General features: G+C 45.7%; 1 protein-coding gene across 1 annotated transcript; it reads left to right on the top strand.

Moving 5' to 3' along the window:
- The first annotated feature begins 73,817 nt into the window (after positions 1-73,817).
- On the top strand, positions 73,818-458,826 carry KLB (klotho beta). The gene is made up of 5 exons (XM_069631786.1): positions 73,818-74,612; positions 232,620-233,133; positions 282,111-282,379; positions 333,995-335,138; positions 456,656-458,826. The coding sequence occupies exons 1-5, from the start codon at positions 73,905-73,907 to the stop codon at positions 457,036-457,038; spliced, it is 3,018 nt and encodes a 1,005-aa protein (XP_069487887.1). The 5' UTR covers positions 73,818-73,904; the 3' UTR covers positions 457,039-458,826.
- The last annotated feature ends 836 nt before the right edge of the window (positions 458,827-459,662 follow it).

Below are 459,662 nucleotides of genomic sequence, written 5' to 3'. Positions count from 1 at the left end.
CCGACTTGAATTCTTTGCCACCCGCTAAAGAGGTAATCAATGAAGCTAAGAGAGATGTTGAGAGGCCTTCATGCCAGAAATGGCATAATATAGTGAAATTTCTAACTTTAGAATAAAGAAGGACTGAAATTGAAAAATCTATAAAGTCAGCTATGCAGTCTCATAGCTCTGTATCTGAGTTGCCGAAGTTATCAATTTCTAGCTTTTGTGACACACAGGGCACGCCTAGTGTGCCCTCGAGTGTTACGGTAAAAATGTGTGAATCCCTGATAAACAACAATATTGTAGAAAACCCCAAATTATTAACAAAATTGCAAACAGATTGTCATTCGTTCATTTTACAATGTCGACCGGAATCGTATCCTCAATATGTCGTAAATAGAGTTAATATTTTAAACATTTTTAGTGACATACACGTTTTAGAAGATTTTCAAAGCAACAATATAACACAAGTTGAATTCCTACAAGATCGGAATCTGAGTATTGCCAGATTATGGATACAATCAGGGGTAATTGTGAATACTTTGTGGCTAGCGAAAGAGGAATTGTTTACATTAGTCTTTATACTGTCACAGGGCTATATTCTTAATCAAGGTCTAGCAACTGGACAGTTAGTATATAATCGCAAACAAGTACTTGAAGAGCCCCCAATGCAAAAGCTGAGTGTAGATTGTAATAGGAATGGCTCTCATGTAAATATAATGAGTGACCCCCTGATATGCAATAAATCCCATTCAGATGTAAATGAAAACCCCACATTGCAAATCACGTATTCAAATTGTAATTCAAATGATTCAAGATTAGTCAAACAAATTGGCCACCCAGGGGGATTAGAGTCTGACATGAGGAAACAACAGCAGATGCTAAATAACAATAGATATATGTAGCAATTCACTGAATTCATGCAGGTGTATTATAAATTGACAAGTCGGAATACTAGGGGTTTCAAGAATCTGCTATTTGCTAAAATAGATATGTTCAAAGATTTTGATATCATATTAGTACAGCAGACATGGCTTGTAGAACCACCCATATGGGAAGATCATGCGCTTACCCTAGTTCCGGCAACTAGGCAACTAGAGGAATCATGGGTTGGCCCGCTTCAGATCTTATAATAGCCATGAAATCCAGTAGAGGCCTAGATTTGGAACCTTGGGCTTCGCCAAACTCCTACATCCAATTTGCCAAGATTAAAGCCGAGAATGAGACCTTTGCTGTATTAAAGCTATATGGGAATCACACAGGGATATCAGACAATGCCTTTTTTAGAGGTGTTATTGAAATTCTTGATCTGATCAATAAGGATTCAAACATTTTGCAGGTGTTGATAGCTGGAGACTTAAATATCAAGTGTTTACTGACAAAAGATCTGAAGGAATCAGATGTTTCACATGCTGATCAGAAGATAAAGAATGGGTACTATTTACCGCAAGTAATTTTACCAGGAGGCAGGAATAGATTCAGGTGGACAAAAGAGTCATTAGAACGTTTACAAGTTTATATGGGTAATAAAGACATTTTGCTTAATACAAGCTTAGTCAAAGGCGAATGGAAATACATTGCAATTATGAGTTTATTTGAACTACAACTGCCTCGATCCTCTTTGCTTTGTTATAAGCATAAATATAATTTTGATCAAGCTGTTAGCGCTAAGAAAACACAACTCTGAAAGGAAATGAGGACCATTTCTCATCTAGAAGTTGCCCAGCGAGTAGCAATGACACAAAGGATCAAAATGAAATATAAGAATTGGTGTAAAGCGCATGGAGGACAAGCCTTGCAAAATGACAGAGAACATATGTTGAAATCTATCGAATCTAAAAATTCGGGTCAAATTTGGGCTACACTTGGTGCAGTTCAAGATAATAAGTCTCCTTTTCAAATTAATGCTGTACAAGAAGCCGTGTTGAAACCGTATTATGAGCAGATATATGGCCTTCAGTCGCAAGATCAAAAGCTTGAGGCTATGCGCAGGGTATCTATTGACTCTTATCATTTTTGATAAAGAAGATATACGTATACTGATTGGGAAATTGAGTGGCTCCCAAGCACCTGGTTGTGATATTTTGACACATGTAATGTTAAAGAGTCAGCTAGATGCCTAGGCACAAATATTAGTTGATCTATTTAATGATATATTAGCGGCCAAGCAAATACCTCCTACGTGGATGAAATCAATTATAATCCCTATTCGTGCTCAGCCACAAAATTATCATCCGATTGCACTATTAGATGTCCCCAGGAAAATCTTTGCCCGGCTTATATTGCAAGATTTTAAAACCTGGGTATGTAAGATGCATCTGAGAGATAATTTTCAAACAGGATTTACAGCAGGCCTAAACACCTCAGTAAACCTGTTGGCACTATCACTAATGAAGCGCCGAATTCTGCTCACAGGGCAGGTTATACACATTTATTTTTTAGATTTTAAAATTGCATTTGATTCTATTTCAAGGAAATTGTTATTTATGAAGTTAGGTGGGGCGTGGCCTCAGAGCCATGGGATAAAACATGTTCCGGAGAGTCTCTGCTGATCCTTAAATATCCTGAAGCACAAAACCATCAACATGGAGGCATCCGCGCCACAAAATTAAGCTACGGACATCGCAACATGTGAGGATCAACGTAAGCGCACTCCCGTAAAAATCGGAGCACCAGCAATGCTAAGGCGCCCATCCGCAACTACGGAGTGCCCCGAATTGGACTGATATAAAATGGCAGCCCCCCTGAGACAAAGGACCCTGCCGTGAGGTGGACGAAAGGGCGTAACAAAACTGAGCAGCGACCTGAGCCTGCTGTAAGCAGGCCCCACCGCACACAAGACAGAACTGACGGCAAGAGACACTGTTCAGTGGACAGAGGACCAACAGGCCGCTGACAAGGACAAGCCCCCGCTCGGAGGGCAGTAGAGTGAAAAAATATGCATGGTAGCCCCAAGCTTCCGCAAAGCGGAGCAGAGCAGATCCGCAGCCACACCTGAAGTACTGCAGCCAAAGGAATAGACTGCCAAGAAGCGCCCCAGCAACGGACCAAGCATGCGGAGGGGTTGAAGCCTGATGCCGGTACACACCAGTGTCCGTCGCAGAACAAGAAGAGGAAAGGACAAGGACGCGAAGCGGCGCATACGGAGCCCCGTGAATAAGAAGCAGTGAAGCCGACAAGGTAAACCGAGCCACTCTGAATAACAGGAGATACAGTATCCGACATAAAGGAGCTGGCTGGGAAGAGGGGTGAGCTCCAAGCGGATGCGACCGCTACACATAAGCGGATGGTCGAGATACAAAGTATCCGCAGGCTGGAGGCACTCGGATGTGGGAAGCGAAACATCCATAAGGGGAAGCCCGAACAAAGGGATGCGAAGAAGCGGTGCAAGGGGGCGGGCCGCTGCAGATGTCCCGCACTGCTAGGTGAGCCACAATAGAAGGAGCAAGCAAAACAAATATTGGGGAAGCTCCCCACCTAACATTGGCAAACCACGGCCAGATGGAACTAACGAGGGACATACCCACGAATGAACGTTAATGGGAAACCAGCATTAACGGCGGACAATATCAATGGTATCACTGTAAAATCCACAAACAAGCGTGCAATAAAACACTGGGAAGGACAGGTGCAGGTGACACATGGGGGAAGCCCGCGCTATAACGAAACTCGCGGATGAGCACAGGCGCCACCACTGTGTGGCCCAAGAACAGTGGAGGCAGACGGACAGACAACCCCAAGGACCAGATAAAGCCTTAGGAGAAACAGCGCAACAGCAAGGGGTGGTAATAACACCTCAGCAACCGATAGCAGTGGCAACACACAGGAGGGGCATCGGTGCAAAAAGTGGAGTAACAAATAAGCCACGACCATACCAGCTGTGGCCAGGAATGGGCACTACAGCAAGGAAGCGAAGGCACGCTGTGATAGAAATAACAATATTGGAAGTGTGATGGGGCCGGAGCCATGTGCAGCCATAAAGCAGGCGCTTGGACAACATCCAGGCGAAACAGACTGGCGACCGCAGCACCAGCGACTGGGTAGAACCACACGTGACCAGTAATGACATCCAAGGTGAGCAAACAGAAGGGGAAGCAACAGACGATGGAGGATTTCGCCAAGCCAACTGCAGCTGAGGAGGTGGTGAGACCTAAGAAGCAAAAAGGCCAAGGTGGAGAACCCCTCGGGCGGAACGATCAACCTATCCTGGATGCCATAGCAGAGCTAAAGACTTCATGGGAAAGCAAACTAGACAGAGTGATGGCGGACCTGAAAGCCTCACTTGAACTGAAAATGGGTGAGGTATGTGTGGACGTCAACATCCTGCGTCAGGATGTGCAGAAGCTGGCAGAGCAAACGGGGGAACTAGAGAAAGAAGCGAAATCGAGCGGAGAAACCTGCACTGCGAATGCTTAGGAACTTTCTGTAATGCAACAGAAGGTCCATAACCTGGAAAACAGGGCGGAGGAGGTGGAGGGGCGGGCATGCAGAAACAACATCCACATAATCGGACTCCCAGAGGGCACAGAAGGATCAGACCCCACTAACTACGTTGAGAATATGTTACTGCAAGAAATAGTTGGCGGAGCATTATCGCAGGGTTTTGCTGTGGAAAGAGCACACAGGCCCTTGACCAGAAGACCGCCACCGGCAGCCCCACCACACCCACTCATCGCCAAGATCTTAAACTACAAAGATAGGGAGAAAATACTCAAGCATTTCCACAAGGGCGGTACCATCAGTAGAGGATCCGCTACAGTCACAGCGTACCTGGATTACACCTTCCTGGTACAAAGGCAGCCGTTGAACTACAGGACCATCAAGAAGAGGATGCGAGAGGCGGGGTATAAATATATGCTCTTATACCCTGCAAAACTAAAAGTGATACATAATAACAAGGTGCATTTCTTTGAAACCCCGGAAGAAGCGACAGTATGGTTGGATGCGCGCAACTGCCCAGCAGGGACGGATGATCAGATGGAAGACAGGTGGGACAAGTGAACTTGGCTCCTCAGAGAAGTACCCCGGGCAGCACGGGGGGAGGCGAGCCAGCATGGTAAGGACATTAACTTGGACTGGAATATAGCCAAAGTGGGGCAGATATACACATAATTCATACTGAACATAAGTGCAGTAACTGGAATAGCAATGCAGAAACACAGATGGAACTTATTATCATCCCCCAGGTTAGTTCGTAGATGGGATACCAATAGGGTGGTCCCCCCTGCTGAGATCTGAGTACCGGTATAGCCAAGAAAGGGCTAGATGCGGGGTAGCCTGTGATCCAGGGATGGAGCTGGACAAAAGTTGGGGAAAGGGAGGGTGGGGGTGGGAATGGAGTTGGGGAGTTGAAAGGGTTGCAACGGTTGGGGATAGGGAAGGTAGGGGAGGGAGGGGGGATGGGAAGTATGGAGAGGTAACTGTTTGGGAACGAGCCTGCACCCAAGTGCTGCTGTACATTAAGCGGAGGACAGGAGAAGATGGTGGAGGGACTGGATATGGATGAGAATGGGAGACCTCAGGATAGCAACCTGGAACATCAGGGGACTCAATAGTTACTTGAAGAGGTTTAAGATCATGACATACCTAAGGAGGCAAAAAATAGATATAGCCTTGTTACAGGAAACCCACCTCACAAAAGAAAAACAAGAGACAATAGGCAGAAGGTGGAAAGGGACCACTATCGGAGCTACGTATTCGGCATATACCAGGGGGGTGCTCACCTAGGTGGCGCCACACGTACCCTTTCAATTACTGCAATCCAAAGTAGAGCCAGACGGGAGGATGTTAATGATACGGGGAATGCTGGAAAATAGAGAATTATGCATCCTCAACACATACGCCCCAAATCTGGATACTGTAGCCTACTTTAAGACCCTGTATGGAAAAGTCAGCTCACACCTAGATGGCGCGGTCATTTGGGGAGGGCATTTTAACTGCACGCTCGACTCCAGAGTAGATAGATCAGAAACAAAATTATATAAGCCCACCCCCTGCAGCCAGAACCCTGAGCACCCTGTTAGATGACTTCCAGCTGGAAGACACATGGAGGCAGCACCATCTACAGGATAGACACTACTCTCACTATTAGGCTCCACAAAACCTGCACACGCGGTTAGATTACATGTTCGCCAACCCGGAATTTACCAGGGAGATAGTGAGTTCGGAATATAAAGTAAGGGTACTATCAGACTACTCACTATTAGTCCTAACATGGCAACACCAACCCCCCAGAGCTAAGATCCCAACGTGGCGGCTTAGAGCCGAAGCACTGAAAGACACAGGGTTCAGAGAGGACTTGAGGGAGGAAATCATAGAATATTTTGAGAACAACACCGGCAGTGTAACATCAGAAGGTACTCTGTTGGAGGCATTTAAGGTTGTGGTAAGGGTCACGGCTATATCCAAATCCAAGGGACTCCAAGGGGGCATAATTTGAGAGCTGCAAGAAGCAGAAAAGAAATTAGAAGTTACCATGAGCAAAGGAGACACCTCACAGGAGGTTGCTGAGTCCATGCGCCAACTACAACAAGAATGTGGCGGGCTCTGGGAGAGATTATGCAACTTAAACTACAAGAAATATATAGAGAGACAGCACGTAGGAGGAGATAAACCGGGGAGGCTGCTGGCATGGCTATATAAAAATGAGACGCCCAGATCAGCGATAAGGGAGATAAGGGGAGAAGATAGTCAAATATGGGATACCCAAGAGAGTGTAAAGAAGGGATTTCTTAAATTCTATCAACACCTATGTAGAGACACAGGGGGGATAGAAGCGCAGGAGATAAGAGTGACGTTAGAAGACATAGGGTTACCCAAACTGAGCGCAGAAGAAAGAGTGAACGTAGACGCTCCAATTACACTAGAGGAGCTAGAAGCAGTGGTAAAACAACTACCCACTAACAAAACCCCAGGCACGGACGGGCTCCCTAGCGAGTTTTACAAAGCATATAGGTTGGAGGTACTCCCCCCGCTATTGGCTATCGTAGACGAAGCCTTCGAGAAAGGGAGATTGCCAGAATCCCTAAGGAATGCGTTAATCATCCCGCTCCTCAAATCGAATAAACCAAGCACGGAATGTGGGTCGTATAGACCGCTATCCATGCTAAAGCAGGATAGCAAAATACTCACGGCAGTGCTGGCAAACAGACTCAAACTGGTTATAGGCAAACTCATACACCCTGACCAGACCGGTTATGTACCAAACAGAAGTATATCCGACAACAATAGGAGGCTCCACTGGGTCATAGAACAAGCAGAGGGTGACGCAGGGGAAATAGCAATTGTTTCGTTAGAGGCAGTGAAAGCCTCTGATTCCGTAAAATGGCCCTGGTTAATGGCGGCTCTGAAGGAATATGGGGTGGGGCTAGGGTACTTGAGATGGGTTAAACTATTGTATAGCTCGCCACTGGCCAGAGTCAAAATGGGAGCGAGCATTTCGGACAAATGGCAACTTAGCAGGGGAACCAGACAAGGCTGCTCATGGTCTCCAATGTTGTACATCCTTGTGTTAGAACCCCTAGCGATTTATCTGAGACAACAATATGAGGAGGTGGGGGTCCATACCAAAGGGGGTATGCAGACGATATGCTGCTGTATCTTAGATGCCCCGAGGAAAACCTGCAGTACATCTTAGAGGTAATGGAGCGATTCGCATCACTCTCCGGCATAGCGATCAACCCCAATAAATTGTGCATGTTTCCCCTTGGGAGATACAAATGAATCCCACAGGAAGACCTACCGGTATTACAGATACCGTGGGAGACCAAAATGTTTAGATACCTGGGGATAGATATTTATCACGGTGTAAAGATTAACACAAACATAGCACAGAAATGGCAGTAGCAAAAACCGAAAACACCATGAAATTCTGGCCAAAATCCCCCTGGCTATGGTGGGTAGGGTAGCACTATTGAAGATGGTCGTATTGCCTATGTTGCTGGATTTCTTTGTGAATATCCCATATATACCGTCTAGACGCTTCTTTGGTAAATTGCAGAGTTTATGTAGAGGCTTCATCTAGCATAACACCAGAAATAGGATCGCCCTATGGAAATTACAAAATGCATATGACAGAGGTGGTATAATGTTGCCCAACTTCGAGATATACTATCTGGCCGGGCAGCTACAATACGTGGCTAAGTGGCTAATGGAAGACACTACAGCAGAATCAAGGTTGTGGAAGGATGAATGTGCCCCGTTTTACCTGAATGAACTAGTATGGCTGCCCAAATCAGAGTTGAAAGGGCGATCATGGTTGCTGGAACTGGGGTGGAAGACATGGCGTAAGGCATGTCAGGTTATGGAGAACCGAAGCCTGTGCTCCCCGCAAGTGCCGCTAGTGGCATTGCCGGGAACAGATGGGCAACTGAGAAAAACAATACGGAGACACTGGGAACCGGTGGTTATAGCAACTCTGGGAGACATGTGTCGGGACGGGAACACACTAGAATTCCAAACGCTGGTGGATGAAACGGGAGTGCACGTGGGGCAACATATTACCTACACTAGATTGGCTAAGCAAGTAAGGAAGACCTGGTCTGAAATAGAACTGGAAGACCAGCCAGATACGGCAATAAAAACGATGTATGACATCTCGGAAGGGGGGCATGAGATATCCCGGATCTATGAGCTGGTAATGTCCAGGGTGGGGAAGAAGGTGACCCAGCTAATACAGGAGTGGGAAGAGGATGCGGGGGAGCCCATGCAAGACGGGCAATGGGAAAGACCACAGAGATACCACAAAAAGGCCCCCAGAAATGCGAGATTACAACAAATCCAGCTATACGTAACCCATAGGGCGTACATGACCAATCAGAAGGTCGCCCGATTCAAGAACGCGAGGACACAAACATGCCCTAAATGTGGGGAGGTAAACACAGGGATGATACACATGTTCAGGGCATGCCCGGAGGTCGGGAAATTCTGGGGAGAGGTTTACCAACGTCAAACCGAGAAAGGGATCAAGCTAGATGTGGGATCCGTGTGGGCATGCATGATTGGAGGTTTCGCTATGCCACGCAACCTAAAACATGTTACCAAACTTAAAGATCTGGCATACATCCTGGCCAAACGCAGAATAGCGATAGGCTGGAAAGCAAGCCATAGACCCAGATTAGAGGCATGGTGGCACAACCTTCTAAAATGGGCCGAAGCGGAAACAGGGGTATGGTACGAAACGGCCAATAAGGGGGGGAGGAAGGGGAAGCACTCTTAGCCTGGAGACAATTAGCGGCCACACTATTTGGGTCTACCCCGACCAGTACAAGTGAGCATGATGCCTCTGAGAGCACGGAAGAAGAAGAGCCTCCAGAGAAATGATAAGTGAAGGGACAGAGGAGTAGGCTCGAGTTAAGGGGGGAGGGTTAGTAGAGGGCAGTGACAATTGCATATAAATGTATAGGATGTTAAGAAGCAGAGAATTTATACTGTCGGGTGTGTTTGTGTTGTTGATAAAATGTAAAAACCAATACAAATTAAAAAAAAAATATTATTATGAAATTAGAGAAAGCAAATTGTCAGAATTATATATTAGCTCTAATTTCACAATTCTAAATCAACATGTCTGTTCAAATTCGCTTAAACCAACTCTCCCAGCCTTTTTATAAACATAGAAGTTTAAAACAAGGCAGTATTTTAGCAGCAAATCTTTTAAACTATTTTATATTAGATATTGGCATCAGTTTTAATGAAGTGGGATCCGATGCACCAAAAACAGGTGATGTTATGATACCTTGGCTTTTATATGCTGACAATTTAGTTTTAGTTTCTAAAACTATAATAGGTTTACAAAACCTATTGAGTGCTCTTGAAGCTCATATATAAAAAAACTCCTTATTTATAAACTTGGAAAAGACTAAAATAATGACTTTGGGGGGTCATTCTGAGTTGGGCGGTAAGGGTTAACGGGCACTGGTGAGGATGGGGCTCTGGCGGAAGTAACACCACCCGCCTGCAGGCGGACATGGAAACACCGGCTCTGTCATAGACGGAACCAGTGTTTCCATGGTCCCCATCCCCCTGGAGTCCTATGGGACTCCATGGGAATGGGGATTTACAGAATTCCACCTCCAGAATGACCGGGTCACCGGGGTTGTAATGCCCCGGTGATTCCGGCAATCACGGGCGGAATGGTATTACCGGTCCGGCGTCTGCCTGCCGGTTTTTCCGACATGGCTACCGCTGGACTCGTAATGAGGCCTTCTGTGTTTTATTATGTATTTATAAAATGTGTTTTAATGTATTATAAAGTGTCTATTGAAAGGTTTCATTTTGTATGAAAATCAATAAAAAAAAGAAAATGTCTCTTGTTGCTTTGTGGCTAGACTAGACATTGCCTGGAATAATAAACAAACACTGGCAAAGCCAATAGTCTGGGCTTTTGTGCAAGCATGGGATAGGCACTGATATAATGGTAATACCATGCGATAATATGGCAACGGCTGAAAAATGTAGTGATTACCTAGGCATATGATGGTATTAACTGGCAAATTACTTTCTAATTCCTCAACCCAAAACTGTTGGCTTTGTGATTGCTTGTTTTTAAAAAGGAGTTCAGTGTATGGAAGGCACACTTGGTTGAGTCTTTTTTTTATTACACCAGAAGTAATTTACAACTGTAAGTAAGCCATTAACTCTCAGCAGACTGCTTAGCAATAACCCTGGTAGGCTAATGGTTGATGTTAATGCTTGATAAAGCTAGCTCCTAGAGATCCCATGATGGTGTGTTTTGGGAGGGGAAGGTAGTGGGTGGGATTGGCCATAGGAATTCTCATGGCCATCCCCTAAATGAGGATAAGATGTAGGTACTATTGGTAGGAAATCCTCCTAACCCCCTACTATGGACCCCTGCGTTTTGGCCTCTCTCCCTGGACCCCTTACCTGGCCCAGTTAGCAAGTAAAGAACTTAGGGGTCATCCTCTCTGCTTCTCTGTCTATGGCTAATCAGGTTACGCCCGTCTGTCAGTCCACCCATCACCAGATATGGGTCCTTAAGAGGGTCATGCCTATGATCCCTGAAGCTCTTCGTCCTCCCGTGGTGGCTGCGTTAGTGCTCTCACGGTTGGACTATTGTAATTCGCTGTACCTGGCACAACCAATGTGTCTTATCCTTCGTCTCCAACGTATGCAGAACCTTGCAGCCAGGTTAGCCACTGGCTCCCCCTATGGGGCTCACATTACGCCAGTGTTGCGAAAACTTCACTGGCTGCCGGTGAAGAAGCAAATTCACTTTAAATCTCTGTGCATTGTCCACCGGGCTATTCATGCCCACGGCGCCAAATTTCTACAGTCTAAATTTAGTAGATACATACCGGGTTGGGACCTTCGCTCCATGACCTCCAACTGTTTGACCGTTCCTAGAGCTAATCGGGAAAGGCTTGGCGGCAGAGCGTTTTCTATTGCCGCTCCCAAATTGTGGAACAGCCTCCCCCCGTTACTGAAAGCCACTGTTGACCATCTTGGTTTTAGAAGAGCTCTGAAAAGCTACCTGTTTTAATTTTTGGTCTCTCTTCGGTTTCTCGTTCGAGCAGCCTCCCTTTCGAGCGCCATGATGCCTTAGGGCGACCGTGCGCTTTATAAGTTACAATAACATAACATAACATAACATATGCAGTCAGTGGTTGGTAAATAACAAATCACCTTCAAGCTGTGTGTCATCTCCCTCCTAATTTTACTCCAGTTCAATAGTTTCGGCGGACAGCCAAAATTTTAAAATAGAATGAAGTAAAACTAAGGTAAAAGTGAACCTCTCTTGTCAGTTGCCCCCCTTGGCTGCTCTGGTGAAGCCTCCTCTGGTCCTTGGCTCCCTTGCGAGTTGTACCTTTGGTCCATCCCTCCTTTGGTCTTTGACTCTCTGGTGAGTCGGTGGCAAAACAAGAACAAAACGCTTCAATTTTCTGTCAATCCCACAATCCCACAAACAAGTACCTTAGCTACCTGAAACGCATATAACCACTGCTCCAGTCCATACAGCTGACAAAATATCTAAACGTTCAACGTACAGAGCCATATCTTTTCAGATCTGCACACATCAATGTTGTAACAAAGCAATCTTGGCCTTATCACTCTGATACTGCATTAGCCCCCTACCCTATTTCTTGCAGATCCTAAAGCTCCTAGAAAGTGTGAAAATGGCAGGTGGTGTGCAATGAAAGACTCAATATCATAGCATAACAGAACATAGCAGAGTGTGGGGTAGTACTCTGGATGGCCCAAGCAACTTCAGTGGGTGGGAGCAACAGGGGAGAAAATGTAATGTTGTTTCAACCACAGTTAGTCCGCTATACAAAAATCTCTGGTGCACTGACTGGCTGGTGAGAGTATGTCTGCCTGTCAAATCAAGCCATACGAGACTGGTGAGGGCCAGTGCAGCAATAAAGCAATTCTATGTGACAGTATTGGAGCCACTAGCAGAGGAGCACCAGGTACACCAATTTGTACCTACACTTATTAAAACTGTCCTATTGTAAGGGTGCAAACGTAATCAGTTATAGGCACGCCAGTTTTCGCAGTTGAAGGCAGGGTGAGATTACATTATTTGCCCAGGATCACACACTTGCACTAAACAGCGAAGCAGGGATTTTCACCCATTCTGCAATTTAGGCATGGCCACCTTCTTCAACGCTGTACTTGGAACAAATATTTAAGTTTTGGGTATCAAGGCCTACAATAATACTGTCCTATGGAGTTTACTTGCAAAATACATAAATTGTATAGTAAAGCATCATGACAACATGTAAATCCTTATAGCAGCATGTTGAGCCAAAATAATATCAGTGTACCTTTATTTTCCACATCATGAATGGAAAACTATAAGATGCAAAATGCAAGCTACCTATTTACCCACTTTATTTTGAGCGCTTTAAGACACACAAGAAAAGAAGTTGTGTAATAAACTCACTTAGGTTTGGAAATTCGTCACAAACCTCCAGCGTGTTTTTATGTATGGTTTTAAGAACATTCAACTAAGAACATCAAAGCAAACTTTACTTTTTAGCATATCAAGCTATTAGACATTATGGGTATGAACATTTCAAAGGGTGTTTTATTGTGTTGCTCGCTTTAACTGTTACAGATTTGCAAGGCGACTGGTGGTCTTTCAGTTGGAAATTCACCATCATGCATAAGAAAAGCTATGCTGCTGATGACAAAAGAAACGTGTTGTTGAGTTCACAATGGCACTGGCTGCAGAGCCAGGAACACAGCATGTGTGTCTCAGGGGGGCTGTTACTCTGGAAAACGGCAGGGCTTGATCATCCGAGCAGGGCAGATTGTAGATTTGCCTCAGAAGAAACAAAATGCGCCAGGACTATGTTCCTGATCCTTTGAACTGTTAAAGGCTCAGCACAGAAGCCCCGCCCCTCAGCTCACATTCCGATGGGGTCTGGAGCCTGATTAGCTCAATGACGTTGCACACCTGCATCATACAGTCATAGCTTTCAATGTTTTGTGGCCCCAAGGTGGGTGAAAACACCAGATTTTGTTTTTGGCAGGTGAAAGCCCATTGAAGTGTATGGGCATGTAGGGGGCTTGGCGGGTGAGACAGCTGATTACAAGGCAGGTTGCACCCGCCAAAGGCAGGTGAGTTGAGAGCTATGTATAGTAGGTATATTGCTATCAGATATAAGGTTACCATACCGTCCCGATTTTCGAGGACTCCCAGATTCAAGCCCCTTCGCCCCATCTGACCTGTGTCCCCAAAAGTGTCCCAGATTCTTGATATTTAATAATTGTCCCTGATTTTTTGGGACAGCTTCTCCCGTTGGTCAGGAGCAAGCGGCAAAGAGTGAGTTACATCTTTTGTTCCAGCCTCTACTAAACGTACCCAAGGCATAGGTAATTGTCTTTGGCGACCCTTTTAATCTGGTGCTTTCAATTCTGGTCGTCTTCTCCCAGCACATGTCATACATGTGTCCCTGTAGTGAAAATCACTTTTTTCAAATTGGATGTTGCTTACTTTTATCCCTCAGTTTGGTCATTTCTCATCTTCCTGTTAGTATTATCTTCAACTTTGCCAACAGATTGGTCCTTCTCTTTCCGACTCAGCACACATTTCTGCTTCTTCACTTCTATAAACACATCTACGCTAGTCTAATTCTCTCCATTCGGCTAGGTTCCTAGTTTCAACAACTTCAAATCCTTTTTCAGCACCTGGGAGAGAGATTATGAGAGAAATCGAGAGAATTAAATTACCCCAATCAATTGAGGCTAAAATAATTTTAGGAGGGCGGGAGTAAAAAAATAGCAACATTTTTGTCAACAAAATCGGGAGTCTACTGCCTAAATCGGGAGGGCTGGCTAGTATGCCTTTGGACGTGGACACTGTGCTCGGATTACCAACTCTCACACTCATCTGCATTGGCTGCAGATTAAGCAGAAAGTAGTTCAATACTCTGTATACTGTCCATCACTGCCTATCTAATGCTACGGCTCCCTTTATTTCGATCAGAGCACTGCCCATCTAGAAGCCTCTAGTAATCCATTCTTTTTTTTTTATTCTTTATTTATTCGTTTTAAGTAAACAGTGAACAGCAACAATTAACAAACAAAACCTAGCACAACCAACTTTGTAATACAGTAAAATTGATCAAGAACAATTAAAAAAACAGAGTAAGAATTATTCATATGAGAGAGAGAAAAAAAAAGAAAATCAAAGTTACATTGGAACTAGTGTATAGTCAAGAATGTTTCCCAGATTTTCACATAAGTGTTTAGCTTTAGCTTTCCCTGTCTCCAGTAGATTATCTTTTCCATGCTAGCGAGACAATACATTTCCTGAATCCAATCTGTAGATTGCGGCGCAATTTGAGACTTCCAGCCACATAAAATCATTTTCTTGCATATTGACGCTCCTCTGAATAGTATCTTTTTTTGTGATGAAGAAAGAGCCTCCTCTAGCAAATCATCACATCCTAAAATCATAGTTTTGAAATCCAGAGTGATATCCAAGTCTGACTGTTCCGAGATTTAATTAAATAGCAAAGGTGAACTCTTTTTTTGGTTCTTGACCCTGCACTCTGGAACTCATGGCTCCTTGTTTACTCTACCTTGTTTTTCTACACAAACTTAAAACCTAGCTTTTTACACAAGCAGTTGAATGTTTACTCCGTAGCAGTTTAAAGAGTGGGCCCAGTTCTAATTGGCTACACTCCCACTTCAGCCACCGGAAAGCTACATTTTAAGAGCCACAGGGTCAGGAAGTCCTGGCCCTCGTCACACTGGTAAAGGTGCCGAAGCCCTGGCATAGGCAGATAATTCCATCTCTGAAAGCAAAATCTGCTGATCTGATTCCCCTTTCATAAACTCCATGTCAAAACCATAGAGTGTACCTGTGCCTTGTTGCATCACTGTCCTGATCTGCAGCCCCTTCTCTACCATTGGCACAGAACAGTTTGAGAGGACAGAGGCGCCCACTTGATAGCTGCAGTGACAACCAAGTCTCTGCAGCACAGCGGCTGCATTTAAGACATGCACCCAAGTACAAAAACCCTATCATTATGAGTTTACTGCCATGGTGGCAGATCAATCGTTAAATATAAGCCATGCCTGAGTTATGGTATTTATCATAATTATTAGAGCCATAGCAATGTTATATCACGTGTCAACCCTGTGAGCCCAGCTCAGCTGTGAAAGGATTATGTGTATTCTCCTATTCTCCCCAGACAGACTGACCTTGCTGCTTTTAGCAGGACTGTGGTATGAAGATTGCAGCTCTTTATTCCTTTATGAGGGCATGTAAAACCCTTCCCAGAGACAGAACCACTGCACAGGAAGATGTGCTGGGAACAGGAATTAAAGAGCACACCCATTCACAACTGGAATAACCCCACACCAGGATGCTGCATATCTAAATGCCTTTGATTCTATTGATAAGGAAAGGGGTGGGGTTAAGGTAAACAGCAGGAGCTCGTTATGGGAGGTTCCACCATCTTGTTTCTATCTTGTTTCTATCTTCCTCTATCTTTCCTTCATGTCTACTCCACTTTTGGTGTGATGTCAGAAGGCAATATCCCTTGTTCTGACCCCTAACTCAGGCTAGATTTAGTCCAATCACCTGTGGCTTTTGCCGTTAAAGAAAGGGGTCTCTTGAAATAAGTCCTAGGTAGAATTTATTGGACCCTTGTTGGGAGAGTTGATCTTTCCAAAACTCCACCAGTGATGTAAAGACCGAGTGTCCAATGCAAAGGGAATCTCTCTCCCCTAACCATCCCCAGGGACCAGTGGGGATGAACTGCTGTTGGGACAAGACCTGCCTCTTTGCTAGCTATGACTGTACCCAGGACAACACCATCTTGATGGACCCCTCCAGTTGTGTGCCAGCCTCCGCTCTGTTTGGGAGCCTGAGAACAAGGACTAAACGTATCCTTGAGCCACTGAGAGCCAAGACAGCAAGGACCCCTGTTTTCATTGCATAGAACCGGTCTAACTACTTTCGAACTCGGTTCACCCCCTCTTTCACCTCACGACCCGCTGGTGCTGTCTTTGGCAGTCATCTAAGCTCTTGGAACCAGCGTGCTTGCATCTCGAACCAGCCCAACACTGCATCGTACCTCGCAGGACTGTCACCTGCTCAGCCCGAATGAACTGCTCCTCACCAGACCCTGACTCAAAACGCTGGAGTATCGCTGTACTCGAACCAGCAGTTACACAAACGATTTGACCCTGAACTGCCGCTTCATCAAACCGCCCACCGGAGGATCAGGACCACTGCCTCAGACAGCCGCAGATTCTGAACCTGAACCACAGGAGCGTCGCTCGCCGACCCTACCCTGAAGTTACAACCCTTGCTTGACCCCGAACCGATCCTGGAGTGCGCTCCAACCTGCATTGCTTGAACACTACCTTCAAACCACTCTGAGCCACTGTATTCAATCCATCTCGCACTTTGATCAACACGACTCGCTGCACCTGAACTTGCTTTGAACCCGTAGCACAACAGCTCCAAGTCGTTTAAACCGCCGAGAACTGCAAAAAGATACTGTCTGCCCCGTTGGTCAATTTTTGGGCAATAGAGACTAGTTAGGTCACTTATCCATTTTGCACCCAAGAACATATCCTTTTAAAGAACATTGGGGCTTTTACTTACCTTTCACCCCAGGTTCATTATCCAGAGTCTTGCTTCTTTCTATCTTTGTTTATTTTACATTCTGTCCTCCGGGGTGGGTTTTGTGTAGCATTTTCTATTTAGTTATTCTTCCTTATGGTGTGTTTTATTAAAGTATATATTTTTATAGAACCTTGATTGGACATTCCTTTATTTTGGACTGTTGTCTTTGCTGTTTAGGTCGCTCCTGAATCACATTCACACTCTTCTTGAGAGTACAGCCTTCCCTCTCCCCATGTTACCACAAAAGGCAAAGGAGGGATATCTCTTAACAGTGCCTGTTTTACCTTTATGAATGTGTTGGCTCTTGGTTTGTTGAAGTTTGAGGGCTGAGTAGGCACCTTAGCCTCTACTGATCCATGTACTCCTGCGGGGCAGAAGTCAATTTGTCACACACCCCAACGTCTGCATCCAAGGCTTCTACCTTCTAATCCTGTAAGTACAGCACATGACTTCACCACTTAGGATCCATGGATCCTGTTTGCAAGCTATAAATCACTAACCACATTGCTGAAATTTCCTTTTGTGCAGGAAGTGACATTTTTGGAAAGCCGAGCAAAATCATATGAAAGAAATAACTTAATTTGGAAAAATTAAAATGTTCTGTTTCAAATGCACTACAGAATTCACCCATTTCAGCGTGAAACATGTTCAGGCCATGTGCAGCTTCCTAAGCCAGCATCCCTATTTTTATGAAGCTCCCGGCCTGTGTGCAGGGCACAGCCACATTGTGGTCCTAGGGCTCCCACTCTGCTCCTGGGACCCCGAGAGCCATTGCAGTCAAGAGGAAGAAGGACAAGAAAGCACCATAGGGTAGAATGAGCTGGAAGCGCCCTCCAGCAAGACACCCAACCTGTACCAGGGCCTATGATTGTTTGTTTACTTCAGTGTTGCAGAGGAAAGATATCACAACTGAGAAAGCCAACTTTCAAACTACCAAGCCTCCTTATATTATTTCATTACATTTAACTACTTGGAAATACATTTGCCATACTTGTATTTAAGGCCTCTTTGAAATCATTTCCTTGGTTTTCTTCCAACATAAGCTTGATAAGTTTGAACTCACTATAATCTGATGTTGGAATTTACTCACGAAGGATAAAAATGTGCTCGAGTAGACTGTAGCATTTCTCTTGCTGAGATCGTCGTCATTTAAAAATGGCTTGCTTCTTGAAATAACGGCATTTGTACTTGTAAGTGTACAGAACAGTACACACAATCTGCAACATTTTTGTAGTATTGTAACTTGTTCCTCTTAGATTGGGCAATCAAAGTTTGGATAGTAACATGGTACACACCTGGTGGCCAAGAGATCCTGCACTGGGGTCAAATCCAGAACTGATGATGCTAGGAGGGATTTTACACGCAGTAACTGCTACATAAGGAAACCCACACTAATGTATCTGAGGAGAATGGCCATTCACTGAAAGTGGACAACTCGTGACCGTATGTGTCTGTTTTAAGGGATTTGTACTGCCGGTGAAGTGTGGACTGTGCTTGTGCATCAATTACTGGAAGATAGACAGTGCTACACTGACATTAGTGGTTGAAGAGGAAGTAGGAAAAGACACATACTACATTAAGGATGTTAAGTGAGTGAAATTAAATAAATATGGGTCTTCAGTAGACATTGAAGGCTGATAATAGTGCCTCATTTGCAAAATAACGTGTAAGAACAATAATATGCAAATGAGTTGATAGCCTGGACTATGTTAGGTCAAATTGGTGGTGATAACAAAAGCTGTTGCAGCATTTTCTTATTAAGATTTACAAGTGTGATTGGCCGAAGGGCATAGATTCTACGTCAAGACACGGAGGCTCGTATTACGCTCTGCTCTCTTTAATTCTCGAGCAGCCAAAAACCAACAGGTTTCAACATACAGTAAACACTTCCTGCAAAGGACAGTCTTTACACATTCAAAACTCGAATACTCCATTGTTCGCACGTGATCTCGCCCTCCAATCCGGGCATGCCTTCTCACATAACTGTCTGTCCTCGTCCATTTTCTGCCTCTTTATTTGCTGCTCGAGCAGCTGATAACACAAGTGCAGTCATTCTTTCTTAAAACTTTCTGCCTCAGTATCTAGAATCTAATTGCAGCCAATCCCAAAATTGCAATCAACAGATCCAAGAATCAACCAACAGTTGCTGTAAGGCTAAACAAATCTCCTATATACCTTTTTTCATAACACAACTGAGGCAGGCTCCACTGGGGACTCTAATAATTAACAAAAATAACTCTCGGGTAATACATAATTCCAGCATGTCAACAAACTACCAATTACGAGACCAAGAGATTCAACAGCTCTTCTCGGGCCAAAATTTGCCCAACCAAGATACTAATGAGACAAATAGCAAATCTTTGAAAAAATGATTTGAGACATTGGAACAATTACAGAAAAACAAACTCTCAAGATGGTGGGAAGTCAAAACCATGGAACAATATTTGCAAGTAGGAAGAATCCCCAGAGGACTACGAATATGCATCTTCCCTTAATTTGATGAGGATGACTTAGCTGGTTTCTAAGACTGGGAAGAATTATTGACAAATACATCAAAGAAAATGATGCACAGACTGATACAGTATGGAAAAAAAGCTCATGACAAAATTACAAAGGAGATACGATCAAACAAGATATAAAAGAACTAAATCCGCCAGAAGCAACATTTAAAAATTATCACATCTTGGATGATTTATTACTCTAGAACATTAAGGAACTCAAAATCAAAAAACAGAAAAAAATATTTATAGATGAAATGGATTACAATTTCAAAAGAGTATATACTTTTCTAAAACCTTAAATATCAAGACTTACCAAATTCCCATAAAAGGCTAGACCACAAGAGCCACTACCAATACAAATATTACCCCAATCATCAGTCATAGAGTCACAAAGCGATACAGAACTTGAAATAGCCTCATCTTCATCTACATTAGTTACTCCAGCAAGTTGTTCTTTTTTAGAAGAATATATCAAATACAAAAATGTAAGAATCAACCAACAAACAAATTGCAATCAGCAGAGACAACTAACATCAAACCCACTCACCCCAAGAGGGAGAGGCAAGGAGGTGCAGGAGGGGGCGGGGCAGCCGTGTAACGCTCACCTGACTCCCACGGAGGCGCTGGTCTAGTCTGGGTTGCTGTGGCCTCTTCGAGCGTGATGCGCAGAGCTCGGAACACCGACTGAACAGGACCCTCAAATCTTGCTTTTCTGGCCCGTAGGAATATCCTTCTGCAGATGAGAAAGGGGATTAACAGTCTGCAGAATAGTGTGCTTGCTCCCCCCTTGCCCCCTTCGTTCTTCTCTAACTTCCTCCGAAATCCCCGGTTGAAGCTCACCTTATGGTTTGAAAGGATGAACTCTCCATCCTGCTTCTGGTGCAGGGGCGCGTGTTTGTCCAGTTAATTCACTGGTTTTCAGAATGGCGCTGGCAAAATCCACTTGACTTTTCCGAGCGGAACGCCGTAAGTATGAAGATTACAAAAGTTCAAGTGTTGAGCCTCCTTTTCTGTTGCCTTCCTAACCTGTGATCTGTCCTTTATTTCAGGTGCAGAATGAAGGCGATGCGTTTAGGGATTGAATTGCCGATGGTAAACTCAGGTGAGTTAGCGATGGGGGCGATCCCTCTTAATGTCTTTATATTCCTCCAGTAATGTCTTTTGTCCTTTCCCCATAGGGGCCGGGGTGCAGTACCTGCCAACGAAGCGGCGCCGACCCGAAATGAGGAATGATCCACCAACAGAAGACCGGTAAGTGTTATGGTCGGAAAATTAGGCTTTCCTCATATGTTCCTTCTGCTCACCTTTTGTCTCTTCTTCTCTCCCCTAGGCGCAGAGATGTGGCGAACGGTGCAGACAGTCGCGGTGGAGCCAGAAGAACTCCCGAGGACAGGTGAGTGAAGCGCGGCGCTGCAGCGAGCAACGCGGTGCTTTTAAATGAAAGTCTTTTCTCAGGAACGCTGGCGTGAAGGTTCCGGATGCAGGTAAGAAGTTTGATAAAATTCTTGGTTTTCACCTTTCTCTTCTCTTCTTTCCTTACAGGTTTTCCAGGATCGAGGCGGGCGTGGCTGGAGACCAGATGCAGGAGCAGACACGGTGAGCGTTCAGCTGCTTGGATGCAGAACAACGCGAAGCGTGAGCTACTGTCTGGGCGTGGCTTAAATAGCCCCCAAAGTAGTTCCAGGTAAGTATCCTTCCCTGGCCACGCCCGAGTGGCAAAATAGTCCCAATGAAAAAATAGTCCCTTTCAGGTTTCAGGGAGGCCTAAATCTTGCAGCATGGTCTGCATCAGGTAAGTGCACAAAACACCTTCCTTTATGAGCCTGGCGCCTATGGCGCCAGGTCTGATGTCCAACATGAGCCTGGCACCAAAGGCGCCAGGACAGAGTCCAAAGAGCCCATATAAGGGGCCGCTGGGCTTTTACCCGGGGGCATGATGCCTGCTCCCGGGGGTGCTGGGCCTGGCCTGGTGCTCCGGGGGTAGGCATCATGACAGCACTCCCCCCCAAGGCCCCTCCCAAGGTCGTTCCCTCTGGAGGTTTTGGTTTGTTTGGGAAATTCCGATGGAACCTTTTTACCAGCCGAGGTGCATGTACGTGGTCGCTGGGTTCCCAAGACCTTTCCTGAGGCCCGTACCCTTTCCAATCAATTAGATAGAAAAGTTTTGATTTTGAGATCTTAGAATCCAAAATGTTCTTCACCTCGAATACAGGCTCCCCATCTATCTGGATTGGTTCTGGTGGCTTTATTAATCTGGTTCCTGGTTGCACTGGTTTCAAAAGTGACACATGAAAAACGGGGTGAATCCGCATGTTAGCTGGTAGATCGAGCTTGACTGCCACTGGGTTAATTATAGCTTTGATCGAGTAAGGGCCCAAATACCTTGGATTAAAAGTTCGAGGTCCCTTGAGCAATAAGTGTTTGGTAGCCAACCATACTTGATCCCCTATTTGGTATGGAGGCGCCTCACTCCGATGCAGATTCGCATTCTTTTTGTATTTCCCTTTCGCTTGTTGCAAATGTGCAGTTGCATCCTTGAAGGCTTGAGTTATCGTGGAATGCAAATGGTCCACTGCGGGCATTTCAAGGCTCAGAGGTGAGTCCAGGTCTGAAGTACGAGGGTGATGTCCATATAAGGTATAAAAGGGGCTTTGTCCAGTTCCAGAGTGTACCGAGTTATTGTATGCATATTTGGCCACCCATAAAATATCCTTCCAATTACCCTCCAATTGGTGCAACATACATCGTAGGTATTGTTCAAGGGTCTGGTTCGTTCTCTCCGTCTGACCATCGGTCTGTGGGTGGTGGCTGGTTGAGAGTCTTACGTCGATTTGTGCCAGTTGACAACACTTTCTCCAAAAATGAGAAATAAACTGGCTTCCCCGGTCGGAGACTAGTATGGACGGGAATCCATGCAAACGGATGATATTTTCGAGGAATTCCTTGGCTAGGACAGAAGCTGAAGGTAATCCTTTCAACGGAATAAAATGGGCCATCTTGGAAAATAAATCCACCACAACCAGAATAGTATTGTATCCATTACAAGAGGGCAGGTCCGTGATAAAATCTAGTGACAAGGTGTGCCTAGGTGCTGGTGGAATGTCTAAAGGCTGAAGAAGACCGGCGGGTTTTGTCTTTTGGCCTTTGTTTTGGGTGCAAACTCCACAGGACATCACGAAAGATTTAATATCCTTTCGCCAGGAAGGCCACCAGAATTGTCGTTTAATTTTTTCCTCAGTTTTGGCAATGCCAGGATGTCCTTCCATCAGGGTATCATGATGACGGGAAATAACCAGTTCTTGCAATTCCTTTTCTGGAAGAAATAAGCGTCCTTGGAAGTAAGGTAGGCCATCGTTGACGGAAAAGTAAGACCCCCTTTGGATCCAATCCTGCAAGGCTGTAGAGTCCAGGAGTTGTTTTACCCGTGCTTGAATGTGTTCAAGGGTTTGTAAAGAGGTTATCCCCAAAATTCTTTGTTCGGGAATTATCGGCACAGGTTCTGAGTTTGTGTCTATTTCTCCCATTCCTATTCGAGATAGCGCGTCCGCTTTGCCATTCTTACAGCCGGGGCGGTAAGTGATTACAAAATCGAACTCAGCAAAGAACAAAGCCCATCGGAGCTGACGTGACGATTGAGCCTTGGCAGTTTTTAAATATTGTAAGTTTCGGTGATCAGTGATCACGGTGATGGTATGCCTGGCGCCAAGAAGATAATGCCGCCAAGCCTTAAAGGCGGACTTAATGGCTAATAATTCCTTGTCGGTGATTGCATAATTTACCTCAGGCGGCGAGAACTTTCTGGACCAAAATGCTACGGGGTGCAGTTGGTTGCTTTCAGGGTCTCTCTGAGACAGGACAGCTCCCATGGCTAAGCTGGACGCGTCGGTTTCGACTATACATGGGAGATCGGGACGCGGGTGCTTCAAAATAGGTGCGGACGTGAATTTAGCTTTCAATTCCTGAAAGGCCTGTTCGGCTTCCTCGGTCCATTCGAAGCGTTTATTTTTACGCAACAGTGCAGTGATGGGTTGTACCACACGTGAAAATTCCGGGATAAATCTGCGATAAAAATTGGCAAAACCAAGCATGGTTTGGACACCTTTCACCGAACTAGGTGATGGCCATTTGAGAATGGCATCCACTTTTCGTGAGTCCATTCGGACCCCTTTAGGTGTCAGGATGAATCCAAGAAACGCAACCTCGGTGGTATGGAAAACGCACTTTTCCAGCTTTGCAAACAGTTTGTGCTGGCGCAATTTCTCAAGGACGACCCTGACATGCTTTCTGTGATCAGATTCCGAAGAGGAGTACACAAGAATGTCATCGATATATACGACAACACAAACATCGATGAGTTCCCGAAGGACATCGTTCATGAAGAATTGGAAGGCAGCAGGCGCGTTGCACAACCCGAAAGGCATCACCTGGTATTCGAATAATCCATATTTTGTACGGAAGGCCGTTTTCCATTCGTCGCCTTCTTTTACTCGCACCAGATGATAAGCCCCCCGGAGATCTAACTTGGTGTATACGCAAGCGTCCTTCACCTGGTCAAGGAGTTCAGGGATCAGAGGCAGAGGGTAACGGTTTTTAACAGTTATCTGGTTCAATGCGCGGTAGTCGATACAGGTTCTAAGGTCGCCTTCTTTTTTGGGCACGAAGAACAAAGCCGAGGATGCCGGAGACTTTGACGGGCGAATGAAACCATTGGCTAGGTATTGATCTAAATATTGTCTCAAATGCAGATTCTCAGGTTCAGTAAGGGCATAAATCCTGCTACAAGGGGCTTGTGCACCGGGCACCAGATCGATTTGGCAATCGTACGATCTGTGGGGAGGTAACTTGTTGGCCTGTTCCTTTTGGAAGACGTCCTGAAAGTCTTGGTATTCCGGAGGTAGTTGCATGGAGACAGAGGTTACAGACGCTAGACTAATCTTCAGATTTTCTGGGTAGCAGGTTTGTGCACAATCCGGGAAGGTTATTCTCTTCGCTCGCCAATCAATTCGAGGATTATGTGTCTCTAACCAAGGGATTTCGAGAATAACCTGAAACTGTGGAGCCTTGATTACATCAAACAGAACTGCCTCCCGATGGCCGTCCGGACCTATAAGTGTCACCTCAGCAGTGGAATGTGTTACCGGTCCAGAGGCAATTTCGGTTCCATCGACTGTGGTGATGACATCTTTGCTGGTTTTAGGACGCAGAGGGAGGTTAATCCTAGAGATCAATTCACGATCCACATAATTTCCTATAGCCCCACTATCGATGTATGCCTTTATTGCATGCAACCGCTTAGGCTGTTCCGGATCTACGAGGACCATTGGCACAATGAAATGCGAGGTCTGAGAGTTAGTTTTCAAGCTCGGCAAGCGGACCCCTACGCTTGCCGGGCGTGGTTGTTTCCCGAAACAGAGTCTTCATGGTTTTTATCAGCGGCTCCTACCACCTTCTTGGGCGGTTATGCCAGGCAATCTCGTAGAAAGTGTCCAGAGGACCCACAATAAAGACATAATTGCATCTGCCGTCTTCTTTCACTTTCTTTTTGAGTTAAAGGTCCTTTAACCCCTCCGATTTGCATAGGCTCAGAGACATCAGCACCCTTGGGGTTAGCGTGGGTCTTGACCAACACCCGGGTCTCAAACTTGGACCGATCTGCTTTTCTGTTTTGAAGTCTATGATCCAATTGGACCACTAAGTCTATATATTCTGTGCATTCTTGGGGCGGAATTACAACTTGGGCCAGGACATCTTTAAGTTCTCCGTGTAGACCTCGATAAAATAACGTGATTCTTTTATCCTCTGGCCACCCAGTTTCCACAATTAGTCTATTAAAGGTTGCAATGTAGGATAGGAGGTCCTGATTGCCCTGTCGTAGGGATAGGAGTTCGTCATCCAGAGCCTGCCCCTGAGAGTGTCGAGCAAATAACCTTTCCATGCTTGCTTGAAATCCTTGAAAATCACGGAGAATCGGGTCATCTTGAGTAACCAGTGGAACTGACCAATCGGCAGCACAGCAGCTGAGATATGACAATACAAAGGCTACCTTGGTCTGGTCATTAGGGAAGGCCCCAGGTCTGCATAGGAAGTGCAAACGACACTGATTCATGAATACGGCGAATCGTTTGGGGTCCCCAGCAAAGCGTTCGGGTGGGGCCAGCGGCATGTTTCCAGGTAGATTAATCTGCACAGGGTTACTGGGAACCACAGGAGCGGGGTTCCCCCCGGAACCGGGTAGAGGAGTGTGTCCAGCTTGACCTTGCAAAAACTGTCTAATCAGGTCATCAGTTCTTTCCTTTGATACAATCACTTCCCTCCTGAGAGCATTAGTCTCTTGACGAGCGGCGTGTACTTCGGCCCGTAATTCCCCCAGTAGTTGGGCCAACTGATCAGTCTCAGAGGTTTCCATAGCGCCTGGGTGGGAATTTGTAGGAAGGCTTCGCATTCTGTAACGCTCACCTGACTCCCACGGAGGCGCTGGTCTAGTCTGGGTTGCTGTGGCCTCTTCGAGCGTGATGCGCAGAACTCGGAACACCGACTGAACAGGACCCTCAAATCTTGCTTGTCTGGCCCGTAGGAATATCCTTCTGCAGATGAGAAATGCAGAATAGTGTGCTTGCTCCCCCCTTCGTTCTTCTCTAACTTCCTCCGAAATCCCCGGTTGAAGCTCACCTTATGGTTTGAAAGAATGAACTCTCCATCCTGCTTCTGGTGCAGGGGCATGTGTTTGTCCAGTTACTTCACTGGTTTTCAGAATGGCGCTGGCAAAATCCACTTGACTTTTCCGAGCGGAACGCCGTAAGTATGAAGATTACAAAAGTTCAAGTGTTGAGCCTCCTTTTCTATTGCCTTCCTAACCTGTGATCTGTCCTTTATTTCAGGTGCAGAATGAAGGCGATGCGTTGAGGGATTGAATTGGCGATGGTAAACTCAGGTGAGTTAGCGATGGGGGCGATCCCTCTTAATGTCTTTATATTCCTCCAGTAATGTCTTTTGTCCTTTCCCCATAGGGGCTGGGGTGCAGTACCTGCCAACAAAGCGGCGCCGACCCGAAATGAGGAATGATCCACCAACAGAAGACCGGTAAGTGTTATGGCGGAAAATTAGGCTTTCCTCATATGTTCCTTCTGCTCACCTTTTGTCTCTTCTTCTCTCCCCTAGGCGCAGAGATGTCGACCGGTGCAGACAGTCGCGGTGGAGCCAGAAGAACTCCCGAGGACAGGTGAGTGAAGCGCGGCGCTGCAGCGAGCAACGCAGTGCTTTTAAATGAAAGTCTTTTCTCAGGAACGTTGGCCTGAAGGTTCCAGATGCAGGTAAGAAGTTTGATAAAATTCTTGGTTTTCACCTTTCTCTTCTCTTCTTTCCTTACAGGTTTTCCAGGATCGAGGCGGGCGTGGCTGGAGACCAGATGCAGGAGCAGACACGGTGAGCGTTCAGCTGATTGGATGCAGAACAACGCGAACCGTGAGCTACTGTCTGGGCGTGGCTTAAATAGCCCCCAAAGTAGTTCCAGGTAAGTATCCTTCCCTGGCCACGCCCGAGTGGCAAAATAGTCCCAATGAAAAAATAGTCCCTTTCAGGTCTCAGGGAGGCCTGAATCTTGCAGCATGGTCTGCATCAGGTAAGTGCACAAAACACCTTCCTTTATGAGCCTGGCGGCTATGGCGCCAGGACTGATGTCCAACATGAGCCTGGCGCCAAAGGCGCCAGGACAGAGTCCAAAGAGCCCCTATAAGGGGCCGCTGGGCTTTTACCCGGGGGCATGATGCCTGCTCCCGGGGGTGCTGTGCCTGGCCTGGTGCTCCGGGGGTAGGCATCATGACAAGCTTCTCCAAATCTTGCATCAAGTTGCGAAGGCATGCAAACGAGACAAATAAACACACGGTACAGCAATAACACCTAATAATAAATCTAACAGATTTGGACCTCTATCCATACCTAAAATCAGCTCTGAATAAAGGACTTTCATTCAGCCCCATGGGCCCCTCAGACTATTTTACTACCAACATTGACCTGTACAAATTCTGCAGACGTCTCAAACTCAAAAAGTATTTCTCCAATATAACCTTATCCAGACCAACTAAAACTACATATATTCCATCAGAATTAACATTTGCACATGTTGAAGACATGGTTAACTTGTTCAATATTCAAGAAGAAATGAACTACACACAATTCAATCTTTCTCTGCTGATCTCAAGATTATTTCGGGACTTTCTGAAGAAACAACACTAAAACCCAAGTCCCAATTTACTCCCCATTTAGCATCGGACAATGCGATAGACATGTTCTATGAAGCAACTTTACAAGACCTAAGAAGACATTCCTCATTACAAGTACTCCGGTCCGGAATTAACACTGCCGGTAAAACCATACCGTTTCCATGTCCGCGCAATCATGACCCGCGGCCCCGGTAATAGCACCACCCTAAACCGCCACCGCGGAAATAGGGTTCCCGTTAAGTCCGTCTGCACGGAAACCCCTCCGTTACCGTCAACACGAAACACCGTGAGCATCACAACTAGCGCGGACACGGAAATACCGGAAAAAAAATGGCGGAAATACCGTGATCACGGTGGCGGAACCGCCGCCACCGCGAACATGGCGGTATACACTGCCTGCTGAACTGAATCAGGGCACAGGTGCACCAAATCAGCCCAGCAGGACCTAGCAGGCCACTGGGAGCCTACAAAAGGGCCACACCCAGCCCAACACAACACAGAACCATGCAGGCAGCAGGTCTAGTAGCACTGGGACTGGGCCTACTCAACCAACAGGCAGCACTGCACATGGTGGCAGTAATGGCGCAGAGGAGGAGGCGTAGGTGGAGGAGGCGCAGGCGGCAACCAGCCAACCCTGCAGCCATGGCAAACCCCATTGCCCAGCCAGCCCGACCCCGCCGCCAGCCACCAATACCACGCATCAGGGCCTCACCCTGGAACCTCACCCCAGGACAGATCCACACCCCATACCGGCTGGACCGTGCAACAATCCTGCACATCACCGCCATGATTGAGGACAACATCAGCAGCCTAATTGACACCCCCACCGCCATCCCCCCCTCTTGAAGGTTGTCTCAGTTCTGCATTTCCTTGGCAGTGGCACCTATCAACACACGGTTGGTGAGCTGCACGGCATATCACAACCGTGTTTCTCAAAAATCCTGGTACAGGTACTGGATGCCCTGTTGCGCCATGTGTCGGAACACATAGCCCTACCCCGCACCCTCCCCGAGGTCATTGCCACCAAGTTGGCCTTCCATGCCATAGCAGGCATGCCAAATTGCATAGGCGCAGTTGACTGCACCCACATCGAGCTGACAGTTCCACATGCAATTGAGGCGGTGTTCCGCAATAGGAAACAGTATCACTCTTTGAATGTCCAGATGGTTTGTGATGCCATGCAACTGATTACACACTGCTGCGCCCGTTTCCCAGGCTCATCACATGACTCAATGGTACTGCGGAATTCCACGTTGCCACGGTACATGGAACGCTATGCCGGACAAAGCACATGGCTATTGGGTGAGTACAGCTGACGATGCCACAACCCTGTCGGAGTGGTGTGTGTGTGTCCAGGCCAATGAGCATTGTGAGTGTGCCGCTGTGACCGCACATGCATCACCCCCCTTCCATCTACCAAATACACAGCGGATGCCAAACGTCATGAAGGAAGACATGACAGGGCACCACAATGTGCCCGTGCACACGCTGCCACAGCCAATCCCGTCACTGTCCCATGAACCCTGTGCCACTGCAGACACCCACCCTCAATTGAAACACTGCCCCAAAAAGCATGAGAGGCGTGTAAATGAGACGACGTGTATTTACTACTTCCGTACAGTGGAGTCACTCTGCCATGTGTGGACAGCACTGCACCATGACATGCACACAATCAAATGTCACCCGCAGGGCACAGTAAACATGCAAGGCCCATATGCAGTCAGCGACATACCTCGTGATGCCCAAGACATACCTCCATACACTGCATGGTACATATGCATGAATGAATGATGATACACGAATGCACAGCAGCAGATGAGGACATGATGCCGCAAACACTGACATGTTCCCCCATCTACATCCCATGTAGGTGATGCGGGATATGCACTCACGCCATGGATGATGACACCTGTACGGAGACCAAGGAACAGGCATGAAGAGGCATACAATAGGGCACATATCCGCACACGTGGAATGATTGAGAGGACATTTGGACTGCTGAAGGCCCGTTTCCGCTGTCTGAGCAGATCTGGCGGATCACTGCTGTACAGCCCAGTGAAGACGGGCAAAATCACGCTCGTATGTGCCATGCTGCACAATATATGCCTGCGCAGGAACATCCCAATGCCACCAGACGCAGATGCGGAAGATGGGGATGGGGATGGGGATGGAGATGGGGATGGGGATGGGGATGGGGATGGAGATGGGGATGGAGATGGGGATGGGATGGCACCGCCTCCCCCTGGGGGTCCACATGATGGCCAGAGAGCACGGGATGCCCTGATTCGCATTTACTTTTGAGTCACAGCACATTCACAGAAATGCACAAACATGGTGACGACAATGAATTAATAGTTGCACTGCAAAATAAATGATCAATGTCCACACATGTATGTCTTGATTTGAAATGGTGATGTATTGATGTAATAACAACAGGGAAGAAGGTGCATTGGTTAGGGAAGCTGTACACCCGGGGCCACCCACCACCCAAACGTGCCCACCCCCACCCAGAGCCCATTGTCCAAACCCCCAAAACTACCTACCCCACCACCCAAACGTGCCCACCCCTCTCACACCCTTGTAGTCCACATGTGTCCTGCACTGCCCCACACACATGCCATCACTTCCGTGTGCGCTTCTGTGCCTGTGCTACCTTGCCCGAAGGACCCGTTAGCCTACTCGAGCGCCTCCTTGGACTGGCAGTAGTGGAGCTGGATGGGGTGGTAGTGTTTGATGGGCCAGAATCTGGGATTGAGGGCATCCGTGCCAGATTTGCCTGTTGGCCAACCAACATGGCCTCTACAAGCCTGAAGGTGTGGTCGTTGCCCTCCCGCACATGGCGTGCAAGGGTCACTATGGTGCTCGCAAAGCGTCCAATGGACCTCGACAGGCGACGCACTGAGGCGCTGTAGCTCTCCCTCTGCAGCCTGGATTCCTCTAGCTGCCTCTCCACCAGCTGGGTGAGGGTAGCCTGCTGGTCCTCCATCCGCTGCATGCGGGCATTCAGTTCGGCCATGGATTGGGTGGGCGACCTCATGGGACTCCCCAGTGAAGTGGGGCTGAACCCCAGCTCATGGAAGGAGCCCAGGTCTTCCAATGTGGGCATCTCCCCCTGTGGCCCCGTTTCCGAGTGCTCTTGAGGGGCACTGTTATCACTGCAGGCCGCCCCCTCTGCAGTGCTGCTGCCTTCGGTGTTGTGTTGGGTGGCCATGATAGGTTCCCGTGGCACCTGTCTAGACTCAGTCAGTGTGGAGACGGTGGGGATGTCGGTGGTGGTGGTGTGCCGCACATCTGTAGTGGCTGGTAATGTGGCCAGAGGTGCAGAACTGCCGGCAGCATCCTCCTGTGTGGTGGCGGTGGCTAGTGTACTTGCCGATGCTGATTGGCTGGCCTGTTGTGCAGTATCACTGTCACTTGAAACGGCTGTGGGGACACAAAGGGCATGCAATTAGTGTTGTTGCGGTGGCAGATGGGTGCATCACATGCGTCATTAAGATTGTACATTGAATAGTGTTAGTCACATGCATCTGATTGCTGGTGTCTGCATTCAGTGATATTGGTTGCCATACGGATCATGATGGGTCCTTTGGCCCACACATGCACTGCCTGGGGGGGGTTGTTAATGGGTCCTTTGGCCCACACATGCACTGCCTGGGGGGGGGGGGGGGGTTGTTAATGGGTCCTTTGGCCCAGTACTCACAACTGCATATTTACATGTGGCATTCATGTTTGGGCACTTACCGGCATCTGCAGGTGGGCTCACTCCTGCCTCAGCCTGCCCGATCCCATGGATTCCCTCTAGGTGGAGGACGCTGCTGTAACGCTCCTCCCATGCTTGCAGCCTCAGTGGGGAAGGGGGTCCTCCGCCTGTCCCACTGCTGCGTTGGCGGTGCGTGGAAATGAGGTTGCGTACCCTCAGCCTCAGGTCATCCCAACGCTTGTGGCAGTCCTTCACGCTCCTCACTGCCACGCCCACGGCGGTGCACTTGCGTGCAGCTTCGGCCCACACCTCCTTCCTCCGCTGCTGTGTGGCACGCCTGAACAGCATCTCAGCATTGTCCACAATGTGCTCCACCAAGACGGTTAGCTCCGCCTCGCTGAAGCGCTGTTTGTGCTGCCTCTGAGCAGGAGTCCTGGCAGACATGCTGGTGGTCCCTTTTGGCTTTTCAGAGTTAGGATTGTGCTTGTGCTGGCTCTGGATGGCAATGGATTGTGCTTTTATATGATGGCCGCCTCTCTGTTTCCTGTTTTGGCGATCATGGTATTTCCGGTTCCGTGTCCGTGGTGGCGGAGGCGGAAACGGGTTTTGCGCCACTTGTGGCTTCGTTATTTCCATTTCCGTGGGGTTTTCCGTGACGGCGGTAACAACGTTTCCAAGTCCATGTGGTGCGCGCGACCGACAGCGTGTAATCAGACGGTTTTTCCGCAACCTTGTGGACACGGAAACGTTTTTACCGCCGTCACGGATTTTGCACGGTCCCGGACTGGCAGGTTGTAATGAGGCCCATTATCTCTCAGGCACCAATTCCAAAATACATCATAATATGTCATTAAAAGAGAAAATGGAATTAGAAATACTAAGAAAGAACTGTTAGGAATCGCCGCCTTACGCTGGCCCAGCAGCAAGCATCCACCCACAACGTGCAGCTATTAGAAACATCTCACACAGTTAAAACAAGGTTTCCCAGAAGAACAAGAATCAAACACTCCAATATGCTTCAATGGAGAGCGCCGTTTCTGGCCCGTTATCGGTTGTCATGACGAAAGGGTAAGCTTTCCTCAGGCTGCAATGCCGCCAGCAACCAATCACGTGATTCCAGATCACGTGGCGTAGGGAGAATAAAGCCAACCCCCTGTTTGCCGTTCGGTGCTTCTAATTGAAGTTACGGACTACATATAATTGCTATTGTTTCTTGATTCCTTGTTTATGCCCTGTTTTGTTCTGGAGCCGGTTGTACTTCGTGCCTTGTGAACGTAGTTGTCTTAGCGTTTGACTACTGTTGCCGAACCCATTCTTCTGACTACCAGATTGACTTGCACACCGCTTCTGTACTTTCTTCGCCCGCACGTTGCTGAAAACCCATTCTGTCTACCGGACTGTCTTGCAAACCATTTCTGTACTTTTCATCGCCCGCATGTTGCCAAACTCATTCTTCTGTCTACCGGACTGCCCTGCACAACGCTTTTGTACTTTCATCGCCCGCACACTGATAACCCATTTCTGCCTACAGGACTGCTTTGCAAATAGCCTTATCCTCAACTGTTCAAAAAATGGTTGTTCCTAACAAGAATATTAGGAACTCCCGTCCCCTGCACACTGTCTAGTATCTGAATATCAGAAAATATTTTTTGTAGTATTAAACCAAAGTTCATAACAATCCTTTAGTATAGTTTCATAAGTAAGAAACAGTTCAATGAGTGCGATCACAAACAAAGAAAGCAATCTTTTTTCTTTTTTAGGAAAACATAGTATTTTATTATACACAAAAAGCCCAACGCGTTTCGAGTAGAAATACTCTTCTTCAGGGGCATTCGTGAGTAATCGCGGAAGCGTCAATACAAAAGTAAACAACCAGATACGTTGCGGTCTAAAAGTGCAGCGACGTCTGCGCTTGTGTCCAAAAGAGGTCAGTATTGAAATGACCGAATCGTCATCATGATGACGCCATAATCGTAATAGCAAAGTGAACACACCCACCCTAAAACGGTGTGGAATGTATAAGTATACATATGAAATAAGATTGCCCAAACCAGTGAGCGCGTGCGCCCGAGAAAAGAGTACCATTATATATCTTACGCCATACGTGGAAAAGTCACGGCGGCGTCAGGAGAAAAGTAAAGAAATAGGTATGCCGCGGGTATGAAGTGCAATGGCGTCTGCGCTTGCGTCAGGAGAAGGCCAGTATGGAGATGACTGAATGCGTATGCTGCCAAGAGGAGGCAACAAAGAGAAGATCTTGAGATCAAGAGAGGCTTTTTGGATATGTTTATTGGACACATATCACACTTGTTTAAATGAAGATTCAGAGATGCATAACCTTCTTTAGAACTCTTGTGCTAATATGCATATTGGAATGTAATAGCTAGTTCAGCCCTACACAAATCTTCTAACGCTAATTTTATTCTCTGCCGCTCAAAACATTCTATTTTGCATTTGTTGGGTAGAGCATTATACATGGTTCTCCCAATGTCACAACATAAAAATCAATAGATAGTAGGTAGCAACATGTGTTTGCTCCAGACTCTAGATTGACTAATTAAATTTAATTCTATATCAACTACAGCACAAATATTGAAGTGACATAGACTGAATTAAACACCTGCATTCTATTAGAACCTAAGAAAGCGGATTAAAATAAGGTTGGCGCAAATTATAGGATTCTTTTCCTCATTTTACAGTGATTGGGATAGCAGTCAGCTTTTCCTGTGAATAAAAAAGCAGGCAACCACTGATCACGAGAGGCGGCTCAAACGTTTGAGCAGCCTGCAGGCCCACCGCATAACTGCCAGTGACACGCAGAATTACAATTCAGAGGATTTGAGTGACAGCTGGTGCAGCAGTGACACCAGCAGCAGACAAACAGTAACGGCAGCCAGCAGAGGGGGCAGGCCCAAGAAACCTGATTTGCTACATCTGGCAAGCATTGATAGCAGCCATATAAGTTCTAAGGGAATGCTCCCAGTGAGGCAAGATGATGGAGTACGACAGAGACTCATCCTCAGGCTCATAATCTCCATGAGCAGGGCCATCAGGCTCATTTGTTCACCCCCAGGGTTGGGATCTGAGAGCATCACCTGAATAAGGGTTTCCCGAGGTCTACTTGGGGGAATACCCTCAGGCTTCTCACATGCCCTTCCCCTATGCTGGTTGGACAGGGTTGTTTCACTGAGAAATGTCTTTGTGGAACAACCGGGTTGCTGTTCCAAGCCTTCCCGCATATAATCTGGCTCGATTTCATCCTCCAGTGGACAAAGATGGTTACTGGTTGGGTCCTCAACCCCTTCTTGATCAACTTGTATTCGTTTGGGAGATGACTTAAAGAGTTCCCTCACCTCTCTCTCTCTCTCGATCTCTCTCTCTCTGTATCCTTCTTTCCCTTTCTCGAGCTTCTATTAGCACCTCCACTAGATTGTCAGGGCAGATCTCCATAGTGTGGCCCCACTCTCCACAGAATAGGAACTGTTCGAAGCAAGAGGTTTCTGACTCATCTAGAGATACCATAGATGTTGACATTCGCTTGTCCTTAATCAGGGGGTTAAAAAAAAATTCCAAGCTGTCATGGTGCTCTAGGTTTTGCCCTTCTGGCATCCTCCCATCCTCCCATATGAATTTCTTACCTCTTCTCTTATTTGTTTCCCACTCTGAATGGTAAGAATGGGGGTTCTGTGATTTTATTCTCTATAGAAGGGGTTTTAAGATCCTCCACCGATGTTTCAGGAGATTGTATTTTCCCCAGGATTTTATATAGGTGGTTCTCTTTGGGTATGTTATTTTCCTCCTCTGCCTTCAACCTGTGAGAGTTAGATGTATCTAGTGTATACTAGCACACACGGTTTCCTGTTCATAAGTAACGAAATAAATTATCCAAATCGTAGTTATTGCACGAGAATATTAGAAATGCATGAATAAGCAGAGAATAAATCGTGAAACAAGCTGCATTTCACTGGCAGCAAACGATTTGAATGTGTCCTGATGAAGTGCATCCAAATACCTAGTAATTTCAAAACCAGTCTTATTGACAGAGCAAAGCTGTCCCATTCTGGCTAATAGTGAATGCTGGATCTTCTTGTAGCATAACCTGATTGTAGGGTGGAATCACATTTGGGTAAGGGCACACAAATGCTCTAGAAGCACCCGCGTGAAAGAATGCACTTATAAAACCCTCTTCCGATAGTGTATGTCCCTGAGTAGGATGAATGGGATTGATGGGACGGTGTCGGCAATGTGTTGGAGGCAGTGTGGGGAACGAGGTTCAATTGGTCATCTGTGGTGGTCCTGCAGAATATCCCAGGTCTACTGGAAAGAAATAGTGTCACACATAAAGGATCTAATGTATGTGGCCCTCCCATGGGATCCTACAATAATAATTCTGGGAAACACAGATGAGGAGGGAATATATCCTCTGAGAGAGGTGACAGCCAGAGTCATGACTCACCTCCTGATGGCCGCCAGACTAAACCTGTCTTACTCGTGGAACCACTGGCAGACCCGATAATGGCGCAATGGTGGGTTAGAATATGGCACTCAAAAACGAGGGGCTCCTGGTTACGGCCCTGTTCTACCCAGGTGGGTGAATACTTAAAACAAACAAGTGAACAGGGTCACTGAACCCAAAGATATACACTCCTATTAGTTTTCACACACTAGACTTGATTGTTTTACTTAAGAGATTTAATACACAACGTAAAGTATTTTCAGGACATTTATCGATTCATAAAACAGTATCTACACATGATACAATGGTGTTTACTCAAGAGAGACACCTTTGATCACAATATATACATATACAAAACCTTCAAACCATAAAGGAAAAAAATAGGAACAAATGTACAACTTAGACAGAGTGTGATAAGTTACACAATTTTTAACAGTGTATGGATTATACACTGGGACAAAGAGTCAGAAAGTAAACATGACTGTGTTTCAGCCATTTTTAGCTGTAATATGTTGCTGCTGTTATGTAGGCCTTCATCAGGACGGTAACAATTGTAGTGGGATGGTCCTGTTGGTTCTGTGTTAAAAAGACAGGAAGCCAAATCGGTCAACGCAAAAGGACTGTGAAGTAGTCCCAAAATGATTGCTTGCAAGCGTCTAGTGATGAAAATCACTCAGATCATTATCTGAGAGGTTGCCTCAGGGCCAAGTAATTCATTAATGCATCTATGCATGATGGGCTAATGGACTGTGGGTTCCAATTTTAAAATTTGCAAACTTCTAGTGCTGAATATCACATGTATCCTCCCCAGAGGATTTCATTGGGGGCAGGTTGTAAATAATTGCGCCTCCATTTTGTCTGGGCGTTGTAAACCCTATTGGCAAAAAATAGCCTACGGGAGCTGAGTCATTTCAGAGCACTGCAGGCTGCCAAATGACGAGTGCTGTATGTTCAGTATGGGTATGGGTTCAGTGATCCTGTTCACTTGTTTGTTTTAAGGGTTAGAATATGGGACATGATAGCCATGGGAAAAATTACAGCCATTTTAAATGGTACCAAGTGATAAGTGGTTTACGCTCTCTGGAGCGTTTGACCCACAAACCAATATTATTGAAACATTTTGATTTGCCAATGAATGCGCTTGCACCAGATGGAAGACTTGGGGAAGAAGACATGGACGGGGTAATATTTGCAGGGAGGGAGATTTGTGAGGATGTTCTAAGGTTATGATCAGTGATATCAACACACCACTTCATTGCTGATTAACTGTTGTTTATTAACTGTTGTTTGTATACTCTTCTGATAATCAATATGTCGGCCATGTTTATTTTCTGAAAAACCTAAGTAAAGCTTTTAAAAAGATACAACATACCTTAGATAACAGAGCACAACTGTGGGACTGGATGCGTAATAAGGTACAGGCTGCCTACATGAGGCTCACCAAGGACATGAAGGCCTGAAGTGTCTGTGCACAATCATCTCAGAACACAGATAGCAGTGCCAGACCATTAGAAGAGGTATAGTACCTAACCCATTAATTCACACCTGGGAGGAGAAGGCTGCAACTGTGGTCAACATAATTGGGATCACAATGAACAGGGAATGCCGAGGTTGGCGGAGGAACCAAAGTAGCTTCTGTTGAGTACACCTTTGATGTGATCTGCGTGTAATTTGTGTGTAACAGAACTGCAAAGCACAAATAAGAGGAGGCAAAACCACATAAAAGGGAAGTGCACCTGCCCCATGGCACAGGTCCCACTGTCAGCAGCATCGTACCCAGATGCCTGACACATCAAGCATGCATGTTCCACACCACCAACCCCTGCCCAGAAAGGCCCCATTCCCTGTTGAAGGTAGCCAACATGCAAAGGCTGTGTGTCCCTCAGCACACCACCAACATATTCCATGCAACATGTGTACAGATCTCCATGAACATCACATGCAGCCAAGTGAACCGGGAACACGTGTCACCTCTTTTGCCTCTGCTTTGAACAGCCCAAATCTGTCCAGGGCAGGCCGGTACAGCAATCACTTCACCACTGTACTCAAGTTGGCCTTTAAAGTGAATAATGCCATGTGGCTGTACACCAATGTCTAAAAGCATGTGTTACTGGATGCCACCGACTTAAACCCACCAATGCCACCTCAAGTGCTGAGGTTTGAACATCGGGGACACAAACCAAAGGCAGCCCAACTACTGGTCCTTCAGAAGCACCCACTGCAGGTAGCAAAGGGCCTGCCAGGAAGACGGCCATGACAAAGACATCTGCACCTCTGTTAAATCTAGTGCGGGCACGTTTACATAGCCAAGCATGCACATTAATGAAGACGCAGAGCCGGTGCATAGCGTGGCAACGCCTTTAATATTAAACAGCAACTGCCGAAACATTTGGCGGTAACCCCGGCAATCCATGTTTGGACACACTCCTGTGGAGCTGTGAGGGGTGTTCCGATAGCCCCTAAGTAGATTGCAAATCGCTTGCATGAGTGCTCCTCTTGTGATATGACATATTTGCAGAATGCATTTCAGATTGGCCATAAAACGTTCCACATTGCCATTCACCTGTGGCCATAATGGGGTAATCTTCCTGTGTTAATATCCTAAGTGTTCGGTAAACATTCTGAATTCTTGTCCGCTAAATGGTATACCATTGTCATATTTTACGACTGTTGGAATGCCGTAGTCAGTAAAGGTTTTGTCTAGAGCTGGAATGACAGCCTGTGCTGCCGTGGAACGTATCAAATGTATCTCTGGAAACCGTGACATCTCATCCAAGATTACCAGGATGTGCTTGCCGTTGGGAAGAGGCCCAAACATGTCAACTGCCACTTCACTCCAAACCTGCGTCCGCATAGCTGTCATCTTTAGGGGTTCTGGGAATGTGCGGAGAGCAACCGCCTTGCATATTGTACACTTCCTCAAGGTTTCTTCCACTTTCGAGTCCATTTGGGGAAACCACACTTTTGTTCGTAGTATTCGTTTGGTGGAAACTATTCTCCTGTGTCCGGTGTGAACAATGTCAATGACTCGGTCCTGCAGTGAATATGGAATCACTATCCGGTCTTCCTTTGGCAACTGACCTTCCGGGGACAGTGACAGGGAGTTCTTCAGCAGATGGAATGTTCGGAGGTGTTTTTGTTCTTGCTGCGACAGGATCATTTCCATTTGTTTTGCATCGTGCTGTCTGACGGAATGTACCCTTTCTTTCACTATGGAGAGGACCCGGTCCTTGTTTAGGTTGTGGAGTAATTCTGGAATGGTGAGTGACATGGGAAGTGCATTGGTGATGATATAGTTTACATATTGGTCAGCCGTACGAGATTGTGATTCGTCTTTTGTGTGCAGAGGTTATCTCGATAAGAAATCGTCCTGGTTGTTTTCTTTTCCGGGTCGGTGTAGTATTTTGAAGGAATATTCTTGGAGGCGGAGTCCCCACCTGGCAATTCGTGGGGACATTTTTGCTGTTCATTTTCCGTGAATGGTCATGAGGGCCTGATGGTCTGTGATGATGGTGACATTTTGTCCATACTGAAATAGGTGATAATGCTCACAGGCCCACACTACAGCTAAACTCTCTTTTTCTAGCTGTGAGTATGCGCACTCTGCGGGCGATAGGCTGCGACTGGCATATGCTATGATTCGGCGTGATTCTGAAGAAGGAAAGCCAGGCTTGAATTGTGCAAGGATTGCCCCTAGGCCAACTGGGCTCGCATCAACGGTCAGTTCCATTTCCATGTTTGGATCGTAGTACGCCATACACGAGGCCGATGGAATTCAGCGTTTTATTTCCTGAAAAACATCCTCACAGTCGTCTGACCACGCAAACTCTTGTCCCTTTCCTATGAGATGTTTTAGCGGGGTGCTGATGGATGTGAAGTCCTGTATATATCTGGTGCAGTAGCTAGCCATTCCCAGGAACGAACAAATGGCTGAGGTGGATTGCGGCATAGGTGCTTCTACAAGTGCTTGAAATATTTCTGGGTCAGGTTGGAGGCCATCTTGGAAGAAAATGTGCCCGAAGAATTTGAGCGTTGAGAGTTCACATTTGTCAACATTTAGGGTTAGATTTGCCTCTTCCAGTGCCATGAACACGCGCCGCAATGCAGCGACATGAGGTTCCTGGGTGGCGCCGAACACTAGGATGTCATCACTATAAATAAGACATTGTGGAACATGCTTTATTACCTGGTGTATTTCATTCTGGAAAATGTACACGGCCGAAGACATCCCAAAACCGAGTTGCTTGTAGCGAAATAAACCCACGTGGGTGGAGAATGTGGTTATGTATCGGGATTCGGGATGTTATTCAAGCTGATGATAGCCTTTGTTAAGATATAATTTTGAGAAGACTTTTGCTCCATGTAGCAGGTGCATCATGTCCGTCATTCTCAGTGATGTATGTCTCTTTCTTTCAATGGCCGTGTTTAGTGCCCTCATGCCCACGCAGATGCAGATGCTTTTCCCGTTTTCCTTCTTTGGGACTGGGACGATAGGGGATACCCAGGGTGTGGGTCTGGTTGCATACTCTATGACGTCTTCATCCAGGAGAGCTTGTATTTCATCCTCGACTTGCTTCTGGATGTTAAGTGGTATTCCTCTGTAATGTTGTGCCACTGGCTTGATGTTGCGATAAATGTGCAATTTAACTTGTTTTCCTTTGAGCCGGCCAAGTCCTTTGAATAGAGTTGGGAAGAGTTTTTGCATCATGTCTTTTGGGCTCGTGGTATTTGCTGTCATTATTTGGTACATGATGTGTACTAGGCCCATCTGTATAGCGGATTTGAAGCTGAGGATGCTGCCACCTAGTCCATCTACTTGTATTACGTATATATCAATATTTTTTCTATTTTGTCCTTGTAACTGCAGGTGGCCTTGAACATGCCTTTACATTTTAACAGCGTGTTTGCTCTATACGGATAAATGTCAATATCAGCTGGTTGAAGCGTCTTTTTGTATTGGAATCCTTGGTATGTTGCCTCGTTGACTACATTCACGGTTGCCCCGGTGTCGATCAAGAATTCTCGGGGGCTGTCATTGAGTTGCAATAATAATGTCGGGCTATATTTTGTCGCTGTCTTGTTTCCTAAAGCGTGTACATAGACTTGCTTGCGGTCACCGCTGGACGACGATGAGCCAGATGCATTTCGGCACCCAGATGTAGCGCACTGTGTGCCTTGTGGATCTCTTTTCTATGATTTCAAGGGAGTATCTTCTTCAAGATTCATCTGTCCTGTCTCTTGTTTGTCTGGATATGTGTGGGGATTCCATCCTCCTACTCAGAGATCGTTGACTTCTGCTTGTCGGTGTCAACTGTCTAGAGCGGGAGCTGCCCCGTCTTCTGCTTGGCCCACTATGGTTCGTAGACCTCTGGTGGTATCTGAAATTTTTACAGACGGACTGGAAATGGTTTTCACCACAACACTTGTCGCACGGGTGACCGACTGCTGGGCATGGCCCTACATGAGGGAAATTGTAGCCGCACCTGTAGCATTTCTTTTGGTCTTTATTACTGTCTCGTTCTGCTGCCCGTATCTGGCATAGTGGCGCAGAGGACGACGTCTGTGTGATTTTAATGTTATCTCATGATTCAGTTTGCAAGGCAAGAGCCATGTCCGCTCTGGCCAATTGTAGTATTTCCTCTAGTGTCCTGGTCCTCTGTCGTAGTTTTTCCAAAATTCTGCTGACTCGCACCAGCAATTATTTGTGATTTTAGGGCTTCTTCAGTCGAGTAACGTTCAAATTCACAATATTTCACCCTTTTTCTCAAGACAAAATTATCAAGGGGTTTTCCCTTTTTCTTGCATGGTCATATGAAAAATGTGGCATTCATAATCTACGTTACGCAGTGGGGTGAAGTAGTTGTTTAGAGCATCAATAATACCTTGAAACGTAGTGGTGGAGCTTTGCGGCATTTCAAGGATGATGTTGCAGACTACTGGTCCTAATGAATGTAGGAGTATTTCCCTGAGGCGGTGCTCTTCCCTCACCCCTGTTGCATCAATATATATTTGGAGTTCCTGTAGCCATCGGTTCCACTGTGATGCTAGACTGCTGGTATCTGTGATGTCGAAGGGGGGGACCGCCTGTAGCTGCAGTAATTCATTTCCCCCTATTGTGCTTTCATGAGGCGGGGACACATAGGGTGGGGAGTCTTGTGAGGAGGAACTGCCAAATGCTTCATCCCCAGACATGGTGTAATGCCTTTATTTCTATGTGCACTCAATTTGGAGGCACAGTGTACGCAGATCCCCTTGATGAGAGGAAAATGACAGGCTTGAAGAGATACGTGAAGCATTTGTCAGTGAGGCCTCAGCAGGTGGGTTCAGACAATTCCTGCCATGTGTGAGCGTGCGCATGGGCTATCCCTCAATCACTGGGAAAGCATGCCACGCTGTAGCAGCACAGGCGTAATGACAGGCAAATGAGGAGTTGCTGACTCACTGTAAGGCCTTCAGGCGTGTGGGCCGGGGCTGCCGGGACTTTACTATGTGGTGGCGAGACATCAAGCGGGAGCTCCGTCGAGAGTGGTGTACGCCACCGGAGGCTTGGAGTGCTGGAACACGTGTCTTCTTGCACTGCATGCATCCGTTCTTGAGAACCTCGTCACCAGTGTTCAATCTAGTGTGGGCACGTTTAGATAGCCAAGCATGCACATTAATGAAGACGCAGAGCTGGTGCGTAGTGTGTCAACACCTTTAATATTAAACGGTAACTGCCAGAACATTCGGTGTTAGCGCCACCTATCCATGTTGAGCCTAGGCGCTCACCATGGACAGAGGACTATGTCCTCCCTTTAACATCAAGGATATAGAAAGAGGACACTACAACCTCGATGCCAGACCACAACAACCCAAGCCAAAGGGACACATAACCAGTCCAAAAAAAACAGGCCACCGCAGATGCCTCTCTACTAGCCCTGCAGGTGACAACATCTGAGGCCATATTGAATGCACCAGAATCCATCAATGCCGCTATATTGACTCAGAAGGTCAGGGATACTGTACTGCAGCGAATTCCCACCACAAACATCATTATATAAGTATAATTGTTAATTTATAACAGTTTATTATCAACGTGTGGTTTGTTTCTATGCACTGATCGGATTCGAACCTGTCTTGTGCTGCATTGTCTTGCTTCCTAGACTAACACGTTGCTCCTGAGCTATCCTTCCTCTACCTTCTGCCTTTGATCCTGTGGCTGCAGATTGGGCGACTCCTTTACACCAGTGCACAGCCCAACTGCAGGTGCAGATGTTGACTATGATGATGGATACAGTCAATGCCTTAAGTGACACTGCAAAATGAGCAGGGTCTCATCAAGGGGTGTGGCCTAACGGCAGGGGGGGCCCTGCTGGTTTATTAGGCCAAGCCTCTTGACAGCCCAGGCTCAATGGGCTACAGGCACCCCCGCCAGGCAGCCTTTTGTAGAGATTAGCACCCTCTCTCCACTGGGGAGAGGGTGCTGATCTTTGCATTTATTTTATATAGGCTTGCCCGGCAGTGGGTAGCCCTCGCCTTTTCAGCCTTAATGGTGGTGCCACTCCTCGCCAGCTGGGGAGGGGCAGCGTCAATAATAAGGCTGAAAGGATGAGGCCGCTGGAAGCTGAGGCCTTTTTACTGAAGGATGAAACTCCCGCAAATGCACGGGAGCTTCAGGATTTAGAAAACAAGGCCTCTGCTTCCAGCGGCCTCACGTATCTCTCCATAATGGTGGCGCCAGCCCACGGGCCCCAGCTTCCTCCAGCCCACTTAAAGCCCTGCACACAGTGTAACAGGATACTGGCCTCCCGGTGTATCTGGACACCCCGAACCCTTTCATGGCCAGCCATGTAATGCCACATTGCCAACCTGCCAGACGGCCCTCTGCAGGACCACCTTCTGGCAGACCTGATCCAGTCATAGAGGCTCAATACCAGGCCCTTCTCCTCCTCCACCTATGTCAGATTGAGTCCCGACTCCAGCGACAGGAGGGCCTGTCTACAGAGCACCCAGCAGTGTTCAGGGAGGTGCGTTAGTAGAGTAATAGCAGCATAAGTAAAAATGTACAGGTCAGTAACTGATAGGTTTGGCACTTAGGGTGGAGGGTCTTGTGGATGCAACCACCATTCAGAGTCAAAGAATGCGAGAGAGCACTGAGGCATCTGCATAGGGATTCATCCTTTCGTCTGAGATCCTGGAAAGGATGGTGAGGACGCTGTCGTCTGCCTCCACCTACCCTGTCCCATCAACGGATGAGTCCCTCCCCCATGACAAGCCCACCACGACGCTCATGTAGAGTGTCGCAGCATGGCAAGAGGCCCAAGTGCTAATGAGATACTCTGTCATGTGATACTGTTGGGTTGTTGGACTTGGCAGGAAGAAGGAGGAGAGTGTTTGTTGGGGGAAGAAAAGACGGGTGTTTGCTGGGGGAGGAAGACAGGGTGTTTTTTTGGGGGGGAAAGTTAAGTTGGTTATTGTGAGAGAATGGGTAATTTGTTTGTGAAAGAGGGAGGGGTTATTTGTTGGGGGAAGACGGAGGTGGTGTTATGGGTGCAGGGATGAGTGATGTTATCTGGTGATTAAAGCAAGCAAACGTCAACATGTATGTCTTATTTTCCTCCAAAGCTTGTGAACGTTGTGGTCTCACATAATTCTGACAATATCAATATATATGTGCACACATCTTAGTGCCACCCCTACCACACTATGCTGTTATCACATTTGTGAAATATTGTGTATTGTGATACATTTCAATATTCATAGGTGGTGTGGATTGTCCCATACTTCCTGTCAGTAGAGCGCTGCCAATTCCTATTGCCTCATAATCTACCCTTCGCGCACATCCAGAGGAGGTGCTGGTGGTTGCGACAAACTCGCCTCTTCTTTTCTGGACCAATGACTGCTGGCCGGCTTCTCTTGGTCCTCTTCCGGTTCCTGTGGCATCCGTAAAGAATTTGGGGTGATTATTTCCTCCTCCCTAGCCATGGATACCCAGGTAGCTGCAGTATGTAAGAGCGGACACTTTAAATTGGGCATACTTAGGAAAGTCCTCCTGTTTGTGCCGGAAAAATGTCGGGCTCCGGTTGTAGCAGCGCTCGTCCTGAGTGGCATAGACTGCTGCAATTCACTGTATCTTGCCCAGCCTCGCTATGCGATTCATCGGCTTCAGCTATTCCAGAATGGTCCTGTCAGAGCTAACTTTCGGCCTCCAACTGGTGCCCACATTACCCCTCTGCTAAGGCATCTTCACTGGCTTCCGGTGGGAATGAGGATATTATTCAAATCCTTGTGTATGGTGCATCGGGCTTTTAATGGCCTGGGCCAGAATATATTCAAGACAAATTCCCCCACTATGTACCAATGCGGTGCCTCCGCTCACACTCTGCTTTTCTGATTCAGGTTCCCCATTTTAGAATGACCCGTATTGGCAGCCGTGCCTTCTCTGTGGCTGCCGCCAAGGCTTGGAATGCTATTCCTCAAGCACTGCGGATGACAGCTGATCACCTAACCTTTCGGCGTCTGCTTAAAACACATGTGTTCTAAATCTGGCTATTTGGCTGCTCCGTTCACATGTCAGCGCCAGGATGCCTTCGGGCGTTTGTTCGCTCTATAAATGCTTTATAACATAACATAACATAACATAACATAACATAACATAACATCCTGTTCTGGCTGTGGGGGTGATTGTCTATCCCCATTATCATTATCACTACTGTTAGGATGTGTGAGAGTGTTGTGGGGCAGGAGCACGTTGCGGCGTATGCGCAAGTTGTGCAGCATAAAATATATAGTAGCTTTTGTTATTGCATGATGTAGCAGACAACCCCAGACCAGGTTTACTGGTAATACCTCTGTTCAATACTACCCACTGGATCATCCATTTTCCCCAATGCTGCCTGGTGTTTGATTATCTAATGATCATGTCCCCTGTGCACGGCCAGGTAAGCTGGTAGGGTACTGTTGCGCATGACCATAAAGTTGTGTGTTGACCCTGGGAAGTGTGCATAACAATGTGCAATGGTCATGTCCATGTCCCAGGTCACTTGCATGTTCAAAGTGTGCTGCTGTTATGGTACAAATATTCTGTGGCGTTGGGTGCCATCAATGGCATTTGTGTGCAGTCCAGCCAAGGTATCAATGATATTGGATGATTGGACAACATCGTAGAAACGTCTTTGGATGCCATTAGTTACTTAGGGGATTGTTGGCTGGCCTATGTGGTATGGCATAGAAGTGCTATCAGGACCTGGTTGAGGACTTACAAAATGTGGGCTGTGCCATACCCACTGTGTTTCGGAAGAAATGGAGTACTGCATGCAACTTCAAGAGCGTAGAAATGTATGTGATGTGTGTATGTTGTTTCTCTGAATGTCACCCTTAATGAATTGTAGGATGTAATGAATTTTAGGATGTACATCATGGTGATATGATATGATAGGTTATTTATAAAGTGCGCAATACCCAGAGGTTTCTGATCACAGACCCGGGGATTGAACCTGTGGTGCTCTGTGTCGTCTTGCTTCCAAGGCAAGCACTTTGCCCCTGCAATTTGTTTGCATGACCTGTAGATCCGTTAGAACCCATGGGGAGATCCTGCGTTTGGACAGTGGGGGATTGCAGATTCTCCTCCCAGCTTGTAGTGCCCTCTTCCTCATGATGCCGCCCTCTTCCTCATGATGCCTACATCCCACTGGACCGTCCTCAAGCGGTGTCTACAGCTAACCCAGGTACAGTGGTAGTGCTCCTCCAGTCTGCATGCTGTTGTGTATGTGTTGTGAGTGGTTATGAAATGGGCCTTGTATCCTGCGTGCTGATTGCAGCACCTCAGTGCCAATTATGTTCACCTGGTGTTAATTTGTGCCTGCTTTTGGCAGCTGGTAATTACCAACCCTTTTTTACATGTGTTATTTTAGGCTGTATCAATAGTCCTAATCATATAGTGTGTTCCCTATTCGTTAATGTTATGTCTCAGCATCCGGTGTTTAATGCATGCAGACATGTGCTGATACCACATGCGTTATTTTCATACACTGTTCACCTGCTAGGTCTGCATGTGGCACTTGGCTTGTAATGTGGCACAGCAGCATCCAGTAGTTTTAAATACTGGTTGTTTTACTGTTACCACCACACTTGTGATCAGGCCCATCGTTTTTTGGTGGCGTTTTTATTAAGTGAGTTTGAGAGCATTCTTGGAAAAGATCACTGTGGTTATTTGCAGCATGAGAAGCAAAGTCCTTTCAGGGAACTATAAATCTGTGAGGACATCTGTACTGAGAGTGCATCCGAGAAACCAGACTCCACTATAACCCTAATCTTAATTCAGGGTTATATTGTACAGCGGGGAACGCAGCACTTACCACTTGCGAGTCAGCATCCCGCTCCTTTCGCTAAACGTGTTAAAAAGTTGCGGGAATCTGGGTGGCCCCCGATTCCCATGCCTTTTTACACCCCTAAAAAATAAATAAAGCATTGTTGACAGTATTACAATGAATCCCTTTAGATTCTGCCTGCTTTTTGCGTAGGTATTGAAGCCTCTGCATCAAAATGAGATGCGGCCAGAGATGCTGCAGTATTTTCTGCAAGGAGCATGGTTCTGAGGAGGAGCACAGTGGATGGCAAATGGCATATGGGAAGCTTGTGTGAAGGAATCTGTACTGAGAGAAGCAGAGATGCCAACATTCCCACAAATTGCATTTTCAAGAACATATTGCTGACAAATTTGGAGTAAAAAAAAGCAGGAGTTTGTGAGTTAAAGATGTGGAGGGGTGTGGAGAAGGTATAAGGGGTGAGCAAAAGTCCAAGGATATGGGGAGTCCTGCGGGGTGCATTTAAAGGCCCCAAATAGAAGTCCCTTTCACATGAATGGCAGGATTTTAAACACTGAAACTAAAACGGCCTGGCCTTTGTTTTTGTTTTTCAAGTACAATTAAAGAGCCATGTGGAAAGGGGCCCGCCTGTCATTACCAATGGATAAGCAGCATTTTAATTTACAAAAGAAGGAGGAAACAGAAGTCCCTGTCACATGGAAAACAGGATTTTTAAACATTGAAAACAAAAACAGCCTGCACATGTGTGTACAAATAAAAATGGTTTGAAAAAATAAAAGGGCAAAAGAAAATCACTGCTCACAGAATAATGTCAGGAAAACAAAACATGATGTGTGGGTTTACAAATAGCCATGTATACTATGTTTCATCCACAAAACTCCTGTGACATTTGAAGAGCCACTTTGTCTTCATGAGAAAAATGTCAGCCCAAGGTAGACCCTTTTGCTGGCTATGGGAAAGACTTCACAAGGAAAACTCCCACTCCCAGCCTGGATGTCACATCTCCCATCTAATGACCAATCACAATAAAATGGCTTGCTAAAGTCGCTGAAATTCAGTGTTCTCCAGACCTGCTGGCTCTGAAAGCAAAAGTTACCCTTGGCTGGAGCATGACTAATATGTGTGAAAATTGGGGCTCCCACTTCAAAGAGCAGGCTTCCAACACAAAGGAAATTGATCCAAAAAAATGGTGGGTACAGGCTGACCCAGTGAAAACAAAAGGCCGGGAGCAGGACCATTTGTAACACATGAAGATTCACAATTAATTTAAAAGGACTATTATCATTTAGGCCTTTTTCTCAGCCATCATAAGGCGGATGGATTTCATCTATGTACCATTTTTTATGTAATTTCCAGGCGATTCTGGGGATAGAAAATCTATTTACCTGTGACTTCGGGAACTTTAACTGCCAGTTAAACTAGGTTTCTGGCAGATCTGAACATGTTCCAAATGTGAGAGTTGGTGAGCATGTGGAAAGTGAAATTAGGGATATGCTTAATAACTTACATAATCATAACTGTTGTGCTTTTTATGGAAACAGTAGAAAGGTGCCACCTGGCTGTGCTACATGATACAGATTTGGTGGTCAGCTTAATTGATTCCCCATGATTAGCTGAAACAGAAAATATGTTTAGTCTGGCAGTTGCTAGTAAAGTTATGAAGTTGTGATACATAACTAGTTTTTGACAAATAGTTGAAAGGAGAACAAAGGATGTTGACAAATGGGAATTGCCATATGTTGCTCCAGACCCTAAACCAATACTGACTTGGAGGCTGGGTTTGGGAGGAGAGTGGAGGTTAACTGTCCAATCCTAGTGGCAGGGATTATTGAAGGGTACTTCCCCAAGATTGTAAAATTGGTGGTGTCATTGCTGCAATATAAGAGGGAATGCACTATCACAGAGAGACAGAAAAGGGAGAAAGACAGGAGGACAGGGAGAAGAGATAGACCATCAGGAAGGCTGCTGAAACATACCATCGGACAGCTGTAAGGGGACACCAGAGGACACCAGAGGAGATTGCTGAGAGTGCATCTGGGTGGAGCTGTCTATCTCTAGGAAGGCCTCAAAGCTGAATGGGTACTATGGTGGGGAGCAGGCGGCCATCTTTGAGAGTGGAGTGACTAGACCCCTGTCCTATCTTTCCAGAGTGTCCTGAGATGCAGCTGGCCTTCCTGAACCTTAAACATAGGCTTGCTATGTAAGTTTGACTGAGCCCTGTGAAACCAAAATGTGGGGGGGTCTGCTTGCCTTGAATCCTTTCCCTTTATAGTGGGTTGGGGGGGCAAAACTGTGTAGATCCTTAGCCTATATAACCCAAACTATTAATTTAATTAATTCCCTATTTGTCAGAACACTACGGGGTGAATTTTGTTAAAATGTGTAATTAACAAAGCTCACTGCCCAGTGCGCACTGAAAACTATAGCCTATAATTTAATTGGGTAATATTCCTTGTTGTCCAGCTGACCCTGACTTCTTTAAGGAAGAACGGTGTCTTTGTTCTTAAATCAGTCCAACCTTTTCATCCAGCTTCCCCAACACAGGACTTTCAGTAAGGGGGGGTCTGAAATTCAAAGTTCCCCAAGGAATTGCAATTTTTCTGTCTGCCTTCCAATCCTAGACCCAAGCACGGGGGGGAGGGCGGAGGGTCTGAAAAACAAAGCGATAAATCAGCCTGTGTTTATTTTAAACCAAAGGTGTGGGCAAAATTATAATTGCCATATGTATTTTTACCATTCTTGAAATCCTACTGCTACCCTTTTAATCCTGCAGGAAAATCAACATCGCACATTACATAAGTGCCTTTTTTAATGATCAGTGTAATTATTTTGTGAAGTGAAATTTGCAGAAAGTAAGAATTGTGAGTGTGTTCTTTTTAACTCACAATTGTGATTTATTTATGCTGAGAGAAGTTTATTGTGTTGTGCCACGGATAAAGTGGTGTTTTGAAATTTTCATGCTAATTTCTATTACTGTTAATTTAAATAAATACCAATATATTTCCTGTACACCGGCCTGGTTCTTGGCGAATTATTAGCTCAGGGGAGAGGCATCGAAGGGGCATGAAATGTGTCTGGGATAGGGCTAAAAAAAAAAAAGAATCTGTTAGTTTGTTGCATAACCACTTGAGTGGGGAGGGAAGGAACTCCCTGTGTTGAGGGTGGCTTATCAATACACTGTTACAGTCCCCCATGTAAGAAAAGAAGGGAGAGGGGTCCTTATTCTGACCTACATTTGTAAAAATGCACGTGGGAATAAGGATGGGTGATACTGATGTCTACATCTGTTTGGGGGTACAAAGAAATATGATTGGAATATTATGAGAATATTTGGGCTATTCTTCAGATGCGCTGGCTGAAGGTGCAAGAAGGGTCTTAGTGGCAGCCCATTCCTAAAGGAACTACCATGCAGCTACACTAGTCAAGCCAACTCCCTGCTGCAATTCAGGAAACACCTAAAGGCCTGGATATTCCATCAAGTTTGATTGATTTACCTGCTCGACTTGTATCTCTACATGTCTTTTCCCTCTCTCCTGCCAACTCCCTTTTGCTTTGAGGTGCCTCATGCCTTTTTAGCACTAGTAACAAGTTACCTTGTGGAATGTGCTTTATAAGTAAATAAACGTAGTAAACATGGGATTCTGTACATAATTTAAGAGGTTATATTTGGCACATGGGCTGCATCTGGGTATACCTGGCACAGAAGGCTAGACTTGGGCATAGTCTGGCTGCAGATAGCTTTATTTGGTTGCATTGGGCAACTGATGCTGCACCTGTCATATGGAAGCATGGTTGAAACCCCACCCTTGTTTAAAATGCCAATATTTCCTTCCAGCTTTCCTGCGTGTGGAATCTGTCCGTTCTTGTCTTTCCGTGGCCTAAGGGAGAACATAGAAGGGCTTCGCGCTTTGTGCCTTTTTTTTTAGCATGTTTCAACATGCCCAGGCACACCATGACACCCCGGTACTGTGTAAGGTTTAAAAGTCTAACCATTGCTAAGCAACAGACAGTGTTCATGTTTTTAAACACTACTAAAACCAGCTTAGGTTGTACTGAGATTACTGTGGTGGTGACTTGGCATAGTATAAAACTTGGTTGTTAGCATAACAGTAAGGGGACACACAAAAAGTGTATTTCTGCTCATTTCTCATGATTTGCGAAGAGGACACATTTCCATTTCTGACATACATCCCCTCCCGAATGCTGTTATTAAACGAAATGGCATGTGTACAAGCTGCCAAGATCACAATTTCTCTTGTGTGTGAGTCTGTTTTGTGGCACACTCACTTCTGTTTCACACACATCCTCTCCACCTTGGCTGGCTGGCTGAGGGTACCTCAGTCAGAGACGTTTTTATGGGAGGACAAAAGGGGCGCTTGCCCTGGGCCACCCACCTTGGATGGGAGCCCCACAAGGCTGCATGATCTAAAGAAGTAAGATTCCATTGTTCACTAGACTTAACTATCACACGGCATGCTGCTGAGGCATGCTGCTGAGGCTCTAAACCTATTGCCTGTCTGTTTTTGACAAGTACATTTTGCACTGATCAATTCATCATGTAATACTTTCTGTGTTCACTGTGGTATTCATAGTGTGTGTGTTCCTTACGGCACATCTCCTGTAGCATGCTTTCCTACCTGTGGGAATTATGTTGATCATGTGCAATATCAAAAGTTGAAATGCATATCAATAAATTGAGTGCCACAATGGCACAGAAGTTAGCTTAGTGTGTTAAGCACTAATTGCAGAAATATGTGTTCATATGCAAGATTAGAATAGCACATTCCAGCAAGGCTGGCTGAGCCTTTCCTATGTCTGAAGTTGATAAACCTGCCTGCATATGTACTTGGTTTTGCAGCATAACAGGTACTATTATCAGCAAAGTACCTGCACCAGATAGGGGTTGCTATAAAAATTAACATATCATCCATATGGTGAAAGTCTAGAAATTGGTTTGTTCAGATGGGGTGTTGTAAAACTGAGCAGTCACATCCAATGATGAGCATAAACTGTTAGTCCAAGAAGTGAATAAGTGTCCAAATTCAAGATTGTGGAACCAAAGCATTCATGCTTGTATCCTGGCTTTGCCAGCAGACTATACGGTGATCCTGGTCAAATCAGCTAATATCTCTGACATTAGTGTGCTGTCTTCTGTGAGATGGTGGCATCCTTTAGCCCATTAATTGATCATTCTTCTTATGTAGGCCATTTGAATGGAAGGGGTGGTAGACAGAAGAGAGCGGACCAATTGCAGGACTTGGGCAAGCTTATTTTAAAATCTTCTCATTTGACACAAAAAAACTGTTTGCTTTTTTGTACAAGCAAAAGGTAATATTTAAAGCTTTAAAGCTTTAAAAAACAAAAGCAAACCCAGATTAAATCTATTAAATCACATTGATTAGTATGCTGTTACTTATAGAGAACAAGAAAGAGACCAGACTGACTACCCCTCTCTCAAAGGCCTGTCGAAGACACAGGTGCAGGTGCAATGGAACTGCTTCGTAATTCTACAGTAACACAAACCTATAGGGAGCCAATTATTTGACTAAGTCCAGTGGGTACAAATGTATAAATCACTTTAATAGTTGCTTAAAACCACATCATAAAAACATTAATAGGCTTTTTCATACATCAATCATACCTTTCATTCCAATTCATATATTCTGTGAATTGAGGGTTCAACAAATTACAACTTTTTGAACATATTGGCTATTTACAGTATGCATGACATCGGAAAACACATTCGATTTTCCTCTAGGTCGACATATGTTTCGGCCCTTCTTACAAGTACCATCGTAGTCTGCGATGGTCAAAATGGTAGGTATTGGGCCATCTTCAGGACAGTCGTGCTTATATTGAAGTTTAGTTTCATTCCCCTTTTCACATACGAAAAGCCAGATCTAAAAACATAAATTACATATATGTTACATTGTATACCGGTCTCAACCCACTTTGTTTTTTTCTCTTTTGTTCAAGGTGATGGCCAAATTCATAAACCAAAACAGAGCACCCACCTATGGTCGACGTGAATTATTGCAGACCATGGAGCTGTGAATACTGGATATCTTCAATATTTCCAAGTATCTGGAACCCTGTTTACAGGGAACACAGAAAAAATAATCAATACACTAAGCCTTCTCATTTAATGAGGCAAGGAAAAAAGGAGTCCTATCCCCCAGATGTTAAAGGGACTTACGAAGGTAAATTCAGAGTGGTTGACTCTTCAGAAAACTCTTTTTTCTCTTCTTTCAATGTCGCGTGATCCGCTGTCATTAGTTAGAGCTGGTATCGTCGGCGACATACGGTAACATGCCTATAAATAAGGCACAATAAATTACTGCAGTGCTATGAGTGCTGGCACCATTGTGCTAATGTTCTGAACTACTGTTTTAGTAATTGTCAGGTCTCCCAATTCCTAATACTGGGTTCATTGTTCTTTACTCAAAAAGAAGGACGTTCTTAGGCTGAGTTTTCCTTTTTAAATAAACTACGGACGCTTATTCTGCATTACGACTGCAGTAATTAGGCGTCTTTCTCAGGAACTCCGCCAGGGGTAAACATTGTAAGTCCGTGGTTAAAGTTGCCTTTGTAGAGGGCGTCGCTCGCAACTATGCAGAGTCCGCGCTCATCTCGACCTTTAACCTAATTCTAATAACATGCTAGTGTGCCATTAGGATTGAGGATAGGATCTCCAAGTCACGTGAAAAGGGAGATACCCAAATAAAAAAGCAGGCCAATTCGTTTGTGGCTAATATGCACGTGGAATGATAAGTGAACTACCTACATCCTCTGTTTTTCACAGTGCGAGCTTCTTAAAACAACAGCATGCCCCACTTTCAAGTAAATGACAGGAAACGCAGCACTTGATCTGGAATAACTAAAATAACAACTCAGAACACAAGCACAAGGGACACCAGTACTTACAGCATTTGAGTATCTGTTTGTGCCCCATGTGTAGAACGTCCTTCTTTTTGAGTAAAGAACAATGAACCCAGTATTAGGAATTGGGGGACCTGACAATTACTAAAACAGTAGTTCAGAACATTAGCACAATGGTGACAGCACTCATAGCACTGCAGTAATTGATTGTGCCTTATTTATAGGCATGTTACCGGATGTCGCTGACGATACCAGCTCTAACTAATGACATCGGATCACGCAACATTGAAAGAAGAGAAAAAAGAGTTTTCTGAAGAGTCAACCACTCTGAATTTACCTTCGTAAGTCCCTTTAACATCTGGGGGATAGGACTCCTTTTTTCCTTGCCTCATTAAATGAGAAGGCTTAGTGGATTGATTATTTTTTCTGTGTTCCCTGTAAACAGGGTTCCAGATACTGGGAAATATTGAAGATATCCAGTATTCACAGCTCCATGGTCTGCAATAATTCACGTCGACCATAGGTGGGTGCTCTGTTTTGGTTTATGAATTTGGCCATCACCTTGAACAAAAGAGAAAAAAACAAAGTGGGTTGAGACCGGTATACAATGTAATATGTATGTAATTTATGTTTTTAGATCTGGCTTTTCGTATGTGAAAAGGGGAATGAAACTAAACTTCAATATAAGGACGACTGTCCTGAAGATGGCCCAATAACTACCATTTTGACCATCGCAGACTACGATGGTACTTGTAAGAAGGGCCGAAACATATGTCGACCTAGAAGAAAATCGAATGCATTTTCCTATGTCATGCATACTGTAAATAACCAATATGTTCAAAAAGTTGTAATTTGTTGAACCCTCAGTTCACAGAATATATGAATTGGAATGAAAGGTATGATTGATGTATGAAAAAGCCTATTAATGTTTTTATGATGTGGTTTTAAGCAACTATTAAAGTGATATATACATTTGTACCCACCGGACTTAGTCAAATAATTGGCTCCCCATAGGTTTGTGTTACTGTAGAATTACGAAGCAGTTCCATTGCACCTGCACCTGCGTCTTCGACAGGCCTTTGAGAGAGGGGTAGTCAGTCTGGTTTGTTTCTTGTTCTCTCTAAGAACCTCCCTGTTTACAGATCTGACCCCCCGAGAACAAAATATTTGGGAGGACCCATTTATATTATTATTTGCTGTTACTTATATACTTTCCTTGATGATGAAGAGACTGAAGCTAGAATCATTCCGATTTTGCGTAACACCCTTGTATAATATTTTGTTTTTAAAAATTGTCATGTTTGGTAATGTGATTTGTGTACTTTCCAAGTCAGTTTTATAAAATTAGATTATTTTTGTTCATGGTACGAACTTGAAAAGAAAGTGTTCGAATACAGAAATTACAGAGTTGGCACACATCCCAGCTTCCCCCCTTAACCAATGTGTGATCCTGGGAATCTCATTTAATCTTATATTTCCTAACCTCTCAAAATTGCCAGTACCTAAACCTTTCAAAATTGTCAGCCCTTCAGAGTCATTTCCTTCTGAAAAAGCCTCACTCATGGCTTCACTGGCTATAGTGTTTCTTCCACTGTAAAAGTGGGCACTTGTACCTTTGATCTCTAATGGCAACCCTATTTTGAAAACCATGTCCCACTTCTAATCTCTGTCTGGAAATAGACACCTTCCTGGTAGTTTCTAATCTGCACCCACTATCCATGCTATGGCATGTTTAGCTTTCACCTTCCTTCCATTTGTTCTCCTCTATCCATGCTTGAGCACTTTTGCATTCTGTGAGGCGGTTTACGTGAGTTCCCTGTCTATTCTGGGTTTCATGTACCTTTTACATATGGTCCTGCATTAATACTAAAGGCTCCATATCTTCCTGGATGCTATTGAAAAAGAAAAGTCTCCTGTATCTATACTAGAACAGAAGTAAGTTCTTCGTAGACTGCTACTGTTGGCCTTCAAATGCTACTTGTTTATCATTCTTATTAGAGCAAGAATGAGGGTAAGTGGACTTAAACGGAGTAAACATGCATATCGACCTATGGGTTGGGATCGCGACGAGGGAAGGGTGGGCATGGTGTGACTAGATATCCTTGATCACTTATGTCCTTTGGTTGAGGGGGGAGGGCAAAGATGTCCGTGCCCAGGGCCCCAAAAGTGCTTAAAATAGCCCTGACCTCAGTGTTGGTCTTTGGGTGCACTGGAGTTCAGGTTTGCTGGCTTGGTCCTGAAAGCTTCCCTCTCTGCTCCTGGGCTCTTAGAGGTGACCTTGCTGTAGCATAAAGCACTGTACAGAGCATGTCATACATACCCCTATGGTAACCGTCAAAGCATAGAAACTTAACATGAGAGAAGGATGCCAGTCTCTCACTGCATATTGAAGGTCAGCCATATGGTCCTCCTATCCCTACCTTCTCTGTTTGTTTACACAAATCTGTGCTAGAACAATGCAATTTCTATCACTGAAATAAAAAGGTAGAATGTATTTTTTACCAAGTTTTTATTGCTAAATTTGGGGGGAGACCCTGTGAACCTCCCCCCACCACTCTATCTACTTACTCCAAACCCACCATCTACATATTTGTGGGGGTGAAATTTGGCAAAAATAATTTGAACCATTTTACATTTCGGTCAAAAGGTTGAGTACCGTTTGCACATCCACCTCCGCCATTCTGAATCAGGAACTCAGGCTATATTTTCTCACTATAGATGGCTAAATGTTACTAAACATTGATGGCCTACTTCCAAGAAAGGCCCCACCATATCTCACTGTGAACTAAAATAAATCATAGCACAACATGACCTAGAACAAACTCTTTTTAGAATTTGTTTATTAACATTTTGCAATAAATGACAAACAGTATGCGCCCCCCCTCACCCATCACTCCCCAATAACCCCCCCCGCCCCGTAGCTGCTCCCCCCAGTACACACAGATATCAAACTTTGCCCCCAGCGCCATGACCTCGTTGGGAACATCAGACAATGTCCAAAATCCTTGGGTTTTGTGGGCACATTTGAAGCCGGTAGTCCTCCCGAAGGTATGTCAACACCAACCCCCAATCCTGGCAGAATTTCATGTAGTCCCCCTGAATGATGTACGTAACCCACTCCATTGCTAATATGTGCCATATCGTAAATAACCACTTGTGGAGTGTGGGGGCTTCCTTGTTTTTCCATTTTCGAGCCACCACCAGCAGCGCCGCCAACACTTTAACTACACATGCCTTAAACTGTGTTCTCCCCTGGAGCGCTGTTTTCCTTCCCCATAGACCCAGCGTGCAAGCCTCCATCCCCAGCGGTAGAACTGAATTCAATATTTCTTTGATGGACTTTTGCACCTGCTCCCAAAAGGATAGCATAGCTGGGCGCAACCACCAAATATGTGCCCAATCCCCCGGTTCCATGCAGCCTCTCCAGCAGATGGGAGGTGCCTTCGGGTACATTGATCCAAGTCTCTCTGGGTATAGTGCCATTGGGTGAGTACCTTATACCACACCTCTCTCAGCTGGATAGACTGGATGAGCCTAGGAATGTTGCCCCACAAAAGAAATTCCCAATCCTCCTGCGAGATTTGCCTCCCATCATTCCCTCCCACTTGCTCATGTAAGGCCATGTCCCCTTTTGCTGCCCCCTCAGTGATTAAACCATATAGGGCAGAAATCAGGTGTGAGTCTCCCGAGTGAGATGTAGTTTACTTCTCAAATGCAGTGAATTGTCTGCTTCCAACTGGTTTTTTGGGACGGTGCATTGCCCAGTGCCGGAGCTGATAGTATTGGAACCTGTCTCCCTCGGAGGGGCCAAATGACTGCTTACACTGCTCAAAAGATTTAATTTCCTGGCCTTGCATAATATCGCTGAGTCTCTTACACCCCACTGCTTTCCACCTCTCAAATACCCAAACATCCATCCATGGCGTGAACTGTGGATTCCCAAACAATGGTGTGAACGGGCCCAGCAATGTTAATATCCCCCCTCGTTTTATTAGGTCATACCGATCCCGACCAATGCCGTAATCTGGGATACACGCGTATTAGGTGATCGATCCCCCTCGGCCAGCCACAACACTTCCTCCAGGGGAGCCCCCACCACTGCTCTGTCCATACGCACCCATAGTTTACTGACTTCCCCTGACAGCCACTGCTTCAGCACCCATAGTTCGGTGGCCTGATAGTGTTGTCTGAAGTCTGGAACCGCCAGTCCCCCTTTGCTCCTACGGGCCATAAGTACCCGTAGGGCTACCCTCTGTTTTTTGTTACTCCATATGAAAGCAGAGAGGAGCCAATTGAGCGATATGAAGAATCTTCTGGAAAGAGGAACTGGCAGTGCCTGAAAGTAGTAGAGGAAGTGCTTAAGGGTCACTATTATAATTGAGGCCATCCACCCATCCAGGATATATGGAGAGGGTTCCAACGCATTACATCTGTTTTAAGAGTGCTAATCAGTTGGGGGAAGTTTGCATCATATAAAGCACCCAAGGATTTTGTTATGTGGACCCCCAGGTACTTAATTCTCTCCTTCAACCATTGGAACAGGGAACACCCTTGTGTTTCTCCCAGGGCATCCTTTGGCAGTGAGATAATGGCCCTTGGAAAAATGCATCTGTTACGGGATGGGAATACACCAGAATAATTGTGAGTCCAAATTACCGGACAAACTCAAGAAGATGTCAAGTTGCTGTTTTATCAGCTATTATCTAAAACAGAGAGTTACAACGAACATCAACAGACGTACACTCATTCTCAGCGATTTCCACATGAAATACAATGATATACTCTCTTGGTGTGTCAGAATGACATCATGCTATATGGCAATAGTGAAGAACCTATCAAGGGTTGGGATTGGTTAAGGGACACATCTAGATATACAATCATATACAGCTTTGTTATTGGCTGTCAGGTATCAGGTGGACAACTCATGACTACCTCTTCATACGTGGATAGCGCCAGGGGACCACTCCGTTGGTGATAGTGCGCGGTAGAAATATCCTTTAACATTAACATTTAAGAAAAATCAGTTACGCAGTGTTTCATTGGTTTATCAAGCTATAAGGTCATTCGTTATATGGACTAATACAATTGGTTTGGCATGCTTGTGCCATGTCTGGAACATTCGGTTCAATTAGCAGCACATAAGCAAGACCCACGTGCAGGAAAATAGGAAATGAAGTTGCCCCACCACCCAATTAGCCCAATATCTCTTATCAACCATGCCTTCTGCCATGAAATTCTATTTGTACCTGTCTTTGCAGAGTATTTGTGCCTTAGGAATGCAACTGGAGTGAGGGCACGCCCTATCGTATCTGGAACTCCAAGTTCAAGCCCTATTTTCAGCCTCCATTCATGTGACAAGAAACCACGATTCTGTTCATTCTGCAAGCTTTTAAATGTTTTAATGAATTAAGACTTGGCATCTTCTGTATTCTTTCTTGCACCTTAACGTGAGAGGATTCACCCTCTGCACACATGTTCCTCTTCAGCGTAGATAGCTGACCTCGACTTCTCCGATCTTGACTTCAGGCCAGACAGCCTCACAACACACCTCAACACACCTCCAACAACCTGCTATTCAACTGCGACAAAGCCTTTCATTTTCTCTTCATGGTTTTTGGCTTACTTATTTCATGATACCAATGTCCAGTTTCTGTACAATGCCTGCATTCTATTCACTAGTTGTAGGCAGCCTATACGATGACTTGATCTATCTTGCATTTCAGCATACATACATTCATTATACTTCTGATTTCTGCAGCACTTTCTAACATGTGATCTTCTTCTTTTACACTTTTAAGGTTCACGTGATACTTTAATTCGTCATTTCTCCTCTAGGATTCATACATTGTCTTCATTCAGTTTTTCAGAACTTTGGGCACACCTTCTTACGACATCATCAGTGCATTCTCTTAGCTCCTTCTCATATTCCTTCAGGGATCTCCTCCTGCAGTCTGTCATCAACTCAAGGGTACATTCAATCTGGTTGTCTTAATGGATACCGTCTTCCGAATACTCGCTGCAGTATTGGTACAAAGCTTGTGATAGACAGGGCCTGGTCTCATGTCTCCAATACAGGAGGGGTGGGGGAGGTAGGATCTCCTGCGGATGTGTACATCTGCTCCTCTACATTCCCCACACTGGTTGAGTCCTCAACCACCTCGTCAGGTTTTCCTGCTTCTTTGAATCTTCTCTTAAAGAAGGGTTTCTTTGATATCCATATCTTCGTTACCCCCCCTCGGGGTCCTGCATTTTTTATGTGTTCATCCACACTCCTGGTCATGTAATTGCATTCACCTCTTGGGGTACAGAAGACCCAACATCCCACATAAGTCTTATGATCTCTTGGGTACAGGAATTTTGTTCCTTCAGGTACCACAATATGTGCTTTTATGTGGTTTCTAATTATACTGTCAGTCTGCGCGTTATCTTCTGTTTCATCCTTCACATCAATCATGATCTTCATTCCCACTGCTTTCTTTGCTGTTCACTGGCATTGTCCAATTATTATTCTTATAACACATAATCCAAACATTATCATCACCAATATTGCTTCAAGGAACTTTAACACATTTGCCATCCAGTCGGGAATCCATGCAAACAGAAATGAGAACCAATTGTCATCTCCAATAGCCTCTGTCTCCGCCTCCATTTTCATGTGCAGTTCTTTGAACTTAGTTATAACATCCATCAGAGTCCCATTCTCACAGTCATGGGATGGTATGAAAGTAAAGCAAGAAGACCCGACCTTGGTGCAAACACCTCCTTCCATTGCTGTAATCATGTCAAGGAAATACCTGTTCTGGAGGATAATTGACCTTATGGCCCTCAACTCTTCCTTTATGGCTTTAAATCCTTTCATCGTGGCATTGATTGTCTGTAACAGCTCCCATCTGGTAATCTGCAACCATTTGGCATTCGCTACTACTTGGAGTCCAGGCATAAATATAGATGTCATTATCATAGCAGTCTTGCTGAACAACTTGCGCTCATTCAGAATCTCATTGTAAGCTTCTATTGACTTAGCTGAGAAATAATTCTCTCTCATCATCCACTGGAGTGGAAGTGACCTTCTTTTTCTCAGGTGCTGATCCCCTTTTGGGCAAGTTCATGTATGCTCTGGATCCAAAGGATCAATATCGATCATTAGGACAGCAGTCCCTCTGCTCATTCCTGGGATATCAATTATGTTCTTGCACCCTTTATTCTCTCCAACTCAGACTTTACCATTGCTTCGAAAGCACATTGTTGCATTAGTCAATGGGACTACAGCCACTGTTCCTGATTCATCATCCACCCATGTCAGCAATTTAGAGTTCTTGGCCCATGACTTTAGACACTCATCATTCACTTTCTGCACCTCGTGCACTGCTTCCTTCCTTAGTAGATGAGCTGCACAGGACAGCATCCTATCTTTCCATCCTTTGGTCGTAATCTCTAATCCATAGATTAACAGCTGTGAGCACTCCCAGCATCCAGGCATTACAGTCTTTTCAGTTTTGTCAGGGCAATTCATGCCCTTCATTTCTTCAATTATTACTTTGTCTTGTCCCATAGAAGGATACACAAGCATCTTGTCTGTCGATCCAGGCTCTTTTTCCATTTGCTTTGCCTTGATATAATCTTCCTGGTATGGAAATATTTGTCTTCATCACCATCGCAAGGTTGCCCACCTCCCTTGGAACTGTCCTATGGTAGTACATGCTGCTAGATGTCTGAAGCACTTTGCATTCTTTTTTTTTTAATTGTAAAAATGTATTATTATTTTATAACAAACTTCAATTTACATTTTGTCATGTCATTTTATCATGTCATTCATAAGATGTCCTTATTTTTTCCGTGTCATTCCCGTTTTTGTTCATAACCATTCCATTTGAAAAGAAAGGGCAAAAGGAAAAAGAAATTTACTAATTTACTACTTCGCATCATTTGCCGGCTTCTCTTTTGAAATGAATGTTCTTACTGTACTCATGGCATAGGGGATAAGAGAGCAGACATTAACAGCTCTCATCAGATGCCCTCTTCCCCACCTTTTTCATAACTTGGTACCACATATTATTCCCCAAGTGTGCCGAATTATCAAGGTAGGTATTTATCCCCTGGTTATCTTCTTCTGCATCCCTCTTATGTCGTTTTTGACATGCCCAAATAGGTAAAAGAAATTATCTTCATTTGTACTTATATTGGGAAAAATCCCATGTGTCGTGTTTTCAATTGAACCATGAGAATGATAAAAACCTCGCCATTTCTTGTTGATTTGCTAGCCTTCTTGCAACTGCATTTTTTACTCCATGAATCAGTTTTGATACATATACTCAAATCACATTTGTAGTTGCAGAGTCTGCTCAATTTTTGCAATCAAAAGCCTCCTTATATCTGGCCTGTTCTTTGGATTTTGGAGAAAGGTGAGAATATTAACATCTCTCCTAATGAGGATAGGGTATGAATGAAGTATAAACACAAAAACTGCAACTACAACCCTATGCGTGTCACTATCGGCTGGTGTCATGTGTTATTTTTGGAATATATTTTCTCAAAATGAATCTGGGTATTGATCTCTCTTCCAATTTTTAATAAGGAATTGGTGATTGGGCATAGTGCTGATATGATTTTACTTTCTCTAAGAATCTCTAAAAAGTAGGTTTAAGCTCTGGAATTCTCTGCAAGTCCATGCACTTCCTACTAATATTTTAAGGAGTGTCCAATGAATTCCAGTCCAAAAGAAATGTTTTTTAATCTCACACTGCTTTATCGTCATTCTTCTTCGTCATCGGTCGAGTCTGCACACGTAGCAATTCTTCTAATTATGTTGCTTCCCAGTCAACGGGTACTAGAGGGAGGGTCTCGCCTTTGTAGATTTTTACATCCCCCAAATGTAACCACACTCTTCTTCCAGACACCCTAACTGCAGTAGGGGAACTTGCTCTACTTGGTATAGCCCATTGAACCTTGAATCATGCCATCTATATGTACAGTTTTTGATAAACACTTGATCTCCAACATACAACTTTGGTGGTGGCAATAATTCACTTAGATCGGTTACTGGGCAATCCTCTTCCGTGTTCCTCAACCCCTCCCTCCAATGCTTGGCTTGATCTGAAATGAAAGAAACACTGGTAGTCATACATGTCAAATAATCATGTATCTGTGCTACACTCTGGGCATCACTTCTAACTCTAGGTGGCGGTATAAAGGGCATCCTCATGTGGCACCCTGTTACTAATTCATGGGGCGTAAGGTGATGGTCTGAACCTGGCTCATTTCGAAGGGCATACAAGGCTAGTGGTAGGCAATATAGCCATCCGTTTTTCAAAGTTAATCTGATCTTTGCTATTCTTTCCTTAAGAAGCCTGTTGAGCATCTCACATATTCTGTTTGCTTGTGGGTGATAAGCAGGAGAAATAGTATGCTTTAAGTTCAATAAAAGTCCTATTTGTTCAAATAGCTCATTGACAAAGTGCGGCCTATTATCAGGCCTTAATACTTTGCACACACCCTATCTCGGAAATACCTTGTGCACTAAGAAAGAACATCGCTGCACAGGTGGCATCAGGATGTTTACAAGGACCGGCACCGATCCATTGAGAAAAGGGACACACAAACACTAATAGATACCTATATCCAGTGCTCCAGATAAGATTTTGAGGTGGGAGTATTTTACCCCCTATTTTTAAACTTTGAGAGTAAATGTGATTTTAAGAGAGTAAAAATGACTTTTCTCCTTTGCAAGAGAGTAAAATGTATGTGACATCTAGCTGACGTGTGCAAAAACTGTATGGAAATCATCACTATGCAGCAGCTTTCTGCATCATGACAGATTACACCTTTTAACACCTTTTGTTATTTATCTAAGGTCTGGCCATTTGATCTCGACTGTATATATTTAAATGTTGAAAACACAAAAACCTAACCAATTACATAGTAAAGCAAACATGAATTGCATTGTGTGTTTTAAGCAGAATTGTCTTTTGATGTTTAATGAAAGTCCTCATTTCCTTGAGCTTTTACTACCTAATGTTATTCCAATGTTATGATACAACATGGCAGGGAGGCAAGGACTCCATGCTAAATTCTATATCTTATCTCATGGTCAAATGGTTATTTATATAGCGCTTTTGGCTAAGTGCTGGACATAGCACATATTTATCACAATTATCATCAAACCAAAGTCGGTACTCATTTATTGACCTCGAAAGGGTGAAAGGCTGAGTTGGCCTTGCCGAGATTTGTACCTGCAACCTACAGATCAGGTACAGATCGCAGCAACGAGTGCTCAACCAGCTGAGCTATCTTGGCTAACATCCTTCAGAGGTCAACTGAGTATCGACTAAGGCATAATAATGACAGTGCCTAGATATTGGACGAACCATGTATGAAGCGCTACATGAAGTTAAATACCTATCTGGATTATCACAGGGACAGGTTTTGCTGAGTTTCTATTTCAATTACAAATGTAACTTTCATTTGTTTGTTTTTGAACAGTGCTTGCACTTCCTGGAGAGTCAGGTTTTGGATGTTTTAATCGTAACCTTGAAGATTTGAGAGGCTAGAACACCTGTGATTGGTGTAATGACAATCACTCAAAGACTCTGCTGCCACTGACCATTTACAGTAATGTACCCCATTGACTGCAAGGTTCAATGGATGTAAACTAGACTGTGCATAGTCATCATTTTACACCCTTTTTATAATTAGAGTGTGCAAATGATCTGCTTCTCCATGATTATGCACACAGCACAGGAACTCTGAATAATACAATGGTGAAATACTGGTTTGCTTTCACTGGAAAAGAAGCATAATTTGTTACAAAATGTTAATTCTCAATTGCAACTTAGTTTTCCATCTTATTAATTCTACAATCCTAAAATGCTAGGAAAATAAATATGCACAGTGCGGTTTGCTCCATGAGCAGTAACACAGCAGAAGCTGAATGGAAATGAACGATTCCTTTAATCACAGGGTGCAGTTTCTTTTTTGAAAGGCTTCAGAGAAATACATTCTGTTTCAGAGACTTTTATCCATGGCATGGCTTGCAATTGCATTCATGTAGATAAAAATCAAAAGAAGCGTTCTGTTTGTATCAAGTAACCTGACCTTTGCACTGCCCTCTGCTCTAAACATGTGTGTAAATGTACACAAGAAAATAATAAAGCTGTCGTATTTCCAAGGCATTGTACGCACCTTATGTGGAGGCCTGCCTATATCCATTACATGTCTGCAGCATATCGACGTAGTCAATATGTAAATGCTGAAACTGCCATTTGGATGGGGTATTTCTCCACTGATTGTTCTTAGTGTATGCCCAGCTGTAAACTTCTGACACACGATGCAATTCACAATGAACTGTGCAACGTTAGATTGGGAACAAACCAGTTCTCTGCAAAAGTGACAGCAAGACTTACTCGGGTTATATGCGCAGGGTAAGGCAGCTGCTAAAAGTACCACTTTTAGTAATGCCGCTGGCATCACCGCCTTGCCAGTGCTTTCCTGTCTCCATAGTGCTTCCGTGGGGGATAAAGAATACCCCCTATGTCTCCATAGCTCCTGCTCTTCTTGTGGGGCTCTACCCTGTATCTCTATTAGTTGTGTAATTCACAGCATATTAAACTCCTCTCGTACCAGCATACTTCTATTTGACACTTCTTTAACATTTTCAGTTTTGAAACTTGAAATTTCACAACCCTCTTGGCTTCTAAATCTGCAGCTTCGTTTCCATGAGAAATAAAGTCTGTTTTTTTAGTATGCAAATTTTACGACTGCTATGGCCACTGGGAGTAGTAGTGCCTTAATGAGCCTGTCCAATAAAGATGCATGTTGCACAGGAGTGCTGTTTGCGCAGAGATAACCCCTCCTTTTCCAACTTGACAACCCTGCGTGTATGGTTGACATCATATAGGCGGAGTCACTGTACACCGTCACTTCCTAATCTTTGTGTTTCTCGGGTGCAAGAATAAGCACTACCAATTCTGCTGCCTGTGATGAAAAATGGGATGATAGTCTTGCACTCACCACTACCTCAAATTCACAATTTCATCTGTGTCTTACAACTACGCACCCTGTATGCCTTTCCCCAGTAGTCTGATCGATTTTTGATGACCCATCAATAAAATGAAGCTCCCCTTCCCCTAAAGCATTTTCTTTCACATGGGGTATAGCATCATAGAATTCAACACAATTAGTGCAATCATGTACATGATCACCTTCTTCTATAGGTTCAGATACCAACGTGGCTGGGTTCACTATTTTACATCTTACAATTGTAATCGCTGGATTAGAAATCATTACTTCATATGCAGATGCTCTCTGTGTTGTCAATGTACTTTTGGGTTTCTCTAAAATGGCAAATAAGGCGTGCTCCACATATAGAGTCATTGCAGAGCCCATAGTAATACTTGTTGACTTCTCAATTGCAAACACAGCAGCAGCCAATGATTGTTCACATGGAAAATGTCCTCTCATAGCTGGATCTAAAATCCCACTGTAATACACCAAAGGTTTATACCCTAGTGCTATTCTTTGTGTGAGTACTGCTGTCATTACTGATCCGTTGGTGTGTGAAAAAAAATAAAACTCTTCACTACAATTGGGAATTCCCAAAGCTGGAGCTGTACAAATTGCCCTTTTTAATTCCTCAAATCGTGGCTCCATTTCTTCAGTCCATTCTATTTTTTCCTTACCAACTTGTCCTTTCTTAAATTCTTGCAAAAGTGGTTTTGTGTTTGTGCTGTAGTCGTACACCCAGGCCCTACAATAATTTCATAGGCCCAGAAATTGCTGGATTTGCCGTGTGGTATTGGTGTTTTCATGATAACCTCAGCTCTCTCAGATGTCACTTTCTTTCCTTCATGTGAAATTAACTGGCCTATGTGCAACACCTCTTCCTGGCAGTACTGTAATTTCTCTTTATCTACTTTGCATCCCTTGTTTGCCAATACAGCCATTAACTGAACATTAATACTGCCTACATTCATCCTCTCTTTCACTCCAGCTTAATATGTCATCTACGTACTGAATTACCACACTTTTGAGGTAAATAATAACCTAAATCCATCTGTTGGACTATTTTCCACTTGTGAACAGTTTACCATGTGCAATTATTTTCTTCATATGATTTATTAGCCACATGTGTATACATTGCCTTGCCCTGGTCCTTGCCACATGCATATAAATTGCATGAACGTTATTGTGTTTCATACTCATATGTGAACATTCTTCAGGGCTGTGGACATGAACAATCCGAAATTGACATGTAAATCACTGGTCTGGAGGTCAGACAATGCTTGATATTCAAGTGTAAATATTCTATATTCAATATTCCATGATTTGTTTACTATTATTATTATTTATTTAATGTGATATAGTTTTGAAAAGCTTTACACATATAAAATACATTTCTGAAAACTGATACAGAAACAGTATATATGCACAAAATTATTTGTTTACTTCTGATTGTCCGTGTGGGGTCATACAGGAAAGAGCAGTCCACAGAGGGACCGACTTATCTGTTCCATTGAAATTGACACCAGTTTCAAAGGCATCATGAAAATGCACTGGAAAAATGCTACTGTGGACAATAGGTGACCCAGCATCTGCATTTTTTCATGTGTTACCCTAAAAAATGGATTGCAAATTGTGTGGCTATTAACCCACTTTTTCAAAAGAAGTGTGCTGTAAAAGTGACCATTTCAACCAAGTATTTAAATAAAATCCTTGGAGGGAGAACGCTGGCTTGTTTGTGCCCCCCCACTGCACACTCGTTAATTGGTTATATATTCCATTTACGTTGGCAAATGGAGGCCATTGACAGGGCAGTTTCTAGACAATATTGTGCCCACTGTGAAGCACCAGTGTACTCCTCCCCTCGCCATCCCACATTGCTCTTCTACTGGTAGTAAACACTGCACAGCCACCCTCTCCAAAATCATTAACGCATTGCAATTCCAATACCGTTTCATTGACTTGTACTTAAAATGTAAAAGTAGACAAAGTATACAACAATATAAGAAACAGGAATTAATTTTCATGATCCCATGTTTGTTTATTATCTGAATGAAGGGCACTCTCCTAGATGTTGCTAATTGCCTATTGTTGTGGTGTAATATATGTTTACAAAAAAGCTACTCACGATTGATAGTGTAGAGAAAACAAAGAGGTGATGGCTGGAAGGATTAGAATTAATCTTAACCTCTGGCTTCGCTCTGGGCAACCCTCCAGACCATCATTCTTTGTCTGCCAAGCCATTACAGAAAGGGGAAAGACCAAATGCAAATCAGGCTCGGTCCCACCTCAAAGGCGCAGTCCAGCCCAAACTGCAAAGTCACATCCCTTCTGCACGAGACCACAAGCATCCACAAACATGTTTCGCCTGTGTTGGGCATCATCAGTGAGGAGTAGCTTGGATCTCTAGGCCCAGCAGACACGGGACGCAAGTTTCATTGACTTGTACATAAAACTAAAAGGTAGACAACGTATATACAACAATATTAGAAACAGAAATTTATCATCACGTTTGTTTATCTAAATGAAGGGCACTGTCCTAGATATTGCTGACGCAAATGTGTCTATTGCTACTGTGTAACCTAATTTTCCCAAAATGTTGATCACAATGGAAAGTGTAGCAAGAGCCAATAGCTCTCTTCAGTTGGTGAATGCAGACCTCAGCGGTTCCAAATGCTTCTGGGGAAGAACGAAAGATGGGTGTGAAATAAAGGGAAAGAGTTAAGCATGGAGAGAAAGGAGGCAGTTAGCAGCTATATTAAGGTTGGGGTGCGAAAAGTGCCTTCAAGCTTCTTCAAAGCGCTATTAGGAAAGGCCAGGGAAGTGGGCAGTGTATGAAGGGAAGCAGTCATGCTGTCATACGATCTGAGTACTCACACAAATTATAACAATACTTGCCAAATGATGTGAGTGCACAAGCATTCAAAGGCAAAGCCTAGTATCTGGTGTGTGTACCAGAGTATAGGATGGCAATGTCGAGAGAATGGCATGGGTACTTAGGCATTTAATGGCAATGGCTGCCGAGTGGTGTGAGTACCTGGGCATACAATGTGAACGTATGGCAAATAGTGGCATGCCGGACGGATAGCTCATGTGCAATAAGTTTGTTTTGGGAATGGGGCAATGCCATCTAACAGGTTTGAAACACCAGTTGGGCCGACTCGGTCCTTCTGCATTCTGAGGACAATGAATCAAGTGAGGCAGAAGACAAAGTGAAATACAGGGTCACACAGCCGTTCTCCAAAGGACCCGATCCGGGTGTATGAGTAGTCCAAAACTTCTTTGAAAAAATGTATATACTTCGAAGTAAACAAAAAATTATTATCTTTTGATTGAAGAAATAACAGCAATATTAGAATTCGATTGTTTTCAAAATGGTTTTATCCACAAAAATTATACCAAAAAATGAGTCTCATATAATTATGAAGGTCACTAATGCTTTCTTAGTGAGGAAGAAATCGCCACATTCGCTTTTTCAAACAGACCAACACATTGCCAATGCATTTCGGAATTCAATTTCCTTCATCAGGGCAGGTCTACAGACCATGTGTATGGGTATATAAATTCAACAATAATAAAGAAGACAGTTCATCATGGTCCACAAACCATCACACAATAGTGTAAAAGAACACATGTTATAATATCAATTACATACCATTCAGTCGAAGTCGCAGAAGAGGGTGCAGAAGTAAGTGAATAGGGTAGAAAAAAATAGAGAAAAAGAGAACAATAAGGCTCTGTACGATATCCATGGAGAATAGTAACATGAATGCAGAAAGCATTTTACCTGGGTATGTGAACTTGAATACATGGAGTGTGGCGTGGTGCATGTAAAACATGTAAATATCAGCAGCTGCCTGACGTGAGTCAGCGCAGAAATTCAGCCGTCAGAAGATTGGCTGCAACCAAAAAGCATACGAGTATGAGAGCCGGTGAAGTCCGTAATTAAAAAAGGAGAGAGTTGCAACGTTAATTGCGCTTACCGTGTGCAACGCGGGGGACAGGGGTTCTCCTCTTGCTGTCTCACGTTCGACTGAGGCTTTCGCATTGAAGCGTTGCCGAGGCAACGCTTCCATTTATTACCACGTGACCGCCAAGCCGCCCAGATGGGCGTGCGGTCACAATTGCAAGGCTGCTCTGGCGCCATTAAGCTAATGTGATGAAGATTCAGACATTTACCTGATCTAATAGATGTATATGGGAAATAATGGAGTGTAAAAAGGAGAAAAATAGAGAAAGTGGAAGAATGGAAACAGAAGAAATACTCAGTTGTGGATAAGTATATACATTTTTTCAAAGAAGTTTTGGACTACTCATACACCCGGAACGGGTCCTTTGGAGAGCGGCTGTGTGACCCTGTATTTCACTTGGTCTTCTGCCTCACATGTATTTTGAGTTTGGGTGTCTCCAAATTCGTCTCAGCCAGCTCCCTTCTGAATATTTAGATACAAAATATTGGAACAAACGCATTGCTTCGTTTAAAAATATTTGAAACACATGGACGTATAATCAAGTGGTGCCCACTCATCTTCCTTCCGACAATGAATCAAGTACCATCAGTGGATAATATTAACGCTGATTAATACAGAGCTTAGAAGTGGTCCATCTCCACGAAGCACTATTAAAATCACCCAATTGTAATTGTATCAAGTACAATGGCAACATATTGAAAGGCCTAGTAAGTTGTGCCAGTTGTTGTCTCATGCAGAAGCTGGCAAGTTGTGTGAGTACCTGGCAACGCTGTGACAACCTTACTGTATGAGGAAGTACCTGTAATAGGTTATATGTTAACATATTCTGGCAAAAAAGCTCAACCGATGGCAACTTGGACATGTGATTGGAACACTAGGCACAATTTCACTGCACACAAGTCAAAACTGGTGGTTTTGTTAATGCTTGTTTTCTACCTATGCACAAACATTTTTTCTCAGCAAATAACACACACACACACACAGCTGTCATTTCTGGGTAAACGACTTGGAGGTAGAAGTGGTAGTGCTTTGAAGTCTGGTGTAAACTGGTAAAGGAGCTCGTGTACGTCAATGTCACAACAGATGTGTACGAGGAATTATGATGAGAAAGGGGGGTGGGGGGAAGAAGAAAGGGGAAAAAAAGCAAAAGAAGCGAATCAAATAAAAGATGTGAAAGAAAGGGGGGATCGAGAAATAGAAAGCAAGGGGCGGGTGAGAGAGGGAGGAAAGATAGAAAGAGACGTAAGCAAGAGGAAAAAGTAAGACAGGCAGCTGGAGAACAAAATATAGACAATAGCAAAAGAAGTTCGGGTGAGAAGAGAGGGAGAGGGGGAGTGGGAAAGCGGAGGCGTGGCGTGGCGGAGATGAAGAGGGGAAGAAGCAAAAGGCCCCGCGCCTGGCCGGGTGACGCTCCGTAGTGGGGGCGCTGAGTGAAGGCAGGCTCCTTAGCACGCCTTTGGTACTATTGGAAGCCACTGTGGGCTAATGACAGGCCACTGTTCACGTGTTCGGTGACCCGCAGATACGCTCCGCTTCGGCCTTTCCGCGGCGATCCCCAGCTGCCTTTGGACATGAAGAATAGATGGGAAGGGTCGCACGTCGCCTCCCACCCCCTCACATAAATCATGTCCATGCGCACAATAACGCCCCCTCCCCCAATCCCCCCTCTTGCCTTCCTCGTCTGCAACACTCATCGGTCTTGTGCTTGAATTCCGTGCCCCTTACTAGGCATCTCTCCCGTGCCCCTTACTAGGCATCTCTCCCGTGCCCCTTACTAGGCATCTCTCCCGTGCCCCTTACTAGGCATCTCCCTTACTAGGCATCTCTCCCGTGTCCCTTACTAGGCATCTCTCCCGTGCCCCTTACTAGGCATCTCTTCCGTGCCCCTTATTAGGCATCTCTTCCGTGCCCCTTACTAGGCATCTCTCCACATCCCGAACCTGCAGTAAAGGAACACAATTCTTCCTTCTGAAATGTTCCCCTTGTTCGATCTGCGGACCCCTGCGCCACCCCACCCCTGCTCCCCTCAATGGGTGTTCTCGTGTCCGCTACAGTGGCATCAGGCGCTATCGCTCGTGTGCCGTAGGATTGGCATTGTCTGGTCGTGCCTGCACGTGTGCATCGCCCCAAGTTTCTTAACTCATCCGGGGGTCCCCATGCAGCACTCCCCTGGGGACTGCGGGCGCCGAATTCTAGGCGAGTGCTTCTTGTGCGTGAGAATGAATGTTTCGGCAGCAATGCTGCTTCCCTTGGCGTTCCTGCTGCCGGCCCCACTTGCGTCCATGCTGGCAGCAGTGGCCCGTGTGTGGATGCTGGTAATGTCGAGAACTGCTTCTGTGTGCGTTTCAATGCCTCCATGAATTGGGGCGTGAGTCCTGCAGGGGAGGAGGGAGCGAGAGAGGAGGGGGTCTCTACCCAGCAGTTGGTGGCCGCTACGTCAACCTGAACGTACTCTGCCTGAGCTTGGCTCACTGGCATGGCTTAAGAGTACCGTATGTCTACTCTTCCCCATGGGCAGCAAAGGAGAGCATACATTGTTCCGTGTTTGGCAGCGAGAGCACGGAGATATCTTCTGTTGTGTTGTGGTAGAAGTGACCAGAAATTTACAAACAGCAGGACCTGTTACAGGCAGGGTGCTGCAGCTGGAACATTCTTCCCTTGGGCCAATTTATTGGAATGGCAAATTGTGATCCTCAGGTATAAACTCTGCAGCTGGCACGTTAACACGCAGAACTATCTTGCATCTTTTACACTAGTGATTAATTATATTGCATGCATCCCGACTTTTTTTTTATATAGCTATTTTGCCTTTCATGACCACGTGTGTAAGGCCGCTCCTATCCTTGCATAGACCACAGGCTCCTTGGTCACTTGCCCTTCTTCTGCCTGCAACGCTTGTCAGGCCTCACCACTAACAGTGTTTTGTGAGTGTTAGGCTCCCCTTGATTTCTCATCCCTTTTAAATCTCTAAAAAAAAACACTATAAACACAAAACAATGGTATGGAAAGCTGCCTAGGGTGAACACGTCATAATAATGTGTGTTCTTATAAGCGCTTCTTGCCGAATGCGGGATACTTCCCCTGTCTAAACGTTGTGAAGTAACAGGCATTATTAACCCATATTCGAATACTCTTTTATTTAGCGGTGAAGTCTGCCACAGGGCCTGATCATGACTTTGACGGTAACACCGGCAGTATTACCGCCGGCGGTATTAACTCTACCGCCAAACTCCCAGGCGCTAATAGCGCCGGATCACGAGTTTGGCAGTAATGTAATTCCCCATTCCCCATTGGGCTCAATGGGGAAAATTCGCGTTCTTACTGCCGAATCCGCAGAAGTGCTGAATTGGCGGACCCTTAAATCCGGCGGTAATAGCGCGACCGCCGGATTTAAGGGTTACCACCAAAGTCATGATCAGGCCCACAGAGTTCGAGCTCGCAAGGTGCAGGTTGCAGAAACGGCAGGCGTGAAGTAACCGAAGTGGGTAGTAATGCTGGGTGAATAATACCGCCCGCGGTAGTGATGGGAGCCTCGCGCGGCCCCGCTGGGAGGGCACAATGCATCGCGCTGCTCATTAATATCCGTCCTGTCAGGGATGCGGGCACCGTGGGGGCTGCGAGGCCGGCGTGCCCATCGCGGCGGGCGCACAGTTCAAGCTAATCATTGACAGGCGGCGCAGTCCCGGGCGCTGCCGGCGCGGCTCTGATAAGAGAGGGAGGACTGGGCACACGGGCGCCTCTCCGGGGTGACGGGAGAGAGCAGCCCTGGCACCGAACGAAGCAGGCAGCATGGGACCTCGCGCGTTCGCCTTCCTGGCCCTGCTGTTCCCCGCGACCTGCCTCGGGGCCCCCGGGGGCGGAAGGGCCGCCTGGGGCCGCGCGCCCTCTGTCAACCAAAGCCAGCTGTTCGCCCACGGCACCTTCCCCGCGGGCTTCCTGTGGGGGGCGGGCAGCGCGGCACCGCAAGTGGAAGGCGGGGGCCCCTGGAGGGGACCCTCCATCTGGGACGAAATCGCCCGGCCCCTTTCTGCGGGTCCCGTTGCTGGGAATGCCAGTGACAGCTACCACCTGTGGCACCAGGATCTGTGGGCGCTTGGGCAGCTGGGCGTCTCTTTTTACCACTTCTCCATCTCCTGGCCCAGGGTCTTCCCAGATGGCACTGCCCGGTCGGTGAGCGCCGCAGGGGTAGACTATTATAACCGTTTAATCGACGGTCTGCTGCAGAGGGGTTTGCAGCCCGTGGCGACCCTCTACCACTGGGACCTACCGCAGGCCCTGCAGATGCGGCACGGGGGGTGGAAGTCGGAGGCGCTGCTGGAGTTCTTTGAGGAGTATGCCAGCTTCTGCTTCCGAGAGTACGGAGACCGCGTCAAGTACTGGATCACCCTGCACAACCCTTACCTGGTGGCCTGGCACGGGTACGGCACCGGGATCCATGCGCCCGGAGAGAGGGGCGGCCTAGCCACCTCCCTCAGAGTGGCACACAACCTCATCAAGGTAAGGAGATACATAAATGGCATAGCGCCCTGTTAAGGTAAGGGGGTCTGGCCAGATTTACTGTGTGGGCACGCACACCGCCCCATAGACTTGAGGGGTGCCCTCCACCTCACCGGGATACCCTTATGGCACGACACGCTTATTAGAGCATTTCAAATGACCTCGTCAGCCTTCATCACACAATGCCACGCCACCCAAACTGCTCCGCTCTGGAAACGGAGGGGGCGTCTCACGCAGCAGGGCTAGACCCCGAGCCCCGCTCCACTGCGCAGGCCGCAGGGGCCAGAGGTTTCACGGATTACCGGCCCAGATGCCAGCACCCATGGTGTGGCACGTTCCCCGCAGCCTCATACAAGCCACTCACAAATCGCGGAAAGTATGTTAATCCCGACCCCAATCCCTTTACCTGCTAATGAAAGTTGCAGCAACGCGGGTGGATGTACAGCGGGGCAGGGGCGGAGGTGGGGCTGTGATGCCTTGATGGGCCCTAATGTCACAGCCTGCTGTGGGGACCTTACCTCACCAGCATACCTGCAGGCCCTGTCCCTGATTCCCAGAGCCTTGCACTGTGGACTCTCTGAGAACCTCGCGATTAGCAAAGGTTGGCTCGAGGGCCGCTCGGAGATACTGCGCGCATCACCAGGGCATCACCAGGGCATCACCAGGGCATCACCAGGGTGTCACCAGGGCATCGCCAGGGCATCACCAGGGCGTCACCAGGGCGTCACCAGGGCATCACCAGGACGTCGCCAGGGCATCACCAGGGCATCGGCAGGGCATCAGTAGGGCATCACCAGGGCGTCGCCAGGGCATCACCAGGGTGTCACCAGGGAATCACCAGGGCATCACCCGGACATCGCCAGGCCATCGCCAGTGCATCACCAAGGCATCACCAGGGCGTCCCCAGGGCGTCACCAGGGCATCACCAGGGCATCACCAGGACCAAAAATAAATGTGATGTAAATTGTGGATTTTAAAGAATATTTATTAAGTAACTGTTAAAAACTGCTAGCTGCATGGTGAAGTAACTTATCAAACTGTCCCACATTGGCCTAAAAAGTGGCCCACTTTGACCCAAAGAACGGGCCACGCTAGCATTTTGGCGTTTTTGGTTCGGGCATTGCCCTATAGGCCAGTTCGAGCCTAAATTCTCACCATGCATCTCTCCTGATTTGCTCCAGCGCACACTATGGTGAGTCGAGCCGTAAGATGCGTGGCCTGATTTATAAAAAGGAAACGAGCAACTTACTCCATCCTTTTAAGATGGGAAAACAAATGTGTTGCCAAAAGGACATCGAAGTGGAAAACTCCTGTAGTGAAATGTGCACCCATGTCTCTTCTTGTGCATCTGGTGCGTTCCACACATGTTTACAATCACACATCCCACATCTCCACAGGGTGAATGTTCTGCTTTCCTCCTGTGACTCGGCCTCTCTGTGTCAGGTGTCCAAAAATACGGAGGAATCCCCGTTGCTTTATTTATTTATTTATTTATTTATTTATCACATTTGTATAGCGCACAAAACAGCCCTTGCGCATCAAGGCGCTGTTACTTGCGGAGAACTTAGTTACAGGGTAGGTACAGATGGGAAATGCATTTACACGTTGTACATTAGGGTACAGCTCAATATGTTAGGGGCGTGCTTTGGTACACTGGCACTGCGATTCCCTGTTTTCACCGTGCCTCAATGTTCGAACACTGCACGCCCTTCCAAGTTAAACAAAGACCTCCAAAGCGCAAAGAGCACTTTCGCCCACTGACCTATCAGTCCACACATTCACAAGCTGACCCCTAAAATCGCGCAAGGGTGCCCCTGAGGGTGACTCAGGGTTTTAGTGTTTTTCTAATAGAGGGGTGTGTGTGCCCACAAAAGGATGGGGTAGATAAGCAGCACTCTTGAAAGGTTTGTGTATGCAGCACCTTGAGACACGGGCCGATTCATGGAATTATTTGGGCATTTGCGCACCATTCTGCGTGCGAAACCCTGTTCGTCGATTCATGGAATCGACTGTGTGCGTAACTTTTTTGAAACTTGCAGGGACTTTGCGCAGGCTCGGCACGTCTCTACGAGCGGTCGAGTGTCTTGGGTGAGATACCATGCAGAGCGCGGGATGGGCCTGCACAGATGGCGGAGTAGGGGTCAGTCCATAGCACGCCCACTATTGTATGGAAGGATACGTATTCATGGGCAACCTCTCAACGGGGAAATGTCCACGCAAATTCCTCCATCTCTCTGTCACGGGAAGGCAGGCATAAGTACATTTCAGCATTGCAATCTCAGCGCAGATGTGGGTTTGCATGTCGGATTTAGGGGTGCGTTTATGCAGCCGGGGACCCAATCGGACTTAATGAGTGCACGTAAGCAGTGTGGTGTAGGAACGGTTTACTGGGGTTCGCATGCACATTTTCTAAGTTTCACCTGAATTACGATACAACGTTACGCATGTTGTCAGGGTGCCGGTAACAGTTACGATGGACAACACACAGGGTCTCGAGATGCAGGTCTACTTGCGTGGGACCCCAACGCAATGTTTGAAGGGTGCATGTATTCACACCCGGGGGAGCACGCAAAAGTAGCTGTTCTGGCTGTTTTTGCTTTGCGCGGGGGCGTTCCGGCCACGACTGGCATATGCCGTTACTTTCCATGAATACGCGGGACGTGCATTTTTTATTCTGCACCCAGGCTCGTGCAGTGTCGTTCACGGTGCACTACCTTTGCGGGACAAATGCGCACTTTTCCATGAATCGTCCCCACAGTCTAGTTATTGATGGTATCGTTGTTTGCACAGGAATCATTACTAATGAATGATTTGATCATTAATCCCCACACTTAGAACGTTAAATGCATTTGCACGCTAATGGAGCCCATATTGAAAGGTGCCGCTGTGCAACTGCCTGTGAATGCAGCCACTGGGCGGCCAAAACATATAGCTTCTGCATTTGATCTGCCCATCCTTTTGGTATTAATGTTGGCTTCCTTTTGAATTTTTGTGTGACACAAAGTTGTGTGCATTTAATGTTCATATAAGCGCATCTCCTCCCGGGGCCGCTTTGCGGTCATTATCAACACTGTCTCCAGCAGGCTGTCTCTCCGAGAGACTGTTTAGAGGGTGAGGGGCACATTTGTCATAATCATTCTTTAAAACCCCTCCAGCTGAATTCATTGTTTTTGTAAATCGTATAGATCGCTGTGCCCCTAGCTTTATTAACACGTGTTTTATTATACATTGAAAGTGTGTGGAATTGTAGTACAACACTATAACATGCCACACCAGGGTTGATCACAAAGAAAAAATCCTAATGGTCTCCTCCAAAGCACTTTCTTGACACTTTGCAGAATTTGGAGCTAGAAAGCCTCCTGATGCTCTCATAGCAGAAATATCCAAATAGAAATCGGGTTTAATGGTAGAGAATACAATAAAAAGAAACAGCCCAGGAAGATCCACTTCTTTTGCAGCTACCACCCCCTTGGGTCTTTTACTTCCCGCCCCATCCCCATCTCCTTGACATATGTCTTGCTCCACGCATTGGTTCCAGGTGCACGCCTCGTCCACTTTCACACCACTGCTCTTTTTTCCTTCTCACTTCTACTTCTCACTTGAACATATTGAAAGATAAGATGCCCAGGGCACCCCTAGTTCGCATGAGCCATTTTACAGCTTAGACACAGAGGGCCTGATTCACAGAAGCGTTTGATAATGGCGCAATCCCATAGGAACACGCTCTGTGAATCAGGCCCAAAGATTTCAACTGGAGCAAATCTGGAGAACCCTCAAGTATCTTTGGGATGTTTACATGTACTTGGGATTCACAAATGTACGCCCAGTTCCATATGCATATTTGCTGCAGATAATTCCTTATGAATACAGTATAAAAATGGAAGATGCAAATGTGCGGTGCCCCGGCATCTACTGATTTTGCCCACTACTACAAATCTTTGTTACTCGGGCACATTGCATCTGTAAAACCTCCCCTGGGTCCGGCAGCTCTGGCTGTGAGCGCCTATATTTCTCTGCAGGGACATATGTGAGCGATGTTGCGTGAGATTGGCCCACCTTGAGGCACCAATCTGCAGCTGGACAAGTAACGCTTTCCATGTCTCCTTTTATTGATAATGTGTATCATACAAGCCAAGATTCACTCTCTGGTGTCAATGCCGGGTAACCATAGGGTTTCTGTTGGGTCCAGTTGGGTTTTTAGACATTGCAGTACATGTGGCGAGTCCAAAAATAATTCAAGAGGCTTTATACTCTTACATAACAACCCCAACTGCTCCCTACTGCCTCCTCCCCTCATTGCTTGTGGGTCCCCGGCTGCTAACTGCCTACCCTTGCCCACCCCTTTTAGCTCCCGGGTCCCCTTTTTCTCTGCTTCCCTCACTGTGTTCTTCCCCCTATGATTGTAAAGCACTCTGTTGCTTCCCGCAGCTGGGTCCGCGTTCAATAAATACCCCAATAATGATGATGAGAACTGAAACCGCTGGACAAGAGTAGACAACAGACATGCCCAGAGTCAGCTGGAATTCTCTCTGTAGCAGGTCGGTCGATGCCCACCATTGGGCCCAATGTGTACGTGGCAGCCTAGAGCACCCACCAGGCCAGTATTGTGTGGTGACCTTAAAGACACCATCCATGCTCCAACATAGAGGCCACACTTACATCTGGACATGTAAAGAGTACTGGAAAAAGCACTGTTTGGGCGCTGATTGAGTTTATTTTACAACTGTATTGATGGTCGCCAATGCCAGATGCACCCGAACACTGTTCAACTTATGTGAACACATCAGTAAAAGGCGAGACAAGGAGGGGTCCCACTGAACTACCTCAAGATGTAAGCACTGGAGGTGACAGAACTATGAAACAGCTTTAATGTGCTTATAGCCACATCTTTATCAACAAATGTAAGAAGATGGGGAGAAAGGTGGTTCCAAAAAATATATTCTTATTTTATTTAGTGATTACTCATAAGTTAATACAAGACCAACAGGTCACGTTTGCAAATTTAGACAACATAAAACAAGAGGACCACTGTTTATTCAGTCCGCTCATTTGAGTTTTTTACATCAGTAAAAGGCATTCATGTAGCATGATTTCTAATATGAAAATAACTATTTTATTAAAACCATCATTTTCACTGAAAAGCAACAAGCCTGAGAAAAAGAAACAAATCAAGCCTATGCACCCTAATCCAGGCTGCTCATATGACCAAACAGCACAGAGCAAAGACATGGACTTTAATCTTATTCTTGATAACCAAGCAGCCAAAACAACGCTAACGTATGACGAGTGTGTGTGTGTGTGTGTGTGTATATATATATATATATATATATATATATATACACAAATACGCAACACCGAAGTTGCAATCCACGAGAAGGACTGAAACAGTGAAAAACCAGTACATCTCCCTAAAACTCTTGCAATTCCTGGTGGAATTAATTTAAAGGGGAAGTTGGAGGGTTGCTCTGGATGGATTGCTTTATAAGTGAATTTCCTGTAACCGCGCCACGATGCCCGAGGGCAGTTGTGCGTGTTATAAATGCAAATAAATAAATAAATAACCCAGGCGCCATACTTTGACATGTGGTCTGGTTTCCAAGGGAAGCGAAGTGTGAGGGTTTAGACCAATTTTACCTAACCCCAAAAGTTTGACTCCCAATAGTTTGACCCCCAATTTCCTGCCTATATATATGTGGGGGGGTAAAGTATATAAAAAATGTGTAGTGGGAAGGTGGGGGGGCTTTGAGGGGTCTCCCCCCACATATATATTTGCAGGAAATAAAATTAAAAATCGAACTTTTGGGAAGTCGAACCTTTGGGTTCGATAAAAACACCAGATAATAATGCAGCACAACTTTGGGTGTGGCCATTGAAGACTTAGCAGCACTTTGGCCTGCTGCACTGCAACATGCGATTGGCTACAGTGGGAAAAGCATGAGCAGGATGTAGCTCCGAACATCCTCCACTCACTGGAGCCATGCAGGATTAACAGAGACATATCAGTAGCGCAGGCCATTTCAGCTAAAAATCCACACATGCAGAGCGCCCCTAGTAGCCATCACTTGAAGTTCACCTGTAGATCAGAGCCACCACAGGAATGCAGCATGTGTGCACACATAAGCAGAAAAAACCCCACAAATAAAACGCCACAAAGATATGTCAGTCATTGCTACAAAGGGATCACACATTAATTCCTGGGCTTGGACCAGGGTACTCTGTTAAACATGTTAAGCATAGCCCAACTCTCACTGGACTGCAGAGGGCTCAACATTCAGTAGGTCTCCTGTTTTTGCTTGATACAGGGAAGCTTTGGTGTAGAGGTGTATTCATATCAATTATTTGAGAATTCGATTAAGCACTATTAGCACATGGAAGTCACCACTGACCTTCGCCTCGACAATAAGAATGTTCGGAGTGCAGTCAATAACTACTGGTATTGAGTGCAGTCTGAATAATCTGACTTCAAAATGAGACAGGGAGACAGCAATGTGCCTTCCAGGTAGGACTTTGTTTAACAAAACACTGCTCCTCCTGGGATCTTTTTCCCACTGCAACATCCAATATACTGCACCAAAGAGAAAGTTAAAACAGGTGAAACACTTTCACTTTCTGATGGCGGAACAGTTTCTTTTCGTATCCCGTCGCTTCACCAACAGAAATTCCTCCGAAGTAATTTACTTAGAGGGAATTCTGACGAAAAACTCATTAAATTATATAGGGGATGGGGTAAGGGGTTCAAAGGGGTGTGGAGGGGCTCAGGGTGGAGGGACTAGTATAGGGAAATGTAGGGTCTGGGGGTAACCCCCACAAATAAAATGTAAAAATGGGATTCGTTTTTTCAGTTGAATTTCCTCTTAGTAAATTACTTAGAAGGAATTCCTGTCGACGTGGAACCGTTTCTTTTCACATTGCACCTAATGCATGCTCATGTTAAAACGTTTCTAGTTCAACCAACTTTGCATTTAAAATGCGTAACTTCTTAAGACACCTTTGTTTTTTAAATATTACACCAAAAAGCACATTGAATTTGCTAACATTGTTTGAGTATTTGTTTTACTCACTGTTAAACGTTTTCTACTTAACAACCAGGGTATCTAACTTTCTTTACTCCTGTTGTAACTTTCTATTAAAGGGCGGCCCAAGGGCAGATTGGTCTGTTGGGTTAGAAACAATTTGGATGTAGCTTTTAACCTACAGACAGGTTCTAGTAGTCCCATACAGATTCTGAACTTTAGGATGGGTTTGGATGCAGTTGGGTTTATTTTTAATATATATAATAATTGTAATGGTGTGGATCCTTATTCATTCGTTTTAGATGCTTTTGCTAGCCTCTATGAACAAATACGGTCCCCAGGATTTGATAACTTTACTGGACCTATGTATTATTATTATTGCAGGTGATTTTAATGCCCAGATTCGTCTGGGCGAATACAGAGCTGATGTTGATATAAATGATTTTGTTGCTTGGTGTATTCCTAATTAGGAGAGTAATTCAGATTTCATAAATATCCAAGGCGAAACGCTTGTTAAATTTATTTAGCGATTTTAATCTGTGTTGTATTGTTGGCAGAGCTGAATCGGATAACCCTGCAAAGAGCGCTTTTAAAAGAACAGATGATGCACCCATTGACTTTTTCATTACCCGTTTGTGTGACTGGCGGAAGGTGATGGATTAGTAGATTATTGATTGAATTGAACATGATCACCATCCACTGCTATCAAAAGTGAACATGGCTGTAATTATGATTGAGACATCTGATAATAAGACCCCCTTGGTTTCAACTACTACTATTAAGAGAAGGATTAAATGGTCTGCCCAAAATAAAGCGTTACTATCCAGGAAGGTATTTAAGGATGCCCATAATCATATAATGGCATGTCTTTCTGATTATGTTGATGAGGAATGTATTGTGAAAGCCTTCGATACATTAAACACTATTGTTAAACGAGTATTAGCGCTATGTAAATGCTAAATTAAATGATTATTATTAACAACTGGTACGAATAGGTGTGGAAAGCCAGTTTAACAACCATGGTATTCGAAGGAATGTAAATTAGTAAAAAGGGAATTCATTGCAGCCTATAAAAACAAACAGGCAAATAGCAATGCCTTGAAACAGGCCCTCTTAAATTATAAGAGTGTGCTGCTCAAGGCCAAATGTACTTATGAGAGCGCCAGTTGGAATGAGTTATTAACAAACTGTAAGACAAAAGACTCTAAGATGTTCTGGCGTTTGATTGTGAAGGGCTCTAAGGTTTATTCTAGTGGTGAGGGAACTAATGGACATATTTCACAAGATAAATGGTTACCACATTTTAGTAATGTATTTGTTCAATGGATAGCAGTGCTGCGGTTAACGACAAGACCTGAAATAGTCTTGGAAAATTGGCAGAGGATTGTACGCTGCGGCTTGTCATTGAAACTATTCACGATCATGCCTCTGCTAAGACCGCCAGGGTCGATGTCATTCCCAGGGACCTCTATGACTCAAACACTGATGTGTGGGGTCTGTCAGTCTGGAATGTGACTAGAGCTATTTTCATTTGAGATAAGCCACCGGATACTTGGCATCACAGCACCATCATACCGATATTCAAGAAAGGAGCACGCGATAACCCTACCTGTGATAGACCAATTTTTTAAAGTGGCATTTCTTTAAAACGCAAATTTGTTCTAAATTATATGATTGTGCATTGCAGTCTGGGATATTACCAGATTCGTCATTGGGCCACCGTCCAGGTATGGGAACAGTGGAACTATTTCTTAATCTCTTAACTCTCTCTTTGCTCATTGGGATAAAAAAAAGGCCAATGTATCCAGCGTTCATGTACTTATCCATGGCATTTGACCAAGTGGATAGAGCTTCATTGTGGAATAATGTACTTACATTTGGTATTCACCTAGAGCTTTTGAGTATTTTGAGTCAACTCTATTGATGTAAGAAGCTTCCGTTATGTATGGTATTGATGGTGAATGTACTCCCACATTTCTAATCAATCAAGCAGTTCATCAGGGATGTGCAATTTCCCCTTTAATTTTGAATAGTTACTTGTGTGTGTTAGTTTTATCTTTAAAGAAGGCAACTGTAGATGTTCGAAAGGCTCAAAAGCAGCTTATTTCGTGTCTAACATATGCAGATGAAGTGGTGCTTCTAGGTAAGACCCCTATCGCCCTTCAAAACCTATTGAATGCACATGTGAATTCCGTTACCTTTAAGGGCATAATTCTCAAAAAAACAAATCCCATGCGCAGATTTATTATGGTGTGATAAAAAAAAAATGATTGCCTACATTTTATGCGGACATGATAGCACTCACAAGAGTTAAACCTTTTTATTACATTGGTGTAAGGTTTTTGGAATCAAGGTCCTGGCAACCTCAGATAGACCATGTTGCCTGTAGAATTAAATAATGGAATATGGGCATTCTGTGTCATGATATAGTGGTCAGGCTGTAATTACATCTCTTAAGGTTTATGAGGCTAAAAGTGAGGGTCTTGCACTATATAGTGCTGGATTATGGCCTATCAGTACTTTTGATCAGATTCCACTTACTGAAAGAAAGTTACTTAAAGCCATCTTGTGGGGTTTCCGTGACCATTTCAGAGAAATTGTTATACTTTGAAATTAATCTCACCCTGATTTTCTTTAAACCTCAATTTTCCCCTGCTTGCTTATGGGCCTTGATATGGAGCAATGAACATACTGGTTTATATAAGACAGTTTTAAGGGATGATCTGAGTTTAGAAAATGCTCGGAACATCCCGTGGGTGCATTGTGTAAAAAGCTCTCTTTCAGATTATTGGTCTTGCCAATTTGTTTCCAAAGTTGGATATAATTGGGGTTGGCCCAAAAGACCAAAAAAAGATAGACTGCATAATTAGTGTGCATTCGGCTCAGTTAAAAAGACTGAATCCCAAAATACTGAGCATGGGGAGAGGAGTTTGCAGGGGTGACCCCCGCTCCCCTAGTCCAGTATTATGGGCTTCAGGGGTTACAGGGGTGTCCCTTGCATACATTACATGCGTGGCGGGGACAAGCAAAAAAAGATCGAGTTACAAAATGCGAACAAACAGGGTTCAACATTTTGTAATTAGATCTTTTGGGACTCGATCTTACAACGTACATCCAAATATTTAGCAAGAGCACTATGTTTAGGTTGAATAAACCCATACTTTCTTAAAAATACCAGATCTTTATCTGCTCAAATGATCAAAAGGCAATGGTCAAAGCTTCTCTTCCTCATCAATATAGTACTGAGTTTGTTATTAACAACAATTTAACATTTTGTATCCAATAGTTACACAAGAAAATTAATGACCCGACTCTGGTTTCACCAGCCTTCCCTTGCTGCTAATACACAGGCATGGAATACATTGAGGACTAGTGTTTGTACATGTAATAACATTTCAATAGAATCTAATATGCACATGGTATTAAATTGAGGACTATTGTTTGTACATGCGATAACATTTCAATAGAATCTAATATGCACATGGTATTAAATTGAGGACTATTGTTTGTACATGCGATAACATTTCAATAGAATCTAATATGCACATGGTATCTTTTTTGAAAATTATATGAATCACCACATAAATGCTTTTTGATTCTCCTTTTAAGGCTCTTGAATTTTAGACATGGTCCTGTTGCATATTTTTATATTATGCAAAGCCAAAATGCACGAGGCTGTATTGCACTGGAAGGTTGCTTAATAAATGTAATGTATATTAGGAAAAAAAAGTCTATTTTGGTATCGTTTTGAATGTATAAAGTTCACCATGATATAGTTTGTCATGTATATACTTGAAACATGTTAAGCACAGCCCAACTCTCACTGGACTGCAGAGGGGCCAACATGCAGTAGGTCTCCTGTTTTTGTTTGATACAGGGAAGCTTTGATGTAGAGGTGTATTCATATCAGTTATTTGAAAATTCGATTGAAACCTGTTAGCACATAGAAGTCATCAATGACCTTCTCCTCGACAATCCGAATGTTCGGCGTGCAGTGAATAACTACTAATATTGACCGCATTCTGAATAATTTGACTTCACAATGAGACAGGGAGACTGCAATGTAACTTCCATGTAGGATTTTGTTTGACAAAACACTCATTCTCTGGGACGATCTGTTTCCTGAAATGCTTTCACGTTCTTATTGAGAAACGGCTTCTTTTTACATTACTCCTAATGCATGCTCATGTTAAAAGTGTTCGAATCCAACCAAGTTTGCAATTAAAAAGCTTAACTGCTAAAGACACTCTTGCTTTTTAAAAATTGCTAAATAAAAGCACATTTAATTTACGAACACGGTTTGAGTAATTGGTTTTCTCACTAGTAAACCGTTTCTACTTAACAACCACAACTCTGAAAGCTTTATTGCTATTACCAGTATGCGCTAATAGCCTTTTAGACCCCGGCAGGGGTCATTAAATTGGCATAATGACTCTTCTCCAACTTATGGCCCGAGTGGAATTCATTATCCCGTGATAATGACCCCTCCTTTGGTCTATAAGGCTGTATTACTGTCTCACTTTCAGATTTTACTCCTGCTTTATTGGAATAAGCCCATGCCTGCCAGATTACACAGGTTCCATGAATGCACTAATGCGATTATTGGGGCTTTATCGTCCACGTTGCAGGAAGAACAGCGTTTTCAACCTTTTGAATTTTTGCAAAGGGAGTGAAGACCAGTCGTAAAAAAACTACAGTTTGAACTCACTGTTGGACTTTGAATTTAGTTGCAGAAAAAATCTGTTGTCCTTGCTTTCAGAATAGTAGTACAATCAAGCATATTGATTGTTATATGTCAAATCGGGTTTTTTCATAAACTTCAGGCATTAATACTAACAGGTTGGCGAGCTTTAGCACATCAGCATGGATTTCTCTATCCTCTACACTTTTTTTGACAAGTCAAATCAAAATTGAATGTATAAAAATTGGGCCAATGTAAGAAACAACCCCTTTGATGGTTAAACGCAGTGGTGAAGCCGAGCAGTCATATATTGAAAGGTATATACATTTATGGGCTGCCTGATTGCATAATGAAATCCATATTTAAGAGAAGAAATTGGGAGATGAAAATGATAAAACTGGAATAGACCCAGGCTCTAAACGTTTTTCATTGCTGGACCTATCTTTCTTCTGTAAGCTAGTTTGACGTTTTATAACAAAACCAACAAACATACTTTGACTTGACTTGAAATAGTTGAAATAAGTGCATTGGACTATGCCAACTAATTGCGAAAAGTCATCAGCAGCCCAAAACATAACACTGTAACAAAGAACTTGATGCCACAAGAAGCCAGGCGGGTGTAGTTAACCATCTACTTCACTTCATAGACACCCTTCAATGTCTTCTGTGTCATCCATGCCATGTTTGCTTTTATCCACCAGGCGATGTGCTACTCATTTGGTTAAAGCCCTCCTTAACTATTCCGTATGTGAAAAACCTTTATGTTATTGTTTGAGGTGAAAAAGTAACATTTGGGAGAAAGCAAATATAACCTAGATCACAATGGTCTATAGGTGCTATTGAAGGAATACTTCTGGAGATTGCAGCTGCACTGGACCCTTTGAAACCTCTGCAGCCGAATAATGATGGCCGGATGCAGAGTGCATGGATGCAAAACACTCTCATGGAAGAGTAATCACCCGATTGCTCACTTGCAGGTCACAAAACCAAAGTAGATGAAGTGATAGTAAATGAACTTTGACCCCAATGTCTTCTCAAGACATGATATCACACAGTCCTGGAGCTGCGAAAAATTAGTGAAAGTGGCAAAAAGCCTACAATAAGTGTAAAACTGATACATATTTTAAATACCTGAGCATTTAAAAGGAAGAGCTAGGAGTCATAAGGAGTAACATGGTGACCCAGGTGGTGTATGTGCCTTTAAGGTTAGTCCTGCCAACAAATAATGTTCAATTCAAGTTCCGACTGTCAATTCCTTAGTGGCTCCTAATGGAGGGAAGTGTTTTACACAAGTGCCTGTATCTCATGTCCTGTGCACACTAGAGTATCAGGGTTCCCAAAAGTGCTATAGCCCCTCTGATGAGAATGAGGAAAGCCAAATAACTCCTTCTATGCGATGGTACCCGCCCGGGAGGGTCTAGAAGAGGAGTCTGCAACCTGCCGCTCCCTAGATGTTTTGGACTACAACTCCTAGGATTCCTCATCATTGATTATGCTGGCTAGGTCTGATGGCAGATGCATTGCAAAACATCTGGAGGCCAAAAGCTGCAGGCCTTTGGTCTACATTCAGATCTTAACTGACTGTGCCACTCCAAAAGAGAAATATCCATTTGCATCTCATTCTGTGTCTGCCCACAAGGATGGCCCAGCACAGAAATCCCAGGCAATTCTCCTCTGAATAAGAGTACCAACAGCAACCACAAGCATGTGTTTCTGTCTTGTTGTGAGGGCGGCGCGACTGAGGTGCGCGTCTTTCTAGCCCACAGAGCAAGGTGTTCACATCTGGATTGCCCGTACTAAGTTAAGGTGGAACGCCAAACATGTTAACATGTGCAAAAAGTGGGAGAGCTGGGCTGAGAATGAACAAGGCCAAATAACCTGTTTTATGGGATGACGCCCACCCATTTTTCTCCTCTTGTATGGTCTGGAGAGATAAAACGTGACGGTCGAACCTGCAGAGTGGGCACCGTCCTATTAGACAGGTGTGTTGGCTCTCCGCAGAGGGCCTACCACACTTTTGGAAAACTAGAGAGTTGGCTCCTCTGAAAGCTGCCACATTTCAGGAGCATCCAGATTGCCAAATAATCTATCGTGGTTTCACATATAATCTGTGCAAAGCTGGTAAAATATGCTGATTTTCATAAACCACTATCAGACGAAGTTTTAAACAGGTAAAATAAAAGTGGGCGTGGTTCGCATAAGCCGTAACTGCAGGAGTAAAGGACTTTCCCATTTGCACGCGCTCCGGTAAGTAATGGTTATTGTGTGTTACCAGCATGCAAGAACCCCCAATAAAACGTAAGACCTCTGCGCGCCACTGGCAACGGTGACACGGGGCTGGGGGCAGGCAGATAGGCTATTTACCCCGTTAGACAGTCGGCTGATAAGGCAGCCGTGTCGTCAGCAGTACATTATCAGGTGTTTCTTTATTCCTACAGATAGCGCGCATAATAGGAGGATTGCCCTGGTAACACCAGATAGAAGCGTGCCACCGCCAGGTCACTGTTTGTCTTGGTTAATTAACACCGGCGCGCAGGCAGCCCTCTCCACGGTGTTTGCCAACAGGCCACTGGAGATTGCGCTAACATCAAATACGAAAATAATGCCTTTTATTTTCTGCGATTTCTGGCACGTTGATTCGTTGAGGGTGCGCATGCGCGCAGCACAGCCCACCGGCTGCTTAGGGGCTCCGTTTAAGTGAGGCAGTATGGGTAAAAACAGATTGAGAATAACACCTGTGTTTTAGTGACCGTACGAGTATTGCAGCATTTATTTACCTCATGCGGTATGTGGTAAATACTGCAGCCACTGATTACTGCACGATTATGGGTTGAAATGCAGCTAGCACATCAGAGGTATTTCCCCATCCTGCTACCCCATCCAAAGGCATAACTTATCCCCTACCTCCTCCCCCACCCCTTCGCATGAAAAACGTTTACGGCAGGGGAGCCACAAAGGGGTTGAGAAAGTGAGCACTTATCAATGTATTTCCCCTTTGGAGGGAGATGCACAATGCTCAGACGTGTCATTGCTGTCCCTTTTTTGTGTGAATTGTTGCTTTACGGGACACAGCAGCAGTGTGCACCAGTACTGCCAAATATGCATTCCCATCCTTAAAACGGGGATGGAAATACATTTTTTTAAACATTTTTCAGAAAACAGGTACTGGATATTTGTGAAATACTGCATGCAATATCCCAGAAATACTGCATGCTCTGCCTGGATTTACTCCCACAGAGGTAGCAACTTCCAGTGACGGCTGGGGAATTTTTAAATTGGGTTGGTGTAAACATGTGTCTTAAATACAGGGGAGGAACCGATCGTAATGTGGGAGCCAGACCCAACCATGGCGTGTTCGGCAGTGTTCTCCCCCCATAGACAATAGTGTAAATAATGGGTTTAAATGGTGCATTTTATAGCACACTTTCTGTTATAAATTGGGTAAGATGCCACACAGTTTACAAGCGCTTTTGTAAGACATGACAAAATCCATTAGATGCCAAGTTGCCATCAGCGGATAGGAGCATTTTTTAACACATTTTCATGATGCTTTTGCCCACTATAATGCAGTATTCTTCCAGTGTAAACAAATATTAGCATGCGGACTGTGTCCATACATGTCCATGCTGGCTGCACCAATATATGCCGGTATTCACACATAAGAACATACTCATGTTTGCTTTGCCCATAATGGCAGTAAAAAATGCCATGCCACATTGAAAATATATCCAGAATTTCTGCATCAATGTAGGCCAGTATGGCCATGTAAGAACACTCACGTTGGCTTTGCACTTAATGGAAGTAAAACATCATGCCACAGTAAGAAAGTGTTTGGGTGTGGCCATGTCTGCACTTTTGCAGCAAGTCCGGGCTTGTTTGAAACATACCTGGACTGGCACCAGTGTAGCCACATAAGAACACTCATGATGTTGGCTCTGCCCATAATGGCAGTTTTAGATGCCATGCCATGGTAAGAAAACATGCCCTTGCTGGCTGCACAGATGCCCCCCTTTATGTATGAATACTCTTCCTGTTGGCTTTGCCCTTAACTTCAGCATAGAATGTAATGCAACAGTAAAAAAGTAAGAAAGCATGTCTTTGCTGACAGCACAAATGCTCCTATGTAAGAACACTCATATTGGCTTTGCCTGTAACATCAGTATGAAACACCATGCCACAAACATATCTTTGCTGGATGCAGAAATGGCACCCCTCCCCATGTGTATGAACGCTTATGTTGGATTTTCCCGTAAAACAGTATACAATGTCATGCTACTGTGGTATCTAGTTTGTTTCTACACGTATTACATTTGAAGTGGGAACCAATGAAGTGTTCAAACACTGAGGTGGAGGGCGACGACATTGTATTAATCAACATCTACTCGAATCTGTTGGTGATGAACAACAGACATTTTTTGGATTTAGTTGAAACAACTTTAGATGACGTCCTGGTGAACTTCCAACCAAAGTACGTAATTATATGTGGTGATCTGAACCTAACGTATCCAAAAATCACGAACGTTGGCACAAAGCGAAACCCAAAATCAGCATCATGTCAAAGAGGAACCCTGTGGAAACAAGTGATGACTCCGATAGATTTGTTAAATCTCTACCTGCCAGAAAAAACTAAAGAAGACCCGATTCCAACCAGGGAAAGAGATGGGAATTTGCGCATCTTAGACCACATTTTTGCCTCAAGGGACTTTCTTACATACGTCACTACTTTTACCACGGTTGTAAAAGCAAAAGGAAATATCGAGGCTGAGTACCCCAAAAGGAAATACACCAAACACAGGCTTATAAAGATTCACAGATTTTTGTTCTATAACTGTACAGTTTACAAAGAAACAAAGTATCAGATAGCTATCTGGCCCTCAGTACATCACAGCGAATACCAGCCCTTTCGTTGTGAGAAGTGAGAGGTACTGGACGTCTAGACATTTACACTTTTTATACAGTTTTGATCATAATGTCCAGCCCCCTACAGGTTAATAATTCTCGGTCTAGGGTTTTCTGAGTTCACTTCTAGTTTGCCCAACTATATGTATGTGGATTATCTTCAGTTTGTACAACAACAAGTCACAATGGCAACAGTGTATCTTCGGATTTAACATTAAGCTTTAACACACGTCCTATACAATGTAGTTCAACAAGTGTCCACGTTCAGTATTTAGACAGCATTGTAGTTGATGTATGTCCACAGATCGGACTTGTTGGCACAGGTAATCCTCTGTCTACAAGTCAGACATAGGAGAAGGTATTTTTACTCGACCCTAACATTCGGCCAACGGACAGTTTATGCATTAACTTGTGTACAAAGGTCGGGATGGCTAAGTTACAAGTGGGAAACACTGTCCACCATTTTAGAACACAAAACTACTTTAGAGTGGATATCAAAATGGCGGATGGACCTAAAATGGCGGCTAAGTCGATCTAAAATCAAAACTTTGCTACGTGGTTTTCTACGCAGAGCGACTGGGCTTAGGCCAATATATACAATAAAGGAGGCACAATATCATATCCCATTTAACAAACCCTCCTTTTGGCCTAGGACAAGTGCTAAACTCCTTCTAGTCACTTTACGAGTAACTCCACGTCTCAATGTCCATACATCCTGAATCACTATCGGAGATATCAATTGCCATGAGGTCAGATACTGAGATTTCCTTCAGCACGAATTCATTAGATATTTTCTCTGGGGCGTATACCTTGTGCCTTAATATACCCATCGCTTGTGCAAAACATCCTTCTAACATCGAACACATACCAGGAAGACATTGTATACAACAACAAAGAAACAACAGAATACCTAGAATAATCAGCAAGACAGAAAGTAGCTTCCATCCCCAGGATCATAGGAGGTCCCAGAACCAAGCACTAAGATCCAAGTTTCCCTCGGGAACATGTACTTCTGAACTGAGAACGTGCAGATTTTTAATCGCCCTAAAGATATTTGGGGAGGAATCTGGCACGAAAACACAGCAAGCGGACCCCACTAATTTACATACCCCACCACGCTCAGCTAGGATGACATCTAATGCCATCCGGTTCTGAAGTGCCACTAACCTTATTGCTTTCTGTTCTAACGTCATATTATAGAGTATGTCAGTGGTCCGGTTGATGGTCCTCTCCAGTACTCTCGCTAGTCTCCTGATATCTGCAGAGATCAGCATTTGTCCCCAAAATGGCACAACGGATTTAGCTACATCGCCCAGAATTTGAGCTGAAGTATCCCCATTCTCGTCCCGCCGTGGACGAGCCTTTGAAATTTCTACAGTGCTAGCAATGAATACCCCGGGTAACAGAATCCCTAAATAACAGGTTCCCTGCCAATCCCTGGGTAACCATGGAAATGCTGTATTACCACAAACAAAGTAGACAGGTTCGCCTACATACAAAGGTCTGTCCTCACTAGTCAAATTCGCAACGTTGGCGCAACCCTTGAAATCACCCATTGACTGAGTACCATTCCTCTGTATGCAGAAAGAAACTGAATCAGGGCTGTGGTTGACAGTATAAGAAGGTGGCGTGGCATCCCTATTGCCTATAGGGCCATCTTGAAAGAGATCAAAGATTGAAAAGGACGGGACAGTCTGTCAGAAGGCCTAATAGAAGCAACATTAGGCTTGCTCCTATTCGCAAAGAGTGAGCATTCCTGGGGCATTAGAACATGCTTCTCAAAATCATTCAGGTTAGTTCCATCAAAGTTCCCTGAGACGCTATAATTCCATCGGCCAAAGAATAGTGCTCTAAGAGAAGCATAACAAGTAGTTGTCAAAGGTAAAGGATGAATATACCAACCCAGCCCCTTATCCCCGTGTTGCGGTAAATGCGAACAGACCCAACAATTGGACTTGTTAAAAATGGCGTGTGTAGCATTCATAATGAGTAATAGAGTGTTGTTGTGGTAACTCTGTCTGTGCTGAGAGTCTCTAGGAGATAGAGTGTGCAGATACACAAAAGGAGTAGAAACAGTAGGTACATTTTCAGTGCGTAACATATTTTCAAGCGGATGTACTTCTTCTAGATACCAGAATCCTAACACAATGACTATTGTAAAACCAGTTAACATTATCACAAGAAAACAATACGTTTTCGGGGCCCACGCATTCGATTGTTCATTTTCATGGCTGGTCACACAGTCTCTTATCTGTTCCGTATGAGCGGGAGCGGTTGCAGGCATTGTGTTCTTCAAACGACTACACCAATTGTTATTTGCTGGCGATCCCCAGACCGCGCGTCTTCTTAGTCCTTTCACAAACCCTAGCCAACAGAATCCCCTTATATATCGGGCCAAAAAGGCAAGCCCTTTGATGATTTTCCTTGATGGCACAGCCGAACTGTGCAGTAAGTCTACTTTCTCGGACGCAGATCGTACCTCGTGATCCCTGGTACTGAATGATCTGTGAACAATGTGTCGTCACTCCCTGATGGAGGCGATGAATGCAAAGCGAGATCAGATACAAGATTCAGAGCAATTTTTGAAAACGGAACTATTGGAGAGTGTGGAGATGAAGTGTCTGTTTTCCCCAGGCCCCACGGGCTCAGGGAGCGTCTCCGACGCACTCTCGATGCTGGTTGCTGCTTCGTGATAGTTGGTTACAGCATTGGTGAGGGGATCTGTATCTTCTGTAGCGTGTAGCAAAGGGTACGGAATTCTCTTGTGGATCCAATGCTTCTTACCTGCTACCCGCACTGCCGTCTGTGTGACCAGGAGGACCTGATGGGGGCCCCGCCAACGAGGTGCGAGGCAAGAAGATCGCTCATCGTAAAATACGTGCCAAGCAGTAACCATTTCCCTTCAACCTTGTCCACCCAACACCCGTCAGCATCCAATTTCGCCAAACCCTCAGCCCATTTATTAGATTCCTCTAACGTGGCATCGGATTGAATGTTCTTTATGGATTTAATACCCTCATCCAAAGTACAGGCATTTGTGGCTTCCCTTGATGTATACATTTCTGAAGAGAGATCAGTGGCAGTCTGTTTGGCTATCTGGTCAGCGAAAGCGTTCCCTTTTCCTACATTATCTATAATCTTCTGATGTGCTGCGCATTTCATAATTGCTAGCTGAGTAGGGAGTGCAAGCGCTGAGAGTAATCATACTATCAAGGAGCCATGCTGGATTTTAGTGCCATGTGAGGTCAAGAAACCTCTTTCTGCCCAAAGTCTACCGAAGTTGTGAACCACCCCAAAGGCATGCTGACTGTCAGTATATATGTTTACGGTAAGCCCTTCAGAAAGTTCACAAGCTCGGGTCAATGCTATAATCTCTGCGGCCGGCGCGGAGTTATGCGTGATTCTTTTGGTCTCCACAACCGTGCTCAATGTGGTGATTGCATAAGCAGCTGTGGATGTACCATCCGGGAGTTTGAAACAGGAGCCATGACAGAACAGCTCCCCTTGTGGATTGTTCAAAGGAATGTCTCTTAGATCGATTCTGCCTCTGGTCTCTTGTTCTTTAGTGTGAAGGCAGTCATGTGACACTTCGTTACTGCAAGCAGTACCTTGCAGAAAAGGTAAAAGTTCAGCCGGATTAAGGCCACAACACCTCTTTATTTGTATGTGCGGTGCAAACAAGATCAATTCATATCTTGTTAATCGTGCGGAGGTGAGATGTTTGTGTTCTGTTTAATAGAACATCTACAGAGTGAGGTACCATTAGGGTTAAAGCATGGCCTAGAACCATTCCCTCGCTGTGTTTTACGGACGCAGCAGCGACAGTTCTCAAACATCTTGGCAAAGCGCATGCTACAGGATCAAGGGCGGAAGAAAAGTAGCTGCACAGCCTATTTTTCCCTCCATGTTCCTGCGTTAATACAGCCAAAGCACATCCATCACATTCATGCACATACAACACAAAGCCCTTTTCATAGTTTGGTGTGGCCAAAACTGGTGCCGAGCACAATGCAGTCTTGAGCAGATCAAATGCTCGTTGGTGTTCCAAGTTCCACGGCAATGACGAAGAAATGCCCTTCTTCGTCAGAGCCAACATTGGTTTAATCACTAAGGAGAAGTTCGGGATCCATTGTCTACAGTAAGAAGACATTCCTATCAAGGCTCTGACTTCCTTCTGTGTATTTAGGACAGACATGCTAGAAATGATTTTTATCCGTTCAGGCGTCAACCTTCTTCCCTCCTTTGACAGGAGATAGCCTAAATAGGCGACCTCCTGTCGACAATATTGACATTTTTTAATCGAAGCTTTGTGTCCATGTTGTGCTAGGTGGATAAGCAACAACACGGTGCCCTCCTTACAAGCGCTCTCTGAGTCAGCAGCTAAGAGAAGATCATCTACATACTGGAGCAGTGTACAAGTAGTGGGCAACTCAAGTGTGTCGAGCTGATCATTCAAAGCCCTACTGTAGATGCCAGGACTCTCCGTGTAACCTTGCGGTGCACGGGTAAAGGTAAACGAGCATCCCCCTAAGGTGAACGCGAAGAAGTATCTACTGTCTTTATGTATAGGGATACTAAAGAAGGCGTTCTTTAGTTCCACCACACTAAAGTGAGTAGCTGAAGCCAGAATCATGGTTAATATTGTCATTACATCAGGCACAATGGGAAATTGTGGAGCAACAATCTTATTGATGGCGCGTAAATCAATAATGAAACGAAAGAGAATCGCATTATCGCCTTTTTTGTACACGGGCAAAATCGGACTATTGCACAAACTACCTGCAATTTCCTCAATCACCCCACGATGCACAAAATCGGAGACTATGCATTTCAAAGCTTGCTCACCATGGACCGAGATCTTATACTGGGGAATACGTGGCAACTTCACTCCATGTTTCAAAATAATCTTAATGGGCTCAATTTGTGAAACACCGACATCATTGTCGTCAATTGCCCACAAACACTCCGGAACATCACTAAATTCCGGCGGCAAAGGTCTGGTCAAGAATTGAGAGACAGAAAGCTGCTGTGGTGAAATCGTCAAACGCACTCCATCAGAAGAACAATGAATTACCGCATTTAATTCCTTCAACAGATTCAACCCCAACAAATTCTCTCCACAATTCGTGGTCAAAAGGAATGGACAGTGGTCCGTAAATGGACCCAAAGAAATAGGTACCGGTGAAGAAACCGGATAGACAACTGGTGTGCCAGAAAACCCTACAGAAACATTGGTTTGCCCTGACAGTGGAATGTTTGGAACCCGTGAATGGTCAATGGAACACTTCTGTGCTCCTGTATCTATCAAGAGTAGATGCTTCCTATTTCCCACTATCATCTGAATGTAGGGATCTTTCTGATTAACGGGAATAGGCGTTGGTTCCAAACCCTGCTTCGGGCAATCCTAGCAAAACAGAATGTCGTCCAAAGGAAGTTCTTCAGAGAGGTAAGCGGCAGAAGGATGATCAAAAATGTTTCTATTGGTCGGCCGCCAGGGGGCGCACGGATGCAGAACTCCTCCGTGTGAGCTCCGCTCCCCTAACCCCCAAAAGTGCTTTGAGCCCCCACTTTTGGCCCCCCCACCCGAACAACAACGACGGACGGAGCCCACTGAACCTGGCCCCCGACTTCCGGGCGAAACTCCGACGAGAATCGGAGCGATTTTCCCTTTGAAATCGCCCCGACTTGAGCCGCCCCCTCCGGGCCTCCTACGCAGCACCTCCCCGGAGCACTGGAGCCGCGGGAACCCGTGAACGGCCTCCCCGGCCTCCCGCACACCAACGCACCACCCCAGCCGGCCCCCCCGGATCACAGAACTTTCGCGGACCCCACGGACTGGCCACAACTGGGTCGGGTGAGTGTTTCCCGCCCGCATTAAGCGCGGGCGTCCCAAGGCCCCCGAGAGGCGCTCCCGCCCCCGAGTACAGGGACTGCCAGCAACGCCACCCTGCCTGAGGAGAGACGGCGCCCCCTCCCCCTGGAACCAGCCCCCTACCCGCGCCCCCGAAGTTGCGACAGGCGCCGACCAAGGAGACTAGGAGCCCCCCTCCTCCATCGAGGCGGACCCCCGAGGCGCCGACTGGGAGGTGAATTGGAAAAGTGTGGCTGTTGGGGAGAAAAGAGGGGAATGCAATATAAAGGAACCAACAAGGGGTTTGGATGGGGATTATAATTGGTTATTCCTGCATTTTGGCTGACCCTCACACCTGGAGGATACGAAATTCCTTGCTCCCCCCCACCCAATAGGGAATTGCTCCCCCCCGCTACAGAGCGCGGCCCACACATTGAGGGCCTGGCGCGGAGCTCCCTCAGCAGTCAGGCAGCATTTCGAACGGGGCCCTCCCCCCACAAGCCGGATCCGGGCCTTCTTTAGCCCCGAACTGTTCACACCGGACCCCCACGAGCTCAGTTCAGTCCAGACAGGCCCCAAAGGCTACACCAGGACAGTGCAGTGGAACCTGAGTGGCAGAGGATCCCAGGTTGGAGGCCACCACCGGGGACGTACAGTGCGGACAGAGGGTAGTGCCCCTGACCCCAGGGCGTGTGCCTCCTCTCGTCACCCGCTCCAGTTCGACGGGACACCTGGGTCACCATCCCGCATCCCACGCCGGCAAGCAACCAGAGCCTCGGTGCTGAGGGAAAGGCCCCCACCATAGGGGCGTGTGCCTCCTCGCACCTACACATCGCATGAGCATCCGCAGCAAACTCGCCAGATTCGCATACACCCCCCCATACCCGGACCCCGATACCAACGAAACAATGTCAACTGAGCCCCCCGAAGCGGGTGCGGCAGCCACCAAGGGGGACATAGCCGCCCTCCTAAGCGAGATCAGAAGCATGGGCGCGAACCTAGGAGGCAAGATAGACAGAATGACCCAGAGGGTCGATAACATAGAACAGAGGCTTGAAGGAGTTGAAAACAACCAGGCCTCGATCGATGTAACGGAAGCCCAACTGAACCTTAGAATGAACAACATAGAGAAAAGAGAAGAGGACATCCGGCTAAAAATTGACGATTTAGAAAATAGGGAGCGCCGCAACAACCTCCGCTTCTTTGGGATCCCGGAGCGCGAGGGTGAAACAGAGTCAGATCTTAAACACACCATACACGATATCATCAGGATATTAGTCGCAGATGAGAATGTGGACGAGCTCGCAATTGAGCAAATACACAGAGCCGGCGGCCCACCAGGAGGCCCAAGATCCGTCTTAGCCAAGTTCCACAGGTACCAGGATAGAACAAGGATTCTCACGAAGGCTCGATCGGCAGACTCCCTCACCCTCAGCGGGGCCCAGATAACCATTTTCCAAGACCTTTCATCGCTCACGTTGGCTCTACGGCGTCTCTGCAGCCCTCTCACGAAGTGGCTCACGGACCGAGGCACAAGGTATAGGTGGGGATACCCCTTCTCCCTCAACTTTGAACACGAGAGCAGGCGGATAACGCTCCGATCCGAGGACGACATCCGGAACTGCATGGCGGATCTCGTGGGCCCGGACCCACGGGAGGAATCACATGGCGACTCGGCACGGGATGGAGCGAGGAGGAGACCCCAGGGCCCGAAGCGGAATAAAGTCAAGGGAGCAAGAAAATACAGACGTCCTAACGACTCCCCGGACGTAAATGGATGAGGCGGCACCCACCCGTCACTCGCCCTGAGGAACCTAACTCGGGACCCATGGGCCAAGGAGTTGGTACCCAGCGGTGGGACGTCGTCACAAACCCGCCGAACACCCCACATTGTGTGCTTTCCACTGATTTCATAGCGGAGGGTCGACCGGCGAATGACGTCCCTCGAACTCACACGTATCGTTGCATTTCTTTTCTATCTTTTACCTGTAACAACAGTTCTTGTTGCTTGTTATTTTGTGATTGATGTTCAGCAATCAAATTGGGGGGGAGGGGGCTCAAAACCATAATACGCTACCATGTGGGGGGGGGTTGCGTGGCTATAACCCTCACGGGCGGTCCGCTGAAAGACCGGCTGAGTACATCTGGTCCAACGCGGACGCCATCACCTTTAAGACTCAGTTTCACATGGGTTTGAAAGATGCGGAACTTAGATTGAAACCGGGAACACTGGGTATGATGACCAATACCCAAAGGGAAGGGGAGGTGGGTGGGATGATCGCAAATTCAATGCCTCACGAGGCACGAAACACTTATCAGAGTACTTCCACTGTGGCAACTAATCTTCGAAGACGACGCGACACACACGACGAACACACTAAGTGCAGCAATGTCCACGAAACGTAACGTAGCGGGTGACAGGCACGGCACCCTTAAAATCGGCACTCTCAATGTTAAGGGCCTCAACTCCCCCACCAAGAGATCTCTAGTATCCCGAGAATTCAAGAGGGCAGGCTTTGATATTCTCTTTCTACAAGAGACTCGATACTCCAGAGGCGAAGAACGGAGAGTGTTACACCCCAAACTAGGCTCTGAGCACTGGGGTTCTGGCCCCTTGAAAAAGGCGGGAGTGGGCATCCTGATCAACAAGACCCTACAATTCGAGTTAATGAGATCCTGGTCCGACGTGAGCGGTAGAACTATTGTTCTTGTAGGCAATATACAAGGCACCACCGTCACGCTCGCATCCATTTATGCACCAAACACCGGCCAATCTCGGTTTCTTCACCAAGCAATCCCCAAGGTTATGACTGAGGCACAAGGCGAAGTAATCCTGGGTGGGGATCTCAATACGTGGATGGATCCTGAACTCAACAGGCAAGCCGGCGACCCCTCCGCAAGCACCCCAGTCACCAGTGCACGCTCGAGGGTGGCAGAACTGATGGATATATACAACAGATGCCTGGAGACATCAGAACCCGTCACGCACAGGCTACACCTTCTATTCGACTCCACACGCCACGTACTCCAGGATAGACTATATATACCTAACACCTGCACTCACAACGGCAATGACGGAAACCAGTATATCCCCGGTCACCTGGTCGGACCACGACACGGTGACGGTCACATTGGATCAAATGGCCCTTCCCCAGAGGTCGACCAAATGGCGCTGCAATGAATCGCTTTTTAGAGACTCGGTCTTCCGTGAGCAACTCGAACAGGACATCACCCATTACTTTGAAGAAAACAACACAGGTGACGTCTCCACGAACACAGTCTGGGAGGCGGGCAAAGCCACCTGGAGAGGGGTGCTCATCAGGGAGGGTGCAGCTAAAAAGAGGGAACGACAACTCATAGAGAATAGGCTACGGACCGAAATCACTCAACTGGACCAATTGGCGCAAACCGCGACTACGGAGAGGCTACACAAGATAGAACAAGCCAATGCCAAAAGGGAGGAACTGCGCCAGCTCGAAACAGGGGCTATTGAGCACCGACTCCAATGCCTAAAGCAGAGGCACTATGAACACGGTAATAAGGCGGGGGCACTACTCGCTGCTAGACTCCGAGGCCAGCGTCGCGAGAGGTGGGTGCCCACTATACAAGAAGAAGAACCACTCCGAGTCCGTTGCCCCCCCAATATCCCTGAAGCCTTTGCCACTTTCTATGAGAAGCTCTACACCTCGCAAGAAGCTCCCGGATTGGAAGCAATTACGGATTATTTGTCGGCAGTCTCCATGCCCTCTCTTCCAGCAGACATTGCACAGGCACTGGACTCCCCCATCACAGCAGAAGAAGTAGAAAACGCCATTAAAAGACTTTCGACAGGGAAGGCCCCCGGGAATGACGGCTACACGGCAGGATTTTATAAGACCTTTCAAAGTGCCCTCCTTCCCTTTATGGTTGAACTCTTCAATAACATTCTTCTCTCCGGAGTGGCCCCCGCGTCCTTCTCAGAGGCTCTGATAGCAGTAATCCCCAAAGAAGGAAAGGACCCGAAGTATTGTGCCTCATATCGTCCGATATCACTGCTGAATACAGATGCCAAAATTTACACAAGAATCCTCACAGCCCGCCTAGAGACGCATATGCCCTCGATAATTCATAACGACCAGGTTGGCTTTATTCTGGGTCGACAAGGCGCTGACTCCACACGCAAGACCCTCCACCTTATACAGGAATCTAGAACATCTCCAGATATGCCAGCATTGCTGTCAATTGACGCGGAAAAGGCGTTCGACAGGGTCGAATGGCATTTCCTAGAAGCCACGCTGAAGCACATAGGCCTCGGCCCTGTCCTCCGCCGAGCGATTAAAGCTGTCTACTCGACCCCGAAAGCCTCAGTAATGGTGAACTCCCAATTCTCGCGCTGGTTCCCACTAACCAGGGGAACGAGACAAGGATGCCCCCTTTCGGCGATACTCTTCGCACTGTCCCTGGAACCACTTGCCAGAGCTCTCCGGGCGGACTCCACCGTGGAAGGTATCCGAGTGAACGGTAGGGAATACAAGATGGCCCTGTATGCAGATGACATCCTGCTGCACGTACTCAACCCCCTGTCGTCAGTCCCGCGGGCGATTCATCTCATTGAAGAATATGGAACACTCTCCGGCTTCAAAATCAATAGAACTAAGTCCATCCACTTCCCGCTCCACGTACCCTCCCTCGAACAACAAAGAGAGCTGGCACACCTCAGCCTAACCATACAGGAATCCACACTACGCTACCTGGGGATTAATATAACAAGAGATCTTTCACAGCTCTACGAGGCGAACTTCCCCCAGCTCCTAGCTGCCCTAAAGGCTGACCTACTGAAATGGAAGCCACTCACAATCTCCTGGATGGGACGCTTGAACGCTATCAAGATGGTGACCCTCCCACGCTTCCTGTATCCATTCCAGGTCCTTCCCGTCATGATCCCAGAACACTTCTTTAGACAGGTCAAGAAAACTATACTCGATTTCCTCTGGGACGGAAGAAAACCACGAATAGCATATGATATTCTGATACTACCGAAGGAGCTGGGAGGAGTAGGTCTTCCGGATATAGAAATATACTATCAGGCAACACAATTGAGGATTCTGGTCCCACACCTACGAGACAGGAAGGACCTCCAGTGGGTCCAGCTCGACAATGACTTCCTTCGCAACGTGACCCTCGCAGAATGGCTATGGGTTCCCAGATCGAAGCTCGTAAAACCACTGCGCGAACACCCGATATTGGGCACCATGTGGAACATCTGGAAGAAAGGAAAGGGTATGGCAGGAGTTACAACATGGCCCTCACCCCTGAGCCACCTCTGGTCACCTGGCATCCGTGAGAGGATCCCCGAACACGCCAGGTATCAAACCTGGTTTGATGCAGGACTAGAAAGAGTCGGTCAGCTGTGGAGGAAGGAGAAATTCATATCAATCTCGGAACTGGAAGATGCCCTCCAAATCCACCGGATCCCGATCTTCCTGTACCTACGGCTGAAAGGGGTGCTCTCAAGAGAGGAATGGAAAGCCGCCACGTGCAGAGAATTAACGCCCTTCGAAACGATCCTTGACACGACCAACGCGACCAAAGGATTGATATCCCGGATGTATAAAGCTCTGATCACCAAGGACCACTCCCCGATCCTCCGCCTCAAAGGAAAATGGGAAAAAGATTTCGGCAGGGAATTTGACCAGCAGGCCTGGGACCAAATATGCGGTACGCCCGCCAGAGTGTCTATCGCCACCCAATACAAATTGCACGCTGTAAAGCTACTCCACCGTTGGCAGTATGACCCGCATAGACTTTCAAAGATGTTCCAAACCTCCAGCCCCAGATGCTGGCGCCACTGCGGAGCGGAAGCCAACTACTGGCACATGTGGTGGGACTGCCCCAAAGTGCGCATTTATTGGCAGGAGGTCCTAGGATGGATCAAGCGTCTAGATGGCATAGACAGAGAATCCTCCCCCCTTCTGATGTTGTTCGGTCTTGAAGATGATGATGACGAGCTGGTGCAGGTGAGGGGACTGGTATCCCCCCTCCTATTGGCAGCCAGGGCAGCCCTAGTTACGAAATGGAAATCCCCACGGCTGCCAAACGAAAAGGACTGGCTGAAAGTCGCCACCAATATCTACACTATGGAGAAAATAACGGCAGCCCTGCACAACAAGGCTGCGAAACATGAAGAAGCGTGGAGTGACTTCGCAAGCCATTACATGTCAAGATCGAACGCCTACCCAACATCTAGTCAGTAAAAGCACTCACCAACTGCCTTGCATGATGTATGAAAATTGAGACCCTTATCAATCAAACGCCTGTGCCTGTCACACACCCGATCACAATGCTAACGATTCACGATTCACAATGACAACTACCTTCGGACGTTGCCGCGTCGCAAGTTTCTTCGGACTACAGCAATCATCATGCCACGGAAGTGTTATGAGCAATAAAAGGGAGGGGAGGGAGGGAAGGAAGGGGAGTTATATAGTTCACTCGTCGGGAGTGGACCCATGCTTGACTGTACTGTCATTATAGTTATGCTATTTGAATCTAAGTTGGGAAAAGAGGCAGAAGCGATATATGGTTCCTATGTATGTTCGAATGTGCTTCTACCTCATGATTCACTTTTGCTGTTTAAAACCAATAAAATTGAATTTGAAAAAAAAAAAAAAAATGTTTCTATTATCCACACTTGGTGCCTGATTGTCCTGTGAAAAAGGTTGCTGTGAATCCTGTGAAAACTGACTTCTACAAGGACCCCCTGCACCTGGGCAGCCTCTGGATCATCTACCCATATTCCCAAATGCGTTATTCGACGTCTGCTGGAGGATCGGGCAATGTGCACGCCAATGAACCTCCTGTCTGCAATAAGCACACTGGTTTATGTTTACAGGACCCAATGGCACATTGCCCTGTGGAACATACTGACCCCTAAATTGCGAATTACCCCCTCTATGGCCTCTAACAATTTGCTGCAATAATACTTTTTTCTTTAAGTCACCTTTTCTCTTTTCAACTCTTTCCTTTTCATTATTGACACGATTCTCATAGTACTGAGCCATATGCAGTACTTCTGACTGAGACTTTGCTTGCCAAGCACTGTTAGAGGAGATAATTTGTGGCTGGATGTCAGGCAGCAATCCACACAAATGTGTCCACAAATAGTCGTTTCCCAGACTCTGTGCTTAAGTCTTGCCCACTGAAATCTGAAAATACTTGTTCGAACCGGTTAAAGAACTCGGTAGCACCCTCAGACTTTCCTTGGACACAGGCAGTAAGCTTGTCCCAAATAATCCTTTTTTCAGGAATTTTTTGTAACTATTCTATCAGGCAAAGTTAGTATTATCTGTAGTGGTCTCTCACCAACTGGCCTTTCTCTATCGAGTCTAACCATGTTATCCCATGTATCTCCTAACCCTGGTACATCATCTACAATCCTAATCTGTTTCCACAAGTCAATAGACAGGAGTACGGGAAATAACAAATCAATATTGCTTAAGGTAAATACTGATGATTGCAAAACAGACTCTATTTATTTTTTTGTAATTCTTTTTATTTGGTTATTTGAATTTAATCAACCTTTCAAATATAAAACTATTCACTTTACAAAGTTTCGAATATCGTACATTAATACCAAGATATAACAAAAAACTATATTTCAAGGAAAGGAAAAAAGACTAAGAAAACCAACAAAATAGAATAATATAAATTAGATACATCATTATGAAATCCATACAATAGTATAAGGGCAGCCTAGACTAGCAAACAGCCGGTTCAAGCATCAAAGAATTCAGGAAATTAACAGTGGCTATTTGTATGGCTGAACAAGATGAATTTAAGATAGCTGCCCAACAGTCTTGAGGGTCTAAAAGACCTAAATATTTACACAATTTTGAGAAATGATTTTCTCGTTTGCCCCGGAGAGGCACACATTGAGTAATCAGATGGACAAGAGTTTCATGAGTATCAGGTGACAGACAGAAGCAACACTTATTCTCAGCTGGAGATAGGAGCTTGCGCCTGACTTGAATGTCCTTAGTAATCCAAAGGTTAAGCTTCAAGCAAAGAATTCCCAGGCGATATTGTGGGGTGGGTGAAAGAATCAAATATGGGGCCACAGTGCAGATTTTTTTGTGCGGAAATCTCAACCCATCGCCATCTTTGTATTGTAAGCAGAGGTCTCTAGTCAGAATCCAATCAGTTTGATAAATTTTAAGTTTTGCTCTGTCCAGATTCGTGATTAGAATATCAATTGAGACCTCTGCAGTAACCAAAATATTGTATACCCTCGACAACCAATTGTTTATGAACACATGTTTAACCGAAAACATGTATTTGGAAAACAGTTGTAAGATGGAGATGTGCGTGGTTGAGATAAGACATTTACGGAAGAGGGCACACATTCTACAATTATACAAGGCTTGTAATGAGACTAAACCTAATTCAAATAGGATCCAAGCACAAGGTGTGCATTGTGGTAGATGTAACACCTGTTTCCAGAATTTAGCTTCCCATGAAATAAGAAGCGGTGACAAATCTTCATTAATAGTTTCAAGCCCATAAACAAGAATAGGAGTGACTTTTAAATTCCAAAATTGTAATGCTGGCATCACTGAAAATGTCCCATACTTAGACATAATAATTGAAGCCTGGGAAGCATTTTTCAGTTTGGCAGACAAATGTAAGGTATGACCAGAAGCATGAGCCTTGCCCTCGAAGATCATTCCAAGATAGGTGTAATGTGAGACTACAATCAAGGGGATCTGATTAATGTGCCACAAGTGGATTAGTGGTTAATGTAATCTTGGGCAAAATGTTACAATTTGGGTTTTTGTCGTGTTTACTCTCAATTCATTGGAAAACATGTAATTATGAAATACATCGAGGAGCGTCTGTAGACCAGAATGAGTTTTAGAAATGAGGACCAAATCATCGGCATATAGTAATGCTTTAATTGGATGATTATTAAATTTAGGAGAATCTGAAATTATGTTCTCAAAGGCAAGTCTCATGTCTTGAATGAAGTAATTGAAAACAGCCGAGGCCAACAGGCAACCTTGCTTGAGGCCACGGGCTGTAGGTATGTTTGGGGATAAGCGCCCATCTAAGGAAAGACGTATTTGTATGGAAGTGTCAGTGTGTAATGCAGAAATAATATCAAATAAAGTGGATGGGCACTGATCACGAGAGAGTTTAGTAAGAAGAAGTAGTCGGCTAACAGAGTCAAACGCTGCGTGCAGGTCTACAAAAGCGGAAAAAAATTGTTGTTTAGTGGCGTGACATTGTGCCTTGAGACAAATTAAATTAACGGTGGTGCCTAAACCTGAAACAAATCCTGATTGCTGAGGATCACAGAGATGAAAATTTGTAGTCCATGTGTTAAAGTCACAGAGAACAAATTTACAAAGGAGTTTGCCTGGCGCATCAAGAAGTGCAATGGGGCGGTAGTTGGATGGTAGACTACGATTGCCCTTTTTGAAGATTGGGATGATTAAAGAGGTCTTCCATGAAAGAAGAATTAGCTGATGCTTCAGAATATTGCAAAATATAATACATAAAATATGGGCCCATTCATAGGGGTGTGCCTTGAATATCATGCCATCAGGGCCAGCAGCTCGTGACGAACTGGCTTTCATGATTCGATCTTGAATTTCAGGTATTGAAAAATCAACTTTCCATGGGATGGAAGAATTAGGATAAAATTTATAATTAGAAAATTTTGCATCAGCGTATAGTGCTGAGAAATGAGTTAGCCAGGCCAAATCAGAGACTCCGTTGATCCGTAAAGCGCCCTGTGAATGGGATGTCTGAGCATGGAGTAATTGCCACATAGAGCTGGAATTTTTGTTTTTCATTGCTCTTATCATGACTTCACTGTCATGTTGAAAAAGAAAAGCCCTTTTGCTTCTAAGCCAATTCTTGTATCTGGTTTTGAGGGTGGAAAGGTCACAACCACAAGAAGAAGAATTCAGCCATATGATGTTTTTCCTCGCTCTGCGATAATCGGCCTTTGTTGATTGAATGGTCAAATCGAAAGAGTGACGTCTAGCATTCAACTTTTTCAGAGTGGTGAGAGTTTTGGCAAAAGGGCTCAACAATTCAGAATAGTGGATATGATATGAGGATCGTGCATGGTATTCAATACTATGCTTAAAAGAAGATAAAGTAGACAGATTCCAGCGCACTCAAGATCTGGCAGAGTTGGTGAGAAGTTCAGGCAAAAGTACTGGCTTTCCTCAAATGGATGGGACCACTGAATGCTCATGGAAAGTATATTGTGGTCACTATAAGTTAGATCCATGATGGTAAGGCTGTCTATGTGGTGGAACAGGGTAGCATCGACATAAATGTAGTCGATGATGCTCGAACTGGTTCCTCAATGCCACGTGCAACGAGGGGGGATGTCGCCTGGAACTGCCCCATTAACCCCCATTAACCATGTCGGATTCTTCCTAATATTGGGAATAGATTGTTTTATGGTGTTCACTTCCTGTCTCGAAAACGGGACGTGAACGAACTGCGACACATAGTGTGTAGGAATATCCTGAGCAGGTGCACCTTTTGCAGGATCAGCTGGAATCTCAACTTTTGGGACAAATGTCGGAGGAACCTCTCTCATAGGCAACTGAGAAGTAGACAACTCTGAACGCTTACTAAGCAACAGAGCTAAATCGAGTGCTAAAGCAGCCGAAGAAGTGTTAAACGAAAAAGCCCTCTTATAAATACTCAATACCTCTGCGGGACAACAACTCTTTCTTTTTACACATTTATCCTGCAGGTACTCTTCCATTACCTGTATCACTTTCCTCTGCATTTCTGGCGTATACTGACTATACGTGTCATATACTTCAACTGGAGTTATCGACGTGTCTGAGGTCCACCTAATCGCGTCTTTCGTACAAATTCGTATTTCCTCATTAATCGATTTACGACAAAGAAAACATTGTTTCTGTACAAACATAGCATCCAAACTATTACCAGCTACATCTTCATTCCTTAACCTTTCCAACTCCCTTCTATACACAAAACCCCTCTCGACATGCTCTTGTACTTTCTCTGCAGTATCTCTAGAGAATGCTAAAGAATTCAGATCCCTTAACCCTTGTGGGAGATCTATATCATTTAGCCTGTTCCACATTATACATAAATGAATTCCTAATCCTTCAATAAAAACGTTTTTCTCAGGAAAATTGTCCAAATTGCAAAGTGTGGCAGGAACATCAGCTTGTTCACCCCTTTCCATGCAATGTTTAGCCCATGCAGTCAATTCATGCTTTCTCTCTAAAGACACAGTATTACGAGTTACAACCCTCGATCCGGCTCCCTGATCTACTACAAGCGGTGTAGAACCACTTGGAAGAGGGAGAGTAGGCGCATTTTGTACATTCGGAAACAGAGGTACAAGCACTGGGGCGGCAGGCAAATCCACCGGACCCGTACAGCAGGCAAAGATGGAGGGACAGGTAAAGGAGCAACGACAAGAGGTGGAACAACAGCCGGGGGAGGAGGAACATTAAGAGGAGCAATAGGAGGAGCTACGGGAGGAGGAATAACAGCAGGAAGAGGAACATACGGAGGTGGTGCAGTGGCACCAGGCCTTCGTTCATTTAAAGGTTTGTCAATAAACTCATCGGATACATGAAAGTCTTTAGAAGGGTACATTTTCTGGATACCAAGTGAAAAAGCCCTATCCATATTCCTAACTGACTCAGACTGTTTATTCCGGTCATATGACAACGCTTTTTCGTCATTCGTCATATGACGGCGCGCATGCTTTTCTTTACTCTTAAGCTGCTGCATAGCTTCTTTCTTCCAATTCTGTAATACATCGAATGCTGCAGGTCTAGCCTTTTTCTTCAATAATATGGATTCTAAATATTCAATACGAGGAATTTCAAAACTACCATTGATTGGTCACTGAAGTTCGGAAGCATGTCTAGTTTGTCTGTGCCAAATATCATTAAATACTATACTACCAATGCCGTACTTGCAGTACATAGTACACACCGGCGACCCCTGCATTGGTGCCGGACGGCCAAATTCCAAAGATTGTCTATCACTGCGGAATAATGCCCTGAAGCAGGCAGACAATTTCCCAGGCATATCAGAATACTGGTGTGACTTGGTCAATAATTGCACTTGCAAGTGTAATGCGCCAAAACAAATGATCAGGATACTAAAGAATCGGGTCACGACTCACCTGATCAAATCCTAAGGAGGTCCGATCGGATTACAAAGCTCTAACTAAGGTCCCACGTGGTTGGTGATTTCGGCAAATCTGCCCGCCTCGATATACGGACCCTTGTCAAGATGCCGACTCAGACCGCGGGCTTACCGTCCTGGGATCGGGTCGTGCACCGCTGCAGAGGTGTCGCTTCTCATCCAAGAAGGGGGCCCCCTTTTACACCGTCCAATCCCGGTCCAATAGCCGCGTCAACTTCAACGAGCTGGCATCAATCTTGAGGGTCCCTATTCGGGCGCCATCCGTAAAAGCAAAAGGAAATATTGAGGCTGAGTACCCAAAAGGAAATACACCCAACACGCACTTATAAAGATTCACAGATCTTTATTCTATAACTGTACAGTTTACAAAGAAACAAAGTATCAGATAGCTATCTGGCCCTCAGTACATCAGAGCGAATACCAGCCCTTTCGGTGTGAGAAGTGAGAGGTACTGGACGTCTAGACATTTACACTTTTTATACAGTTTTGATCATAATGTCTAGCCCCCCTAGAGGTTAATAATTCTCGGTCTAGGGTTCGTGCCGAGTTCACTTCTAGTTTGTCCAACTATATGCATGTGGATTATCTTCAGTTTGTACAACAACAAGTCACAATGGCAACAGTGAATCTTCGGATTTAACATTAAGCCTTAACACACGTCCTATACAATGTAGTTCAACAAGTGTCCACGTTCAGTATTTAGACAGCATTGCAGTTGATGTATGTACACGGATCAGACTTGTTGGCGCAGGTAATCCTCTGTCTACAAGTCAGACATAGGACAAGGTCTCTTTACTCGACCCTAACATTCGGCCAATGGACAGTTTATGCATTAACTTGTGTACAAAGGTCGGGGTGGCTAAGTTACAAGCGGGAAACACTGTCCACCATTTTAGAACACAGAACTACTTTAGAGTGGAAATTAAAATGGCGGATGGACCCAAAATGACGGCTAAGTCGATTTAAAATCAAAAATTTTCTACGCGGTTTTCTTCGCAGAGCGACTGGGCCTAGGCCAATATATACAATAAAGGAGGCACAATATCATATCCCGTATAACACAGTCAGGACAACTCACAGTGACCACAACCTACTAGTGATGAAATGGAATAAGAGATGCACGATAAAAGACAGGATGGAATCAATACTAGAACAAAGCGGACAAAGAATGTGCCTGAGACTATCGGCAACAGCAGTTAAAGATTTAACATCAACATACACAAATGTGATACTGCCAGTTGACAACAAAGTGGTAAAGAATGTTGACTATGAGCCCGAATTGAACATCTGTCGAGTAAAAGGGAAGAACACTGCGGATGACCAACTCATCCGCCACCAACATCAATACGATAAAAAGATCATAGCAGAAAAAAGAAGACTAAGAGCTCTAAAACGATTAGCAAAAAACCAGAAGACAACAGAGTCCATATACAAAGCCAAAATAGCTGATCAAAAATACAAAAATTGGATAAGATCATATTGAGCAAACATATATCAAGCCGATGCAGAATCAATGTTGAAAGTAATCTGTGGGAAAAAACAGAGAGAATTTGTGACACTCATTAAAACAACATCGAAATGAACAAACACCGTTCTGCAAAATAGTGTGGGAGAAAAGGTACTGATAAGTCACTTTACAGCACCTTTTCAAAAAAACGCTAAATACGGAATTAGATCCCACACAAAACACACATATCAATGACTTGGTTCAGCCAATTCAAAAGTGGGATATCCCTAGTAACGTAGAATCAATTCTGGAGAAATTTCGCAAAATCAATACATCAAGGGCACCAGGCCCAGATGGGCTGCCAAATGCTCACCGGAAAGACAACCCAATGGAATGGGCTATATTTATTTCAGAGGTCATTAAAAAAAAATTTGAAACAAGGACAATACCAGCGTCATGGAGAACAGCAACAGTTGTACCGATATTTAAGAACGGACCAAGAGATAATCCAGCGAACTACCGGCCGATAGCGTTATTGGGCGTTATCGGCAAGGTTTTCGACCAAGAGATAATCCAGCGAACTACCGGCCAATTGCGTAGTTGGATGTTATCGGCAAGGTTTTCGGTTCCCTGTTGCTGGAACGTCTACAAGCAAGGATAAAAGTGGAAAACCTGGCACATCCATTTCAGTCAGGTTTTGTTAAAAATGCAGGTACGTCAGTAAACATCTTGTTCATGAGTGTACTAAAAGACCGTACAAAGACTCAGAACTCAAAAATCTATGTGGCATTCATTGACCTTGTCCAGGCGTCCGACCAGAACACCCTTTGGAACAAACTTGTAGCAAAAAAATGCCCAAGAGAAATCCTAGAGCTGATTCAATCTTTACATAATGATACATTCATGAAAGTAAGGCTGAGCCAACAAAGAATACTTTCGGACAAAATTCTGACTGTCAGAGGAGTGAAACAGGGGTGCCCCCTGGAACCCACTCTCTTCTGTTCTTACAGGTGGGATTTCGCTGAAACAGGAGGAGTGAGAGCTTTTCCACTGATGATGGGAGGAACAAAAACGTCCCGGCTGCTTTAGACGGATAACATGATCCTACCACATTAGGCGCTATAGGCTTACAACGCCAACTGGACAACTTAGCCAGTTATATCAAGCAGAATGACCTGAAGTTAAACAAAAAAAGATCAAGATCATGAAACTGGAGAAAAATGTAAGAAGCAGAGAAAATTTCAAATGGTTTTTAGAAGGTGAGAAAATCCAACGTGTGGGTGAATTTAAATACCTTGGGGTCACACTGGGCAACAGTGTGACAGAAGTCAATATGCAAGAGGTATTGGCGGAAACAACCCAAAATTGATACCCCAAGCTAGAGCCACAGACAAACAATTTTGTCGTTTTACTATGTCTCTGACGTACGCAGCTGATGCAATGCCCAGGAAAACGGACAAAATCTGGCCAAGATTAGAGGGGTTGTTTTGACATAGAGTGTTGAACCTGCTGGCATCCAAACCTCTTCCGCTGATACGCCAAGAACTGTGTACACTGTCACTACAAGCCACGGTATATAGAAGTAGTTTAATGCTCTACAGGAAGGTAATCATGAATGAACGAACAAAAATCTTCGAAATAATACATGATGAGATGATAAGAGGTAAGAGCAGACTACTGCGGGAATGGGCCCAGAAAAGCCAAACAAAGCTGGAAGAAATAAATTCTTCAGAAGCAGAACTGAAAGAAAATCCAACTAAAGTGAAAATAAAACTGGAAGAATTGGATTGGATTGATACATTGGATAAAAGTGTAAAATACAAACTGACGAAACATTTTCCCCCTGTAACGAAAGTGCTGCACGAAATTAGAGCATCCTGGGGCAAATTGCCAGACAGAATCTCGAGAATGATCTTTATGAGGGCAAGATTAAATCTACTTCCTACAAATGAAATTAGATTTATAAGAGGTCTGTCGGGATCCAATAAATGTCGATTTTGTACAGATGAGAACCAAGTGGAGAACCTGAGACACCTAATTCTGTCATGTGAGGGACTGAAAACAGAAAGAGATGCCAACATAGGCCCACTGTTCAAAAACACGAGAATACTTGATGAAGACACCTGGTGGACCAGACTAATTCAGGGTGAGCGAACTGGTGACATGTTGGCAGTGATGCAGTTTCTCAAGAGAATAGAACTAATCAATCAGTAAGAGATCAAGTTCTATGAGGACGGAGAAAGAGAAAAAGTGCGAAAAGCGAGATATCATCATCAGGGGGAAAAAATGGGAACTAGGATATGTGCGAATTGGAATCTTGTAAAAAATGTTTTAAACAGTTAAATCAAGTAAATAAAAAGAAATAAAAATGTCATGCTACAGTAAGAAAGTATGTCTGAACTGGATGCATTAATTCCCCACATATCCAAGAACACTTATTTTGGCATGCCTTTTATCTAGTAAAAAGTTACATTTAAGAGTAAGTAGACCTGCCTTTGCTGGCTGCGTGCAACAATGCTCCTTCAGGCCACAGCCTTCCAGGCACACACACACATTCAGAGGCATTGACACAAGCAGTCATGCATGCACTCATACAGCTTCTCTCAATAAATCCTTTACACGCACACCCATTTTTATTCAAGGCAATCAGTTCCATACATCCCCTTCACACTGCACTTCCATATGCACACCTACACAGGCAACCCGTCACGTACATGCGTACATGCATACATACACATCTTACATCCATGCGTGCACACACACACAAAAATGTTTTTCTCCCTTTTTTCGTGTTTTCCTGCAGATCTGGTGTTAACGAGGCTCTTCAATCCAGGCCTCCAGCTCCCGCCCTCCTGGAAGACAGGAACAGATGTGTGCGATAATCCTGGAGCACCTCTGTCTCACTGCCCACATATACCTAAATGTACTCGGAGACGCAGGAGCACCCCATAAGCACATTTAGACCTGCAGTTCCCCAGCCTGCATCCCCAATGGGCCATGCAAGGACGAGGAAAACTCCCCAGCCTTGCATGACCTATTGGCCATTCACCCTGTGGAACTGAAGTCTAAAAGGAAACCCCATTTTTCCTTGTACATTTTGGTGGCTCCTCTATAATGGATGGTGGCTGACGGATCATCGCCCCGCCGCTCATTATAGATGAGCCACCCCTGGTAATGAGTGCAGACTGTCTAGTAGACCTCATGTGGTAATAGTAACTATCACACGTAAAAAAAGATTGCATTTGTTTCTTATAACATGCTTCAGGTCGGGCTCCACACTACATGGTGTTCCTGACGAGGATTCCCCAAAACTCATAATGGCCTGGCAAATTGTTAAGCATTCTAGAAACTGTGTGGCAAATGTTGACCTTTCCTCAGAGGGGCCATATGTTATGTGTGACATATTGAACCAGTGCTGGGTGGTCATCTGGCATTCTGGGAGTTGTAGTTATGCTTTTCTCATTATAAATATAGGTCTAAAAGTCCCTGCATGCAGGACTGAATCAAGAGCAGTCACGCATGACACTGGGCCCCTTGGCAGTTTTGTGCTAAGTGTATCTGGCTAGCTGCATTTATAAGCATGATATGGTGAGATGCTAATATATTTGCAATAACGCAATGCAGTGATGACCTACAGAACAGGTTTAAATTAGGTTCCCTCTCTGGAGAGCGAGTGAGGGAAAAATATGAAGGCCAGGGTTAGAACCGATACAAGCATCAGAAAATACGAGCCAATAGGTTGTAGTGTACATCAGGTGTCTGCAACCTGCGGCATCGAAAAGGTTTTGGTTTATACTCCCATGACTCCTCACCATTTGATATGCAGGTCTAGGGCAGATAGAAATTTTGTAGTCCAAAGATTGCAGACCATGTTATTTAACCAATACTTAAAGACCATGTTATTTAACCCATACTTAAGGTGAGTGCTTTACCCAAGCCTGCATTAAGAACAGTACCATACTCTCAGAAGGGTAAAAATATTCCACAATGTGTACTCCAACTCTCTTTAATAATTTCTTTTGAGATATTAATATGAAATTCTAAATGATGTTATTAAAGATATACACTTCAAATCCAGTGAAGCAAAATATTAATCAGATTAAATCCACTGTACATCATTTCATAGATGGATATAATATAGACAAATAGCATAGAATACACCTCTCATTTACAGTATTTACTTTTGATAAACACTAATAGTTCAAAATCAATTCTTGCACAATTGCTGCAGTTTTTATAAATTACTCAAAATGTGTGGCCTCAGCGTAGGTACAGATTCACAATACTTCCTTATGCATTTTAGGTCTGTTCCGCGGAATCCTTCATCGGGAGATCACGTCCCTGAGTTCCTACGATATATAAAACATATTAATTTTAATGTAAATTAGGGCAAATTCAAAACACAAAACCTCTACTTATATATAGCCTAAGGTAGTCCACTACTAACCTCATAAACGAAAGTGTTGTTACTGGTTCAAGCTTCTTTTCATGAACCTATTCTGAGTAACAGCTGATTTCTTCTGTGTTAAATTATCTGCCAAATATCAGCTTTAACTAATGGATAGTAATTAGAGTCTTATGGTAATTTTGTACCGAAGTCAATTCATTTACTCTTAGGAGGTGAAACACTTGTGCATAGGCGCGTTATAAATGCCATATCATATCATATCAAACACTACCCCAAGAGCTAAGTTACATGTAAATTTACCTGCAAAAGTTGATTCACTGTCTTAAAAAGTGATTTATCAAATTCCATGCACAGGATTTTAATTCATACTTGCCAACTTTTCAGAACTTCACTCATGGAGCCTTAGATGCTTTGATGATTGGCTAACTTCTCAGTAACAAGAAGTAGAGTTCGTTATTGACCTCCTCTCTGCCAACCATCATGTTCTGAGTGCAGTCAATAACTACTGATATTGACTGCATTCTGAACATTCTGCTTTCAAAAGCAAACAGAGAACTAACAATGCCATTTCCAAGCATGATTTATTTCAACAAGACACTTCCTCTCTGGGAGCACATTTTTTTGCTGCAACATCCTAGTTAACAAATCAAAGCTAAAACATTGGAACATGCTTTCCCCCCCTTTTTTGTAAAGAAATTGTTTTCTTTTACATCATTCCTAATGCATGCCCATGTTAAACCAAACATGTTATGGTCCTTTTTTCTGTTTGGCAACTGGCATGATTTCCTCATGAAAAAGCCTGGCAACAGTAAGTATCCCGCTAGCAGTTTGCGCTGGATGCACACTATTATTATGCTGGAAAAGAATCACTCCCCAAACACATTAATCTGAACATGTGTCCCTTATACTTGCAGGACCTTTTTTGGGAGCTGTTGTGTGGACAAGAAGATTGCTTCTTTGCCAAATACATTCTTTTCAGTCCTTAGAAAACCTGCCCCCACTCTTTGTGCAGTTTTTTTTTTGGTTGAAACAAGCGCAGGGTCTTTCTTTGAGGACCATGCAAGAACACATTTTTAGAAGACCTACAGATTACAGGTCTCTTCTGGTAGACTATGGTTACTGGGAAAAACGAGATATGGGGACTAATATCTAAAGCTTGTTAAATCAATTCAGGCTAGATTCAGCAATTGACTATTTGAAAAAAATTGTTTCATTAAGCTTATTGTGATTGTTTATTTTGTCCACTGACTGGCGTTACCTTCTCTAACAGTGTACAAGGTGGATGCCAGCCAATATCGTTGTCTAATTGTCCATCAATGTGGAATACAATTGTTTATCAATTGTTTATCAGTGCCTAATTGTTTAGGAAGAATATATAGTAAAGAAAATATTTGTGTATGTATTCTTGTTGTGTATTTTTCGCATACCCTAGACACACTTTACATGTTAACCTGCACCATTATAGCCACGTTTTCAATGTAATGCTTAACTTAAGAAGACAACCTTATTCAAATACTACAAACCAAAAACATGTTCCTCTTGTCTATTTACTTTACTCACTATTAATGTAAAGTTTTTACTTCAGCACGAAAATTCCAACACATGTATTCCTATTACCATTATTTGCTAATAGCCTTGTAGACTTTGGAAGGATTTATTATCACTTAGGATAATGACCATTCCTCAACCTATGGCTCTCAGCATCGCCTCAGGCCATAGCTCGACTTATCCTCATTCGCAGCCAGCAGAAGGGGGACTCTCCGTAGGCAGAACCCATTCATTCCGCCACTTAAGATGACATTTTGTAGACTAGATTTCCACATCAGAAAGTACCAGAACACTGTGTACTCTAACTCTGTTGTTCTGAAGGATCCAGTGCATCAGATGTGACCTCTTTATCCAGGAAAGGTGGCACCTGCCCCAGCCATTGCTGGAGCAATTGATTGTCAATCAAAGTGGAGCTGTCACCAAGCCAACATAAACAGTGGCCATTTTAAACTGGAAAATGCCGTCACTGTTTTCATTGCACATAGACTGCCGTTCATTTTTCATGTTTATGCTGAATCACTAATCCTTGTTGACCAAGGCGTAGGGAAAAGTGTTCCTGACTGCATTGGAGCCCGACTGGGAGCTGGCTGCAAGGTATTCTTTTCGTTTTTTTCTCCGTAGCATGAAATTAAAAAAGGTACTGTGGCGTAGGAAAGAAGTAGAGCTCAATGACAAGAGAGCTGCTTGATGGTAAGAAAGTAAGGTTTGTTATGGATTGTTGGAATGGAAGCTAAAGCGCAAGCGAGGGAAGCTTAGAGGCAGGAAACTGTGCAGGAACGAATCCGGAAGATGGCATTCCTGCTCCGGGTTCCGAGCGCTAATGCCTTTGTGCGCAGAGCTGCTACTGCACCTTTGTGGTCTTCGCGAGCTTTGTTCCCTCACATTCCACAAATGTAATGTAGGGCCATGTTACATGATTTCCGTCAGCACATACGTCCTTTTCTTAACAGAAGTGTCCTGCTTATCATGCATGTGGTTAATCGCGTAGTCACGCAATCTGCTAGGTATCATTCTCGTTTGCACTGGTCTGAACCTTCTCATGTTATCAGGAATGGGTGACATTTGTAATGTCCTGATGGGGCTATTAGTTGGGAAGTCTGCTTTGTCCTGACTGATGAAAGAGGCTTCAAGAGTTAATGTCTTTGCAGGTTTGTTACTGTGCTTCTTCTGGTTTGCCACCTTAATCATTTTGCTCATCCACAGATTGTAGGTCCATGAGCCTGTCCATAGGTGTTCAGTGATTTTCTGCTTCAATAGGTTTTCTGCTCTACGAGGCAACCTTTTCCATGTTCCATACCTGACTATCAATTGTAAGTTTGTAGTTGGTTGAACTTTTTTGTTACACTTTTGTGGGAGCTGAAATTTGACATTGTGGTATTGTCCTCATTATTGAGCCAGACCTTCAGCTACTCACCTTCTGCCACATCGGAGGTGTGGGGTGCTTTTCTTCGATCAATGAGCTCTTTGCGATTTTCAAATCTTTTCTTTATTTTCCATCGTATTTCTTCTATGGGAGTCTTAGTATCAATGTTCAATATGCTCTCCTGACGCTCATGATCTGAAAGTGGGATGCCCCCGTCAATGTGTTCAGTGTTATCCTGTGAGCTGCCAGTGCTTCCATGGAGGTGGTGAAGGGTTCTCGGTGGGACACCGTTGCCAGATGCAGGCTTCTTAAGATAAAACAGTTGACCCTCTCAACCTATCCATTTGCCTGTGGGTGATAAAGTGCAGCCTTATGCTGAACTATGTGGGACTGTTTAAGAACATCTTGTATTTCTACTGCAATTAGTTTTTGATGGCTAGCTGCCTGGGTATCCCTTCTCTGTAGAAAATGTTGGTTATAACTGTGGATAGGTAGATCACTCGGACCACTCCATACTTTTCAACTGGCTCAATGTTCTCCAAAGGCCCTATGAAATCTAGACCAAACATCTCATTTGGTTTCCAGGAGTAGCTATGTTTTCCCAGGAGCCTGGTGTGTTTTAGGACTCTTGTAGCTGTCTCGACATTCAAGGCAATATTTAATGGCATATTGTCAACATACACCTGCGGTAACCAGTAGGCTTCGTGTATGTGTCCTTTGGTTAGGATGCCCCTCAGATGTCCTTGGTGGGCTTTCTCTATGACTGTGGGTCTGATCGATTTGGAGGTATGGCTTTATCTTCCCAAAAATGGACTGGTTCACATCCTGGGAGCTCAGGAGCCATGTCTCTGAATGGCTGTAGTATAGGTGAAAGGGACCTTTCATCCAGCCAGCTGTTGGTAACACAATGTTTGACTATTTCTAGGATGCAATCTGCTTCCATGTCCGTATTCCATTCTTTTTTGCTGATGGCTTGTTAGCCTTCTTCACACACATCTGTGAGTGTGACAACAAAGCACTCATCCTGAAGAAGAAATACACCTGTTGATGCTTCTTTCTGCAACTTATAATCAAGACATTCTTGCACATAGACCAACCATATCCAGAGGGCACAAGTGTGGCAAAGACCTTTAAGAAAGCTGGAAAATATCCTTTTACATTGAAAGTGAATCTTGGGGAAGGAAAACCTGAGGTTTAAACTGTTTTTTTCTATCACCTCCTTTTTATCGATTTTACTGTAACAAGAAAACCAACAAACATAGGTATGTCGAAGCATGATACAACCGTCTCCACAGTTGGTATTAATGCAGTGATATATTAGAACAAGAGATGCCCACGGGTGCATGTACACCATCACAGAGGTTCAGGATTAAAACAAAACAGATTACAATACTCCCTCAGCCCCCCCTCACCCATTTGCCCCATGTTTTCAAAAACCTTTGGGGTCAGCCCCTCGCCCTGTACAATCTCCTCTCAAGGGATGAACAGCGGTCCACATCCGCAATCAATAGGCTCATTTGCGGATGCTCTGCAAAGCCCCAGGATGCTGCTATCTACCTTTTAACCAGCCCCATTATCACCCAAAGAAATGCTTTTTCATGTTTCATGGAACCCGTTTCGGTTCCAGAGGCACCTGAGTACCCACTATAGCAGACAATTTACGCAAACACTCTACCCAGAAAACAAACTTGGATCTGTCCACAGTCCCACAGTGTATGATAAAAGGTGCTGTCCCCCTGTCCACATCTAAGACAAGCATCGCTCCCCACAATGCCCCACTTGGCCAAAGCGGTGTAGGAACAATGTACCCAGTGTAGTATCTTGAATTGTATTAGCCGTAGTCGGGTCACGATTGGCACCTCTCTTGGAAACATTAAGGCCTCCACCTACTCCTCTTGTTCCAACTGCCTCACATCCCCTTCCGACCTCTCCTTCAGGTGGGTCAGTTCCATGGCCCCAAAAGCTGTAATCACCTGTTATAACGTGGACGTAACCTTGGAGGCGATACCTACCGAGAACAAATTAGCCTCCATGGGTGAGCTCCTTGCGATGCCTTCCAGAGTGGGAAACTGAGCCCTCATAGTGTGAGCAATTTGCACATATCGAAACCATTCTCCATCTGGAAGACTGTATTTCCCTTGCAGCGTCTCAAATTAACAGAGTTGGCCCTCCTGCACCACGTCTGCCAGGGTGGCTTTCCCTTTTGCCTCCCAGCTCCTAAAATGGCCCACTTTTAGCAACTCAGTCAGGTGTGCGTTATGTCAAATGGGCTGGTCAAGGGTCATCCTACCCCCAATCCAAAGTCCTGATGCGATTCGACCCATATTTGGCAGATGTGCCATGCCAACCCGGGGGGAACCCTTCCGTACTTAGCCCCCGATGCAATACCTGGCTAGGTGTCATCCCGTTATTCTCCTATGTTCAGTTGCAATGTGAGGGAGTTCCGGGTCGCCATGCAATCAGTCATTAACCAGCCCCAGTTGCGCAGCCCAGTAGTACCTGCAGAGGTTGGGCATGCCTATTCCTCCCCTCCCATACCAACCGCTGAAGCATTTTCAGTGCCACCCACGGCTGTTTCCCTCCCCAGAGTGACCGCACAGGGATCCCTCGATTTCTGTATAAATTTGTTTGGGAATTGGAAGCAAAGCATTCTGCAAGACATAAAGGAATTTGGGGAGCATCAGCACTTTAAAAAGAGCTGCCTTGCCCAACCGCGTCAATCGGAGCGTATGCTTTATGTGCATTATGTCTAGTGCAAACCTATGCACCACGGAAGAGAGAATAAACCGGGAGAAGTCTGACAAATTCGGGCTAAGGTGGATGCCTAGGTATTTGAAACCCAAAGGTGCGACTATGTATGGGCAGTCTTGTGGCATCGTGTCTGTCCCCCCCTTGCACCAGAAACAGAACCGACTTTTGCCAATTAACTTGGAGCCTGCTGAAGCCTTGGTATGCCGTCAATATGTGGTTACGACAGGGCATGAGACTCATGAGTTACCCATATTGATTAGGAGATCATCCACGTATAGTGGAACTCCCCCCCCCTCGCATGGCCATCTGAGGTCCACCCATTCTGGGCTCCCTCTGAGTTGTAGTGCGAGCCGCTCGACTGCCAGTGTGAACAATAGAAGGGATAGAGGGCATCCATGCCTCATGCTCTGTTCGAGAAGGTCTGAGACAAAACTCCCTTCACTCTTATTGTTGCTACCGGAGCAGTGTAGAGCAGGTGAACCCAGGACAAGAAGTTCCCCCAACACAAGAGAAAAACAGAACTGATTGGCAAGCGGTCAAAATGGTTTTAAAGTTTTTTAATTTTTTAAAATGTATTTTATAAATTTTAGAACAACAAAAAATAACTCACACACCCGACATTATCAGTTACAAGTGGTACAGCATACATTACATGTTTCCTACCTAATGTCTTCCCCCTTCCCTTCCCCTTAAACTCAAGCACTCCCTTTTATACCTCTGGCTTCCATTGCTCCGGATTAATTCTCTTCTTGGTTCTCGGGCAGGTCGTAATCACTTGGGTCACTTGGGGTGCAACCATGCAATGAGGCAACCATTTGTCTCCATTCCATCAGTGGTCCTGCTTCCTCACCCTCTCCCCTGTGTGCCACCTCATACCATGTCACTGTTTTAGCGTCTGCCCATTTTAGGTGGTCCTTCCACCACAACTCTAGTCAAGGTCTATGAGCGTCCTTCCAGCTCATGGCTATTCTCCTCTTGCCCAGGATGTATGCTAAGTCTTTGAGGTTACACACATGTCTCAGGTTTCATGGCCTGGTGAATCCCCCCAGCATGCATGCCCATATGGATTCCATATCTAATTTAATTCCCTTTTCATATAACTTGTGTTTAATTTCCCCACAAAACTTCCCAACCTCTGGGCATGCCCAGAACATATGAATCATCCCTGCTTCTTCCTCTCCACACTTTTTGGGTCTCTGCGTTTCCAAATTTTCGTATCATTTTTGGGGTCATATATATTCTATGGGTAACATATAGTTGGATTTGTTGTAGCCTGGCATTTCTGGACACCTTCTTGTGATATTTCTGGGCCCTCTCCCATTGCCCATCTTGCATGGCCTCTCCCGCCTCCTCCTCCCAGTCCCGCCGCAGCTTGAGCGGCTCTTTCCCCACCCATGACATTGTTATATCCTGGATATTTCGTGACCTCCCTTCACAATGTCATACATCGTTTCAATGGCAGTATATGGCTGCTCTGCTAGCGCTATTTCGGACCACTTTCCCTTCACCCTTTTGACTATTCTTCTATATGTGATGTGCTGTCCCGCTTGTACCCCGGTTCCGTCCATTAACGTTTGGAAATCCATGGCTTCCCCTTCCTGCCAAATATCCCCTAGGGTGGCCAGGCCCACTGGCTCCCAATATTTGCGGACCGCTTTCCTTAATTGATCATCTGCTCCACATAGCACTTGCAGGGAGCACGGGGTCGGGCCTCCCATGGTCCGGCATGCTTTGTGCCAGACCTCCCAGCCCAATGTTAACAATCTCGGCCTGCTCTGCATCTCTGACTTGGGTAGCCATATTAGTTCTCGCAGGAAGTATGGGGTACTCTCGTCTGTCAGCAGCCTGGATTCTGCTGTCTCGTCCTCCGCTAGCCACCTGGCTACATACTGTAGTTGCGCCGCCAGGTGCTAAATCTCAAAATTCGGTAAGTTTATCCCCCCTCTGCCATGCACGTTCTGTAATTTCCACAGAGCTACTCTGTTTCTTGTGTTATGCCATAGGAAACCTCTGTACAGGCTGTGTAGTTTAGTGAAGAAGCACCTGGGCACCATGTATGGGATATTAGTGAAGAAATGCCTAGACAGCCTAGACAGCCTAGACAGGACAACCATTTTCAGCAGGGCCGCCCTCTCTACCATGGCCAGGGAGAGCTTTGCCCAGAACTCCATGCTGTTCTTGACCCCCTCCACTGCTCTCTCTGTTTTGTGCTTGTGCTCCGCCGCTACCGTATGGTAGATGTTGATCCCCAGGTATCTAAACGTTTTGGTCTGCCAAGCTATCTGTATGGTGGGTAGGGTTGCCTGTGGTATGCGTTTGTATTTACCCAGAGGGAACATGCTTGATTTTTTGGGGTTGACTGTTATCCCGGACAGAGCCGCGTAGAGCTCCATCACTTCTAGGATGTATTGCAGGTTTTCCTCCGGGTAGCGCAGGTACAGGAGCATATCATCTGCATACAGTGATATCAAGTGCTGGACCCCTTTGGTGTGCACCCCGACCTCACTCTATTGCTGTCTTTAAATGATTGCAAGTGGCTCTAATGAAAGGATGTACAGCATTGGAGACCATGGGCATCCCTGCCTCGTACCCCTACCTATTTGCCACCCCTCTGAGATGATCGCTCCCGTTTTTACTCTGGCTGTGGGGGAGCTATACAGAATTCTCCCCCACCATAGGTACCCAGGTCCCATCCCGTATTCCTTTAATGCCGCCATCAGCCATGGCCATCGTACCGAGCCAAAGGCCTTGACTGCATCTAGCGAAACCACTGCTATTTCGTATGGGTCACCCTCTGTTCGCTCTATGATATGGTGGAGTCTCCTATGGGTATCAGATATGCTCCTGCATGGGACGTATCCCGTTTGGTCGGGGTGTATTTGTTTTTTATTTTAAACAGTTTTTATTGAATATTCAAACAACCAACACAAACCAAACTTGCAGTATATACAATGGCATTTCAATTATACATTCTACAATCACTTTAACTACATCCCTTAACCCACCCCCCGTTACGAGCCCATTTCTACTGATGATCTATTCTTGCATCTTGCGATAGAGTATTTGTTGCCGAGGATTCTGATGGGTCTTTCACTGACCCGAATGGTTGCTATCAGTAGTCTCCAGGCCATCAAGGTCTCGGCCTCCTCCTCCCCCCCGACGCTGCTGGCCTCTTGCCATACCATGGTCTCCGCCTCCGCCCATTTCTGTAGATCCTTCCACCATACACCCAAACGTGGTTTGTGGCACGTCGTCCATCCCATAGCAATTCTCCTTTTCGCAAGCACATATGCCAGATCTTTCAGTTTACTCACATGCCCCAGTTTACACGGCCTAGGGAACCCCCCTAACAGGCAGGCCCAAACTGTGTCCACTACAATCTTAATACCCTTTCCCGCAAGTTTATGTGCTACCTCTCCCCAGAAGCTCTCAATAATCGGGCATGACCAGAACATATGCACCATGCCCGCATTCTCCTCATCACATTTAGGGCATGCCTGCCGCCCTGCATTTTTAAACTTAGCAATTCTCTGGAGTGTCAAGTACGCCCTGTGCGTAACATATAGTTGCACCTGTTTAAGTCTTTGCATTCCTTGAGACCTTCTTGTGATACCCTTGGGCTCGTTCCCACATCCCATCCTCCATCGGAACTCCCACCTCCCTTTCCCAGTCAAGCCTTAACTGCGTCACCTCCTTTCCCACTTTGGACATCATCATCTCGTATATTCTGGATGTTTCATGCCCCCCCTCCGCTATATCATATATTACGTCCATGATAGCATCTGGTCCTCCTTCCAGTACCGGTTCAGGCCATGTACTCTTGATCTTCTGCACCAGTCTATTGTACGTAATATATTGGCCAGTATGTAGTCCAGTTCCCGCCCCCAACTCCTCAAAGTCCGTTATGCTCCCATCCTGCCATATATCCCCCATCGTTGCTATCCCAACCGGCTCCCAGTGGTTCCGAATCAACTTTCTTAGCTGCTCTTCTCCACCTGCCAGTGCGACCAATGGCACCTGTGGGGAACATGGGTATGGGTTCTACATCAGCTGACAAGCCCTATGCCACGTGTGTATTAGTTTGTTTATCATCGGTTTGAGTCTATTGGCGAGTACGGACGTGAGGATTTTGCTGTCTTGGCTCAGCATGGATAGTGGTCTATACGACCCACACTCCGTGATGGGCTTGTCTGGTTTAAGGAGGGGAATGATTATCGCCTACCTCAGGGATTCCAGCAACCTCCCTTTCTCATATGCCTCGTTCAACATTGCCAGTAACGGGGGGAGGACCTCTTGCCTGTATGTTTTATGCAATTTGCTGGGGAGCCCATCCGTGCCTGGGGCTGTGCACGTGGGTAGATGCATCACCATTGCTTCTAGTTCCTCTAGTGCAATTGGGGCTTCTAGGCTCTCTCTGTCCTCTGTGCTTAATTTGAGCAATCCAATGTCTTCCAGGATCTCCTGTGTGTCCCTCTCCATGTCCTCCCCCATATCTGTGTAGAGGTGTTTGTAAAATCTGAGGAAGCTCTCGTTCACCGTTTCCTGAGTGATCCAGACCTGTCCCGCCTCCCCCACTATCTCTCTAATTACGGGCCTTAGTGCCTCATTTTTATACAGCCATGCTAGCAGCCTCCCTGGTTTGTCTCCCCCTGCGTGTGTCGTTCGACATATTTCTTGTAGTTCAGGTTGCTTAGTCTCTCCCGTAGCTCCCTGCCAGCCAATTGCAACTGGCTCGCCCCTTCCACCTGTTCCTGCGAGGTCCCCTCCTTTTCCATCATTGTTTCCAGCCTCTTTTCTATATCCCGCAGCTCCCGCTCTATGTCCGCCTGAAGCCCTTTGGATTTGGATATGGCTGTTCCCCTTACTACCACTTTGAAGGCCTCTCATAGGGTACCCTCCGATTCCACGCTTCCCGTGTTATGCTCGAAGTAACTTATTATCTCATCCCGTAGGTCCTCTCGGAATGTGGGGTCTCTCAGTGCCTCGGCTCTAAGTCTCCATGTTGGGATTCTAGCTCTAGGGGGCTGGTGACGCCACTTCAGGACCAAAGGGGAGTGGCCCGATAGTATCCTGGCTTTGTATTCTGAGCTCACCACCTCCCCTGCCATGCCATCCTCAAGCCCAAAATCTCTCAACAGGGCCCGTAATGCTCTTGCTGCAGGAGTGGGTTTGTCTACTTTCGTGTCCGATCTGTCTAGTTTAGGGTCTATCGTACAATTGAAACCCCCCCCCCCATATGATCTCCCCACCCATGAGGGGGCTGACCTTCTTATATAACGATTTATAGTAAGTCACCTTATCTTGGTTGGGGGCATGCGTGTTTATGATACTTAGTTCCCTATTTTCCAAGAGCCCTCAGAGCACCACCATCCTTCCGTCTGGTTCCAAAGTGGTCTGCAATATCTGAAAAGGCACCTGTGGTGCTAACCAAATGATCACCCCCTAGCATATGCCAAGTATGTTGCACCTATCGTAATTCCTTTCCACTTTTTTTGTATCACTTTCTGTTTCTCCTTAGTGAGATGAGTTTCTTGCAACAGGGCTATGTCTATTTTTTGCCTCCTCAGATACATCATCACTTTGTTTCTCTTCAGGTAGGTGTTAAGCCCCCTGATGTTCCAGGTAATTATTCTGAGGTCACCCATCTCCCCTCCGTTTCCTCCTCCCGCCCCACCTTCCACAGTCATTAGCCCGAGAATGCCTAACACGGGTTTCACACAGAGGCGTGCGGGTACTTGTCGTTCCCTAACCTCTATCCGTTCAAATTCCCCAACACCCGCCCCTCCCCCTTCCCCTTTCCGACCCCAACCCCAACCCCAACTGTTGCCCAGCTCCATCCCTGGATCTCAGGCGATCCCGCTTTTGGTCCCGTCCCACTATGCCGGTACCAGGTGCCCAGCAGGAGGTTACAGCACTACTGGTAACTCAACTATCCTAGCTATGGGGGTGTGAGGTCAGGTGCTCTGTATCATCCTATGTGTGTCACAATTCGCTGCCTTCCCATTATCTAGCACGACTATAATCAAGTCCCATTTTTAACATCTTTATACAGCACCTCGATCTGCAGGGACTCTGCATCATTTCTTCGCTTCACTTTCCTTCCGGTCCTCCCTCTCTTCTGGGCAATTTTGCGCGTCTAGCCAATCTGATGCCTCCTCTGGGGTGTCAAAAAACAGTGTCCTGTTCTTTAGGAATACCTTCAGTCTCGCCGGGTACATCAGCATGTATCTGTGGCCCGACTCCCGTAGCCTCCTCTTAACTGCTCCAAAATTGAGCTGTCGTCGTTGCACCTGGAGTGTATAATCAGGGTATGCTGTAATTGAGGCGGACGCCCTTTGGATCGTGTCTCCCTTGTGAAAGTATACCAGGGTCCTTTCTCTGTCGCGGTAGTTTAATATTTTAGCTATGATGGGTCTCAGGGGGGCCTCCTTGCTAGGGCTCTGTGCGCCCTTTCCACTGCAAATCCCTGGGTAAGTGTTCTTCCTTCTATCTCTGGCAGCAACATGGTTTCCACGTATTCTGTAAGGTTCGCTCCCTCTTCTCCTTCGGGCAGCCCAACTATGCGTACAGTGTTTCTTCGTGCCCGTCCTTCGGCTTCCTCGGCTCTACTATCCAGGTTGCCTACCTGTTGACGCAGCGTGTGGATCTCTGAGGCGTGCAAGGTCTATTTGCACTGCGTCTATTTTGGATTCCAGCGCCACCTTCAGTGTGGTCATGGCGGCTTCCAGTTTCGTTTCCCACGCCACTTTCAGGTCTGCAATGGCTTCCAGGATTTGCCGGTCCCCCTGCGCTGGGTATATGTACATTTGGGCACTTCTGTCCTTGCTTCTGGAACCTTCCATCGATTGCGGGGTCTTGGCGTAGTCCTCCATCGTAGGTTGCTTCCCTTTTGTCTTATTGAGCTTGCTTGCCATGTCTGGTGCTGTGCCGGGTGAGCAGGCACCCTTTGTCCGGTGTTGTGGTTCGTTGTCGCTGTCGGGGGCTCAGCCTTGAGTGTGTGGGTAGTTCACTCCCAGGATGGTGGTCTTTCTTGGGCTCGTTCCACCAGGTGCCATCTGGGTCAAACCCCTTTCCCCCCTCGGCTTCCGATGTGGGCGCCTTGACCTGTTCTGCGACCCCCTACGCCACTCCTCTGTGCCGTGGCCGGTGTCTGCTCCGGAGGTGCCCCGACGGGAGGTGTCCCAATATAGCATCACGTGTGGGCCGCGTTATGACTTGGCAGAGCCTTCTCCACCCTTGTTTTCGGGGGTGGACTTCAGCTAATGTGGGATCTTGGCTTATCTGTTCTAGTGGGCATTACACAAGCAACCCAGGCTGTACCCTCACTGGGCGTCTGTCAGTAGTCAGGTTGCGCCCACTTGTATGGTCCCGTTCAGCAAGTGTGTCTTTCAGGCTGCCTGGTGCAGATGGGCTGCAGTGTGTGCCAGCCCCTGAGTGCCCGTGGCCAATGCTGTTGTTTTTTGCTTATCTTGTGAGCATTAACATGTCCCAAGCTTCCTGGTGTGGTTCTTCTGTAAAGCTGAGTGTCCTTTCATTAATACGGGGTGTTTTGATGTGCTGTCTGTGTCTGCCTCTTGTTTGTTTATGGGGGCGCAGGTCCCACGGTTCTGGGGGGGCAGCCCCCTTCGCTTCGTTCATTGCTGCTGCTTGCTTATCGCGCCCCCATGCCCTCCCAGGAGTCGAATAATATGCGCACTCTCATTGCGCTCGCTCAGCCCCTTTTTCCCCCTCTTCCCTCGTTGGGGGCTCGCCGCTGGCGTGTCTCAGAGGGAGACCCCCGGGCCATGCACCCTGTGTAATCCAGGGGCTCCGGTCTCTGTAGTGGGCGGGCAGCCCGCGGTGTTCCCCCGCAGTTCCCCCTAGCCTGGGGGCTCTTCCTGACTCCGCCTTCTGCCCCTCTCCTGCCGCGCGGTCTGGAACTCTGCTGGGGCAATGCCAGAGCACGGCTTCAGGCGCCCCACGCTCCGGTGCTCCGAGTCACCACTCCGAGTCCCCGTACCTCTCCACGCGATGTCTCCCACACCGGCTCTGTGCTGGACAGCCCCTTCTCCAGGCAGGCGCCGGTGCACCGTTCGGCCACCCGTGCTCTCCCTTCTATGTTTCCGGCCCTGGTCCTGATTCCATATGCTGCCGAATCTATTGAGCTTCGCTGTGGGGCTTCCCCATGGCCTCGCCACGGCGCCCCACTCCGAAGCCTTTGTTCTGTGGTGCGACAGCCATTTTGGGGGGTGAAGTTCATTAGGTCCACAAATTATTTATATTGGAGACATCTTCTTCTTTGAGGACCCAATTTTATCCCAGTTTTGCACAGTGCATGCCGCTTGCTTCCTTCTGCTAATTCCTAGCTTTTGGGCGAAATTGCTGAAATGGGAGCGGCAGGTTTCTCCAGGATAAGTGACAGATCGATAGGAGCTCCAGAGTCGCCCAGCCTCCTACATGGCGAGCTAGCCACGCCCCAAAATGGTTTTAAAGTTGTCTTGAGAATGGATTGGTTAAAAACCCTAAATATGGTTTAAATTGCTGAAATTGTTAAAATTCTTATGGGAGCCGCATTGGATAGTTGCACACAAACACTAGCAATGATTTGATACCAAGAAACAATGTGAAATCTTCAAATTGAAGTCAGAAGCAATCAAAAGCTAATTTACATGTGTCAGAATTTCCCTGAAACGAAATTCGCGGCACACTTTTCAGTGCGCGATAATCGCGATTATGGGAGAACCGTATGTATTTGGGATGCGGGTTTAGATGCGAATTAAAGCTGTGGATGTAAGCTACAAGCAGAAGTTGAAATGTTGTTTCTAGAACAAAAACCGAGGAAGTTATGGACGTTTTAGTGGAGGTCATTTTTTCGAGATGGGTGCAAGAATGGAAAACAGGAATGCACTTTTAAAATGACAAATGGATTTCTTACACTAGGGGATGACTATGAAGAAACAAATACCACACAGAAGCATAGCCACTTGATCAGGGCGTCTACTTGCCGATGAGCTTCCCTTCTTCAGATGAAATATATCAGCACAAAGATAGTTTTAACAATACTAGTACAGGAGGAAGATGGGAGGGATAAGATAGAGAGTTTAGACAATTCAAAAATAGTCCTAACAATGCAGGTTCTGAAGACAAGATAGAATGGATTTAAGATAGGGATTGACTATGGACAGCACATATGCTAGTGACACAGTTCTATCTATAGATACTCACTAGATATGTTTTTAAACGGAACCGCCAGGATTCTGGTCCATCAAGATTTCTGGTCAGGGATTCTGGTTCTGGGACAGACTGCTGGGCACCTCGGATTGGACTGGTTCTGTTCACAGCATGGCACAGGGCTGGATCGAGTCTTTTGCTTCTGGTCACAGCACGGCACGGAACTGGATTGGATCTTTTGGTTCTGATGATAATTATTTTCAGCAGGTAAGCAGTACAGCACAGCCCGGCTGTCTTTTGGTTCCCCTTTAGGTTTCTGGGGTTGGTTCTGGTTCTGGAAATTTAAGGCCTAGCTGAAAATGGTTTAGTTATGCAATGGGCCTTTCTGCTTTGCCAAGTTTCTGGAGTCTGGAGCAAGTAAGATGAATGGTTCTGCAATAGGGTGCTCCTGCCAGCAATCGGATAGTGGGTGAATCTGTCTGTCATTTCTGAGTGCTTTATGCTTATGATAAAGGGGTGTGTGGTCTGGTTTAGCCTAAGCTTGCCCCTTTGACAGGGATTGGTCAAGGTCTCCCCTCTTCCTTGGTAGGAGAAGAAAAACAGGATGTCACCTTTATGGTGTGGGTTTATGAGGCTTGGAGTCCACCCCTAGACTCTTGAACATCAAATCTATTTTTGATACAATACATATTTACACATGTGCAACCTCTATAACAGGCATATATACAGATTACAGATTTTGTTTAGCAGATACTCCTCCAAGCCTCGTCGCTGTGGGATCTTGTGTCTGCTTTTGGGAGAATTTTGCCCTTTTCATCCGGAACACAATGTCCAATTTAGGAGCACATTTCTACAAATGTGCGCGTTGAAAATGGGCACACGTGTATAAAGTTTCATACTTCTATCAGAAATACATTTTGTGTAATATCACTTTTTCCACTGTTTCTTCCCAGAACATGTCACAGAGTTCTGGCACCTTTTCACCTGTGCACCCAAAAAGTACATTTACAATGCTGTTATTTATATATTTTAAGTAATTTTACATAGGGAGTTATCAGTCTTTTTAAAATGTGTCTTTTGTCCTTGTTAAGCAACAAATGGTTGTTTAGCTCCACCCCTTTGGTCTTTTCCTGGGACCCAGGAACATCTCCTCCCTGTTTCTCCTGGGCAGAGGCCATTTATGACTCGTCACACTTCGCATTTCCTCTTAGCTGGAGGATGTCCATTTGTAACGCTCACCTGATTCCCGCAGAGGCGCCGGTCTTGACTGGGTGAATGCCGTATCTTCAAAGGTGATGTGTAACACACGGTTGGCTCTTTGGGCTGGACCTCTGTGCACTGTATGTCTGACTCGAAGAGTAAGATGTCTGCAGATAGAAAATATGGGATTAATGAACTGGGGTTATTGGGTGCCTCTCTCCTCTTCCCTTTCTCTTCTCCTGTAGAACCCCAAAGGTTAACACCCTCACCTTAGGTAAGTGAACGCCGAGCTCTCCATCTGCCTCGGGGCAGGGTGCCGTAACCAGTTTCTTCACTGGATAAGGGTGCAGGCCGCTTGACCTCAGAGGACTGCTGTCCGTCGTTAACTGCACGAACGGTAAGTTCTGGGCACTTCAAATGTCTTAAAAGTCTTTTGTAATGATATCTCTTGTTTTGCAGGGTTCCGGCGATGGCGGATGGTGGGCTGATGAGAGTTGAGGATCGAACCCGCGTGAGGAATAGCAGCGCCTGGAAGCACGTAAGTAAGTGCTTGTAGCCTGCTTCACGATGCGCACTAACTGTCCCTTTTATCTTGCAGGTACAAGTTCAGAGCTTTAGAGAAGCTGAAGGGTGCTGGAATACCCACTGGATTCGGCGTGGGAAGGAGTAATGGCACGTGAGTAATAAAGTTGCCCAATGTCTTTAAACGCACCTTCTTTTGTCTTTCAGATGCGGGATGCAGCGCCGAAGGCCTCCGGAGCGTGCGAAGAGCTGGTAAGCTTTTGTCTTTCAGATGCCGGAATGCAGTGCGAAGACCTCCGGAGCATGCGAAAAGTAGGTAAGCCTTTGTCTTTCAGATGCCGGAATGCAGCGCGAGGCGTTGGTGACAGCCGATGGACCAGGTAAGAGATGCGCTGCCACTGAAGACCGTAGTGCTAACCTGTTCTTTCTTTGGCCCTCATTACGACCCTTGCGGAAATCAACCGACCGGACCGCCATAGCGTAAATAGCGTTTCCGCCATTGCACGATGGAGCAAAGTGCGGCTCATTCCGACCCATCGGGCACGAGCACCACGCCATGGCGGAAGTGCAAAGTCCGCGATGGCGGAAATGACCCCAAAACGGCCCACACCGCCGCCGTACGGCGCCCTAGGTGCAATACCGCCACCCATCACAGCGGACACCGCAGTGAGCGCCAACCGGAAAGTACGGTGACCGTAAATATACGGAAACGGAAGTAAAAGCATGGTCCCGGAACGGGAAACATCCCGCCGTACACCTATAAAACCACAAAATCCACACAACCATAAAAAATACTACCCTGAGACACATCCCAACCCGTCATCCACCCTAGTGAAACCAAGAAAAATGGGAAAAGTAGCGAAGAAAGCGTGCGACCGCAAGCGGCAGGTCCACTTCTCCCGTGAGGAACTCACGGTGCTCACGGAGACCCTCCAGGAGAATGCTGCCGTCGTCTTCTCCACGCAAATGACCAGGACGGCACTTGCGAACAAGAAGGCCATATGGGCCCTGGTGGCACAGCGTGTAAGTGCGGTGGGGACCGCACCCCGCAACCCACAGCAATGCAGAAAGCGATGGGACGACCTGCGGATACGCGTCCGTAGCATACTTTCTGCCAACCACAACATTGCCACAGCTACCGGGGGAGGATCGGAATCACCCATCAAGTTGACCCCCTGGGAAGAAATCTGTGCCTCCACCATTGGAATGGAGAGCATAGAGGGAGTCGGAGGGATGGAGAAAGGAGTGCAGACATCCGAAGATTCAGGTAGGTGCCCCAAATAAAACAATGCCAAAACCACAATGTCCAATCATGTGAAGTACCACGTGCCCACACAGTGCAACAGGAACACATGTCCAGGAGAACGTCCACATACATAGGCCTGATAGCACACTTTAAAACTCACATCAAATACATAAATAATTAAAAATCCTAAAAACACCCTCTACACGTGCAGCAGGCACACCCTAACTGCAGGCTGCCAAACAACTGCACCCTCACTCCACACACAAATGAAACCACCTCCAAGGCCCCGACCCAAATCACCCTCAGGTACCACCCCAATGCATGTGATACATTGCCATTCCAATTCCCACAGACCCATTAATAACGCTCGCCCTCCTTTACTCCACCACAGGGTCCGATCCAAACGACGAGCTCCAGGACACCCCTACCAGCACACCTGCAAAGAGGGCCAAGACCAACGGCCAAAGACCCTCCACCTCAGCTGCACGCATCAAGACACGGCAGCAGCACCAATCAAGTGACAGCACACAGGAGGGAACTCCAACAGGCACCCCAGCAGCCAGCATGCCCACAACACCACCACCACAGGTCCCCCCAATGGATGCCACAGTAGGCACTGCTTCTGGTGGCAGCAGCACCATAGGTGATACTGCATTAATGGCAGCATGCTCCGACACAGAAAACGGGGATGTCGAAGTTAGATCCATCCATGACCTGTCTCAATCCCCCTGTCTGTTCCATCCCGTACACCATGAGGATACCACGCAGGGGCACCCACAAGACGACGACTGGCCATCCCCCACAAGCCCTGTGGCAAGGCAACATGAGGTGATCAGCCCCTCTGTGACACCACCGCAAATGGCCATGGCCCAGCAGAGGCAACAGTCCCTCGACCAGTTAATCGTGCAACAGCAGCAACTGGCCACGCTCCTCAAGGACCATGCCGATGAATGTGGGGGCACTAAGGCAGACATAGAAACATCAACTGAGACACTGAGGGCAGAAATGGAGAGAAGTACAGAGACACTAAGGGCACAAATGGAGAGTAGCACCGAGAGCCTGAGAGTACAAATGGAGAGAAGCACCGAGAGCCTGAGGGGGGAACTGCATGCGACGTCCAAAGACGTATGTGCCGAACTTGCCGCAGTGCGCCGTGTGCTCACTGAGCTCTCACAAACCCTTAGGGACATGCATGGACGTGAGCAGGCAGAGACATCATCCGTTGCAAGTTCCGTCCAGGGCAGCCCCCAACGTAGATCTGGGAGGAACCTGCGCTCCACAGGCAGGGGTGCCCCTGATACCCGCAGAGGGGGCTTGCAATAGCGACAGCCCACTGACAATGAGCATCTTTGGACACTGGTGTTCGGGGGGGAGGTAGGAGGGTGGAGGGGGTGTGTTGGGCTCACTTGGGTGGCGGGTCGATAGGGTGTTCAACATGATATCACATATGCCATAAACAATGCACGATCATCCAATGAGATGTGTGGACATTGATCTTTGTGTACGAGGCCATTATAGGCGTACAGTCCATATTGTGCATGTCCCAGACACACACAGTGCCACGAGTCCCGTGTCCATGTATCAGCCACCAGGCGTGAGTGATAGAAGCATGCATCTATGAGATGCTGACGAATGTCACGGCCCTCCTGTGCCTCGCAGACTCCTTGAGGTGCTGCCACATCCCCACCCTCATCATGACCATCATCAGGTGCTTGCAGTTCTGCGTCAGGGGGCATGGGCACATTTCTACGTACGCACATGTTGTGGAGCATGACACATGCCATGACCATCTTTGCAACCTTCACATGGCGGTACAGGAGTGCCCCGCCAGACCTGCTGAGGCAGCGGAAACGAGTCTTCAGTAGGCCGAATGCCTGTTCTATGACTACACGGGTACGTGAGTGGGCATGGTTGTAGTCCTCCTCATGCTGGTCCCGTGGGTTCCGGACTGGTGTGAGGAGCCATCTCTTCAGTGGATACCCGGCATCACCTGTATGTGGACAAGAAAGGAATATTGAGGAATGCCATTGCTACGTACGCACCCCCCCCCTTCCTGCCAGGTCATTGCCGCATCACATACCCCACATCATCATGCATGAAATGAGACTCACCGGGTAGCCAGGATCTGTTCCCTGCGTGTCGCTCCATGTAGCGTGGTATAGTGGAGTTCCTCAAGACCATAGAATCATGGGTAGATCCAGGGAATCTGGCACAACAATGTGTAATGATCCTGTTGGAGTCACACACCATTTGTACATTCAGGGAATGAAATTGTTTTCAGTTGCGGTACTGGGCCTCCATGGCATGTGGGACGACCAATTCCACATGGGTGCAGTCGATGGCACCAATGCAACCCGGTATGCCGGCAAGTGCATGGAATCCCACTTTTGTGTTCGTAATTTCCTGCTCCGAGCGTGGTAGAGAGATGAAGTCGTCTGCGTGCTTCAGGAGGGCATCGAGCACTTGCAATAGTGTCCGTGAGAACAGTGGCTGTGAAATGCCATGCAACTGTCCGACTGTGTGCTGGTAGGTGCCTGTGGCCAGGAAGTGTAGTACAGACACCACCTTCAGTAGGGGTGGGATGGCGGTTGGGCTATCTATCATGCTGACAAGGTCAGCCTGTGTCATGTCCACAATGGCGGTAATGGTGTCCCGGTCCAAACGGTAGAGGGTGTGGATCTGCTCATCAGTGAGGTTGAACGGATGTGCTCGGAGGCGTGGGATTGCGGGCTGCCTGCGTGGTGGTAGTGGCTGTGCTGGCGGCCCTTGCTGGCCCTGCCTTGGCCTCCTCCTCCTCCTGCGTCTCCGCCGTGCGGCCGGTAGTAGTTGGTGTTCGTCTTCTTCTTGAAGTTGGAGTACTTGCAGTGCTATCAGGTCCCCCAGGGCCAACATGGCTAGTCCTGCCGGTAGCATTTCGGAGTGGGTGTGGTTGTGGGAGGAGACTGGGTGTGCAATTTATGTGTTTTCAGGCTGTATGGCCTCCACCTGTGGTGATTCATTCCACCTGTGCAAGCTGCACTCCCCTTTGGGCGAGCACGTCCCGCACACAACGCTGCAATTCGACGAATGGCATCTTGCTATTGCAATCATGTATTTGTACCCGATGGCAGTGTAACATTGGTTGATATGTTCATTCGGCTATGGTCCCATTGTTTCACATACAATCTTTGCAGTCGCGAACAGACTTGTGAAGGGTCAGTGGAACGTAGTACTCGAGTAACGGTGGACCCTCATGCAACACTGTACCGAGCTTCACCGACGGGCGGGGCGTTCCATTTGTGAGTGAAGGCAGTTGCCATTTTCACACACAGCCGCACTAGATGGATTAATTTGTGGTTTCAAGCGGCCACAGATGCCTTTTCGACGTGATGTTGCAAATGAGGAATTCGAAGGGCGGCGCTTTCGGTTTTCAGCTAGCGGCGAGGAGATGCCCACAGGTCTGACTGCAAATATAACGTTCTATTGTTCAATGTCCTTGGGACAGGGGCCATGGCGAGGATGCAATGATTGATATGAATAGTATGGGATGCGCAATAGCGACGTGGGCGATGAGGCCGGACGTTCCCAAATACATGTTACTTCACAACACTTGAATAACGGGCTGGGGCACGGTGGATTTTGCAGGCTGCATAACGCACAGACTCAATGGAAATTTCACATGTTATGTGAGTATGGAAACAGGCGTTTTCATTACGGGATGAGGGAATGATGTATGGATGCATGGACAGATGATTTGATACAGAGTTTGCCATGTACAGGGCTTCTTGGAATCTATCCGCCTCCCCTGCGCTATGTGATGCAGGGCTGCCATAGTGGGGCCATCGTCTATCTGGCCTTGTTGAGCCCTCCCTGTCTCGACGCGCCTTCAGACACTTGTGTCTATGCACGTTACCAATCCCATCAGATGGATTCTGTTGTAACAGACGCATGCACAGGTACACTCGTTTGTGATAGTGTTTTCACCTCGATATAGATAGTTATGATTCGCAAGTGGTTTGTGGGTGGTGATGATCCTTTGGAGTGGGCTAGCATGCATATGGCTGTGGATTTGGTGTGATCATTGAAGTGGTTAATTCAAATGTAGTTCTGATGGCCATACTATTCTTTTTCATTTCATTTGGTTGACAGGTATCTCCTCCCCTTTTGCCACTGCCATCTGTATGCCACTCCTGCAGATGGATTTTACTCCCGACACCTGCTGCTTCGTGTTAATCAGTGGAGCAGCATTACGATCTTATGGGACGATCGCCAATGGGCCACATGCCCTTACGCAGTACTAGTGGCTAGGAGCAACATTTCGGCCTTTCAGCTGGACTAGTGCCTCCCTATTGGGACGGCCCTGCGGTTCTAGGCGCTTCCATGTTGCCTTTTCGTACGGGAATGTAGCCCCTGTGTACCATGAAGGAACAGGGCGTCACACAAGAAGTAGCTGGTCATTTATTGCGGATGCAGCCCACGATAATGAAATATATTTTGGAGTTCATGGCCTAATGGCTGTATGGGCTTGGTGAATTTGTTGTGCATTAAATTTCTATTCTGATATGAACCGTGTAGCGTTCTTCTTTGCGAGTGATGTGGCATATTCCTATTTGGGGAGCGATGTATTGTGAGGAGATCTGCATTGGGTTCCAGCTTCGGAGTATAGTTGCGTGGTACTGTGCTGGGCGCGTTTGCCTACGGAGCCCAGTGAGGTCAGGGATAAGGGCTGCCATTATGACTGTTTTGATGATGTCATGCTCAGGGGCGGGGGATTAGCTTTTGTGTAACAGATGCCGGTCAGCCAGTTGGATTGGTGGAATGATGTGATTATCGGAATTTTGCTGGTCACAGGTGCCTGTGTTTGCGTGCGTTTCTTGGTGGGAGACTGAGGTCATGTCCATTTGTATAGCTTCTGTATTCGTGCCATCTGTGCCCTGCAGCTCCCATTGGGCACTCTTGAGATTCATTTGTTCGTTGGCAGGCATGGATGACTAGTACATTTCACTGGTTGCATTGTGTGACTTCATTGCACCTACGGGGGGTTGTACAATGTGGCCAGGGAGCGGTGTACAAGCACTCAGTAGGGCCGTTTACGGTTGGTTCGCGATGCCGTACTTCTCACCATGGCGGAATGGTACTTTCCGCCGTGCTTGATGGCGTTAGGTGCATGTCCGCTAGGGTCGGAATTCGCGTACCGTTGCGCCATGGTGGTAATTACGGTTTGGCATGGCGCGCGCGCGCGTGCTTGGTGCAGTTAGCGTTGGCGTTCACTACGGTGTCGCTAATGGCATCGTACTTTGCGGTGACGGGTCATGATCGCACCGAGCGCTATTCGATGGCGGTATTGCATTTCCGCCATCGTTTTTCGATTTCCGCCAGGGTCGTAATGAGGCCCTTTGTCTTTACAGGTGCTGCTGAAGACTGGATTCCAGGATGGTAAGCCTTTGTTCCCTTAGGCCCAGGATCAGAAGCAGAAGACACGATGAGCGTTCTGCTGCAGAGAATGCAGAATAACGCAAAGCAAGATTCATCCATCGGGTGTGGTTTAAATAGCCTCCTGTAGTGCTTAGGTGTCTCTTTCCACAGCCACGCCTAGGTAAGAAAAGAGTTCCTGCTTTCCAGAAGAGTTCCAGTGTTCTGAACCTAGGGAGTGGCTCCTGCCCCACCCAACAGGAAAAGTAGTCCCAAACAGAAGAGGATCAGGGGTTCAACTGGCAGGTAAGTAAGCAGCATGGTCTGCTGCAGGTAAGTCCACCCAAGCATTATGAGCCCGGCGCTTCCAGCGCTGGGACTGGGCATCTTTATGAGCCTGGTGCCACTGGTGCCAGGACAGGGTCCAAAAGGTCCCAATTGGGACTGGCTGGCACTCGGAACCGGGGTTATGGGTCTGCTTCCAAGGGAGTCGGGCAAGTCCTGATCTTTTGGAAGCAGAGATCATGACAGCACCCCCCCTCAAGGCCCCTCCCAAACCGGGCTTCTCCGGGGGTTTGGGCTTGTTAGGAAATGTTCGATGAAATCTTTTGATTAGACGAGGCGCGTGGACATATTCTGCAGGTTCCCAGGATCTTTCTTGGGGACCGTAGCCTTTCCAGTCAATCAGGTAAAATAGTTTAGATTTGGAGATCTTGGAATCCAGGATGCTTTTGACTTCAAACTCGAGTTCTCCATCAACTAGAATAGGTTTTGGAGATGTAGTTAGTCGGGTTTGAGGTTGCACAGGTTTTAATAGAGAGACGTGGAAGACCGGATGTATCTTCATGTGAGGGGGCAAGTCCAACTTGACCGCTACTGGATTTTCTATGGTAGTGATGGAATAGGGACCAAGGTATCTTGGGTTGAATGTGCGTGGTCCTTTTAGAGGTAGATATTTGGTGGATAACCAGACTTGATCTCCTACTTGATATTGGGGGGCTTCCTTCCGATGTTGGTCTGCTCCTTTCTTGTATTGTTCTTTAGCCCTTTGAAGGTGAGAAACGGCTTCCTTAAAGGCTTGGGTGATTGTAGAATGCAGGTGGTCTACTGCTGGTGTTCCAAGATCTTGGAGTGGATCCAACTCCGAGGTTCGAGGGTGACTACCGTATAAAAGAAAAAACGGGGTCTTCCCAGTTCCCGAGTGGACAGAGTTATTGTAGGCATATTCGGCTATCCAAAGGATATCTTTCCAAGTTTTTTCAGTTTGTTGTAGCATGCAGCGCAAATACTGTTCCAGAGTTTGATTGGTCCTCTCGGTTTGTCCGTCGGTTTGAGGGTGGTGGCTGGTCGAAAGTCTCACATCAATTTGAGCCGACCGACAGCAACTTTGCCAAAAATGAGAAATAAATTGACTACCTCGATCCGAAATTAGAACTGAAGGAAAACCGTGCAGTCGGACGATGTTTTCGAGAAATTCTCGGGCCAGAGTTGCTGCTGTTGGTAAGCCTTTGAGTGGAATGAAATGCGCCATCTTGGAGAATAGGTCCACGATTACTAGGATCGTATTGTATCCGGAGCATGGAGGTAGATCGGTGATGAAGTCCATAGAAAGCGTATGCCAAGGGCGAGGCGGGATGTCAATAGGGCGTAAGAGGCCGGCTGGTTTTTCCTTTTGACTCTTGTTTTGGGCGCATACTCCACAGGACATTATAAAGTCTCTGATATCTTTTTTCCAAGACGGCCACCAGAAGTAGCGCTTGATCTTTTCCGAGGTCTTGGTCATACCGGGATGTCCTTCCATTAAAGAATCGTGATAACAAGAGATTACCTTTTTCTGTAAATCTGTGCTGGGCAGGTATAACCGTTCTTGGAAATATAATAGGTTGTCCTTCACCGTAAAGTCCTTTCCCTGCAGATGCCAATTCTGTATGTCTGCTGGAGTTACCAGTAGCCTGGCTTTATCCTTAACTTCCTCTATGGATTGTGTGGCGATTACACCTAGAATTCTTTGTTCGGTAATGATAGGTATAGGTTTAGGATTTATCAAATGTTCTTCCACTCCCATCCGAGAAAGGGCATCAGCTTTACCGTTTTTTGTACCAGGTCGATAGGTAATTATGAAGTCAAACTCGGCAAAGAATAGTGCCCAACGGAGTTGCCTAGAGGATTGAGCTTTTGCGGTTTTCAAATATTGCAGGTTTCGGTGATCTGTAATCACAGTAACGGTGTGTCGGGCCCCCAGAAGATAATGCCGCCAAGCCTTAAAGGCGGACTTGATAGCTAGAAGTTCCTTATCAGTAATAGTGTAATTGATTTCAGGAGGCGAGAATTTGCGGGACCAAAATGCCACGGGATGCAACTGATTGGTTACTGGGTCCTTTTGTGATAGAACTGCCCCCATGGCAAGGCTCGAAGCATCAGTTTCAACGATGTAGGGGAGTTCTGGGCGAGGATGTTTTAAGATCGGTGCAGAGATAAATCTAGTCTTCAAATTCTGGAAAGCTTGTTCCGCCTTGGTAGACCATTCAAAACGTTTGTTTTTCTTTAACAAGGCGGTGATGGGCTGGACTATTCGAGAGAATTCGGGGATAAACCTGCGGTAAAAGTTAGCGAAGCCTAACATGCTTTGAACACCTTTAACGGAGGATGGCGATGGCCATTTGAGAATTGCATCGACCTTCTTTGAATCCATACGCACTCCGCAAGGTGATAATATGAATCCCAAGAATTCAACTTCAGTCACGTTGAAAACACATTTTTCCAACTTAGCGAAAAGTTTGTGTTGACGCAATCTCCCAAGGACCATTTTCACGTGTTTCCGATGTTCAGTTTCCGATGAAGAATAAACGAGGATGTCGTCAATGTAAACAACAACACACACATCTATGAGCTCTCTGAGGACATCGTTCATAAAATATTGAAAGGCGGCCGGGGCATTGCAAAGTCCGAAGGGCATGACCTGATATTCAAATAGCCCATACTTGGTGCGGAAGGCCGTCTTCCATTCATCGCCCTCTTTTACTCGTACCAAGTGGTAGGCTCCTCTAAGATCCAGCTTTGTATATATGCATGCTTTTCTGACTTGGTCCAGGAGTTCAGGGATCAAAGGTAAAGGATATCTATTCTTAACGGTGATCTGGTTCAGGGCGCGATAATCTATACAAGTTCTAAGGTCCCCTTCTTTTTTTGGAACGAAGAACAAAGCTGAGGAAGCAGGGGACTTGGAAGGACGAATAAACCCATTCGCTAGGTATTGATCCAGGTATTGTCGGAGGTGAAGATTCTCAGGCTCGGTGAGGGCATAAATTCTACTACAAGGAGGAGTAGATCCAGGTATCAGGTCTATCTGGCAGTCATAAGACCTATGAGGAGGTAGAGAGTTAGCCTGATCCTTCCGGAAAACATCTTGGAATTCTAGGTATTCAGGAGGTAACTGGGGAGCCTCCGAGGAAATTGCTGCCAGTGCAACACCAGGTCGAGGGTGACAAGTAGAGACACATTCTGGAAACTGAACCGTTCTTGCTCGCCAATCGATCTGAGGATTGTGCTTCTCTAACCAAGGAATTCCTAGAATAATCTGGAACTGAGGGGCCTTGATCACATCGAACACGATCTTCTCATGGTGTCCATCTTGACTTACTAGCGTCACTTCTTGGGTGGTATGCGTTACTGGTCCGGAGGCTATCTCTGTACCATCCACCGTAGTAATGACGTCCTTTACAGCCTTTGGACAAAGAGTCAGATTCATCCTCAAAACCATTTCATGATCCACATAATTGCCGATGGCACCGCTGTCGACGTAAGCTTCAATCGCATGTAATCGATCCGGATGTTCAGGGCTAATGAGGACCATAGGTATCACGAAATGCGAGGTCACGGAACTGGTTTTAACGCTCGGCAAGAGGACCTCTATTCTTGTCGGGCGAGGTTGTTTCCCTGCTCAGGGTTTGTGACCCTGGTAACTGCAGCTCCTGCTGCCTTCTTGGCTGGTTTCACCGGACAGTCTCGAAGAAAGTGCCCCGAGTTTCCGCAATAGAGGCATAATTGCAGCTGTTTTCTCCTTTCCCGCTCCTTTTGTGTTAGTGGTCCTTTCAGGCCCCCTTTTTGCATGGGTTCCCCGGAGTCTACTCCTTTGGTAGGAGTTGGTGGTTTGGAAAATACTCGAGCATCAAACTTGGAACGATCGGCCTTCCTGTTCTGCAGTCTGTGGTCAATTTGAACGACTAAGTCAATATAGTCCGAACAGTCTTGCGGGGGATTCACTACTTGGGCTAACACATCTTTGAGCTCTCCACGTAGACCTCTATAAAACAGCGTAATCCTTTTGTCCTCAGGCCATCGAGTTTCCACTATCAGTCTGTTGAAAGACGCAATATAAGCCAAAAGGTCTTGATTACCCTGTCGCAATGAAAGGAGCTCATTGTCCAAGGCCTGCCCCTGTAAATGTCTTGCAAACAGTTTTTCCATACTGAGCTGAAAAGCTTGAAAATCATGGAGAACCGGATCATCTTGATTAACTAGAGGGATCGACCAGTCTGCCGCATTGCCACTAAGGTACGAAAGCACGAAAGCTACCTTAGCTTGATCAGTTGGAAAGGCTGCTGGCCGGCATAAGAATTACAACCGGCACTGATTAATAAACACTGCAAACCTCTTTGGGTCACCAGAAAATCGTTCGGGCGGAGCCAGAGGTACATTCCCAGGTAGGTTGATCTGCACTGGGTTCGTAGAGGATGTTGAAGGAAGATTTGCCCCTGATGCGGGTAACGGAGTTTGTCCGGCTTGTGACTGTAGCAATTGTCTAGCGAGATCGTCTGTTCGCTCCTTGGAAATAATCAGTTCCCTTCTTAGAGCATTCGTTTCCTGACGGGCTGCATGCACTTCTGCTCTTAGTTCCCCAAGTAACTGGGCTAGCTGGTCGGTATCCGAGGTTTCCATAGCGCCTGGGTGGGAGTTTTGCGATAGGCTTTGCGTTCTGTAACGCTCACCTGATTCCCGCAGAGGCGCCGGTCTTGACTGAGTGAATGCCGTATCTTCAAAGGTGATGTGTAACACACGGTTGGCTCTTTGGGCTGGACCTCTGTGCACTGTATGTCTGACTCGAAGAGTAAGATGTCTGCAGATAGAAAATATGGGATTAATGAACTGGGGTTATTGGGTGCCTCTCTCCTCTTCCCTTTCTCTTCTCCTGTAGAACCCCAAAGGTTAACACCCTCACCTTAGGTAAGTGAATGCCGAGCTCTCCATCTGCCTCGGGGCAGGGTGCCGTAACCAGTTTCTTCACTGGATAAGGGTGCAGGCCTCTTGACCTCAGAGGACTGCTGTCCGTCGTTAACTGCACGAACGGTAAGTTCTGGGCACTTCAAATGTCTTAAAAGTCTTTTGTAATGATATCTCTTGTTTTGCAGGGTTCCGGCGATGGCGGATGGCGGGCTGATGAGAGTTGAGGATCGAACCCGCGTGAGGAATAGCAGCGCCTGGAAGCACGTAAGTAAGCGCTTGTAGCCTGCTTCACGATGCGCACTAACTGTCCCTTTTATCTTGCAGGTACAAGTTCGGAGCTTTAGAGAAGCTGAAGGGTGCTGGAATACCCACTGGATTCGGCGTGGGAAGGAGTAATGGCACGTGAGTAATAAAGTTGCCCAATGTCTTTAAACGCACCTTCTTTTGTCTTTCAGATGCGGGATGCAGCGCCGAAGGCCTCCGGAGCGTGCGAAGAGCTGGTAAGCTTTTGTCTTTCAGATGCCGGAATGCAGTGCGAAGACCTCCGGAGCATGCGAAGAGTAGGTAAGCCTTTGTCTTTCAGATGCCGGAATGCAGCGCGAGGCGTTGGTGACAGCCGATGGACCAGGTAAGAGATGCGCTGCCACTGAAGACCGTAGTGCTAACCTGTTCTTTCTTTGTCTTTACAGGTGCTGCTGAAGACTGGATTCCAGGATGGTAAGCCTTTGTTCCCTTAGGCCCAGGATCAGAAGCAGAAGACACGATGAGCGTTCTGCTGCAGAGAATGCAGAATAACGCAAAGCAAGATTCATCCATCGGGTGTGGTTTAAATAGCCTCCTGTAGTGCTTAGGTCTCTCCTTCCACAGCCACGCCTAGGTAAGAAAAGAGTTCCTGCTTTCCAGAAGAGTTCCAGTGTTCTGAACCTAGGGAGTGGCTCCTGCCCCACCCAACAGGAAAAGTAGTCCCAAACAGAAGAGGATCAGGGGTTCAACTGGCAGGTAAGTAAGCAGCATGGTCTGCTGCAGGTAAGTCCACCCAAGCATTGTGAGCCCGGCGCTTCCAGCGCTGGGACTGGGCATCTTTATGAGCCTGGTGCCACTGGCGCCAGGACAGGGTCCAAAAGGTCCCAATTGGGACTGGCTGGCACTCCGAACCGGGGTTATGGGTCTGCTTCCAAGGGAGTCGGGCAAGTCCTGATCTTTTGGAAGCAGAGATCATGACACCATTTTCTCCTTCTCCCTGCAAACCAAATTCTTCCCTCACCCTATAATCATCACATAGGTGTGATTTCCTGCTGGAGAGGACTGGAGAGAGAGAGAGCTGTTTTTCCAGTTTGGGTGGCTTTTAGCCAGGCTTAAATTTGAGGTTAATTCTGTAGCATTTCTTTCTTGGTTTAAAATAAACTTGTGATTTCAAACTTGCAGCTAGAACACTTATTCCAGATTCTAACCCATGGGCTCAAACAATTACAACATAGATTACTCTCAAGAACAGGCCACTCAGATTTCAAACATTAGATTTCAGTTTGTACAAGTTTACAGTTTTAATGCAGGATTCTGACAGCTGTCATTCATGGCGGCCGAGGGTACTGCGCCCAGATCTTTGACAGATTGTTTCTTTAATACTTTCCACTTTTCAAGACATTGTAAGTTCACAATGATTTCTTGCACTAAGTGAATTGTAGCAACCAGCAAGAATTTTGAATGTTTAAGGATGTTTTGTACTGGCATTCTGCAGTTTCAGCAACAAAGAAAAAGATTTAAAGCAAGATTTTTGATTTCTTTTAGCAGAGCACTATTTTTCCCTCTGTACCCCATTTTCACTTGTTGTGGAGCCCGCCCATCAAGGGTAAGTCGGGAGATTGGGATGTTCATTCTTTCTTTTTGGTCCAAGTGGAAAAATTCATCTGCTTCTCCCATCAGTGCTGGATCAACAGGATCTCCTCGCTGGTTCTGGATGGGAGTGTGGAGCGATACTCCAAGCCCCTTGGGCCTTTCCTCCCGGTCCCCGAGTGGTCCTCCTTAGTACTTAGAATCCCTGGTTTCAGTGCTACAAGACAGAACATGTTGCATGTTTATGGACTTTTCCCCACTACTATTCATGTAGTGGGGCAGATGCATACATTTGACATATCCATTACAATATTCCCCGCCTGTAATTCCTATGATTTTAACAGGTGGAATGGTTTTAACAGTTGGAATTTTCTAGGGATCCGGAATGTCCCCCTCTGGGTTTCCGATTGGCTCCTCTATTTGCCGCAGAGTATGCCTGGGATGGCAACTCTTCAGCTGGTTGATGTGGACCCACTTATCTTCCCCTTCTGCCAAACTGCCCTTGGGGATGCGGATTTTGCAGGCTACTGGTGAGATTCTGCCTACAATTTCAAAAGGACCCCGCAAAGTACGGAGAAATTTGTGCTGTTTGGCTTGGTTCCTTTGGAAATTGTACATGTAGACCCGGTCTCCTACTTGGTATTCTTTTTTATTTGTCTTAAGGTCATAGTGGGTCTTCATACTGTCTGCAGATCTTTCTAGATTCTGCTGAGCGTAGGAAAAAGCATGTTGAAGGTGTTTTCCCAGATTCTCAACATACTCATGAGTTGTGGAGGCATTTAACAAGGTCTGCTCTTGGGTCCTGTAGAGCAGATGCTGGGGAAGCACCATCCTTCGTCCAGTCATCAGCTCAAACTGAAATATTTTTGTTGCAGAAGAAGGGGTAGATCTGATGGCCATCAGGACAAGAGGTAATCAAATGTCCCAACTTGGCCCAGAATCTGCCACAAACTTTTTTAATATGCTCACAATAGTCTTGTTGTATCTCTTTACTCCACCACTAGAGGCTATCCGGTAGGCAATGTGTAGTTTCCTTTTGACCCCAAGTATCTCCCACATCTTTGTCATCACTTCGCTAGTGAAGTGACTACTTCGGTCTGACTCAATCCTTTGGGGTAGTCCAAAACGCAAGAAGATGTGGTTGATCATCAGGGCAGCTGCTGTTTCTGCCTTGCAATTTGGGGCCGGGAGACATTCCACCCATTTAGTGAACAAGCATGTTACGGTCAACATGTACTTGTTCCCCCTAGAGGAGCGAATCACGGGCCTGATGAAATTGACTTGTAAATCTGACCAAGGCAGTGTCATCCCCCTCTTTTGGAGGGGAGCACGGTGTGTGAGTGATGTTGGCTGAAATTGTGCACACACAAGACACCCCTTCAAGTATTGGTGGAGGTCCTGCACCATGTGTGGCCAGTATGCAACCTCTCGCTAGATTTCCAGTGTCGTATGAAACCCCCGATGACCGGCTGTGGCCGCATCATGGCCGTGACTTAGCATCAGGCTTCAAAATGAGGTGCGGACCACCCACTGGTCATGGCCAGCTATGGATCTCCTCACCAACAAACTGTCTTGGATTCGGAACATTTTTGGACATTTCATCAACACTCTGAGGTCTTCTTTCCCTATGTAATCAGTATCCGTCAGGGGAAAGTTCTCAGGGTCCTCAATGTGTTGATAAAACTTGCCAATTATCGGATTCCCTTTTTGAGCCGTAATCAAATCAGCATCTGGGGTCTCCTTACTCCATTGTGCAGTTGAGAGTTCATTGTGAGCATTTGTCTGGGACCTAGTGATAGCAGTGACCTGGATTTCCCCCAACAGGGACTCGATCTCAAGTGGATTCCTTTGGATGGCTCCGGTTTTGGCCAGCTGATCAGCTAGGTCATTTCCAGTTTTGTCTAGTCCCTCTACTTTAGAATGACCCTTGATCTTTTTCCAGTAGATGGTCATCCCATTTCGTGGTGACCAGATCATCAATATTTTGTATTAATTTTCCATGTTTCAATTGTTTATTATTAGCACATAGCATGCCTTTGGTTTTCCAGTTAACCAGGTGTTCCACGAACCCGTTCTGTACATAATCTGAATCAGTGATTATGACCAGTTGGTGGAGTTGGTGTTGGACAGAAGTGAGGATGGCTTGATGCACAGCCATCAGCTCTGCCACTTGACTACTTTGGGGACCGATTTTGTACCCAGCGGAGGGTTCTGCGGCATCATTCACCCATGCATTCCCTACGCCGGCCACAAGTTCCTTTTCCCCTGTTGTTGTCAACATGGTGGGAGCACCCATCCACACAGACAGTGGGCACTCCCTCACACTGGACTTCTTCATAGACTTTGTGTGGGGAATTAAGGTATGCCTCCATGTTGTCCTTGTTTTTCAGACTTTCGTCCTCGAGACAGTTTTCTCTGGCACACTCATGCAAGTCAGCCAGACCTTGCGCGAGGGGACTCTTCTTGTTTTGGCCATATCTGACCTCCACAGGAAAGCCTTGCATTGACAGAATACAGGAAGTAATTCGGGAATCACTCACATTTCCGGTCCGAATTCTGTCACTCTGAAGATATTGCAAAGGTTGGTGTGGAGTCTCCACTATGATGTGTTCCCCCTGGATAAACGGGCGGTAATTTTTCAATGTTCACACCATTGCCAGGAGTGCCTTCTCACAATCGTTGAATTTTTCCTCCACAGAGGATAAAGTCTTACTCGCATAGGAGATTACTTTATTGACCTTGTCATGCTTTTGATATAATACTGCAGTCAAGCATGTATTTGAGAACCCTGTCTCCAAGAAGAACTCCTTGTTTTTGACAGGGTAAGCTAGGCAAGGCGCTCGTGAGAGGCTTCTTTTGAGTTGTCTCACTGCCTCGGCTTGTTCTGGACCCTACTCCCACTTGACCCCCCCCTTCAAAAGGTGGATTAGGGGTCTTGTGATCTCTGCGTAGTCCTCAATGAACTTTCTACTGTAATTAGTTAGTCCAAGGAGGCTCCTTAGTTCCCACAGAGTTGTGGGGTCTTTTAATTTCTGGAGTGCTTCCACTTTCTTTTCCTGGGGACAGAGACCCTGAGGAGTTATCTCATGCTCCATGAAATTGACACGGGTTCTGCACCAATGTGCCTTTTGAAAGGAGAGTTTTGCTCCGGCAGCCCTCAACTGTGTCAGGACATAACAGATCTCTGCTATGTGTTCCTCCACAGTCGAGCTTTTGACTAGAACATTGTCTACATAGGCCAGGTTACACCTTTCACCCAGGTCGGGCATGCCCTTGTGTAGAAAGATGTTAAATTCATTGCCGGAGTTGATGTATCCGAAGGGAGTCCGGGTCCACATGTACTGCTGCCCCCAAAGGTAAAGGCCAGCTTGTAGTGGTCCTCCCTACTGACAGGTACAGTCCAGTACCCATTGGTCAGGTCAATTGCAGTGAATACCTGCGACCTCTGGATCTGGGCCAGCCCTTGGTCAATGTAGGGAAGAGGCCATCGGGAAGTATGGACACGTTTGTTGAGCTCTCTTAGGTCAGCACAGAGTCTCCACTGGCCCTTTGGTTTCAAAATCCTCAGCACCGGATTATTGAAGGTGCTGTGGACTGGACGAATTATCCCACTGGACTCAAGGTTCTGAATTATTTCAGTAAGGGACTCCATTGATGCGAGAGGCAAGCGATATTGCCTCACAAACACTAGAGTCATGCCATGGTCCGTGGGAATTGTTGTTGTGTGGATGTCAGTGCGACCACAGTCATATGAGTCCACTGCAAAGAGATCTTGAAAATCTAAGAAAACTTGTTTCAATTTTTGCTTTTGCTCCAGAGTCTCACAGGCATCAGCTAGGTTGACTCTCTCTTCAACCATCTGACTGAAGCCCGGCTGGACTTCCGGTTTGGCTATCTCAGCGGCCTCCTCCAGCTGGGTGGAGAAGTCCCTAGTCAAAGTGCTGATTTGGACTAATGGGGTCAGGTGGGGAAGGCAGTCCTCGTGGACTTGTAAGATCACCTCCTCCCTCCTGAAGTCACAGGTCACATCTTCCTTACCATAAGGGCAGGAAGAGTACACCAGGAAATTCCCCCCATGCCGGGTGAAGATCCTGTCTGGTGTTGTGTCCTCATCACTATCACTGTCAAAACAGTCCTTGGGGATTGGTCCTAACAGTTCATTACCTAAATATATGGAAAAATGTCGGTCATCAACCACCATTCCAATAGTGGTGCCAGCGGCCAGAGTGATACTCTTTAGGTCATTGTTATCCACCTCTTGGAATGGTATCATGTTCTATGTTGACTAGTGGTGTTGGGTTTACCCCCAACCCTTGCTGTTGGAAATGAGCACTGAGATGGACATAGGCGTCAGGGTTTTTCAGTTTCTGTCCTCTTTTAATTTTTACTTCCAGTGGGAATTGTCGGGTCCGTTCTGGGATGGTGACTTCCTCTCCAATCTGAATTTCAACTGCATATGGCAGCAGTTGTGCTGACCGAAATGCTTTCTCTGGGTCATCAAAGTCCATGGGATTACCCACTAATCGGGATCAAGATTTGAAGTTTATTAGGTCCAAACTAATGTCAAAGCGATTGAGAATGTCACTGCCTAAATAAAATGGAGCAGGGACATCTTGCACGACCCAACAATTATGGACTATGCTCTTGTTGCCTATAGGGATTTTGAGCATGCACCTGCTAGGCAGGAGATATTTGGAATTGGGTGTTTCCAGGTCCATTTCCCATTTGCCTAATAGTTTAAATGTGGGAATGGCTGGATCTTTTGGGAGTTTGCACAACATGGCCTCGCTGATGAAGCTCTTACCATTGTTCACACATACTCGGGCAAGAACAGAGTCCTTCCCCTCATTTAACTGAATGGGGATGAACAACTGCTCTCCAATTTTCTGAATATCAGCCAAGCTTTGAGCTGATTTCTCATCTTTTTTGGACTATAGGAATGGGATTTTCTGATTGTGAATTGGTATATAATTTCAGAGTGTTTCCTTCCAGTGTGGAATGTCACCTTAGACTGGAAGGAAGGTTGATTTTCAGAAATAGAGAGGACTCCCCATCACCAATTTGTTGTCCTACTGCAATTACTGTCACGTCTGGGATGTGATTATTCTGGAAGTGAAATTCAATTTGTTCAGGTTTTTGTTCAACCATGTGGCATGTGCCGTTTAAACTAACATGGTTGACACTATGTTTCAATTTTATTGGTCGGCTAGTCTGGGTTCAGAGGACCTTGTTTACACAATGTATGAGGGGAGACAACCTACGCAGGATGTCATTCCCTAGTAAACAAGGTGTGTCCTCTGGAGTCACAACTATGACCGGGTCCTTCACCTTGTGTCGCCCAATTTTAATGTCCAAATCCACAGTCCACTCGACGGGAATCTCCTTCCCGTCGAAGTTCTGAAGTTGTCCAGGAAGGGGGGTGAGAGGAATTTGGTATTTCTCCCCCCTTCCCGAATTCAGTTGATCAAAGGCCCTTTTTGACAGAAGGGTAGCTTGGGATCCAGTGTCCACCAGTGCCAATTTTGTACATTGCCCCGGTATTTGGACCGGGGCATAAAATCTTCCCTCCTTTATCTCAAGAGGGCAAAGATAATGCACATTTTTGGCCAACTGGTGGGTTAATTTCCTTCTTCTGGATACTGACAGAGAGGAGATTTGGGCAGGATTCTGTTTGGGCTCTTGGGAATCTGTAAGAAAAAGGTGACAGCTAGATATGGGGGAAGTTTTGGATTCCCCTGGTTCTGATTTTGGGCTGCCCCCACCTTTTTGGAGGCAGTCACCAGGATGGGTTTGAACCAGGGGATTTTCGTGCTGGTCATTCTGGGTACTGATGATGGGCGGTTTCAACTCGGTCCCCACATCTACCCAGTCTGGATTTGGATCGTTTGGGACCCATTTTTCTTTGGGAGGAGTTCCCCATCCCTGAAAGAGAAGATCCTTTTCCCAGAATCCTCTGAGGACCCTTCTCCTTCAAACTGGAAGATCTGCACCTCCTCCACAAAATGGGTCTTTTTATGCTCTTTATTTCTCCTACCCCCCCCCTCTGTTCCTTGGGTTGCAGACTTTTGGGGGCAGGAGATTTTGGTTCCGGTTCCTGGGTTTCCAGGGGCTTTCCACAAGTGCAGAAGGAAGCCTTCTTCAAGGCTTTACACCCCCCTTCCCCTTGTGCCTCCTCCCTGGGGACCAGTGGTTTCATCATTGTTCTGGGGCACCAGACCCTGCATTCAAGGAGTTCTGAGCCGCCATGCTCATCTGAGGGTTCTGTTGAGCCTTCAGCATGCAACCCAGATCCTGTGCCATGTTCTGGACCTGCCGCTCTAGTTGGGACACCCGCTCTGGCTGGTATGGGGTCCTCATGTCTCACCTGGGTTGATCCCGGGAAGGGTAACTATCCCTTCTCGCAAAATACCCCTTGTTTGGAAAGTTTGGGCACCCCTCCACCCTTGGCCTCCCCTCTCCCGGATTGGGCTGTCTGGGCTCAGGAAAGTGGGGAAAGAAAGAAGGGTTGTTTTGGGGGTTGAAGTTTGGCGGGTATCGGGGAAAGAAATTTTGTCTGGTATTTGGGTGATTACTGCCCTACTGGGAAAAATGAGGAGGGGAGTTCCCTGGGTTTCCTGCTTTCTGGTTGGAGCCCCCCCCCACCGTGGGCTGGAGGAGTCCACACATAGCCCAGGATGGGTCTATTTCCCTTGTAGCATGGGCTGATGTAGTCAGGGGAGTTAGGGGTCCCATTTGTGGGGTTCCCTCCCTGGTACCCTGTTTGGGATTGGCCCAAGGGCCTTCTAGGTTTGGGGTTGGTTGGATTCTGCGCGGGAAGGTTTTTAGGCCCCCCATCTCCAGATCTAAAATGGGGGCAACCTTCACCTCCACCACCTTAGCAGTTTTTGGGGTTTTTGGTACTATTTTTATTTTCCAATGGCTTCTGTACTTCATAGATGCACGTTGCTTGTTCAATGACCCAGTCTAGTGATCTTTTCTTGTGAAAGTCCCTCACTAGCTCGGTCATAACATACTTAGGGAGAGCATGAAAGAAGGTGTTCACAAATTCCTTACTGTCAGTGCGCACCCTTCTAATGGTCTGCGCAAAGGCACGTTTTAATTCCTGAACAAATTCTTGTGGGGCCTGGTCTTCCCCACATTGTAAGTTGTAGTCTGCCTTGCGAGCCTCTTGAGGGTTCCTATGGATGGAAAAATGTTCCACCCTATAGGTGGACCATCTGGAATGGTTCTGATCCTCCAGCCTCGCAAAGAAGCTGGAGTACTCAGGAGAAAATGTCCACTTTACATACTGAATACAGCTTGGGCTGTCCTTCAGATGGAAAGTGTCCATCATCTGTTCAAATAATTCAAGGTGCTCCCAAACCGAATATTTAGCATTTTTGTGGTAGGGCGTGATGACGCTCCTAATAGCTTTTATTTGTTTCAGGGGATCCTTGAGTAAAGCCCTCTTGACTTTGTTGGCCTTTTTAGTCCTTGTCACCCTGGGCCACGCATCCTCTGACTCAGAGGCCCTGCTACCAGAGGTGGCTGTCTGGTCTTCTACGCTCTCCTGGATTCTGCGAGCTTGGGAATGGCTGGCAGAATGTGGGGGCCTTGTTCCTTGGGTCCTGTGGCGCTCAGAAGAGTCTTCTGACTCTTCCTTGCTCCCAGGATTGGCTGAGTAACCCCCCCCCCCCCCACCACTGTCCTAGCTGGGAAGAGGTTTTTAGTATGCTCTTTGTGGGCCTACTCTCATGGAGTTCCCCGCCAAATGTTACCATCTAATCTCTGGGTAAATTATATTTCTGAGGATCCATTTCTCTGATTCTCCCCTCACTGGAGACTCCCTGATCAGAGAAGATGGCCCTGGGACTTGGGAACCTATACATAGATGCCCGCCCATCAATTTCTGGAAGGCGCTGACCTATAAGCCCCATGTTTCCCATTGGGTTGAAGTCTACCAGCCCGGGGCCCTTGGTTCATGTGAGCCAGTGGACATTGTGGTGGTAGAGTCCATGGAATGGAATAGGTTAAAGTCTCTGGTGCCAAGGTTCCTGAGGTTATGCTCAGGGGTTTCCCTCTCCCATCTGACCTCATCTCTCTCAGCCCCTGCTCCCTGTTGCCATGCAAGAATCCAACCCTTTTGTTCTTCTATTAAGGCCTTACTGGTCTCTATTATTTGTTCCTGCATGGCTACCTGTCTATGGAGCCTGTCATTTTTCTCACAGAGAGCCTCGTTGTCTCTCTGTGCTTCCTGTCTGATTTGGGAGTATGTGGCCAATTTCTGCTGCAGGAGGCTCACCTCCTGAGTCCTGTCCTTACTGGCCTGGTCATTCTTTGCCAGAGCATTTTCCACCCTCCTGGTGTGCTCTAACAGCTTTTCGTAGTCCATTTTGAGTTCACTCAGTCCCTGAAGGGCCAGGTGATTTTCTTCCACCTTGGTTGTTAAATGGCTGACTTCCTGGCCTAAGGCGTCTCTTTCCTGAATTAGAGTACCCCTCTGTGCAGCCAGGTCGTCCCTTTGTTTCCTAATGGCACATAATTTCTGGCACTCCTCATCAAAATCTGTTTGAATGTGGAGCTCCTTCACAATTAATTTATTATTTTCCTCCTTTATCTCATCAATCTGGTTTTCCAGGGCAGTTATCTGCCCTGTGTAGGCCCTATTATAACTTAATTGCTGTTCCAGCTTTTGTTGGCTCTGTAATAGAGAATCCAACCTTTCTTGGCACTCTTTTTGTAGTGTCAGTAATTTGGTGTCTTGCTCTACCCTCTCTTGCTGCAGGAGATCTAGATCTTCTTTTACTTTTGTCAGGTACTGTCTGGTTTCACTCCCTGATTCTTGGCTCTTTTGTAGCCTTTGGTCTGCAGAGTCCAGATCAGTTTGGGTCTTTTCTAGGGATTGTACTTGCCTTTTTAGTCCAGATCTAGGTTTTCGGCATATTTTTCCTGTATTACTCCAGTGTGGAGGTATAGGTACGCCACTATTTTGGCAATTTTACATTGCTCTTCTTTTACCCTTGGGGCCATATACAGCTCACTAAGTGCCTGGTGTAATGGACCCTGGTCCTGCCATATATCTAATCCTGTGGCTGTGGCTTGTTGTTTGATTTCCTGCAGCCAAACATTCTGATCCTGCTCAACCCATTCACCCCTGACAAACAATTTGTGCAGTAGGTGTTCTTTTTCCATATTTATTTCCACTGGGGTCGCCATTCCGGAAATATTAATTTCCTTCTGACTTATCTCAGGGTTAGTTTTACCTTTGCAAAACAGGCCCAACTCCTTTGAGTGTTTCTATTGAAGGATGTTTTTACAGTGTAGCACAGCGTGGTAGCCCAACAAGGTGTATGTACCCCGTCAGTTAGCACGCTGTATTAGACTGTCACAAGTGGTATGTCTAATTCAGGATCTCGTGACGAGCCCCCAATCTGTAAGTGATTTCAATCCGGCACTTCACCTAAGTCAACGCCTAGCGTGTAATGCACAACTGAAATCCATATTTATTTGTGTCTAAAAGTTCTTTTATTCTGAACGATCTACCACTCATATCACGCCCCTCTCCTGGAACCCCCCCGGTCACACTGAACCAGGAATCAGGCTGGTTTGCAAAGTTAAAATATTTATTTATGTATTACAATTAAATCACACTATGTTTTAATGGGCACACAATAATCACCAATAGGGTGAGGTACACTAAATAATCTCTTTAATACACAAGGAGTGATAGTGAGAAAACAATTCAGCATAGAAATAATACTTTTGTGTGTGTTCAGATCAACTAGCAGTGTGGTTACTATTCCCCCCTGCACACCCCACATCCCCCCAACCCCCTAGCAGGCAATGGAAAGAGATAGGACGAGAGAGAACAGGTACTCAGGATTGGCAGAATTCAAACAAAATATCAATCCCAATTTCCCCCCAGCAACACAAGAGAAAAACAGAATTGATTCGCAACCGGTCAAAATGGTTTTAAAGTTATCTTGAGAATGGATTGGTTAAAATCCCTAAATATGGTTTAAATTGCAGAAATTGTTTACATTTTTATGGGAGCCGCTTTGGATAGTTGCACACAAACACTAGTAATGATTTGATAGTAAGAAACAATGTGAAATCTTCAAATTGAGGTCGGAAGCAATCAAAAGCTATTTTACACGTGTCAGAATTTCCCTGAAACGAAATTTGCAGCAAACTTTTCAGTGCACGATAATTGCGATTACGGGAGAACTGTATGGTTTTAGATTCGAATTAAAGCTGTGGATGTTAGCTACAAGCAGAAGTTGAAACTTTGTTTCTAGCACAAAAACTGAGGAAGTTATGGACGTTTTAGTGGAGGTCGTCTTTTCGAGACGGGTGCAAGAATGGAAAACAGGAATGCGCTTTTAAAATGACAAATGGATTTCTTACACTAGGGGATGACTATGAAGAAACGAATACCACACAGAAGCACAGCCACTTGATCAGGGCGACTGCCTGCCGAGGAGCTCGCCTTCTTCAGATGAAATATATCAGCGCAAAGATAGTTTTAACAATACTAGTACAGGAGGAAGATAGGAGGGATAAGATAGAGAGTTTAGACAATTCAAAAATACTCCTAACAATGCAGGTTCTGAAGACAAGATAGGATGGATTTAAGATAGGGATTGACTATGGACAGCATATATGCTAGTGGCACAGCTCTATCTATAGATACTCACTAGATATGTTTTTAAACGGAACCGTCAGGATTCTGGTCCGTCAAGATTTCTGGTCAGGGATTCTGGTCAGGGATTCTGGTTCTGGGACAGACTCCTGGGCATCTCGGATTGGACTGGGTCTGTTCACAGCACAGCACAGGACTGGATCGGGTCTTTTGGTTCTTGTCACAGCACGGCACGGAACTGGATTGGTTCATTTGGTTCTGATGATAATTATTTTCAGCATGCAAGCAGTACAGCAAAGCCCAGCTGTCTTTTGGTTCCTCTTTAGGTTTCTGGGGTTGGTTCTGGTTCTGGAAAATTAAGGCCTAGCTGAAAATGGTTCAGCTATGCAATGGGCCTTTCTGCTTTGCCAAGTTTCTGGAGTCTGGAGCAAGTAAAATGGATGGTTCTGCAATAGGGTGCTCTGCCAGCAATCGGATAGTGGGTGAATTTATCTGTCCTTTCTGAGTGCTGAGCTGTCTCTATTTATGCTTCTGATAAAGGGGTGTGTGGTCGGGTTTAGACTAAGCTCGCCCCTTTGACAGGGATTGGTCAAGGTCTCCCCTCTTCCTTGATAGGAGGAGAAAAACAGGATGTCACCTTTATGGTGTGGGTTTATGAGGCTTAGAGTCCACCCCTAGCCTCTTGAACACAAAATCTATTTTTGATACAATACATATTTACAAATGTACAACCTCTATAACAGGCATATATACAGATTACATATTTTGTTTAGCAGATACTACTTAAGTACTTATTTCGGGTGCTACCAATTTTCTCTCTTTTCAAGAGGCAAAACAAACCCTTTTGGACTTCATGTGGGAGGAAAGAAAGCCACGCATAGCTTACAATACTTTGATTCTAGTGAAGCAAATGGGAGGCATGGAATTCCCCAACCTATGCGAGTACTATTGAGCAGCACAACTCTGGGTCCTTGTGGACCACCTCAGGGGTAGTAGGGACAAGCAATGAGTCACCCTAACAAATGATATGATGGCTCCCGTCACTATAGGGAATTGGTGTTGGGTACTGCACAAGCAACTTCCATACAGAGTCAGGAAACACCCGATATTGGCCTTGTTGTGGGCGTTATGGCAAAAGTCTGTATTTCCTAAATTAATAAAAATGTGGCCTTCCCCCCTGAGTTGTCTGTGGGCTCCCCCGATTAGCGACAGGATCCACGAGCTGCTTTGATTTAATGTTTTATGAGAGAGTTTTGATCAGAGTGGGGCAACTTTGGAAAGATGAATCCTTTCTTGCTAAGCCTGTCTTAGATGAGGAATTGGGGGGGAGTCCCAATGTCCAATTGTATGTATCTGAAACTGAGAGGGGTCTTGACAGAATCTCCTGGATCACTCATTGACACCTTTTGAACAGATCTTTAATGCACAGATATGCACCAGAGGCCTAATTTCGAAGCACTATTTAACCAGACCAAAATTGCAGAATGCTGGACAACCCTGGGCTCGTGAAAGTCCCTTCCCAGATGACAGAGACCCCTGGCCAACCATATGTAGTCACACATGGTCTGTTTCCAGGGCTATGCAAAATAAAATGCATGGCTACAGGCTATTGCAACGCTGTCAGATTTCCACGCACAGGCTTTCTAAAATGTTCCCTGGAACAAGTCTTCTGGGTTGGCAGGGATGTGGCAGTGTTGGCACCTATTGGCAGGTCTGTTGGGATTGTCCGGTTATTCAGATATTCTGGAAAGACGTACTGGCCTAAGTGAAGGATATAGATGGCATTGAGTGAGAGATCCTTGACTCCCTTACTGCTTTTTTTGGGTTGAATGATGATAGGGAGGCCTACACTAGACTCACGCACATGGCAGCTAACCTGCTACTGGCAGCTCGGGTGTGTGTAACAATTAATTGGAAGAGACTGAACCCCCAGAAACACAGATAATGGCTTCACAAGGCATGCTATATTTATGACATGGAGAGCCTGACAGCAGCCCTTTCAGAATTGGATAATAGCATAAATATGGAATGGCTCCCCTTCCTGATTTATAGGCAAAATAGGACGCCGGAACAACTAGGATCCCCTGGAGACCAATTATAGCCATCTAGTTTCCCCCGGGGTCCAGAAGAGTCAGTGCCTGAGCCCTGTTGCGTTCTTGTTTTGGGAATGAACAGCCACGAGATAATCCAAAAGGAAACAAGTAAAGGTGGTACCTGAAAATGATAAGCGATCATGATGGTTTCAAGTGTGCCATTGTTTGTAAAAGAGCATTCTGAAAGGTCCCCATTTACGGTCTGGGGGGATGAGGGAGGGGATCTGGGCGCGAGGGAAGCAAACTATGAAGCAGTTTGTCAGTTTATGTTGATGCAACACCTTCTGTTTTCTTCTTTCTTCCTTTTTACTTTTTTTAATCAATAATTTAGGCAGTGCCAGGGTGTTGGGGAACTTTCATACGTGAATATTGAACAATGTAATGTATCTTTTTATTCTCTGCAGCCGTGGCTAGCTCTATGAGCTTGTAGGATTTCTGTACAATAATGTTACACTTTGTGAAACTGAATAACAAATGTAAATAAAAAAATACTGTTAGGTGCAATACATCTCCTATCCCCAGCAATCCGTCTAAGTGCAATACATTTCTTACCCCCAAATTATAGCTAGGTGCAATACATTTTCTACCCCCAAAATCCATTTAAGTGCAACGCCTTTCCTACTCCCAAATTGCCGCTAAGTGCAATACATTTCCTATGCCCAGAATACAGCTAAGTGCAATATATTTCCTACCCCCAAATTAGAGCTAGTTGCAATACACTTTCTACCCCCAACAATCCATCTAAGTGCAATACATTTCTTACCCCCAAATTATAGCTAGGTACAATAAATCTTCTACCCCCAAAATCCATTTAAGTGCGATGCCTTTCCTACTCCCAAATTGCAGCTAAGTGCAATACACTCTTACCCCCAGAATACACCTAAGTGCAATATATTTCCTACCCCAAATTACAGCTAGGTGCAATACATTTTCTACCCCCAAAATCCATTTAAGTGCAACGCCTTTCCTACTCCCAAATTGCCGCTAAGTGCAATACATTTCCTATGCCCAGAATACAGCTAAGTGCAATATATTTCCTACCCCCAAATTAGAGCTAGTTGCAATACACTTTCTACCCCCAACAATCCATCTAAGTGCAATACATTTCTTACCCCCAAATTATAGCTAGGTGCAATACATCTTCTACCCCCAAAATCCATTTAAGTGCGATGCCTTTCCTACTCCCAAATTGCAGCTAAGTGCAATACACTCTTACCCCCAGAATACACCTAAGTGCAATATATTTCCTACCCCCAAATTACAGCTAGGTGCAATACATTTTCAACACCCAAAATCCATCTAAGTGTGACACCTTTCCTACTCCCCAAATCCATCTAAATGCAACACCTTTTTGCAATACATTCCCTAAACCCTCAAAATCCATTTTAGTGCGACACCCTTCCTACTCCCAAAAATCCATCCTAGAGCAATGCATTTCCTACCCCCAAATTACAGCTAGGTGCAATACATTTTCTACCCCCAAAATACATCTAAGTGCGACACATTGGCTACCCCAAAATACAGCTAAGTGCAGTACACAGATAACTTTACAGAACCCCTAAATTAGTTGGTAACTCATCCCAAACTTTTGAGAATAAGACACAATTTGAAAAAGAGGCTCTGAGTGATTTTATATAACATCTGCGACCTGCTCCTGTAATTGAGGAGACACATAAGTCTATGGGTCTGGCTAAATGTCACCAGAATATCCCAAGTTTCGCTATCTCTGATCGAGGAGGTAGTAGGTGTCTTTTCATTTCCCGCCCTTTCTCACCTATTGTCATCAATGGATAGGCGCCACAAACTGGTACAATTTGAGATTCGTGATATAAGACAAATCTGATCTAGTGGCTAAAATGTGTACTCTGGTGCAATGTTCCCTCTAATTATTTTATTAAGTGTGTAAAGGATTAACCTTCCTGCGCACATTACTTTCCATGTGCGCATCTGAAAAACGATGTAAGCCACTTTGTGAGCATGTGTAGTTAGTGAGATACCATCTCCAAAGAGGTTGAAAGGCAATTTCCCCTTCCCAACCACCGCAATTCTTTAGAAATCAGTGCAAAAGGAGCATCTTTTTTCCAAACATATAGGCTATAAAAAAAAACAAATATTTTGCATGTGATTATAAGGAGAGCTCATCAACCAATCCAAGACTTCAAGATATTCCATAGTACCTGCTAAAAGTACTCCAGCGAAGAGAGAAAAACGTGCATGCACAAACAAAGCTGTGTATGCTCAGCAGAAATAATAGAATTAGCTGTGGCTTTTCATTTCTTAACACTAGTCAGAGACCATACAGAACGAATGCCATTGGGAAAAAGGTATTGCTAATCACTGATGTGGCTGTCAAAAAGAATCAGATATTATGCAATTTCTGTAAATGCAATAACTGTAACTGAAATTAGCACCCGGCACGCGCGGCGCAACGGGAATACTGCGTGGTGATTGGCTCATTTGTGAGCCATACCACAGGGTATTCCCTTTTACGCTGTGCGTGCCGGCTACTCTGTTCCCGGCGAGGGGCGTGGCAGCCCCTCAGCCAATGAGGAGGCTCGAAACAGGGCAATCCCCGCTCCGAGCCTCCCCATGGCTGGAGGCTTCCTTCGTCCCCCGCCGGGGACTCAGGTAAGATTTTTTTTTTCATTCCCTCCAAAAACCTCCCACCCCACTCAACTTACCTTCTGTCCTGCGATTTCCGGCGGGGGAAGATGGAAACCTCCAGCCGTGTGGAGACTCGGAGCGGGGCCATACCCGCTCCAAGCCTCCACACGGCTGGAGGCTTCCATCATCTCCCGCCAGAGACCGCGGTACTTTTTTAAAAATCTTTTTTTTTCTTCCTTCCCCGTCCCCCTCCCTTCTGCCCTCCCAACCCCACCTACCTTCTTTTTTCTTCTGGTCTTGGGAGCGAACGCGCTGGGAACACTACGTTTTCCCTTTCCCAGCGGCCATTTTTTTCATTACTTTTTTATTTTTTTTTCTGTTTTGAAACAAGCGAAACAGAAAAAAAAATGCATTAGCACCCCGGTCTAACGGGCCGGGGTGCTAATGGCAATAAGACCCGAGGCAGCGGGCCAATACCGCCCTTCATTAAGGCCCTCGCTACGCTTGGGCCTGTAATTATGGCCCCAGGGGCATTACCTGGGGCGATATTGGCCCGCCGCCTCAGGTCTTATTGACACAGTATGATGATCAGAATTCCTGGACCTCTGCTTACTATCCACATTATGCCTTTGGGCCAGGCGCGTTATACAAATAAAACAAAATACAAATGATGTTCTGTGAGTTGTGACAACACTTACTCACAACCAGCCTTACAGCTAGGAGGCATATGCACCACCCATTTTACTCCCTAAAAATAGGGCAATGTGCCCAACAAAACCAGGAAAGCATGAACATATAGGAACCTATCCCCGGCTTCTACCCACAAAGTTCCACTGATCTTTTCGAATCCGCGACCAGCAGAGCAGTGGCATTGGGAGGAACACGAATATTAGAACCTGGCAGAGGCGGGGATTAGTCCTCCGAGCCAATGAGGAGTCTTAGAGTGGGGACTTTACCACACAATCCATTCGAAATATATTTTTTGTGTATAAAGATAATTTCTCAGTGACGAGAAGAACTCGAGGAATCCCACCAGAGGGTTGAAATCTGAGGGGAAGCTGCTGGGGCATAGCTGTGCACTCTACGTCCTATTGGTATGGACCAAAAGCACCCACAGTGAGGTCGATGAGACACTCAAGGTGTCAATGTTTTTCCATGGGAAAAATACTAAATTAAAGTAGCCCGGGGAATCCCAGCATGACGACAGGGAATATTCACAGCATGTGAATCTATGAAAGATCGAATGCTGGAGAACACTCTTTGGACACTTTTCAAGAAGCAGCAGGAGGGAGCCACTCTACTGAAGAAGAACTTTCTGTTAGTTTATCCTTTAGTTATAATGTGAGGGTTAGAGTAGGATTTGATGCAGGACGGTGGAACTTTGATTTGGCAAACATTTTAATAATTTCTTTAGTTTTAGTTTGAGGCAGGGATCCCCTTCTTAGAGTTGGGGACAGATATTTTTATGTATTCAATGAATACAATTTTATAACCAAAACCATGCCACCTTTGTGTAGGCTTCCTTCTTCGACACACTTACACTACTCAAAATTCTTATAGGGCAAATTAATATTTGAGTTTTATAAGGAGTTAATTTGCAAAGGGGTGCTTTAAAGTGCTTGTGTGACATATGGACAAAGAATAGGAAGCATGGGATGAGGTTAAACATCCTAGTAGCCTGCTTACTTACAGTTGGTATCCGATATTTGAACTGACACTTGGGTTACATAGTGTGGGTAATGCTTTAATTCAAGTGCTTGAACATCATTCATATTATTATAACAAACATAAAACAAGACTTTTTCATTTTGATCCTATTCTCAATATGTATAAAAGAAAACTAACTGAACAGCTCTAATCTCTCCATGGTGTGGCGCACTAAATGCAGATTATACGGCCCTTTTGCGAGGTTAACCATATCCAATATTTCACATTCTCTCATGACCTGCAGTGCAGGCACTAAATGCCTTCCCCAAGATGGCTTGTGCTGTGCTGTGTTTAAGCTTATGTATGTTTGTGCGCACTTCTTAATCAGAGCATTGATAGTGTGGTTGTTTGTACACTGAACTTGAAAAAATAGACTAGGCATTGGCGCTGGGTTGGAACCTCCACACCGGAGCTCAATTTATTTGTTTAGGGCATCAATAACAGTGCTTTAATGGTGCAGGTGTTAAGTAAAACATGTGCAGTGGCCTTGTTGATTCACTGTGCAGCCAGTTGGTAAAAGGTGTGTTGGGTGAATCCTCATTTACACAGAATCTTCAGTTTTTATTATTTATATAGCGCTTTATTATTACCCAGGGTGTACGACCTCGAAAGGATGAAAGGCTGAGTTTGGCCCTGCTGGGATTGGAACCTGCGTCAGCAGGCTCTGCATAGATGTCAAAGCAAGTGCTCTACTCGCTGTGCTGTCGGACCGGCAGTTGTGGATTTCATTCTACTGTTAGTCCTGTCATAGTTAATTTAATGTCAAGATATATACTGGCTTCTTAGGGGCAAAGCAATCATTATTTTTATCTTACCCACTGTTGGTCTGCTGTAAGAGGCACACTGTATTATAAATATATTCTGAAGTCTTAGATTTTGCAATAGTTCATTGATGTTCTGCACATTTGAAAAGGAATTCCTGCCCTGGCAATGCACCCATTGTGTAGCAAGGTATTGCGCATTACTTAAAAAAAAAAAGTAATATAGCACCCTCCTACTGTATATTCATTCAGCTGGTCAGATTTGACAGATATAAGCTGCCACACTGCCTAAGCTGCAGCATTTCCATGCCTGCCAGCGGTATGTCCCACTCAATATCAGTGGTACAACTGGCATTGGGGAATACATTGATTGATTGATTGATTGATTGATTGTTTTAGAAGTCATTACGTGCAGATCCTCATGGAACCAGGAAGAAACCTGCATATAGGCGCAGTTGTTAATTTACTTATCTAAAATAGATTTTCAGCTTTGACCGGAAGACAGCGATCGAGGAGATGTTCCGGAGTTCAGCTGGGAGTGAGTTCCAGTGGCGGGGCCCTCTAATAGAGAAGCAACAAAAAACAGATTTTGAACAGCAGAACGCAGAGCTCAAGAAGGCTGGTACAGCTGGATTTTCGACAACAGATACCGGGTTGCCGTTCCCCGGATACACTTGTAAATCAAGCACAATGTTCTGAATTCGATTCATTAGCCCTCTTTACATTGAATGGAGCCACACCAAATTGCCCATAAACAGATTATGATCAGCAACACCCTTATCTTGGCAGAGAGAACCCCCAGTGCTTAGGATGTCGATGTATAGTGTAAAGTGTATCTCTTGAAAGTGATCGACAGTGCAGGGGACCACAGTGGGTGGCTGCAAAATAACACTTTTTAAGTGCTACTTTGCAGCCACCCACTCTGGTCCCCTGCACCGTTGACCACTAGGGAGCGGGCAGAGGTTGCAACTGCCATGCACAGAAGTACTGTATGTACCACGAGTAGGGCCAGTCTTTGCATAAGGCCGTGCAGACGGCTTTCTGACGTGCCAGTCTCTAGGGGTCGCCAGCCAGCGCAGTCTGAGGGGGGAATCACATTGAAAAAGTGCTTTTAAATCCTGCCAGTTAATTTTGACATTTCAAAAATGCACGGCCTGATGCAAAGACTGGCAGTGCATGACTCAGCGGGGAGTAGACTGCGCTTCTTTGGCGTATGGTGTGGAGTTTTCCCACTACATTCCAGGATATTAAATGGTTAAGTGAGAGTCTAGGAGCCCTTGGTTCATCTTTGGCCTTTGCCACTTTTCCATATTGTGTGCTCTTTGACAACTACTTCACCCAGATTCTGAAAGCTGATAAAACATTTAAAAAAACATCTGCAGGCTGAAAAGAGTTGCTGGCTGGACAAGCACATTCATCAACAGCAAGGGTTCTCTTTATTTGTGCTATAAACATGATTTGCCAATGCCTGGTTGATGTCGTCCAAGAATGTGATACAAAACACAATTAGTTTGGACCAATAGCTCATTGCAAGGAAACATACCTCGAGGTGACAGATATATTGCTGAGCTCTAGAAGTACAGATGAGAAAAAATATAAACCATGATGAAGCAAGTGAACATAGAAAAGTGTAAGATTCGCCATAGAAGAATAACCTTGGGTACAATGCCAAGCCTGGGTGCTAATATGGACTATGTGTTCGATATTTAGGCATCAGATTTTTGATTGATGACGGTATTGTATAATCACTGACTATGCTGTCATGCACAGCTTCTTGGTGTTGTTACCTTGTGGCTTTCGACAGAACACTCTTTTAAAGTAATGTTAAGTGTGTGACATCCCTTCTGGTCCTCCCACATTGAGATCCATCCCTCCCTGCTGCATTTACCTGATAACTACATCCTTTTTGGAAAACAAGCAGATAGATCACTGGGTACAGCTCGGCGTGCGTGTGCGCAGCTGGTGAAGGTTTAGCGTTCATTGCTGAGTTAGTTATATTCTGTAGCAGCAGAAGTGGCGGGGTCAGTACATCAAACCCAACCTGTGCAGTCTCCATGGGGACACTGGAAGCTCTGTGTGCCTGGAGCGATGCCTGGTCACCTTAAACGAGCTGTTTCATTGAACCTCCCTGGAAAGTACGAAAGTGGCACACTGCCTAGTGCCTTCCGTTGAGCACCTGCCACAATGGTGCAAGAAGACGCACTACAAATCTTGAAGTGTTACATCAATGTGCCGTAATAAGTGGCTCATACCAGGAAACTCTTGTCGTTGTCAACATTGCAACCCAAACACCATTTCCAAACCCCACTTTCAGTACTGTGGTTCAGTTGGGATGCCTCCTTTTGGAGCTAACCAATCTGCTCAGGGTGCTAGTTTCTGCGACTTTACAATGCTGTTAGTCCTTTTTTGCTTTCTCAACATGTGGTGGTGGTGATGATGATGGCAATATCTTATTTGAAGCTGCTGTTGGTTGATGGAAAGACATTGATGTATTAGCTCTGAAATTACTTTTACATTCAGTTGGTCCAAAATTATTGAAATAACCTTTTTGAAGATGTTTAATGAAAAATGTGGGAATGTCCCCGAAAGGAGTTACTTGTATGTAAAAATGTGCTCTGTCCTTGGAATAGGTGTACATTTTGTGTGTGCACACACATTTAAGAGAAGACCCAGTATCTTTGTGATCACAAGTGTTTTACCGGGACGGTGTCAGGGCCTTTCAACCTTTTCAAATGAAAAGATCTCGGCCTCAGGGGGCCCAAAGCAAGTGCTATGAGGTTTCCAGTGAGCTGTCTTCCAAAATAATAATTTCTCTATTTTCGTTCTGGGGCTTAAAATGTGCGCTTTGCAGCGCTTGCATTACAAGCTGTGTTTTCTCTTCCCACGGGATATAGAGAAGTGTTATCACCTCATTGCCTTCTATCACTGGTTCCTCCACATCAACCAGTCGCTGACAAAGAAGGGTTTAGAGCTCGTCAGTGGGCATTTTGTGTTTAAAATCGTATCTAATGTATGCATTTTCTTTTGCATTAGTATTTCCATCTAGTTCTTTATCAAGCGCCCTATTTACAACATTTGTAACATACCTTTTTTGTTGCTGTCATTATTGGGGTGGGGAGCACCAATGATCCTTCCCGCCTGGTGTGCAATCGGGCGTAATACCGGCCCTGACCACAGGTGACATAGGGGTGCTGCTCTCTGGCCAGGTCCATGCTACACTACTGTATGCCTAATGATTTTGATGCTCACATATTCTGCCAAATGATGGGCCCTTTTTTGATTTTCGGTAGGTCTGACCCCCATAACTCATGATTCCAGGCAGTATATTACTGTGTATTCAACAATGTATTTACATTTATTGTCTTGACATGCATTTCACAATAAATAAATTACTTTGCATTGGCACTGCTGTAGATTACTGTAGACTCTAATAAGCCGTAGTCACCCAGATCCCTCTGTATCCCCAGCCTGACTGAACTGTACATATGCATTATGAGAAGTTGATCAATATTGGTACACGACTTAAACATAGACTGTAAACCTCTCTGTATTTCGTATATCAATTTTCCTTGACCTTTGGCCTCTGCCTGCGCCAGTGTAAATATGTAAACTGTATATATTTGAAGTTTAAGAATTCTTGGCTAGGTCGGTCAGGTCTAACATGGCGACATTTTAGTTTCACTTCAAATTATATAAAATAGACAAATGTTTGCTTTCCAAGGTTTTTCTGTAAGGTCGCGTCTCAGACGGTTAGTGGTAAAGCCAAGAAAAAAACCACTCAAAAAGTCTTCAAGAAAAGGAAAAAAGACTGAGAATGAGACTGCGCCCAGTTTTAAGAAAATAATATTGAATGCGTTGAGGTGCCCTTTGTGATGACACGTGTTTCGGTCCCTTAATAGACCTTTATCAAATCAGGGCTCTTATTCTTTGAACTGCCCCTATTATTTTAGCTTTTGCAGAGAATATCCGCTTCCATTAACGGGTTAGATCCCTGAAACTGCATGAATCGTGTATAATCGCACGCCGAGTGTGAAGGGAAGCCCCTTCGGACACTCGGCGCGCGATTATACGTGATTCATGCAGTTTCAGGGATCTAACCCGTTAATGGAAGCGAATATTCTCTGCAAAAGCTAAAATAATAGGGGCAGTTCAAAGAATAAGAGCCCTGATTTGAGAAAGGTCTATTAAGGGACCGAAACACGTCTCATCACAAAGGGCACCTCAACGCATTAAATACTATTTTCTTAAAACTGGGCGCAGTCTCATTCTCGGTCTTTTTTCCTTTTCTTGTATATATTTGAACCATTGTAAATTCTGTAATATTGTAATCTCTAATTCCTGTAACATTGTAAACTTTGCATATTCTTTTTTCTGCTGCGCCCGGTTACCCCTGGGTCTGGCGCGCATTATAAATCAATAAACAAACAAACAAATCAGTGGCATGTTCAGTGGGGGGAATGCAGTTTCTACTGTAGAAGTAATGTTGGCAGGAGGCATTGAAGGTTGAAGGGCAGTGTTTCGGATGGAGGTGGATTAGTCAGCTTTGCTGCACTAAGAAGGGCCATTGATGGCTGGTGCAGGAGGGCCATGGGTTCCTTCTTTCCATCCTCAAGAACCACTTTTATTGTGTTGTTGTTGTTGTACAGGGTAGGAACATCTAAAAACCTTAAGTGGACAAAAAACAGAACCATGGTCTATGATTAAGAGGCAAGGACGGTCGAAGTTAACACTTCATCACTGATATTGTTAGAAACTGACCTACTTTTTTTAACAGAGGGCAACCCTGCTAACTTAGAGGGAGTTTGTTATTGCTTACAATATCGTGCTTGATCTCCTCAGAAGTGATTCTTAATGGGTAATCCGATAAGGTAGCCACAGTGCTCTTCTTCCTTGGAACCATGGAGAGGTGGCAAGGGATGTGTGATACTATGGGCAGCGGCTACGACAGGGGTAGTTATTAGGGGTGCCAGGAGGCACCAGACTAACCAGTGCATCCATGTCCAGTACACAGGGCAGTGATCATGTGAGGGAGGGAAGCTATGTTGGAGGAAGCTGTCAAGGGTGACAGTGTCATGTAGGGGGGTTTGCATTGGTGCCAGCTGGTTCACTCCAGGCACAATACCAAAGGGTTAAGTTCAGACTACTTTTGGGATGGTTTAGCAAGGTGTTGAAGGGAGGTGGCAGTGTGGTGGTGGATGACTGCCAAGGGCATGGGGCAGTCTGTGGAGAGTTGCAATTGTTCTTCAAGGGTAATGAGAAGGAAGGCACGAGTAGTCCCTCCTCAGGTTATTGCTTGGTGATACAATGGCTGTGTGTACCACACCGGCTTGATCTGGGCAGCCTTCTCCCTGTGCCCATTGTATGCATTGACTTTGTCTAGACACACATGTTCCGTAGGATGTGTAATTATCACTACTGGCTGAATAGGTCATTGTACATCCATACACGCAGGGTACCTGGGAAAATCCTGTAGCTTCTGAGCTCATTTTCAGGCACCCAACAGTACCACCTCTGTACTGGAAGCTGCTTCTCCTTCCTGCCACTATGAATCTCTGTAGACATGGCTCTTGACATGTGCTCCATCATCAAGTGCTTCGCTGGGTTGTTCTGGCGCATGCTCTTTCTCTCACTCGACAGTGTTGTCCAGTGACTTTATCTGTAATGCCTTACGAGGTCCAGTACTGTTAGAAGCTGCTGAGGTATGAGAAGGCAGCAAACATGGATCATGCTAATGTCATGTACACTGTAGTACAGTTGGCACAGTAGACATACTAAGCACCACATACAGTAGGGAGTGCATGGCAGAGACAAATACAATAGACATATTGGGCCTCATTACGACCCCGGCGCTAAACCATGGTGCTATTAGCACCATGGTCCATGCCGGGGTCCGCCATGGTGAATGGCGGAATTACCGCCCCATTCCAAAGTTGGCGGGGCGGTAATTCCCCATTCACCATGGGCCCTTCCCCATTCCCATTTTTGCCCCATAGGGCTCAATGGGAATGGGGAAGGCGCTAAGTACGGTGCCGCAAATTGCGGCACCGTACTTAGCACCAAGGTCCCTTTGCGGGTTGGATTTTAACGCCTGCAAAAAGCAGGCGTTAAAATCGCCAACCCGCAAAGGGACCTCGTAATTAGGCATTAAGGGGTTAACGGCGCCGCCACCTTTTGCGGCGCCGTTAACCCCTTAACGCCAGGGTTGTATGAGGCCCATTGTAAAGTACAGTGACTTCCCTTGGGCAATCAAGGGGAACTTGTTCTTTCTAACGAGTACTGAAACTTTCTTGGCCTCCACCTCACGTGTTTTCTCTTTTCAAGAGAGGCACTTCATGTCCCAACACCTGTCAATCAACAAGCTTCACCCTTGCCCCCAAGAAGTTTTTTGCTAAACTGAACAGTATGTGTAGGGACTTCCTGTGGCATGGTACCCGGAATAGAGTGGCGCTATGGAAGTTGCAGGACTTCTATGAAAATGGGGGTATTAAACTGCCTAATTTTGAGGTCTACTATATAGCAGGTCAACTACAATATGTGGCCAAGTGGCTCTCTGATGAAGCGACCCCTGAACTTAGGTTGTTTGGGCAGGACTGTAACCCGTTTTACCTAAGGGAAATGATCTGGTTGCCCGAGTCAGAAATAAAGGAGCGCCCTGGGATGATGATGCTTGGTTGGAAAATGTGGCGTCGAGCATGCCGGATGATGGAGAACCCATTACCATGCTCCCCGCAGGTACCGCTGGTTGCTTTAGCAGGAGGAGTTAAGCATTTGAGGGTGATTATCAGGACCTACTGGGAATCAGTGGGGCTGGTAACGTTAGGGGACATTTGGCAAGAGGGGACCATTAGGGGTTTAGAAGGACTTGGGGAAGAAGAGGGATTGCATATGGGCCAATATGTTACGTATCATAGGATGGTGCAGAAAATTCGGAAAACGTGGCCTGAAACAGTATTGACAGAGGAACCAGACGCTATTATGGGAGTAATATATGACATATCGGAAGGAGGGCATGAGATTTCTAGATTGTATGAGATGGTGATGACTAAGGTTGGAAAGGAATTGACACATCTGAGACTGGATTGGGAAGCAGAGGTGGGGGTCCCGATGGAAGATGGGATGTGGGAACGTGCCCTGGATATCACAAGAAGGTGTCAAGAAATGCCAGACTAAACAAATACAGCTGTATATAACGCATAGAGCATACATGACCCCTCTGAGGATATCTAAATTCAGAAACGCTGGGTGACAGGCATGTCCTAAGTGCGACATGGAAAACGCTGACATGACACACATGTTTTGGTCATGCCCGGTAATAGAGTGTTTCTGGGGTGAAGTGGCACAAAAACTGGCAGAAAAAGAGGTCACGCTTGTCATAGACACAGCCTGGGCCTGCTTGCTGGGAGGGTTCCCCAGACCACGGAAATTTAAACATGTTGGGAAACTGAAAGATTTGGCATATGTGCTCGCAAAACGGAGGACTGCCATGGGATGGAAGAAGTGTCACAAGCCACGGGTGGAGGTATGGTGGAAGGAGTTGCAGAAATGGGCGGAGGCTGAAACGATGGTATGGCAAGAGGCGAGCAGCATGAGCGGGGAGGAAGAAGTGGGTACCCTGTTGGCATGGAAATTACTAATAGCAGAACTGTTCGGATCTATATCGGATCCAACAGAATCCGAGGAAAGTGAGACCATGCCACATGTGGCAGACACTGAATGCGGAGAACAAATAGGCTCATAAAGGAGGGTGGGACTGGGGGAGCAGTGGCCAAAATAAAAAAAAAAAACGAAAAGGTGTTTAATGGAACTGTTGTAAATTGCACTGCGTGTTGGGTTTGTATTGTTGTTTGGTTTGAAAAAGCTTCACCCTTGCCACTTAGAGAAGAACTTCTTTGCTTTCATTTAGAGTTCACTATTGTCACCACATTGGGTCTTGGCAAATATTGTGCTCAGACTTAAACCCGCAGTGATGGCGCACTTTGGATCTACATGGACCATTGCCACGTAGGCAGATGTTCCACCAGGTTCAATGTTCTTCTTTGCCAGTGACGGCAAGCTTTGGGTGTTGTCTTGTTGGTACAATAATGTAAGTTCACAGTGAAAGGGAAGATTAACAACATGCAGAGAAGCCATTCTTTTCGACATGGGATGCAAAGTTCCTTTCTTGGCTGTGCCTTTACGTTGGTGGAGAGGTTAGAGGACGATAACATTGAGTTTCGGGGAGCAGAGCTTGGACATTGCCATGGGTGGTGTGGAGTGACAGACCAGCAACATCTGGCCATGCTACTCCTGGGACCGGCACTGGAAAGCAAGTAGTGGTGTTAATAAATACATACAATGGAGTCTTGAGTATAACAAAGAAATGCAACATTAAAAACTATGCAGTTTTTGCCCTGGTGCCTACACCGTGCCAAACGGCACTTGTCATGGTGCAAACGTTTCCTAATATGTCCCATTGTTGTTAGAAATAGGGCAAACGTTGCCCTAGTGCTAATACTGTTGAACTTTGCACTTGCACCAGTGCAACGTTTCTGTAATCTGATCCCAGATGTGCTCTTATGCACCTCGTGGTCAGGGAGAGAAGCTGCCCCTTCTCGACAGCCTTTTCCCGCCAACTCCCAGGTCTGTGCAATGGGGCCTGTTATACTTCTGGCTGGAGCCATCTGATTTGGGTTGAGGGCAGCCTCCACCCTGACCCACGCCGCCTTTCTTTTTTGCTTCACTGACGTTCTCAATTATGTTTCCAATGTTTCCAAGGGCCACCGTGCAGTGTGTGCCCTCTCATACTTTTGATTTCTGTAGGGTGGGTCAGGCGGTAAAGAAAATTGGCGTTTTAGCCTGTGTAAAATCATGTTCCATGCAGAGCGCGATATTAGGCAACGTTTTCCTGCGTCCCCAGTCCCTGATGTTTATAGGGCAAAGGTTTCTCTGGAGCCGGGCGGCATGATGAAAAGGACAGTCTGGTCACCATGAGGTGGTTCTTTCCCCACCCTGTCTTCCTGCCCCATCTATCCTGCCTTCCTTTGTTTCCTATTCTTCCTCTCTCTTCCATTTTGGCTGAGAAAAAAACATCCTAATCTGATATTGGTCTCAAGTACAATAGACTCAGTGAAAAACATAGGATGGGAGCATGCCATTTTCTCTGCTCTTGTGACAGCCTTTATTTTGATTAATGCTTTCTCAAGTTTTGGAGACCACTCGATTTGCTGCCATTGTTTGGTGATATTTCTCAATGGTGTGTTCATGATGGCATAGTCTCTGATATATGTACCTGCTGAGGAAGGGAGCTGGTGACAGTTTTGGACAGGGTCTAGAGGGTCAGAGAGATGCTGAGAAGCAAGAAAATGCATAAACCTGAGGAGAACTGAGAATTGTGAAAGACTTTCATAAGTGGACAAATGCACACCTACTCTTGAAGGATACAGAACAACTGTGGCACGAGGAAGAAGATCCATAAGAAAAATAAATGGTGTCCTAATGATAAGGACTCCCGTCCCCTGCACACTATTATGCTCAAACAACAACCAATGATTTACAATTTAATGTAAATGACATTTTGTGAGATCAGTCATTCTAGACTGCCGACAATCAGGATGCAGACTCAATGTTGCTCATCGATGAATTCTTTATCAAAGTGTGAAGCTCAACGTGTTTCAGGGTTACTACCCCTTCATCAGGAGCACAATAGTGACTGTAAACATAAACAAAATTCCATTGTAGCCAAATATAAATTGTGGTCATCTAACATCATCTCTTATGTTGTAACTTAACATACACAATTGGAAGTTCCATTGACTTAACGGTTAACTTATGCGTTATAGAATAAACACCACCAACCAATGCAGAACAGAGATTTATTACTCATTAGTTATCATGCCACTGAATCTGTGTTGAAGAAAAAGAGTCTCAGTGTAACCCTATACCAAGGAAAGCTGTCATACGTCTACCACCGCCCAAATGCTGTGTAAATATGCTACCTATTAGGTTGTGATTAGTCCTTTAATCGTTATAATATTCTTGTGAACATCCTCCATCACAAGCGAAAAGTAGATAATCAGGCCATGGGATAGTGATCCTGAGATGGCTCCGCACATAGCTACAGTGTAAATACTAAAGGCAATGCCCAAAGTCAGCATGCAATCGTACAAGTTTGTTCTATAAGAAAATAACTAATGTACTCTTTCAGTTAAGCAGGATGGTATATCCACAGCTATAAATGAGCTTCCAACCCCGAAAACACTTACTGTATCAGTGTTTGCTGCCGTGATATACCCAGGAATGACCCGTCAGTGCACACAGTGTAGCAAAAGTAAGCCGCAAAGGATCGCCGGCATCCATGTGCAATAGAGTAATAAACCCGGGTGTAAGAGAGGCCGGCTCCCGGTTGGCGGAAATAGCAAATTGACTAAAGTTTGCACAAATCAAGCCATAGAGTTCCACATATTGATTTAAAGAGTAGCAAAAATAAAGAAAGGACCAGGATTCGAGACCGGCTATATCCAAAAGTGAGAGTGCTCCAATCAATGAGTGAAAAATTATCAAAACATATGTGAGGCAACAATGAAGAGGTATTAGTTAATAAAAGGATAGTACCCTAATCATACTGAGAAATAGTATGTGAGAGGAGAACAGATATTACAAAAGTACTTGGTTTTATACAATTCAGTATCAATGTTTGTACAGTCATATCAAAAATACATATACTTCAGTTACATATTGCAGATTGATCATAAATATATCAGTAAGTGTTGTATATCACCATTAGATAATGCAAACCCAAAATGGAGAAATATGTTAGCATCCATTTCTTTAATCCTTAATAGATTCAAACTATGTAACAAATATAAATTAAACGAGCAAATGAATCTAAACATCCATCTAGTATATTGAGTAAAACATCATATTCTATTAAAGAAGGAGCAGGCAATGTCAACATAGTCAGGTTTACAAACATAAATATATACCGCACACATTTTTGAAGCTCAATGTGTAGGTCAGGTGATCTATAAGAAGCATTGCAGGTTGAACTCTTCATTAAGTCCTTTTGGGAAGACCGTGTTCAGGCGCTTAATCCAGTACATCTCTTTTTGCTGTAATCGCTTAATGAAATCACCACCTCTCGGCGGTCTTTTAACAACTTCCAATATTTGGAATCTCAATTGAGAAATGTTATGATCTTGGCTATTAAAGTGCTTTCCCGCTGGGGAATTGGCTTATTTGTGCGGATATTGGATTTATGCTCTAGCCAGCCTACTATGGCTGTTCGTTTGGTCTGACCAATATATAGAAGGCTGCAAGGGCATTTAATGCAATAAATTACCCCTGATGAGGTACAGATAGTGTAATGTTTAAGTGCTATTTTCTCCCCAGTGTGAGGATGTGCAATGATGCTACTTTTAATAACATTATTACAATTACTGCACAACAGACATTGAAACGTGCCCTTTTTCCATGTTTGAATTGTGAAAGACTTGGAAAGACATTGTGGGTATCTTAGCTTGTAATTCTACCAAAACATTAACTTGTGCTTTTTGAATTAAGTGAGGACCATTAATGTTTGTTTTAGTCAGAATCTATTGCAGCAAATCTGTCTAAATTGGTCTCTTAAAATGTTCTCTTTCAAATCTCTGGTATGCCCTGAACCACCGGATCACAATTCCTGATCGCCCCATGGCTGCCAGTTATCAAGGTAAAAAATAATTACAAGGTGCTCTGTATTGTAAACAAGGCCTTTATGGGAGTCGCCCACTATTTCCCACAAAGAAACTTCACATTTCTGCCTAGTCGGGCCTTGCTTTCAGCTGCAAATAAACTTCCATTACATCAGCTTTCCACTGAGGGGAACTTGAAGCAATTTAGACTGCTTGGTTGTGGAAGTACAGTCCCGATCCCACCAGTTGAAGGACCACCAGAGATTTAGACAGGCAGTTAGGATCTGGCTCTTCAAAAATCATCGTATGTTGTGGCTGGGTGGTTGGAAAAAAACGCTTCCGGAATGCCACGATTCGACTTGAGATGTGGCTGTTGGGCTGTACAAGTCGCAGAGGAAGACGATGTGCCTATCTCCGGCTAAGCAGACCACATAAAATGCATGACAGTTTTTCAAATTCAATACGCTAACAAAACAAAATATTTGCAAAGTCCACCTTATTTTGAAGGTTTGAAAGCAGATTCCAAAATACTTTGCTTTTCTTCCAGCGCCAGCGATGGCTTTCATTTTGCTCCATTTGTGTTGAGAATTATATTTCTGTGGAAGGGCCAAGATCCCGGCAACCTCCTTTGTCTTATTTCAACAATTTTACTTCGCAGACATCAAGTGAAATTGACTAACATCATCTGTAGAAAAAACATTGAAATAACTCCAAATAATGTTCAAATCCAAACAGTATAATGTAGCCTAGTCTTAATACAGTGGTGCTTGATACTGTTAGTATTGGGGGTCTACCATCATGGTCTATGCTCTCAGTGTAGCCTGTGGCGCACGCTTGCGTCACTGGCATCATAGCGAGCCACCCTGCATAGCGCATGCATATGCTATCTACACTTGAGCGGTCATGCCAGTGAGCCAGTGAGTCTACTCATATAGCATTCTCCCAATCCAAACTGTTTCTAGTCACAAATGATAAAATGATGCCAACCACCTTGAAGTGAGGGCTAAGCTTTACCTAGACGTTGCCAGAAGTGTGGACATCAAGTAGACTGGTGCTATACAGCCTTGATTCTTTATTTTATTTTGGAAGTAAAAGGTAACTATTAGATTTGAAGACCTGATGTAGGTGTTGGGCCTCTCAGGACCTCGCAGTGATCAGAGGGTTATTCCTCTGAGAACCGCCAAGGGTGTTCCAAGGTCTGGAGCCTAGCAGCATGAGCTTCATTCAATGAGTTGTATTTTACTCAAGTATGGGCAGGGAATGCTTGGGGGAGATAATGATAGTATAAGAGGAGGGGGGTCAAAGTCCCTTCCGGGGACGTATCGGGTGAGCTTTTCCAGTAGGTCTCTGGGTCCAATCCTGCAACAAGCTCAGCAAACCATTGTGTAGAACCGGAGCGTCCCCGTCTTGCTGATAAATATACAGTTAAGTGAATGAAGAGTGTGTTGGGTGTGAAAAGATGGCATGAGTCTTTCTAAAACATATGCAACACATTTTGGCACTGTTCCGCAAGTATGCTGAGCAAGCTGCTTAAGAAGTTCTAGTATTAAGAGTTATGGTAACTAAGAGGCTGCTTGTGCCAGACTTTGTTCTGGCATGGGCAGAAGTCGAAATAGTTCAGTTTCCTAATCTGAAATGTCTATGGAAGGGAAAGCTGGCTCACCCGCATTACTCCATGGAAGCACCCTGCCAGACATCTAAGTGATACACCTTTTCGTTGTGACTCCTGGTCTCCTGCCACTGGAACTTGGAAGCATGGTGGGTGAGGCCGAGTGCTCTGCAGGGGATCCTGTTTTTGACTGAGAGCCAGTCTAGAGTCTGGGTGATAAAGTCCCAACATCATGGTGCCATTCTGTACTTCACAAGATAGAATCCTGCAGCCGGGGCAACCCAGCCCTTCACACTTCCGGGGTCGATACATTAACTACTATCAAATTGGTTATTAAAACCTGGTATTACAGTGCTTAGAAGTGTGAGGAATACACCAGGGTGTATTACATAACATTGCACATTATTATTATTTGTATTATTATAATTATTGTTACTATTGAAAGGAGGCTGGACCTATTCGGGGCAGTGTTGCCTGTGCAACCTCAACAACCCCTGGACAGCTAGACCTTTCTAGAACACAGGCCAGGATGAGCAAGGTAGACCTGACTGTGGCAAACATATCAGACTTCACTATCACCATGTACACCTGGTACACATCCTCATTCCAAGATTATGATAGTCCTTTCCCACCATTCTTCTGTACATGTTACATTACTAACATTTATTTCCCGCATACTAAATCAGGACGCCTGCTAGTACCCCTCACCTGCGAACTCCAGCTGAGCTATGCAGAGCTTAATACTGCATAAACTCTGCACCCCTCCTACTGGTCCACCAAACCACCTGAATCCCGCGCTGTCCGGGCAGACCTCCTTGTTAGTCAATTGAGCAGGATACTGTGTTGCCCTCTGGATGTAGATACCCACAATGTCCTCACCAAGGATCCATCAGGAAACATACCAGCACACAATAAAAGACATTGAAAAACACTGATTTGCGCCTTCCCTCTCCATCTCATCCAACTAACTTTCTCTTATTAATATCCATTACCTCCAAAACCATGCTCCAAGAGGCTACACAAATGGCAGAATTCATTCAATATTAGACCCCTTTACGTTACCTTACCGTACATTATGAAAGGAAGGGGAACACATCAAGACTGCCCTTTCTCCCCTCAATTATATGCCATCATTAATGATAACGACAAACAATTTTACCACTCGGACCCGGCTCCCACTTTCAATAGAAAGGGAGGTCAATCTACTAAAATGATGTATTGTCTAGAGTCCTGTTCCTGTTTCATGGTATTCTGTGTAATGTGGCAAATGCCATTTTTGAAGAGTTGGAGGGAACAATATATAAAAATATAATAAAAGGCCCGATGTATGTTTGTCCCTATAGGTTTTTTCCGATGCAGTTGCTTATATATATATATATATATTGGACAAAACAAGCATAATGAGCTGTAGAAAGCTTTGTAGGACTTCTTAAGTAAGGCACTGGTCTCTCAGGCTTGCAAGGGTTTTATTGAGTGGCAGCGATCCAACGGCTTTGAAGATTTGAGGCCTGAAGAGGAGATTGTATTGTATTGTATTGTTTAATTATATAGCGCCTATACACAGGAGGGTGTTTTAAAGCGCTCCAGGAGGGCTGGGAAGAAGGGGAAAAAAACAACAGTCGCTCAGAGCCCAGAAAATTCTGAGACGATAATAGTCAGCAAAAAGGTCGGTGATTCTGCAGTTTTACCAGTGCAATTAAGTGGGAGAAGACAGGGGAGAACTGTGCCCAGCACAGCTCATTAAAGATGCTGCCCGCGACCTCTCCCCTTTCATTAAAAAATTGATTAATGCCTCCTTCGCCACTGGCTCCATCCCTACTAACCTAAAACAATCCTGGGTACTTCCTCTACTGAAAAAACCTACACTTGACCCAGCCATACCCACAAACTACCGACCCATAACAACTGTTCCCTTTCTACTAAAAATTCTGGACAAGGTTGCCTATGTACAAATACAGAAGCACCTGGAAGAACACAACCTCTTAGGATCTAGACAATCCCCATTCCGTCCCCAACACGGGACTGAAACCGCTCTTTTTGACTTGAAAGCGCAGATCGATTCGCTCAGAGACAATGGGCAAGCCGCCCTACTCCTCCTCCTCGACCTATCTGCAGCTTTTGATCTGGTCGATCACTCTGTCCTATGTTCACACCTCCACACTTCAGCTCACTTCTCCAGCGAGGCCATCACCTGGATCACATCCTTCCTTAACGGCAGGACTATGAGGGTCTTTTCTCCCACGGCGGCAGCAGACCCTATACCCATCACCTGCGGTGTTCCTCAGGGCTCCTGTGTCTCCCCCACATTATACAACATATTTACCAAGCCCCTTTTCGATGATTTGGATCATCTCAGTATCACCTACACTAACTATGCAGATGATACTCAGATCCTCCTTCCGCTTTCAGGAGATTATGGAAAGGATTTGGCCTTGCTAAATAGGGTGTACATCATCATCCAGGCATGGATGGCCACTCATGGACTATGCCTGAATGATGATAAAACAGAACTCATCATCTTAGGCACTACAATCAGTATAAAGAAACTTGGCCCGTCCTATAACTCCTTCATGATTGACGGGAACAACATCAAAGTCGGACAGGAGGTCAAAACATTGGGATTCTATCTAGACTCCAATTTTTCCCTCAAAAGACAAGTGAGCTCCCTTGCATCCTCCACGGCTTATACGTGCAAATTAATCCGAGCAGCCAAACCTTTCCTGTCGGACACTAGCTGTCTGACACTCGCCAGAGCCCTCATACTGTCTCGCCTCGACTACTGCAATGCCCTTTACCTGGGATCCACCAAGGCCACCACCAGTAAACTGCAAACCCTTCAGAACAACGCTCTCAGAGCAGCTCTGGGCATTTCCAGAAGAGAACACATCACAGGATTCAGCCAACAGAACAACTGGCTCTCCACTAGAGATAAAATTCTCTTAAAAACGGCATCACTCACCCACAAGTCTCTTAACAACGCAGCCCCAACCTACCTGATCAACAGATTCTACAGACAGTCCTCCTTAAGACCCGTCAGAACTGCATACAAAGATTGTTTATCTGTTCCCCACTACAAACGGGCCACCATAGGAGGCAACAGCTTCCCGGTAAAAGCTGCCAAGCTTTGGAATTCCCTGCCTCCAAACCTTAGAGTAGACTTGCCCTATCAGAACTTCCGTTCCAAGGTAGTCTCCTGGCGAAACTGGAGACCCACTAAGACAAGGTAGTGCCCAGCACTACACGCACACATTGTAACCACGTGTGCCTTCTTGCTTAACTGTATATAACGGCCTGCTGGCTTTACTGCTGATTTGTATATAACATTTGTGTACCTTATTTTTGTATTATGTATATTCTTCGTGTACTGTAACGAAGCTTCGAAAATTCTTGTAAAGGCTGCGCCCTGATACCCCCGGGTACGCTCGCGCATTATAAATAATAAAAACAAACAAACAAACAAACAAGACAGACGATCTTCAGGCACGTTGCAGCCAGTAAGCAAGCTGTAAGTGAGAGGAGGGAGATATGGAGAGAGCAGAGACCTGGGTTAGCAGGGTAGAGGGTGAGTGAAGAAAGAGGAGAAGAGGAAGGTCTTGAGGAGTTTCTGGAACTTAAGAAGGTCAGGCTCAAGACGGAGGGCAGCAGGGAGGCTATTCCAGAGGGAGCACCTGCTGAGGATAAGGATCTCCCTCCAAATCTCTGCTTGGAGAACCGACTCACTCGCAGAAGGTTGGAGGTAGATGAGCGGAGGGCTCGTGAAGGACAATATTTAGGTAGGCAGCGTTGCAAGTAGGTAGGTCCCAGGCCCCAGAAAGCCTTGCGTACAATGCAGAGGGTCTTGAACTTGATCCTTGCAGCCACTGGGAGCCAGTGAAGTGATTTCAGCACCTGAGAGATGCGGTCCCTGAGTTTGAGGCCAGGGATATGTCTTGCTATTCTGTTCTGGATGAGTTGCAGAGAGCGCAGGGCCGAAGAAGGGAGGTTGAGGAAGAGGTTGTTCCAGTTGTCCAGCTCAGAGAGAACCAAGGTTCTGGAGACAGTAACTGCTGGGGGAAAGTGAGAAAAGATAGAGTACTTCTGAGGAGGTGTAGCTAATAGTTAAACTTTTTAGGGATGTCAGAGATGTGAGAGGAGAAGGAGAGAGTGGAGTCGAAGATGACCCCAACTTTTTTTGCCTCGCAAGGGGGTGCTGGCACAGGGCCAAGGGAGGCCGGCAAGAGTGAAAGTGGAAAAGCTGGGGCAAGGGTCCTAATGAGAACTATCTCAGTCTTACTGGCATTGAGGCAGAGGTCGTTTGCAGCACACCATGACTGAATTGCAAGCTTACAGTCAGATATGAGCAAGGAGGAGGAGGGGGTTGAGGGTAGCCTGAAAGATAGTTGCTTGTCATCTGCGTAACAGTGGACGTTAGAGGTGAATGGGACAATGACACTTGCCAATGCTGCCATATAGATGTTGAAGAACCAGGGGAGAAGTTATATCCCTGGGAAACGCCACAGGTTGAGAGAGCAATAGCCGAGAGAAAGGCTCTGAGTTCCACCTCCGATGGGCGGTCGGATAGAAAGGAGATTAACCATGCCAGACCCTGACCTGTGATTCCCAGGATGTCATGGAGATGTGCGATCAGGGTGTTGTGCTTAACCATGTCAAAGGCAGAGGAGAGGTCAAGGAGAACGAGGACAGAGGGGGTGTTAATGTCAAGATTTGAGAGCAGGTCTTCACAGGAGTTGAGAAGAGCAGTTTCTGTGCCTCTGGATGCTCTTAAGATAGATCTATGATACCTATGTAGCATTCACCCATCTTGAAAAGAGATGATACACCAGAACCATTGGAGGGTACTTCTCAGAGCCAGTGGATGATGGACCCATGGACTGAATGGGGAGGATCCCCATGTCTCTCTCCTGCGGTCCTGGTCACTTGGCAGGGGCCAGCCACTCTGTGAACCCTGCACCCCTACCCAAGACAGACATTTCCCTCCCAGTTCCTTCCCCAAATAAGACCCTAAGTCCCAAACGTTCTGAAGAGGTGCTTAATGGTGCCCCTCCTGACACAGGAAACCACAAACTCACTTAACACATGATTACAATTAATTTCATCTTGTAAATGAAAGATTTGTGCACCTTCAAAAACTTGCATCTCCCCTTTTTCCTTTATTCTATTATATACAGATTCTATTGGTATACAGGAACACCACACAATGGGCCTCATTATAAGTTTGCCGGTCTAGTAACAATGGTATTGGTAAGCTTGCCGGTACCGCTGTTACCGGACTAGTAAACTACGAGGTCTGTGAGCAGCACCTTTTCGCCCGCCAGGTCTGACCTGGCGGCGGGCCGGCACCCGCGAGCAGGCCATGTCGGATGCACCGGCACCATTCACGAATGTTGCCGGTGCATCCGACCTACCCATTCCCATTGACTCAAATGAGAATGGGGAGTAATATTCTCCGACCGCCGAGAATGGGCAATTACCGGGTCTGCCAGGGATGTAATGTCCAGGTAATTGCCCATTCCCAGCCACCGGAAAAAAATTACTCCGGCGGCAGCCGTGCCGGTTTCACCAGCACGGATGCCGCCGGAGTCATAATGAGGCCCAAAATATTTACCCAGTGTTGTGAGGTGTAATTCCTTCATATCTTTTATAACCTTTGCATATGAATGAGTTTATTTACTCTACTTGAGAAATAGTCGGCATACTGATAAACCAAGACACCATAGACCATGCACAAATACTGGCACTTTTAATGTTGTTATCAACTAAACAGGCTAATTTAACATGCAATCCGTTATCAAACTGCGACCTAAGTATTCACAGAGTAATACATGATCAAAATCATCAAGAAAATAGTTGAGCAATGCTTGTTTGACATTGTCATCATTTAATGAAGATAGTCAGCACTTTCGCAGAGAATCATTACAGATATGCCATGTGCGTCAAGTCAAAAGGCCAAAGAACATTTACCCGAAACGGAAGCTTCCTTCTTTCTGTCAGTCTGAAGTACAATCCGCCGTTCCTTTTAAATATTCAACACAACTGTCGTAGGGTTGGCGTCGCACACAAATTCAATGCAAAATCCAATGTTTGCTTTCAGTTGCAGGCAAATCTCATTTCTTCAATGGTGAACGGCACAGGCTGCTTGAAAACAATGGATCCTATTGATTACCATTGTTGTCTGCTAAGCTTGGGCTGTAGGCTCCATATCAAAGATCAGGTTCAATATCATCAGTGTAAATATGCGTGGCAGCGGTGAGTCAGCAAGTCTTATATAAAGCCGTGTTTGGTGGTCTGTTTGTGGGCTCTGTAACTCCCCAAAGAGACGGATCCCCAAACCATATATCTCACAATTAGGGAAAGGGTTGGCATAAGCACCTATGGGGACAATGGGGTTATCTTTAACCAAAATAGAATTCCTCCCTTTGGATTGGACTGTGAGAAACAGTGTCAGGATGGGATAAATCATACTGTGTTGGGGTGTTTCTATCTTGGGGATACTGGTCTCCTCAGATCTCTAGGTCTGAGAATTATAGCAGCAATCTGCTTCTTTAATCGGCGTACAGCTTCAGAGACATAGCACCTAGCCTCGTCCTGGCACAACCAGATAATGGCAGGTATATAGTGCCCAGCCACTTATTTGCCCCATAGTGCTCATCAACTTATTTGCCCCCAGTTGCCACACCAGAAAGATAGTGGCTGGCATGCTGCTTCCTGATCCAGGGTTATAGTGCCACAGTTTGCGGTGAGGGTCAGCTTGTACTTCACTTTCTCTGAAGAGGGATCTCACACTCTCCTGTCCTGTCACTTTAACTTCTGTCTTTCCCTATTAAGGGATATAGTGACTTCAGAGTTAATAGTTATAGGGCCTCATTACAAGTGTGCCGCTCCGGTAATGACGGTGCCGGTAAGCCTGCCAGCACTGGTGTTACCGGACCAGCACACTACGAGTCTGCGAGCGGCTGCCGTGCCGCTGCCAGGCCTGAACTGGGGGGTGGGACTGCACCCACTCGTAGACTTTCACGGAAGCACCGGCACCGTTGTTAACGGTGCTGGGGCTTCCGTCATCCCCAATCCCGTTGAGTTCTATGGGGATTTACATTTTTCCGGCGCCTGACTTCCCGGAACATCGGGGTCATAATCTCCCGGTTATTCCAGGAAACCAGGACTCGTAATAAGGCCCATAGTGTCCATCTCACTAGGAGGGAAATAGTTCCTTCATACTGTTCCCCATAGAACAGTTATTTGTACTAATGGATTGAAGAAACACCCTTTTAACACACTTTTGCACAATACATTAGAAAGAATTCCATAGGATTTACAAGCAGTTCCGATAACACAATATATTTCGGTATTTCAGATACTGGGCTTCATTAAGAGTTTGCCGGTCCGGAAACAGCGGTGGCGGTAAATCCGCTGCCACCATTGTTACCGGACCGACAAACTACGCGTTCTGCAGGCGGGTGCTATTACAGGCAGGTCTGACCTGGCGGGAGTAATGCCACCCGCCTGCAGACGGAAATGGAAATACCGGCACCGTTAATTACGACTGTAATGCCCTGATAAATCCGGCAAGTCCGGAGCCGGTAAATCCCTACGAGTCCGCCGGACTAGTAATGAGCCCCACTGTGTCAGTGAAGATAAAGAGAAGATTAAAAAAAGGAGTCCTGGCATGACTTTACATCATGGATGTCTCTGAAAAAGATGGTTAGTGGACACCAACGGCAAAGTGTGCTAAATAGACACACATTTAGAAAACATGTTCCTTCAATTATTGACATACACATCATTTATTTCACATTTCTGTGAGAGATCAATGACTTAAGATGAAAGAAGCCGTAAGTATGCAAGGAGACAAATGAGCTATGTACATTTTAAAATAATATATGGAGCAACACTTTAGACTTTTAAAACATGTGTGAGCGAGACATTTATGATAGCAGATACTGGACTGAATCATTGCTAGGTGGTGCTACTTTCGGTCGAAGAAAAATGGGTCATCGAGTAGTACATTTATTTGCTGAAGATCACAATGTGCAAAAAGGTAAACCCTGATTTTAGCACTGAATTCGTGTTCCCTGTTCTGACTTTTTAACTCACTTACTGCAAAGTGATGGGAGCATAAACATCAGGACTGAGCATCTCAGCTTGACTTGATTTCAGTCTTTAATATATCTTTTGGATTACACCTGCGCGATAAAGTCACCTGCTCTCAATCATTGTTTCACAGAGGCCTGCACATCTTGTTGTAATTTTAGTCTCGCAAAAAAAACCTTAAACACGAGTTACTGAATCAACTAGTGTTTAAATGTTCATGAAAAAAGGATTCACTCGTTTGTAATTAGTAACTTGTAAGCAGTCTGCTTGAGCAAGCCACAGTGAGATTTACGTAGTGTGGCTCTGGCTTCGATATAAAAGTGGAGGGCTCCCCCTCCCCCCACCAATGCAAAGACCCAAGCATGTGTCTGCACCAGTCCTCAATAAAACCCATGCTCAGAGCAAAACGAGATGTGGAAAAAAGATACTGCCTGACCGCTCGAGTCATCCTGCAGACAGCCAAGGGGACCCCCAAACAGGTTTATTCACAAAGACCTCAACACGCAGGGCAGGGAATGGGGCAGTGGTATTCAGGAAGACAAGGAAGGATGCGTTTTTAACCAACATTGTTCCCAATGGCACTGGGTCAAGGATGCGTTAATTTCAAGCAGAAGCTCCCTTGGCACAGGCCAAAAAGTGTTCCCTCTATTCAGGGTTATTCAACTCCAGGCCCGAGGGACGGAAACCTGACGGGGTTTCCAGATATCTCATTAATTTTCATGAGAAAAGATGTGCTCACACTTAGAATCAATCATTGTATGCAAATGTAAACCTCATGAATATTAATTAGGGTCATCTTGAAAATCCGACGTTTCCGGCCCTCTAAACCTGGATTTGGTCAACATTCCATGTATTTATTTAAAAATAAGAAAATGTTTCTATAAGAGGATGCTTTGTGCCACGGCATTTGTGATGGCACCGTTAACAAAAATATAGCACTGTTAACAAACCATGCTCATTTTATCTACCACAAAAGGAAGAAAGACTGCTGAAATGCAAGCTTGAGCCCATGCTACACAGGTCAATGAGCTTTGTTCAATTACGAATACAATATAATTCTATTAACATTTGCTTACGCTACCCTAGCTGGTCGACACAGAAACAGTTATTTTCTGAATATGATTGCACCCGAAGAGGACGGCAGAATAAAGCACTCTACATGCCATGGCAGTCCTGAAGAGGATGGCAGCGTGAAGCACTCTAGCACTCTACATGCCGTGGCAGTCCTAAAAAAGGATGGCAACGTAAAGCACTCTACATGCCGTGGCAGTCCTGAAGAGGATGGCAGCGTAAAGCACTCTACATGCTGTGGCAGTTTGAAGAGGATGGCAGGGTAAAGCACTCTACATGCCGTGGCAGACCTGAATAGGATGGCAGCGTAAAGCACTCTACATGCCGTGGCTGTCCTGAAGAGGATGGCAGCGTAAATCACTCTATATGCCGTGGCAGTCCTGAAGAGGATGGCAGCATAAAGCACTCTACATGCCGTGGCAGTCCTGAATAGGACAGCAGCTTAAAGCACTCTACATGCTGTATCAGTCCTGAAGAGGATAGCAGCATGAATCACTCTAAATGCCGTGGCAGTCCTGAAGAGGATGGCAGCGTAAAGCACTCTACATGCTGTGGCTGTCCTGAAGAGGATGGCAGCGTAAATCACTCTATATCCTGTGGCAGTCCTGAAGAGGACGGCAGAATAAAGCACTCTACATGCCATGGCAGTCCTGAAGAGGATGGCAGCGTGAAGCACTCTAGCACTCTACATGCCGTGGCAGTCCTAAAAAAAGGATGGCAACGTAAAGCACTCTACATGCCGTGGCAGTCCTGAAGAGGATGGCAGCGTAAAGCACTGTACATGCTGTGGCAGTTCTGAAGAGGATGGCAGGGTAAAGCACTCTACATGCCGTGGCAGACCTGAATAGGATGGCAGCGTAAAGCACTCTACATGTCGTGGCTGTCCTGAAGAGGATGGCAGCGTAAATCACTCTATATGCCGTGGCAGTCCTGAAGAGGATGGCAGCATAAAGCACTCTACATGCCGTGGCAGTCCTGAATAGGACAGCAGCTTAAAGCACTCTACATGCTGTGTCAGTCCTGAAGAGGATAGCAGCATGAATCACTCTAAATGCCGTGGCAGTCCTGAAGAGGATGGCAGCGTAAAGCACTCTACATGCTGTGGCTGTCCTGAAGAGGATGGCAGCGTAAATCACTCTATATCCTGTGGCAGTCCTGAAGAGGATGGCAGCATAAAGCACTCTACATGCCGTGGCAGTCCTGAAGAGGATGGCAGCGTAAAACACTCTACATGCTGTGGCAGTCCTGAATAGGATGGCAGCGTAAATCACTCTACATGCTGTGGCAGCCCTAAAGAGGATGGCAGCGTAAAGCACTTTACATGTCGTGGCAGTCCTGAAGAGGATGGCAGCATAAATCACTCTACATGCCATGGCAGTCCTGAAGAGGATGGCAGCGTAAAGCACTCTACATGATGTGGCAGTTCTGAAGAGGATGGCAGCGTAAAGCACTCTACATGCCGTGGCAGTCCTGAAGAGGATGGCAGCGTAAAGCACTCTACATGCTGTGTCAGTCCTGAAGAGGATGGCAGCGTAAATCACCCTACATGCTGTGGCAGCCCTAAAGAGGGTGGCAGCGCAAAGCACTCTACATGCCGTGGCAGTCCTGAAGAGGATGGCAGCATAAATCACTCTACATGTCATGGCAGTCCTGAAGAGGATGGCAGCGTAAAGCACTCTACATGCCGTTGCAGTCCTGGACACCCCAGACAGTGACATTCGCTACACTTCACGTGTCTGTCCGTTCCTCACTTTCAAAATGAGAGCCTCAAGGCTGCACATAGTTAATTGCCCTAGCAGAGTAGTGAGCATGATCTTCGTTCGCGTAAGGGGCACAACATTATCATGACGTAAGTTCTTCAAGTGCCGGGATTCCTGCCAAGATGTTCAAAACCGATTGCCTGTCGTACACCGAGAATGGGTGCGAACAGCACTGCAAAATTAAACGTGTGAGTTGGGGATTTGGAAACAAAGATTGTTTCGAATCCAGACCAGAATGATACATTGATTGGGTTAGGCAATTTCTTCTCATAGCAGAGACTGAAGGCTCATCAACAATTGACCCAATTTTCGGGTGCGGGTATGTCTCGTTTATTCACTAGTGGAAGGAGGCGATGTAGAGATGTGTCTATCTCCGCCCTCCAGCACTCCAGGGTGGATGGCTTATCCAGTTTGGGCACACCAGATTAAATGACCAGAGGGTCAGTGGACCGGGCCTCGATTTGCGGGACTACCTGGGGGGGTGGGGGGGGGCAGGGGAGTGAAAGAAACAGCAGGCTTCCCACTCACTACTTCATTTACGAGGAAACGTTGAGCCAGGACGGCTTGCTGTTCGTTCAGCCGGACTAGAGCGTCCAATGGTTCATAAGCCAAAGGCTGGGTCTGAGCCTGCGAAAACGGAGGCTGCCCTGTCCTATGAGAAAGGGCCTTCCGTTATTTATTCGCAATAGCCACTCGCGACAAGGCGGTTGCTGATTTAGCTAAGGACAGTTTTTGGATACATTTTTGGGCACCAGTGGGCTTGTTGACAGCACACGCCTTAATATTTTTAGAATTCTTAGTAGGATGGTTAGCTATGGAAATTTTAGATTTGGTGTCAAAGATGTTATAATTGTGGGTTGGAGGCAACCCTACCACTCCTTGACTATTAGAGGAGCGTGGCCACCAGAGTTAGGTCACAATGATTGGCCTGCGGTTGTACCACGTTCTTGACTTTACACTTTTTTTTTTTTTAGACAAGCTTGTCCAGATTTGCAGGTCACACTCGCTTCATTTGTTAAATTAGAAATGGAAGGCGCAACTAAAGCACCCTTCCGCGTCACTAAAGTGATGGGAATCGGACGTTTAGGACTGCCAGATTTTTTCCCGGATTTCTCTTTGCATAAGGGCAGTCTGTTGAACAGTCAATAAGTACAATTTCTTCACAGATAGAGGTGGAAGGAAGTTGCTTACTCACCGGATAGACGGGACCTATGCTAGAAATATATCGTGTTTTACAACAAGGACACTAATTTAATTCCTTTTCTTTAACCTGGACAATTTGTGTTAGCATCATATGTTGGATGTTTAATTTATTGTCCAAGGTCTCATAAAGTCTGGTTAAAGAAAAAAGGGCGGCATTCATCGACTGTAGAGATGTATCCAGATTGTAACTAAGCTCCCTGCAAGCGACATCGCCTTGATGCCCATGGGCTGTTTGTGCGCTATACAAATGTAATAAATAAATAAATAAATAAATACATTAGGATTCCCAAAAACAGCTCTGTGTGTGTCTATAGGCGATGTAGACTTACGTCTAGGGGTGGGTTGTGAAAAGGAGCTAGATAAGTCAGATGAATTTTGGGCCGTAGGTGAAAATAATACAGGTGATTGTGAGAGGTCTCGCACCTGTGTCAAATTATCTCAGACAAATCCTCATTAACTTCACTCGTCCTCGCAGGACTGAGATTGACAGAGTTAGCAAAGTTAGCTACAACGGAAGCGGCTTTAGACAGACCCGTAACTCGACCGTTTACAGCCTTTTTAGGAGGAGGTGAACCCCCTTAACCTCAAGTGGTTCATTAGTCAGTTTTGCCACTTCCCCATGAATGGTAGATTTAGGGGATAATGATGATAGCGTTAGGGCCCCAGCTTGGACCAGAGAATCCGGGGGGGGGCGGGGGGGGGGCACTAGTCTCCACACGCACCTATTTCATGGTATTTGTTTTCAGAGTCTATGACAAACCTAAAGCAAAAGGTAAAGTGTCTGGGTACCCCAGAGAATGGATTCGAACAACGGGACACAAAACTGCTGTATATCAGCTATAGGGGATCAATAGCACGTAATTGAAGCAGCTTTTTTGGTACGTGATAGGTGAGTGGTATGGGAAGAGGGATGCGGAGTTAACAGGGCGGCTGCAGTAGCGCTGCAATTACATCTGTATCCTGCATACGAGACGCCAAAAGAAAAGACATCAGACTAGAACAAGAACGCAAATTAACCAGCGAGTTTCACAAATACTTGGCGCCTCACGAGGGGGCCCTACAAAAAAAAACAAGGTTTAAAACCACACACACACAGGTTATAAAGGAAAATACTTAGTTCTTCGATGTTGCTTGAGCTTACAGAATAAGGAGAAAAAAATGAATACATAATAGTATGAAACAAAACATGCGGCACCACGAAGGACGAATAAATTATAATCAAGACCACACCCGCTAACCCAGCCACAGACAGCCCTTGCCAAACAGGGCTTCACAAACAGCACGCGCGCAAAAGCGCATGCACTAAAGGGGTTATGGGATTCTGGGTTGGATGGGTGGGGCTTGGAAACTTAGACATTTTCACAGGAAAAACACCTACAATCAAAAGAAATAACATACACAACGCAAGTGCACCGTTCCTTTTGCAAGTATTTCAGTCCAACAAGCTGTAACTCCAGACTTGTACCGTTCAGGAAATGAAAGCAGGATCTCAGCAGGACAGCCACAGACAGCCCTTGCCAAACAGGGCTTCACAAACAGCATGCGCAAAAGCGCATGCACTAAAGGGGTTATGGGATTCTGGGTTGGATGGGTGGGGCTTGGAAACTTAAACATGTTCTCAGGAAAAGCACTTGCGTCTTCTGCGGTGAATTCCTCTTCTTCTGAGTCCGCAGGAGTAGCCTTCTTATTAGATGACCCCGGGAGGTAGCCACAATGCCCGCCGCTGACACAGCTAAGGCAAGCCCCACCCCCCCACCCCCCATGGAAATTACCGGTAGGTTGAAGGGAAAAAGCCAAATGGCTGAAGAAACCCTTGTCAAATGGATGCAGTAGATGGAGTTTCTGTAGATCCAGTAGGTAGTGTAGACATAAAATGTGGCAGTAGTATCCTTTGCTTATTTCTGTATAATAAAAGATTCCTTAATGAGTCTTGTTCGATTCTTTATAGTTTTGTTTCCTTTACTGCTAGTTGTCACAGCTGTCGAAGAACCTTCTTTTTCTTGGGGATACGCTTGTCTCCTCAGTCGCCGATCCACGATTTCCTCTTTTCTTACTGCCCCACATGCTCAGAGAAGTATCTGCTTGCAGGTTAGAGGGGTGGCTTAACTTGTTCGACATTGATGTGTTGTTTCTGAGGTTTTCTAGGGCCATGTAGGGTGGCTTATTTACCGTTTGCTGGTGGCTGGGGCACGCTGCTCCACCCCGGCACAAGGAGGGTGGAGCTCTGGTTAGGTGCATTCGCCAGCAGTGCCGAGCACGTGAAAGGGGGGCCTACTCCTGCACCCCCATGCTCAGCCAGCGGCAGCAAGAGCTTGGCTTTCTCATTGTGCCATGCAGAGCGTTGTTTGGAGGAAACCACCATAGCAAGTGTTCATGAACATGCAGGGCCTCGGACCTTCAGTGTGTTCTTTGGTTCTTGGGAATTCAGTTGGGATTTTCTTCTGGCAGGAGGTCCTATTCTCCCTTTCTTCTGCAGTTATGGCTCAATGGGAGGGGGAACCAGATTTACCTATCTTGGGCATCTTATCTGAGGATAAGGAGAAGGCTCCTCTAGCAAGGCTATCTGGCAAGACCACTTTGTATCTTTTGTGAATTCCTCCCGGGGCCAGGCAGTGGATAAGGCCTTTGAACAAAAATTGGCTACTTTGTCCCTGACTATTCAATCATCTGTTTCGGAGGCTCTGTACTTTGGGGTGTCCGGTTCTTCTTCCCTTACTCAATCTAGGGCAGGACATGTCGATGTGGGGTTACTGCTATACAAAGCCCTTGTAAGGGGAAACACTAGGAGCAGGGATCCACCTGCAGTGATTTCCCCAGCCTGGTAAACCCAGGGGTGGGACAGTTCTTGTACCATCCATGGTGGAAGTGCTTCATGCACTCAATAGACCTTCAGACCTCGAGGAGGACCATGCTCAGGCTAGGAGAGCCAGAAATCCTTTGTTGAACTGCCCGGAAGCTCCTGCCCCCAGTATAAAAGAAGAAGGAGAACAGCAAGTAGTAAGGTTCCAAACATTAGCAGTAAAAAAGGCTTGCAACAGACACTATATTTACTTTTAATCAGAAACTCGCCAATAGAAGCAGGGACCCACAACTACTTCATACAAAAACTGTGGATCTCAATGATCTGGCATCCAAGGAGACACCCCTGTTCGTAACCATTGGCATTGAATTGATGACCGACCCGAGTCTGGTCTTCCCACGATTCCAGACAATTTTCAAACGTTGGCCCCAAAAAGGTCAGCGGCAGACAACATATACATCCAGGAATGGACAAAAGTTACTGGGCCTCAGAAAATTGACCAGGTGCTTCCTAAGACCCAGGAATATTTCTACAAAAGATAATTTAAGGCGGTTAACGCTAGAAAAGTTGGTGTATAGAGCGGACAACCTTACCTTAAATAGAAGAAATGTGCTGGACCTCTTCCATTGTATCCCAAATCTTAGACAATTCGTTCTGATGACTTGTCTCTGATTGAGTTTGTGGAAGAGGAGCGTCTGCGTTTGGTGTATCTTCACATGTACTCTCCATTTGTAAAATATATGTTACTCAAAGCAGCTGTGATCCTCCAGTTATTTGGATCTGACTTGACAACTGTTATGGATGATGGCCTAGAGGAACATGGCAGTAACAGCGGAAAAGGGGTATTTATATATTTAATAGGTAGATCAACTCTACTTAATGACAAATCAAAGATGGAGGAAGGTGATGGTGATGCCACCCGTGGTAAAGAATGGAAGAGGGGGCCAATTTCTCTTCTTCCGCTACATCCTGGATTAATTACTTCCTGGCCAACAGACAAACTAGAGTCTGCATTGGGCAGCATGAGGCGGATCCAACCCCGGTCCTCTTTGGGGTTCCTCAGGGCGCCAGCACCGCCCCATGCCTCTACAACATTTACACAGCTCCTTTCTTTAGTATTGTCGAGGAAGAAGGAATTTCATTCTCCAACTATGCTGATGACACCCACATTCTGGTAAAACTCTTGGGTGCTCATTCTCAGGACGAATTAGAACTCAACAAAATATTTTCCATTATCAAAAATTGGATGATGGCCAACAATCTTGCTTAAATAAAAGCAAAGCTGAGCTTATTATCGTAGCCAACACAAACTACCTTATCAAATTGGACCCCATATTCAAATCATTCAGGGTAGGTATGGTTGATATTTCTCCCCAACCTAAGCTAAAAATATTAGGTGTGGTTCTGGACCAGTCCCTCAACATGAGAGCCCATGTTAGCAGTGTCATATCCGCCTGGACATACTATGTAAACCTCTTGTCTCATTTGAGACCTTTTATCTCGCAAGCTAATGCCGAGACTATAGCAAGAGCTATAGTCGGTGCAAAGATTGACTACTGCGGCAGCCTTCTATCTGGGCTAGGAAAAAATGACTTCAACAGACTTCAAGTAGTCCAAAATGGAACGGTTCGTGTTGTCACTGACCTGGCTCGTCGTGACCACGTCTCTGATACCCGACGCTCTTTACACTGGCTACCGATTGAAGCCCGGGTTAGATTTAGAATTCTTACAATTGCTTTTAAATGTAGGCTGGGCATTATGCCCAAATACCTACTTGACCAAATCTCAGTCAAATCCAATCCCAGGCTTCTTAGATCCAGCAATCAGAATCTGCTTTCCCTACCACGATGTAAACTTAAGAAGGTGGAGAAGGGGGCATTTTACATGGCAGCCCGACTCTTTGGAATCTGCTTCCTCCTATGCTTCGTCAGCACCTCTCGGTCTCCTCGATCAAGAACCACTTCAAGACGCACCTCTTCTATTAAACAAATACTCTTGTACTTCTCTGCTGTGGTCGGTACCACACCTTATGCTCCTCTTGTTTTTCCACCGTCTTGATTCTTCGCCACCCATCTTCATGGTTTTTGTTCTGTATGTCTTGTCCTCATGCCCTCACGCCTTAGGTTCCAAGGCAGCGCGTTACAAATTGAATAAAGTAAAAGTAAAGTAAAAAGTGGTCAAGGCCAGATAAAGAAATCGACTACTAGGAGTGTGCTTACAGAATTGAAAACGTGTGACCAATACACCAACACATTATCCCGAAGAAAAAAGATCCAATCACATTGGAGAAGGAATCCAGGTGTTGGCTGCCTGGCACTTTGATGGGAGTTAAATCACAGTAGCTGAATTCAGTGAAGGGACCCAAATGCCTATGTTTGTCATCATGGAACACAAGATGTTGAAAAAGGAGATGTAAAATTGGGGGATTTCGATTTGCTATTGTCTGCAAGAGACTTGGCTATGCCACAAACCAAATTTAGACAGACACTCAGTTCTCTTAAACCCAGCATCCTGTGGCCTAAAAGTGAGACCTACATCTGGATTACTCATGGCTGTTAAAAACAGAAACGGTCTAGAAGGAAGCTGTAAGAAAAACATAAATATCCACATACTGCGAGTAGTGATGCACTGGGATTCCCTACCCGGACCAGCTACAAAAACTCAAAGGAGAGGTTTGACAAAAATGAACCTTTACTGGAATCCTGTAGCAGTGGGGTAAGCTGAGTTCATCGAGAAAGTGTCTGACATGATTGACGATGCATACATGATCAAGGGTAATGGTTCCATTATAATATGTGGACACTTAAATCTCACATGTCTAAACAGAAAGGAAGAAGTTAACTGTGACGCGACTGTCCACTTAAACCCACCGGAAAGAGGCCTGCCATGGATTGCCTTAATGGACTCAAGAGACTTACATATCCTAAACGGTCACAGAGATACACCGGGCAGGCCAACGTGGTCCTGTGGTAACCAATTGGAAATTATTGACTAGATATTTGTTTCACGAGATCTGGTGCAGGATATAAAAACCTTCAAGGTGATAAATACCATGGCCAGTGACCACAGCCTTTTGAGAATGTACTGGGTGGGAGAGGCAGAAACGGTGGGTGCCACAACGATTGCCAATGTCGAGGTAGTAAATAGGGGAAATCGTCTTAAAATGCCAAGAAAAAAGGTTGAGAACCTTTTTAGTTCAATACTCATGATTGGTGTCCTTGCAGAAAGAGCCTGAACCATCAAATGTGTTAGATTACACACTGATCCTGCAGAGGTTTGAGGTTAAGATACATGGTCAGCGGGGCAGTACGCTTAGACACTGCTATGCTTATGATAGCATAGTAGAAGAAAAGAGTAGAGAATTGAGGAGAGACCGCGGACGGTTAAAGCCCCCAACATCCACGGCTCTGAAGATAGCTGCCAAGAAGATAAAAAACATGTATAAAAATTGGCTCCGGTGGTATAAGTCCACGATGCATTAGCAAAATGCTGAAGAAATGTTAACAGCTATATGTAAAAAAAAAACCCAAGGTGAGGTTTGGGACTTAATTAACATTAATAACACCCCTCAAATGGCCCTGCAAACTAATGGTGTCTCTGACTTAGAGCCTGAAGGAGAATTTGGAAAAGGGGAGGCAGCATAATGGTACATCTCACATAGCGTAGAAGAGATAATAATATTAATCAAGAAGGCAAGGGCTTCCCGAGCACTGTGACCTGACAGCCTAACCAATGCTATGTTGAAGCAAGAACCCAGGTGTGGGCCGACTCTGTGCATATTCTGTTTGATGAAATTGAAAGATCTTATGACATACCTGACTCGTGGAGGAGAGGGATCATTGTTCCATTATATAAAAAGGCTGTAGCGATGATCCTAAAACATATCGCCCTATTGCCCTTTTGGTTGTTGTTGGAATAATCTTCAGGTTGCTACTACTGTGTCCAGACTTAATGAGTGGTCCCGGGGGGGAGGGGCAGACCATATTGACATCTTCCAAATGGGGGTTCGTACGGGGCCTAGGAACAAGCCCAACATCACCTTGTTAACCTTGTTAAAAGGCAGAGCTTTGGAAGACAAGTCGAAGACCTGTGTAGCCTTTGTTGATCTGGGACAGGCCTTTGACGGTGTCAATAGGCCCCGGATGTGGGTGAAATTTGCCAAATGGAACTGTCCAGTAGAGCAATGAAGGCACTGCATACATGCACACGCCTGAGGGTTAGGTTGAATGTTGCTGGGTTCATGAGGATTTGTCTGAATCTACTCCCAACCAAAGGAGTGGTGTCTGTTAAAATTCATATTAGGCTGAGAGACGCACAACGTAGTTATTGCAATGAAGAGGGAACAGTTGAAAACTTGCACCACAAATTGCTATTTTGCACAGCTCTAATGAACTTAAGATGTAAGCACTTTAAGACTTTTTTTAGACAGCTTAAGCACTTTAACGCCTGATGATTGGTGGCTTCTTTTAATAAGTGGGGAAATGACATCATTGGTTTTAGCAACTGTGACATGTTTGGAAATTGTGTTTCATAGGACATTTTAGAATGTTTTTTATGTGTTGGTATATCATTGGAATTTTGTGGTTTTTCAATTGTTTTTATGTGATTGTGATTAATTAAATGAAAAGGTTTGTAATAAACCAATAACATTTTTTTTAAAAAAAAGATGGCTCTAGACCCATTGCCCTTGAACTTTGTATTGGGTTTAACCCTTGGTTTAGGTGTGGATGCACTGGGGGAAGATCTCAGGGAAGATGGTAGCTTTATGCTGGCCCCAGGAAGGGAACGTCTGGCCTTCAGGATGCTATGTGAAATCCGATGTTTTCCCCAGACTTCCTGTTTCACCAAATTTCCAAGAGTGGAATCCCTCACACATGGCAGAGGAATATGCTTGTACATTTGTAAGGAATAACTTGGAGGCTACTGCAAGGAGCAGGATGAAGGTGTAGTGCCCCCCTTCCTCCCATTCCCATAGTATGTCTTCTACTCATTCCTTGGATCATAAGATTATTGCCTTTTTCTAGAGATATGGGCAGACATTTCTAAGGGGGTGGATGGAGCTTGGCAGTCCTGTCAACACAGGTTGTTAAATATTTTTGGCTCTTTGATAAAGATTGCAGGCCCTTTGATAAAGATTCTGCATCTGGCCTAGGGTGCCCTGGTTGCAGGGGGTTCTCTGGACCAGATAGAATTTAGTATTTGGCTCAAAGAGCAGTGTGTTTCTTGGGGTGTTACTTAAAAATCAGCTCCAAACTGGGTGGCACAGCAAACACGAAGGGGGATAAGGCTTTTGGCCAGATTGTGTTTGGCAATGACTTAGTAAAAATAACTCGGGCGCTGTGTGGGAACCTTTACATCCTTAGAGAAAGCCCAGGCTTCTCTGAAGAACATTTTGTCCCGACAGGTTTCTACCCGGGCCTGTTGCAAAGGCTGTTTGACCTTGCCCAAGAGCCCCTTCTAGAACTAGGTAATCAGAGTTGTTTTCTGTCCATCAGTTAATGAGGCAGGCCTTCTACCCCCAGTGAACCCAGGACATCTGCGATCGAAGATTCAGAGGTGGAAGTGCTAGAGCTACCTTTAACCAGGGTAGGAATGGCAGACCATAGGGAGACTGAGATTTTTTTTACAAGAAACTTGTTGCTTGTTTGTTACGACCCGCGGGTTTTGGAAACCATCAGGGGATTTCCTTTGAAATTTGTAATGCCTCCAGTACAGCATCGTCCCAGGGTGTCGATTTTGCTGGCACAGGAGGACTGCTCTCTGATGAACTAGAAGATCAGGGACCTGTTAATGTTAACCAAGGGAGCTGTAGAGAGGGCATCCATTCACCCAGGGGATTTTCACTGTACTATTTTTCTGGTAAGGATAAACAACAAGGGGTTCAGACTAGTGATCAATTTGAGGGAGTTGAACCAGTTTGTGGTGTACTGATGGAGGCCCTTGCAGTATTGAAAGCTATGTTATAGCCGGAGATTGGTTTGTGAGGTTACAGCTAAAGGATGCTTATCTCACAGTTCCCATTTTCAAACCACACATGTATTTTCTGCAGTTTCCGGGCTCAGGGAGGTGTTACCAGTTTTCAGTTCTTCCCTTTGGTCTGTCACCCCTGGTGTTTTACCAAGCTTTGCAGATCTGTGGCAGAATATCTCAGAAACCGAGAGGTCCGCCTTATCATCTTTTCTGACAACATTCTCATCAAAAGCTCTTCTTTGGAGAGGTCTTGCTTGTTTGCACAATTGGCTATCTCTCTTTTGCAAGCACTGGGGTTTATCAATTTTCAGAAATCCGACTTAGTTCGCTCACAACAGATGTAGGTGCTGGGATACATGATAGATTTGAGGGCAGCTACTCTCAAGCTTCTCTTGGGCGATGATGTCTTCTCAGGAGCAAACCCAAGAGAGCGATCTCCAGGGCGGTCATTTCAGTGAGGCATCTGGTAACCTTATAGGTCTTCTGTCTTCCTCCATTCAGGCTGTCTTCCTGGAGATTCCTCCATTACAGTGCTCTTTAGAGACTAAACATTCAGGCCTTATGAAGAGGTTTAGGCTATTCAAATTGCGTCCCATTTTTCACCAAAGAAAAGAAAAGCAGCTCTGGTGAATAAGACATCTAGATGCCTAGAACGGCATGGCTATCTCTCCTTCTTTGCCCATTCGGCAATTAGAATCAGACCAGAGCCAAAGTGGCTGGGGCATGGAATGTATCAATCTTGACTGGAGGTCTATGATCATTGCGGCAGTCGCTATGACACAAACGGCTTGGAGCTGAGTGCCATTTTATTTTAGTTCCAGTGTTTTGTAAGCAGGTTTTCTCATTTGTGGTCCACCTTATGATATGATATGATGAGTCATTTATAACGTGCCTGTACACAAGTGTTTCTAGGTGCGACAAGACAAAGTAGGGAAGACAGAGGGAGAACAAAACAATGATATTACTAGGCCTTGTGTCATTCAGATCATGCAAGTGTGAGGGGAGAGGAAGGGGAAAAGTGCCAAGGGGAGGGAAAGGGAAGTGCAATCAGGGCAGTGGTGCTCTAAGTAAGTGCAGCCAGGGCATGCAGCTCTGGGTAAGTGTAAGGAGGCTGGGGACTGGGTTACAGTTACAGACCCTAAGTGCACGGTTGACCCGGAGGCAGTGCATGGGCTGCTGGTTGTGGATGAGCCTGGTGCCCATAGAGGTTTAGAGGTTAGCCAGGCAACCAGTCAACACAGCCGACAGGTAGGTCAGCAGGGGAGAGAGAGAGAGAAAGCAGAAGCGAAAAGGAAGGTCTTGAGCTGCGTCCAGAACCTCCGGTGATCCTGCGCAAGTTTGAGAGGTGTAGGGTGGCCATTCCAGAGAGAGGCACCTGCAGAGGAGAGAGGTCTACCCCCCACTCTCTGCCTGGAGAAGCGTTTGACCCTCGGAGAGTTGGAGGTGGCTGAGTGAAGGGCTTGAGAAGGGATGTGTTTAGGAAGAGAGAGTTGGATGTGGTGCGGGCCCCACACCCAGAAAGCCTTGTGGACAATGCAGAGGGTTTTGAACTTGATCCTTGCAGCCATCGGGAGCCCGTGGAGAGATTTCAGGACTGGAGAGATACGATTTCTGCACTTGAGGCCAAGGACAGGTCTCACAGTCCTGTTCTGGATTAGTTGCAGAGGACGGAGAGTAGAGGAAGGCAGATTGAGAAAGAGGCCATTGCAGAAGTCCTGCCTAGAGAGAACCAGGGCTCTGGAGACAGTGAACTTCTGGGGGAAAGTGAGAAAAGGAAGAATACCTCTGAGGAGGTGCATCTGGCAGTGGGCCTTCTTGGAGAAGTCTGTGATGTGAAGAGAGAAGGAGAGAGTGGAGTTGAATATGACACAAAGGCTTTTTGCCTCCCAGGAATTCGCAGGGTCAGGGCCCAAGGAGGGCGGCCAGAGTGAGAGAGGGAAATCGAGGGTCCCAATGAGAAGGAACTTCGTTTTACTGGCATTAAGGCAGAGATCATTGGAGGCGTACCATGTGTGAATCGTGGATAGACAGTCAGGAATGAGCAAGGGAGCAGATGGGGCTGTGGAGAGCCTGAAGGAGAGCTGAGTGTCATCCGCATAAGACTGAAAGTTAGAGGAGAAGGCAGAGAGGAGGTGGGCCAAAGGGGCCAAGTAGACGTTGAAAAGCCAAGGTGAGAGGTTAGAGCCCTGTGGAACACCACACGTGGAGAGAGAGGTGGTGGATACAAAGGACCCAAGTTGGATCTGGGAGGGTCGATCCAGGAGTAAAGAGGTCAGCCAATCCAGGGCCTGATCCATGATGCCCAGAATCTCACAGAGACAATTGATCAGGTTGACATGATTGAACATGTTGAAATCAAAGGAAATATCAAGGAGGATGGGGATCCTAATGTAGCAGAAACAAACACAGTCCAAATACTCCCCACAATACCAAAACGAAAAGGAAAACCCAAACTGAAAACTAAAAAGAAAGTAAAAGCACAAGCAGTAATGTATACATCTAAAGGACAGATGAAAAGGGTGAAGGGATGCATCAATACCAGAAAAGCAAATGCATTCAAGACAGTGCAAGATATAGAAAGCACTTGACCTTGTGAAGCTATCGTACTCCAGGTACACAGTCCTCATGATAGGAGGCAATCCCAGATGCTGGATACTGTGAGGGAGGCTCACCTTGAAGGAGGCACCATTGGCTCTAACCTAAATAGAGAGCTAACCTGACAAAATTACATTCGTAAATACCTATGTGACCTCATGAGCGAGTCCCAAGAGCAACAAAACAAGAAAATAACTAACACCCCCAATAACTAACACCACCATTGACATAGTAAAAGCTATAAACAAGAAAATAGACAACCAGAACTTTGAAAAATGCGAAAGCGCCCCAGAGGAAAGAAAAATAATGTTTCTAGAAGTAGAATCCCAAGAGGAAAACATAATCATTATACTTGAGAGAGAGACCAATAAAACCACTAGATTAATAGAAACAACTATCCTCCCTGATGACACACAGAACATCAATGTGTCAATTGAGTCACTTCATGCAGCTAACAACCAGTTGTACACACAATAGCATAGAATTGTTTTTTTTTTGCTGTGACACAAAAAAACATTAGGAGACCCTCACATAGATGTCAACTCAGATATAATAAGGGCACTACAGATGAAATCAGTCTCTGGAGTCGATCGACATCCACCCTTAAACACAACAACAGTGCAACAGATCTTGCATGAGATAGTGCCACTTAGAGTGATAACGTCAGAAGATATACTCATTGTTGATCAATTAGAGGATAAATCAAATGTGACTTCCAATATATGGCCTAAATCTCATTTTATCATGGCCTACATGTTCCAATATGATGATGAATTATTTAAATTGGGATACTGTTGTAAAGAAATAGAAAGGAAAAAAGCCAAATATTCCAGAGAAAATCAAAAGGCAATAATAAAAGTACCTACCATAAATGTACCTGTAAGAACTGGTAGTGATCTCTTGCCAATGAGGGAGCAGACACTCACGACAGAATCTAATGCACCTCTTAACAAAGTGAGAACGGTATCCCAATATGATGAAGAGCAGGATAAAGTGGGATAATGGCAATAGTTACCCAAAGATTTTAAGGCCCACTTTGCTGAAATATCCCGATAACATTAGTGCATTGTGTTACAGGAGGCTTCACCACCTATCAGCCAATGGCGGGCTACTAGCCAACATCGACTTGTTTAAAATAGTGGCTTTACAAGAGACATGGATGAGTGAACCCTGTGAGATAGCTGGTCGAAGTACACTACACATGTTAGCAACTAAGGGCCCAGTGGGAAGACCACGTGGTGGTCTAATTAGTGACAGTGCGCCACCCTTGGTGCCTCTCACCGATGGCATCTACCTCTATGATACAAGTAGTAAAAATCAACTGTAACCTGCAAGGACATGATCGTATTCTTCTGGTCAATATATACGATCGACCCAATAGCACGGCAACTAAAAACAATATAGCCACAGTGAGAAGCGTTCTCCAATCGTCCAACTGTGACATGCCAGTGTTTGTCCTGGGTGATTTCTACGCTAGAATGAGTGCCCTAGTTGATTGTCTCCTCATTCAGAGTGAATCTGGTCCATTTAATACAATAGAAACCAACAAGCAAGGCAGAGGTTGGTTTCAACCTCATTATGCTCAACAGCAATTGTGAGGGCGATGCAGTAAAGGCTTATACCCGAACTTGCGGAAAAAGTGCCTCAACGATTGACTATGTTTTTGTCAATGAGGCAGCAATGAACATTGTGAAAGATATGACCATACTACACCGAGAAGATAGTGATCATCTCCCGCTGTGTGTATTGCTTAATACATGTGAGAGCCAGAATAATGTTGAACTGAATGGAGAAATCTTCCCAAACCCTGGTAGTAATCGAATATTTTGGAACGCAATAAATTTGGAGAAAGCAGGGGTTGTAGTAGAAAAAAACTGTCCTATGTTTTGTTAATCAATGGCTTAAAACAACTGAAACTAAGGGAGAAACCATGCTAATCAATTTCACCGAAGTGATTGAGTCAATCAGAGAAGTCACGCAGAAAAAAGCCTGTTTTAAGACCATGAGGGGACGATGGAATATATCCCTACCCAATAGTCTACAGTATGACCACAGTATTCAAACAGCAAAAAACACATTACGGCAAGACATCGCACAAGTATTAAATAGCGAGATGCAAAACATACCACATAGTGACATCCCGGAAATGATTAAAATCCTCAAAACTAAACATTGTAGTTGGCTGCGCAGACATAAAGCCAAAAATAAGTGTGAGCTTTGGATGCGGCTTGCACACCATGCTAAAACAAATAATAACACTGGGATCTGGGCCACCCTGAGAGGGTCAGTGAAGAAAAACCTACATATTAATAGTGTGCCAGAAGAGAGTTGGCGTAGCCACATCAAGAACACTCTGGGGGCTACGCTACCAAGAGATGAACGCCGCTCGAGACTAAAGAGAGCTGGGTATGTAAATCATCCATCGCTGACATCACGCTGATGATAGCAAAATTACCTACATCACGTGCAATTGGCCCAGATGGCACATGTAATGCCCTAAAGCGACCCCCGAGCATCTGGGCCAATGCTCTCCATCCCCTATTTGTCGAAATAGGGTCTCTTGGTAAACTACCGGCCTCCTGGAAGGAGAGCACTATCCTTCCTGTGTATGAAAATGGCTGATGGAAACTTCAATCAAACTATTGCATGCTGGTCATGCTACATATTCCGGCGAAACTGTTTGCATGAGTTCTACTAAATGAGTTGAATCAGTGGATAGCTGACAACAAGACTTTACCTCCAAATCAGACTGGCTTTCGGGCAAAATCAAGCACTAGCCACAATCTGCCATTGAATATGCCTGGCATAGGTGTCAACTCCCAGTTTATGGAGCATTTATTGATTTTAGCGCTGCTTTTGACACGGTCATGAGGAATAGATTATGGAACAAATTAGTGGCATGGAACATTTCTCATGGTCTTTTAAATATGATCAGGCTGCTCTATATAGAAAAGAAGGTCAGAGTGAGAGGAAATGATGCGGACCGGGTGTCTGACTTCTTTCCAACCAAGCGTGGAGTAAAAAAGGGTTGCATCCTTGCTGCCACCCTATTTAATCTCTATCTGGCCGATTTAGCAGAGGCATTAAAACCCGTGGAAGCCTGCACAGTGAAACTTGGTGCACTTAGATATGTCTGGTTAGGTTATGCGGATGACCTCTTGCTCCTGGACTATACACCCAAAGGGCTACAACTATTATTAGATGCCCTGGGAGATATGCCAGTAAAAACGGTCTCTGCATAAACATTGAAAAAACGAAGATTGTGGCATTCATAAGTAAAATGAAGAATAAAAAGACAACAATGCCAAAATGGAAACTAGATGAGAAAGAGGTTGAATGTGTAGAGTGCTACAAATTTTTGGGTGTAATCATTGACAACATGCTGAGTTGGTCACATCAGTGGAAAGCGAACAAGGCAAACTGCATGAGAATCACAGACGTCTTGAGTCACTTCATCGGAAAACAGGAGGGTTGCTCCATTAAAACCATCTTATTACTCTACTCCTCCAAAATAGTCCCCTGCATGATCTATGGAGTAGAAGTGTGGGGATTTAAATTTCGATCAGAGTTAATTACACTTGAGGCTAAAATCCTGCGTCTGTTATTCTGAATGCCTAAGTCATTGTCCATAGAATATATTCTATTAGAGTTTGATCTCATAAAAATAACTGGAGTTATTGATCATAAAATTGTCAAGGGGTATGAGAAACTGTGACAGCTTGAGAATGGAATGATAATGGGGGAACTCATGGCGGCATTTACGGCCATACATAATCACAAACGTTTTGGTACGCTTGGAAGTCTACCTGCAAATCACAGTATCCTGACAAAAATGTGTTCCCGCTGAAACTGTCAACACACAGATGATGCTAAAAAATAGGATAAAGGAAAAAATATATAATTTGAACCAAGAAAAGGACCTTGTTAGACTAGCATCTAATGTTAATAGTGTCCCATTTATTACATACTGTATGGATAGAGCTAATATGCCGAAATACATTGATGCAGAGCCTAACAGTACCATTGTACGTAACTATCTGTTACTTAAATTCAACCGTACGTAGGTTTTTGAAATGGGTGTAAAGATGGGTATACTGTGTGAGGAGCGATATTGCCGTCTGTGTGGTGAGACCACAATAGAAACTGCTAAACACATTATGTTCTATTGCAACAGTTTAAATCATATTCAAGCATACTCAAACTCGCTAGATGGTGTTAACAAGTCTTTACTATGGTCCCAGCTACTTGAAGGTAATGATGCAAATTTAATACATCATATGATGACATTTTATGCAAAATGTATAAAGATTTTAGAAGAATTAACTCAATGAATAGGGTGAACCAGATTTAGAGATCATGGTGTAAATCGATAAATGATGAATTTTATGATGACAGATTGTGTAATTGTTAACTACTTAGGTGAATGTTTTAAAATATGTTTGTGATAATGTGTGTTATATACAAAGTCAATGATGGCTATATGTATATTAAATAAAAAAAACATTAAAAGAATAATGAAGAGTACTGGCGTGTCATGGAGGGTACTATGGGAATGGCAATCCTCTGCTCTTTTGTTTCTTACTTCTGTGGAGCTGTGGAGCTAATACAAGAGGTTGCAATGCATAATTCTCGCTTCCACGTCATTAAAAGAATCCTGACTCTCCGTCACAGGCTAAATCACAGGATCAATCAACATTATCCTTGAGTGGCAAGAGGTCATCCTAATGACTATCAAACCCAAGCTGGCAGTCTGAGCGATATCCAGAAGTCCTGATTCTTCAGAAGTAGGCGTTGGATACTCTATGGTGAAGGATGTCAGTAAATATCCTTCCACCTTCTTCTCAATGGATAATGGACAGACATCAGTGTGCCATATATTTTCATATCAGTTTTCCTTGAAGGCTGGTTGTGACAGGGGCTGCTCAACTGCCCATGTCCAAATGTCCTGCAGGCAAGAGAATCATGGGCCCCACAGTTTACAAGAAACCAATTTGTAGCATAGAGGAACGTCTGTCTTCTTCCCTTTGAGGATGCAGTCCCATAGATTATGCACAAATAGGGATGTAGTCTGTCAAACATCTTTGAAGCTAGAACCCTTGCCACTTTGCGCAGTTGTGGCCGCATTCAGTACTTTCTGTCCAATTTATTGAATGTCAAGATCCTTGGAAATTACAAACTTTGAAGGGGTTCCAAATAGATTCTTTGTCCACACTTTGGTAAACATATCCTCCTCCACTGGTTTTTCTGGCCAAAGAACAATGTGCATTGATTTAGGTGGAGGGCTCAGAGCTCTTGAAGAAAAAGGTCATGGAACAGAAACACGATCCCCCCACAAACAATTGGTTGGAATGGATTATTCCTTCTAGAATACAATGGAAAGTTATGATTCTATTAATGACACAGAGGTAGTATCGCTCCTCTCTCTGCGTCATGTTCATCGCAGTTTCTCTGTGTTCCTTAGACCCTGCAGCTCAGACGGGACAGGGCTTCTACTGATAGAGTGATGTCCAGTTATGATGGTGACTGCTGGATACTGAAGTCAATGTTTGGGGTCATTGTGTTTCTTCTGTTTTTGCCCAGATTTAATAACATTATGGATTGGGCGTCACAGCTGAAAAGGCGCCTCCCGGGGCGATTTAGACAAGCAATGGACTGCCGTGCACAAGGCGAGGGAATTGGGCAGTTGGGATTCTAATTCTGGGACTGGTACTTCTTGCTCAAACACATTTTCATCTTGCTGTGAAAAATAACACAAAAAGACAATGCTGTGTGTCATTAACAGAATCACGACTTTATGTCATTCTTGTGCAATTGTGGCAACAGCACTGACATGCACACTGTATTATTCCTTACCAGCTCACTCCACTCATCGACTCGATTGGGCAGTTAACTTTTGGAAAACCTTAAACAACTCATATATGCGATTTTAATTTACTTTTCATTTTGGCATTCTTTCTGTATGTGCTTTCAGCTCGTACAGGCACATTTATGTAGTGTATTTTACTATTTTGCAAAAATCCTGTTCCTCTTTTTGCCTAACACTCTTTGCATGGAGCGAGAAGGCAAATAAGCCATGTCGGGAAACTCAATGCAAGACTTCCTGATAATGAGAGACACAAACTCACTCCCAAGCTCAATTTGGAAATTCGGTTATTGTGCAAAAATGGAGTGCTGGGTTGGCCCTACAAACTACTTTCGCCTAATTACAAGGGTGGCAAAATGGCATGTGTCTGGCATGGGATAATGGATGGGAAAAGACCCCATTGAACTTAGCCACCCATGGAATTTGTATAATAGGTTGACACCATACATTTAAATTTTTAAAATCAAAATAAATTATGTGACCGACCACGATGGCAGGTGCATGGCAGGTGCATGCTGGGTGCTGGGAAAGTCAGAACGTGTCTGTCACATTTCCTTCTGTTCTTAAGCCGCACCATCTGCTAGCGTGTGAGATGTATGGGCCGCTAACATAACCAGTCATGGAGTGACAACCGCTGTTTTCTCTGGTTGTGACCACTTTTTAAACGGCTTGGTACTTTGGAAGTGAGAAAGGGCTGTAAAGCCAAAGCCACTCTGTATGTGTTTTTTGCAAAGGTTCCAGGGCAGTGGTTGGTGCCTGGGTACATGAGGTACTCCGCAGTACCTAATATAGTTTGAGGATTAGCAAACAGGATAGCCAATGGTAGCACAGCTGCGCTAGTTATGGAAATTAGGATCGGGACACGATGGGTCGTCATGAGTACAGTATTCATTGAGGTAAGAAGAAGTGGGGATACCCTTGCTGACGTGTTTCAGGCGAGCAGAGTGTTCTGTCAAGGGTTAGGGTACAGTTGGATAGGCACTAATGCGGTCTTTGGTCGGATATAGGACTAGAGGGAGCTGCTGCACAGGGGTGAGTAGAGTGTTGCTGCTTCCCGGAACCGGAAAGCGAGGCTCAACTTTAAATACATATTTGGTAGGGGTTAAAAGTAAACAAAACACATAATAAAAAGGTAAGTGGGTAGGCTGGACAGTATGACACGACAAAACAAGGAAACTGTTTACCTATAGTCAGAGAGAAACACTACAACATCTGATGAACGTCCAAATCTAACATCTAAACGTTGCCTTTACTTTAAACGACAGTTTAATCAATTTCAAATTATGTCAACTGAGGCATTATGGAAATACATTTTTTCCTCAAAGATACCTACAGTACGCATAGCCACAGTTCAATTCTTGAATTCTCTTGAATTAAACTAAAAGGAAAAAAGATAACGCTGTTGGAGCACCTCCAAAAACTAGTTATAGGTCTGAGAGATGAATACACTCCTGGAATCATTCATTGTGGTAGAATTAAAGTAAAAACCTGTATGAACTCGGATATCTTGGCATTCGAATATCTAAATAATGTTTCAAGGCGACTGCAATATTGTACATCGCATGAAGCAGTTACAAATGACTTGTTTTGTAACTTTCTTGCTTTTATCTTTGTCTTTTGTTTTAACTATTGTTTTATTATATATGGCAAAGTTGAATGTTTTCATAGTACTTGTTTTTACAAGTTTTAGATGCTGTATAAGAATCATGCTGTGATACATATGTTGTATGTTTTATATTGTAGTACGAATAATATCAATCTGCATAGTTTTATTACATTGTATAGTATTATAAATCGTTAAATGTGAACGTTTTTTAGAATATCACAAATTCCATCAAAAACAAAAAAAGTTAAACAAAAATGATTTCAGGTTATTTTGATAATGAATTGAAAGGTTGTTTTAAAAAACAGCCAAATCAAGAAATAGTTTAAAAAGAATTGTGCTTTTCTAAACAGCGAGCTGGTGGCAGATCTATTTCCTTGGCTGGCACCCTCCTTTCGAATAGCCTCCCCCTTCCTCTCCATCTTGAGCCCGATCTCCTCAAATTCTGGAAGCTCCTCAAGACTTTCCTCTTCACCTCCTCCTTCCCACTCTCACTCCCATGCTAATACCCCACAGTCGCTGAGATCGGTGGCCTGGGACCTTGTGTGTCCTCAGGGTCCAGGCCTTCCACCCCACCCCAGCGCTTGCTGTCGGACACCCACTGGCTTGTGTTCTCACAGGCCTGCACTTATCATTAGCAGGTGCTCACTCTGTACCAAGCGATCGCTGCCAGGCACTTACTGTTGCACACAACTGACTCCTTGGCACTTCCCTCTGTGGAACACGTAGCACTTAACCCCTTCCCTGTCCCTTCTCTCTCTCTCCCTGCACTTGCACATTCTGAATGCACCCAAGGCCTAGGAGGACCGCCCCTTTCCTGTTTCTCAGTTTATTCTATTGGCCTTTGTTCCCATGTTCCCTCCCCTTTTCCCTGTGGGCGCTTTGAAACACAAGTTCTTTATGTTTAAGAGCCTTACAAATGCACAATAAATAAATTTAAAAAATAAAAACGAGCAGAACTAAAAACTGGCCAAATTGGTGCAGTCCGTTTTGCACAAGGCATCTTTGCAAACACTATTTTCACATGTACTCTCCTGAGTGGAGAACATTAGCCTCTACCGCAGTGCTCCAATGGGAAGGAGCTGAAGATTGCTTGGCAGAGGATTTGATGAGCGGAACAGGACCAAGCCTATATCACGCCACTGCGTATCTTCTGCAACTGCGCCAGCTGAATCAGCCTCTGTGGTGTATGGCCCTTCTGCTCAGGAAGAATTAGTGAAGCGATTCCCTGTCACAGTGATGGACACATGGCGCAGGAACGTGGAGGACTGTGTTGCTAGCATTTCTAGAAAGTGTAAGTCGCACACCGCTCTTAATATGTTTGAACAGATTAAGACTTTGCGGCAAGCCAGTATCCTGTTAATGCAACAAGGACAATTATGGTAGAGTGAATGATGGGGCTGAGTACACATAGAGCAAAGTTGGCACTTTCCAAGAGAGCCCTGAAGTTATCCCTGATACACTGAATTGTGTAGCTGCCATCACCGTTTATTGTGTCTTGAAGATGGCGGAATACACTTCTGGGTGTAAATTAAGGATCCCTGTGTGTTCCTTCTCCTGTCGATAGACTACCTCAGGCCTAAGGCTAGTTGTGTGGCATAGGGTTGGTTACCATCTTGCCCAGGTCCCATATATCAGAATATCCAGTAAGGAGCCTCAGTAGAAATACATGTTGAACTCTAGGAGAGTTCATCTACCCAAGTTGTAGCCCAGCCCAGAGCCCACATTACCCGCGAGAAGACTTACAAGTGGTGCTTGTTTGACCATTCCTATATAGAGGACTAAGAGCCCATTCAGATCCGAGCCTTGACACCTCGCATTTCACAAAGCGATCAAAACCTGACTATCCGCCTGAACCTCCGAAGTAATCCAGTAACAATCCCAGGACCACCCACCTGTGTACCTCATCTACAACAGATATATGTAATTTGCTATGTAATGATATGCTACACATTATGTAAACCCGTGCAGCCATATCGCTCTCCATGTAACGCATCATGCACAACTAAGCACATATACTTGCAATTGTAACTAAGTCAATTTCATACAACAGAACCACGATGCATCTGGGCTGTTTGTGCGCTTTATAAATGCAAATAAATAAATAAATACATTGAGGAAATAAGTGGGACTCTACCAAGAGTACGCGAGTGCGCACTGAGCTCTTGGCTAAGGGGTCTACTGCACTACTATATGAGGCTCATACCATAGTAAACCCTTACTGGTGTGCATTTTTGTACAGCGCCTTAGGCTCGGAGGTAAACGGACGCTGTAGTAGCGATGGTTCAAGAATATAGTTTTAAAACCCGAATTACTTATTCCCATTAAATTGCTTATTCTTCACTCGATTGGTATTTGAGTCTGATTATTAGATCATTGGAATGGCGTCTTTAACCTGTTTAGAGGGGATTGCTTAGTGAGGATTTATGTTTTACTGTTGTTATATTGCATACACGTGGATTCAGTGAAACACCTTTGTTAAAGGAATAGTATGGTTGCAGCACAAAACAACAAAAGAAAAAAAATCACCAGTTACGATTTAAACAGTGACAATAACTGCCCAAGGCCCTGCCATGGGCGCCCATTTAGCAATCTGTTGTGGTCACTGAGCATGGCCTGTGCCGTGCCCAGCAGACATTTTGCCCAAGGCACAGCATTCTGCCCTGCCATGGGCAGCACCATGGCACCGATGGGCCTACTGGACTTTCACGAGCCACACAGAGTGTGCTCTGGCCAAGGCCTGCCACCATGACCACTTGCCACTTTGACTGGGCCATACCCAGTGATCACTTTGACTAGGGCCAGGGCCTTCGGCCTTGTCTTTGAGCATCCCTGAATAACCACAAAGGTCTCATTAGGAATTGCCCACAGCCATTCCCACTGACCACTTTGACCATGACAGGGCATTTGGACCTGCCTGAGGTACACTTGAGCCACTTGCCAGGCCCAATTGGCATGAGCTGCTGGCATGCCCAGTGGCCAGTTTGCTTCTGCCATGCCCAGGCCTTGCTGAAGTACATTAATGGCCACTGGTCACTTTAACTGTTCCAGTGGTCTGGTGGTCACCATGCAGGTCAGCAGATCTCTGGTTGTCCACAAGCTACCACTATGGTTCAAGGGCCTGTTACCATTATAAATCCAGTGGACCTTTGTTAAGGCCTGGGGACCCATTCGGGAGCCTGCGGACAGGATGGTGAAAGAGACTTTTATATTCTGAGGCCCCTCTTCACACGTAGGGTGGGAGTAACTCCAAGATTACAATATGCAGCTTTTTTAGATTTCTGCAGCATGGGGACCAGCCGCAACCACTCAAGGTCTATGGGCCCCAAGGACGGGCCCTAGAATATTGCCTCCCCTGGCAACCAACCAGAATGTCTCTCTTTCAATAGTCAATTGTGCTGCCCCTTGCTTGTTCCATTAACCTGGATTCGGGTCCACCTGGAAATGGGTCCTCGTCTGTGACACATCTGGCCAATGAAATTCCTTGTAGATGATAGGTGTTGGGTCTGCCGATTGTTCTGAGCAAATCCAGATATCACTAATTAGTTTTCCCCACACTTTTGGGAGCAGATGCCCGCTCGCTCCTAGAGTTTGGGTGTAGGTGAGCGCAAACCTTTACCTCAGTTATGTTAATAAGATTTTATACTGCGACTATCACCATCATAGCTGTGTATTGTGACCCCGACTTGGCTAAACCAGATGAAATGTGTGGGGGCACAATACTGCACTATAAAATATGAGCGGGAAACATACATTTTGGGACCCCATAACTTAGCCTGCCCTTGATAAAAGACTCACTAAACTTTCCAAAATATTTCACATCTAGCTGTATAATTGTTTTTTTAAGTTTCATAAAGATTTGACCAATGGCAGCAAAGATATAAGCCTCTGAAAAAAAGTGCTCCTTTTACGGTGAGTCCAACTTAACCATAACTGCATAGTTGCTTTCGTGCTCGGGGACACACACGCAAACACACACACACAGACAGACACACACATTTGATATATTAGTTGATGGGAGCTAAAACCTTTGACTTGATGGTAGTGTGGTGTTTTGCACACAGGCCACTCAGGTTGGAGTTGCATGCAAATAAACTAATGAGGGTTTTAGTGCCACAGTATTATTGTATGGTGGCTGTCAGGAAATGTGGACAAGCTGCTCCAGAAGAGAAGAGGTGAGTGGGACTGAATGAAGGATAGAACAGAACAACGAATGTATAGAATGGTTGGTTTTCTAACCTCATTCTCAAAAGTCCACAACTCATTCCAAAGTTGTCACAGGTGGTTTCGCAATTAAGTTAGGGCTGGGGATTGGGAACTCTCAGTCGAAAACAATAGGCAGTGGTCATGAAATGTTATTAATGAATTAGAACGTGGAAACATGTTGATGTGTGAATTTAAATGCAATTGCACAACCCTGTTCCAACGTTCTCATTTACAAAGGAATGCTTATCGCTTGGTCAAAAGAGGATTTGTGAAATTGCACAAGTCTGCCAGCTCACAGCTGCAGCTCGTAATAGAACCTATGAACCCGTGGACTCCTGGCTGACCTTCGCACCTCTCATGTGCCACCCATGGTTCACAGCTCCGCCCACTCTGTGCAGCGTGTATAGGAGCTTCATTATGAAACTGGATATTGCATCTGCGAAAGTACATTTCAGGTTACTGTTTTATGAGCTGCAGGCAGGGTAATTTAGTTTACAGTGTGACAGAGAGGAGGCACCGTGTATTATCTTCTTCAATAAATAGTTGACCTTTGTTGTAGCTTAAAATAATGTGATTTGTTGCCCCGCTAACCTTGATCTCCTTGCTCTGGCGAACACGTAAATGGCTCTATCTCACTGCAAACAACAACCAAGCTTAATGTTCCATTTAGGTAAACATTGCACCTTCTCAGGCAGGTATCGGACGAGAGAAAGCCCCTCCTCTATCCAATATCGTACTCATACCCTCGAACCTGCTCTGCCATTCACAAACTGACGGCTGCAGCAGTAACATTAGATACAACACAGACACACTCTATCCACAGCTGCATTCAATGGGAGTCAGAAATGGAACCCAACCTTTGTCACGTTTATTTTTATTGTGCATTTTTCCCCAGGCAGGGTACGGATTAACTACGCCAAGAAAAAGTGGCTGGTGTGTATCAGCATTGACTCTTCAGATCACTAATTATTATCAGGGAAACTTCCTTTACAGGACAGAGTCAATGACCCTATAGGTGTTCTGCTGGCACCCTACACCAAACTCATCCCATATGCTGTCCCTCAGCACACTGTAAAATCCCCCAAAAAGAATGTTTAAATGGAACAAGGCGTGCATGCGATTGAAGTCTAGCTTCTTTTGACCAAACCCCTGCATCTTTTCTGAATGCCACAACCTTATTCCAATGTATGTAGAGCGAGTTTTCTTGCTTTGCATTTAAGCTACAAAGTCGAAGAAATTGTTTAACTCGTGACACATTGTGAGTACTTTTTCTCAGCCCCTGTGTTGTCCGGTTTCTGCATGCATTCCCTTGCATGGTCCCATTCTGTGAAACCACAGCAGAAGCCTCATTTCCTTTGAAACTCACATGCAAGAAGAAAACCGGTTTTGAAGTTAGAGAGTTCTCTTCTTGTCAAGTCATTTCTCTAAGAGGGTGAAGGCACGCCCCTAGATGCTCACACCAGTAAGAATACAGCCCACTAAGGAAAAAGGCCTAAGACACACTTGCAAGGATAACAAGTATTTATTTCTCCAAAATACAAATGCATCAGGAAAGAATCTGCTGCGCTCCGTAGGGACGTGCAGCACATTATAAGCCCAAATAACGTCACAAATGACGTAAACATATAAGGTACAATTCTACAATCCTAACTGGACGAGCTCTACACATATAGGGCCTGCTCCATATGGGATGCCAGGCCATTGGTCCATCTTCATCTGTTCATCTTTGTCCATGTGGGTGCTGCTGGGCTCATCATCCAAGGTAAAGATTGCCTGACAATTGGCTATTAACAAAAACAATGTTATTATATCACTGTAACGAACACCTGGCAGATACAGGTATGGGCTCGGGGGGAGCGCCGGCGTCACACTAACTCACACACTTTACTTGCTTCCCAGACAGATCAGCAATTCCCAAGGTCCTCTACCTTAGTTTTAGGATATCATTTTGATGCTACCGTGCACCTCGCTGTACAAATAACGTGACCCATTTCTGAAGGCATGATAGCCTTGCCTTCTGATCTTAGTGATCGATCGAGGGGTGTAAACGTCTTATGGTCGGTGGTCTGGGTTTGGACGATGCCATGGCATACGGGGGTCATGGGAAGAAAGCATGTCAAAGCTGTATTTCACGTGAGGGGATCATTGGGGGCAGGAGGGCTTTGCTATCTGTCCCGTAGGATGGTACGGCCAAGAGGCACTCTGCTCCCTTCTCATGACCTGGCAGGGAGCATTCCTGCCCCGGCGCCAGGGCCTGTAACTTTCTTAGAACAATGGAGGATTTTGTGGACCCTGCGAACTATTGGGCAGAAAAATGGGATTTAACCCTGTGAATTTTTTGGACATTTGGAGGAGCACAGCAATTCAAAAAGGGAATCAACCGTGTGAACTGGGCAGTAATTGGGATTTAACCCTGTGAATATTTTGGATACTTTGGGATTTAACCCTGTGATTGTTTTTGGACACTTGTTCAGGTAATATATTGGCCAGGTATTGGAGTGCGTTCCTTGCCCCTGCTTTTTTGAACATTTAACTTGTGGAGGTCCAGATTCCAGAGGATGCAGCACCGGGGTTATTTTGCCCTACACTGGAGAGCCATAATCATGGTTTCCCCCCTCCCCCTGCTAAGGGTATGATGTGTGTGTTGGAGGGGAATCTTTCACTGGTCACCTGAATTGTTTAAATGGGTTCACTACATTGACCATAATTCCTAGAGACTGCAACTGCATTTATATTGGTTTCAGCTGAATTGAATGGCAACTCAGCCTCCCTGATTAGTATTGCAGATACGAAAGCGCTTGGAGGTGTACAACAGTGCAAGAAGGGATTTAACCCTGTGAATTATTGGGCAGCAAATTGGGATTTAAGCCTGTGAATTCCTTGGACATTTGGAGGAGCACAACAGTGCAAAAAGGGAATCAACCCTGTGAACTATTGGGCAGTAATTGGGATTTAACCCTGTGAATATTTTGGATACTTTGGGATTTAACCCTGTGATTGTTTTTGGACACTTGTTTAGGTAATACATTGGCCAGGAATTGGAGTGCGTTCCTTGCCCCTGCTTTTTTGAACATTTAACTTGTGGAGGTCCAGATTCCAGAGGATGCAGCACCGGGGTTATTTTGCCCTACACTGGAGAGCCATAATCATGGTTTCCCCCCTCCCCCTGCTAAGGGTATGATGTGTGTGTTGGAGGGGAATCTTTCACTGGTCACCTGAATTGTTTAAATGGGTTCACTACATTGACCATAATTCCTAGAGACTGCAACTGCATTTATATTGGTTTCAGCTGAATTGAATGGCAACTCAGCCTCCCTGATGAGTATTGCAGATACGAAAGCGCTTGGAGGTGTACAACAGTGCAAGAAGGGATTTAACCCTGTGAATTATTGGGCAGCAAATTGGGATTTAAGCCTGTGAATTCCTTGGACATTTGGAGGAGCACAACAGTGCAAAAAGGGAATCAACCCTGTGAACTATTGGGCAGTAATTGGGATTTAACCCTGTGAATATTTTGGATACTTTGGGATTTAACCCTGTGATTGTTTTTGGACACTTGTTTAGGTAATACATTGGCCAGGAATTGGAGTGCGTGCCTCGCCCCTGCTTTTTTGAACATTTAACTTGTGGAGATCCGGACTCCAGAGATGCAGCACCAAGGTTATTTTTCCCAACACTGGAGAGCCATAATCATGGTTTTCCCCCTCGCCCTGCTAAGATATGCTATGGTCAGTAAGAGGGATTTAACCCTGTGAATATTTTGGATACTTTGGGATTCAACCCTGTGATTGTTTTTGGATACTTGTTCAGGTAATATATTGGCCAGGAATTGAAGTGTGCGCCTCGCCCCTGCTTTTTTGTATCTACCATATAGCTTGCAATGCATACACTAAGGTGATTGCGCACCCTCCATTATGTGCACCCACCCCCTGCTCCCTGGATGTGCTCTCTTAGTGTTTATTTCTCATCCCATATTACCTAGGTGGAAGGAAGACCCTCTCTCCTTCCCAACAAGGGATTTGAGGGTTTCAGATCTATAAAGATTTGTGGCCTGAAAGATTACCAATAAAATTGGCTTGACAGGTTCAAGCTTAGTCATACTTGTTCAAAGGGTGGGAAACAGGCAACAAGTCTCTAATTTCCATATCACTTTAGAAGTGCCACCCTACTTGGCTCATACAGCAGGATTAAGTGGGGTGGTTTCTAGTTAAATATTTAATCTGTGCTTGTGAGTGGTGCAGGTGGGGAGTGCAGAAATATTAAATTTGATAAATAACATACGATTTTGAGCCCAAATAACACCAGAAATATTGAAAACTGTTACTGGCTAATAGCTGCCAAGTGACTGAAAACTTTACACAGTACAGCTCATCAACCTCTAAAGGATAGAAAATGCCCACCCAACCTTCCAACACAACACAGAGACCATGAAACCAGGAGGAGCCATGTCCATGAAGCTAAGCTAAAGTTCTTCTTTGATGGGAACAGGCAACATAGGATTCTGTGTAAAAGGGCCCTACTTGCAGGAAGGAGGAAGAGCCTGCTGAACCCATCCATCCTCAGGGCCTGACCATCCACCCAGGCACTTGCAGGCCAACAATTGACCACCACAATGACAGAAATACTATCAAGTATATTGTGCAGTTGATAGTGGAGGTCCTACAATGTCCCACTGACATCCTTTTTATTTTGTATATTTATTGTTCAAAGTGCGGACCTGGCTCGAGAGCAGTGGAGCGCTGAAAGAGTGTGGGTAGCCAGGATTTGGGCTGCCATCTTTTAACAGTAGCACAGTACTGTGAGGTCTGTGCTTCGGTATATGCGTCAATTGGAATTAGTCCTTGATCAGGTGTTGTTGAAAGTGCCATGTTTTAAGAGATTTACGAAATTGGAGAGTTTTGGGATCATTCCGAGCCGACACAGTGATCGTGTTCCAGAGGGTGGGTGCAGACAAGAGATGTATTGTTTGTGGGTCCTCTCTTTGCGGGCGAGTTGTGATTCAAACCGGTTGGTCAATTTGCTGTGCAAGGAGCGTGTACTACCAACTATGTGGAGTATGGCCACCAAGTATGCTGGTGTGGTACTTGTGTTTGCTTTGTAGATGATACATGCAGTCTTGAACAGTATATTGGCTTGGAGCGGAAGCCAATGTAGTTCCCGTAGGATGGGGGGTAATTCGGTCAAATCCGGTGCTCCTGTAATAAGACATGCTGCAACGTGGTAGGCTGTTTTTAGGGGAGCCAAGTGAGCAGCAGGGTGCCCTCTCAGGAGAGCATTACCCCTTCGATGTGCGAGACCACAAGGGCCTGTACTACAATTTGGAAGTTCTGCAGAGGATGAAAGGTTTGATTTGTTTCGAAGGGTAGAGATTTTGAGCCAGACTATTTAGGCCTTCTTGGCTATGTATTTCTGAAAGAACAGGCTGCTGTCAATGGTGAAGCCTAAGGATTTTGCTGAGTTTAAGAGTTGTGGATCAAATTGTTCTAGGCGCATATCAATGAGCCATTGGTGGACACGTTGTTTTTAGCGGGTGGACTGATGAGGACAAATTCAGTCTTAGATGGGTTTAGTTTGAGGTTGGCAGTCGACATCAAGGACTGGATGATGGCTAGGTAATCGCTGAGACAAATGATGTCCTGAGTGCTATTTACTCTCATGTACAACTGATATCATCTGAGTATTGGTGGATGGCTATATTGGGTTTACAACTATATTCTCTATACTCAAATTAGAGTCAGTAGAGCATTTCAACCAATACCTGGCTCCTTGCCCACCGCATCGCTGCTCTCTGCCCCAACTTTCAGTGCTATGCGGATGACACCCAGCTCAATTTCAGGCTACCCTCGGCCTCCTCCTCTCCTTCCCTCATCTCTGACTGTCTGTCCGCTATCCAGGAGTGGTGTGCCGCCAATGACATCTGCCTTAATGGCAGTAAGACTGAGATTCTCCTCATTGGCACAACCGCTCCCTCCTTCCCTGTATCTCTCTGGCTAGCCTCTCTTGGCCCTCTTCCTGCTCCCACCTGCAAGGCTAGAAACCTTGTGGTCATCTTCGACTCCACACTCTCCTTCTCTCCTCACATCTCCGATGTCTCTAAGAAGTCACACTACCAATTGCACCTCCTCAGAGGTATTCTTCCTTTCCTCTTCTTCCCCCAGAAGCTCACTGTCACCAGAGCTCTGTTTCTCTCTCTAGGCTGAACTATTGCAACAGCCTCTTTCTAAATATGCCTGCTTCTACTCTCCGCCCTCTGCAACTTATCCAGAACAGGACTGCGAGACTTGTCCTTGACCTCAAGCCCAGGGATCGTATCTCTCCAGGACTGAAATCTCTGCACTGGCTCCCAGTGGCTGCGAGGATTAAGTTCAAAACCCTCTGCATTGTCCACAAGGCCTTCTGAGGCCTGGGGCCTCAATACCTTTAACTCTCTCTTCCTAAATATCTTCCTTCTCAAGCTCTTTGCTCATCCGACCTCCACCTCCCTCAGGGTCAGTCGCTTCTCCAAGCAACGAGTTGGTGGTCGATCTCTTTCTTCGGCTGGTGCCTCCCTCTGGAACAGCCTCCCTGTCTCCCTTAAACTTGAGGAGAACCATCTCCGGTTCCGGAAACACCTCAAAACCTTTCTCTTCGCTTCTGCCTTTTCTTCTCCACTCCTCTGCAGACCTCCTGGCTGTAACCGGAGTTGCACTGGCTACCTGGACACCCTCTGATCTCGGGCCCAGGGCCCTACCCCACCTGCGTCACACACCTGCACTGCCCACCTGGCATCCCCCGCACTTGTACTGTTTCTGTATCCCCAGTTCCCCTACCAGTCCTTGACACCTGATATATGCACTTACCCTCGCACTTGCCACTTGATGGCCGTTACTTACTATTGTTATCATCTTTCCCATGTACTGCACTGTTCCCTGCCCCCTTCCCATGCACTTGCGCGATTTGAATGACACCTGGCCTAGTAGGATTGTTGTCCGTCCTCCCTTTGTTCCCCTCCCTTGCCTCGTCGCGCCTTGAAACACTTGTGTATAGGTGCGTTATAAATGCCATATCATATAATATAATATCATTTCTGTGCCGCTGGACCATTACAGCAGCATTGCCCTGGTCTTAAATGCCATCCTTCAACATGTTTGTGGCCACATTGCACTCCCTACCACCACAGACTCCATCATTACCTTTAAAGGGAGGTGGTGCACCATTCCTCACTCCTCCAACATCATAGGTGCCTTTGCCTGCACACTAGTCTCATTGTTACAAACCCAGGTGACGGAGCGGGTGTAGCACTATTAACAAAGAATAATGACCCGCAGCATTTTGTGCTTGTTGGAGTTGATGAATGCTGTAGTCAGCTGGCAAGGTAGATGATCTCTTACCTTAGTGTCTTAGTGACAGGACTTTTTTTTACTTCACTATGACATGTGCTATGCATGGCATGTGTGGCGAGAGGAGGCCATGTGGCAGGATGAACAAGAAGTAGTCCTGTTGGCTCTGTTTTTTACTCATACTTGGTAAACATTACATGGTTGTGGCTTTGGTTACCAATGTGTGGGTGGTGATATAAGGACTGCACAGGTCTTACCAAATAACATGGTGTCATTTGATGTTCTCTCCCTACTTATTACATTACAATTTAGCTCAGCTCCGACCTCAGCATCTCCTATGCCTATCAATCCGATGAGGGTGAAGATACTGGCAGCCTTCTCCTTCCAGGGGTGCATCGTTATGTCAAGAACTGTGCCCTCTCGCCCCTGTGTAACATTGCATGTGTGCTTAAATTGCGAGATTAGGGTATGCATACGCTGCTTGAGGTCATCCCATCTCTTTTTTTTACCACCTTGGTGTTTTGGGGGTGAATGGAGACTGTGTTACTCTGCCCCACACACTGTCCCAGAGCTGTCCCTGCTTCTGGGTCGATCAGTTAACCTGGGGGCCTCCTTTACCACCTCCTCGGGACTGTGATCTCCTGGTCTATAAATGTAAATGTCAACTAGCTCCCACGTCCACTTCCTCCCAATACCACCTTTCCCAATACTTCTGTCCCTCTCGTGTTTTCCATTGTTCATTTTCTGTGGATGGAGCTAGAGCAATACGCTTCAAGATGGACGGCTCTCCTGTAAAGCCTGACGTTCAGTACTAATCTGCGCATGCGTTGTATTTTCCCATTCAATAATGGTATTAGTCCATGCAGTGACATGTTTCCGGTAACACCACATGCGTTTTCCTGATTTTATCGTAGCCAGTATTTGATGGTAAAATTGTAATGGGGTTGTGTGTCTCAGAATAACGCTTGTTGTTACGGTAATTATCGGATGCACTGAAATGAGGTATTGTATTGCCAAACTCATAATAAGGCCCAAACTCTTTTATTTACACAAACTGTTCTCAAGTTTGTGGCTGATCTTCAGCGTTTGACAGTGCACACCTGGGGGCTGTTGCTCTGTCATAGCAACATACAACTATTCATAGGTGTCAGTTACATTGAAGATGGCTGGGAGCTCATGGGCAGCATGCAACAAGTAGGGATAAGCGCACTGCACTCTACTTCAGATCAGTGCTGGAGCAGGGGGGTGGCCGCCCCCTTGAATCACACCCGGTGCACAGTGCGCCCTCAGCCTCCCGCTGGTGCCCTATTAGCCACCCCCCTGGCACCAATATCTGCCTTCGCTACTGCTTTGGATGATCTTAGAGCATCACATTTAAGCTCTCTTTGCGTGAACTAGGTCTGTGTGGAGGGCGGGGGGGGGTGTGGGGGGGTTCTGTAATCTCTGTCTTGCACTTGCTGGCCATCGGACAACAGATACAGAGTTCATTTTTTTATCTCTATGAAGTACAGGTACGTGTTGAATAGGGAATCTCGCAATGCGGGCAAAAAATGCGGCAATCTCACGTCCCTGAAAGAGCCGTAAGTGCTACTTAGGGGTGTCAGGTAATATTATCCACACCAATAATATGGCCATATATATATATGGTCGTGGGGTAAGGCCATAGGTGATATTATTAGTGGGTTTAATTTATGGGGTTCTTGGGACCCAGGGTTGCGGGGGTGTCCCCCGCTCCAGTAAAAGGTTCCATGGCTTAATATTGCTGCAAAAATATGGCAATGTTTTTGTGGGGATATTAACACATGGAACCTCCTTAGGGTGTAAAGACATTTTAATCAAAAGATGACTGATGGGGAGATGTGTCGGGGTGCTAAAATGGTGATCAACGACCATCAGACCTTATCCTCGCCCTCATTTTTCTAGATTGCATCCCAACTTGAGTTAAAGGGAAGGAATTGCTCACCAGGGAGGAGCTAGTCCATACATGGGAACATTTGAGAGCTTTGAAAGAGCCTCAGGGAAAAGGCTCCTGCTTGGAGTTGCAGAGGATCTTAGCAAGGAGGGTACAGTGCAGAGTCTGATTGAAGCTTTATAATCCTAGCCCAAGGGCTGCACCGGAAGTTATGGGCCCTGAAGACTGAGGTAAAGGCCTGAGCACAGCCTACCTGGAATGATAGTTGGGAACCGGCTATTTCCCAGCCATCCCCTACAAACATGAAGCGCAGGGCGGGGAAAGGCTTAGAAACCTGCCGGCTGCATTTGCCAGGTGGGGCTCGGCCCAGACCGTAGCCAGCATGGGGGTGGATGGCCTGCCTCCACCCTGATATCAGTGCCCGGGCAGCATCTGTGTGGTGGCAGGGCGAGGAGGAGAGCAGCGCTGGCAGGGGAGCCTCCACCCCATCCTTAGAAGGTAAGAAGGGGGAGTTGGGTGCATTATTTTGCTGCCCATGCCACAACGGCCAGGTGAGAGCAGAGTGCTGTGCTGAGAGTCATGTGGTGCTGGCAGCATGGCTGTCAGCACAGTGCTGCCGTGATGAGAGGGTGCGCTGCGCTGTGAGCTGTCCTGCCAGTGCAGCGACCACAGGGGAATGCCGAGACTTCTCTCGTTGGCCACTTTCCGTGCTATACTGATTTTCTAACCCATACTGGCCTGCATAGCCTGTAAATTGGGCAATGGCCGAGTGCCACGTCACTCACCCAGGATATAATAAGTATTATTGTGATTTGTGTATTTCTTTTAATTAAGGGCGATGACCTTAACGGCCCAAACATGTGTTTTGGGGAGGAATGTCTCTGAGAAGTCTACTCTCGAAACATTTCTGTGTAACGCAAATTACTATTGCTGCATGTCCTTGCCTGTCCCAGTAACCCCTACCCCTGCGTACCTGTCCCAGTACCCCCCACACCTGCTTATTGAATCTGTCCCTATATTTCATAAACCAAAGTCTGGTGCCCATCCAGGAGACTGCTGAGTCAGCAATACGTGTACAGCTTCCTCTCAAAGTTCTCCTCCACATACAATTCAAAATAAAAAATACAAATAAATGGAAATTCCTTTGCTGTCACAAAAAGTGTTCAAAGTGTTCTAGCTATACCTACACTTTTAACATGCGTTGGAAACATTTCCAAAACGTGAAACCATGCACTCATGTTTTTTACAAACAATGATTTTCATTGATTCGGGAAGCTTGGGTCATAATTTACAGATCTGCCAACTCCACGCGCTGTGCCTCAAAAAAATTGCGTCCAAGTGCTTTGGGATCCTGTGAAATCTGCATGCTCTCTTCCACACCAGCAATGAATTCCTGAAAATGCTGCCCGCCATGCTCGAACGGGACAGCCGGCATTTATGATTCGTTTCGGTATGGATGTAAATCGAACATGGCAATCTAGTTCCGCCCGGGATCCATTTTAGATTTGCAGCCAATCACAAAACGAATCAAAATAGCACAGAGGTGACGGCTTACACATGCTATTGCGGACACATCCAAAATGGATGCCAAAACGTCTCACAAATAAACATTGTGAGAGAGCTCCTTCACTTTTCTGAGGATTTCTCTTTTGGTATTTTAAGATATCCTACAGACTTCTTTATTGGAGGTCGTCTGAATTTCTTCCAACCCCGTTCTTTTTGGTAATGCGGCCTTACAATACACAAAAGGTCAGAGGGCACATGATGATCCGTTTACACCAACCCAGACCCGAGGGTGTTAGGGTGCGAAGGCATAAAGAGGGTTCTTAAGTTTATGTTACATTAGTACGCAGGATTAAATACAGCTATATTTACAATGCTGTGTGCATGTGCAGCAGGCAAAACGAAGGTTATACAGAGGTAAGTATGCACTGCTGTAGGGCAAATATATACAATAAATGCAAAGAAATACTGTGATACACATATATACAATAAATTGTATATATAATAAATAAATACATTGCATAAGTGTGGGGACCAGAAATCGTGCACATGAAATACCTTTTTGAAGTAACATTATTGCATGTGCTATTGGTACTCATAAATGTATAACATTTTAGCTACATAGGGGACATATTGACGTTTTAGTTATTGTGGAATGCTTAGAACCATCTAACTTTTAAAGTGATACATTTCCAAAAATAAGCACTGCATAAAACAGGACCTCAATATCTTCAAGACAAGCTGAAACCTTATCACCCCCCCACCTACTCTAAGATGAAGCTCAGCCGGCCTCCTAGTCATACCTAAAACAAACTCAGTCAGGTTAGGCGGATCATCATTCTCAGCCTTGGCCCCCACGCTGTGGAACCCACTTCCACCCCACATCCGCCTAACTGAATATCTAATGTCCTACCGCAAATTACTGAAAAGTTGGCTCTTGCCCTAAAGCTAACCCCATACTCATACTAACATCTCAATTACACCAACTCAACAAACCACTAGATCTTGAATAACAATAAGACAAATAACAATACAAAATACAGATCCAAGAGAGAAATTGACCACTAATAACCGCTAATGTAAACTAAAAGGACAAACAGAATAAAATGAGTAAAGTAGATCAAAGCAGTGAAGTGGATAAAAGAATAATTCGTACGAAAACAGAAATGTGGTCTGAATTAATGAAATGGATGTAATGATTGCAATGGTCAAAATTAACAAAATGGACGAAATGAATAGAGAGAAGATGATGGAAAGATGAAGACGGGAGACTGATGAGTACACAGACAGAAGGCATGGAATGTATGAGTGCATGGCATAAATGGAAAGTAGAGAATAGACAATTCAAGTACATGACACCGATGTAGTGCATGAAAGAGATAGAGAGCACAGAACAGAACCAGTACGAATGCCAAGTGACATGGCCTGAACCTATAATGCATGATGAATGAACAAAGTGAGTGGAGCGGATGAAATCGGTAGAATGGATGAAGCGCATGGAACGGATGAACGCGCTGAGCAGAGGAGTGTGTAGAGCGGATGAGTGTGTAGAGCAGATGAGTGTGTAGAGCGGATTAGTGTGTAGAGAAGATGAGTGTGTAGAGCGAATGAGTGTGTAGAGTGGATGAGTGTGTAGAGTGGATGAATGTGCAGAGCGGATGAATATGTAGAGCGAATGAGTGCGTAGAGCGGATGAGTGCGTAGAGCGGACGAGTGCGTAGAGCGGAAGTGTGCTTAGAGCGGATGAATGCGTAGAACGGACGAGTGTGTAGAAAGGACGAGTGTGTAGAAAGGACGAGTGTGTAGAGCGGATGACTGTATTGAGCGGATGAGTGCGCAAAAGCGCAGGAGTGCGTAGAGCGGATGAGTGTGTAGATACGATGAGTGTGTAGAGGGTAGAGCGGAAGGGTGCTTAGAGCAGATGAATGCATAGAGCGGACAAGTGTGTAGAACGGATGAGTGTGTAGAGCAGATGACTGTATTGAGCGGAGGAGTGAGTAGAGCGGAAGGGTGCTTAGAGCGGATGAATGCATAGAGCAGACGAATGGGTAAAACGGAGGAGTGTGTAGAGCAGATGACTGTATTGAGCGTAGGAGTGAGTAGAGCGGATGAGTGTGTAGATACGATGAGTGTGTAGAGCATAGAGCGGAAGGGTGCTTAGAGCAGATGAATGCATAGAGCGGACGAGCGTGTAAAACGGACGAGTTTGTAGAGCAGATGACTGTATTGAGCGGAGGAGTGAGTAGAGCGGAAGGGTGCTTAGAGCTGATGAATGCATAGAGCGGACGAATGGGTAAAACGGAGGAGTGTGTAGAGCAGATGACTGTATTGAGCAGAGGAGTGAGTAGAGCGGATGAGTGTGTAGATACGATGAGTCTGTAGAGCGTAGAGCGGAAGGGTGCTTAGAGCAGATGAATGCATAGAGCGGACGAGTGTGTAGAACGGACCAGTGTGTAGAGCAGATGACTGTATTGAGCGGAGGAGTGAGTAGAGCGGAAGGGTGCTTAGAGCGGATGAATGCATAGAGCGGACAAATGGGTAAAACGGAGGAGTGTGTAGAGCAGATGACTGTATTGAACGGATGAGTGCGCAAGAGTGGAGGAGTACGTAGAGCGCAGAAGTGCACAGAGCAGATGAATGTGTAGAACGGATGAGTGTATAGACCAGATGAGTGTATAGAGCGGATGAGGTTATAGAGTGGATGAGGTTATAGAGCGGATGAGTGTATAGAGTGGATGAGTGTATAGAGCGGATGTGTGTACAGAGCAGATGTGTGTACAGAGCAGATGAGTGTATAGAGCGAAGGACTGTGTAGAGCAGATGAGTGCACAAAAAAGATCAGTGCGTGGAAACGACGAGTGCATAGAGCGGATGAGTGTGTAGAGCGGATGAGTGCGTAGAGCGGATGAGTGCGTAGAGCGGATGGGTGTATAGAGCAGATGGGTGCATAGAGCAGATGGGTGCATAGAGCGGAGGTGTGAGTAGAGCAGATGAGCATGCTGAGCCGATGGATGCATTGAGCGAATGAGTGTGTAGAGCAGATGAGTGCGCAGAGCGGAAGGATGCATAGAGCGGACGAATGTGAAGATCGGATGACTGTGTAGAGCGGACGAGTGTGTAAGAGCGGACGAGTGTGTAAGAGCGTACGAGTGTGTAAGGGTGGACGAGTGTGTAAGATCGGATGAGTGTGTAAGAGCGGACAAGTGTGTTAGAGCAGACGGGTGCGCAGAGCAGACGAGTGCACAAGAGCAGACGAGTGTGTAGAGCGGATGGGTGCGCAGAACAGATGGGTGCGCAGAACAGATATGTGCGCAGAACAGATGGGTGCGTAGAGCGGACAAGTGTGTAAGAACGGACGAGTGTGTAAGAACGGAGGAGTGTGTAAGAGCGGAGGAGTGTGTAAGAACGGACCAGTGCGTAGAGCGAGCGAGGGCGTGGAAAGGATGAATGCGTGGAGCGGACGAGTGCCTAGAGCGGACGAGTGCATTAGAGCGGACGAGTGCGTAGAGCGGACAGAACGAGGGACGTATGTGGATGGAACGGGGACGTATGTGGATGGAATGGGGGACGTATGTGGTTTGGAAGAGCATGTAAACCATCATATGCTTATACTTACCGCCTGGGTCGTAATGAGGCCCATAGCCTTGATCTCTCAACCACCACACCTACCGATATGAAGCAGCTATTACACGAATGCCACACCAGCTGAACACATATCCGGTGCTCACATGCACCTTTGACTTCTCTCTACTCTCTCTACTGACTTGAACTTCGGTTCCTGAGGGCGTTCAACCTACCAGCGTCTTGAGACCATACCAATGGTTCATAAGGCGCTATATAAATGCAAAGTAACATAACATAACATAACATAACATAACAATCACACATTTTATTCTAGCAATTTTCACTCTAATTTCAGGTCAAATAATGTTCCAAAGGTTCCTTGTGGCATGCAAGCATTGCAGCAGATATACGATAGGCATCATGTGAAGGGGGATGAGGGAGTGCACCGCTCTTTCGCGTATTTCCACAGAGTGTGCCAAGGATTGGAATACCAGGCAGAAGCATAGACAGTGTGGGGCCTGAGCAGGCAAGGACCACCCAAAATCTGTAAATGCCCACTCTGCAGCTCTGTGTCGGCATTTGCAGATGTTAACGTCAATGCGGCGGGCCCAACTACATTAGCTTCAGGCCCCACTTGTTAGACAGTCCTGGCATCCCCTCTGATGTCAGGCTCGGGTGGTCCGGTATTTAGAGACAACTGCTATTGACCCTAAGACTGTTGAAAGGGTGTACAGGGAAGGGCAGGTATGTAATATCATGTTTATGAGCGCAAACCAAGGCCAAAAAGGCATCTGGGTGCTGGCCAACCACTAAGCAAAGGCAAAGAAAACCCTCCCCGGTCTCAGAACAAAAACGTCTTAAGTGCTCTGCGAAAGCGCAAGTGATCCGAGATCTCTCTCAGAACAGCTGTAAGCGAGTTCCATAAGATATTGCTGAAGAGCTGGATAAACTGCCCCATCTCTATTAAGGGTAGGGCACATCTTTTAAGGATGGTAATTCTACCAAAGTTCAAAGCACAGGAGTCATGTTTGTGGCATATGTTGAAGACCATCCAATGGTAAAATATTTGAAATGGCCTCATCGCTCTGCTCTGGAAAGCTGTGGCGTAGTCCCATAGTGCACGGGTGTTGAGTGGTAGGAGACTAGTTCCTCGAATACATAAAAGCTCCTTTTTGTGCAGCAACCCCTGACTGTATCTCTTCGTATGGTTGTCCTGTGGTCCAATATTCTTTTATATTTGACTGACTTGCATATCATAATCCAGAACACATGTTAATTTCGGATAAAATCAGTTTGCTTTTAAAAAAGGATTTAAACAAACCTCACAAGGATGTAACTCGACATTGTACGTGTAAAACGCCTAAAACAGGTGCAAAATCTCCGACTATATTTGTAACAATAACCCCCCTAGAGTGGCATATGAGGTCTTGATTGCACCCACCGAGAAGGGAGGGTTGGGTCTTCCCGATCTGTATACATTTTATCAGGCAGCACAACTAAGGGTACTTAAGGATTGGTGGGGATCAGATGAAGAGAAATGGTGGATACAGATGGAATGGGCATTGGGGGTCCAAATTTAGGGGACGTTTTATGACATGAGAAAAAAGACTGCTCTCCCAATATTCATATGTGTAAGATTACACATTTAGTAGAGGAGATTTGGGATGGGGCAGCAAGACGGAACAGGCTCACGACTTTCCCTTCACTGTTTACTCCAATCTTTTTTAATCCTAATTTCCCTCCAGGGCGAGATCTTCTGGCTTTTCTTCAATGGAAGCAAGCAGGATGCAGGAACATTTGAGATCTGTTTGTTGGCAGGGATTTTAGAACCTTTGCGCAGTGCAAAGAGGATTTTGGCTTAGATGACAGGGAACATTTCCAATACTACCAGGTACGCCATTGGATATTGGCTCCTCCTTTTAAACAGGTGGCTATTAGAGAGCTTACTTCTTTTGAAAAATATGTCATTACTAACCCAGGTAATAAGGCTTTAATATCAAATATTTATAAAATCCTAAAAAGTTTGCCTTCTATTTCCTCATGGCATTATAGCACTAGATAGCAATACACTTTGGGGTCACCTATTACAGCCAATGAATGGGAAGATCTATGGAGGGATATTCCTGAATACACTTGTTCGATACAATTGCAAGAGTTCTGGTATAAGTTGCTTACTCAATGGCATTACACAACTGCTCGACTGCATAAGATTAAATCTTCGTTGTCAAATCAATGTTGGCGACAATGTGGGGTGATTGCGGTCTGGGGGCATGTTTGATGGCACGGTCCGGTTTTGGCAGCTTACTGGGCAGAGATAGATAATTGTATGCAACAATTGTTTGGAGTTTCAAAGCCTTGTACAATGAAATTAAACATATTGCTGATTTTTTACCCCAAGATGCGTTGCAATTCAAGGCAAACATATACATTTGTGGTGCTGCAGTTGGATGCGTTATTGGGTATTGCACAGTCTAGGCACCCTCCGGAGGTTTTTGAATGGTTTTATCAGATCTGGAACAACGGTTGCGGTTCTCGATATTTGCTAATTATGAATGATGTATGTTTTGTACCATGTAGAGGGTTAAAGTGAGATTATCCAGCTCAGGGCGGGGAGGGGTTATGTTGTTATGTTGAAAAAAAATGCAAAAAAAACAGGTGGAAGATGTTTCAAACCAGCATCACAAAGGACACAAACTTGGTCTTGCAACGTGCCTTGAACAAGCGTAGTGCATCCTAAGACAGGGAGCACGCACAGGAAGTCACAGCACCGGCACTTGATAAAATAGAGCCTCCCATTGGCGCATGGAACCCCTTGGCATGTCGTGGCACACGACCTCTCAGGACTTCAGGTTGTGCCTAGGTGCCCTCAGGTACACCACCCAAAACTTCAGATAGATTGGCCAGTCACCTTACAACGCTAATAGCTAAACGTTCTTTTAATCATGGCTGTGCTTTTTGACCCAATGCACCCCTCCCACCCTCCACACAGACTGATTATTTTCTGGCTGGCAAATTTACCTTCACAGATAAGGAAGCGCACAATTGTGGGGAGGTAATTTTGTGCATCATGTTTAACTTTACAGATGTCTGCAGCAGTAATACTAATGGTGAGCAGGTGTGTGTCGGGGTAAATGGTTGAGGAAATCATAGTGGCAATTAAGATTTGGCTGTGAGTTGCACCTCTCAATTAGTTTGCTGTCGAGGAGATAGCCTAATACCCTCTACAGCAGTTGGTCTACTTCTCATAGGCTGAATACAGGGGGGATGCTTTTATGGGGTAGCTGGTGGTAACGGTTGCTAACCCTATACTGCTCTATGTAGCCCTTGTAGATTCATTTTCAGCCATGCCGGCATATTGACTAGTGTTGCCACATTAAGGAAAGCCCTGCATCATGACCATAGGTGGTAAGTGGTATTTACCACCACAGGTACAATACGCCCAATTACAAAATGAGACTGCCAGCATTACAATTTCTACTGGATGTAAAGTGTTCACTGGTGGCAAATGGATTACTGTTACAGGTAAAAACATAATCCTTAGTGGTCAAAATGTTACCAATGTTAATCCCCATAACCAAGGAAAATAATATCTATAAATAGTGGTAGTACAAAATAAATGTGTTTACAAACTAGCTTAAACGGTGTAAAAACACTACCAGCTGCCATTACCTGCATCATATGCTAGGTGGCGTTCTTAAACATTTGCATGTTTGGTGCGTACCTCACAGATGCTACCATTGACACCCATGGCACAACCTGTACCTGTACCTGTAACTAAGTTCCCCTTCAAGTAACAGCGCCACAATGCCCTAGGGCTGCCTGCGCGCTATATAAATGTAATAAATAAATAAATAAGTAAATTGACCCTGGAAAGGACGTATTTGTCACAGCATATTTTTATTACCACCCACAGTACATTTGAACCCCATGTGGTATTTTATTAACTAAGAATTACGAAAAAATAAATGTTTTTCCAGTGCTATATTCTTTAACACGAGTGGTAATTAGCACCAGCGGCATTTCCTTGTGATGGTAATGTCAAATACTCCAGCGGCAAGGTGTAATTGCAATATCACTGGCTGCAGTGCCCAGCAGGGTGCTAATCTCAGTTGAGTGGTAATTTACCACCAACTATATTTTTCTTTAGTAGTCAGTGATCTATTAAAATGGTGTATGCCTGCAGCTTTTGTTCACTTCAATAAATGGGAGTTGGTTCCCTTTACCAATCTCTTTTTATTAACATACCGCAGCCACAAGTTTCCAATATTAAAAAAAAATATTCAATGGCCTGTCACTTGGGTCAAAGGTAGTTTCATGTAACTTCCTGTACTCTTATCTGGCTGGGGGTAAAGAGTCCTTCTGCGTCTCCCACATTTTTGGTGACTTGCCATCCCTTGCTGATTGAGCCTCGACAAGATGAAATCTATATTGTTTGATATTCTGCTGTCCCTCCACACATTCAAATACAGGCACATACGTGGATACTTTAGTTCATAATAGCATAGCTGCTGTAAGACTTCATTTGATCACTTTATTACATCTTGTGCTAAGTAGCCATATACTTCTGTGTAACGATTGAAAACTCTTAACAAAAATTGCAGATGAAAATTTGACACTTCATCTGGATGGGCAAACATCCAAGAATATCCAGAGCGATATTGACAGGGTCCAAACATCAGGGGAATAAATAGCCACGCCATAGGTTTACACATATTTGGTAGTAGCGCAGATATCACCAACATTAGATTGGACTGACACTCAACTCAATAAACAAATTGAAAGAAATAGAACTCGATTTGGCCATTCCTCTTCACCACCTCCCATGGCTTCCCCCAAAGATCACCCATCGAGGCTATGTGCGCCTCAGCCCAGGCTAATCTTTTCTACTGTGACATAGCGATCAGAAAATTCGTGCTATCCTCCTACCTTTCCCCATTATCCCCGGTTTTTAGGATACACGATTTTATAAGAATGCCTTTCCTAGATGGCTAGAGGGAGGTCTCAGTACATTGCGTCAGATGTATCTAGAGGAAGCCCTGCTGACCTATGAGCAATGTTGGATTGACTTTGCTTTAGAGGAAGCTGAAAGGTTTCGATACATGCAATTACGGCGCTGGGTATCCCAGCCACAGATTAGACAAGGTGGATGAAGGGAAATAACGGCTTACAAAAAGCTGTTATCTTTCAACCTTTCAGTGCACAAAATCTCTAATAGAAGCAAATTCCTGAACGAGGGCAGTATTGAGGAATCGCTTCCCTACTTGAAGTGATGGGAGGAAGAGCTTGGATGTCCGATGTCTCAAACCTCTTGGGAACACATATACGAAAGGGCGTCCAAATCCTCGATTTGCACTACAATATCAAAAAACGCCTGTAAAATTATATATTGATGGTATCTGAACCGGATAGAAATAATAAGATACACTTAACGGCTTCTCCGAAATGTTGGAGGGGATGGGAAGAGATCGGAACCATGGCAAATATATGGGCGCAGTGCCGTAAAAGTAAACCAAGCTGCTAATGCCAGGGGATTTTAACTTAGACATTGGTGATGAACTTTATCCATCAAGTGAACACCCCCACCCGCTCAAAAGGGCGCACCCTAGACTGGCCCCTTATGTTAAATATCACATCTATCTCCGCAGTGCTGTGGTCTGGCCATTCTATCATCGAGTTCTGCCTGTTCCACACCCACCCTACCAGCAACCCAGCAATGGTCCTGTCACCCATCCTTTCCCGCAACACACACAAACTCACTGAAGATAGGCTTGCCTGATATTAGACCGTGTCCAGTAGTGTATGTTGATGTATTTAATGTCATGTATCGAGATGTTTGTGATGCTGTATTTTGCACATGAATAATGTTTACATAGGTAGGGTGACATTTTGTGCACTTTATTTCATCTATTAGTATGTAGTATGCAGTATGATGGTCAGGTACTATAATGTGTTTTGTATACGTGTTTTACATGACATTAAATTGATGCAATTTAATGACATTATTTTATGTCATTGCTATTTGCTCCACGCTCTTCCACGAGGATTGATGTTGAAAATTGTGATATATATACAAATGATATTGAATCATATTGTGTTCCCATGTGCTACCATTTTGGCGTACGTGAATTCATAAAATAGTGGGCATTGACCTTCCAATGGATCCCCTGGTATTTTTACTATGGGGGCTACATAATCAACATTAGCTGGCCAAATGCTCAAACCTCCACGTTTGGTAATTGCGCATTGCTGGAAAGTAGTGGAAACTCTCCCCCTCCGTATGTGGTGGAGAAGGATTTGGAATGTATGAACCATGGAGAAGATCCCATTCACATTGTCTGATGCGGTAACCACATACAAATTGGTTTGGGAACAATTTATCACATATATCAATTAAGTTGGAGCCGGTCTGCAATTCCATGTCCATGCAAATAGGAGCTGACTCGCTGAACCCATCTACACCTCGTTCTCCAATGCTTTAACTTTAGTGCAATATGAGAACAATGAATGATACGCCTGATTGTGTGGATACACCTTGGTTTACCCCCACATTTATTTTAAGTTGCATATTTATTGTTTGTCCATTGCTATACAATGTACCTCTTTTTTTCAAAAATGAAAACAATAAAAATATGTTTTTAAAAACAACAGTTGAATACTGCTTGATTAGATCACATACATTGGCACAACCATCATGGGACACTGTTGGGAATCTTTGATTGTTTTCTCAAATTATTTATTTTCACAGCATCTTAACTGAATTTCTTGCTTGTTTTCCATTAGGCTCATGCTCGAGTTTGGCATAACTACAACACACACTTTCGTCCGTTTCAAAATGGAGTCTTGTCCGTGGTCTTGGGATCACATTGGATTGAACCAGAGAAGGGAAAAGCTACCCATGCGAACATTGAAATGTGCCAGCAGTCCATTGACATGGTGCTGGGGTGGTTTGCCAGGCCCATATTCGGAGATGGGGACTACCCTGAGATTCTCAAGAAAACCTTCCACTATCTCGTGCCTAATTTTACGCAAGCCGAGAAGAACTACATCAAAGGAACAGCAGATTTCTTTGCATTTTCATTTGGGCCCAATAATTTCAATCCTTCAAACAGCACACCAAAAATGAGACAGAAAGTATCGCTTAACTTACGAGAAGTCCTGAATTGGATCAAACTGGAATATGACCACCCCAGAATCTTGATAGCAGAGAATGGCTGGTTCACCAACAGCACCGTGAAAACAGAGGACACCACAGCCATGTATCTGATGAAGAAGTTCCTTAATGAGGTTTTGCAAGGTATGCAATTCAATACACTCCATCTTTACAAAACTAGATAAGCCCATGGGGGTGATGGTTGTTTGTTAATATATGGATAGAGTTTACAAAAGGAAGACAGGTGTATTTGCAATTGTAAGCATATTTATTGTAGTCCATTGCTTCCTTGGCATGGCCTATGATGATGTCCTAGCCAGGCAAGCAGATTATATTCAATAAAGGGAGTTGCAAGTGAAGACATCTACACCCTGGTGACGGTGGTTGAGCTTGGGATAGTGGGTGGACACTTCGAATGGACATAGAGAACTAGGGTTACACTCTGGTAGGTAGTCTTACTGTTATGCCTGACTTCCTTAATTTTCAACTATTGGAGACTATATGCTGATCAATAGAGAATATTGTAGGTTCTGAAATCATATGCTGCAGCCATTTTAAGAAGGGAGGTTGTGATCTAACTAGCTACACAGCTTTTGAAAGCCACAACTTTGGCATTGCACTTATTAGGTTCAAAGGAGGAATAAGTGCCCCACACCCAAAACACCACCCCTCTAGGATTGAAACTCAAGGGCGGAAGAATCAGGCACTGCTGCTTCCCTCACAGGGTGCAAGAGAAATACAACTAATAGGTTGGCAGTGAACGTAACTTGCTAACCTCCTTCTAACTCCCTCCTACCTTTCTCCTGATACCATCACTGTACCCTATAGAGATAAATTCACCATGTGTGAACCTAAGCGAGAATCCGCCTGCAGAATGCCTGAGTCCATAGACTAGAGGTGGCCACTCCATCACGTAAAGGAGGCAAGAACCACTGAAGCCACAGGAACTGCGCGATGGAACAAGGACAAAAATAAGGAGATAGGAGGGAATAGGGAGGAACTAAGGGAATAAGGTGTCACCACTATGAGCCACAAGAGAGATGTAGCAGGAGAAAGGAAAAACACAGAGAGGGTGCAGAAGAAAGGTAAGTCTGGAACCCTGCAAAAATCACTGTATTTACAGAACTCTATAACAAGCTGTGATTTGGAGGTAAGCAGCATATGTCAAATGCGCTTGGCTTAATCGGAGGTCCGCTAACAAAAGCCAGATTCAGAGTTGAAAAAACAAAATGAATGCATGCCTGAGCCAAATGCCACTGAGCGGACTGAGTCGCTTTGAGGAGCATTGCTGGGAGGATGTGTGCTTCTTGGCTGCGTAAAGCATGGCCCTGACCAGGGTATGCATGCTCTATTCATAGCTTTCTTCGTAATATAATTTAAGGGCCTTGCTTGAGTGGGGAGACGCCAACGCAAATGGCAGTGGCCAAAAACTGGAACATTCTTCCTGGGGGGGTGTCAAACTGCAACAGTGTCTTCTACAAGGCCCTTGCGCCACACCTGCAATCAGGATGAAACTGTGACTAAACAAGAGGCATGAACATTATCTCGAGGTTCCAGGTTCCATTTACAGTGCTGCGTCTCTTGCAGTCAATAAGGTGTTGAAGGGTCCCCTGCTAAATTCAGGAATCCATTACCCACGCCACGTCCTACTCCTCCGATCCCTGTGCCATTATCACTGATAGACGTGGGTTCATCCTTGCGGCCAGGGGGCATGGTTTCAATAAGGATGCAAAACATTTTGGATCAAGTCTCCAAGACCCAGGAATCACTAGTCCGATAAACACAGGATTAATAACTTTGATATGATGCATAGCTCTGTATATCGAGGAAATAATTTCCATAGCTAGGAAGGTACCGATGTGCCGTGGACAGCCTGACTCCATCCACCACCTCATAAATAGGCGTAACTTCCCTTCGCCTGTCTGCATACTACTTAGTTCTTTCCTGTGCTGAGTTGAGGTGCTGATATATGGAAACTTGGGCAGACTGCATATGCAGTACACAGTTTTCAGTTGTTCACACTGGTGGTGGAGAAGGCGGCCGGACAGGTAAAATGCTGCAGTGCTGACCACAGATAGCATAGAAAAAGGAGACCCCAGTTGATGAATGTGGAAGGTTATAATTGGTACATTCAGCGCCGGTACACAACAAAGAAAGTGAAGTGTACTCGTTTTGTAAACAAAATACCTCAGATACTGTTGTAAGATATGATTGGCCCTCTCTGTCTGCCCATCAGTTTGTAGGTGATAGGCAAAAGAGAGGTGGGCCTCAATAGCAAGGAGACAGGTTAATTATTTCAAAAAGTGGGATTTGAATTGGCAACCCTGATCAGATACTACCACAAAGTGGAGGCCATGCAATTTAAATATGTTGCAAAAAACAAATCCGCAAACATAGGGATAGTAGGAAGACCCAAACCTGGTATATTGAAAAAAAAATACTCAATTACTGCCCAGATTGTACCATGACCATCTACTCTTGGCAGTTCAATTGTGAAATCCATAGTGATTATGTACCATGGTTTGTGCGGAATTGACAGATCGTGTATCATTCCCATGTTTCTCCCCTTAATGTTTTTACACTGGGAACATGTCAGTAAGTGAAGGGTGTGATCGGTGATGTCTATATTAATATATGGGACCCATGGCATACTGGGGTTTATGGGGCTCATTACATGTTTAGTGGTATCCTGGTGGTAAATCTGCCAGGATACCATCAAACGGTAATACCGTTACCAGCACCTCGTCTGCCGGAATAACCAGCAGATTACAGGTGCCCGCAAGGGTAGGTTAATCCCTATTCCATGGAGTCCATAGGTAAGCGAGTAGTCCCTACCACAAGGAATTTACCCCCCATGACGTCGATAGGGCAATAGTAGTTCTGATGCAGGGGCAGAATGGATGCTTGCTATTTACTAGATGCATCTAAGTAATCAGAATACTCACAAGATATTCTCTTGTTAATAGTTTTGATTTCATGAAGACCAGGAATGGGTGCTTGGGGCCAACACCCAAATGAGACTGCCTACGTAATATCACATTGTAATCAATGCTCAGCACAAATGGAGATCAGAAGCATACAGAGCAATCCACCCACTCTATAGCCGGGTTATGCTTGTGTAACCATGGGATTACCATAATCACACCAAAGAATGGTGTGACAATGATGTTGAACATGACCTTTTCCTGGTCTTCTTTCTGACTGATCATGTGTATCTCCGTGGCCTTCTCTGATATCCATCCTGATTGGAGAGTGCCACTGTTGATAGCTCTTACTGGTTCTGGTGCTTTTGATTGCGTTGGAAGGTCTGCTTTTCAAGCAAAAGCAGAATCCCTGTACCCCCTGGTAGCCTCAGAGTCCACAAGGACCGATGTGTTTACTGGAAAACCTCTCTCAAATTCCAAAAGCACTTTCAGATGCAAATGTCTTGTGCACTTGGCCTTTTTATCCAGAAGGCCACATTCGACCAAGCCCATCGAAATAGTCTTATGTAAGGACATGCTCTGGTGTTTCCCGTTACCTTTAGCTGTCATGGGCACTCTTTTTCCAAGTGGCTGTATTTTTCACGGCATAAGCATAAATTAGAGGTACATCTCTGATTTTTGTCTTCTTTTGTTTGAGGTTCCCATACACCTCCAATCTGCATACGATCAGTAATAATTATTTACTTTGTAGAGAGCCCCTGAAGTTTCTGTTCCTATGGAGGATGGGGGTCTGTATGACATTGTTCTCCCTTCCTCTCAGAGATGCATGGGTGTAAGTACAGCACCAGTAATTCAGGGTACGGATTCAATATAGTCGTACAACAGGATCTTTGGTTTCTAGTACATTATAGGCCAATGTAGTGGCCAGTCCACCCAAATGTGAGAGGATAAAGGCAGCCTTAATAGGTACACTGGGAACTTGCGTGGGTCTACAAAGGAGGTGTCCTTTACACTGATTTATGAATGTGCAGTAAGTTTTGGGATCCCCAGGGATCTGCACCAAAGATCCAAAGGGAAAGGAGACAGTAGTACTACATTGGAAAGGATGGACCCAGATACCTGAGGTGCACAACTGCTGCTACAGCCCTGGTGCTACAGCCCTGGTGCCTGCCGCCCATCTCTCTATATCTGGCAATTCGTCATCGGGCAGGAGCAGATGGTTATTACCCTGAATTAAATTCAATCTCTGGCATCAGCCACTGTTAATTCAGTACAAAGAGTCAAAATGGTGTGTGCCAGAAATGGGAAGAGCAATAACTAACCAAAGTGCCATTGACGCAGATCGCTGCTCCTTGTTGGCAATTACATGAGAGGTGCTACGTTTAAGGGGTGTATTGGGCAGAGAGTATGCATCCTAGAGAGAACCCATTCCTTTCTCCCACTTCACCAATGAGCATCAGAACGACCTGCAGACTTTGAATCACGTGATCACACAATATCAGGGAAGAATATTTGACTAATACTAATGGCAAGTTTCAGGGAGAAATAGAGGGCCTAGGAATTAAATCAGGATTGAATGATGCCAGTAAACACAGGATGCAGAGTTGGCCAAACTCTCTGCAGTAGGAAAGGTCTGAACACAAAACGTCCATAGAAGGAATGGGAGTGATATGAGTCTTCTAAGAGGAACTAGTAGCGCTAGGAATGTCATGAGATTTCAAGAGGAGCCTCTGGGTCCACTTCAGAGTCTTCAGAGTTGAGAAGCAATAAGTCACATTGCTAGGGAAGCTAATTAATTTCAGCAGTCAACACAGTGTCTTACTATGCACTCAAGAAGAGCACTGCTGCCATGTTGAAAATTCCATCACACTAAGTTACTATTGTCCATTATACTAAAGGGTCACCTGTGATAGTCATTTACCGTGTCCTCAAACTCACGCCAGATATTTGCATCACGCCCCAAAACGCCACATCAGTTCCCCACAGCCCCAAGTTTATTGTCTGAGGTCTTATCCTCAAATGTACCCCTATACCACAGGGAAGGAGATCCTTATCACCACATGCAATAGCACCACACTGACAGTGCACATGAACTGGGCGATCCAAACACACCATGCTGGCACCGCAAGCTTACACAAACAAGGTGAGCCACAGGGTTTACTGTTACTCTACCCACAGAAAGCAAACAGCCACGACCGACACATAGCTGCCTACCCACTTAGACGTGACAGACCAAATGGCTTCAAAACAGTTTACGGACGAACAAACATAAATGGCATAACTAGGTACTATTAAGTAAAAACATAGTTTCATCAACAGGGCAATGCAGAAGGGTGCCTTCCCTTTATGAAAATAGGCAGCATATCTATAACCACTTAATAACAGTGGTTGGTGTAGACCTTCCTTGCAGCTTTAATGGCCTCCAGATTGCAAAAGGTTTGAACTCCATAAGCTGGTTTTCAGCAACTGAACATCTCAGTTCTGAAATGAAGGGGATGGGTGGAGGGTTGTCCTATTACTGTACTTTTGAAGAATTTTAAGGAAGGGGACCACTTATCTTACTTTCCAGCTACTTGAAATCTAACAGATATGACTGTAACAAGCGTCACAATGCCCCCGGGCTGACGAGCGCTCTACAAATCTGAATAAATAAATAACAACACCATGGCTCTGGGTCTCTGTTTGGCTGCAACTTCTGTTACACACACCTGAATCTACAATCTGAGCCATGCATGGTGGTTTGATCTGTAGATATCCTTATAATCTTTTATCCAATTCATACCAACAGTGTACAGATCTGCAGTAGTTAAAATCATGCCACAACTGTCTTTAGATTATGAACAATACATATACTTCAGCCACTCATAATACCAGATTATTGCAGTTAGAATGTTACCTTACTGTTTGGCTTAATACGAATTTGTAGTTGGGTTTTATATAGTGCAACCCTAACTAGGAAGCTACAGAGCACTGTACACATTTGTTATGGTCATATATGAGGTAAGGAGTGGAGATCACAATATATTGCATGGGATGTTCTGCCCATAGGGGTCAGATGTGATGCGAGAACGCAAGCAGCCTCGGTGGCACCTATGTATTGACTGAAGAGTAAGGTCTTGAGTTCCTTCCTGAACTTCAAGAGCTTTTATACAGTCTGTATTGCTACTGGGATTGTATTCCAGTAGGCAGGGGAGTAGCAGAAGAAGGCCAATTTCCTGTTGTTTTCCTTGTGTGTCTTGATCAGAGTTATGTCCCAGCTCCTGGAGGGGCGCGACCCACCTGAGACACAGAGTTGTGCAGCTAGGTAGGCAGGTGTGTGAGCAGGTGTTGCCTTATAAATGAGGCAGGCAGTCAGAAAGGCTGGGAAGGCTGGGATGGGAAGCCAGTTGTGCTCCCTTAGGATGGGATAAATGTGGCTGAATTACTGGTTTCCCATTATGAGTTGTGCTTTGACTTGTTGGGTGACCCAAAGTGGGGCCGTGTGGTTTGCCAGAATGCTGGAGAAGAGGGTGTTCCATCGATCGATGTGGGAGATAAACCGAGCCTGGCCTGTAATTCTGAAATCCTTGGGTGTAAGGAAGAGTTTTTTCTTCCAGAGCAGAGTCTATTGTTACCAGACAATTGGAGCATTTTTGTTGATGTTGTTGGAAGGAGAGAGTGCTGTCTATATTGAACCTGAATGATACGGCATCTGGGGCAGGTAGCATGGGAAGCCCTCAAGGTGCATGTAGTTTAGCTACCCCTGAATGATATGAGGGGTGACCAAGTAGAACAAATTCCCTCCTTATGGGATTGAGCTTCAGATATGTCCATGTAATCCAACCTTGGATGGGATCGAGGCAATCCCTGAGGTGGCGTGAAATGTCTGGGTCATTGGGAAGGGACCCCAATGGCTCCATGTGTAGATAAAATATCACTGAGAAAATGATTGACTCCTGTGGGACAGGTGACTGGGTGGTAGTCTGACTTCAAGTTGCCCATCTGGATGGCTTGGTGCCGGTTCAAAGGTAAGAAGCACACCAGTTGAGAACTATGCCTGAGAATCCCATTCTGTTCACAAGTAGGGTGGTCAATGTGAGATGGTCAATGATTGTTGAATGCGGCAGATAATTTGAGGAGGACCAGGGGGCCTGAGATGCCTTTGTCCATGATTTGAAGAGTGTCATCTATGACATGGTTGGTGGCAGTTTCAATTCTCGATTTTGGTCCGAAACCAGATTTGTGATCGGTAGAGTAGGCTGTGTTGGTTAATCCGATCATGTAGTTGGTTGGCAACTGCCTTATCAATGATTTTTTTCAATAGATAGAAGGTTAGTGATTGGTCGGTAGTTCATGAGATTGTTTGGGCCCACGGAGGGTTTTTTGAGGGGAGGGAAGATTTGTCCTATTTTAGGGTTCTTGGGAAGATGCATTGCTTGAGAGATGTTTTTACTATTTTAGATAGGGAGGGTGAAGGCTGCCCTTTTAACCTGTTTAGGATGTCAATGGGGAACGGAGCCATCTTTGTGTATATTTGGTTTAAGAGACGCCAGGGTGCCAGCAAGATCCTTCGGGTTAGGGGAGTGAAGGCGTCTAGGTTTGTGCTATACACCATGGAGCTCATTTTGGAAGTCTGCGTTGTGTAAATGGAGGCTCTAATGACAGGTGTAACTCTGTTACACCTGTCTTAATGCCTCCATTCATGTTATGGGGAATTTTCATTATTTTTGGGGAGCGTGGGGCAAGCAGGAGTTATGTTTCCGCCTGCCGTTTGCCCTCTGCCTTCAAAAACAACTTGGTTTCACGCCAGCATGACATTTTTATGCTGGCGTGAAACCAAAGATTTCCTATGGAAACAGCCTGCTTTTTGCACCAGCATATAGGAAATCATTGCAAACGCTGTTGAAGTGTAATTTAAAAAAACAGAGTTTGGCTTGAGGGAAATCCCCTCATGCCCAAAAATCGGAGGAGTCCAGAAATGTGACAAATTGCTGCTTTAAGCAGGGATACACACACGGATTCTACAGCTCCAAATGCACTCTCAGCTCATTACTGACGGGCAGTTGGGTTTTAAACAGGTCTGACATCACAATCAAAAGTTACATTCCTGGGCTCGAAGCGAGATTTGGATTGGGTGAACAGTATAGGCATAATTACAGTCTATAGGGGACAAATAATCTGATTGGTCTGGCCAGATCTGGTAGCACCTCCTGGCACTACCCCAGGAGGTCAGTAATAAGCCGCATCAGTTTAGGAAATTTACCAGCATGAGAGCAAAAAATGATGGGTGGGGAAGGTGATCTCTTGTTAGGTCATCCTCCAGCCTGGCTAAAATAACCAAGAGTTTTCTCATTTATTGCTTTTGTCTTGGTTGTTATGTATGGACTACATGCTAATCACTTGTCACTTTAGGTGGTGGTTTCACAGTGTTTCTTTCAAAACACTTTCCTATTTTGCAATTTATCTTGTCATAAACAGTTGCTTGTGGAAAAGTTAAGACTAATAATTAACCTCCTTGCAAACTCTGTTCTTGTGAATGAACTTTTTGTATTTTCCGATTGTGTTTTTTTCAACAAATACTTATTTCCCCAAAAAACTATTGATGCATGATTATTAAATGCATCCAGCAGGAAAATAAATTTAAAAAGCTGATTGATTGAAATCTATTTGTGCATTTTCACATTCAAAGTGTTTCTGTATCTATCTTGACATAATAGAAATAATCTAGGCCTACTCAAGTCAAATAGTAGTCCCCAAAAAACGTTATACGTCAGAACAGCCCCCATTGTTGATCTAGGATCTCAGAGCACCGCCTGTCTCCCATCAATGTTGCCACTTCCACCTTCTCAAGCCCAGAGCAAGGACATTGTTCTCCATCTTCTGTCTTTGGTTTGATGGGAACAACATTATCTGTCTGCCACAGATGAATGGGCCTTGTTCCCCAGCTCCAGTTCACGTGTTCAGGGACCGTAAAAGCGATTTTCTCTGCCTGCATTTATGAGGGATTTCGGTCTCCTGTCCTTGTAGGTGCTGTATCTTTTCTGCTGACTCGAACTCTGTCCCACGGCCCTTGGCTGGACATGCTGCCGGCTCTGCCAGATCTGCTGTGCGTTTCAGTTTTAAGCTTTCCCAATTCATTTCAATGCAGCTGTGGCTTCCATTTTGCTTTCATGGCTGTTCATGATAATTGCTTTTTTGGTGTCAGCAAGCAGATCATGTGTGGTCTTTTGCTACTGGCTAATTTCTCTCTGGGTGTGTTCAGCCATGTCGCCTCTGCATGATTACTTTGTTTTGGGTATGGTCTCTGGGGCTGCTTCAGTGGGTGGCATCCGTCATCTTGGGGGTATGCTGGCGGGTGGTTTGAGACCACCTAAACAGTCCCCCGTCTGGTCCAGACAACCAGCCTGGACCACAAACTCAAAGCCCCTCCCCACAGATGGGTGTTTTGTTTTCACACACCTTTGTCACCCCCTCAGGTCACTTCAGGTCCTTCTCGGTTGGTTTGGCTTCCAGGTCATCTCCTCTTCTTCACCCTGCTCAGCGTCAGTGCCCTCTTCTTTCTCCGCACTGCGTCCAGTTCGGGGCATCCATTCACTTTTGTGTCTTTCTGGGGCACCATCAAGGCCGGTGTCCTCAATGGTATTATGGTATATTTTCTTCTTCATTTGGGTGGCACCTGCATGTGAGCTTTTGCCCACTGTTAGTCTGTGGATATTGTTGCCTCCTCTTGTGCCATGTACCCTTCGAATGCGTCTGCAGCCTCTTTTCTCTCCACTGTTTGCTGAATCTTCATTCTGGCAACATGAGGGTGTTATTCTTGATGGCATTCTGGATAGAAGCCGGTCTTGTTTTCTACCCATGTAAGCATCTTGAACTTCTCGCCACTCCGTGGTGTACTCATTCTTTTCTCTCTGCACCATTTCCACTGGAACTGCCAGGAGCACTTGTGTCCTGCATACTTGCAGCCTTCGAGCCGTTCTTCTCTTGCGATCCCTTGTTCACATACAGGTGGCTGGTGTTTCTTGCAACATTCAGGCTGTCCTCCCACCTCTCTTCTTCCCACTCTTGAGGCATTGCAGCTTCCCTTGTGTTGCAATTTCTTTGTCTGGGTATTTTGGTACGTATTGTCAAGTCATCTGCATTCACACATAACTGTGCAGTAATTTCTCCCGTGCCTTTCATCGTAGCGTAGCCTGCTTCCTCTGGAACCGCCATAGAAATCTGGGAAGTGGGAGAGTTTGCATGGCAGCCCTTCCCTGAAACCTCCCTCCCCACATTGGTCACGTGCTGGTGCTATACATCATTAGTGGTGTGTGCCAAATTGTCATACAAGAACTCATATCTATATATTTTTCTCTTTTTTTCTCTTTTAAATCAACAATAATATTCTATTAATGCTGCTTAATTTCTTCATGTCACCAGTAAGGGGTAAAGTCACTACTTTTCATTGAAATCCAGAAAATAAGTAGGTTAATGTTTTCCTATTACTGTCATAAGAGGGGACAGAAGTAGAGACAGCAGAGTACAAAACAAACAGAACCACATTCTTTTCCAGCGGTGCAATTCCACAAGTTGCAAATGTGTCATCTCCTAGCTACTCAAAATTGTATTTATTCCAGGCGCAACGGGTGAACCTTGCCACCACGAGCAGGGGAGGCCACTTAAGTGCCGCTCCAGTATTCCTAGTGGGACCCATCATTCCATTTGTAATAAAAACATTTTTCTCCTTTTTTCCCCTTTCAAAAGTTGCCACCCCCAAATTCACTGTTTTCTCCCCCAGAGTTCTTTCTCTTGTTCTCGTCCCCTTTGTCCTTTGCTTGGGCACCATCTATACTACAAACTGCTCCATGTCCAAGAACCTTGAGTCCAAATACCAAGTAGTAAGACAGTCACTGTATGGGGACAACGTTAATGATGGGAGAGAACACAGTGTTTGGGGGCACACAATCAGAGAGCTTTTCGTATGTCCCAGCTTGTGACATTTGGGCATAAGGCTGGGTCCCACAGGCCCTCCTGGCGATAGGCCTTCCTTCTTTGCTCATGGGCTCGGTTGTGTGGGTCATCTGCTGGGCATCACTCTGGTATGCAGTTAAAAGTGCCTTTGCGCCTAAAAACACAGAGAAAACAGGGTGAGTTTCTCGAAATGTATATACATTTTCTTGATCACATCCTATCATTGCCTAAATGCTTGCAACTACTTCCTTTTATATATCTATTCCTTTCATCTACTTCACATCTTCCATGCCTACTACCCACTCCATTTCTATTCCAGATGTCATTCATTATGTTGGCGCTCTCCTAATTTCTCTAGAGCATTAACTGTCCCATTTTTTCCATCTTGACCACATGAGAGAGAGACAAAAATACAACAAAAGACAATAACATAGTCCTTCTCCACCCATTACCACTTCTGCTCTTCTTCTCTTGTGATATTATTTGATATGATAGTTTATTTATATAGTGCCTATACACAATGTGTTTCAAAGTGCTTCAAGACAAGGGAAAATACAATGACATTCTTACAGGCCATGAACAGTAAGGATGTGAAATTAACTATCGTACTCGGCCTGACGACATTTCAGATAGTGCAAGAGCTAAGACCTAGATAAAGAAGGGAGGGAGAGAGTGGGAAGGAAATGGAAACAGACAGGCGACTACCATACTAGGCATGACGACATTTCTGGTAGAGCCGGAGAAAACAAAAGGTGAGGGATAGGGGTGCAGAAAGGGAGGGGAGGAACAAAACAAGGGACTATCGTACTAGGCCTGACATTTCAGATAGTGCTGGAGGGGAAACATGCAAGGGGAGGAGGGAGGAGACAGACGAGGTTGCTATCATACTAGGTCCAGGGACAATTCTGATAGAGTAAGTGCATAGAAGAAAGTAAGGGGAGGAGATATGAAAAGGGAGAGAGGAAAGAACAGAGAGCAAGCAGGCAAAAGAGTGGAGAAGCAAGAGGGGAGAGCAAATACAATTGCAGAAGTCAGTAGTAACACATAATGTTGCAATCCAGGATACAAGATTAAGATGGAACAGCATGATTCAGGGACACCATGAGTACAATATGCACATCCTTGATTCGAATTAAACTGTCATGTAGAAACCAAATGGGGACAAAAAGTCATAATAAAGTAATGGACAGAACGGTACACCCTTTTTGATGAGCTCTCTCTTTTCTCATGCGCGTGGTGCCCTGGCCTTGCTGCTGTGTTATCCCTTCATGTGATGAGTTGGCAAATTCTGTGCTCTGTGCCAATGTGATGGTGATTTCCTACTCGCAATGTCCAAGATGCTTTCCTGTTTCCATTAACCCTGGACTTGTCTTTGGGATTGCTGTTTGTTGGCAGGCCTGCATGAGCTGTATCTGTTTTGGCATTCCTCCCCTTGCCCATCTTCCTTCTGCTGTGGCGTTCCTGCAAACCCTTGCTGCTATCTCCCTAACCTTTCTTGACGCTGAGACAAGCACAGGTAATGGGTAAGTGCCTGCAGGTGTGAGATGTGTGCACAAGTTTGCCTAGCATCTCTTGCATATGCATTTCTGCTCCCTTTCAATATAAGGTTACTAATCTCCTATGAACATCACATTTCAAATCATAAAGATCATTTCATGCATCTCATACAAACATTGCATTTCAAATCATACAACACGTTATCCCCTTATTCACATTTACTCATTGTGTACACCTCATGAAAAGGATACGTTTCTTCTTGTTGAGGGCCACCTTTTAAGTGCCATGCTTCATCTGTGCCTCTTGACCTGTACAAAAAGATGCTTGCCACTGAAAACCTTTCTTCATCTCCCTCTCCTTATACCTGTTACTTACCTGCGCCTCCTTCCCCTCCCCTAGAGATCAAAGTGGGACCTCCCACACTCCTTTCACCTCCCCCCAGTACTTACCTGCCATCTCTATCCACTTACTTTTCCCTTTCACAAGTACCTACCTCAAGTGCTGCTCCTTCTCTTTACATTGCTACTTTGCCCAAAGGTGCTATATGAAATAATGTCATCCTTAAACCCCTTGAAACATTCAAAATTCCATTAATAATATGTGGTATACAAAATGTGTTACTTAATACGATCATTCATTACTGGCTGGGCATTCTTATTTTTGGACATTGTGCTTCCCTCTGTAGCCCCGCCTTCCTGTCCTTTATCTTGTCCAGTTAAACAACTTATTTATTTTACTTGATCTGTTATGCCCTTGTTGCCATAATATTGTCTGATATGGTTGCACCCTTTCCCTTTCAGCCAAAAAGAAAACTTGACAGGAAAATCAACTGACAAAACACTGCTCTGGTCCCTTTTAGCAGTGCACTATGCCTCCAAACTGGTTCCCTTTAATGTGTAACTATTGTGTCTGTTGTCAGCTCGCAGCATAATTCATTTTAATGTCAAATCCTCTCCTTCTCTGGTTTTGTTTTTACTCAACATGCGAAACATACATTGAATACCCATTCTCCTGGTATAAACACGCCCCCAGCTATCTAATGGGTCCTCCTACCCCTTCATTAAGAGCTGTCTCTCTTCTCCACTTCACCCCGTCATTCTTATCTCGTGTGAGTGAAGTCACTCTGCCCACCCTTCACCATTGCACCTCTGAAGCTTGCTTGTAGCTGTTTGTCCATTTCTCCCTCTCTGTGTGCGCCCTTCCTTTGAACAAAACTGCTGTTAGTATCGTGCCAATGTGCCTTTCATTTCTGCCAATCATATTTACTGTGTGTGGCGTGCTCTTGTGTCTAAAAATGCTAACATAAATGAGGTAAATACAAAAGGCCATGCTTCCCTAAAATGGGCCTCCCTCAACGTGACACACCCTCCTGTTCTATGTGTGTGTATCTGCATTGTCTTGGTGTCTGCAGTGGCTGTCTTTGTCTGCGATGTGCGTTAAATTTGCGGCGCATGCGCCTGACACTGTGATCTTGGCCCTACTGTTCATGTGGTTATGCACTGTACTGTGAAGGGTGTGTCCCGTCTCCCATGTCTTATCAACTTCTCCTTCTCCTTTGTGTTTTTTTTCCTTCTTACATGCTTGAAAAATGTGCCATAATCTTCTTCCCACATTTTGCTCCTGTGGACAACTAAAATATGTCTGTTTTATATTGGTGGCTTCCTAATTCTCATAATTTTGCCTTTCTGTGTCATCACAGCCCTATCTTGCCCCTTAAAAAATCCTCTCTCACTATGTGTGTGTGGTAACATTCCTTTGCAGCCCAGGGTAAGAGAAATGCATTTGAAACTTCCAGTGTTGTCCCTCCCCAGGAATCACAAAACATTACTCCCTTTTACTTGTGTGCCTGCCTTATATACCTTAAGGTATTCCACTTATTGCTAAATAAAAGTGCATGCAAGAACTAAATAATATATGCACAATATATTCCCCTACCGTGTTTCAATACAGTGCCCGAAAAAATGCTTTAAAAACTTCTGGCACAGTGTCAACCTTAAAGCAGCAAAGCTGCTCAGGTAACCCAAATAAATTGTTGTGCCAAAAGAGGTCTCTGTATCCATTCACATTTATTTGCACTGTCCCCATAACACACTCTGCCTGCACTACCCCTCCCTCATTAAAGCCCTCAATGTTAAATGCCTTCTAATAAAATATTCACTCTGCTCACTGTGAGAAACCTAGAGGTGTCTCCCTAACTAGTCCCCGGGGATTTGTCATCCAGGCAGCCAGGACATGGCCATTGCTATTGGATCCAGTTCCTGGGGGTGGACCAGTGAGGGAGGATCACCTGGATGGGGAGTCCTCGGGGAATCCTGCATTGTAAGAACTGTTCAAGAAACTGTGTGATTGACAAACAGTGTTTTGACAAGAGTGAACTCGGCAGAGGGATGTCCACAGTGAACTGTTTAAAAAGACATTAAGAGTCGTGAATGTCACAGATGAGATTGAGTTGAAAGCCGTAGTGAACCCGACGGAGGGAGGCTAATATTGGAGAAGGATCTGAGCCCGGAAAAGGGGAATTCCAGGGTGAGAAGGCATCACCCAACGTACAAGCAGAAAGGAATTTTTGTTTGGTATTTCTGGAATACATCAGGTCCTCAGAGGCAAGAAACTTTTTTATAGAAAAGATACTTAACCACCGAAGGCTCTGATAGCTGAGAGCGGAACTGTTGGCTCATGCTGGGAAAGCTCGAGCGTGTGCTGTGCTCAGGAGTCACGCCTTATCCCGTGCTCAAAACGTGGGGAAGGGAGAACCCAACTACCACATCCTGACTTATCATTTGTGAACACTTCTTTCTTTCTTATGAACCTCATCCCACACTTTTTATTTGTGTTTAGCGTAAGGATTGGCAATAGGTTTTTCTTAGTATAGGCCCTTTTATTTTGACAAGATGCCAGTAGGACTGCCTTATTATTATTGATGGTTGTACCTTGTGCCCATTTTAGCTTTAGGTTTAGATTAGGTGTTTTTCCAATCTGCCTATACAGTTTAATACAAACCCTTGAACTGTGATCACTTGTGTCTGTCTTTACTGTTGCCACCATGAGATCCTTACATATGGTGTCAGTAATGTGATGTGACTCAATTGAAACTAATTGGCGAACCCTACAATTCCAAAAACTTAATCAGAGAGCCTCTAACCCTTCCATCGACACCAATAAATTAATAGGGTTGGATATCTGCAGTAGTAGGGAAGCTATTATCCCCCCTGGGAAAAGAGGAATGATTCCCACATACCTAGTCCTGATACCATACCCCCTCCGGGGTGTTACATATGAGAGAACTAACTCAGCATGGCAGTTCAAGAGTATGCGAAAGACGGCGCGAATTGAGAGGGAGACAAGGAGAGAAGCAACCTTACCTTTTCCAAGCCAGGCAGGTGAAACCTCCACGGAAGGAATCGTAAGACCGCAAACAAAAGCCAGCGTGTGTTGCAGCAGATGTCAACGGTACACAGGGCCCTCCTCCTCTGATAACCAAGCCGGGGAGAGACACTTGCCACCGTGGTACTGGCCTTGACTCCAGAAGCAAGAAAAACCAAGCCGTTCATCACAGCCTGTGAGTCGAGGGGAGAGCCACTAAGAAACTGAAATGTGTGGAACGAAAGTAGCAAGCGGCTAATTGGAGAAAGTACAAAGACCTGTTGATACGAAAGGGGAAAACCAGCTACAGAGGAGTCGGGCACCAAGTGGGTGCTCACTCGGGAAACTCTGGGCAACTACCCTATTGTTGAAACTACCGTTACCAGAAGGCCTTGGGAAAAAGTGTGAAAGGGGTCAAAGTGGTCATACAGGTGTCTTGTAAAATCCTCTGTACAGTCGAAAGTCTTTGACCGACAGATGATTGTGAAACTAAACTAAGGGAGGTGAATCCTGCATTGTAAGAACTGTTCCTGAAACTGTGTGATTGATAAACAGTGTGTTGACAAGAGTGAACCCGACAGAGGAATGTCCACAGTGAACTGTTTAAAACTACATTAAGAGTCTTGAATGTCACAGATGAGATTGAGTTGAAAGCCGTAATTAACCTGACGGAGGGAAGCTGATATTGGAGGCGGATCTGAGTCCGGAAGAGGGGGATGCGAGGGTGAAAAGGCATCACCCAATGTACAAGCAGAAAGGAAGTCCCGCCTTATCCCATCCTCAAAACGTGGGGAAGGGAGACCCAACTACCACATCCTGATTTATGACCTAGACCTAGGTTAAAACAAAAGTCTGCTGAATGCCCTTTCACCTTCCTTGGTAACTAAAGCCAGCTTCGCCGACATGGGTTTCTCCCCCTCTCTTCACTGCTGGTCATTTGCCAATGCCTGTTGGCAGGAGTATAATCTTCAAAACCCTTAGAAAATTCCCCCATAGAATAGTTGCTTTTCTATCTTTCCCAGAGGAGTTACTTTGCTGAAAATGTTGGGGGGGGGCATGACAACTGGGAAGGAAAGGGGTGGGGTGAAGGTAGGGTGGATGGTGGCTCTGAGGGATCTTTTCGGCCAAATTGTTAAAAGAAATGTGGTGGAATTGTAGATTTGACTGAATTTGGTCACCACCATTAGTTTGAAGCCGACGATACCGAACATGAAGAGCAGTGGTTGCAGGGGTGGCCCCCTCAGCCCGTGTTTGGTATTTCTGGCTTCCACGGTTGCGGTGATGTCCCCCACTTCCTCAGCATTGGTGGCAGGGAACCCAACAAAAAGAAAGAAGAAAAGGGACGCTGCTGCGTCAGATCCGACCCACGTTAAAGGGATGGATCTGACGCTGCAGGTTACAGGCGAGGCAGCGGATGCAGAAAAGGTAAGTGGGGGGTTTATCAGTGTACTGGCAGTTTGAGGGGACATGGGTTTGGTTATTTGTACCGAGGTAAAAACGTATTTGCAGCGAAAATGTCTACGGTTGATTCCGCCGTGATTTTGTACGTCGGTCAAACAACCTAAATCCCTAACGGATAACACTAAACTACTACATCCCAAGAGTCCATTGCTGACGCTCTCTTATAACTTTCATAAGACTGGTGGTATTTCTTTATAATTCTATTGGGCCCCAACACATCTTCAGCCGGCCTGCCAGGCACCCTGTGATACAACATAAAATTCACAAACTTAATTCCACTAGAACATACAAACAATGCATTATTTATCATTCATTCAGACACAAAGGTCAACACACATATGCTTGCACACACTCGCACACAAATGCACCCAGCACCTCCACTGACATACACTGTGTGCACACAACATTTATATGTACATTTACAATAACACATGGAAACAGTGGCGCAACATCCATTGAGCAGACCAGACTTTATCACCCCCTGATACCTGAAATTCTGGGCTATGTTGACTTGACATAGCTGAACTACAAAGCCATGGCCGAAAGGATTAGATTCACTGGAATGTCAGCAATTTGCCTGATTTTTCCTTTCATTCAAAGGCAGAAACCATTGGTTACTGCAGCGCAGTGGGTGACCAAGTATAATTGCTATAGATTTTTAAATGCCATATATTTTCAAACTTGGGTTCTGCACAGCACCTTATATGTCTATGTGCCGATAGATGTTTTCTACAAGATTCTGACTGATTAAAATTAAGGTATGTTTTCCTGTGTTCAAATGGCTCCAAGCAGTGGAGTACCAAGCGGGAGAGTCGCAAGGGGGTGATCAAGCTCCCCCCCACCGCGGTAGCTCTTTTAAGAGCCAGGCGGGGACATTTGTCATTGGGACACCTCTCCCATTCGGCACCTCAAAGAGGGTGCCCAACGGCAAAAGTGCCCCGCTGGCAGGACAATTTGTGCTGAGCAATTCCTGCTCAGCACGCTCAATGTCCTGTCAGCAGGACGCCTTACCCGTTCCGAATGGTAGACTGCCAGGACAATGTCCCAAGGAGCGCCGGGCTACAGAGGGTCCTCAAGTTGCTTTGTATCAACAGAGTATTACAATGTGAGCCATTAGGCACTGACGGGAGGGAGGGGGTACTATTAGCAGGGACTTTTGTCCCTTTAGAAATATGAATGGGAGGGAGTGATCAAAAGTGAGAAGGGTGCATAATGTTGCATGCTTTAGGAAATAATGACTATGGCTTTAAAGCCCAAGGAGGATTTGTTAGGCTCACAGTAATCTGCATGATGCTATTGTGACTTTGCATGCAGAATGGGGAGAATGAAACTAAAGCCATACTCCCATTGCTCAACATATTTCTCTGACAATGTATATAGTGTATGGTTAGTTTACTATGAAAGGCTAGTTCATTATGTAATGTGGTTTTCTTCTAATGCATTTCTATAAATAATTATATGCTATATGTATTATATAAATAATAAGCACATAAACTGTAAAGCAAAACCTTAATAAATATCTATATCAACTAAGCCTGGAAAGATGCGCACGGTTGCTTAAATTGTCCAGATCCCAGTTTCACCATTTAACCAAGTGTGTGATCTTGAGCAAATTATTTAATCACATTGTGCCTTATCTGCAGCTCTGTAAGTGATTCTGATTCACTTCAAAGCTTATGTTAATGTATCATGCTATTATAAAGGAAAAGCCTAATGACTATAGAGTTGCTCCACATATAACAATAGTGCAATTTAGGTATTTTGCACCATAATGTTATTTGTCACTTGGCTTATTTATGGCAACTTATTCTAAAGTCACTTCCATCGTGCCTCCAAGTATCAAAGACTGATGATGCACCTTGCAATGTCCTTTTCTGTGAAGTCACTTCTGTTGGTGCAATCCATATGCTAATTAGGAAGTTTGCATGTATTTTGCCTCAAAGGGCTTGGACAGAGCTCCCCAACAAACATACACAAACACAGGTACCTCTGCTCTACTTTCAAATGCTGCCCGGTCCACGTCTCATGTTACACCGACCTAACCTCTTCGCACTCACGTGCCTCCAGACAGAAACCAGGAAGCTGAATGAGCTTCCTAGTTCCTGTCTGTGTGTCGCACGAACACGAAAAGCCAGAAAGCAATGCTCTGTGCCGCTAGCCCCGGAAGTGCTGCTGCTATCGTGACAGCCAGGCCCTGCTACACCCAGTTCAGCACTCTGGCTGATGACTTTGAGTCATGCCAGCCAGGGTGAGGGACTGAGCCACCCAGGGCATCCCAGACCTGAATGTGTTGCAGCGCCGCTGCCAGGCATCTTTGCATTATGTAATGAGACAGCGCAAGCCTTGCTGAGCACCGCAGCCAGGCTCGCACTGTCCAATTACATAATTGATGATTGCGGCCCCCCTGCCCTCCCTCCAAAAGATAGGGGGACAAAAAGGCATGCAACAGAAGTTGGGGGGGGACAAAACCCTCTGTCCCCCCTATAATTATGCCCATGATCTTTCCAGAAACAGCGCAAGCTGAGCCGTCCATTTAAAGACAGAAAACAACATATCTTAGGCTGCCGTAGCAAAAGAGAGAACGTGAAAATGAAAGGAAAAAAAACAATGCCCACAGTTACAAAATTTCTGAACACATAAATATTCAACTGCACTCACACACAACAAATACAATTTAGTTTAGTTTAGTTTAGTTTAGTTTAGTTTAGTTTATTATTTGATAATGTGCTCCAAACCCAGGGGTAGCCGGGCGCAGCAGTTACAAGAATACTTGAGCTTAGTTACATACAATAATGCATAAAGAAAAGAAGATACAGTACAGGTGTTATTAACAATTTAACAGGCAGGTATGTGGGTATAGGGAGAGAGGTGTTCCTATACAACGAGGAAGTCAGATCAGGGATCAGGAATGACATAGTAGTTATTCACAGTGGTTAGCTAGTGGTGAATCCAGGCCAAGAGAATTAGTTAGTTAGTTGTTGTTAGACCAAAGCCACTTTTTCACGTGGCGTCTAAAACTCGAGTATGATAGGTTTGCTCTCAGTGCAGAGGGGAGGGCGTTCCATGCACAGGCGGCTTTCACAGGGAAACTGGCTCTGCCCGTTTTTTTTAGTTTAAATTTGTGAATTTCAAGTAAGAGGTGGTTAGATGCTCTCTGTGGTGTGTGAAAGATTTTCTATTTAGTCTAGCTGAAATGTATGGATCATTCTTTCACATGCTTCTCAAATTCTCTCCAATAATGTCACAATTATTTTCTTATTATTTTTCATTCCTTTCATTTGTTTCCTTAATTTTTCAAAGCTTGAAAACCTTGATGTTTTGTGCACCAAAATCTGTGCTCCAATATGGATCACAATGCATTTTTTCACTTAGCATAAATGTTAACCCACTTTTCCCAGAATAAAAACAGCCCTCCTAGGTCTACACCGCCCTCTTTGTGTTCTCTGCCCCCATGGCCAATATAGAATTCTGTCATGTGCTTCTCAAGCCAATTCAAGCACCACTTCACTGAATCTGCCACCTTCTAAGCGCTTTAAGTACTATTTAATAACCTAATTTGTGACATCACAAATCCTACAGCAAGGCAAACAAAAATAGTCAACTTCCCTAACACACTGACAACCTTAACAATACATAAGTAACAATCAGTGGCCAGCTTCCTGTGTACCTAACAGGAAACTCAAATAATTCTCCAGGAATTCTTGTGGTCCTCTAATCTACTGAGTCACCTGTAGAGGTCTACCTCCACAGAGGAAAAACCAAGGAACTCACCTTCCATGATATGACCTGGCTATGTCTGCCAACCCTTCTCACAGGTAAGCGTCATCCATGAAGCAAGCTAAAACACGTATCTCACAGGAAATCCAATATTCAGATACCTTTTGTCATCTGAACTCTACAGTCAATCGTCTAAGCTCACTGCCCAAACTTATCATCGAAGACCAAATGTTCCCTAACCGAAACAACAATGTAACAACATTGCATATGAAACCAAAACCTTAACACAGACATCAAGTGGACCCTTTCTATACCCTCCCCGGTTTGTCATGTAGTTAATTTATACTCCATAATCTGGTGACTTAACAACTGAAAAAAAGCTGCTCTCTCAGTTCCCTCCCCCTGTTTTTGTCAGATTCCTGGACCCTTACACCAGCTCTGCCAGTCTGCTGCAGCCCTCTGACTCGCTGTCACTCCCCCAGCCTGCCACCCGCACCTTCTGATCTCTGGAGCAGTGTTACACTCACCTCGCTCCCGCAGGGGCGTTGGGGCGTGGTTGGAGCCCTTCCTCGAACTGGCTCCTCAAAATCACCTTCCCCTTCTGAGAATGGTTGGACCTTCGGCTCTGGAGCTGGGTGTTGCCCCTGCGTGAAGAGGAGAGGCAATGAGTATGGAGTGGGGGTATCCTGACTTCCCCCAGCTCGTTCGTGCCAGAATACGGTGGGCAAGCACTTTCCCATAGACGCTCACCTGTAGTTTTGTGATGAACAGCTATCTGTCCTGCTTTCCTTAGCAAGGGCGTGTAGAATGGACCTAGTTACTTCACTGGTCCGTGGGGGGTGTTGATCCAGACCAGCTGCGACCAATCCACGTATAAGGTAAGTCTTTGGTATGATTATAGTTTGTTCAATTAAAGAGTTTGTATTCCGTTTTAAAAGTAATTCTTGCAATGTCTCATTCCATTTCCATAGGTGCGGGAAGAGAATCTGGATCGAAGAGAATCCGGAAACCTTAGAGGCTGATGGAGTTCCAACAGTGACAGGTAAGAAGGTCTTTATAAGGGAGCTTTAGTCTCTTGTATTGCGGCCATGCAAATGCAGATGAGTCCTAACCTGTTTGTATTTGTATTTAGTTTATTTGTAAAGCGCAGGCCTGTGGGCATCCGGGCGCATAGTCTTGAATACACAGTTACAGTACATTACAGTAAGGGTAAATGGCAAGAAGCTCAAGCTTGTTTGTTCCTTTTTCCTCATAGATGTCGGCCACCGACGAAGAATGAAGAATGCAGGAGGAAGACTCTGACTCCGATCGTGATGGAAAGGAGGCAAGAAGAAGAGTCCGGCACAGGCCGCGACAAGTTGCAGATGAGAGACGCGCTCCGCATAGTGACTGGAGCGCTCAGTGGTGTAGCGGCTGGCAACAGGTAAGATATGCGCTCTCATCGATGTAACGGTTGACAACAGCTAAGAAGTGCGCGGCGCTCAGCGATGTTGAGGCTTGTAAAAGGCAGGATGCGCGTCCGGAGATGGAGCGGCTGCCAGGAGGTAAGATGTGTCTGCAGTGATGGCGTAACTGGAGGGGAGATGCAGGTAAGAAGTGTTCTGCAGCAATGGAGTAGCTGGAGTAAAGGCGCTCGGAGAAATGGGCGGAAGACTGTAGGTAAGAAGCGTTCTCGGAAGAATCTTCAGGATGAGGCTGAGAACCTCCAGAGAGGCACCGGTGAGTACAGCGGAGAGCGTTACGCTGCTTGGAAGCAGAATAACCCGAAGCGAAGGGCACGTGGATGGGCTGGCCTTATATAGGCTGGTTCAGGCCCCTCCCATTAGCTCTGCCTACCAACCCCACCTTGCCCTTCTTTGGGCCTGTAGCACGTGCCTTCCAGTTCTGGTCCATGGCGGTAGCCAGTCATAATGTCGAATGAAAAAAGTCGAATCCATAAATGTTGAAAAAAAACCTCAAATGTGTTTTTTTTTTATTTGTATGTTTTTTGGCTTTAGCTAGTAAAAATAAACAGGGGGCTAGTGGGTGAACTATTAAATGTTTCTTTTTTTTAAAACTTTCAAAAAAAAAAAATTCAACATTTTTGCATTCAACTTTTTTGAATTCGACTTATTCCCTATAAACCGTTCATGAGCACGCCCCGCCCAGCTGCACATGCCCTGGGCCTAGAGTGTGCAGAGCACACTTTAAGATGAGCCTTGTGCCGGAGGTGCCAGGACTGGGTCCAATGGGACCCCGGGATGAGGGAGTACTGGCCCCATGACTGGTGGCCATGACAAGCAGGCAGGAATGCAAGGGAGAGACAGCATTTGATGCTGAAGGCATGAGCAACCATCCTCTGCTACCACTTGAAGTGTAAATTAAAAAAACAGAGTTTGGCTCGAGGGAAATCCCCTCATGCCCAAAATACAGAGGAGTTCAGAAATGTGCCAAATATCTGCTTTATTAATCCAGGCAGGGATATTCACACTGATTCTACAGCTCCAACTGCACTCTCAGCTCATTACTGGCGTGCAGTGAGGTTTCAAACAGGTCTGACATCACAACCAAAAGTTACATTCCTGGGCTCGAAGCAAGATTTGGATTGGGTGAACATTATAGGCATAATTACAGTCTATGGACAAATAATCTCTGCCATGTTTGCAGGGTAGGCAGCATTTAAAATTACAAATGAACGCTGTCCGATGTGAAAAAAAATGTGAAGGGAAAAGGCCACGTGGATATTGTACTACATTCCAAGTACTAGTTGCACTACCTTCAATCCATTGTACTGTAATGAATTCTCTTAAACACATGGGAAAGGGGAGTCAAATGAATGCCCCATTGGAGAGAACCTCTAAGAAACAATTGTGAGACAGGGGCCAGAGGTTGGTCACAGCTTCTAATGGACAGTTATGTGAAAAACACCTGAGGTTGATAAGACTCTTTAAGGACTCTTTAAGGAATGCTTTTAAGACAATGCTAAGAGCAAACTAGATCCTCTAAGAGACAGTTGAGCAAAAGAGAGCCAAGAACCTGGTAAAAGACTTTAAGAAACACTTGGGTGTGACAAAGTCAAGAAGCTGCTAATGGACAGTTGTCTGCAGAAGCCAAGAGGTTGGAGAGAGCCCCTTGGAAGCAGTGACGGGACAAAGTCAAAAGATTGAGAAACCTTGGTCTTCTTTCAAATAACATAACCTGTTCTCTCTTGTAATAAATAATACATAAAAAACGTAACTGGTTAAGCTGTTTCTTATTGATGCCACAGAACACAAGTAGGGTGTATCTGTTGTAATGTACAATCTTTCCTCAAAATAAATGTTCCATAAAGTATACATGTATTCCATTGATTACACAACACCAATTTCAAACTGCGCCTGGCGGCAGTGGTGAACTGGAAGCCTGGAGCTTAAGGGTACCAAGAACAAGGTTATTTTGGACGGTAGGGAATTCAGGATTTGGGAATCCTTTTTTGACTTTCCTTTTTGAACCCTTGCCCTGAACCTGTCTCTCCCGTAAATAATCTGTGTGTCAAATTGGACATGAATGTGTCCCTTGACTCCCAGATTAAACAGGTAGCCTCTTCTTGCTTCTACTGTCTCCTGGTTAAGCACATTTTCCGTTTTCTGAATTATTCCTCTCCCCTCTTTTTGATCATTGCTGTATCTTGATGGGACTTCATGATCTACCTCTGATCTACCTTGGACTCCCAGAGTACAGTCTTGGACAGTTCCAAGAAATGTTAAATGCTGCAGCTCATTTGCTGCCTAACACTAAGTGCCGCACCCAAAATCTATGCTGTGCCCAAATCTCTGCTGTCCTCTCCTTTCTGTGTTGGTTAAATATCAAGTACCACATTAATTTTAAAATTCTTTGTTCGGTCCACAGATGCGCCTTTGGTCCTACTCCTAGTTTTCCATCTGCTCAGACCATTCCCTATTGCTTCATCAGAGACCATCAGTCCTCACACAAACTACTTTTGATTACTCCTTGATTCACAAGGAGCAGGACGGAGGGCTGTCCATTCTCCATCCAGGACCGAGCTGTTCAGAATGCCCTCTCCCTGTCTATCAGATGAACATCGTATTTCTCTCCTCTCCCTAGAACTGATATTCTGCCTCAATGCCAAGTAACCCACCTGCTGGGTGTACACGCGCTTTATAAAATTAAATGGCATAACATAATAACACAAGGTGATAGAGGTCATATTAATAAAAAGGAAATTGGATTAAATTAGTTGACTGGTTCTTGTGGATTCAAATACAATGTTGAGAACTTGTAAAGAATGCACATTCTTTTTTTTTAAATAAATAGTTCATATTTTCAATCCATACACATATTGCCCAATCATAGACTGCATGGTGCAGAACAAAAGAAATCTAGAATGTAAAATGAAGCTTATTGCCCTGTAGCTCTGCTGATGATGATATAAGGGAGAGCCTTGCTACTTCTGTGGTTATCAAAAGTAATAAAAGGCCAAAAATGAATTGACAGGGCAGGCAATACCACCTATCTATGGTGGAAATTACTACCCAAAATAAGACCTGCTTAACCCTTACCGCAAATAAAAGGAAACCCATAACCAGATGCTGCATTGTGCCATCTGTGAACAATGCATGCTCAGGAAACGATTGCTGAGTAGCTTGAGATACAAGGCCAATATACCTATCCTTGAGATTTAAATATACTATGGGGGGCCGGTAATGTTTACCGCCAGTTTTGTTTTTAGAAGACTTAAAGGTGCTATAATGAACAATGAAATTGGCAAAATGTTGCCAAATGAACCACAATCGCAAGAAAACCTTGCATGCAATAACGGTTTCTGCTGCCAGGATTATTCCTTGTACCCTTAATCTGAGGGTTCGAGCAGGCTACTGCTATAGGCAGAACAGGGATGTCCAGAGGCTTCCCTGGGCCCACCTATTGTTACCAGTGGTCATTCAGTCAAGGCCAGACCCCAAGGAGGAGAATTAGGGGGATGAGAAGACTTAGTAATGAGAATGTTTATACTAACTATACATACATGTGGTTCGTATGGAAAGCTAAGTAAAGCTAGGCTAAGTGAGGGAGAGTATACAAGATTAGGGAAAAAGAAGGGGAGGGGAGGCTGGGGCAAAGAAGCATGGGGGTGGAACCCGCATAAAGAAAAATCGGGAAAAAACTGTCACAAATAAATTCTCAATTTCACTGAATTTCAGAGAGTTGCAAAACATACCCAATTGAAAAGATGACATTGAACTGGAGGGACCACTAGAAGAATCCCTGGTCAACAAGTGTGATATATATATATATAGCTGGTAAGATAACTCAGCGGGTTGAGCTCTCACTGCTGCGATCTGAGCGTGATCTTCAGGTCGCAGGTTCGAATTCCGGCAAGGCCAACTCAGCCTTTCATCTTTCCGAGGTCGATAAATGAGTACCAATTTTGGTAGGGTGATATTGTATGTAAATATGTGCTCTGTAAAGCGCTTTGGATTAAGGCGCTATATAAATAACACATCATTATCATATATAATTCTGATGCTTTATCATTGTTATGGGATGGAAATCGCTCATGTGCATCCATTCAGCGTTGAGTAGCAAGTGCTTGGAATGTCTTTTGAGCCCCTCTGGAAAGACTTTCATACTTCCAGGCCCTTTGAGGTCGGTGATCTTCCGCTGAACTTCCCATGCTCAGCTCAAGCTCCAATTACAGTTAGTGGATGTACGAAACGCGTTCCAATAGTCCCGGGATTGCAGTTGGATCAGCAGCACCTGCAGGTGGATCGTCAGGATGAAGGAGCAACCACAGCCACAGACGTCGACAAACAAATGGCACAGTATGCTTCAGATTGATCTAGTCCAAGGGAGGCCTGGCTGTGCTGATGGAAGGCTGGCGATGGCGCTTCAGGTAAGAATGCACCCTGGTTGGGTAGTTTGCTTTCTTTTTTTTTTAAACTCTTTTTATTCGTGGTCACATAGAGAACTGCATTGCCATTCCAACTCGCATATCAATAATGAAACAATACACATCATGTGTTTCATACATACAATGAAGGTTACAAGGATTCTTCGTCATCCGAGAGCATTTTGCACAAATACCCCCTGAACGGGCCCCATATGTCTTTCGGTCTACATGCTGTCGGACATGTCAGTACATATTGTTCTTCCGTCTCATTGACATATGTTAATTCTCGAAGAAATTGTGTCATGCTGGGTGGCCCCTTGTCTTTCCATTTCAGTAATATGCATTTTTTGGCCACCGCACATGAAATGTTAAACAGTCTTCTAACCTTCTCTGAGCACTTGCCAATATCACCAAACAAATATTCCTGCAGAGTCAACACAGGGGGGACCTGCGCTATCTCCTCCAGCATTTCAGCCACCTCATACCAAAATCTGGCCACCACCGGGCACTCCCAGTACATGTGTAGGGTTCCGGCACGGGGCGCATTGCACTTGGGGCAGGAATCCGAGCCTTCAGCTGTAAATTTTGCAATTTCTGCCGGCATATAGTGTAGTCAATTTAGAATTTTAAATTGAATTAGCCGAAGACCAGCGTTGAGCAAGATGTTCTTGGTAAGGGAGCAGTACCTGGTCCATTTCCCATCTTCTATAGATACCTGTAGGTCCCTCTCCCATTTTTCTTTAATACGATTTACCGTAGGGGTATTGGCCTGCACTGCCTCATACAGCTTGGAGATTCCCAGGCCCCCCTCATCAGTTATCTGTGTACATGGGTGTGGGGGGGGTTCATCTGGGAAGAGCGGCCACCTCTTCTGAAAGGCAGCTCTCATACGGTAATATTGCAGTGTTTTTAGTGGCCCGCCTCCCAGTGCTCGCACCAGCTCCCCCAAGGTTGCAAACCTCCCATCAATAAACATATCGCCTAATTTCATCTCCTGGTGTGGATCCCAGGATTCCTGTATGCTGATCTCATGGCGAGATGCCCGGGAAATTCCAGAGGGGGATATCTGGGTTATAGGGTGTCTCTAGTTTAAGTTTCCTGTATATGGCCTCCCATTCCAGAGGAATGTCACCGCCATGGAACGGAGCCTGACAAAGCCTGACGAAGAAGGCCCTGCCCGCCCATATGGGGATGTTGACAAAGAGGTAGAGTAACTTGGGCAGGACGACCATCTTGAGGACGGCCACTCTGCCATAGAGCGAGATAGGGAGGCGTCCCCACATCTGTAATTTTGTGTGTATTGCTTGCAATGCGTTTTCGTGATTGTCTGCATACAGTGTGTTCTTTTCTCTGGATACAAGAACTCCTAAGTATCTGATGTGTTGTTCCGACCACATAAGGCCTTGTGTATCGTCGGGGCATTTGGTATGGGTGTGTGAGTGGCAATATTTCTGATTTAGCCATGTTTACAGTGTACCCTGAATACTCTGCAAATTCCTGTATTTCAGCCATGATCGGTTTATTTCCGGTTGCCGGACATATAATAACGTGTCATCAGCGTACAATGATATCAGCTGAGTAAACCCTTTCATGCTGATTCCCCTGTCTGAGTGTCGCAGCCGTACCGCAGCCGCCATAGGTTCCATAGTTAATGCAAATAATAGGGGGGGGGGAAAGGGCAGCCCTGCCTAGTGCCCCTACCTAGCAGGAAGAATTCGGAAATGGATCTGTTGGTCAACACCCGTGCCCCTGGGTCCGTATATAACAGTTTAACATATCTGATGAAATTGGGGCCCACCCCAAATGCCTTCGGTACGGTAAGGACGTATGCCCATGACACTGAGTCGAAGGCCTTTTCGGCATCTAGGGATATGGCCACCGCATTCCGGCCTGGGTCTATTTGTGCCATTATGCCAAAGAGCTTGCGGAGATTCAGGGATGTGGATCTTGTAGGGATAAACCCGTTCTGATCAGGGTGTACCAGTGTGGGGATTACAGGTAAAAGACGATTAGCCAGCACCTTCGCGAAGATCTTGGCGTCGGTATTTATAAGGGAGAGGTGCCTATAGTAGGAGACGTCCTGTGGTGGTCGACGTGGTTTAGGAAGTACTGTAATTACAGCCTCTCTCATAGTGGGGGGTAGCATGCCGCTACCTATAGATTCCTCCCATGCCTGCATCAACACCGGGACCAGTTCCGTGTGGAACTCTTTATAACATTCAGCCCCCAGTCCATCTGCCCTGGTGCTTTACCTGATGACAGAGCTTTGATTGCTTCTTTTATTTCTTCCGCCGTTACTGGCTGATCCATTGCCAATCGTTCTTCGTCAGGGAGTTTTGGGAAGGCGAGAGCCTCGAGATATGCTTCAATTTCTGTTTGTGAGTTCTTGTTCTTGTTTGAATACAAGATTTTATAAAATTCAACAAATTCCCCATTAATATCTTTGTCTTTCAGGAGTACTTCCCCTTGTGTAGTTTGTATACTAGCAATATGGTGGGGCTGTTTATCGTGTTTAAGTAGATTGGACAACGTTCTGCCCGCCTTGTTGCCCTCCCCATACCTGCGCGCCCGCATGGGGGCCGCAATATAGCATACTTCTCTGATGGCTAGTCTATCAAACTCCTGAAGATTAGCGTGTATGTCAGACAGTATGTCAGTATTCTGCGTGCAAGTGTACTTTTTTTCCAATGTATCCAGTTTGTCTTCTATGGTCATTAGTTCAGCCCGGATCCCTTTCAGCATACCGACTGATTTGGACATCAGAACCCCTCAGACCTATACTTTGAAGGATTCCCATACTGTGGAGTACCTCTCTACCGATCCCATATTATTGGTAAAAAATTCCTCAATTTCAGCATGAAGAGGTTCCGCCACCCCCGGTTCAGCAAGGATCCCACATGGCATTCTCCACCTTTTTAAAGGGCTGGGACCGTCTTGTAATGTCAGCTCAAGTATCACTGGGGAGTGGTCGGAAAGTGTGCAGGGAAGAATCTCGCATGTCTTCATCGCTGTGGACATGGCTGCGGATACCAGCCAATAATCGATTCTGGACTTGGAGTCGTGAACCGGCGAGTAATATGTATATTTTCTGTCGCCCGGGTGTGTTTCTCGCCAGGCCTCTACCAATAACAATTGTGAAAGTATGTGATTCAGCGCTAAGGCTGTCTTGCTCGGGGATCTGATGGTTTTCGAGGACCTATCAAGTACTGGATCCAGAGCAACATTAAAGTCCCCCCCCCAGATCACATTGGGAATATCGAGTGAGGTGATTACCTGATAAACATCCATGTAGAAAGTAGGGTCATCTATGTTGGGACCGTATGTGTTAACCAGGAGCATTTGCTGGCCCGCCTCCTTCCCCCAAACAATGAAATATCTACCAGCCTGGTCAACCCTATGGCCCTCCAACCCGAATCCCAAACTTGGATGTATAATGGTAATGACCCCCCTGGATTGTGAGGAGTATTCAGTATGGAACCTAAGTTCCCCCATTTAGGATGGATATGAAGGTTGCTTGTTCCCGTTGCATGGGTTTCCTGTAGCATTAGGATGTTGGGGCCATGCCTAGTGACATAGTTACTGATTTTTCTGACCTTCATCTGGTTATTCACTCCCCTCACGTTCCACGTTAACAATTTTATCTTTAGCCCATCACCCATGAGTCAGACAAGGAAATCATTACTCTATTTCGTACATTAAAGCAATAAAATTTATGCGATTCGGACAACATCAGTCTCCAAGCAACCACGTTTTTAACATTAACCCAACAATAAACCTTCATCAACCGTTCAACAAAACTCAATACTTTGCGGTGGAATCGATCCGTTCCGTTGTCTCGTAAGTGGCCAGCACCACTACAAGGCCACCATTCACTCCTGTCCCCTCTCCCCTCCCTCCCTCCCACATCATCGCCCCCAACTTGATGATATACCCCATTTAACTGATGGAGCATTCCAGGGGAGGACCTGTTGCACCACATGACCGCCAATTCGGCCCCAACACTCCAGTAATAATCTTAGATGGAGCCGCCCAGACCATTTTTCCTTAAATCTGAGTTCCAGCAGGCACAGCGGCCCTACAAATATGCAAACAACAAGTGTGTCCTAATCCTCCGGTCTGGGCCTGTTGTTTTGTGCCGGTCTGCCCCCTCTGGGAGGAAGAGGTATAGAAGTCTCAATGTACTGCGTGGCCTCAGCCGGGGACTCGAAGAAGTGTGCCCTTCCCGCGTGCTGAATTCTCATCTTGGCCGGAAACATCAAGACATATGAAACTTGGCGTTCTCTGAGGAGTCTTTTAACTGGTTCATAGGAACTTCTACTAGCTTGAACCCCTGCAGAGAAATCTGGGTATATATGTATACGGTTCCCTTCGTATTGAAGTGTTCCAGCCTCCCTCGCCATCCGTAGGATTGTGTCTCTGTCCCTGTAGTTAAGGAGTCTAGCAATTATCGTGCGCGGCGGCGCACCTGGTTTAGGGGCCGGGGCCAAAGTGCGATGCGCCCTCTCAACTAAGAAATGCTCTGAGAACGCCTCTGGTCCGAATATGGATTTAAGTAGTGCTTCGAGCTGCTTCTCCATTTGGCCCTTGCCGAATGATTCTGCCACTCCCACTACCCGGATGTTGTTCCGCCTTGATCGCGATTCCAGGTCCTCGCACTTGTTTTGCATTTTTGACATGGCCTCCTTGAGCTGGTTGATGTCTCGGCTGTGGTGTGCTATGGCATCTTCGTTAGTGCTTATTCTGTTCTCTGTTTCCGTGACACGTGTGCTCTGTTTCTCGACCCTTGCTTTAAGAGAGCCTATAGTGGATACTATGTCGTCTAATTTAATGTTCACTGCACGGAACCCATTTTGAACTATTGTTATTAGCCTGTCTTACTGTTCCTCACCCTCAGTGCCCAGGGCCTCTTTAGCGTTGGTGTGTAGATCTGCAGCTGTAGTCTGGGTTTGGCCACCCGTGTAGGCATCCATTGGGCCTTTTTTCTTGTTGCTGGGGGTCTTGCCTCCTTTTCCAGGATTCTGTGGTTCGCTCATGATGTTGGCGGGTACTGTGCTGCTCTTTAGTATTATTCTTCCCCTCTTCCTTCCCCTTTAACGCAAGTTGTAGGGCGCTTCGCACTCTCACAGAGGGAGCCTGAAGAAGGTTCAGGGGGGTCGGGGGGTGTCCACCGCCAGTGGACTGTGTTCTCCCACGTATTTTTTAGAAAGGATACAAATATTGAGCAGTCTAGTAGCGTTATCAGCCAGGAGTTTCCAGGAAGCTTCCTGTGCACTAATTATATTGGAGAGCCAATATGGGCTTTTCACAGGTTGAGGATTCCCAGGCCGGGTGCCTCAGGCAGAGCTCGACACAGCTTGCCCCAATGAGCTCGGGCAAGTCCACAATTCGCAGCCCGATGTCTGTTGCGATCCGGAGATATACAACTCTGATTGTGCCAGTTCCCACAGAGAAGCTGGGCCCAACTCGATCGGCTGCCAAACAGCAGAGGGGCGGGCCCAGGCGGCTCTCTAACGTATATGTGTGGGTGGATGGGCTCCTTACTTGTATCGTTGCGTGCCCCCTCCCGAGTGGGTCCCAGCGAACCGCACCAGCACGCCGACCACACACTTCGGGGCTCCAGAGGACACAGGGCGGCCCTCAGCCCAGCTGCAGGCAGGCGCCCAGACCGCCGATGTCACTGCGCCTCCCGGACCGTGGCACAGTCCCCAGCTTAGTGCAAGGGCTCAGCGTGGTCCACAAGCACAGGCTCCGCCCCTCCACGGCCTCACGCCCCCTTGCATCCGCGGCCGCTGGTGACTTCCCCTCGGAGCTCTCAGGCGGATCGTGTCCGCAGCATGGGCCGGCCCAAGTTGAAACGTGCAGAACTTCGGTCAGCACGAACGCAGCTGCCCAGGATTTTCCAGAGTTACGCTCGGGTGCTCAGGCCGTCCGTGCCTTGATTTATAGCACTCCGGGCGGCGTCTAACAGGATGTCTGATCCAAGGATTCTTAGTTGGAGCGGGAGCTCTCAATCAGGCGGCCATCTTCGTTGTGCGCAACAGCGCCCCTCCCCCCCCAGTAGTTTGCTTTCTATTTCGATGTCTTGGGCAGCAGCAGGACTCCAAGGCTTTGTCAGCTGCCATTGCATCTTGAGGCTCTTTCCCTCTTTGTGGTCAGGTCAGCCTGTTGACCGGGCCCAGCAAGGCTTGCAGAGGGTACAGTGGTTGAGGCCTGCAACAAAGATGGGCAGCCAAGTTAAGGGGAGTTAGCCCTGTCAGTGTCTCAGCTTGGTGTCTCACCCAATCACCTCATAAACATTATCACTGTTCAGTAAATGAGTGTCCTGAGGTGCCCAGTGGCTCTACCCCGCTCAATCAGCAGGCACAGGGATCGATATTTGTGACAAGACTGCACCAGCTGAGTCCAGGGAAGTGAGCTCTGTCTTTATTTAACCAATTTACATCACCCACTTAGGTCATAACCATTATCCCTGTTCATTGCGTGAACTAGTGAACAAATTCCTGCACTATCAGCTGTATATTTTTGGCTAAATGACTACTGCTCTGTAGGAGTACATGTATGAATAGTGGATATATTTCCTATTCAGAACCACACTATCACTAAACCAGCAGTGATCCCAATCATAAAGGTGAAACAGGCCCAGCCCGACCGATATACCTCATTTGCCATTCAGGGTAGCGCAGGTCGAGGGCAGGCTATACTCTTCAGGTAAAATGTGAGCTGGTACAGAAGCAATCCAAACAACAGTACTGTGGTGCCAAAATAAAAGGCTGCACAACTGACCTTCTATATAAATAGAATCTTTAATTGAACTAACAGAAATGCACACAACTAAAACATTATTGGCGTAAAAGACAAGCGAAAGCAGACTTTAAATTAAAGGGGCACTCTCGGTTGGCAGACGGGGTGCTCAGGCAAAGATTTCAGCAGCAAAATATGCAAGTTAATAATTATGGCTTTCAAACATTAGAGCAGAGAGCTTGGGTCCATTAAGGCAGGCCACAGGGACAGGACCACTTCAAATACCTTTAGTTCTTGTCTTTCAGGGCTCGACTGTGTCACAACAGGCTTTTCTGCATTGAACCGTTAGTCTGGTCGCCTTGGGGCCACTGTCGAGTCAGAGAGTGACGGCAGCAGGCTCCAGTGATGCAGTGTTATTCTGCAGCTGCTTGCATATCGAAGACCCTAGGGATGGCAGGCAATATCGGGCAGTCAAAATTAAAGATGACTCAGCAGTTCCCTTGCAGCAGCTCGAACCGTGTTGATGATGTCCAAACCGGCTTTGAGATGGTTTGCAGATTCAGGGAGGGTTAGGAGTCGCTTACTTGGTCCTTTGGTTGCTGGGGGACCCAGACCAGGGTCTCAGGAGAAAGTGAGTCCTTTTTTCTGCCCTTCCCTACCAGGAAGATTCATAGAGAGCACTTGCATGGTTTTAACAACTACAGAGAGCAGCACTTGGGTGGCAGTGTCTAAGTTGCAGTAGGCCTTGTCCAGCCAGCTGGTCATCCCAAACAGGCCTTCGAGATGGTTAGGCAGATGCTTACCACTTCTTTTGAGCTACTGTTCTTCATCTCTCTGGCAGAGGACTTTGAAGGAGACAGTAATTCCAATCTTGTTTCAGTGAATCCTTCTGCAAGGTCAACTAAGTGGTAATCCTCTTTTATATAGGCAAAATGTCAGGTTGGCCCAGAGCAAAGATGTTGTTAAGGGTCCAATCCAGTATTTTGTCTGCAGGAAGTGGGGGGCAGGAAGTTTGGGGGCCCTAGCAAAACCCAAGATGTGGGACCCTTCTGTGGACTGAAGCACTCTTGTGAGCTTCTGTAGCCCCAACCACTTCCTCTGTCTGCCTACATCAAAAGGACCCCAGTAATCAGCATCTTGGTGAGAGGTGGCCATTGTAATGGCAGGAATGGCTTTGAAGTGCCAGTTCTCAGCTGAACCCCCCCTCAGAGGTTCCCTGTTCCCTGGAGGATGTGAGGCTTCCTGGGTGGGACTGACATAGTTGTTGTGGGTTCAGCCATCCCAGGCAGCCTAATACACACCAGGCCCACTCGCGAATAAGGCACTGTTCACCAAGGTGACCATAAAATGGCATGAAATGCATGTGCCTGAATCATTGTGTAATCTCGGCAGCAACCATGTCAAAACTAGACATGGCTTATATATATTTACTTTGTTTCAAAGGCCACCAACGTGCTGGGGTGCACATGTTTGATACATTTAACCAGAGGTGCATAGATTTAAAAATCTGCCTCTATTTGTTGGAACTTTGGGTTCCAGCAGATGTGATCAGGAAAGCATGTGAACTTTCAACCTGCCCTGTTGCTGGGCAGCTGCTGGGGATGCCTGCCCCTCTCGTCATGCCACCCGGTACGGCTGTACCTCTTCTCTGTCCCCCTTTGTATCCTACCCCCTTCTGTATATCTGTTCTGTTGCTACGACTGAAAAGCGCTCCGTTATGTATCTGTAATGTTGTACACCTCTGTAAAGCTCTCTGTTATGCATCTGTATTGATCTATACCTCTGTAAAGCTCTCTGTTGCTTCTCAAAGGTAGGCCTATGCTCAATAAATACAATAATAATAATAATAATAATAATAATAATAATAATAATAATGATTATGATGTTGCAGACTGTCATAGGAAGCTTGCATTATGCTTTTTGGCATGGAACATTATGATAGTGGGATCTGATTAGCAGATCTTGTCATAAATTGCATAATAAACCTGGAACTTGAACAACTCTCATTCCAATGAAAGTCATAATATGGCTTGAACATGCATTTCACAAATGTGCATTCAAAACATTTGGAAATACGCTGCACTTTATTGAACCTTTTAGATTGTATGATAGGGTTAAAACTGTGTTCAGTGCAAACCACAAAAGCTTGATGTGTTTAAATACGTTTTTTATGTGAAAAGCACAGACTGATAAACTCTGCGTAGGGTTAATTTCAAAATGTTTGGAAATCATGTGTTAAAACAATGCTCCGTGCTCTATCACAATAAGCTTGTGTTGCCATTTAACTGCTATTCTCTTGCTTTTTTATGAAAATACAGTAACAGAGGGAGCAACAATTCAAAACAAAAGTACTGCTAATTGTTAAATGTAAGAAGAGTATTTTGAAAGGCTTCACTACACAATAATAAGAAATGCATTTACATTCTCATGATTTTTTGTTCTTGATAATACAGCTTAGAACTAGTCAACCAAGAACAACTTAAGAGCAATTTACTATACCACCTAGACAAATGAGACGGTTGTCTGAAATCAGCAAAGCATCAATGTGGTCGTAGAAGGACCGGTCCCGACACGAGGAACAAAACTCACGGTCCAGGCCCTAGGAGGCATGGTTTCCAAGATATTTGAAGATATTTGCACCACAATGCACTGCAACGAACTGCGCCACGCCATGGTGAGACGATAGGTGGAGCGAGAGTACAGAAAATCCCAGTTTGCAACAGCACACCAACTCTTGCCTCCCCCCAATGTATGCTCTGGGGTATGTCAGCAAGCCACACACGCTAATTCTTGGTGACGTTTACTTAAGGGTGCAAAGCACATCAAGCGACAAGCAAATCGGAACAGCGACTTATAGGATTAGTGCTATCATGTCTGTCTACAGAACCCGTTCGTAGAACGGCTACTTCTGCTGGTCCTTTATAAATCAGCGTTCTCAGTCAGCAAGGGATCCACTTCTGTAAAGACACCAAAGGCAACCCCACTACACCCTGAGGGGCCAGAGCCTGGAGGATCACTTATCCCACAAGACTTGACCTACCGGAGTAAAAGAGCAAGCAGAAAATATAAAAACTATGCTAAGACTGTAGTTCTAGCCCATGTCCCTAAGAATTCAGATATTCAATGCATTCAATAACTTAGAGTCAAAACTAAAAACAGAGCTGAATTGCATTGAAAACAAAAATGAAACAGCATTTAGTTGCCATGACCCTGAAATGGAAACCGCTCCTGGAGCTGAAACCTGGCACTTTACCATTTTTTCCAGATTCAAATGTTTTGAATGGTTCAATATTCTCTGACTGGAATGAGCAATTTTTACTCTATTTATAACCATATATTTTTTTCATGGTTACATCATTAAAAACACTATGATGTTTTTCTTTTAGGTTAGCATTTCAGCTTTCCCTGTGCTTGTGACACACTGAGTTTAGAGTGGTACGGCTTTCTGCACAACGTCCAAATATAACCTCTGTTGCCCCTCATACCACTTTGTCCAGGATAAGTCGATCCATCAACACATAGAGGAAGAGTGGGAGGAATCCTTGCAGGAGGATTTAAAAAGATGTACCTAAAATATTTTCATCCATGGCTGTAGAATATTGCTCTTAGGTTGTTCTTAGTTTACTGCCCATAGAAGCCATGGACTTCTGAAAATGTTTTGTAATCCTTTCCATCAAAGGGTTTATTCAGATGTTGGTCTGCATACCTCACCTGTCGCCTGGCTTGCCAATCTACAACATCACAATTGTGAGTATGATTTTAGCGTTTACTGTTGGTATGGCGGTTGATTGGTTCTAGGTAGGTTTAACATTTTTTAAGTGAATAGAATAGTGGGATGCTGAGTATCTGCTAATCTTATTCATGTATTGGGTATTTATAATGCCTCTATACAGCAGAAGGTGTTTCAAGTAGCAACAAGACAAAAGGGGGTAGGGATGAAAAACAAAAAACAGTCCCACTAGGACTTGTGTCATTTGGATCGTGCAAGTGCAGTAACAAGAAGTGCTGGTGAGAGGGGAGGGGAGAAGTGCCAGTCATAGCAGAAGGGTCCATGGGTTATGCGAGTGTCAAGGTGAGGCTGTGTGAACAAGTACCAGGGGAATGCAGAGGAAAGAAGGTCCACATGCTATGTGCGAGGGACGGGGCTGGAAGGGCTCAATGGGGGGCAGGCCAAGCCAGGCTAGTGCGAGGGAGGGAGCCCAGAAGGGCAAGTGCCAGTTAGGGGGGAGGGTCAGGGGAGACCAAGTGCACAGGTACACTGGTCGAGGAGGGCCTGGTTCCTTGTAGGAATCTGAAGGAACCAGGCAGCCAGTCAAAGTAGGCAGAGAGGACATTAGCAGGGGAGGTTGAGAGGGAAGGAGGAAGAGAAAAGGACTGTCTTGAGAAGCTTCCGGAACTAAAGGAGATCGGGCTCAAGTCTGAGAGGGGCAGGGAAGTCATTCCAGAGGGAGGCACCTGCGGAGGAGAGAGTTCTACCCCCCCCCCCACTCTCTGCTTGGAAAAGAATCTGATCTGCAGAGAGTTGGAGCTAGAAGACGAAGGGCTCAACAAGGGAGGTATTTAGGGATGGATAGCTGGATGTAACTAGGTCCAAGGCCCCAGAAAGCATTGTGGATGATGCAGATGGTCTTCAACTTGATCCTCGCAGCAAATGGGAGCCAGTGGAGAGATTTTAGGGCTGGAGAAATGCGGTCGCTGGGCTTGAGGCCAAGGATAAGTCTTGCAGTCCTATTCTGGATTAGTTGAAGCGGGCAAAGGGAGGAGTTAAGCAGATTAAGGAAGAGGCTGTTGCAGTAATCCAGACTGGAGAGGTACAGAGCTCTGGAGACATTAAGTTTCTGGGGTAAGGAGAGGGAAGAGAGAATGCGACAAGAGTGAAGGAGCTGGGGTCCCAATGAGAAGGATCTCAGTCTTACTGGCTTTAAGGAGGAGTTTAGCGTTCACCATGCCTGAATAACAGACAGTCAGGAATGAGAGTGGAAAAATAGGAGGCAGTGTAGGGAAGCTTGAAGGAGAGCTGCGTGTCATCTGCATAACACTGGAAGTTAGAGAAGGCAGAGATCAAATGGGCTTGAGGGGCAAGGTAGATGTTGAAAAGCCATGTCGAGAGGATAGAGCCCTGAGGGACACCACAGGTGGAGAGTGAGATGGAGGAGAGAAAAGGGCCCAGTTGAACCTGAGAAGGCCAGTCAGAGAGGAAGGAGGTCAACCAGTCCAGAGCCCAGTCCGTGATGCCAACTTTATCACAGAGCCGATTTATAAGAGTAGCGTGATTGGCCATATCAAAGGCAGAGGAAAGGTCAAGAAGGATGAGAACGGAAGAAGAGTTGGAATCGAGATTAGATAGCAAGTCTTTGCAGGTGTTCAGGAGTGCAGTTTCCTTGCCTCTGGCTGCTCTGAATCCAGACTGGTGGTCGTGGAGACAACCAACAGATTCAGTGGGGTGGATAAGCTGGGAGATGGCCAGCTACTAAAAGAGTTTGCCCAGGAAGGGGGGAATGGAGTTAGGGCGGTAGCCAGCCGGACAGGAGTGGTCGGCAGAAGGCTTTTTGAGGCGAGGGTGCACAAGGGAGTGCTTGCTGAGTAGCGGGAAGGATCCAGGGGTAAAGGAGCTCAGTAGCTCTGCACTTGCGTCTAAGAGAGGCCAGGTCGGAGTCATACCAGGTGTTGCACTTGGAGGCAGGCTTTATGCGGGTCCTCATGACAGGGGCAAGTATGTCCAGTGTGTTGTAGATGGAGAGTTGAAGGTTAATAAGGGCTGTGTCAGCATGAGAGTCAGTGGTAGGAGTGGAAGGGGGAATGGAGGTGGCGGCAAAAGCAGCAACTGACACGCGCTTCATTGATCGAATGGTGGAGAAGGAGACTGGCAGTGTGGGCGGGGGCTTAGCCAGGGGACCCAGGAGGTCCAGGTGAGAGGACAGGAGAGCATGGTCAGACCAGGAGAGAGGTGTAGTGAGTGGGTTAGGGATGGGGATGTGAGCATTCAATGTGTGTCCGGCTGAGTGCATGGGAACGGAGGGAAGAATGGAGTGGGAAAGAGAGTCACAGGGGTTGAGGAAGAGTCCAGAGGCTGCACTATATATTATCTCTACAAGAAAATACAAATACATTTATGCTAAGCAAGAGAGCATGATCATTCTAAATGTTTATAAAAGGCACTAAATTGCAAGATCAAATACTTGTTGGTTTAGGGATAAAACTATGTAGGAAAAGTATTGATAGCATTGGATGTTTATCATACACTAACGGGTAATATGTATTGTTATATAAATACTCTAGAGGTAGAGCCACAACCATATTGCTTTCCAATAGTAAGCCTGTTAGGCACCCAGGGTTAGTAGATACTCGTGCACTAAAGCGTATAGACCCAGCTATCTTCAGAGCCTTGCTTCGGTTGCAGCAGTATACTCTGCTCTGCCGCAGCCCAAAGTGAGCATTATGACTGCCTTTGGGGTTGATGTTAGGTTCTGTCATGCAGGCTATGATGAAAATAATGACAATCTCATTTTCAGAAACAGAATTACCTGTAACATCTCATAATTAAAAAATGTAAAAATCTCAGGCTATCCTGCTCTCACCAAATAGAATTCTGCCCAATACATTTCTGATGTTATATGGTTATAATGGATTAAATAGGATGGAATCCAATAGGGTGCCTTCGGAACAGTCAACCGTAGAGTAGCACATGTTTGGGAAGGCCCTTTGGGCTCCTCTGGACGGAGTGTCATACTTTGAAGCCTTGTGTGTGGTGATCTAAAATTGGTTCTGATTGGAGAGCAACAGTTCCAATTAGAATCCGAGGTTGAGGCAGAGGTGTCCTGAGAATCTAGCAGTTCCAGTGGCATCAGAGAGCAGCTGCAGGTGGATCTCCAGGTTGAAGGTGCAGCTGGGATTGACAGGCGTCAAGGTACAGATGCTAGCGAACATTTCTGATTGATCCTATCCAAGGGCTTCACGGTATGCTGATCAAAGGCTGGAGATGGCACTTCAGGTAACGAGGCACTTCTCAGAGTACGGGCATTTCAGGTGGGTAGTTCAGTTTATCGGATGGTGTCTTGGGTGGCTGCAGCTCATAAGGGCTTGATCAGCTGCCATTCTGTCTAGGTGCTCTCAGTTCTTTGTGTTTGGGGTCAACGCAATGACCAGGTCAAGCAAAGCTTCCAGAACGTGTGGGGATAACTGGCTGCATCAAGGCTGCTCCCGCTAACTCATGAGAGGTAAGCATCTTGTTGTGTCACTTTGGTAGCTTGATTTCATGGTCCCACAGCTCACAGGGAGCTTTGCTGGCAGAAGGAATTTCTAAGGTTGAAGGTTCCAGCAAGGCTTCCTCACCGCCAATGTTGAGACTAGCATCTTCTTCCGATCCCAGTAACTAGTCGGTAGCTGCCGCATTTATTGCAAATTGGGTTTATAATAAGGATCCCAAGCCCCAGTTGAAGGGTTGCATTAATTCAAACATGTTGGTCGATCCCCAATCAGTTGTGGGCACGGGATTCAGACTGTGCTGGCCTCTTCAAGGGCAAACTCTCTAGATGTGGCCACAAACTTGATTCCAGACACCTTTTCAACTGGTCTAATTTAGCCTTGACCACCGCAGCTCTGGCATGGAACTTCAAAGCGGCCAGGGCCCTGACTATATTGGCCCTAATAACTCATGATCCGATATTGCTATGCTCGCTCCCGTGGTGATGGCGGAATTGGGCAAAGGCATTAGATTGTCACTTGGCCCCTCAACTCCTGCTCCCCTGTATTCAGGTTCTTTGGAAGAAATCTGCCTGTACAACAATACGAACTCTTGTTTAAAATCACAGGATAATTTAATGTCTCCATCGGTATTCAATAAAATCGACTGCGTCATGCCAATGGCGAGTTCCCCGGTTCTTTCAACAAGCAAAGATAGACAAAAATTGAATGGACAAGTTAATGATCAAAATGAGTGGGAATTAGTGGATGAAAAGGATCAATCTGGACATGCTGGGGCCGTCTTAAATTTAAACATGATACCTGCCAGCATTAATATATCTCTGGATCCTAACGCCCCTGACATGTACACCTTTCCTGTTCTAACCCGCATATTGAATCTCTTAGACAAAGGCCATACGGTCACACACTATGAAATCCTTGACTGACATTCTAGCTAAAATGAATACATTGGAGGGTTTCATTCTTGTACAAGAATCTTTTAAGATAGCTAAGATAGCTGTCGGGCCACGCGTGAATTCTGGCCCTCCCAGACACTGCCCGGGACACTCCAAGATGGCGGCTTTCTTTCTGCATTTGGGCAGCCATCCAGTTTGTCCCCACGTGTCGCCCTGAGTGTCATGGCAACAGGTATACACTCGATCTGGCGAGCCGCCGTGTTGAGAAATCACACGCGACCCTCCAGATGCTACACACGCCTGAGACGCAAGCAGAAGGTAAGCCCTCTGCAGGACCCGGCGCGCGTCTGTCACTCCCCCACTAGCGGGGTTGAGGGAGAGAGACGCGCACCCGGGCCACACAATGAATGTAACAGACAGGACCGAATGAAGCAGATCCTGTACTTAGATGCCATTTCAGCAGTAGCACACGCTTGCCAGCACGGCTCGTTTTTAAGATAGTGTAAACTTGCGAACTGGTTTTAAACAATATCTTGATTTAGAAGATGATCTAGATCTTGCTTATGATGCATATGACAAAATAGTTTGTCCTGTCCTTGGCCCCTAGGTAACAGGCTGCCACGGCCACCGTGTACCCAACAACCCATCCCAGAAAGTACCAGGCTACTACTAAACATGGAGAGGGTAAGATAAAAATCCTCTGTGTTTTTTGGTACCGAGTGAACATGCAGTTTTACTATCCAGAGAGAATTTAAAATGGGAACTGTATCTCCTGTTTCCCCCCCCCTGCCCTCCTGTCATCCCCACAGATGGATGTTGAGCAACAATCTTTGCAGACCACGCTGCATATAAAGTCAATTAGGCACGCAGGCTGGCGCCTTGCACATAGCCCTGAAGAATGTGGTCTATCTACAATATTCCACAGAAACCGGTCGGCTTCAGAACATTCTAATCTAGTGCAACCCGACATCCTCACAGTTTAAGACTGTTCTCTTTCTTTTATATCCCCTGCAAAAAAGCCTGAGAGGGATATAGTATCTAAACTCAAAACAGAGTAACCTAATGAAGAATTGTATTTTAAACCTGCACCTGCTAATAAAGAAATGTCTTCATTTGAATAGCAGTCGACACATGCCTAGTTCTTTTTACCTAGCATGTGCCTTTTAGCACTACACAGTGCATCAAAGCAAGATGGAGAGAACGACAACGCACGCTGGCACTCCTCTACTTGTACAATCAATTAACCTGTGTGGTTTATTCAGTGTAAAACAAAAAAGTTAAAAATTCTTTATCGTCTCAAGAATCTCCTGCAAAAGTCATTATTAAATTCCCTATTGGGATGAACTCCAACGCTCTATGTAACACTCTCCCAGTTTCAAGTGAGGTGGTTTCTCGCTCTCCTGTTTTTATAGCTCTGATTATAGCGGATAAACCAAAAGTAGAGACAAGCTCAACCTCACAGGCGAATGAAAACAATACAGCTGTCATTTGCAACAGACACTTGTGTCCGTAAAGATGGAGCTAGAGAAATCTTGGAGGTAACTCCTCAGAAACTGAACATCATAGGATGGGAGAGTGACTCTAAGATAAACGGAAATTTTAGATTAAATCATACTTTTACTCTGAATGTATTCAGTAAGATGCCTTCCTTAAGGATCCTTAACTCGGACGACATAGAGTGGGTGACCATGTCACTGATTAACAATAATCGGATGGTTTGTCAAGTTCACTCTTCCATTATTACAAAATTAATCTGGGAACACAGAGAAGATCTCTCACAGTTAGGTCTTCATCGCCACTTGTTTAAAAACTATGAGAAGGCACGGTTGTTTGTAGAGACCCATGAGAACTCAAACAAATTCGGCAAAACTGATGTTGCCAATGGCAATAAGTTAAATGCTCCCATTGATGAAGTGATCACTCAGTTCCTCTCCCTGGCTGGCACAGTCAAGGACTGGAATTGGGTTGAACCTCTAATAAAAACATTCATGTCTTTAAAACAAGTGAATAAATCAACATAGCCCTCAGACTTTAACTTTAAATCTTGGAATTCATGTGGATATACCAACTTGGAATCCTGGCTTAAGCTCTTTCACTATGGCGTGGAACCGTCAGTACTTTTGGTTCAGGAAACCATGATGGTTAAAGAGATCCACATCGATGAATTCAACACATATATCTCACCGGCCTATAAAGGTCCTTTCGGTAGACCCTCTGGAGGGCTTGCGATCTTCATAGACAACACTCTGAAAGCACAATCAAAACTGATTTGTTTCCTCACAACAATTGTTGGCAATTGAATTGATTATACAGGGCAACATACACATCTCTTTCTTGATCATATGTCTCTATTGGAATCCGGCAAAGTCATTGCTTGATTCGATCTTTAGAGAAATAGAGAGACTTTTAGAAGATGCACTACTTAACAACCCAGACTATGTGGTAGTTTTAGGGGGAGACTTTAACTCCACCTGCAAGTATGTAGGTGGTTTCAATCAATTGAGAGCAGTACGTAATGGGACAGCTACCTCTATTAGTAGAGGGCAAAAGCAGGTATCCTTCTTAATGGATTGGGACATTCAATTTGTTGAGACTAGTCGCAATGCATCTAACTTGCCCTGGAAACGTGGATGTTACAACTCTTATATTGACTACTTTTGTGTCTCCATAAATTTGCTGCATCTGTGTCAACCGGTGACTATGCAACACCCTGGTCTCAGTGATCATTAACTAGAATGTGAATTTAGAGCACCACCTACATGAAAACGTCCCTGCACTTAAGCAAATCGAATTTGACTGTTCAGATATCTCCCGTTGTTGCAACTTAAAACTATGTCAACAACTCACTAATATGGTTCTTCAAGAAATTGTGTGGTGGACTGATGCACATATGTCAAGGAGAGACTTCAGAGAAGTAGAGCAACCGACGAACTCTATCATTACAACAAAGCTTAAATTCCTAGCTAATCGTTAAACTAATAACCACATATGTGATAAACACACATATAACACAGAGGTGGCTGATTTAAAACAAAAAAAATAAGGATCTACGGGTACTTAGAGGGATGATACCGCACTCATGATATGATATGACATGATTGGTTATTTATAACACGCTTAATACCCAGAGGTTTCTAAGCGCGGACCCGGGGATCAAACCTGTGTTGTTCCGTGTCGTCTTGCTTCCACGTTGCCCCTGAGCTATCCTCCAAATTCATCCCAGTATACTGCTGGTAAAAAACAAATCATGCAGAGGTTTAAGAATAAAATCAAAGCAAATAAAATCAAGTTGCACAATGCTGACAATCAGAAATTAATACAGCATATATATAAGCACAACTCCAAATCCATTTGGGCGATTATTAGGAACGTGAACAAAAACCCTTCTGCTGCACTGAACACTTCAATCTTGGCAGAGGAATGGAAACTCCATCTCTCAAAAACATATCAAATACCTATGCTGTACTCTGATGCTGTATTATCCACCTTTGATACTTCTATTATGGGGTTATGTCAATAGTCTTTGAAGGACGTTGACTGGGCAATAAATAAATTTAATTATTCAAAAGCTGCAGGTCCTGATGGGATTCCTTCCTGCGTGTTTAAGTCTGATCCATGCTTCTGGGCCTCTATTCTCAAACTGAAATTTTAATTCATTTTCAAATTCAAGATGATTCCACAATTGTGGCTCCTTTCTTTCATCATTCCCATCTAGAAAAAGGGCAATATATCCAACCCAGTCAATTATACGCCCATAGCACTTATGGACTATGCCTCAAAAGTTTTCTCAGTTTTGTTTTTGTACGATCTGGAAAGATTTATTCAAGAACATGACACCGTTCCAAAATTTCAAATAGGTTTCCCGACAAATGATGGGTACACCCCTCAACACCACTACCTTATCTCATATTCTTGAATCAACAAAGACATCTGATAGTGGTCCAGTATACATGGCATCATTGGATATGACATCAGCCTTTGGCTGTGTCATACGTAACCTTCTCTGGAATAAAATGGTAAAACTTGGTATCCATCGTCAACTTTTCAACTGTTTATTTCGCTGTTACACAACAATACTAGCTATAGGGTATGCATCAACCAGAAGGTTGCCTTAACAGATCCAATATCCACCTTTACAGGAGTCAAACAGGGCACTTTTTAAGCTTTATTTGTCTGATATTAATGATATCTGGTACAATGAAAAAAATATATTTACAGTCAGACTTGGCAAATTGCACATACATTGGATGGCATTTGCTGACGACATAATTCTTATTGATAAGACTCCCTTTGGTTTTCAGCATAAATTACATATATTCTCTCTATATGCCTACAAACAAAATCTCCATTCCAATGCCAGTAAATCTAAGATTGTTATTTTCGCTCGGAAAAAGAAGATAAGCAATTTCAAATGGTCAATTGATGGATCCACTATTGAGCGTGCCATGCCGGGTAACTTGGATATAATCTCTATGGTACCTCATCTATCACCATGTGGAAGGATAGTCTTAACCTAAAATCTAGACTTCTGATTTTACAGATGAAAATTATTTTCAGTAAATATTGTACATTTTCAGTTCTGCCTGTAATAGACTTTTATATTCTAAAAGTAGAACCCATATTACTATATGGTCTCGACATGTGTCTGGTAGACTTAACTATCTTCGTGGACATATTGCAAGGTCGCATCTGGAAGCAAACATTGGGCCTAGCTAATTCTGTTCCCAATTCCATCCTGAGACATGAACTCAGACTCCCTTCCTTATCCTCAAAATACAAATGGAGAATGATGAATAATTATGCAAAGATTATCAATCCTCCACCTAACTCCATCTATGTTGATCTGGCTCAGAGGATTATCGATGCAAAGACACCCTCACTTTCATTGTATTGTAATAGAATGCAACTGTTGCTCGACAAATTGGATGTGGTGAAGCTAGACCTCACAACTCGCCCGGAATTTGTTAAAATAAATTGTATGGTATTGATTGGGTGTGTACCATTGATTTGATCAATCAATACAATTCAAACAAGGAATATGCAACCATTCTCAGGAAGAGAAGTCCACGATCTGCTTATCTTCTCTGTTTTTTTCTGTGAAAAGGCTTGTGCATTATATTTTAGATTTAAATTAAATCAATTTCACACTGATGACAGAACCAAACACTGGGAACCCAAGGATGTACTAAAGGAAAAAGCGGCACATATTGGCTGCAGATTTTGCCTATGTACTGACCTAGACAAAACTCTGAAACATTTTGTTACTGCATGCTCTTATTTTCATTCAAACAGACTACTTGCCTTTGGTAAATTCTTTACAGATGATAACAGTTTGTCACAGTCTTCTCTCTGACTTCGATGTATGTGGGGAAACAACATTTCTTTGGTTTTGTCTCTTATACGTCTTTGGTATGTAATCAATAACGAATTGCTGCTTGTGGATTTACAAACTGTTTAAGCTTGATATGGTAGTAATTTTGTGTCCTAAACAGCTTTAGATGTTTGTATTATTATGTGCATGTCACTTTAGTTATTTTCTGTCTATGCAAATGCACTTATGTTTCATGATATCAATTTGCACATTTGCTACTTTGCACATAGTACTTTCAGAACTTGTGAATCGGATATATTGTATTCTACCTACAAAATGAAAAATAAAATATGGTAATGTTTTTCAGATTTTATATATTCATGGAGAAAAAAAACTATAGGTTTTAACAATATTTGTCATTTTCATGGTTTTAAACAATATTTGTAAAGTTGGATGTATAAACCACATACAATAAAATACAATAAAAACAAAATATATATATTGGCCACACCTCTATCAGATTCAGTCCCACTTAATAAAAATCACTGCCTGCAGGACCCTGGATTGATCTTTAATGGGTGGCACTGGTTGGTGCACCTCCAGAGTGCATGTAGGATGTACATTGTGGAGTTAATAATGCTGACACCAGCCAGTGGACCCTAACAGCCACCCATTCAAGGGTTAACTACAGAGGGAGAGCAGGATACTTGTATACTTTGACCCTGAGTCCTTATGTAAGAGACATCAGGATAATGTTGGTAATGAGGTTAGGGAAGGTGAAGTAAGACACTAGGACAGAGTAGGACTGTTGGCCTCATATTGTACAGAGCCCAATAGTATTGTTAAGTTGGGTCCCTGGCCAATAATGACACTGACATCTTAGCTGGAGCAAAAAACCTCTTTATTCTGCTCCTGGTACATCAGGTCAAGTACATCCAGTCAGGTAAGTCATAGGGATAGGAAACATCCACCAGCATCCTCTCTCAGTGATCACATCTTCTCAACTGACATTCATGGAACCCACTCATAACACAACATTATCTCACTCTGCATTCCAGGTCAGTCACTCACAGCATGCCATCCATACAAAGCAGGGTGCAGGTAAAGCTAGTCATAATGTTTAAAAATTGGTGACAAGGCAGGCGCTCTGTTGCCAGACAAGTTTAGCTTCTCCTCCAAACGCATGTTTTAATGACTCCATCAATCTTCAGGGAGGCTGTGTTTCTTTGCTTTTTCAGGTGTGTCTTCATTTCCTTTTCAGGTGTGGCAGGTTAATTGACTCTAAGGATTCTGGTACTTGTATTTTTCGCACTTTATTTTTCTTGCAGGTGGCTGGAAACAACGCCCTTCAGGGCACAAATCTTCCTCTTGATGGGGAGAGGGGGAAATCCATGGTTGTGGCTCTCCATTGTAAGGCATGATGGCCCTGCTGTTGCTGCCTTTTGAGCCCGGGCTCCTGGAACAATGTTTAAAAATTGGTGACAAGACAGGCGCTCTGTTGCCAGTCAAGTTTAGCTTCTCCTCCAAACGCACGTTTTCATGACTCCATCAATCTTCAGGGAGGCTGTGTTTCTTTGCTTTTTCCGGTGTGTCTTCATTTCCTTTTCAGGTGTGGCAAGTTAATTGACTCTAAGGATTCTGGTACTTTTGAGCCTGGGCTCAAAAGGCAGAAGCAGCAGAGCCATCATGCCTCACAATGGAGAGCCACAACCATGGCTTTCTCCCTCCCCCCATCAAGGGGAAGATTTGTGCTATGGAGGGAGTTGTTTCCAGTCACCTGCAAGTAGAATAAAGTGTGAAAAATACAAATACCAGAATCCTTAGAGTCAATTAACCTGCCATACCTGAAAAAGAAATGAAGACACGCCTGAAAAAGCAAAGAGCAAAGTAACACAGCCTCTCTGAAGATTGATGGAGTCATGACAACGTGCGTTTGGAGGAGAAACTAAACTTGACTGGCAACAGAGCGCCTGCCTTACCAATTTTTAAACAAAGTTAGTCATAACAAGTATCTTTAGGCAGAGGTCTACCTGGTGGAAGCATAGATATCTGAGACGTGCCATTGTTTATGTTTATTTTTAGACCTTATTATAGAAATGTAATACACATGTCTTTTTGATTTGTGATACCGTTGAATATTTTCTGTTTCCCTTTCAGGATCCAGTGTTCTTTTTTTTTTCTAATCGTTGGGTTTTCTTTATATCTCACAGCTATAAAATATGATGATGTCAACGTGTTCGGCTACACAGCCTGGTCACTGCTGGATGGATTTGAATGGCAGCATGGCTACACCATTCGGCGTGGCTTATATTATGTCGATTTTAACAGCGAAAAGAAAGAAAGGATTCCAAAATCTACAGCCCGATTCTACAAGCAAATTGTTCAACACAATGGCTTCATTTTGAAAGATTCTTTGGAGGCTTTACATGGGCAATTTCCCTGTGACTTTTCGTGGGGTATTACAGATTCTTTCCTTAAGGTAGGCATTATAAATTATAAACATATACATATGTATATTACAGTATTTGTATTTGTATTTTATTAGGTTTATATAGCACTTTAATCCAAAGTGCTTTACAATATAACAACAGGATACAATATAGCAAGGAGCTCACGCTTACTCACAGCCCAAAATTTAGCACCCTTCTTGCAGGTTCCTGGTCTTCAAGCCCCCTTCTCTAAAGACCCAGAAACTCTAGCCAACACCTTCAAAGAAATCGTCACCCAAGCAGTTGACTCCATAGCTCCACTTACCCTAAAAAAGCCAAGAAAATCAAACACTCTAATGCCTGGTTTTCAAAAGAACTGCTTGACCAGCGCTCATGGAAGAGGGCTACACTCTCCGCGTGGAAAGCTAATCCCTCAGAAGTCACAAGGAATGCCTTTAAAGCCATGTCCATCTCCTATAAAGCCAACATCACCGTAGCCAAATCCTCAGCATTCAACTCTAGGAACAATGACACCAAATCAGGGTCCAAAGAACTATTCACTATCTTCAGGGAATCTGAAAAGCCCTCTGTGCCACCTCCCTCTCTCCTTAAAGATGAGAACTGGTGCAACAGCATTCAGTCAGCCATGCTTGATAAACTCAACCTACTCCAAACTAAAATCCGCGGCCACCAAAAAGCTCTCAACAACCTCATAGCCAGCCTACATAGCGTTACACCTAAACCCCCGATGACTAGAACCTCCCCACCCTCCACCTTCCACTTCAGAGATATGACCGAACCTGAAGTGATCACCCTGCTCAAAGCCATCAAACCCTCTAACTGTAAAGGTGACGCCTGTCCTGCCCAACTCATCAAAGACTCGGCACAAATCCTAGCTCCTTTCCTTACTGCATTCATGAATTCGTCCTTCCAGTCTGGACACGTTCCATCTGGCCTTAAGGAAGCATGGGTTCGCCCGCTCCTCAAGAAACCTTCCCTTGACCCAACGGCCCCAGGGAACTATAGGCCCATCACCACTGTCCCATTTTTACTAAAAATTCTTGACAAAGCAGCCTACCTGCAAGTCCAAGAATTTTTGGAAGAGAACCGTCTTCTTGGACTACGCCAACCCGGCTTCCGCACCCGACACGGCACTGAGATGGCCCTCTTAGACCTAAAGAACAAAATAGGTGATATTAGAGACACAGGCAAACCTGCGCTCCTTCTGCTCCTTGACCTGTCAGCAGCCTTCGATCTGGTTGATCACAACACCTTGTGTCACCATCTAGCTACTGAGGCCAACTTTTCCCCAAAGGCATGTGAATGGATCACCTCCTTTCTCCAGCAGAGAGTCATGAAGGTATTGTCTGACACTGCCGTGCCACCCCCAGCCACATTCAATGTGGCGTCCCACAGGGTTCGTGCATTGCACCTACCCTCTACAACCTCTTTACAAGACCCTTATTCAGCATCCTTGACGCAATGCACATCTCATACACTAACTATGCTGATGATACGCAGGTGCTTATTCCACTCACAGGGGACTATGACGCTGAACTTACTACACTCACCTCCATTTACTACACCATCCAATCCTGGATGGCGGACAATTGGCTCTGCCTCAACAGCAAAAATACTGAGCTCCTGCTCATAGGATCACCCACTACCTTGGGCAACCTCGATGAGCAGTACTCTTCCTTCGCAAATTGACAGCACTCCCATCAAAGTCTCTAACAATGTCAAGACCCTGGGAGTCTACTTGGACGCCGACCTGAACATGGATAGGCAGGTTAATGCCATTGCCTCATCCTCTGCGTACTATACCAAAGTGCTAAACGCAGCCAGACCCTTCCTTTCCCGTGAGAACTGCCTTACTATTGAAAGGGCAATAATTGGGTCTAGGCTTGATTACTGCAATGCCCTCCTCATTGGGACATCCCAAAAAAACCTTAACAAACTCCAGTTGGTGCAAAATAACGCACTCAGGGCAGCCACTGGAACATCCAGAAGAGACCACATCTATGAAGTGAGAAAACAGGTCCATTGGCTTCCAGTCAAAGAGAGAATTGTCTTTAAAACCCTCGCCATCACTCACAAATGCCTCCATGAGCTTGCACCCCCATACCTATCACAAAGAATCACCAGGCATACTGCCTCAAGGCCCCTCAGAGAAGGCTATTCCAATACTATCCTCACACCTAAAATCCGGACAGCCCGAGCAGGCGGTTCCAGCTTTCTGACACTGGCCGCTGCACATTGGAGCGCACTCCCTCCTCACCTGAGACAGATCGAATCCCACCAAGTGTTCCGGAAAACCATTAAAACTAAGCTGTTCAACTAAAAGCTATAAATTGGTACCACCCATCTTAGGTAGAACCAGCATATTGTTCTCTATCATTCTGCATGTATGTAATCTGTAACCTGTCATGCTATGCTGTATCCTACCGGGAAGCCTAAGGCGCCTCAACCTGTATGTCAAACTTCTTACATATTCACATATTCTTGTAACAGCGCCTCGATGTCCCTGGGCTGCAAGTGCGCGATACAAATGCAAATAAATAAATAAATTAATAAATAAGGATACAAGAATAAAGAATGAAGCATAATAACAATCATGAGACAAACCAGCGAGACAATATAAAAAACAATTTACCTAGGTAAGGGAAGGGATAAGGGAAGGATGAGGAGTGGGGAAAGGAAAAGGTGGGGAAGGGAGATGGGTAGGAGGGAGAATAGGGGAGTAAGAGAGTAGGTAGGTAGGAAGGGAGATCAGGGGGGGAATGGAGAAGAAGAGATTTTAGGGAGGTGCGGAAGGTGGAGTATGTGGGAATGGAGCGGACAGAGAAAGGTAAAGAGTTCCAATGTAGGGGGGCCAAGAGCTGAAAGGAACGGAATTGTGAGGAGGCACAAGGGGATGGGGAACCAGTAACTAAGAAGAGATCAGCGGAAAGGCCGGGAGGGAGTAAAGAATGAGAGGAGGGAAGAGAGATAGGGGGGGCAAGGTCGTAGAGAGATTTGAATACAAGACAGAGGAATTGGAATATAAGTTGGGAGTGGAAGGGAAGCCAGCCAAGGTAAGAGAGCAGAGAGGAGTCACGGGGGCAAGAAGACAAAGTGTACGGATAGAGGAGTGGTAGATGGATTTGAGGGGGGCAAGATGAGAGGCAGGGAGACCAAAGAGAAGGGGAGAGCAGTAGAACAGTCAAGAGAAGATGAGGGAGGAGATTTATTTGGACAGATATGTAATGAAAAGAGCAGACTATATGATTGCAAATTGTAATATTAGAGAGCTTCAAGCAAAACCACATTAGTCATTTCTTTGTGACGTTAGTGCTTTATGCAACTTCAGCTGCAAGTCTCAAGTTACTGATGACATGATGATAGAACGGTGCAGAACACTACATGCAATCCATTCTTCATAGGGTGATGTTGTCTTGTCCACTCATTTGGGAGAATTAATGTGGTTTTAGATGTAATGGACAGGGTCATACACATATGTTTGATAGCATCAACACAAATCGATGAGGGCCTCGCTCTTGTGAGACCAGAGGGTGCAATAACCCAACGGCAGGCATTTGTTCACCTTTATCTGAGGATTCACTACGCACTGCAGACAAAGGCTTGGGAACGTGGGTAGATCCTGTGTTACCATGCCTTTCACCGCGTTGAGTGGTGAATCAGGATCGATCGCTGTGATGTGTGCATGGTGGAGATCTGCAATGACAAACATGGCAACACCCATTGATTTCTGAATGCTGTCTGCTTATTCCTGGAACAGAATAAGTGGGCACAGTCTACAGAAATCCAGCCACTCAATGTGGGTAAGAATACTAATGCTTGAAGCTTACCGTTACTGAACACTTGGAATGTCCAAACGGTAGTTTACTGGGAATCTCAAACTGGAAGGATTCTGACAAAGTAAAGCTTACACGCATTGTAAAATTAAGGGCTTGCTGGAAATATCATACTTGTATCCTATTGGGAATTTCAAAAGGGAAGCTTAGTGAGAATGTCAAGCTTACCAAGTGCTTACTTGGATTGTTTAGTGTAAGGGAGGCATGGTATCGCAAGTATGACACTGACACAAAAGCTACAATTTGTAAAACCTTTATTGAAGTTTCAATGCGGTTGGACAAACTCCTACTTTGCACTATAGCCAGGACGGGAGTAGTCTCGGCCATCAAATAATAAAACAGTCCTAGTTGAGTCTGTCAAATCAAAATGGCCACCTATACTAACAAAAACCTAATGCCTGCCCTATATCTTTTACAAAAAGTGTAAAAAGGAGAATATCTATGCAAAGGAAAGTCAGTGTTAAAATATAAAGAAGAAATGTGGCTGAGTCAGCTTTCCTCCCCACGTTGGACAGCACGGAGTGAGGCGGTCACTGTAGGCAAGATAGCACACTCTGGCTCAGGCTCTTAACACAAAGGCAGTTCAAAATGTGGATCGTGGCCCACCTGACCTTCCATGTAAAGGTCTTACTTTCCAAAACACAGTTCACCAACAGGTTCACATCAGTCCCCCTCTGTCGGGCTCTGACCATTCACAGCAAAAGTTCACGTCGGTCCCCCTCAGTCAGGCTCAGACCTTTCAAAGTAAAGGTTCACAACACTTGCAGGGGCTCACTTCCCCAAGCTTAACGCATATCCTTTATGGGTTCCTTTCCCCCAACTTATTACACTTCCGGTCTCCCTCAGTCGGGCTCGGACCGTTTCCTGATGTCGAAGACTTTCAAATGTGTGTGGCTTTTTTTCTACAGACCTCCGTAGCACCACTTCGACTTTCCAGCTTTCAACTCACACTCCTATGTTATTTGCCCCAGTGCTGCCTGGTCTGGGTAGTTCACTGTATTATGCACCAAAGTTCAATGTTCACCTTTTTTACTCGCCCCTTTTCTCCGGGTTAATTTCAGTCACCTCGCATTTACAGTTCATTCACTTTATCGCTACAAATGTTTCACCTTTCATGGAGTCTTTCGAGTGGACTACTTCCTTACGCCGGACCACTCTGTTACTCAGTATCACTGACTTTACAGCTATCATTACTTCAAGGTTCCTTTGCAGGTCTGCCTTTCTTCGTGTCTCATCCACCTGCATGCAGCCTTCAATTGTACGATATAATGTTGCCACTTCATTCTTTTTTTGCACACACCGGTCTCTCATGGCGCTTGCCAACTCACCGGCTGTGTGCGTTTCTTTCTTGTCTTTACTGTCTTCCAGTTCACAAGTCAAGGTTAGTACCACAGGCTTGGCCTCACCTCCCCAACTCTCCTGAACACCCAGGAGGGTCGCTGGCATCCTTGTAACCAATGCAGCCTTCTTGTTTGGGATTCTGCCTTCACCACGTGTCTTTCGCTGCCTTTTGAAGGCAACAACCTACTGCAGGGAACTCCTGGGGTTCTCCACCTGTGGCTCTTGTCCCTCGGTCCATTGCTCTGCTCCAGTAGGTTTGCCTTTGCCCCGGATGTTCTGCTCTTGCTCAGAGTGCATCTCTATGTTCCGCCTTTTATACATGTGAGGAGAGCTAATTGGTATCAGATGTATCCATTTAGAGTCAAGTGCCTGACTTTGCCTGAACCAATTAGCGGGACATGTCCAATGTGATGTGTAAGAGTTAGCATTGTTACTCTCAGTCGCCCTCTTCCTCGGCCCAATGTTTGTGTGGCAAGGGAGGGAGTTGGTACATCGGAGAATCCTAAGAAATAGGAGAGATCATGGGCATGGGAAAGAGGGGAATACTGCGTCTCACCATGTGATCCTCCCACACTGGTCTATCCCTAGGGCCTGGATCCAAAAGGCGATGGCTGTGCCCAGGCCACCTGAGAGAGAGATCCCCAGGGACTAGCAGGTGAGACACCCTTTGTTTTCTCACACTAGATTCCTGGGAATGTCAAACTTGAACTTTATTGGCTGGGAATGTCAAGTTTACTGACAATGTCAACATTTGAGCTTAATGGGCACACCAAACAGGGAATCTATTTTGAACATCAAGTGTACTTGGATTGTTAACCTGTGAGTTTATTGTGAATGTCAAACCGGAGTTTATGGGGAATGCCAAGTGTACTGAGAATGTAAAACTACGATTTTTCTGGGAATATCAAACTGACAGCCTCCTGGGAATGTCAAGATTACTAGGAAAGTCAAACTGTGAACTTACTGGTGATGTCAAATCGGGAGCTAACTAGGAATGCCCAAATTGGGATCTTAGTGGGAATGTCAAACTGACACACCATTGCCACATATTACAGGCCACAGTGCCGACATGACATGACATCCAGTCCTCGGTTCGCCTGAGAGTAGAAGTGACAGGACCAGCCTTGAACGATTCTCAAACCCACTGAGAGAGCAACTAGTTTGAAACTACCAGGTCCCAAATAAACTGGGTACTTAGTACTACATCGCCCAAGATGTAGCAGATTTAGAAATCCAAAACCTAGAGCGGATTCTGGAGTGTTCTTCAGGGATTCAAGGAAACAGACACTATGTGGAAAACCTAGCACATCCATAGAGACCCCTTAGTCAATAGGTGCATATCCTCAAAGGGAAAAATCTAACTTATGCCAAACCCCCTTCACCCACAGCAGCACCTATGAAGGAGACTGGTATTCTCGCTCCCCTGTAACTGTAGAATTTAAGAATATAATTACTTTGTTCTCCTTTTCCAAAGGGAAACGATTTTTGAACAGGTGGGAACTTACGCAAGGTTTTCCTGTCCCACCCAAAAACCCACAAAATGAACTTCTGGGCAGTGGGACATCCAGGAACAGAGTAGCAGACAAACAACAGCTCTTCCAATTTGAAGACTTCCTTCCCCCAGGCTTGGTATAGGAAACCAATTAACTAATCAATTCAAGTGTTTACCTCAGGCAATGACGGTTCACGCAGGATCCCCCGCAGCCGAGCACAGATCCTTTTCTTTTACCAAATTAGTCTCCCTCAGCAGGCTCAGACCAATTGCACTGTATATTAAACCATCAAAGACTTTCGAATGTGCACAGGGTTTAGCCTGACCCATTGCAGGACCACTTCGATCTTAAGATATCCTTTTCTCACACTTAGCATCAGTTAGATACCTAACATAGACTTTCGAATAAGCACCCACGTGGTGTAGGACCACTCTTTCTACTGTATCTTTTCTTTGCCTCCCAAAGTTCAGTTACTCCTTTGGTTTCCAATTATATCCATGTGACTCGTCACATACGTCTCACACACTGTTCTCTTTAGATTTCTTCACACAATGTTGCTGCTTGCAATCTAGGCTCAAAACACAGGCTGGTTTGGTATCAGTCTCTCCGACTCACCGGCTGTGCGGTCTTTACTAACGCTGCTTTGTTGAAGGACCCAAGGACAGTACCATGGCAGCAATCGCTCCACCCTGCCTTGGTTATCGACACGGGAGAGCCCCAGGTACCTTCGACACACTGTGGAGGTTTGATCAGCTTTAGTTCCTGGTCTTAGATTTCTTACTTTCCAAGGTTCACGAAAGTAACAGTCTTTAAAGGCCAAGGGCACTTCCCTCCTTGCAACCATCTCTGGTCTCACCATCTTTTTCCTTGTATTAAACTGCCATCTTGGAGCTGCTTTTCCCTCGTGTGTTCTGCCTCGCTCTTTTAGGGTCTCCCTCCGCCGGGTTCGGACCCCTCTCTTCTAGTTCACATAGAAGACTTCCCTCTTCCGAGCTCGAGCTGCCTCTCAAAATTCACGGTTCTCAAAATATGTTTTTGGGAATTCCAGTCCCAGAATGCACTGTGATAATTTTGCTCCCACTTCACAGCTGCCCAAAATGGCATTCCATGATTTTTGGAGCTGCAGGAGCCAAAAGGGGAATGTTCAAATGAGGTCAGGTTCTCACATCATTATCATTATCCTTATCCTTAACTCCTGCCCCTCAGAGACCTGGGTTCATCTGCCTGACCCAGCGGAGGGGTTTTGCTGTGGGTACCGCCAGGCAACCCCAGCTGCCCCTGGTCTTGCCTTCTGTAGGTACATTTCCCTACCCACACTGCGGTCTCCTCTCAACCCACAGGGCCATTGTGTGGGCGGTTTTCTCCTCCTCCAGGTCTCCCAGGGTCTCTGCAGCTCCCTAGGTCTTTCCCCTGCTTCCTGGCACCTTCCAGCATCCCCAACTCGGTCAAAAAGTGCCTTTGTTTCCACATGTTATAATTCCTGGGAGAGGCAATTAGGTTCAGGTGTGCATATTTGTAAAGGGAGGCTTGACTTTGCCTGGCCTCATTACTGGGACAGTCTGCTGTCAATAAGAAAGAGTCTGTCTTCTGTCTCTGATTCTCACTGTTCTCCTCAGTAATCTTCATCCTCCCAATCCCTCTCCTCCTCATCTTAGTGGTTGAGAAGTCAGTAAATCCTGTATAGTAGGATGGGGAAGAGGTCATAAAGGAAAGGGGATACCACGTCCCGCCATCCGGTGCCCCTGTCCTATTCCCCGAGGATCCCTCACCCAGGTGATCCTCCAGAACTCGTCCACCCCCAGGAACTGGATCCAACAGCAATGGCTGTGTCCTTGCCACCTGGATGACAAGTCCCCAGGGACTAGCACGTGAGACACCTTCTGGTTTCTCACAGGTCCTTCCCAGTTCTCAAGAACTATGCCTGGACAAGTAACACCCCAGAGGCCAACACTCCACATTCCAGGCACGTACACCAACATTCCAGCATTCTTACATACAGAAGACTAGTAACCTGCGAGCAGAAAACTACAGGGTGGTTTGGTGGATCAGGTGGAAGGTGCTGTTTGAGAGTGGATGGGTGAGAACTGCCAGGTAAGGAGTCTCAAGGATGCTGGTGTGGTGTACTCCAACAGGGTGTATGCCAATGGATGATTTCAAACACTCCTTCCATCTTCCATTTGCTGTCCTTGGTTTGGATGCTGTAGCCTGTGAAAATGTGGAAATTCTGGATGTTTAGGGAGGTGGTACTGAGCAATGTGTCTGTGTTAAAGATTGTGTGTCGTTTGTGGGTGGTGATGAGGTCGGTACTGTCTGCTGCATATACTGTGGAGTTAGTATTGATAAGCATGAGGTTGTGTTCGTTTGTTTTGGAATGGATCGTTAGTGGTAATGAGTGGGATGTGGATGAGGTTTTGTGAGTTGGAGGTGCGTAGGAGTGATGTGCGGACGGGTTGCGTGTGCTGCGATTCACATGTAGCTGGACTACCTGGTTTGCGTGAAGCAGGTATTCTGGCCCTTTTCCAGTTATAAGTGAATAAAATAGAAACTTCCCTTTCTTTTCACCTGCCCTTCACCTCTGATGCCTGGCATAAAGAGTGGAACACAAATGGAAGGGGAGAAAGATTAGTAGTGATTGCAGGTGGGAAGGTTTAGGGCAACTGTCGCCTCTGTAAACAATAGAATATTGTTGTAGCCTTTGCAATGCAAATATTAACACATATCTACACTAACTGGATGGAACTGAAAATAGCCAGGCTTCTTCTATAAAGCGCAGGAAAATTAGTACTGCTGAGACCTGGCCAATATCGAGAAAGTCAGGAAAAATACCATGGATCAAAGACAGATTGATTAGGTGATACTGAACTGATACAATATGATTCAGTTACATAAAATACAATGTTCATCACAATGTTTGGCTTCTTGTTCATGATTCATGCTTACTCGATGATAAATATTACTTTGTGAGACTTCTCTGTGCATGCATCTCTGCATGTGAGTAAACATGACTCTACCAGCCATCACCAGAGGTGATCCGCCCCCTTGGGTGCATCTCTTAATTTTAGTTTTTTGATAAATGAATTTTGTCCTGTTGTCTCCCAGCCCCCAGAATGTTGCAATGATGCATTCTGGCTGCACGTACTGAGGCCCAAGCCCTTAGAAGCACCTGGCCTCACAGGGTGGTGTGACAGCAGTGAAGAAACTGCTTTGGACACATAGCCTCATTAGGACCCAGGCGGTAAGGGGTTTACGGCGGCGTAAACAGCGCCGACCCTTACCGCCTGATTCCGAGGTCCCTTAGCGCCATGGAGGTTTTAAAACCTGCTTTTAGCAGGTGTTAAAATCCATGGCGCTAAGGGACCTTGTTGTTAATTACGCCACCATAATTTACGGTGGCGTAATTAACGCCTTCCCCACTCCCATTATGCCCTATGGGGCAAAAATGGGAATGGGGAAGGGTAAATGGGTTAATGGGGATTTACCGCCCCACTCACCTCGGAATGGGGCGGTAAGTCCGCCAACCACCATGGCGTAAACGTAGTTTACGCCATGGTGGTAAAGGTACGACCCAGGCGGTAACTTACCGCCTGGGTCGTAATGAGGCCCATTGTGACTATGGAAAAGGAACACAGGCTGAGCACTGCACTGAGGAAAAAGGCAGCCGCCACCCCCAGTGTAATGCTCAGAACCCTTTACCTATTGGGCCTAATGAGTGGGCTGGAGAGTGTTGGGTGGACCATGGGCCCAGGCGAAGGCCTCTGGTCAAGGCCGTACTGAGCGAAATGGAGCAGGGAGGTGAGGCCATGGCAGAATATACTGGATATCAGAGTCCGCTGCTGGAGGTTAAGGCAGCCTCGGCAAGGAAGGCTGTAGCGAACTAATAGAGTACGGAGGACAGAGCAGATTCCCGCTTGTTGGGGTCATGAGCCCTGTGGAGCCACTGATTAATGAAAAGCAAGCATGGTAGGAGGGGGAAATTATTTCTTCGCCTGCTTTCCTGTGATCAAACCGCCATTGCTAATTAGTTCATCACCTGCTGTCTCAATATCGTCCTACTCTTGATGAGGATCCATCATTGTTCAGGCTCTGGGCTAGTCATACACAAGGCTGAAATTATCAAATGTGTTAGGGAGAAACTTCTGTGAGATTCCCAGAATGAAGAAAAAGAGAGGCTCTGGGAGGCAGGGAGACTACATTGCCCCATATTTGGGATATCGTCAGCCCCTCCGCCAAACAAACCGAAAAGAAGCCTACCATATCGCGGTGGGGCAAAAGCAATGTCTGGCCACAGAAAATCTCCAGCTGATAATGCATTGGGCGCATCCTTAGCACTGCTAAGAAAACAGGACTTATTGATTTTTATTGGCATTTCAAATAAACATTACCATGGCAGGAATTACAATAATTCCATCTCCAGACCAATAACAAAATATAAAGAAACATATATAAGAAACAGCTTGCCTACACTTTTAGTCCCAGAGCGAATGATAGCCATAAGAAATTAGAATGTAATCCTAAATGTCTCTATTGGCACGTGTAGTACCTCCCTGTCCCCAGCAATCCCAAAAAAGAACCACATGCCCCAGTCGTAGCAGCTAAGAAACAGAATATTTCAGCACTCAAGTGGATTCACCGTTCAAGGTGGCATAGCATCAGAAGGAAAGAACAATGGGCCTCATTCTGAGTCGGCAGTCCGGTAAAACAGTGTTGGTTTCATGGTTACCGCCACTTTACCGGACCGGCCGACTACGGGTTTGCCGGTAGGGCACCTGGGGTACCTCCAGCTACAAGCTGGAGGCAAGCCAGGCTCCCTAACGGCAAAAAGCCCTCATTACCGGCACCAGCATATCCCCTCCTGGAGTCCTATGAGGCTCCATGAATGGGGATGTATACTGTCACTCCAGTACCTGTAATCCAGACTGGGTGCCGGAAATAGCAACATTTGCAGGTATCCTGCCGGCTCTACCACCAGGATACTGGCAATGTCAGAATGAGGCTCAATGATTGTATAAGCAAGTTCCAAGACAGAATATTATCATTCAAATCTCGTTAGTAGGGAGTATATGTACAGCAGACATGTTTCAAGTGACCATTTAAACCTGGTAATACCCACAATTTCCATTTTCAGCTGAATGTTAACCTCAAAAATACGCGCCACCAAACAGGACCAGAACATGTGCTTAAAATCCGCAGGGGGGTGCCGATCAAGCAAATCTAGCTACTCTTTAAGGTGTAATGAAAGTTCTATGGAGGATATAGAGTTGTATAAGCTTATGTGGAGCATTCCTCCTAGATACCTTCTGTGCATACAATAATCCATTATCGCACTCCATCTCCCCAATCTCTGTGCCAGAATTCTTCTCCATAACTCTTTCCCCTTGAGCTCACCATTATGCAATCTAGCCAGCAGTGTCCAATACCATCTGGACACAAAATGCCCACCCTCTGCTAGGTCGTATAGTACTATAAGCTTCTCGTCAACTTCCGGCTCTTCAGGTAAACACTGCCATTAGGACTTTGCCGTCCACACCAGTCTAATGTACATCCGGAATTGTCCTGAGTGCACTCACTATTCCTCAATCACCCCTGTAAATTCCAATAATACCCTATCACAAAGCATATCTCCCATGCATGGCTACCTCAAAGGAAGATGTAGGCAAGGAAACAGCGGATGGAATCAAGACTGCAACTAAAGTGATTAACACTATCCTGGGGGACACGAGGCACTAGCTAGCAGCCGCAGGCACTGGAGCTGATGTATAAGAAGCAGCAATCAAGGTGCTACTGGCAGGGCTGTAAGAGACAGACATCCAGCCGAGGTTCCACAGGGAAGCATGAGAATTGGCTGCAAGCAGACTTGAGGGCTTTGAAAACTGCCAACGGTGGAAATGCATATAATTCAAAGGCCTGATTGAAGGCATTGAAGGGATGGTATACAGGCCTGGACTTAGAGCCCACTAGCACAAATCTAGACCTGCAAGCGGCTAGTATACTGCTAAGCGTTCACAGGGTTAGGAAATGGTCAATGGTGCTGAAACATTGCAGAAACCAGCCTCAGACGCTTGCAAAACTGTATTAGTGTTAGCCCATTCCTCAAGCCTTAACAGTAAGTGTTTCTGCTAAAGCGTCCACCATACACATCCAATAGTAGGGTGATAACAGCGATGGTCAGATAATGAGCCTATCATGAAGAATGGAACAATTAGGCTTTGTTTCCAAGAGAAAGGTATAATGCACGAATATGCAGTTGGATTAGAAATCTACTCAAAGGGCAGAGAAGACCATTTTGGGAACCAGCCAAAAATCTCTGACCTTAAACCATCAGGGCCCGCACCCCTTTCCACATGATTTAATACAAGATAAAGGGTCTCATTATGAGTTTGGTGATATCTTGGCGGTAAATCCGCAGAGATACCACCAAACGAATTTACTGTTACTGCCACTTGGTCTAGCGGAATTACTGTCAGATTACAAGTGGCATTGGGGGTGTTAGTCCCCATTTATGAATTCCGGCAAGGTTTTTACTCCACCTTACCTCCAAGCTCATAATTTGGCGGTGCATTAATGGAGCAGTAATGCAGTGGTAACTCTGTTATCACTGCATTACCACTGTTTTTGGTCACACAGCGAAACTCATAATGAAGCCCAAAATCGCCTGTTGTGTAAATATGTCGTTCACATCATATTCAAGAGGTGAATTTTAGTTGTAGCAATTATATCTACAAGGATTCTCTGAAAACGTGTCATTCAAATTATTGTAGTATCCTCAATACTAGGATGCTGATACCCCTTGCAACTAATTTCCCCCCAAATGTTTGGAAACATTCTAATTGATTGCCCTATCCAATAAATTAATTGCTTACCAATACAATCATTTCTTTCTTTTTCAAAAGCTTCTTATACAACTATTTTAAAATGAAGATTTGTCCCAAAGTAAGAACCCCATTTTCACTTTCTAATTCAGATTCCATTCAAAAGCTCTACAGCAAGAGTGTCATGCACCGGTGAACCCTCGCAAGTCTCCTCCTCACCTTGGTCTTCTGTAGAGCTGTCGTGAGTCTCTGACCGCTTCTTCCTTCGAGGCCTCTTAGATTCCTTGACCTTCTTTTCCTTCTTTATCGTGGAGGTAAGGACGTGCTCCCCCGGAGGCCACCTTAGCCTGATGAGAAATCCAAGCCAAGGGGAACCCTGAGGAGCAAGCCCCCTTAAACAGGCAAACAGCCTCCTGGCACAAAAAACCCTGTATGGGATGGTACACTGGAACTCTCGTTGAGCAGGCTTTCGGAAGGAAAAGTAACTCTGGTGTATAAGTATTTCCTGGATTGCAGGAGGAGCTAAGACACCCATGCAGCACACTGGTGACTAATGCAGAAGAGTCTGATTCCTTGGATATGCCCAGGTAGCAACTGGCAGAACCCACAGATAAGTATGCTCCTTCTCTGAGGGATTGGGGTACAGTGCTTGAAGTTGTACCCTTCTTGAAGGAGTCAGCAGGTCCCGACTCGAAGAGTGGTAAGTATGCTGCTGGGGTAGACTGTCCAGCGGAGGACTAGGTAAACAAAGATCCGCCGTCCGGAAAGGAGACAGCCGGAACAGCGCTAGGAAGAGCCCGGCGAACGCGAGGGATGAGTGCAGGGAGCGGAAGCCTAGCGAGAAAGTAGGCTAAGAAACAGGTAAGAGAGAATAGGCGCACTAAGATGCAGAGAGAACGCAAGAGAGTGGGACTAGAACAGAAGTAGGACAGTAGAACCCCAGCATAAAGAGGCTGGGCGGATTACAAAAGAAAGTGCGAAGGATACAAAGTAGCCGGCAAGCCGGGAAAAGAGAATTATGACCTGCGAAGATGCGGAAGCGAAGACCAGGCAAAAGCTACCGAAGCTGGGAAGAGGAAACCGCAGGCCGCGGAGGAGAGGTGGCTGAGAGACAAGGAGGGAAGACGGAAAACCGGAGAAAAAGGAAGGAATCGGCAGAGAACTGGAAAGGAACGTAGACAGAAAAAAAAGGCTAACTGACACAGGAACTGCTAACGGGGTAACAGCAGCGGGATCCAAGAGACGGCTACAACACACCGTACCTCTGACACAGCCGGTAGATATGGCTGCGGTGGCGATCATGGATGAAGACTAGACCGTGCACCGCAGATGCTCTAGACTACGTGATGGACCCATGCTGGAACCTCCAACGCTGCCAGCACTTCCATGGGCGCAGCATGACAAAGAGTCACACCATGGGGCATCATTATAAAGCTTTGTCCTACTCTGGATATAACTTTCGTTGTATAGAATTCTTGCATGTAAATGGTTGCAATTAATTTCTCAAAGAAACATACCAGGCTTTTGGGTCAGATACATCATTTAAAATATTCTCATAAATGCATGACTTCTCATATAAATGTCTTCCCAAATCTTTTCTTACTGTCTTAGAATAATGGTCCAAAGTAAGAGAATTCATATTGTTACACAACGCTGGAAAAGACCATTTGCCTAGCAAAAGAAAGGTTATGGTCACTCTAATAGCAGTCTTGAACAGAGAAATCAATGGCATTTGTAAATGAAAAGAAGTCAACCAAACAGTCAATAATGGACGATCTATTACCAGACGTGTAGGTATATTTGGGTGGGATATTTTCTTGGCATCTTCCATTTAATTCGACCAACCCAAACCTCAACATTCAATTATCTATAATCCATCCTCTGGCATCATGATTTCATCTTAAATTATTTGTGAAGGAATCTTCCAGCACTCCTCCAGTGACCTTCTATCGCTAATTTCTCTTGTTCATGAGATTACCCAAAATGATATTTGAGATAAAAATAGATCGCCCCTACATACTTGATGGAAATAAAAAAGAATAGGGCTCAAATCCTGGCTTTTATAAATTATTCAATACACCCCTTCAGCTTCCCTACTTAACTCTCTTTTAACACTCTTAAACTTGCCTTTCTCATCAACTTTTTGCACCAATTAGTCTTTTCTTGCCTTTCCCCCCTATTTTGAGCAAGACATTTTTTTACGAAATGTCTGCCATTTGCAGACAACGAGTGACATCATCACGCACGTAGCATGACGTCATTGTGCATGCAACGCATGTGCGATGATGTCATATGCAGCACGTATATTTGCCGCAAATCGCCATTAGTTTCTATCCACCAGGTTCTGCATTGCACTCCCTTCTGGCAGCTCAGCAATTGCACTTAGCCGCCTAGTTCAATAGCAGGTAAGGTTCACTACCTCCCTTTTCCTTTTGTTTACACTCCTTAGCCTTTAGATATGTAACAGTAGTCCCCTTTTGGGCTACTTTGGAACACCCTGTTAGGCTTTTACTTATAAGATTTCAACTACTGAGACCTCTAACAACAAATCCATTTCCTGAGTAATTTCTAGATACTCACCAGGAATCCTAAACTTTGGGCTACTCTGGTTATTTATGTTTGGCATTTGTTCACAGGGTTCTTTTAAATTTAATACCTTGAGCAATAGAACCATTATCTGAGAAGACGAAATGGTTCTTCTTTTCTTTAGGATTGACCACTGTAGAAGGGGCAATCCATATTTAACTCCATTTGGAACTCCTGTGGGCGAGTTTTGGCATTTAGAATTCTATTTTATTTTTCCTATTTACACATTACGCTTTATGCTCTTATTTTTTTACACCTATTTTTACACCTGCAGGGTTGTCATATATGTTTCAATCCCATTCTTTTATCAGAGTGGTGAAACACGTGTAGAGGGATATTAATCACCATTCCAACAGAGGACAGGGGATTATTACTTTGAAGAATAACTATGTACTTTAAGAACAAGACAGACCAAATGCGATAATAATCAAGTTAAACTTGTTATTTAATCTAATGGAACACAACTTTGAAGAAACACTAAATTAACTTTAATTACAATGCTATCCTGAATTGGACAATCTATTAGACTATCAAGAACAACTATCTTATTACTTTACTATTAAAGGAATATTTTTCACAACAAATTGTGTCAATCTAAAAAAAATGTTTCCAACAGCCACATAACCCACGCCAAGATGTATACGTGCTGGTGCAGGATTTTAACCCTATTCTTTTTTAACCCAGTTATACACAATTGGGCAGACACAATTATAGTGCTTGACCAGCGACCGCCAAACTGACACTATAACCTTGTCACAAATAGCGCTTGTGAGGTTTACCATAGATTTGCTTTATGTCTTTATGGAATATAAGTATTACTACTAAAAAAGCATTTTGAGTAGAAAGAGGAGCCAATCAAAAAAAACGATAATCACCTGGTTGCTCTCAAACAGATCCCTCTCAACATGCAATGGAAAAGACTGACACACCAAGGTTGCAATGCCTTTCCTCGCTCGACCCCTAGGATATCACTCACATTTTAATTAGAAGATAAAACATTCACTTAAGCTACAATGATCAGTCAACCAAGTCTCTTGCAGACGTAGTATATCAAAAGACTTTGTAAACACAGTCCAGTCTTCATCATAAAGTCTATCCTTGGCGCCTACAATACATCAAGAAATTAATTTTAGCGTCTGGTTGAGTACCCCAGGTTTAATAACCCTACAATACGTTTGATCCTTGTTCTAAAGACGCGCCAAAGGACTGCATGGACAAAGTGATCGGAACACGATGAGAAGACTTTTGCAAAGTAAGCTCCAGTTCATTCTTTGACAGATCTATTATTAAGGCGTAAGAATTAATAGGTGGATGTGGCACTGGCTTATGGAAAAATTATAAAGCAATATCATAGTTTGAAGCAAAAGCAGGATTGACTGAGTCAAGCCAAGAGTCATGGAGATGACAATGTTTCAGTTTAACATCCAAACACTTTTAATCCCTTTGCTCAGTAGAGATTCTCTGCACTGAACTTTACAAGGGCATATTTGAGGGTCGCTAAAAACAAAAAGAATGCTGAAGTCTCCACAAAACACGCAGTATGACAGTATTTTGTATTTATTAGGTTTAGTATGCAGTATTTAGCATTTAGTATTAGTATGCAGGCAGATGTAAACATCTTAAATCAAATATCTGCAAAACCTAAGCTTTCCCTAAAAAAACATTAATCAAGAAACATGTATACACATTTTTATTTCCATGGGTATGGCCTTTAAGTACAAATCAGGTGTTACCTCCTCCAACCGTTTAAAGAGTCCTGCACTGAAGGGCCAGAGGCCAAACTTGCCGGCTTATACATGTAAGAAAGTGCATCAGATTAAGAGAATGTCCTAATGGCCTTCCCTGTAGAGGGGTGAACAAACATCTTAGGCGTTCCAGGGAGCTGTTGAGGTTTAATGCCTTTAATATTTCCAGAAGACCTGTGGCCAGAGGCGATAAAGGACCTATGGTGGACTTTTAGTGGCATTTCCGAAGGTCAAGCAGCCAGAGCTCATACCTTTGTTGCTGAATGAAGGAACAGCTGCAGAGCGATTGAGTAGAATAGACACCTCAGCCATAGCCCTTGAACTTGCTGCCCCAATGTAACTTACCCTCAAAAGTCACATTCTCCACCACAGAAATCACAGGCTGAGAACAGTCATAAACATAGGTTGGCTGTTTAAAAGGATTCTCTCCATCGCCTTATCCTCTATTTGGGAGTAGTCGGCATATCTCTTTTGCAGGTTCGCATATAGACTATTCGAAAGTCTTTCAATATTCCCAAATACTCCTGTGAACACATTTGGATCTGAGGTCCTCACTGCAGCAGTCACTGAACGCTCATTTATTACCTTTAAAGCAGAGGTCAAACATAGAAACCATGATAATAAATCTGTCCTGCATGAAACTGGGAAGAGCTATAGTCACAACTGCACTTACCAAGTGAATAGCTAGGATAGTAGCCCAAATCTCCATCCCAAAAAGTCACCTGATTTAGCGATGGGATGCCTGAAACCAAGGACTTCTCCCCTTCAACTACTTCTTTTGCATTGCAAAGGTCCACCACTGTCTCTGTAATTGTAGATGGAAAGGTAGGAATAGTGTGAAACTTGGCATTGAATGCCAAACACATTGGATTTTTACGACCCTGCCGGTCCAGTAGAGTACAGGTTTTCAGCCCGGATGCCCTCCCACCCGCCAGGTCTGAACTGGTGGGCAGAATGGCACCTGGCGGCAGACTTTCACGGTAGCACCGGTACCATTATTAATGGTGCCGGTGCTACCGTCATCCCCATTCCCATTGAGTCCTATGGGACTCAATGGGAACAGGGATTTACCATTTACCGGCACCTGACTTCCAGGAACACCAGGGTCGTAATCCCCTGGTGTTTCTGAAAAGCCAGGTGCCGGTAAATATTGCAAATCCGGCAGCAACCTGCCGGTTTTACTGCCGGACTTGTAATGAGGCCCATTGTGCTTTAGACTCTGCCGGGACCGAGCTATGACCTGATGGTCCATTGAAGTCTCTGACTCTAATAACTCTGATATCGCCACCAGCTAGAAAAACCTTTGCTGATGGAAGTAAAAACATTTTGTGAAGCAACATGCTATCAGATAAAACTGAGTATCTTAATGGCCCGCCTTGACAATTTTGCTCATACAAGCAATCTGTACAGCGCTCTGGGGCCTGTTTAATAGACTTATCTAAGGGGTCTGTTGCATAGGGTCTGCGCCAGGTCTCTTTAAATTAAGAGCAAGGGCCATCGGATTCAAGATGGCCGCCGGTGCTACGTAAACGCACCGATGGCACTCCTTCGCCCCCGAAGGCAAAAGGTGCCCACCAGCTGCTAACGGGACAGGAAAACACCCCCATTAAGCACCCCATGACATGCAGGACTTGGAGAGCCCAGCGAGAGCCCGTGGGCTGCGCTAGCAGCACAGATCTTTTGCAGCCTGAGGCGGCGCGGAACGGATGGGAGAGGAGGGGGATCGCGGACTGCCGGCTGTGCCGCGAGCTGGGTGAGCGGACTGTGCACTCCAGCGGCGAGGACATTGTCAGAGGAGAGCAGCTGTGGGCCCTCGGTGTCCAGGGACGCCCTGCCATCTCTAAAGTTGGAGTAGCGGGCTCAGTGCCCGGGGACATCCTGCCGTGTCTAGAGTCAGAGGAGCGTGGGACATCCGGTGGTGAGCCTTGGCCGGTGGAAGACGTCGGAAGACAGATTGGGGGAGGAGCGAGGCTCCTTTGCTGCAGCTGCTGCTTGGAGGCGGCGCGCGGCGGTGCAATGCCCAGGTCGAGGGGGCTCTGGGAGAGGCAACGCGGGCCCCCTCCCTGGGGTGGAACAGGTCCGCGTGGCGGCCCGCCCAGTGCCGGGTGGAGGTCAGGAATAGCAGACGGTGAGTGCGGGGCCTCTGAGAATGTATTTTTTTAATTGTTTTTTTTTCTCTTCTTGTCGGGCGGGAAGCCTCTTGATTCCAGAGATACACAACAAGGCCTTGAGGGGGTCGTGGAGGGCCTGCTTGCATTCGAAATATCTGGTGGCAAGGACTTGGACTTGGAGGGGAGGAGAAGAGGATCCCCCCGGAGGAGCTTGAGAGGGGAAGACCCAACCCTCTATGAGACTTTGAGGTCATCAGCCCCATTAGGTGGGAGTTAGGTGTGGGGATTCGTCTGGCACCGGTATTTGCGAGGGACCCACCCGGCAAGCAGCGATTTGGAGAGAGGAACTCCTGACAGGGGGAGGCGGTCCTCGGGGAAAGTCTGCCGGGAAGCGGACAAAGACTGGGAAAGACTTGTCTTCCGAAGGTGACATGACCACGAAAACAAAGGCTAAAGGGGGACGGGCAACCCTCACCTCGAGTGACATGGTGGGCACTCTCCATTCCCTGTGGCCTCCACAAGACATTGGGGAAGGGGTGAAAGCGAGTCAAGGTGAGGTGATGACTCGCACCACCCCGGACAGTGCGGAGGGGGCAGCCCTGATGTCGAAGCAGGACTTCTTGGGGGAGGTGCACAATCTGCAGGTTAATCTGGCCAAAACATTTCAGGAACAATTTCAACTCATGCGGTCAGACCTGAATGAGGCCCTGGGGGAGATTAGGCAGGAACTGAGACAACTGGGGGAAAGGATGGATCTCCTGGAGAAGGGCCTCCAAGATGTAGATAAGGACACGACCGCCAACAGCGAGGCCATCGAGAGGCTGGACGTGGCCACCCGGAATCTGGAAACACAAATGGAAGATTTAGAAAACAGATCCCGTAGGATCAACATTAGGGTAAAACTGCTGCCGGAAACTGTGAAAGACAAGGATCTGAAAGATGAAATACAGGCTCTTTTTGCGGAAATTCTGGGAGAGGAGCTACCGGACAAGATCGAATTGGACCGAGTCCACATGGTCGGAAGGTTATCCAAAGGCACAGCAGCTAGACCACGAGATGTGATGGCTGCCTTCACCAGGTACGCGCAGAAGGAGGCTGTCCCATCTTATACAAGGGTCAGCAAATAGCTCTGTTTCAGGACCTAGCAAGCAGCACGTTGGTGAAGAGGAAGCAGATGGGGCCCATCCTCAAGGTGCTCAACGAAAAAGTAATTCGCTATAATTGGACGTTCCCATTTGCCCTTGTGTTTGAATGGGAAGGAAGCCAAAAGCGTGTCACAACGATACAGGAAGGGGCGGACTTGATGCAAATTGATTTCAAGGGTAATCCGGCATGGAGCAACTCCCAATCAAGTGAGCCTAGACCCCGATTGAGACCGAGGGAGTGGTCTACAGTAGGGGAGAAGAGAAGAAGGGGTCAAAGGGGGAGTGGTTCGACCTCAAAGGAGAAGAATGGAGATAAGGAGATGGGGGCGCAGGTGGGGTCCTAAATTACAGGTATGACAGGGGTGGTGGACCTCTAAAGGATACTTTGGTACAGTATGGGGTGGAGGGGGGAGAAACCGTCTTGGATCAGAAAAGGCGTGGATGCCTGCAGTAATAGTGTGTGAGGGGTGGGAAGCCATTAGGGTGAGAAAGGGGGGGTGAGAACCCGGGGGGGGGTGGAAGGGAAGGGCACATCAAGAGGCTCAGGGAAAGGAGGGGTCACCAGAAAATGGGGGATAAAATGGGAGCTTTTTGTTATCTCTGCCATTCAAATAGATGACTCATAATGTTAGGGGGCTCAACTCCCCTGTCAAGAGGAAGAAATTGGAACAGTTCACTAGGAAGGAAGCGCCTGATGCTCTGGGGCTGCAGGAAAGGCATCTGCTGTGTAAGGATCAAGGGCGGCTCGGCCTGAGGGGATTTGATCTAATTTTGCAGAATAAAACTGCGGGGGTAGCTTTGGCCATTAAAAACACGTTTGATTATAGGGTCACAGAGACATTAAGGGATAAGGAAGGCAGATATTTGATAACTAAAGGTACATACTTGGATATTCCTCATACCATAGCTGTGGTATACGCCCCTAATACGGGGCAGGAGCAGTTCCTTAGGCGAATCCTGTCGTTATTGGAAGAGAAAGCATGGGGGCACATCATCCTGATGGGGGACCTCAATATAACCTGGGATAGAGGGTGAAATAGGTCTGGGGGCTCTGCCAGAGGGGGCGAGCCGTGATGTCTGCAGATCTAAGAGATAGAATAGGGGAATGGGCCTACGGGATGTCTGGCGGGAGTTGAAGGGGGAGGAGGAAGGCTTCACTTTCCTGTCAGGAGTGCATGGGTCCCAGTTGAGGATTGACTATATATGGGTATCAGCGGGCCTGGTGGGTCAAATTTGCGATGTACAAACGGGCCCTATAGGGATAGCGGACCATAAGACTGTGGCCATCCACATTGAAATGGGGCTCAAGGACAGAGGGGTGTGGGGTTGGCAATATACGAAATCCTTACTCAGAGACCCAGTTATCAGAGAGGAAATGAAAGAGAAAATACAAAACTTCTTTTTAGATAATGATAAATGGGCTATGGGGAAGACATAAGGTGGGACGCCTTTAAAGCTACACTTTGGGGGGAGCTCATAGCGGCGTCAGCAAGGAGGCTGAAACAAATGAGAGCAATGGAGAGGCAACTTGAAGAGGAGGTTGAGGAGGCTAGGCAAAAGGTGGGTTCCACCCCATCTAGGAAAGCTATGAGGGAATATAGGAGGGATGATAGGGCAACTGGAGGTCCTTCGTACTAAAAAGGCTGAGGGAGTGTTACTCTCTGTGCGTCAAAATTTTTACGCCAAAGCAAATAAGGCAGATGTGCTCCTGGCATGCTTGCTGCGGGGTGTGGCATTGAGGAATGCAATCACAGCCTTAAAAACAACAATGGGGGGAGCGGATCAGGCGCTCCGGGGACATCCAGGAAGCCCTAGCCGAATTCTACAAATCCCTTTACACATCCCAAAACCCCCAGCCTGACAGACAAGCAGATTTCCTAAAGCGGGTGCAGCTTCATATGATAGGGAGGGAGGAACAAGGGGCTCTTAACCTGGAAATTTCGGAGGACGAAGTAAGAAGGGTAATAGGAAACCTGCCACTAAACAAGGCGCCAGGCCCAGACGGCTACTCCTCCGCCTTCTATAAAACATTTGCAAGCACTCTCATCCCTCACATGACGTCTCTCTTTAATACTTTTAGATTAACAGGTAGGGTTGCCCCGTCCATGGAGGAGGCCAAGCTAACCGTAATTCTCAAGCCCAACAAGGACCCGGAATTGCGGACTTCATGTCGACCTATAGCGTTGATAAATGTTAACGCCAAGATTTACACAAAGATCTTAGCAAACAAGTTAGAAGCGTGTTTCCCCGACCTGATTCATCCAGATCAGACAGGTTTTATCCAGGGCAGGCAGACTGCAGACAATATTCGGCGAGTGGCACAACTGGTGGAAAAAGCTCATAAAACAAACACTCCTGCGGTCCTATTGGCGTTGGACGCGGAAAAAGCGTTTCACTGCGTGGAGTGGTCCTTTCTCTTTCAGGTATTGCGGCAGATGGGCATAGAGGGGGAATTCCTGACAATGGTGCGTGCACACTATCAGACACCACTGGCGAGAGTGGCGGCGAACAGCATCTTATCTAGGCCCTTCAGGTTGAGCAGAGGGATAAAGCAGGGAGTCCCACTCTCTCCGATGCTGTACGCATTATACTTAGAACCCCTTTTACAGGCGATAAGGGAGACGGAAGGAGTGCAGGGCATTCCGTTTGGAGGGGAACAGCACAAAGTAGCGGCCTTCACGGACGACATGCTCGTAACTCTGACGACACCCGTCGAATCTATTAGGGCATGTAACATCATATTGGAAAGGTTTGGAGAACTTCTGGCCTAAGTGTGAACATCAGTAAATCAGAATTATTAAGCCTCACCTTGAAGGAAGGGGAGCGGGAAACTCTAAGGGCATGTACCCCCTTTGTATGGAGTACTGGGGGAATCAGGTATTTGGGGGTGAAGATTACGGCGAAGCTCGGGGGTTGGTATGGGGCCAATTATCCACAATTGTTAAGGGACATTAAGCAGGACTTCCGCAGGAGGAGGACCCTTAGGATTTCCTCGTTAGGTCAGCTGGCGGCTGTGAAAATGGTTATTGTTCCAAGGTTGTTATACTTATTTCAAGCAATACCCCAGGAGGTGCCAGTTAACATTTTTAGGGAGTTGAGGACCCTAACTAACGAATTTATTTGGGAGGGGAAAAGAGCAAGGATTAGTAGGTATTTGTTGGAGGCACCCAAACGGGAGGGGGGGCTGGCGGTACCGAACTTTCAACAGTACTATGAAGCCACGCAGCTGAGGGTGATTAGAGAGTGGCTCCAAGAAGGGGAAGTGGTCAAAATAAGCTATGGGTTAAAATGGACAGGGCTGTAGCGAATTGTGGTCTGGCGGAGGTTCTGTGGCTGCCAAAACAGAGTAGACCCAAGCACTTATATATGAGTTTGGTGACCAAATTGGTAGCGGACAATTGGGACAAGCTGGTGAGAACCTAGGGGATAACTTACATTCCCGTCCCCCTTTACGCCCCTCTTTAACAATGGGGACTTCGCTCTGGGGACGGAGAAGGGGGCATTTTCCCAATGTCTGAACGGGGGATGTAGAAGGTTGGTGGACATGTTTAGTGGGGGGGAAATATTATCCTTTGTGGACTGCAAAAGGGAATTTGGGGTAAAGGAGGGAGAAAGACTCTGATATGCACAATTAAGACACTGGGTCTTGAATCCTGAGATGAAGGGAGGGGCAAATAGGGAGGCAACGCCATTTGAAAAATTCCTCTTGATAAATGACGGGTCCAAGGGGTTAATCTCGAATCTATACAAGATATTGGATAACGCAACTGTCAGGCAGCAATGGCCCTACATGAGGAGATGGGAGCAGGTACTGGGGAGAGAGATGGGCAGGGAGGAGTGGGAAAGGTTGTGGAGAAAGATTCCCAAGCTGACTAGAGCCTCTCAGCTGCAAGAAGCTTGGTATAAAATCCTATTAGGTTGGCACCGGCCCGACTGCATAGGATATACCTGGGGGTTTCCGGGGACTGCTGGAGGGGATGTGGGATGTCTGGCACGGAAGACCATGAAAATTGGGCCTTTCTTGCAAGAAATTCAGAGGGTGCAAGAGCAGGCCTTTGGTCCTGAGGAGACTCAGACACTGATGCAGACTTTGTTGGGGTTGAGGGAAGGCTTTGCAGGAGGGGAATCTAGGGCACGCGAGAAAGCAAGGGTTTTCTTGACTTTGGCTGCCATACTATTGATTGCGCAGAGATGGAAAAGTGCAGAGATTCCCAGGATGCAGGATTGGCTCCGTAAGATATGGGAAATCATTGCACTCGAATGGGAATGACAATATTCACAACTTTGCAAATGATTGGGGAGAAATCCTGGCTTTTCTCAGGGACGGTTTTCGGGTAGCTTGGTGCCCGCAGTGTTTAAAACTGTTGGAATTGCAATGATCCTTGGCGACTGTTACATGGAGGTGTTGGGCGGGAAGCTGAGCGGATGTTCCTCATGGGGGGGCGTGGGTGGGGGAGGGTGGTGGTTCGGGTTTAGTTCTTTTGGTTTTCTTGTTGTAAATTCAATAAAAAAAGTTTTTAAAAAAAGAGCAAGGGCCATCCATTGTATTCAGAGCCACTTTCTTCTAGGAGCTAGGCTTCGTCTCTACAGCCGCAGCAGAAGCAGACTCACTGGGGCTCATTACGAATCTGCCAGTTCGGAAAAAGGTGGCAGTAACAATGGGTAACAGCACCTTTTCCGGTCTGGTATACTCTGCGTCTGGCAATCGGGGCAGTGAACTACTGGCAGGCCTGTCCTCCCGGTAGTTCAGGCCCCTACCGGAAGATGATTCACTGAAGCACCGGCACTGTTAAAAACGGTGTTGGTGCTTCAGTGGTTCCATGGGAATGGGAACTTACCATTACTCCACCACCTGTAATATCCTGGTACTAATGGGGAGCGGAAACAGTAAATTGAGATTGCTGGTAAACCGCTGGTACTACCGGCAGTTTACCGGCAATCTCTTAATGGCACCCCACAATCTGAGGAGAATAATCATTATCAAGTATGGCGGTGCAGGAAAAAAGTGGCGGTAACAGAATTACTGCCACTTTCCCCACTATGCCATACTACGAGTTTGGCCCTGAGGTAAATTGTCACACTTTCCACTGATAAATCGGCAAAACACTAATTGATAGATTAGATACTAGCTCAATCAAGCTTCTACTCCTTCGAACGTGTGTGGTATATCAGCATGGACCAGAAAACCCTAAGGCTCAAAAATCCCTCATGAGCCATTTAAAGAAGAACTATAAAGACATAAGGGTCTATCTAATGTGCCTACCACTCAATTTCTGTTACAAACATTGAAAGTAAGAACTTAGTTTTTCAAATTATATATTTAATACAGTATAATATTCTCCTAATGTGCTTGGTCTTGCCAACACATGTTTTGACCTTAACAGATTAGGTCTTCATCAGGGCTGATACATTTCATAAAGTAATATACAGTCATATATGATTCAAGCAAATATTATAACAGTAATTTTACAAATTATAAATGCAAATATTACTGACCAGACAGTGGATCAGCGGTGTGTTACACAGCGGGGGCGGGGGGAATTAAAGGAAAAGAAAAACACAGAAAGAATACAGCCATGAATCTGCACAATGGTATTTCATCACAAATTTCACAAACTCAAACGTCTAATAGAGACCTCAGTGAAATTAAGAAGACATTATATAACGTGGCATTACGCATTGCGCAAACACTGTGAGTCAGAGTGTCCACCCTCAACCATAGATTGAATTAAAACAAGGGTTCAATCCTGAGCCAAAATATATGTGGTGCAAGCCACCAAGTACATTTTATTAAGAGTAATCTATAATTGGAGCCATCCTCCTATAACATGAAAAAAGGGGCGTCTTCTTATTATATGTAAATCTCACCTTAGCACACTCTCAAAAATACAACCTCCACTTAATTCCAACTTCATTAGTTGATTGTTACTCTTCTCTAACCAGAACTACACCTAGAGACAATTATATAACTTCAGTTAGATAGAGTGAACCACTCTCTACTGATATTTTTTAATAAATGCACTGTGTATTGCGATACCCATTATCTTACCTTACAATGATTTTTCAAGGTACGTTGACTTCGCGAAATTCATGTTACTATTAACAGCCTTCCAATTCTTGGATTCCTGTAAAATAACAAATACCGGAAACACGATCACCAACTTCGTGTATGCTTACGGTGCTGAATCTAATGCATTAAAAAAGCCCTCAAAACGTTTGCCACCCCAGTAAATCAACAGTTAAACACAAAACCGGCTTCAGTGTCAGCAGCCGTGTAGTGAATGTGTCCCTCTACAAACTTCCAAAATGGATTTACTATGTTGTGCTCCTGAAAGCTCGCAACCGTTGTCCTCTGCAGAATTATGCTAAAGGCAGTTGCGTTGTCTTGGTCTATTTGTTAGTAGCTTTGCAATGGCTTCGGACGTAAATGTCCAACGTCACGTGTATGCCACAAAATGAGGGATATGAAGTAAACAAAACTTCAGTGTTGCCTGGTTACTAATGAACATCCAGGTAATCGTGTTAGAAAGCCCATGATCTTTATAAAGTTTGTAATCATATGCACGTATCTAATTCTCCAGTAAAAAGTACCTGCTAATTGGATAACTAACCTCGCGTCCTCCGATCTCGTGGAATCACTTGGATGACACTCTACCTGCAAATTCCACCCTATTGGTAGGGTTACAGCTTTTTCTAACCCACACAAAAAGCGTCTATGGTTGAGGGAAGACACTCTGATTCTCGCTGTTTGCGCAATGCGTAATGCCATGTAATATAATGTCTTCTTAATTGATTTGAGGTGTCGATTAGATGTTTGAGTTTGTGAAATTTGTGATGAAATGCCATTATGCAGATACAGGACTGCACTCTTTCCGTTTTTTCTTTCCCTTTAATCCCCCCTCCTCCCCCCACTGTGTAACACACCGCTGATCCACTGTCTGGTCGGTAAAATTTTCATTTATAATTTGTGAAATTACTATGTTACAATATTTGCTTGAATCTTATATGACTGTATATGAAATGTATCAGCCCTGACAAAGACCTAATCTGTTAAGGTCGAAACACGTGTTGGCAAGACAAAGCACATTATGAGAATATTATACCCTATTAAATATATAGTTTGAAAAACTAAGGACTCATTTTCAATGTTTGTAACAGAAATTGAGTGGTAGGTGCATTGGATAGACCCTTATGTCTTTATAGTTCTTCTATAAACAATGAGGGTTTCTCATTTTCTGATATAGCCCCTTTTTTTCATTTTGATCAAAGTATACAATTTGCTTGTCTTGCATCTTTTCAGAAGTAACCCTTTTAACTTTAGAATTAAGACTAATATGAAAGGGTTCTAGCTTCATAGCTTCGTGCTCAGTGAGATTCACTGCTAGATGCAAACTGTTAAATGCACGCTACACACACTCCAACTAAGAGAGCAGTGCTCGCCACATAACTGCAAAGGATTTTAGCACTCACTACAGAGCCGTGCCTGTTACACATTTACATTTTTATTAGATGAAGTTATAATTATTGCAGCCGCAGATAAACTGAAATTTTATTTAATGAATTAACGCGATCAGGGGACAGGCTGAGCAAATATATAAAAAGTCACAGCCTCTCTCCCCACAAATCACACTGCAGTGCTGCCTCTACTTGCACCTTCAATGCATCGCACTAACCTTCGTGGCGGTTGCATGATCTATGCAAGTGGAATATGCGACAGCCAAAGCGGAAACCTTAAGCAACTGTGCTGAAGCTGATTCCGGCGCCCGGCGGGATCATAGGAACCGCTCATCACCAGCACTGCAGGACACCAGAATGACAGCACAGCAGAACAACAGACCGCTCACATACCCGTGCAGCCAAACCGGGCGGGACAGATGGGAACAGCAGTCACCACGCAGCGTGCTCATGGTGCACCCACCAACGCAAGTGCATGGGCCGCCTCCAAACACTGGCTTCATGCCTCAAGGCTGCCAAAAGAATGTTTCACCTTAAAAAATGGGAATGGTAGATTGGCCTCAAGTGAAAAAGGAATACTGCGTTATTAAACCCTATTATTATTATTTTCTTTTTATTATGGTGCTTGGTATATTTCAAACCTTTCACCTTTCCAACAATTCCATTTACATCTCAAGAGAAAGATTTCGTCCATGATCAAAGAAATGTACACATCACATTATGTTCCATGTTCACCTTTAAGAACAATCTTCCTTGCCTATCTGAGCGTCCTAAAGTTAGAATTAAGTTCATTTAAAATCTAGTTAAAAACTACACATCACATTATGTTCCATGTTTACCTTGGGAATGGTCTTCCTAACCTATCTAAGTGTCCTAAAATTGCATATGAATTCATTTACATTCGAACTAAAAACTGCATCCAAAAATGTCATCACAGCAAAAGTGATTGAAAAATGTTCTCCCAATAAAAAAATGGCCCACCCATCCTCTGCATTCAAAGAATTTCTCTCAGCAATGAGTTTTCCCAAATATTGTGTTCTCACAGCGGTCAGACCTGAACAATATGTTTTAGAGTCTCTATCGTTCCTCTCTTTAGACAGTACCCACAGTTTACATCTTCTGTGGCACCATGATTTCGACTCACCGGTATTTCCTCTGTTGTACATAAATTCATGCGGAACTGCATGAACTGACATCGATAATATTAACTCGGAAATGTTATCAGATACTTCGGTAGCGTACCATAAGCTTGTTCCTTGCTATTAGTATATAAAAAAATCTTGTATTTTTTCCTCGTTTCCTGAGTGAGTAACTAATCCTGGCGCCACGAATTGGGGTTGTTTTACTGCGGCTGAAGTTACCGTGATGGAAATGACTGCATGAGAAATGTATGTTACACATAAATGTTCGTACACTTTTCATGCGGACATCCGTGGTAAAACAACCCCAACACTAACCCCTTCCCCACACACCCACACCCCCACACCCACCCACACCCCCAACACGCCCCCAAAACACCCCCACCCTCCTACTTACCTTTCAGCACTGCAGGGTCCTTTTTTTCTTTTCTTTTTTGTCTTTTCTTTTTTTTCTTCTTTTGAGCAGGTCACCTGCAGGGTTGTCCCTGCAACCCCGGCTCACTATACTGTATAGTATAGATAGCGGGGAGTTGCGGGCAGTGGGGGAGCCCGCAGCCTTTGTTTTTCTTTTTTTCACCTACCCCACCAAAAGATCTCATATACATACGTTCGAACTTTTGGTAGGCCGAACTTTTCATGCTATGTATATTAGGTCTTTTGGTGGGGTAGGTAAATTGGATTCGGTCCTTTTGTCAAAATCCGGCACCACAGCTTCCATTTTACTGCTCAGGGATTTGTTATCAATACTTCTTTCGTCGTTTCCAATTGGTCTAAAAGTGCAAAGCATTTCCATTTCCATTGCACTATAAGTCTATCACATCCTTCATGGTCGATATTTCTAAGTATTTCAAAAGCCGGAGAGACATGTGTATAACACAGGGAAAGAGACTTCCACACTTTTATAGCATAGCCACACTTTTATAGCATAGGCCCAGTTCGAATCTAATGGTCGAAATTTGGAACATCTTTTAGAAAACAAAGGACTTTTCTCCAAAATATTCCCTCTAGCGTGTTCCAAATTTGCTTGGGAGACATAGGAAGGCGCTTTCTCTAAGTAAGTATTTAGGTCAGATAAATATAGATGAAATAAAGCTGGGGCCAGTGGACACCCCTGCTTCAACCCCCAATACATTCCTATTCTCCTGAATAATAAACCTTGCAAGTTGAATCTGACTTGCATTAGAATAAACCCTATTCTAATGACGAGGGACCACCAAAGGTGATACGTAACATTTTAGGAAATTTGAGAGGTGAAACTGGACTAGCCCCCAGAACCAGGTAGCTATATTCCATTATTTTACAAAACATTGCAACATTGTTTTTTTAGGTCCCATGAACTTGCTAATTAATACAATGAAGAATACAGTGCAAACTTCTGACTCTAACGAGCAAGTGACTGTAAGCATCTTGCCAAAGCCCTACAAAGACCCACAGATGTGCTTGTCTGGGTGTTTATCTCGAGATGATAGGTGGTAGACAACATCAGGCGGGTGGCTAGCCTGATATATGTGGCCCACAAACATAAGACAATGGCAGCAACTATCTCACTGGACTGAACGCCAACTAGGTGTTCAACCGGGTTGGAGTTTATCAGGGAGGTTATGTCCAGTTACTACTTTGGTGGTGCTTTTCATTGGGCAGTGATGGAAATTTACTGCTGTCTGTAGGGCCAGGTCCAAGCAAATGGTTTCAGAAACCTTTACTCTGGCTAGGGAAACCCAGCACAGGTGCCCCTGCCACCATTGTTGTTCACTCTCACAGGAAAGACCTTTGGCCCAGGCTGCTAGGTATAGCAGAGAGATCTCTGGAATTTCTACTAGACTCCCTTTTTGCAGATGACTTGTTAATTACTCTGTCGAGTAATGATTTCTCTTCGCTGTTATTTCAAAAAAGCATCCAGATTTAATGTCAATTATGGAAAGTCTGAATTATTAAACTTGACTCTAATTGGAGCATGTTGGGAGGAGTCAAGCTAATCTTCCCATTCAAGGTAGCTGACTTGTTGATAACATAATTGGGTGTAAACATAACTGGGAAAGTACCAGAGCTATATTCAGCAAACTAACCAGCATTATTTGCTGCTATCAAAGAAGACTTGTCCTCCCACAAGTTGCTGAAAGCAACATGGTTCAGCAGAAAGGTGCCAGTTAAAAGGCCATCCTCTCTAGGCTGATAATAGTCCCTGTGAAGGCTGTATTACTTCTCTATTGGGAAGTAATGCAATTCACATTGGGCGGTTCCAGAGCTAGGATTTCTAGGAGGGCTTTGTTTATTTCCCAGGAGCAGGGTGGCATGGATTTGCTAGATTTCTACTCCTATTTGCAGGCATTGCAGTTGAGAGTCTTGAGAGATTGGTTCAACCCCCAAAATGTTGTAAGTTGACATTTGTGGTAATCCACTTTTTGTGCATCCCAAAATGAGTCCTTTGGCAGTATACAAGCTTTAGTACTTTGGGACAGACTCGGTATTTGGAGGGCAAGCCCTAGCTTTCCAGGGCTGCTAACCCCTATACCTGGGAATCGACAATTTGCCCTGTCTCATAAAAATGCAGACTTTAAGGAATGGTTAAATGGAGCTTTGAATTTTCTAGGTACCTGTATTGTGATGGGGAGCTTAGAGCCTTTGTTCAATGCAAAGAGTGTTTTGAGCTAGGGCAATGGGAAAGACACCATTATTTCCAATTAAGGCATTGGTTATTCCACAATGAAGTATGTAAAAAAGTGGTTTACCCTTTTACAAACTTTGAATGGCTGGTACTCTTAGCCCTGGAAGAGAAAGGGTTAATATCTTAGATATATAAAATGTTAATCTTCTCTATCTCGCTCTTCTTGAGATTCCACATTCAAGGCTTGGCAATGAGACTTGGGGGAAGAGATTACTGAAGCTATTTGGAGGTCTTCTGTACTATATATATATATATAGACCAGATGTTGAAGTTTGGGTGGGGAAAAACAGGGATATGCTGGAGAGTCTGTGGGGGTGGTGGAACATTCTTGCATATTTGGCCATAAAGTCCTAGGATGGGTGACTATTCTTCAGGTAATAAGCACAATAAATGGCAGCTCATTGCCAAGAGCCCCATAGGTGTCTTGAGTAAAGTGGTGGACATTAATTCCCCTATGGGCAGAACAACTAACTTTCTACTAAAAGTAATTTTTAGCTGCCAGGTTACTGTTGGGTAAAATGTCACTTCCTGCCATGTTACCTCTATATTTGTGGACCCCCCAACTTTTTGCTTTTGTTTCAGCCTCATGTCGGGACTTTTTACAAGTGAAGCATAGCCTTCAGCTGCGCTCCACTGGACTTTTGCTCATCGTTATGGGGAAACTGACTTGTCCTTCTGACAGCCAGTACTGGTAAACATTGTTTCCCTTAGTCTTATTAATTTCATGTCTTTTTATTAACTTTTACCAAGCCATATCGTGCTTACTGCATTTGGCTCATAACTGTGGCTAGTGTCCGTAATGACCTGGCCGGGCAACTAAGTCTTTTGTCTCCTCCTTTGGCCATTTTGTCCATTGACATTCCCCTTGCTCTTTGTGACTCAGGGAGTCCTTATTTGGGTATGCATTCTCCCATGAAAACAAGTGCTTTTCGCGGGCTAATGCATGACACGTGTGTGGGTACCCAGGAAGTGGGCTGGGACTGTCTGGTCCCAATCCACAATACTGGTGCCACGATGTCTGGTGTACATGAGAACATGAGAGCCGCAGTGGTCCCTGATTGGACCACTGATGGCGTGCCTAAATGGAGCAGATCTCCTCATTGGCTAGCTGGGTACGAGCACTCAGTGAACTTTGGGATATGAGGAGGGGCTCTTAGTGTAGACCCGCAGATCACCCTGAGGTCCGAATTGACGATCCGTAAAGGTGCTTCAACCATTTTGAGTGGTGGGACCAATGACTCAACGTCTTCTTGGTGCCCTGCAAATGAACCTTCTCAGAGAAGTGTCTCTGGGCCATCCAGCGGGCTGACCAGCTTGTACCTTGGCACCTGTGCTGGAGTGTTGCTACATCGAGTTTCAGCTCAAGCTTTGGGAGAACCCTATTTCACATTGCAAAGCACCTTCTTGCCAAATCTCTTTGTCCCTACTGCTTTGGGCCATGAGAGAAAAGCGTGTGTCAGTCCGCGAGACTTGGTTGCTCCTGCGTCACTAAGCAACAGTGGAGGTTGCTGCTGCTGCCTTTCCTGCCTTTCTTCAAGTGTCCTGAGACCAGCTGCACCACTGCTTTCTCTGACCTGCATTTGTGATGAGGGATCCAGCTCCAGATGTAAATCAGACCTGCATCGCACCCGCAGCGCCTGTGCACTTTGAAGCATAACCAAGGAGGGGATTTCGTAGTACAGGCAACCTTCTTCAAACCTGCAAAGTTTGAGCCCAGAGTGGTCTAAGGGCAGTGAATAATAATATCACTTACCATTGGCCCTTTGAAGCATAACCAAGGAGGGGATTTCATAATCCAGGTGACATTAGTCCCGGGGTTGATGGGATTGACATTGTTGGACCTCTTGACTCTCCAACATCCTCTGGCAGCAGGTATATTGTGGTATTAGTTGACCATAGCACCAGATATCCTGAAGCCATCCCACTGATGACAGTAACTGCCAGGTCAGTTGCTAAGGCATTGCTCGGCATATTCGCTAGGGTTGGCGTACCTAAGGAAGTTGTGTCTGACAAAGGTAGCAACATCATGTTCAAGTATATGCAAGCCATGTGGAAGGAGTGTGGGGTCTCCTATACATTTTCATCAGCTTATCATCCTCAAACAAATGGCTTAGTTGAGAGGTTTAATAGAACTCTCAAAAGCATGATTGGAGTTCTTGAGGAGTCCCAGAGGAGAAAGTGGGATCTGTTTTTACCATGCTTACTCTTTGCCTACAGAGAGGTCCCTCAACAAGGGGTTGGTTTTAGCCCCCTTGAACTTCTCTTTGATCACCCTATAAGGGGACCACTAGCTATAGTTAAGGAAGGATGGAAGGGATGGATGAGATCTCCCCACTCCTCCTGTCACTATGAATGTAGTGGACTATTTGCTGTGAATGTCCTTACTGATGGCTCAGGCCAGTGACACATTGAAGACTGGTCAGGCATTGGTCAAACATTGGTATGATCTGAAGGCTTCACGTGTTCACTTTCCCCCTGGTCAAGAAGTACCGATCATGAATCCCATAAGGCCTAGGGCCCTACAGGATAAGTGGTTAGGCCCTTACAAAGTTGTGGAGCAACTTGGTGAGGTGAACTATTTAGTGGACCTTGGAAGGCCTGGTCAAGCCCCAAAAGTGTTCCATGTAATTGAGATGAAGTCCTTCATCCCTAGGGTGACAATGACTGATCTTCTCTTGGCATCAGACAGAGAGAAAGAGGAATCTGAACCCCTCCCTGACCTATTCCAAGGAAGTTCTTCAGATGGCTAGATTGAGGGTGTCTAATTACCCCACACGCCCCACCCGTCTGTTTCCTAAGCAGTAAGGTGAGGTGAGAAGTTTGCTGGGGCAATCCCCCCAGCCCCCGTTCTCACTCACTCCAGGTTTGATGCCTTGGTGCAAACATGACATTAACACTGGAGATAGTGTGCCTACCAAAGGTAAGAGCTATAGGATGTCAGACAAAGGTAGGTCCCACATTAAGTGTGAGGTCAAAGAGATATTGTATCTTGGGGTCATTGAACCCTCCAGTAGTCCATGGTCCAATCCTCTGGATCTGGTGCCGAAGGCAAGTACCTCTGTGATGGGGTTGTGTGTGGATTACAGGACTCTGAATACTGTCACCTAGGCAGATGCTCTCCCCCTATCAAGAACAGACAAATTGGTAGCCAAGCTAGGTGCTGAACAATACCGGAGCACCTTTGATCTCACTTCAGGGTATTGTCAAATATCCCTGACAGAAAGTGCCAAAGACAAGACAGCATTTTCAACTCCAGAAGGGTTTTACCAGTTGAGGGTAATGCCATTTGGATTGAAAAATGCACCTGCCACATTCCAGAGGTTGGTTAACTATGTTCTGAATGGGTTTAATGAATTCTGCATTGCATATCTGGATGATATAGCAGTCTTCAGCCCAACTTGGGAGGAACATGTAAAACACCTTGGGATTGTGTTACAGGCTCTTCAGAAGGCCCACTTGACCATAAAGGCCAGCAAGTGTCAAATTGGTCAGGGTTCAGTGGTCTTCCTTGGGCATGAGGTTGGTGTCAGCCTCTTCCCAGTAAGGTACGAGAAGTACAAGACTGGTCTACCCCCCACAATCCAAATCCAAGTGAGCGCTTTCCTGGACCTCATTGGGTACTACCGGAATTTCATGGCAGACTATGGTACCATAGCTGCTCCTGACTGCCCTCACTACTCCAAAGAAACCCAAGAAGTTCTCTTGGTCTGAGGAGAGTAAGAAGGCCTTTGAAGGCTTGAAGAACTCCTTGTGCCAGGCCCCTCTTCTCAGGGACTCTGACTATCAGAAATCTTTTATTGTGCAGACAGATTCCTATGACACTGGGAAAGGAGTAGTTCTATCACAGCTAGATGGGAAAGGCAGGGGGCAACCTATTGGATTCATCAGTCGCCAGCTTAAGGACAGAGAGCTCAGGTGGTCTACTGTAGAAAAAGATTGTTTTCTATTGTGTGGGCCCTAAGGAAGCTGAGGCCCTACCTCTATGGGACCCATGTCACTGTGCAGACTGACCATAAGCCCTTAAAGTGGCTGATGAACAAGAAGGGAGCTAATACTAAGTTTCTCAGGTGGTCCATTAGCCTCCAAGGCTTTGACTTCACTATTGAGCATAGGTCAGGTGTCCAACATAGCAATGCTGATGGGTTGCACAGAATGTTTAACCGACCTGAATATGAGACTCATCCAGGGCTAGATTAAGTCCCCCTGTCCTTAGTCTGGGAGGGGCGGATGTTAGGTAAATGTTCAATTACTGCCAGGGTCGGACTGGGACAAGAAATAGGTCCAGGCAGCCAAATAAAAGTGGCCCACCCGTTGCCTCAAGAAAGGGGCCCACTCCTCGCCTCAAGAAAGTGGCCCACCCCTCGCCTAAAGAAAGTGGCCCACCCCTCGCCTCAGAAAAGTGGCCCACCTCGCACCTCAAAAAGTGGCCCTCAAACCATCATCCATGAATTGCGTCAATTCACAACTTTACAGAAAATGCTACTTGTGGAGGGTTCATGTGTCTGTTACGTTACAACATAACTCATAAAATAACATAACTTTGCATAGTTCTGACGGGGTCCACAGCTACAAGGCGCAGGAGTGACATGAACCTACCACCCCCACTGCGGTTTTGAGACCTGCTGCAAGTCAATGCTTATATAGGGTTCCGAACCCCAGCAGGAAAGGAGGGTTAGGGTGATGATGGTTGGATAGGAAGTGGGGGAAGTAGGAAAACCAGAATGAGGTTTAGGGTGATGTTGTATAGCATTGTTCCTAAGTACACTACGAAAAATATGGTTATGATTTCACTAATGTGATATACATTTCATACAAAAATGGACCACCATATGTATCATTAAAATCTCTGTTCATATTGTTATTTTAGTCTTACTCAAGGTTCCCTCATGGGCTGTGGCCAGGTCAGCAAACGACCATGGCCGGAGTGCTGATCTTTGAGAGATGTGTTGGGTTTTACTTATTCTAGTCTTTCCCTGGTATGTGTGTGTGTGGGCTTGTAGTGTGGAATATAGAGTGTTGGCTGTGGAATGTTATTGTGTGAAGCTGCTCTGATTCCACAGAGAGTCAGTTCAGGCATGGTGCCTGGAGTGGTGGAGTGGTGGTTACTAGTGCTAGTTTTGTTTGCTCTATGGTGAGCATAGGATGCTCAATGGTGAGCATTTAGTAGCTCAGGCATGGTGCCTGGAGTGGTGGAGTAGAGGTCACTAGTGTGAGCATTGGTTGCTCTAGGGTGAACATGGGATGTTCAATGGTGAGCATTTGGTAGCTCAGGCTTGGTGCCTGGGGTGGTGGTGTGGAGGTTATCGGTTACTCAATGGTGAGCATGTGATGCTCAATGGTGAGCATTTAGTAGCTCAGGCATGGTGCCTGGAGTGGTGGAGTAGAGGTCACTAGAGTGAGCATTGGTTGCTCTAGGGTGAGCATGGGATGTTCAATGGTGAGCATTTGGTAGCTCAGGCTTGGTGCCTGGAGTGGTGGTGTGGAGGTTATCGGTTGCTCGATGGTGAGCATGTGATGTTCAATGATGAGCATTTAGTAGCTCAGGCATGGTGCCTGGAGTGGTGGAGTGGAGGTTATTGGTTGCTCTATGGTGAGCATGGGATGCTCAATGGTGAACATTTATTAGCTCAGGCATGGTGCCTGGAGTTGTGGAGTAAGGTGAGTTTTGGTTGCTCTATGGTGAGCATGGGATGTTCAATTGTGAGCATTTATTAGCTCAGACATGGTGTCTGGAGTGGTGGAAATATTAGTGCGTGTTTTGGTTGTTCTATGGTGAGCATGGAATGCTCAAATGGTGAGCATTCAGTAGGCCGGGCATGGTGCCTGGAGTGGTGGAGTGGTGGAAATTGGAATATGCTCAGTTGTGAGCATGTGTTTCTCTAGAGGGTGTTTTCAGGACGCCCATAGTGGAGTTGAAATGTTATGCTTTAGGGCTTTAGGCAGATAGTGGGGTTATCCCTGTAGATTGTGTTAACACAATTTGTTGCTAGTGAATGATGATGTAGGAATATTGTTGTGAGGTAGGTGGAAATGGTTGTGCATGAGAGTGTGGGCTGGTTCCCTTGAAGTTGAGTTCCACAAAAGGCCTGTTATGGTTCTGGTGATTGTTGGGATTGGTTTAGCTAATTGTAGCTTTCTAAGGACTTGGTAGGGGATAGCTTTTTGCTAGGAGCAGTTTGTTGTATGGGTATATTTTAGGAGGATGTCTGTAGATTGTGTTTCATTTAATGTTTAGTTTCAAAACTGTTTAGTGTCCATCATCCTTCTGTTCAAATTTGTTTAGTGCCCATCATTCTCTGTCTCTTCATTATCCTATATTGCTATGTAAGGGGGGAGATGTGTTGGGTTTTACTTGTTCTGGTCTTTCCCTGTTATGTGTGTGTGTGTGGGCTTGTAGTGTGGAATATAGAGTGTTGGCTGTTGTATGTTATTGTGTGAAGCTGCTCTGATTCCACAGAGAGTCAGTTGAGAACTGAAGCCTAAGAGAAAGGGGACCGGTGGATGCTTCTATCCTATGAACTTGTCCTGTATTATACCTAATGTACTCACCTGTGTTCCTGTGGACTTACTAAAGATACCTAAACCCAACAAGGCTACTGAGTGGTTATTTATAACCCCAAACCCACATCCTAACAAGATGCTGTCTGCTCTTAGTCGCTTTGAAGATAGCCGCGGTATTCTCCTTTCTCCCTTTTGTAAGGGTTGGGGCAAAAAAGGGGGGCCTCCAGATTTCTGCTGCAAAATTTATGCCGTGCCTGGTCCTGCAGCAGGGGAAGAATTCCACCTGCTTGCCCTTCTGTAGCACCATTGTTTAAACTGGGATGTTTAACAGAAAAACTGTGGCCTCACCTCTCTCCGTGTGTGAAAGCAGTCCTGTGGTGCTTGCAAAATGCGGCTTTCAGGTGTTGCAGGCCAGCAATTTAAACAATGACTTTTTCCATGTATTGGAGTGTTCGTCGCAGGGGGCCGCGGGAGTCTGCTTACATACATTTTGACAAGGGGATATTTCAAAAGCCGCTTGTCAGTCAGCTAATTTCATTTCTTGTAGCCGCCCGCCTTTGCCTTCCCAAGCACACAGTTGATCCCTTGTCACGCTGTCCCAGCTTAATTTGTTCCGGGAAGCTGCAGATGTGCTGGAAGGGCTGGGGCACTGACGGTCGCCCAGCCAGTGGCACTCGCTGTGTTTTGTTACACACGGGCACGGACCATTCTTCCGATTCCCCCAGGGCCGCCTTGTGTGAGGCACTGGCCACTGCTGACACTGCATCATTTCAGCTGTAATGGAGGGGCTGGGGAAGTGTCAGTCTGCCAGTGCCGCTCCTGAAGCTCGGTTCCTCACGAGAGCGGTATGTTCTTAGTTCTTTCTTTTTCTTCTCCTGGACCGCCTGTACCTGAATGAGCTGGAAGGTGAGCGCAGGCTTGCCCACGCGGCTGCCTCCCACAATCACCAGCCGGTACATTGCCTACACCGAGCAGTCATTCCAGCCCGCCATAGGGGTGAGGGGGTGGGGGACCCGAGGCAGGCCTGGTTTTGCCGCAGGGGCAAATGAAGGGGTCCCGGGGCCACGGGCAGGCCCGGGGCTGCCTCTGCCCGCTCCTCCTGGTGCTTGCTCTCCTTTGGCATCCGAGGCTTGGACTGGTCCACTTCCGTGCACCTTCAGTTCTGCTTATAGGCAGCACCGGCTCTTCCTTTCCTTAGCGCATTGTGTTGCCGCCGTCTTTGGCTTTTGCCTGCTGTGCTGATGTCATGCGGGTTGGGACGAAGTCACTGCCTTCCCAGCGCGGCATCCAATGTTTAGCTTCCAGTGGGCCAAGGAAGGGGCCTGGCTCTCCATTTCCTTCCTGCAGGGCCGCTTTTAGTTTCAGTATCGGAGGCTGCCGTGCTGAGTCTGAGTCAGGTGAGTATGAAGGTATCACGCCTGCTGCCCCTCTGAAACCGGCCCCTAGGCAGGGACTGACCCATATCGTATCGGCCACGGGCTGATTGGCCGAGGGGCCAATCCACCCCTGATTACTGCTATTTTACCCCTATATTTGTGGACCCCCCCAACTTTTTGCTTTTGTTTCAGCCTCCTGTCCTGACTTTCTGCCAGTGAAGCATACCCTTCAACTGCATTCCACTAGGCTTTTGCTCATCGTTATGGGGTAACTGACTTGTCCTTCTGACAGCCAGTACTGAGAAACATTGTTTCCTTTAGTCTTATGACTTTGTTGCCACTTTGGGCAACTGTATTTCAGTGCACAAAGTACATTACTGTACCGTGCACTGGGGTCCTTGTGTTTTCGGGCCCTAGACATCCCTTAAGGATTTTTTGGTAACTGGACAATGTGCCTAGGAGTAGACTGGTGGCAGCAGAAGCTTTTTTGTATATTTTTATTAACTTTTACCGAGCCATAACGCGATTACTGCGTTTGGCTCATGACTGTGGCTAGTGCCCGTCAAGGCCATGCCACAAGGGTTTTTTGTCTTCTCCTTTGGCCATTTTGTCCATTGACATTGTCCTTGCTCTTTGTGACCCGGGGAGTCCTTATTTGGGCATGCATTGTCCTGTGAAAGCCAGCGCTTTTTGCGGGCTAATGCATGTCACGTGTGTGGGTACCCAGGAAGTGGGCTGGGACTGTCTGGTCCCAGTCCAAAATACTGGTACCAGGATGTCTGGTGTGCACGAGAACATGAGACCGACAGTAGTCCTGATTGGACCACTGCTGGCGTGCATGAGTGGAGCAGATCTCCTCATTGGCCAGCTGGGTGCGAGCACTCAGTGGACTTTGGGATATGAGGAGGGGCTCTGAGTGCAGACCTGCAGATCACCCTGAGATCCGAATCAACCTCTACACAGAGCCAAGTATCCTGAGAAGCTAAGCAGATCCAAGGACTGTCCGGAACTGCACAGAGAAGGTTTGGCACCCTGAACCCGCAGTTGTCCCGGTAGAGCCCTGCTTTGCGCTCGATCGCCGAAGATCCGCAAACGTGCTTTAACCCTTTTGGGTGGTGGTACCCATCACTCTCAACATCTCCTTGGTGCCCTGCAAACAAGCCTTCTCGGAAGTGTCCCTGGGCCATACAGTGGGCTGACCAGCTTGTACCTTGGCACCTGTGCTGGAGCGTTGCTACATTGAGTTTCAGCTCAAGCTTTGGGAGAACCCTATTTCTCACTGCAAAGCACCTTCTTGCCAAATCTCATCGTCCCTACTGTATTGTGCCATGAGAGAGATGCGTGGGCCAATCAACGAGACTTGAGTGCTCCTGCGTCATTATGTGACAGTGGCAGTCGCTGCTGGTGACTTTCCTACCTTTCTTCAAGTGTCCAGAGACCAACTGCATCAGTGCTTTCTCTATCCTGGATTTGTGATGAGGGATCCAGCTCCAGGTGTAAATCAGACCCGCATCCCCACCTGCAGCGCATGTGCACTTTGAAGCATAGTCAAGGAGAGGATTTCGTGGTCCAGGTGACCTTATTCAAACCTGCCAAGTTTGAGCCCGGAGTGATCTAAGGGCGGTGAGTAATGATATCACTTACATATGGCCCCTAGTTCATCCATACTGTTTTTATGCACAAAGGATCCCTTGGGGTCCTTGCCTTGACTTGGGTGGCTCTTGCTTCCTGTAGCCGTCCAAAAGTTGGGGACAACTTTGTTCTCCATAGCAGGCCTGCCTCTGACTCTTGGAACCAAATTCCTCACACTTCAGTGTCCTCTTCTAACTTTTCCTTCCCCTTGAAATTTGTCCCTTGTGAGCTTTACGCATCGACAAGCACTTTTATGCACGAACATAACATTGAGCACAAGGCTCCAATCTTCGCAGGGCTGGACTTCTTCAGTTAGGGATATCCATTTCTAGAGTTCATGATTGTGATTAAGTTTGTTTGCTTTCCCTCCTTACAGGTTTTGGCGGGAATCCATACTTTACTGCATTGACAGGAAAGTGACTGTACATATATTTTACATAGTGCGTGTTCAAGTAGTAGTATTACTGTGTTTGCCATTAATCACTTGTTTGTTTGGGCCTAATAAGTTGTATATTGTTGATATATTACTGTCTAAGGGTAATTCTTGTTGTCCTACTGTGTGTGCTCAACCAAGACCTCAGATCACCCCACTACTCCTGAGACTTAGCCTTGACTGCTCTCCAAGCTACCTTAAATTGTCCTGGCTAACTTCGCAGAAGTGTTCCCTGTTTCACTAAACTAGGGTGGCCTCCTGAACATCTGTTCACCAGAGCAGAGTTCAGAAATCCATTCTTACAGTTACTAATAGAAGGGTTTTGGAAATCCACATAGACGTTAAATTGTGGTGAATTATTATCCATGAGAAGTTATGCTACTCGATTAAGAATAGATTATTTAGGCCGTTTTCTATCTATTGGAGGCCTCTTTGGGGCATGTCAAAAAATTCAGAAATACTTTACCTGCCCTACTCAACTGAGAGATCTGGGCCTCCTTAACTATTTATCTGTGCATTACTTGTTTGAATTGATGTCCTTCGAAATTATGTGTTACACAGTACAATGAACGAGTTATGTGATCATGTATGATGTGTCAAAGGTGTCCTATACATTTCTCTTAAGCTGTGTTGTACAGGGAGGTGTATGGGTAAGTTACAAACTGTTCTTTTAAATGATAAGTTCTACTGATTGATTTCTTGCAATAGCCCTTTATTGTATGGTTGCATTTGAAATTGCCAGACAGTGAATTTGTGAAAGGCATTCTAGGATCAAATGTGAGCATATTGTTGTATTGGTACAAAAACTTAATAAAATGATGTTACTCAAAAAAGTAAAAGTTTGTCCATGACAATGAAAGTACAGGCCAATTTTGTCTGGTGGCTCCTAAGTTCAAAATGTTCCCATGCCGTTCTTATAAGAAATTAGACATTTCTGCTTTGAGCTATTGGGCCTTTTTTTAATTATTTCTTTATTAGATTTTTGCAAATCATAATATATTCACATAGATTTTAACAAGATAATGCACAAAGCAATTAATAATCAAAATTCCAGTACATTTCATTAAATATATCAATAAAAAGAAACAACCACCCTATGTAGAATATAATTGTAGCTATGCATTACCTGAAATTCTCACTAACACACACAAAACATCACAAAAGACAACATGAATGGAAATGACAATGGGAAGAGAGAAAAGAAAAAAGGGGGGGGTGGTTAGGCATAGGAAAGGGGAGAAAACTCACCACCCTCATTTCTTACCTCTCACAGTCTCCCAACTACATCCACCATAAGGAGCATCAAACAAACCCCATAACTTCAAGTATTCTTCTTCTTTACCTTTATTCTTCATCGAGACCTTGTCATATTGTGATAGAATCTGTAGTTCCACCAACCAATCTTCAACATTAGGTTTCTTCCTCGTCTTCCCAATCCTAAGGATCAATTTGATCGCTACCATCACAGCCCTATCAATCCAGAAATTATGCGGCTTAGTTTTAGCACATCTATCTCCATGCAAGGGCCTTTTTTTTAAATTAAGATGTTAAGTATTTTGTAAAGTGTCCGTGTGCATCTTTGAAGATGCTTCTGTGCTGTCTGGGAAGGGGGAGATTCAAAGGGAAAGCAAAACAGGTCATTCTCCTTTTAGAATAGGCTAGTTTGTCAAGTGTCAGAGTATTTGTATGGGTACCTTGTGTCAGAGCAACACAATTAATACAATTCATTTTAATGTAAATCTGTTACTAATGAGACACATCTTTTGGGTGCTACTGGTTCAAATTAGCCAGTCCAAGGGAATGGCTGCAATCAATATGCAGACAATTCAGCTTCAACAACTCAAGCGGAAACCAGGCACTGGTGATATCATAGGTTTGCTTGGTTCCAAAGCAGTTTTTGAAGCAAAATTGTGTACATATTGGTGGATCAGGTTGTCTAAACATTATTTTGAGAATTGTTGAGATGAGCCTTGTGATAAAGTACCACCAGATGTATGAGCGATGCATATGTAGCATTTTGGGGAGCAAACGTTAGCTGACTGACCAGCTGATTTAGGATCTATGGGAGATCATAAGTGCCAGGTGCAAGAGGTTTTGAGCCACTGGCTTGTCTGGGTGAATCTGGGCTTCATGGTGCACAGGAAAGGTGCTTCTTGGCAAAAGCAACAAAAAAAGAGCAAAAAAAGGAAAGGTGCTTCTTTTGAGCATGGCATAACCTCTGGAAATTAGGTTAAAATCCTGGGTGATGGGTAGGAGAATTCCACAGGGTTGATGCCTGCACTTGGTGTCATGACCGTGCCACTGGAACACCAAGAGGCACCCATTGTGGACTAATTGGGATCCGAAAATCATCAACTTAATCCTCCCTGGACAATACCTATTCATATTTCTGTCTTTAGATTTCCTTTGCAACATTTTGTTATTTCCCTATTTCATTTCACAAACTACATATCCCATAATGCGCCTTTTGGAAATTATCATTACCTGGCTATTCCTATGCAGCAGTCTTTGAACTACAATCCCCAGAAGCCCTGGAGATCAGTGCTGCTTTCAATTTTCCCAGGTCCAGAGAGGAAGGAGGCAGATTACCTTCAGGTGTGGTGCTCCAGGTGCTGCTAACAAGCCTGCTTCAGAAAAGGGTGGGTCATTATTTAAGCAGCTGCTTTGAGGACCATAGGGCTCTTGCATTGTTCACTGCCAGCCCATCATGCTTGGATCCATGAATTTCCACTGTCTCCTGTTGCTGCTGTTTCCAGAATCTGCTCCTGTTCCAGTGCCCTCTGTTCCCTGCCCAGCAGCCCTGCTACTATGTCTGCTCTCCCCTGCCTTCTGCCCTGCACTCCTGTGCTTCCTGCCATGCAGCATTGCAACCCTGCTTGCAGTTCTCTATTCCCTGTCTGCAGCCCCTTGCTCTATACCACCAATCCTCTTGTTCCCTGCTGTGCCCCGGGGATCTGTCATGCAGGAGGCCAGGACACGGCCATCAATTTTGAATCCAGTACCTGGGGATCGACCAGTGCGGGAGGATCACCTGGGTGAGGGGTCTTTGGGGAGTGGGACACCGGATGGTGAGATGTGGTATCCCCTTTCTTGCAACACCTTTACCCCATACTACCAGGTAGGATATTAAGGAACTCTACCCCCCGCCCCCATTTACAACACGAACACTTTCTCACAGACAGCGCGCTATGAAAGAAAACAGACTAACACCTGAGCAGTATACCTGACGTGTCCCAATACAATGGTCAGGCAAGGTCAGGCAATTACTGACCATCACACACATCTGAATTCCATTACACTTCCCCACAAGGATAAAAGGCGGAGCATGAGAGCACACTCTGAGCGAGGCAAAGCACACAAGGAAACAGCAGTTTCGAGACAGCAGCTTTGCAAGAGAGGAAAGACGTCAAAACCGAAGGGGATCGCAAGCAGGGAAATTCCCTTGACCTTTTCGACAAGGAACCGTTTCTTTCCAGAGACCTTGAGAATAGAAAGCATAAGACCAGGAAACCACGCTGAAGAATCCTGCAATGTATGTCGGAGATACACGTCAATCAAGGCAGGGAGAATCACCAGCTGCCGTGGTACCATCCTTGGCTCCAAGAACAAAGCAGCTTCAGTGAAGTCAACACAGCCGGTGAATTGGGGAGACCGATACAAGAACTGTCTGTGTTGAAGCCAAGGTTGCAAACGGCAACATTGTATGGCGAGTGCTAGAACGAACATTGTTAAAATGTGTGTGATAAGAGACGCAAGTGAAGTTGAAGCGTTGATGAATGATTAAGCTTTAAAGCAAGCCACAATACCTTTGACAGAGTGGTCCGGCACTGCGTGGGTGCTCAATCAAAGGTCTCTGTAAGGTATCCAGCTGGGAAGTTACTAAAGTAGATACATTTGGTCCGAGCCCGACGGAGGGAGACCGTTTGAAAGAGAACAAATAAATGTGAATCGAAGTGGCCCTGTGGCGCGTCAAGCGATACGCAGTCGAAAGTCTTCGATTTTGATGAAGTAGAAAAAGTTTGGAAAAGTGCACGATATTTTTTATTTTTTTTAAATTGTTTTTGGTTAATCAATAACCTTTACAACATTACAACCACATATTTCATTTCAATACATATAAGTTATATTACATTACAATTAAGATTCACCAACTCTTTCTTTTAAAATTGCACTTCATATCTCTAAAAAGACATCTTACAACCATATAATTACATAAAACAAAAATCAATTAATCATCTTTTCAGTACTACATAAAATAAATAACACACTTAAGGTTTCTTTATCTCAACAGTCCCTAAAAGGGAAAGAGAAGCATCGCATCCAAGCTTCAGGTGTATTTAAGTATTCCCTTTAAACCATACTGTCATGCCCTAGATCAGCTGTGTACCAGTTCCCAATAGGTGCACATGAAGTATCTCAAGAATTTTGGTTAAACTTAGAATCAGGCCAGTACTATTGCCCCACATACAACTATTCCATAATAGCATTCTGGCATTATAGGATTCAGAGTACCAATACTTTCCGAATTCATGAGTTCTAAGATCTTCAAATTTAGAACAGAAAATCACTAAATGTTTTAGGGACTCTACCGTATCAATCATACCACAAAACCGACACTGGTTGGTTTTAGCCAATAATTTACATTTATATGCTGGCCAATGTTGAATACGTTCGAGTGTGGGGAATTGATTAAGTCTAAAGCGTATATATAAATTTTTCTTTCAGACCCGGGAAACTTAATATATATCGTGGTAGCACACCCAATTTCCTTCTAAACAAAGCGTATTCATAAAAAGCTTTATAATTCCCGATCCTATCGGACTGTGTGCACCAAAAGACACGTTGAAATGTTCTCTTGTTGGCCGGAAGACATGCTATGAGATCAGTTTTAGTAACATTAATCAAATCAAGGATCGTTTCCATTTTTTTAACATATATGTTAAGAGCCTTTGATGACCTTGCAGCTATCATAATTGCTAGATCCTCAAACAAGGAATTTATTGGGGGAGATAACATTTTTTTGTAGTTGTTAAGCATTCTCCAGTTTCTCTTCACTGATAAAGGTAACAGACCGAGTTTGTGCTGAATAATATCATTGGGGATAGAACCGGCTAAGCCAAAGGTCTTTTTCCATATTTTACCTTGAATTGAATCAAGTAAATCATCAATTTCAACTGTACAAATATCTAGACAGTAAAGAAGGATTAGTTCGATTTTTAATAAATAATATTGGACCAGCGGGATTAAAGAAAAATTGCAATATTTCTTGCAAATTAACCTCATCTGTGACATTAAAGGTTTACATTTACTTCATTAACCAATTGACCAATTCAATTTTCTTGTCTTCAATTTCCCATCTGCAAAGATAATGATCACTGATTTGGATTCATTTATCTTCAAGTTGTTAGCTATGGCATATTCAAATGTACTGCAGAGTTTGGTCTGAAGGCCAAAAGGAGTTCTGTCCATCAACAAAATGTCATCAACAAAACTAATCGCATTTATTTTAAGGTGATTCATTCTGGCCGGGTATCCAACTATATCACTCCAAGTCCATTCCAAGTCTATGAGATATATGTTAAACAGGACGGCTGCAAGAGAGCAGCCCTGTTTAAGCCCAATCGCAGTTTCAATCGGCTCAGAGAAAGTGCCTGTACTATTAACTCGGGCCTTATAGGATGTCCGGGTGTGGAGCAATGCAATGAGAGCAATTAGATGAACTGGAATACCCAGCAGGGTCATTTTGGCCCAAAGTAATTCTCTAATAACAGTGTCGAATGCTGCACATAAATCTAACGCCGCCATATAAATAGGCCCTGTGTGTTCATCCTTGATTTGACAGTGCAACAACGAAACAAGTGTAGCATTGAGTGAACACCCCATATACTTTCTAAAACCAATTTGGAATATTGAGAGTGCGTTATTTTTGGTTAGAAAGTCCTGTAGGTCAGTGAGGATTAGCTGTGTAAATACCTTATAAGAGGCATCAGTAAGCGCTATAGGCCGGTAGTTTTCAGGTTCCATCGTGCTCCCTTTTTTATATATAGGGACAATAATTGCCGATCCCCAAGAAATGGGAATCTGTTTGGATAGGAAAATATGATCAAATTTGTTTTTCTAAATTATGGACCATAATTGTGGATCCATCTTGATCAAACATGGAGGGATCCCGTCCGGCCCGCTGCTTTTGAATCTTTTAATTTAGATATAACCCGAGCTATATCCTCGAGTGACCAAGGACAACACTCAAGGATATATGGAGAATAATCTTTTAAATCAACAGTGCTAAACGACACGGGCAATTTAAATTTAGCTTTAAGGAATTTTTCCCACGTAGCAGCTAAAATGGGCGGGTCCTGCATAATCTGGGTGGGACTAGTAATCGTTCTTAACAAAGTCCATATATTGCGTGTATCATTTCTAAAGATGTTATACATCATATGCTGATTATCATTTATAGCAGTAAGATATTTTAAGTTCATTATTTGATTTTTATGTTTTATAATTATTCGATGTTTTTCATATTCATACCTGTCAATATTTAGATCCATTTGTGCCAGCTGCCATAGGTTTAAGTTCTACCTTATTTTTAGTCGGTGGATGTATTAATTGAAAGCACGCTTGTGTAGAATCGGGGTACGGACCACACTGGCACATAGAGAGATGGTTTTGATGTGATTACAGATACAAGTATGCAGTTCTTTTTCCATCTCTATATCCGCCGCACTAAAACCATCAGTGTATTTTAGGAAAACTGGATCTTCCCTGATCAAGTTAAGCAGTTTTTTACAAATCCGTGGATTCCATCTTACAGATCTGCCATGTCTATCCATCTCAACAAGTTGCAGGCCGAGATCTGAATTCAGGCGCCAATATGGAATTCCCATTCCCACACAGATTGAAGCGTGGTCACTACATCCCATATCAGTAATGTTAACTTACCCATTTCAGTCCATGTTTTACAGAAGGCGGGGGTTTTACACTGCAGGTGCCAGCAACAACTGGTTTGGTGGTAAAACAGAAAGAAATGAGATCGCCCCCAAGTAACACACCCACATTGTTATTTTTCGCAAAAATTCCTTCAAGGATTAAGTCAAGAGTGTTTGCCATAATTTCCCAACTAGTGGTTGCTCTATTCCAATAAGTACATATAATAGCAATTATGGTATCAGTGGTGGTGGTGGTGGTATTGAGTTGAAGAGCCAGAAGGGCAGTGTCATGGTGAATAATCTCCACTTGGAAATTACATATATTTTTCAACAGAACCGCTAGGCCCCCTGAGGGTCGTCCCTTTAGCCCTTTTACTGCTGGATGTGAGTAACATTCGTATCCAGCCACATCGAAAACTTCAGTATACATAGTTTCCTGAAGCATAATGATTTCAGGCAAATCAAATAACACAGATTTATTAAACCATCTTAAAAAGTTAGCCAAGCCACAGCTGTTCCATATAAAGTGCACGATTTTGGTCTGAACCCGGCATAGGGAGACAAATTGAATGTTTCGTGTTAAAGTGGGTTTAAGCCTGGTGGAGGGGGACCCGGGGTGAACAATAAATCACCCGAGAAGGTTTATAAGTGAAAATCCTGAGAAGAAAGGAATTTTAATGTTTTGTTGTGTTGCATCAGGCCCTCTGAAATAAGAGACTTTGAATGGCAAAGAGAATTTGGCACAGAAGACCCTGATGTTGAAGTTTTGAACTGCATCTTCGAGCTAGAGAAGTCAGAGAGTGTGCTAAGCTCGAGTGTGCTAAGCTTGAGTTTGCCACATTGTCCCGTGCTGAAAACTTGGGGTAGGGAATATCCTGACATATCATTTCTTGGACACTTTTGTTTTGCATAACACTGTTTCCCACACTATTTGTATTTAGAAGTAAGGATTGGCAATAGGTTTATTAGTATAGGCCCTTTTATTTTGACAGACTCAACTATAACTGTGTTATTATTATTTGATGGTCGTAGCTTGCTCCCATCTTTAGATTTAGGATTAACCCAATTGATGTTCAATAAACACCCTTGAACTGTGATCACTTGTGTCTGTGTAGTGTTTGATACCATGCCTTCCTTGTACTGCCAACAGCTCCTTGCTCTGTGCCCATGGTCAGTGTTACCTGGCATTAGCTTCCTAGATTCCAGTCCTGAGTTTCACTGTTATCTGTCTGCATCCTACCCTTGTTATTCCAGTACAGAGTTACCATTTCTTGTATTCCTTGTTTACAGCTTGAAGTTTAGTCCTTGTTATCCCAGTCCAGAGTTTCAATCCTGAGCTTTATTGTTCCTGATCTATTGTTCAGTCCACTGTTCCTTGATTCTGATCCTTAGTTTCCAGTCTGCAGTTCCATTCTCCTATACTATTGCACTTACATTCTTGTCTTCTTGCTTATGCTCTTTCTGCTTGTTCTGTCCTGACCCTTGCTCACATTGACATCCTGTTCTTTCCCTGGATATTTCTGTTATTGTTCTGGTCCTCGCTTGTGTTTGTGTAATTCTTTTGTTCAGAGTTTGACTGCTGGGTTTCTCGGTAGGCAATCTTTATCTCTTTCCTTTGTGATGTCTCAGTCTTGTCCATTGTCCCATATTTGTTAACAGTGTGGTGGTTCCTGTTTCAGGGGGCAGTTCTTGTTCCGTTTCTTCTGGGCCCATATAGGCCTCAGTCTTGTGAGTATTTCTTCATTGCTCGTGCCTTAGGGTCCAGACACAGACACCAATTCCTGCTGATCCTTTCCATGAGCATTCAGAGTGGGTCCTGTAATAAGAACCAGCTCAGAAGGCTAGAGTTTCCCCTGACCCTTGGGAAACTCTGTCCCCATTCTGTGTACACCCTAAGTGGGAGTCTTATTTTTTTTTTTGTATTGTTTGTACTCCCTGCATCTATCTGTTCACTGGCGTTTTTGCCCGGCTGGTGTTATTGCCTGTCTTTCCTTGTCTGCAGTACTTCTTACACTCCTGTCTCATGTGCACTATTTTCCCCTCGGCTTTGGGGGTACATTCCTGCCTGCAAACCCCTGACACTTGGAGAGATCTATCTCCAGCTGGTTTATATCTGCGCATAAAGGTGGCCAGCAGCTTGAGGGAAGGCAGATGGATTTCAGGGCTCAAGGTAGCTGGTATGTCATTCCTCCTGTATTCCATATATCTGCAACTATTGGGCCAACTAATGTCTCCTTCACTTACACTGTATGGTCTGTATCTCTTTATCCTTTGGCCCTAGAGTTTTGCTATGAAGATGGTTAGTTCAGTTAATGGACAGCTGATGCAATAGATTCATGGCCTGAAGGTTCTTGAACAAAACAACATCCTGTAGCACAGATTTTCTCATTGATCTTAACTGAGGTAGTGAAAAAAATAAGGTGTTAATTTACTGTGTTTTGTTCCCTACAGGCAGAAGAAATACCATCCTCCCCTCAGTTTACCGACCCCCTCCTGTATGTCTGGAATGTTACAGGAGATGGAAACTTGCACGCAGTCCAAGGAGTGAAATTGAAAACCAGACCTGCTCAATGCACAGACTTTGTTAGCATTAAACAGCAGCTGGCCTTACTGGAGCAAGTTAAGGTGACACATTACAGGTTTGCGCTCAAGTGGTCTTCGATACTTCCCAACGGCGACCTGTCAGTGATCAACACTGAAGTTCTTAGGTATTACAAATGCCTGATCAGTGAGGCCCTGAAACTTAACATCCAGTCTATGGTAACCCTCTACTACCCAACCATGGATTATTTAGGTCTACCAGCTCCTTTGAGTCGGATGGGCGGATGGCTCAATGGATCCACCAATCAAGCTTTCCAGGACTATGCCAGTTTATGTTTTCAGCAACTGGGCAGCATGGTCAAGCTTTGGATCACCATTAATGAGCCAAACAGGCTGAGTCATGCCTACAATAACAGCAGCAGTGACACCTACCGTGCTGCACACAACTTACTGATAGCCCACGCCATGGCTTGGCACACGTATGACAGGCAATATCGATCCCATCAACAGGGGAAGGTGTCCTTCTCGATTCAGTCAGACTGGGCCGAGGCGGCAAATCCCTACATTGATTCTCACATTACAGCTGCTGAACGATTCCTCCAGTTTGAAATTGCCTGGTTGGCAGACCCAGTGTTTAAAACAGGGGACTACCCAGAAGGTCTGATGGACTATATCATATCCAAAAACAAAAGAGGCCTCTCATATTCTGTTGTGCCAAAGTTTACAAATGAAGAAAAGCAACTGTTGAAAGGGGCAGCAGATTTCTTTGCCCTGAACCATTTTACCACAAGGTTTGTGATTCATGAACCAAAGCAAGGGAGCCGGTACGAATATGACCGGGATAGTCATTTGCTGTATGACATCACCTTTTTACACTCTCCTAGTAGGCTCGCAGTGGTACCATGGGGGATGCGCAGAGTTCTCAGCTGGATCAAAAAGCGATATGGAGATGTAGAAATATATATCACAGCAAATGGAATAGACGACAAGTCTTCACCCAATGATGAGCTCCGAAAATACTACTTGAAAAGATATACGCATGAAGTTCTTAAGGGTGAGTAAATAAATGAACACTCTACATGTATATGAAATCAGTAGCTTACTCATAACATAACATGGTAAGGGGTGTTCATGTGTGATCTTGCTAAGTCCTTCAGCTTTATTCCTTTCAATTCCAAAGATTCAGTGCATAGGCTATCACTCGTAAATGGTTAATATGTGAGAGTACATGTATGTGAGTATCTAAGAGAGTTTGTGTGTGTGTGTATTTGTCTGTGTGAAGTGTTTGTGCCAAAGTGGATGTCTATCCATAGATCCATCCATCCATCTATCTATCCTCCCCTCACTAAGCCTTGGTCACACACATCATAAGTAGATTACCCTCTTCCTTCACGTTAACATGCCTACACACTATACAGAAAACATATCTTTGTGCATAGCACACTAACGTTCAACTTCGTTGAAGAAGCAAAGCCCACAGGCTATGCCCACGGTTGTTATCCATTTAACAACATGTGATAGGAGCCTTAAACTGTTATCCTCCTTCAAAGAGCACCCATAATCACCCACTACACTAGAATATCTTTATGTTTATGTTTATTGAATTTATATAGCGCTTTAAGCCAAAGCATTTTACAATATAACAACAGGTACAAAAGTGAGAGAAGCATATTTACAAACATGAACAGGTCATTAGAACAATAAGTAGAACTATTTACAGGGGGCCGGGGGGAGGGTAGAGGAGGTGGTAGGTGAAGGGAGTTACAGTGTAGAATTTGAGGTAGGGGGAGGGGAAGGGAAGGGGGAGTGATCTGGTGTCCTCATTGCCCTTAAGTAGTATTTGTTACCAATTTAAGGTCAGAGGGGAAGGAGAGAGGATGGGGGAAAGGAGGTGGGCAAGGGTACGGGGGGGAGGGGTAGGGAAAGGAAGTCAGGGGGGAGTTAAGAAGATGGGCTTTCAGGGAGTGGAGGAAGGATGAGGAGGTATGGGTGGAGCGGATGGAGAGCGGGAGGGAGTTCCAGTGTAGGGGGGCCAAGAGTTGGAAGGAGCGGAAGCGTGAGGAGGCACATGGGGCTGGGGGTACATTAAAGAGGTAGAGGTTTGCTGAGCGGAGAAAGCGGGAGGGGGAGTAAAATGAGAGGAGGGAGGAAAGGTAGGGGTGCGCCAGGTCATGGAGAGATTTGAAGACAAGACAGAGGAATTGAAATTTCAGTTGTGAGAGGAAGGGAAGCCAGTCAAGTTGAGAGAGAGAGGAAGAAATAGAGTCTCAAGGGCCGAGGAGACAGAGTACGGATTGAGGAGTGGTAGATGGATTTTAGGGGAGTTAGGTGAGAGACAGTCCAAAGAGGAGAGAGGAGCAGTAGAAGAGGCGGGAGAAAATAAGGGAGGAGATTAGGAGTTTGGAAGCATAGAATGTGAGAGAGGAGCGGATCTTGTGGATGTTATAGAGGTGGTGGCGACAAGCTCGAGAGGTTAGTGAGATGTGGTTGGAGAAGGAGAGAGAGGAGTCAAGGTGGAGGCCGGGATTGCGGGCATGGGAAGATATGGGGAGATTGGAAGGTGGAAAGCTACAATAGGTGCCCGTTATCACAGTGACAGCATACGTTGGGCTTAGTAGTGTCTTGAAATATCTATTAATGTAGAAGATAAATGACCATGCTTATCTTAAGGTTGGCCTGTTTGTATGGCCCAGCATATTCCCAGCACATGTGTCTTGTGTCTTTTATTTCAGCAGAACACTCTTGCTTGCAACGTGCTATTGCCAGTAGTTCTTACTCTAAATGGGGAGGCCCAGAACCAGATTATTTGTGATGGAAGCCTATAGATTTTACCAATTGGATCTCATGGACTCTTTAACTTGTAGGAAATTCACAGTAAGTGAGTGTGCTCTGGCTGCGCCAGCTGAACACTCAGTAGTTCAATGTCTGCACAGAGAGCAGAATACACAACCAGGCAAGTTTGAAGATCATGTATGCGTCACACAAACACATTAAGCAGAACATGCCGAAGAGAGGGCTTAGTTAACGGCCCGGCCTGACCCGTGTCTGTCTGTCACCATCTTGAACCTACCTCGCTCCACAACACATTTTCCCCTCTTACTCCATCTGCTATGGGTGCTAGTAAATGCCATCATCAGTGCTTAAACCTGAATGAAAGGTGGCGACAATTAAAAAAGAGTGTTCAGGAGCTTTGAGGCGACCATTGCCTCCATACATGTATGGAGAAGGGGAAGAAGGACATGGAAGATGGATTCATTCGATAACTGTTTTGAACAATGTTGAATGCAGGTGGGCTTTTTTTTTTATAGAGGAGCGAAGTGCACCCCCTAAAGACATTGAAAGCCCCTAGAATTCTTTAGTGCCACAATATTGATGGCTGAATGAAGAGCCATAAAATCATGACCGTGTAGCCTCAATGGCACTGCCTAGTTCAGCCACTGTGGTATGATGGAGATCTTGAGGAGGATAGGTGTTAGTAAAGTAAAATGGATGGTGCAGATTGACAGCATTGTTAAACGACTCTCTTAACCCCTTAACCTTATCTCACCTCCATGATCATGCCTTTGTTTAGGTATAGGTCGAAAACATTGAATACAATCACTGCGAATCCCCAAATAATTGGATTTCTTTTCATCGAACTATAGCACATTTCATCGAATAAATCGATGGGTTGTGGGGTTGGGCTTATTAATTAAGTTGGAGGGATGTGGGGGGAAAGCGGAGGGGGGTCTTGCCCTGCATTTTATTTCTTTTTTTTAAAAAACATTCTTTATTAACACTTGGCAAAGGATCATACAGCGCAGTGCATTACAATTGGCAATGCAGGCGGGCAACTACCGCGGAAAGGGGGGGACAGTGATATGTGCTGTAATTCAGGAATCACAGCAATGGGGGGGAATACACAGAAATGCGCTTAAGTGATATACGCACAGGACTTGGCAGCAATTGGGTGCGCAGATTAGTACAATCAAGAGACCGGGCTTGTAGCAACAGTTGGAGATAGGCGTAGAAGATAGGCGGTGAGAGGCCCCCAAATGTTCCTTGGGCGAGAGTCAATTGGTTGCATTTGCGCCCATTGTTCCTCAATGTCATTAGCCCATACAACATCTCTCAAACAGTAGTCCATGTTGGGGACATTCGCGCTCGTCCAGCGCAGCAGTATACATCTTTTTGCAAGGAGAAGGCACATTTTTACAAACTTATTTACACTGCCTATGGGAAAGTCAAATATGTCTGTGAAACAAACAAGACAGTGGCCCTCATTACGACCCTGGCGGAAAGTAACTGACCTGACCGCCATAGCGTAAATAGCGTTTCCGCCATTGCACGACGGAGTAAAGTGCGGCTAATTCCGACCCATCGGGCACGAGCACTACGCCATGGCGGAAGTGCAAAGTCCGCGATGGCGGAAATGTCCCCAAAACGCCCCTCACCGCCGTCGTACGGCGCCCTAGGTGCAATTCCGCCACCCATCATAGCAGTCACCGTAATGAGCGGCAATCGGAAAATACGGTGACCGTAAATATACGGAAACGGAAGTAAAAACATGGTCCCGGAACGGGAAACAGCACGCCGTACACCTATAAAATCAGAATTCCCACACAACCATTAAAAATACTACCCTGAGACACATCCCAACCCGTCATCCACCCTAGTGAAAACAATAAAAATGGGAAAAGTAGCGAAAAAAGCATGCGACCGCAAGCGGCAGGTCCACTTCTCCCGTGAGGAACTCACCGTGCTCACAGAGACCCTCCAGGAGAATGCTGCCGTCGTCTTCTCGACGCAAATGACCAGGACGGCACTTGCGAACAAGAAGGCCATATGGGCCCTGGTGGCACAGCGGGTAAGTGCGGTGGGGACCGCACCCCGCAACCCACAGCAATGCAGAAAGCGATGGGACGACTTGCGGATACGCGTACGGAGCATACTATCCGCCAACCGTAACATTGCCACAGCTACCGGGGGAGGATCGGAATCACCCATCAAGTTGACCCCCTGGGAAGAAATCTGTGCCTCCACCATTGGAATGGAGAGTATAGAGGGAGTCGGAGGGATGGAGAAAGGAGTGCAGACATCCGAAGAATCAGGTAGGTGGCCCAAATAAAACAATGCTAAATCCACAATGTCCAATCATGTGAAGTACCATGTGTCCACATAGTGCAACAGAAACACATGGCCAGGAGAACGTCCACATACATTGGCCTGATAGCGCACTTTAAAAGTCACATTAAATACATAAATAATTAAAAATCCTAAAAACACCCTCTACACGTGCAGCAGGCACACCCTAACTGCAGGCTGCAAAACAACTGCATCCTCAATCCACACAAAAATGAAACCACCTCCAAGGCCCTGACCCAAATCACCCTCAGGTACCACCCCAATGCATGTGATACATTGCCATTCCAATTTCCACAGACCCATTAATAACGCTCGCCCTCCTTTACTCCACCACAGGGTCCGATTCAAACGACGAGCTCCAGGACACCCCTACCAGCACACCTGCAAAGAGGGCCAAGACCAACGGCCAAAGACCCTCCACCTCAGCTGCACGGATCAAGACACGGCAGCAGCACAAATCAAGTGGCAGCACACAGGAGGGGACTTCAACAGGCACCCCAGCAGCCAGCATGCCCACACCAGCAGCACCACAGGTCCCCCCAATGGATGCCACAGAAGGCACTGCTTCTGGTGGCAGCAGCACCATAGGTGACACTGCATTAATGGCAGCATGCTCCGACACAGAAAACGGTGATGTCGATGTAGGATCCATCCATGACCTGTCTCAATCCCCCTGTTTGTTTCATCCCGTACACCATGAGGATACCACGCAGGGGCACCCACAAGACGACGACTGGCCATCCCCCACAAGCCCTGTGGCAAGGCAACATGAGGTGATCAGCCCCTCTGTGACACCACCGCAAATGGCCATGGCACAGCAGAGGCAACAGTCCCTTGACCAGGTGATCGTGCAACAGCAGCAACTGGCCACGCTCCTCAAGGACCATGCTGATGAATGTGGGGGTACTAAGGCAGCCATAGAAACATCTACTGAGACACTTAGGGCAGAAATGGAGAGAAGTACAGAGACACTAAGGGCACAAATGGAGAGAAGCACCGAGAGCCTGAGGGTACAAATGGAGAGAAGCACCGAGAGCCTGAGAGTACAAATGGAGAGAAGCACCGAGAGCCTGAGGGGGGAACTACATGCGACGTCCAAAGACGTATGTGCTGAACTTGCCGCTGTGCGCCGTGTGCTCACTGAGCTCTCACAAACCCTTAGGGACATGCATGGACGTGAGCAGGCAGAGACATCATCCGTTGCAAGTTCCGTCCAGGGCAGCCCCCAACGTAGATCTGGGAGGAACCTGCGCTCCACAGGCAGGCGGTGCCCCTGTTACCCGGAGAGGGGGCTTGCAATAGCGTCTGCCCACTGACAATGAGCATCTTTGGACACTGGTGTTCGGGGGGGAGGTAGGAGGGTGGAGGGGGTGTGTTGGGCTTACTTGGGTGGCGGGTCGATGGGGTGTGTAACATAATTTCACATATGCTATAAACATTGCACAATCATCCAATGAGATGTGTGGACATTGATCTTTGTGTACGAGGCCTTTATAGGCATACAGTCCATATTGTGCATGTTCCAGACACACACAGTGCCACAAGTCCCGTGTCCATGTATCAGCCACCAGGCGTGAGTGCTAGAAGCATGAATCTATGATAATCTGATGAATTTCACGGCCCTCCTGTGCCTCGCGGACTCCTTGAGGTGCTGCCACATCCCCACCCTCATCATGACCATCTTCAGGTGCTTGCAGTTCTGCGTCAGGGGGCATGGGCACATTTCTACGTACGCACATGTTGTGTAGCATGACACATGCCATGACCATCTTTGCAACCTTCTCATGGCGGTACAGGAGTGCCCCGCCAGACCTGCTGAGGCAGCGGAAACGACCCTTCAGTAGGCCGAATGCCTGTTCTATGACTACACGGGTACGTGAGTGGGCATGGTTGTAGTCCTCCTCATGCTGGTTCTGTGGGTTCCGGAGTGGTGTAAGGAGCCATCTCTTCAGTGGATACCCGGCATCACCTGTATGTGGACAATAAAGGATGTTTGTGGAATGACATTGCTACGTACGCACCCCCCCTTCCTGCCAGGTCATTGCCGCATCACATACCCCACATTATCATGCATGAAATGAGACTCACCGAGTAGCCAGGATCTGTTCCCTGTGTGTCGCTCCATGTAGCGTGGTATTGTAGAGTTCCTCAAGACCATAGAATCATGGGTTGATCCAGGAAATCGGGCACAACAATGTGTAATGATCCTGTTGGAGTCACACACCATTTGTACATTAAGAGAATGATATTGTTTTCGGTTGCGGTACTGGGCCTCCATGGCATGTGGGACAACCAATTCCACATGGGTGCAGTCGATGGCACCAATGCAACCCGGTATGCCGGCAAGTGCATGGAATCCCACTTTTGTGTTCGTAATTTCCTGCTCCGAGCGTGGTAGAGAGATGTAGTCGTCTGCGTGCTTCAGGAGGGCATCGAGCACTTGCAATAGTGTCCGTGACAACAGTGGCTGTGAAATGCCATGCAACTGTCCGACTGTGTGCTGGTAGGTGCCTGTGGCCAGGAAGTGGAGTACAGACACCACCTTCAGTAGGGGTGGGATGGCGGTTGGGCTATCTATCATGCTGACAAGGTCAGCGTGTGTCATGTCCACAATGGCGGTTATGGTGTCCCGGTCCAAACGTTAGAGGGTGTGGATCTGCTCATCAGTGAGGTTGAACGGATGTGCTCGGAGGTGTGGGATTGCGGGCTGCCTGCGTGGTGGTAGTGGCTGTGCTGGTGGGCCTTGCTGGCCCTGCCTTGCCCTCCTCCTCCTCCTGCGTCTCCTCTGTGCGGCCGGTTGTTGTAGTAGTTGGTGTTCGTCTTCTTCTTGAAGTTGGAGTACTTGCAGTGCTATCAGGTCCCCCAGGGCCAACATCGCTAGTCCTGCCGGTAGCATTTTGGAGTGGGTGTGGTTGTGGGAGGGGGTTGGGTGTGCAATTTATGTGTTTTCAGGCTCTATAGCCTCCACCTGTGGTGATTCATTCCACCTGTGCAAGCTGCAATCCCCTTTGGGCGAGCACGTCCCGCACACAACGCTGCAATTCGACGCATGGCATCTTGCTATTACAATCATGTATTTAATCCCGATGGCAGTGAAATATTGGTTCATATGTTCATTCTGCTATGGTCCCATTGTTTCACATACTATCTTTGCAGTCGCGAACAAACTTGTGAAGGGTCAGTGGAATGTAGTACTCGATTGACGGTGGACCCTCATGCAGCACTGTACCGAGGTTCACCGACGGGCGGGGCGTCCCATTTGTGAGTGAAGCCAGTTGCCATTTTCACACACTGCCGCACTACATGGATGGATTTGTGATTTCAAGCGGTCACAGATGCCTTTTCGACGTGATGTTGCAAATGAGGAATTCGAAGGACAGCGCTTTCGGTTTTCAGCTAGCGGCGAGGAGACGCCCACAGGTCTGACTGCAGATATAAAGTTCTATTGTTTAATGTCCTTCGGACAGGGGCCATGGCGAGAATGCAATGATTGATATGAATAGTATGGGATGCGCAATAGCGTAGTGGACGATAAGGCAGGACGTTCCCAAATACATGTTACTTCACAACACTGGAATTCCGGGCTGGAGCACAGTGGATTTTGCAGACTGCATTACGCACAGACTCAATGGAAATTTCACATGTTATGTGAGTAAATAATCAGGCGTTTTCATACCGGGATGAGGGAATGATGTATGGATGCATGGACAGATGATTTAATAGAGAGTTTGCCATGTACAAGGCTTTTTGGAATCTATCCACTTCCCCTGCGCTATGTGATGCAGGGCTGCCATAGTGGGACCATCGTCTATCTGCCCTTGTTGAACCCTCCCTGTCTCGACGCGCCTTCAAACACTTGTGTCTATGCACGTTACTAATCCCATCTAATGGATTCTGTTTTAACAGACGCATGCACACAAACACTCGTTTGTAATAGTGTTTTCACCTCGATTTATATAGTTATGATTCGCAAGTGATTTTTGGGTGGGAATAATCCTTTTGAGTGGGCTAGCATGCATATGGCTGTGGATTTAGTGTGATCATTGAAGTGAGTAATTCAAATGAAGTTCTGATGCCCATACTATTCTTTTTCATTTCATTTGGGTGACAGGTATCTCCTCCCCTTTTGCCGCTGCCATCTGTATGCCACTCCTGCAGATGGCTTTTACTCCCGACACCTGCTGCTTCGTGTTAATCAGTGGAGCACCATTACGATCTTATGGGACGATCGCCAATGGGCCACATGCCCTTACGCAGTACTAGTGGCTAGGAGCAACATATCGACCTTTCAGCTGGACTAGTGCCTACCTAATGGGACGGCCCTGCGGTTCTAGGCGCTTCCATGTTGCCTTTTTGAACGTGAATGTAGCCCCTGTGTACCATGAAGGAACAGGGCGTCACACAAGAAGAAGCTGGTCATTTATTGCGGATGCAGCCCACAATAATGAAATATATTTTGGAGTTCATGACCTAATAGCTGTATGGGCTTGGTGATTTTGTTGTGCATTAAATTTTGATTATGATATTGACCGTGTAGCGTTATTCTTTGCAAGTAATATAGCATATTCCTATTTGTGGAGCGATGTATTGTGAGAAGATCTGCATTGGGTTCCGGCTTCTGAGTATAGTTGCGTGGTACTGTACTGGGCGCGTTTGCCTACGAAGCCCAGTGAGGTCAGGGATAGGGGCTGCCATTATGACTGTTTTAATGATGTCATGCTCAGGGGCGGGGGATTAGCTTTTGTGTAACAGATGCCGGTCAGCCAGGTGGATTGGTGGAATGATGTGATTATCAGAATATGGCTGGTCACAGGTGCCTGTGTTTGCGTGCGTTTCTTGGAGGGAGACTGAGGTCATGTCCATTGGAATAGCTTCTGTATTCGTGCCATCTGTGCCCTGCAGCTCCCATTGGCCCCTCTTGAGATGAGCCTGGCTGCTCAGTCACTCTGCCAACTTGTGTGGTACATGCTTATGCTGATGGTTGGTTTGTTTACTGGCAGGAGTACAGGGCTGGTGCAGTCTCACTCAGGATACTGCTTTGAATGTTGCCTTACACTGATGTCAAGCGATGGGGGGCCTGTTTTTGTTTGTCTCATATTTCAGTTCATGTTGCTGGACTTGAACCTTCACATGCCTGTGCTGCATCAGTACGGCAATGGTGCCATGGCAAATATGGATGGCCACTCACAAGGCACTTGGAGCCCCTAGATTCATTTGTTCGTTGGCATGCATGGGTGACTTGTACATTTCACTGGTTGCATTGTGTGACTTCATTGCACCTACGAGGAGTTGTGCAATGTGGCCAGGGAGTGGTTTACAGGCACTCAGTAGGGCCTTTTACGGTTGGTTCGCGATGCCGTACTTCTCACCATGGCGGAATGGTACTTTCCGCCATGCTTGATGGCGTTAGGTATATGTCCGCTAGGGTCAGAATTCGCGTACCGTTGCGCCATGGTGGTAATTACGGTTTCGCATGGCGCGCGTGCGCGTACTTGGTGCAGTTAGCGTTGGCGTTCACTACGGTGTCGCTAATGGCATCGTACTTTACGGTGACGGGTCATAATCGCACCGAGCGCTATTCGATGGCGGTATTGCATTTCCGCCATCGTTTTTCGATTTCCGCCAGGGTCGTAATGAGGGCCAGTGGATTGGGGCGGATCTCTCGACCCATCATTTCTGACATTACAGTCCATACACTACCCCAGAATGGTTGCAATTTCGGGCACTCCCACATCATGTGAAAATATTTGGCTGCGGGACCTTTACAGCTCAGGCATGCGCCAGACCCTTCATTGGAGAACAGTCGCAGTCTGGCTGGTGTGTAATGTAGCCTGTGCAATATCTTCAATTGTATCAGCTGAAACTTGGAGTTATATGAAACTGGGTGTGTCTGAGTCTGTGATGTCCAGATGTAGGTCTGTCCCCCATTTAGAGCGAGCGTTGTGTTGAGGAGGGGCCAGGCGACCATCCACGGTACTTTATAGGGATGACACCAGGCCTCGACTACCACTGGCGGTCAGGATGTATTCAACTAATGTGCATTTTGTAAGCTCTGCAGGGAATTACACCCGCAATTTTGTGCACGCTTTTCGTAGGCCGGTGTATTGCAGCCATTGTGTTGATGTGCGGTGTGCACGCATCGGGACGTTGTTAGGCTGGATAAAATGTCCATCCGGTAGGTTAGGTACACAGTCCCACAAGGGGAGATTTCTGTGGTATGGGGCAGGTGTGCCAACTATTTGCCATATTTTGCGCCAGGCGAGTGCGATGGCGCTAGCCTGGTCAAATCCGCAGCTGTCTGCATACCAGGGGGGGGAGACCACCAAGCGCAGGTCTCTGTCGGCCGCTGAGTGTTTTTCTAAGCATATGTAGGGGCGGTGGGGCGTCCTCGGAATACCAGAGTGTAGTAAACTGCGCCTGCACTGCCAGCCAATAAAGGCGAAAGTCCGGAGCCACAAACCCTCCCCTCGCGTATGGTAATGTCAAAGTGCTTCACTTCAGGCGTACCGCAGCAGAGTGCCATACATATTTGCATATGTCAGCTTCCAATTCTTGAAAGAATACCCACCCCAGCCACATTGGTATATTAAGAAACGAATATAACAGTTTTGGGAGCACAGTCATTTTAAGAAGGGGTATCTTGCCAGCTATCGTGATAAGGAAATTGGCCCATCTCCTGAGTTTGTCGCGTAGCACCATAGTTGCGCTCGTATAGATCATGGCAGTGTCTGGCAATGGCAATTCCTAAGTAGCGTATGGATGAGGGGGCCCACGTGAATCCTTGTAGGTCGAGGGGTGGGATGGTGGCGTCAGTGAGGGGGAAAGGTTCTGACTTACTGCAGTTGATTTTGAGTCCCAATATCTCGTCTCTTCTGTACTGTAGTGTATCGTCCGCATATATTTTATTTATTTATTTATTTGCATTTGTATAGCGCACTTGCAGCCCAGGGGCATCGAGGCGCTGTTACAAGTAAATGTTGGATTCTTGATTCAGCGGTGACCAGAGGTCTCTTGGTTACACAGATACAGGCGTCTCTTAGATCGTCCATTTGGTTCTTTAAGTCCAGGAGAGCCGTTTGGGTACCGTGTCATGGGGGGAAGCTTGAGAATATTACTGAATCTGAAAAAATTGAAACTCTCCTGATGAACCACGTGCGGTAAACGTGGAGAAACACGTGTTGAGAGACAAAAAGGATATGGTTATTTGAAGAAGAAAGTTTATGTTTGAAAGGAAATAATAAACAAAGATGTGCATAACCATCCAAAGATGTATTTTTGTATGATTTAAAAGTTCAGAAAAGGAATACCGGAAGCGCACCCCAAGGAAGTGTGCAGTTAAAAAGAATTGTATGTCTAGAATTTCCTTAACCTGAGTTATTGTGGCTGTGGGTGGGACAGACATCAGGCCGTTTGAGTTCTTTCAATGCGTCTTCACATTTTGCAATGTCTTGACTTACCGTCTTGAGGACGCTGAACTCAGTAGACATTGCGATCCCCCGTATATACACTTTGAAGATTTCCCAAAGTGTGCTAGCCTGCGCCACAGAGCCCACATTGGTTTCAAAGAATAATTTCACATGGTCATCAACGGTAGCTGCAAACACGGCATATAGTAATGCCTGTGATTTAAAGCGCCAGTTGCTTCGGGGGCTGGGGAGAGAGGACAATGTCAGGTAAATGCAAATTGGGGAGTGATCGGAGTAGGTTCTAAGGAGCCTGCAGTCCTTGCTGACCCCCCACCTGCAGTACAGAGACCAGACACATTTTGATGCGTAAGGAGTCGTCGTGAGCAGAGGCGTAGAAGGAATAGTAGCGGTCGCCACCTTGAATCATTCGCCAAGCATCGACTAGTTTAAAGGAATGCATTCACTTTCTGATGGTTTGGGTCACCCGTGTTAGGGACCTCTGGGAAGTTGTGGATCTATCTAGTAGGAGGTCTAGGATAGTGTTGAAATCTCCTCCCCACAGTATTGGGACTAGTGGGTATTGGGTTAATTTTCTAATTATTTCAGCATAGAATTGGCGGTTATCTATGTTGGGACCATAGACATTGATTAGCAACATCTCCCACCTCGCGAGAACCCCATACACCATAACGTGCCTGCCCAAAGGATCAATGTCTACATGTCCACGTTGGAACGGGTGGGATTTGTGTATCAGCGTCAGAACTCCTCTGGCCTTTGTTGAGTTTGATGTGTAGAATCGGTCCCTCCCCCCACCCCACTGCCTGGCAAACCTCTCCCAAGTCGCGGACAGTGCGTGTGTCTCTTGTAAGTATAGAATCTTGGCTTTGTGTCTGTCTACGTGTAGCTGTATCTTTCGCCTCTTGGCTGGGTTCTCAAGGCTACATATATTCCATCTGAGGAGACATCTCACGTCACCCATCCCAGTGCTGACAGTAATAGGTGATTACCTCCCCCATGCCACCCTTTGTTTCTCTCACTGACCCCAGCCTGGCTGCAGCACCCCACCACTACACCAGACAAAGGTCCAATGCTTGCCATGTGTGATTTTTTTCCCTCTTCTTCCCAATCCCTCCCCCACCATTCTAGGGAGATGAGACCCCTCAAACAGCTTACCCAACAACAAAAGAACAAAAATGAAAACTCAGGAAACCCAAAAGGTACAGCATAACATTGCATGGGGGGACCGGAGCAATAAGCAACTCGGGCACACTCAGGCTTAATAAAAAAGGATATATGTTCACAGCCTTATTCAAGGCAACCTTTACCCATAGGGGTATCTTTTGGTCATTTATCGAGATGGCACGATGGACGGAGGTCTCCAACCACTAGCATAGAACACAGTTCCAATTCAGCTGACAGCTGCTGCATGCTGGTTAGGGTGTCGGTAGGATCCCATCCAGAAATGTCATGGCCTCCCTAGGTAGCGTGAAGAAGTAGCCTTTGTCATTCCATTCCACACGAAGCTTAGCAGGATACAACATGGCATATTTCAGGTGTCCATCGCGTAGCCGTTTCTTGACTGCCAGAAAGGATCTTCTTTCCTGCTGCACCGCTACAGAGAAATCGGGTTCTATTTGAATCCTGTTCAATCTCAGCAGTAGGTCTCCTTGCTCACGGGCCGCACGCAGAATAGCATCCCGCTCCCGGTAATTAAGGATGTGTGCGATGATTCGGCATGGGGGCGCGGCAGGTTTAGCCTTGGATGCCAGTGATCTGTAGGTGCGCTCAATCGCAAATTGCAGTGATAGTGTAGGGTTACCCAGGAGTGGCAGCAGGGTGTTGTGAGCCATTGTTCCAGGGAGGATTTGGTATTGCTCTCTGGGTCCCCTATAATGCGAACATTGTTCCGTCAAGACCGAGATTCTAAATTGTTGTTTTTCCTCTCCACCTGGAGTACACACTTAGACAGTGTGGTTAGCTCAGCTCGGAGGTTGGATACGTCATCCTCCATCGTGCCCACTCATGTCTCAGCTTCGAGTAGGCGCTGATCTGTCCTGTCCATGCGCGACTTGATGGAGTCAATAGTGCTAGTCATTGCGTCAAGCTTGCTATGTACCTTGGCGAATCCCTCCTGCATGCACGCTATCATTCGCTGTGCTTTGTTAGGCTCGGAACGAGATGGTTCTTGTTCCATGGTGGCAGCTTCCTCTCCGACTGCTACCAGCTTAGGGTTGGCTTTAGTGTATTGACTCATGGACCATTGAGCTTTGCCCCCCTTTGTCATCCTCTCACGGTAAACCTGACGGCTCTGCCAGTAAATGGGCACTCAGTCAGCGTGGCAAGTTGTCTGAATGCCAGAGTTTGTGGTGTGCACTCCGGGTAGAGAGGGTACTGAAGTCCAAATGCTTGGGCCATCAGCACAATGAGGCTTGCCAAATTGACTCCAGCATGCATCCAAAGGTGTCCACCCTGGGCTCATGCGATCTGTATTGCACTGCGCGGGTCTATTCAGGCCAGTCCCATCGCTACTGGACCTCAGAATGGTGTCAATGGTTACCTTGTGGGCACAGCGAGGGTCTCCATCAGTGGGGTTGCAGACTGTAGATGGCAATGCTCATCCAGGATGTATGTTGCAGTGTCCCACCCTGGGCAGAACTGTCTGGGGCTGGGTGAGGCTAGTATTTAATGTTGGGCCTTCCCCAACATTGCAGACCAGTGACTAGGTCTGAGCAGCTGCAGCAAGAGCACGGTGCATCAGAAGGGCAGGCTCAGCACTCCCCGCCTGCGGTTTTGTTGTGTAGAGGAGGGACCATGTTCACATCAGCCCCCTCAGGTGCCAAGTATGTGGAACAGGTTTCCTCCTATGTGTACTCCCCCAGCCACACCATTAGTCAGAGCGGGTCAATGCGTTGGGGCTCCAATGTATTTGGGGAGTGGGACAAAGAGGAACCCCCCACCTCCTCACCTCCACTACGGCACAGTTACTGGTGCACCCCCACCATATAACTCTCCTGGGCCTGCTAGAGAGCCGTGGCCGGGAGGTCGCGTGTGGGAGTCGGCGGAGCTATGTGTGGGCACACACAGGTCCTCTTCTCCGCAGGGAATGTAGCCGCCTGCAGCTCTGGCCGACGGTCCCCATTCGGGATTTCGGTGCGTCGCCATATGTACAAGAGCAGGCGGGTTCCATGTGCAGTCACGACCACGGTGTGCAGTTGCTGTGAAAGGTTTCGTATGGGCTAGAATGACACCTGGTGCAAGCTCTAGGTAGCTCTAGGTGGGAGCTACCATCTTGGCTCCTGCGCTACACCCCCGCCCCCCTGAATTTTATTTTGATGAAATGTGTCAACAATCGATAAATAGAAATCAATGGAAATGGGATTTGCAGTGATGGATTTGATGGTTTAACGTAGATCCCTTTGTCTATACTGTTGCTGTGGCTAGTTAGTTTAAAAATACCCTTTCCCAGAAGGAATGACACTATCTCCTCATTTATGCGTTTTCACGATAGTTGTTTTTTTCTCACATATAAGTGTCACATTTCTAATGCTATGGATCCCTCTGTTACTTTGTTGAGATATTAATCATTGCAACCAACAGTAGCTAATTGTGAATTTAGATGGACTGCGCAAAAAGTAGAGGTGTTCTCACATCAACTCCCCTGGGATCCTCTATGCAGGTAGCCAGGGAAAGGCCATCACTTTTGGATCTTGCCCCTGGGGGTGGACATGCGAGGAAGGATCACCTGGATAGAAGGTCCTCAGGGATTGGAAGGGGGATGCCCATAGATGAGACACAGTATTCCATATCTTCCTTTCCGGAAGATGACCCTATACCAGAAAAGGCTATGCGATACAGTACATCTGGTTCCATGGCTTCTGAGAAAGGTAGGAATACATATCACACTAGATATGTTAAAAGAAAGAGAAAGGATAGGGATGAAATATATGGGAATAAATCTCTGTATCCGCCTTATCCTCATGATAGCCAACTTGATCTCTCCCCGACCTTTATGAGTTATTATAAAAATGTTCCACTTCACTCCCCTCTTAATGTGTACAACAATACTGAGATGAGGAAGAAACAATAAAGATCTGCAAAGTTTACCTCCATTGCCCATTCAAGTACTGGCATGAAGAAGAAACCTGAAGGTCAGGCATGTCCTATTGATTTGCTTAATTATAATCAGGCAAGTCAGGCAAGGCAAACACTCCCACCTGCAACCTGCTAGAAAATCATACGTGCATAGAAGGTGGAGTAATCAACACCCGTCAGACAGGCCGGGGAAACCTGGAGAGCAGAAGCACCAGAGTGGAAACTGTGCAGGAAAAGAAGCAGAGACACGAGTATGCCACAAGAAGCCCTGGGAGGCCCGTTGTATGGTGAACGCTGATCAGAGGACCCAAAACGGGGTAGGCGAGCAGCAGGTGCTGCAAGAAGGCAAATGCGAAGCTCTGCATAACCGCCAGTGAGTGTAAAGTGGCGCGCCCAGCTCTCTGGCTGTCCCTTGAAAGCAAAACTAACCTAGCGCTTTGAATGAAATGAACAACGTTACTTATATGGAATAACAAACTGAATGAAACAAGTGAAAATAACATAATGTGTGGAATGAAAACAACTACGTTGCTTCTAATAATTATCTTATTGAATGAAATAAGTGAAAGGAACTCATGGTGAATACCAGACTGAATGAACTGAATAAAAGCCAATATTACTGATTATTGCCTTGCATGAAATAAATAAGTTGGCCTTTATTGGAATACAGAAGCAAACAGATATTGAATTGCATGAAAGGAACACCTATAGTAAACTGAAGGAAAGAAACAAAAGAGGTAATGTTGTGAAGCTGCACTTTACAATACTGTTTGTTGAATCCAATCTTGAACTTTTAAAGAAACCTGACAGTTCCGGGTTGCGTGACCTGTAATGGGTTCGACCGTGTGGTCTAAAACTGCGCCAAGACCAGAGAGCTACTAAAGGTGAAACAAAGGATGATGGAAAAGCAAATATCAGCTTTCTGGTTGTGTGACTAGTCATGGGTGGACCATGTGGTCTGAACTGCGCCCTGACCAAAGAACTTCTTTATGTCAACAAGGAAGCTTACTGAAGTGAAAGCAGGAAACCAAATATTGGTAACCATCAGAACTGGGGAAGGGAACCCTGTTCATGCAAGTTCAGCGTAACGACTAAAGCTTCAAGATACTTTTTTTTAAAATTTTAACATTAAGCTTGGGGAAGAGGCCCTAATCTCTGGTGTCCTGGAACTGTGTTGAACCTGGAGAAGGGTGTCCTGGCCTTTATAGAACTGTATTTCATGTAATGCTCAAAGGAGGAGAAACTGAACTTATTAACATTTGGGAAAGAAAGCTGACGAATAAGCTAGAGCTGGAAGTAGTTCAGAACGTTATGTTTGTAACACTATTAGAGTAATGGTTAATGTCCCTTCACCTTGTTTTGTATTAGTTGTGAGGTCAAGTATAAGATTTAGACACAGACAGACTTTTACGTTGAACTTACTGACACTGATGTTCTGTAGTTTACTTAGGTAGGGAAATGCGACCTTAGAAATGGGCAAGTTAGGCCTTACTCCATCCTGATAGTTTCTTTAATGAAAGATTGTTCAACTTTGAATCTGTTGTCTGCGTCTCCTTCCATGATGCCAACCTCACAGGATTTAGGTTTCACTTATGAACCTAGACTCCACTTATCCAGTCCCTTGAATATCCTATGCCTTGGTTTGTCTTAAATGATGGTATTGACTTGATGGTAGCTGACTAGCTATATCACCTGAATAAAGAACACCAAACCCACTGAAAACCAGAATCTGAATAGCATTTATTAGAGCACAAGGTATCCGGGCTCAACTACTCTCAAGTCAATACACAAGGGCAACAACTCCCCCTCCTGTGACCTTGCAGCAAAATTATAAAACATCAGAATTAACCCGGTGCTGTGTAGGTTGAGTCAAGATCCAGTGCCCAACCTTTCCTACTTAAATGCTGGTAGTTTTGTGACTGATGAAAAGGGTTTAGGAGGGGACATATTCTGGGTGAAAGTCCCTGTTTACCTGTTCAGCCAAGGGCTCACTATCTTGAGTAGGCTGGAATGGGACATTTCCACTCTGGCTAAACTATAGAACTGGATGAGACAACTGGTGTCTCAATTAACTTGGATCCAGATCTGGTAAGGAATGTGCATACTGGCAAACCCTATTTTGGGAGTGTTATTTCCAAGTTAGAAAGCAAGGCACTGGTCATCTAGAGACCTTGCTGCAGTATAACTATTTATATTTACACAAAATCCAAGAAGCAAGACTTGCCAATGATAGTAGCTGTTAAGATGGATTTCTAAACTCTGACCTGCTGGGCAGAGGTTTAGGAGAACACCCTTGGTTTAGTGAAACAGGGGAACCTTCTGGACAAGCCAGACCAATCTAGGTAGCTTGGCAGGTGGTCAAGACTATGTCTCAGGAGGGATGAGAGTGATCGGAAGCCCACAATGAACACACACAGCAACGAACAGAAAATTGCTCTTAGACAAGTGTGTAATGAAAAATATATATACATTTATTGTCAGACGGCCCAATAGACACAAGTGAACTTTAGTTATGCACAATCCTTATACTATACAATATATATACATTACATTTCCTAATGCACTACAGTGGTAAACCACAACCTGTAAAGAGAGGGTTGAGTTAACACATTTGTAGCATTAAGCAATTCTTCAGAGTTGTTCTCTAACTTTCGAGTTCAGCCCCAAGAATAGTGAAGCCTTGTGCTCAACAGTAGTTTTGCGTAAAAGCGCATGATCACGTAGGTGAAGCAAAAAGAAGGTCTTCTTGGGAGGGCTGTAGCAAGTCAGGAAGGGGCATTAGGCGATGAAGAATTGGTTCCCACTATTCGAGCAAGGTCTTCCCTTGACGGCAGAACAGTTTTCAAAAGATAAGAATGGCTATGGCGTGCAAGCTAACCCAGCCAAGATTGAATACCTTTAGTGGTTCTTGTGCGTAAAAGTGATTGGTTGTGCAAGGGGGCCACCGGTAAGTGATGCAAGTACTTACCGACCCTTAGCACAGTCTGGACCAAACCTTGCCAATTTAGTCGAGGTCACTAGTAGGTATGAGTCCTGCAGTTTCACATCATTCCGGCCCTCAGTGGCTGCAGGGGATAACGATAGTCTGTTATGTTATGTTGTTATTTTGCATTTATATAGCGCCTTATCATTTCTCAGCTTCCGAAGGAGGTGTGAAGAAATTTCAGGTGCAGCAGGCTTCAGGGTACAGGAGAGCAGAACAGCAAGGGATCTACAGCAACCGTCACCAACAAGTAGTGACGCGGGAATCACAGATGTGGGCAGCCTTGCACACTCTCCTAACTCGGGACCCAGAGGTAGGCCTGTGAAATCTGGCATAAAAATGCACGGGACCACAAGCAAGCGATATCCCAAGTCTTGGGGTTGCACTCAAGACGGCAGCGGTTCTGCGGGATACCCTGACATGGAGCTGGACAGTTCACTGGATGTCCCAGGAACACTTCTGAAGGGGCTCGTTCGGTGGGTAAGGAAGACATGGCAACAAAGTAAGACAGACACAATTGATCACAACTCAAGGGTGTTTATTAAACTGTATAATCGGTGAGATAAATGCCTAAGCTAAACCTAACTCTAAGATCGGAGCAAGCTACGACCATCAAATATAATAATAATAATACAGTCATAGTGGAGTCTATTCAAATTAAAAGGGCCTATACTAGAAAAAACTATTGCCCATCCTTACCGCTGTGCTACAAAAGAGTGTGGGATAATGTTCACAAGAACAGAAAGAAGTGTTCACAAAATGATAAGTCAGAATGTTATAGCTGGCGTCTACCTTCCCCATGTTTTTATCACTGGACAAGGTGGGACCTTTGAGCACAGCACACTCCCGGGCTTCTCTAGCACAAGGTTATAATTCCTTTTCTAATTAGCGGGGCCTTCTATGCCCAAGTCTCTTGTCCTGCAAAGTCTCTTGCTTCAGAGGGCCTGATACGCCAAAACAAAGGTTCCTTCAGGCAATCTTTACATAGGGTGATACCTGTCACTCTTGGATCTCCCTCAGCCGGGCTCTGATCCTTTTCTAAATCCTCGGCCTCCCTCAGTCGGGCTCAGACCAACCAGAGCCTTGCCAATTCAATCAGAGACTTCCGATGGGCGATCTCGTCTAGCTGGGTCACTCTGTTAACCTATGACAAGCGCAGGCTTTACCCCATCATAGGTCGCACTGCGTTCCCCTCAGCCGGGCACAAACGCCAGTTCCACAATAGTCACACTTTTGCAATCTGTCAAGGACCTTCGATTGTACAAGGAATTTTACTTGACCCTAGTATGACCACCTTAACATTTTACACCGGCCTTCCCTATGGCCTCTTGGTACTTGTGGTTTCTTTTGCTTTCAAAGTTCAACACAATCTCTTTGTTCAGATAAGGGGGTACCGGCAAGAGACCTTCGACTGAGTGCCTACATGGCGCCGGACCACTCGAACTCTGGTACCGCGTTTGTTCATTATAGACCTCTCGTCCACGTGATCTTCTTACTGTCGCTACTGCAACCTTGAGCCTAACACAAGCCGGTTGACTATCAAGTGCTTCTGACTTACCGGCTGTGTTGAACTTGGTCTGTTCCTTTTGCCGCTGGAGTCAAGGACGGTACCTCGATGGCCACCATGCCTCCCCACACTGTTCCCGGTCTTACGTATCTTTCTTCGGAGGCTTTGCGGGTCTGGGTTGAAGAGGGCAAGGGTAACTTCCTCCTTGATGTCCTTTCAGTTTTCAGGAATGGTTTTCGCCGCCTTTCTCCACCATTCGAACTGCTGTCTGGAATGGCTGCTTCTTTTTGTGCGTTCAGCCTTGCTCTGAGTGTGCTCTTGTGCGCCGTCTTTTATCCCTATGGGGAAGGGAAAGGGTAGTCAGGTGTGTGTAGACGTCGGTATTTGCCTGACGGTCTGACACTTATGTTGGGACATGTCAGGTAAACGGCTCGGATATTACGCCATTGTCATTCACGCTGTGAGAAAGTGTTCGTGTTTGAAAAGGGGGGCGTAGAGTTTCTAAGTATCCTACTGGGCAGGATGGGGAAAAGGTATTACAGGGAAGGGGATTCTGCATCTCACCCTTCGGTGTCCCACTTCCACTCCCCGAAGACCCCCATCCATATGAAAATGTATATTTCTATTCTGTGAAAGGTACAGTGCATAGCATGCTTGTAGAAGTGCTTGTAGACACTCTCGAGTGGGCACCTTCCCATAGAACAGGTTATTTGTCTGTGTTCGTTCTCGGTGGAAGGGCTCCCATACCTTGCTGTGCATTTTTTTTTAGGAACTTGGGGTTTCACCCTAAGTTGCCCAGTGTAATCCAGACTTGGCCCCGTACTCACTGTGCTTAGAGAGGCACAGCTTCACCTCACTGATGAGGCCTGAGTAGGCTGAAACATGTGTCAGGTTTTGCTGATGGAACTCTTGTTAAGAGGAGAATTGCCTAGCATTTCGGTGCTGGTTTGCCCTTTTGGGTGGAACCATTCTGATATGCAAATTGATATTCCACCTCTGTAAAATGGTACAGTGCACTACAACCTTCCTTAGTGGGAAACCTCCCATAGAACAGGTTATTTGAACCGTTCTCACTAGAGGGGCTTCCACAATTATGTATAAGATGTACATGTTGTCTACATTTTATGTGGTGGGGTTACACATTTGGTATTATGCCCGTCGCACTCAGAGGGAAGGTTTAACAAACAGGTGTGTCTTCTGCTCTTTAAGGAATTTCCCATGGTCCTGTTGTAGTCTCAACACAACATGAGGTAGTTCTCAGATTCCAACCTGACACACAAATTGTTATGAACTACTTATAAATAAAAGCTTTTTTCTAGGCCAAAAGGGGTATCTCCATAACCTAATTTCACAAACTCATAATATCCATAGGAAACTGCCAGGTAATCCATTAATTTCTTAATCCAGTGGCGTCTCTCAAAACTCATTCTACCTCCTTAGAGAGAGCATGCTGAAGCTCTAAATAGCTTTTTTTTTTTTTTAAAAAAAAAAGTCTTATACATTCAAACAAATATTACAGAATGGTTCCAAGGGATTAGCTCATGTGATTTCCTTTCTTGTATATCTTTGCATCCTAAAATCCTGTCTTGTCCCCCCCATCCAATTTGATTTCTCAGTGATCATGTCAATGTGCTCCCCCTATTAATGGAAATGGGCCCTGTAGTTCCACTGGAGGATGCTTTACATGCCATGTCAGCCAAAGCATTTGAATCTGCCATTGCAGACCCTATCACAATCTTTATCAACCAATCCCTTTTCAGACGGGGTGATTCCAGATGCATTGAAGCCTTGTTGGGTCGCTCAATTCTGAGAAATGATTGCCTGGTACCAGGTGTTTCCTGGTTAGCTAAAGTCATAAAGCAAATAATGACGTCCCAACTCCAGCAGTTTCTTGAAGCAACTGTACTATTTTATGATTGTCAATCTGGCTTCCTCCCCAAACATGTCCAGACACAACTGTTGAAAAGTGGCTTGTTTTGTTTTCAAAAGCAGAAATCAATTCAGGGTGCTAAAAAATGGCCTCCAGTTGCACCCCACAAAGATGGGGGCCATGTTAATAAGCTCCAAACACGAGCAGGCTGAGGCTATTCCCAAATTGCACCCTGCCTCTTCTATTTGTTTTACCACCTTGTTATATTCCCAAACTCAAGGACTTTGGCTTCTATTGGCAAGCAGATTTAGACTCAACTGCCAGATAAATGAGACTGAGAGCCATGTTGTTTAATCTTCATATGCAGAAGAAAGTCCTCCTGTACATTGTCCTGTACATTGTTAAGGACTATCATTCAAGGTTAGCGGGGAATTCTAAACCCAACTACTGCCATTCCCTCTAACTGGATATCTCCGAATTACAAACATCACGTCTGCAGAGAGTCTATCGGTCTCATTTTCAACCTAGCAATATCTGATCATATCACTACTTTTCATCATTCACTGCATTGGCTCCCGACACATTATCAAATTGTTTTTGAGTTTGGTTTTTAAATGTCTGTATGAACTAGGTCTGTTAGGAGTAGGCAAGGTAGGGGCTGAGCGGGCAAAGCCGACCCCAAATCTGTAAATGTACACTCAGCAGCCGTGGGTGGGCATTTACACATGTTAATGTCACTGAGTTGGGCCCAACTACATTAGCTTTAGGCCCCGTTTGTTAGATAATCCTGGCTAGCCCAAAATATGACTACCACCCACACCCTGTCAGCACTATTCTCAGCTAACAGGTTGCTACTCTGTCTCCCCAAATAGAAAATGAAATCTTGTGGAGATCACAGGTTTGCAGTAGCAGTTCGTCTATATCTGTGAAAAATAAATGGCTGCGATAGTTTTCCAAAATCATCTACAAACATTTCTTACGGATAACCATACTTTATCCAAGAGGATGGCAGTACCTTGGGCTATTTTCGATAAGCGTGGGTTTTTAAATGTGCCCACCGCGTGTCCTGGCTGGTTTTTGGTGGCATGGATGCAACTTAATTTAGAGGGGTGAATTCAGGGAGTGGTTAAGCACTACACATTAACTAGATGCAATAAATTGGCTACTCTCAGAGAGTCGTATGGATGTAATACAATTGGTAACCCTCAAAGATCATCTATGTGCAGTACATGGGCTATTCTAAAATAAAGACTAAGGGCCTCATTACACGGACGGCGGTGGACCAAGGTGCTATTAGCACCTTAGTCCATGCCGGTAAAATACCGGCACCGCCTTGGTGGAAAGGGGAATTACCGCCCTATTCCAAGGTTGGTGGGGCGGTAATTCCCCCTTCCCCCTTTGCCCTTCCCCATTCCCATTTTTGCCCCATAGGGCATAAATTGCTGTACCATAATTAGCTCCCTAGTCCCTTTGCGGGTTGGTTTTTAACGCCTGCAGAAAGCAGGCGTTAAATTCTCCAACCCGCAAAGGGACCTCGTAGTAAGACGGTAAGGGTTTACCGGTAAAATACCGGTACCGGTAAACCCTTACCGCCTACCGTGTAATGAGGCCCTAAATGTGGTACATTAGCTTCCCCTCAAAATTAATATAAGTGCAATACATTGTTTACTTCAGACTCATTAAAGTGCAGTATACTGGTTATGTTAAAAAGGAATTAAACTAAATGCAGTACATTGGCTACCCTCAACATTCATCTAGTTGTAGTACATAAAGTATCATCAAATTCATCTAATGCAATACTTTGGCTATCCTAAGAATTAATCTAAGTGCAATACGTTGGCTAGCCTTGCCTTTGCTATCTCCCATAGGTATGGGGTGCGTTCTGTACTAAACTGCTATTTCTTGACTTGGTTTCGTATCTGCGGCTTGGATTCTCTCCTGTTCTCTATTGGGGTTCTTATTCAGGTTAGTTACGCAAAGAACCTTGCAGTCCTTCGGTGATTATATGGTCATCCTGGGTTGAATAGCTGACTCACAGGGAGAGTGGGGTTAGTCATGGTGCAGAGGGGAATAGCCATGTCTTGAGGGCCTTCCAGAAGGCCAGGTGGTCCTCTATGCATCGAATGCTAAGAGGCATAGAGTTCCAGATAGAGGAGGTTTGGACAGAGAAGGTAATGCCTCCAATTCTCAATGATTTGAAGGAGGGGGTCACCCGTAGCATAGCAGTGCCAGAGCGCAGCTTTCTATTGGAGTGGTAGTGGGTGATATTCTGTTGAAGATATTGTGGGGCTGTCTTGTGTATGGCTCGGTGAGTGATGCACATGGCTTTGAAGGTGGCCCATCGTCCGACTGGGAGCCAGTGGAGGATGCGGAGGTAATGTGCTCTCTTGGCCCGAGGGTCGAGGAGGATCCTGGCTGCAGTGTTAGGCATTCTTTGGAGTTTTCTAAGTTGGTCGGTAGAGAGAGTTCTCTGGGCTTTACTGGATTGGGAGAGGGGGTGAGAGAGTCATCTGGGTAGAGGGAGTGGTTAAGGATGAAGGGCGCAAGTGAGGAGAGGCGTGCAGGCATGAGATATGATATGATATTTTATTTATATTGCGCTCATACACAAGGGTTTCAGAGCGCGACAAGGCAAGGGAGGGAAACGGGAGAACAAAAACAATGATCTTATTAGGCCCAGTGACATTGAGAACGTCCAAGTGCATGGGGAAGGGAAAAGGGGAAAAGTGCAGGGAAGGGGGGAGAAGTGGTAAGTGCGGAACAGAGAAAGCGAAAAAATTCTAATAAATAAAATAAATAAAGGCGATAAACGGTGGTAGTGCAGGAAGCAAGTGGCAAGAGCTGGGTTTAGCCGACATGGTATAACTGATAAGTGCATAAGAAAAGTGGGTGGGGGACTGTCTGGGTACAGATACAGATCCCTGGGATGGCCCAGAAGCAGTGCATGAGGGTGGCAGGGTGAGCAGGTACCGGGCCCAGAGGCACAATGCCGAGAGAGAAAACAGATCAGCATGGGAGAAGGGGGGCAAAGGCAGAAGCAAAGAGGAAGGTCTTGAGGTGCTTCCGGACCGGAGATGGTTCTCCTCAACTTTCAGAGTGGCAGGGAGGCTGTTCCAAAGGGAGGCCCCAGCTGAAAACAGAGATCTACCCCCAGCTCGTTTCTTCGATGGTATGTGTGTTGCAGGTTTTGTGTTGTTTGAATGTGTGCTTGGGTGCCTGTGGTGTGTGTGTGAGAGTGTTGGCGGGAAAGCCGAGTAGGGGGTGTTAGCAAGGGCTGCTCGAGCAACACTGAGGGATGGGAAGGCTGAGGTGGATGGGGGCCTGGACGGCATGGGTGTGACGGAGGGCAATGTGGGTGGGGAGAAAGGGGTGGGGCAGTTGAGTTGTGGTTGGGAGAGCTCTCTTAGGAGGCAGTGTGGGAGTTTTGAGGGGGTGGGAGGTTGGGAAGCAGTGGAGTGACAGTGAGCGTTTATCCAGAGGGTTGGGTCTGTGAGGAGGGTGGATGTAGGGGTGGGGGGAGGGTCGGCTGGGCTCCTGGTACGCCAGAGTGCCCCTCTGGTCTGAGTTAGTCAGCATGATATATTCAAAATGTTCGGCTAGTATTAAAGCAGGAGTATACTCAAATACTCAGTTGGAATCAGTGAAGGGTTACACGCAAGTATTCAGCTAAACACAGAAAACAGGTTATATTCAACCAGTCATCTCCATACAGAAAACAGGGCTAAACTTAGATCTTCAGCTAAATAAAGAAGCAGGCTAGGTTTAAACAGTCAGCTATATGCAGAGACAGGCTATACTCAAATAGGCAGCTGCATGCACATGCAGAGACAGGCTAGATTCAAGTATTCTGCTAAATACAGAAACGATATTCAAATATTCAGCTAAATGTAGAAACAGGCTAGCTTCAAATAGTCTGCTAAATGCAGAAACGGGCTGGATTTGTCACTGTCTGAGAAAGGTTTCCCCTGTTCTTGGTCACTGTGGTCTCGTCGTCCACCTGTCTGCCAAACCATTTCTTCCACAGAGCCTTTTTTTGTATGCAGATAAGGTCTGCCCGGAAGGAAGCCAGGATAGAGAGGTCTGGGGAGGCCCCTCTTCCAGAACAAACAAATTAGGGGAAAAAGCTGAGCGGCATGAAAAACCCTTTCTGGGCAGTGGTTGCAATGGTCTCCGGAAGCTGTTCCCACTCAGTGTTGCTGGTGGTGGCAGGAGTAGGAAGAAGTCCAAAGTCTGACTGGGCTGATCTGCAAGGGATTGACAAAACAGCCGAAAAATGCAAGGAGCCATAAGAGCCTTATTCTAAAACAGAAAGGCAAAAAAAAAGGAGAACAGCGAATAGAGAGAAAAAGAAAGAAAGACAGCACAAGAGGAACCGCAGAAGAGGAGACTGATAAAGCCAAGGGAGCAGAAAGGATAAGAGGCAAATGGGGAGCCACGCAACATAGCTGCCAGTAACACAGAGGGACCAGGAAAGTACAAAGCTGAGCGAAGCGCACAGAGAAAGAGAAAACGGCTGCGTATCCACCCGAAAGCCTGACGCAAATGGGTTGCAACGCGTAGGCTTCCGGGTTCATCCGACAGAAAAGGCTTCCTACGGTCGCAGGGCTGCTGCAAGCTAGACCGTCACGCTAGTAACGTGCAGAACGTGATGGGAAGTTCAATGGCTGCCTAGGGGCCACCTACTCCACACACGTCAGTTCCCTCGGCGTGTGACAGTATGCCCCCTTCCACTACCCACACCACCTGGTTTACCCGGGTGGGCGCAATGGAACCGTCGGGTCAAACGAGGAGCATGGGCCTACGACTCCGGTTCCCAGGAGTTCACAGTACTGGGATAACCCTTCCAGGCCACCAAGTATTCCAGACGTCCCCGTATATATCTGGAATCCCAAATGCGGGACACTTCATACTCTTCAGGGATGGAAGTGGGACAATTAGGTAATCTGTGTCTGATTGTTGGTGTATCTGGATCCACCGGGCGGAGATGGGAAGAATGGGATACAGGGTGTATACGACTCAGGCTTGTTGGGAGTCTTAGTCTAAAGGCTATCCCGGATTGATCTTTTTAGTGATCTCAAAAGGCCCAAGATAGCGAGGAGATAGCTTGGTCGGGTGTGCCCAACGAGGTACATACCTAGTCGACAGCCAGACCCGATCGCCCACCTTCCACTGCGGGCAGGGCAAGCGATGACGGTCAGACTGAGCCTTGTACCTCTTTCGTGCTGTAGACAAACTGTGCTGGGCAGTCTTATGGGCGATGGCTATCTCTGTAGACTCAATGGTGGGTATGTTGGTGGGAGAATTGAACACCGGAAGTATACTCTGTGGATTTAACCCATAAGTACAAAAAAAAGGACTGAGACCCGTAGCGGAATGGATTGTGTTGTTATAGGCGAATTCTGCAGTAGGCAGAAGGGCTACCCAGTTGTCTTGATAGCGATTAATGTAACGTCTAAGGTATTGTTCTAGAGTAGCGTTAATTCGTTCTGTCTGGCCGTTGGTCTGAGGATGGAATCCTGATGACAAGGCCCACTCTATCCCCAATCGCTGGCACAAGGCAGCCCAGAACCGGGACGTGGTGTACTGACAACCTCTGTCCAAAATATTCTTGCCTGGCAGACCATGTAACTGAAATATGTCTTTAAGGAAAACATCTGCCATCTGTGAAGCTGAAGGGGCACTAGGAAGTGGGGAAAAATGGGCTAGCTTGGAAAATGAGTCTACAGTGACCATCAGGCAAGTAGAACCTTGGGACAAGGGCAAATCGACGATAAAATCCGTCGAAATCTGGGACCAGGGCTTGATGGGCATGGCAGGGTGTTCTAATAAGCCTAAATGTTTACTAGTGGAATTCTTGTTCTTAGCACAGACCAGACAGGATCTGCAATATTTCTTAACATCATAAATAAGGGTTGGCCAAAAGAAAGAACTAGAGACAAGCTCTAAGGTACCCCTTTCCCCCCGGTGGCCCGCGGTGGCATGGTCATGACATAAACCTAAGATCTTCAATTGTAAAGATCGAGTAGGGATGTACAGCCTCCGGCTAACCAACAACAAACCATCAGTCCATTGAATTTGATAGTGTTTGTTCTGAGTCACCTCCGCTTCAAGTTCAGGAGTGGTAACAGTCCTGACCTCCTGTAGGAAAGAAGAGACTGTACCAACGATCTTGTTTTGTGGGAAAAGGTAATCCGCAAGGGTGCCAGGTATATAAGTGATGGAGAGGTCGTACTGACTAAAGAAGTGAGCCCAGCGCTTGCCTAGAATTGACGCATTCCATACCCCGGAGGATCTTCAGGTTCTTGTGGTTGGTGCGAAGAACGAACGGATGGGCACTTCCTTGTAACAAGTGTCTCCATTCTTCGCAGGCTGTTTTTAGAGCTAACAACTCTTTCTCAATCACAGAGTAGTTATTTTGACTCACAGACAGGGTTTCTGAGAGGTAGGCCACAGGATGCTCTTTACTCTTCCTTTCCTGGAGGAGAACCGCCCCCCAGTGCTCCGGTGGAGGCATCTGCTTCAACAAAAAAGGGTTTGGTTTGGTCGGGCTGGTACAGAACCGGGACGGAACAAAACATTTCCTTCAGACAAACAAAGGCGTGTTCTGCTTGGTCAGTCCATTTAAAGGGTTTGGCCTCTTTCTTGAGTAGAGCAGTTATGGGCAACACTATCTGAGAGAAGTGAGCAATAAACTTCTGATTGAAGTTTGCCAGACCTAGGAATCTCGGAATATCTTTCAGTGAGGCAGGAGTAGGCCACTCTAGAATGGCAGAAACCTTCTTCGGGTCCATGGTGATTCCCTCCTTAGAAAGAATATATCCCAGATATTGTACTGAGCTGTGTTGAACTGACATTTCTCTGGTTTGACCAGGAGACGATGGGACTGTAGACGATGGAGTACTGTCCTGAGGTGAAGGGTGTGTTCTTGTGTGTGAGAAAACACTGGGATGTCATCCAAATAGACGATGGTATTTATGAACAGAACATCCAAAAACAAGCGGTCCATGAAGCGCTGGAAGATAGCCGGGGCGTTGACTAGGCCGAAAAGCATGACCTTGTATTCGTTTAAGCAAAAGGGAGTATGGAATGCTGTCTTCCACTCATCCCCTTCGCGAATGCGGAGGAGATGATAGGCACTCCGCAGGTCCAGCTTTGAAAAAATGGAAGCACCCTGAACAGCCTCAAGAATGTCCGTGATGAGGGGCATGGGGTAACGGTCTCAAATTGTGACCTTAATCAGACCCCAATAATCAATACAAGGTCATAACTCGGAGGAATCGCGTTTGTGTATAAAGAATAGCGACGCCCCCCGCGGGGGATCTTGATGGCTGTACGAGACACCGTTGATCAAATGAGAGTCCAGAGAGGTTCTTAGAGCCTTCTTTTCCATGAGGGACAAGGAAAACATGCGCCCGAATGGAACTAACGCATCTGGTACCAGATCAATAGCACAATCCTCAGGGCGGTGTGGAGGCAGGTCCAGGATGGTCTTATTGCTGAAAACTTCTTGGAACTCCGCAAGTTCTGATGGAATGCAGCATACATCACAAGTGGTCGATTGTTCTGGAGAGATGATTCGTATGGTTTCCTTTAGTTGGTGGGGCAGACAATTTAGCTTGCAATGTGCAGATTCGAAAGCCATAGTGTTTCTAGACCAGTCGATGACCGGATTATGCTTCCTCAACCAGGGAATACCAAGTATCACTGGGAAATGAGCAGCCCTGATAAGATCAAACTTTAACTGTTCCGAGTGTTGCAAAACCCTCCCAGTCAGAAGTTCAGTGGAATGGTTTATGGGGCCGGATGACAGATGGGAGCCATCAACACCCTCCAACTTTTATGCATCTTCATGCTGCAAGAACGAAAGTCCTTGCTTGCCTGCCCATATAGTGTCCATAAAGACTCCTGCGGATCCGCAGTCAGTGAGGGCCATATTGTTGAATAGCCTTTGCTGTGTCTCCAACTGTATCGAGACCACCATGAGACGAGAATCCATCGTTTCAGACTGAGGGGCTACGGTCAAGATAACATAGGCACTGGGAGTTAGACCTCGGCAACTCGTCCCCAACAGGTCCGAGGTCAGTCGTTTCCCGCCCGCCAAGGTGGAACTTCAGGACAGTAGCGGAGAAGATGAGTGCAGGATCCACAGTATATACAGAGTCCTGTATCACGACGTCACTTCCTTTCTTCAGGGATCAGGGGTGCCCGTGCTGACCCTATCTGCATGGGTTCTTCCTTATTATTAGGTGTTGATAGCGGAGGTAGAGGAGAGGCTGCTGGAGTCTGAGTGACCGGAGTCCTATGTTTTCTCCTTTAGGCTCGTCGTTCGCTCAAGCGATACTCAATCTGTAGCACAATGGACATTAGATCCGTAAGGGTAGTAGGGCGAGAGATAATAGCCAGCTCATCCTTTATCTCCTCCTTCAAGCCACAATGGAAAATAGTGTACTGCGCTTGTTCTGGCCACCCCGCATCTGTGACAAGGCGCTTAAAGGTGGAAATGTAAGAGAGTAAGCCGCTAGTCTCCTGCTGGACATCGAGGAGCTCTTCAGCAGCCACATGAGTGATTTCTGGTTGTTCAAACATCTGCCTAAGCAACGTCAAAAAGGCCCCATGGTCTTGGAGCACGGGGTTATTGTTGGTAACAAGTGGGGTAGCCCAAGCCAGGGCCTTTCCAGTCATGTTCGAAATCATGAACCCCACTTTGGTATGATCATTGGCGTAGGTATGGGGACGGAAAGCAAAATAAATTGTGCAGGCTTCCAAAAACTCTTTCAGGTGTTTTGAGGTTCCATCATACTTGCCTGAAGACAATGCCATGGGAGGTAGATCAGACTCCCGGGGTTCTCGATTGGAAGCCATCTGTCTTAAAGCAGCGTTTTCCGCTTTAATGTTTTGCAGTTCCACATTCATCCCTTGAACTGCTGTTACCAGCTCTTAGAACTGTTCTGGGGAAGCCCTGGGTTCTGTTTGGCGTTGCAATCTGTCACTGTCTGAGAAAGGTTTCCCCTGTTCTTGGTCACTACATTCCCCCTCCTCCTCACCTGTGGTCTCGTCGTCCACCTCTCTGCCAAACCTTTTCTTCCACAGAGCCTTTTTTTTGTATGCAGATAAGGTCTGCCCAGGAAGGAAGCCGCCCGGACCTCAGGATAGAGAGGTCGGGGGAGGCCCCTCTTCCGGAAAAAACAAATTAGGGGAAAAAGCCGAGCAGGAGTAGGAAGAAGTCGACTGGGCTGATTTGCAAGGGATTGACAAAACAGCCGGAAAAATGCAAGGAGCCACGAGAGCCTTATTCTAAGACAGAAAGTCAAAAGAAAAGGAGAACAGCGAATAGAGAGAAATAGAAAGAAAGAAAGCACAAGAGGAACCGCAGAAGAGGGAGTGATTGTCGCAGCTCGAGTCTACTCGTGCAGTCCAGTGTAAATGCTGCGTGCACCTGTCACGATAACCCATGCATGGACACACTAGGGCAATGACCAGTTCGACTGTGTGATTAAACTGAGTGAAGGTGTGGTCGAGTCTGGCAAGTGCAGCTATAAAGGTTCCTTATTCATTAGCACGTTCACCTGTGGAATGAAGAAGAGTGATGTGTTAATAAGAGCCCCCAAATGCTCTTTTCGATGATTCTTGGGTAGAGGTGCACAAGTGAGGGGGCATGCTGAATAGTAGATGGGTGGGCGGGTCTTGCCAAAAAGTAGTCTGTCTGCTTTGGCACCACTGAGGCTCATGCTGCTAAATCCCGTGATTTCCTAGATCTGAAGTATGCGTGAAATGAGGCTGGTGCTGCAATCCATAGCCTTTGCACATGCTTTATTTATTTATTTGTATTTATAAAGCGCTCACACAGCCCTGGGGCATCGAGGCGCTGTTACAGGAAAATGTCTTAGTTGCAACACAGAGGTGGGCGATCTGTGCATTATCAGCGTGTATTTAGAAGGGTATCATGCAGATGTCGATTAAGAACGCCAGTGGGAGCTTAAAATCACACTAAATTAAATGTTCAAGTGCCTTGGTCCCAGGGGAGCTGACTTATGAATTTCCCGGGAGGGGGGGGGGGCCCAAATACAGGAAGTGACATCACTGGCAGTTATAGGACCACAAATTTGTATGTAGTCGCCCACCTGGTGCATCGGCGTGCGGGGGATGGTGGGGGCGCGCACCGCGCAGAACAGTGGAAACATTGGCTAGCATGCACTGCATATACTAAAGTCAAGTAAGAAGGAGATTTAAGCCATCGAGTTGCATTCCAGTAAGACATCACTGCCCCTACTCTACCGCTCTATGATCGCCCAGGTTGTAGTAGCCCTCCCTCAAAAGGCATAGCAACACAACTAGGATGGTAGAATGAAATGCTTGCTAAACAGAAGGTACAGCTGCAAGGTGGAGTACCACCACCAAAAAAAAGTTCCCAATTCAAGGGAAACGAGAAGTAAAGACGTTTCCCGATTAAAAACTACCAAGCAAGACGTGTGTGGTGCCATAGTTCAGTAAAACATCAACAATTCAAACTTACAGTAGTGCCTCTGTAGATTGGCCAAGTATGTATAATTAGGGGGTTGGTAGCCGCCGGAAAAATTAAACCATTCTTGATTTGTAGAATGTTGTGCTACTTAGGGGGAATTGTAGTGGTGTTAAAAATAATCACCTGATTCCCAGCATGCAAGTATTGCAAAATATACTCACTTAGTGAAGAATTAGCAGTATATATTAGAACAAATCATAACAATTATTGTAAACCTCTTACTTCAGGGGACATATATTTATTTACATATGTTATAAATGAAGATCAAATGAACAAAAAACCAAAAAATAGATAAATACACCAGAAAAAATCATAGTCATTATGTATAATCAAGGGATGGAGGCAATATTCAACAACAGATTTATCCACATCAATACTCAACATGAGTTTTAGGATAAGGGTAGAAAGCAATGTTAAGCAGTTGTTTAACAGAAAAATACTCTCTACATGAAAACCATTCTTAAAAACAAATTGGTTCTGAATATTTAAACCAAAGGAAGTAATCGTAGGCAGTTTTACTAATTCTACAACCTACTAATAAAGCGCAGCTGGATTATACTTCATCCTGATGTCAGTATAAACTAATTGTGAAACAATGTTGACAGACACTTTTTCAAGCAGAATTCAGTGCATTTTGTTAACCATAAATATGACGTTTTGGTTAGGTAAAGAAAAAAGCAAGGTTTCAAATGCATTGTTCTTAGAAAAAAACAGGGCCGTGCTCTTGCAATTTGTCAGGCACGCAAGGTTTTGTTAAGTATAGTAACCTCTTGCACATTAGTTAGGTGGTGGCCAATCCTTGGTCTATGTCGGGAAAAGAACTTCCCTGATGTTGAACTGACGGCAGGAAAGAACCTGCTGTAGTGACGTTTCGGCTTGCAAGTGAACAGCCTTCTTCTGGGCCAATAGGATTGTAATAGCCTTGGAAAGGTCCGGGCTTGGGAATGGAGGGTTGGAATCAAACTAAAACTGGAACGTGATGGAGCCGATCCAGTGTCAGTACACGTGTGGGACCTTAGTATGGTATTCTAGGTAAAATCTGGTCTAGGCAGCAGAGTCCGCTGTACGAAATGGTAATCAAACTGGAAGAACTGATTGTTGTCGGGCTACAAGGGAGTTAAGTCCTTGGAAAGAGGTGGGTTGCGTGCGGTCAAAGTAGGTGCCAAGCCGGTGGAGCTATGCGCTTTTGAAGTGCTGGCTCCTCCTGTAACTTAGAGAAAGAAGCGTAATCAGACGTTGTACGCTGAAAGCAGACGGTTCTGGGTTGTGACAAACTGATAACAGCAACGCCGTATGCGTTGTAGATTGTAGGTTGTAGACTGTAGATTGGCCAGCCACAAGTCACATTTGCTAAAATGTTACCTCTGGGTAACCAGATAGAGTTAGGGATGTAGCTTAATCTTAAACCTTTCAGTGGACACATCAGATGTTCTGCTGAAGTATAATGCAATCCTCGCTGAAGTATAATGCAATCAAGTGTGGTTTCAGACTTGGCGGGGAAGAGTGTTAACTGCTTTTAACATTGTAGTTTACCAGAAATTCTGGTAAAGTAGTGTACAATGTTAAAAAGCAGTTACCCAGGCTCACCCTGCACCCAAGTGATGTTTGGGACTGATGGAAGCACTCGCGTCTAAATGTTGTAGCCATGGTTATCTCCATGTTTTAAAAACTCCCACTTTCCTGGTTTTCAACATTCATTTGAAACACCCCTTATTCAAAAAATGAAGGAGTCAGTAAAAAAAGTGCACCCCACTTATGCTTAATAACGTCTTACCTTCCAAGAAACGAGCATAAACCTCATTTGTCAGGGACTGCTATTAGAGGTCCTGGTACACGCACCATTTTGCACCTGCTACAATCAATGGCCAGTTAATACCACTATGGCTGGTGCCTGGCAAGTGCCTTTCCCCTGTCTGCACAAAAGCCCAAACGGTTGGCATTGCCAATGCTTGTTTGAGGTTACTGTAGACTGATGAAGAGAGAATTAAAGTGTGCAAAATTAAAAAACGGTATTCACCGAAATATTCCAAATTGCGAACACTTGGGCAGTTCCACACCACTGCTGCCACCCAGGCCCGTTTCTTGGCCTGGGCGAGGCGGGCAGCTGCCCAGGGCGCAATTGCCCCGGGGGCGCAATTGCCTCAGTCTCTGCCCCTGGCGGGAGGGGTTCATATGTCTGGGTTTGTGGCAGCGATTGCCGAGGGCAGAGAGTTCGGCAGCGCCGTAGCAGGTGCTGGCGCTGCCTCTTCTGACTGTAATGTCACGTAGTACTTAAGTACTATGTGACATTGCGGAAGTCAGAGCAGGCTCCCAGCCCACCCTCTCCCTTGACTTTCGCACCACTTGGGGTGGGGGTGGGCTGGGGGCATAAAAATGCGCCTTTCCTGATGGCTGCCCACCTGGTCCCTGTGTCTCAATGTGTGTCCCCACTGGTCCCTGTGTCCCAATGTGTCCCAATGTGTGCCCCCACTGGTCCCTGTGTCCCAATGTTGTGCCCCCACTGGTCCCCGTGTCCCAATGTGTGCCCCCACTGTTCCCTCTGTCCCAATGGTGGGCCCCCACTGGTCCCTGTGTCCCAATGTTGTGCCCCCACTGGTCCCCATGTCCCAATGTGTGCCCCACTGGTCCCCGTGTCCCACTGTTGTGCCCCCACTGGTACCTGTGTCCCACTGTTGTGCCCCCACTGGTCCCCGTGTCCCAATGTTGTGCCCCCACTGGTCCCCTGCCCCCACTGGTCCCCGTGTCCCAATGTGTGCCCCCACTGGTCCCCGTGTCCCACTGTTGTGCCCCCACTGGCCCCTGTGTCCCACTGTTGTGCTCCCACTGGTCCCCATGTCCCAATGTGTGCCCTCGCTGGTCCCTGTGTCCCAATGTGTGCCCCCGCTGGTCCCTGTGTCCCACTGTTGTGCCCCTACTGGTCCCTGTGTCCCAATGTGTGCCCCCACTGGTCCCTGTGTCCCAATGTTGTGCAGTGTTATATTGAGTTTGGGAGTGGCACACAGGGTGTGGTGAGAGTGGGGTGCGGTGGGAGTGGGGCGCGAGGTGGGGGGGTGCATTCCTAGATTTTCACCCTGGGCACCAAATGGGCTAGAAACGACCCTGCTGCCACCACCCATAGTGCAACAGAGACCGGGCCTTTGTGGGGCCTCAGCCTCCATTAGGAGCCTATTCATGAAGAAAATAAAAAGCACACACCTTCTTTTGTCTTCATAAATATGCTGTTAATGGAGCCCCAGGCCTCACAAAGTCCCAGCCCCTGTCGCACTAAGCATGTGTGGCAGGGGCCATGGATCGGGCTGCTGCTTGTTGATGAAGCAACAGCTCGATCCTTTGGTAATTTATCCTCTTTTTTTTTGTTTTTTCAAACTGTGGATGCGCGCCCCTCTGGACATGAGGCTGCTGCCCACCAGAGGAGCGCGCCCCACAGTTTGAATACCGCTGCCCTAAACCCTCCCCTCCAGGACCTTACACCAATATGAGTCCTAGAGGGGAGGGCTTAATCAGACATGTTCGCACTTTTACCCGGCCCAGTATCGATGGAAAGGGCCATCGATGCTGGATCACTTCTCTCCGGTGGGGAGGTGGCGGGGGCGGGGCTCAGCCCCGACCTTCAGGGGCTCGGGCCACGGAGCCCCCGTACTCGGCACCCCTGCTCGGTCCCGCCATTCTGTCCCCTCTCGCTCGGCATCAGATGGTATGCACGCCTCATGATTTGCATGTATGTGTTCTGTTTAATATCGCTCAAACCTAGATGGGAAGTAACAGCAGTAAATACGGTAATAGGATACAATAACATGTACACATTTAGAAGGGTAGAAGATTAAGGGCATAATTGACAGTCCTTGTTTGATATCGTTGCCACTCTGCTTCTTCCCTGATGGATACCTTGAGGGAACGAGCGTCCTTCCAAACTTTACCAACTGTGCTCCTTGCAACTGCTAACACAATACATACACGGTTTGCACGAGCCCCACTTTCCCAGTCTGGTCCCAATCATGTGACACAAAGTTATGTAATCGCTCTTACAATAATGAATATCTATGTCTAGAAAAAGTGTGCATTGGACAGTTTACATGAATATGTATCCTGCTTGACACCTAAAGCAATTCCCAGGATCTATCCTACCTTGTTTCTGAAACTTCTCTGGTTCATAATATAAATCACAGACTCTCAGAAAGTTGGGGAGGTTTGCATTTTCCGGGGCTTCTTCGATGAGCATACTATTGTTTTCACGGTTATAGTTTTTTAACCTTTCAGTCCATTTTACAGCTCTGCTTATTGGATAGTCCTCGAGTCAACAAATTGTAAAACCTTCAAAAACATATCCAAAGACTCGTACACTGCGCTCCTTCCATCACAAACCAAACACAGCACCGGATACACCACCGGATTCAACCTTCATACACCTAACACTTCCCCCTGCATGACTCCTTCATCCAGACACCTCCCTTTTCAACCATATAAGCACTTGAACACCCCACCCTACTCCCCGTCCTTCACCTTGGTTAACACTTTTTCCACCACCCCTTCTCTCCCTCCTTCCATCTCCCTTTTACCACAATAGCACATACCTTATATGCACTTTCAGAACCCATAGCACTTTCACCTCTTCAGTAAACTTTAATTACTTTCATTGCAATGTTTCCCTCCCTTCATGGCTGCGCTCCCTGCCCACCTACTCCCCACTACCCCGCTGTATCGCTCCGTAGCAATTCTGCAACACACCCTCTTGTGCCAGTGACGTAACACAAAATGTAGGGGCCCTGCGGCCTCGCCAAGCCATGCTGAGGGTCCCCCCTCCACCTCAAAGCTCCTTAACAGAGCATGGGATGCGCCACACACGGGGCAGGCCTGGACCATCATGCGTGTGCAATGTCCATGATGATCATGCTGCTGCAAGGACACGTGCACACTGCGCTAGGTGCAAGATGTATGTTTTATCAAGCAAAGCTAAAATCTGCCACCTAGTGCAGAAAGAAACAAGTGGGTGGTGCCTGGCCTCTGGCACACAAATGTACCAGGCACCAGTGGAGGCTCGTGAATGTATTTATTTATTGGGGACGTAACTATTTGCCACAAGTATGCAAGAGCGACCAAGTGTAACAAGGTAGCCTAGAAAAATGTTTGAATAATGGGTTAAAATGGTGCATTATACAGAACACTATTTGTGTAAACAGCCAGACAATGTGCAATTGTTTTTTTTTGGGTAAAAAATCCAATAGATACAAGTTGCCAGCAGTGCACAGGAACCTTTTCCAATACATTTGCATGCCTTTCCCCACAATATATGCCAGTATAACAAATATGTTCACGCTCACTCAGCTCGTATATTTCCATGCTGGCTGCAACATTATATGCCACTATTCCCAAATAAGAACAAATTCACATTTGCTTTGCGCATTATTCCAGTAACGATACTATAAGAAAACATGTCCAAGCATGCTCTGCCAATATACGCCAGTATCCCCACGTAAGAACATACTCATATTGGCATTACCAATGAAAATGCCATACCACAATAAGAAAACATGCCCAAACTTCGTCCTATGTAAGCCAGTCTAGGCATGTCAGTACACTTATGCTTGCTTTATCATAGATGCTCAGTAAATAAATGTAATACCACAGTAAGAAATCTCTAGACTGGCTTCACCAAAATGCCAGTCTAGCTATTTAATAACTCATATCATTCTTTCTAGCTTTAACATAGATGCCAAAAACAAAACGCCAGCCACAGTATATAATGGGTGGACTGGCTGCACCAAAAATGCCAGTCTAGCCACATAACAACACCCATAAAGTTGCCTTTGCCTACAAATGCCAGGTGGCCTGTAGATGAGCAGGAAACTGTGGGTGAGTGGGGGGTTGATGATGAAGTTAACTAGGAGCGATTTATAGGGCCTCATTACGAGTGCGGCGGTAAGGGGTTAACGGCGCCGGTAAGGATGCCGGTGCCGTTATCCCCTTACCACCGCATTCCGAGGTCCCTTAGCGGATCCCACTAAGGCCGGCTGGTAAAACCAGTGGTCGAAGTGAGCGGTAGCGGTCGGGAGCCGTGCTCCTATACTTCTTTTCATTAAGTTTTACCGTTCCTATACTTTTATTTTAAAATATAAACCGTTCCGGAATGGTTCTGTTTTAAAATAAAAGTGTAGGAACAAGTTGAAACGTGCACTTTCAGTGCACTGCACAGGACGTTTCCTTAAAGAGCAAGCACATGTGTTTTGGTGTTTTTATTGTGCATGGGAGGGGCCGCGGTGATGAGGTGTTTGGGGAGCGGTGCAGGCCCGTAGGGAACATAGTTTTGCTACTTCTTTTTGTACACTTCGACCACTGGGTAAAACCAGCCGTCCTTAGTGGGAGCCGCTAAGGGACCAGGGAGCTAATAACGAGCCCTCTAGTTACGGGCCCGTTATAAACTCCCTCCCCATTCCCATTGAGCCCTATGGGGGCTCAAATGGGAATGGGGAAGGGTATTTTGAATGGGGACTTACTGGGTCCTCCAAGGTCGGAATGCCCGGTAAGTCCCCATTCAAAGAACCCGGATGCGGACACGACTTTGGGGGCAGCCATGGTGCTGGAAGCACCATGGCTGCCTCCAAACTCGTAATGACCCCCATAGTCTGCGCTGCATGTCTGTGCCTCAGAGTGAGAGTTAGAAAGGTGAGGTTTGTAGGGGATAGCGATTCTGCCTGCTCTGCTAGCTCTGTTGTGGGTGAAGTGTGTGTTTTGAGGGGGCAAAGCCTTGGTTGCGATGGGTCGGAATTCGTCAGAGAAGCAAGTTTCTGTGATGAAGAGGAGATCTGGGTTTTCAGAGGTGACAAAGTCAAATATGCTGTGTTTGTTTTGGCAACAGATCTGGCGTTAATGAGAATGCAGGCGAGCTGGGGAGATGGGGGGCTATTGGTCTTTTGGGATGCCGGTGTGAGAGGGTTTGGGGGGTTGTGTTGAGACATTAGTGGAGGGGGTCCCTCTGTGGATACCTTGTGTGGGTGTGTGGAGTGTGTAGTTGGGAGGGTTGGTTGTGGAACGAGTGTTCATGATGTGAGGGGTTTTCGTGAATGTCCGGTGTGATATGGGGTGATATGATATTGTATTTATATCGCGCTCATACACAGGTGTTTCAGAGCTCCACAAGGCAAGGGGGGGGGACAGGGGAGAACAAAATAACGATCTTACTAGGCCCAGTGACATTGAGAACGTGCAAGTGCATAGGAGAGGGGGAGGGGAAAAGTGCATGGAAGGCGGGGAGAAAGTGGAAAGTGCAGAGCAAAGGAGAGACAAGATAAATAATAATAATAAAATAAATAAATAATAAAATCAGCAAAAGTGGTAGTGCAGCCAAGTGGCAAGTGCTGGGTTTAAGGCAGCAGATATTGTGGGTCTGATAAGTGCAGGAGGGGGAGAGAAAGGGGGGGGGCTGTATGGGTACAGATACAGACCCCAGTGCAAGGGGTGGCCCAGAGGCAGTGTGGTAGGGTGGCAGGGTGAGCAGGAACCTGGGGCCAGAGGACAGAGGGTGTCCAGATGCATGGTGCCAAGAGAGAAGAGATCAGCAGGGAAGAGGGGGAGGGGTGCAAAGCAGAAGCAAAGAGGTAGGTATTGAGGTGCTTCCGGAATCTGAGATGGTTTTCCTCAAGTTTTAGAGTGGCAGGAGGCTGTTCCATAGGGAGGCCCCAGGGTGGAGGAGGGAGAGTGTGTGAAGGGGTTTCAGGTGGGGTCTCAGAGGTGGGTGGGTGTTCTGGGGGTACAAGGCAGTGAGGAAGTTTGTTGAGGGGGGTGGTTGGGGAGTTGAGTTGGAGCGAGAGGGGCAGGGTGAGGTCGGGTTGCCGAATTCGCAGGGAATACTAAGGTTGCTCGGCGGAGAAAGATTTAAAGTAACTTACTTTACTGAATTGGGAGAGAGGGGGACGAGAGAGTCATGTGCGTAGGGATGAATGTCGTAGGTTAGGAGTGGCGTGCAGGGTGAGATGGTATGCTTTCAAACACAGGTGTTGCTAGGTCTGGAAAAGATCGGAGGGTACTCTAATGTCAGGACTGTTTGGATTCAGGGCTAGGCAGCCTTTTGGTTGTAGCCTCTGAGCTTCTATCCGGGGCTCTAACCAAAAGACGCGGGGCTGTAGCACCCTTGTTCCGCTCACACCCCAGCAATGCCCTGCATCCTGGCTGCGACCATATGATGTTGGCGCAGGCAAGCACTGGTGCGATCTGACCCTGGTATATAAGACACCAATCAAATTAAAATAAATAAAACAGCATTTAAGTAACCGACATAAGAGTGTGTGAGGGTCTCGACAGAAATGTTTATACCTATATCTAAGAGTGGACTTGGGAGTAACTTTCCTTCTTTAACAAGGTGGTGTAGGAATTATTTATATATATTTAGCTGTGCAGTCTAAACAACTTTGCACTCATTTGGTTTTGTGATAACAATAAATTATCAATATACAGTAATACATATTTTAGGTAGAGCGAGAACCCCATTAGTGCATGTTGCCAGCATTCAGAGGCGATTTTCATAAGCAGCACAGCTGCAGAAAGCAAAAGAGGCGGGAACGGGCGTCCACGTCAGCGCAGCAGGCAGGGTGTTGACAAACGTTTACAGGCCTTCACACGTTAGCAACTTTAGCAGTAGAGCGCGTAGAACGACAGGCCCGAGGGGAGGAGAAATGAGTGAGCACATATTACGCCTCTAATGAAAGAAAGCTCTCCTCAGTTCTCGAAAAAGGCAGCCGCAGGGACGCTTTTGATACTAAATCATGGGGCATAGGTGAGAAAAATGGAGTTCACAATATGGTCAGGTTTAAAATAATGTAATATAGGTGTGATTGTGTGTTAAATGATTCAATACAGATCGCACTGATCTGTTTGCCCCCGGCCATCCTTCTGCCACTCGCGTCCGTCGTCTGCAATCGCGGGAAAGAACAGTAAGCAAGGCATTGTTCCCCGCTCGGCATGTTGATGTATCCACGAAAGCCTGTTAAGGCATTAAATCGACACGCTAGCCACACCTCAGCAGAGATAACTGGGGGGAAGCAGTCGGGCTCATTTACGTCACAGCTGTGCAAGAAACCCTTGAAGTGATACTGCGCCAAATCACATTTTTTTGGTAATTAAGGATAATATAATGCAACAATGTCAAGTTGAAATATAAATTCCAACTGTTCCTTGCTATAAAAAAAGTACGTTTCATCTCTGTTACAAAATTCTTTTGCTCTTTTTATTTTTAGTGCAGCACGCTTAACTGAAACAAAGACACAACATCACGGAGCGTGGTTTAGAGGGGGTGGTTGCACCAGTTTACTCTTTAAGATGCCCAATGTTTGACCAGATGTTATTAATTTATATTGTCAACTCTTTTTGGTATTGCTGATCGCTGGTGCAGACACCAGTTGACTACTTCTGTCATGCCCCTGGTAGAGGGCTGAGGGAACTCTATGTAAGTCTAGCTTTCAAAAAATTCTGTGCTGCGTGCACGCGTCTAACGCAAGGAAGTGTGTTGCAAAACGATATGCGCATCAAGGAATGCTGGGAATGCATGCTCCTTGAGGCGCCGCGTGAGTAGCAGAGGCCTTTTCAGTGTAGACGCTAATGGCGCGCTGTGATTTGCTTCACATTGCAGCCTCTAAATACCTGGCCAATGCTGTGAGCACCTGCAGGTTTCCAATCTCTGGCAATGGTGTGTGCACTAGTGAATTAGATGGCAATTCCTGACAATAGCGTGAGCTCCTGGATTTCTGACGGCAAAACCTGGCAAATGGTTACAGTACATACCTATGAGGGCCTCGCCCCGCCCACAGAAGCCCTGACAATTACTGTGGGCCTGTGGGGGGCCATCTCCAGCATTATTTTCACGTGTGGGAATGGTGGTCCTCCAATGCCTGGTTCCTACCAATTGTCTGGGAAGGTTACCTGATAGACGTTCTGTCTCCTCTGCAGAATTCCTGGATCATGAATACGCTGCCCAGGGGTTCCTGTCAAGAAAGCGGCCAAGTCTTTGGAAGTTGCCAAGCTTCTTTCCAAGGGGGCCATAGTGACCGTTGGGGCGGGGGGCCTTCCTGGTGTCTCTTTCTGCTCAGGAGCGGTGGGACGAGGAGGCTCTCCTTCATTCCTCAAATTTGAGAGAGTCTGGGCCCATTCATCGGGCTCTCCTGTGGTTTGCTCCCCTTTTGCAAGGCCGGGCTGTGTTAATTCGGACCGACAATTCCTGTGCCAAGGCTATGTCAACAATCAAGGGGGTTCGGGGTACAGGGCCCTGAATTCTCTGGCAGGTTGTGTCTAGGCTTGGGCCAAACACTATTTGCTTTCCCTGGAGGTGGTACACATTCGGGTGCCGGAGAATGTGGTTGCAGATCGTCTCAGTCTGGTGTTCCCGGTCTACCCGGAGTTGGTGTTGTCCGATCAGGTGTTGTTTGCGGGTGTTTGTCGCCAGTTCGGGACGCCGTTGAGGGATCTATTTGCTTCCCCCACCTCGGCCAAGTTTCTTAGGTTTTGCTCACGGTTCTCGTCAGTGGGGGGATGAGGGGTGAACGCCTTGAATATCGAGTGGATACAGGGTCTCCTGCATGCTTTCTCTCCTTTTGCTCTCATTTCCCGGGTGGTTCAGAAAATCCACTCAAGTCCTACCTTGACCCTCCTCCTACCCCCACCTGTGAGGCTGAGAACCTCTGGCTCATCTTTGACTCTGCACTTTCCTTCTCCACCCACATCTCTGATGTCTCTAAAAAGTCAAACTTCCTACTGCACCTCCTCAGAGGTACTCTGCTTTTCCTCTCCTTCCCCCAGAAGCTCACCGTCTCCCAAGCTCTGGTTCTCTCTAGGTTGGATATTGTGAGAGCCTCTTTCTAAATCTACCTGCCTCTACTCTCCACCCTGTGTAACTAATCCAGAACAGGACTGCGAGAAGTGTCCTTGGCCTCAAGCCCTGGGAACGTATCTCTCCAGCTCTGAAATCTCTCCATTGGCTCCCAGTGGATGCAAGGATTCAATTCAAAACCCTCTGAATTGTCCACAATGCTTTCTGGGGCCTGGGTCCAAAATACCTCCAGCTATCACTCCACAAATACCTCCCCTCTCGAGCTCCTCTACCTCTAACTCCTTCAGTGTCAGTCATTTTTCAAAGAAACAAGCTGGGGTAGATATCCGTCTTCAACTGGGGCCTCCCTCTGGAACAGCCTTCCTGCCACTCTAAAACTTGAGGAGAACCATCTCCGGTTCAGGAAGCACCTCAAGACCTTCCTCTTTGCTTCTGCCTTCACCCCCCTCTCCCCTGCTGATCTGTTCTCTCTCGGCACCTGGCCACCCTCTGTCCTCCAGGCCCAGGTACCTGCTCACCCTGCCACCATCCTGCACTGCCTCCGGGCCACCCCTTGCACTGGTGTCTGTATCTGTACCCATACAGCACCCCCCTTTCTCTTCCTGCACTTATCAGACCTATCCTGTCTGCTGCCTTAAACCCAGCACTTGCCACTTGCTGGCTGCACTACCACTTTTTGTTGCCTTTATTATTTATTTATTATTATTATTATTATTATTTATTTATCTGTTTCTCCTTTGCTCTGCACTTTCCATTTCTCTCCCCTTCCATGCACTCCCCCCCCCTCTCCCATGCACTTGTGCATTCTCAATGTCACTGGGCCTAGTGTAAGATTGTTGTTTTGTTCTCCCCTGTTCCTCTGCCTTGCCTTGTCGCGCTCTGAAACACTTGTTTATGAGCGCAACAGAAATAAAATATCAATTCAATTCAATTCTAGTGATCTCAGTGGTTCCCCTTTGGCCTTGCAGGGGGTGGTTCCCGTTGCTCATGGATCTCCAGTTGCAGGAGGTCTGGAGGATTCCCTGCTGGCCGTGCCCTCTTTGGGGGGTTCTGATGGCAGGGTTGCCTGTGATCCGCTGGTCAGCTTGGCTCCTGAAAGGACAAGGTTGTTGACTTTGGGTTTCTCGGCTCCGGTGGTAGAAACCATTCTCCATTCCAGGTGATCTAGTATGTTGAATGCCTATGATAGGCAATGGGCCCGTTTTCTCAGCTGGTTTGGTTGGGCCGGTATTTCCCTCTCACGGTTGTGGTGTCCCAGGGGTGTTTCAGTTTTTGCAGGATGGCTTCCATAATGGGCTGGCCGTGGCCACTTTGCGAGCTCAGTGGGCTGCACTCAAGACCCTGTTGAAAGGTTACAGTGTTCCTTTGTCGGATTTGGGTCTGGTAAGCCGGTTCCTTAGGAGCCTGGCATCTTCTAGGCCTTCTGTGTGTTCAGGTTCCCCTCTTTGGGATCTGCCCCTGGTTTGCGTGTTCTTCAGTCTGCTCCCTTTGAACAAACTGGCCTTATGAATATTAAACACCTTACGTTCTAGACAGCCTTTCTGGTTGCCATCACCTCTGTGCTGCAGCTGAGGGAGATTGGGGCTCTTCTGTGCCGTCCTCCTTTTCTTCGTGTCTTGCCGGACTACTTGGTGTTGAGGTGCGATCACTGGTTCTTGCCCAGGGTCGCATCTAAGTCATCTGACTCGGGATGTGGTCCTCCCGGCCTTTTTTCCTGACCTGCTGTTCCCAGATGAGGTGTCATGGCACTCTTTTGATGTGTGCCATACGGTCCTGGAATACCTGGCCAGAACGGAAACTGTTTGGCGTTCTGACAGTCTTCTGGTGGCTTTTTATGCAGCTGGTGCTTAGAAAGAATGCTTAGGTTGTTTCCATTAGTCGCTGGGTCAAGTTGGTGATTTCTATGGTGTATTTGGCCTGTGGTCTTTCTGTCCCTTTGGGTGTGCAGCGTCGTTTTACCAGGGGTATGGCTGCTTCCAGGGCAGATGCTAAGGTTGTTCTATTACATGCGATTTGTAGGGCCGCTACCTGGGCGGATCCCAATAACTTTATTACACATTACAGGCTTAATGTGGTCAATTCTAGGGATGGTTCCTTTGGTATGGGAGTGCTGTCCGCGGCCTACTATGATGTTCTGTTGTTCAATTGCTAAATTGGTGTTTTTGCATTGATCCGTGGGTGTCCTCTTGCTTCCTGCTTTCCTTCAGGCACTTCCACTTGATGTGGCTTGGGTATACCTCATAGATATGTACTGGGACGTGGAGGTAATGCTCAGATTACTTACCGGTAATCTTCATTACTCCTGGTCCTACTCTTCCTCGCCACAGTACTGACGACCCTCTGCCTCCTGTGGTGTGGAAGGGCCCGGTGTCTGTACAGACTTGCTATTTACTGGTGTGTTGTGGTTAAGTAGGAGGTTAATACCTCCGGGGGAAAAGGAGTTCCTGTGGGAGAGACGGTGCCTCATATGTATGAGAAATACCTGGCATGTGGTGTGACTACTAGAGCAAGTGATCTTAGTACCTGGGCATTATCTGACATGGGGCGAAAGAAAGCCAGGCAAATGTCTATAGTCACTCAGCAAAATCATTATTTCAGAATCACAAGTGCCATGCGAATCACAGTATAATGCATGCAACACGGACAATAAAATACAATTGACGGCCTGCAGGTGGCAATAAATATCAAAAGGATCAAACGAAATACGTGAGAGTTAAGCTTTTAGTTCTCCCTTTCAGAAAAAGTGCAAAAAGTAAAAGCTTGAATGGCACCTGCCTAGGAATCAAATACAAACACTTATCCATCCAAAGCCCCACCGCGGACTTAAAGTTCAAACCATTAAAACGTAAGTAACCTATTATTAGCATCCGCTGCTTCAATAAAGTGCCATGTCCAAGTAGGGCTGTAGGCTGTTTGGGACGAAATCATTTCGAGCACCCTATTTGTCGGTTTGTCTGGTTTAACCAGTTTCCGCCTTAGCTCATGATGGACCAATAGAGATAGTTTAATATTAGTTATCAATGCTGTGCTGAAAGTGCAAGGGTCTTCGAGGCAAACTACAGCATGTATCCCATATCCTTTTTTTATGTGTACCCATAGGAATACAAAAGCTCTGTTGCTTTGCCTGACATCTAAAATAATTTGTTGGGATAATGTGGCCTTTGAATGTATCCAAATAGTTAGCTTTCTGAAGACATGGTTCAAACTCAAAGAGTTTTATTGCTAGGGGAACGAGAAATGGAAGGTCTTATCTCCAGAAGAAATGGAATTTAAATGTGAAGGAAGCCTTGGGTCCAAACATTAATGAACCCTCAGCTTCCCTCCCTTGCCACGTTTCTCTTGTATTCAGACCTCCTCCCTGCACCTCAGAATCGTATCCAAGATTGAAACTACACCCTCTGCTGCCCCTGACACCATCTTGGCCCATGCCATGGGGTGGGCAGCAGTGCCCCTTCTATTTCTTTTTCCTGGGTTTACTTGGAAAAGGCAGATCCACAGCGTAGCTGCCTTCTTTCGAAAGATGCTGCAACATTGCATCTATAATGCAAATTGCTCACCGGGTGGAATGAGAGGGAGTGAGTTGATGCTGGCAGGCAAGACCAGTCGGACCCCGGGATCACAGCAGAGGAAGCCGGGGGGCTAAGGCGAGCTGAGGCAGTACAGGCAGGTCGCAGAATCTCCCCAGGTGGAGCTGGGAAGACAAATGCAGGTTGCGGCAGTGGAGAGGGTATGCACCAGCCGATCTGGCAGCAGGTCCCTGTGCACCATAATGTCGATGTGCAAAGCAAACATCATGACACACACTTGGGAAGCCGTTATGAGCAGTGGAGGATGCCGGTAGGTTGTGTACGCTAATATTCCTGTTTTTATGGGATTGCGTTCAGCTCTGTGCTATATCAGCAGCCTTTTGGGGTCTTTTTTCCAAGAATAATGGGTAAATACCTGTGCAAGTCCTGCAGGCATGGGGGGACTCTGTCTTAAGGTCTCCCTCTCATAAGTGTGGTAGGCATTTTACTAGATTGGCCTCTCCCATGTAGCCATGGTCACAGAGGAGAGGGGTGCATAGGGTCGCAAGATCAGTGCAGAGAGGAAAAAAGACCAAGAGAACCCTCTCCAGATCTCCATAGATCCAAGGCAGAGCCTAAACCCTCATGGACACAGCTATTGCTAATGCCTGGGAGAATGAGGGAAGCACCTGGAAGTCTGAGGCGGCTGATGACTCGGACCCTGTCGCAAATGGCAGGTATCTATCCAAAGAGGCTTTGCCATCTTTCTTACATCACATCTGGGAAACATTGGACTTGCCGTAAAAGGAACTGACTGAGGAGGCGGATAAGAATTTCCTCAGTAGTTGCAAGATCTCTCCAACTCCTAAGGTGTCTATTATCAAGACAATCAGCGAGTAAACGGAAAGGATTGTCATTCGCAAGTTCCAGTCTAACTGCTACTCAGTGAAGAGCAGCGATCCAGAACTGGCAGAGCTATCATAGTGGATTCAGTGTTCCCAGATTTGGAGGGAGGACCATCAATGGCAGCAGAGGACTTGGCATCTTGCTATTTGACAGACATGAATGTGGACTTCACCTTGATGGAAGGATACACAAGATCCAACCTGGCCCTGAAATCTGGGATTTACCAGGTGCACATGTCCTAGGAGGTAAGCAAGCATCTACAGGTCATTTACACGAAAAAGAAGAAGGATTAGGATTTCAGTGAGTAGCTTTGCAACATCAAGCAGCAGGTGCAGATCCTGTGCAATTCCAATAGGGGTTAACATTTTTCTGTTTCTGTAGCACTCACAGGTAGTGCAATTAAATCTGCTATGTGCCAGAGCTACATAAGGGCATCGAAGTTATGCACTGCACGTTGCGGAAATGTCCCACAAAGTTTAGATAGAGCATGGAATCGGCTCAGATTGAGTTGGTTGACCATCTGACTTACTTAGGTTTTCCAATTCGAATAAAACCACAAAAACAGCTTATTAAAAACAATAGAAAATATGTATGACCAAGTTGTTGAATCAGCTACACAGAATTGATAATAAATATGGCAAATTCTCATTGATCCCCGCATTAAGATAGTTTGAAAGCAAAGTTATATATGGGATTGAACTCATAGATACCTGGATTCTAGACTTTTTACCCATTATGGAGGGCATAATGGGGAGAAAAATCTTCCCGGTTCCAAATTGTGTCTCAATAGCAGCGATTAGATATGAGCTCGACACCTACTCCATAAAAGCTAGAGCATGTTCGGAAAATCTTAGGTTTTTAATGGTATAATTCTCTACCCGAGAAACGATTATTTTCTGATTTGAAAACAATCTTGAAAATGAATGGCGATAGATATGTCAATACATTTTCATGATTCTTCTTGTTGCTGCTTAATACAATTGGGTCATCTATTTTTTTATTTGGTCTCTAACCCATACACGGTTAAACGGCTACTTTTACAGAATGATTGGTCTAACACTGTGGATTCTATGCATGCATATAGATCTTCGAGTCACTGGAATAGGAATTCTGGTCCCATATCTTGCAATATAGCCAGACAGGAAAGTAAGAAGGAGCTTCCTTCACTTTCGCTGGAATCTCACATTAAGCAAGGAAGTCTTAACAAGATATGGGTTATTGGGCTTGGACCATGCTTGATGTTGCTTCTGTAATGAAGAGCAGCACAAGGAAACATTGAAACACCTTGTTGTATCCTGTGCTGTGGTGCAAGGGAAAAGGTTGCACTACTTTAAAAAACATTTAGGCCTGTCTGTTGGAGGTGATAATCAGACTGTTTGGCAATGCTGTATGTCGGGTAGAACTACTTTAATAGTATTAGCGGCAACTGTTTTTTTGGATTCCCTTCAATTGGTGGAACTAGCGAACGTTTAATGCACTTTAACTCTGTAACTTTTTAATAATAATTGTGATTTTTCTCCTTTATAAGTATTGTTAAACATGAAATGTATTATATTATGAGTTGTTTTTTTAAATACTTTTTGTCATAATTGTTAAATTGTTATGTGGGATGAATGTATATGGTAGACTAATTATGTTTTTGTATATTCTTTGGTACTGATGAACTTTGAATTTTGTCTGATTGTGAGTGGTTTTGACACCTTTTTATTCTGAGAAGCTAAGACGTTACTTTTGGATGAATTTACATAGTAATTTTGTTTTGTTTTTGTAAATGCATTTTAAAGTGATTGAATAATTCTGTAAACTTTTTAAAGGTTATTGATTTAACCAAACAATAATTTAAAAAAAATAAGGGGATTAGAGGGCAGGTGCATCCCAAAAGAGATTCATGCATTGCATGCTTTTTCAGGGTAATTTGCTCTCATGGGATCTAAGCTAGAAGCCATGGTAAAGAAGTTGCTGGCGGATTAGACTGACGCAACCTGGTTACCAAGGTGAACTGATAGCCCTTGGCCTGTTTTCCACATGGACCCGCCAGAGAGACACTAGCTGATCAATAGAGGAAACGTGACCAGGATCTCTCCAAGGCTGCAAGAAAGATGACAAACCATCAGCAAATATGTACAATTGTTACCTGGAGTGTCCAGTGGGGAGCAGGCCACAGGGATAGAGGGAGAAAAGAAGGGCAACCCACCAGAAGCAGCCTCGCCACAAATGGGGTAAACCCCCAAAAGAGAAAAGAAAGAAAAATAAGGGTAAGGGCTTATTCCTGGGTGGAATGAAGACACAGATTAAGGAGGGAAAGGGACAAGGACAGAAGGGACTCAAAGTTCCAAGTTAGTTCAGAAAATCTTGGTAACCAATCCAAATGGGTTGATCCAGAGACAATCTAGAACAAACAAGCCAATAGCCCAAATAAAGTCCACAGTACCAGAGTCCAAACGTGATCCAGGGGTAATCCATGAAACAGAGCAACAGGTTCAAAAATCCAGAAGATCCAAAAGAAGAACACAGGAGTCAACGTCACTTGCGGTCCAAACCCAGCTGAAAAGTGCTTACCCAGTAAATGCTGCAGTTTAAATACCCTGCGTACCTGATCAGGGCTCCTGTGTAAATGGTGTTTTTTGTGTTAGCAGCATGTGAATCACGTGGGATAATGGGGGATGTATCTAGTTCTACACTGGGGCTCTGTGATTGCCGGAAATCCTAGAGCATACAAAGGAGATGCCATGTGAGGGGAGCACTGTCAGGGTGCTTTGAAGGAAGCCACCCTAGGAACCACCGCAGGTGAGTGCAGCAACACCCCGGTAATCGATGTGGGCATGGCATTTCCATAGCGCGACTGACACAGACCTACTTGGAGCTCCTGCAGGAGATGACTCTAGAAAAAAAAACGTACCCCAGATTACCGCATCAATATTTCAAGAGAATCAGAAGGGTCACCAAGGCGAGACTGAGGTTTCATGAAAAACATCAAGCAGCTCTGTCGTCCACTCCCAATAACACACAACAGTACTGACTATGCCAGGAAGGCAGACGTGACAACTTTAGCAGTGGGAGGGAGGCTCCAGTCCTTTGCAAAGAAATGGCTTCTCCTGATTATGGACCCACGGACCACACTGATGGTCTCAGAATGATATGCGTTAGAGATCTCAAGATCACCAAGGATGGGTATAACCAAAGCTACCAATGCATGTGGCCCACAGAGAGTGACTACAGCCTCTGATCAATAAACTGTTGCTGAAGAAATCTGTGGTTCCGGTATCTCCATACCAACAAGGCCAGTGATTTTATTTCCATATCTTTCTTATTCAGAAGGCTTCATGGGGCTACAGGTTGCCTCTCAACCTGAATGAATGGGTTGAACAAATGTGCTCCAGACATCTGATTCAGGATGATCCAACCAGGGATGTATATAACTGCTCTACTTGCGATCTCTTAATTGGCATCTCAACCCTTGGCTTTTTGTTACTGTAACAGAACCTGGCCTTGGAAGTGGGTTTTGGAGTGCCCAGCTGGTCTGTAAAAGGCCATGTCTGAGAACTCTTCATCTGAGGAGCCAACTCCATCCTCATGGGAATCACTCATGAGATCATCATTACTAACTGAGCTTGCTGTGGATTCGGGGATCATATCATTTATCTGTAGATGTGTCTGTAGATGTGTGACCTTCTCAGAGTGCCTTGCATTTTGCAGAGTCTTGCGGGCTCTCGAAGGTTGTCGTCCCTTCACTTAGTAAGTCAGTGGAATCATCTTAAAGGGGGAGGTAGGTTTATTTATTCATACAATGTCCTTGTGATCACAAAAGAACATACAATAGATAATAAATCATATTTGACAGGAAGCAGTGAGCTTCTTATAATGGGGTGAGTTTGAGTGACGTTCTGACCAAGTTGTGTAGAGAGTAAATGGAATAGTCACCGGGGGCCATACATGGGTGGCCTTACATAGATTAAGGACAATCAGCATTAGACATGTTTAAGTACAGGTAGGGGGTATGGTCAGCTGTGTTAGGGATGTGACATGATGAATGAAGTGCTGGAGTGGAGACAGAGAAAGTGTGGGACAGAGGCATATTAGATGCGAGGGAAACATGTTAGCTAGAACGCAGATGAGAGGTAAGTTAAGAGAGTAACTCGGAGGCGAGGAGGTAGGGTTTTAGTTTGGTTTTTAGCAACAGGTTTCCCATGTGGGTAACTAATTTGCAGCAGGAAACTGCCTCTGGTTCAGATGGTCAACTCTTTAGCCTTCATTTCGGCACTCATACTTATTTTCTTTCTCTCTTTTTATATTTTCCTGTCCTCTGTTAGAAACCAGAAGGTGTCTCACCCACTAGTCCCCGGGGATCTGTCATCCAGGTGGCCAGGACACACCCATCGCTTTTGGATCCAGTTCCAGGGGGTGGACCAGTGCGGGAGGATCACCTGGGTGAGGGACCTTTGGGGAATGGGAGTGGGACACCGGGTGGTGAGACGCAGTTTCCCCTTCCCCGTAATACCTTTACCCCATCCTACCAGGTAGGATATTTAGGGATTTTACCCCCGCCCCTTCTACAACTCAAACACTTTCTCACGGACAGTCCGGTATGAGAGAAAACAGACAAACACCTGAGCAGTATACCTGACGTGTCCCAATATATTAGTTAGGCGAGGTCAGGCAATTACTGACCATCACACACCGCTGACTTCCATTAAGCTTCCCCACATGGATAAAGGCAGAGCACGAGAGCACACTCTGAGCGAGGCAAAGCACACAAGGAAACAGCAGTTTCGAGACAGCAGCTGAATGAGAGAGGAAAGGTGGCAAAACAGAAGGGGATCACAAGGAGGAAAGTTCCCTTGACCTTTTCGACAAGGAACCATTATTTTCCTGAACCCTCGATAGTGGAAAGCATAAGACCAGGAAGCCAGACTGAACAATTCTGCATTGTGTGTCGGAGATACCCGGGGCCCTCCCGCATCAATAATCTAGCCGGGGAGAATCACCAGCCGCTGTGGTACCGTCCTTGGCTCCAAGAACAAAGCAGCATCAGTGAATTCAACACAGCCGGTGAGTTGTGGAGACCGATACAAGACCGGTCTGTGTTGTAGCCAAGGCAAGTAGCAACATTGTATGGTGAGCGCTGGAACGAACATTGAAAATGCGTGTGATAAGAAGAGTAAAGTTGATTTGCTGATGAGTGACTGAACCAAGATACAATACCTTTGACAGAGTAGTCCGGCACCGTGTGGCTGCTTAATCGAAGGTCTCTGTAAGGTATCCAACTGTGGAATGACAAAAAAGAAAGTAAGAAAAGTTCATATCAAGAATGGGATCGAGTAATTGTAAATCGAAGTGGTCCTGCGCCTGGTAATGCAAAACCCTGCGCACAGTTGAAAGTCTTTGATTTTGATGAAGTAGAGATATTTGGTCCGAGCCCGGCGGAGGGAGACCAATTGAACATTTTGTGTCCGAGTGGGTATGAGCCCAGTGGAGGGGGAACCGGGGTGAACAGTAAATCACCTGAGAAATTGTATATGTGAAATCCTAAGAAGAAAGGTACTTTAATGTTTTGTCGTGTTGCATCAGGCCCTCTGAAATAAGAGACTTTAAATGGTAAAGAGACTTTGGCATAGAAGGCCTAATGTTGAAGTTCTGCACTGTATCCTCGTGCTAGAGAAGCCAGAGTGTGCCGCCTTGTCCCGTGCTTAAAATGTGGGGAAAGGAAGCCAACGGCTTGAATGTCCAGAAATATCATTTCATGAACACTTTTCTTTTGCGTAACATTGTTTCCCACACTATCTGTATTTAGAAGTAAGGATTGGCAATAGGTTTATTAGTATAGGCCCTTTTATTTTGACAGACTCAACTAGAACAGCGTTATTATTTGATGGTCGTAGCTTGCTCCGATTTGTATATTTAGGTTTAGATAGGCATTTTTCAAACCCAATTGACGTTCAATAAACACTCTTGAACAATGATCACTTGTGTCTGTCTTACTGTTTGATACCATGCCTTCCTTACACCTCTGTTTGAAATACAGCTTCATGCAGGACACAGGTTTACCAGAATGGTTGCCAGGGAGAACCCTCTATATGAATGTTGAGACAAATTTATAAAGTTCCGGCTCCTATCCCCATACTCTATCATCTGCTATGCCATGGGATTGTGACCAGCATGGGTTGATGTTTGCGTGTTTAACACTGAGTGATCCAGGTACCCAATGCCCATTTGATCACGATCGGGATATTTTGAGTTCCTGAGATGTAGCTTTGGGCACCACTGTTTCTAAAGCTCTACCACTCTTTAATGTAAGTGTTATCATGCCCTTATTACTTAGAAGGGAAAAAGTAACCTTAATAAAGATTTGTTCCAGAGGGTGTTTCCTTTCCCCTGGAACTTGTTTAACACAAGTTCCTTAAGGATTAGCGATTCTTGTTCCAAAGGATGATCCCCTTCCCCTGTATTTCTTATTCTACACAAAGGTTCCTCAGGAATAAACGGTCCACAATTTCACTACAATACACACAGCTTTGTGTTTATATACGTCTCTCTCTTTCAGCATTCCTGGTATCTCTTCCTACCAGGATTTTGCTCATTGTCTTCCTATCAACACAGTTCTGATATTTCTTCTTAGGACTTCTGATATCCACACTCTCACAATTGCCTGGTATACTTTCCTGCCAGGACTTCTTGTAGTCATGTACTTGTAATTGCGTGGTATAATTTCTTACTAGGGTGTCTTGTATTATTGCACTTGAAATTGCCTGGCATACTCTCTTGCAGGGACTTCTTGTAGTCACACAAACTCGTGGTTGCCTGGTTTACTCTCCTGCCAGGGCTTCTTGTATTCACACACACACTTGTGATTGCCTGGTATACTCTCCTGCCAGGGCTTCTTGTAGGCACATGCTGGTAATGGCCTGGTACACTCTCCTGCCTGGGGTTCTACTATTCACACAATATTTCTTTCCAATTCCACAGTTGCACTTTCCCTTTGTTGTTCAATATATCCTCTTGACATAATATCCGATTCGGGTTCCCCATGTATTTGCATTCCACACATTCACATACTGATAGGGATCTTGTTTGCAATTCACTTTCTTGCTTCACAACCAGCCTCTTCCCTTTCTCTCTTTCTTCCATTCTGTTCTCTGTTATTCTTGTTTGGCATGCTCGCTGATACGCCCCAAGGTCCCTACTATCCTTAGGTTGACTCACCGGCTATTACTGGTGTTTTCGGGCTCATTCGCAGTCAACCGGAAAAGGTGCACTGCCTGGTTTCCTCTCATGACTGCTTTCTCTTTCTTCCGGTATCTCTCACCGCTTTGCTTCAGCACGCCGACTTCAGGCTCCGGTAGGTAAGGTACTGCTTCCCGTGGTCGGTGACGGCCCAAGAGTCTTCCCCCGACTCCTTCCATTTCTGCAGTGCGTCACAACCTTGCAGCGTTCCTCCTGTTCCTGACTGTTGAGCCGCGCGGCTCCACCACACTGGTCTGTGCTTCTCTGAATCTCAAGCCTTGCAGAGAGGTAAACCGTTCTCTCGACAACAGCAGCCCATATCACTTTGCCTCTGTCCTTTAAATTTCCTGTTACATCTACAAAGGTAATCTCCCAAAAAGAATGTGTTTTCGGGAGGCCAGTATCTCAAAACGGGAGATGCACTATAAGGAAAATACTAAAGCGAAACAACTGACTACCCCACTCTATGTCTAACCAGGCCAGGCATGGTGATCTACAGTATTATTGTGATAGTTGCTTACGCCTTAAAACTAAGTAAGCCAGGTTAATGTAAACAGTATCATACTTTGTGGAGGGAAATGGAACCATCCCACTCATTCAACAAACACCAACAACATTACCATTCTTAAATATGTCCACATCAATTTATTATGTATTAAGACCAATTTAGAAAAATTAAAAAAGAGAGAGAGAACAACAGCTCATATATCAATCACAATACATCAAAAAAGACATAATCTTCTCACTCAATTCTTAAAAACAGTATCTTCTGTATGGGGTTCATTGCATTAATGGAAACCATATGCTCACTTCAGCAATTTAAAGATACAAGACTATATTATTTTACAAGCCTATTGTCAAGTGTCGACATGTTTCAGCCTTTTATGGAGATGAAACACTATCCCTAGTGTCTCTACAACCAATACTTTTTGCGGCCTTCTTCAGGACAGACAATTTCTTTCCAGATGATGGGCACCTCTTTCAAATCCCCCGTAACAGGTTAAGCACAATCTAAAAACAAACATAGACAAATTTTCACAAATTTATAAAAGGCACAATGGTTCCATTCCAACACAAAATATTTTCTATTTTTCTTAATTGTTTTTCTGTTTACTAGATACATCACTTTCTTGATCGTGTTTCAAATTGCTTTTACACAATATACTTGATGTTGTTCACAACCCATATTTCTATCCATAAATCACCAAACCTTTACTTACATACTGGCTGGACCTGAGCTTCAAGCTAGCTTAATCCTAGCCGTGGCAGGACTTGGTTCCTGCCCCCAAGTATTCACGGATCAACTCTGGTTTATTCGGATGTCCCAGACTGTATTAGGAACCTGTTTTATAATGAAAACCAAATTCTCATTCTTTTTAATACGGGAAGGAAAACCCACAGACTTTGCTCATGGTCTTTTAATTCTAACTATTAACGGGACATTAAACATAAACCAGAGTCTATAATTAATAAAATAACAGTTTCACCCTTGTCTCCCCCCTCTTTTTTGGGCTATTTACCGATGTGTGGCCCTAAATGATATCTCAAATGTTTACTTTATTTTGTATATGCTTCTATTATGCACTATGGTGCTCCACCTTTGCGTCATCCCCGTGTTGTTAACCATGGATGCAATTGTTAATCTATTATTTTATTCTGGTCAAATTAATCCATCTGTGTTAATATTGTGTATTATCAGCCTCAGAAGAAGAGCTAGGAAAGCTCGAAACACGTGTCAGGCTGTCTACTTATTTAAAATAAATACAAAATTGGCATCCAACCATTGCATCAATGTGGCGCAGTGTTACTGGGACCCTTATCTATTAATTGTCAATTTTCTGTGGTAGTATATTGGCAGTATACCCACGCCCCCATGGATCTGCAGCCTCTAGTGCACAACGTAATTACCGGGGCAAGCGCTGTGGAAAACATTTACTTATTCTGCCGCCTGTGTGTTATTTTTACAAAATTCCTGATTGTTAGACCATGCAAGCAAGCAATAATAGAACTCCCCCTTTTAAAGCTTAGGTTAGATCTATGATGTAAACTAGGTTGACATGCAAAAAAGGAAGTCTCATTTTATATCAACATTAATGCAGAACGACAAACTGGAACGTTGTGTGAAAGAGTCCCAAATTCACTGATTAACCAAAGTATGTGATACTTGCCCAAAATAATGATCTCACTGTGCATTGCCTGCCAAAATTGGGAGTTCTGAAAGCCTGCTGTCTTTTGTACATCACAATACTTGCATCAAAAAGGGTCAAAATGAGTCTTTTTTTATTTGGCTGTATTAGTCTGACAATCATATTTAAATTGAATAATTTTAACAGTAACCCACTGTACCACTTATACTGAGACTGGTTGGAATCACTGAGATGTTTCAGCACAGCATGCTCCCAAGGTCAGGCACAGAACAAAAATACAGATGTAAATATAGAGTTAGAGTGGGTGTGAGTACATGACTGAAGTGGGACTGGAGAGAGAGAGAGAGAGAGAGAGAGAGAGGGAGTAAGAGAGAGAGAGAGAGAGAGGGAGTAAGAGAGAGAGAGAGAGAGAGACAGAGACAGAGAGAGAGAGAGAGAGAGAGGGAGAGGGAGAAATGTGAAAATGGAGCGACGCACACTGTGTGAGAGTAATTGAAATGGGTCAATGAGCCTCCTCCTGGCAACAGTGTGAAAGCAATCTTAAGACCTTTCCAGGCTGAGCCCCGGCCTACATGAAGCCTGCACTGGAGAGTACCTGCACTTTTTTCCATTTAAAGCACTCTGTAAATGAAATGGGACAGCAAGACCTCACTATTTTCCCCTTGTTATTTTATATTTATATCTGCTCTTTATTGTGTTGGTTCTATAAATTGGGATTTAAGTACTACTCATTGCCAAAGATACACAGATGTATATCAAAGTGTTGGACCTTCCTGATAATGTTTCTCAGCTCATTAGTTGTTTAGATGAAGTCGGTGAGTAAGTGGGTGATTCATAATTGCCTTCAGCTGAACTCTTCTAAAACTGAACTCATTCATCTTTGACCGAAACAGTTGTTAAAAGATCCGCTCATTGCCTAGTTCCAGCTGACTTATTTGGTCTTATCCACACCCTATACCGAATTTGTAAAGAACTAGGGGGTAGTTTTGGAAGCCGATTTGGGCTTTAATCGAGAAAATATGCCAAGTGGTCAAAACATCTATTTTCTGATTGCGACAACTTTGCAGAGCAAGTCCTTTTTCATCGCGAGCAGAACTTGCAATGGTCTAGGAGCCCTGATCAGTTTTAAGTTAGATTACTCAAACGTCTCACATGCTAGGGTCCTGTGACAACAACTAGACCGCTTGCAGGCTGTTCAAAATACCAGGGTGGGGTTTATTCTGGTGTTTTCTAGCACTGATCAAGTGTCCAGTCTTAGACGGTCCTTGTGCTGGGTGCCAGTGCGATGGAGGATCCAGTTTTGATCTTTAAATGTTTGTAGGGAGCTGCACCCTTACCAGCCTTTTAGGCCCCTACGTTCAGAAAATAAATTTGATCTAACTATCCTGAAAACAAAATGCAAGAGGAGGGGAGACCGCATATTCCCTGTGATGGGGTCACGTTTATGTAATGCCGTACCACTCAGGAGGGTGACCCTCTCCACTCTGCTGGCTATTAGAAAATCCTTACAGACTTATTCGTTCTGCCAATTTATGCATTTGGCCAACATCTGTTAGGATCAGAGCCCAGATGCAGTTAATTTGGCGGGTTCTTCTTAAATATATATGATACAAATGCTTCATATCATACCAAATAACTGCGTGCTAAAATATCAACCCTTTTCTCTGCTGCCATCTAGTGTTAATTTATAAATACTTTTTCAATCAGGACTTTTTTCAAACCGCTGCTCTCTGGCCAGCTAGAGTCACCCTAATTCTAACAAGTATTGGTAAAGCCAGCAGTTTTGGCTTCTGCATAGGCATTTGCCAGGCAGTGCCATCAAAGCCCCATGTACTCACACTATTTGCCAGTTCGTGCCCTGTGCAGTCACTTTCTCTAGCACTCACAGTGGTGGGCTGGCCTGTAGGGAACTCTGGAGATTTCTAGATAGGCCCTCTGCACTCTGGGGCTCTTTTGTGTGGTAACCTATGTTATTTCCACATGTTTCTCATAGATCTCTTTGAAGATAATTATATGATATAAGTCATTTATAACGCCCCTGTACAGTAAAAGCTACCAGCAGGTGGCTTTTGCTTCATTAGTGCTGCGAGGGCAGAGATTAACACAAGCACAGGAGGCTCATCCATTTCACAAAATGGATGCCTCCTAGTGCTTGAAATTAAAGGGGTTTAAACATTATTTGTCCAAAATGTTACATAGGAACTTTCTTTAAAAAGATGTTTAATATATGTTTTTTATTATTGCCCATCTTTTAAGACAATAACATTTTTGAGCACACTTTCCCTTTAAGGCATCCGATGCCCTCGAACAGAGTTGGGAAGGCTTGTGTGACTGACAGTTCGTGTTGCATGGTGTAGCTCACAGCTTCAATCTCCATCTCAAGTACAGTAGGGCGGCCTAGTAGGTTGTTGTAGTATGTGTAATACGGCTTGTGCGCATTTTTTCTTGTAGCAGATTGTTGTGAAGAACTTCCCATGAAAGAGGCACTGGGTCTCTCGCTACCCACGGAAAGACTTATAGGTCAGACAGCCTTAATTGCGGGGAAGATGTCATCCTGCTATATTCTGATACACACATGATGTTTAGCGTGGCACTCGTGTCAATGAGGAACTTGGCTTGGTGATCGCCTACTAGTAGCGTGATGTCGCCTTCATATGACGGTGTCACTCCATCATGTAGGCGTAATCAAATTGGAACATCTCCGGAGAAGGTCAGGGTCATGGAGATCTTCCTGTAACTTGCATGACATGTCTCACAATGTCCCTCCTTGTGCCGGTATCTCTCCTTGGGCCAGTGCCGCACATGCTGGGCTCCGGTTTTTAGAGTGTGAAGTTGTATCCCTGTGACCGTCCAGGTGGAAAGTTGCAGATGACTGCCAAATGATTCTCCCTGCCACACTTGGCACAGACAGGTTTCTCCAAAGGCAGGACATTTCACATCTTCTTGATGAGGGAATGGAGGTGACATCTATAGCATCTCCCTGATGAAGAGGACCCTCTGGATACATTGCCGCTTGTAAGCCTACCTCCAGTTGTTGACGAGACTGGATATATTTGTTCCGTTCCAGGGGTCTTGGTGGTTACTCCGTCATAGCCATTTGTAGTATGGTGGCTCGTGGAGTAGTTTCTTTCTGAATGATGAAAACAGGCACCATTTCGGTCCCAGACGCAGGTGAAAAGTACCCCTGGTGCCCATTTTGCCCATTAAGGTTTGGTTTTGGGTGTTTAGCAATCCCCTTGTCCCTAGTGTTTCCCCTTTCCCCTCACAACTCGTTTGCTAGCTTTGTCCCGCCTCCACTCCCTCCCCTGCACCCTGATTGGCCAGTTGTACTTCCAGCTACAACAAGGATCTAGACCCTGTGTACGCTGCCTCACGGCACCATTTTCGCTCCCAGGCACAGGTGAGAGGTGCCCATTTTGCCCATTTAGGTTTGGTTTTTGGTCTTTAGCAAGCCCCTTGTCCTCGGTGCTTCCCCTTTCCCTCACAACTCTTTTGCTAGCTTTGTCCCGCCTCCACTCCCTCCCCTGAACCCTGATTGGCCAGTTGTACTTCCAGCTACAACGAGTGTCTAGACCCTGTGTAAGCTGCCTCACTGCACCATTTTCGGTCCCAGACGTAGGTAAGAGGTACCCTTGGTGCCCATTTTGCTCATTTAGGTTTGGTTTTGGGTGTTTAGCAAGCTTCTTGTCCCCAGTGCTTCCCCTTTCCCTCCCAACTCGTTTGCTAGCTTTATCCCGCCTCCACTCCCCCCCCCGCACCCTGATCGGCCAGTTGTACTTCCAGCTACAACGAGGGTCTAGACCAGTGGTCTTCAAACTTTTTAGGACTGGCCCACCCCTGAGCAAAATGTGGGCAGGCCGGGCCCCCCGAAAATGCCACATGGACAGTAGGTCCAAATGCATATGAAATAGTCTGTGCTGTCACCGAACCCTAGTCCCAGTATAGTCCCTGGGCTCCCCCACCTACTCCCATTACAGTCTCTAGGCTCCTTCATCCCACTCTTACCCAGTCCCCGGGCTCTCCCCAACCCACCACAGACCCTGGGCTCTCCCCAATCTGCTCCCACCACTATCCCATTGCTCCTGCCCATCCTGCTCCCACCACATTCCCTCAGCTCCACCACCCTGCTCCCAGAACAGTCCCAGGGCCAGTGGTGGCTGGTGACATTTTTATGTGGTGGGGCATATATATTTCCCCCAGATATGCCATAGCGACCGAGCACAGCGAAGGAGCCCAAACCAATCAAGGAGGGTTCAGGGATGTAACCCCCTTGAATTCTTTTAAAATAATGGGTTAAAATGTTGCATTGCAGAGCATACTTGTAAAAAAATTGGTTAAAATGCCAAACAGTTTGCAATTGGCGCTGGGGGACCACGAGGGAGGCATTATATATTTTTACTGGACATCTATTATAGATGTCCAGTAAAGGAATACCATCCCTGTACCCTGGGCTCCACAGCTCCTCAGAAGGAGAGCTGATTTTGGCAGGTGGGTAGGGGGATTGTGCAAAAAAGGCATTTTTAAAATGCCTTTGTTGTACAACCCCCCGACCCCAATTCGCCAAAATCAGCTCCACAGACCAACACAAACACACACACACAGACACATCACTCACCATACACTCACTCATAACACAACCTTGCAACACTACCACCAGAAATGAAAGACTCCGCTCAAGGTTAACCAAACTATTTGAACCTCTAGCAAGAACTCTCACCATCCCCAATAGTAGGAAAAATAATCTATACTCTAAAACTCCCAATCACAAAGAAAAATGCCTACACAAATCTCTGTCTGCATATGCGTCATTCAATCACATTTCCTCTAGGACCCAAAACACAGACACCTCATCATCACTAGCATCCCCCGACCCCAACCTCAAGGGCGCCCTAATAAATGCTAAATCGCTGGTCGCGCACAAAGCATAGATATCTGACATTATCCAGTCAGAACATATTGACTTTTTGGCAATCACCAAATCATGGTTACATGCCGCTGCAGGCCAGCCCTCTCATTGGCTATTCCTAATGGATATGCTATCTTAAAATCTGATCGAAATGAAGCACGAGGAGGAGGTATTGCCCTCATCGCTAAAGCTAATCTCCCTATTAGACTAGCACCTCCCTCGACATTAAATCTTGCGAGTAGCTCACAGCTAAGCTCACTATCAATAACTCCCAGACTCTAACGATCCATCTGATATGCAGACCTCCAGGCCATATCGGAACATTCGAGGAAGATATCTCCAATATCCTGTCCAACAACTTAAAAAACTGTTCTCAAGTCCTATTACTAGGGGACTTGAAACTAGGATTCAATGATCCCAATGACTCTTCTGCCATTAGCGTGGCCAGTACCCTAATTGAACTAGGCCTCACTCAGAGAGTGCTTCAGTCTACTCATAACAAAGGTAAAACACTTGACTGGGTGGCAGACTACAACTGTAACGCCTCAATCTCTTCCATATCTCCTCAGATCTGAACTGACCACTACCTAGTAATCTTCTCATTAGCTACCGAAAAACCTATCTCCATGCCTATTTCACTAGCCCCACCCAGTTCCTACAAGGAACAAAAAGAACATTACCTATGACAATTTACTCCCGCTCATTCCCCCTACTCTCAATGCTCTCCCTGAAAACTTAGGGCCTGATGCTTTGGTCAAGGAATATAATCAAGTTAAGTCCACGTCACTAGATACAATAGCGCCACTTAAAATGAGACAGCAAACCGAAGGGCAACCTTAACTCATGGTACACACCATATTTGAAAACATTACGTGCCAAACAAAGACAATGGGCCTCATTACGAGTCCGGCGGTAACCGAGGCGGTAAAACCGCCTGGTTACCGCCGGACTCGTATTACCATTCCGCCTCCGTGATTCCCGGAATTACCGGGGCATTACAACCCCGGTTTCCCGGGAATCACGGAGGCGGAATGGTGTTAATCCCCAATCCCATTGAGTCCTATAGGACTCAATGGGATTGGGGATCATGGAAACACCGGCAGCATCTCGTAATGCTGCCGGTGTTTCCTCGTCCGCCTGCAGGGGGGCAGTGTTAAACCCGCCAGGTCAAACCTGGCAGGAACATCACCTCCCGCCTGCAGGAGTCAGGATCAGGCGGTCCGGAAACAACGGTGGCGGCGGGTTTACCGCCACCGTTATTTCCGGACCGCCTGATTTGTAATGAGGCCCAATGTGAATCATCCTGGAGATTACGACCATCTGAGGAAAATAAGACGAACCTTAAGACGATAACGGCCCTCTATAAAAGTGAATACTTCTAGCCAAACGTGAAACCTATAATTCCAGAATCTCACAAACTAAATCTAGCATGAAGAAGCTCCCTGTCATCCTGAAAGAGTTAGAAGCCCCTATCCCAGTACCGGATAACTGCATAAAAGATAAACCTTGGTGTGCTAATATACAGCAAGCACTAGCTAATAAAATTACTACCCTACAAACAAAAATTGCCAAGAAAAAAGACTCCCTAATTAACACCACTCCCACCATAATCGATCACACGGCACCCAACAACACTGCTGATCCGCTCCGCTTTAAGTTCTTGAAAGTCACCATTATCGAAACTGAAAAAATCATTCTATCTCTGAAACCCTTTAATTGTCAGGGTGATCAATGCCCTCCATAACTCGTAAAGGATGCAGCCAGAGACCCGGCCCCCTTCATTACGAAACTCATTAATCCCTCATTCTCATCAGGCATTATCCCATCTAACCTCAAAGAATCCTGGGTACTCCCATTACTTAAAAAACAAACCTTAGACCCTTCTATACCTAAAAACTACCGCCCGATTACCACAGTGCCTTTTCTACGACAATTATTGACAAAATGGCCTACTCGCAAATTCAAAAACATTTGGAATCCAACCTTTTACTAGGATCACATCAATCCAGCTTTCGGCCCCAGCACAGGACTGAAACAGCCTTAATAGATCTTAAAGCCCTGATTGACGAACTCAGGGATAAAGGGAAATCAGCCCTCCTCCTCCTTCTGGACCTATCGGCTGCATTCGACCTTGTGGACCAAGAGGTCTTTTGCAGTCACTTGGACATGGCCGCCCACTTCTCAGCAGAAGCCATAACCTGGATTCAAGCCTTTCTAAGTAATTGGACCATGAGAGTCTTCTCTCCCACTGCAGCTGCTGACCCTATCCCCATCACCTGCGGAGTGCCTCAAGGATAATGTGTCTCACCTACCCTATATAACATCTTGACAAAGCCCCTTTTCGATGAACTGGATCATCTCGGTATCCCCTACCCTAACTATGTAGATGATTACTGGTGACTATGACAAGGATTTGGCCTTGGTGAGTAGGGTTTATCTCATCATCCAGGTATGCATGGCCACCCATGGACTATGCCTGAATGATGATAAAACTGAGATCATCATCCTGGGCACTACTGCAACCCTAAAAAAACGGAGCCCCAAATACTCTGCCTTTGATATCGACAACAATATTATCACTGTCGCTAAGGAGGTGAAAACCCTGGGTTTCTATCTTGACTCTAACCTTTCCTTCAACAAGATGGTCAACGCCATGGCCTCGGCCACGGCGTATACCTGCAAATTGATTAGAGCAGGTAAACCCTTCCTGTCAAATAATAGTTGTATTACACTGGCTAGGGCACTCATATTGTCTAAATTAGACTATTGCAGCGCATTATACATAGGGGCTAACAAAGAAACTATTAAGAAAATCCAATTCCTCCAGAATAATGCCCTCAGAGCAGCACTGGGTATCGCCAGGAGAGATCACATCTCTGACATCAGAAGGGCTAATAATTGGCTCTCTACTCACGACAAAATCAAGCTGAAAGTCGCCTCACTTACATACAAATGCCTGAATAACACGGCACCTTGCTACTTGACAGAAAGACTTACCAGGAAAGCCTCGACTAGAACTATCAGATTATCCAATACTAATTGCCTCCTAGTCCCAAGATCCAAGCTTTCAAGAATCGGGGGCAATAGCTTCCCGGTCAAGGCTGCCCAAGTCTGGAACTACCTGCATTGAAAGCAGATCAATCCTACCCTAAATTCTGCCAAAACTTAATAAAATGGTTCAAAGACTCAGACAACTAGGTCTGCTCCTGACACTTACATCTCTGTGCACCTATGTAAATTATGTTATTAGCTATCTTATTGACTGTTACCGTATGCCTTTCTTCACTGTCTTTATAAAATTATATGTACTGTACTACTTTGTTATGTAACTAAGCTGTAAATTATCTTATGTTCTGCACCCTGATACCCTCGGGTCTGTTGCGCAATTCAAGTAATAAAACAAAAAAAACAAACAAACAAGCATACACGCATCCATGAACAGGAATCAGGGGCCTGCACATGCGCTGGGGCCTATGCTGGCATGCTCGTGGGTGCTCGAACACCCCACTACAGGCGGCTCTGTCCGTATGTGCGAGGAGGCAGGAGCTCCCCCTCGTACATACAGACATGCAGTTCCCCAGACAGCATTTCCAATGAGCTATGCAAGGCTGGCTAAGCAAAACGGCCCCAGCCTTCCATGACGCAGTGAGCATGTGAGGCTGAGGAACCGAACTGCAATGCCCGAACCAAAAATGCAAAATGCTAATGTGGGCCACCTTGTTGGCCAATGTGGGGAAGTTGGATGAGTTACTTCACTATGCAGCTGGTCGTTTTGACCGTTGTTGCTGAATAAATATTCTTTAAATATCACAATTTGCTTCCAAGTTTGAGCAAAAAACACCCCCTTGGATACTCTTCGAACAGTCTGTCACTAATGGAATAAATTGTCATTTGCAACTGTGGGCTGCTTTTTCATTGGAGCCCAAGACAGATTTATGCTCCAGTCCGACCCTGTGAGGGGTCCCTGCCAATTTCCTTGATTAAAATTTCAAGGCTTGGCTCCTGCACCCCCCTTGGAATGCGGCCACGGCCCCCTGGGGGGTGCACCCCACAGTTTGAAGACCACTGGTCTAGACCCTGTGTAAGCTGCCTCACTGCACCATTGTTGGTCCCAGGCGCATGTGAGAGGTGCCCTTAGTGCCAATTTTGCCCATTTAGGTTTGGGTTTAGGTGTTTAGCAAGCTCCTTCTCCCTGGTGCCTCCCCTTTCCCTATCGACTCGTTTGCTAACTTTGTCCTGCTTCCACTCCCTCCCCTGCACCCTGATTGGCCAGTTGAAACTTCCAGCTACACCAAGAGTCTAGACCATGTTTAAGCTGCCTCACTGCGCCATTTTTGGTCCCAGGCACAAGTTAGATGTGCCCTGGGTGCCACTGTGCCCATTTAGTTTGGTTTTGGGTGTTTAGCAAGTCCCTTGTCCCCAGGGCTTGCCCTTTCCCTCCCAACTCACTTGCTAGCTTTGTCGCACCTCCACTCCCGTCCCTGCACAGTGATTGGCCAGTTGTACTTCCAGCTGCAACAAGGGTCTTCTAGACCCGTTGTAAGCTGCCTCATTGCACCATTTTCGGGGCAGACGCAGGTGAGAGGTGCCCTTGGTGCCCATTTTGCCCATTTATGTTTGATATTGGGTGTTTAGCAAGCTTCTTGTCCCCAGTGCTTCCCCTTTCCCTCCCAACTCGTTTGCTAGCTTTGTCCTGCCTCCACTCCCCCCCCGCACCCTGATCGGCCAGTTGTACTTCCAGCTACAATGAGGGTCTAGACCAGTGGTCTTCAAACTTTTTAGGACTGGCCCACCCCTGAGCAAAATGTGGGCAGGCCGGGCCCCCCGAAAATGCCACATGGACAGTAGGTCCAAATGCATATGAAATAGTCTGTGCCGTCACCGAACCCTAGTCCCAGTATAGTCCCTGGGCTCCCCCACCTACACCCATTACAGTCTCTAGGCTCCTTCATCCCACTCTTATCCAGTCCCCGGGCTCTCCCCAACCCACCACAGACCCTGGGCTCTCCCCAATCTGCTCCCACCACTATCCCATTGCTCCTGCCCATCCTGCTCCCACCACATTCCCTTGGCTCCACCACCCTGCTCCCAGAACAGTCCCAGGGCCAGTGGTGGCTGGTGACATTTTTATGTGGAGGGGCATATATATTTCCCCCAGATATGCCATAGCGACCGAGCACAGCGAAGGAGCCCAAACCAATCAAGGAGGGTTCAGGGATGTAACCCCCTTGAATTCTTTTAAAATAATGGGTTAAAATGTTGCATTGCAGAGCATACTTGTAAAAAAATTGGTTAAAATGCCAAACAGTTTGCAATTGGCGCTGGGGGGCCATGAGGGAGGCATTATATATATTTTACTGGACATCTATTATAGATGTCCAGTAAAGGAATACCATCCCTGTACCCTGGGCTCCACAGCTCCTCAGAAGGAGAGCTGATTTTGGCAGGTGGGTAGGGGGATTGTGCAAAAAAGGCATTTTTAAAATGCCTTAGTTGTACAACCCCCTGACCCCCATTCGCCAAAATCAGCTCCACAGACCAACACAAACACACACACACAGACACATCACTCACCATACACTCACTCATAACACAACCTTGCAACACTACCACCAGAAATGAAAGACTCCGCTCAAGGTTAACCAAACTATTTGAACCTCTAGCAAGAACCCTCACCATCCCCAATAGTAGGAAAAATAATCTATACTCTAAAACTCCCAATCACAAAGAAAAATGCCTACACAAATCTCTGTCTGCATATGCGTCATTCAATCATATTTCCTCTAGGACCCAAAACACAGACACCTCATCATCACTAGCATCCCCCACCCCAACCTCAAGGGCGTCCTAATAAATGCTAAATCGCTGGTCGCGCACGCAGCATAGATATCTGACATTATCCAGTCAGAACATATTGACTTTTTGGCAATCACCAAATCATGGTTACATGCCGCTGCAGGCCAGCCCTCTCATTGGCTATTCCTAATGGATATGCTATCTTAAGATCTGATCGAAATGAAGCACGAGGAGGAGGTATTGCCCTCATCGCTAAAGCTAATCTCCCTATTAGACTAGCACCTCCCTCGACATAAATCTTGCGAGTAGCTCACAGCTAAGCTCACTACCAATAACTCCCAGACTCTAACGATCCATCTGATATGCAGACCTCCAGGCCATATCGGAACATTCGAGGAAGATATCTCCAATATCCTGTCCAACAACTTAAAAAACTGTTCTCAAGTCCTATTGCTAGGGGACTTGAAACTAGGATTCAATGATCCCAATGACTCTTCTGCCATTAGCGTGGCCAGTACCCTAATTGAACTAGGCCTCACTCAGAGAGTGCTTCAGTCTACTCATAACAAAGGTAAAACACTTGACTCGGTGGCAGACTACAACTGTAACGCCTCAATCTCTTCCATATCTCCTCAGATCTGGACTGACCACTACCTAGTAATCTTCTCATTAGCTACCGAAAAACCTATCTCCATGCCTATTTCACTAGCCCCACCCATTCCTACAAGGAACAAAAAGAACATTACCTATGACAATTTACTCCCGCTCATTCTCCCTACTCTCAATGCTCTCCCTGAAAACTTAGGGCCTGATGCTTTGGTCAAGGAATATAATCAAGTTAAGTCCACGTCACTAGATACAATAGCGCCACTTAAAATGAGACAGCAAACCGAAGGCCAACCTTAACTCATGGTACACACCATATTTGAAAACATTACGTGCCAAACAAAGACAATGGGCCTCATTACAAGTCCGGCGGTAACCGAGGCGGTAAAACCGCCTGGTTACCGCCGGACTCGTATTACCATTCCGTCTCCGTGATTCCCGGAATTACCGGGGCATTACAACCCCGGTTTCCCGGGAATCACGGAGGCAGAATGGTGTTAATCCCCAATCCCATTGAGTCCTACAGGACTCAATGGGAATGGGGATCATGGAAACACCGGCAGCATCTCGTAATGCTGCCGGTGTTTCCTCGTCCGCCTGCAGGCGGGCGGTGTTAAACCCGCCAGGTCAAACCTGGCAGGAACATCACCTCCCGCCTGCAGGAGTCAGGATCAGGCGGTCCGGAAACAACGGTGGCGGCGGGTTTACCGCCACCGTTATTTCCGGACCGCCTGATTTGTAATGAGGCCCAATGTGAATCATCCTGGAGATTACGACCATCTGAGGAAAATAAGACGAACCTTAAGACGATAACGGCCCTCTATAAAAGTGAATACTTCTAGCCAAACGTGAAACCTATAATTCCAGAATCTCACAAACTAAATCTAGCATGAAGAAGCTCCCTGTCATCCTGAAAGAGTTAGAAGCCCCTATCCCAGTACCGGATAACTGCATAAAAGATAAACCTTGGTGTGCTAATATACAGCAAGCACTAGCTAATAAAATTACTACCCTACAAACAAAAATTGCCAAGAAAAAAGACTCCCTAATTAACACCACTCCCACCATAATCGATCACACGGCACCCAACAACACTGCTGATCCGCTCCGCTTTAAGTTCTTGAAAGTCACCATTATCGAAACTGAAAAAATCATTCTATCTCTGAAACCCTTTAATTGTCAGGGTGATCAATGCCCTCCATAACTCGTAAAGGATGCAGCCAGAGACCCGGCCCCCTTCATTACGAAACTCATTAATCCCTCATTCTCATCAGGCATTATCCCATCTAACCTCAAAGAATCCTGGGTACTCCCATTACTTAAAAAACAAACCTTAGACCCTTCTATACCTAAAAACTACCGCCCGATTACCACAGTGCCTTTTCTACGACAATTATTGACAAAATGGCCTACTCGCAAATTCAAAAACATTTGGAATCCAACCTTTTACTAGGATCACATCAATCCAGCTTTCGGCCCCAGCACAGGACTGAAACAGCCTTAATAGATCTTAAAGCCCTGATTGACGAACTCAGGGATAAAGGGAAATCAGCCCTCCTCCTCCTTCTGGACCTATCGGCTGCATTCGACCTTGTGGACCAAGAGGTCTTTTGCAGTCACTTGGACATGGCCGCCCACTTCTCAGCAGAAGCCATAACCTGGATTCAAGCCTTTCTAAGTAATTGGACCATGAGAGTCTTCTCTCCCACTGCAGCTGCTGACCCTATCCCCATCACCTGCGGAGTGCCTCAAGGATAATGTGTCTCACCTACCCTATATAACATCTTGACAAAGCCCCTTTTCGATGAACTGGATCATCTCGGTATCCCCTACCCTAACTATGTAGATGATTACTGGTGACTATGACAAGGATTTGGCCTTGGTGAGTAGGGTTTATCTCATCATCCAGGTATGCATGGCCACCCATGGACTATGCCTGAATGATGATAAAACTGAGATCATCATCCTGGGCACTACTGCAACCCTAAAAAAACGGAGCCCCAAATACTCTGCCTTTGATATCGACAACAATATTATCACTGTCGCTAAGGAGGTGAAAACCCTGGGTTTCTATCTTGACTCTAACCTTTCCTTCAACAAGATGGTCAAAGCCATGGCCTCGGCCACGGCGTATACCTGCAAATTGATTAGAGCAGGTAAACCCTTCCTGTCAAATAATAGTTGTATTACACTGGCTAGGGCACTCATATTGTCTAAATTAGACTATTGCAGCGCATTATACATAGGGGCTAACAAAGAAACTATTAAGAAAATCCAATTCCTCCAGAATAATGCCCTCAGAGCAGCACTGGGTATCGCCAGGAGAGATCACATCTCTGACATCAGAAGGGCTAATAATTGGCTCTCTACTCACGACAAAATCAAGCTGAAAGTCGCCTCACTTACATACAAATGCCTGAATAACACGGCACCTTGCTACTTGACAGAAAGACTTACCAGGAAAGCCTCGACTAGAACTATCAGATTATCCAATACTAATTGCCTCCTAGTCCCAAGATCCAAGCTTTCAAGAATCGGGGGCAATAGCTTCCCGGTCAAGGCTGCCCAAGTCTGGAACTACCTGCATTGAAAGCAGATCAATCCTACCCTAAATTCTGCCAAAACTTAATAAAATGGTTCAAAGACTCAGACAACTAGGTCTGCTCCTGACACTTACATCTCTGTGCACCTATGTAAATTATGTTATTAGCTATGTTATTGACTGTTACCGTATGCCTTTCTTCACTGTCTTTAAAAAATTATATGTACTGTACTACTTTGTTATGTAACTAAGCTGTAAATTATCTTATGTTCTGCACCCTGATACCCTCGGGTCTGTTGCGCAATTCAAGTAATAAAACAAAAAAAACAAACAAACAAGCATACACGCATCCATGAACAGGAATCAGGGGCCTGCACATGCGCTGGGGCCTATGCTGGCATGCTCGTGGGTGCTCGAACACCCCACTACAGGCGGCTCTGTCCGTATGTGCGAGGAGGCAGGAGCTCCCCCTCGTACATACAGACATGCAGTTCCCCAGACAGCATTTCCAATGAGCTATGCAAGGCTGGCTAAGCAAAACGGCCCCAGCCTTCCATGACGCAGTGAGCATGTGAGGCTGAGGAACCGAACTGCAATGCCCGAACCAAAAATGCAAAATGCTAATGTGGGCCACCTTGTTGGCCAATGTGGGGAAGTTGGATGAGTTACTTCACTATGCAGCTGGTAGTTTTGACCGTTGTTGCTGAATAAATATTCTTTAAATATCACAATTTGCTTCCAAGTTTGAGCAAAAAACACCCCCTTGGATACTCTTCGAACAGTCTGTGACTAATGGAATAAATAGTCATTTGCAACTGTGGGCTGCTTTTTCATTGGAGCCCAAGACAGATTTATGCTCCAGTCCGACCCTGTGAGGGGTCCCTGCCAATTTCCTTGATTAAAATTTCAAGGCTTGGCTCCTGCACCCCCCTTGGAATGCGGCCACGGCCCCCTGGGGGGTGCACCCCACAGTTTGAAGACCACTGGTCTAGACCCTGTGTAAGCTGCCTCACTGCACCATTGTTGGTCCCAGGCGCATGTGAGAGGTGCCCTTAGTGCCAATTTTGCCCATTTAGGTTTGGGTTTAGGTGTTTAGCAAGCTCCTTCTCCCTGGTGCCTCCCCTTTCCCTATCGACTCGTTTGCTAACTTTGTCCTGCTTCCACTCCCTCCCCTGCACCCTGATTGGCCAGTTGAAACTTCCAGCTACACCAAGAGTCTAGACCATGTTTAAGCTGCCTCACTGCGCCATTTTTGGTCCCAGGCACAAGTTAGATGTGCCCTGGGTGCCACTGTGCCCATTTAGTTTGGTTTTGGGTGTTTAGCAAGTCCCTTGTCCCCAGGGCTTGCCCTTTCCCTCCCAACTCACTTGCTAGCTTTGTCGCACCTCCACTCCCGTCCCTGCACAGTGATTGGCCAGTTGTACTTCCATCTGCAACAAGGGTCTTCTAGACCCGTTGTAAGCTGCCTCATTGCACCATTTTCGGGGCAGACGCAGGTGAGAGGTGCCCTTGGTGCCCATTTTGCCCATTTATGTTTGATATTGGGTGTTTAGCAAGCTTCTTGTCCCCAGTGCTTCCCCTTTCCCTCCCAACTCGTTTGCTAGCTTTGTCCTGCCTCCACTCCCCCCCCGCACCCTGATCGGCCAGTTGTACTTCCAGCTACAATGAGGGTCTAGACCAGTGGTCTTCAAACTTTTTAGGACTGGCCCACCCCTGAGCAAAATGTGGGCAGGCCGGGCCCCCCGAAAATGCCACATGGACAGTAGGTCCAAATGCTTATGAAATAGTCTGTGCCGTCACCGAACCCTAGTCCCAGTATAGTCCCTGGGCTCCCCCACCTACACCCATTACAGTCTCTAGGCTCCTTCATCCCACTCTTATCCAGTCCCCGGGCTCTCCCCAACCCACCACAGACCCTGGGCTCTCCCCAATCTGCTCCCACCACTATCCCATTGCTCCTGCCCATCCTGCTCCCACCACATTCCCTTGGCTCCACCACCCTGCTCCCAGAACAGTCCCAGGGCCAGTGGTGGCTGGTGACATTTTTATGTGGAGGGGCATATATATTTCCCCCAGATATGCCATAGCGACCGAGCACAGCGAAGGAGCCCAAACCAATCAAGGAGGGTTCAGGGATGTAACCCCCTTGAATTCTTTTAAAATAATGGGTTAAAATGTTGCATTGCAGAGCATACTTGTAAAAAAATTGGTTAAAATGCCAAACAGTTTGCAATTGGCGCTGGGGGGCCATGAGGGAGGCATTATATATATTTTACTGGACATCTATTATAGATGTCCAGTAAAGGAATACCATCCCTGTACCCTGGGCTCCACAGCTCCTCAGAAGGAGAGCTGATTTTGGCAGGTGGGTAGGGGGATTGTGCAAAAAAGGCATTTTTAAAATGCCTTAGTTGTACAACCCCCTGACCCCCATTCGCCAAAATCAGCTCCACAGACCAACACAAACACACACACACAGACACATCACTCACCATACACTCACTCATAACACAACCTTGCAACACTACCACCAGAAATGAAAGACTCCGCTCAAGGTTAACCAAACTATTTGAACCTCTAGCAAGAACCCTCACCATCCCCAATAGTAGGAAAAATAATCTATACTCTAAAACTCCCAATCACAAAGAAAAATGCCTACACAAATCTCTGTCTGCATATGCGTCATTCAATCATATTTCCTCTAGGACCCAAAACACAGACACCTCATCATCACTAGCATCCCCCACCCCAACCTCAAGGGCGTCCTAATAAATGCTAAATCGCTGGTCGCGCACGCAGCATAGATATCTGACATTATCCAGTCAGAACATATTGACTTTTTGGCAATCACCAAATCATGGTTACATGCCGCTGCAGGCCAGCCCTCTCATTGGCTATTCCTAATGGATATGCTATCTTAAGATCTGATCGAAATGAAGCACGAGGAGGAGGTATTGCCCTCATCGCTAAAGCTAATCTCCCTATTAGACTAGCACCTCCCTCGACATAAATCTTGCGAGTAGCTCACAGCTAAGCTCACTACCAATAACTCCCAGACTCTAACGATCCATCTGATATGCAGACCTCCAGGCCATATCGGAACATTCGAGGAAGATATCTCCAATATCCTGTCCAACAACTTAAAAAACTGTTCTCAAGTCCTATTGCTAGGGGACTTGAAACTAGGATTCAATGATCCCAATGACTCTTCTGCCATTAGCGTGGCCAGTACCCTAATTGAACTAGGCCTCACTCAGAGAGTGCTTCAGTCTACTCATAACAAAGGTAAAACACTTGACTCGGTGGCAGACTACAACTGTAACGCCTCGATCTCTTCCATATCTCCTCAGATCTGGACTGACCACTACCTAGTAATCTTCTCATTAGCTACCGAAAAACCTATCTCCATGCCTATTTCACTAGCCCCACCCATTCCTACAAGGAACAAAAAGAACATTACCTATGACAATTTACTCCCGCTCATTCTCCCTACTCTCAATGCTCTCCCTGAAAACTTAGGGCCTGATGCTTTGGTCAAGGAATATAATCAAGTTAAGTCCACGTCACTAGATACAATAGCGCCACTTAAAATGAGACAGCAAACCGAAGGCCAACCTTAACTCATGGTACACACCATATTTGAAAACATTACGTGCCAAACAAAGACAATGGGCCTCATTACAAGTCCGGCGGTAACCGAGGCGGTAAAACCGCCTGGTTACCGCCGGACTCGTATTACCATTCCGTCTCCGTGATTCCCGGAATTACCGGGGCATTACAACCCCGGTTTCCCGGGAATCACGGAGGCAGAATGGTGTTAATCCCCAATCCCATTGAGTCCTACAGGACTCAATGGGAATGGGGATCATGGAAACACCGGCAGCATCTCGTAATGCTGCCGGTGTTTCCTCGTCCGCCTGCAGGCGGGCGGTGTTAAACCCGCCAGGTCAAACCTGGCAGGAACATCACCTCCCGCCTGCAGGAGTCAGGATCAGGCGGTCCGGAAACAACGGTGGCGGCGGGTTTACCGCCACCGTTATTTCCGGACCGCCTGATTTGTAATGAGGCCCAATGTGAATCATCCTGGAGATTACGACCATCTGAGGAAAATAAGACGAACCTTAAGACGATAACGGCCCTCTATAAAAGTGAATACTTCTAGCGAAACTTGAAACCTACAATTACAGAATCTCACAAACTAAATCTAGCATGAAGAAGCTCCCTGTCATCCTGAAAGAGTTAGAAGCCCCTATCCCAGTACCGGATAACTGCATAAAAGATAAACCTTGGTGTGCTAATATACAGCAAGCACTAGCTAATAAAATTACTACCCTACAAACAAAAATTGCCAAGAAAAAAGACTCCCTAATTAACACCACTCCCACCATAATCGATCACACGCCACCCAACAACACTGCTGATCCGCTCCGCTTTAAGTTCTTGAAAGTCACCATTATCGAAACTGAAAAAATCATTCTATCTCTGAAACCCTTTAATTGTCAGGGTGATCAATGCCCTCCATAACTCGTAAAGGATGCAGCCAGAGACCCGGCCCCCTTCATTACGAAACTCATTAATCCCTCATTCTCATCAGGCATTATCCCATCTAACCTCAAAGAATCCTGGGTACTCCCATTACTTAAAAACATACCTTAGACCCTTCTATACCTAAAAACTACCGCCCTATTACCACAGTGCCTTTTCTACTGACAATTATTGACAAAATGGCCTACTTGCAAATTCAAAAACATTTGGAATCCAACCTTTTACTAGGATCACATCAATCCAGCTTTCGGCCCCAGCACAGGACTGAAACAGCCTTAATAGATCTTAAAGCCCTGATTGACGAACTCAGGGATAAAGGGAAATCAGCCCTCCTCCTCCTTCTGGACCTATCGGCTGCATTCGACCTTGTGGACCAAGAGGTCTTTTGCAGTCACTTGGACATGGCCTCCCACTTCTCAGCAGAAGCCATAACCTGGATTCAAGCCTTTCTAAGTAATTGGACCATGAGAGTCTTCTCTCCCACTGCAGCTGCTGACCCTATCCCCATCACCTGTGTTTAGCAAGCCCCTTGTCCACGGTGCTTCCCCTTTCCCTGCCGACTCGTTTGCTAGCTTTGTCCCGCCTCCACTCCCTCCCCTGCACCCTAATTGGCCCAAAAAAGCCACTAAAGATTTCTAACCAGGGCAGACCTCGGTCGAAGGACCCAGTGGCAAAGGACAGCTCCTGCATAAGCATCTCCAGATGGTGTCAGCTGGGGAGGCAGGATGCCAGCAGCCGTCAACCATCAACGACTAACATGATAAGTGTGGTGCGGTCGGGGAGTGACAGCAATCCCTGCACCCCATTAACAGACCTATCTCTCTCATTTCCTATTTCCATAGTAGCCCATGATGGTATGGTAATCATGTCTTGCAAATACAACGTTATGTTAGCTAGCCATCCTGGATAACACCTTAACCACCCAATCACATTACCTTTGCTACCCCCTCAGGTTTTCAGCCTACCTTTCCCTTACAAGCCATAGCTAGCATTCACCCCACATCCACAAGGTAGCCATCATCCAACCAGTCTCATCTAGGTAGTATTGTGAAGCCAACCTTGTGTCGCTTCTAGACGGAATTGTGAATATTAGCTTACATCATATCTAGACAGGATTGTGAATATTAGCTTACGTCACATCTAGATAGGACTGTGAATATTAGCTTGCATCACATCTAGGCAAGATTGTGAATATTAGCCAGTGCCACATTTAGATAGAATTGTGAATATTAGCTTGCATCACATCTAGACAGGACTGTGCATATTAACTTGCATCACATCTAGACATGATTGTGAATATTAGCCAATGCCACATTTAGATAGAATTGTGAATGTTAGCTTGCGTCACATCTAGACAGGATTGTGAATATTGGCCAGTGCCACATTTAGATAGAATTGTGACTATTAGCTTGCATCACATCTAGACAGAATTGTGAATATTAGCTTACATTACATCTAGACAGGATTGTGAATATTAGCTTGTGTCAAATCTAGACAGGATTGTGAATATTATCCGGTGCCACATTTGGATGGAGGTGCAAATATTAGCTTGCATCACATTTAGATAGAATTGTGGAGATGTTCACACGCTACTTCCAGAAAGAATTTAGAAATTAGCACGCATCACGTCTAGATAGTAATGCCACTAACAATCCCACTAAAAATGCCACCCTTCTGCATACACCTCTCAAACTCTAACCAAACACAACCACATCTCTAAAGCGCAGCAAACTACATGTACTAGATAGGAATGTGAATATTAGCTTGCATCACATCTAGGCAGGTTTGTGAATATTAGCCAGTGCCACATTTAGATAGAATTGTGAATGTTAGCTTGCGTCACATCTAGACGGGTTTGTGAATATTAGCTTGCATCACATCTAGGCAGGATTGTGAATATTAGCTTGCATCACATCTAGGCAGGATTGTAAATATTAGCCAGTGCCATATTTAGATAGAATTGTGAATATTAGCATGCATCACATATAGACAGAATTGTGAATGTTAGCTTGCGTCACATCTAGACAGGATTGTGAACATTGGCCAGTGCCACATTTAGATAGAATTGTGAATATTAGCATGCATCACATATAGACAGGTTTGTGAATATTAGCATGCATCACATATAGACAGAATTGTGAATATTAGCTTGCATCACGTCTAGACAGGACTGTGCATATTAACTTGCATCACATCTAGACATGATTGTGAATATTAGCCAATGCCACATTTAGATAGAATTGTGAATGTTAGCTTGTGTCACATCTAGACAGGATTGTGAATATTGGCCAGTGCCACATTTAGATAGAATTGTGAATATTAGCATGCATCACATATAGACAGGTTTGTGAATATTAGCTTGCATCACATCTAGACAGAATTGTGAATATTAACTTACATCACATCTAGACAGGTTTGTGAATGTTAGCTTGAATCACATCTAGACAGGATTGTGACTATTAGCTTGTGTCAAATCTAGACAGGATTGTGAATATTATTCGGTGCCACATTTGGATGGAGTTGCAAATATTAGCTTGCATCACATTTAGATAGAATCGTGGAGATGTTCACACGCTACTTCCAGAAAGAATTTAGAAATTAGCACGCATTACGTCTAGATAGTAATGCCACTAACAATCCCACTAAAAATGTCACCCTTCTGCATACACCTCTCAAACTCTAACCAAACACAACCACACCTCTAAAGCGCAGCAAACTACACGTACTAGATAAGAATGTGAATATTAGCTTGCATCACATCTAGACAGGTTTGTGAATATTAGCCAGTGCCACATTTAGATAGAATTGTGAACGTTAGCTTGCGTCACATCTAGACAGGATTGTGAATATTAGCATGGGTCATTAAAATGGGGTGGATCCCGCGTGGTGGCTCAGACTGGAGGCTCTCTGATGCGCTGTGCTCAAGGGACTTTCGTCAATACCTTTCGGCTTGCAGTAGCTACTGCGGGTTTGTAGACGGGTGAAAGATTCATAGCCTGTTATCTCCAGAGATCGGGCCCCTAAGATTCGTCAATCTGAATTCAAATCAAGTTGTGGTACCGGTTTTCCTTGCCTCCCTCCAATGACTTAGGCATGAAGCAAGAGAAGGGGTGTGTGCTTGCGCTGACTAAAATGGTGCGCAGGCAAAGGGAGCACCCGGCAAGGATAAGCCATGCTGTTTTCTGGGCTTGCTCCAAGATATACCTGGCATATGGTATTCAGTGATTTCAACAACACATTTACTTTGTGGTCTTCTAGTTCAACTCTTGTATGTTGACTTTTTTCATTTTTGTCGTGTGTGTGTGTAGGGGTAGTATGGAAGAGGGGCAAGGAAGAGGGGTAAAGTACAGGCAGGCTGGGTGAGCTGGCTGACTCCCTAATCACTTAGAAATCTGACATGCTTCTTTCTGTGTACGTGCATAAACGTCAGTCTTTGTGCTATATCCAGTGCATTGGTTGTTATTGTTGTGTATACCCGAGTCAGGCAATGCCGGTTCTACTTTGGTGATGAGAATCGGGGCGGCCCATGACCAACACTCACCTACGCCATGCATTTCCTATGTCACCATCTGATCTACACCCTAACAGCATGGATGAACGGGGCAGGCTAGGAGAATTGAGTTAGGTGAGTGGGCACAGCTGTCAACTTGATAGTAGTTTTGATGTTTTGCTATATCTCAATAAATTTAAATATCTGAGTGGGGTGCAAACCCAATGTGGAGCACCTCAGTGATGGGTGCAGAAATCCTTAGACGAAAGAGAGAACCTAGGCTTATCAGCCTTCGGTGTGGGCTGAACACCCTATATTCCACTTAGTGGTTTTATCAGTTATAATCATGTAGAATGATAATGCAAATCGAGGTAGTTCAAAAAAATATCAGTTTTATTCACTGGTTATAGTGGTCTTTAAATGAGACCTTTACATAATTCTTTAATAGTAGGCAGATGCATCAATGGCCAATGCATTTTGGACTCATTCAGTCCCTTATCAGGTTGTATATTGTCAGCTTAGTTCATTTAAAAGTAATAACATAATTAACAGAGCGTCATTTGCCACAACATTTAGTATGTATCAAACGTAAGAGTAAGTAAGTAAGAGTAAGCACAATTACGACATATAGTCAAATGTGCATCAACATAAACACAATTCAATCATGGTACCATGTTTAACATGCCACAAAACATTTGACAAACACACAACCAAATAACATAAGAAAAGAGAAAAAAACTAAAAGATATAATACATATGTATAGCATAGGGAAGCAAAAATGTTGTTGCATCATATTTTGATTATTATATCATTGTGCTCTCCCATTGTTGCCCATGTGCTCTCGCATTGTGACTGTTATTTAGATAATCTCATACTGTTTGATCAAATAAAACAAGTGGTTGTTAATTTAAACAGGATTAGATGGGTTAACAGTGGATTATCACTAGATATAGATGAATGTGGAAGTGTCCCATATTTCCTAATATTTCTCGGACCTGCCGGTGTACTTGATCTTCTAATATATTTGAAGCAAAGATTTCAGAGTAAAAAGAAATGGTAATGATTCATACTGCTAATAAACACAGTATTGTGTAACTTGTTCTACAATAACATTCGTTGCAAGTGGGATCACACTTACAGTAGTTATAGTAAACTGTATCTTCACTACTGATCGCTTCCTAACAGCGTACGTGTGTGTGGCTGCTAAGGGTCAATGCAGCTTTCCCTTGGTGATATTCGAGCGCTTCTGATACGAAGCAAAAGGTTCTAAATGTAAATTAAACCATTGTTGTTCGTTCTGATAACAGATATATCCAGAGTATTGCGTTCTTCAATAATGATTATAGAACGGTCTTTCTTACCGTAGCGATAGCGCATGGTGTCCTTACTACTGTTCGCATCCTGGTGGCGTGCGTGTGTGTGTAAATTAACCAATAGGGTTCAACATACTGGTCCCTTGGTAACGGTCCAATGCTTCTGATAAGCAGGCGGCCATCTTGAAGTGACTTCCTGATAGTCTAGGTTAACTCTTCTATGCTAATTATGTATAATTAAAATGGATGTTACTGGTAAGAGCGGAGTGTCGTAAATATTCTATAATCTTAGATGCGATCTCATTTGGGTTGCAATTAGGGATATCATTTCTACCCCTTACATGAATCTGCACAGATTGTTGCTAAGTGATCTGATTGGTGGCCATTTATGGGAATCTATGGATACGCTAGCTAAATGTGTTGCATATGTATTTTTATCTATGGAAATATCTCATATGTCGAGGCAAAAGCACAGTAGTTCAGAATGATATTCCTCTACCTTGCGTACAAGTATATGCGTGATATTGCTCAGTAGTCTATTCAGTATCTATATGGGAAGTAAAGATGGTTCAAGCTTATAGTTCTACTTGGGACTATTCGCTAATTGTCCAGAGTTTGGTGAAGAATGTGAAAAATAATAATAAAAAAACAAGGATAAGTAATTCCATTTTTATCCTTATTGTTTTATTATTATTATAGCAGAAGGCTACTCACTGTCAGCCATGGCATAAAACCTAAACAGGACCTCTCAAAAGCCATAGTAGATGCCACTCGCCCACATCAAGGAGGAACTGAAGTCAAATCTAGTGCAAGCAGAGAACTGTGTGAAATGTATCCAAGAGTTTTCAGAGAAAACAGAACCCTTGTGATCTATTCTAAAGAAAGGTGCAAAGCTTTTCTGGACAGTTTTGCAGCAAAAGGCTTTGGAGCAAGTGAAATTGTGCACCCTCAAGGCACCCGTTCCTAAATCATTTGATCTGAAGCTGGAAACCATTACCTCTGTCAATGGCAGTTCCTATGGATAGGAGCCAGTCTCACAGAGAAGAAACACAGAGAAGATCACATTGTAGCTTAAGCATCAAAATCCTTGTCTTCAGCAGACCAAAATAGATCAGTGATTGCAAACGTTAGTCTGCACATGGGCGACTGAATGCTTCTGCATGTGCATAGGGGGGAAACTGTCAACCTCCTTGACCTGTTTACTTGAAATGTCCCCTTTCCCCTCCTCCTCCTCCTCCTCCTCCTCACCTGTGTTGTCAGTGTCTTCTTCTAGTGGGCTAAGGGATCGCGTGCTCTGTAGTCCTTTTCCTTTTTTGTTTGCTGCTTGGGTCTCACATGAAAGGAAGCCACAGTGAAGGCCGTTATAAAGCACTCCCTTGTGACCCCTTTCCCGGGAGGGACCAAAACAAAGGGGAAAAAGCCAAACGTGGTAGAAAAAAACCCTTGGATGGTAAGGTCATGGTAGGACTCCTTGTGGAACTTGGGCTCGTGATAGATTTGACCCAGAGTACAGGTAAAGCGATCCGGAATCTGCAGAGTATGAGAGGAATGTAGAGTGTGCACAATATAAGTAAATAGAGCAACCAAGAAAATCAGAAGAAACGCCAGGAACTAGCACGAAGGAAAAAAAAGGGGAGGAGTCAAGAGCGCGAGCACAGAGGGAGAGAAGGGAAAGGGCACCGAACTGACCGAAGTTCGAACGGCGGAGGAAGAAAGAGAGGAAGGTAAGAGAAAGAGAGTAGAGAGGTAGGCAAAGTGCATAGGCTAAGCAAAAGAACAGCGTAGCGCAACAGCGGCAGTGAGGTAACAGCTGACCGTAGTGGTTGCAACGCAAGGAGTGCAAGAAGGGGCGTTGTTGAAATAGGGCTACGTACATCCACACGGAGAAACACTAGACTGCTGGATGTACATAAGGTCCTGAACATAATGGAAGTCAGGAAGAGTGTAAGCATGCGCAGGGCCTCATACGCCAGTTAAGAAGACGGCGCATGACAGTATGCCCTCTTCCCAGGCGCAAGCCCCCCCGGCTTGCCTGGATGTGCCCTATGAAATTTTCTAAGAAGGACAGGGGCATGCATATGTGAAATCGGTTCCCAGGAATCCTCCGCATGGGAAAACCCTTTCTAATGAATGAGGTATTCGAATCGACCCGTGCGGTATCGAGAATCTCTCAATTGCAAAACCTCGTATTCAGGCTCGCTGCGAGGATGGGTTGGAAGAGAGAAGGGTCGAGAATTCCGAGACTGATCCGCACTTCTTAAAAGAGAAGCATGAAAAACAGGATGCACTCGTTTTAGAGCAGAAGGTAGTTTTAGACGGAATGCCACAGGATTAATCTTGGCAGTGATAGGATAGGGCCAAATGAACCGTGGTTAGATTTTGGACGGATGAGACCACCGTGGCAGATATTTAGTAGATAGCCATACTTTCGAGCCCACTTTCCAATCAGGGACATCCTGCCGATGCCTATCAGCCTGCCTCTTGTAAGTTCTGAGGCTTTCCATTAAGTTGACTTTAGCCTTTACTTGGGTGTCTTTGAAGCGAGACAACACCATGGGAATGGAAGACGGCATGGAAGAAAGAGGAATGATGGACCGGGGGTGGTACCCATATGAGCAGTAGAAAGGGGACATCCAGCTTGCAGAATGGCTGGCGTTATTACAGGCAAATTCTGCTGTGCGTAGTAAGTCTACCCAATTGTCTTGTTCCAAGTTGGTGTAACTCTGCAGATACTGTTCTAACGTAGCATTCAGTCGTTCAGTCTGTCCATTAGTTTGGGGGTGGTAACCAGACGATAATGCTCGTTCGATACCCAGAGCTGCACAGAGTGATTACCAGAATTTGGAAACATATTGACTACCACGATCCGAGACAATCTTGTCTGGGAGACCATGGAGCCTAAAGACATCCTTGATGAACACCACTGCCATACCATCTGCAGTGGGCAAACCAGGAAGGGGGAAAAAAAGAGCCATCTTAGTAAGAGAATCTAGGGACACCATAATACAGGAACAACCTTGGGATAATGGCAGATCCACGATGAAATCGGTAGTGATATGGCTCTATGGACGGTCAGGAATGGAATCTTGTTGCAATAAACCTATAGGTTTTTGTGTGCCGTATTCACTCCGATTGCACACATCACAGGTTTTGACGTATTGTTTAACATCCTTGGAAAACCCCGGCCAGTAGAATGTCCTCCGAACCAATTCCAGGGTACTGGCTTGTCCTCCATGTCCGGCTGTCTTATGGTCGTGACACCATGATAGAACATCCTTTTGGAGAGCTTTGGGTGGCACCCATAATGGCCTCTTCCTGAAAAATAGGCCATCAGACTTCGTTAAACCTCTTGGTTCTGGGTGGATTGCAGCTGCCTCTCTGATTTGCTGCAAAAACGTGGAGAGGGTTGCGATGATCCGGTTCCTAGGGAACAGTTTTTCTGATGTACTGGATGCGACACTTGAGGTACATGTCTTCCTGGAAAGAGCATCAGCCAAGGTGTTCTGACTTCCAAGGATGTATGTTATACGGAAATCATATTGGGAAAAAAATGTGCCCATTGGGCTTGCCGGGAATTAATACAATCCATGGACTGTAGAACTTGAACATTTTTGTGATCCGTTCTGACGATGAAAGGATGACTACTCTCCTGCAACAAGTGTCTCCATACCTCACACGACTTTTTCATGGCTAGTAACTCTCTTTCGATGACAGAATAGCTTTGTTGGCTTGAAGTGAGGGTTTTCGACAAGTATGCTACGGGGTGTTCTTCGTTGTCATGTTCCTGTAGCAGGACTGCTCCTATAGCTGCTGCTGAGGCATCTGTCTCCAGTATGAAATGTTTGCTTTGATCTGGCTGACGTAGTATAGGAGCACTACAAAACAGTTTCTTCAAAAATTGAAAGCTGTCTTCAGCTTGAGCACTCCAAGTAAATGGCATAGAGGATTTCTTGAGTAGATTTGTGATTGGCGGGACAATCTCGGAAAAACCTGATATAAAACGCCTGTAAAAGTTCACCATGCCCAGAAATCTTTGGACCTCTTTAACGGAAGAGGGAGCTTGCCATTGGAGAATGGCGTCTACCTTTCTTTTATCCATCTGAATGCCTTGAGGCGAAAGGATAAAGCCCAAATAAGGTACTGAAGCAGCTCCAAAAATGCACTTCTCTCTCTTTACCAGAAGGTGATGTGCTTTTAGTCGTTTCAACACTTCTGTAAGATGCACCAGGTGTTCTCGCATATTCCGAGAGTAAACCAAAATGACGTCAAGGTATATGACAACTGATACAAACAGAAGGTCTGAAAAAATCCGATCCATAAATCTCTGGAATATGGCAGGTGCGTTCACAGGTCCAAATGGCATTACTTGGTATTCGTATAGACCAAAGGGTGTCCGGAACACATCCTTCCATTCATCTCTGGAGCGTATTCTGAGGAGATGATAGGCACTGCATAGATCCAGCTTGGTAAATACAGAGGCACTCTGGACGGCTTCTAAGATGTTGGGGATAAGTGGCATAGGGTACCTGTCCTTTTCAGTTACTTTGTTGAGCCCTCTGTAGTCGATGCATGGTCGAAGGTCTGTAGAGTCCCGTTTGGGTATAAAGAACAAAGGAGCACCCTCAAGGGATTTTGAAGGCCTAATGGGGCCGTTATGTAGATTCTCATTGAGGTATTTTCATAGCGTTTCTTTTTCCATTTTTGACAATGCAAACATTCTGCCAAAGGGTATTATGGCGTTTGGCACCGGATCTATGCCACAATCCTCTGGTCTATGGGGAGGTAATTCCAAAGGAGAAGTTTCAGCAAATACTGCACTCAATTCTTCTAACACATGGTTAAGAGAAAGAACACCAACAGTTGTGAGACGAGCACTGGGAATGGTCCTTACATTTTGGTAGTGTACTCCCTGAAAACAGTTTGTATGGCAGTAGGTTGAACTGAAATTCAAGCAGTTGGACTTCCAGTCTACAGTAGGATTGTGTTGACTTAACCAGGTGATTCATAATATCAACGGGAAGTATGCAGCACCAATGATGTCAAAGGTGATGACCACTGAATGTTGGTGTATGGTGAGTGGTAAGGGTTCGGTCATCTAAAGAATCGGTCCGGAGCTTAAGGGCTTTCCGTCCACGCCCTCTACTTTTTGCCCGTGTCTACGGTCAATACGCTTAGCTCCAACCTTGTCCACCCAGAGTGTGCCTGCAAAATTCCCTGCGGCTCCGCAATCAAGCAATGCCAGGGTCTCCACTTAATTGCCGTTCACAGTAACTTTGACTGTCAATAACATGAGGCGAGAGTCCTCTGAGGTGTCAGAGGAATCAATAGACATTGACACGTAGGGACTACAAGATGGCCCTCAATAGCCCGTCCCTTCTAGGATCGAGGGTTTTCGTTTTCCGTCGGTTTGTTGGGCAATTCAGTGCAAGTTCGTACTGAGTGTTGATCGGAGCCACAATAAGCGCATAATCCTTGTTCTCTCCTTCTCTTCCTTTCTTCTGGAGTTAGAGAATGACTAGTTGCTCCAATCTGCATGAGTTCCTCGAAACGCTTGATAGTTGATGAGGGAGGAGAAGGGGTCCGTGTGAAAGGGCTATGTGTCTTACGTTTCTCATGACGTCTCTCTTGCATCCTAAACTCCATTTGGAGTGCGGCAGTCATCAATTCCGGTAAGGAAGCAGGTCATGGAAAGTGTGCAAGCTCATCTTTTAGTTCTTCTCGGAGCCCACAGTGGAACAAAATGAATTGAGATTGTTCGGACCATCCGGTCTCCATAGCCAATCTTTTAAACGACGAGATGTATGACAACACGTCAGACTGCTCCTGCCGGACATCTAGCAACTCTTCTCCTGCTGCCATAGATAATTTGGGTCTCTCAAAAGTGAGCTTTAGGAGATCCACAAACGTGCCATAATCTTGGAGTACCGGCTAGGGCATTACCATACATATTGGAGATAGGAAACCCCACTTTAGCATGATCTGAGGCATAGGTGAGGGCTCTAAACGTAAAGTACACTCTGCAGGCATTTAGGAATTCTTTTAGTTTCTTGGGTGACCCGTCGTACTTGCCCGAGGACATTGTCATTAGAGGTAGATCGGTAGAGGGTGGTTCATGAGCTGCTACCATCTGTTTCAGTAAATTGTTCTCAAACTTCATATTGTGCATCTCCAGCGAGAGGTTCTGAACTGCGGCTACTATCTCCTGTACTTGCTCCGGAGTAGCCATTGTTGGGTTGGGGCGTTGCAAACTGTCAACCTCCTTGTCCTGTTTACTTGAAACGTCCCCTTTCACCTCCTCCTCCTCTTCCTCCTCCTCACCTGTGTTGTCAGTGTCTTCTTCTAGTGGGATGAGGGATCGGCGTGCTCTGTAGTCCTTTTCCTTTTTTGTTTGCTGCTTCTGTCTCACACGGGAGGAAGCCACAGTGAAGGCCGTTAGAAAGCACTCCCTTGTGACCCCTTTCCCGGGAGGGACCAAAATAAAGGGGAAAAAGCCAAACGTGGCAGAAAAAACCCTTGTATGGTAAGGTCACAGTAGGACTCCTTGTGGAACTTGGGCTCGTGATGGATTCGATCCGGAATCCGAGAAATATCAGAGTAATGTATATAGTGCACAATATAAGTAAATAGAGCAACCAAGAAAATCAGAAGAAACGCCAGGAACTAGTGTGAAGAAAACAAAAGGGGGAGGGGTCAAGAGCGCGAGCACAGAGGGAGAGAAGGAAAAGGCCACCAAATAGACCGAAGTTCGAACGGCGGATAAAGAAAGAGAGGAAGGTAAGAGAAAGAGTAGAGAGGTAGGCAAAGCGCAGAGGCTAAGCAAAAGAACAGCGTAGCGCAACAGCGGCAGCGAGGGAACAGCTCACCGTAGCGGTTGCAACGCAAGGAGTGCAAGAGGGGGCGTGGTTGAAATAGGGCTATGTACATCCACGCGGAGAAACACTAGACCGCTGGATGTAAGTAAGGTCCTGAACGTTACGGAAGTCAGGAAGAGTGTAAGCATACGAGTGCCACAAGCGCTGGTTATGAAGACGGCGCATGAAAGAAACAAGTTAAAGCTCCTCACGGACCACAGACCCTTGGTACACATAATAAGCCCCAGCGGGACCAGATAAGCCACCTCATTATTGGCCAGACTGGTCACAAAACTACAGGAACACATGTTCTTCATAAATCATCTGCCCTGGTGGAAGAATAATCAAGCTAACTGCATGTTCAGGCTCCCCAAGAAAGACGAAGGAACAAACACATTTCTGCAGGACAAATGTGTTGTAGGCTCATTAGCAGATGTGTGTCTGTGCAGGAAGCTCTCCTGCGATCAATGAATGTGAATGGCAAGAAGTCCTGCAATCCAGTGTCACTCTGGAGAGAGCAAGAAATGAGTTAATTCAGAGATGGCCTGATGGCAGGATCCTGCCACTGCTCTTACCGCTGTTGTGCCTAAATTCTTCAGAACGTTCAGTAAGAATCTCCTATTGGGAGGGGATAATGCTAACCCTCCCACAAAAATCTGAACCACAATGATAAAGATGGTGTATCAAGGAGGCCTGGGGGCATAGCGAAGCACACTGGTGGCCACAGAAGTCGACCATTGCTATGAATGCAGCAAAAGCAACAAAACACACAATCTATGAGAAAGATCCACTTCTAGATTTTCAACACTCCCGACAAGCTATGGGAGAAAGTAGGCCTTGGATTTCATAGGCCCAGTGAAGAACAAGAGCGCTGAACAACAAATACGACATAATGAAGGTGCATTCCTTATCCAAACAAATAGAGCTACATTTTGCCCGAAATATCACCAAGTGCACAGTGATCAAGACACTCAGGAACATCTTTGATTGATGGTGCCTGCCTAGACAGCTAGTAGACTCCTTCCCACCACCATCATGGGACTGTCTCCTTTGCAACTCATGAGAGGGTGCAATGCCTATTCTGCATTAATAGCATCCTGAGGCATTGACATAAGAGCAGATTCCAAGGTCTCTGTTGATATATTGTGGCGAGTGGAGAAGAAACAAGAAAGACTTGTGGGTTAGCAGGAGAATGGGTTAAAATCTGACTCAATCGCAAGAAAATGTTCACTCTCAAGAAGTTCAGTTCTGCCAGGCGCATACTCAAACGAGGGCAAACCTAGGTTCTCACAGATGACAGTTGAGTGTGGAAACTGGAAAGAGGTGTCATCTACCACAAAGGAGGTAGACTCGCCATTTGGAAGACCCAGGGTCTCCCATAGACAATGATAACATTTGCAGTTTTGGAATTTGCAAGAGACTCACCAAAGGTAGCACCGACCCTGACTTGTCATTTGTAGCCAGTGAACAGCCACTTTCTCAGCTAAATGGAGGCTCATGTATGCATAGCAACAACAACTCCCTGGAATTAGGAGCACTATGTTATAAGCGTTGGGAAATATGACAGGCTCAATATGGAGCAGTAGCATGCGTTTACTTAATGTTGGTTGAGCTTGCTATGTAGTATAGAATTTCCTCATGTATTCATATTTTCTTCAGTAGTTCCTTGGTGGAGATGCTAGGACTTCTGACTTCCGTAGACCTAATATTCCCCTTCAAGATGGCTACTCGGTTTGCAGGACTTGAATTCAGATAACAATACAAATTAAAGGAGATCAGCTAGGGCATAGTTTGGCTGGGGAGGGTTAGCAGAGTTTAAGAAAGACTTTATCATGGCTAAAGGCATGGAAGAAGTAGATGCATAACCAACCAACATTAAAGCCTCTGTCTCCCTCCTCACATGTCATCTTCTTCCTATATACATTTCCCATGGCAATAGTGTCTGCTTCGTAGCTGTACCTGAAAGCTCTAATAGCCAAAACTAAAAATATAAAGGCATAACATAGAAATATACATGTATGACGAATGTTGAGTTAAGGGAAAGTTTAAGTGTCCAAACGAAATACAAGCAGGAAGTATTGAGGAATAGGGACGTTTTCATTACAGCATCACAGTCTCTTTAAACCTCTTGCAGTGAGATTGCATCCAACTGCTCCTTTATGACTTAATACATATCTGACAAATAACCATTTACGTCTCATGGTTCTTTTTTTGGCACTCTGGACTTTGCTGCATAGAAAGTATACAAGTAAGGACGGCAGAGGATTGAGGGGCATTGCACAAGATACCCCACCGAGTGCTTCCCAAATGGACCAGGGTTTTCCCAGCGGCCCTGAGAGGCAGACCGAGGAGCATTGGAGATGCTGATCTGTATGTAACACCCATCCCTCTTCATTCCACACACAGAGTCTTCACCAAGGATAACACGCCAGATCTAGGGCATTTTCCTGCGTTGGACAGTTCACCGTGGCATTTTTATGAGGAACCAGCTCCCCATATCTCTGTCCTACCACCCCATTTTCTCCCCCATTCCCTATACTCTCTATTTTACTACCACTAATAAAAATACCACAGTAAAATGCAGTGAAATGCCCCTTTCCTAAAATGCGGCACAACAGCCACAGGGAAATGAGTGGACACCAAATCCCCTCCCTTCTTCACCAGAAGCTGCGCATGACCTCGTGGAAACCGAGCCACCTTAGGACAGCACCCTTCAGGGGCTTCCTCAGCAGATGCTGCCCCAGCACTGTTAACTGCAGATTGCAATGTTCCTGCCTCTGTTCGGAACAGTGAGAATACTTGTCTTGGAAGTAATTTCGTTTGATAACGAAAGAAATTAGGAAAAATATGACCATCTGTTGCGAGTAGCTATCCACCATGAAAAGTATTTCAACACCATGTACACCTTTTTGCAAAAGATTGTTGGTGGTACAGTAAATCTCACCTTGGTGTGTGACCAAGCGTGCTTTATTCTACAAGCATACAACTTTGAGCACCAATTTGAATTAAAGCATTCAGAAGCACCTGTAGGAGTTGCTGCCTTCTCTGGCATTCTGAGTCGTTCTCCGCTTCACACGCATTCTCTGCCCACGGTGGATGACATGGTTCTGTGCCGCATGGAGCCTCACTAGAGGGGATAGCTGGACTAGAGAGTGAGGGATGTACAGGGCAGGTTGCGGATGCTACAAAAGTCCTTTTCACTTTGGCTGAAAGAGAGCCACGACCAAATGTTCCATTGCAGTGTGGATTGTATGATGTGTATAAAGATACAGCAGTGGTCTGGTTTGCTGTTTTCCTCCTGTAGGATGTTCATCCAATCAGGTTTTTGCCTGACCTTTACATTACAGCGCCAGACACACACTGATTGGAGAAAATACTCTTGTCACTCCAGTTTATGGCAAATTCACTTTGCCAGTGACATGTCATGAGCACACAGGGAAAAACCTTTGTACCATTCTGTTTCAGACTCTGCTCACCTAGGCCTGTGTGGGGGAAAACCAGAAGACCCAGATACGTCAAGCCAGGATAAACAATAGAACAAGCCATTCACATTATTTGAACTGGTGATATGGTCATATTGGTATTCTGTGCAGACCTCATGCTACACAGCAGATGACCCAGGACCTTGAATAAGTCCATCACATTTCTTACAACGTGCTCAATGGCCCACCCCAAGACCCTGTTGCTTCTCCCCACTCCTCCATTACCTTTGGGGTGATATAGAGAACAACATTTCAAACAAAACCCTATGATCCGGGCATCATCTCCCACCTCTGTGCTGCTTGTAAACTGAGGACACTTGTCACTGTTCGGAAAATGTTCTAGATTTCTTCCTGATGACGTTGTCGACCACTTTGATCATGGCCATTTCAAGTACTAATCTTTCATGCCTAGCAAGATTCTCTGCCTCCCTGCAAATACCCTATTGGGTTCAAAATGTCAATTATTTACTGTCTCCATGTTCCATGAGGCATTGGCAAAGGACTCAAGGGATGTCTACATGTCATTGTGGATTTGTCAGAATTCAGGCAGTACCAGCAATCCTTCGCCTTCCTCTCCACAAATCTGTCTACCTGCGCCCACCAATATTGATCCCTTACCATACGTTTGGGTCAGTTGATACCGGTGTGCTCTGCATGTGTGCACTGTGCCCATTTCTCTCGTAATATTTCTGACACAACTAGCTTGTATCCATTCCCTTACATCAGCGGTGTTGCTAGGTCTGGAAAAGATCTGGGGCTACGCTAAGGTCGGGACTGTCGGGATTCGGGGCTAGCTAGCCTTTTGGTTGTAGCCCTTGAGCTCCTATCCGGGGCACAATGAAAAGACCCAGGGCTATAACCCCCTAAGCCCCCCACTAAAAAGGCCTCTGCCTTACATTGGGTAGGAATGCATCCTCCCCCATCGCCTTCATTCAGTCATCCTTCGTCATCACAGAATCATTTAAAATCACACTCGAGGGATTGGCCACCAGGGGAAAAGAGATTTAGCCTACTCACCCAAACTGGTGATCCCTGGGGAATCCCCCTGGGAGCTGTTAGAAGCCCTCAGTCCACCTCGCCATGAGACAAAAGCACCCCTGGGAGCAGCGTACCACCTTTGCTGAAGCTTGAAAGGTCCTAAGCCGATGGTGGGTTCAACGCAGACAGCCTGACACCACAGAAATACCTATGAGCTGCGCATCAGCACTCCAGAAATTCAAATATGATCAGCCCCCTCCACCCTGCTCAGGACACCATGCCCGCCACCGCACCACAAGCCCTGGAGGAGGCGAACTCGGTGAGCAAAGGCATGACTGTGCTCCTAGAAGAAATAGGGGGTTTGAGAGCAGACATCACAAAAAGACTAGATGGGCTTGACAAGAAAGTGGACAGCATGAAGGACCGCTTCCTGGGGCTCGAAGCTAATCAATCCTCAGTGGACATTTTAGAGTCTCAAATTGACATGCGCATCTTCGAGCATGAGAGAAGAGAAGAGAAGTGCGCACTAAAGATGGACGACTGAAAACCGCAAGCGAAGAAACAATCTACTGATTTTCGGCTTCCCGGAGCAAGAAGGTGAACCACAGAGTGACATCATGAAAGTCATCACGATGTTGTTAGGAAACTCTTTAATGAGGGAAACCCCAATGAACTTACCATGGCCAGGGCCCACAGAGCGGCGGGGGATCCCGTGGTCCAAGGACTGTCCTTGCCAAGTTCCACTATCACACAAAAAAACAAAAATCCTGGACATGGCAAGAAAGAAGGGCCCGGTGGAATGGGATGCCTTGCAGATCACAGTATTTCAGGATCTCTCCGCCCCTACCCTTTCCAGAAGGAGACTGTGGTCTACTGACAAAATGGCTGAGCTCCAAAGGAGTCCGTTACAGACGGGGCTTCACCTTCTCTATCTCCTTCAAACTCGATGGGTACAAATACCCCCCGGTGTCAGAGGTTGACATAGGCAAAGTCTTGCAGGAACTCCTCAGAGTCACAGTCCAAGTACCCACTGCTGAAGCCCAGGGGGACGCACAAGGTAGAAGGGCGATGGCCAGAGGCTATGTAGACAGGCGCTGAGTCTGGGGGCATCGCAAATTCAAGAAGCTGATCCGGAGTCGCCCCACAACCATAAAGGGTGGCCCTCTTTCATTATCCAAATCAGGAGGAGTGATGAGATATGCCCAGCAATGCATCCTTTGTGAATGGGGAACTCCTCTTCCTAAACTAAAGCTGAATTGTAGCTGATTACTCTGGGGAAGGTCGAGGGCCAGTGATGCAATGAACCCGAAACCTATCTCCTGATTCTGATTTAACCTGCTGTAGAGTTTTGGAGGTGGCTGGTTGTGTGGGAGGATGAGCAGCGAGTGGAGCATCTGAAGAGTTGGGGTGGGGGGCTCAGAGGTGTTAATCTGTGCTTGATAGCCCATAGGTGGTGGAGTAGAAGGTGAACCGGTCCGGCAACATTGTTAATGTCTCACAGAACTCGGGCGCGGAAGGGGGACGGGGGTGGGGGTTAGTTCTGTTTAAGGGAGTTTTCAGGGTTGTCATGTTAAATACATTCCAGACCATTCACCAGGAGACTATCCTCGCAAATCGGGCCGTTACGAGCCCTACAACACCCGATGTCAGGCACTGTAGAGTTACTACACAGTGTTCAATGGAAAAGCCAACAGGCCCATATGGTTAGAACAATAGGCAATGTGGTATTGGGTTCTCTCAATGTAAGCGGTCTTGACTCCCCCCTCCCCATAAAAGATTGCTGACCACTCGCGAATTCAACCATCTGAGGTTAGACATTATGTACCTTCAAGAGACCCACTGGCAGAGAGGGAGAGAACCATCCCTGAAGGCGAAATCCATAGGGGAAGTGTTCCATGCCTCCTGCTTAACCAACAAAAAAAGGGTTGAGGTAATAGTTGCTAGTAACCTCAACGTTGTCCCCAAAGTGCTTCTGAGGGTCCCCAATGGCCGTTTTGGGATGGTGAAAGGAGAGGTGAGAGGTCAAGCACTAACTATGGTCTTCATATATTGCCCTAACGAGGATCAGGAGCAATCAGTCCGGGGTAAGATCCAGGTGTTTGTGGACAGGGCCCTGATAATAGGGGCTGATTTTAATATGCTCCTAGACCCCGTCCTCGACGGGAAAAAAACAATCCAGCACACTGCATCCCATTCACAGCTTAGAAAAACTGGCTGCTTCCAGCAGGTCAACGCAGAACTGGGAGTGGGGGACTCCTACACCCGGATACGAGGCACTGACCCCCCTTTCACCTATTACTCTAAGGTGCATGACTCTTTCTCAAGGATCGACTATATGCCCGTAGATGCCCCCCGTCAGAGTGGTGTCCTAGAAGCCACAACATAATCTATCCCTTGGATCACGATCTAGTGAATGTTCAGATAGAGGAATTCCCACCACAGAAACCGGAAACCAGGTGCTCTTGTAACTAACTACTGCTGAGGGACAACAAGCGAGCTCTAGCGGTAATGAAAGCGATTAGGGACTTCTTTGACCTGAACGACAAGGCAGTCTAAGAGGCTTTTAAAGCCACTTTGAGAGGAGTGTTGGTAGGAATGGGGGCCAGGAGGAAAAGGGAAAAAGTAGCAGAGGAGAATGGGCAGAAGGGGAACATTGAAGCCGTGCAGCCAGGTGGGAAGTTTAAAACTCAGGTGTTCCCAGGTGACCTGAGAAAACTTCATGAGCATAACACAAAACTTAAAGCCCTATTGCTTGGCCAAACAGAGCAGAAACTGGCCGTCCTCAAACAGAAATACATGCAGAGAGGGGAAAGGGCGGATAAAATCCTGGCCTGGCAATTACGGGACCAGAGAAACAACAGAAGGTTGGTGGCGATCCATCTGATAGGGGGTAGGCAGCTCCTTGAAGATGCCCACAACGCAGAAGAGTTTAGAGTTTACTATAAGAACCTTTACCAGTCTGAGTGCGCAGATGACGGATCCCACATAGATCGGTTCTTAGCAGCCCTGCCAATCCCTAGGCTTCCGCCAGATAAAGCAGCTATGCTAGAAGCACCCATATCTGAACAGCAGATCACTGAAACTATATCTTGTATGAAAGGGGGCACTACCCTGGGGGAGGATGGCTTCACAGTCTATTTTTACAAACTATTTCGGTCTAAGTTAGCCCCATTTATGGCCAAACTATTTAATGAAGCGATGGTGTCGGGCTCTGTGATGCTGGAAATGCATCGGAGGGACAGGGCCTACGTATCCTTGTCCTTTACTGTTTTTTATCGTGTGTTCTGTCGTGTTTTCCACGCAGGAGTTCATGTGGGACTCCTGGCAGAGCAGCTCTCTCTCTTTTGGTTTGGTGAACGGACCTGTGGGATACCCTTATGGCACCCATGGGTAGGGGTACAACCATGTGCCCCTAGTGTATGTTTTTGGGCACCTGTGTGTGACCCACAGAGCAGGGTGCGGGCTGGTGGCAGCTCCGTGCTGAAATGACTGGTGCCCTGAGCGTCCTCCATTTTGGGATGCCCTTGTCCTGTTATTGGAATCGGTAGATTCCTGATGGAGACAAAATGGCCCCCATGGCCTCTTGCCTTCCATCACCTGTTACCCTGATCTTCCCAAAGTCCTGGGAAGCCCTGCCTCTGTCCCTTCCCCCTGACTGGCTGTTGGGTGGAAGTTCGGTATATGGTAGTGTGGGGAAGTGCTGACCAGACTGGCTGGAGCCTTCTCAATGACCTTATGTTGTGGGTACGCCTGTGGGTGGGACCTGGGTGAATGGAGTGTGTGAAGAATATACATTCTATCCTGTGACTGTCTAGTATCTGGTGTTTGACACAATGGTTGAGACAGCCCTGCCCGAAACCGGTATGAATGCAGTTTGGAGTGTTGAATGGCTTGGTACTTGTCCCAATACACATAACTTGTGAGTGTCTGGAGAGAAGTGAATGGCCTGAATACCTCGTGTGCCTGATTGGTTGCCTGCCTGCATGAATGCCCGTAGTCGTGATTGGATGCTTGAGTATGACCCAGCGGAATGAATGGGAGATCAACAGTATATCTGGGGACCTCTCATCGCTAGGAGTCGTGTTCAGAAGCTGAAGCCAACTACGACACGTAACTGGAGTAAACACAGTTTAATCTTGAGCCCTGCTGGACGAGAAGAATTGCTGTTGCTCTCCTTCACAATCTGAAAGCTGCTGTGCTTCAAAAACGGACCCAAAGAGGACCTGGTAAGGCACCGTCTTCCCGAGCTACGAGGGACCATCGTGCACAGCTGATCTTTCCCTAAGCTCCCTGGTAGACAGACCTTCGACAGGCTGCCGACCCGATACAGAGACTGCTGCGGAACTCCAAGGAGGAGTGCCCGGACTGTTGTCCACCACTGTCGACGGCCGCCGTCGCCGACTGGAGCCGCTGTGCTCCCGTTGCCTAAGAACTTCATTGATCCAAGGACGCTCTCGTCCGCATCGTCGCCGCTGTATCCTTGCTGGGCCACAGTTCTTCAACTCTTTGCGGTCCAGAACTATCGACACCGGGGTGCTCGCACGCCTCTTCCTTGCAGGACATTTACGCTTCCCCGTCAACGAGCACCGCTAGGAACGACTTGAATATTAATTATATAAAGACTGTTTTATTCGACTGGATAAACTGCAGCAAAAGTATAGCAGAACCAGTAACTCCTTTGTTATCCGCTATGTGAGGTTTTACTGAAGACGGTTTTAAGTTTTCGAAAATGCTGATTTTTAAAGAGTTATTTCTTTAGAAGTATTCTTTTTTAACTGCTGACTGCATTGTTCATTTGTCAAAGGAAACCAAGACTTTTGATAATTCTGCAGTTTGTTTACATTTGCTGTGAACGGTTACTGCTATTTAGACAACGGGAATTGATTAAGTTGTTTCACAAATGGACAGATGTGCAAGGATAGCTAACCACATGCTGTGCTTTTGATTATTTAAAAAGTAATTTGCATACTTCTAAATGAAGAATGCCACTAGATTTCACTCAGAGAGGCTGTGAGGAAAAGGAGGAGGATATAGTTGCGAGTGCGATTTTCTTTTTTCTTTTTTTATTTTTATTTGACGTTTGTTGGTATTTTCAAAAGGATAAGCAAGTACAAGTCAGTGTAAGAAAAACAGTCTAAAACTTACTCATATCCCTCCCCCACCCTGTTATCCTCCCCCCTCATATACAGTCACAATAAACATTCCAGGAGATAGGTCAACGTGGATACTCCCACAGGCAAGAGTGCGGCCACTTCACTGTCGTAGCTCGACCTGTTCTTCGTCGGACGTTCGACGACCCGTGACTCCTGCCTGAAAGGGAGGACACTCAAGAATGGTTGTCGATTTCCCCGACGCGGACTGCTACAACCCCAAGGTACTTTGGGGTTGCAGACCTATTGGAAAGTCTAGGGGTGAACAATATATGGACTGAGCTTTCTTCTACAGGTTGCCCAGGTGGGGGGATCTCCACACAGAGCTGTGTTTAACGGTAGTTACCAGTATTCTGCCTATTGCTCAACCATCCTGCTTTCCTTCCCCTCTCTACTGCTGGTTTCCAAATTCAAATTCCCACTTTCAATTATGATGTTCATGTTTTATAATATTAAAGCAAACTAAATTATAAAAGGTATATATCAGGCTTTTGTGTGTAGCAGCCCAAAGTCTAGCCTACTCTTCTCCCTTCATCTACTCTCGCTTCTACCTCCCCTAACTCTGTACCCCCCGCCGCCTCCCCCCCCCCGTCTGCACCATTGATATCTGGAGTTCCCAATTCTGGAAGTCCCAAACCCTCCACAATAAAAACGTTGGTGATGATGATCGCCAAAACCGGATCTTCCTCATAACGCTGCTACCCTGCAAACCTTTCATTCCAACTCAGCTCCTTTCACTTCCCTCTCCTCTACAAAAAAGGGGTTGACACATCATCGCCCCGAGATTGACCCCTCTGAATTCACCCCCTATTCCTTTCAGCACATCCCTGTCCAACTCCTCCATTATCCCCATCTAAGGCCCTCTCAGCAGCCTCAGCCTCCTTTCCTCAGATCTTGACCTTTTACTTGAAACGATTTTTTGTCAAAATGGGTGTCATCACTACACAACCTGCCAACCCACACACGTCATCACACTTGATCTCATATTCCAATCCTCCACCCTAGTTTCCTCTGCTCTCATGAATGACTCCCATCATTCAGTCTACTGACTCATTCTCCTCACCAGCACTGTTCCTGCTGCACTTTCTCTCCCCCCCAATCAATTGAACATAATTTCATGCCCAGCTCTATGATTGTCCTACATTAGCCAAGTCAAAACATTGCTCCGAGCTTCCACCGCTCCTCTTGCCCACTTGATACAGCACATATTCGCCAAATTCAACTGTGCACTGTCCACCACCTTTAATGATCACTACCCTGCCTGTTCCTTCTTCCCATTATGCCGTGCCTTCAAGCATGACACTGCCTAGGCATCCAACAGCTAAGAATAGGCATTCTTCACTGCTTATGCTGCTGGCGCAAATACAATGCCCTTTTCTCCTCACTACCTACAAGGTCACGTAATAGTGATAAGCCAGCCTTTGATTGGAGTGGTCTTGGCGAGTAGTAGGAAGTTTTGTTTATTGCTTGTAATTAGTGCTGCCTTAGTCTGTGTTTGGTAGCTCCCAGTGCTGCAGAGAGCTTGAAATTAAGAAACCCCCGGGATCCAGATCAGAACTTCACGCAAATCAAGAGCTTAAAACAAAAAGGGACTGCATCAAAAGGGATATTAGAAGTAAAGACTTCATCACCTTTTTTGAATGAATAGAATATCAACAAAACAGCACAGGAAACTTACTTTTTGACAAAAACAGAGCATTTAAAAACAAGATTTACGACAAACATATCTTCTTGTTCGCTCAAATGAATCTTAAATGTGCAGCTCACCTCCTGATGAGCGACTGTAAAAAACAAGTGGTGAAACACGTGTAGAGGACATAAAACAGAGCACAAATTGAATAAAGTTCACATTGGAGCGTCAGTCACAACAGTGATTTGGAATTTCTTTTGGCTACCTACAAGGTCACACTGCTGACCTCGAGTACTACCTTGACGTGGCAAAATCCTCCTATAAGACTAATTTTGTTACCTCTCTCCGCTCACCCCCAAATACATACCTAATGCAGTGGCGTAACACAAGATCTGGGGGCCCCCCTGCAAGCCATGCTGAGGAGGCCCCCCAACTTGGCAAAAAATCACAGGTCGCGCCACACTCTGGGCCGGCCTAGATTACCACACTTGCGCAATACGCACACACATGATGCTGAAGGGGTATGCCGCACACTGCACTAGGAGAAAGATATAAACCTGTGTTTTAATGCAATATACAGCACACTTTCTGAGAAAAATTGGCTAAAAAGTATTGTTTTGTAGGGTAACACCAATCCAATACATGCAAGTCACCAACAGTGCACAGGAACATTAATGCTTTGCTATTAAAAATGCATGCCACATTGAAAACATGTCCAACTGGCTGCACAATGTAGACCAGTCTAGACACGTAATAACATTACAGTAAAGCATGCCAGGCCACATTTATACATTCCTAGACTGGTTGCACCAAAATGCCAGTCGAAGCAATAACACTCATCAAGAAGAGAGCAAACATTCAAGCCTGTGTCTCTGTGTGCTCTAACAACACGGACAAACTCTTTAAAATCTCCAAGGAACTAGACAATCCTTTTTTAAATTTGTTTTATTGTTTTACCAACATAACTTAAACAAACACAACACTTTATTACAACATAAGAAAAACCCCCTCCCCCCTGCCCGCCCAACCCTCCCTTTACCCCAGGACCAGTCCACGCCTCCTATATTCCGTCTGAGCTGGAAAATCGTTATGTACTGCTTGCGTCTCCATCAGAGGAGGTGTCCACTCTTGGGTGAAATAGCATTGTTGCAGGTCATCGTTAATGTCCTGCTTCTGCTCACGCTGGGCGTTCTCCCAGTCTCCTATTTCTGCTGTCAACCACTTCCGGAGGTCCTCCCACCACTGTGTTATGCATGGAGTCTTAGGGCTCTTCCACCCCAAAAGCAATGCACCTTTTGGCGAGGATGTACATCAAGTCTTTTATCTTGTTGAGGGGTTTGTTTTTCTTGTTTTTTTTTGTACTTGCCCAGTATACATGCCCCTGGTGATTGTATGTCCAACGTTATGTCTGCATTCGCCGCCCTAGATTCTATTTGTCTCCAAAAAGTTTGTAGTACCGGACAACTCCAGAACATGTGGGTCATACCCGCGCAGGGTTCTTTGCATTTGGGGCAATCTGTGACTCCTGCGCATTGGAAATTGGAAATGACTTCCGGGGTGAGGTAGGCTCGGTTGATGATATAGAATTGTATAAGTTGCAGTCTAGCGTTTCTGGACACTTTTTTGTGGTAGTGCGTTATGGTTTGCCATTCTTTGTCCTCAAACTGCAGGCCCATTTCCTGCTCCCATTTCGCTTTGCACTTGAGGTCTTGCCTGGTTACGCCCTCGAGCAGTGACTCATAAATCCTCGAGGTTTCATGACCCCCCCTCAGCCGCACTCAGCATGTTTTCCACAATCTCTGTCCCAGCTTCAGAGTCCTCGATCTCGGGCCATCGAGACTTGAGGTTGTTTACAACAGCTCTATGCATCAGGAATTGACCTGCAGGCAGGCCTGTGGTCTCGTGCAGCTCACAGAATGCCAAGATGCCCTGATCGCTCGCCAGGTCGCCCAGCGTAGCGATTCCGTGGGGCTCCCAAATATTCCTTATTGTCGTCCGACCATCAGGTCTGGCGGTCATGGTGGCTGCGATCGGGATCTGTGGTGAGTAGGGGTTTTTAACATTCATGGCTTTGCAAGCTCGTTTCCATGTCCTAATCCCCAGGTCTACTAAGTATGGGTAGTTCTGTTTGATCTTAGGTGTGAGCCAGAGAAGGTCTCTAAGGAGACCATGGGGGATTGCCGGCTGCAGAAGTCGGGTATCTGTTGTCATTTCGTCTGCCATCCATTGGATCACATGTTTCAATTGGCCTGCAAGGTAGTACAGTTCAAAGTTGGGGATTTTCAAGCCTCCCTTGTCATAGGGTCTCTGCATTACCTCTAATGCCACTCTGTGCCGCCCCCCTTGCCACAAGAATCTTCTGCAGAGCTTGTTTAAATCTCTAAAGAATTGCTGAGGGATGTTGTATGGGACATTTGTAAAGTAGTGTAAGAGACAGGGTAGTGCCACCATTGTAAGTAGTCCTGCTCTCCCAGCCACTGAGAGTGGCAGCCTGCTCCAGAAGTCCATTGCTTTTTCTAGGCTGTCTTTGGATTTTACCGTGTTCAGGGCCTGTTCAGTCTTGGGATCAGGGTGCATGGAGACCCCCAGGTATTTAAAGGAGGTAGTCTCCCACTTGAATGCTAGTTTAGGGAGTCACATCACTCTGGGCCGCCAAGGGGAAGAGGCAGGATTTGTCGTGATTGATTTGGATCCCGATGTATCTGCGGAACCCCTCCAAAGTTTCGAGTATGTATGGTAGAAGGTGTTCTGGGTTGCTTAAATAAAGGAGCGTATCATCTGCGTACATTGAGACTAAGTGGGTCACCCCGTCTATCTCTATGCCCCCATCCCCGTATTCCTGTCTCAGATATGCTGCCACTGGCTCGGCTGGTATTATATACAGCATGGGGGAAAGGGGGCAGCCTTGCCGCATGCGTCGGTAGAAGCACCATTTCTCTGAGTATGTGCCGTTAGTGCGCACCTAGGCTGTGGGGTCTGTATAAATTAGTTTAACCCATCTTTGAAAGGCCTGCCCGATTCCCATTTTAGTCATGGTGGCGTGCATCCAGCTCCACCTGACAGAATCGAATGCCTTGGTGGCGTCTAGAGATGCTACTGCACATTTGCTTGATCTGTCCTTTGTACTATGTATGACGTGATGTAATTTGCGTAAGTTCTCCGTGATGGACCTTCCGGGCACATATCCCGTCTGGTGCTGATGAATCAGTAGCAGGATCACTTTTCTCAGCCTCCTAGCTAACAGTGCTGTTAGGATTTTGTTGTCTACATTTAGCATGGAGAGGGGCCTGTACGAGCTGCAGTCATCCCCCGGTTTACCCGGTTTCAGGAGCGGTATGATCAGAGCTTCTCGCATGGATTCCGGTAGGGCACCCATATCATAGGCTTCATTGTAAACCTGGGCCAGTAGAGGAGCTAACGTGTCATCATACATTTTGTAAAACTCCCCGGGGAGCCCGTCGGTGCCTGGTGTCTTCCCGGATGGAAGTGACCTGATGGTGGCCACTACCTCGTCGGGGGTGATGGGGTTGTCAAGGGTCTCGGCTAGCTGCTCATCAAGTGCAGGCAGTCTGATGACATCTAGGACATCCTCAATTTCAGTGTCGATGGGAGAAGGGGGGTCAGTGTAGAGTGCTTGATAATACTTCGTGAATATAGAATTTATCTCAGTCTGCATGTGCGCTGTTGTTCCATCGGGCCTGCGGATGTGACAGATGGGCCTCCTAGGGGCTTCCCGTTTATAAAGCCACGCTAATAGCTTTCCCGGTTTGTCCCCTAGGGAGTGCTTCATCTCTAAGCGCTTGGTGTAGCTGAGCCTCCCAAGTTTTTCCCAGTGGGTCAGGCAGGTTTGTTTAAGGTCCGCAATCTTTTTTATGTGGGCAGGGTCAGAAGAGGGTATGATTTCTAAACTCCTTAACTTGCCTTCATCCCGTACCAGCAAGGACGTTATGGATTTCTGTGCCCCCCCTGCGGCCGCTATCATCTCCCCCCTCATCACGACCTTGTAAGCCTCCCGTGCTGTGCGGATGTGTTGAACACTATTCTCATTTATTTGCCAGTAGTCTATCATGCTACTACGGATCTGTTCCTTGAAGGCTACGTCTCACACCTGAGCCTCCACGTGGGTACTGGGGGTCGGGGAGTTAGCACAGTCCAGGTGGCTGTGAGTGGGGAGTGGTCGGACAGTACTCTGGCCTGATATTGTGCATTTTCAAAAAGGGCCTGGTGTTCTTCACTCACAAACAAGTGGTCTATTCTGGTATACACTGCCTGTGGAGGCGAGTAAAAGGAATATTTTCTAGTCTCGGGGTGTTGCTCTCGCCAAAGATCTATTAGCGCGAAACGTTGTGTCAGAGCTTTCAGAATTTTGGCCGGAGGGGAGGGACGGGTGTGCTTGTTATCGGACCTGTCAATATGGGGTTCCAGGGTGCAATTATGGTCACCCCCCCCATATTAGGGTGCAATCTATGTACGGGCCGAGCCTAGTGTATAAGGGGCGAAAGAAGATTGCGGCGTCGTGATTGGGGGCATAAGTGTTGATCAGGCAGACTTCCTTTCCTTCTATGGTGCCGTGTATCAAGGCCATTCTCCCCTCGTTGTCAGTTTTCGTGTGTATCAAGTTTATGGGGATGGTGGGGGCTATCCACGTGAGGACTCCCCTAGCGTATGTGGAGAACGGGGTGCCAATCATTGTCCCACGCCAGATCTTGGCCAGGGCAATAAGCTTGGGGCCGTCCAGGTGTGTCTCTTGCAAGAAAGCGATTCCCACCTTGCTACGTTTCAAGTATGAATGTACCCTATGCTGTTTGGCATAGCTGCTCATCCCCCTGACATTCCATGTCACAATACTTATTTTATCAGCCATGGGAACGTAGTGGTCTGGTGGTCCTGGGCTGTGCCTGGGGAATGTCTGTTTTCTGATCCGGCGACTCTGGGCGCTTCAGGTGGTCCTGGGTCTATATGTGCACTATTCCCCAACTGAGGTTCCCGGGTCAGGGTTCCCCTTAACAAGAACTTAGAACTTCCCAAAAACTTAACAGGTCTAGCGGGGTTACCCCCGTTCTGACTAACCCGTTTCCGCTCCATTTGACTTTAGGTCTCCAGGTGACATACGGGTGGGTTTAACAAACCCAATCGTCTTTAGGGGACTTGAAGCAGGATTGCTTCGGTTGTTGTCTTGTGAGTCGGTACTCAACTCCTGTGCAGCTCCTGTGAGGATTCGTGTTGCCGTATTGTGTTGCGTCCTGGTTGCCATGTGAGCCCAGCCCCTTTGCTGGGAGGCTTGTGTCACTTGGGGTGCTGCCTTCGTGGCCTGGGCTCACTTGATTCAAGATCTGGGAGCTGTTCACCGTCCATCCATTCACATGCCTGGGCTGGCATATCGAATAGTAGTGCTTTGTTGTTGTGTAGTACTTTTAGCCTAGAGGAGCATGTAGTGTAGGCCCGCGTTTTTTAGTCTTGCCTTGGTAGAGATGAATTGGGCCCTCGCCATCTGGACATGTAGTGTGTAGTCCGGATATATGGCCACACTGGCGGAGTCCCTTTGTATGCGGCCACCTGTCCTCAAAAATGCCAGAATCGCCTCCCTGTCTCTGTAATTGAGCACCTTGGCAATTATGGGCCTAGGTGGAGTCCCCGGGGGCGGCCGTTTGGCGAGGGAACGGTGTGCCCGTTTGATGGTGAAGCCTTGCGACAGCTTTCCGGCCCCAATTTCTTGTAATAGGAGGTTCTCGATATAGTTTGTGGGGTCACTTCCCTCAATGCCCTCCGGCAAACCAAGAAGTCTAATATTGTTTCGGCGGGCCCGCCCTTCCGGCTCCTCGGCTCTGTCCTCTAGGTTTTTCACCTTTTGTTCTAATACGTCCACATCTTTAAGGATCTGGGTTTTTGCCTCAGTGTTCTCTCTGACCTGGATCTCCAGCGCTTCCGTTCTGTGTGCAATGGCACAGACATCCTGTCGTAGCAGGTTTAGATCGATTGCTACAGCGTCAATCTTGCTCTCCATGGTCCTCTGTAGGGTCTTGATGGCTTCCATGAGCAGTGAGTTCGCAGGTTCCTGGGTCCCCTCCTGTTGAGCTTCCGCGCCGGTGGCGCTACAAAACCATTATATTAAAAAAAGACAGTCACAATGCTACAAAACCATTATATTAAAAAAAGACAGTTAGGATGGGCGGGGCCACTGGCTGTATAGGTTTCCATAGTGGTTTGCTTCTGTCTACTCTTGTTGCTCTTTACGGACATTTCGCTGTGGGTGGTCGGGCTCGCGGGTCTCAGAGCAGTTCACAGGTTGGCTTGGGAGCTGTGTGCAAGGGTACAGCTGTTGAAGCGCCTTAACAGTAGTCCCTCAGGGCCATATGCGCAGCACCCTTCCCCTTCAGTGCAGGAAGGGGGCCCCCGTGCTCACTCAGGCGCCTCCTGGCTAATATCCCCCAAAATAGTGGGCTAAAATAGCTCTCCTTGGGCCCGCGTAACAGTTGGCCCGTGATCAGGTCCCTGGATGAGGCGAGTAGACTATCCAGCGCCCAGAGGTAGGCACTCACAATCCGGGACCTCCTGGTGCCCGCCTCGGGCTCGGTGTGTTAATTACTGTTGTGCGCTGAAGTCGCGCTTCGTTGGGCAGGGCACCGCCCACAGCCCCGGAGCTTCCCGTGCCGCTGTGAGCGTGGGCACCAATGCGTTGGGGCGGGCGGGCATAAGGGGCCGCTAATACTGTGAGGGTTGGTGGTGATGGCGGCTAGGTCCCCCTCTCTCCCAACTCCTTACCCCGAGTGCGCTGGGTGCGCCGGCGGGCCTCGCTATGTTCCTTTGCCGGCTCTCTGTTGCTCCGCCCATCGGCTGTTCGGGTGCTCTCCCTCCTTCCGCAGGCGGGCGGGCAGGGCCGCTCGTGCCACCCTTTAGGCACTGGGATCCGGCGACGCGCCGTAGGCCACACAGGGCCGTACCTCCCCAGGGCTCGGGGGACTTCGGGTCCCAGGTCTCCGCTGCGTGGGGCCACTCCGATCATCACTCCACACTCCTCACATCCAGACCGCTCCCCGGGGCGCCGCCAGGACACCCAGGCCACACACTCCATCAGTGATTCGGCCGAGCGTTACCCTATGCGACGGCATCTACCAGGCAGGCGCCATTTTCTGGTGCCGGCGTCTCCCAGCAAAAACGAGATATCTCTGTGCAAAGAGGTCACAGCAAGCCCAACTTTCGTGTGCAGGTGCTCTGGGTAGTTAGCCACGGATGCGGCGAGTTTCAAGAGCGATAGTGGGGCGTAACCTCAGTCTCGTGGCAAAATCAAGGGCACATCAGTCAGAGCTGCATGGAAGAACATCCTGTTTACATGGCGGTTAGCCACGCCCCCAAGGAACTGGCCAATCCTGTTGTGGTCCCTACCTCTCCTGTTCCCTCAACAGGCCCTCAGTACGGCTTTAGCCTCTCGCTTCTCCGCTAAAACTCAGGACATCCTGTCCACTTTCCTCTTCCTCTCCCTCTTCCTCTCTCCACACTGACTCTGTTGGTTGTCTCCATGACCAATAGTCTGGCTTAAGAGCTGCCAGAGGCACGGAAACTGCTCTACTGAAGACCTATGAAGATCTGATCTCTAACCTTTATTCCAGCATTCCTTCTGTCCTCATCCTCCTTGAACTTTCCTCTTCTTTCGAAGCGGTCAACAACGCCATCCTGTTCAATTGACTCTGTGAGAACCTGGGCATCATGGATCAGGCCCTGTAGAGGCTGACCTCCTTCCTCTTGGACCACCCCTCCCAGGTCCAATTTGGTCCCTTTCTCTCCACCACCTTTCTCTACCTGTGGCGTTCCCTAGGGCTCTATCCTCTCACCCTGTTTTTTCCACCTCTACTTGGCCCCTTTGGCACATTTGATCTCTACCTTTTCCTCTAACTTTCAGTGTCATACTTAGCTTTCCTTCAGGCTCCCCTCAACCTCCTCTCCTCTCTCGTTCATTCCTGGTGTCATTATCAACTCCACTCTCTCTTTCTCTCCTCACATCTCGGACGTCACCAAGTCCCACTACTAGCTGCACCTCCTCAAAGGGACTCTTCCTTTCTCACTTTCCCCCAGAAGCTCACTGTCTCCAGAGCCTGGTTCTCTCTAGGCTGGACTACTGCAACAGCCACTTTTTCAATCTGCCTTCCTCTACTGTCCGCCCTCTGCAAATAATGCAGAACAGGACTGCAAGACTTATCCTTGTCCTCAAGCCCAAGGATCGTATCTCTCCAGCCATGAAATGTCACCACTGGCTCCGGGTTGCTGCAAGGATCAAGTTCAAGACCCTTTGCATTGTCCACAAGTCTTTCTGGGGCTGGAATATGCACTACATCCAACACTCTCCTCCATAATACCTTCCTTCCGAGCCCTAAGGGTTAGATGCTTCTCCAGGCAGAGAGTGGGGGGTAGGTCTCTCTCCTCTGCAGGTGCCTCCCTCTGGAATGCTCTGCCTGCCCCTCCCAAACTTGAGCCGGACCACCTGAAGTTCCGGAAGTAGCTCAAAACGTTCCTCTTCTCCTCTGCTTTCTCTCTCTCCCTCCCCTGCTGACCTACCTGTCTGCTGTACCAACTGGTTGCTCGGCTACCCTCAGTCTCACTGAGTCCAGGCTCTTTCTTGATCGGTCACACTTGCACTGCCTCTGGGCCTACCGCGCAGTTGGGGGCTGTAACTGTAACCCTACAGCCCCTTGTTCTCCTTGCACTACCCAGAGCCGCGCTGCCCTGGCTGCACTTACTCAGAGCGTTGCTGCCCTGTTGTCCCCTCCCCTCTCCCTTGCACTTCCCCCCTCCCTTTCCCCTTGCACTTCTCGTTCTCACACTTGCACGATTTGAATGACTCAAGGCCTAGTAAGATCATTTGTCTTGTCCTCTCTGTTTTCCTTCCCTTGTCTTGACGCGCCTAAAACACTTGTGTACAGGCGCGTTATATATGACTTATCATATCATATTATTTCATAATTTTATCACAGATGCCCAGAAAAATATACAATGCCGCAGTAAGAAACGGCTAGACTGGAAGAACCCAAAAGCCAGTCTAGCCAGGTGATTACACTTAGCAGGACTGCTTTATCAGAAATGCCCAGCTAAAAAAGTCATACCAAACTGAGGAATTACTAGACTGGTGGCACCAAAATGCCTCTCTAGCCACTAATGCCACATATCATGCCTGCTTAGCATAGACCTGGACGACCATTATGATTTATTGCACAATCCTGACCCCATACATCTCATCTCCCTCCCATCCCCTACCCCAACCTCCAAAATCAGCTAATTGCCCCAGAATTACCTCCACGTCCCTCTTCCTTGTTCCAGTGCTTACGTATGAGGCTCCTTGCCTCATAGGTAAGCACTGGGGGGAGGAAGAGTGGGACTAGGAGTAATGAAGATTACAGGTAGCTAAATCGGGCATTGCCTTCATGTACCTCTATCTCATCCCAGTACTTGTGTATGAGAAGTACTGCCTCATACACAAGTACTGGGATGAGGATGAATAGGGCTAGGAGTAATGCAGATTACCAATAAGTAATCAAGGCATTAAACATAAGTAGTGGTGCAACACCATTGAGCTAACTGGGCTTCAGCACCCCCCCCACCCCTGAAATTGTGGGCTATGTTGACTTGACCAGGCTGACCTACAGAGCAGTTTCCGGACAGCAAAGGACACAGATGTTGAACGTCACCTGGGTTTCGCTGTTAACAAGGGCCCGGGCCAGCAATTACTAACGTACAGCATTTCACTGTTAGTACCTGCATTCAAATGCCAAAATGTTAGGCAATTGAAATTGTGATATGAGTTTACAGGTTTAGAGGGAACAGGAGACCAGTCATTCTCACAGCAGTCCATAAGTGGGTGCTTTCAGACTTAAAGAAGAAAGTTTAAATGCTTGTAAATTTTAGGCTGCACTAGAATAGTCTCATTAAAATGTGTAAAGAAGTTAGATGCCCCCACACAGATAAGTTTGCTCCTCCCCCGCCCCCCGTGAAGTCAGCACCTCTCCCAAAATTTCAAGGGTTAGCCCCCCTGAAATGTAGGTTTTGTTGCACCCCTGAACACAAGCACACACACTAATTACCATATATACACAAGCACACCCAGACATCCATACATTTAAGCGTTCACCCTTTCACCATACAGGCAAACCAAGGCAGCCACCCATACATTTAAGTGTGCATCCTTTCACCGTACACGCACACATGCATACCCAGCCACCCATACATTTGTACTACCTCTTTCACCATACACTCACAAACGTCATGGGGTTGAGGGGAGCCATAATACTTCAAATATAAATTGTTTCTTTTTGAAGTCACTCTGACTTCATAAAGAAATTATTTCTTTTAAGGACCGTACCATAACGGAAATAATTTATTTATGAAGTCAGAGGGCTGCCCCCACCCCATGACATGGAGACCTCCAGCCTAGGGTCTTAATCTCATGGGGTTGGAGTAGCCCAGGACTTCCAAAAGAAGGTTTATTTTTGTATTCACTCTGCCTTCACAAAGAAATTATTTCTGTTACAGAAATTATTTCTTTATAAATGTAGAGTGAATTCAAAAAGAAATGTAAATAAAATAAAAAACATTTTTTTCTCCATTTTTTTTGTCCAAGTGGGGCCCCCTCCCAGGACATGTGGTAGCGGGGCCCCCCGCACTGCAGGGGCCGCAGGGGCCACTGTTACGCCAGTGACTTAATTCCCTCCTCCTCTCTCTCTCTCCCTAATACTTTGCCACAGAAATCACTAAGAGACACACTGTCCACTCCTTCAACTCTCTCACTCTTTCCCCCTTCACATCTTTCCCACAGTCTTCTCCCTATCCTACTTCTCTCCCACGTCCACATTGGAACATCTACACGTCATTTGATCAGTCAACCCATCTTGCTCTCCCATTGACCCTTTTGTACTTCATATGGTCAAAGAACTTGCACCTGTCACCTCTGCTCACCTCTGCTCACCTCTCCTCTCAATTCAACCTATCCTCATGTGGCATACTCCCAACCTGCTATAAACTTACATACCCCTCCCAAATAAACCAACTGCTGTCTATAACAAACCTTTCTTCTCCTTATTTGACCCTCTCGTTCCTCACCATTCTAACATCCTTGCACACAGTGGTGGTTCATCTTTTATAGAGGGGGGTGCTAATTTAAACACATATCTCTCAAAGAATGCTAGGCAGCACAGTCCACCCAGGTGCTTCATTAGCATGGGGGACTGTGCTGCCTGCCTCTAAGCTGGGGTGTGTCATTCCACTATGTAATGGTTTCTATATTTTGTAATGCAGAGGCTTTGGGCTCTCCAAGAAACGTAGAGCACAATGATAAGAGCCAGCTGGGCATAGGAAGTCTAGCTGCACCATCTCTCACCATAGCTTAGATGCGCTGAGTGTCTAAATCAGAAACCTCTCATGTCACCCAGCGTGCTGTGTGTAGATAGAGGTGGGGCATCTAGTTGAGTATGGGGGCGGTGTGCAGAGGGTGCAAGCAGGTACATGTAGTATTAATATTTATGACATATGTTTATGTGTATGCATAAATGCAAGGTGAGTTCTCTGAGTGTCCATGTATGAATTGGTGTATGTTTGCGTGTGGGTGTTTATGTATGTGTGCATACACGGAGTTGTCTGGATGCTGTCTTCTTATTTTACTGTGCATTGAGTGGCCAACATTGGTGGTGCCACTCTGCATATACTTTCTTAGTGTGGCATGTTATTTTTTACTGTGCATCAAAGGTGAAGCAAACAGGATAAAATGATATTATTATATGGCTAGACTGGTCTAAACGAGTGCACCCAGTCTGCATATGCTTTATTACTGGTGCATGGTATTTTTTCACTGTCGAAAAAGGATAAAGCAAACATGATAAATGTTATTAGACACTCATGCAGCCAGTCTGCATACACTTTCTTACTGTGGTATAGTGTGTTTTACTGTGAGAACACAATGATTATTGGTAAGCGGCCATAGTGGCCAAATTAGGCCAGACAGTTTTCCATACCACTTTCTGTTGATATTCCCCAAGGTCCCATGCTAATCCCACTCCTCTTCACCCTTTACGTTTCCTCCCATTGCAAGTTCATTTTTTTTCTCAACTGCAACCTCTTAATCTCTGAACACTTAATCAACTGCTTAGCCACCACCCCCCACTGAATGACTTTACGCTATCTCAAGCCTCTCTTTACAAAGATGGAAGCCAATTATATGTATGCCTCCAACGTAAACCACACTTTCTCTCCCCCATCTCTTTTACCCATGAACTCCTCACCACTCTCCCATGACCCGCAACATTGAGGTTTTCTTTTTTTGTTATCTGAACTCTCCATGTTCATCGTAACCACTCTGACTGCAGCCCGAATCAACCTAATAACATTAGAAAAATGTATCCTCACGCACACCTCTTGCAAAACCCTTACAGCTATACCTCCTTTAGTGTTCAGAAGATTGGACTACTGCTCTGACTCAAACCATCTTTTTTTTAAAAAACATTTTTTTCATTAGGTTTTGCAGAACAACAGGTATATCAGAGGTCACAACAAAGTATTCCACATTAAAACACTGGCACCAGTATCCCTGAGCCAAGGGCTCCATCCCCTCTTCCCCTCCCCTCGCTCAGACTCCAGCTCCTACATCTTCACCCTCCTCCCAATTGACCCCAGATGTATTCATATTTTTGTGAACATCCCCTATTTTTGTACACTACTTTGTCCCAATGTTTAATAATGTCCATCACTGTTCTCCACGCTCCCATGTTTTGGCTGTCAGGGGTCATCCACTTTTCTTCCATTTCTCGTTTGCCCATTGTACACGCTGTGTTTATAAAGCTCTTATCATATCTGTCCATTTTGTCCTCTCCCCAGTAGTGCCCCCTTGGGATACCAGTGTAATGATCTCTTCCAGGTCCCTTCCACTTCTCGTATCCCCTCCAAATACCTCTGCAGCTTTGGCATTGCCACACCATATGAATAAAGGTTCCTTTGTGGGTTTTACATTTGGGAGAGGTGTCATCCTCCCCTTTAGCTATTCTCCTTAGTTTGTCCCTCGAGTAATGGACCCTATGCAGGTACTTGAATTGTATCATCCACAGGCAGGCTGTGATGGCTCCCTTCCTGGGGTAATGTAGGGCCTCTACCATTCGTCGTACCCAAACTCTGCCATGTTCTGCACCCATCTCTCCTTCAGCTTGTCTAATGGTGTCGTGGAGTTAAGTGTTAGTGCTTTATAGAGGGGTTAGACCTGCTTTCCCGTAAACTCTCCGCCCAGTACCTTCTGCTTGATTGGGGAAGCCTGTGGAATCTCAGATTCTCCATTCACATGAGGTGCAATGCCTAATCTACAAGTACTTGTAGTGGTTGTGCCAAGACAGCCCCCATTTCTCCCCTAACTCTTGAAAGGACTTGATCCTCCTCGGGAGTCACTACATCACTCATCCTCTGTATCCCCTTGACCTTCACTCCTTTCCCTATCGCAGATGTTGGATCCCCTCAATGCACCTGTTCCCCAAATCCTATCTGCCAGCGCAAGTTTCCTCCCTCATCCCAGGTGGGTGCGGGCTTCGTTCCTACCCTTCATTTCCAATTGAGTGTCTACCAAGCTATCTCTACCCCCCAGTACGCCCAACCATTTGCTGGGGCCAGTTGTGTCACCCAATTATAAAGCCTTAAGTCCAGGAGGCATATGGGCCTCAGTACACGGAAGGCGGTAAGGGTTAACGGTCACCGGTAAGGGTACCGGTGACCGTTAACCCTTACCGCCTTACTACGAGGTCCCTTTGCGGGACCCGACCTTAACGGCTGGTGTAGACCAGCCGTTAAAGTTGGGACCCGCAAAGGGACCTTGGTGCTAATTACGGTACCGCAATTTGCCCCTATGGGGCAAAAAAGGGAATGGGGAAGGGCCATGGAGAAAGGGGCAATTACCACCCCGCCAACCTTGGAATGGGGTGATAATTCCCCTTTCCTTCATGGTGGTACTGGTATGGTACCGGCGGCAACCATGGTGCTAATAGCACCATGGTTTCCCGCCTACCGTGTAATGAGGCCCATAGTCCTCCTTCCCATTGAGTATTACACAACGTATTCCAGCTTAACTCTGGGAGTTTTCTTTTCCCATAGGAATTCCCGCAGTATTGTATTAATCCTATCAAATTCCCTCTCCTGTATCCCCATTGGGGTGTGCTGCACCACATACAGTAGTCTGGGAAGGGTCACCATCTTATATATTGCCATTCTTCACATCAAGGAAATCGGGAGGGTCATCCGCTGTCGGACATTCTGCTTCAACCGTTTGACCGCTGGGTGAAGGTTCAGCTCCACAAAGGATGTCTTTTTTTTGGACAAACACCCCTAGGTATCTAAACCCGTTCTCCTCCCTTTTTAGTGGTGGGTATCAACCTCGGTTTCCCTCCCCCAATCCACAATGACCCAAATTCCTCTAGAAAAGGCATTATCCTTGGTATCGAGGCTTCTGGGTTGGTCAAATATAACAGAATATCATCTGCATACAGCGATATCCGTTCCTGCCTTCCCTGACAGACCCGGGTCCCCTCTAATCCACTCTGCCAACGGCTCTTGAGCCAGGGCAAACAACATAGGTGAAAGTGGGCAACCCTGTCTGATACTCCGATTTAGTGTGAATCTATCAGATTGTGTTGTTTACCTTTACATGGGCCATTGGGCCATTATACATCACTTGGATCTAGCCTATAAAGCCCTCTCCAAAGCCACCTCTGCCGTACTGCGATCAGGTATACTCTTTCAAAAGAGTCAAAGGCTTTTTGTTCATCCAATGCTAAAATATCTACTGGATGCTACTGCCTCTTCAACCCCCCTCCAGGACAGGTTAAGCTGTCTGATGTTCAGGCTAGTTGACCTATTCGGGACAAATCCACACTGATCTCCTTTCACTATATCCACTACAATCTTACTTAGCTTGTTCGCCAGAGTCTTGGCAAGTATTTTAGTCTCAATATTAATTAGGGATATTTGTCTATATGACCAGCAACATTCCCTTGGCTTCCCCTTTTTAGGTATCAATTCTATTGTGGCAGTTCTATTGTGGCATCCCTGAGATCTGGAGGAAGCGCTCCCCATTCCTTGCTCTTTTGGAACATCTCCCACAGTGGCTTTGAGATTTCCTCCTTCAATTTAAACCACAGTTCTAATGGGAGACCTGCTGATTTACCCCTTCCTAATTGTACCATCCACTTCCTGTATCTTTCCATTCAAGGTTTCCCTCTGCTCAACCGATAGGTGGGTCAGTTCCAAGTGACCCAAAACATCCCCCACCTCAGCCTCCCCCTGGTGAGCTGTATGGCTTACAGTTTCCGATAATACCTGGCAAAAGCTTGCACTATCTCCCTTGGCTCTCTCGTCTTCTCGCCCAAATCCCTCCATTCAATTTCACACACATCTGTTGGTTTCTTCCCTTCATGCCAACCATGCCAGAAGTTTCCCAGTCTTGTCAACCCATTCATATATATATATATATATATATATATATATATATATATATATATATATATATATATATATATATATATATATATATATATATATAGGAGCCCCCTTGTACCACCAATTCAACTTTGAATTCTAATCTCTTCTCTAACGCTCCGAAGTTTCCTTTCTGTTTCCTCTGAGTAGGATTGTCTCATCCGGTTCTCCGAGTTTAAAACCCTAGCCTCTGCTTCCACCATTAATCTCTCCCTCTCTCTGCACTTGGCCTTCCCAACCGCTATGGCTCTCCCTCTTAACATTGTTTTGAATGCTTCCCACAGCACCTGTTTTGACTCTACAGATTCCTTGTTAATACTAAAATACTGTTCTATTTCCACTTTGAATTCCCTCATGACCTCCTCATCCTGCACCTGGTTGATCCCCCAGTCTCATTTCACCACTCAATGCATAGTTCCCAGTCTTAAGTGACCACATCAATGGTGCGTGATCCGAGATACCCCTGGGTAAATATCCCACCCCCTCAATTTTATCTTCTTTGGCCTATGAGGCAAATACATGATCTATCCTGGAGAAGGATGTATGAGAGGCCAAGAAACTCCTTCTTATGAGTGTTTTCCTCTCTCCAGAGATCCGCCAACCACACAGTGTCCAAAAAGGACTTTGGTTTCTTGTCTGTGTCCCCTCCCCCCCACCGTGCAGCTCCCATCCAACGATCCTGGGATGGTGCAATTACTTAATTGAAGTCTCTGGCCACTATTACGAGATTTAATTGATCTCCCAACATTTTCCTCTTGACCCGCTCGACTATGTCCTGTAGCATTGTAGGAGCTTGTGCCAGGCGTCACTCCACCCCCACCACCCTGCCACCTCACTCCTTAAATGCCTCAGTGACCTAAAAGGGCAAAGCTTTCCATACAAGGCTCCCCACCTCCTGGAGCTGCTCATTTACACAGCATGGGCCACACAATTGTACTGCCCACGTGCCAGTATGCAACAATTATCTCCCAAGAGATGGGTTTCCTGGAGCAATACAACATCTGGTTTAACCCTCCTCAGGTACTAGAATACCACACTTCGTTTAAGCTTATTGTTCATTCCATTCACATTCCAGGAGATACATCTTATGACATTCTTGTCATCCATTTCTGTCTTTCAACAATTTGTACTCTTGTTTCAAATTGCGACCCCAGGCCCAGTCTACCCGTACGACTAACCCTCTCTGCCACACCTTCTGATACCCAACACAACTCCCAGGTTTGCACTCCCTGCCACCCTTCGCCCCCCTGTGCCCTCCTTGTCCCCTGCCCATACTTCCTCCCCAACCGTGAAGTGCCTGTCGCCCTGTAGAACTGAACCCCTATAAACAATCAAACTCCCGCTCTTCCCCTGCTACCCCACAAGACCACCTGCCCTCTTAACTCTGTTCCTCGTCCCCCTTTCCTCCCATGCAGTCATACTCCCCCACCCCTTCTTTTGCCGCACCCGCACTCCCTCTGACTTCCCCATGAAAATTTCAACCTGTGGAGCCAAAGGCCATCCCTCCCTTCACTCTGGCCACAACCTCCCCGATCTCAATATTGCATCCTCATCACAGCCTTCAGTCCACTGGTCCTTCCCCACTACCCAGCAGCGGGTGTGGTGGTAGCTGATCAACCCTCCTGCCCAGTTAGACTTGACTCTGCAAAGCATCCTGTCGTTAGTCACCTGAATCCGATATTCATTTCTCCGCTCCTGCAAGGGTGGGGCCCCTCTATCCTCCTTGTCAGACGTGGGCCACCCCTCTTCATTGATGCCTTGATTGCAATGCCATTCTACCTTCCTCCCTGGCGGAGCTGTGAACACCATTCCTTCGTTCTCTATCCAGTCCGAGATGTCTTTTGGGTCCTGAAACACCAGGATCTCTCCCCCATCATCACTCAATTTCACAAGGAACATAAGCATGATCTTCACTTGGTTATTCTGTAGGTTTCTCGTAGCCTCTTCAAACAATCTCCTTACCCTTTGCACTTACAGGTTTTAGTCTGGAAAGATCATCACCTTCGTGTTTTCCACTTGAATTGGCCCTCTGCGTTTGGCTGTTTGAAGGTTAAAATCTCTGTCCCTGTAAAGGAACAGTTTGACCACCACTGCTCTTGGGGGCGGCTCCCGGAGGGGCAGTCTTCCCGGGACTCTGTGAGCTCTCTCAATTGCGAAGAACACAGCTAAACCCTTCAGCTTCAACTCCTCCTTTTTTTTAAAAAACTTTCTTTATTGGCATTTTGATTATTATAACAACACAACATACAGTTTGAGTAGAAATGAAAAGGAACAATAAAAAAAAACTAAAAAAAACGATACAAGCCAGTCAGTCCCATGTGGCATCCAGCATTTTCCCCTTCTGATACACCCCCTTCCCTCCCTGCACCGTCCTCTCATCTGGCCGGTAGTTGCCGCCCGGTCGGAAGGTCCAATACCTGTAATCACAGGTTTTGTAGGTCTTTACTCTGATATGGGATTTTGACTATTTGTCTGGGATGATGCTTGTGCTTAATCCTCTTCTCCAAGTAAAGATCCATTCCCAGGCCCTCAATTCTCTCAGGGAGGCCCACTTTCCTGATGTTGTCACTTCGGACCTTTCCTCTGCATCCTCCACCCTCTCCACCAGGGCCCAGGAGTTATTCTGCAGCACTAGGACCTGGGTGTGCAATGATTTCACAATGTCCTCCAGGTGGCTAATTCGCTCCTCAGCTTCTCCCACTCTCTCTGACACTGCTCAAATCTAGTTGGAGATGATTTGGTAAAGTCTTTATCAGCGAATTAGAATTCATCACATTTTCTTTTTCTTTTCTTCAGGTTTCCTGCAACAATATTCAGGGGATACCCCCCACAAACCTCCATGACCGCCCTCTATTTTTATTAGCACGATTACCCCCCCCCAACATATATTTGCGGCTAATTTCAGGCCAAACAAATGAGACTCATTCTAATGAGACAAATTCTACCTCGACTAAACCTCCCTATCTCTCAAATATGTCCGGAGAAGGCTCACCTCCACCCCCACCTGCCCGATCTTGCCCTCCATACTTAATCTGTAGTCCGTCACCGCTTTTAGAACCTGCACCTTCGTGGGTTCCCTCTCTCCATAAGCAGGCGTGTCCTCTGCGCTCTGCGTTGCATTCGTCCTGCCCGCTGCCCCGGACGTGTAGCAATACATTTTGCTCTGTGTCTCCTTCACCATGGTCATGACTGGCTTCTTCCGTTCCCACCAGGGTCACTCCTAGGTAGGGCCTCTATAATGCCCCCTGTCACTCTGTCTGAGCTCTGTCACTTGCCACACTTCACCAGTCTGTGGGGGCGTTTTCCTGCACTTCTCCCTCTTTACCCTATGGTCCTCTGTAATAGTATGGCCCTTTTGTCCTAGCTCCATGGATGAGGCATCTAACCCACTTTCCACTCCTCAGGTGGGACCATCTCTCCCTCGAGATGATACCCAGCAGTCACGGTGGCCCAATGGGGAGTCTCCTTCAGCCCTTTACACTTTCCTGTTTATGGGTGGGCACCTCCACTCCTCACCCACCAACTTCACTCCAAGGCCTCCAGCGGGGCCAAATCAGGTCACAGTCTCTGGGCCTCTGCGCAATGGATAATATGTATGGCAGACCTTGCAATTTCATTCAGGGCTATCTAGAACCCCTGTCACCACTCCCCCTTGCTGCTTTTCACTTGGACAGCTCCTGCCTCTATCCATTTGAAATAGGAGGGAGCTCGCACCCCACTGCGTGTTGGCAGGCCTTGCCGTACTCCGCTTCTGCCACTCCGTGGAGTCAGTGTCAGATAAAAAAAAAAAGGACGGGGGATGTCGATCACTGCTTCTGCCAGTCTTTCTCTGGGGGCCCAAGCGCATCGGCTGCCCTCCAGGCCAGCCCAGACTGTGCCTCTGCAATTGGGCCCACAGTCTCGTGTTGGTCTGGCGGTACACGGGAGGCACATGTACCACACTTGGTCATCAGTTTGGGCCACATTTTCGATGGATCAAAGCCCCCACGCTACAGTATCTGCCAGTATGTTTCTGCACCCCCCACCCCCAGTCGGGGGGATGGACCCTTTGTCAGATTATTTTCTGAGGGCGAGCAGACAGTCCAGCTTAGGCAGCCATTTTGCTGCACGTCCCGTGGTGGCCCCTAACACAAACCATCTTCAACCTATGTAGATCTTCTCCCACCTCCACCTACCATCACCACGTTAGATAGCTCTCCATGCAGAACCACTGTCTTTAAATTCCTGCTGTTCATCTCTAAATCCATTCATGGTCTAGCCCCAACTACCACACTGTCTGCATCTCACTGTGCTCCACTCTTTGTACATGCTGCTCCTTCTATCTCTCAAACCTACCTACCCCTCGCCCCCCATGCCTTCTCTAGCGTCCACTCCTTTTCACTACATGCCCCACTCAACTGAAAAGCTCTCCACCGGCCAGCAATACAAACTCCTCTTTGGAACTGAAAAAACAAAAAAACACTTCAAACTCAATTTGCTAGCAATGTAGCAATGGAAGGGTCCATGATATCACCCCAGCACTCACTATCCTGACTAACTGCTAAACTGCCACTCCTGAAGTCTGCCCTCAGACCAGTTCTATGTAAATAGTTAATATGCAAAGGTGGGTCTCTGGCCTGTGTCAATAATTCTGTTGTGCTGTCCTCCTATTCGTATTCCAGGTATATGGTTCCATTAATGTCCCCTTCACCAGTTGTCCACCTCACTCAATCATTGCTCATCATTTGTAAAGGTAACCTCCCCAAGGACTGATTGTCCTTTCGTAACTGCTAGTTTTGTTAGCCATTTCTGTTTCATGTGACCCCCCCTCTTCTTAAATGACTAGAAAAATACAAAGTGGAATAATAAATAGTTATTGGCACCACTGTTACCTTAATTATGTACAGAACATTCTACTGTATTAAGCCTTGCACCCGTTGTGAAGGCATAATTCTTATATTCTTTATATGGTGCGTAACCATATTGCATTTTGTATAAATGACATGCAACATAGACAAAGGACAATGAATCAACGTTTTGTGTCCAAAGCAGTTTGGCACTTAGGACATAGTAGATGCAATGTGAAGTAAACAAAATGTATAATTATATGGGTTGTTCTACTGAATATTTAACAGAACTGTGGGTAGGGATATCATGTGATAACAGCCTACTCAATTTTTAAGGTCCTTTCCTTTGAGACAGAGACCATCTACTGTGCCATGTCCCGTTTAGCATAACAGTGCAGTCTGCCGTATCTGTCTTTATGTTTTGTTGAAAAGATGTGTAAATTGTGCATTGATCACGAGTGATGAGATTTGTATTAATTGAAATACAAAGTGTAAATTACCTAATCCACTACTGCACTCATTTTGCATTTGCTGGTAAATACTTCAAAGCGGATCGTGTCCAAGGTCTTCCCTGCTGAATTTTAATCATTTTACAGTCAGGGCAGTAAATGGTATGGGACTAAGGGTCTGATTCATGGAATGTTTAGCGCAGTGCAAAGCGACTTTGCACTGCCAACAAACAACCCGATTCATGGAGCAGTGCAAAGTATATGCAAAGTATATGTTTTTAGTGCAAATTGACTTTGCAGTGCAAAAGTACACTTTACACTGCTCTACCCTAATCCATGGAGCAGTGAAAAGTGTATTGATGCAGTGCAAGCTTTGTACTGCGCTAAAAATTCCATTGATCAGGCCCTAAATGTGGTCCTTGGGCGTCTTTCCCATTGTCCACCCCAGGCGGAAAAGACACTTTCGCCACTGCTATGTGTGCATGTGTGAACGAACATCAGTGTTCATTATTGGCGGCCACCTCAAGCGTAGCAGCAGGGGCGTTGTTAGGGGGGGCTAAGGGGGCTATAGCCCCTGATCTTTTGGTTGTAGCCCCGGATAGAATCTCAGGAGCTTCAGCCAAAAGACTAGCTAGCCCCCAGTCCCAACAGTTCCGAAATCAGAGTAGCCCCGGGTCTTTTCCAGACCTAGCAACTCCCCTGCGTGGCAGCCCTCATTATGAGGAATCACTGTGGATCAGGCCTGCTTTTTCAAGGTGCAAAAATGCGGGCAGAATTCTTAGGGGTTCTAGCCTCTCCACCCGGGTCAGAATCAGATCCAGACCGAGATGCTTTCGGTTTTCCTGCACCGAGCGAGTACATCTGTAGAGCAGTTTTCCCGTTCTATCCCCTGATCTATCTGGGGGAAATGATCCCAAAAGAGTGCAGAGCTTCTCTCTGCAAGTTGAGCTGTTTCCTGGACATTAAGGTTTCTCTGGTAACAAAAAGGCCTGCACGAAAAAGCAGCATGATTTCTTAAAGTGACAGGTCCTAGGATTAGCTCATTTGTTGAGCACAAGTTACAATTTGGAGTATATTTGATCAGATGATCTCTCAAAAATGTGCTAGTCTTATCATTATCGTTACTGTATCTTTGCATAAACCTACAGAAAAAAGTAATTTCTTGTATCCAATTCTAATATGAATCATTTCACAAAAACTTTACGAAATATATCGCTTTTCGAAGTTTCATATTTATACAAATGCCACTTAAAACAAGTATTTTAACAACATGTACGTCTGTTATTACATGGGGCAGTGTCTTGTTTATTCCTGTTTACTTTAGAAGGTCTTGATATATAGCGCCAGACAGGTATGAACTATGGGGTTCTGCCAGACAGGTATGAACTATGGGGTTCTACTTTGCGGAGAGGACAGTAAGAGTCGCTTGGCCATAGTGAAAAAGTATGTTACAAAAAAGGTGTTGAATGTATTGGACTGGAAGGACCAAGCTACATTGTGTATGAAACTTAACCCCACAGTGTAGATCATGTGTTGTATGTTAAACTGGCAGGTGAAAGTGAGCTGCATAATACCCTGAAGTTTTGACCAACAAAATATGCAGATTGACCGATTATGCATGTAGGATAACCGTGAAGGATGGCATGTTCCCAGTACCGCATAAAGTGAGGGGCATCCCCTTTGTTGCATGGGGGACCGAGAGGGAAAGCCAAAGGTTAGTGAATGAAAAATTGATAGAGGGACTGTTACAGCTGAATGGATAAGCCCAACAGTTGCACGCAAGTGTGCAGCCAAGATAAGAATGTGTGTAGATTTGAAGGAAAGTAAATAATAACACAGTGGTAGATACATTCCTGTTGCCGGTCATCTGAGAGATTCTGAACAATGTAAATGGAGCCAACCTCTTTTCCTTCCTTCACCTTTCTGCTGCCTACCAGCAGATATGCCGGACTGAAGATTGCCGGCACTTGACGTCACTAATTAGCCCATTTGGGTTATTTAGTAATGTCAGAATGACTTTCGGGCTGGTTTCAGCAGATGCTGTATTTCAAGCAGTCAAGGGCATTCCTGGTGCACTGGTTTATCGAACGATATATCAGTGTATGGTAAGGTCAGATAAGGGCACGATGCGAGGTTGGATTGCGTTCTATACAGGATTCGGAACAAGGGGTTAATAATAGAAACAAGCAAGGGCACACATGGAGTCTAATTTACCAGGTTGTTATTTTAGGCGTCCCATTGAGTGTCAATCACGAACATGAATTCCCGGATATGACCTCAACACAGTGATATCTCTGTTTTCAAAGTACTGCAGTGTGTGCCTAAACATTGCAAAATAAGTTATATAATATGTATTTATATGCTGTTAGAAGTACATTTGTGTAATAAATACTCAAATCATGCCAATGTTATTTTCTCGACAGCACATCAAATTGATAAAGTCAACATTAAAGGCTACTACGCATTCAGATTGAGTGATTCCTATAAGACAACGCCGTTTGGGTTTTTTAATGCGGAGTTCCAAGCAAAATCATCTGTCGAAGCTTACAAGGCACTGATCTGCAACAATGGCTTCCCGGCAGAACGCTTGGAAAATCCGTGCCGACCAAGACGCCAAGAGACACCGTGCTCCATCTGCCTGTTCATCGAGCAGAAGAAGCCCCTGATATTCTTCGGCTTCTGCCTGTTTTTCACTATTGTGCTGCTCCTGACAGTTGTCACTATCCGTAAGCACAAACGCAAACGAAGAAAACTTTACGAAGCCAAACCCTTTGCAACGCACTCTATTTTCTTCAGCAAGTCCTAAGGCCGCCATTGGAGCAGTCGCTGGACAAGGACAGTTGATTTTTGGACAGGAAACTTCCGAAATCAAGATCCCAAATTCACTCCAGTCGTACACTGAGCAGTGTTGTTTGAGAATGTGACGACAATGCACACATACACACACGCTCAATGAAAGGATAGCTTGTGGTAGTGTGCAACATTTATAAAATGTACATTTTATCTTTTTTTTTATTTATGACCAAAAAATGTTTTATTCATGCCGTGAAACATCTTATGACTTTAATAGCCTGACTTAAGGGCAGGTATTGTGCGCACAGTAAAGAGTGCTGTATGCTTTTATGACAGGGTTTGAAAGTGCAATTTCAATTTAAAGGGACTCTAAAGGAATTGTTCCCGCCTGGTCCTTTGAGGGATTAGGGCCGGATCCATGTCAGGTTTTCAGGATACCCCTCATTAATATTCATAAGATAAATGTGCATGATTCTAATTGTATGCACATTTTTCCTGATGAATATTAATGATGGATATCCTGAAAACCTGTGAGGATCACAGCCCTCGGGGCCTGGAGTTTGACAACCCTTCTAGTCCAAACAAATATGATTGTTAAATCAAATTCATAGGGGTGAGGGGTGTTTAAAAAACAGGGAGGTCATGCCAAAGGCTGTGCTACTAAGTGTTACCCAGATATTACCTATCAGAATCATGCATCCTAGTAACCATGGTGTGATCTGTGGCATATATGTATCTGGGATGCACCTGGAGCTCCACTTTGAGATTTGACTCCACTCACCATTAGGGATCTATTCAGAGTTAATACTCTCCTAGAGCTTCGTAAAAAGTGGCACTTGTCTACCACAAATCATTACTAAAGGCGGTGGCCTTATTATTTCGAAAGTGTTGTGAGTGATCCATATGGACTCATGCAATTTAAAGCAAAAATGCACCAGTATAGTTTAATGTGTCTTTTAAAATAACTACTTCTGCATTTTGATTTTCCATTTGGCTTTATCGCTCACTGTACCAGCTTGTCTACTGGGTAAAGCTGACACCAAGGCTCACTTCCACCAGTACAAGAATCATTGAAATGTTTCAAAGTAAACTGGACACTTTATCTCTCTATCAATTTCATTAATTAAATTGCAATAACATACCAGGCTTTAGTAAAGGTCCTCGCCGAATACAAGCCGGAGAGCTTCAAGTATTTCACTGGGGTAAGATTCCTGCATTCTCATGGGACATGGAACACTTGCGATCAGGGCAAGGAAAGCAAATAACTCAAGAGAGCACTAAAGGCTTGAATTTGGCCAGACATTTTAAAAAAGGCAAACAAATACAAATGGTGGCAGTATCCTAGTAAAGACATTTCCTTGCCTGGGGAGTCATGGTTGTTTCTGCCTTTTGGCTAAGATCAAGTGTAGTGTGTTCCTAAAAAAATGAATTGCTTTCCTTGTATCTAGCTTTATATTTGATGTATTTAGGTGTTGAAAGGATGAGTGCAAATGCATCTATTGGCAGGTAAACAACATCCTGTACAGAAGACTCTATAAAAAGCAGAATGCAGCTCTATCATGACATCACAATGCAATGTGACCCACGTTTTTAATAATTAACTCTATTCTGCCATCTGTTTATCACTGTTTGCACTTTGATGTTGACTTTGTACTGTTCAGACCAAATTGATGTTGATTTGAACATTCTGTATTGTTTGTAACGTGAACGATTGAAAATACATCTATAAACAAGTTGTCATATGGTTTCTATTGTTACCATTTTGAAATCCTTTTAAAATAAAATAAATCGAGATAATGCATCAAGACACTATTTTTATTAGCACTTGACCGACAGTGCACTGCAGGATAAATTGGTAAAAATTTAAAATAATAGATACTTAATGTATTTGGATGTGTAGTGACCGGCATTGTGGATGTGATTTTTTTTAAATGAACAGTGTCACATTTAAACGTATTATTCATGTTTCATGAGACCACTGTAGCATAATATAATAATAATTTGATATGTATAAAGCGCTTTTATACAAAGCACTTAAGATATTTGCATACATTACCCAATCGAAATTGGTGCTCAATTTATCAACCGTGGAAGGATGAAAGGCTGAGCTATCCTTGCCGGGATTTAAACCTGTGAGTTGCAGATCAAGATCAAACACAGATCACATCAACAAGCGCCTAACCCGCTGAGCCATCTGACCAGGCACAATATCACTGCTCTCATCATGACGTTTATAGACCATTGATCAGCAGAAGGAAAGTCTGTTGTAAACTTGGCAAAGCAATACCACATGGCAGCGTGAGGTCACTCCATCTAAGCTCTGAGATGTGAACCCATGCAAGGATTGAGTTTGGTAACCTCCCCCATCTTACATCTTCTGGATTGTTCATTATAGAATAAATCCCCCAAAGCAGTGGACCTTCGGTTAGATGAGTAGTAACAATTGAGGATTCTCTGTTTGCAGAATATTTTCTCTGCCTTCCTGAGGGTCTCAGTAGCCTGGTGGGCTGGACCTTTGTATCAAGTCCTGTGGTATCTCACTTCTAAAACCAGGTGTGAAATCCCTGATGGAAAGAATGACTGATTGGAGTGATCAAATTTGACCAAATCTGTTATTTCAAGTTAGCAGATGGTCAC

Source organism: Ambystoma mexicanum, chromosome 6q (genome assembly GCF_040938575.1).
Source record: "Ambystoma mexicanum isolate Mex_15411 chromosome 6q, UKY_AmexF1_1, whole genome shotgun sequence".
Lineage (NCBI taxonomy): Eukaryota > Metazoa > Chordata > Amphibia > Caudata > Ambystomatidae > Ambystoma > Ambystoma mexicanum.
The sequence above is the reverse complement of the archived record's forward strand: the minus strand, read 5'-3'. Positions and strand labels throughout refer to the sequence as shown.

What these genes read in the sequence shown, in the direction of transcription:
- KLB (XM_069631786.1), top strand. Translation starts at nt 73,905, where the DNA reads ATGGGACCTCGCGCGTTCGCCTTCCTGGCCCTGCTGTTCCCCGCGACC. An exon ending in TGGCACACAACCTCATCAAG is followed by an intron (nt 74,613 to 232,619) that starts GTAAGGAGATAC and finishes GTTTTCCATTAG; the next exon opens with GCTCATGCTCGAGTTTGGCA. An exon ending in TACGCATGAAGTTCTTAAGG is followed by an intron (nt 335,139 to 456,655) that starts GTGAGTAAATAA and finishes TTTTCTCGACAG; the next exon opens with CACATCAAATTGATAAAGTC.